Source organism: Oxyura jamaicensis, chromosome 15 (genome assembly GCF_011077185.1).
Source record: "Oxyura jamaicensis isolate SHBP4307 breed ruddy duck chromosome 15, BPBGC_Ojam_1.0, whole genome shotgun sequence".
NCBI lineage: Eukaryota > Metazoa > Chordata > Aves > Anseriformes > Anatidae > Oxyura > Oxyura jamaicensis.
The window spans coordinates 10516647-11093362 of NC_048907.1; the positions used below are offsets into that span (position 1 = coordinate 10516647).

The 576716-nt window shown below is 40.5% G+C and overlaps 10 protein-coding genes, 1 long non-coding RNA gene and 1 other non-coding gene across 48 annotated transcripts in view; 8 read left to right on the plus strand and 4 right to left on the minus strand.

Annotated features, from left to right (window-relative positions):
• The window catches only part of TBX1 (T-box transcription factor 1), a 124005-nt gene extending 120114 nt beyond the window's left edge, over positions 1 to 3891 (plus strand). For all 5 annotated transcript variants that reach the window (XM_035340282.1, XM_035340285.1, XM_035340284.1 and 2 more), the window contains 5 exons: positions 657 to 828; positions 1024 to 1179; positions 2299 to 2366; positions 2555 to 2655; positions 3231 to 3891. In XM_035340282.1, the coding sequence (XP_035196173.1) occupies positions 657 to 828; positions 1024 to 1179; positions 2299 to 2366; positions 2555 to 2655; positions 3231 to 3673 (940 nt within the window). In that variant the 3' untranslated portion in view covers positions 3674 to 3891. The remainder of the gene's footprint in view (positions 1 to 656; positions 829 to 1023; positions 1180 to 2298; positions 2367 to 2554; positions 2656 to 3230) is intronic.
• Positions 3892 to 7787: 3896 nt separating this feature from the next.
• Positions 7788 to 32294, plus strand: LOC118174725. Of its 3 annotated transcripts, XR_004754756.1 has the most exons (5): positions 7788 to 8648; positions 27192 to 27337; positions 27457 to 27668; positions 29188 to 29348; positions 31828 to 32294. It is a non-coding gene; the product is annotated as an uncharacterized LOC118174725 (long non-coding RNA). The 3 variants fall into 3 exon arrangements; XR_004754755.1 differs by lacking the exon at positions 31828 to 32294 and having other exon boundaries at positions 29188 to 29515; XR_004754753.1 differs by lacking the exons at positions 29188 to 29348; positions 31828 to 32294 and having other exon boundaries at positions 27457 to 28010.
• GNB1L (G protein subunit beta 1 like) lies at positions 17669 to 58716 on the minus strand. 7 transcript variants are annotated; one of them, XM_035340294.1, is made up of 10 exons: positions 58489 to 58715; positions 39180 to 39273; positions 38592 to 38696; positions 36592 to 36720; positions 34749 to 34876; positions 34379 to 34504; positions 32230 to 32392; positions 28338 to 28436; positions 23325 to 23540; positions 17669 to 18410 (listed from the first exon to the last, which is right to left on the minus strand). In XM_035340294.1, the coding sequence occupies exons 5-10, from the start codon at positions 34862 to 34864 to the stop codon at positions 18144 to 18146; spliced, it is 987 nt and encodes a 328-aa protein (XP_035196185.1). In that variant the 5' UTR covers positions 34865 to 34876; positions 36592 to 36720; positions 38592 to 38696; positions 39180 to 39273; positions 58489 to 58715; the 3' UTR covers positions 17669 to 18143. The 7 variants fall into 7 exon arrangements, with proteins under 7 accessions (XP_035196185.1, XP_035196186.1, XP_035196188.1 ...); XM_035340295.1 differs by lacking the exon at positions 38592 to 38696 and having other exon boundaries at positions 36592 to 36715; XM_035340297.1 differs by lacking the exons at positions 36592 to 36720; positions 38592 to 38696 and having other exon boundaries at positions 39190 to 39273; positions 58489 to 58716.
• A 22146-nt stretch (positions 58717 to 80862) lies between these two features.
• Positions 80863 to 114337, minus strand: TXNRD2 (thioredoxin reductase 2). The gene is made up of 17 exons (XM_035340286.1): positions 114199 to 114337; positions 112992 to 113057; positions 112224 to 112280; positions 111463 to 111607; positions 111069 to 111143; positions 110181 to 110259; positions 109082 to 109144; positions 107881 to 107951; positions 104082 to 104101; positions 103605 to 103696; positions 100868 to 101042; positions 94318 to 94454; positions 89081 to 89176; positions 88771 to 88863; positions 87833 to 87904; positions 85904 to 86001; positions 80863 to 83672 (listed from the first exon to the last, which is right to left on the minus strand). Exons 1-17 carry the CDS (start codon positions 114272 to 114274, stop codon positions 83549 to 83551), a joined length of 1539 nt encoding a protein of 512 aa, XP_035196177.1. The 5' UTR covers positions 114275 to 114337; the 3' UTR covers positions 80863 to 83548.
• COMT (catechol-O-methyltransferase) lies at positions 113925 to 139774 on the plus strand. 5 transcript variants are annotated; one of them, XM_035340287.1, is made up of 5 exons: positions 113925 to 114059; positions 131850 to 132132; positions 133959 to 134152; positions 135938 to 136069; positions 138534 to 139774. In XM_035340287.1, exons 2-5 carry the CDS (start codon positions 131850 to 131852, stop codon positions 138711 to 138713), a joined length of 789 nt encoding a protein of 262 aa, XP_035196178.1. In that variant the 5' UTR covers positions 113925 to 114059; the 3' UTR covers positions 138714 to 139774. The 5 variants fall into 5 exon arrangements, with proteins under 5 accessions (XP_035196178.1, XP_035196180.1, XP_035196182.1 ...); XM_035340289.1 differs by lacking the exon at positions 113925 to 114059 and adding an exon at positions 120322 to 120481; XM_035340291.1 differs by lacking the exon at positions 113925 to 114059 and adding an exon at positions 120338 to 120356.
• Positions 139775 to 143582: 3808 nt separating this feature from the next.
• On the minus strand, positions 143583 to 415281 carry ARVCF (ARVCF delta catenin family member). Of its 18 annotated transcripts, XM_035340262.1 has the most exons (23): positions 415168 to 415281; positions 414709 to 414775; positions 394853 to 394921; positions 312910 to 313011; positions 306748 to 306992; positions 243993 to 244031; positions 235480 to 235638; positions 225209 to 225816; positions 217062 to 217561; positions 208240 to 208423; positions 195494 to 195611; positions 194037 to 194208; positions 191975 to 191992; positions 187609 to 187680; positions 162693 to 162820; positions 161585 to 161735; positions 160030 to 160222; positions 159157 to 159268; positions 158471 to 158561; positions 157263 to 157316; positions 153000 to 153091; positions 150323 to 150436; positions 143583 to 148945 (listed from the first exon to the last, which is right to left on the minus strand). In XM_035340262.1, exons 5-22 carry the CDS (start codon positions 306961 to 306963, stop codon positions 150335 to 150337), a joined length of 3009 nt encoding a protein of 1002 aa, XP_035196153.1. In that variant the 5' UTR covers positions 306964 to 306992; positions 312910 to 313011; positions 394853 to 394921; positions 414709 to 414775; positions 415168 to 415281; the 3' UTR covers positions 143583 to 148945; positions 150323 to 150334. The 18 variants fall into 18 exon arrangements, with proteins under 18 accessions (XP_035196153.1, XP_035196154.1, XP_035196152.1 ...); XM_035340263.1 differs by lacking the exon at positions 415168 to 415281 and having other exon boundaries at positions 306748 to 306985; positions 414709 to 414890; XM_035340261.1 differs by lacking the exon at positions 415168 to 415281 and having other exon boundaries at positions 414709 to 414890.
• Positions 415282 to 417042: 1761 nt separating this feature from the next.
• On the plus strand, positions 417043 to 439573 carry TANGO2 (transport and golgi organization 2 homolog). The gene is made up of 9 exons (XM_035340940.1): positions 417043 to 417156; positions 423769 to 423882; positions 427577 to 427665; positions 429540 to 429659; positions 430641 to 430755; positions 432311 to 432381; positions 433437 to 433590; positions 436265 to 436369; positions 438426 to 439573. Exons 2-9 carry the CDS (start codon positions 423827 to 423829, stop codon positions 438544 to 438546), a joined length of 831 nt encoding a protein of 276 aa, XP_035196831.1. The 5' UTR covers positions 417043 to 417156; positions 423769 to 423826; the 3' UTR covers positions 438547 to 439573.
• A 7399-nt stretch (positions 439574 to 446972) lies between these two features.
• On the plus strand, positions 446973 to 468486 carry DGCR8 (DGCR8 microprocessor complex subunit). The gene is made up of 14 exons (XM_035340934.1): positions 446973 to 447120; positions 452114 to 453123; positions 453569 to 453731; positions 455209 to 455351; positions 456074 to 456356; positions 457968 to 458165; positions 459373 to 459474; positions 460362 to 460460; positions 461671 to 461753; positions 462817 to 462917; positions 463373 to 463479; positions 463692 to 463819; positions 464234 to 464347; positions 464732 to 468486. The coding sequence occupies exons 2-14, from the start codon at positions 452401 to 452403 to the stop codon at positions 464813 to 464815; spliced, it is 2328 nt and encodes a 775-aa protein (XP_035196825.1). The 5' UTR covers positions 446973 to 447120; positions 452114 to 452400; the 3' UTR covers positions 464816 to 468486.
• Positions 468487 to 469666: 1180 nt separating this feature from the next.
• On the minus strand, positions 469667 to 477423 carry TRMT2A (tRNA methyltransferase 2 homolog A). Of its 2 annotated transcripts, none has more exons than XM_035340937.1 (11): positions 476602 to 477423; positions 475783 to 475891; positions 475110 to 475291; positions 474102 to 474216; positions 473708 to 473823; positions 473006 to 473117; positions 472025 to 472147; positions 471335 to 471410; positions 470671 to 470787; positions 470347 to 470443; positions 469667 to 470059 (listed from the first exon to the last, which is right to left on the minus strand). In XM_035340937.1, the coding sequence occupies exons 1-11, from the start codon at positions 477213 to 477215 to the stop codon at positions 469756 to 469758; spliced, it is 1965 nt and encodes a 654-aa protein (XP_035196828.1). In that variant the 5' UTR covers positions 477216 to 477423; the 3' UTR covers positions 469667 to 469755. The 2 variants fall into 2 exon arrangements, with proteins under 2 accessions (XP_035196828.1, XP_035196826.1); XM_035340935.1 differs by having other exon boundaries at positions 469667 to 470083.
• Positions 477424 to 477454: 31 nt separating this feature from the next.
• RANBP1 (RAN binding protein 1) lies at positions 477455 to 487341 on the plus strand. The gene is made up of 6 exons (XM_035340941.1): positions 477455 to 477608; positions 478966 to 479102; positions 480535 to 480692; positions 482322 to 482450; positions 484485 to 484550; positions 485507 to 487341. Exons 1-6 carry the CDS (start codon positions 477594 to 477596, stop codon positions 485629 to 485631), a joined length of 630 nt encoding a protein of 209 aa, XP_035196832.1. The 5' UTR covers positions 477455 to 477593; the 3' UTR covers positions 485632 to 487341.
• LOC118175168 lies at positions 484633 to 484767 on the plus strand. Its single transcript, XR_004754910.1, has one exon. It is a non-coding gene; the product is annotated as a small nucleolar RNA SNORA77 (small nucleolar RNA).
• Positions 487342 to 495316: 7975 nt separating the features above from the next.
• Positions 495317 to 576716, plus strand: part of ZDHHC8 (zinc finger DHHC-type palmitoyltransferase 8) — a 114230-nt gene continuing 32830 nt past the window's right edge. The window contains exon 1 of one of the 3 annotated variants that reach the window (XM_035340933.1): positions 495317 to 495726. In XM_035340933.1, coding sequence (XP_035196824.1) covers positions 495623 to 495726 — 104 coding nt within the window. In that variant the 5' untranslated portion in view covers positions 495317 to 495622. The remainder of the gene's footprint in view (positions 495727 to 576716) is intronic. The other 2 variants (XM_035340931.1, XM_035340932.1) reach the window with 2 other exon arrangements.

Consider the following 576716-nt stretch of genomic DNA (forward strand, 5'->3'; position numbering starts at 1 on the left):
GGAATTGCAGGTCCGATATATAAATATTTAGACAGATATCCAAATTCTCAGGGAGTCCTAGAAATGTTTGCTTGTCAAGGGAAGTGGGATATATAACATCCAATTGAGTATATCTTTAAAAAGTAATGTTTCTGCTCGAGTCCAATGGTGTCTAATTCCCCCTGTGCAAACACTGGCTTTTAAAGTAAACACGTGTATAGAAGATTGGTTTCTCTGTTTTAAATGTTACTGTTGAATACGGACTTTGAAAGAATGAAACAAGGCTGCTAAACTCTGGACCTGCTATTAACCTACACATAAATTTCCACTCTTCGCTTAGAGCCAGAGCATTACTGTATAGAGAGCTCCCTTTCACTTTTTTTTAGAGGAAGGGGGAGCTTTTGTGGCTTCTCTCCCAAATCTGTACAGGTAGCTATAAATTTCCTGCATCCCGCAGATTTCTCTCCTGCCAGCTCCATCCCCGTCAAACGTGGTATCTTCCCCTGCAACCCGGCTGGCTGTCGGGAGCCTCTTCCTCTCCTTCCCGGGACCAGGGGCTCCCCCCCAGGCTGGGCTCCTCGGGGATCCCCAAGTACTGCAGCCCCGGGGGGGGGGGGGGGGGGGGGGGAGCCGGGAGCGCCACGGGCCGTGGCTGACGGTGCTCCCCTTGCTGGCAGGTACGCCTTCCACAGCTCCTCCTGGCTGGTGGCCGGCAAAGCCGACCCCGCCACCCCCGGCAGGGTGCACTACCACCCGGACTCCCCGGCCAAAGGGGCGCAGTGGATGAAGCAGATCGTTTCCTTCGATAAGCTCAAACTGACCAACAACTTGCTGGACGACAACGGACATGTAAGTGTTCCCGAGGGGAGGCGACAAGCCCGGGGGCTCCCCGCGCCCTGGTTCCCGGGGGGCCGCTGCCCGCACCTCGGTGTCCCCGCGGGGCTCAGCGCCCTGCCCCGGGCAGGGGGGACCGGGGGCTGCGCTCTCCTCTCTCGAAACTCCGCCTGGATCAGTTATTGTCTCCTTGCTCGTTTTATCATTCAGATCATTTTGAACTCCATGCACAGATACCAGCCGCGTTTTCATGTGGTCTACGTGGACCCCCGGAAAGACAGCGAGAAATACGCGGAGGAGAACTTCAAAACCTTCGTCTTCGAGGAGACGCGCTTCACGGCCGTGACCGCCTACCAGAACCACCGGGTGAGGCGGCAGCGGGACCGGGGCGCCGGGGGGGGAGCCCCAGAAGCGCAGGCGGGGGTATTCGCGGCTGGGGCAGCGCCGGGAGCCCGGCGGCAGGAACTGCGCCTCGAGGCAGCGCTGGCCCCATCGCCAGCTTCCCTGGCCCGGGGGCAGCTCCCTGCGGCTGTAAACCCGAGAGCCAGGCTCGATGGGAAACTGGAGGCTCCCCGCTGCGGGATGTCACTCACAATTTGTTTGGCTAAATCTGTGATTTTGCTTCTCCGGGCTCGGTCTGTTCGCGCTCAGAATACAACATATTTAAAACCGAACCAGCCCACCCCCTAAACTGATGCAGATTTCTGGGCAGCGCTTAGTCCAATTGCTCCTCTAAATCACAGCGCAAGGAGCAGGAACGCTGGCTGCAATCACAAGCACGGTTTGTGAGCAGAGGCTTTTTAGCGCTGACCCAGCTCTGTGCTGATGCCACAGGGACTGTCCTCAGGGCTGTCCCCAAGCAGCCGGGGCCGGGCCACGCTGCACTGCCGCTCCGGGCATGCCGGGGCCCCCGTGGGATGCTGTGGCCGAGCCGGAGCAAGGCTGTGCCTTTAAGGGGCTCCGGAGTCCCTCCCCGGCTGGCATTTGCCTGATGGCTCCGGACAGCTGCTCTTTCTCTCCTGCTTTCTATCAGTTTGACCTCTAAGGCTGGAACTGTCACGGAGGGGCTTAAAGTTTGTTTTTCAACCCATTCCGGAAACTCACAATCACATACTTTATCCGTGGATTTGCTTAAATATAGAAAATGTCCTGCCTTCTCCCCGGCGAATTAAATAAATACATAAGTATGATTTATCCAGTGATTTGTCTTAGCTGCTCCAGTGGTGACCCATATAATGTGGCATTCTCTTACAAGTGCATTTACACAGCTTTTGCAGCCGCCTCTCCCTTCGCCTTGAACTCGTATTAGGTAGCGTCCTGTCCTGCATTTTCTAATGGGGAACGCACATGTTGTGCTCCGTAGCAGGGAGTGCCCCGGCTCCGTCATACCGGGCACCACTGGCTGCCGGAGCTGCTCAGAGACACGCTCACTCATGGAGGTGCCCTGTGTGCCACTTTGAGACATTTCCCACTTTATCCTTACAGATCACGCAGCTGAAGATCGCCAGCAACCCTTTTGCCAAGGGATTCAGAGACTGCGACCCTGAGGACTGGTAAGGCTGTGTCTTTGAGGCTAGCTCCCCTCTCACTGAGCGTGGCATGCACCTGCCCAGCGCACCTTTGCACAAGACTTTTCATGGTGTTTGGGTGTCGGTAGGTCAGCCCTGTTTGCTGGCAAGGCTCTAGGTATTCACTTGGTAGGACCACTGCCTCCATATTACTTCTCCTCTCCTTTTTCCAGGCCCAGAAATCACAGGCCAGGGGCCCTTCCTCTCATGAGTGCCTTTGCGAGATCGCGGAACCCAGTGTCCTCCCCTGTGCACCAGAATGGCACAGAGAAAGGTGAGCACCCTCCATGGCCATGCTGACACGTGTGCTCGGGGCCAGCCTCGCTCGCCGTGCTGGTGTGCAGCCGCCTGTAGCAGGCACGGCTCCCTTGCTCATGAGCTTTGCGTTACCGTGTATTTTTTAGACAAAGCCAGCCACCTTTTTAGCCTCGCTCCCCCTTCTTAGGTGTAAAGCTGTTGTGCTTAAAGAGCTTTGCTGCTTTAGAGAACAGCAGCCTTTTATTTATTTAATGAGTCCCACCTGGGGCTCCTGGGCTGCCAGCTCTGCTTCTCATGGTGCCCGTGCCCTCTTGGCACACCCCATCAGCATGCCTCCCCCTGCCCACCGCCCCCCTCCCATTACCCAAACACCCAAGCCGGCCCCGGCCCCTCTCCCACCCCCCTCCCGCTTGCCCAAGGGACGCCTCTATTTATTCAGCGTTGCACAACCGCGGCGATGCCAGGCGTGTCGCGGCCCGCCAGCCGCCGCAGCTCCCTTTGTGGCGGCCGGGAGGTCCCGTCCCACCCTGCGGGGGCCGGGGGGGGGCTCTCCCACCTCCGCGCTGACACTCTCCGCGGTGCCCCCCGCAGACGCAGCCGACGCCCGCCGCGACTACGAGCGGGAGGCGGCCGCCGGGGTCCCGCTGCACGCCGAGGCCGCGCACCAGCAGCTCCTGGCGCGGGTGCTGAGCCCGGCGCTGCCCGGCGGAGGAGGAGGAGGAGGCGGCGGCGGAGGCAGCCTGGTGCCCCTGGGGGGCGGCGGCGGGCGGCCCAGCCCGCCCCACCACGACGTGCGCCTGGAGGCCGGCGAGGCGCTGCAGCAGCACCCCTACAAGTACCCGCCGGCCGCCTACGAGCACTACCTGGGGGCCAAGAGCCGGCCCGCCCCCTACCCGCTGCCCGCCATCCGCGGCCACGGCTACCCGCACCCGCACCACCCGCACCACCACCACCATCACCACCACCCCGTCAGCGCCGCCAACGTGTACCCGCCGCCCGCCGGACCCGCTGCCTACGACTACGGGCCCCGGTAACGCCGCCCGCCCGCCCGCCCCCCCCTCCCCGGCCCGGCCCGGCCCGCCCCGCGTGCCGCGACCGTTAAACGGCCGCTCCCCTCAGCCGCCTCCTTCCCGCCTTTTGCTCTCGGCCCGCCCTACGCGGGAGATGATAGGTCGGCTCGGATGATTGACAAGCGATTAGACCAATGGTGGGACGGCACCGAGTCCGCTCCGCCGTGAGGTGGCCGGGCCGTGAGGGGCCGGGGGATCCCCGCCGCCGCCTGCCGGGGTTGAGCGGAGCCCCTGGGCGTTGTCCCCCCGCTCCCCGCTCCGAGTTGAGCTCCTGGGAGAGGGCAGGAGGCCGGGGGAGTGGCGAGGTGCCGTGCCCGAGACTCAGCCGGGCGCCCGGCCCCGAGGACGGCGTGAGGCTGGCCGGGGCGGCGGCGGGCCCTGGGAAGGGGCCTCGCCTGCACGAACTGCTGTCAGCCACCCCGGGATCCTCGGGCTCGCTTGCAGCTGGCTCACGGGGCTCTTGGAGGAGACTGTCAAAGGACACAGAGTTTAACCTAAGGGAACACTGAATCGTCACTGTAAGAACTACACCTAACCCGGCCCTGCCTCCCTGCTGCTGACCTGCCCGGGAGCGCTGGGCTTCACCCGGCGCTCCAACCACCGCAGCGTTCTGTGGAGCTCTTGAGAGGAGGCCATGGCCGTGAGCACAGCCACGCACAGCTCCCCGCTCTCACAGCAACCCATACCGAGACGTAAAGACTAGTCTGGGGGGGGTGGTGGGGAATCCCCGCGGTGTATTTTCAGCAATAGTTTGTGATCTGGCTGCTTCCCAAGGCAGCCTCACAACACTGCCTTCCTACATCCTTCACTGAGCTCCTGATGCTCTCCCACTGAGAGGTGCCTTTTAGAGGAACTGGGCAGTTTTTCCCTAGCACGCCTCACTCCTTATATTTGGTTGACCCAAACTGCAGTAGTCCCAAAGCACCTATTCTGCATTTACCTGCTTGCTGCATCTTTCCTCTTAAAGCTGGTAAGTACTTTTTTCTTAACTATCTCCTTCGGTAGTCTTTCCTTACACGTTGGAAAGACGGACCTGTTCATCACGGCTTACTCCAGTGATGGGTTTTGAACAGTTGGCTTTTGTTTTTTGTCAACTGCTCATCAAATGTCAGATGTTTTGCGTTCAGAGAAGGTATTGAACAGCTCCTCAGCTGTGTTGGTATACAGTATTATAAACACTTTCCCAATTCTTCCACATGATTCTATGAAAAGAAGAGGGGATATTTTTCTTCTTCTAAGTCTTCTATTCGTCCATATTCGTGCATTTTCACTATAAACTCTGCAACTGTTCATTGATATCTTTTAAAATATAATCCCTTGTGCAGGTGGCAGTGTTAATAGCAATGTTTATTCTGTCTCGCAGTGGGCATTGGGCTTCCAAAACTTTTTGGAAAGATTTAAGAAGGGGTGCAGGGATAACATGAATATTTTATGTGTATTTTTTTCCTGTTATAAAAATATATCTGGATCCACGAAAAAGACTTGTGCAAGAAATATGTATTTTATTTGACATTTGCAGTGAATTGTGAGATTCTTAGTGTCTGACTAAACCATAATTAATGTTCTCAGAAAGGTTGATGTAAAATAGCCTTGTGCTTATTATTGGTCAGTGGGAAAAGGCTCTCTGATGTGCTCTGTTGCTATGCCACTGTTATTTCAGAGTTTCAGTTATGATTTGTTATGTGTAAACGGATTAGTGCCAAAGCTTTGGTCAAACGTTTAATGAAGTTGTTATATTTATTATTTCTTTCAAAGATTATACAAATGCTTTTTTTTTTTTTTTCCTGTTAGTTCCAGAGTAGGGAAAAAGTGAAAACAGCCAAAGAATCATAGCTGCAAACAGTGTAGATAATTGTAGATATTTGTAGATATATGTAGATAATCTTATTACATTTAAATTGAAAAGACGTTGGACAGTGACATTTATAAATGCTTTTCCTCTTCTTTCCTTCTGTCTTTTTATGTTTGGTTACTTGTGTTTGTTGGCTCTGAAGTCTAAACCTCCCCTACAAAATGAGGCCATTTAAATAAGGAGGGATGCTAAACTGGAGTTTGAGGAGTTGTTTACCCTGAGCAAACAGTGAATCTTCCCAGTGATTGCTCCCTCCCTTCTCTCCCCCCAGTTGCTGGTGACCTGTCGTTATGCAGCAACATGCAGGGTTGGGGGCTCAAGTTGGAATGGATATGGTACGCTTCTATTTGTGTTTGTTAGCACTTGTTTTCTTTAAACATACATAGAGTACAGCAAGAAGTGCCACTGGCTCTCAGTACACATCTTTTCAAATCTATTTCTCTGTAAGAGCTGAGAGGACTGAATGACCCAAGACACCAGGACTAAACTGTGCTCTTGCAGAAAGTGGCGCAAGGTCCCTGCCTTGACTGTAGAAAACGTAATTTATCTCCTTTAGAAGAAAAGGAAATCACAGAACTTCTACCTATGGCTGTGGGCGCTCAGGATCACTACCCTGTCCTCTGGGCTAGAAGAATCTCTACAGGGAGTCCTGTTCTGAGTGGGAAGGAGAGACCGTGCAACTGTCTCAAGACTCACAGTTTTAACTGTGAAAATGGTATTTCTACCTTTGTGTTTAAGCCATCAGCTGGCAAGGTGCTTGCCCGTGTTAGTATTACACTTGTTAGCAGTCCTTCTTATAACATGTTTTAGTCCCTAAAGCAAGCTACCTGAGGGCTTTGTCTGACCAGCATTTTGTCCTTGCTACACCTGTCTCACTGTGTGGGAGTGTTCCAGAGATGGGAAACATGCAGGATTATTTTTCTGTCACAACAAAAAAATCACAACAAACACAAACAATCTCATAACACAACACATTGGGCAGCAGAAGTCTTACGAAAATCACAGAAAAACTGTAATACTTTAAGTTCATGTTACCTCTCAGCCGGTTAGTTAAGATGTATCATGTACAGGCCATGCCATATTTATATGTACTGCAGCTTCATTTGAAAAATGACTTTGTATGATTTGATTACATGTATGTTTAAACTTCACTCAGTACATGCTGTCACCGAGATCCATGGCACATACTTGAAAGAAATCTGCAGCGTTTCTAGACAATACTTCCACTTACGGTTGCCTCAAGTCACATGTAACACTGTATATTTAAAAGCTGCTAGTAAAACAGGCCCAAGCACCAAGGTTACAAGCATCCGTTGTTTCTCCCAAAGAGGGCTAGGGAATAAATGAGCCATGTGGCTCCATTTGCCAAAGTTACAGACTGAATTTACTGATTGCTCCAAAGGTCTGAAAAAGACATCACTCACTCCAGTGGGTAAATAAAGAATTAGGCACTCACAGGTGAAACAGGGGAGATGTTTGCTTGATCACTTACCCAAGCAAAGGGGATATCCTAGGGTTTGGGGGATTTTGTTGTTTTTCCTTCCTAGTAAATCTGACTAAATTAAATGTAGGATTAAGAGTTTGGGGGTAAGACTTCAGTGTGCTTGCAGCGTTCATGCATACTGTTCACACACTTTGCGAATGTTATTTTTATTTTTTCCTTCTGTTCAGGGAGACCCTAGAAATCCTCTGGGTGAATGGTGAAGGGGGTCACCAGTAGGTGCCCCTCAGTCTCCGCGGGGGCTGGGATCTCTTAAGGCAGTCTCAAGCACCCACATGTATGGCCATTGCCAGGGGAGCACCTACTTTGGTTTCCTCCATGCTGCAGTCTGTGCAGAGCGACCCAGGGACCGCACTAAGAGTGAAAGGTCGCTCTGCAGCCACTGGGCCAGGCTGTGTGAGATGCCGTCTGGGTTTGGTTTGGTCACTGCTTTCTCTGTATGACTATGTAACCCTGTAGTTTTTTTCCCAGCCTGGTCTGATGTTGAGATCCAGATATATGGCGACAAAGAGTAAATATCCATCTGCAGAATCATCTGTGTGTGTGGTGGGATTCGTGCTTCTCATGGAAGCCCTAATGGTCTTTATGTCTAGACTTCTGTCCACCATGAGCCCTGCCCCCAACCTCCATAGTACTTAGATATTCATGGCTCTTGCTGGATTTCTGTTTATTTCTGCCACATTGCATCCTTTACCAGGATGCAGCAACCCTGGAATAGCTTTCTGTGTTCTCCCCCATCTTTGCTCCATTTCCCCGAAATAAAGACATTATAAATGAGCATTAGGCTCAAGCGATGGCAGGCACCCTCAGCCCTGAGACAAGGGATCATAGCCTGTTTGTGGGCAGCTGGCACAAAGCAAAAAGGTTGTGTTGTAAATCCCAGGTCCTTGGTGCCCCTTGCGTAGTGTCTGGCTCCTGCCATGCCTCACTCCTCTGTGGAGGGAATGTGGGGGGGGGGCAATGCCATGGGACCACTTACTGCAGCAGCCCCCCTGCAAGAGGCAGGCCAAGGCCTAGAGCAGAGCCATGCTGCTGCCCAAGTGGGGCAGGTCCACTCTGCTGGACTGCTGGCATGACATTCCTCTATTACAGGCTCCCCTTATCTCAGCAGCCCCCTGTAACCCAGGACAGGTGTTCTGGAGGGCAGTGAGGGTTTCCCACATGTTGGGGACGAGCCATGGTGCATGAAGCTGCATGACTGGGTCACCTCTGCTGGCGCGCAGCCCCCTGGCAGGCCAGCCTCTCCCACCCCAGCAGAGGGACTTCAGTTGGTGATGCGTGGGTAAGGGGCAGTCACACCTGGATCTCATCTGAAAGGAATTGGAAAGGCACGTTCATGTGCAGTGCAAATTCTGCCTGTGTAAAGGGATCCCTGTAGCCTTCCTAAGTAAATTAGGCAGCTGTGGGTGGGGTTGGGGCGACAGAAGCTGATTGCTGCAGCCCGGAGGAGTGTTGGAAGAGCTAACGCAGCCATACCTGCACATCATGTTTTTGCATCTCTGCCTAAGGAGCTTAAATTGCTGTGAGCCTGCTGAACGCGGCTGGGCTGGAGGGTGGTGGAAGCGGGTGCATGTGCATATGTTCTGGTTCGTTTTGCCTTTCCTCTTGTTGTTCGGTTTCGAGACGGGTTTCAAACAAACTTTTTTTGCTGGTGGGGCTGCGGGACAGTGGGTGTGGGCATCCCGGCACCACGGCTCCGGTGCCTGAAGGGCAAGCTCCCTCCAGAGGGAAGAGCTGTGCATCGCACGGTTTAGACGGGGCACACCTGGAAAACGAGCCCTTAAGAAAACGTCTGCCCAAACTTGCAAATGGACAGCCAGAGAGAAAAATATCGATTTGTTTTAGAAAGCCAGGGTTTAATCCTTAAAGAACACAGGCACGAATAAGGAAGTGGTGTAATCCGTGGGTTAGAATTGGGAGGCTAATCAGCCAGCAATAATTCAGCTGTTGCTATTAGCCCACGTTAAGTCCAGCCAGCATAGTGTACAAACTAGTATGTATGTAACACTTTTCTAAACACATGCATTTTTTCCTCAATTATTCCAATTCAGTTGATTGGAAAGATATTTAATTTACAAGAGTGTTTCACACTAGATGAAAGCAACCATGCCCACAGATTTCTATTAATGGCCTTTATCATAAACAGTGCGTACTTCTAAAATGTGTTCCCAATTAAAGCAACAGACACCCATTGTCTGTGAGAAGGACTAGTTAGTGTAGCAGAGGTTTGCTAATCTCCAAGCACATTATTTCATACTTTGTTTTTTGTCCAATGCAAAAAGCAAGAGCTGGTTTTGAAGGTATACATCAATGAAAAATGTGGACATGTCCCATATTCGCTATACATGTACATGTAAATTCCTGCTTTTCAAAAGCCCATCTCCCTTCAGGAAATCTATGCAAAGTCCTGTATGTGTTGCATATGCTAGAAAAATGCATTTACTCTCCCCCATTAATGGAAATGACCTATTGTAAATTTACCAAAGATACTATAGTTTTATAAATTGGCCACATATGTCTGTGTAATATATTTATTATATCACATTTCATAGCATTTCTGTTTTATAAAATTCGGCCTCGAGTATGTCACATATGTTTTGCATATATGTGCAATAGTTGGCCAAGTATATCCGAGTAAAGTATGATAAATGTGTTCTTTCCATATGGGAAATTAAATGTTTTTCCAGATTTTTTTTTTTAAAAAAGGTTTATGAAGAGCAGCCTCTACAAAATAATTACAATAAATCACTCGCTTCTATTTAGGTTGAAATTATAAATTTGAACTAGCAACAAAGTGATTAAGAACAAAAGCCAGATAAGTCACATTTAGGACTTAATTCGGTAAGGATATCGAGCAGTGCAATGGTAAAGGGACCATGTGCATTTTCTGGAGTACTTGCTCCACGGTGTAAAACTGCTGACGCCTGTATAGCAACTTCCAGCTGATGCTCCAGGGGGATGCTGTAGCTGGTAAAGGCTAGCCTCTCATCACCTCCTTGAGAGGATGAATGTTTCATGGGGTTTACCTCCCTGAGAAATCAAGTGCCCCTGTATGGCTGCTCCAGCCTGAGTTGTAGTTACGGCGCTGTGCAACTCCTGTAGGAGCGTCGTGGTCGTTGGGCGCTGTGGGAGAAAGGGGTATGCTTTACTGCAGCCAGCTGTGCACTCACTACGGCACTTCTGTCAGCTCAGGAGGGCCACATGCTGCTGACGCTGTCACTGTGCCCTGTGTCTCCCAAACAGGCAGTTGCTTAAGTGCCTGGCTATTTGGGCTGAAGTCCCTGGGCTGTGTCTGTAAATTGCAAAAGGAAGTTAAAAACAGGAGAAACAACATGTAAAACTTACTGAAGCACATTCATCTAGGGTGCTTGCACTATTAGTTTTTTTCAATGGCCTCAGCTTGGCTGATGGACAAGGGCTCTGCTTTGGTGTTTGCTTTCTTGTTCTGCTTCCTCAGTGTTCCCATTGTCCCTCATTCTGCTGGGCAGCCGCTTCCCCTTCTTTCTGTGCACATCAGGGCAGCACTCAGCTAGCAGGCTGTGGAAGGGCGAAGCCTTCCAGCTCCCAACATCTTAAAAGGGCAGGGGAGGGCCAGTGCAAGGGGAGCACAGCAGCCCTCCCTCCCTGGCTGCTTTCATTTGAGCGCTGCCTTATGCGTTTCTTTTATTTCAGCAAACATGAAGTGAGTCTTTCATTCTATTCTCTCTCCTGATTGTTGTCAGCTACTTCAAACCAGATGGGCTCAGGAGATAACACTATAAAGACCCAATGTCTCTATTTAGTGTGATGTCAAGTCTGCATGCCATCAAAATATCTGAGCAAAAAATATCTGAAAAGACAATACTTACCATAAGTATTGTGTTAAAAGCAGCCTAGATGCTTTTCTGTGAAAATAGTCTATCCATGAATCACTGAGATCTCATATCGGCAACTTTTCAAGTTACCATCAAGACAAATGCCATGTCCACAAAGTGTGCCATGTTTAAAATTGTAAGGGAGTCCCAGTGCACCAGCCTTCCTCCTACCTATGTCGGAACATGTTTATAGCAAGCAGCGCTACGGGTGCCTGGAAAATGTACCTCCGCGTGCATGAGACGTCAGAGCTACAGAGCAGGTCTGGCTCAGCATTTTCATATCCTCCCTACGTTCCCTGATCTGGACATAATCAGGATCAATCATCCCCGCAGCTGGTAGGACAGAGAGATCATTGCTGTCTAGAAAGTGCCACAGGATTTCTATAGTTTTTTGCTGTTCCAGTTTATGTACACTTTGAATAAAAACTGGGAGGAAACAGCATCCAGCTGTAATCTCAGTTTGATGTAACAGCTTTTCTTAATTAGAACTTCTAATCAAAATAGACAATTGTAAGAACAAATATTTGCATTGCTGTGTCGCTCTCCTGTAAGGAGTTGGTCAGTTCTGCTCTGGGCTGGTTCTTCTACAGTGCATGTGGCTGCTCCGAGAACTCAGTCCCTCCTGCTAGTATCTCCAGTGGCACTGTAACATTGGGCGTTGTGGCTGTTCACAGTAGAGCAATAAACATATGCTTCTCTGGGTGAGAACAGGCTTATTTAGAGCTGCAGGTTGTTGCTTATAGGATTTCCTAATGGTCCAACACCTTTTTAAAAAGGATGGTGGGAGGGTGACAGCAAGTACGTCTGAAGCTGGTGTGCATGGTTCACCTGCTTGTCTAGGTACTTTTCCTCCACACTGCCCTTTTCCCACAAGGCATTTGGCACCTTGCTGGAGGTGGTTTGCTTCAAGGGTCTTCCTGCTTTTGAGAATCTTTAGAACACCTAATTTTATAGGGGCATGATGCTTCTTCTGCTTTTTTCCCGCTCTCCTCATTTCTTTCTGTCTTACAATATTGAACAGCAAGTCAAATTCCTCTGAGAGAAGTCAGAATAAAGCAGTTATGCAGTAATGCTGATGGAACACACAGATACATTTCATACCACTGATCAGATGAGCACAACATTTGCAACTGAGAAATTATGTGGCTATGGCCCCAACTGTGTGCTTTAATAATACATTACACTGTCAAAGCTTTTGTGATGGATTGTATTGATGGTGTGAGTCACTAGTTAGTGTATTGGGGGGGGTGTCAGTAATCTGGAAAAAAACTCATAATAGGCTGAGTAAATGTAGCCAATGTCTTAAAAATGCATAGGGGAGTGGTTGGCTCAACCCAAACCTGTTCTTCTGTGCTGTTTGGTAAGGGGGGTGGTAAATAAAACCATGCACAAGAGTGGCTGCATGACTAACAAGCCCAATCAGAATGCTGGTCATGTCTTGACCGAAAAGGATGGGAGTATGTGGCATGGTCAGGGGACAAAGAATCTGCCAGCTTGCTCTGTGCTTCCTTTGGTATTGTTGGCAAGTCTTGCAACTAGTGTGTTTTAATTTAAGTCTATTTAGAATGTGATATTTGTCTGCTGTATCTGATAGGGCAGCACATGTTTTTTGTTGTAGTTAATTTCATACTGTGAGATCCTCAAATGAATTGCCAAAAAATACTATGATCTTAATTCTTGTTAGTTTTCTTCACATTATAAAATAAACCTCCAGCAGCATGCCCCAAAAGAGTAGTGCATGGATTAAACACAGGCAGGCCTACCTGGAAAATTACTCTAGTAGGGGGATCTAGACTGGAATTCCGGAATACTACAAACAACAGAAAAAGCCATTCCTTCTTCCTTATTCATTGCCATCACTTTTTTGTTAGTACACGGAACAGTCATGCTTAAATATCAAACCTTGTGTCTCAGCGGTGCGTTGATACTGTTGAGTATTAATACAGGCAGTCATGTGCCATGTTTTATGTAATGATCCATACTTTCACACCACAGACACACAGCCAGAAAAGGAAACACATTGATTTAGCGCTCAGTAATCCTTGTTTAATCCCTAGTCCTTTGGTTTACATCACTAACAGGGCTTCTGCAGTAGTCAGTATTCTATCTTTGTTCTTGGCAGGCTGCATTAAAGAAAAGATTTATGAATTTGTAAGAAGTTGGCTTTGTAGATGCATCTTAAATGTGCTAAAAACCAAAGCAGTCCAGAAGCCAGTATTGACTTAACTATAAAAATCTGCTCCTTGCAACTCAAACCTTTGCAACGACCCAAGTCAAGCTGCACAGACCAAATTTCTTGGTCTTGCATGAGGAAACCAATTTCTTGCAATTGCATCACATATAGGCCTAAATTTAACAACTGTCTTGTTGCAGGCCCTCAGCCTACTTCCTTTTTCACTCATTATTGGAAATACAATTAATCTTCTCTTCCCTTGCTCATCTGCACCTAGGACTGCAATGCTTTATGGCCCATGTACTGATAAGAGAAAGGGGCTGGAACTAATAGATTCATTTGCAGAAAATGTTAGTGGGTCAGAGATCACCATTCATTCCAGTGGTGATAAATATTCCATGTAATTGCTGCACAAATGCTAGTGTTTGGGATTTATTTCTATTAGTTTATGAATACTGGTTGCTTTCTTCCCTCTCACAGTGCCAAAGACAGTGATTCTTGGGAGGAAGCCTTTTGTAATAATTTAGCTGTCATCACCTTCACTCCTGAATCCTTTAGGCCAGGTACAGGCTAGCCCTATTCCTTTCTGGCAGGTGAGATTCCAGAGCTAACTCCAGCAGCTTAAGGTGGCTCTTTACTCACAACCTTCCTGCTAGCAAGTCAGCTGAAATCTTGACAGATAACCATGCTCGTGTTACAGTTGTAAAGAGCTTAAACTTTTTTTTTCTTTTTTTTTTTCTTCTTTTTTTTTTTTTTTCCTGAAAATAGTTTAATTTTCTTGATGCAATCAGACAACTATATTTTACAGTCTGTATAAACATAGACTGTCCTTCCTGCTGGAAATCATTCTGCTTTTGGGAAAGTCCAGGTCAGCTCCTTAAGCAAATAAACTTCTAGAAAACTGTAATTCACATTCAAACTATGGTATTTAGGCTCAACTCTAAATCAAACTAATGTAGTCTGGTTGCTCATTTCAAGGAAACTATAATGTGAAAAAAAAAAAAAAATCCCTTTACTGTTTAAAAAACCAATAGTGATTTACAGTGATAATGAATTAATAGATATAACATGCAAAAGTATTATATGGCTAGTGCTTTGGTAATGGGAAGGGAAGCAAGTAAGTACAGGATGGGTCTGTGCAACCACATCGACGTACATGTGTCCTTCCTCTTGAAGCTGATGAAATTCTTTACCTGTTTCTGTCCGCTAGTGTGATTATAGATGCAGTTCGTGCCCTCATTTTCAATTTGTGCTTGCAGGACTGAGTTTATTTTTAAATCTATCTAGTCAGACAAACATAAATATTTAACCCCTAGCAAAAGGCAATTATTTAGATTTGAAGGCACATAGCATATCTTCCAAAAGAGCTATTAGTAAATCTCGATGGCCCTTGTGAATCTCCGTAATTACTATAGACCAACCATGACAGTAAATGGCATTTTTTTTCAGAGAAAATGATATACTTGAGAGTTTCTAACTTTGTGGCTGTGATCTACTAGCACTCTTACTAAGACTAATAATTAATACCTTACTAAGGTATTAATCCAGTCTTCTAGGGAAGAAGGAAGGGCTACCACCAGTGCCAATATTTGCATCAGAAGTTTTTATAAATGTGACTGTAAGGTGTGCAGGCCTTCATTACAGCCCCACTTTACATACTGTTTTGAGACCTAGAACATGAGGGAAATACATCTTGGGGTGGCTTTGCCCCAACCCATCAGCCAGCTGTGCCAGGAGCAGACGCCAGGCTGGGCTGGAGCCCTGGTAGCATTAGGTGCTGGTAAATGGTGTTAAGAACAAGGGGTGTGTCCTGAGCATGGAGCTGCCCTAAAATGCTGCGGAGGCTCGCATCCTAACACCCAGTCCAGTCCTGAAACTGGCTTCTTGCTGCTTGCAGTGCTCTGGTGGCAGAACTGCCCTTTCTTGTTAACAGGAGGGGAGGTGAGAGTGCTTTTTCCTTCTCTAAAGGGAGCAAGTTTGGCCATTCTCATTGCCTGAAGTAACCTTTCACTCAAGATGGGCAAGCCCTGGATTTCCTTTCCTTGTCTGCTGGATGAGCGTAAAACCTACAGCTGAATTCTGTGGAAATTGCCCAACATTGAAGGCTGCTGTTTGCTGCCATGGAGAAGAGGAATGCTTGCTCCCTCCAGGCTACTCGCTCACCTGCAGTGCTGCTGTGGCGCAGCTCTCAAGTCCATCAGGAAGAAGAGGGGGAAAGGAACTTTTAATAGCTAGGGGGAGAACTGAGTGTGGGTTCACAACTCAGGGATTTGCTGTGTGTCCTCAGAGTTGGGATGTTTGTGGGTGTTGGTTGCTGTTGTTGTTGTTTGGAGTGATATACCATGGAAATAAATTTTGCTCTGTAGCTAAGTTTTTCAGCTGATAGTCTAAAAGCATGTTAGCATAGAACAAGAGGGAACAGTTCAGTTGCAGGGGCCTTCAAAGATCACCAAGCCTGACTGCTTCACAGCTAAAGTTAAAGCACACTACTGAGGGCACTATCCAAATGCCTCTTGAACACTGATGCTGGGCTCCAGCATGGGGTAGTTCCATGCCTGTGGCCCAGGTGTCCCAAGGGGGCATTCCTGGCTGTGCTCAAACACCCAGCAGAAGGACTGCACCAGCTCTGCACCTCAGGAAGCAGAGGGGGCAGGAGGTAGGGTGTGGAGTGCTAATTTTTGACACTGTCCATGCTAGAAAAGGTGCAAAGCTGTCTTTTCACAGCTCAGGGCAGTACCTACCCAGCCACCAGCTTGACAGTAGTTTCAGGGCACAGGCTTTCATCATCTCTCACAGCACGGCTGTTGATAAAAGGGTGCAGCGATTCCACAGGTGAGAGCAGTGGGCAGGGTGCTCTCCTAAGCAGATGGGGACTTGGGTTCTAACACATCTCATGTAAGTGATTTATTTATAATCTTAAGTGGCACCGAGACTAAACCTTAAGTGCTTACCACTGGGCTACATGTGGTTAAAAAGTGTGAAATCATTCTCATACAGCATAATTTAACTGAGTCTTGTATACATAGCATGCCCCGAAGAGAAGAGGCAGCAGTCTAAAGGCTGCCTGCAGGCTTCACGTGCGGTGCACTACAGCGTGGGACAGCTGAAAGGCGAGCGCTTCGCAAACACACCGTGACAGGTCCCTGGACTACACATGGCAATATTTTCTGTAGTTATATATTCTGTGTATGCATATAAGTAGCCTATTATAGCTATATATAGTTGTACACCAACTTTAAGAAGGGATGGGGGGGTGTGTTAAAAAGAAAAAAAGGTTTCTTCCTGCAGCAGGTTTGTGGAGAAGGCCTGTGTCCTGTTCCACAAGGCTGCTAGCCTGGAGATTCCTGTATGGTGTAGGCAGCCCCTCCTTTCCACGGGAGGTGGGTGATGGTGGAGACAGAGCCCTTATCATCCACACAATTGTGTCTGGTAGAAGTAATGAACACCGGCACCTCCATTTGACTCAGGTCACTCCAACTTAGGCTTTAACTTTCAATTGCAGTGTGATCCTCCATGCAGCTACTTAATAGTAAAGAAATACTCAAAGAAACAAATTATTTGAAGTGTCATTGAACTACAAAAGGTGTAAGGCCAAGTTTTATTTAGAAAAGCGTGGTAACAGTATGCTGGTTCTGTGTTGTAATAGCAAGAACATCAGGCTTGGTGCTTAAGACTTTTAGTTCAACCCTCTGCCTGCAATTCACAGCTGGATAGCAGATCCAGACCTTAATTTGCATGTGTGTTTTCCGTGAAATAATTTCTGAAATCTTTTGATGTTGCTGTTTGCTACAATTCTCATGACTTTTTCTTTGATGTCCCACCCTATACAGAGGCAGATAAAAAATGTTTCCAATAAAATATCAACAGTGCACAGCCTGGACACAAGACACTCCAGTTTGTAAAGCTGAGTTTTAGTTTCTAGAACACCTCCTTTTTAAATTATGCCTTCAACAAATTGGCACTTGTTTAATTGCTTCAATTGGACAGTTGCAACTGCAACTTTGTGACTGAATGCAACAGTAAGTTATCCCGGAACAGCCTGTTGTATGTCTAGTATGTTTTGAAAGAATGCTAATGCTTCATGATTCAGAAAACTTTCTTCATGAATAAATTTCAGTTTCCATGACTGTAGAGATGACAAGTTAATGGATCCATTTGCACAGTGTGGATAAGGATTTATCCATGAAATTCCCCTAAATGCTAATGTGAGTTGTATAGCTGAATCCCAGACTTGCCATGCTGAAACTTACCCCTAACTCTCTAAGGAGAAGGCGCTAATTGGATTGCTGAGTTTAAATCCTTCAGCTAGTCAGTCTATGGAAAGGATTTAGCACTGGCTCTGTAAAAGGCTTTATATAGCTTTGCAGTGCAGTGCAGGGGAAGGTGTTTTTTTTTTTTCCTTTTCTTCTCGTGATTAATTGTGAGGCTTGAGGTGACAGGAGACATAATGAAATTCATAAATGCCAAAGGCCGTCCCTAGTCACATTCCTGGCTGTTGGTTTAAGTTAGAAACTGACAGGAGTGTGAACAAATCAAGGTTGTTCTGATAGCCTTTCAGTTACAGGGAAGAAAAAGTAACTGACAATGAGAAACCACTGGAGGTGGTTTAATGGGTATAAATTCTCATAAAAGTGATATTTTACAGTGATTCAGATTCTTAGATACATAAATGACTTACAAACAGACATATTCTGCCCCCACAGCCGTCTGAGAGATTCCAGTCCTTTTTCCAGAAATTGGCACAAGTTATTTAAGCAACCTGCCAAACAAAAGCTGTTGCAAAACCTGTAGCAAAACTTAGTGACTTGTCCTGTGTCTTTGTTCAAGACTGGCCTTGTTCCACTTGTTATAAATTAAAAAAAAAAAATCAACTCCCCTCTTTGGGAAACAAAATTTGCCACATGAACAAGCAGCATAAAAATTAATCTAGCAGTTTCCAGGGACTCTCACTTTAGCCTGGAAATATATTCTACTACTTCCCCATATCCAGGTTTGAATTACAGCAATTTGCTTCACCAATCTTACTCTCCTAGGCCCTGATAGCGCAGACCATGTCACGTCTGTGTATATATTGACCAGATACTGATGCGGTGATCTTTTGAACCAGCTGCCAGTAGTCTCTCACTAGGGTTTTTGTGATCCGAGAAGGACACGCAATGGACAGTTGCCGTGTGGTAGTCAAGCACTGCTAAGGGCTTCAGTTTTTTCCAGCCAAAGACCCTGATGCGATGATCCCACCCTGCTGTTGCTAAAATCTTCTTGTCTGGACGGATGGTGATATCAGATATGCCAGCGTTGACAAGTCTGTGTGTTGTGTGAACCTGTGTGAGAAAGTTATAGATGAGCTCTATTTGTTTAAAACCAACAGAAAACAGGAAACAGAACCTTCTGGGACTTTCGAAGGCAGAGTACCCACCCATATACACACTGGTATCATGCAGATAGTAGGAACTTTTCACCACATGGTGGACAATGTGTTAGTGAGAGCAATTAACTTAACTTGAGCCTATCCATCTCCAGCAGCATTCCCTAGAAACAGAAGCATCCCTTTTATGTTTTTAATTTATATTGCATTTAAAGCTATTTATGTTTGGTCACAAGTGAAGCTCTGAGTCAAGGGCATGAGTTTGTGACTTGGACTACACAGCTTTGCCTTTCCAGCTATTCTTGTAACGTTCAGAGCTATGGCTATGTGTTTTCCCTGCTTTTGCAGTATTCCTATGCTGAGATTCTGAGCTGATGTTTAAACTACCTGCTACTTATTTCTACTACTGTGGCCTCTCACAAAAGCCTCCATAAGCTGTGGTAGCATTTACCACAGTCTTGAGAAAGGAATGCTTCCAGGAATTATATTACAGTGTCAGGAAATCTATAGTTCTAGTACTGCTTCCCCAGAGACTTTTATTTACACCAAATTCCAAGAAGGGGATTACGAACAAGTTATTGATTTCAATCTTCGAAGCCTTTTGTTACTGTTTGGAGACTACTGGGGCACAAGCTTTTGAGGGGTACGATTAAACTGGAGGGCATTTAGCTTCCTTCTTGAGGCACTGGGCACAGGACTTAGCCCTTGAAAAGTTTCACTTCACTGTCATGAGCATCCCCTAAAGCGCAGGAAAAACTCCATATAATACAATTTTGCTGTTCTCACCTCAGATAACTTACATTAGTCAGCAGTCTCTTTCTGAAACACATGCAGTGTATGCATCACACTGTGTGGGGGTTGAAATAGCCTAACTTTGTCATAATGTGGATGACACCTTTTGACTGTATGCTGATCTTAATGTGCTGTTATTTATAAGCACAACTTAAGATTACAATTGGCAATGACACATGAATGCTGCCAACTACTAAAGGCTGAACGTGTAACTATCTTGTACTAAAGCTTAATGTAATTCAGTTTACATTTTAATATACTGCATGCTGTCTGCTCTTTTCCTGAGGACAGAAGGGATGGGAAAACACATTTTTGTCTGAGTAACTTTCCCCCATGATGGACATTCCATGACACATAGTTAGTACAGGAATCTACAGAATATATTAATTGCAGACTGTGATAACTGTCATACTGAATCTAGAAAACTGCGACTCCAGAAATATACGTCCAAGTTGGTTTCAGGTGCAGCTGAAAAGATCTTGGAATCTTTCAGGTACAAAGCTATAAGCAGTTACTTTTCAACTGTATAACAACTCAAAAAGCAAGAGATGTGCAAATTCAGTAAGAAAAAAGGCTAAATGAAACTTGACATGCTTCTTGCCTGCTCCAAACACCCCTATTTTAAACACAACCTGACAAATGTGTCTTCAACCAGTTCAGAACAGGGGACAGCAAATTATGCTAAAGTCTGATGAGCAGCAGAAGGCTGTATGAGGGCCTGGGGGGGGGGGGGGTAGAGGGGAGGGATGTTACTCTAAAATTGTGTTCTTTGCTGGTATTTTCTTCCAAACTCCCCAGTTATGGTATTGCAGCATGGCTTCAGTAGGATTTTTGTTGGCATATGTGCACTGGCAAGCAGAGTATCTGTTACATCACCAGCCTGTCAGATGGAAGTAAGATGGGCCTTACTCTGTAACTGAGATTGTTAGCTAATGGCTATAGCCAATCCTGGGTGTGGTGCTTCCCATCATTACTGTCAATTTGGGCAAGATCCATAAAGCAAAATCAGGACGACTGGGAGAAATTGCATGTCATCAGCATGCTACAACTTGAAAATGAAGCCTATAATGGTAATGCCTTTTGGCTACGGAACATGAGGGAACAGTGGGCACTTGTGCATGATTTGCAAATACAGGAGGTGAGAGACAAAAACAAAGAACAACTTGCTCAAGATACTTGCACCCAGGTGAAATCCTATTACCAGGATTTGCCATCCAGTCAGTAACAGCCAAATACTGTGTGTAGTCAAAGGCATACCAACACTGTTTCCTAACTGGAAAACCAACTTATAATTAAGCAAACAAAGGAAAAAGCAGGTGACCTGCTTTCAGGCAGTTGTGACCAAAGATGCTTACATCTACCAGCAGATACATTAAGAAATTTTGACATGCTAAAGCCAACAGATAGCCACCTTGCCTTCCTTAACACATGCCATCTATGATTTTTTTTCTTTATATCTCTCTCCTACACCCAAATCATATCTTTAAGCCCTATTCTTTATAGAAAAATAGCTGTCAGAGCAGCAACTTTAGCTTTAGCATTGGAGGGGAAAAAACTCAGCAACCCAACCAACAGAACTTGGGTACTTACTTCCATAAATTTCTTTCTTGTATATATGTAAAAAGGTGCTTCTGTGATTATCAGATTTCTTAGTTCTCCTTTGTTTATTCACCTGCAGAAGCTGTTTACCTCCTATGTTCTTCCACCACAAATATCATCACTTAATTATACTATCTCAGCCAAATCAGAAAGCTCATAACCAATCCAGTCATTTGCTGACAGTGATGATTTCAGCAATTTTCTTGTAGAAGACAATACACCAGCCTTTCCCCATAGCGATAAACTATGAAGTTACCTTCATCATCCATTCATTGACACACTGGAACATTGCCACTGAAAACAGAGCTGAAGTACCATCATTGCGTCATTATTTCTCCAACGGCAGATAGCTATGCACCACGTTTACTTATTAAAACCTTTTAGAATAAAAATAATGTGCCACTGAGTGGCTTTCCAACATCTACCATTACCTAAGGTAACTGGAATGCCAGAAAAAAATTCCCCATCTGGTTTATATTATTAATGCAATAGTGGAGAGGAAAAAAAAAAAAAAAAAAAAACCTTAATCTATGTCCTTGACAATCTCTAGTACTCATATGAAAAATGCATTTTATTAGGGAATTCACACTATGCATCAAGCACAGAGACATTACTTATGGTTTATAATACTTGGCATTTAAATTTCTTCTGAGAAATGTGACTGGCTGTTAGTGTGATGTGCTGAAGATGTAACTGACTCTGCATGTCCTGGGAATGGGAACACCCTGTGGAAAACAGTAACTGGAATATTTCAGGTGAACAACTTTTTGTTTTTCCCAGGAATCATGCCTGCACCGCTGTATTACACTTAACTCAGAACTGTAATGTGCTGTGGAGAACAGTATTTTCTTTGAATTTAGGAAAATGCCATGCTATAAGTAATATGAAGGAACAGCTTCCTTTCCAACACAGTATTTGAAGCCTTAAGGCTATCGCGGTGTCCAATTTCTGACACCACAGCCATAGGAAACTAGTCACAGTACTGAGTTTCTTACTTAGCTGCTCACCTTCCTCCTCCTTCCCTGAGCTATGTCCTCCACGTGCAGGTGGGTGCCAATAGGGACAGAAAGACCAAGGGGCTGCTGGTGCAGAAGTGACAAAACCAAACTGTGACAAGTGTGTATTGTTCTTGTTAAACTCTTCTTTATCATATTTGCTTAGAACTGCTCTACTAAATTCAGAGTCTAGAGTCCCTCTTTTACTTCATGTCTTACTGCATGTTAAAGTTCAGACTTTCTCCTCAGGACCTGGTGAGCACTTTGTCCTCCAAACTTCATCTTGGTTGCATACACCATTCATACACCATGAACTGGGGTCCTATTGGCAGACTGAGCCCTAAGTACTAGTTCTCTGGTAATACCTAACAGACCATATGCCATCACAGTGTCCCACAGCTGATGATGTGTTATTGTCAGTTGCCCACAAACTTGCATTTTTTTCATGTAACTCTGTTCAGGAAATGGCATTAACTCAACACACTACCAAAAAAAAAAAAATCCCCAAAAGCTGCAAGCTGTAAGAACAATTATTTTTCTTTCATGAATTAGTACATACAGTAGCTCTCTTCTTGAGAATGATACAGGGGCACACAGGGGCTGCACTTCATGTCCTCTTCACCGTGTGTTATGGGGACAACTGCCACTTAAAATAAAAATTAGAGCACTCAGCAGTAAAGGGGCTATGGATAGGCCATTTTCACTTTCATGAACCTTTATTTACACAATTCATTTCCACACCTAGTTAAAACCTACTTAACCCCATGGCACTGTTGGAACACTTGCTGAAGTTGTCTAGATTAAGTGATATTTATTGCTGTTCACTAGCATAGACTGAACTGGTGATTATGAGACCTACTTCTGAACCAGCTATTCCAGGTATGTGTAGCTGAGACATAAACTGATATAATCCAATTAACTTATTTTCCCTGTCCCTGGCTAGGGCTCTGCAAGTGCAAAAGGAAGCTAGTTGCCTAAACATCACGCCCTCTTGGTGCTAGCCGGGCTATGCCTCTTCTTTTGTTTGTGAAGAATTTAATGGAATATTCCTGTCTTTCCCACAGCAGAAGGAAAGCTCTATGCATTCAACAGAACCTTTGGAAAAGCAATCCTTTGTTTCTCATTTTTATAAGTCATTTATAATGTTCAGGGCATTCGGAGAGCTGGATACTACTAACATGATAAATGAAGATACAGAGGCAGTGCCTTGAGTAATGCTAGGCCTGTGTGCCTGTTGCAACTTTGGTAAAACCAGAAACATGTGAGAGAGGGTTGGTGGTTTTTTTTGTGTGATTTTTTTTTTTTTTTTAAATCCTCACCATCTTTTGCTAAGTCTAGTCACATAGCACAAGCATTCTAAACAGTCTGTGATTAATTAGCCAGAGATCTGCAACAACTCTTCTTCATGACTAAATATTTTTTTAGTCTATCAAACTGTTAGTGCAAAGTGGGATAAATGACACTAGAGGGCCAATGATGCTGACCTGGAGGTTCTGTTGCTCATTGAGGATCCAGATGCTAAGCACCTTTTCAGATGAGCCCGAGATCCCCTTGGCCTTTTCTGAGTCAAAGTCAAGGCTCATCACTGGTTCCTGGTGGCAAAAAAGTTGGCTCAACACTTTTCCCATTGACAAATTCCAAAGGACCACTGATCCATCTTCATAGCCAGCCAGAAGCAACGGTTGGGAACCACAGTTGATCTGATAAAGAGAAAAGTAAAAATGTTTGAAAAGTGAATAGTATGCTAAGAAAATTAACACCCCCCAAATAGGTTTTAGTTCAAGCACCGAGAAAATAAATGAAAATGCTGACTGGTGTTGATGTGAAAAGTTTAGAAGCCTGAATATTAATGCTACCATTAATTAAAATCTTTGTGGTCCATTTGTGTTTTTACAAAAAATGTTACCGGGTAACTGCTAACATGCATGTATGGCATCTGTATCTACGTATAAACTTATATATTTGATATACATACTACCCATCTAACATATATGCATATATATACACATACAGAAAATTACTGAAAATCCAAACTATTGCCATCTGTATCACCTGAAAAAAGACTGCCTGAAGTCTTCAGAAGCATTCTTCATGGCCTAAACTTCACTTGTGCTCCTTAAAAAAGTTACTTATGCCTCAAGTAATGGTGCTCTAAGTACATTTTATTTTTATTTAATCATTTATTTATTTGCTACACAAAAGCGCATGGACACTGCAAGAAGTGCCATGCTTTAAGAGTCCAGTTTCACATCGCCAAGGGTAGGGTTACACATATGGCTCATTTACGCAAGTGCATGGTAGTGCTTAAAGGTAAACACTGATCCGTTCTTCAGGAATCTCTGGGTGAGTCACCAAGGGGTTAACAGGCGTCCAAGTCCCACTGTAACCAATTGAAAGCTATTTTGATTAATGATGTCACAGGCCAAAGGGCATGGCACCCTGGGCAGACACCTAATTTATTTAAGCCTCTGAAATAACTCAAAGAAGGGAACATTACTGGATTACATGTCACACTTAAGGAAAATATTCATCACTGCTCCAGCCAAAAGACTAATGACCCTGTAAGCAGTAACTGGTTATGTGAGTGAAGATGCAAATCTCTAATGAAAAGAAACTAAAAAACAGGCATCTGTTAATACCAGCTATTTCTTTAACAGGAGAAAACCCACCAAAATAGACAGTGGGATTACAACTACCTCTTGCAGGGACATCTTAACCTAAGAATTGCATCCAATAGCTTATTCAGTTATTTCCAAACCCTGTCTGATCCTACAGGGTTCCGTTGTTTGGTATTCAATTCAAAATATAGGATGTTTAGAAAGACTTATTTTTTACTAGCATCACATTATTGAATGAGGTTCTTCAAACTGACTGGCTGTCACTGGCATGACACAAACCTGGATCATCCAAAGGCGCACCATCTGCATTAATGGTCCAGACCATTCTCCCACTGGTTATTATTTGTTCTAGCAGGAGTTAAACTAACAAGAGATGGGTGGTCCAGGTAATACAACTGCTGAGTAAAAGCCTGATGTTCTTTCTCAGATTTATTCAGCCCAAAGTAGTGTTTGACTAAGGAATGTATCTCACTGTGTGGGGAACAAAATTGCTCCTTAAAATGAAGAAACCAAGGCAAAATGTACATCTTTCTAAGCGGGTCTGCCCACACCCTGAATCCTGCCTGAGCTTCATTCGTTATTGAAGGTCCCTTTTCCTTTGAAATGGCTGGGACCTCGCTTTGGCTACAAAAGGCCCTCAAAGATATTTCATAATGCCCAGAAGTGGGCACTAACTTTCTGTCAAAATAATGTAACATCAGAGTAATGAATATGTCTCAAATATATGCTACTTAAAATGTTAAATCATCAGCTATTTTGGATGGAGAGGTTTAGAGTTTTTTTTTTTTTTTATGTTGGGGAATTGTATTTTTTTAAATCTCAATTAAACAAACATTCCAGATTTTTTTCATACTTACTAAAGGTTAAAACCTTCAAAGCAAGCTAAGTATTTCATAGGTACTTCAATTAAGTTTAAAAAAGCCCCAGATTGGGCAGAAAACCAAAAAACCAATTATTTGTACTCTTTTTCTATGAGCACCTTACCCCTCCAGGGCCCTGGGGCTCTACAGAAGGTAGAGCTTTCATTTTCCAATGAAACAAGATATGGATGGGCAGGGTTGGGTCCTCTGCCTCAATTAAAATGGGGTGGCCACTTTTTTGTAGATGCTTGTAACCCAGCAGCCCTCATTAAGGCAAGAGTGACAGGTAGGTGCTCAAGCATCATGGCGAATGCCAAGCAAAATCTTTCTTTTTTCTGCTGTGGGCATCTTAGCTGAGATTTGAAAAGCAGTAATTTGTAGGTGAGATGGAAGACTGGTCTATCTTGAAAACAAAGTACTGTTTTCTGTGAAATACCACAATTCTCATTCTTGATTTGTCCGAACTATATTAAATGTATCATATTTTAATGAATACATATACTTGAACTTAAACAATAACAGTTATTGAAAGATGAGGGAAGCTCTCAGACTGATGCCTGAGCTTACAAAGCAGTGGTTCACAACTGCCTATTTATTTCAGCTGCTGATAATGAACACTTCTGGAGAAAAGTCTTCACCAGCCATGTTCTGGTTGCATTGGAAATTTTAAATTATAAATCATTGTTCTTCCTAAGCAGAACATTTTCTTGTTGCATTTGGATAACTGTCAAGGAAGGAAGAAAAGGTGATGTGCTGTCAGCTCAACAGGAATAATTGGTATAGTTTATATAAAGTAATAACTCTGCATTTCCAGTTTCTACATGCATTGTTCCTGTTGAATTATTTTGTTTGCACCATTACGCAACATGATGCCTTCCCCAAGCAGTGCAAAAAAATTAAGGGAACACTATCCTTACTCCTGTAAATCCTACTCCACCCAATTAGTAATAGCAGGAAGGTGTAAAGCTGAAGGGATGATGTATTTAAGAATATGAACCTTCACAAGGGAAAAAAAATGAATGAACTAATACATTTAAGACAGACCTAGTAAAATAAGAGGGAAAAAAAAAAAAGTTTACAAGCAACAAAATAAACTGCTGCCAGCTTCTTAACTGCTTAGAGAAGGCTTAATCCACAAGTCTAACATAAGCTGCAGCTTCATTCCACTCTATAGTAAAGTTTCTAATTCAAGCTGCTGCTAGTAAGGTGTATTGTTTTCCTGATACATAGATCTTTTCTATTGGCATGCAGAAAAATATGATGATACACATGGCTGTAGTCCCCAGACTCTTGCTGGACAACAACCCTGAGTATACTTACTTCAGACCATTATGTGGCTTTCTCCTTGTCAGCCTCTGTTTCAACTTGTTAATTTACTGTGCCATAAGCAACATCAAATAGTCTCTTAGGCAACATATTGCCCATAAATGATGGGTTGGGGAGTGCTCATCTCCTGGGTATGTCTATATTGCCCAATGCAGGAACGTAGAAAGAAATCCTGAACTGCCTATATTCAGGAAAGGGTGCAGCTGGGTTAGCTGAATTTATGGTTTCACTTCAGTGAAACCACAAAGCAGAACACAGAGCATCACTTTGGTGTACCACATGTAATCATTTGCCCTTAAAAGTATCCTCCTCCCCCATGCTTTTAAACTAAGTTGCACATATTTGTAAAAGAACAAATACAGCTGTGAGACTGTAAGGGATTATCTGTCCTTGCCTGTTGCAGTCTAGGAAGTTGCGGTGACTTCCCAAAGCCAGAATCTGCATGGAGTAATTTACCTCTCATAATTCCCAGTCCTCTGCTTTATCCCCACTGGCAACAAAATTAAAAACTAGCTAAGTAAGACTCTCCACCTGCTCAGCTTCCTAGAGGAATAGCAATGTTACTGCTCACAGAAAAGATGGAAGACAGAGGACTTCTTATACAGGCTACAAAATCTTCTATACTGAATATTTCCTCAGTTATCTTCATCTAACTAAAACACGTCCAGGAAACAGAAAGCCACGTTTATTTCAGTGAGTACTGAACACTGATCGCCTTTTTAGAATAAACATCTTTCTGTTTAATAAAAGCCTAATCAGTCTACTTAATTTGACCTTTTTTTTTTTTTTTTTTCTTTTTTTTTTTCTCCTAGCTAATTACACCATGGGACCTGAACTGTGGCCTCTCCTATTTTTGCCTGAAGTCAGCAACTGAAGTGCTCTGGACTTCACTAAGTTCCAGGACCCTGAGTGAAGACACTAATGCCTCAAATTCACAACTGATTTGTACTTTCTCCAGCTGAGACTAATACAAATCTTCAGACAAACCTGCAGGAATCAGCTCAGATGATACTGCAGACCTGTGGTATGTGGTTGGGAGTTAAAATAGAGAATCAGCTTTGCAACCAATTCTTTCAAGATTAAAAGCCAATCACAAACTCCTTCCTCCCTCTACTGCCACCTTCTTGTATTACTTGCCTTTCACTACTGTCACCCCATAAATATTATTTGCTAAATGCTCTGCAAATGCTTTTTGTTTTTTTCATTAACTGTTTTCATTTACCTTTTTGTCCAAAGCCAATACAACCATAAATATTTGTTCCTACTGTATGCCTGTAGTAGAAATGTTCATAGAGTGCTTCCTTATCCTGAGGGCACTGAAGTGAATGTAACCTACCATTAAAATCACTGTTTTTAAGTAACCCAATCATTTCTCATCATTCTTAATACAGCGAGAAACCATATCAAACAACTGGCTTTAGTAAGTCACTCATTTTCTTCTTGATTGATGCAAAAACTGTATCTATCCTAAGGATATAAAGCTTTCCCTGAGTATTTGCAAATCTTCCATTAAGGCTTGGAAAGCTCTGAAAGTTACATTAAGGATGTTCACAAATCTTTCCCCCCTTTAATAGTATAATTACTTGATTGGTTTGATAATAAATCAAAATCCAAGTGAAGAAAGATTCATGGGCTTCATATAAAATGAATCACAGGGAAAACATTTCACAATTAGCAGGCACTCTTGCCTTACCTGCCATAACTTCAGACACATGGGCATGCCCAACTTGGCACCCGCCTCTGGCTTCAAGGTACAGACTGATGTCTTGGATGGTAGCTCCAAAACCTGAACCTGACATCAGGAAAACAAGAGAATTTGGTCAGGCTCCAGGTCAAAATTCTGCTGCTAAAAACACAAGTCTTTTAAGGTGATTAAGGCTAGTGTAAGTGCTTCCAGTAAAAACTGTCTGGAGGAAACTGGGGAATACATGCTAAGCTGGGGTGGTAGGGGAATCTACAGCTATCTAAATAAACACATTGTTTAATGAAAGACCAGGGAAAACTGCTAGAACGCATCTTCATCTTCTGCTCTTCTGTTTTTGTCTGTATTTTACAGTCGTCTTCACATAGACTGGATGATACTGTGCACACAATAGATAATATCGCAGACCGCTTAATCTGAAAACACTTCCCTGCTTCCTCTCCCTTTCGTCTTTTTCTGTCTTTGTTGCTAAGTTTTTTGTTACATTCGGTTGTGGACATTTGCATTATCTTCTCTGTTCTGGCATGGTAACACAGAGCTTGCGTGGATGTATAGCCACTATTTATCTAGCTATCTATGGTGGACTTTTTTATTTACTGGCTGAATGCATGAACAAAATAGTAAAATTTAAACACCAGAATCATCTGGTAATGCAGGCTGGAGCACTGATGGCATACAGGTATTTTTACTACAATATTGTCTGACCCTGCTTTGAATAGGGTCAGATAATACTGTATTTAACACCTGCTCTCTGCATAGCAGCTTCTACTTTTGCTTGCGCTGATGGTAATGAATTATGACTGTCTTTTTTTCTTTTTTTTTTTAAACATGGGGCAAGAAGTCCTTACTCTGCCAAGGAAGTAGCTCATTTCCACCTCAGGATGATGGCAGGCAAGATCAGGGGAGTCTGCCTTTGCAATTTGGCACAGGAAGGTCTTGAGTCTCTTGACAGACACAAAAGTGTCTCTGGACTGACTCTTGAGCCTAGAACTATGGAGAAAGGTAAGTTCTTAGTTATCAAAAATTTGCTTCCAGGAACATTTTGTTTCATATTGCTCTTTCTCAAATGCATACTTAATCAGGTGATGTTTTATTTTAATTAAATAAACAATGGTCTACATTATCTCATAAAAATAAAGGACTTCAAATATTTGATAAATCCAGCATCACCAGCCATCCTGGGCTATTTCAGAATGTGCAAAGGCCCAATAGTGTTGTTGAACAGCCCTAGCCATGCGAATTTCCTTAAGCATCTGAGATGAGGTATTACACAAATATGGCTCCTCTGGGAGCCATCAATCAAGACCACGGCAGCTGCAATGGCTTTCCAATCCTTTACCTTTAGTTCAAAGCTTGCCAGAACATCTTCCTATTTCTAGAGGTTGTCAGCTAGCCTGCCAAAAGCCAGCTGCACTCTAGGACTGCAAGTCGACAATGTACTAAACACAATATACAGAACACTTTCTACAGCCAGTTAGCAATGGAGAAGGAAATCATTCTCCAGATTTGAGGGATGGGGACTACAGCACGGAGCCATCCAATGTGTAGACCAAACCTATTAACACACCAAAGTTTGATCACCTGGGAATTCTGGTTCTTTGGAGCTATGCTCTTAACAAAAGATTCTTTTCTCTTGGCAACCTTCTTGCTATCAACATAACGACCAAGTTAGCTATTACAGGAAATGGGCTATAAATATGAAGATGACCCGCTCTCATCTTGTGTCTTTCATCACTGGCTCTCCAAAGGGCATTGCTTGCTAGATCACATGAAAACCAAAACTGTAACTTTTATGTAATAAGGAAGGGTAAACACTGGGATAAATGCAATTCTGCAGGTTAAAAATAAAAAAGCCTTTCCTTTGCTTTATCTTGATTCAAAAGGGAAGAACTGGTACAAAGGCTACAGTTGGGCTTCAAAGGACAAAGAAAAACACAAAGATGAGAAAAGTTTTTTGCAAAAGGCAGTCAGGCATGAGCTGCCTGTGCTAGATTGACAGTTCCAGAGATTGTCTGCATTAGAGGCAACTGAGCCTTAGAAATAAATACTATTTCATATATTTTGACAACTGTAACCTAAAACTTGAAGTTCTGTGTTTATATTGGTTTTGCTTAATAGGAGAAAGATTTTCCTTTGCCTGAGGTTAATAGTGTTCCTGGGTGGCTAAAACTGGCCACAAGGAAACACACCCTTTTTCTTTTTCACATTAATAAAGCTTTTAACATGTTTCTGGCAAATTGGCAAGAAAAGTGCGTGTAACTCATAATTGGTGATTTAAATGCAATCATGAACAAATAAATGCCTGTTCAGATCTCATTATTTATGGACTGAACCTGCTTTAAGACAAAATTACTCTTCTTTGGGCACCAGCCAAACATAAACACTTATTAAGTCTTAATTTTAATCATAAGCTGCAAATGTACTGTGTCTCACACAGTGCTGCCTATTTGGAAGCACTATATATTATGGGAGTACGTGAATTTATTGAAACCTGACACAGTTCTAATGTAAAGGTTCATACACAGAGTGGGATTCTTTTACCTCAGGAGACAGCAAATCATTATCAGTTTGCAGGACCCAAGCGAACAAATGAAAATAAAACAGAGATGAGCTGTAAGAGACATTGAGCTGTAAGAAACATCTCCTCTTTGGATTAGATGACTATTTAATTCTTCATGAACAGAACGTGTGTACTCTTTGCCTGACACAAACGCTTCTCCACCTGACACAAGAATGCACTTTTCAATTTTGCTAAAGTTAAATATTATTGAACACTTCTGTAAAATGGAGGTAGTTCCTTGTTTGATCAGAACAATATATGGGCCTTGGAGTAGTTTTATTTACAGATACAGTGGTTGTTTTTATGGGCTTACTCGGTTCTGTAAAATGCTGAGCATTCTGGCTGTGATCCAACAAAGTACTTAAATATATGGTTAGCTTCTGAACAATAAAAAGTCCTTATTTGCTTGCAATACAGGCACCATTCCCACTTAATACTTAGTATATAGAAAGTGTAACTTTCAGTTTCAGGATATGCATCCTAGGGTCCAGAAAAGCTTGCGACTTTTTACATTCACAGACAGCTTGCAATAAGCTACAATATTTCTCTTATTTATTTATGCCACTTCTTTATTCTTTTTGTATTTTTGGTATTTTGATGTCAAGCATCTGAATTATTTTATTTTTGCAGAATGTCCTCAAATCGTAATTCAAAGAAAACAAAAAATACAATTTATACAAAACACAAGTGGAAGCTGCCAATAAAGCTGTCAGTCAATGATTGGTGTGATAATGGGTATTAGACATGGACTTATCCAGTAGGAACTGAAATGAACCCTACAATTATTTCAAACCATGCAAACCTCTGGCCGCTAATAGTAATTCAACTATTTCCAGCCAAAGTACCAGTTAAAGAATTAGCCTGAGGTGAAAGACCACATATCACATTACAAATCACCTGCACCTCCCCTTCTCTCACCAGACAAGACTCTCAGCTAGAGATGGAAGATGAGTACCGCCATCTGATGACAGACTTTCTGACCATTAGTTCCCCAGAAGGACTGTTTTCCCCTTTAACAGCATTCAGCAGCAGCACCAGAGGAGTTTTCAAAACTCCTGCACATGAAAGACCAGCAGCAGCTGCAAATACTTAAATGTCAGACAAAACTTGGGGTGGTATCCTTGTTATTGGAGCATGAGTTATATAATTCAGTCATCTTCCTGGCAGGTACTAGTGGTTAGAACCCCTGAAGGTTCCTTGTGCTGCCCTCTCTTGAGCAGAGTATTTGAAAGCGATGATGAACTTTTTGAACTTTCTTCAGAACATTCCCATTTAAGAAACAAAAGCAATCTCCCGAGCACCAGAAAAAGAAGTATTGCCTACCTCATCCAGCGCTTTGGCTGCCGTGGCCATTAGCCAGCGTCCCTGTGCCACTTTTAACAGAGAACATCTGCAGAATCCCACATTCTCCGTGAAGACAGAATCCATCACTGAAGTCCGTCCCTCTGCTAAGTCCCACAGGCAGATCCTCTGGTCACGACCCTGGCTTTTACAATAAAACAAGTTGTTCTGTGAGCAACAGGACTGAAAAAACCTGGCTTCCTGTAGGTTGGTATCTCAAAGTTGCGTTTTCAACATGTAATAAGGGCTGAGCTTAGTACAGCTTCTGTAGGTCTGTTAATAGGGTCTTTCATGAAACGGGTGCTAACTCGGTATCACTGAGACTCTACGCTTCTACTGGCTGCAAAACGGGACAAAGTTACCAGCAGGATGGGGGACCTGAGTCAGTCAGATACACGGCAGTAACAGTTAGCCATGTTGTCTTACAAAGAGACACTTGATCAAACACAGTTATGCTATATGTGCAAATATTTATCATTTTTAATGATTATTTGAGTATTTTCATTATACTTATGTTTTAACATTGATTAGAACTAATTTAAAGGGAATCAAAAGTATCCACAGAATAGCACATTTAATATTCTTTCACCCTAACAATGAAATGGAATTATCAGGCATGTTGACAGCTGAAAGACAAATAGCAAGACAAGAAAGACCACAAAGGTAAATGAAAAGCAACAGTCGTTCAGTGGCCAAGTTCCACAGCCACAGGGAGGGCCGAGAAGACTGCTATAACTGTTTATGAAGACAACAGGAGAGGGACTGGCAAGCAGCAGGAATTAAACAATAAAACACTGCAGCTGAAACAGCCAAAAAAGAAAAAACAATGGCTGCAGTGGCACCACCGATGTATGAGTGCAGCCCAGTCAAGCACAGGCTCTCGTGTACCCTTCTCCATGCCACAGAAAAGTCCATGGGTTGGTCCCAAGCTGTAAAGCCAAGGACACAGCATCAGTTGCTACATATTTATGTGATTCCACTTCTGTGGAACAAATTACCACTGCGGAGAAGCTCTAGTTTTCCCAGTTCACAGACTACAGTAGCACAGGATGCCTGTGCTTGTGTCATCACCTGGGACAAAGAGTCATAAAAAATCCCTCATCTAGTTCTTATTTTAATTAGCAGTATCACTTGACAGAAGTATGTAACCAAAACGGGTAGATGCAAATCTGACCGATTAGGGCTTCTTCAACATCAGTACAGGAACTCCCATCTGCTATTCAGCTGAGTGACAAACTGAAAACATTTATGGTACTGGGCATACAAACAATGTGGTACTGCAAGAAATTGTGGTGATTTAGTTTTAGAACAGAGTAACAAAAAATACAGGTAAGTGCTGTCCTAGAATTACACTGCTATGTGAACTGTTATAAATATACACCAAAAATAGAGGTAATGAAAAACTGTAATTATACAAACAATGCTCATTCAATAGGATTTTATGGGGGAGAGTGTTGATAATTGTACTTAAGTAGATAAATATAAATGCTAATGAGTTCCACTGTATATTATAAGAGATGTCTTCTCTAGATAAACATGTCAGAACACCTCCTAGTCATACAGACGCTTTGGCATCCACTCTACTCTAGATCACCTGTCTAATCCAAAGTACACAAATCTTCCCAACCTTCCCTCACTAAATGAGAATGCAAGACATTTTGCAACACAGGCGTGCAACTCAGCATTCTTGCTCATTTTCCAGCATTCCACCTCTGGTTCTTTTCTTCCTTCCCTACTTTTTCTCCCTCTCTCCTCTACTTATAAACTGTATCAAATTTGATATTCCCTGAGAACCAGTTGTGAAGCACTTAACTTCATATCCAAGTCCATTTCCCTTACCCAGAGACCTCACATGATCTCAGTACAAGGATGCTATGGACCCAATGAAAATACAATGAAAAAGGATAGAATTAATTTCTTTATGATACAGATGTAGCCACATGTGTAAATAAAGAAATCAATTATATATATTTTTTTCCACGTTTGGTTCTTCACCTTTTCTGGATTTTTCTATTTCTGTACATTTTGTGTATGTGTTGAACAGACTCCAGAAATAAGAAATTCATTTTTTTATAACTCAGGTACATAACAGAAGCAAGAATAATTTCTGTTGCTTTTTGCCTTTGCTAACCTGAGGAGCCTGTCTTTACCATCCATCATTTCCACCCAGCAGACAGATTTTCTTCCATGGCCATCCAGTGTTTTGTCCGCTCTGTGTGTTTTTAGGTTCCAGATGTTGATAAGCCCATTCTCAGACCTGGCAGTAATAACAGATATTTTTAGTGTGACCATTGCACACAATCTGATAAGACTGTCTGATATTTTTCCTCCCTCCCCCACCTTAAAACTGAAGTTGTATATACAAATATAACACATCCATCATTCACCAGTCATGCATTTTGTTGTTTTCTCCAGATACAATTTATCTAAGTAATATACTTTATTTTAAAAAGACATGTCTGTATGATGGTTATCTTAGCCAGAAATCCTGTTTTACTTACCCAGAGAAAAGAAGGGGAACATCAGGCTCTTGGCCTCCACAGGAAAAATGCAGAGTGTGGACTGCAGCACTGGTGCCTCGCAGCACGAACTGCGGATCTGGAGGTGGTGGAGCCATCCAAGCAATGCACTGGGGGAGCAAGATGACACAGGTATCATAGAGGATAAGACAGCGTAAAGTGAAATTGTAACTCTAAATATATTCTGACCAGGACGTTTGCTTTGCTTAGTTACCTTCCTCTTCAAATTGCAATTATTGGATGCTATTTCTATTTCCAACGAAGTTCTGTGGAAGTATTTCCTCCTAACTTTGATCAAACATCTATCAAATCTGCTTTTTGACACTAGGTAATGATTCCTTTTTAAGCTAGCTAAGTGCTGAGCTGTCCCTGTGTATGCACATACTTGTAAATACAAAATTGATCAGCTGCTCTCCCTGCTGCAAAAAGGAGCAGGTAGTAAATGCAAGAAACTGGATATCCAGAATTTCAGTGGGCAAGCAACTTATCATTCCACTTAGCCTCTTGGCAAGTCTTACCCTTTCCTCCCCATAAAAATGCTATTTCTCAGCTTTGTACCCACAACCATTTGCAGAAGATCACTGCAGCGAATATGTCAAGTGAAAAGAATTTCAGATGAGATCTGAGCTATGATCATTTTTACACAAGCTTGCCATTACTCTCAAGTGCTTGAACTTTTGGTTCCAAGCATGGTTACTTGAAAAAAAGAAATGCGTTATTTCACCTTAATTTGACTACGGTGTTATACATTTTATTCCAAGGGGTTTGTATTCCCTAAAGGATCAATAGAGATGGATGCTTTCAGCTTTATGTCATTGGTTTAAATGTGGCCCAAGTCAGCAAAGAAAAAGACAAGCATTTGGGGAAGCATGTTGCCCAGTCTAACATGGGAAATGTGAAGAACAATGTATTATGAACTAACAGAGATAATTTGTATGATCTGATTAGGCACACTCTTACTGATTTGGCACCTTTACAAAGGATTTCTGCAGCAGAAAAAAGACCATCCACATTCGCATCTCTGCAGGCTGTTCCTGCACAGTCACCAGAGGACAAGGACAACTCCCCCCTTGTGTTCTGACTAGCGACAAATGACCCTCCAGACCTGTGCAGGGGCAACGTAACCAGCAGCTGCTACAACTCTAATTTGCAATTAATTGGAAATTGCATTATAGCATGCATTACAGGAAGAGTTTTCACCTTTAAATTTATTCTGCTTTCTCTGTGCTTATATTTGTGCTTCTACCTTTCTGACCTGGCTTCATACAGAAAAGGGCAGCTTTGTCACAACTGATGCCAACTCTATGCATATATTGGACCAGATTAAACAAGAAGTTTTCCAAATTCAGTAGGGTAAGATCAGCAGGTGGTTTTATGCCTGCTGGCTCACAGCAAAGGAATTGCAGAGAACCAGAACAGAGTGGTAGAGCTACCAGTTACACGGTAAAAGCTCAATTTTCAATTGTCAATTCACCTCACCAGCTTTTGAATTGTGTTTAATAGATGCACTTGCTATTGCACCTCATTTGCATGTCTACCTTTGGTGTTTATAGATCACTAATCACCACGGTATCTATAGGTCCTAATTAAATACAATTATCTTTTAGGACTAGTGATGTGGATAACCTCCATGTTTTAGTGCCCTGATGCATCTGTTTTATGATACTGTCTGATGATCTAGATGCTCAGCTGCAGCAAATTTTCAGATGATTACATTCTGCACAGGTTTACCCCCATGGTGAGATCCAGCTCCCATGTGCTTGTCAGTAACGTTTCACCTGTGTTATAAACCTGTTGGATTATGAATTTAGTCACCAGAGGTCACCTTTTTGGACACTCCAGCAGTATGCTGTCATCCTCAAAATGATACTTTGTAGAACCGTATGTCTTAGCTAGGTGGCTTGTCAGAGAAGCAAGATCTCTCTGCACAGTGGAACGATACTGGGTTACTGTACTAGCACGGAAGACAAAACAAAACTGAGTCAAACTAGAGGCTACCTGGGATAACAAGGCAGGTTTTTAATAGCATTTTCCTAATTACTGACACAGAAGTTTTTGCTGACAGATACCAAGTGTGTGCCTGGCTACGGGGAGGGTTTTACCTGGCATGAAACAGACACTACGAATGCATGTCTTTACAAGGATAGTATGTCAGAAAAATCTTCGGACTGGCTACAGGAAAAGCAAAAAACAAAATAGCAACAACAACTATGAAAATGTATTTTCAATCTATAAGATAATCAAGTGATTTTTTACTCCTTGCAGCCTGGATCTTTGCTTGCTTTTTTACTGATCAGTAAGGCAAATCTTGAAATTGAGCTTAACATTAAACCTATGTTGGTTTTTATGGGACATATGATAGATATGACTTGTTATTACTTCCTATCATGAATCAGCAAATGAATGGCAGTATGAAAGTATTAAGTGTCTCATTTTTCTTCCTGCAACTATAAAAATGCATTTCTGCTGCCTTCTACGTCTATGGATGTAGAAGCTTGGACAAGTCACTTAAGAGCAAAATTTTAATAAAAGTTCTTAGGTATCTAAATCAGCAAAAAGTCCCCCAAGGACTCAAATGGATGGAAATTTTGTACACTGGTGCCTTAAAACCCCCTGAGAAAGCATCAATCTGTTCTTACTGACACATTAGTGGCCTCAGAAACAGGACATTTAGCCTACCTTCAACCACCAGGCTGCTCACTGTCTCCAATTTACTTTTATGGATAAGGAACTACACTGCAGTATACTGATACTAACAGACAATATTTATACCATGCTTTGCTAAGACAGCTCCAAACATGCTAAATATGATGCCTGTGTGAGCATTAGAGCCCCTAGGTAAATTTTTCAAAAGTGCCCAAGTGATTTAGAAGCAAAAGACTCATTTCCAAATAAACATTCAAACCTAAATCTCTAGAACTTTTTAAAGTTTAACCCCAGGTGTCTGAAAATGAGTTCTCTAATTAGCACAACATTTATTTTCTTGTTAACTCCATCTAGCCTCAGGGAGACCAATCTGTTCTTGTTAACTGGGGATATCTACAGCAAACTTAATTAAATGAATTTACTTAGTATTTAGGCTGGTCTGAGATCAAAATTTGGCTCAAGGGCTTGAACTAGCAAACTGCAACCTACAGAAGAAATTTCATTTAAAAGTATCCTATGTTTGTGACTGAGATATCCTCATGCTCCAGTTCCTGCTGCCTATGTAAGCACATTAAAATATATGAATGGTTTTGCTTAAGGCATAATTTGTTTGCAAGAGGAAATCACCAGTAAGAGATGAAATACCTCATCACCATTCTCTTGTCTTGTTTCTTAAAAGATGGCTCACTTTTTATTTCTTCTAGCCTTCCCTGTGCTGGTAGCAGGATCCTCTTTTAGAGACGAAAGCTACACTGCAGTGTGATACAAACAACTGCAGGTATTTTTCACAAGGTGTACTGCAAACCCCTAGGCTCCTGCACAGATTAAATTGCAAGCCACGAGTGGAAAACCCAGCTGTTCAAATCAGCATTTCAGTTAGCAAATGGCTAAACACAGCTAACATTAGGCACTAAAAAGGGTTTTGTAAAGCAAAATATGCTTCTGCTAAATGCCAGAACATTTGAATTTCCTTCAAAAATTACATTATTTTAAGTAAAAATTAACTATTAATATCCTTTATGAAGCTTATTTTTTTAGGTTGCAATTAGAATAATCTTCAAGCCATTTGAATTTCTATGCAGTGGTATTCCAGTACCATCACTTCAGCATTTGATATCAAAAAGTTAAGCTTTTATTTAATGAGAGTCATTTAAAATATGTAAATGTCAGAAGGATTACCTTAGAAAAATCTCTCAGAGAATTAAAAACATTAACAGATTCCCACAGGAAAAATTCCAGCAGAATTCAGCAACTCTCCTGTTCCCACTCCTGTCACTAGCATTTCTATCACACATGGAAGCAAAAACAAATTGCTATTAAAATATCATCCAAACACCCTCCTCCCCCTGCAAACTCCACAGTTCAGTTTGAGATACCAATGGTTCAAACAAAGACAAGAAAAAATCCTCTTTTTCTGTAGGCTCATTCACGATGGTACAAACTCCATGGTAAGAACTTTTTCAGGTATAGGGGAAATAAATCTTTCTAGGCATGTCTGGCAAACTGATTCGGGACTGAAACCAGCAGGTGTGCAGACATAATTACTACTGCAAAAATTCAACACATCCAGGTGTGCTCACAACCAGATATAAGAAATCACTGTTATTTTTTGAAAATTCCTAGTCTACCAGGTGCCACCCTCCCAAAGGAAAAATCAGCTCAAAGAATGAGTTGGGAAAGATGTGAATAAACTGATCTTCCCCCTTTCCATGCTGTTTCTTTTTCATTCATACAAAGCCCCTTTTTAGCCTGCACTTCTGCGAGTACCTGCACTCACTCAGAGGTTTTGTGACACTCTGCCACGTTCCATAGCTTAGCTCTAGTGCGCAGCTGTGCTTTCAGAGTGGGTCACTGGCTGTGCCTGTAGAGGAAGTCAGTGGAAATAAAAGCCTCCATGAAATTAATAGTGCAGCACAAAAAAAATTGTTCATTCCATTACATTTACAATCTCCAGTGTTAAAATACAGCAGGCAGCCCTTGCAGTATGAGCTTCCCAAACTGTTTTCCCAAGTTTCCAGCCTTGCAGACATCTGGGTTTCTGGGTTTCACAGCAGTGAAACATCCCTTGCCCAGCAAACACCAACAAAAAAAAGGCTGCCTGGGACCACCATGGCCGCTCCCTGTCCAGCCAACTATTGTCTTGCTGGCGAGCCAGCGTGACCGGCGTCCCTGCAGGGCCTGATACGCTGCACTGGATTACAGTGCTACAGCACAGCTGGTCTTGGAGACATCTTAGGCATCCCTGGTTACTGCAATGTAGGCAGCAATAAAGAGGGAACTCACAAGACAACTTTCTGAAGAAATCTGTTTGCACCTGGGTAAAAAATAACTGACTGTACAAAGAAATGCCTTTTCGTATCATGTAGCAAGCTAGCATGTACAAACACTTAGGGAAAAATTAAAGGCCAGTTAAAAACCAAAATCAAAAGCTAGGCAGCCTGATTTCGGAAAGGGACCCCAGTCCTGAAACACATGATGTGTGTTGTGTGCAAAGGCTGAAACCCACACTAGTAAAAGCAGAATCAGAGGGAAATCTCATACAGCAACTGCCTGCACAGGTCAAGGGATGTGGGAGTGCTACACAAACTGTTGCATAGGTCAGAGCCTCGGAATATATGTGAAAATTCACTCATCAGTCAACCAACACTGGTGTTACTCTTTCAAATTTAAAGCTCCATTTGCAACCTTTGGTGCTAAATGTAGATATAAACTGTACTGTAATTTTCTGTATTCCTTAAGGTTAATTTTAAAGAAAATAACTGATTTAAATTGGAAAGTAGATATCAGTAGATATTTTTGAATCAATAAATTGATTTCAAGCACAAATTAGAATTTGTAGAAAATTCTGATTTAACCAACAAGAGCTCAACTTTAAGAAGTAAGAATAATCAATGCTTTCTATTAAAATTGGTTGTTTTTCCATATTACTGCCTCCTTATCTATGACAACCAAAGGAGCAATTATGCATACTGATGGGTATTCGTAATTGTCCTTGAAACCTAACACAATAAAAAAATCACAAGAGTGGGCTGGAAGCACTCACTAGTGTGCCTGCACTGAAGAATATGTGTAGAACATAGTGTAGACAGATTTCTAGATAGAACACTTTTGCTTGCAAAACTTACTAGAGAAACCTCAGTGTCAAAGAGAATGCAATGTATACAATCTTCTATTAACTGGTATTATAAGACTATTGCCACACAGGCAGCGTTACAACTGCCAAGAGCCCTGTCCTACTTTGTACAGGCTGGGAACACTAAATGCTGTCAGAGCTTTCATTCTACATGGTCACCGAGTCATTTCTAATGGCTAACAATGACTGTCTGCTCACAAACACATTTCAAGAAAAAGTCTCATTTTGAGAAGTGCTGAGAACCTCCATTTCCCATTGACTTTGAGGGAGGTTAGGAGTTCATCCTCTCTCAGGAGCTTCCCCAAACTTGCCCGGTCTCCTAACATTTACACAATGAATGATGGAAGTTTCCACATTTTAATTGTAAAAGTCAATGGACAGATAGAAAATAAAATTGCTTATCAGCAATTGGTGATATGCCAAGAAGTCTTATGGGAGCAGAAAAGAAAATGACTAATAACCATCTTGCAATGGAACACATTTTTAATGATTTCCACTAAGATAATAACTCCGCACAAAGTGTTAGCATCTTTTTAGTCTGTAAGCATCCCTTAACTGAAAGATGCTAAACCAAAATATTTTAAGTAATGAAGTTTGCAAGAAAAATATATCTAAGTGTCAGTGTGCAGCCTTCAGGAAGACTGAAACCTAGGCTTTTGTCTTAAGGTTCACTTTCAAATACTTCCATCTGCAATTTTTTAAAAAGTCACTGTATAATAATTATCTTCCATATGAAAACATAGATTCAACATGGGAACAAAAGTAAGAATGACTGTAATTATTTGAAAGACACTGAGTTAGCATATGGATCTCATTGCCACTTACACATTTTGGTCACTGAAACAAAAAGCTATTAATCAATATGTAAAAGCCATAAATTAACATAAACATTAATCATTCTAATACTCCCACTGTGTCAGACTGATAATTTTTTTTCAGTCTTTCATTCTGACATATTCGCCTTCAGCTATCAGCTGGTTGACCTTTTTTAACACAGTTAAACATTTTGGGCACTGCAAATCTTACTGAAGTAAACATTTTGGAGACAGCAAAATATCATAGATACGTTTATGCCAAAAATATGGGGACTGAAAACATGAGAGCTCCTGCCTCACCATGTCATTGCACTAGCTTTTAATAAAGGAGTTGAAAATACATCATCAAAATACAGCTGAAGCGGATGAAATTCTAGTGTTTCATAAACAGGTTCACTTTGCAGACAAGGGAAGACACCCATATGTTTTACTTTCTGAAACCATTAATTGCTTGATAAAGTGTGATGATGTAACTACAGCCAACCTCATTTGGAGAAAGCAAGCAGGCACAAAAGCACACAGTAGTTGAGCTCTGCGACACACCCTCACATAGAGGTAAGGAAAAAAAAAACATACAGGACTACAAATGCCAGATCTGAAGAATGTGAAAACGCACAATGTGCGTGGAAAGAAGGATTTATACAACAGCCTCACTGTACCATACCATCAGACCTAAAATGAATTTGTTTGTACACTCGATAAATCACAGTAACCTAGCAGAAAAATGATAAGCCAAGGACCATCAAAAGCGTGTTTTGAGTAGCCTCTAGTTCAGCCATGCATAGCAATCTGTCAGCCACGGGGCTCTGTCTGCCCTTCCTCCTTAATTAGGGGTGCTGCCTAGTGCAGCATCAGCTACAAATCTTGTGGTTCCAAGAGCTAATAATGTCCTCAGATAGCATGGGCTTAATTAAACATCTTCCAGACATTTTAGCAGACATTTCCTGCAATAATCTTGTTTAGTAACAAACTATTAAAAAGAATTGACAGAGAAGAAATATATCAAGTTGTTACAGCAACTGAAGTTATTTGGGCCAGAATTATGTGTCTGCAATTAAAGATTCTGTAACTCTGAGCAATTAAAATATCACTTTATTTGAAAACTAATTAATTCTAAACACATATTTTTCCCATGACAAACTTTTATGATTATTTAATTTATTCTGTTCTAATTACTTTAATTAATCTACTCTTGTATAATATTATACTGTTATTCTGGCATTTGACCAATGAAGACAATAAATTGATTGCAGTTCCGTTGCGCAAGAGCAGAAACTGTCATGCCAGTTTCAACACCACGTTTATTTATTTGTCTGTTCTATTACTTTTCTTTTCCTCCCACAGGGCATAGGAACATGAAATACAATACACATCAGATGACATTTTGTCTTCTATACTTTTCTCATCAAAGTGTGAAATATAACTTAAGAGGTTTTGGAATTAAGGAAATGTGTATGTAACACGATATTGCATAATAAAAAATAACCTATAGGAAATTAACCTATACATCTAAAATACATCGCACATGACTTATCAATTGATTCCTGATGTACAGGACCAAGTCCAGAGCTGCTAGAAACGGAGTAATTTTCACTGGCACTGAGCTCTGCTCGGATCTGGCCTGATACAGTCAATAATAAGGGAGAAAGAGGCCAAAACCCATTTTCATGCTTATCTTAAAATTACAACCATTTTAATATCTCAGTAAGTTTTCCAAGACACTGTATTATAATTTTGCATCATTACCTTATATTCAATTAAAACAAAAGAACATTAAACCTTTCCTTGCCCTATAACGATTCTGTTTGGATTTAACTATGGTAAAACAGAAATGCATACAAATATTTTATTACACACTGAATTATTAGAAACGTATTTTATTTTGCTTTGGCCACACCTGAAGTAAAAATTACTGTCACTTACAGTTAGAAGTCCTCAAGTTTCTTTGAACAAGAACGTCCCTGAAATTCAATTCTTTCATTTTTGGTGGGAGGAGATGCTGAGTAGCATCTCTTATGAAGACACAATGAAAACAATGTACTTTTTAGGTACTTTTTGAACTACTACTTCTTGCGTTCGTGTCTGTACACTTTCTAATGCTTGTGAAGTAACTCCCTATACGCTGTACCAAGAATGAGACACCTCACAAAGGTAACCAATTACATTAAAATGCACTGCAAGTTGAGCTCTGCCAGTGCTTTCCGAAATACTTCCTTTTAATTTAATCAGGCAGTTTACATTTCATAGAATGAAAAAGAAAACTACTCACTACACTCACAAAATGCATGTTCATTAAAAGAATCAAAAATCATTCTGCTCTTATCTGACCAGGCTGAATACTTTACCAGAATTGCCACAGTGGGAAATACATTTATATCAGAATATTGTACCTGTGTCCACCCACCCTCCTTTGTTTATATTCTCAATATGTGTTTCACTAAAGACCATACCACTCGGTACTTACGTTTTATTTTTTCCAAGATATATAATATTTCCAAGATATATAATATAATATTTAAACAAAGGAAAGCCTTAGAGTTACATATGAGTCAGAGTTACACATTATGAAGTATTTTTATGCTATGAAATACCCCCCAAAATTCAAGCCTGATTAATAACTTGTTTATTAGGATTCCAATCCAATACAGTATAAACAAATGTCATTTGGATAAGCCGAGCTATTGGAGAGAAAATTAGCCCTAGAAATCTAGTAAGAATCACTATAATTCCAGTGCAAACAGGAATGACATTTACAAGGCAAATATTACCTGAATATCAAATAAAAAAAAAAATGTTTATTTTAACAGCATAGGCTAAGCTTATGCTTTAGATACAAACCCACAATTGCTCTTTTATGCCAGTTTGATCATGTAAGTCTATATCCATTTTGCATAAGCATGTAGGATGCTTTAATTAAATATGTTCTCATCTCCAACACTCTGAAATAAGCCTAATCATATATTAAACAGTTAAATTATTAAAATGTGAGGGATACCAGTCAAAAGCTGGTCACAAGTTGAACAGCAGCTGAATGCTGATGATGCTCAGTTCCCAGTCTCTTGTACTGACTGTTTGCTACGTGTGCGATGTTCTGATCGGTTCGTCTCTCTGTTATAAGGAATAACACAAATGGAGAAAAATAAAGCCAAAGTTCCAGAACAGAGTAACATGGTTTACACATGTAACTTCAGACTACTCCTGACATCCAAGATAAACTACTCCTGACCAAAAATATAGTGAAAAATTCAAAACTGTTTCACCACCTTAATTTGAAACTTTGAACAATTCTGCAGTACCTGAACTTGAACTCCCAGACTTTGAATGTGTGCTGAATAGCCCCCCTATTGTACTGCACTTTTATTCTGGCAGGAACTGAAGTGTCAATCTTTCACCAGATAATCAGATTATGTCATGTTCTGACCAAATTCATTAGGAAAACTTTTACCAGCCCTATTATCTCAAACCAGAAAATCTAGATCAAAGTATAACCGATTTTACAGCACAAGAAAACTGTTATAAATATTTAAACACTAATTAAAAGGCACCTTTTGTTAAAAAAGTAAATAAATAATTGAAAGCTACCTCATCTTATAACTGCAATTCAAGGCAACTGTATGTATCTGGGACTTCTCAGAAAAAACAGGACTTATATATGGTGGAGGGTGGGAAGAAATGCACTTAAAGCGGTCATCTGAGAAGATGGAGGGCTGCTGGACTTTTAAATCATTTGCCTAAACTAAGTCACATTGAGCGCTCATTCTAGTGACAAAGGATTAACCCCTGAATGTCTCTGCTAACTCCATATCAGATATACACATCTACTTCATCCAGATGTACTGCATGGACACCACCTCCTTAAGGACAGAAAAAAATACTTCTAAGGAAATCCTACATCAATGAGTAATTCCTCAGTAAACACAATTATATCTGTAATTGTTTTTCTTCCTAAAATATCCAGGATCTTGTCTCCTTAAGAGGTAAGTAACTAGTCATTTGACAGACGTATTTTGTGCTGAGAAGCAGATATGACATCTGCATAAAACAAAGACAATGTGAGAGATTACTAAGTATTTTCCTTTGTCTCATTTTCAGGTGGATAATAAGCACAACATAAGAGGGAAACAAAGAATCCATATTAAGATTATTAACAGAGCAAGGATCCGAGCACAGGTTAATCTATTAGCAGCAACAATAAACAACAACAGGACAGTCATCAATATTGATTTCACTTATTTTTCAAGGCTATAATCAAATTCTCCATCTGTAACTAAAACTTTAAAAGTATGATAATTTACAGAAAGGAGATTAATTTAGCCATTTTGAGTCAAAGACGTATTTCATAGCTTCATCCCAAATCCTGTATATTGTTAGGATCCCTTTCCCCTTTGAAGACTTAGTGAATGATTGAAGCTTCTACTTTCTGAGAAACAGATAACACAAGACTAGTAATCTGACTCTAAGCCACTGGATAAAGGCAGTTTGTTTCCTCTTAGCCCATCTGTCAACACCTCTTCAGTAATTAGTCCTAATTATTACAAAGGGCTAGCCTCCCATTCGCATTATTAAATCAGAAATAGTATCATAGCCAGGTATCTTTCAACGCCTACCAGACTGGCGACCTTCGATTTCATTGAATCTTCTATCAGTATCCGCCTTTGGAAGAGCCTCGGCAGTAATTTTAGCATCAGCTTCAAAGATGCAGATCCCACAGTGGAATTCCAGGGATGCATTCATATACACACCCACATCATGTGACAGGAGAGCAAGCAACACAATTGACCTTTGCATTGTTCTCTAAACTCCCGTGATATAAAACACACATCTCTATTTTATACAATAGAACTGTTTTTTGCCTGCATGCTTAGAAGTGCTCCTTTGAACTAAAGGCTGATAGGAAAATGGTGAAATTGTGTCTGTAAAGATGAGGGTCAAATCTTTGCTAAGAGAACAATACATCTGAAACTTTTTTTTTCGCATCAAGATAAATTTGCAAAAAGTAAATAGTGACTAAAAATACGCATAAATATATTTAGGTGTGAAGAAGACTTAAAAGGCTTCTTTAGTTTATTTTTGCCTACAGCTGAAGCTCTTCCCCGGAAAACAAAAAGGACAATTACATCAAAATGCTCACAGAACCAGGACTCAATTAGCTCAGGTTTTAGTCAGACAGTTTTACGCTCTTCATTTGTGTTAACATTTATTTAACTGAAACGTGAAAAAAAGATACTTTTAAGAACCAAGCATCCTGTTTCTCTTGATTAAAACCCAAACATGTGTCCCAACAGCACATCTGAGACCACTAGTGCAGATTTCTTTACACTGGATTTCTCATCAACAGAACAGTACTACCAGTTTCCTCAGACAATGAACTGACTTGAACTGCACCAGTACAGCTTTTGTAAGAGTCTCTGCTGAAAGTGTCCAGAGCAGAGGAGCAACACAAATACTCAGAAGTCTGCATGTAAAAAACCACCCAAAATCCAACAGGTCCTCTAATTAAAACAGAGCATATTTTTGTTGACATGCTTAACGTTTCAGAAAATAAAACATAGACAAAACTTTTTGAAGAACTTTTCTGTATACTATACTTAAATGAATTAGTGTTTTCTCCTCTGCAGGTCCCCTCTAAATGCTAGAGATGTTGATAATGAAGCAATATCCAAATTCATTTACAAATAAATTGATATAAATAATAAAAAGGCTAGGCACTATATAAAAAGCAGTAGCCTAAGTACTTTGGGTTTGACTGAGTGATCAGGAGAGGGGCAGACACCAAATAGTGTGTGAGGAGGAAGCCCCAGCCCACAGGGATGTCACTGCAGCTCTGTGGTGGCACTAAAGTCCGAGGCCTGGAATGGGGACCAAGTCCCGAGCTCTGGGCCCCACCCATGGATGTGGTCAGCCCAAAGTCCCTCTTCTGTCTCATCTTCTCAGCTTGGCCTACTTCAAACCAGCACAAAGACATCTCAGTAGCGCACAGTATGGCAGTGTGATGGAACTGCTCCTACTCAGCTTCCTGCATACCTGTCCTGTACACCTTCCTGCTGGAGTACTTTTGACACCGTACAGCTTCACTGCACCTGGACAGCTTTTCACTTCACAGATAACTAAAGCTCACTGCCAAGAAAAATAAACAAACTTACACACAAACTTAAAATTCATTTTCCAAGTTGTACTTTTTCCAAATAAATGCCATGTAAGTAACATGCATAGTAGCAGGCAGGCATTTGATTATCAATGGATCAGACTTTGAAGCACATTAATAATTTAGGTATTAACAATGTAGTATTAACATGCTTGCTACCAATTTTTCTTGATTATCTTATAAGAATTCAGCATATTAACAATCAGTGTCTCTAAAGGAAAGCATTCAATGGTGCTAGCACTGCATAAGAAATGCCCACCAGTGTCAGGCGAGTGGTCTGTCTAGCCCAACACCCTGTTTCCAGCAGCATGATATTTAGAGATGCTAGCTAGGGAAAAGGCAGAAGCCTGACTGCTTTGGCAGTCCATTCCCCCCAGGCTTCCCCATACACAGCTGCTACATTAACGAAGTTACAAGACTGTAATTTTACTGTCCATTTGTAGTCCTGCTGTCCGTGAAATCGTCTAATCCCTTTTGAAGCTGCTGATACCACCACTGCCTTCACTACCTCCTGTGGGAGCAAATTCACTATCTGAAATTTCAGAAAATTAAGGCGTATTTTATCTTACTTGTTTTAAACCTGATCTCCTACTGGCTTCATTGAGTGCCCTCTAGTTCCTGCATTGCAGGCTTTGGAGGTCAACAGTTTCACATTCAGCTTTTTCATCACTGTCATGATTTTGTAAATCCCAGTGATAAATCTATCTTTCTCAAAACCGAAGTGTACCAGCCTTTTTTCTCTCTCCCCAAAAAACAGTTGTTCCATTTCCCTCAATCATCTCAGTTGTAATTTTTTGTATCATCTCTAACTCCACTAAATCCACCTGGAAAAGCAGACAATTGAACATAGTACTTCAGATGCAAGCTCACTGAGGCTTTCCTTAGTAGCAAAATGGTACCTTGATGTGATAAATCTTCAGTGACCTCAAAAATCACATGACTTTAAAGAGAGAAGTAACTACTTTCTTCAGTGATGCAATTCTGGCTAATACACGTGGCAGAGGAAGCTGTCTTTGCTCTCAATAGTGTCAATAGGATTTCTGCTGTAGGGCAAGCCAACAGAGAAAAGGCTAAGTGTAAGTGTACTGTCCAAGGACCTACCTCCGGAAGAAATATCACCATATTTTAGAAAAGCACTTCCTGAAACACCTACACTTCCTAGAATTACTAGTTTAAATCCCAGAGGAACTGATAGCATTTGCTGTCCATCCAAGCCTAATAGACTGCTTCCCTACACAACTGTGTATCTTTCAGAGAAGAATTTAAAGGTTCTATCTGTTCTATATCAATGCTCAGGAGCTTTGGTCCATTTTGTGGGAATAAACTCTGTAGTTTCTCTTGCTCTAATCCCATCATGCTAGTATAGTAGCTCTTTCTCTCTATTCCCAGTTACATGCACTTAAGTGGTGTATTTTACAGTTAACCAGATCACTCTCTATTTTAAGGTTACTTTGTACTATTTGAAAAAGTTGTAGTAGCAACAGGCTGGTTTTTACCCTTGATTTTCATAACTTATCATTAACTTTAATGGATGCAAAAGCGTTTGGGTCAAAAAGAGACAATTATAAAAGCACATACACACAACGCAAGCTCAAAAGAAAAAAAAAATAATCATATCCAACCAGAAGGAAATGTATCTTTGTTCCAGCTGCATGAGTTCCACAAGCATTGCAGAGATGGTGCTGAAATCTCCCCAACACTGGACACAACGTTGCGGCAATACAACCTCAGCCCTGCTTTGGTCTCACTTCTGCCACTGCATGTCCAAGTCTTCCAACAAAAATCTACAGGACACAGGAGCCACCTCTCCCTGTGGATTTTAAGGGGACTGCTCACATAGTGAAGATGTTTACACACATCCATGGGCAACAGCCATGGAACAATAACTTACTGTCTTTAGCACTCTCGAATGCAAAAGTCTTCATAATAATGTGTTTTCTATAAAACTAGATTATAATTTAACCTGCGAGGTATGTTCCTTTTTCAAATCTGCAAGTACTAGTTTCAGGGGAGAAGTCTGTGCCAAAGCATATTATACCTACTATAGCAATAAATTCTTCACGGATGAGGTTTTATACATAAATTACCTTCATTTACAGTCTCAGAATGCTCGTCTAAATTTTACGGGATAATATGAATTATGAGTACCCATGTATTTCTTGTAGGTATAATGTGAGACAGACTTTTTCTCATATATGCAAAAGAATATGCAAGTGAGTTGTACTCTGCACCTCTCCCTCTCCACCCCTTGTTGAACAAATGCGCTAACATAGACCAGTCATTTGCTTCTGAGAAGTGTACAGCCTGCTATAAAGATATGTATGTATGAATTAAGTCTAACCAGGATTAAATATGAATCACATGGTTAACTAAAAACAATAAAAATATCTGAAAGTTTTTTTCTAAACCTTATAAACTTAGATTTCTTAAACTGCTATTTCTTCGGTTTAGTTATTGGTACATTTATGGTTTGGCAAAATAACTCCTTTTAAGTAAATTGTACATTGAAAGTGCACGATTTGTATTTAATTCAAACTACCATTGTAATCTTTACAAAACTTGGCTGGATTTCACTGGCTGAGCTTTACGTATTTTGCTGGTTCTGCTGGATTTTTAAAACCCTAGAGATATGGGAATGGAATGAGTCTGTTCACTATTATTAGTAGGCTATAGTAAATACAGTTGGTGACCCACTGGAACCTAAATCCCAGTCATTCTCCATATATCCATTCAACACTGGGTGCTTTGGACTCGGTTCCTACACACTTGCCTCAGGAGCAAAGCGCCAGGTTTCCACAGGAGCTCTCATTTCCGGCTATCACAATGAATGTCAACTGGCAAAGAGCACCATGACCCCAAGTCTACAAACCACTCTACCCATAGCATCTGAGGGGGCTTAGAAGCTCTAAGACCAGGTTTGCAAGACCAGGTCCAGGATCAGTCATTTTTCTACAAGGCAGAAACTTCAAGAAACTACAAGGTCCACTGTATTAAGCAGCAACACTGCCAACAATGCTCCAATGTACCCGCTTGCCGCCACTGAAACAGAGGAGAAACAGAGCAGGAATGGTACAGATGGTGTGGGAAGGCTTGCTGGGCTCCCACAGCAGTGGGGGAGGATCAGGCATGAAGGCTCATCAACAAGATCAGACAAAAGAGAAGACACTGAATCATATTAAAGTAATTACCAGAAAATAAGACTTCTGTAAAATATTTGCAATCAGCTAGTTCAAGCCTTCAGGCTCAGTCTTGTATCGGGCTGCATGTAGTGGCACCACCCCAGGAGGCGCTCCAGGAAGAATGGGTGACTCAGAGACACTGTTCCTCCCTGGCTCCCTTCCTCTCACATGGGAGAACAAATAATTTCACCCGTTCTGAATGAAATGTACTCCCACATCACTCCTAGCTAGCTCCGTAGTACCGGAAGGCATGGCCCTGCTCCCCCCCACCCCCCACGTGCCCTGCTCATAGCAAGGGAAGAATCAGGCATGAAGACCCCATTGCCTCTCCTTTCCTTCCTCCCCAGACCCAAACCTGCTGCCCAAAGCAGCCATATGGGACACATTCATTTCCCACTCCTGCCCCGAGGTGCTTCTAGGGACAGGAATAATAACTAGCATGAAGATAGTATCGGCATGAAAGAGAAGAGAATCCTAGTTAGGAAGAGCATTATGTCGTCACTAGATAATGATAACCACATTTAATGGGCACAAGCATGAAGACATGAATTTCAGAGATTTTCCCTTTATTTTTAAAATAGGAGGTATTATAAAATGCCCAATTACATCATCAGCCACTATGCAATATTTATGGCCTAAAATAACTGTAATTAAATGCTAACTGTTGATTTCAATAATTTAGCAATAGAGCAATAAAATCAGCAAGTGCCTTTAAGATGTTATTTCTGTAAAGTAATCAGACAATACCTGTCTGGACCTTAAATGTCCCAGGGTGAGACATGAGATTTAAGGTGCAAGGATTCTCAGGTCCAGGCTCTGCATCCCCCAGATTTTTTTTTTTTTTTTTGCTGCTGGTTTGTAGGGCAGCTGGTGGCTAGTTTATGGCAGAAGAAAAAGTGAATTCCTGTCCCATGTAGGTCAGAGGTACCATGTCACCTTAAAACTAGTCATTTGGGAAAAACAAAGGCTTATATAGAGACTAACAATATTAAAGAACTGAAGCAGCGAGATAGTTCACTCTACCTCAAATTAAACTTATTCTAGACAGGGGCTATGTCTGCACACGTATCTCCACTTATGGATGAAGGTTATCTCTATTAGTGTTGGAAAACCTTTCAAGATTGTATTTGACAAAAAAATATTTTAATTGTAAAATGAGTTCCAAAACATAACCTTTATTGAGAAATAGCATCCAAACTATAGGAAATTAAGGATATTCCCAGTAGATATTCTCAGTAAGTTGTCTGTCACAGAGGAGGGAAAATACTGTAGTATTAAATATTAATAATTCTATTTGGGGGCTAAATAACAGTCCTGGACAAATGGTGATAAAAACCTTCAGTAAGCAGAAGTAAAGCCCTGGTAAACCAGATGTGGCACTGTCCTTAAGCACGACGAAGTGCATGCAGTCCTGAGCAGCGATGCCTCTGAAGAACAGTGAAGGGGAAGTGGCCAGGCCACCTTCTCCCATCTCGGTGCAAATGATGTGCCTTTAGGAATACCTCCAGCACAGATCCTGGTTTGCAAAGCTCAAGTGCTGTTGGTGTGCAAGATACATCCAGACAGGAGAAAATCATGGGTAGATGTGGAGCTCCTACAGTGCCTTCACCCCTCCTGCATGCCTTGCATAAATTGGGATGGATTATACTGAACAATTCTTTACAATTTGCATTGCATTAAGAAACTTTTGTCAAAAAACATAATGCAGCCCACTTCCACTCATGTTACTGACAAACTCTTGTTTTTCTAAGTAGATATACAGCTGAACAAAAAACTGATCTGGAAATGTCCAGTTCAAACTAAATGGCCTGTAAACAAAACATGGCTGATTATTCTTTGCTACCTTCCATGCTTTTCCTTTACTAATAACAAAAAACAGTTTGTCAAAAAACACATTTCCAAGTAAGAATAAACACCACTTCCAATCCCACAGCCCCATTTTTATAATTCAAAAAAAATAAAAATAAAAAAATAAAAAGTCTTCCATTAGCTTCAGTGGTTGGGAGTTCAGTGGTTGGGAGGGAGTGGGAAGAATGATGTGTTAGGCTGCCATGGAGGAAGTACACAGACCAACTGGAAAAATGAACTATAAAAAGCTTTTCTTACATAAACACAGGAGGAAGTAACCAACACCCTCAATTGTTGAAGTGAAAGGTGGGGGGCCTAAACAAACTAGAAAAAAGGAGAACAACTGAAAAAGTCATGAGTGTTTCGCATGTTCCCGATTATTCTCAAATTTGAGTCTTGTTCAGTAAGGTCAAACTGTTACCAACAGCAGACCTGTCAAACCTCTTGCAAGGAGCATAAATGCTGTGTAACAGTACCAGGCCAGAGACATTTCTGCACCTAAGACTGCACCACACATTTACACAACACAACACCGGAGCTCCCTCCCTCTCTGCAACCTACTTGCAGCTAGGTAGCAAGCCCTTGGCACCTGGGACATGGGATCAGAGTACAAAAGGCAGACCATGGGGCTTTGCTTAAAAACTGTGTGTGCCACCATGGCAGGCCACCTCGGCTCCAAGGGCAGCTGCTAACCAGCAGGTGCCCAGCTGCACACCAGGGGCGCTTTGCCCCCAGGCACCCAGGAGCAGCTCCCCCAGCCAGGAGCCAACCTGGCCGCACCTCGTATGCCAGAGGACGAAGGAATCTGAGGGCCTAACGCAGGTGTTAGGAGTCAAAGCACAGCTTCAGTCACATAAACTCATCACAGGAGAGAAAATGTATTAGATCAGATGGCTAAACTGGCAGGCCAGAGATGTAAATCCCAACATGGCAGGCTGCACAGAAACAGGGCAGCAAAGCTGGTTGCGTGATGGCACCTCTTCTGCAGAGACTGCTACAGGAGCCACAAGACCCAACAGGAGCAAGCCACCACGGATACAGGCTCATGCATTTCCATGTCCCAAGCAGCAGCCCCATACACCAAGTACTCTGATCTGTAGTCTCTGAGGGAGATATATCCAAAAAAGAGCTCCCATGATGCTTTACAGACACTTCAGTAGTCTCATATGTTTCCATTAAGGCCATTTTGCTTAACTGTGAAAATATATTGGCTCACGGCATTCGGCACAGTCATAACCTGGTTACAGAGCTTGAACTAATCAACAATTATTCAGTGGGTGCAACGGAGCCAGATTAGAATGTATATACACCGTAATTAGGTTCTACAAATCCTGACTAAATCATTCAATCATTCCTTCCCCAACCAACGACGATGTAAAAGAACACAGAACTGACCTCAAATTAGTTTTTTCTTCTACAAGATTTCTAATGAACTTCAAGTTCATTTCACTTAAAATTTCTAACATGGTTCTGAACATCTACCGTTTATAAATGCCTACAAATTAAAAACAGAGTAGACACCACAAAATATTGAAATGGAAGCAGACAGAACACATCTTTCTCTTGCCCCCAGAACATGTCAAGTTGTTTTGGAATTTTTGACAATAACAATTAGAAACACACCAAACACATGGACAACACAGACCTACCAATCTGGGATACAACTGTGTTCTTTCTCTTCTTAGGGAAGGTGTCAGCAATGCTTTGCCCAGAACAACAAAGATAACGAGCTCTGGCACAGCGTAGCACATTAAATACCAAAAGCGCCAATTCAGAAGTAGCCAGTCTGCTTTGCTCCTGGTATAAAGGGTCAAGACAAAATGGATCAGGATTCTGGACTCTTTAATGTGTTTCCTTACTCTGCAGAACATGCAGAAGGAGTTTTGCGATAGGCCATTCTCCCTCCTGATTTCAATCTGAGAATGCAGGGCTTTACCTACAACCCCAGGCGCGGTCATGGCTCAGCACAACCTCACTCCCACTTGCCTCCTATTCTCCCACATCTACATGCGTGCTCACTTTACCACTCTTGCCTCATTGTGCTTTTTTTTCCCTCCCCCAGTGTGTCCACAGGTCTTCTCCAAAACTGCATTCTGCAAAACCTACTGATCCAATAAAGCACTGTGAACACTGAAATCCTTGTTTGCAGCTCTTCTTCCCCCACCTCCTAGCACTAACTAGGACTTTCCTTCCTCAAATCATCTCACCACTTTCTCATGGCAAAATTGGCCCTGTAGACTTCCAACTGATCTTCCTGCTGATCTATTTATATGCATAAAGCATCCTGAAATTTTATGTGAATTAAAAAAAAAAAAAGTCTTAAATGCTTACACAATTCTCCTGCCTCAAGTTCTCAGGCAGTTACTTTTTTGATACTAAAACTCAAAACCTGATGATAGAAACTTGCATTTTAGGGAGAGGGATATAGAAATTCCTCATCAACTGAACAAGTTGAGCTATGCTTCTGAGTATGTATTACAATACCTTTTTTGCATCACACCTAGTCTACTAAATATACAAAACACTGAGCAAGTGATAGTTTTGTCAGCCACCAGCTAATCAAATGAAAAATGATTAGGCTTAGAAAAATAATAAAAGCAGAAGCCAGCTGTGCGTTTGTTGGATGAAAATCCCAGTGTCTCCCATGTTAGCTCATGTGCATTTCAATTTCTGGGAAGAAAATAATGGGAGTTTCTCCACCCTTTCTCATGTGAGCCATAAAACAGATTTATTACCTAGGATATATTCTGTGTTTTCTCCTGAGGAAAAAAAGAAAGTGGTGGAACAAGTTCATTTTTTCCCTTCTACAACTAGGATTTTCTTTATAATAAACACAGAGCTAAATTTTGGTATCATATGGCCCTTCCATTTAATGCTCTCGTCACACTTTTTACCTTTCTAAATCTTGAAGTGTAGCATTTTCATTTCAGTGGGGAATATACAGCTGCTCCAGCTGTCTGAGTGTGAAAAATATGTCCTAGGATTCCTATCTGGTACATTTTAAAGCAGAATCCTTCCCTAAATCAAAGAAGCTTAAAAACAAAACAACAATAACAACAAAACCTACCGACATGCTACATTTCTTTTCAAATAGTTCCTGCTCAGCTTTACCTTACGCCCAACATCTGCCCAGTAGCTCTGGAAAACTTAACCCTGCAAACTCAGAGGTTTAGGAAAGGGTTGAATATCACCTGGGAAGGTTTTCCTGTACAATTATTATTATTATTATTATTATTATTATTTTTACTCTAACAGTCACATTCTGACCTTTAAAAATAAATCATGAGAGAGGTAATTCACTGACTAAAAGATTTTTTGCTCCTAAGACTCCTAATTTGCTTAGTGTGATATAACAATTCTAAGTTTCTCTGAAGAGCAGTGCTGGTAAATCCATTTACAGGGGTTTTCCCTGAAACTTCCACTTTTGAGATGCAGAAGAGCCTGATTCATACTTTAAATGCTTCTGAATCACGACACAGCCCGGATTCTCCAGCTTAGTGGTCTGGAAACTGTCAAGGCTGATATATGCCTTTTTAAATGATATCCAGTAATACCCCTTTAAGTAAATCTGCAGACTCTGTAACATTTGTCACCTAAATGTGACCTACAATCTACTTTTGATAACAAGCACCTATTGTTTAATGAGTCACTTTTCTCAGCACAACAAACCTGACATCCCTCAAAGTACCAGCTCTTTCAAATAATCCCACAACATAAGAACACTTACACCAAGTCATAAATGCCATTGAAACAATGCTGGAAAAGATGAGCTATGCCATCATTAGCTGCATATAATTAAAATGTACCATAGGAAGTACATTAATTACCGTTGTGAAATATATATATATATATATATAATGTATATTGCTTAGGAGAAGCAAAGAGTCCACTTTTTATTATACAACTGTGCCAGCACAAGGCTCAAAAGGGAGCTGTTTTGCTTGGGCAAAACTGTGCAGGTTTTTTTTTTCAGATTTATTTCTTTCTCATTGCTTTGTGATCACTTTTACTGCTCCACAGAGACCAATATTAAAAAAAAAAAAAAAAAAGTAGTTAAAGAAGTTTTCAAGCTATTACTGATTTGAAGCCCTTCATTTGTACTACCAAGTATATTCTAGTGAGTTAAACTGTATTCATACAAAGAAAACATAAATCCATCCACATTGATTTTTTTTTTTGGATCCAAGCGCTACTACGGCCACTAAGCTGACCTTTTCTCTTCATAAGACATACCCACAAGCATGTAATACTGTGCTGTGGATCAAGTTTGTACAGAATTAATGTATCAGTACCACAACTTAGAAAAGGTGTTCAGAAAGGAAAGTTCAACCATTTTTAATTATTACTAAATTTGTCTTCACAACCTCGGAAATCCAACATAGATCTATAATATAACCTACCTACATCAAAACAATTCATTATAGAGTAGTCACAGTAGCTATTTTCTGCAATGAAAACAATGTTTCGCAGACAACAAATTGGAAAATGAGAATCTTCAGGATTAGTCTCCTCATATATGCTAATTAGCTACAACTGACTGATTTCCAGTTCTTACTATTCCAATGAAATGTTATGTTGTTACAGCTGAGCTTACAGAGAAATAGTGCTCAAACTAAAAATAAAAGGTATGCAAACACAAAACATAATATAGCCAGATGTACAGTAGGATACGGAGCCAACAGACGTCTCTTTTGAATGTAAGAACATACAAGGGTCAGTAGTTAAGGGCTGAATTGCAAAAAGAAACTTGCTGAATTCTAAAATGATCAATAGGTTCAGGAAAGGTACGGCCATACTAAGTCAACAGATCTGCTCCTTAACATATTCACATTCTAATGCTGTATGTAATTCTAATGCTTAAAAAAAATCTTTATACTGATTAAACAAAACCAGACTATCTATTTGAAATTATAAGCTGGCAGCTATTCCAGGGCATGCACAAACATAATTTCCATCTGCAGAATCTTTATAACTGATAATGATACATCTGAGCCAGAACAAACCAAGTTAGATTTCCTGATCACAGGATATTTTACACGAACAAGAAAAAACAAGCTTACCTGCAAATCAATAAAAATGTTAACAGGAATAATTAAAAAACACAAGCAAGTTTGTTTGTTTTTTTTAAAAAAAAGGATAAGTTATGCCAGTAGTTAATGAAATGCTTCCCAGTCACAGAGTCCACTCTAAAAGACTCAGGGAAATACTGCTAAAACTGAGGTTTGGTGGAGGGAGCTTTATATGAATGGCAGGTCACAAAGAAACTGCACTAAACAGCATGCAGAAATGCTCTTCAAACAACTCGCAGAAAGAGAGCAGAAGTTACCCTGTGATTTTGATCTCTCACGTCCTTTATTTTTTCTAGAGCACTTGAAAATGCCTTGCCTGTTTATACCTTGCCATTTCAAAATGAAGTTATTGCATCTGGGCATTGGTTGATTTTCTATTGCAAAGTGGCATATAATGGAGTTTTATAAATTTACTTAATTTCAAACAACCACCACTACTGACAAGAAAAATGTATAATAAAAGAATCCAAATTTTAGCTATCAGCATGCAGATGTCATCCAAACACTGCAAGATTGCATTCAGAATGACAGCTAGGTCCACAAAAAGCTTCACAGAACACAAAATGCCCATGCCGAAAATATATGTCTGTAACAGACTATGTCCCACGTCCTTTATAAATTTGCAGTAACTCGCGGCAGAATCAGGCTGCCAGTAGAGGGAGCAAAAGCAAGCAAAGCCTGCTACCCAAAACCTGCAAATTCTAGTGCTGCCCCTCAGTGAATGAGGTGCAGCACACACAGGCTAGATACTATGCATAGACTAATGAACAGTGTTAATTTTTTTTCTTTTCCCTTTAATGAAGCAATATCTGAAAAATCCATTAAGGCAAGATTTCCACTCTTTTCTGATAGTAAGGGAAATAAAACCTCAGGGACTGTAGTCAAACCTGTTTATAAAAAGCTAGTTCTGTAGATTTCTGCAGGCTGTCTCTGAATTAAAGTTTGCACTACAAAATGTTGACGTATTAAATATAAAAGCCTCGGGTCGCTCTGGATGGGAGGGATGTCAGGAGGCCTCCAGCCTGACCCCCAGCTCACAGTAGGGCCAGCTATGAGACCAGACCATGCTGAGCAGCGCTCTGTCCAAATGATAAACAGTGTTATTTCTTCGTGTTACTGTATGTCGTATTAAAAAAACAATACCACGGAATACTTTAGCAAAAGCTTTCAACTGAAGGGCGCTGAAGCACGTATGAAAAAGACCCCAGAGCAAGGCTCCCCGGGGCAGGGCCGGTCTCCACGCGCAGCAGGCCGCACTCCCCTCACCGCCGCGTGCCGTTAAACACCTCAGCAGCGCTCATTTTCCTCGCCACAAAGCCGGGTTTGGCCGTGGAGCATCCCCCAAACGACGCGTTACGCCTACACAACCCCCCTCCAGCCGGCCGGGCCGCTTACGGCTCGCAGAGGCGAGGCGTTCCCTCAGGTGCGCGGGGCCCCCTGAGGCGGCCGCCTCAGCGCCCGGCCGGGCCCACGTCCCCTCACCTCACCTCAGGCACCGGGCGCGAGGCGTTGCCATGGCGACGCCCCCGCGCAGGCGCACTGCCCCTAACCCACCCCCCCCCTCCCTCGCAGCGGCCGCGCCGGCCCCCTTCCCCGCGGCGATCCCCCCCCCCCCGTCTCTCACCGGGAGGGGAGGGGTGGGGCAGCGGCACAGCGATGACTCGGCGATCCTCTGCCGGCTCAGCCTGCCGCCCGGGGACCAGGCAGACGCAGAGGAGCGCCGAGCGCCCACGTGATGCCCGGCTCATGGCGGGAGGGGGGTGCGCATGCGCTGTCCGCGTTGGGGCGCCTCGCCGCCGCTCCCCCCGCCGCGGGTGTGAGGGGGTCGCTGAGGGGCGGGCGGCGGCGCGGCGGGGAGGCAGCGGCTGCTCCCAGACTTGCTCAGGGGAAGAAACCAATACCTGCCTGTGCCACCCGGCCGGGAGAGAAAAGCTGCCGTACCTGTGACCTTCTCAGAGGGCTGTGCTGCTGTCAGTCCAGCTAGAAAGATTGATACAACATAAAACATTCTTCACAGCTTTTCTGTCACTTTTGACCGTGGAGCCAAAGAGCATTTCAAAGCTAAATTACGCCCGAAGTACCACAGTGCTATTAAATGCTTACCACAGCACTTTTAAATGCTATTCTCTTCTGTTTCTATTGATGAAAATCTTACTGAGTTCTTCAAAGTAAATCCAGAGTTTGTATTTCTACTCAAATTATCTCCAACCCATCATCAGTAGGAATGCTGATTCTCGGACACAGCACACTGAGGAGGGCATGCCTCTCATGGAGAACGTCCTAAGCACCAACAAATACCTTCAGTATCTCATAATGCATAAATACAGCCCCATACTTCTGTGTGTGTTCTGCTGAAATGATTTGAATTAAGAGATCTAGAACAGCAGATCATTGCTATAAAATGCAATTCCTAGTAAAACCACATGTACAGCATATTTTCAGGTCTTTAATTTGTTAGGAGCTAGATGTTTATGAGAATATGGTGCAGTTACTATTCCCTGCAGTCACCTTGAAAATGAAATGCCCCTTACACAACATAAAGATAATGAGGTATACGGCAAGATAAGGTGGTTACCAGAATTCAGGAATGACAGAATCCAATTAATTTAACATGAATTAATGCAAGATCAAATTTATTACAGTTGGTTGCAATTTGTAATTGAAAGTCACATAACATGTAAAAACGTGCATTGTAATCTCCCTCAGTAAGAGAGCTCAAACATTCTCCATTTTGAACAGCAGCATTGTATTTATTGTATCACCCATAACTCTTTCCTTACATGTCTGCTGTGAAGAACATCAGGGACTAGCAGCCTGGTTTTGTGCCAGGGGCTTTGCTATTGCTCTCACAGAGGTCCATGACTGAGGCTTAAACAGAAACCCAGGTTTCATCTTCTTTGACTGCCTCTTACTTGATCATCATTTTTTCCCCACTTTTCACTCCTCCGGGGGCTCACCCCTCTTCTTTTTTTGGGGTAGGAGGGGTGGAATCATCCCTCTTGTTAAATAAACCTTTCAAACTCCTATCTTCAAAATAAACACTTTATTGTGGACAGTCCAAGCTCCTTAGGTAAAGCTTTAGGTCTCAAATCCGAAAGATACACTGTGTCCTTTTAATAATTCCATAGTGGAAACCCTTTATTTGCCCATTCCTGTGGTGTTATGGAGGTTTTCAATGATTCTGGTTTAGGTTTCGGGATTAGGTGAAACCAGAGTGCCTTAAACCTCTTTAGAGGTTTGGGATTAGGTCTGCAGCAGGCCTAATATAGCCTTTCTGTGCAAGGCTAAATTAAATGGCAGGAATATTTGTTGTGCGCTGATTCACAGGTGTTTGGCAAAATACCAGAAAACATAAAGGAACCACTGGAAGAATCATGAAGGCAAAGCCATCGAAACATGAGTATTAGCTAAGTACTGCAGTATCACTTGCAACTGTGGGGTCTTTCAGACTGCTTCTAAGTGATTTTAAGCATGGATATCATTTTTACGTGTCTCTCTCACACGAATCTGAGTAAATTGAAGATCTGTCATGCAAATGGATCAAGGATTTTTATTTGGGTATCACATTCTGGTAATTGCTGCCTGTTTTATAGCAAATATATATTAAAGTTCATCAAACAGCTGATATCACTGAAGCTCTATTGTTTGATTGTACACATAAATTCTACTCCTTCTCTGAGGTATGCATTGCCTGACAGCATATGTTAGGTCATGAGGAGAAAAGCACAATAGATTTATGCCTATTATTAAAACTCCACCCTGTCTGGGTCAGGAGGCAGAGACATTTACCTCATTGATGACCATAGACTAATTGGAGGAGATAGTTAGTTGTGTAGGCTGTCTACCGTGAGGCTTTTCAGCAGCTTTTCAGTACCTGTCTCTAGTATGGATATTTTTCCTTGACGTGCTCAGCTCCACAGTCTGTAATACTGGCAAGGCCTGTCTAACTGGCCATACCTGTGACGCACAGGCTGAGGTGAGCAGATTTCATCAAGCAGAATGAAGAGCAGCTCAGCACTATGCTGTGAGTATCTCTGCAAAATTCAGAAGCTGATTTAGCTGCATTTATAGGGAAAACTGAGCTTCAGATGCCTGGCTCTGTGATACCTGGCCCTGGTATCAAGATGAGCAGGATACATAGTTACACCGAGGCAATGCACAGACCCAGTGTTTGCTCCTACAGCTGTCCAAAATGGGATACTACTTGTGCATAACCATCTCCTCACACTCCTCATTTCTTTCACTGATGATGAAAGGCCTCTCAGCCCTCTCCCGTGAATTGTATTTTTAATGCATGTCTCTCCCCAAATAACTGGACTTCAATTTCAACAACTGTAGACTTACCTATTTAGGAAGTCAGCCACATCTCAGAATTACAGGGTTTCTCTGATGTTTTTTTCCACGCCAACAATCAGTTCTCTTGCAGGCAGCTTTTTTTGGATTCCTATGGCAAGTCTCCCAATTAACAATGCATACAGCCAGATTGTATCTTCTCAGGGCTGCTTGCAAAAATCAAAACAGAAATAGTTAAGAAAAGTTTCAAAAGAGTAGGTCTGCTCTACTCCAATGAACTGCAAAAGTAAGAGGGAGGCAAACTGGAAGGATTTAATAATCTTAGAATCAGTATAAAACATTATTTACAGCTTAAATCTAGACAAGGTTTCAGCTTTAGATATAAGTTCTTCCCATCCTTTATGGCGCATGTAAGGAAGAACAAGAGAGAAATGTTACCAGTCAAGGACAAAACCATAAAATAAAGAGCAGAAGAAGAATAAAATGAAAATATTTGGGGCCAAGGGAGGCTTAGTGGGAGTTTGCCTTCATACACGATTGATCTATACTTGAAAAGAAAAGAAAAAAGACACCCTCCTCATCCTTAAATGAGATGTTATTTGAGCGTAAATAACAGTCTCATGTCAAACACTCTGCTATTTCCAATGGAGTCTTTACACTACAAAACCACAACATTCTCAGCCCTAATCTCCCTCAGATAAAACAATACTGGTGGCTGTGAATCAGCACTTTGAAACCAACCTTTGAAAACAGCAACACATTCGGGGTAAAGAGAAATGGAGGAGACAAAGAACTGCTGCTTATAGAGCATTGTGAAGCAAGACCCCTCCTTTCTTGCTCAGAAACCTGCAGTAACACCCGACAATTGTTTTCCTGTGTGGGATGTGTAGCTTCATGCAGCTACCTCAAGGAACTGTGGGGCCCTTGGCGTATCTGGGTGTTCAGACGCACATCAGGCCTAGCTGTCACTGAAATCAGAAGCAGTGAACCACCAAAATCTTCCTGGATGCTTGAGCCTTGGATTATTTTACCTTTCAAAAACAATAAAGGGCTCTGACTGGAAATCTAAAGAGTTCTTGCATTTTTGGAGCTTGTGAAAAGCAATGGGTGATCTCAATCCAAGAGGTGGGGGGGAAAGCGGCATGAAAACATCACAGATTTGCTCAGCTCCAGCCTGAGGAGGAAGGGTGTGGTGAGAATGAACAGCTGGGCCTACCCAAGGGCTCTCCATGCCAAAAAAGAGCACTCCTTTCCCAACCTTTTTGCAGCCACATGGCTGTGTCCCCTCCCTTGTGCTGACCCTAACATGCATCTGAGTAGCATGAGGACTGATGCAAGGCAGGAACATGGGGCAGGAAAGGAGAGGGCCTGGGAGGGAGAGCAATCGCACTGGAACAGCCCTGCCCTGGTTGGTGGCACCCAAAGGAGCAGGCCAGCTGGGACGCAAAGGTTTCCGGCCAGCAAATGACACCTCACCTTAAGCAGGAAGCTCATTTCCCTCCACAGCCAGTGAGTAAAAACAGACTTAAAACTACATGGGAACATCCCCTTCACCTTTGTTTCTGATTCCACTGTTTCCTAGTGTAATACACATAAACAAGCTTTGAAATCCAGAGGTGGCACCCCATGGGAAGTGGAAGAAGCCTTTGGTCTCAGCACAGCCCCCAGCGCTGCCGTGCTCTGACTGGGAAGACCTTGCACCGATGGCGGCAGGGGGTGTCCTATGGCAGCGAGCACTGGAACAGAAGAAGATGGGGAATGCTGTGCCATTCACGTTTTCACGTGGGGTATAGGAGCCTTGTCTATAGCTCAAGGAAATTCCTAGTGATCTTTTTGAGCCCTTCTCAAAAAAAAAGAGAGAGAGAGAAAAATGAACTGGACATTGTGCTCCTCAAAGGGATCATTGGAAAATGGCCTGGGGACATTGTCCAGGGGCATCAGCTGTATGACCACCCCACCAGTGCTACTCTTGCAGCAGAACCACTGAGGCTGAGAACCCACATGAGAAAGAGATACTGACAGGATGCAAAATCCAAAATAGCCGAAGAGGACCAAGAAGCAAACCTAAATCTAGGTCCATATGCAAAAGCCAATGTTCTTGTTATAACTGAACGAAACCCTTTGATACAAACATCCCCACTTATTAGGGATTCCAAGGCAGGCTGAAAGCACAGCAGTTTCACCATAGCATGAAACACAGCCTCTCACATTTGATTTCTGAACACAGATCATTTTTCTTGGGGTGGGGTTCATGAACAGCAATGGATATTTCATGTCTGGTTCAGACAGACCAACCAAAGGGCTTAAGTGGACACACACGCATGCACACACACACACTACCAGCAGCATGTGATGGGATTTAGTGCAAGGAAATCAAACTCTCTGTGCCACCTCCCAAGCTTATTCTTTAAAGACCAGTCCTATGCTCACAGCTGGAGTTTATGTGAGTCCTGCCTTATTAATTAAGTGTAGCCAGTGCTTTTCTACCCTGAATTCCAACAGCAGCAATTAGAAAGCAGATACTTCACACGTAACAGCTGGTCCATTTAACACCCTCCCCATGCTATTTGCTCCCCTCCCCCAGCCAATGCATGTCCTCCTTTTCCATCCTTTCATGTAATGGAGAAGGAGGGTAAAATCAAGGTGGCAAAGCCGGGGGCAGCAGATAACCGTATTCTTATTAAAAATCATCTAGTGTAACACTGAAAGCAGAGGGGTGTTGCTGAGAGCACGTTTCTGAGCAAGGAATCGTAACATTCACCTAACAGATGGGAAAAAGTGCTTTGGCTGTCTACTGTGTCCTCCTTAAAAGGGGATCTGTATCAAAGTAGCAGCATATTTTCTTCACCACAGGCTGTTGATGTCATTAGAGCAAGTCTCGTTTTTATTTAATGCCAGAGTTAAGAGTCACATAAAATTGGCACAGGTGAAGGCACCAGGCCCATTAAGTTGTGCAACGTGACTCTCTGGGAATTTTTTGAATGTTCATGTACCTCCAATTTATTTATGCTTGAGCAAGTCAGCCCCAGAGCCTTTCCTCCCTATTTCCCAGTATGAATACAGCCTCAATCCTACCATTAGACCTGTAAAAAAAACCTACTCAATCCAACTAAATTTCCTCCACTCTCAGGGAAGATCCAGTTACAGGAAAGGCAGTTCTGCCCCTCTCTGTGTTACACGCATCACTGGCAGATGCTGTGGACATAAAATTAAACCCAGAACCAAAAGAAGAAAATAACAACAACAACAAGCATCAAACCAACAACCCCAAAACAAAAAATGAACAGTGTTAACAGCACAAGTGAAATCTGCCCTTGCCAAACAACATTACGTGCATGTTCTACTCCCAAAGAGGTACTTCAGAAACAATGTCTTGATTTAAGGTAGGTAGAGCTTTTCTGAGGGAAACCAAGTTAAAAGAAATTGAGATTCATTTGCTTCTGCAAGACACTTCTGCAGCAGGGAAGTAATTCTGCTGTATTTCAGGCACAGGCCTCTCAACAGTCACATTTCTCTTCCTAGCATGGCTGGCATTTTTTAAATGTAGAATTTATAGGAAAAATAGAGATCTGGTACTAAACAGGCCATCTGGTCATGATATCAATAGGAATAATAACAAAAGAGTAGACAGCCAAAGTATTCCACTGCTGTGAGATTTTTCTGGTGGGTTATTTCCCACTGATCCTGAAATTAGACATCACGGGGACATTTTTAGTTATAATATGGGGAAGATTTAGCTCCAGCTGTAAACTTCCTATTTCCTTCCTCAAAGGGTGTTGGAGAGGCTCCTATTCCAGCCAATCCCCCATATATTTGCTATTTTTTAATAAAATGTTCACCACTTTTGGTGGTGCACCACTAATATACTCTATGGAAGCCTGATGAAGCACCTAACACTTATGTTACAGACAGGGAAAACAAGTTAGGATGGATTAAGTGATCTGCCCAGCTTCCCACAAGACAGTGCAGGTGTGGCTGGAAATGAAAAAAAAAAAAAAACAACTCCCGACTTTCAGTCTTTGGTGTTAAACTAATCTGCTTTTATGCTTTCCTGTAAAAACAAAACAAAGCAATTTCATTAATCTGTTTGGTGCTAACTAGCATGGGTACTCCTAATTAAACAGAAAGATCTGCATATTCTAAAAACTGTTAGAGCTAATTAGTCAACTGGACCCTTTTCCTTCTCCCGGACCCTTCTAAAAGAGAAAAATAAAAGGACAGTCCTTTATAATTGGCTTCCGCTAATGAAAGCAGAAATGGCATTTTATATTTTGGCAGTTAGTAGTAAACACTATTATTAAAGCTATAATAAGAACAGCTAACCTTTTATGAAATATTAGTGATGTCTAAGCGTAAAGTAGTGCCCTCATCGCTTTAGTTAAAATTACAAAATGATTAACAGCCCAATTAAAAACATTTTTGTTTTTGACATGATAAATTATACTTTATCTACCTAGCTGTAGATATAATTGATTATTTTATCCGTTTGCTGTTGGCTGTCATTAAAAAAGACAGATACCATGGCTTTCTGGCCTCTCTCCCGCTGAGAGAAAGAACAAATCCTGCTATTAACGACAGACAGCATCATTATGAAAAAATTCCATTTGCCACTAGGCAACATAGCCGAGTTCAAGTAATTATTGTATTAGTCAAGCCGTTGAGAAGTTCCATAAAATTGAGAGAGTTTTTAAGGAGCATTCAACATTATTTGGCAACTTTTGTGATGTAACAATTAAAACCATGCTCCAGGCCCAAAATGTGCAGCAGATTGCCAAAATCAGATAAAACCCTAGAGGGCCCCTGACTCGCAAAGAAAAAAAAAAAAATCAAACTGTTTACTTTTAGGATCAGACATTCATCAACATTTGGCTTTTGTTTCAGCCAGTGTCAGATAATAACAGCACCACGTTTTCAGTCAGCTTCTAACAAAACTACGCAGTTTGATGTCAGGCCTCTGAGAGTTAGCTGAGGCTGACACTAGCCTCTCCTCAGGAAAAGGGAACCTTAGAGACAACTGATGCTACCAACCTTGCTTGGTAGGTCAGACACCTGGGAGCACTCAGCAGTACAGTACCTTCTGGAGTGAATGTCTGTTTTCTACCAGTGAGCATCAGGAAATGACTGGGAAGAAGTGCAAGTTATTCCTTCCTTTCACATCTAGGAGCTGAGCCAGGCAACACCTCAGACTGTCACGGCTCCAGGGGATAAAGCTGAAGTCTCCTGTCCATGTACTCCATTAACCTGTCAGAGAACTGTTGGAAAAAAAAATCACACTTTAAAACTTCTAAGGGAAATTGCTACTGAACCAACTTATGGCCAAGTTTATCATCTACCTACTTCTCTATTGAATAGTGGTTAAGGAATAATGATTTACAGTACCAGAAAAGAAGGTACAATATCACGCTTCTGCAGCGGAAGGTGAAGTTGGGTACAAAATGCAGACTGTAGGAGTCACTTCAAGAGCACATCTGTTTGTACAGGAGTTAAAAGGCATTCATCTCCCTTCACCGAATAGCGTGCCCAAGTCAGGAAGTCTTCACATATCAAAGAACTCTGATGGGAGCACTGCTTTTCAGGGCAGTCAAACAGAGCTGAGATCTGAACCCGTGACAAGGAGCCAGGATACTGCTGTTGCCATTAGGGAGCAGCAGGTTTTAGCACTAGCTTCTTGCCAGTCTCCACCTGGAACATGCCGCACCAAGTAGGACAGATGAAAAGATACACTGGAGCCTGCCATAATATGGCCTTTCATCACACAGCTTCTGGATTGGAAAACTTTGCCAACTGTTAGGACCTGCTATTTAATAGAAGAACAAACCCAGAACCCTCAGCAATCATGGCTTCTGCCTGATTTAAATGCGAACAGCGGCACACAGCACTAAAGGCCAAATGGCAGCCAGCTGTAGTTCATGGGCAGCTCTTGAACCATATTATATTGACAAGGAAAGGAGAGTAGCTCAGACTTATGAGAGAGAGGGTATGTGAAAGCAAAACTGCTCCTCTCTCCCTTTTCTGAGACCGATCTTGCTGCTATGCAAGGCAAGTAAGCCTGAGTCCCATAAAGCTCAGGAATCAGTAAATTCTGGAAGATATGGCCACATTTCCCAGCAAATGTAACTTCCAACTGGAGTCTGACAATGCCTGGGTGTGGTGAGATGTGAAACTATAGAAGTATAAAACCCTCAATAACTAACCAGCTGCTTTTTAGGAAACGGCATGGCCACGCAGTTTTCTTCAGCAGAGTTGAAGCACAATGTGATAGCATTCAATTTTATTGCCTAGTAGAGCATGTGGAGCCATCAATTTAAGTGAAGCACCCTAGGTCAGCTCAAGAACATAGGTCAGTATCTGTTAGCATGGAAAACAAATAATTCAATCTCTTATTCTTGAATTATGTGAGTTAATTGTGCCAAATCCTCAACGTATTAGATGAGTCCCAGGTGAAGGTTTAGGAAGATTTTTTAATAAATATTTTCTGTTAACATTAAAACTTCCATTAAATGAATTGTTACAAGATACGTGAGATCCATCTAAGCTTAAAAAATAATCTGAAAACGTCATGTTCCTAATATTTTTGTTAGTCATTTTGGCTTACAGTTCATCTGAGCCATCAGTGAAGGCAATACAAATTGCAGCACACAGCAAAGAAACCTCAACGACAAAAAAGAGAGAGCAGGGCAGATTGACTGTACAGCATTTGCAGGTATTGCTGAGAACAGGACACTCATTGGGAAAAAAAAAAAATATTGAAATTTTGGGCATTTTTGGATCAACTGCTATGAAGAAGGTAAAACTCCCTGGTTCAACCAACTCCTCACAGACCACTCCTACAGTTTGTCTTTGGACTGTAGGAACAAGCCCGTACAATTCAAGCAGTTTCCATGCCAGCTTGTGCTGTTCAGGCTCTAGTTTGTAGGTGCTTGCATCTTCCCTAGTTGTGCCAGCTGGCTGGTGCTGCTGTTCAGAAGGATGCCAGATGGCTAGTGCTTTAGCCAACCTGGTTTCCAGGTGACTGATTTTTTAGCTGCCACTTTAATTAAAATAAAACATACATAAAAAAAATTCAAGTTTATCACCTAGAACACACATTGGATGTCTCTCGTTCAATTGGTGTGCAGCAGACAGAGCCACAGACTTCTCTACCACACCACCAGTAAATCCACCTCCAAAAAAAAAATACTAAAAAACAGCCCATCTGCTAAAGCTATCAAGCCCTGTACGCTGCGCTGTACCACTTCCTACTTATAGGATCCAGTGCCCTCTACTGAGAAGAACAAAAAAAAACCATTAATGTTTCCCAGGCCCTGCACAGTTGCTGTTAAGGTACAGCAGTATTAGACCTGGAAGACTACCTCTCCCTTGCATGTGCACACATGCGTCCATTGACCCATCTGCCATCAGCGTTGCCAGGTTATTACAAAACAACACATGGAAAGTATCGAGGAACTTGCAACAGCTACAGAGCTGTCATAAGAGTAACATGTCACTTTCTGGAAGGGGAAATCCATGTGGACATATGGTAGTTGTGAAAGAAGCTGGACTAGCAACCTTGGCAGGCTCAAGTTGAACAGAAATGCTGCTGCTTTGCCTTGATCTTTATTTACAATAAACGCCTCGGCTCCAGCTCAGCGTTTTTATCTGGGAGCAGCCGCCAGCATTTCTGTGACCATGTTCCGTCTCATTGGTGCACTGACATATTTACACACGGGCCGGGGCTTGGGCAGCTGTGAATAAGAGGCCATATATCAAGAGAGGAAAAAGGGATGCAAAGATGAATTTTATGAAATATTTTCCATTTTTCTTTGACTTGGTTGTGCATTTTGCTACGGCCCATTGGACACTCACTCAGCACTTGGACACTTTGCTCCATGAAGTCTCGCCTACATTTCTAGTTGTGTCTACATGCCAAGCCTAGACCAGTACCTGAGGCAGCCTACAGGGAAAAGGAGATTTAAAAAAAGAAAAAGGTGGGTGGGAGGGAAATTTCCTGCCTTTCAGTGGCGTGTGCTACAGGAAGGAGAATGATGTCTTGAAAGTCACCAAGCAGTCTTGTCTGATTTCCACATAATACAGGCTGTTGCATTTTCTTTCTGACTGCCAAAGTGAGAGAAATTATTCCCACTACTTTGTGAGAAAAAATAATCACGTCCCTTTTGCAATTTAAGGAGGTCATATCATCTTTAACTTCTTCTTTGGGCAATGGAAAGGGTTAATTCCTTAGAGCGATGACTAATCCTTTCCTTTTTCCCTGTGGCTGACTAATAGTTTAGATGTGTTGACTCTGTTTAAAAAGACAAGCTTTGGACATAATATTAATGATACCTTATGTGCAATAACATTAGAAAACAAACACAGATGCACCTGGGGAGTCTGAAGGCATCTTCTGGCCTTTCTGGGCTGACAGGACAGAGTGGCCCTCCGACATTTCCACGTGGAAAAACATTGTCTATGAGAGAGTTTACTTTGAGTGACCCTCTTGCCTTTCAAACAATGAGAAGTCAGGACCATTGTGAAGCTGAAAACTTGTTTCATAAGAACAGGCCATCTCTCAACCAGCTGAAGAGGGGAAAAAATAAAAAAGGAACCCAAAGAAACAATTGGAAAGAAAAACTGGACATTTGAATGGAATAACTGCTGGTGTCTTTCCTCTGGCATTGACAACCTAACAAAGGGTGTGAGCATTTCCCCCCCCCCCCCGCGGTGGGGTTTTTTTTTTTTTTCAAGGCAAAGATGGGAAGAGAGCACCGTTTGTTTATTCATTTGTCTTGGAGCCACACTAGCACAAAAAAAGTTGCTGCAAACACTTACCCAAGACTCAGGTTCATTCCACCGGGATGCAAGAACTCCATACTCCCTTGATAGCCTATGTGAGATCCAAAGAGCACGTGGAAGTGCTTATTTCCCTCTGCTGTCTGTTTAGGTGATCTAGGGGACAGAAGCATTAACTCCAGTTACGTCACCTTGACATGGTCTAAAATCTAGGTAGGCCTCGCTGATCAGTGTGGATATTACTTATCACAGGTGTATGCAAAGCCTTGGCACAACAAGTCTCACTTCAGAGACTTGTTATATCTTGGGATGACATCCCATTCTAAGCATCATAGCACAGGCAGAATAAACCAGATGTCCTATTACTGCCAAACCATAGATAATTCTGGTACAACAGTGATTCAAAGGAGCTGAGTCAAGGCAATCTCACCTGGAACAAAGGGCCAGCAGGTCCCAGGATAAGATTATCTCCATTAGCTTCAGTACTGTTGAAGAACCTTCTCAGATGGTTCCTTGGAGCTCTCTTCTCTGAATGTTTTCATTAGCTTCACTGCAGCAGCTGAAGCCACAGTGAAAAGGAGCAATGGAGGTCCTCAAGTATGCCCAGAGCTCTGCAGGAGACTGGCAGGGAAAAAAAACAACACCAGTTTTAACAGGTACTTGTATGCCCTCTGCCATCACTACTTCAAACTAAGATGTGAGGATCATTTAATGACTCACCCAAGATCATACATATGGTGCTTACATCAAGAATTTGACCCACCAAGCCATCCAACACCTCTGAGTTGTTCATTGAGGTTTAGGAGTCCGTTTTAATATATAAATGTAGAATTTAGAGCCAGGAAGGAACAGTAAATTAAATACCGAGGAATTTGTCACATCTCTGTTCAAAGAATGCTAGTGTTTCACGTAAGGAATTACATGCGACAGACAGTTGCAATCATCTTCTGCACAAATAATTTAAGCTTACTTGGTCTGTTTTATTCTCATTTAAATTTTTATTAGAAATATAAATACCTGTGTTGGTCACCAAACCAAATAAAACAAACATATTGAGTAGGGTCTATTATAGACTAATATGGAAACAAATAATCTGCAAGTCTGGTTTTATTTATAAGCTTATTTGAGTCTTTACCCTAGGCTCATATTAATCGGGTTTGTGGTTTCCACATCTGTACTGCTGATGCCCAGTGCAGACAGCATGCCAAGTCAGACCTGGGCATCCTCCAAGCTCTAAATGGAAAACACATGCTTCAACTCTAGCTACCTCAAGACAAGCAGGGCAAGCAACCTACCAAATAACCACAGCGGGTACAGCAGGCAGAGTAAAACTCTGGGGAACTTTCTGAGGTGCCTGCTTGAAAGCTTCTTGCTTCTGACTTGCTCCAGGGGCAGTCAGGCTGCCGCCTGTATTATATTTGCTCTCTCTGATGATCAAGAGATACCAATTCCCTTTGTAGCCTCCTTTTCCTCTAGCTGTAGCTAGAAATACACAGGCTGGACCAGTTAGTTCCCAGTGTCAACTAGTAATACATATTCTAGAGGAAGATGGAAGAACTCCTGCAGATGATGGCAATGCAGTATGAATTCTTTCCAGAACCCTTGATTATTTTTAATATTTATAAAAAGCATTCTGAACATTCATGAGAGCCATAAATACATATATAAAAAAATGTCCATGCCCCTTGTCAAGCCAAAATGGATCCAGCTGTTCTGCGGTGCTGGTCTCTGAGTGCAGAGAATCCCTGTATTAATGAAAGATGTATAAAGGGAATCCCAAACTAGAAATATGATCTCTGCTAAAGACTGCTTAAATCAACCATTAGAGAATATTTCAGGGAAGGATGTGAATACAAAGCTGATTCTCAATACAGCTGAGATCCAGTTCTGAGAACTTATCTCCATGAGGACATCTGTACTGCCTGTAGACAATTTTTAGGGCTAGCTAATTCCAGACACACTATGCTTTGTTCTGGTACGATATCTCCCAAGTTTTATGCCAGTATAACTGCATCACTGCAAACTCATCCTCTCGAGTCCAGCAGAAACAGCACAGTATGAATGCCAGACCTGCTTCCTCTTGGGCAGAGGATTGAGGCCAGTACGTGAGCTGTAGCAAAATGACACGTGAGCATAGTGGGAAAAAGTGAAGCAGCATTGCTGGCATAAACACCAGAAATTTGGCAAAGGCAGTCAATTTTTTCCCCTCTGTGCCCTATGATGGTCATCTGGCAGCCTCTGCCACCTGTAGCAATCATTGCTTTCCTGACAATTTCGACAAAAGTGACACACAGCAGCATGGTAAAGTGTTTTTTCAAGTTACCATAGCATCACTTGGGTGTGCTGTTCATACAGTTATATCATGATTCGTTTTAAGAATGGACAGCAGGACAAGGGTCAATATGGGGAGACAGAAAAAAAATTAACCTCAGTGCCCCAGCTATGTCGAAGGGAATCACTCTGTCATCCATCATTCTCCTCAGAGGACCACTTTGCCCAACATGGCTGATCCACTGGCTCCCAGGCAGAGGCAATTGTTATGAAACTGAGATGGCAAAAGAGCAGTGCCTGATAACAGAAGGGCAGATCTGTCATCAGGACAGAAGGCGGTCACTCCTTGTGGCAGTGGCTAGAGAAAAGAAGATGCAATTAACAATTAGATTTGGTAAGAGAAGGCAAAAACCTTAACACAGTTCCTACTGCAGGAAATCAAGGCACAGACTTAGGAGTTAATGGTTCAAAGTTCTGGTTCTTGCCTTACTATATGCATAGTATATATGTGCACCTTACTGGTGCATTTGCTATAAGATGAAAGAGAGTGAATTTCTTTTGCCACTTCATTCTGGCTAGCTAAGAACCGGAGCTTAGCCATGGAAGAAGGCCAAACTCTCAATAGTTACAGGAAATGAGAATAGCTTTGCAGCATTTCCAAGCAAATCCAGCACACCTTCAGCTTTATATTTTAGGCACAAAGTCTCACAGGTCTCTCACCCCAGAATGCAAAATGGAAGCGTTTGAGTGGGCACTGCACTATTTTCTCAGCCCTTCTACCCCTCACAGCTCCCCAGTTTCTGATGTTAGAATCAAATTCAAAAAAATCTCTTGGTGCATCAAACAAGCTTTGCTTTCATAGGTTTGACCTCTGAGGTGCATCTTCCTTCTCACAAACTTGTTCAATGGTTCTGGAGAAATAGACACAGAAACTAAGACTAGAAAGTTTGTCATACCAACAACGTTGTTCCATATGCATAGCCTGAAGGTTTATCTACATTGTTTGCTTCTAATCGACTCCCTTAAATACTGCTTTTAGTGCAGCCTGAGCAACAGCTCACCCAAAAAGCTGTATCCTCCAGCAGCGAGTCCAAGCTATGCTGTTGTCCCTGGGCAAACTAGGTGGGATCTCCCTGGTCTCCAGCAGTTTCAGGGCACACAGTGGAACTACACTCTGTGGCACAGCCCCTGCTCAGATGTACAACATCTGGGTCAGACAATACAGCAGACACCTAAACCAGCCACAGCGTGGCTCCACTTGGTGGTTCAGAGAACTCTCGTTGCTGCTTATACCTGGGCAGAACTGTCTGGGACTGCTCCTGCACACAACTACACGGGGCCAAGACACAATAATTTTATGTGTGTCAAAAGCAGGATGCTCTTTGAGAAAGCTGTTTGTCACTGTACTGAGGCAAAGATGAAAGCAGTCACTGCTCTGAATGCTATTTATTTCCCACTGTCAGTAACAGACTTTGAAGAATTTGGCAAAATGAAAGTAAATAAAACACACTCCCATAATCTCTTTTACTGTCAGTCAGTACTGTGGGTCCTGCTATATGGGGAGGGGGCTGTTGCTAAGGAAAAGACGTGATTCAGAGGACAGCATTCCTATACATAGGTCACACATGACTTGTCAGGTGCTGCCTCAGAAGGATGGACTAGACTCTCTCCTTCAAATTTCCAGGTATAACTTCGATCTGCTGGACTCCATTTCCAGCAAGAACTACGCCCATGAAATTTAGACTGGTGATTCAGATCCTATCTTCCACAAGCCAGTGGAAGAAAACTTTTTTTCCCATAAAACAAGCAAATAGTTTTATTATTATTAAGTGATCATACAAAAATTTTGATTATTTGTGGAGAGTTTTCATAGATAAATATATAGCCAATTACACTATCAGTGTTGCCCGCTTGGCAGATGCAGCTTGGGCACAGCTCAGTCCGCGTCGGTGGCCAGGGCTGCAGATTCTCCTGGAGTGCCTAACTAACAAGCACCATGAACATGCTTCTGGTGGGGACAGAACTATGGATACACAAGGAATGCCAGCAAGTAATGCATGCACTAACAGTGCTTTTATGCAAAGAGAAGCCAGGTACCTTCTTCTCTGTATGACATGTTGTGTGTAGATTAATTGGGACTCCTAGATGACATAAAAGAACTACCTTGTTCTATTTCATACTCGACAGGTGCAGCAGAAGAAATCCAGCACAGCCTATAGGCTTAGCTCAGCATCCTTGTACATCATTGCCAGCCGTTCTTTCCTCCTCTTCCTGACCATTTTCGTTCTTTGTGTCTACAGTAATTTCCCCTTCTATACTCCAGCCTTTTCCTTTGTCCATAGCACACTACAAATTGTTTTTGCTTGTAATGATTAATTTCACAACTCACACCTAATTTGACCTTAATAACTTCGGCTGTGAAGAAGCAAAAGGGACAATTTCTTGTTGGTCCAGACAACTTATCACCCCCTGAATACAATAAAGGCAGAGCTGGTTATCAAGAGGGAGATGCCCATTAGTATTTTTACAGGCAGAATGCCAGGAGCTCCCTTATCAAGCAGGGAGAGTTGGCATATACTCCAAGCACGCAGCGGGGAGGCAGACTGCTTTCAGCCTGCAAGGCCACACAATATGGGAAGTGGTCGCTTGAAAGAGGAGTGGGAAGAATGACAGATGGTTTGTGCCTGTGCATTTTTTTTATAGGACACTGGGTTCCTGCCATGGGAACAGGGTGGACAGTAAAGGCAGTGACTAGACGTGAAGAGTGACAAAGCAAGTCAGGCACGGACGGCCCGTAGGAGGCCAGAGGAAATGCACCATTAGTCAAAGTTGGAGGAAAAATAAAATGCGATGACAACTAGGCCATTCATGTGCTTCCCCTTCAAGGACTGACCAGATCCTTCACAACTCAAAGGACTCAAGTATCAGCTTCTTTTTCTCTTCATCCAGGCTAATGTGCACCAGCTCCGGCTGAGAAACTCCCTTGTCACTTTTATTAATTCTTATCTTGTTGTTCTTGGCTACACTTCACTGAAGTACAGTGAGAGAGAGTGCTTCAATCAATAATGCAGATCCAAGTGAGCACCCCCTTCTGCTGTTCTTAGCCATCAACTCAATAGCTTAAAGCAAACGTTCATGCAACCTGTGAACTTGAGAAATGTTAGGACTTTGAGAACCAGAAGGCAAGATAAGGAAGGAGGTGGCTTCAAAAAGAGGCTTAAGCCCCACGTGCAGACAATCTTAACACAGTCCAGGGTACTTCTTGTGCTTCGATATTTTGCTACTCGATACAAAAAGTACAAGACCTTAGAGCTCTCAATAACCGCAGTGACAGAGAAAACCACCCTGCATTTTACAAGCAGGTTTCATCCAGTGCCCCATTCTGCCACTGTCAGGCAAACCCTGAGGCACTGTTGTCACAACCTGTGAATCCGATGCATTTTGTCATTAAGGAAAGATGACGCCCTTCAGAAGGTCACAATATAAACACTCTCAAATGGATGATCTCTTATTCTTCAGAGACTATGCCACAGCTAAGGACAGGACTTATTTAGAACTGTCTCCTCTGATGCTGTGGCATTACCAGGTTCAGAAAGTACAAGTGAGTTAAAGGAAGAGGCAAGCAGAAAATCCTGAAATGCTCTCTTAAGAATACATCAGACTCTTTGGACTGCCATCCAAAGGGGATTCACTCGTTAACACTTAAACAGGAGTAAATGTAACCAAGTAAAATAGAATGAAAATCTTGCAGAAAGTCAGAAAAAAAAAAAAAAAAAAAAAAGATATTTAAAGGCGGAGATCAAAATCTTGACCTAAAACTTACATTCTATATATATCTGGGATATATGGCCAGGAATCAATGCAAGCAAAATCCGAAGTGTCAGGAGAATTGTCTTTATTTTTTTTTGTGTTTGAAATACATCTAAAAACTAAACTCAGTAAGAACCTGAAGAAGAAAAAATCAAAAGGTCTCTCATGATTTAATTAGATGTCAGTCTGATGTAAATTAATTAAATCCTTTGATAATCTGAAACCTATTTCTTAAATCTTCAAAACATCCTGTGTCCTTTAAATTACTTCCTGTTATATGGTTAATAATCTCTGCTTTCTATATTACTGGAATCAGGAATCATTCATCTAAGCAAGCTGAACTGAACAGTGCTATCAGAGTATGAGTGTCCTGCTGCCCAAACTACCGTGCCCAATAATTTAGGAGTCTCTTTCCAGCAGAACATTAGTTGATTACATCTCTCTAAGGAAAATCCCTGTGTTTCCTGATGTTTTCAGCTGTGTTTGTACAATTTGCCTTCATGTGAAAATTAATGCACTTCCTCTTCATCCTTTGAGACACGAAAAGGAAGATTATCAGGATTTAATAAAAATGCCAAAGCTCAATCCCTTGTCCCTGTTGAACAAAAGTGTTTAAATAAAGATTCCTGAGCATCGCTAATTGTGTTAGAAACTCTAAGGCATCATGTAAGACAGCTCAACCTCCAAAAGCCACAACATAGCTTGTTGCTCTGACACTGTGTGAATAGAATATTGTTCGGTTGCATTCAGTTCTGACTCTGTTTTGTTAGAAGTACACAGCGTAATAATATATTTGAGTATTGCCTCACAGGAACACTGCAAAGAAAAAGTATTAATGTATTTTCTTTATTATTTTTAAAGCATAAAACCTAAATGCTGTCTTTTCTTTTTTCAGTTTTCTTCCCCTTGGTAGTTTAGAAAATGTTAGTTATCTCCTTATTTACTATATTATTTAATACTCTAAAATCATAGAATAAACAAGTATCTATAGTCTTTTTGCCTTAGATTTGTTACCACCTATATAACTCAAAATCCTAGCACAGCCTTGGGAAAAAGAAGTCTCCTTGTGAAAGATTTAAGAGGAATCTTGTTGTTCTTCTGTTTTCTGCCAAAACAAGGAAGAACAAGTCTGATTCCCATGTTGCTTAAAGGTAAGGGAAAGAAGGACAGAAAAAAAAATCCACACAATATTTTCTGGTCTTTGTGTACGCTGAAGAAAAATGGGAGAGAGGATGCAGAAAGGGTGAGTATTCACCTTTCATGAAGCACAGAGGGTTTCCTTAAATTATTGTTTTAATACATTAGACATACCCTATCACAAACTGCATAGATTTTTGCCTGGAAAAATTCTCCCCCGCCCCCTCCTTGGAGATGCTGGTTCTGACAGGCTGCAACTCCCAATACCTCTACCTAGCTAACAATGCAAAGCACCTTGTTCAAACAAGACTGGTCTCCATTTCACACAACACCCCCAGGTAATATCTACTTTTCTCTTCGTACTATATCTTTCTGACTGATGCAATCAGATTCTGGAAATGTGCCTTATTAGTTTATATTCCAGCTTCTGAGAGATGATGTTAATTTTCCATAGTAGGACCAGCAGATTTTAAATGTGCTAGATCTTGTCTATAAGAAACAACAAGAAAATGGCGCACAGTACTCAGATGCCATGCTTAGAAATTGACCTTAGTGAACAGCACTGCTTTCAAAGATAGGGGTAAAATCTTCCTAACTCCAGTAGTGCTTGAAATGAGGTATTTTATAATCACATGACAAATTAAAACAACTGCATTTTCCTTCTTACATGAAAACTTTTGCTTAATTTCTGTACCTATCCACCATCCTACTTGCTTTCTTCCTGGACCAGTGGTTTAGTACTGAGCTTACATGCTGCAATAGCCTAAGAGTTCCATGATATCCTTTAAAGATTTCATCATTTTGTTTTGTTTCCCACAGCAAATAGAATCCTATTCATGTCCCAAACGGAACGTCAGCAGTTGGAATGGTGTTTTCTTAAGGTGCATATAAGATTAAAGACTGAAATCAGATGCAGTGTTGCCAAAGCCTTTGTAATATGCATGTTTTTCATGGCAAGATGATTGACAAGAATTGCAGTAAGGTGCTGAAGGGGATATTTCACCTGGCCCATCAAAATTCAATGTAGAGGATTAGAACTAAGAAGAGCTGACAATATTGACTTTGAGTGCCACAACGGAAACATAATTAGCTTTCTGACATGCAGTGGACAGAAACATTCCATTTCTTAAAAATCAGATAGGGTAATTACACCAAATCTGTTGCATGCTGCCCAGCAAGCAAGCAAGCAAACAAACAAAAATACCCCAAACCAAAAAAGGTCTGCTCTTCTTTTTTCTCCTGAGTAAATTCAGGTTTGGCACTAGAATAAATGTATGCAAACCTAGCCTTTCTGCTGGAATAACATCAGGAAAACTTCGTGCATAAAATTAAAAAAAAATAAAATTCTTAAAAGAAAGCACACATCTGAAAGAATGAAAAAGTCAATGAATTTTATACAAGTTTACTTATTGCAAAACAAACTGTCTGCACTATGCTTATTAAAGGCATATTTCACTGCCTAATCATAGATGTCTATTGTATCTTTTATGTTTTGAATCATAATTGCAGCCTGTTCCCCAACTGTAATAATGAAAGACATTTTGGCATATGCTTATATTGATTCCCCTTCAACAAAGCACTTAAGACACATGCTTGCATCCAACTGGAATTAATGGCTAACGTTAACTTTTAGTACATCGATTTCACTGGAATTTAGACAAACGGCAATTTAGATGGACTAAAAGTCACCTACTTTTTTGGATAAGCTTGACCCTCAGAAAAGAAGCCTTCAAACTTGAAACTGTACGATATTTAACTGTTTTGGTTAGAAATGCACTTGTTTGTTAGCATGGTTATTCTGGTAACAACATAGATCCATACTGCAACATGTCTGTGTACTGAAACTTTTCTAGCTCCTGATCTGGAATTATCTGAACTGTAGAAATGTTTTCCGATAGGTATAGTGGAATACAGTAGGACATGCATATATGGGAAAATGCAAAACTTAATTGTAGAGAACAAGCTATGATTATGTGTAAGTACCGTGGTATGTTCAATTCCCAATTTTATAAATTCATGAAGATTACTGTCTATATACTTGTCTGTTATTCTTGCTGCAAGATTAAATGGTATATGAAAATACAGAGAAAAAAAAAATCAAGAACAATGCTTACCTTATTCCCTTTTTAGCCACTGTTCCTAGCTATCCTAATTAGTTAGAACCTGCAGTGAAATATTCCAGGAAATTAGAACAGAGTAAAAATGTAGAAGTAAAAATAACTTCAAATGCAGTTAAGTCCATATTCCTTCTCAGTATCAAATCCAGGAAAGCTACTGAAATAATGTGAAACCAGCCATTTTCAAAAGCTCAGCATCTCCCAACTTAATGGGAACTTCTGATCAAAGTAAGGGAATGTAAAGAAAAAAAAACACTGAGGTTAATTCAAACAATGCAGTCCCCTTCTTTTCTGACAGAAATTTCTCAGTTTTTAAACTTATATTGCTAGCATTTCTTCATTCATTTTCCAATGCTTTTATCTATCAGTACCCACAGCTATTAGTTGCCTTTGCTGTAACATATTTTTTCCACTATGTTTTATAGTTTAAAACCCAAACAGCTAAATGTATAATAGCGCAGCCCTGCACAACACTCCAACTGCACTGCATTTCAAGGGAGTTTCCGAGTTACCTCTGGATGAGTCTTCACAAAGCACGTCAACACACATGGACTGTGAACATACCTGTTAGACCTCATTAGTTGGAATAAATAGAATATTTGAAACCATATCTACTGTGTCCAGAGTTGCTCTTAATTTAAATTTACAATAGTTTAGAAGGTCACCCAGCCCAGAATAATGGCTATTCAGTTTACACATCAGGAACAAACAGGTATCAACATTTCCTTATTAACAGGCCTGAGTCTGTCTACTACTAATAGTTTCCTTAACATGTACTTCAACCACAAGAAACAGCATTAAGATCAAAAAAGAAATATTTTACAAGCTGAAGCCATATGTGCAAAATTAACCAAACACAAGCACTTAGTAAAAAATACGACGTTTATTAATTTGTTAATTCACATCACAATAAATATCAGGATAATACGTATGAGGGACCCAGCAATGCTCAGACTTGTCTGCACCATGCTGTGGTTTGACAAACAAGACTTCATCAGCTGGCATCCTGAGAAAAAGCCCGACTAAAATTATTTTTAACTTTCACATGTAATAATAATTTGTGGCATACATCAGCCATTCCAATTGACATTAGTCAGGCTTTTAAAAACAATTCTTAAGGACCATCCCTGGAGAGTTCCTCAAAGAATCCTTCAGGAAAAAAAGCACAAAACATACTAGCAGTCATTTTTCTATCTTACTGTTGATTCTGACATTAGGGTTCTGTAGGTGCGAATGGACATTTAATTTCACTTCAGGTGGCAACATTTTCCACTAAATGAGGAAGAGAACTAGGCTGCAGTTCAAGATACAGGATCTGTTTTCATGCAGTCAACATAATTCTAAAACCAAGAGAGTTCTATTATTTCAAGGATGCTGACAGGACTTAGTTTCAAACACCAAATATATTGAGGACACATTTCCTTGAGATCTCTTTACTAGTTGTCTCAAATCATTTTCAAATTTACGATGAATGAAACAAACATCTTCCCATTGATATGTCTGTGGGGCAGATAAAGTCTGCTGGATGCATTAGTAGGACAGGGAAGAGAAGACACTTTCACATGACTGACCGCTGATATTTTCATTCAGGGTTGCAAAAGGAACTGTAATACGTAAACAGTAGGGAAAAAAAATATCTCACACACATCACATCAGTTTAGTCAGAGGTGGGATGTTTCTCAACACAAAATCTCTGTAGTCTGAGATGCTCAGAATCTCAACGTTTCAAAATATTAAGTGAAATATTTTCAAAAAACAAGCTTACTACAAACATTTTTACAGCTTGGAAAATCTAGTGTTTTATTTATTTGTTTTGTTTGTTTTTCCTTCTAGTTGGGATTTCATACTATTTCCTCTAAAGGCAATATTTAGGTAGTATTGTGACTACAATTCCATTCAAAGAATTTTTGATTTTTTTTTTCAACTACAAGCTTATTTCATAGACGAAAAATTGCAACAGCAGATCTGATAGGAAATGCCACTTGCAGTCAAATTGCACCAACCCTTCCTTTTTCATGGATCAGAAATATCAGAGAACTTTGAAAACATTTAGTATCTTTTGTCGTTAAAGCCAGAACAAATCCTCAAAAACAGAGTGTTCTAGTGAAAATAAGAGTGTGACAAATGCTATTACTGCATATTTTAGAATGCCTTATCAATTTTTGTGCAATAATTTCTCTGACAGGTACAATTTTCACAGTAAAGAACTGTTTCACACTTGAAATAAATTAATCGTTTGACTGTGCTGCAACATAGGACAGCTATGAAAACATCAAATTGCACATGCAAAAACACTGATATAAATTAATTGCTAAAAGTATACATTCTGATCTACCAAAAAGCTAGTTTCTCCCTTTCCTACACGTACAATTCCACTATGCAAGAAACTGACTGTGCAGATCAACATGATGGCAACTGCAACTTGGATTGAAATTCAATGAAGTTTGTTTTGCGTTGTGGCTTTGTCATGCTACCTATTTAACAGGCTTCTGCAGAACAAGCTTCACTATCAATTTGTTTCTTCCTTGCCACAAATTAGCCAGCATCTCCCCCTTGTGGATAGCAGGAAAATAATGAGAAACTTGCATCAAGAAACTTGCAATAGATTAATGCTTTCTTACTCTGGCCAATTCTCTGAAAAAAGAATTTGCAGATAATTATTTTCCATGTGTGTTCTGAGCAGGGCCATTTCTTTTTGAGTTCACTGTTTAATATAGTTCCCTTCAGTAACATATGCTTTTATCTAAATCCACTCGAAAGGAGAATCCAGCTCATCAGTTAGAAAGTATTAAAAACAAAACCAATGGAAAATACACCACTTCATCGGCCAGACTTCCACATTCTAAAACAAACAAAAAATGCTGCATGAGCTGGATTATTAGTGGCTTTGATTCTACTTTTCAACATTGCTTAATATACACTGTTCAAGCAGTAATTTGTGAGATATTATATATTTTGAAGGTTTAAAAAAAAAAAAAAAAGAGATGATTGCTTAGCTATTGTTGCATACACTGGGAACTCTTTTCTGCTAGTGAGCAGAAAGATTCAATATTCAATATCAGGATCAGTAATGAATTATCCAAGTACTTCGGAGAAAGGACCATCAACAAAATTCTAAGGGATGCCCTGTCTGATGCCTGGCATCTGTACACAAACAGTGCGAGAAAATTCTATTGGCATTCAGCCATGCCAACCTGGAAACCCAGACAACAACTGCTTAAATTTTAGAAGGCCTCAAGATATTAATGATTTCAGATATACTTTTATACTTAAAGCTGTGATTATCCCCAAGCTCCTAACAAAATAATTATATGCACTTTGGAAGAGAGATTTGTCACAGCACAACTGCATTGGCTTTAAAACTCTGTTGGTGTGAAGACAATTTCTTTGTCTGGCTATGAGAAAAAGCTGTCTACAGGAAGAATGAGAAAGATTTCTGGAACTCCAGCCATTGGGTTTCATTGAGTCATCTGTTTCAACTCAAGTGTCCATTTTCTTTTCAGCTATATTTTGTGCTTTTCTTCCTTCTTTCCAGGGATGGTATTTAACCTCAGCACCCTGTGACTGTTGCATCCAAGCCAGAACGTTTTGTAATATGCAACTTGGTAATTTCTTCAGCACAGGTAGGGTGAATGCCAATTGTCTTCATTAGTTGAGGATAGGTAGCACCACATCTACCAAAAAGAAAAAAAAGACCCACAAAGTCATACACTGATCACCTGAAGCAGGTAGAATGTCCTAAAACATCAGTTTAATCTCGCTCTTTTCCATTTTATCAGGTAGAAGAGTTGCATTTATTATTTCTTAGGCACTCGCACAACAAAATTTAAAACCACTGCACTGTTAGGCACAGAAGAATTGTCCTAAGAGTTGAGACAGACAGAATTAAGCCATTTATCCCAAGTCACAACTGAGCCTATGGCAAAAACATATGACAAAACTGCACCCTTCAGCTTTTCTTGTACATAGATGTGTTTCAACAACTCCAGAAGGAAAAACATACATACATATCCACGGATACACAGCAAGAACATCTTAAATTAGGACTGCAGGCAACAATCTCATGAAGGAAATAATACCAGACTATTCTTTTATGATTGTTAAGAAAATCTAGTGCTTACACTGAAATTATCAATGCTATACGCAGGAGGAAAAATTGCATCATTTGAGAGAAAAAACACAAACAAAAAAAGCTGAGCTAAAAATCCCACTAACCTAATTCCTTTCCTTGTCCAATAACATTCTTAGATTTGATGACTTGCCTTTGAGCTGCTATTCCTGGCAGGTCATGATGTAAGAATAGCTGAAATGGACTTAAATGTGAAAATTGTTTCAAGCTCTCTATGGAAAGCTCTGCCTGTACAAAAGTACAGGGAAAAGAGTCACAGAAGTTTTCTGGTGTCCCACATATATCCAAAAAAGCACCAACAAGCAAAAACCACTGCTGAGCATAGATGTTGCCAGAGTGCTAAATGGAGAGTGAAGATGAAAAATCATCCTTTGGAGTGACAGAAGTGAGACCTAATATTTGACAATGGAGAACAACAGCTTTTACAGTGGGCGTTCCACATTGAAACCTCTAGATTTGTGAAATACAATAGAAACCAATACAAGAATCTGACCTGCTGAAAACCTCTTACTGTGGCTAAAGCTTTAATTTCCCTCAGGCAAGGCAGAAAAATACTCCAGTTTCATATGCTTCCTTTTCACTGGTTATTTTGGATAAAACTTCAAAACAATGACATCCTAAAAAATGTAGTTCTAGAATCTATACCACTGGCAATTAATGGACTACAAACACATGTTGAAAATGTGTATTCAGGGTACACTGCAATCAGTGATTTCCAAGATACTGCTCACATGAGAGTGTGGTCCTGCCTTCTTAATCCTTTCTGCTTTTCATTTATGCTAGTCACTCACAACTGCAAGACTAAAACTGCAATAAAATAGTGATGATATTTAGGACAATGAGCTAGTACCACAGTTGGGAGGGCATTTCTTGAAACCCAGATTACTGTCTTTAAAGATGAGTTTAAAAAAACTAAAATAATGTAAATACAGAAATCAACATTTCTGAAGATATAAACCAGCAGTAAGAAGGGAAATGAAAAACTAATAAGTCTAGCACACATGAGGGAGAGCAAAAAAAGCCCCATTTAACCAGAGAGGACCTGGAATCATTTCTTACTCCTTCAAAGTGAAAATAAAAATGTACAAGTGAGGAAAAGGGCACTGCTACATGCACATCTGAGTAAACTCAGGAACCAGATCAAATCACAAAAGTTCACCTACTTGGGTAAATTTATTGCAATTATTAGACAGTTTCAGACAAAGGTACCTCCCTCTCCCATCATCCTACAGATACTGCTTCTTACCTTATCACATACTGGTTGGTTTATACACAGAAGCTTAAAATTCATGCAACTCCTTGCTGAGCTTTTAAGGAGCAAATTGTGTACATTTAAAGATGAAATTAAAAAAAGGAAACAATCGGTAGGTGTAAGAGAGCTTTTTTTTTTTGAAAACACAAATACCCTTTTAAAGGGACTTGCAAAACTATGCAGAAATTTCCTATCCTGTGCATGGGATGCAAGAGCAGCTACACTCTGAGAAAACTAACATTAGTATGTTAATGCACAATTATATTTTTTGCTTTAACGATACCAAGCCAACAATGTATTTTCATCAGTTGTTCCTTAACTATATCCAGTATTACAATAACTAAATCCAGTATATCTTAATGAAGAACTGCAGTATTTTCAGTAAAAATATGTGCAATACTACATAAAGTAACAAAAAGCAAGGATTCTTTATAGTGTTGCCAAAACTAGGCAGCTATCTTTTATAATCTTACAATAACTTAAAAAGCAGGCTTTAGAAGCTGGAGACATTCTTTTGTACTTACTTGATTCCAAGAGCAAATCCTTGAATAACTTCGCCTGCATTTGGTCCAATGAAATGAAGGCCAAGGATTCGTTGCTCTCTCTCTCGTAAGCACACCATCTGAAAACAATACATTACATAGAAATCTTTTCTTAGAACATCTAAAGATAAGGCACGAAGTTGAATTAAATGAAACTGAAGTGCCCCAAGATCTTAGTTCAGCTGTCGATTCCCAGTGTGCCAAGAACTTACGCACTTGCTTAAATCTTAGTGACTTCAATAGATCTTATGCTTGTCCCTGAGCACTTTCCTGAATCAAAGCTTTATTAGCATATTTCTTTCAGACTTCAGGGAGCCACTGACAACAACAATTTGTGGTATATTGAATACTTCTCCGTTTGTCATTTGTATGAAAATTTCAAAATACCTTCATTAGTTTGATTGCTACACTACAGACATCTTGACACTGAAGGACCACCTTCAGTGTCTGCGCTTTTGCAGGTATTCTTAGTAGCTAATCAGCAGTATTTCCAAAGAAGACTGCTACCAATTATAAGATATTTTCTGCCTTTGTAATTCCTTACACTTACGGAAGCCTGCTTGGCAAGACGCTTTTACCACATCAGCCACATAACCTAAACAGCAGTCAAGTCTTGGAAGCAAGCAAAGATGAAGGTAACTAAGCATCTGTGAAGGCCTGAGTAAATGCACACTTAACTTTTTCAGAGAACTTACTAAAAAAAGAAAAAAAAAAAAGAATTGTTCCTTTAGGGACATCATGTTTATCGTTATGAGAATAACATCAGTCTATACCTATACCATCCCATCAAGCATTACATCATCACTTATCTGTTTAGTTCTGCTACTCAGTAAAGGCTTGGATTTTGTCATTAAGAATCCCAGTACAGTAGCAATTCTGACATGGTAGTTTAAATATAAAAGTTTTAAAGAAAAAAACCTCTTGCACTACAGTGTTAAATTCTAAATTCAACGTTTGTTTGTGTGTTTGGGGAGTTTAACAAGAACCATATTCAATGCCATCTAACAATGATTATGCCATTACTATTTTGTCCTCAAATATTCACCTTCACTGACAATTCAAAGGGAATAGCTAAAAGAATTAGCAACACCTTAGCTGCAATGGTGCTTGGGATAGTTAAGGCAAAACTGCTAAGCTTCTTACAAAAGTCAGATGTGACAAAATATTATTAGAAAAACTGGTTACAGCTATTAACAATGGATATTTCTTAACACAATCATAATACCATAATAATTTGTGATGGACATACAGCAGTTATAACATTTATTCCAGTAAGATAGCTCCCTAGTATTTAGGGGAAAAGAATGAAAATGATATTCTATCAATCAGATACTTTCACCTCATTTAAGATTCTCTACTATGGGCAAAGAACTTTTGAAGAGTGAAGAAACTGGATCGCTCTAGAAGACATGCTTCAAGTCCAACATTTTGGTCTAAACCAGGTGGTTTTTATTTTCATAACTAAGACAGGGAATAGTTATGCTAGTTTTGTTAGCCTTGTGCTTCTTTTATTTTGAATGGCAGTATACTTTCACAAGAGATGGCCTCAAATATTACTAGAGCTAGTTAAGAAATTCACTGGGGGGAAGTAGAGATTGATCTCTATGGAAGTTAGAATATTGTTTGGACCTTAACAGCAGCCCATAGATGGTATCAATCAGTAGAACATCACCTCTGAAAAATGCCAATACCTGTAAAGCACTTTCAAGATGCAATGGAGTAAGTAATGAATATTAAATATTTGAAGTTGCGCTGGAGAAACAGTCTATCACCAAAAAAGATCTCAACCGTTTCAGAAAGTTTTTTCTTTTCTTTTTTTTTTTTTTTTTTGCTAGACAGTCTTCCTTAAAGCTGGCTGTACCACACGTATTGTTTTAAGTTAAAAGCAATTTAAAAGCTCACAACACTCACTTTCATATAGCATTGAGTTGCATCTCTTTCAGCCACTGTAAACTCTAAAGGTTTATAATATGCATGGTATACCTGGTAAGGAAAACAGTAACATTCGTATTAGAATGTACTATTACATTAAAAAAGGCTGTTTCATATTATAACCATTGCTATTACTACGTATTTGATAATGTTATAGAAAAAAACATTAATTCATGTTCGTTATTTTAAACAAACAAAAAAAAACCAGGTAACAATTCTGGAACACTCTCTGAATTATAACTTGAAGTATATTTCAAAAGCATTAAAATCAGATCTAATAACTAACTAGAGTACTGCATTTTGTATTTCCATAAAGTACTGCATCATATACTGACATTCTTTTTGATGACTGAATAAAGATAACACAAAATATCTTTTCAAGTGTGATTTGTTTGAATTTTGTCTTATATACTGATTATTAGTTTCTTTTTGTCTTATATACTGATTATTAATTTCTTCACCACATGTTCCTTAATCTCATCCTCATATCAGAAGGTTGGGTGTGAATATGTGGCATATCAGGTTTCTTCATCAAAATGCAATGCACACACATCGTATCAAGGTATTTCAGCCACAAACATAACACTGAACAATGTGTATGTTTCTGGGGACATCCATAAAACTTAGACTAAAGAACCTGACCAGCAATTCTAACAATTAAAAGGAACATAACTGTTACTTAATGATGCTGTGCAATATAATTTATTGAAATGGCAGCTAGTATAAAACTGTCAGACAACCAATAATTTTAAGCCCACTAGGTAATAGTTTCTATTGTGACATACTTCAATATTTTTAAAGTCCTGAGCTCTTCTGAAGACACCAACTCTCTAGCTGCAAATACAGCATTTGGGGGACTTTTATATTTTCCATAGTGCAACTCTGACAAAAGCTGTAAATTAAAAATATTTTCATACCTCAATATTATCTGATCCGTAACACTGCACGGCCTTTTCTTCAGACAGCCCAACACAACCATATTCCAAGGGAGTAAAAACTGTAGTAGGTACCTGTTCATCAGGAAACAAAGTGTTACTGTGAACCATATGAAGCAGCTGCAGGGGAGAATTTTGCATGACTGAGAAGAGCAGCAGCTCTGTCACACACATCTGTTTTGGCTGTCAAAAGTAGATTCCAGATGGAAAAATACAATCCCTTTAAATATTCTTTTACGAAAAAAAAAAAAATGAAGATTTGTTTTTATTATTGAAAAAAGAAGTAACTCACATTGTCATAGTCAATCAATTCTGAAGACTGGCCAAAAAGACGCTGAGCCAGCAGTTTTCCTGCAGCTATTGCTGTGGGTGTCAATTCAGGACGCCCCTGAGAAAAGAGCACAAAGCTTTGTTTCATCTAAAAAGAGAAGTAGCATCCAAGGATTTCTCCTGGGACAACAGGCAGAGGAAGGCCAAATCTTTGGAATTCCAGCTTTGCTCCAAATGGAGACGGCACGAATAATTTCCGTCCAAACATGTTTACAATCAACGTATAAAAACCTCACATCTTATGTCACTCCCTGAAAAGCAGAGGATGTTACTATGTTAACCATCCATTTCACCCTCTCCTTCCATAGTAAGCCATCAGTAAGCTTACCAGATGGTCTTTTTAAAGCAGGAAGAAAAACAAACAAACTACTATAAGGAACAGTGTTTTTAAATCTACCAGATTTTTTTTTTTAAGTTGCCTGATGCGTTTTTATAGAACACAGAGTCAACAGGTGCAAACTTCGCTATTTGTAGACGTGGACTCTCTATGTTGGCCCTGGATTGGGAAAAGGGAACACTATTTTGCCCATACTGCAACCTATAGTTTGAATCGGTCCTAATCTCAGGCTCTGGCATTAGAGAGAGGCATGCTGTTGGCAAATGCAAAATGACATAACAGCAAAATACCAGGACATGCTTCAATTCTAGTGCTGACACTGGAGCATCAGAACTCCAATGCTAGTTTTAAAGAAGCTGGAAGTTTTTGCAAATTGAAGAATGGCATCTCCAAAGCAATTTTTTAGAATCCTGAGGAAGAATAGTCCATTTAAGTTGATAAGCCAGAGAAAACTTCATAAATCTAGTCAAAAAAATTATTTAAGAGTTCATCTAAGACTGTATCATCAAGATGCCTGTCTGAGATTAGGAAAGGGGTCACAAGTCTAGAAGGAAAGATATGGAGACGTAAGAAAGCCATAACTGAAAAGCAACACCTCAGTGGAACAATGAGGAATACTTTACAAAAACTGTGAAATTTTGCATCATACAGGTGCTGTCTAGATCCAATACTTGCCACATTTATGCGAAGTTCCACTTTGGAGCTGGTCATTCAGTAAGCCCTCAAAAACAGTCTTCAGCAGAAAACCAAATAAGGATTTCCCACCACATATATCGAAGTTTTTCAAATGTTTCTTCATTAACCTGACTTTTTTGAGCATTTACTGGAAACCATTCTTCTTTCCCAGCTTCTCTTTTCTGTATATTCCCTTAAATAAGTTCTGTACATGGTGTTAGCTACCGTTTACTACATTACACATTCTGTATCAATTATCTGCATATTAAAACACATTTGTGTTTTTATCTATACTAATAATCCCTTATGCTAAAACTTCCATTGCAAAAAATAAACCGAAACATTATATCTAACCTGTTAACAGACACTACTATTCTGTTTACAAAGACAAACCTATTTTTCCTCATAGCTCACGACAAATGACAAAACTGTAAGTCTATGCCTTTTTCCCTTAAGATACATCAAGTCATGGTTTTTCAAAACCAGCATTTCGACTTTCAAGTCTGTAAATGTCATTTAGCAGATGAAATTTGCCATTTGTTTTTTCTTGCACACATTTGCCTGAAACATGGCTGCCAATCATTTCTGTAGCAGGAAATACAGATGTTGTTTTGGCATTCCAGAAATGAATAGAAGATTGGAACTAGAGATAAAATTGTGAAAGCACTGCTATGCATTCCATAAAACCCAACTAATTACAAAAACATCCATGCAGATAAAGTCTAATTTCTCATAAACAATGGCTTAAAGACCTTCCCTGGTAAATATTTGAAAAGAACATTCACTTTGCAGTCATGTGTAGAACTACCCTCATGATTATTATGGATACAAATTGTTCATAAGAATCCTCCAATGTATTATACATTTAAACAAGATGGCTCCTAAGAGAGTTTAAAAAGCTTTGAAGTACTGTGTATTTGTTCTAACACGACTCTTTTTTGGTCTTATTTCTATTCAAAGAAACATACGGTACATTCCACCTTCTCTACACATCTTTGTTACAACACCCTTTGAAATATGACAGATGTATAGTGGCATGCACATATGATAAACCTCCTTCTAAGAGAACTTTATGCTGTGTGCCGTGCTTTTCAGCATTAATACCACTAGAGGAAGGATTTTAAACAGACAGAGCTTATATTATCACTGAAACAAAAAAATTACATTAAAATTCCAGCCTGATCATCCTCATCCTGATTACAGAAAATTAAAATGCCTAAATGCAGTTTTACCTGTCAGTTGAAAATATCTTTTTGCGAAAGCCTGAGAATCTTTTAGAGGGTAGACAGACTGACCAACCTCTGGGAGGTTGTATTTTGCCCCCCTTCCCTTTCTCCAAATGAACAGCTTGCATAACATTAGGATTCAATTTTTCATACGAGGGTGCAACAAGACACCCATGCACACATAGCTTCCCATTTGTGCCAGATGGGTATGATTCCCAAATGAAAACACTCGTTCTAACCATATCATGAAGCTCCCCTTTCCCTTCTTTCACTACTCCCCTTCCAGCCAGGGCACTGAATTTTAAAAAAGTTTTTCTATTCAGTAGAAATTTAGTGTTTATTGTGTGTCCTGGTAAAGGAGGAAGGAGGAGAGCTCCTTGCAAATGTATAAACAATAGAACTTTATGGTAGCAGAAAGGATCTGGCAGGTAGAGAAAACAACAAAAAGAGATCCTGACAGGGACACCAGAGACAAAATCCTATTTTATAAATAATATTAAGGATCACTGATGCTCATTCACAGGGAACAAGACTCCCTTTCCTGCCCCTTGAATGGTCTCATCCAGACAACATTACATGCCAAGCTCTACAGCTTTGTGGTTCTTTAAGAATACACACAGAAGAATCAAGTGTATTCCGCTGAGATGTGCGCCAACACCAGCAATGGGAACTTTGTTCCACTGCTGATTCCCATGCCAATAAAATTTATGACCTGAATCTATTCTGCTTTTAAAAAAGACAAAATTCATTTGGATATTCAAGCAAAATCACTGTGTTGCTTAACATGTGAAATTATATAGCTCATATTGTAATGGAGTTGAACAAGATAGTTCCTTCTACCTTTAAACTCTATAAATGCGTAAGTACTACATTGTGATTCCCTTAATTCCCTATATTTAGCCCATATGGAGACACAAGCCTAAGAGAATATTTCTACAGAGCGCTGATTTAACTGTCCAGTTTTCCCAACTGTACACAGTATAAAAGCGTATTGCTCCTCTTAACACATTTAGAAGTGCATATTACACAACCCAGGTTCAGAAATCTGCACTACTAAGAACAAAAACAGGAAAAGGAAATCCAGCTTTTAACAACAAAATGAAAATGACAAATAAATGTAGACCTGACTTTCTAGATGCAGAATAGGAAAGATGAGAGCATCCTGCCTCCAACTTTACATTTCTTACTCATCCTCAAAATCCTCAAAGGCAGAACACCAAAAGCACCCAGACGGAAATGACCTGCCCAAAATAACACAGCAGATTGGCAGCAAAGTGAGCAACAGAACTTAAGACCTTGCCAGCACTGCCTCTAACAACTGCTAATTGGATTAAATTAAAAAGAATAGTTTGGAAAGCCAAATGCCTGACCAAGGCATATATCAGGGATGAGCAGGCATCAGAGGTCACTGAGAAGAAAGTGGACTTCAGGAAATATCTCAGAGCATGAAGTGACACAGAGGGAACCTCTACGTGAAGAGAGAAGAAAGAACTATACATAACCCCAAAGCTCTCTCTGAGTGACCGGATAGTACAGAGAAGTTGTGGAGAGCAATGAATAAAAGGAGAAATAGCTGAGCAGGAAAGAGTTTTCACACAGTTTAAAAGGAAATGGCAAGTCATTCACATGAAGATGGAGACAGACAGGAAGAAACACACGCCTACAAAGAGGGAAAGAGGTCAGGAATCACCAATAGATTTATGAGATTTAAGTGTCTCTGACTGTTCCAGCATCCAGTCAGGGATCTGCAGGCAATTCCAAGACATTATGTAACCTGTTACATACCTGTTTATGTGCGGCAGAATGAAAAATCTTTAAAAGATCTCTCAAATCATACTATATACGTGGTTTGGGTATCACCACAGTATTTAGATTTACCTGACTTCTATAAAGATGACATCGTTATACATAACAAGCAACTTTAATAGGAAGGTTTAATAGGAAGGGATGTGCTCATTTCCATTAAGTTAAGTGACAGATAAGAGAATTCTGTATCTTGTGATGCCCACAACAATACTCTACATTATTGCACAATTTCTCTGGGAACAGCAAGCAGCTGATGAAAACATTCTCCTTGTACCTGTACAGTTCAGAATCCAGCCATACATTATATTATAACATTGTCAAAGATGCCCAACTTAGAGTAGACATTCCGAGTTCTTCTGTAAACTGAAAATTTAGGGATTGAAAGAATTTGAGAGCCCTTTGATCAGGGAAAAATATTCTTATTACAGATAACTGTAGATCAACAAGAGTGCTAGACTAAGGTCACAAAATTCTGGTTTTGCACCTGTAACAAGTAGTAAATTGTTTTGCTTAAGTTAATAATACCTCTTCCTTTTACAAAAACAAAGGGAAAAACAAAAACAAAAAAAAACCACCTACAACAAACCACCACCACTCATGTTTACTTGGCATAAAAATTCACAATTCATGTGAATCATTTGACAGAAGTCAACGCCTTTGCCTTTGACACAATGGCTTTTTCTTGTCCTAGAGGCATATACTTTTGTCCAGACCATTTTATGTCAGGAAGCAGAAATGCTGTCATATGATTACTCTCAGCAGAATTGTTGGGTCATTCCCCAAAAGTGTATTCAACATCAGAAGGTAAGAACTACTTTCACTGAGCATTAAGGCAGCATGAAGTCATACACCTGAAGTGATAAAAACATTATTAGAAAGATAATTGAAGTGATAAAGACATTATTATGAGCCTCTGACCAATGATGCATTCCCTGATAAACATCAGTAATAATCTCTAACGCTGATATTTCACAAGATCCATGTGAAGGAAATTACTGACCCAGGTGGACGGCATAAACACTACAGCTGTACAAAATGAAAAAGAGCAAAACACTAAGATATATGCTAGAGCATGACGACATCTGGGGACTAGTTATTAGTCAGGAACAAAGTTGGCTTCCTGTTATTGTAAAATAGTTTATGTAGACTCAGTACCTCTGTTATGTCTCCAACTGCGTAAATGTGAGGAACAGAAGTAGCTTCACTGGCATCCACAATGATCTTTCCAGTTTCAGAATTAGTTTTCACTCCAACTGTCTCCAAATTGAGAGCTTTGGTGTCAGGAGCCCGACCTTAAGGAAAAAAGAAATTAAAGTAAAAACTACTGGAAATTTCAGCAGTGTTAATCTAAAAAGCTGGCATCCTCCACTGCAGATTTCCAAGCACTTTGTGCGATTTGATAGTCCAGGTAGAAAGAAGACAAAAATGTATCTGACACAGAAAGAGCTGTAAAAGTATGGATATTAATTTCTTTGTGAAAGCAGATCTATTACTATCGCCTTTGCTCAGATTATTTCATCATATGTCATTCTTTAAAAATATGCAGGACACCATCCACTGCAAAAAGTGCAAAAAACCCAGACGGTTTAAAATTTATTGCACATCCTAAATGTGCAATATTTTCTAAAGTACCATAAATATATATACGCAATAAAGCAACTTTATGCTGAAAGTTTCTAATAAACACTAACCGAATGGCACTCGATACTAAAAAATAGCCTGTTGTGCACACTTGTGGATACAAATGATTAGTAATTCCATTCAGTGTCAAACATTCCTGAAGTCCTCTTTTCTTGTTATCTGATATTTAAAATCTTTTTTAGTTCCCTCAGCCCGGGTGATAAAGTTTATCAACTTTGCTCTCAAGTCATTAATGCTGAAATATTGAGTATTTAGCTCAAGCTCCATCTAACCATTCTGTAGAACTTAAAGCTACTATTTCAATGCACTTAAAAACCAAATTAGGCAAAGTTCTACTGAACTTGGATTTTATTAGAGCTTCCCCTTCCAAAGATTTTAAGTTATATCTTTTCCATATGACTTTTCTCTCTCTAAATTACTTTTCAACCTACACTTCTTCAAAAAATATTTTCATAGTGTCTTCTGCATAAAGAGATGCTTGCTTGATTCAAGCTCTACTGAGCTGTCTACAGAGTATCTATTTGATCCAGAAATTGAACCTTAAATACAAATCATTTTTTTCAAGTGTATTTGAAGGTTAATAAGCACAGTGAAAATATCAGATATTCGTTGATAGGGACACACAAGATTGTATAGCAGAGATTATCTGAATATATCCAAATGAAGGAAGCTTAATAACACTGCACACATTTTTAGAGGCTATAAATGGATATGGACGTATCTACATCTACATATATATATCCCCATTGTGTGAGTCATGATTTTGTGTTTGAAGTTAATACAGAGCTATAGCAAAGCAAAACAAAAAGGGAAATGTGTTTTTATTATAAAAACAAGCTCTTTGATGTTAATGTAGGAAATTATTAAACAAAAGGAAAACCTGGCTTGTCAATACAGACCTAATTATATGTAAACATATGATTCACTGCTTTATACATCTGCCATATAGGCAGGCCCCCCAAACAATGTCACATCTGAATGCCTCTGTAAAGACTTCTGTGTATTAATTTCATCTGGTGAAACCAACACTTCCTCTGGGAGTACTGACTGAAGCTGTCGGCACTCAGCTATCTGTCTGTCTTCCCTTCTGTTGTCCCCATGGGATGTTGATCTGCTGTTCCTTCTCTGCCCCCTGCTCCCCAGTCCTGATGCTATCAGGCAACAAAAATAATAAACCTCCAGGACCTTATCTTGGCTCGGATGTGAAACAACTTCCTACCGTTGTATTTCTTTGTGTATTGAGAGTAAAGCCTGGGTATTCTGCAAATGGACAGCTAATGGGGTTTTCTAGTTTCCCCTTTTTCCTGCCAGGCAGAGCCAAGAGAACGCTTAGCACGCAATGGAAGGCACTGAAATAGGGAAAAAAAAATAAAAACTCGTCAATAGAGTCATTTAAAGACTTGTGACAACAACAGCAGCTGAGTTTATCGAATCTGCAGGATAACACTTAACCTTTCAATTCCAATCTATTTTAACATGTGTACAGTTTGGTATTAATAGCTAAGAGTTACAAAACGGTGTTGCTACTTAGTGAAATTTCTCATCTTTATTGTCTAAATAGTATTTTTAAAAGCAATAATAAAACATCTGAATCTAAACTGGACCTTTATTGGCCTTTAGACCCATGCTGGATCACATCCATAAAACAAGATTACAATTACTGATCTTGCTTCACCTCAAATTCACTAGCTTAGTTTCATGACTAGCTGAAGTGGCTTGGTAAGTTTTAATGCCAAATTTAGGAAATTCTCAGATTTCTCAACATTCAAGTACACGTGTTATAGAATCAGTTCTCACCATTTTTCAATAGTATTGGATAAAAAGAACATTTGTTTCATACGCATTAGTCCTCTTTAAGAAAACAAAACAAAACAATTATAGCTTCAAGAAAGCATGAGTTTACAGCTTATTCCTACAATCCACAGGGTAATACACAACACAAAGATACTTGAACAGTTTGTTTGAAAACGCCCACTGTCCTGAAACTCCTGAATAAGGAGCGTATGATTACTTAAGACACAAGACTACCTTTAGCTTTCACTCAAAACAGCAAGGTATTATTCCACACATCTAGAAGAAAGAATTATGCCAATTCAAACCTTAAAAAGGTTACCTGCCTCTAGCACTATTAATACCACATCACAATCTCAGACCTATACAATAGACCTATACAATAGCCACAGAGCTGTGAAAACCACACAGAACCCCGTTCTAGAGGCCTGCCCTCATTTGCTTAACTTTAAAAGAAAAAAACAGCTTTTAATCTGTTTTTGTAAAACCTAGCAACATGGCTTCTTGAAGGGGCTGTCAGCCAGCTTAGCAACAAGAGACTCATTAAAGCACACGTCTCAGACACAAACCAGGCTAGTTATATCATGATGTGACATTTCCATTCTATCATCTGTGGAGTGGCTCTGGTAATCACACTTCCACGCAGAGTAAGTTGAAGGCAGTATCAGGCTGCTGTGACCTTCAGGTGCAGGACCTACAGTGGCAGAGACTGAAGCAGCTGAACTGAAAAGAAACCATAGGACTAGACATAGTCAAGTATCATCAGTAAATGTGTGACAGTATATTCCTGCATACAGTAAGATTTCCCAGGGTGATAAAGGTGCAGCTGACAGCAACTCTGTAGGATTTTATAATAGGTCTCTTGCAGTTTCTTAATCACAGAAGCTGGAATGTCTGTTTGTCCCCTAGCATTTGAAAAATTCAAACTAGAGCCAACTGAGTATTTTTGCATTAGGCATGATACCACAGATGGCCACTGTCAGGATATTGCAGGGTGGCAGGATGGTTTTTCTGGCATAAAACCTAAGCCCAAGCCTTCTGCACTTCTTCTTCTGCACGTTTTCATTTTTACACATCACTTCATAACTTTACCAAATCTGACCTTGGTTTGACCTTAATCAAGATGTGATGTGTTCCCAGTCTTGGTGTTCTCTTTCATCTTGTTCTGGGTGCCTGACACATACACCAGAACAGTTTTGAGACCACTACCCTCCTCCTCCTTCAAATCCCTCCTGAAAACCCAAGGTGTTCACAAAAACACAGTCAGCTGATAATGACAAATAAAGACCAACTCAGCATAAGCTATATTCCAATTACAAGGCTACAGAAAGATTAACTAGGATTAAAAAAAAGTTCAGAACCCATACCCCAGATGATGGTAGAGTGTACCAATTTTACATTTCTGAACATTTCATCCATTAATAATACATTTTCAGCACGTCTGCCTCAATTTGAAAAAAAAAAATCTGACTCTTATTCAGTGCTGGGGCAGCTAGGTGCTTTGCTAAGTCAGGCAGGCTGTACCATTTCTAATAGCAGATGAAAGCTTGTAGGTAGCCCTGGGCATTAGCATCCAATGTACATCTGAAATTCCTTGCACCTGGTGACAAAAAGCCAAGGATATCTGACTTGGGTCCTACCTGAACAACAACAAAAAAGCAGCTCCAAATGCTGTGTAACCACAGCAAGTTAGTTACACGGGTGGCTGTGAGGTTTTCCCTACAGCATGAGGCAGACTTCTAACAATTGTTATTTGTTTTGTTCTCAAGGTCCCGTGCAAGGTAAAGCGTGTTGGAAATACTTCCTGGAAAGAAAGCTGCAGTTCATCTTTACGTCAGTTCTCCTACAGTAAGCTTGCTGTAACCAAAGGTTTTGTGGAGCCTTAAAGGCTGGCTCTGCAGTTTCAAAAACTAGGACCTGTCAGCCACTGCCAAGTGAGGTCATTGGTTTCAATCTCTCCTACACACTGATAGGTGAACCAAACCTGTATTCTGAAGAAATAATTATACTGGTTACATAAAATTACTTTGAAGCATTTTCTGCCAATTTTTTGTTTATTTATAACAACATCCAGGCAAACGCTAGCCATCATATACCAACTAAAACATTGCCTTATACTTCACGTTCCAAAATGTTCTCTCATGTGCACATCAGAGGCATAGCCAAGGAGTTTAACTTTTCCTCAACATGAAGTGATTTTTGTAGTCACAAGCTGCTAAAATAAGCAGCATTTAAGAGTTACATTCAAAGTTTATGGGTGGGTTAAACAAAAAACAGAAGCAAAACATATATTCACACCCCTTTTAACACAAACAAATTACCAGCACATTAAAAATAGCCATTAAGCAAGGCTGACTGACTGTCAGTAGAACTATACGCTGGGAAAAGAACTAAAAGCACTGACTGATGTAACAGCAGTAACTACTTTCCTTAGGACTGCAGAAAACACATCTCAACAAGAAAGTCCTGGATTAAAATTAATGAGAAAGAGACATGGGGAGTTCAAAACAAAGAACCAGAGCCTCAGCAACTCACACCACATTAGCACTAACCATTTTCTGAGATCAACCAAGATGTGTTATTTTTCACTGAACAGTTCAAAGGTTAAAAACGGGATGGCAAGGTTTTGTTCGCAAAGAGGAATCCAAAGCCAATCCCCTTCCTACTGGGGCTGGCAGAGAGGTTCTCACATATTCCACCACGTGGGACTTTTCAAAGAAAATCTCCAAAGAACATTTATGTTTTTAATTAATCCAAACTGATTTGGTTATAAGATTTCAAGAAAACTACTATAAAAATGTATGTACTTAACCCTTTCTAGATATTCAAGAGCGATGATCTTATTTTATCGCACTGCAAAATAAATCTGCCACACATCCCATCTGACACAGAGGGCAACATGCTTCATACCATGATGTGCAAAAACAGATACCTGTTCAACTTTACATGGAGCTAAAGGTGTAATTCTTTTTTATAGCAAGGACAATATTATTTCAAAAGCACAGTGGCTTTCCTCTGCACCTATGAATGCAAAGGAACTGAAGAAGGGTTGTTCCACTGCCCTCATTAGGGAGGCAACTCTCTTCTGTAAAGGTAAATTTCAGATCTATTGCTGGCCATCACTCTTTCTATTAACAATTTACTAGTATTCTATCCCACTTTCTCTGTCAAACTCACTCCAGAATTCTTTATAAATGCCTGCATAGTTTAATTATCAGTTCAGTGATGCTCCTCTGTGCAGTCAGACATCAATCAGATAAATAGTAATTCAATATCTTTACTAAGGACTTTGTGAATAATCTGGACAAAGTCCAGTTACAGCATTAATATTTTGCCATCTATCACAAATTCAAATGGAAATATTATTTGTCCTTTCCTGTTCTATATTAGAGCAGGGGCAATACTATATAATATTAAAAGTTTATTGGTTCCATATAAAAAAAATTACACAGAAACTTAATTCAGGAGAATTCTCACAATAGTAGAATACAGAGCACTAGTAAAAGACAGAAAGACATTACATGACAGACAGACAGACACAAATAAAGGCCAAGAAAGAACTGTTTCAATGACCTGGTGCATAACTGAGTGCAGTCTCTCAGCAAGGTAACTCAGGCCTGTAATAGTAACCCACAAAAGCTTTGGATTTAAACTTTTAAGTTACATTAAAAATGTATCAAAATAATTTTGTTGCCTTGAATATTTTGGTTTGAAAACCCTAGTAATTATAATAAATTCCAAATAAAATTCCAAGATGTATTCACAAAAATTAAGGAAATATCTAGTATAACTCAGGCTACAATTAGTTAACAGCAGCGGGTGCTTTTTAACTAACTCTACAAGCTGACTTTCTTCAATCAGTACTGTAACTGGCACATCTGCAGACAGGAAATCCTCAACACTACCCAGTTTCCCAGTCTATTATCTGAGACACCTGGTGTGGGTGTGTTGATACAGAGAAAAACAATGAATCATACAGACTGCACATCAATTAACCAGCAACCAGCTTTAACTGTTAATGTGTTTAATCCTTAAGGGTAGAGTGCCAACTTTAACACACACACACACACACACAGTCCACTAAAAAAAAGACAACAAACCAACCTACCCAAACCCTCAAACCATTCATTTTGCAGTTTCTAAATATGGATTGTAATTATAACAATGTTTAGATTGCTAAACTTACGAAAATGGTTGGCCCCAAAGAATACGAGGGAGCTTCATTTTCAGAATGGAAAGCATTACAAATAAACAATAAGATGATCAAGTTTACCTACTGCCCACATCACTGTGTCAAAGGAATCCGTTTCTTCTGTGCCCGAGTCAGTATTTTTCCAGGTGACTTGTAATCTGTTGCTTTCCAATTTTTCAACTTTCGTTGGGATACATTTCTTTAAAAATTTTGTGCCGTAAGATTCCATGTACTCTGTTACTAAAGATGCCATTTGCTGTTGAGTAGGGGGGAAAATGTTTATACTTAGGTATGACATTTTTAATGCAAAACTCTCATTCAGCTGTCTTTATGAAATCCAGTAAAAATATAACACATTTCAGACGTTCTCTGTCACTTAGCTACTGTGCATTGTCAACACATGATAATTCATTGAGCTACTATGGCCTGCAACTCTATTCCAAGAGGTATCTGCATCTGAATATTCAAATTATTTTCAAGAAACTGAAACAGCATTTGAATAAAAAGGTTGCTTATAAAGTCATTTGATTCATATATAAAAATAGAATCTAGAGCACACATAGTTTAACATTACCATAATTACCATTTTCTGGCAGCTTGAAGAGAATTAAACACTTTGATAAAGTTAATGAAGAAAAATATTTCCCTTTGCCGTGACACCTGTCATTTCTCTGCTGTAACTATGAATCACTAGGGCTTCCTGAAAAGTTCTACTACCAAAAGGAAATAATGCTTTTGTCCTAAGAGCTTGTTTGAAATAATGCCACACTACAGTTGATTAGTAACGTGTTGCATTGACAGGTTTATCCAAAGATGTCATTGCTCGTGACTGCAGTAATTCAGGTCACACTTTGTCAGAGGATATATTTATTACTTAAAGGATATTATTACAAAACCACTCACACAGAAGAGCTACGTTTAAGGTCTTGACTTACACAACTTTATTTCTGAAGTTGTTTTTAACTAATACAAGAACAACAACATGGTTATATCTCTTCAGAAACATGACATCTCACCAATCAGTTTCCATCAGACTCAGTGTGGCTACAGACTGAATAAAATTATTTTTCTATTTCTTCTTAACCTTGAAATTCCCATTGCATTATCTTGCTGCCTACATAAGATCATGTTCTCAGAGAACATGTTTTATGAAGTGCCACCCACGCACTCTTAGCACTATCCCCTGCTTGCTCAAATCTCACGCTGTTCCAGGTGTAGATTTCTTCAATGATGAACGCAATTCCCAAAACACATTCTTAAACAGTGTTTTGCAAAACTGGTACACATGCCACTAGCTTTAAGGAAGAGACTTCAAAGTGGGAATAGCTGGAGTGCAACCAGGAGCTGTCACTACCTGCATTGGTTACTTATCACTGCTGCTGCTAACAGCAAAGTTCCCTCCTCAAAAACTGTGCTGTTACACATTAAAATATTTTCCTACACTCTGCGTATGCAAAGCAGTTCCTAAAAACAAGCCCATAGGCTCTATCACTCTTTGATCAACTCTGGCCTTTAAATGTTTTGCAGTATTGCAATATAGCATTAAAAAACAAACTCCTGATCCATGCTACCAGGAACAATCAATGTGCATTCATTTCCACTCTGGAAACGCTATTTTCAAGAGACTAAAAAGACAGAGTCTTCATTTTCAAAGCTGAAATTTTCCAAAGTTATCTGAGAAAAAAAAATATTACAAAATTAAAAACAAAAAGTTCAATACAGCAGTGAGTGAAAACCTGTAACTCTCCTAAGAACACTACAGAAACCTTTCCTTCTAAGTAACGTTAGCATCAAGTCTCGCAGGGACAAAAGATCTGCAATCACCTTTATAACACTCTCCCTACAGATTTAGGGAAAAAAAAGGACCATCAAGCCAACCAAAAGACTATCTAACTGGTAGAACAAAGGCTACAAAAATCATACCCAAGTAATGCTTTTGCTAGATCCAATAATTTGTCCTTAACCTAAGCCTGCTATACTACCTGCTATTGCTTCTTTAAACAACACCGTATTTAACACAAATTCTGTATAAAAACTTCTTTGATTTTGTTGCTTTTTCTCATTGTTAATTCTATTTCCTTTTATTGTCTTTATACATGAATGGAATTCTAGACAAAACTGTTTGTTTGTTTTTTTGACAGGACAATCATGACCACTCACACTTGAATAAAACTCCTCAAAATTGTTCTTGATCTTGAAACACAATCCTTTCTCTTAAAATTTCTCTTTTGCTTATAATTTTCTCCAGTTTGATAGCTCCACCAAAATCACTCACACTCTTTCTATATACCTTTTTTTTTTTTTTAAAAAAAAAACTAGTTATAAGTGCCACTCTTATGAAAGCAGTAAAGTCAAGATTTCTAGCTCTTATATCATTAAAAGCTTAGTGATTTATTTTTATTTGTCAAAATGAACTCCACATTGAACCACTTCATGTTACATTCAGTAATTTATTTTAAAATAAGTCATTATCTGCATCTCTTAGCAATTCTAGATTATTTTAAAGAAATCAGCTAATACTTATAGCAGTGGCATAATCCAAATCTCTTCCCTGCTTCCTGATCTTTTCAATCCTGTTTTCAATTAAGTGGAGGAGAAAAAAAAGGTTTAATTTTCTGACTACAGGATCAAGAGATAGAATAGGAAAACATGAGCTAATATTTATTTAGTTACTCTTCAGAAACTGTATGCCAGGAAATGTTTGGAGAAGCCAACGCTACTTTTTCTTTAGGAGACAAAACTGATCATATACATATCAAAACTGATCAAAACTGATTATAAGTGATATATAAGGAAATGCAAGATGGTCTGCACTGACCTGATCAAACCCACGAAGTGGGATACTTCTCATCATGACTGTAGCGTCTAGTCCAATGCCAGTTAGAAAACCAGCACATTCAAGTGAAATATCTGGTGAAGTATCAATTAAAGAAATATAAACAACAATTTAACATAAATGCAACATGGAAAGGGTAATATACAAGTGATGTTTCTATCTAGAGATAACAAGTTCTTCTCACACATCTTTAGCTTGCTTTCATTGTACAGAATAAAAATCGAAAGCCTTAGATTACTTTCTTAATAGATAAGAATGTTTTCAAGATCCTGAGAATTCATCCTCAACTGACCTTAGTTTCCTATGATGATACTGCATATAAAACTCTTCCTGTTATATTACAGCTTATATTTATTATTAACGATAGGGCATGAGCAAAGGAATTGAGAAAATTAAGCTTTCATAGTAAAGACAACTCTGCTGCTTATCATCATAAATCATAGATTTTTCAAAGGATACAGCTGGCTCCAACAACCAACCTGTAGCATAAAAAAGAAAGAATAAAGCAATGGGATGATCTTGTGCATACTTCTGCATAACCAACAAATTATTTTTTAAATATCTATAGTTATAAGACCACAGGTTTGAGCAGTGGATCTGATACTGTTAGGTAGGAACAAAGAACGTGGATTGTCAAGTCCAACAAAGACAACCTTTAACATTTGAGCTTATTTTATTAACAGAATTACAAAACAAACAAACAAAAACAAGACAAAAGGAATTGTTTTTATATTGTAAAGAGACATTTAAACATGCATTCTGAAAGACAAGGTGAAGAAAGCCATGAAAAAATTCAGAACAACTAGCAAGGTTAAGAGGCATCACAAATACTTCAGCTGTGCTTTGTGATATATACCTCAGCTGGAAGCATCTGATGTGGAAATTGACACTGTTCCTCCCCCCTCACCCTCCGCACAGTGCCCCTTGCTTCTGATGCCTCATTTTTACAGGGCCTCCTGACACCATTGCCTCTGATACAGTGTACAACATATAAACATACAGACATGCAGCAGTCTTACCAGAATTAAAAGTGTATCTCAAAATCTCTAGATGTATCTTAGCTACAAAATAACTTTTGAAGTATTTTTAAGAAAACTTAAGACATTCAGAAGTACGTATTAAATTCACCATCTTCTTACCAAGTAAATTATAGTTCCCAACAGAACTTATAGGTTTTAGTCATTGCTAAATTTCAATTTGATTTATAACCATGTGCTTTTTCGTCATGTTATCCAAATGCCAAATATTTGCCCTTCTTAACTTTAAAAGTTTGTGTATATAGCTACAGATGATCTGTTTAATAGACTTAACTAGACTACTGTTTACCAAATACATCCATTTGAGATCTTGAATAAAACTCCGGTTCCCATCTCTCCCTGTATTTTATGCTCTTTCAACCATGAATACCACTAAAGCTGTCTGTCCATCAACACTTCTAAGTTATGAGGTTTATCAGCTCTCCAGCGCTGCAGTTTCTGTGCCTGCCCCCAGATGCCTATACACTGCAGCACCTCTCTCTCTTCTGACCATATCCTCAGATCCCCGGGTGTGCTGGGTACCTAAAAGCACTCAGTCCCTGTTCCAGAAGTAAAAGTGGGTCCAACTGGCCAGTCACTGACACAGCTGCTGGACAGACTCCACTCACATTTCTTTGCTACCCATTCAGGCTTGTTAAAATCTCACAGCTTGGAGATGCATCATTCCAAGTAGTATTTCCACCCACAGGGAAGTTTTTCCTTATATTTTTAAGTTAGGAAAAACATCATTAAAGATCAACATTTCTAGTTACTATGAGGCTTGTATAGAATGTTAGGCTCTTTCTGACTGTGATCTTCAGCTATGGAAAAGTAAACTTTATAAAAAACTTTCATCCACTTTTTGGGGATTTTTTTTGTTCTTAAATCAGGCCTCTGTCTGCTATATTCAAAAGTTAAAAAAACGGGGCTTCGGGTATGGAAAAAGTAGGCTGCTAATTGCATTTGGAAAGCTATAGATTTTAGACAAATAATTAAATTTAGAAATTACTTAAAGTCAAATCTCAAAGACATATAATCACAGAGTTTAACTAGATTACTTAAAGTCAGGAGCATAAGCAATGAAGCACAAGCATTATAAGCATAAGCCACATAACTTTCTTGTTTTCTTTTATCCATACCAAGAGATTAATATCTACCAGTCTCCTGATCTGGGTTTTATGTTTGACAAACAATTTAACACAGTGGGAAATAATTTTTACAGCATTAGGACATCTGATTCATCTGCGAACAGATGAACATCCCCTCTTTTAGCCTCTAGCTCCAGGGAAGTGCTGCAAAAAGCCACATACTGCCCATAAAGAAATATCTGAGGAGAATTACAGAGAACAGAATAAGAATATACAAAATTTATGCATTCATTCACTCTTCTTTTTCATTAGATAAAAAATAGCTGCCAGCTGGCACCCACTCATAACATCAGCAGTACATTATTCACAGTTTCTTCTACAAAGTGAAGGGTTCCTGGGCATCGTCAGAGCCTAACAGAAAAGTTTTGAAAGCAGAACCTAACATCCACCACACCTGCTCAATCTCTCACTCATTCTGAGCATATTTCAAGGCAAGTTTTCTAATTCACTCTGCCAAAATCCTTCATCTCAGTAGCAAGAATTTCATCAGTGTTTGTATATCTAAGGGACTTTTAAGTTGGTTAACGGTTGCTTGGTTAACGGTTTGCCTTTTAAGAAAAAAAACACGCACACATGTTCTTTATATGAATAACTGCAGGACTGACAGTTCTACAACCCCCAGCCATATAATTTGCAGCTCAGATATGTACATTTGGAGGGGAATGGGAAAGAAAGAAGTAGAACACAGCTCAGACTAAAAAACAAAAGGTGTTAAACTGAACCTTGGGAGTATTTATAATAGCAACAAATCCGTCAGAAACAAACGTTTAACAACTCCCTCCTTCATTTGCTAGGACACAGCCTGATAAAGCACAGAAATGCTACTGTACCCCCTGCGGGCTTATTTTGACTAAATCTTAGGAATGCAACATATAAACACTAGACTCCCACATTACACTGTTACAACTTGCATTAGCAGGGACTGGACAAAAGCCACGTTTTCACAGAAATGTCTTATAGGGATAAATCTTTTTTTTTTAAAAAAAAAAAAATAATTTCCTCACATAAATCATGCTCTCAAAATTCAAGAGGTGACTGACATACTGCAAACAACTGGAAATTTAGTTGCCTTTTTAAACTGTACCAATGAACCCCTGTTTTATCTATTTGATGTTTAGCTTAACACACTGCAATTTTATGTTAGCAAATCATGGCCATGAATGGTGGCTCTATTTTCTTTGAAAGCACCAGTATTTTTTATATAGAAAAGATACTCACAACAAATTCAATTTCCCTGTTCAGAAATATGTATTTAAAAAACATAGATGTGTTAAGGGACATGGTTTAGTGGTAGACTTGGCAGTGCTAGGTTAATGGCTGGACTTGCTCATCTTAGAGGTCTTCCAACCTAAATTACTATGATTCTGTGTGAAATCCTTGAACTGGGGACACAGACTGCAACTACAAGACAAGTAAAAACAGCATTAGCTGACTTTCACGCTAGCAAATCTGCACTTCCTATCACAGTTATTTGCATAAATAAATTGCTTTGTAGTGCAGTGTTGACTCCAAATCTTACTGTACTATCTACTGTAAAATACAGACTGAAGTAATTTAGTATTTCCACTAAAACCAATTTTCAGTATTTTAGTTAAACAATAGCTTCCAAGCCATAAGAAAGGGCAAAAGTACCCTTATTGTCTCATCGGATTTGTTATCAGTAGTGCCACCACTGAAAAGCACATAAAATTATGCTGGAGTTTCTACCTGAGAAGCAATTTCACATATACCCACAGCAAAGAATAGGGACAGTGTAGGGACAGTAGAGCCTTCATTTAAGTTTATGCTGCCCTCTTGTGACTTCCAAGAGGAAATTTGCTACAGCAAATAAGTCACCTTAACCTATGGTGAAAATTTAAATTTAATTTGATTTGATTTTAGACAGGAATATTATTGGGGAAAAAAAAAAAAAGTATTAGTTACTTATGAAGATTATTAGTATGATGCTGCCACATGGCAAACCAAATTCTCAAGAGGGAAAACACAAGGAGAGAAATACTGGTATATAAGAGGCAATTTTGAACATTTTTCACCTTGCTGTAAGGAAAAAGTATGAATGCCAGCATATATTAAAACCACTGTAGAGTAACTTACGTTTTTCCAGGAGATTCTTTTAACCAGAACAGGTCATCACTTGTGATTCCATACTCCAGTGCACCTGCAACCTGTGAACACACAGGTAAGATCTTGACTCTAAAATGCCAGTGCTGGCAGAAAAGAAAGCAAATAGCACCTTGGATTGTATTAGCAGATGTGTAGCCAGTATATCAAGAGGAGAAATTACTCTCCTTTACTCAGTACTAGTTAAACCTCATCAAGAACACAGCTGGGTTTTGGGCCTCCTAATACAACACAGAACCTGACTGACTGAAGCAAGTTCAGCAGAGGGCCACAAAGAAGGGCAGTTGGCTGGAGCACACTACCAATGAGTAAAGGCTGAGGGAAGTGGGGTTGTTCAGCCAGGAGTAAAGGCAGCTAATAACTTCCTCATGGCTTTGGAAAGCTCTTATCAAAAAAGACAGCCAGGCTTTTCACAGTGGTGCACAGCAGGATAAGAGACAACAGGCAATCTGAATGAGAAAAGGTTCCAAGCTGATAAAAAGTATCACTACCTTTTACATTGGTAATGAGGAGGGCTTCTCACTACCAAGAAGGGTATTGAGCTGCTCAAGTGTGTGCAGAGAAGAACAATGATGCTGGTGAAAGGAGTAGAAAACAAGTTAGGAGGAGTGGCTGATGTCCAGAGAAGAGAAGGCTGATGGCTACTTGAAAAAAGGTTGCAGCAAGGACACTGTCACCAGTCTCTTTTCCCAGGTGACAGGACACAAGGAAACAGTCTCAGTTTGTGCCAGAGTAGGCTCAGATTGGATATTAAGAAGAATTCCTTCATGTAGAGGGTGATCAAGCATTGAAACAAGTTGCCCAGGGAAATGGTAGAGTCCTCATCCCTGGAAGGATATGAGGTGTGTGGACATGGCATTAAGGGACATGGTTTAGCGATGGAACTCAGTAGCTCAAGTTGATGGTTCGATTTGATATTATTGAAGATCTTTTCCAATGTATGTGAGGATTCCATGATTCTAAGAACATCAACATACTAAATTAATGCAAATTATTTTCTAGGGAAGTGTTGTTCTGAAAATTTTAATGCAAAAAAATATTTTTTCACACTCAACACAAGTACAGAAATCCCTTGTGTTACTTTGTTGACATCCTTAATCCTCTAAACATTCATTATTATCTGGTACAAAGACAGTAAAGTCATTGGTATTGTCAGATCGGAAGTGTAACTTACGTGTGTAGGATATTTTGGTCTTCCTCCAGTAGCAATGACAATTTTTTCTGCAGTAATAATAGTCTACAAACAAAAATACAAAACAAAAATCAAGCATTTGATATCCTTTTATCTGTCTTTTTATCTTAGCTATGTACAAATGAGTAATATGTGAGAAAATTGGCACTACCATCTGCTATTTATCTGACATAATAACAAGCGATACATTACAAAAAAAGGTTGGAGATAAAACAAATGAATACTGGCAGAAGGTTTCTCCTACACATTCTCTGTCACTTTTCATTTTAATATTAAGCTTACAATTGTTCCTATACTGGACAAGATTCTGAGGATTACTTGGAAACAACAGTTGTACACAAATAGCAGCTTATTAAAGTCAGTTTAGCTTAGGACAAAACACAAAAATCACACCAAGCAAATTCTGTCTCTACGGCTTAGAGTTAAGGTACCTCAAAAAGGACACGTTTTTAGACAATGCTAGGCATTTGCCTCAATAAAGTTTTGCTCTCTCAGGCTGCTATTAACCAGTAACATTATATAATTACCCTCAAAAAGGCATTAAAAATGCATTTTCAGTTCTTTGTTAACTATGCAGAAATAGTCACTATTTTGTTACTTGACCCATCTGCTTTAAGTTAAATTTGGTACATTCAGTATAATTGCTTCCCACACACCACTTTGTATTAGAAAGCTAAGTGCCTTTACAATTCATCTGAAGGAAGAAAACATCTCAGACTGATTTAATGCCCAGAGCAGTAAGGAGATTTTGGTTTTCTTTACATCTCTGTTGGTATCCATTAAAGCAATTTGACTCTGAATACAATGAACAACCCTGTGTCTCAGTGCTTCTATCTGCAAAGAAAAAGTAACAGCACCCAACCTACAGGTTGGGGCTAAGGGCCCAGTAGGCAACGGTCAAGTTCATAAACATCTTCTCTAGATGGAAAACAAATCTCCCTCACTGGAACAATACCGAATACCTCAAGCAGTTTGGAAACATTATCTAGATCCCAGCCAATCTGAAAACGAACACAGGAAGACCTGAAATGCTTGAAGCAAACAATACTGCAAAACTGAGGTGTGCTGTAAAGCAGCTCACCTCTTTACCTCCTTTTGTTAAACCACGGATTGTATGTGGATCTGAAAAACTCCCTTTCATGTTGAAATATTTCACCTTCCTGTTTGGAAGAAAACAACATAAATGTAAATTTAATGAAGAAGAGGAATGAAATAAAAACAGCTCTTTCCCCCCTATTTGAACTGTTAAAAAAAATAAACAGGCATAGAAAAGGAAGGAAGCATCTCATATGATAAGACTGTGTGCAGCTCTACCACAGACTTGATTTTTGTGTCACAGTTCATCCTTCTATACAGCAAAGTATATGGCATGCTTTGGGATCAGGTTATTGACCTCTTCAATCGATACATGATCCACTATCCAAAGCATTACTATGTATAACATTACTACTACAATGCTCCTTTGAGGGCACACAAGAGTGACTCAGCACGAGTCATAAAATTAGTACCTGTTAAATTAATATGATGTCTCTACAAAAGGAACTGCATGCTGAAAAACTTGGCAATGTTCCTGCACTGAAAGCAAGAAAAATCAGCTGCTCTAGTGTAGTGTTATCTGTGGGCTTTTAAGCAGGGCACCTAAGTTTTAGTGGACAAGCCCAAAATTATCTTGATAAATCCAGACTACTTAATATTAATGCAAAACCTTTTCAGATTAGATGAAATTCCTGGATCTCTACACTGTTACAAAGTTTTCTCCTGAGGTCACTTTCAACCAATATTTTCCAGAAAAGAAAAAGGAAAAAAGAAACATGTGACTTACATTGGTTAGGGCACCTACAGTCCTGAGAAGAAAGGACTTACAAACTCAAAATACTACTTCTAAAGAGAAATTCCAAAGGCAAATCAACAATTCTACAAGAGCTCCTTGATTATGGGAGGAAAGATGAACTTCAAAAGTCTTATTTACTTGTCTTGTAGCTGCACTCTGTGTCCCCAGTTCAAGGACTTCACATAATTCTGAACAGCTTGTGCCATCTCTGACCTATCACAAACCAAGAAATTGAACATAAAATCATCATGTTACAAATTCAGACAATGAAACTCAAGTTTACAGGCAATTGCTAGAAATTACGAATGTTCTCCAATACTTTTTGTTAGGAAAGTAAATTAAAAAATGCAAATTAACATAATATCTGCCCTGATATACTATTAATTATGGTTTTATGTTTAAAAAAAGGAGTAGCCTAAAAAGCTTCATACAAAATTCAGTTCTCTAACTGTCTCTAAATAAATACCAACAGGAAAAGGTTTTGCTTACATATTTGTAGAACATAGAAGCAGATAGGGACAGTATTGTTTACCAGTTATGATGAACAGGGTGGGCTATATTCCAGCCGTAGTGCTGGGCATCTTTAAGGGCACTCCCTAAAAGGGCTGCTTGATGCATGAGCTTTTTAGGAATGCAACCAACATTCACGCAAGTTCCACCAAGTCCCCATTTGGTTCCTGAAAAAAATAATAATAATAATAAAAAAATAAACACACCATGTTAGTTTAACTTAATGCAACTTTAATACAACTGGGTTAGAGAATTAGGTTATTCATGGAATTAGTATTAGAAGTTCTGAAACAACACAGTTTGCTCCTACAGATAACTTTTTGACTATGCTTATATTAACATGCTTTGATAAAGACCAACTCTAAATATTTTTCTTCTAAAATTCAAACCATCTTGAGATTTTTTGCAGGTTTCAGAAGATCCAATTACTTCACTTTCACATTTATTATTTGCATTTGCAGATCTTATTTTACACATTGTTCATGAAGAGCCTTAACACAACATGATTCATATGCTTCAGAAACTGTAATGACATTTTGACAGACAATATTCTCACACATTGAAGTCCAAAGTCTATCACAAATCAAACACCGCTAACAACCATGCAGGAAAAGCAGGTAGAGCTGGGAAGGAACAAGCAGTAACAGCAAGCTCGGCATAAGGACTTTACTGCAAGCAAAGCATGCAGCATGGCTTTGGCCACGTTGCTGCCTGCATCAACTTGCTCAGCCAGACCATGGCTTTATATACGTATCCAAATATCCTAGTATTTCTCTTCCATACCTTGTGGAGAAGGTTCCACATAATCCAAAACGGCCACTTTCCTTCCAAACTGAGCAGCTTTAAACAAAAAGTAAGAAAAGGGATTTAGAGGAAGAAGAAACACACAAACTGAAATATATTCAGTAGCTCAAGCATAGATTAATAACACAGGATATGACAGTTGGTGGTTTATACCAATTCAAGATACCAGACTAAGAGCCCGGGCTACACATCTGGCCAGCAGATTCTCCAGAAGACACTTAATAACCCTTACTAGAGCTTCCAGCTTCTGCCAACCGTAAAAACACAATTTAATGCCGAATTAGATGTTTAAGAACCTTGTGTGTTATTGAACACATTACATAGGGGTAACACATTACAAAGAAGAGAAGGTTCTCTACAGAAGTTGAACAATTCAAAACAGCCTGAAGGTGCTGTTGTTTTAACTCATAAATAAGAAAAAGTATAATAAGTAACAAAGAAAATCTATGGAGGCACTCAGAGGCACACAGTAGCAGTGAAATAGATGATTATTAGATTTTCCTGTGACAACAGAAGAAACACTTTTAAAAAACAGCAACTGTAAAGCCAAATAAGATCCCCACACCTGAGGGTATGAATAATTTGCAGATTAACTGGATGGAGCTGAGTTAATGATTAAAGCACAGGGCTTAAGAATAGGATACTATGTTTCTTATAAATCTTTAACATTTTCAGTATTGCTTCTCTTAGTTTCCATAAAAATCACTTCAGCTAAAACAAAACTTTCACTTATTTATATATGCCAACCTTCTTTTGCACAAGCCAGGCCTCCAGATCCTCCACCTATTACCAGAAGATCATATTCCGGCTTTCCTGTGAAGACGTGAAAAACATAGGAAAAATAACAGGCAAGAAAGACAAGGAGAGGTATGTTAAAAGGCAAATATAAAAAGGTATGCCTTTTTTTTTTATTATTTTTTTTAACAACTGATTATTGTTGATTTGTGTTTCCTTTACTAGAGCACTGTGTTTCCTCAGTGTCCCAAAGCACTTCCCAGAAATCATGAAACTGATGAGGCTGGTTTTGTAAGTGAAACTCAGGAAGTAAAGCAATCCAACAGTGGAAAATAATTAAATTCTATACAATGTCCTAAGAAGCTCTTCCTGCATGGACAGCTGCAGCTGGAGCCTGGTACGGGCCTTCCCCTCCTGCATTACCGCAGCAGTTTCTACCCTTACATTTTTCACCAGTCACCTTATCGGTCTCGCAAAGCTTCAGCTGCAACACAGGACTTGCAGAGGCGTGGTGAGGCTGAGGGAAGCTGGCCCCTTCTGCCGCCTCGGCCTCCCCACAGATCAGCCCATTCTAAGGGAGCAGTTTGGAGGCAGTGGAAGAAATGCAAAGGTGAGTAAGAACTTTTTAGCGAGGGCAGGAGGGCTTCCAAAGAGCTGCCAGCGGCTCGGGGAAGGCAGCCAAGACCACAGTAGCCCCGCACCACCTAAGCCACTATGTGTTGAGAGCAGGGTGGAGACTTTTAACGGCGGTGCAGCGCGGGCAGTCACACAGGGATGGCTGACAGCCCCCTGTCACGTCGGGTTAAGCCTAAAGCAAAGGCCTGGCGGTCACTTGTGCTGCCTCGGGACCTCCCCGGGAAGCCGCACCGCAGGGGCAGGAGGCCTCGCCTGCTTCGGAGCCACCTGCGGCCGGAGGGCTCCGTTAGCAAAGCCGAAGGACGGCAGCCGAGAGCGGCGGGGGCCGCTCTGAAAGCCCCTGAGGATAGCAGCAGCCCGCCGCCCTCCCCGGCCGGGCCGCTGAGGGGGCAGAGCGGCGCCTCAGGGGGGCGGCGGCCCCCGGTGTCGGCAGCAGCCCCTCAGGTAAGGCGCCCGCGGGCCGATCCCTGCCTCCGACCACCGTCTCCGGGCGGCGGGAGGAGCGGGCAGCCCGCTGCCGGCCAGAAGAACCAAGGCAGAGGCGCGGCCTCCGCCCGGCCCTTACCCAGCGGCCGCCCCGTACCTGAGAGGGCTCGCGCCGTACGGCACAGCCCCGCCGCTCCTAGGAGACGCCGCCGCCTCCGCCACAGCGCCGCCATGCTGTACGGCAACGGGCCGCCGCGCCGCGCCAGGACCCCGGAGAGGCGGCCGGGCAGCGCCTGAGCGGAGGGCGGCGGGGGGGTGGGGGGCGGCAGAGGGCGCTAATGGCGGTGCCCTGGCGAGCAGCCCTGAGGGGGGAGTCTCGCTCTTCTCGCCCCCGCGCTGCGGCTTCTTCAGCTGCTGCGAAAGCTGGAGGGGATTTTTTAGCAGGTGGACACAGACACCAGCTAGAGTTAAAATCGAACTTTTTGGAAGGGAAAAAAAAGCCCACCGCTTTTCGTGACGGGCTTGCTGTTAACATAAGGCTGGAAAGGGGAGTCAGGGAAGGTCTTTCAGGAAGGAAGAAGAACTGAGCTGTAACCAATACCAAAGTCCTGACTTTTCTTCCTCTGAAGCTGCACATCCCTTTATAGCAGACGAGGGGTGCGGGCTGTCAGAACCCCTTCCACAGGTGCCTCAGGTAGTGCACACAGACTGAAAGTTAAAAACCCCTAAAAAGATGATGTGAATAAAGTCCTTCCCTCCCACAAGGCATTACAGTCAAGTTGCTGTGCTGGCTTGGGTTTCTGCGACTGAGGTGCTTCCAGCATTGTGAGGAGGTAGGGACTCCTGACAGAGAAGAGACTGTCCTCAACCAAAGTGGTGGGGCTGGGCCCACGCCACGTGTCGGTGAGCGAGACCAGCACCAACAGCTTTAGTGCAAGGTTTAACAGCGACAGGGAAAATGTCCACACAGGACAGCCTGTTGGAGCACCACCAACACTTCACACCCTTTAGATGACCCTTTTGGTGCCCCACATCTTCTGTTGGTTAAAGAAGGGTGAAGCTGCTGATCTGCTTCAGATGGGAGATATTAATGCTTGTAATGGATTTTGACAGCCTAAGGTAAAAGGTTTCATAGTAGGTATTGATCAAAACCATACCACAGGGAACAAGGTTGTTCTCATTCAGAAATGTTGGCTGTTGGTCTTTACTTTCAGTAAGACCCTACCTGCTGCTGTACAAAGTGAGTCGTGTGTAATAAATGTCATCATGATCAAATCAATTTGTGACAAAAAATCAGCCCCTTCCTCTTCGGGAGAAGGAGCTGGTGACAGAAAACAGTTTCAGGCAGTCATGTTCAGCTGGCTTTGGAGCAAGGGCTTGTCTCACAAGGGGGCAGCATCTAACCATTTTGTACCAGAACCATCCATCTGATCCATAGTCCAAGGGAGATGGCAGTAGATTCTCCAAAGAAACTTTTTGTATAACTAGTATCACCTCCTAGTACTCCTAGTATAGGTCAGATTTTTTTTTTTTTTTTTTTTTTTTACACGGTGATTGTTTTAAAATTTGAAAATACCTGAAAATTAAATTACTAATTTTATGAGTTGTCCAGTATGAAAAAAAAAAAAAAAAAAAAAAAAAAAGGCTGAAAACCTTGTATTCTACAGCAGTAGAATCAACAGATCACTAAAGATACTCTTTACCCACTGCAACAGCAGTAGAAAGACCTGACTAGAGCACACTGAGAGACCTATACGTGAAAAAAAAACCTCAAGCATATTCAGATACTAATCACTTATGCTCTTCAGGTATGTGCATGCAAAGTTGTTATAGCTGTTCAGTTTAGCCACTGTGCTGAATTGAATCAGGCAGTGTTGAGCATATGCTCTTCACCCAGCATTTAGTTCAGCTGTAGTAGGATCAAGGGTAGAATTAAATCATCTCAAACACAGAACAAATTTATGTGAAGAAATGTTCCTGCAGCATTACGTTATCTTGTTATTAAGAAAAGGCCTTAGATGTGGCAAAGCTGATGATATAAAACGCTACCTTAAACAGCAACATCAGTGGCAATTTAGGAAAGAATTGCCAATAAATTTGGAGAAGTACTTCTAAACTGTTCAAGGAAAGGACTTGGCCAAATGCCCTGTGTAACAGCCACATCATATACTAGCATTCCTTTCATTCCTGGCTGCTTTTTATTATTTTAAAGCTCAGATTCTGTATGAACCACAGCCTACACACTGGTGGTGAGTTTCTAGCTTTTTTAGATGTTTATCTTTTCCCAACCACGCCCGCTCTTTTCTATTTTGAATGTGAGTCAGTTGCTGCCACTTGGCACCTTAAGTCATCTAGGAAGCTATCCATAGCTGCTGCTGTGCTGCTGGCAGGCTGCGTGAAGCTGGGATGAAGCCCTCCGGCTGTATCTCACAGCTCAGGATAAAGCACCGTGGAGTTCCACAGGCAAAGGTTTTCTCATCAGCACTGCTGTCTTCAAAAGAAAGAACAAAGTTTGTGCAATGCCACTCTGGTCGTTCTTGCACATTCTCATAAGTATGATCACTGAGATCAAAAAGGGCAAATATCAGCCATGGTGAGTAGGTTTTGCCCATGATCACAATATCAGTAAGAGGAGCAGCCACAGATACTTGCTGCAGTCAGTGCTGAGCAGGTGTGTCTGCACTGCACTTCAAAAGCCTGTCTCAGGGACCAGAAACAGGTTCTGGTCCTCGGGTATGGTTTCTAATGTCTATTTGGCTCACCTCTTACAGTTTTCTATTCTATTATTTTAATTATTTTGTGGTTATCATTAAGCTGATCAGAATAACTAGTGATATACATATTTTATAAGTGTATTAACATATATATTAAGAAAGCAAGCATGAAGTCCTTTAGTGACAAATACATTTTAGTATAAGGAAACATTTACAGAAAGTATTGTGTTTCTGCAATGAAATAGTATTTTTAGATACTTGGGTTTAAAAAAAACTCTTAGAAGATAGCTATCAGACCTAACATCTTAGTTCTGTGGAATTGTATCAGTTGTAGCTAGCAATATTTAAAGTCATAAATTAATTTCATACATTAGAATCATAGACTATCCTGAGCTGGATGTGGTTTTGTTTATTTCCAGGGGGATGTTTACTTGGTGTTCTGAAAACAGTGCAGTATTTAGAGGGCAAGGGAAATGCCAGGGTGATATGTTTCATAAATGTCTATAAATGTAGTCAACAATAATATGAGTTTTGGAGGCCATGGATTGGTTCTGTTAACAGGCAGACTTTCTGCTTTTGAATTTATTGTAAGGACAACTTGAAATTTTCTACTTAATTTTTCTTCATAAGAAGTAACTTTTGTTACATTTATCAGTGGTTTATTTAAGTTCTTCCTCATGAAGAGTAAGTGGAAACAACCAGAATAAAACACCTTTATGTTTAATACTTTAGAAATTCTGACTTTTCAAGCACTTTTTGTCTGTTCTGTTTTTCTTGGCATGCATTGCTTTATGTTTAATGTTCCCAGATTAGGGACCTGGCAGGGTGGGGAAAAGTGAGAGGTGTCAGGAAGATACCATATTTGAAAGTCATCACGTTGTTTCTTTCTTAGTGGGTGGGGTGAGAAATGAATTGAATCAGAAGCTGCATTTTGTGGTGTGACCTAATTAATCATTTATGGTAGTGTCAATGAACTGTACCGGATCACTGTTTGAACTACGACGTCTCCACAGTGAGGTAGGACTTTCTCATTTCATTCCATCTCTCTTGTGATTACTTTTACCCGATTTTTTTTCTAGTTGTTCCTCTGCTAGTGTGTGACATGGTGTCCTTATCATTAATGAAGCAAAGAAAAGCACCATGGAAGAAAGGCATGGCACATGGTTAAGACAGAAGTCAAAATCGTGACGTAGTCCCTGGCAATTGAGAGACCTGCCTGCCAGAGCCACAAAAAAGACAAAATCAATGGTAGCAGAGGAGAGTAGGGGTGGTTAACTGTTCCTAGACTTTTTCCAAAGCAAGTTAGAACCTTTTCACAAATCAAATTGCTAAGTACATGGAAAGTATTCTTGCATGGGGGTTTATGCTGACAAGTGAGGACACTTGTTCGAAGACAGATCCTGGGTAAACAATAGATGTATTTTTACCTCTGTAAAGAGGCTTCTTACCTGACTTCTGTAGCAAGTGTTTTCCAATATTACTTTTAGTTGCATGTTGCTTTACACTGGCATGAATGAGTCTGTGACTGTTTGCTTACAATCAAACTCTGGTGTACCTGAAAATAGAAAAGCTTTCTGTATTTTAGATATCTTTCATTGAGATTCTGCTTTTAAGAGTTTTGACAGATCAGTCTTTAAAGAGTTACAAGTTAAATTGGTAAGGTAAGAAAATGACTAATTTTGGTTTATGAGAGCAAGGTGGAGATCAGATTTCCACGTGAAGTCTACAAAGGTTACAAAATGGTGTTAACATGGGACTAATATCACGTCCCATTAGTTAAATTTTTTTTCAGTGTAAGGCTTGAAAATATATCTAAAACAACTACATTAAGAAGAAAGCTAAGAAAAACATCCACATCTCAGAATTACTCTAAATAAGGTCATAATTTAAATTGTATTTTAAAATGCTATTCTAAAAGGAAAACAACCATTTTAATATATTCTAAGCACCCCAAAAAGACAGCTTGTCACAAAGAACCTATCCTTCACCTAAGAGTATTACCCCTGCTGGAAACATTTATGCATAGATACATAAACCAGCAAAAATGGTTAAACGTTTCAGCTTTGTTGCTCTTTTACCCCTCTGTTTTCCTTTTTTTAAAAAAAATATTATTATTTTCATAAATTTGTCTGAGAGTAAGACTCGTTTTTCAGAAATTCATCTCTGCCATTTTTCTCTTTCCTTCTCTAACCCTACAGAATCTTATGTTCATAGTTTGTCCTAAACAACTGATTACGAGTGACAAAAAAACAGCACGAAGAAATAAAGCTTCAAGTAACACAAATTCTTGATTTCATTCAAATGCTTTAAGGTATATTAAAAAATGTGTGGAGAAAATACAGAAATATTTAACAGACTTAACAGAACTCCAAAGTTTTCATGAGGAGTTTCAAAGTCATTGAGAACGCGAAGCTTTTTCAGTCCATGTGATAACGCTTTAAGATACACAGTAAACACAAAGTAGCCTAACTGCTTGTAGTATCTGTTAAATTCTAGACTGTAACTTTGCTAGCCCTCCTTCTTCTCTGTTAACTGTTTCTTATTTTAGATATCTCCAGGCAGTTTCCTGATTCATACCAGTAGTGCTTCCTTTCTCAAAATTCCTCTTTTGCATGTTTCTCAGCAAGAGAAACTAATTTGACTGTGGAAAACAGCAAATGCACATAAAAGCAAATCCCTCCTGCTATTCTGAAAATGCAAGCTCAAAAGAATTTTCTTCCGCTCAGTGTTTCACATGATCTGTGGGGTTTATGATGTGCTAGCTCCCCTGTCTTCTTTTGTTTAGGCTTTTAAAAAAGTCTTTGGCCAGGGTTGTTAGAAGCAGGGAATGCCATTTGTTGTTGTGCCAGGCATGGATTTACTGGGAAAGCTTTAGCTCCATGCTATGCACAGGGGGGATAATGCTGCCACACCGCATCATGTGACTGCAGCTGTGTAGCCTCTGTTTGAGACTGGGAGCAGTGTTCTGGAGCAAGTCTGGTCAAGTCAGCTCAGTGCTGTCACTGTCTGCAAGTCAGTCTGAACTAGCCAGTTATTCTTACCTGCTGCCATTAATGCAGCGCTGCGCTCCAACTCAGACATCTGGGTCTACATCTTTGCATGGATATGCCCTGTGAATGTAATATCCTACTGCGCTACAATACCAAATCCATCTTTTAAGATCTTATCCCTACATTTATCTGTGGCAAAAAGGTAAATTACAGAAAGGCATAAACCAGTGTCTAACCAGCCTCTCAAAGAAATTTCTCTTACATAAAAAAAAATATCCTGTAATAACCTATTACAAGATTTCTACTTCCTATTTGCTGCTACTTGGAAGCAACTTACTGACATTATCACATGGTTTGGGTGGTTTAACTGAACCTATAGCTTTACCTAGTTTTGCAGTTATTGCCATTCACAGTTTTTTTCTTACGTAATGGAGTATCTAGACAAGAGAAAGGGTTACTTTTGCAGGCATAGCGTTTATCGTGCAAGTAAACAGCTACAGTGGGCAGGCAGAAGCAAGCTTGCTCCTCCCATGCTCCTAGCCTGAAGAATATGATTCAGCTCAAAACTAGAACTTCTTTTTAAGTGTTGTCATGGGACACTGCTCAGTCTGGTAAGTCTCAGCACTGGTTTATTCTGCTAAGCAGAGTATGGGCTGATACCACCCACCAGTTCCCAACCATCGCGTTTTAACTGCAAGGACATCTCCAAAAAATACCTTTATGATTACTGGACTAGGTCAGTGCATAGAGTAAGTTTTACTGTTTTAAGGTCTTTTCACCACAGCCCTGCAGTTCAAGAAATTCTCAGTTAAAATTAACTGTGGGTGGCATCAGGGATTGTGCAGAGACAACCTGTCATGTTTTTTGAACTAGCTTTTGACCAGGCAGGAAATTACTGTTGGTGGAGCTGGAGAATGCTATTGCTTTTTTCATTCTTTGTTCTGCTTGATGTTTAGATTATAAGAAAATATTTGTTGAGCTAAAGCTCTGTTATATGTGGGAAGGATACTTCAAAGTTATTTTGTATTGACATTGGGCACTGTGCTATATTGCAGGGTCTTAATCTTGTTTTGTTTAGAGTTACTAGAAACACTTTCATCCTCACTTACCTCCTTTTCATACAATTCTTTATTCACTTCATCCACTTCATATTTTTATTATTTTCTTGTCATGCTCTGAGGCAGCCCCTAATACTTTCAAGGATCTCCTCCCTCATATGACAAAACCTGGTTTTAGTTCTTCATTTGCAGTTGCTGCTGTGCTTTATAGAAATCCTTTCTTTGAATCCTTTAAATATTTTCTAGGCTAGAGCTTCAAAAACTCCCTGACTAGGTCTGAGCTTAGTGCAAATACAGCAGAGAACTATTATAATGTTGTGTTTGGTTTCTTTTTTCTTTCTCTTTTATGGTATAATCTATTTGCAGCTTGATTATATTGTTTCCACCTTGAAGGTGACAAGATAGACAGTAAAGCGAAAATCAAAATTAATTGGAATAAGCCTCTTCTTTTATCATACAGCTGTTAGTTGGATTTTTTTTTTTTTTTTTTTTCAATAAGAAGCTATACAAATTCAAATATACTATTTATAATGTATTGATTGCACCTCCTTCCGTAGCTGTTGTTAAGCAATTTGCTATACATATCTCCACTCACCTCCCTCCGGCAGCACTATATTTAACCCACATGCTTAGGTCTTGTTTCTACAACTTCTGCACTGGCCATACGTGCCATGTCTGAGTTGAAAAAAGAACCAAATCCCTTGGGCCAAATTCATTCCTGGAGTTGCTTGATTGAACACAGAGCATTTACACTGAGCACAGATTTGGCTCATACCTGACTTTGTCAGCATTCACTGTGCTGTAACTAAGTAACAAGAACACTGTCATTAGGGGACAGACAAATAGCTTTCTTTAAGGTTATTAGAGCACTGAGCACCTTTAAGGAGTGCAGAAATCTGTGAAAGGAGGAGTTGGGGAAAAGGACACCGCTCCTTTTAGAGTCCGTGTAACAGAACCGATAAGCTATTCCTCTGATGTGATTGAATGTGACTGAATACTGCAGGCTCTTGGACTCATATTCTACAAAGCCCACATCACAGCAGCACAGGAAAAGATTGGAGGGAACAGCTTCTGCTGTACCGGGAAAGGTACATATTTATATTTTTCTATTTCTCAGACTTGACATGATTTGTTTTGTTAGATAATGCCACTATTTTAAACAGTGCCGAATATGAAAGAAGCAATGCTTTCCACATTTTGACTGGTACTCATTGTCAGGAAGCCAGTCTGTGGGCAGTTACAGCTTTCACAGAGAAAGAGTAGGACATATTTGTGTGTAAGGCATTTCTACTGCATTGTAAACCTTGACAGCTGAAAGAAGTGAGATGAGATAACCCCAACTAAATTGGAAAAGTAATTTATGGCTATAAGTATGCTAGAATTTGGTACTCATTTGTACTCAAGAAAAAGCTGAATGCAAGTCAAGCTCCAGTTTATTCATATTTGACTATGAATAGCTGCTTTTATAAATGTGTTGCCGCAGCTGTATTTTATGGGGATTTAAATTTTCAATAGGGAGTTCTGCAACAGCAAAATGTCTGGGAAAAAGTGTAATGACAAAAGCTAGTATGCTAGCCCTGTTGCTGCTTATAGAGAGTATCTTTCTGATGCCCTTTATGGACATCCCTTACCTTCTGTTCTTTAAAAAACAAACTCCTATTACTTGTATTGGCAACAGCATGTCAGGTTGGTGATCTTTATAACCAACCTTTGCTTCATTGATGCACTTAAGCTTACTTTTTCTGCTTGGAGGCATGGACTCCCCTAACAAAGCCCTCAGATTCAAAACCTCGTGCATTTGCACAGCACTGCAGTATTTAAATGAGAAAGAAAAAATACCTGATTTACAGCTTTAGTTTGCATAAGTGGAAAAAGAGCTTAACCACATTAACACAGCAAACAATTTACTTGTCATTCAAGTTTAACAGTACTTCTTAGCAGCCTGGAGCTGGTATCATGTTTATCTGCCAGTCCCACACTTCCAGCATTCCTTCAGGATCACTGGAATTAGAACTGACAAGGAATTTTCTGAAAAAAACATGATTCTGGCAGTGGTCATTGAAATCAAATCTTATTGTGTGAGGCCATCCACACCAGTTTCACTATAACTCTCTCAGGAGGGATTTCTCAGAAGGCAATTTCTAGCTGAAGTATGAGAAACTCTGTGCCCATTCCAGCTACTATTTTTTTATTTATTTATTTATTTATTTATTTTTTTCCCTGGGGCTCTTTACTCAGGATTTGAGAACAAGGTCCCGTGCCCTACTCTCTGTGAGGCCGCCTCTTCTCATGCAGTTACCTGCTGTGCTGTGGTGGATCCCATTGTGCCTGGCCTGTTAGAGCTGTTCACTTTCATGGATATAAACCTTCATTTCAGCAGTGATGTCCTTGCTATTCTTTCAGATCCCTCAGTGGGTGTCTTTGGTACCAGGTTTCCGTCATTCCTTCTCCCTGGCCCGAAGAGCAGCTTGTGCAGAGCAGAAAGCTGTGCTGGTAGAGAGACAGATTTACACTAGATTAGCTGGTAGCCTTGGAAGCAGGACAGGACCGTGCAGCAGGGATTTGGGACACCGAGGATTCAGCCTTTGGTCCTTGTGATACAAGGAGAGAACATGAAATAGGGCTGTCACAGGTGATTATGCTGAAGTCAGCTAGCCATTTTGGTCTTTCCTCTTTCAGCCCTTTCTCTGTTTGGGGGTGGGAGGGTCAGAATCATTCAAAAGGAGCTTGTTTCACCCCCTGGGCAATGTGAAAATCTCAGCTCAAAAAAACTTTCTCCAGGCCAGCTCATACTGTGCTGACAGAGCAGAGTGCTTTGTTCTTTCAGGAGTCCACTGCCTTCCAGGTGGGATTTGTGCAACTCAACTGGCTTCAAACGCATGGAGAAATAGCACACACACAGCTAGCGCTCGGGAGCAGGAATAAGGGCTGTCAGAAACAAACGCTTCCCAGGGGTACTTGAATGGAGCTTATTCCTGAAAAGTAAAGTGCTTTTCTTATCCTAGAAGAATTCCCTTGCCCCAGACTTTGGCATTAATTGTGCACTGTGTTCATTAAGCCAGTCTGAATCAGAATTCTACAGATCCATGTGGGCCTTCCTGCTGGGTGGAGATGAGTGAGGCTGGTTTGTTCTAAACCCCACTTGTTGTATGGGGCACGTAACCATTACATAAACCTTGTCCTCTGGGTGATAGTACTGACTACCATTCAGACAAAGGAAGTTTTAAGTGCATGCTAATTATCCTAATTAAAATCTTTCCAGGGAGAATGGAGTTAAACACCCTCATGAAGCTTAGCTGATGGGGTCCCTATTAGGCAATAGACACTTTTCTGTTCTTTTCCTTTCATTCAGTAACAATAAACTTGTATTTGTTTCCTTTCAATCTTTTCTGAGTTTGAAAGGAAATTAAAAAAAAAAACACAAAAAAACACACATAAAAGAGGAACAGGGGGAAAAAAATCAGAACTTTGCATTTATAGAAGTCTGAATTTTTATTCACAGTAGTGAAGCTTAATTGGAATAGCTTGAAAAAGCCTAGGGAGAGAGGAACTTAGATTTCATGCAAGAAATACTTAGTGAAAAATTATATAAAGTCTGTTCAGCTTGTTTTCATGATGTCAGTGGAAAATCTGAATGTTGAATGCCCAGACTAAGTTTCCATTGAAATACAAGCTATTCACATTTGGCAATACGCTGATTTTTCTTCACAGTGTTGCACTCAATTGAAAACACATAAACAACACTGAAAGAATAAGAGGTAAAAAGAATATTTTTTTTGACCTTTAAAAGTCCTAAAATATGAAGCTGTTGAATTGTGTTGCCTACAGCAACAGGGTACAACATGTTTGGCAGAAGTTAGTTTAGGCTTTCTGATCAAAATACTCTGCCTTTCTTGCTCTGGGAAAAGATCAAGAAAAGCAAAATGTCACAAAACAGAAATTGCTTCAGTCAAGAGAGCACAGGACAAAGAGTCAGGAATTCCTGTCCCTGTCATGGTTCAGCACAGATCTCCTCTGACCTGCTGCAGGGTATCAGATTTTTTCTTAAACGTGTAGAAATGTGCCAACTCTTCTGCACTGTTTTTTCAATGCTTCTTAAACAGCTAATATATCTTCACTAATATGTAAATCTTCCATGTACTTTAGTGCATCAGATATTTATAGGCATAATTTCAGCAAAAGTGTATAAAAGGTTTGAATTTAAACCTCCTGAAAAATGTTTTCAACCCTTTTAAAAAAATAGTGAGTACTCCTACCTCTTTCACAAAGGTGTGTGTGGAGAGGTTAATCTGTTAATTTGTACGGCCTTAGTAGAAAAGCTCTAGAAAATTGTTTGTTATTACATTCTCTCTGCAGACTTAGCAGCAGTGTCTCAGCAAGGAGTTCAGGCCCCATTGTCCCCAGGCACTCTACTATTGTCGTCCATTTCTATTACCATCAACATCATCGGACTGATGGAGAGATCCTTCTGTGAAAAAAGGTTGAAGGGTATAAATTTACCATGCACTCCCCATTCCCCACGTTATGTGAGCTAATAAAATCTAAATTAGATTCTGAACCCTTTGGTATCAGAATGCTAAAGTACTGTCTGGATGCTTGGAGACTGGTAATGAACTCTTGAACAACCAACCAGTACTTGGCAGTTAGATCAAATGCATGCAAAATTATAGCAATGTTGGATGTAACATCATCTTTCCTCAGAGGCCCAATTTGTCAGCAGGCTGAAGTCACTGAAGCAAGGTGTTTGAAGCACTCTTTGTTTCTACATTTTCCCTGTTTTTCATAAACTCAAGAACAGCAATGTCACGTAGGTGTTTGCTACTTTGGTATCCCAGAATGGATCTGTCTGGTTAACACAGATAAAATCACTTTGTGCTTCCTTGGGTGTTATCCACGTATCCATAGCACAGACTTTTCTGACAAAGATGAATTCACCTTCAGAATACCTTGAAAGTTACAGAAATCGCAGTAATGTTAACGTAGGCATGGCAGCAAAGGTTAGTAGGTAAGACAATTAACACAAGGTCAGATCAGGAAACCATTGCCAAAATGAGACTCACAGCTAAATCCCCTGACTCAGGATCACAAAGTTTACTCTCAAGGCAGTCCTGGAGAATGGTAGTCTAATGTACATGCTGCCTTTGTAGAAGAGACTTTTGTGATTATGTTCAAGACTTCATTTTCAGTACAAAGCAAAGCACTATCAGTTTATCCTACAAATACGCTTGTAAGGATTCACCTTGATTAGAAAAATATTCTATCCAATAGTTTTCAACCTCCCAAGTATTTTTAATACCTGCCAGCTCTTATTTCTGCACCTCATTTCTGTTGGAAATGAGTTCTTGTTAATTATTCATAATATAATGAAATGAGCTTCAGACTAGTTAAATAATCAAATTCGATACTTTCTTAATCCACTAAGTGCGATGCTCATTAAGGCACATGTCCTTATTAAAACTCAAGTATTTAAATGTGCTTACTTTCAATATATTTATTCTTCTCAGTAAATATACATATATATTTAGCAGAGGGAGGTTGTTTCAGAATGTGAGAGAGAAACAGCAGCAATCAGTAAGTTAGATCAAATCCCCATACACCTTGCTCTAACTCTCTTAAGAAGACTTAATGCAGTTTTTATGGAACACTAAGAAAAATCTCTGTTTGAATTCACCATGTTACCTAGAGTTACCTTAAAAACTGATGTTACCAATTGTTCTAGCCCTTATTTTTTTTTCACTTCAGGGAATAATAAGACCAAATAGTTTTTAACAGTGCTTGGAAAAACCTACCAGAAGGACTTACAAATAGTATCACTGAAAGGCCCTTATTGTAATCTGTGGTGAAATGGCAGGAGTCACCTGTGCAAAAATGTACAGGTGTAGAATAGGATGTATTGTTTTGTGCTCCATCACACAGGTATTTATATATTTTTTAGAAAAATTGGTGATCCTATAATAGTGGTGGGGGTAGGAATCCTGTAACTTAAATATTGCCATAGTAATAGATCCATAAGTCTGAGCCAGTCTCATGAGAATTCTTTTATAGCCTTTGGAATGACTTAAGTATACTACATTCAAGACAGGTAAGGCAGGGAAACAGATTCCCACAATTTTTTTTTGCTTCTTTCTTTGAAAGTATCTTTTTTAAAAAATACCTGTAATCTGAAACAGAGGAGTTCCCATTTAAATGCTGATAGTTTGATTACAGTTTGCACTGGGGAAAAACTACTGAACTACTTTGTTGAGTTATGATTTGGTCTCATGAAGCCCAACAAAAAGAGTAAGATTAGTTGCAGAAGAAAATAATCCAGTGCCTTAGAAAGACTTGCCAGTAGTTTGACAGGTTTGGGCATGAATTTCTTATATGTTTTCTTTTAAACTCTTTCTTACTGCCAACAGATTTAGTTATAAGTATTACTCATCCCTTTCCGTAATGTTATTCATTCAGTTTTCCATTTATTTCCTTCCTCAATTTCACATTTTTCAAAGGGAAGGGTCATATTATCAGGACATTTGTAATGCACAGAAGAGGTTGCAGTGCTAACCTGTGTATTTGGAACCTCACTGATTAATAAAATGACTGTCTTGTAATAAGTGGTAATGGAAAGCTTGACTATGCACAAGTTCAGTTTTATTGCATATTTAATGAATCCCATGAATCCACATTAAAGTTAAAATTACGGTTGCATTTTCTAAAGCTGTCATAAGACTGTCTCTTATGTAGTGGTAGCTTTAAATTGGTTGAATTATGCACTTAATTTTCATATCAAATATTTTCCAGCTAGGAATATGAAAGCAATTACCTATTTAGGTACATTTTTTTCTCCTCTTCCTGGTGCATGACCATCACTGATGCATCTTGCCTTTGGCGATGGCTCACTGTGATTCAGAAGTATATCCCAAATTACCACTTTTTGTCAAGCTACTTGCTTCTTGGTATCAGGATGTCACACTACAATACTTGCTAAGAGTGGCAGCAGCCTAAATACAATCTATGCCTTTGAAAACACATCATATGTCTCTAAAATGAGTTGTCTTGCTCTACACCACTAAGTTCACTCTCTTAAAACAACATCTTTAAAAAAATACTGCTGTCCAAATAAGCATGAAAGTGAAGTGTTCAAGATCAGCTGAAGTTACTAAAAATCAGCAGGCCTAATCTAAGCCGAGTGTTTTCTCTGTACTGGGTAACAGATGTGTTATGAAATAGCATTTCACAGGCTATAGATGATGAAGAAGCTGCCCTTCCTTAATACATGGGCTTTTGAGCATGCGGTGCTTTATAATTTTGGTATAAAAAACCTGTATCAGTGTGGGAAAATAAGACAATGGAAATCTGGTTTGCTGACTTACCCTATTGCATGCCTGGGAAGCAATAGGAAAGTGGATGGATTTTTAGCTTCAAGCAGGTTCTTTTTGTTAAGATATTAAAACCAAACTAAAACAAACACCACCAACAACTACAAAAAAAAATCCAACAAAAAAGAAAACCAACTCTTCACAGTCTGTTCTCTGTCCACGAAAAAAAAGTCTCAGCATTCCTGCAGGACAGAGAACAGGGCTGAGCTAGCCTACAGACACACTCTCTCCCTCACCAAATGGTTTTATATCTATACTTGGCAGTAACGGAGGGAAGCTGTTCCGTCACAAGACACCACCTAGTTCATCCTACACCTATCCATTTTTGCTGCCTGACATCTTTGAAGGACAACCCCAAATCTACTGGCAGAATCTCCAGTGCCAAAGCAACAGCCTTTGGCAAGTTGTACTCAGAGGATGCCAAAATATCCATTGTATCCAGAGGATTATGTGTGGCAATAAGCTGAAATGGGTGCGAAAACCAGCAGTTTAATTCTAGAGGGACCTGAATACAGTTGGACTGCCACCAGGTGAGCTGGTGGTATGCAGGGATTCCCTTGAGTGCAGCTTCCCTTGTCCAGAGTCAGGAAGGTTCGGTGGCATCAATAAATGGTTTCTGGGCTCCATATGTACGGTTCTGAACAATTCTCTCTCAGCTGTCAGTAATCCCCATCCACCAATGATGGCCATACAATCAAGTAAGCCGCGAAAGTCATACAAAGACAAGCCAAGTGAAGCTAGAGAGAGATTTGATTTTTCCTATTAAACCAGTGACATTTTCATAACCCAACCCAAATCTCTTGAGGACAGGTCATATGGAAGGAACATCTTCATTTAGAAGGGCTGGAAAGGCCATAGCATCACAGAATAGCCTGAGCTGGAAGGGATGAAAAAGGATCATTGAATCCAACTTCTGGCTCCACACAGGACTACCCAAAAATCAGACCGCATGTCAGAGAGCATTGTCCAAATGCTTCTTGAACTCTGGCAGGCTCGAGGCCATCACCACATCCCTGGGGAGCCTGTCCCAGTGCCCAACCACCCTCTGGGTGCAGAACCTTTCCCTAACCCCCAGCCTGACCCTCCCCTGTCCCAGCTCCATGCCGTTCCCTCGGGTCCTGTCGCTGTCCCCAGGGAGCAGAGCTCAGCGCCTGCCCCTCCGCTCCCTGTGAAGGAGCTGCAGGCCGCCATGAGGCCTCCCCTCGGCCTGCTCTGCTCGGGGCTGAAAGAACCCAGGGACCTCAGCTGCTCCTCACATGTCTTGTCCTCCAGACCCTTCACCATCTTTGTAGCCCTGTTCTTCCTGAGCAGAAGTCCTACCTGGAAGGCACAGGACAGTTAGGACTTCAAAGTCAGCAGAAGTACTAGTGCCTAGAAGGGAAGAAGAAAAACTAACATCTAGGCCTCCATGATCCTGATAAAGGTGAAGAAGCAGGTGCTTATTAGCTAGGAAACAAAATTCAGAATGCCAAAGAAACAAGGTTTTCATGCACTAATGATGCTGGTGAACCCTGAAAAGAAGTGTCAGGTCAGTCTTTGCAAAAAAATAAAAAATAAAAAAAGCATTATAAAGGAAAGTATTAGCATTGGCGACTGTTTGAAAGAAATAGACTTTTAACTGCTCCAAGGAAATTATACTTGCTGTGCCACTAAGATAAGTAGATGGGTGAACAAACATCAGCTGTACTGTAGGTTGAGCATGTCTCCATGGCAACTCAGTTATCTTCTGAACTCGGAATGTGTTCTGCATGACGATTCAAAATTCAGGGAGGGGCTGCAGATTTTTCCCACGGGTGACGTGTGTGCCAGGTCCCACTGCAGAACAGAGGGCTGACCACCCATAAAATTTAGGACTTTCCTGGGACAATTTTTGGGGAAACAAAGAAAGGAAGCAAGAATAGGTAGGAATAGATCTAGGGGAATACTTGGCTAGCCGTGTAGCCCCTTTACATCTGCTCTTGGCAATTTAGGCAAAAATTTTGAGGATGTTGTAGCTCCAGTTGCAGCAATGGTTCTGCTGAATGTTCCACCAGGTAGGTGGAACATTAATACAATTACAAGTGGAAGCTGTTAACCATCTTTAGCAAGCTGGAGGAGGAAGAGTCATCGTAGAAAGAAGCAGAGACCAAATGTTGAGTGTCACGTTCTTTAAAAATAACAGCTTAAAAAACACTGCGACTCAAGCCAGCACACTGCGGTTAAGAAATAGTTTCTGAGTCCTTTAGACCTGTGCTCACATGCCAAATCAGACTTAAGAACAAACGAACTTGGCATTCATTCATCCTAATGCTAACTGCAGTGCGTTCCAACCTGTGCTGCCCTCCCAGTAAAAAAACTGTCAGCCCCTGCTTGTGGGCCACAGTGGTGGAAACGTGGTGTTCTAAGGGACATCAGCAGAGACGAGCTGTGTTTTGGGATGGATGAGAGGAATTCCTCATGCAGAGAAGCCTCAGGCGACTCACAACCCTTAGTTTGGCACTCTTTCAAAGGCTAAATCAATACCTTAATTTTAAGAACCCTTACCACATCTTTTGTGCTGTGACTCCTGCATGGAAATAAATGCACCTTTCTTTATACTGGCTTGTCTGAAATCCATCAGAGTAAATGGCTTTGACAGGATTTATTGCTTGAGCTGTACAGGGTGACATGCATCCCATCTGCTGAGCTTTACGTTCAGATGCCCTGAACTCACAGAGATGAACAGAAACTTGCACACATGCCCCATGCTGTGCGAACATAGGCACTGGCAGCTGACACTAAATTTCAGGGGAAGAATAGGCACAACTCCATCAGATAACTTGAGCTGGCCCACCGCAGTAATACAATGTTCCCTTCTGTTACATTTCTCGAATTGCTTGAACCTGGGATCTTCTCTGGTCCAGGGACTTAGCTTTACATTTTTTTAAAACCAGTGAGAAAACTTCCCTGCTTTTAAAAAAAAGCATCTTTTGTTCTCAAAAGTGTCAGACTGATGGTTTGTGTCAAAAGGTTTATGAGCATTAAAAGGCTACCATCTCCTGTGAACCGTTCCAATGGGTACCTTTGTTGCAGGCTGAGAGAGGAGGGAGGGAGCTCAAGTCCTTCTGAAATGTCCAGCTCAGCTTCTCTGCAGAGCATGCCAGAAGGGCAGGCACCAGCAAAGGTGGTCTGCATGCCACGGAGTAATTTGACCTGCAGTCTGATTTCAAACAGAATGGTGCCTAACACTGCCCAGCTTCTGCTGATGCTTTGTTCAGAATTAAAGGGTGAAAAGTTCCACATTTTCTTACCAAGGCTCAGAAGTTTCCCAGTGTTCAAAAATCAGTAGAGTGAGATCGCACGCAGAGTCTAATTAAGATTTTGAATCCTTTGAAGACGGTTAGAACAGATTTGATGCTGAGAGGCTCCTTGTGCAGTGGCATGCTTGGAGCCAGGACTGAGCAGCTGTGTGGGGGAAGGGATCAGAGCATTAAATAAAGCTACTTGTTGACTGCCTGTAAAATTGGCTTCTAAAGGGAGTGCCACAGAGCACCATCCATTATCAAGTGACAGAGTCATGTTCAGCTTCTCTGTACAATATCATAATTAAACTCTGCGTGTTGCTGTTTGGGATGGTGGGTTGTGGGTGATTCAGCTTAATAATTACAAAAAGCAATAGCTCTCTCCTGGGCCACCTTAACTCTGGGCTGTTTTTTCTCTTTTCTTCCAGATGCTGGAGAGCTCTTCAGTCCCTTTGTTCGTTGTCTTCGTCCTGCTTTTCATTTTGTTGCTCTCTGTGGTGCTCATCAGGAGAAACGGCGCTGCTGCCCTTATCTGGAATGAAATAATCCGGGAGAAAATAACCAATTTCATCATGAACCAGAGCAAAGAACAGAGGATTTTAAATTTTGTGCTGCAGAATGCAGTCCGAGGGGACCCCTGTAGCGTGATGGACGCTATAGATAAGTACTGCTCCCAGAAAGAGTGGGCCATGAATGTGGGCGATGAGAAAGGTAATTACAGCAGGGATCAGCACTTGAAAGATCCTTCAAGACTAGCAGATTACAGGACATTTTATTGTATTCACGTGGTCACTCCCATCTGCTGGGAGGGAAAAAATAATCACATCCACAACAGCCTTGTGGTCAGCAGAGTAGTTCTGTAAACAGTAACGAATGCTTGTGCAGATGTCTTTGAGGAGGAGGATCTAGTGAGTAATCCAGGAAGTCATAGGATCAGATCTAGTTTTGTGTGGTGTGTGCAAGGGTGTAAGCAGAGGGTGACAAGTTATGGGAAAAAAACTATGATTATGTTGTGCCTCAGTTCCCATAAAGAGTGGCCTTGAGGAATAATTCCTTACATCAAGGACTTTTAGATCTTTAATGGAAAGATACTGAATATGAAAAAACAAACAAACAAACAAACATGGGAAGTATTTTAAACTGTATGAATTTTGTATCTGCACGTATAAATTACAAGTTACTGTCGAAGGGAAAGATCCTACCCATGTAATACACAAAAGTGGCTATCAGGTCTTTTTGCTACTAGGCAAGTAAATCATCTTACTCTTGTCTACTAAAGGAAATTATGTGGACAAAACATTTTTTTCTTAATTGCAGGAAAATGACAGTCTGTTCAAAAAACTGTAATGGCAAAATGTTAACACATTCCCTTATGAATTAGACACAGAAGTACCTCTTACTGGGAAATTGCAGGGAAATTTAGCTTAGCTTGGGATTAATGCACCTAATGAAGTACAACTGCAAGCACTGTAATAAAAATGCTTCTCTGTCATGGGTACATTTTCTGAAGCTAGCTTCTCTGCATACCAGTCGGGGGTAGTTAGGGCAACCGAACAGCAGGTAACAGCTGAGTAGGAAATCCTAAAACTCTAAACTTTGAGCATTTGGGATTATATTTTTAATGATTTTCACTCTAATTTTGCTCTAACTAATGAACTTTCCTCATAGAGAAGAGCCATCAAAGTTAATACATCTTTAGTTCTTGAAGATTTCTAGAAGAACCACCTGCTCTCAGGATGCAAGCATTATCATCAGACTATGACACCCAGGAAATTTGTTGATTATATCAACAAATGACACCTAGGAAATTTCACCTCATGACATGTACGTGCCCTGAGCAACTCCATGGCTCAGAGTAAAATCCCTTCAGATACTTTTTGAGATTAGCTATCTAGTTTCTAGGCATATAAGTAAAAGGAGACAGCTTTTGAACAATTCCTTTTTTTTCAGGACTAGATATAACACACTGTCACTCACTTTTGAGAATATTTTTTGTTAACAATTAAGTATTTAATGTCCCACAGTTCATCAGGTGAATTCAAATATTTTGCAACCCATAAGTAGACTTTTCTTTTTCCCTTTAGACAACTATTTAGACTGAGACATTTTGTATGAGACTGCTGCATGTAACATTGCAACAACATACCAGCACTTACAAGTCAGGATTTAAATATTTCGCAAACATCTCCAGTTTCTGCAATAAATTCTTGGAAAAACACATTGCATTTTTCCCTTGTAACACTATAAATATTTTAGTTAACTCAGGCACTTCTTCACTCATAAATATTTAAATTGTGAAACTAAGGAAGATTTTTTTTAGCTGAAAGTTTGCCTTTTGAATCTTAGAATGTCCCTGATCAACTTAATCATAGACTAGCCAATTTGGAAAGGAAGCAGTACATAATTTGACATCAACCCTTATATTTTGAATGTCCCGAGCACCTGAGCACATGGACTTCACAAGTTTCTCATCACTAATTTACCCCTCTGCATGCAAACTAGTTTGATTTTAAGTTAACCTGGTTTCATTTTTTCAGGTTTAATTCTAGACAAGACAGTGGAAGAGATCAATCCATCAGTTGCACTGGAGCTGGGAACGTACTGCGGCTACTCAGCAGTTAGGATTGCTCGGCTACTGAAAGCAGGTGCTCGTCTCCTCACTGTGGAGTTCAACCCAGAATTTGCTGCTATAGCTAAACAGATGATTGAGTTTGCTGGAGTACAAGATAAGGTAAATACCTTTTTTCTCAGAAAGCAATACATGGACTTTACGCACAGAAGCAACAGTAATAGGTTTAAATTTGTTATTCTGCTTGTCAAGCAAGTATAGCACCATAAGTGTTTGGGAACAAGCAGAGTAATCTTAAGGCTGGATAGCAGGGAAAGGCTATCACTGTCCATACACAAGACCAAATTCGTCATCTCTTTTGCATGGTAGAATTGAGCTGAATGTGTGAGCACCAGTCAGGGGCCCAAGTGTGAGGCACACCCAGCTAGGGGGTCAGGGTTAGGGTTAGGGTTAGTAGAGTCTGGGGCTTGGCAAGGCTTGTCAAGACTATTCACTGGTCATTGCAATAGACACGCCATTTGCTGAGAGCTATTTTCAAAGCTCATGGTGACTCTAAGAATACGGACCTGCAGGGGGGCTCCTGAGTCAGTTATTTCATTTATTATAGTCACAGGACATCAGCGCACACAGTTCTTTCCATAAAATTAGCAACCACACTGCAAAGCTGGCAAGATTTACTGCCATTACTGAACTACTAGACTACCCCACAGGCAACTCCTCCTGATAATCAGGAACCCTTCTATGATTTCTATTCCACATTTATTCATAGACATTTTGTTTTCCTTTACTCGTGCACCAACAGCTCTTATTAATTTAACGAGCTCCGTGCCTGATTAGTCCCTGACCTCTCACAGAAGTAGGACTTCACAACGTTACCTCCCAAAAGCTAGAGTATTGGTTTTCTGTGTGTAAACTAAAACGTTCAGATCTGTGAATAGTGATTACTGGATACGAAAGAAAATTGAAAGAGAGTCTAATTTGTTACAGAATCTCACAGAAGAGAGTTGCATTACGTGCAACAGACTTCAGATGAGATGTATTTGCCCAAATCTAGTTAGTCACAATATACATATCTAAATTTTGTGCAGTGCAAGGTGTCTCAACTCCCTAGACAGCTGGCTGAGCTGCCGGTATTTTCAGTCTACAATCCGTCTCAGCCCAGAGCAGACATATACAGCAGGTCAGGTCTCATGCCTGAGAAGTGCCTCTCTACTGACTAGCCAACTCACTTCAACACAGATAAAACTCGAAGAACTAAATCCCACCATGAGGTCTCCAAATGTGTTTCTTAACTTTTTGATGAGAACCTGAAGTAACAGTGACATCTAAAATTGCATTTCTCGCATCTGATCTAATCTCCTGATCAGCTGTGAGTCATAAACCAGACAGATTTCCTTACTACTTTTTTCCTGTACTTACAGAATTGGCACTTGCTTAACGAGTCAGTGTGTAACAGCTTTTTGCAGTTTAACAGTACTTATGCCATTAAACCTGTAAGGGAAATGTAATAGACTCTGTCCTGCCTACCTCTGTCTACCGGCCATATCAATTTGACATATAGTAGCTTCCAGCTGTATTCTAAACTAACCTGTAGTTTTTTCTGCTTCCCTTTGGACTACTTATTTAAACTGAGATACAACTACACAAATAATAAAAGTTCTGTATTCAACAGAAGATTCCCTTGTTTCCATTAAAAATCATTATCCAACAGAAACAACAGACCACTTTTTCACTTTTTTTAAAAAATAGTAATAGAGAAGAAAACTATTTTGGAACACGTGTGGATTGATTTGTCAAAAAAAAGTCCACATGATCCAACTTTATCAGATGAACTAAGGCTATACTGAACTACAAAAGGATCGCTGATGTCTTGCCATGATTTAAAATGAGCTAGGGGCATATGACTTCTTTATGGCTCACAATTCATTAGGTAGATTTGCATTTCAGGTAAAACTCATAGAAGGACCTTCAGAGGAAATTATCCCTCAGCTGAAGAAAAAATATGAAGTGGATACTCTGGATTTTGTCTTCTTGGACCACTGGAAAGATAGATACACACCAGACACCATCCTGCTTCAGGTCAGTTTGCACAATTTGTCTTAGAAGTAGCAAATACCTAGATGTCTGTGAGGCCTACATCCTAACAGAAGAACCTCATCCTCTGTAAAATGAAGAATGGCAGCCAAAATAACAACCTTATGAAAAAAAAGAGGATTTGGGGACAGGATCCCAAGCGTTTATCTGGGACAACTACCCACAGTGCACAGCTCAGGACTTGGCAACTAGCATTAAGCCATTTTGTTTACTGAACAAACGGGTCTGCAGCAGAAATCCCAGCTGCAGGAGAGCAGGGTCTGGGTGTTACACTCACTGGGATATCTGCACGGTCACTGAACTGCAAAACTTGACCCAAAAATGTCCTGGTCCTGGGAGCAGGTGAGACTCAGGACCTGCATATCCCAGCTCTACCTATACCTCTCTGATTTCCTTTTACTTTTCAGTATTCCTTTTTCTGCCCATGTTTGCTATGCAAGCAGAGCCTTTTGCTGAAATACAATTTTGGTAGCGCAGCTGGGTGTCATCTTTCTGGGAGCCTATACTCCACCTAATTAACTGGCTGTAAAGCAACCTTTAGAAGAGTGCAGGCTGCCCCAGTCAAGCACTTGCTGGAGAAGTGCTGTCAAAATATCTCCAGCCCTAAATGTGGAAAAATTGTGTTAACTTCTTCCCAACTCCCCTTAACAATTACTGCTAGCATTACAAAACAAGTTGTCCGTAACAGCAGTAGGCAGTGATGGGTAGCATTGGAAGTGAGGTAACTATATTCTAGAGTATTTAGGGAAGGGAAGATATTTTCAGGTGCTAAATAAGAGATTCACAGCATTTGTATCGATCAACACAGCACACAGAGATACCCTCCTGACTTTGGCACTGCAGACTGATAAAACTTCTTAGAACTGCTTGTTTGGATGGAAGTGCCATTTTGCAATTATTTTCTTCACAAATAAATCCACTTATTTATTTATTGAGGCTGCCTCTTACATTGAGAGCCCACCATCTACTTCCTGACCCCTGCTTGAGGCCTATAACAATATTTTCTCATTCAGATTCTCCTGTTTTTTAATTTCACCCCTGTCCTCCTGTTAGTTGTTTAAATTTGGGGTTCAAATTTCCAGTATTGAATTTACACAGAAGTAGCTGAAGAAAATGCTCCCTGCCCCAGTTATGTGATTCCAGGGAATGTTTTCTTTTATACTGGCTGTGTAAGGATGACTGAGCTCTTTCCATGGGAAGAGGTATCTGCACCCTTATCAGAGCTTAACCTTCACAACACAACCAAAACAAACACGTAGCTTAGCTCCAAGTTTGTGGTTAGTCTGACGCAACTGTGACACTAAGTTGCTTTGCTTAAAATCTTACACAATTCAGAGGAGAAAGATGACAAGAGAGTCCCCATGCTTTCTTGGATATTAACTATAACTTGCAATTTTGGTATGTGTTTCAAATGGTCCAGACAGCATGCCTCTTCCTGTACGTCTAGAAAAGCCTGACACAAACAGTGTCTGAAATCCTTATGACCAGTGGGAAATACAGCACGCTGTCACTTGCAAGCTTCTGTAAGTTGCACAATAGAAACAGACCAGAGGATATTTGCCAAAAAAATCACTTCTGTGTGCTGACTGGTGTTCAGTCACCAGAGGCGTGAGCAGTAAGCTGAACAGCCTCAGCAGCACACTCATCAGCAGGACCTATCTGCTGGGAATAATGCACGGAATGACAAAAGCCACCATGGTCCAGCTACAACTGCTGCCTGTTACCACAGGGTAGTAACAGGCCTGTAAACCTCTAAATTCCTGTTCTAAAAGAGCTGGTTAGCTCAGATAAGCAATTTCTAGTGGACAAAAATACCAGTAAAAATTAAGTTTGTAGGTTTTCTGAGGATAAACATTGAACTTGAAGTGACTATTGCAAGATAATTATGCCTCATGGAAATCTGTCAGTGATCTTCCTCGTGCACAAACTCTGCTTCGTGCCCAGCTCCTGAACAAAGCAGCAGAAAGTTATACAAGATGAAAGGAAAACTAGTTCAGAAAGTCTCATTTATTCAGTTAGTGGTTCTGAGACAAGCCAAAGCAGACTGGTACATGCCAATCTTTCAGGTGACCTTAAGAGCTACTACAACATTTTAATGTATTAAAAAAAAGTGGAAACAATATGAGCAGCATGGTTGGAAACAATACGAGCAAACTGCACTCCTCCAGTGCACTTGATTTGTTATTTCAGAACCTGAATGAGCTAATATGTTATCAGCATCTCTAGTGTTCCACCGGCTGTGTTAACAGAAAAAGTCAGCATAACATGACAACAAAGGACTGGATAGAGTTTTTCAGCTTTTCCCATGTCTTTTCTTCCTTTTACTTCCAAAGTACAATGGGTTTTTGGATGCAGGCACTTGAGTATGATATGATTAAGACAAAAACATGTTACATTGAGGCCAATGTCCACTTAACAGCCACAATGAAGCAATTTTTCTTCTTTCTAGGAATGCAGCTTGCTGAGAAAGGGCTCAGTTCTTCTGGCCGACAATATCATCGTCCCAGGAGCTCCAGAATTCGTTAACTATGTCCGCAACAACCCCCGTTTCCAATGCACTAACTACCCATCTCATCTGGAATATATGAAAGTGCAGGATGCTATGGAAAAGGCTGTGTTTTTGGGATAGAGAGCCATTAATACTCAACCTTTGTTTCAAATAACGTAAATGCGACTGCACAAGTTAATTGTCTATGCTTTAAATTTTGCCTTTTTTTTTTTTTTTTTCTTCTTCTTCTTCTTTTGGAGCCTGTAATTAAAGCAAATTCTACAGGAGATCACTGTAGACCAGGTGGAAACCAAGATCTGAAGTAAGTAGGGTAACTGCTCCAAGGCCTGTCACACATTGCTCAGCAAACCCAAGGTAGTGCAAATTGCCTTGCCTTGACCAACACATTGTCAAAACATAACCTGTTACTTAGAGCTCCAAACCAAACAACCACCGTTTGGGGTTAGGGCAGGGTGGAAAAAGTCACTCAATTTCTGAAAACTCGTGTCCCAAAGCTAAACTGACTAGTCACTCTCCAGAGTGAAAAAAGCATGCGTGTTGCAAGGAGAGCATTTCAGGAGCACTGATTATGCTGAATTGTTAGCATGCCACTTCAAGCAGTGAAAGTTCCTACAGTGATGTCAGATGCATTTTTTCATCGTTACTGCAAGAGTTAGTTATCTCTATGCTGGAGAAGAGGCATGTAGGGAAAGAAGAAAGACCCAGGCAGTGACAAGAAAATGTATCAGAACTTTGCGTAGGACAAGGAAACAAAGTTGTTAATCTGCATGTGCAGAGGTAGAGAAAACTGAAGAAGTAAACAGATTAAAATAAATGCAGTGACAGATAACAAAAGCAACAGCTTCTTTCTAACAGAATACCAAAACAACAAAGTCACTGAGATCTTGAGAAAATATTGTTTGCCCCTTTATTATGCTTACTTAATCCCCTTATTATAGAGCGTATTCATAGTGTGTGCTTTTTAGAGGCAGGGCAAGTTGCTTACTCTGAAGTGCTGTGTATGTTTAAGAAACAATAAAAATAAAAACCAGAGAGAATGTGTTTTTATGAGGTGGGTCCTGGTTAACCTGATTGTTGTACTTTTAACTATGGAATACCCACTGGTATTTTCTGCCTTGTTTACTGTGATTATATTATGAGGCAATGGTTGCATTTATAAATAAAATCTGAAAAATAACAGAGCAGGCAAGCGACGTCCTTTCTTTCCCATGGATTCTGCACTGCACTGGGATTTCCATCCTTGGAACAACCAGAGAAAGACCCAACGGCTGAAAAGTGGGGATAACCGTTCCCTTGTCTTTTCCAGCAGGGATTATTTCAGACATGTTATCAGCTTCTTCCTTTTATAGACCAGACCACCTTACTGAAGTGGCATATCTGTCCTGGCCTCAATGAATTCATCCTGAGGACACCAATAATGAACATCATAGAAAATTGCTCCACATTATAAAAGAAAAATGTAACAGGCTAAGGTGACACACTTCAAAAGTGGACCAGGAAAACCACGGTGACCCAGCTGGCTTGTAACATGTGCATTTCAGAGGGATAAGAGAAGACAACATTATCAGAATTTCTTTAACAATTCAAACTCTCACAGTTGGGAAAGACACAAGGTTTTCTATGCAGGATTGGATCATACAGAAGCAGCCTCTCATGATTCTGTTGCACTGCTAAGGAGCAGTCCCAGTGTTCTGACACCTCTATTTTATTTCCCATTGTAAAACTAATCAGTGATTTATTCTGTAAGCTTGCTTAGCACCAGGTCCTCTTGGTATTCATGGTCAACTCAATGCCACTGAGATTCCAAAGAACTTTTGTAAAATTTGCAAAGAAGAAAATCTTCAAGCCCACTTGGCATACACAAGTTTCTAGAGCACAGTGGAAACTGGATACTTGCAGGTGACCAGATTTTTTTTTCTGTGCATCTAAGGCCATGTCTCCAAAGAGCCCTCTTTCATTTCTAGCTTAACACACCTTTGCACCCGAACAGACACTCCTGCCATAGCAGGGCACTTACCACATAGTAGTGAACAAGCCAGTCTCACAGATGCACACTGAAGGATGCCTAAGTATGGGTAGACTTTCTGCACTTTACAAGAGAGGATCAGAAAAATAAATTTCTGCTGCTAGTTAATACCATTATGTGTGGCCAAAATTAATGAGACACCATCAGGAAAATGAGGAATGGAAGGAACCCACAGAGTTGGCATGGATATTTCAAAAGATGCATTCGTGAATAATGAATGTGCAATATATATGCAAATGTAACAGCCACCTTGTAGCATTCAAAGGTATCTCCCACATGACAAGACGTAAAAATAAACACAGCATACGTATCATCAGATTATTTACAAAATTCCACATGCAAGACAAATTTTTCTGCTTGACAACACTTCTGAAATGCTCTTAATTATCAGTGGCAAGAGATGAAAAGGAAAAAGCCTGACTGTTTGGATGACTGGCAATTAGAAAAAAGGCTTTTGGTCAGTTGAGCAAATGTGATCTTGAGTCACTCACATAAAAATTAGAGATCTCCCAGGGAGAAGGGTTACTTTTTAAAATAAAGTCATGCTTTGAATTCTATGAGAAGCAAAAGGCAATGGATCTTCTAATTCAAATATATTCTGAAAACCTACTAAGTGTTACCGCAGTATCAACCTATCCCAATTAGCAGACACAACCTGTTCTCGCATAACCCAGGTATGGAACAGGGCACCTGGAAGTACGTAAAACAAAGACTGCTGAGAGTGTACCATTGATAGAAAGCACCCAATTGAAACATCTCTCCTAGAACAACAACACAGCCTTCAACCCATTCTCGTAACTCACGTCACAAATGATTGATCCCACCAAATACTGTTAATTAAGATTTATTAGCCAAGTGACAGCTACTCTCTAGGCTGTCTTAGGGATTCAAGCAACACATGAAAGTGAAGTATGGTTTCTGCCACAGCCTCTCTGTTACCTCAAAGGTTTTTTTTAAATGTCTTTTTAAAACTGATTATTTTGGTGTACAAGGGAGGTGGAGGATTCATGAGGAAGTCAAACCTACCCCTCATCCCTTTTGCTTTCTACTTTAATACCAAAATGAGTGTAAACCCATCTAGCACTCCTTACAGAGGAAATTACTCACCAGTGTAAACAGCAGTCATATGTTTGTATAGGGTCTACTGCTTTCTCCCACTGATACCAGGAAGTGAAAGCACCCCACTGAAACATTTTGAGCAGTGAACATCAGATGCAGTGAAGTGATCATAGAGAAATCCCTGCAAGTGCAGCAAGAGGTGACTGAGATCTGACCTCTCCCAACAGAGATGGCACCACAGGCCTGTGATGTGTGCTTGTCTGGTTGATTTGAGCAATCAATTAAGAGTCAGTAAATAAAGTATCATGAGTAACAGCTTACTGTTTGCTTTGCACACATACTAAACATAGTAAAAGAATGTTAGTGTCTGCCTCTGCAGCTCAGCTGATGGTCTAATAGTAAAACAACAACTTCCCATTGTAACAATCCCCCACTGTCAGCCTGTACCACAACAAGATTCTGCCATTGCTGTGCTTTAATAACACAGAGATGACATTGGGGAAGGGAGCAACGATGACAGGATGTTCCTCTAAGACACTACTGAAACCTGAAACAGATGAGGCCTGTGGTATTTCTTGCCCGTTGTTACCAGGTCAACCTTTCACCCGCAGGACTCACTGCTTCCATTTGCCCAACCTGTGATAAGCTGGAAATGAAATCACTTTGACAGCTATAAAAGGTCAGTTGGAGAAACAACATACTTGTTTAAGCTCAGTATCTTACCTATACCTGCTATTCGTTGCCATATTAGTGCACCCACAAAGAAAAAAAATCAGATTCCTCATTCCTGTAGAACACCAGTGATGATACCTAGGAGGAAGACTAAGCTCAGGAGCCCACATCTTACCACCAACGCTTGTGAAAATAGCTCCTCCAGCTGCAAGAACACAACCTGTAGATGACTTGACAGAACTCCTGGGGATGCACTCAGGATATCTGAAATAAGGAGGGAAGGTAAGCTGAAGACAACCTTCCCAGTGCTGTCAGCAAGCATCCACAAGTAAATGGAACCTTACAGTCCTGTGAATGAATAGCACAAGCAGGCATTAACGTATGGCAAACTCTTGTGGCCAGCAATGATTCAACCACCTTTGAATCGCAGAAAATCTGACCTCCACTCTAAGACCTTGCACAACGCTCATGTCAAGATTTACAGGGTTTTGTCATGATTCACAAAGGTGTACCAGTAAGCATATGTTCAGGTGATCAGTCTCTCTACGAGAGGTAGTCCTCAGGAGAATCACCCAGAAAAGATTTGTCAGTAACAGGCTGCTTCTTGAAATACATGACTGACTTTTCAGCATCGGGATTTTTTTCCCCAGCATGGCAACAAATGTAAATTATTTGGCACATCCCTGAAATAACAATTTCTCATCTTAACCAAATCTCATACATAGCTATGACAAACTTAAAAATCTTCTGTTATTCTTTTACAGTTATATTTATGAGAATACTTGCAGGCATTTCAGAGATGCGAAATCTTTGTAAAGCTACACAAATTTTACAACTAAATTGGAAAAGGTTAATAGCTTCTCAAATTGAAAAACCATCAGCAAGTTAGGCTTGTGGTCCTAAATGTGCAGTCCTCTGAACAGTGACAGAGATTCCTTTCTCATAGAAGTGTGCTTATACATTAAAAAGGAAAAAAAAAAACATGACCTGGAGTGCAAGGCCCTTACAGGACTTTCTGCTACTACTCCACCAAATGGCAATGAATCAAAAATGTTCAGCTGTACTAGCTTAAAGGATATTCCAATTGCCCTCATTACCACTGACCTATTACTAACACAGAGTGCCGACCTCAGCTAGTGTTGAATAATTCCCTGCCACAGAAAACTGCTGTTGCAAAGCCAAAGAATATTTGAGATACCTGATGTAACAAAAGATAACCAATGGCACATGTATTCTTTCCAGGCATGGTTTATTGAAAACACACCAAATTGTTATCCTACATACCTGGTTTCTAACAAGCATTCTACTTGTCTGCATTATGGAAAGATCCTATAATAATAATACATTCTGTCACGGTAACATTTGTTCTATGAAAAGCATAATCCACCTTTTTTCTCTCCATACTGGTAAAATCAAACCATTCTAAGTGTTTCAGTTTATAGTACAGTGTAAATACAATGCAAAACCCCACCAGTCTAAACTACAGAGAGAATGTTGAGTAGTATTACAGAAAACACATTGTTGATTTGTTTTTTATTCTCCTACCATGAAAATTTTAAGGCACATGATAGTTACAAACACATTAGCTACTAATTACCAGTAAGCTTCTTAGTCTAGTTACTTTGCTTTTCTGAACAGTAAGAACCAGGTTGGCAGGCCTTGTAGTATCTGCACTATCTTCCTCCTCACCTTGCAATTGGACCTAACATCCTACCCCGATGTAAAACGAGGCAGAATAGAAGAGGTTTGTAACACCTTTCCCTTTAAATGCACTAGATTAGTTACTGTACCAATAAATCTGAGAAATTCTCTGTCAAAGAGAAACCAGATTTTAGGGGCATCAGAAAAACAAACTTGGCGAGAAACTATGCCTATATAAACACTTCCAAAAGCTGTGAGAGCAGGATCCAGCCCCGACAGCACAAAGCTGCTGTCTGAATCTATTGGCACGCTGTAGTTTTCACTGAGTGGGCCATTAGGAGAAGAGACCCTAATCAGTCTCTAATGCGCCCGTTTGGCTTCTGAAGCTTTGCTTACTCTAAGGGTTTAAGATGTGCCCCTCTCACAGGTAGCTGAGCCTATAAACTCAACTTTAAGGCAAGTAACAGAAGGTAACTCACCACCTTCAAGCTCACAAAACTGCTGTAGGAGTGAAAACTGCTTTGCCCAGCATAAACCATGCATGCTAGAAAGCATCTCTGAAAACTCCTCCTCAGAACTGGCAAGAACTTACTGACTCTAACAAGCATGCCACCCCTGCCTTCTTGATACATCACTTACAGCAAGTCAGGTCCTAGTCCCAAAGTTAATCCCTTTTATGATGTCTTGGCGAAGGGGACACGATTTACTTTCCTGATGCACACATTCAGAATCTGCATGTCTGAGTGCACAAGAGGAGAACTAAGGTAGGCAGGTGTTTTGCCCATAGGACACAGAAGATCGGGACCTCTGGCTGCACAAACCGTTTCCTGGGGAGCACTTCAAGCTGGCAACACATCTTTGATTTGTTAAGTTACACTTTTGGCTAAATTGCTATTTAGCTCCAAGACAGAAACAAAATGTTCTAAAGCCTTGCCTTTGTGCTGGATTCTGCACAGGCAGACCAACCTGGGAAGCTGTAAGCACAGGCACAATTACTGTGTGTGTTCAGCAGCCAAACTTGATGCTTCTCCAGGGGAGTCTTAACACATAATGGCCCCATCAGCGTTAAGTGATTTTGTTGTTTTTGATTATCTGTTCTTAACCTCTACAGTTCAGTGGATATACCTGGGAGACGCGCAAGCAACCTCCCTGGGATGAAAGTTCTGCAGTTACTACTTGCCATCAGACATCTCTCTCCTCCCCTGCGTTATCTCAGCCCTCACTGGGCCATCTAATCTCTTCCTCCTCTTTATTAGGAGTCTTGCAACATCATCTTTTCCTTCCACAACCACCCCTCCTACTAGGATTTCTTTGGGTAGAAATCTCTTCTACCCCATCCCTTTGCAGGCAGATTGCCTCCAGTTTTCACAGTGGAGCCAACAGAAAAAGAGGAGGTCACGTTCCTGAGCCCTAAAAAGCACTGCCTGCCTTTTAGCAGGAGGCTCTAGACCCTACTGCAGCTTTAGTCACACACACTGCCACTTTCCCTTCTTAACATACAGTCCCTGCTGCCAAAATAAACTCAACAATTACTGGTTTATTTACTCACATCCCAGAACAGCTCGAACGGCCCAGTCATACTCACATCAACAAGGGGAGAGGTAAGGGCAGGCGTGGGCACATCCCACCAGCGCCTTCCAGAAGTGAGCTTGTTGCCACAGATAACAAGGGCATTGGACAAATCACCAGACCTGGTTCAACGTATCTTGCTACAGATTTTGGCTGGTGAGCTGATAGTACAAGGTGATCGTCCCATATGCAAGACACCCCTAGTCCATTTACCTTCCTCAACATCCAAACAACAGTTTGGTGAGAAGAGAAAAACACAGAAATGTAAATGATGGGTTCTTGGTTATTGCTACATACCTTGGAATCAATCATTACTGTAAGGCATGGGGAGGGTAAGGGTAAGACGTGATTCCCAGGGGAAGTCTTGGCACATGGATTTGGTATTTCACCTCTTGGTATACTATCCTCTGCTTTCCTGTTGCAGTAAACCATGTTGTCAACTCTCAAGAACCCTGGCTGCCAAGAACACTTATCCTAGGGAAAAGAAAGAAGAACAGATTGCTACAATGACCCTGGGCAGCCAATTCCATCTCAGCTGATAGGGAAGTTTGTTTGCTTGTCACAAGATGCAGTATAAATATGAAAAGCACTTGGGGGGGGAGGTAAGGAGTGGGAAGGGGGGGTTGGATAGGGTCTGAATTTGCTCCTTCTCCTTAGGGTTTGGCTCACTAGTGACAGAGCCCGGAGTAGATTTCCAACCAGATTTTCAATGTCCCAGTCGTGCCCCACTGAGAGCCGCGTGGTATCTGGGATAGGAGGTCATGGACATCATCGGCCCCTAGTCATGTCACTTCCCCCTTCCTGCAGTTTTCTATTAACCTCTTGCTGGCTTTGAAATATGTGTACACTAAATCACAAAGTCTTAGCAGAGACTCCTTTCAACAGTCAGGTCTTTATTTTAAGTGAACTTTTGCTCAGACTCCTTTGGTAAATATATGGTTTGAAGTAGATCAGGGACAGACTGACAGCATGGCCCTTCTCTTACACTGTTCTAATTAGCTACAAAGCAGGTTCCATTGCTAATTACTGAACGTTTTTAAAAAAATCCTTTCATATACAAAAAGAATACACCAAATACATAACCAAAAGTGATATAAAACGTTTCTGTGTAGCTTGGTTAAAAGGGTCTCCGCGTATTGGCAGAACAAGTATGAAAAGAGCACCATTGATATAATTAATATACAGTCAGACTATGTTTCTGGTTTCATTGCCACACTTTATGTCTACACACAGAGAGACACTGCCCCTGACACAAATGCAGATAATCACAGACGCATCTCTTTGTTTCCCTTGATCTGCTAAGTATCTTTGGTCCAACAGGACTCTCATGCAGGTGACCCTCCCACCCCATCTTTGCTATCCTAATTTGCTCCAAGCGACTTCACCTTCCCTAGGATCCCGAAGTGACCACTGAAATGTACGTAAAAGATGAGGGTCAAAAGGGAGGGGCCGAAGGAGCACGTGTGTCATCCAAATCACTGACAGCTTCTGGCATCAGTCTTTCCCTGAATCAACAAATGCTTCCCTCTCCTGCAAACTACTTTACATGGTTTTGTTAACCTATCCTCTGCACAACAATATATATATATAGATATATAGATTTTTTATTTATATATATGTATTCATGTCAAATTTTTAATATACTCAGGAAGATACAAAGCTCTTGGTACTTGCTTTTTTTTTTTTCTTTTTTTTTTTTTTTTTTTCTTTTTTTACAAAAAGCTTCAGACGTTTACTGTTACAGTAATATTTCAGGTGATGCAAGGTTGTTGAATATTTCTCCTTTTTAATTACAAAGGAAACAGCAGGCACTGAAAACCCCAAATGATGTTTGCTAGGTTCAAAAATGTGCTTTCTAGTCGCACTGTTTTTAGGAGCTTTAGGAATTAGGTGTGGCATACAAGAACAGCGGCAACCAAACAAAACCAGCAAAAGTCCTCTGATGCTACTAGCGAGACACTTGGTTCTTATTCTCTTCTGCTGCCCTCCCTTGACCAATGCCTGGAGAAAAATCAGTGATCTGAAGTCTCTTAGTTCATTGTATTACCAGATATGGTATATGCAGCGTATGTTCTCATGAGGTAAAAATTCCTCCCTGTCCACAGCATGCCATGGCATCTAAGAGAACTTTTGCACATGGATGATTTTCATACCAACTAAAATATGTAATCTCAAAACAGAACCAAAGGAACACAGAGATCATGATGACTTAAAAAACACCAAACCAGTTCCCTTTGTGGCATTTTTCATCAGGATCCACAGCGCAAAGCAAACATGGATCCAACAGTGATAAATTTACCATCAAATGCAAGTGACAGACCCATCTAAAACTTAAAGCGTGTTCAAAATAATCCTGCAAATAAGCTCCTATTTCTTCCAATGTGTTAAGAGCTATGGCAAAAGAAATTGTTAATTGTTATCAACGCAACATTTAAAATGTATAAGCTCCTTACTGCAACCTTTGAGAACAAGAAAATGAAAAGTCAGCCAACTCCACTTCTCAGCATAGATTTCTGAACCAGGGACACTGAAACCTTCAATGAACTGCTTTCCATGCGTGGAAATAAAAACAGAGCCATTACAGAATTCAAAAGGCAGAAGTATTGTACACCAGATTATAACGATAATATAGCACTGTGATTGATATAGCTTACTCTAAAAGCAGATTATACAGCTTGCATCAATTTTGTTATCTACTCTCCAGTTCCTTTGACCACCATATAATAGTTTTTGTTCTGTATTTTCTCTCTTCATTGAAATTCAATAAATCCAACTCAACATTCCTGCACTTCCTGTGGAAATAATGAAGAAAACCTCAACATTTTTCAAAAACTCTTAAAAAATGTTAGATTCACAGTTCAAATAAATCCCCCCAAACAAAAATAAAACAAAACAATGAGACCCAAAGCAGAAAAGTGCTATTATCTTCATGACTACACCTATGATATTATTTCAAATATTCTGCAGTTTCTCTTTCACTTGTGAAGCTGTCCTCTTTGCTGCTGCACGACCTTCATTTCTCATACTTGACACCATCTGCACGTAAGAGTCACCTAAGTGCAGGCAGCTAGATGGAAGCTTGGATTCTCTGTTCTTGCGTGCTTTCTTCTTGCAGGAGTGGGAGGGAGAGGGGAGGCGGCTATGTCTGGTGGGAATAGAACTGATTTAAAAAGCAAATCGTCTCGCTGTAAGGCATGGTGCTCTGGGGCTGGCAATGGCAGTCAGTTGTGTTTTCTCCCCACATCCTCCTAGAATCTGCAGCCTCGTCAGTGATGCAGCGCCCTCCAGATCTGAATGGCAGTGGTGACTGATGAGATCCTCTGTGTCAATTCAATGCTTTTATTTCCTCCCCCTCAATTAAAAAAAATGTGGTTGGACTCTAGCCCTGCAAAATAAAGTCAGAACTGATTAATAAACAAGTAACATGACATTGGTGATCTCCATCACCCAGTGGTACAACAACGGCTGGAAATGCCCATCTATCCCCAATATATGTGTTTGTTGTTGAAGGGTATGACTGGGAGAAAACGAGCACAGATTTTGTTTGTCAAAGTTCCGCCCATACACCTTCACTGCTAAGAGGAAGAACACAGAGAAGCATACAGGCACTACACACAGGTTTGGCTGGGCCCACAAGGCTGAGCACCCAGCACTGACCGGCTGCGGGAGGCCAGCAGTGCTGGGCCTGCTCCTAGCTACACAAGGGTACCTGGGGGTGTTGCAAAACTGCTCTGGTGCTTCCAACCCAGGAACAGAAACAAGATGCAAACACGCAGCACTTTATTACTAGACTCTTAAGAGAAGAAGGTGTGTGTGTGGGGGGAAACGCCAGCAGCAAAGCCCCAGAACATACTTCCACTAATGCAAGTCATTTCCACGTACAGTTGTGGGGGTGGATGATGCTTCATGTTTTGGAATTTAGGCCTTACAGGCCTGCTTGTCCACTCTGTTGGGAAAGTTGCCCAGTGCCTTCTCAACTGTCACTTTGGTATTCCTTTAGTCATAGCCAGGGGCACAAAACCTGCTGCTCCCAGTGGAGCATCGCATCTCCACTGACAGAGCGATGGAGGGTACAACCAGGGCAGAGGGCTGCCTAGCGGGATGGGGGGAGACACGAGCAGCCGCAGGAGTAAAGAAGGGCTAGTGACGTTACTGAGGAACTGGGCACATGGCAAAGGCAGAGGGCTAGAAAGTGACAGAAAGGAGCCTTTTTTAATAACAATAAAAGAAAGAAATAGGAAGTGGGAGTTGTGGCTAAATGGTTCTTGTGTAACCAAAATCATCTCTCTTGCAAAGTAACTGCACAGGCAGCAGCTTTCTGGCAGGTGGGCAGGGCTGTGTAGTTCATGGGAACCTCAGGGGACATCCATGAACTCTCAAGGATACAGCTTTCTTTACGTCTCAGGCTAGTCCTTATAATGAGTCTGGAGGGGAAAAAATGGTTGGAATCAGGAACACACTATTCAAATTCATTCCCATGGCCTAACAAGGAGAAATTTTTCACGTTTCAGCTGACAACCAATCATTCAAGATACTAATTTGCTGTCTGGTTATTTGACAGGTTATTTTTTAATCAAACAGTGGTGTTTGACTGCATTTCATTAAAGACATGCTGAATAATATAAACACCGCTTTTTCAAATGCATTATCATTTGTCTGAGAGGACCCAGTTAGCAGTTAGCCTTGAAGAGATTCCACAGTGATACAGATCATGCACGAGACAAGTTAATCACTAGCACCAATTACCATTGAAATAACCTACCATGCATGCAAATTAGACCCAAGAGTCAACAGGCTGGGGTTTAATGTCACGGGCATCCACCAGATTCACCGAAGCCCTGTTACTCCTGTTAATGTTTTTCCTATTTGTGTCATTCTGCAGCACAGGGTGAGGAGTTAAAGGCAAAACAGAGCGGATTAATCAAACAAAACCACCAAACAAGTCAACTCAAAGGAACACAAGGGAAAATTAGTGGTAGAGAAAGAAACAAGATCAGCAAAGGCACAATAATGACAAGAACATTTGCAACAGCCAAAAGGCTGCACTTCCCTGCCATCATTATTCACCATCCTTGGTCACTCTTGAGCCTCAGAGCCATGGTTATTGAACAGTTCACAAGCCAGAAGACCCCACAGATATATTTCTCTTTGACAGGATAGGAAGAAGGAAGAGTAGCAGCTGCTCAGGCTTTGCTCTACCTGAGGACATACCAGTGCAGACCCTTGAGGCATACAACAGGCTGAATTCAGGCTATCCTTTATCCTTAAAACCTGGAGGCAGTACAGACTGTGTGTAGCAGGCACATCACCGAGGTGAAATATTTTTTATTCCTTTCTTATGAAAGCACAGCAGCTGCTCCCTGGAGCTCTGGGTTGTGCTTCACCTCAGACATACAGTGGGAGTTTGGGCTGAATTACATGATTTTGAGGACTGCGTTAGACCACTTTCATGAAACGAGTGGCAAAAAACACACGCATTTGCTAATTCTTCTTCCTTAGCCTATTTCTTTATAAATACATTTTCTGTCAAGCTCCTACTGATGAAAATTCTTATGTCACTTAGTGCAGCCACACTCTCTGCATCCTTATAAACATTAGAAGTGTGATGAGGGGACTAGGAAGTCCATGCCATTAGCACTGGTTCAAGCTGGGCTATCCTTGCCACTTCAGAGCAACACTGGAGCAGGGAGGCACGCTGCATGCCTTTAGTTATCAGCTCAGTTGTATCAGTTCCAAAAAACAATTGAAAGAGCACAACCACTGCCAAGGGGAGTGGTGAGATTTTGTTCCTCTTGTCTTCACTACACTTTGTCAAGCAGAAGTGCATTGGGAAAGTTTACGCAGAAAGGTTATTGTTGGTGGATTCCTTTAATAGGTGTCACCACATGTCTAGACTTAGCAAAGGAGCTGCAAGCTGACTAAATGCGAAAACTGTAATGGCTGTTCTATCACAATAAGCTTTTTGGGTGGCAGAGGCCTCCTAAACAATAAACAGCCATAATCTGCACTTCTAGAACTGGCCAAAGGAGAAAAGAAGTGAGGTAGCAGCTGAAGCAAACAGGCCAGTGTTTCAGATCAGGCACGTTACTCTAGGCCATTCACTGGCTGATTCAAAACAGGAAGCCCTGGTTGGCACTGTGGACTTGTCACGAGACAATTAGTGATTATATTAAAAAAGCTAACTGGGCAGCATCCAACAAGGTGCAGTTACAGCCAGAACTGGCAAATGGTAAAAAGGTGATCTGTGCTTAAAGGAAGTGCATCTGGGTTTAAACCATTCTCCAGGGCATACCTTCAGAGGAAAGGAGGACACAGCAGGTAATGCATAAGCAGGCAAGTTAACACAGGCAGACTGATACAGCAGGACCTCTTCCTAATTCTATGGAAAGATTTTTCTCCAAATCACATTTTTATTTCCCTTGTTCAGTGTAGTGTATTTTCCTTTCAATTGACTGAAGTTTAATTGTTTCCACTGAGCACAAATCACCTGGATTTACGGATATTATCAGCAACGTGCTGAAGGTTATTAAGGACAGCTTTCCACAGACTAACTACAGGGTTTCCTGTCATGGATTCTTGGTTCACTGAAGGAACACCCCCCTCAGGAATGACCTACCCAGGAGAAAATACAAGCTAGTTTTGAGGCCAGGGAGTAGTGATGGCCACAGCATTATTAAAAGCATTAAGCAACTTTTAAAATAAACAAATCGACTGAAAAGGCATAGCAATGCAACAGAAATTAAACAGAACCCACTAAGTGACATTTGCATACAACACACAATGCAAAAGGCTTTGTGAAGTTGTGAAGGTTTTTTTTTTTATTTTTTTACCTAGAAGGTTATCTAAATTTTGTTTTTAGAAGGCACACACTCCTAAGTACGCACATCTCTCCCTCCCTCTCCATCTTTTCAGCCCATGCCCAGTGTCTTCTAGGGCATGGGCCGACAACACTAGGACCCTGAGTGCTGGTGAAACGAATGCTGTTCACCACCCTGCTCTACTCAGACACACAAGTTCACACATACTTCTCGTGGTGAAAACAATAAAGCAGTGTGATGGTTTGCAGGGACTATTCTCGGAATAAAGTCTGAATACAGTAACTCACTCTAGGGCTAGGGAATGCTGCCTGCAAGTGACAGAACAAACACCTCCTATTCTTATAGCCTCATCCCTTTACAAGAATATATCAATTACCTGCATTCTCTCCTGAAATGGAGAACAGCTTTTTGGTTTTATTTCTAGTTACCCAATTGCTGAATTACAAAATGGTGCCTTTAACTCAACATCAAACAAGCAAAAAACCCACACACATACACACACAAAAACAACAACCTTAAAAGCCCCCTTGTAATTAACTACTATGTATTTCTTGTGGAGGACACCAGGCTCTGTTTCTTTTAAAGGGACTAACTAGCATTCAGTAATAAGAGGAATCTCACTTTTAAAGGTTCTTTCTCTGAGGCATCTCCTGTGTTATCACTAGTCTTGTACTTGCGCTCCTTGTCCCGGTGATCGATGGTGGAGTACCCATCTGAGGAGAAATAATATGACAGTCAGGCATGAAACACTACTAAGAGCAGAAACAGAGCTGCTGCTAGCAGTATTCTTCAGCAAAGAAATGGGGGAAAATAAACCGTCAACACCCAAAGATGCTGGCAGCCCACTTTTCACACGTGCTCCAGCTCTGAAATTTTATTTGTACCAGCTTAAAACAGAAAAGCTTTTTTTTTTTTTTTTTTTTTTTATATATCACTGCCAGATGCTGGCATTCATTAGCAAGCAGCACTGTTTTCATCCCAGTCTGCTGCAGTTTTGTAGTGTGCCCAAGGAAAGCAGCAAGTTGTCATCTCACGCCCTGTGGCTAATGAGCTCCAAATTCAGCTCAAATCTTGTGTTCCTTGCTTAGCAGCCTGATTAATTGGCTGTGTTCATTCTCTGAATGCTCTGCAACATGTTCCCACTCTTCCTGAGCCTGACTGCAACCAGGACATAACAGTAATTTGGAATAGTCCCTTTCAGAGCGTTGAGAAAAGGAGACTGTCAAGTTGGAAGAAATCTTGATGCGAATCCTGCTGTGCTAGGACTGTCTTTCATTACAAAGTAGCACCGGTTGGTGCTTTTGTCCTGACAACTAAAACAATATTAAAGTGCAATTAATACACACAGGAAAAGTGTGAGAGGGTATTTTAAAGAAACGGCTCTAATTATTTCCTAACCTCTGCTTTGAATCAGTCCACCAATGCAAATCTTAATTTATTTTCTGATACACCAAATTTCCTTCATTATCAGTAACAAATAGATCCTGTCCTGCTCTGCTTTTGCAGCATTGTAATATGGAGTAAAAAAAAATTCACAGCTCCCCATAGGCTTTTGTTTTCCCCTATGTAATTGAGGGATCATTAGTGTTTTCATGTTCTGACGAACTACGTTCTTAGAATCCCACTAAAAGGTTTTTACGCAACTACCAAAATGCTCATCTCTTGCTGTATTACTTGCCTGCAAAAGGTCATTAAGAAAGAAATCAAGTTTTTTTGTGGGGCTTCCTTGTCAGAAAGAGGCTTCACCTGCCTGCATGACAAAAGCGCATGCAGCTAGCATGACTTGCACCATAGCACAGGGTCCTGAACGGCGTTCGTGCTGGTCACAGTCACGTTAAGTTTAAATGAGCTCAAGTTTTCCTACATGTCTCATGAATCAAAGTGCACACAGACCTGCAAGAAGCACCTGAGGTAACATATATTTTTGACATTACAGATAGTAAAGATTACTTTCCCATGCTGCCTAAAAATAACTAAAGAATTTGAGATACATGTGCATTACGCAGATTTTAAAGCATAAAAATCATTGCTACACAGAACTTCACTTACAGTTATATATTGACAACAAAGATAGCTAACACTCTTGGCCATTCCTTGTGAACAAAAAAGAAACCCAAAGCCTTCCAGTTGCATCCAGTCACCCAGCCAGCATGTGTGGAGGAACACACGACCAATAATTAATATGACTGGCATGAATGTTGCTAGTAAGTCATCTACTACAGATTTGCCATTTGTTTAGGGGTAAATAGTTCACGTATGGCTGTTTCAATGATGGAAACATCCTGACTCCCACCAATGCAAACTCTGAACTGAGAGGTTGCTCTTTGCAGTCAGATACTAATTATACCCACAGTGATGTAACAGGTCACTTTGCATTTCTGTACTGCTACCATGGTTGATCCCAACACATTTTTAAATGAACTGCTAAGATACAAAGGGAAACCTTTAACTCACCCCCAGAAAGCAATAGCTACTGAGGTAAAGTATGGCAGCTGTAATACACCCCAGCGAGCAAGGTCAGAATAAGGGATATGTAATCACACACACACACACACACAAAATTAAAAGCACAACGGTCTCTTAATACTATTAAAAACAAAGAAAAAAAAAACACCACACAACCCTGCTTAGCCATGGCAGCAACAACAGGAACACCACGCTTTTGCACAGTGCCAGGAATCTAACAAAGAATAGTCAAGAACTTTGTTTTTCATACCCAAATTCCAAGACATTTTGCAGTTCATACTGTAAGCCCACTGTTGTGTGGCCTGCATGCTGATGGTGCCATGCACATCAGCACTAATGGATTCTGTGTTTCTGAAAACCAAGCTCTATACTACAACTCTGTCAAGATAAGCAGCAGCAGAGATAGGAAGTTCATGTTTTGACCTAATAAAATGAGATAAAAAATAAAAAATGTCATGAAGGAGGCTGCATCAGAGAAGTAATACCTAAGGGCCTCAAGGTCCACAGCTCTCCAATGAAACTAGCGAGCACTGCTTCTCCCAGGTATCAGATTCATTCTAAGTAAGTGAACAGAATTACCTCTGTTTCTGTGGCACGAAGGAGACCTATGCTGATCTTAATGCTCCACAGTATCAATGCATTTTTCTGAGTTAATACAATGCAGTTTATAGTCAAGTTATGTTTGGCAGCAGAGGCACTTCTCGTTCTTGGCTTCTGTATTCCTCTGTCTCAACTTTCTCCTTGTTGTCTTCTGTACTGCTTTACTGAATATCTGCCATTCATTCTGCAGTGACATTTTTGTATTTTCACAAATGACACGACCAAATGCATGCTGAATGTCAGTCCATCTACGCCCTCACACAGCTCTCAACTTTTAAAGATCAAACCTCTACAGCCATCAAAAAGAAGGAGAAAGAAGTAATGCCTAAAGACAGGTATCTGAGAGAGGTGCATCTGAACTTTGTGTCTCTGTTTTCAACAGTTCCGAGCTCTCAAATGCTCTTGTCTTACTGACTGTAGGTTAATTACAGCACAGATACAGTTTTAGAGAACCATGAAAATTTGGCATACAGCCTTGAGATCACAGTTCTGCTGCTTCTACAGACAGCTCAGGGCCACAGCCACCCTGAGGCAGCACTGTGACAATATACATTGATGATCTTCAGATTATTGTGCACAGAGTCACTTGTCTGGAGCTGACAAAGTCTGACAGACCTGAGGTATCTCTGCGCTGGGCTGTCTACTGCATCCCACAGTAACTCATAATACATGCTTTTTCCATCGCTCAGGATAACCAAGCTCTGCCCAGGCTCTCCAACAACAGGAAACTGACTGGTTCAGTACTGCCAACTGATGGGGAACATATTCTTCTGCCTCCCTAGCCACACTGATAGCAAATTAATCTCGTTTACACAGAAGGATGAGTCCACAGCACTGGCAAACAAGCTGAGATCACAACAGCACGCTGCTTCTTGCAGTCTTGAAAAAGAGGCAACATGGGTTAGCAGTAAAGGCCCAAGCACCAAGAGAGCTGAACCATAACAAAAAGAGGCAATATAAGAGCAGCAGGAAGATGGTCGCGTTCTGGAACAAGCCTGGTCTTCCACAACGCAGGGGAGGAGGATGAACAGCCTGGGTGGAAGGCCCAGCTGAACAGATGGGTACCTCTAACGTGTGCATAGCATGGAAACCCACTGAATTCTGCAGTGACACAAGATATTTTTTCAGCTACAAATAGCAGTATATCAAACCTTGATTTGGAGGCATTCATATAAATATTTAACTAAAAATACCATCAATTAAAAGAATTAAAGCAAATTCCTAAGAACATACAGCACCTTTACCTACCTAAGTAAAGAAAAAAAAAACACTCTACAAGTTGTAAACTGCAAAGTTTATCAATCTGAAAGCATTCCATTGACAGTAGTTGTCTGTTCTCTGGCTGGAGAAAAAGACAGGCTCACTTAAGATGCAGGTAAATGAAAGGCAGAGCCTGGAGTATTGTACATAGTAACATTGTTGTTATTGCCTATAGAAAACAAAGGCAGAATGCATTTAAGTGTCACACTGAAGTAAATTTTCAACTTTTTCCTTCTGCATCTTCAGGTTTCCAGATCTGTAATACGGAATGCAGCTGCCTCAAGAGCCAGGAGCTAGAATGAAAGCTAGGACAAGATTTCTCCATTCTACACTTAAAGTAGTGGGGAAATTGGTGTGTACACAATAGGCGCATTTAAAAGAAAAAGAAGCAAAGAAAAAAGTGAAAGTGACCAATCTTTTGTAAGGTAATGTTCTGTTTTTAAATGTCAGCTTTATCCATTTGAAAGAGTATCACCCAGAGAAATAGCTGAACTTTCCTGTGAGTGACAGTGTGCTCTATTGAAACAGACAGAGGGTTTGATCTATGACTGAATTTACCTGGACCAAGTTCATCCATAGGTATCATATCACGACTCCCAGCCTTCTCGTTATCTATAAAACAGAAACATTGAAACTACCTGAGTTACATTTGCTTTTTCTCAACACCTGGTACTTGTATATTAGTCACAGAACAGAGAGGTCCATGAAGTACTGAATAGTCTTTTACAGTAAGCCTGCAATCAACTGCTATCCATTCAGAAAGGTAAGTTTGATTTAAGCTCTCCAGACAGCACACATAACCCTTATTTTCTGCTTTGGCCCTGCAATACTGAACTCCCTCTCTCCACCTGATAACAGAAACACCATTTCTGCTGTGGACTACCTACCACTTAACAAGCTTCTCTCTGAGTCACAGAAACAAATTAAGCAGCCTGCTGAGCCAACAGAAAGCCAACCCACAAAGAAAATAAGAAGTTTACAATCCGTTAGCAGATCTGACCATAGTCATTCTCTGTCTGCATAATCTGCCAAATTTGATCAAATAGACAGAAGGTGGCAGGACAGTGTGTCTGTCTTTTTTTGCAGTAATCTGCAGTTAGACAGGGTTAAGAGCAATATGACACACTGTCATAGGGAGACTACAGATTTCCAAACAGAAATTTAGATATCTGAGTGTTAGAAACCAGAACTAGAATCAGAGACAAAGCAGCCACAATGAAACTAAAGCTGAAGCTTTACACACCAGTGTTGGTACAGCTGCGTCAGGCCTGATGAACAAACAAGTGAGGTTTAGCTAGTGTTTGGATAAACCATCTCAAATGAAAAAACTTGCAGAGTAGAGGAAGAAGCATTGCCAAAGCAGCCACATTTATTTAGAAAGGAAAAACTCCAGTACTGAGATTCCAAGCCCACTGCCTGGCTGAAAGCGAGATTTACTAATATATAATGTGGTTAAAAAAAAGCTGTTCTCTATATTCCATTTCACATCTATCCCAAATTCTCCTAAGAAGACCCAACTGATTATGTTGTTTTCTCAACTTGTATGCAATATCGGTAGCATGCATTTCGCAGGGTAAGGAATACCACTTACATCCAGCTAATAGGACTGATCATTTTGTGACTGTGGAGTAAAAAAGCACCACATAAATAAAATGTGTTTACCCCTTCACTCCTTGCCCTCCTTTTCACTTCTATAACAAATGTGGCAAATTCAGCAAGCAAGCAAGCAAAGCACAATTCAAAAAGTGATAATGAGCAGAACTGACCTTGACTTTTATCCACCAGAGGCAAAGTGCTGTCGTCATAGGCAGACCTGCCAGCAGTACCCTTGGAACCCTTTGGAGCTGCAGAAACAGACTACAAGACAAAAATCACATAAATATGAAATTGCCACTCTGGGAAATGGAAATTTTTTTAAAAAAATCAACTAACCAACAGTATGGAAAAAGATTATGGACTGCTGCTAAGTCCCCCTTCTGTTGATAATACAGCAGTGGAGTATTATTATTATTATTAATTATTATTTTCATATAGATTTGTTGTTGGATTTACTTATTTATTCTTGCATTATCTCCAAGGCTGCATTGCTGGTCTGTAAAAGGAGCTCAACCTTTTCACAAAGGAAGGTGAGGAAACTGCCCATCAAGAATGGGAGTGTGCCCTATGCTGTTAAATAGAATACATTTCAAAGGAGAAAAGACATGCTAATTCTTGAGTAAAGCATGGGCATTTGGCCTATACAAGGTGGCACACTTCCAAAAACTAAAAAGCTGAAAAACTTACTCAGCAAGTATATATGGGCGACATTATGACTGAATAGATTACAGTATATTGTTCTATCACCTAGAGGAAAAGAATCAAAGCCTGCAAAATCCATCCGATGTTAGTATTAGACTAACTTGGGACACGTTCCACTCAGGTATTTCCATAACCTAAGACCTAGCATCTTTACCTGGAAGTGTGATTTGTTCCACCCATCCTTCTGCAAGGCATTTCGTAGTTCTTTGTAACTCCAGATCATCTGAAGAACGTGAGATGCTGCTTTTGTTTCTCTAGGAGACTGGCTGATTTGCAAAACAAAATTAGAGTGTCAAATATCAAGCAACATAAGACTATTCACGTCTACCTCTTTGCACCAAAACAAGATCCAGGTACCTAGTACTTCACAGAGCTGTGCTTAGAGCCTACAAGTTACAGAACGTATGTGAAATCATTTAGCGACTTCTTCAAATAAAACAAGAAAGCCAAAAATCTAGCCCTGCATTATTTCACAAAAACACAACCCAGGAAAGGCTTCAGTTACTCTCCCAAAAACTTCCTGAATACATGCCTAAATAAGAGCTTGTGTCTAACTGGCTGAACTAAATTTGTTTGGCTAAACAAACTTTTCTGTAAAGCAGTCAGAACAGTTTTTCAACAATATTATACACAGAAAATTTGTCACTTTGAATTACTACTAACAGCCCCTTGGCCAGAACAACTACTGAATGTCATTAAGCATTTTGTTTAAAAGGAGCAGATTCCATCACTGGCACTCCTGGAAAAGAATGCTGCCATGTTCTAACATGTCAAGTCCAAACATAGCAGAAACTTTCACTCAATTCACTTTTTTTTTTTTTTGGGGGGGGTGGGGGGGGGGTGGGGGTGGGGGTCACAAACCTATTAAAGGTGTGACTTTATGTTGTGTATATATTAATTGCTTTAGTTACACTTCTGAAAGGCTAGGATGCTCAAATACTTTTGCAAAGCAAACCACTGCTGTTCACGTAGTAACATTTTCAGGTTTGCAGTGAGTTTTCATGCCTTTTGCTTTCAACTGTCTTACCTCGACTTGCTGATAGCTACCAGCTTCTGAATGCCCTGTGTCTGGATCAGAGACCTTGCATTTTCTGAGCTGTCAGTAATGATTTCATGGATCGTATTCAACACTGCAACCACTGTATCCTCTTCCAGGTTCTTTGCGGATCTCTGCTGCCTGCTGGGCAAATTTCTTACCAGCTCACCCATGGCATAACTACCTAGATAAAGGGAAGAGATACCATTACTCAGCCCTAATAATCATTTCAGCTTCCCATTCTGAATGACAAAGTTCAAGGGTGCTTGCAAAATCAAAAAACTTAATAATGCAAGTGTTTTGAACCTCGAGACTGTAACTTAATAGTGTATTTATCATTCATTATTTCAAGGTGATTGAAAGTTGATATCCAAGACAAACTCCTCCATCATGAATGTTAAAAGGTAGTGAGGAGAAAAAAATGCAGTTTTTATTGGTATTTTTACAGCCAGCATCTATCATATTTTGCAGTGCCTGAGGCAAAAAGCATCCAGTAGCTGCTGCTAATGCCACATATTCATGCTAATACACACACACGGGTTACTCAACTTAGCCTTGTAATAGGCCTTCTGGGGCAAGGTGTGTAGCCACGCATTTATTAACCTTCATCCAATAAAGGTAAAAGTATTTCTTCCTGGGTCCAGATAGCCTTCGCATTGTACGGTACTGGAGAAAAAACAGGGAGCCAGGAGTTTATCACTCCCAGGTACTGGTCTGCGCCATGTGCCTAGCTACATCTCTGAACTATTAAAAGAGAAACTTGATGTGTTAAGGCAGGATTCCATGTTGCCATTTGTTAGTATCAACTTGGATGGTGGCCCTAAATATGTCACAAATATTTCCTTGCCTAACAAGGTCACAGTTTAAACACAGATCAATTGAATATATAGAGGCATCCAGAGGAAAACTCAGCTCACAGCTGAATCTTTCTGAAAAAATGTGTATTTACCCCACTGGATAGGAGCTAGTGAGCACTGCTGAAGAACTAACTCGAAAGAGACTATCTCAATGGAAGTTGTTTGGTATCCAGCTTCTACAGCAACTACCACACAGGACGATGAGGAGGGAAGAAGAACACGAGGGAAAAAAAAAAAACAGGGACAACTTGAGAGCTCACTGCATTGCCCCAGGCAAGCTCAGCACACCAAGCGCAAGGCTGCCACTATCTTTAATAGCAGACCTGAGGAACAACACATCTGTAACCACCACATGCAACCAGGCGCACGTGCCATGTCAGCTGGAGCTAAGGAAGAGATAAGCAGCCTCTTAACCCACCCAGTCCTCTGCACAGCTACACACACACTCCCCTCTCTGCAAAACTCCACATTTACTTTTAGTCCGGAGTTAGAAATCTCCCTTAAACCGTGGCCTGTTTGAATAGGCTGGAAATACATTCTGAGCTGACAACTCTTCACTTGGTGGCTACACAGAGTAACGAGCACTGATGGAAACTGCATGCAAAATGAGCCCTCAAACTGACAAAAAAACATGAGGTCTCTCAAGGGTATCCAAGATCCCAGCCTGGTAAGAAAAGTTCAGAAGATACCTATAAGATCTTTATTGCGGCGATCCATGGAAAGATTTCTCAGGGCAATTGACACAGCTCTTACAACCTTGTCGGAGTCAGACTGGAGCAGCTCCACAAGCACTGGTAAGCCTCTCTCCTTCCTCACTGTTGCACGGATGTACGTGGACCACTGATCAGAACACACAAGGAAAAAGAAACAAAGTATTGTGAGCTCATGTACCCACTTACGCCTTGCTTCTGGCATTTCTTTCAGTGCTGTGATTCATTTTTTTTTCCCTACAAAGACTAGCTAGGAGGTATTATGCTGATGCATCTACAACTTAATGAGTCATTCAAATTCATCGAGCACCAAGAAGAAAGGATGGGGAAGTTCACCTTGCAACTTCGCAAGCTGATGGAGAAAGAGGACAGAAATAGAAAGAAGGAGTATCATCCACCAGCATCCGTTCTGTAAACATCTCAGTGTGAAAACACATCCCTCTGGATTAGGAAAAAGAGGTCATCCAGAGGGAATGGCAAGACATGTGAAGCACGTTATCTTCCCCCACCTCCATTTTCATGCTTTTACTCTTTTTCATGGCTGATTTTAAAATAAACTGTATTCAAGACAGCTGCAAAGTGTCCCCCTCCTGATCTTCAGGCTGCTGCTCAGTCCCACTTGGCCATAGGGTTCTAGAAGTGAGAGGTGTACCTTTGAGAACTGCCTGATTAGCACCAGGGATGGCCTCAGAGAGAAAAAAAAAAAAGGAGAGGATGCTTTGGTGCTTTGGAGTACAGTTTCCTGAGCAATGTGACAATCCAATGAAGTAACCATTCACAACACAGACATCTAACAACAAGCTTTTCTGAAGGGATGTGGCAATGGTTAAGTGGTTTAAGTAGTAAAGCCAGCTCATGGTTAAATTGTCATGAGCTAAGTGACACTATGTAAACACCATCTGTCCAGAAGCTGCAAAGCATCTTAAGTGGGCAAATAAAATGGAAATAATTTCTTCAGGGTTCCCATCTCCCTCCTTTTTAAAGGACATGTAAATGCACAAGGTTACAGCGCACTTGCAATGGATGTAGCTTTGTTCTTTGCTTGCACAAAGGAAATAAAAGAGACTAAAGAGAAGACTGCACTCACCATCCAGTTGCCAGCACTGAGGTTCTGCAAAGCCCCCGCTGCAGCTTCCAGAGTGTTGAAATTCTGACTTTCGGTGAGGATGGAGAGGTACAGGCGGACCACATCTGGCTGGTACAGTAATTCAAAGCCTGCAGGTGGAGAAGAGGAGATTGGAAACAAGAGAAGCAGAGAAGGCATGGACGTACCTTTATTTAATCACATAAGAGAACAGCCAAGAGAAAGCTATGCCACAGAAAGAAGGGCTTCTGCCATGTCCATGATATTTTACCCACCCTTGTTGAAAGCAGTGCTCATGGGAACTCATCTACGAGACTCATCTTCATCTGAAGGTCCCTTTGCTCATCTTTGGGTGGGCAATTGTTCCTGAAATCTGTGCTATGCTACATACCTGTCCAGCAGGCTGAGTATATGCAGGTGATAACAAGGTGGCAAGAGACAATGACTGTCTGCAACAGTTCTTACTTTGCATCTGTAGCCTGGACTGCAAACTTGCCCTCCTGTTTTCATTCAAATTATCTCAGCTTCACAGTCACCAACAACAGGGCCAAAGAGAGCAAGCTACAATCCCATCACGCACCCCGTTCTCACAATTCCTATGCAAGGGAAGAAAGATGCAGGATGTCAAAATGACGAGAATCCCCAGTTGGAATGGGCTGAGAGGGAGAAATGCTGACTCTGCTTCAAATATTAGGTAAAGAAATACACCAGCATCACACTGCGAGACTGCAACAGACACGTCTTAACTAAGTGTCCCCAGTGTCACTGCATCAGCTTTGCAATTTAAGCTCGTCTGGAATGGGAGCTACTCCCAGCTCTGCCATTTCCTTTTGCAATGCTGAGTAACTGACAGGAGCATCCGTGTCGTAATTTCCTCATCTCAAAGGATTAGGATTTACCCATCTACCACAGCAAAACGGGCCCTGCTTTAGGCAAGGACACATCAGTAGTAGAAAGTTGTTGCACATTTTGAAGCGATTTTATCTTTCTTCACCAGGTGTGGCATGACACTGCGCTGAACAGGGAAGAATATGCAAGCACCTAGTTAGAGCACCTGCCAGACAAACAAGATCAAGGAGATCATGGTGCTGTTCAGATTATGTCAACAACAAATTAATCCCCCTAAAAATGTTTTGTTGAGTACAGGAAAGAACAAACAACCTATGGTCAACAAAGACACATCTACAGTGACTGCAGCTGGAAGGCGTTTTCGGATTGACGACTTTTGGAGAGTTTGCGATAAGCAGGCATTATCTGTGAAAATATTTCTGGAAAAAAGGATGGCGTGAAAGAAAGCAGGAAGGTATCAATGAGTGTGGGTAAGGAAATGTGAAGCTTGCCTGCTAGTAGAAGAACTAAAACCAAGGTATTCGTAGACACAAAAAGAATGTTTTCCCATAACAAGATGCTGTCTCAGAAGCGTAGCATAATTCAAAGCAAGTTTTCTACTAGCAATACAAGAAACCTACAGACACAAATCACTCCCTCTCTTCAGTACTCTCTCTTCTCTATCAGCCATCTCTCATATACATATTTTTCAGCACATATCACAAATTATCATATTTCAGACATCTCAAATCAAACTGAAAACTGAACAATGCTACCCCATCAAATGAATATCCTGTCAGATTTTTTTTTTTTTTAAATTGTCTGTTGCTAAGAAGGATAAAAAGGCCTTCTGAAATGAAAGCCTGACATTTTGTCTCTGTTTTTCCCTGGTTTTCATGTAGTTAGAGCTGTGGGACTACACAAGCCAAGGTCTCTGAGCTCAGAACTCTAAACGTTGTGTACCGCTAACCATAAACTCAAGGCCATGTTACCCCCTCTTGGTATACAGGGCTCATTTATCCCATTGGAAACACACTTCATCTGCCAGGGGTTTCTTTGCTCCATACCAGAAAACTGATCTATGCACGAGGATCCCCGAGCTGCGGTGTGCGGTCTCACACTCTCCCGGCTCAGCTTCCTCATACACACACGTGCATTCTTTTTAAACTACCGGATAGTTAACCTGCTCCACGTCTGAGACCGGCTTTAATGCCACCATTTGCTTGTTACATGACACCTACAGCTATGTGCAAGCTGCAACAGGTGGCAATCCCCGAAGGCATCCTGCCAATCCATACCGCTTATTTTCCTCTTCTCCAGTGTCCTCTCCTTGCCCTGGGATCATTGCCCCCTATATTGAATGCTGAGAAAAACTGTAGTTACTTAATACATGAAGCATGAACAGTTGTATAGCTCTTCTCCATTCCTTGAATAAGTTTGTGATTATCTGACTCCAGTATGACCTTCACATCCCCTTTCTCCTCTGCCACTTCACAAGGTGAATTGGCAATCTAAGAACCCCTCAAGAAAAAGCACTGCTGCCTGAGAAGTGTGTAGTATTACCTTCCGGAACACTAAGACTTAAAAAATCTCTTAGGATAGCTTACTGGAATTTGGAGACTGTGTTATCTTTCAAGGAAGCTTTGCTGAAACATGAATCAGATGAGCAAAAAGCTGAAGGTAGGTTCGTTAACAGAATATTCATACCGAACATTTAGCGCATCTGTATTTGAGCTCAGAACTGTGTGTGACTGAACAGAAGGCAGTTCTGCAGTCCTCTTCTGATGGCTTCATTTTAAATTGCCTAGTCATAATTGCAGCACACTTGGTAACATCCCCACAAGTTCACCCTCTTCTGTGATTTCAGTGCAGTCTACAGTTTGCCCTTTCTGTCAGTCTGTCTGTTCCTTTTTGGCTGGATTCCTTCTTCCTTCTCAGCAACTCCCTGGGTACGAATACTCCGATGCACACAGAAGCAATAACCTTCTCACCTCTGCTTACCTCCTGCGGTCCAAGCTGCATTCCAGTCACGCACCCCCCACCTGCCTGCTGTCATTACTTCTCTTCATGCATGAAAGCCTCTCCTTTTTTCTACTTACCAACGTAAGAGCATCTCAGAAACGTCTCCGTGTCTCCCACCTTCTCTGTTCAATAAAACACAGCATTTCTTCCACCAATTGCCAGTACATTCTTGCTTTGGGGCATAATCTCTTAGCCAGTTTGATTCCCACTTCTTTCCACACAGCCCCATTTTCCATCTACATTTCTGCCTCTGCTCCATTAACACCTGTTTCAGAAGGAGTTAGCAAGTGCTATGCACCACATACAAGATGTTGTCCTCCCTCGTGTCATTGCCCCAGTTGGGGGCTCTGCACCTGCTGCGCACTTCCAGCACTGCAACGCTTCTGTGTAAATCTGGCTATGCCAGAAAAATGCAGGAATTACTACAACAAAGTATAAGGAATGCCCCTCATGGATAGCTGCTCATTAGCAGAGATGAGAACCTAATAGCAAGAAACTTACTCCTGCACCGGAGGGTTTTTCCCTCACTGACGACAAGCTGACACTTTTCAGAAGCATTACAGTCCCTTAAAAAGAAACAAACAAGTTTTGTCTTTTCTCCATCTGCCTCTTGTCCTAATGAGTCCAGCTCTGCTATTTATAGAACGTAATTTATCTAAATTATTATACGTTCCCTTCCAGTGTTGTGTGGAGGCCTTGTTCATTTTTCCACGAAGCGCTTCAAGCACGTTCCTGGGAAGCACAGCTGGTCTCACCTCCATTAAGCACCTGCTTCTCTTCTAAACTGATTTCCTTAATTTCAGGATCATCTTAATTATTTTTTCAGGTAATGCCGCTTTTGTGCAATATATGGCTAATTGCTTATGTCCATCTTTTAAATGGAAATGAGAAAAGAGGGTCATTAGCAATAGGTAATATATCAAATGAGAAAAAACACCTACTGTTTTCCTTTAAAAACTGTTGCAATTATAGCCCAGATTCAGCACTGCCTTTTAAAAAGATGATTTCTCCCAGATTTGATGAGCCTTTTTCCAGAGGTTATAGATTTGTGCTGAGTTGCAGTCTACACTTGGGAATAAGCCATTTATTGCTCACACACACATTTGCAAAATGCAAAGCAAACAATTTGGCTCCACGAGCTTTTCCCTTTTAGAGAAGCAGAAAATGCCCTGGACACTGATGTCATGGTGAGTGTCAGACATTCTACAGCATCTACGCATTCCCCCTAACCACTGGCACGAATGTTTATACAAAGAAAGATCTAGCACATTCGACTCATCTTCACCAACACGCTGTGGTTGCAAACTTTGGAAAAAAGGAAGATGAGCTTCTTTCCATCCAAGTTGCTCAAGACTGGCAATGGGATTAGCTCGGCGTGAAGTTCACCCTACCAAATGCTGCCAAGTGGATTATCCTTTATTCACCCACAGAACAGTAAGAGCACAGACAGCAATTTCAATCCTGCATGGAAAAGACCTGAGGAATTAACTGAATAGCCATCTTGATCCATTCAGCGCTCGGTGTGCTGAGAATGATGCAGCACTTTGTGGATCATCTCATCCACAAACTTATTTGCTTTCATCTTGGCAATGATGATACCGTGCCTATACTTAGCTACATTCTGGCAATAACACACATAATTGCACCAGGTGCCTCTCTCTGATATACCAGATTAATCCCAGATTCAGACATCTCTCTTTGGAGCAAGGTGGCCAAATGGAATTCCCTTTGCCACTCAGATCATTTAGGATTTATTGTCACCCTACAGGCATGGGAAATTATACGCATGCACACATTGGTCAGATTAGAGTCCTACTGCTGGAGCAGGCACGCTGCTTTATTTCAATTTTGACAAAAATTCTGACTCGCTGTTTAAAAAGAGAAGCAAATTTCATACCAAGCTGGAAGGATGCAGGGGACTCTACCACAAGGAAAACAATCCACCACCACCACCAAAAAAAACTTAGTCCCAAAGAAAAAAAAGTCACTAAAACAAACTCTTAGAGTTACTTGTCCTTGCAGTGTCCACAGGCAGGTTTACAGTAGTGCTTTCATTCAGACCAGTTCTGAAATAAAGTTCCCAGTTGCCCTGCACTTACTGCACTTTGGTTCCCAACACAGAGCAGTCAGAGCACCGTCTGGACTCATCTTGGGATGAAACTAAACCAACAGATGCACTCCAGCACCACACTGAGGGTGTGCTGACCAGCAATGCGAGGAAGTTCAAGGGCCGATCTACTCCAGCAGAGCTGCACCACTTGCTAATACACGCATCCTCTGTGCCGGCCAATTCAATTCAGGGCGCAAGATGTGACAGCTACCAGCAGATGGAGCGAGCGGAGCCCAAACTGCAACTTCTCTGCAAGGTCATACGCTAACAGACTTTGTAGAAAAAGAAAGCAGCTGCCTAAGCAACCAAGGAGCTGTGAGCCAAAAGAGAAGACTCATGTCAGTAAAAGAACCTAACAATTTGATTCTGCAAGAAAGAAAAGCTCCACACATCTCAGACTCATGCCCTCTCCTGACAGCAGGCTGGTAACTTCATTAAAAACTATGCAATTCATCGTTTGCAAGTTAAACAGTTGCAAACCAGAATTCATAATCATTTTCTACAGCTATATTTTCATTACTAAGCAGCAAGTCAGTCTAGCAGCTCAACACCTCCCATTCCAGGAAGCCTCACCCTGCGGATTCATAGTATGCTACAGGAAAAAAACAACACAGAAGGCAGGGGGAGGCATCTGGTTGGTTTATAAAAACAGGAATCAGATCCTTAAAATAAATTAAAAAAATATATAATAATAATAATAATAACAATAATAAACAAAAACCCCATCAGCTCCATTCCATCTGTATGCTGTGCTTCAGCACCCGGTGCACAGCTTGAATGCCAACATAAACTTGCAAGATTATTCTAATTGAAAGGCTTAACAGCAGCGAAAACGCAGCCAGCTCCAACAGAGCCAAACGCTTGGAATAATCGATGGCAAAAGCAGCTCGATGCAGATACATGTAGAATACTGAATGTCATACAACAGAGGCAGAGCAAATTTCTCCAATGGATGAAGAAGAAATAATAGGTGGAACATTATGAAGAGTCTTTCTAGCTTTCCCATCAGGGCAGAGCACAAGTTAGGACAGGTATTATGCTTATTGCAGAGATTCAGCCAAGAATGCAGCATCCACCACTGAGCAGGAGCGCTGAAGAAAGACAGAACTGCCTGTGAACAGTGTTGAAAAGAACAACCAGAATAATATGGGACACATGAGACTCAAATCAGGCCTGAGGGAATATTTAAGAGGAGGTTTTCTGTTTAGAAAACGAATCTGGCCATAGTGTGTGACCCTTCCGACTAATCTACCAGGTCACTCAAGTTCTAAAATTACGTCAGCCCTTCCCAGTTTCCCACCTACTCCCCCAGTGACATAAGCAATGGCTCACTAGTTCAGAAGGGAAGCAGTCCCCCAGCCCTGCCGAAGATGTCACAGGAATGCTAGCAGCACTTCAACGCGTGGAGGTATGAAAAAAAAAAAAAAGGGGGGGGGGGTGCTAGTCTCAGGAAGGCAGAAGGGCAGCAAGAGAGGAAATGGGAGGGGAAGGCAGTACAGGAGAAGTAAGGATGCCTGAGAAAGCAAACCGTCTTTTGCTGTTTCTGTTATTCTTTAGGTTTCCCAAGCTCCACAAGCTGTCATCAGGGTATCTCCTCTTACAGATTGCTTTGTATGAGATTAGTTGTATTCCATTTCATATCAAAGAATATGAAATTTAACAAAGAGACGGCTCAATTAAACACAACCCATTTTGACCTTGCGAGTTCCAGCACACTCTTTTCTACGAGCAGGTGTTTTAAAGCTACCACAGATCTTCCTTTTCAAGCAACCTGCAAGCAGCATTTCTGCCAACAGCACCTGACACACTGCTCAACAACAAAGGCTTTTTTTTTTCAAGCCTATGCAGCGAAGTCTCTTGGCAGCTGGAGATACTCAGTTAACAACTTTCTCTCCTCTGTTCACTAATCAGTAGAGAAGGCTCTGGAGGACCAATACTTAATAAGGATCTGAATGCCGCTGCAGATAACTAGAGCACCACCCAAGCTACTAGTTGAAAAGGGGAATGGGATGTCCCCGAAGGCCTGGTACTGAATGGCAGGGAATACCTGGCAGCAAGGCTGATGCAGGGAAGGGAGAATTGCTGAAGGTCTCCACTGAGAGGGAGAGCAGGCACGCTGGTGAACTGCACATTTAAACATTTGTAGGTCACCTCTGGTGTGTTTTTTGAGAAAAACCATCATTACAAGCAACAAGGCTATGGATCTGAAGTTAACGTTAAACCCTTTGGCCGACAGATTAAAATGGAAGGTGCATGTAAATAGCTTCCTTTACGCCAGACCCAGAAGACTTGTATCTGACCTTGAAGACTTTAGACAGAGTACATGAAATGTCAATACTTCCTTTTTTTGCTACTTCACCTGATCCAAAGCTATTATTTACTTCACAGAAATAACTAAATACATTTTCATTTAAAGACAATGGACAGACGTTATTCCAAAAGCCAGTGCATTCTGAAATGCAATTTTTACCTAAAATCACTCACTAAATATCATTCTCTCTCTCACACACACAGCACACACTTTGGAGTCTCTTCTTTATGAGCTACAGATCAAACACTATCTGTTTGAAAGCACAGGCTCCCCTTTTTCCATAACCACCTTATCATGGAGTTTGCAAGCCCCCAAAAGCACTCCAGGCCCTGCAACACCAATGCCAAATCTCAAACTGGAGCTTGGTTCAAAATCCTGGTTCACGTGGGCAAGTGCATAGGAACCTACCTCTCAGCAGAGCTCTCCCAGCTCTGCAAGGTTTCAGAGCACGATGCTGTTACCCTTGCAGGGTAGTGTACTTGTGGTAGCTCAGGGACACCTCAGACTCCAAGCTGCAGGTAAACATTTCTCTTGCTTGGAGAGATTCTGTGCATTTTTGGTAGTCTTGCAGGTTACAGTATACTCTTGCTTCAACTGCTTTGTTATTTGAAGACAGAAGACAGATTAGGCTTATCAGGCTGGTGATCTCACTGACAGCAGATCGATGTGCTAGGAAAGCAGCAATGCAAATATTCCTAGATGCAGACAGTCTTGCTCGCTGCCTCCAGGGAAGCTTCTTCCTGAAGCTTTCAGGTTGGACGCGTGCCTCCAACAGCTGATGCCAACAGGACACTGGGCACAGTGATGATGCACATGGCACTGGGGACTCCTTAAACAGACAGCAATTTGGCCCAAGCACACAAGATCAATGTGAAGCATGTCATTGATCATGTTATGTTTCCCTGGGAGGGAAAACCTCACTTTCCAGATGCCGTCTGCTACATAATAGGAGTATCTGAACAACAGTGGGCAAAGTTGAATGTCCATGCGTATTCTTTTACATCTCAGAGGTGCTGCTGCTACTACTGACCACGGGTGCTTCTGACACATCTGTTCCTGCCTCCACAAGGGTCCAGAATTTCACTTGAACTTTCTTCCTCCCTAAAAGGGCCCAGATGGTAGAGCTTGGGGACTGCTCACATGCCCTAAGGGGTATCTCCTAGTGCGTGGTAGCAAACAGCTCTGTTTTGTCCCCCCTCCTGTTCCATCACGGATAGCAATTGCACGAATTGCACAATCGAAGGTAGAAATGAGAACATTGCCCAGTCTGTCTGGCTTCTGGGCCAGTTTACATGAGTAGAAAATGTGGAAGCCCAGGGAGGTGTCCACTTAATGTCCTCAGAGCTTTAAGGACAAGCCAAGAACACGCGGGGATGCCACAGCAGACAAGATCCAAAGCACAACCAAAGATGGTTCCCGTTTGCAACTCTAGACAGATGCAGAAATGAGGGGACACTGCAGAAAGCCTCATTTGATACAAGCAGGTGTGAAAATGAACCCCACTTCTTAATATATGAAGCTTTTAAATGAAGGAATCTCTAGGCTGGAACTTGCTTACTCTCCACTACGGGAGGGCTTGAACTCACTGCTTTTCAAAGCATATTGCAAAGGTCTTTTCTGTTTAGCCAAGCTTTCCCAAAGGAGCAAAAGGAATAGAGAGATGGCTGGTAAAGCTAATGAGGATTGGAAGCTTGAGGAAAATTGTTACTTTTCACATTATAAAAACAAATGTGGTTTTACAACTGCATATTTGTGTATACATGCCAGAACATGTGTGTTTTTAGGGACATTTCCTTAAACTGGAAAAAAAGCCCAAACTGGATACAAATATTTTCCTTACAAAACCCACATCCAGCTCAGTAAAAGCATGCCATTCCTCCTCAGACCATAGCTGCTACGTGATGCAGCTGAACAGATGTGAGATCTACGACAGACTTTTCACTGCCTTCACTGCTGCAGATGCCTAACAGTCCAGCCCAACTGTCAGGTTTGAGCTTACTGCATAAAATGTGTTTCTTAAAGAGAGAGAGAGAGAGAGATACCGAGTGATTCCCTGAAGGAACACCCATCAAAATACCACACCACAGCTATGTCCAATAATAAAATACAACATATTGCTGTTAGTACCTTATCAACAAGTTCAAGAACCTCATAACATAAAAAATGTCTCAGAACTCGACTCATTGCTGCAAATTAACAGCACTGCTAACGGACTCCTTCCTTTGACTTCTGGCTGCCTGGACCCACCATTTTCCATCCTCTAGTTTTTGGTGTGTGTTTTACTAAGGATCCTGTGTTCCAAATTGCCCCCCCCCCCTTTTTTTTTTTGGCCTCGAGCCCCTGTCCAATTCAGCCCTGCAGTTCCAGATGCCAATCAGATGCTCTGACTCCAGGAAGCTAATGAGCTTTTAGCTTCCTCCCAGCTCAGTAGTAGAAACCTGTTTGCAGAAAAATACTGCAAAAGGAATCACGGACTAGATTCTGATATTATTCACAACTGTTCAGATGTTGAAAAGCTTTATAAACTTACTGTCATAAAATTCCAGCAAATAGCCAAGCACAGAAGAAATCAAAGAAAGACTACAAAAGACAGGTGGAAGGCACCAAAGGGAAAAAAAAACAAAAACACAAACAAACAGTATGGTAGCACTTATTTAGTTGAACTATCCACCAACACTCAGACATTGAGTACTGGAGTTAAGCAAGAAAGGTGGAAGGTCTTGGCATGGATGCAGCAGCCACAGGACGTGAAGAAATTGATAGCCCCACTCCTCCAGGCCTCCATGGATTTGATTCTACCAGGCCTGTGGTGAGTCAGGGTGTGGGGAGGACCCAGAGCACCCTGTGGGATCAGGCCCTGTCTGCTCTTACACACAGTGGATGCTGCCACTGAATCTTAACCAGTGAGACAAAAACAAATCCTCCATCATTGGGGAATTTACAGAAATGGGATTGCTTTGTCAGGTATGGGACTAGGGGGGTTTCCACTGACTGTGCTTCAAAAAACAGTTCTGCTGCTGAGGGACTTCCAGCTCCGGTTTGAAAGCCTGCACATCCCTGACAAGTGTTTGGATGCATCAGCAACGGGTACTGCTTCAGAGCTGCGACAGACCAGGATCGACAGACAGTATTTCCACTTGGGCTGGCACCTGTCAGGTTCTCCCCTTCGCAGTCTGTCTTTGCAGAGTCTTATCTTCAGTGCCAAGGGAAAAACAACTTCAAGAAAAAAAACAACACAACAAATCTTTCACAGCTCACACACTGAACTACACTTGGAAGGCAATTTGAAAGCTTTTTTCTGGGTTACTCATGCTTCACTGAGTCTACTTATTCTTCCACTTCTCATCATGATTTTTTATATAAAAATCTCGTAAGTGGTCAGAAGCCATTACACAGGTATGGTTATTCTTATTAGTTCAGTTGCTTGCTAGAGGCCTGTCTGCTTAAGGCAGTGAAGGGCAGCAGAACTCCCCAGCTTGACTTCCCACAATATGAAGGAGGAATAAATCTGTCTATTCTCCAGTGTATCTACCCTCACAGAAACATCAACTACTTCAAAAATACTTCCCAGTTAGAAGGAAATATTTGGGTATAAATGTCTAATCTTTCCTGGGGAAAGGCTAGCAGTATCCAAGCCGAGAAGAAGCTAGCAGATCCAATCTCAGCCTAGAGAAATAACAGGTCAGTGATACCTCATCAGCAGGACTAACGTGGGAAGCCTGCTTAGTTCATTCCAGGCACAGTCCTGCAATCTTGTCTTTAAAAGCACTTTATAGGCAAGTACCATATGGAAAGACTCCCTCACGTTATTAAATAATTTATTATATGCAAACGCAAACACATCCCTCCAATCCTGTTTGTGTTCTAAAATAGCTAATTAGCTCCTGCTGCAGCTTCCAAAGTCAAAAGTGTGTTTCAATTTCTCTCTCTATTTCATGAAAGCTGCCACATGCACCCAAAGGAAGCCCAGTGCCTCTAATCTGTCTCAATTACAGTCACTATGCTGCTGTCAGGCAATTCAAACATCTCCCAAACATCCAAGAAAAAGAATTTGATGTTTTCAATGTCAACTAAATGTCAGGCCAGAATGGAAGCAGCATGAACAGAAGGTTTTCTTCAAGTTCTCTAACACAAAAAATGACCTTGCAGCTCAGGTTTTCAGGGTACAGTATTTGGGTAGTTAATTCTCATGGATTTCAGCTGGAAAACCTAATGCCTTCAGGAACAGAGATTTTCCAACCATCCTCAAAGCACCTTGTCCATATCCAGTCTGGGGCTACAGACGGTGAGAGGTAAGAGAAGGTGCTGTTACTCCTCCCTCATTAGGCTGCAATACACAACACTAAAGGTGTGGAAGGAGGGGATAGTCTTTTTTTCTGCCGACCACTTACTAACTTTTTAGAAAAGCAAGAAAAATTCTATTAAATGTAAGTATGTCTGATGTACTGACTGCCTGATAATCATTGGTAGAGCTGACAAACAGTTTTGGCCATAAAATTATAGGTTTCCTGGAAACACAAATCTTGCTATAAAAGATGCATTTGGACTGAATTGTGAGATACGACAACATGATCTGGACAGAAGTAGCTCTCTGAAGCCTTAGCGGCCCAAACACATTTTACATCCACAAATAAATCTGTAAGTAAAAAGAGGGAAAAAAAAAAAAAAAAAAGATTTGGGTCCCAGCTCGTAGGAGGCAATGAATGAGATACTTAGTTGAAATGAATAGAGTAAGCACTGAGACATTTTTCAAGAGACAGCATAGGAATGTTAGACAGCATCCAACAAATGCCTGTCCCCATTTTAACCATCCTACAGGCACAGCCCACATTCACAAACCACCAGAGTCAGATGGGAAATTCCACATCAATGCAACAACAGACACTACCTCAAAGCAATTCCAGCTGCTTCCTTGAAACCACTTCATTACTGTTAAAATAACGAAAAGATCCTTAACCCTGGAAAACAGGACATTTAAGGCAGTTTTCAATTCCAGTGCAGCTTTATTATGATAACATAATGCAATTAAAATTTGAGCTTAAAACTACTCATGAAAAGTTTTCAAGCAGAAGCTGACACATACTGTGGAGGTTGTTCATGTCTATGGAAGCTCTGAAAAGGTCAACATAAGTGCAAATGGGGTGAGGTACTTCTTCAAGAGTATCGAAGTTTCCATCGTGGTACAGAGTATACCCATTTCTAACCATTCATATATGCATGACGGTGTTCTTCTCTAACTTCACATAGGCCATCTCAGCCCACAGATCTTGAAGTAGGCCTCCAGACTGCATTGAGGTGTGGGACACCAAATTCCAAGTGTTCAGGAAAACTGGAATAATCTCACAGAGAATTGTCGATACAGTTTCATTTCAATGGGTTTAATCTCTGTATTGCTTTCAGCAAGTAGCTATGCAGGACTTGTAAAGGACCTGCTTTTGTTGGGATTTAGCTATTAAGCAAAAACTTGAAGAACTAGACAAACTGAGTCATACATGGCTTTACCAAGTCTCAAGCTTTAGATACTAGCAGTAGCCCAAAGCGAGGCAGTCTCCTGGAAGTAACCCTCTCTAGATGTTTTCCTATTCATGGCCCTTCATATTTTGTAGGGGTTACATTAGATTAAATGTTCTTCCTGGCTTTGTTTGAGATGGACATGAAGAACGGACATTTTGAAATGGAGTGGGTTTTCTATCTCGCTTGTTACCATGAGCCATCTGGAAAGAAATTGCTTCAGGAATCATGAAACAATCTCTCTTCTGAGCTCTGCCACTAAATGCTCTGTAACTCTGTACAGCTGCTTTAGCAATCTGTATTCTCCTTTTCCCTCACACATGATTTCTGTCTAGACTTGGCCCATTCAAGCACACTGTCATAGTGTCAGGCTACTGGTAAAAGTTAGAGGCTGTGAAGTTGCTCTAAATGGCTCCTACAAAAGCAACAATACATTCAGTAAAATATGGAGACCTCAAGGCACGCAAAACGTGATTAAACTGGATGTGAGATGGAAGGATTGCTCTTTCATGTCCTCACTCCAGATAAGCCCGAGCCATAGCCCATTCCTAAACAGACGAATAACATGTCACGCTAGTGTAGACTTCTAGTTTTCCCTATGACCAAGACAGAGAAAATTCAGGGCTGAAAGTAATGGTCTGAAAGGCTGAAATAAAAACGCTCTCCTTCTACCACATACTGATCAACATTCACACAGATCATCTGAAAATGCCTGGGTCAGCAATCAAGCTCTCAGTAGGTTCAGAGCAAATAACAGTTGGATTGACATTGCTTTCCAAACCACGCAGAGGTAAGATTTCTCTCCCACTCCCCTCCAAAGTTGACAGGTAAATTTAAGTGTCTACTGTATGATGTAAAATGCCCGCCTCGTAGTTCAAGGTCATTTTACTTCAATCCACAGTTAGATGTATACGGCACATTAAGTCATGTCATTGCCCTGTCATGATGGAGAAGAGGGGAGCTTTTAAGCCTGTGTAGAGCACTCAAGGTTGTAGAAATAAATATGGCTTTGTAGAGCAGCTTTCACATTCAAGATCTCAAAGTGGTTTACAAAGTAATGAGTCAGATAATATGACTGCAGCAACTGTGTAGGTAAATGCACCAGAAATTAGTGCTGAGAAAACAGAAGTTATTTTTTTTGATTCTCTTTATTTGCCTTTCTGCAAAACACATCTGCAGCTTCAGCCTGACTAATGAGCACCAGTAACTTCTGTAATTTAGAATTCACAGGTTATATGACATTCCAGTTTATTTTAATTTTCAGATTAACATCATGATAAAAGCTTTCCATTAACTCTAATAAATACTGTTCAAGCAAAAGTGGAAAAATACTAGCCACCTTACTGCATGTATTTCTCCTGTACTGGTTGTACTACAAGGCAAGCCTCTTTGGCCTGATCTCTAGTACCTCAATTAGCAATTAGTTCAGAAACACATAACTATTTCATTTTTGTTGTCCCTTTCTCTCTCCTCCATCATTAGCTGTTAGAAGCATACCGTCAATGACTGATTAACAATGTTAAGAGGAATCCATGGTTTATTGTGCTGACACCGGAGAAAGTGCATACTGTAAGTAAAAATAGCTTTTTTTTTTTTAGAAAAAATCCATACCTTGAAAATATGTGTGTGTGTATATATATATATGTATATTTATATATAAATCAACCTGAGAGCAAACAATTAAGAAGCATTTTGCATATTATGCTCCTTTTTCCCAAAGTGCCCTGGACAAATGGGCTCTCTCATTCTTTGTCCCATCTGAGTTGCCTAGCTAGCTGCTGTGGATTAGGCCATTTTGAGAATAACTTGTCCCTAAGAAAAAGAAATACACTGTTTCTTTGCACACACACATTTTTTTGGCTGACTTTGTAATCGGTTAACTAAAACAATCACAGAGAACAACTAGGAGAAAGAGTGTGGGAGGTCACACGGGCTGCCCCCTGCTCAAAGCAGGCTCAGCGCTGAACTGGAACCAAGTTAGTTCTGACTTTGTCCAACCAGTCCTTGAAACTCATCAAAGCTTCTCTGTGAACCTGTTCCAATGCTTAATCTGCATTTTTGTGTGCATAAGTACTAGACATGACTAGCCAGACTATCCAAGACAGATTTTTAAGTAAGATTCAAGAGATACATAAGTATTTTAAGTAAGAATTTTAAGTAAGATTCAAGAAACACCTGAGCCATGTAGGCCCCTGAGAAAGCCATCCATCCGCCGATTCGTCCTGAAGGCACAGACTCAGAACACTAACGTGGAGCTCTAACTACTCCCTTTACTTACACACATTATTTCTGGAAGTCTGCCCAGGGACTTAACCCCCACATTATGCCAGTTTTCTGCCTCAGCTGCTCTGAAACTTGTTGCCGGTCTTTGTCAAGTAGCTTTGTCAGCAGAACCTTGCTGCCATAACTTCTGACGGACACCAGAGACACTTGTAACTTTGTGCAACAAGGTTTTTGCGATTGATTTTGACATGAAACTTTATCTCTAAATTCTGGCCAATGCTGAGTTCCTCTTTCTTGCTTTTCACAGTAATACTGGCTAGGCAATAGGAAAATTTTCTGATTTGCACCTCTCTTCAAAGTGTAACATCTCATTTTTTACACTTATGCTAGAAGAGAACTAAAGTCTGTGAGCTTTCATTGCTGTTTTTTAACCAAAACTGAAGTCATATGGCACAAATTTAACATAAAGCAACAGTTTTGGATGGATGGATGCATGGAGATCTCACTGCAGTGACCAAGTCCCAAGGCTGAGGCAGTTCAAGTTGTGAGATAAACACCGCCCCATCATAGAATCACTCAGACTGGAAAAGACCTCCAAGATCATCTAGTCCAACCTTTAACTAACTTCGGCTTTTGTTTCTGGCAAATTTTCTTGGCATATTCTCATTTTATAAATAGTCCTTGATCAGCATCTGTATTAACGAGCTCTGCTCTGTAATAACAGACATTTTGTTTCCGAGTAACAATTAGCATTGCTTGTCAAATAGAAATGCAAAGTGAGACATAGAAAAACATATACACAAACCAAAAGCCTGGCGGGAGAAGAGTACTAACTATTCTCAGGAAGGGATAAACAGTGCAGGGAAGGTTGTGAGCACAAAAAACATAATTGAGAACTAACGCATTCCAACATGAACTATCTTATCCTGAGAAATGGTAGCCAACATGCGAGTCCAGTCAGTGATTCAAGGATTAAGATCCTGTTAGCTGCCTCCAAAAAGCCAGATAACACATATCACTGAAACTAAAGTAAATGCTGTAGCTGGGCTGTAAAACTTGCTGAGTTTTACAAGTACAGTTACAGCAAGTTATGTAATGGTTTCTCAATACATTTATCTATGCAAAGCATCATAAATAAGGCAGCTGAACTTCATAAAAATACAAAGCGTCGCATGAGTAACAAGAATACTAAGCAATTCCCAGTATTATGTATTTTCAAACTACTCTCTGCACTGGGAAGTCATCACAAAATATTCCAATTTCCATTCACAAAACATCCCACTGGAGTAAGCCACTACCACATACCTTGAACAAAAGCTGTTTTTATTTAATATTCATATCACTGCAGTGCTAGCAACAGTTCTAATACCCAATACTTTGGCCAAATTTGCTGTTTTCACAAACACATCATGTACACTCATTCTGCACTGGTTATCACAGCAGCAGTGAAAATACCAGTAATTATTCTACTGAAGGCAGTGGAAGTAGCTAGACTTAATGAATGAGTCCACTACAGCTCTGGCATCTGAATGCAATTAACTCGCCTAAGGCCACTCAGCAAGTCAGTAGCAATGCTGGAATGTGAAAACGAGACTTCCTTACTTCCAGCTCTGTCTTTTGCCGAAACCTCAAATCACTCAATCTCCTCAGTAGCTGCCATAATTACTATGTGCTTCAGTGAAATTCCTACTGTTTAGTTTTTCATAGCCTATTTTATTATGCAAGTATGTATAGGCTGTTCTAGTTGAAGATGTTATAACCACATACACTGTAAGTCTCATTTCTCTGCATTTGTAACTTGGCCACAGATTCCTAACAAGCTGGAAAGGGAATTTACCACCAGGGATTCTAGTCTTTTGAAGATACAGAGAGTTGTTATAATAGATCTAGAATCTTGGGTGTCAGCCCTAGGCAAGAAGGAGCAGGAAACTGACTGCGGGAATTATTTTAATCCTAAAGGACCTAAAGATAGAGAGGGACAATCTTGTCTCCAATTGCCAGCTTCTCCCCTCCACATGCTGAGGAAGTCTGAACATTCAAGAATGCAAAGGAAGGATAAAGAAGAGGAATAGTTGTGGATGTTCATCCACTGTTTCTGGGATAACCAATGACCTTCTGGTGTGTCAGTTTCTTCTCATTCAGAAGGAAGAGTTTTAAACAGTTCAGAAAACAAGTTGTCTTCCTGATTCATCTCACATATTCCCTCTAGCTGCTAAGACAGAGGAAGACTAAGGGAAAAGGAGGAACTCTAGAAGTAAACAAGTTATAACGAAGCCAAAAGTAGTGATGGACATGAAGAACCCTGTCATGACTTCATAAAGAAGTTCACATTCTCAGCTCCATATAAATATAGACCTGAAATAAATTCCCATATCACTACAATCACTCCTGTTCCCGCCCCCTTCCAGCAGTTGTTTCCACTGCTCGTCAGCTTAGATTTCAAAGCTACATGATCTTAAACTGAAAAAGACATTCGTGCTATAAAGTGTCCATATTGGATGTGGGGAGAAGCGATCACATGCACCTGCTTAAAGCTTTGCCATGGTGATCTCTCACAGACAGAACAGACCTCAACTTCAGAAAGAACCTTTGCAGCTGGAAGCACGTTCTATACGGCCTCTTTCAAATCTTCTCAATGCCCTTGTGTGGACTACTGAGAATTGACCTTAATTACAGTACCCTTCTCAAAAAATTATGGTCCTCACTGAGTGCCCACACACAGGGCTAGAATCGAAGACAGGATGACAAAAATAATCCATCTGTCCACCTACTACACCTACACAGCAGCAGCTGTAGAAGATAAAGTCCTGGGTGTCAGAATTCTAAGTTGGCCCCAAAACGAAACCCTAAATATACTTTATTTTCAGATGAGGAGCTGGAGAGCAACATCAAAGTCAACCTAGCCTTCCTTTTCTCCTGAAGCGGAAATCCACCAGAACTTGAAGCCAGCTTCTTACACAAGCACAAGAAAAAAGAACAGAATGCTTTCACTCCTGGACTGGAAATAAACAGGTATGTTAAAAACCCCAAAGCAGGCACTGTAAGTCTCACATATCTGATATCTGTCAGCTGTCCTGCAAAGGTACAGAGATAACAGCATGAATACATCCAAACCAACTCATCTGTTATTTGTCCACTACTAAACATTTCCTAAAATCTCACTGCTGGATGCAACCACTTGCACCTGACTTGCCCCTTCCCAACCCAAGGCTCCCGAGATAATGCAGTAATATAAGATAACAGCTAGAAGAGTGGTATGTTTTTTTTTTTTTTTTTCCCTTCTACTTCTGTTTTTCTTTTTAAACCCAAGAGCTGCTGCATGTGTTCTCAAATCCATGTATTGCTCTCCATTTTGCACCGGAGTATCAGATGCCACTGACTTCCAACTGCCATCTGAGTAAATAAAAATAGACAAGAAAAAAAGCCTGTGGGTACCAGTAGGCAAAACAAGATACCTGGGGAAAATCTGCCACCTTAACTACTAAACCAGTTCAATACCTGTTAAAAATAGGCTGGGTCATATAGATATATTTTTTTAACCTTATGCTACCGAATTATGCAGAAGGAAACAGAGGTCACTCCATGGGCAAAAATCTTTATATTGCCAGGCTGTTCAAGGCTCACCAGCTGTACAACAGCAAAAAGAAAAGAACAACCCTTAAGAGTTGTGCTAATGATTTATTTTATGCAACATCTGTGCAGCAAGGTGAGCTTATCACAAGGTGAATCAGTAACTACCAGGACTGCTTTAACAATGAAGTCCAGCAGCTCTGTATGTGTATGACAAATACACAAGCAAAAAAAAAAAAAAAAAACAAACAACTGATCCTGGCAACAGACAGCAGAACAGAATAGCAAGCGACAAGGAACACGGTGACAATGGAGCAGTGTTTGTTCAACAGGTTTCAAAGCCAGCTGCTTCTGCAAAGAGATGCAGACTTCCTTCCACTTGTTTCTTCTGCCTTTTTGGCTACATAAAACTTCTCAAGCAGGAACTGAGAAACATTTCTAATCAGGTACAAACCTACAGCAAAATTCCTTGTAGGCACCCTGGAGCATATACGGGGACTAAGACAGAGATGGAAATCAAAGAAACATCCTCTCACCACTACACCACCATCAGTGCTCACCTCTTCTAGAGTTTACAAACAGCACAAGTCCTCTATAAACTTTTTTAAAACAACAAACAAAAAAATAAAACCAAAACCCACCACTGTTAAAAGAAGAACACTTCTATTGTGACAGTTTTCTGTTGTAAGAGTTTTGTGAAGTTAAGTACTGGTGCCAGGATTTTGCACTCAATTTAAAATCCATGCTAAGAAAGTAGCCATTAGACCCTAAATGTGTGTTAAGGCTGGGTACAACTTCCAAAGGCTTTGGTCAGGCAACTTAAAATAATTTTTCTATAAAGCACTTGGTATTAGTTAAAGTTGCTTGAGTTGTAAAGTCAAGAACAAGAATTGATTTCCGACTCTTTTGTTCCGTTGGTGGAAGATGTGTCAGGGCCGAAGCAAGATGCAAGGTCTAACAGTGTCACCGCAACCCACTCCTGGACCTCCAATCCACATTCCAGCTCCAGCTCCCCATATGATTTTTCAAACCCTTCAGTCTCAGCCCTAAACTTAAGATTTACATTCTATAAAATTAAACCCATTAAGATCACAAATAAGAGTTTCCCTTTCTAGAGCACAACTCAGAAGACCAGGAAGCAATCCCACTGCCATGCTTCACAACCCAGCTTTGACCAAACAAGTGACTCAACATAACTGTAAAAGATGACAAAAATAAAGCAGAACATTCCAGAACAATTAGACTTCTGCACTACAAGCAGTCAGTTACAGAATGAATGCGCACACAAGAAAGGAAAAAAATCCATTGGTGTCCATTCTGAACTCCCAGCAGATTTAGGGAAAAAGGATTAGAATTTATAGGTACAAGGCTGGAGGAAGTTTGGCAAGGGCAGGCTGCATAAGGGGATTTTTCTATCCAAGATAATACATTTTCTCTGACTGGAAGAGAGATGCGAGATCTTTCACTGCTTTGTAAATTACAAAACAAACAAACAAACAAACAAAAATACCACATGGGACCAAAAAGAACATTTTACTTGATAAACAACAGAAATACAAGATACTTAATTCTACTAGGAATTCTATCACCATGCATGAAATACTTAAAAGATGTTAATACAAGAACATGTTACCTGCTCTCACAGAGGTGGTCTTCTCAGCCCCTCCATTTCCACTAGCAGGCACAGGAGAGGTGTGGATGTACCATTAACCAAGCAATTCCACTCACTCACCATATGGCCATCAAAATTAATGATTGAAGGGAGATGGAAAGGGCAGGAGAGAGCTTGTGTCAACATTTAAAGATTTCAAGAAAGCAAATTAAAATGGCAGTGAAATGAGAACAGAAGCTAATCTTAATTACAAACAAAGTCAGAGTAAAGCTTCAGTGAAGTTTCCTCTCTCCCCCACTACAGCGTTGCCTACAGCTGAAGACAAATTGCTAGCATTTTGGTAATCTACTAAGTTAAAGTCATTACCCTGACAGTGCCAGGAAGTCTAATTTCCTGGAGCAGTAACACACAGATTTATAAGTGAATTTAAACACTCACCTTCTGGAAGAGAAAATCTATCATCAGCACCGGGCTACGTGGAAAGTGACTGAGTATTTGAGATAACACAGAAAGAAGAAATTCACCTGCTGACAAAAGTGCATGCAAAATCTCATTCCCTACGTACACAGGCTACTGACCAGGGTAAGGGTACGCACAAGGCTGAGCTTCTGAACATACGCAGCTTTTCTTTCAGGTCCCCGCTACAACTTAATTTGTTCAAATATGAGCAGCTTTATTGCTAGCCCAGTATTTCTGCTCTACTCTATTCTTATGCTTTTGTTCTCATTAAAATGCAAGTAAGCTTAAATAATCAAAAGAGAAAAGAAAAATTAAGAAAGACTTTAACTGATTTATAGGAGAGAATGAGTTAGCTCATCCACCAGGCTGAAATGTACCTGAACACGTGTCATTTTGGCTGAAAAATTGCAGCTCCTGAATGAGACGAACTGAAACTAGAGCTTAACTTCATTTTCAACACCCAAAGCAGCTTAGAGCATCCACTTCTACGCTATTAGATATATGCAAGTGTAAGAAAGAAGCCATGAGATTTATTTAAACTAAATAGTGTACTGCTTTGGAACTAATTAGGAACAACTGACCATACAAAGAGCAAGCTTGCTTTTCTGATGAACAGAGGTGGACAATCCAGCACCTCCCCATCAAGAGGATTAAACGTTACAACCTTCATAACATCTTTAGAGGGCTGACATAGATCAGTGCTGATTCTTTTCAGAAAACCTTATCTCACAATCTGCCAGTCTGCCATCTGAGACACTGCTTTCCACTGCACAGGTATGATTAATCTTGATCTTTTCCCTACTGTATGAGCCTCCTGTCACCAGTCCTGCTCAGAAATAAGGGCTCTGCTCACAAAGCCAAGGAACTGTACTATGCTACGTATTTAACGTGCACACAGGAGAAATCAACATTCACACCAAGGTAGCGCAGAAAGAACAGGCTGCAGAGGAGTCAGCCAACGCTGCTGTCAGTGACCTACTTTATATCGGGGCAGGGATTTTACCGAGACTGTTTTTTCTCCCAGAAGTAGGAATTTTTTGAAAGTACTAAATTTAGCAAGGTCCTAAGGACAACATTTGTAATTTCTTGTCAGTGCTGTCTCCTTCTCATATGGCTCTATGCAAGCTCTTATCGTTTCCCCCAAATTTATCCTCTCTCCCTGTCTGTCAGGAAAAAGAAAAAGCTCCTTTCAACAAAGAGGAAACAAGAAGCATCTCTTCCACAATTCTTCCTCATGAGGACAGCAGTACTCTGGATGCTGCCGGAGCATATATATATATATTTTTAACATCAGATGAGACAGCTTCTGAAAGCATTACAAGATCTCTCATCTGACATTATCCAGTTTACTAAAAATGATAACCCTGAACTGGAAGCATCCCCCTGCCAGAATGCCTAGCACATAAAGTTATTAAAGGTTTAGAAATGGTTTCAGGGCTGCTCAAATGCCGTGCTGCACAAAATATGATTTCCATTAAAAAAAAAGAAAGAAAGAAACAAGAGCAATCAAAACAAAGAGGACTCTAGATCCTCCCTCGGTAAAAAAGAGATTGCCTTCGTTCATTCTTTCCTCTCCAGAGCAAACAAATTCCAGGAAGAAATTACTAGTATTTAAACCAGGTAATAACCCCAAATTCCCTTTGTTCTATTCAGGACACAAACATGTTCATAAGCTGTCTTGAAAGAGACTGAAAAAATCTCTGCCATACAAACAGACATTTACCTGTCCCATTCTCCTGCAACTAGAACTCCTAAAGGCTCTGCTTCTATGATGTTCACCTATGTGATAAGCAGAGATTCCTGTAATTAAAGTCATTTTGAGACCAAACCACATTTCCAGAGATGACAGAAAATGGGTCTGAACTGGTTCACATTTTCTAGATTGCAGTTTTTCAAGCGATCATAAGCACAGCCTCAATTAAGCTCAATGATCTAAAATTATTCTACAAGGAAATCACGTCGTCAGCTTCCTAAAGCCTGTTTAGATCCACCAGATAAACATCATGGATGTTGACTCAAGATTACAGGAAACTTAACAACACTGCATCCCAACTAGTAGTTCAGTGAACTACCACAATGTTCATTTGCTGCACTGCATGAACAAATCTTATTACCCCAGTTTCATTTGCCCACAAAGATTCCAGCTGAAAACTCACTTTAATATGGCGTTAATAATACATGAAAGAGATTAATCTATAATTGTTGATTTTTGAAATAGCACTTCATTGTGTCACTCAAACTGAGTGCTTTTGATCATTAAAACTTGCATGATTTTTCAATCTTAGTGACGAGGCTCTGCTTCAGCTGAGAGCTGATCTCATCAGAACCAATTATACTCTATGGCATACATCTGACCTGAGCTTTTAAGGGGTTTGAGACTGCAATTTTATTTTCCTTATCTTACTGAACAATTCAAAGTCCTAGCAATCTTGTTAGGACCTTTAATATCCAGGAACTCTCATGTAAACTAGATGCTTAGCAGGAAACTACTGGTAAAAGAAAACAAAAATGTGTCACAATTTTTGTCCTCCCTTCAAGCACACAAATGAATAGTTCCTTGTGCCTTTTCCCATGCAAATGGGCTTCTTTCAAAACTGTGAGATTAATCGCTTAGCCCAATCTAGTATGAGATATGTAGTTAGATTACAATCTATTCCATTTAGATTAAATTAGGGTATCTCAAAAGTTGTCAAACAAAACCTTTTCAAGAGTGTGCCATTTCTAGCAATTGAATATGATAACAAGCTGCGTAAGTTCAGATAGCAAGACACAGCTCCCATCAGATATGCCACAAAAATTCTACCATTAGCAAAGCCACATCAAAGACTTTAAGCTTATTTAAAATAAAGTTACTCAATATACATTCATTTTTAGAAATCCTTGATTTCCATTTTTCCTTTACTGGCACCTACATTCCAATCACATTTATAAAACAATTAAAGAGTTGAAGCCCTTGCTATATTTTGTCCCCTCCCCCGCCCCCCCTTCTTATTAACACCCTTAAGAAGTCTCCTTGCTTTGCAATGTGATCAGTGCCCAGCCCTGAATAGAAGACATTGAAGCGAAAGATGGTTCAGAGACGTTCCCTGCAGCTCCCACAACACAGTGGTATTGTACCTTACAGGAGGTGCCTTAGCACCTCATGCAATAATGTACCAGATGGAAATCCGTGTTTAGACATCAGCCTAGAAACTGTACCCTTGTAGAGGGTACACCTTGTAGAGGGTGTCTGTAAATAAATTAGATCCATCTATATATTAGGATTAGTTTGTATATGACCAAAACAGAGCTCCACTGCCCATGAATTTAACTGAGTGCAGCACTTTACACGTGTAATTACTGTGCCATTACTGACCATTATTACATCTCTCAGAATGTTAGATACAGCCCCTGCTGCTGCCCTCAGTTTACAGAAAGGAAATTGAAGCACAAATCAGTTGGTTTGATCAAGGTCACTGTGGTGGCAGAATTCAGGTATCCAAAGAAAATCCAGAGATGTCTTTATACTCTCTGGAACTGTACACGTGATGCAGGAAGAATTCAATTTTCCTTTGGAAGAATACTTTGGTAGTCCTCGGCACTTACAGATCATTAAGGTGAGGGTGCTCTAGAAGAGCTTCTCCTGCAAGGCCAGGCTGACAGGGTGGCACCACAGCAGTTGCCATGACAATGGCTGGTTCTGCAGTGATATTGCACACACTTCAAAAACCTGTACAAGTTTCAAAACACTGTCCAATGCTCTAAGAAGTCTGATGAGACCCAAATCATCTCGTAACCTCCAATTAAGGAGAGAGCACCAGACGTACAGGGTGGGATGCAGATCGTCTGTACAAGATTTCACCTCTGCCAGAAGGTAAAATGCAAAAGCACAGTGCAGAAAAACTGAAGAACTATAGAGATGCCAGGAAAGGGAAAAGATGAGAGATAAGTACACTCAGCTAATGCATTTCTTAATTCCTTACATTCATGTTCAGTGCAGGCAATTTGCAAATGGAGCTGTAAAAGACAACTGCATGCATTTACCCTTCTATGGAGGTACACCACCTAATACCAAATCAGGCAGGCCTCTTTGAGATTCTACCCATTTAGCAATTTAATATAAAAGCTGCTTATATCCAGTATTAAATACTAAATAAGCTCTGACACATCTATTATTTCAATTAACTGAATATAAAAGAAAGATCAACTGGATATGCTCATGTCTCAAGTCCCTTTAAGAGCCTCCAGCTCCCATGCTACTTGTTATTTCCAAGAGCACAAACATTAGCATTACCTTTTGCTGCTTCAGACCGCTTAGGCAAATCAAGTGTATCAAAATTCCTGTCCAAATCTCCATTCTTCTTTCCTGTGCAAAAAAATAAGACAACAGATGGTAAAGACTATCAGCATACTGACAGGTAAGTTATTGTCATGCGCATCTATGAGAAGATATTGACTCAGAATATAAATCAGACTACTACTAGAATCTGTACATGTGTGACCTGCAATCCAGCTGCATAGCTGTGCTTTTAGCCTGAACAATCTCAGGACAAAAATCTGTGCAACTTTCAGGTTGATTTGCTAACATGAGAGCACTGGCCATTCAGTGGGCCTTAAGAGTGCTTAAAATCTTCAAAAACTGTGCCATTTCTCTTCTTTGCAAAGCTGCAGCCCTCCCCCAGAGGCTCAGGATTTCCTCATTATTCCCACAGAGAAGTTTTGACCTGAGGCTTAGCTGAAGAAGAAACAGAGCAGCAGAGGAAAATCCACCAGGCTTGCTTAGCAGCCTCTGTCCTCACTGTGACTGCCAGGTAGGGAGGCCTAGATTGAACACGGTACAGACAGCAACTGACAACTTGACCTTCAGTTGCCCTTCAATCAGTGAAGTGCAATTTTGGCTACTTAGCAGAAACTGATGGCAACAATTTATATTTTTTGCTAAGAGAGGTTTTAAACCTTTTCATCAGCTTTAATTTATACAGTCCCACACAGAGAAGTGGACCGCCACCCGGACTTCAGTTTTAGGCTAGAAATGCAAGGTTACGTAGCTGAGGAGAGAAGTGTTAATTTTCTCTTCCCCCACCAAAGGGACACACCGCCTTGGCTAAGCACACTTGAATGCTGTGGGAGAACCAAGCTCCTTGTGGTTGGGAGCCCTGACAGCAGATTTTCAAGGAAGTGCAGGAATCCTCATGGCTTCTGAGGACAGCATTACACAATTTACCTTTTCCAAATTATTTTAAGGGGAAAATCCAGTCAGTTATTTAGTTCCTTTTGCACAAGAGCAGGGGAAGAAGGTGCAACAATGAATGATGGGATGAATTCAGAACAACTCGATTTAAGCTTCAGGGGTGGGGTGGCTTCTGGCCAGGGACCCTACCAGACTGTCACTGGAGGTTACAGGAAGGGCTAAAAGCTCCACCAGTCGGGATGCTTAAAAGCAAACAGGAAAACCGTCCTTGGAAAACCTAACATGAAGAGTTACAAGAGACTTGTCTTGACTGGGAACTGTTCACAAAACGGGAAAGGCCGATCCCCGTCCCATTATAGGAGGGAGCCGGCACAGCTTCTCTACAGTGAAGTCAATGGGCTGCTCTCCCTTTCTTCCTGACAAAAGAACAAACATATGTGGTATGGAGATGATACAGCTTTTAAATACCAACATGAAGACTTAGAAATGACAGTCAAGAGGAAAAAAAACACAACAAAAACCTGAGGCTAGCATTACAGTCCCTCCCTTTATCTGGAAATCCACACTTTAAAAAACAGAACACACCAACACCACCTTTAAGTACTGAACAAAACAAAACGTGTATCTAGAGGTTCTGTTCATCTGAATTAATTTGGTGGAAGTATGAAAAATCCCATATTTCTGAACTGCAGCCCTTCATCTAGATTTGCTCCGTGAAAGAACCAGAAACATGTTGCTCGGGGAACTGAACACCAGAGGGAAAAAACCGCAGAGCCAAGGACACTGCATTTCCTAACGACAGCTGAGCCCTGCTGCTGGCTGCAAACCCTTGTTCACCCTCAGACCATGGAGGGGAAAAAGCAGGCCAGAGGGATTAAAAAAGGAGCACTGGAGGAAGGAAGTCGGTGTTTAGGAAAGATTACAGACTTACAACAGACCAAGAAATGTGACTGCATCTTATCTACAAATATGACAAGCTTTTTTCACATGCCCCCACATTTCATGTCTCTGGCATTAGCTAGTTAAAAACCTCAGAATAACTGCACTGAGAGCCAAACTTTACTCAACTATTCATTTCAGAAGTTCTCCCTATAATTTTAAGATCTGAGTTTGTTATTTCTACCAGCCCCGCAGAACTGAGATGGCACAGGAATAACCAGACTCCCTCCTCTGGGGTGCACTGGTCAGTGAGCAGCACGTACTCGTGCAGGGCTTTTTAAGGGACTGTCCAAGAGGACAGTGCAGGCTGCTACAGCTTTTGAGCTGGCAGCACAGAAGCAGCTGCCTGCTTATTAAGCCATCTTTCACTAAGACAGCACACTCCACCTGTGTTTTGTGATCTTCATTTCCAGTCTCACAATTTCAGGGCCAGGCTGAACGTACCGGCCTTCTTCTGTGAAACCTTTCCTGGTTTGTCTCGCAGCCCCCAGAGGAACTAATCCAGCCCTCGGGCAAAACCACATCTGTTTAAAACAGAAGCTGCCAGCTGTTTACAAATGGAAGAAATTCAGAAGACAGAGTGCTGACCATGGGGATCTCAACTCTACAAACTGCTTGTTTAATCAAATTGAGCAAAGGCCAGGTTCAGAAATACCCGAATACCTCCATTTTCCAGAGCCTTCCTACAGGGAGAGGGTTCGGAGCATGAGGAATAAGCTGTAAGATGATTCCAAAGAAATCCATCTGGAAGACAAAGGCGCCCCAGCTGCTACTTTTCCCATTTAATTTCCATGAGACCCACAATATTGATTTGGATTTTCTAAAAAGGTGGCAGAACTTAGCAATTTTGAGAGCCTATCAATTACACAGCTCTCAGCCATCACCTAGCCTGCCTGATATCACAAGAAAAACAGCTTCCCTGCCAGCCACCGGAGCTCTGAACATCTTGCTACCACTCAAGCCAGCCAGGATTGCTAGTGCCAAGATTGCTGGTGCTTAAATGACCACGCTAGCAGTTAAAAATTTGAAAGCACTGCTTTTGGACATCTCAATTTCTGTTGCTCTACGCGTCTCCCTCCTCCCCAAGTTTTCCCGACCTAGCAACACTAGACAAAAGACAATGCTTGTAATCCAACAGCAGAGCTCCGAACTTGGCCAAGGGACAGACAGCCCTGAATGTGCCTGCTGACAGGTCTGTTTTATGAAACCTGGCTGTAGGAATTGGCACTGCAATTGGGTTTGGGAAAACAGCCTGACATGAGACTTGCTTGTACAAGATGCAATTTACAGTCTCTGAAACAGTGGGATTAAAATTCTTTGCCTCTCCCCCCTCTAATTCTATGTGAGAAACAACCAAAACATGACCTTTTGCATTTTCATTCTGCCAGTAAGACTCTGAGGTGTGACCCAGTGTTATTAACCACTAATGTTGTTTATGATCTTCCTTAAATGTCGTTCTGTTTTCCTAGATAATCAATACAGCTATTCGGCTAGACCACTCTTGCTGAAGGATTAATTCCCAAACACTTCCTTCCTGGTTAAAGAAAATAAATTAAAAGCAAAGAGATTTGTTCCTGACACCAGCACCATCCCCAGCAGTCAATACTGTGCTCGTTAATACACCCACTGAGCTGGGTGGCGGTGGAGTAACAGAAAGCAAGGGCTGAGCTCTGCCTTGCCAGCACACCCCCCCATCCACAGGCCTCACCAGTCACAGATATCGGCATCTCACGGAATGCTAATGAGCACCTTTTGTTGAGGGGAGCAATTTTTTCAACATTTCTCTTCTGGCTCAACCCTCCAGACCTCATGGATCTGAAGCAAGTGTCACAGACTGCAAACAAGCCTGCCTTTACCCCCAGATCAGTATCAATAACACAGTGCACCATCAATAACCCCAGGGCACTCCACAGCCTAACTGACCTTCCCAGCTGAAGAAGGAGGGAGGGAGGTAAGCTTGTACATTTCAATTGCAATTTCACCTGTTGTGTTAGGATGTGAAACTGAAGGGCGTAGCCCCCAACAATTTATTGGAGGTATCTTCACCTAGCTAGTGTGAATGTCAGTAATAAAGATGCAGCAGCCAAGGTACCTGGGCCCAGTCAGACAAAATGCCAAGGCTCTCTGAGAATACTCATCCAAGCTGCTGAGTCTTTACAGTTATCGCTACCCAGGTGAGTTAGCAAAGCTATACTTTGCCATGACAAGGTTGGGAAGGCAACTTGCACACTTACCTGTGCCCTCCCTCATGGGATTATCAAGCCAGTCACAAATCAGTTCTGTTACTGCACTTACACCAGGACTGAATATAAATGACTTTTCTATTAGCAATGTGAGAAGACCAAACATAAAACGCTCCCTCGATTAGACAGCGGATTTCCATGCCTGCTGAAATGAACAGGAGGATGCAGCGGGGGAGCAGAGAAGGCGAATGAGCAAGACCTTGATGTCAGCTCTTTGCCTTGCATGTAAAAGCAGAACAATGCAGATTATGGTGATGATAAAAAAAAAAAGTATTGCAAAGACTCACCTTGATTGAACCATTCCTCTAATTACCAGAAAAGCAGCAAAAGAAAAACAAAAATTTACAGGGAGAAAGAAAATACAAAGGAACAGTCACAAAGAGGCAGAATTTTACAGAATAGGTTCAAAGCCTGAGATTTACAAGAACAAGGAACTTCCAAAAACTAAAACAACCCCAAAACAAAAAATGGATATTCCGCTTAATCTCTTGTTCCTGCTGAAAAGTCTTTCTCTGCAGATCTTTTTTTTTTCCTCCCCCTTCACTTTTCATTATAAAAAAGGTGCTCCAGGAACTGAGGGGACAGAAGGGTGACTAGCCCTTTGCGGATGTGTTTGAAATGCTATGATCAATGACCATGAAATAAAATAAATATGGAAACACTGCAAGATTAAGTGAACAAGAGAGGGAGGGAATTGAAGTGACCTATTTTAAAGTGCTAGACTGACTAAATTAAGACAGTTTCAGCCTAGGTGTTCACATAAATTTAGTAGTGGGACAAGGAATCATCTATTTATGACTTTAAAAGTATATTTACACACAGGGCCAAACCCAAGCTGTCACTGAGTGCCTGCACTGCTTGCTGAAATCTGAGGGTTCATCCACAGAGTCACATGATTTTGAGATCAATTAATCCAAAAAGACACAATCAGATTTTGTGGCTGCTAAACTGAAGCTATCAGGGCGTCCAGATGCAGAAAATACAGGAAACTGGCAGCCACTAGGCAACGGGCAGCCACCGGAGAGCGCTGTCTTTTCAGTCATCAAGAGGATGAGGACAGTTCTCTATCATCACACTCCCCTCTTCCACAGTGCACACACACAGATTTACGTAAAACAAAACAAAACAAAAATTAACTGACTGTATTGCTTTCAAGCAGCAAAACAACATGGACAAGTGGCAGAAAACTAACCAGTCAGCACACGTTCAGGGTTTCCAAAGGGTATCACAGCATAGCTTTAGTCATTCACTGTGAGAACAGGTTGGCCAGGCAGCTAAAATTCTTCTTCCAGTTTTCCCCCCCAAGTCATTAAAATGTTCCCCTCAATCATTTTTTTATATTTTAGACACATGTTAAATCTCTCTGGTGACAGACTAGTCTGCAATAGCAAGTTCACACTGTGATGACTTTATAACACGTATGGAAACAAAGCATTTTAATAACATGTACAGGTCACATCAGAGGAAGATTAATGTACAGCACACAGTCCCTCAAGTTCAAACAATTCCTTGTCTGCTCTTCAGCATCACAACCTTCCTTAGACCCTGGGCATAAATAGTAAGCCAGGATGTGAATACATACGAATGCAGAAAATGGAGCCTAGACAGAAAACTACCTTTGCTATCTCCGAATTCATGAGAGTCATTTCTCTAAAACAACAAAGAGAATGCATATAAGTTTCTTGCACACTCAAACACATTTAAGTGTCTCTTTTTAGAAGGAAGATGGAAGGGGGGGTTACTGAGACTATTAATCTTCTCTTGTAATGAAAATCATTTGCAACACTCATGCCCCAGAGGAAAGAACAGGTCTAAAAGCGACTGACAATTAAAAGCTACAAAATCCTGTTTGCAATTTAAATTACTCAGTGACAAAACTGGGAGGTTGTATGTTTTGGCTTTTAGTTTGCGTTCAGATGTGAGAGGCTGAAGGCATGGAACAGACAGGACTACCGTGCACGGAGATGAGCACATGCTGGCCTGGCTTGCAGGGGCCGTGACACATGCTGTACAGCCAAGCAAGTGGACTAAGAGCAAATTTGACAGATGCAAGGACACAGACAAGCAGAGGAGAGGCAGAGCACAACCACTGCTGCCCAGCAGCGGAGCCTTACAACAGCACGCACCACTCCTATTTAAAGCCAAGCAGAAGGATAGCAATTGTGGAAATACTTCCCAAATACCTAGCAGTATTACAACAAGGGAGATGACCACAAGCCACAGCGCTACAAACATGTACCTCCACAAACCGCCTCACTCTAGCATGATGAAAGAGCTTGCAAGAGCAGGACTACAGTGAAAATTTACCCACAGATCCACTTCCAGTTTTGAGTTCTCTGCAAGACATACCTTTAGCTTTTTTTCCACCAAAACAACCAGCATCATCTTTCTTCTTTTTCTGAGAGCCACCTGTGCTAGTAGTCTGACTGGCATCTAGTTCTTGATACTTATCAGCTCCGGGGACTTCTTTGTGGACGTGATAGGAAAGATTCCGCATGATGCACACACAGTTCTCCACGGACTGTACAAAATAATAATACATTACAAGTAAGTATGGAACCCTCCTATTTTCAAACTGTTCTATCACATAGTGGAAGTGTGTGGAGATGGGGAAAAAAAAAAAAGCCACCCATACCAGGAAAAGAATGTAGATCAAAGAAATTTTGTCAAAAACACCCTGATTTAAGGTTCTTTCTTGTTCTAAAACCACTTCTTTTCTACTAGAAGTGAAGTGTTTTATAAATAGCACCCATTCAAAATGAAAACTCTCTAATCAAAAATAGCACCCAACCGTTCATAAAGATGACAAATTCACCAAAAGATCAAACACAGCAGAAAATGATCATTTAAGGTTCTTATTTTAATACAGTGCTGTCACACTCTTCCAACCTTTACAATCCCCAGGATACCCTATTTATTAAACCTTCTGTAGGTCAAAACTAAGGGCATGTGAGGATTTCGATGAGAACGCTCATTGTTCTGTAGTAATAGCTCATTCGTAGCACATCAAGTTCTGACAAGAGCAATGCTCTGTAGGTTGCAATGGAAGCCACCAGGTGGTTACAAAATCCACTTCCAAAATTATCTGATTAAGTGACAATGCTTTAGAATTCCCTTGTACAGTCCATCCCATGGTGGGACTAAAAAGAGTAAAATAAAGATGCTAAAAAGCCTTATTGGTGTTATAAAGCAATAGTATGCTCTTCACTTTTTAAACAGGTTAAACTTAAGATACACCTTATGTGTAAAAGTATTGTTTTAAACACTACAGGATGAGATGATGATGAAAACAGATGAATCAACATTTCTACCTCCAAAAAAAAAAAAAAGCCACAAAGTGTTTCAGGTCTAAAGACATCTGAATGTCTTACTACTACATCCTTTTAAGATGGTGTTGAATAAAGTCTTTAAGATGTGAATCGACTCCTTTGCTGACACTGCGCAGAGCACAACACAACGGGACTCAATTCTGATTTGCAAACTGCACTTACAAATGTCAATTAAGTAATGCAGAACAATAGCAATAATGCCACTGGCAGGAATAAAAGACTACTCTTCCCCACCCATCACAGCCACTTGTCTTTGCTCACCTCAACAGCCAGACAAGGCAACACAGCAGCATGGTGCTGATAGCCCATCAGCAGAACCGTCGATACCATGGCAGAGATGAAAGGAAGGTAATTACTATATTTTCTGAGGCAAGCATAATCATGCTCTGATACTAGCAAATAGAAGTCAGACCTCAGTGCAGCACTTCAGCTTAAAGTAATGGAAACATCCATTCAAGTTCTGATACTCAAGTTCACCTTATTGTCCGTATCCTTCTTGCCAACTGCAGACTGGAGGGCATGAAGGAGGGCATCCACCAAGCCGTCACACTCTCTTAGTCTTCTGCGTGCTTCTGCTCCATCTGAACTTACGTTCCTAATAGAGGAGATTTAAAAGAAAATTTAGCCCTCTAACCTTCACCGCAAGGTTGAAGGTGTGTTGATTTATACTACAATTATTAAGAACTCATTATCTCAGATCAACAATTTGGAGGCAAAGAAGCCTGACAAACTATTATACCTCAGTAAAACGCGGGCATCCGCAATGACCCTAATCTGAACGAAAAGGGAAATGCAGTTGCAGAGGTGCCTACACACACATTTTTCTGCATTGCTAGCAAGTTCAGCCTTGTACCTTGAATAGGACAGGAGTTCTCATGGCAAACAATACCCAACTCAAAAATTTATTTTCAAAGCCAGAACTTTTCATCTGAAAAATACTTTCACCTTTTTAAAAGAAATTACACGTGGAAGCAAAATCACAAGTCAAACGCATAGTCAGGCACAGTTATTACAGTTTACATACATATTATATAAATATCTATATAAGTTACTTTTTCTGAAGCTGAAGACTACTCAGCAGCAGTATACTCCTGGCCACAGAAATTGCAAAAAGCTTTTTGATTTCATGAAAAAAAAATAACAAAACAGATATTCAAAAAGCTATAGTTTATTTAACTATGATCAACCTGCCATGTTTTGGGGGAGGGAACAAGCTGACAAAACAATTCTCACTGGCAAGCCTACACCCAAGTTTTCTCAAAGCTGAAATACACCAATGTTGACAACGCCACAGTCAACACTACAGCTTTCAGGGTCTTTGAGTTCTCAGATCCACATAAGGTTAGCTCTCAAAAGGTCAGGACGCAGTGATTACCTTTTGCTACCAGGATGATGCAGCCAATTTTTCTTTACACCTAACTATAGGGACTGCCAATCTCCAAGTTATTAACAAACCACCCGTGGTCCATCCTCCCATCACCCACACAAGTTTGTATGTTGATTGCTTAACTAGAAAAAAAAAAACAAAACAAAAAAACTTTCTCTCAGAGACCTCTCAAAATCTGAAGACACTTAACTGCGAGCTGCTTGCTCTAACAGCACATTAACTTGCAGTTAAGATCACAAATGAAATAGGCAGACAAATGAGTCCTTTCCCTTAAACCTAACACAGTCCCACCTCTAGCAATGGCTGATACAGGGCTCGTAAAGTGGATATTAACATATGATTCCACAGGATATATGGAAGAGAATTCTCCATGCTGTTCATCTCCTGTTGTACTAATCCTTTAATATCAAAAGCCCAAATGTGAATTTTAATGTAAAGTTTTTATGAAACTGAAATTTGAATTAGAATTCTCTGAGATACCTTTCAGGTATTATAATAATAAATGACAGATGCTCCACCTCCAGGTACATTTAGTAGAAGTGGAACATTACTTACTGAGCTTGAGGGTGGCAGAAATGCACTAAAAATGGTCCACGTGGAGCTGTGTATCACATTTCTTATTCACTCATTAAGTCTTAGAAATAGCAAACTAAAATACATGAGAAACACTCTCAAACTTCAAGAAATAAATAAATCAAATCTTGCAAAAAATATTCCTTAACACTTTTCTTGCCCTCAAGGCCCATACACAATGAATTCTTTTCTTCATTTGTGCTCCCACACGTTTAATACCGTTCGTTTTATGGCTTTGGTTATCGACTGCATCACAGGATTTTTTATCCTGCTGTCTTACTTCTTGATCTGTTATAGGATGAATATTAAGATAGACATTGATAAGACTGTAAGTGAAAAAGATATTAGGAAGTGCATCAGTAAGTGTGGCTTGCTTATTTTCAACTATAGAAGAACTTAATGAAAATTAATGCCTCAAGAAAAGATTCCCATGTATATCTGACATAAATGAGCATGAAAATTCTGCAGGATCAAATTAATAGCTAATTAATACTGTGTATAAGCTACCTAGGCATCAAACTTAGCAGTTTTAATGTTGTAACTAATACACTGGAAAACATCCGTGTGAGCATCTTGTGCAGAAACATTGGCTCTACAAACACCTGACGCTCCCGGGATTTTGCTAGTCCTCCTTGGGTGACAAGATTCCTGCAGCTCATGGGATTTACCTAACGTGGAACAACAAAAGCCATTTCCCTGTCTGTAATTATAGCCCAGACATACCGGAGAGCTCAGCCCACATCCTTCACACACAGAAGTCTGGGCAACACAAATCTCAGAGAGACTACGTCTAGGGAGACAGGTCCTGCCTGGCAGAACGTGCTCTTTCTGCTGCTCTGACACTGCACCAGGCAGCGAAGAGTTCCCTGTTCCCACGGGGATACTTGCATCTCAGATACATGCACAAATACATCACGGAAAGGTGGGCTTTGAGTGCGCTGTCATCTGGCAGTCCCTGGAGAAGAGCTCCTGGGGTTGGAGTCTGGAACAACCTTGGAAAGCTGGTTAAGCTGAGGCTATGAGCCCCTGCTGAACTCAGCAAAACAGCCAAGGGGTCCTGCAACCATGGAAAATGCCAGTTTGCATTTCTGCCCAGGGGTATTAATACTACAGCCTGCCTCCTTGACGATCACCTGGTCATCGTCAGTCAAATTCACACCTTGGCTATTCAGGAGGGACTGCGGTGCGCAGGCAGAAGTGAACGCCTGGGCAAGAGCTAGTGCTGGAAGGCCTGCGACGTTCTGCAGGCTGCTCGTTGAAAAGGACACCATCAGCATATCAAATAGATATGGACACATCAGGACACATCAAGCATATTCCTCATATGGCAAAGGAGGCACCTAGATAAAGCAGGCACCTAGGTGAAAAAAAAAGAACTCAGACTAGATTGCCTGATGGTCTCTTTTAGCCTTCAAAATCAATTAATGCCCTCATAGTCCTGGGGGAAACATTCACCTCTAGTATATCATAGTGTCTGCTTCTCTTCGTCCCCAAGAGAGGCCTCCACTGCTTTCCCTGACACCCAATTCTGAATACTTTTCCAAGGGTCCATTAAATGAAAAATATATTTTAAAAACAAGAATAGTATCTTTCTCACATCATATTGCTAAGGGTAACAGAAAGCTGCCTAGTGTGCTGGCCATAAATATATACAATACACTCAAAAAAAACAATTCCAGGAGCAAGACATGAAATTTCTGTCCGTATTAGTCAATGTGTAGGATGGAAACCAACTCTGTGACTGATTTTATGTGAAGCAGCAAGGCAGACATCTCACCCAGAGATTTGAAAACCCCAGCCTTTAGCTGGGCAGAGTATCCTGGATTCTTCCTCGAATTCTTGCAGTCCAGCCTGTAGGCAGGACTCTTGAAAGAAGATTTGCAAGGATGTTTAAATATATGCTTTCCCTGGGAAAACAACACAGAGGGCTAAGTAAATGTTAAATAAAAGCAAATACCTACCAGCATGGAAACGCAGCAGACTAGGAATCCAGTCTGTTGGCATTAAAGACTTCAGAAAATGGCGGGGAGCGTGTGAGAAATGCGTTCATACTTCAGATAAGGTTATCATTAGCACCAAATAGTCTTCTTAGTGACATGCAAGTATGAATGTAACATTTGCATTTGCAGAACAGGCAGCATGCATCACCTCTAGGATAGGTGAGCCGTTACTACGATCAGCGCCACACACCAAAATTATCCTCAAGAGAGGAGATTTAAAAGTAATTAAATACCTGGCACTTAATTTGCAAGATTTCAATGCAAATCATGTAGCAATGCCCCCACTGTGCTTTCTCTAACAATGCAAAAGCTAGAGCTGAGAGCTTGTGTTTTTGGTTTTGTGTGTGTTCTGATTAGTTTGTTTTTTTAAACACAGAGAAACTTGAAAATACAAGCACCAGAGAGACATTATTTCTTTGAACACAAACTACTATTTCCCAGACTATTGCTATGTCTGCCACCTGGCTGGAAAGGGCCATCAGCTGTTATCCTACAATGCTGCAGACAGAGCCGAAAGCCAGAGGTCAGAGCATTACCATCCCACTTCGGTTCTCCGGGCATAAAAAGCACTTTGTTGAGAGACCCAGCTGGGGACAAAGGCAACAGGCTGGGGACTATGGGGACTGTCTTTTTTTTTCTTTTTAAATATAAACAGCCGAAATGGAAAAAATTTAGATATGTTCCTATTAAGATTTTCAGCTCTCTCTGGAAGAAGCACATTTAAGCTGAAGCTGCCTCAGTGGAAAGCTCTTTTCAACAGCCTCTTTGTGCATACCACAGGGCCCAAATAAGTTTTACTGCCTTTTACAACTGTAACCAACCTTCCAGTAGTGATTTTTGTATTGCCAAGCCAAGAAGGAACATTGGCTCCTATACAGACCATCTCAGCACTGGAGAAGAAGGTAAAGAAGGTGAATTCCCTGTGATCATTACAAGCCAGAGAGCTCCAAGCACTGGGGTTTCTGGTGGGTTTAGTGAGAGGCACTTCACCAGGGGGCTGAGCTGGCAGACGGCACATACACCTTGCTAAACCCTGACTACCACTACCACTTAGGCTTCCCTGACCAGGCACTGAGTTTTCTACTTCATCTGATATTGTAAGGTTTACTCAAGTTTAATTTAAATATTTTAGCTGTTAATATCCCACCTACTCTGACAGTCAAAACCCTTGCTATAGAAGCACTCTTCCACACTCGTGCTTTGCTTCACTATTAAGAAATGTTTATTTGGATGTCAGCGGAAGGAGATCGATAAGTAACAGCTGCAGCAGACGTACTCTATTTCCTAGTGCATTTCTAGGTACTGAATGTCCCAAAGGAGGAATATAGAGCAGTTTAAAATCATTCCATCATTTCATGCAGAAATTCAATGAATTCCATACTTGAGTTCACATGAAATACCAAAAAGTTTTATTGGTATTAAGTTCATTGTTCCGAAAATAAGAGAGAAAAAGCATAAAGCTGCCTGTGACATGAAGATAGCCTGATCCAGGCCACGCTGGCAGAAGAGATCTATACAACACAATGGAGTTTGGCAGCAGGCAGCTGAATGAGAAATCAAGCAAAGCAGATGAAAAGTCAAGCAAAGCCAAAATCCAAATAAGCAGAAATAAGCAGAAAAGATAGGGGAGCTCTACTGATGGTGATGCTTGGTAGGGAGCAGCTGTTCAGCTGAGAAAAGGTGCGTCAGATCCGGGCAGGTGATCTCACTGGAGATTCCTGCTCCATTTAAGTATCCACTTACCGGCCAGAGCCGAGAAAGAAGTGAAGCAGCTCTGACTGCCTTGCATCTAAGGCCCTTCCAGACACTTAAATAAATTGGTTTTGTTTAATTTGGATTGGTTTTGTTTAATTGTCCAAATGCCTACAAGAGGACATAATATAAGCCACCCCTGAAAACAGACTTCACGAGTTTAGCCTGTGCTCCAGGAAGACACTTCCGTGGAAGCAATGCATCTGTAAGGCATGGTGGCACATCTCGGGATCACATCAGGATTGTTTCTAAGATCCCCCTGCAATGAGCCAGGGCTCAACAGCCAGCAGCAAAGTTTAACGAGATACAGACGTGAATTCCATCCTTTGTTATTTGTGGCTTTCTACATCCAAAATACCATGTAATGCCTTTTAAGTAAAATGCTGACTGGTTACCTCCTACATGACCTACTTGGAGGGCCTTAGTTTGCTCTCCTGTAACACAACGCCATGCAGAAACGCAATAGACAAGAATTCCACGATACCCAGCAGCTACTTCGCTTTCAAATTATTTCAGTCTCTGCTTGGAGAAAAAGCTGAGAAGCTCTGCCTGCTTTATCACATATTCTCGCTGCAATGTGAAGAGAATCTCAAAAATACAAAAACAATGTAGTAGTTATCTAATAAAGGATCACAGCTCACATCCCTTCCAAAGCAAACTATGCCCGTTACACGCAGCGTGCTTTGTTTCGATCTCGCTCTTCATTCTACCACAGCAACAGATGTTTTTGTCGATTGCCTTCATTGATAGCCCAGGGGGAAGGGACCTACATTTTTTCCTAAGGAACGACAGAAGGCAATAAGCAAGTGCACAACTTTACACTTATACTTCAGATTTGATTGTAAAGCATTAAGGTTGCATGTAACTAGGTTATGTCTCTGCTGCTAAAATCTATGCATAATTTATTTATATTACAAGCTAAACATCAGGAACTGTCAGGAAGAACCCTAACGGCTCCTTACTAGCACGAATTAAATGCTCTGCTCATCATATAAGCCCCAGGACAGCCATATGCTGTGATCCTGCACAGTTTCAGTAAGCTAATTAAGAAACTGCCTTCACTCACTCCTCTGTATTGAGAGGTGTGGGTTTTTAATTTTTTTTTTTCCCCAGTCTGGGTTGGGCAGATAAGCTTCTCCCTCTTCTGTGCTGCAAAATCAAGACTCACAGGCAAATTTTTGCTCCATTTTTATCTTTCTAAAACTATTCTTTTGCTGAAAGTCCAGTTCAAAAGTACCTATGACACAGCAAAACACAAACAGGATCATTAGCTCCAGCTTCTGGAGCAGCAGCCTCCTGAAGCCTGTACCCATGTGCAAAGAAGGTACCTGTGCAGCAGCCCCAGGCACGGTGGGTGGGTGGACAGAGACGAGGCATCCTCTGCCCTCATCTCCTCCGGGTGGGGGTGAGCTCTGTACAAAGTCCTGTGCAGGACTTCTTGGTTAAATGACTGCTGTACAAAGGTGTAGAAAAGGATTCCTTGAACTATGATAGGCAGGCACACTAATTAAGAGGAAAAGTCAACCAAATGATTTTGTCAAACAATCCTTCCTAGGGTGGCAAGGAAACACAGCTGCTCCAAGAAGACCCTTTGTGCAGCGTGACAGGGCTCCGTAAAAGTGCTCGACTAGGCAAGCTCAATTACTAATTTGCTGCTGTTCCAAAGATAAAATAAAAGCCAGTACCTGAAAAGTCCCATTTAGTACCTTCTCAGTCCTGCCCTGCTGCAGTCAGCAAAGTTCCCCTGACAGCCAGGGCAGCTCGGCCGGTGGCACTGTGGTGGCATCACCTGAGCTTCACCTCCAGCGCCCTACCCATAACCCAGCTGTGCTTCCAGGCTGAGGATTCACACCTAGGTGCCTTCTTTCTTCAGTCACTTGCAGATCAAGGCTACCTCAAGCAGATGTGAGTGCAGGTAGGACAAATATTACGTGGCTGTCACCATACCCTGCATCACGGCAGCAGGATTTAAATGTGGATAGAGCTTGAAGGTAATTCACTTCGAAAGCTCTAATTCTCAGGCACTTTTCTTCAGAGGAAAGCTATACATTAATCATTAAGAAGAAAGAAGGGCATAACCGTCTGCTTTTGGCATGGCCTTTCTTGCCTCAAATTCAGCATGCAGAGGCACGAGGAACCCTGACAGACAATGAGGGGAAGCAAGTCCCAAGCCTTGCAGCCAGGCCGCAGGAGGCCTTCAGACAGCACTGGCAACACAAAGGCCTCAGGGCTGGCCCATGCTCCAGCAGCACTACTAGATCCCACAGATTTCCCTGACTGGAGGCATGGCGACTTTAAGGAGAATAGAATGCAATATAAAGGGATTCTCATTCCCCACCCAACTAAGACAACAGTTTTGAATAAGTAATGACAAATAATAAGCTTCTACTTATAGCATTCTTCCTCTTAGGTGTCTGGTAGTAAATATTAAGTAACAGAGAAACACAAACAGCCCAAGCCGAAGCCCACTTTCTGTTCACGGTCCGTGAGTTTTCTAAAAAATCCACGAGGGACTGCAGCAGCAGAGATGGGAAGAAAGAAACGGGAACACCGCTGTCACCAAGACCTATTCAGGCCTCTCCCAGATACGAAGGGAGAACTCTTCTCTCAAAACAAGACCACAGACTTGGTTTGACAAACCCTATTTACCTCTGCTTGTCTTACAGGTGCACACACATGCTCCAGTGTGTATTGGTGGTGAGTGCACACATCTGTTTGCAAGCATATAAAGAAGTTACAGCTTGAGGAACGAGCCCATTACCATTAAGCAGTGCTACTTACATATCACAGAACTAAAGTAAATTATATCTGCAGGACAAGATGTATGTGCACGTACACTGATGCTCTCCATCCTCTTCAAAAAAAGGTTTAAAACATGCTCATGTAACAACTCTATTTGGCACATCCTGCTTATTAATGATTTACTATCAAGCTTCTGTGGTCCAATTTCCTCTGAAGTAAAATAAAAGTAACAGGAGCCTGCACACACTTATACATCATCTCCCACCCTAGTAAGATATATTTGTTTTGGCTCTGAATCTACTGAGTCCTTATCTCATGTCACCAAACATTGCCTCACACTCCCCATAACTCTCAGATTTTGATTTTACGGGACAGCACTCTTAATTTATACCTACAGGAGGTATTTATTCCCAGTTGTTGTCGCTTGGACCAGCCACTGCACAATACTTGAACTACTGGCATTTACCATCTTCATGGGAAGGTAGGACAGAGGTGCAAATGTCAAGACAGGAGAAGTGAAGATGAATGACTGGATTCCAGATCCACTCAGGAACTTAGGAATCCAAATGTCATCCAAATCAGAAGGGAGAAGGGCTATTTTTAAATTAGACCACAGAAAGATTTACACAGTTAATCTTGCCTGAAGTTATGTCAGAACAGTAGCAGAACAGCAATTAAATCCATGCTTCTCAAGTCCCTTGTCACAGCTTTAGCCACCAGGTCATCCCTTCTCTTCTCAGGAGCTGATGTTGGACAAGCTGTTATGTGCAATTTTGATCTGAAGGATGCATGTTTTTAGTAGAAGTCAAGTGGGTGCAGTTTGTTTGTGTTTGTACACCCACGGCCAGGTCTCTGAACCTTGAGGCTATTTGTGAATGTGAATTTCTGTGTACTTGGAGAATTGTCAAGAAACGCTGCAAGTACAGATGGTACCCTGGAAAAAAGGGGCACTTTGCATCTGTTTACTATGCAAATTAATTCATTTAACATTTTTTGACAGCAGGTCAGTTTAGAACAGGAATCGGGCTAAAAAGTTGGCAATTTAGAAACTAAGTTCTACTCTGCCCTCTAAAAAGTGAAAAAATCCAAGAGAGAATTAAAAGTAATTAGGCAGAAAACAGCAATTAAGCTCAGAATGAATTTAATTTTAGACCATTAATCCTTGCTGCTTCTGGAAAACTGAGAATCATGGTGGATATCTACACAGAAACCAAAAATGGTGATGTGACTGCTGCAGTGCTCTCTGACCCACAGAGCAGCACTCCCACACTGAAGCAGGGAGAAGCACCTTGGGAGAAACCAGACCTGGATGGAAATGAGTTAGCCTCAGCTCCGGCACTCTCACAAGCAATTCACCTCATTCTCTCTGCCCAAGACATTAAGGTGCTTTAGGACGAGTTCTAGGAAGGATCACAAAATGACCTTGTTAAAAATGCACCAAATCATTATATTAAACTGGTGGGGAGTACAATTAAAAAGTGAACGCTTCTGGATTGCAAACCCCAATAGGGATTTAGGGGCTTAAAGATAAAAAGACAGTAACCAAAGAGACATTCTCTGCATATCTAAAAGAATAAAATACAAAGACACGAAACTTGTATTCCAAGTAAGATAAAGGACCACCTGTGAATACTTGATGATTTTTCTATCAAATATCTTTCTTACTTCTTCCCTAGTCCTATTTCCTAAAATCCAAAATCCATTTGATTTCCATAAATTAATCTGATTTTTTTTGTTCCTTTGTTTTTTCTTTATCGTTCCGTTCCAAATTTCCTACCTACCTATTTCTCTCAACAGCTTCAACAGAATATAAAAATATCTTTATTTTATAAAATTACACGCAACGTATCATCTATCACAAGACACAGGACCATTTTAAGAAGTAAAGTGATTATGGGCTTTGCAGATCCATTCATCAAGGTATTGTAGACAAACTAAGACTGGAAAGGAAAATGGGATAGATAAAGATTCTATGAAGAAGGACAAATTAGTTTTTTTTGGAAAAAACAAACAAACTTGTTTTCAATTATTTTGAAATAAGTGTTCCCAAGACTCCATATTATCAAAGAAGAGACCTGGATTAAGAACAAAGTAAAGATCAGAAAGCAGTGTAAAAACAAACAAACAAAAAACAACCAACAAATAATTAAGCAGCAGCTCATGCTGTGAATCAATGAGTTTGAAACCAATTCGCCCACATTTGTTGATAAACTTCATGAAAATTACTGCAAAAAAGATACTGAAATGAAAGCAGTCCTGCATGTGTAACGCCTGTCTTGTGCTTGGATATCCAAACTGCAAAGACATCTGAAAACTCAGAAGTTCCAAAGAACTGACAGCATCTTTGAAGACAACGTAGCACACATTTTCGGATTGATTCCAAAGGGGACAAAGGAGGCTGGCACATCATCAAGAGGACTAACCTCCCAATTAAACATCAAATTGGTACACAGTTTGTAGTCTGCAGTAAGCTCCATTCATGGAAAATTGAATTTCTGGGACCTGTTACTGTGTGAAAAAGAGAAGAGTAGGCAAAGGATTTTTTAAACACTGATGTCTGTTCGACAGATGGCTGCAAACATTTCTTCTCTACTGGCGTTAACTGTCTTATCTGAAGGGTGCTTTTAAGGATGAGCTGCAGAGGATTTCAACAAACAACAGAAAAATATTTCCAGCAGAAATAATGATAATTACTTTTGATAGGTTCCTTTTTATCCCTAGACCTGGAAATGCTCTGCAAAAGATGTGCAGTATCACCTACATTGTAACACTAATGGTGGCTTGTATCTCTCCTACTTCTGCATCTCTGCTGTCCTAGACTCGTTTTAACCCACTTTCTCTTGCAGAGAGGAGACAGCAGGGCAACTCACCCCCTCCTACACAAGGGGTTGCTCCCTCCTCAGCACAGCAAAGACATCAGTAAAATACCTTTTACAGATTGCCTTCTCCTGCTGGTCTGCCATCACATTTCCATTTACCTTAAGCAGCCACTTTCAGGCATGAAATCACCTTGCCCCACACGTGACTGAAAGAAGCTCCGAATTTTCCGCAAGGTGCTTAGTCCCCCACGACTAAGACAGCAGAGACTACAAACTGAAATACATCTTCCCTCTCAACAACAGAAGCAGTCACTGTTCGCTAATTGCTGTTTTGGTGCTTTTGAAGTGACTTTTAAAAGCAGGACACTTGAATTATCGAAAGTGGAATTCTCTAAGTAGTGTATCTCAGTACTACTGTTCTCTGCAAGAGCCTTGGGAAAATAAAATGGCCAAGTGGTATGTGCTGTTTTCATGTCCTGTAAAGCCAATGCCTTTCTTCATTAAAAAGTTTCCTGGAATTTAGAAGTTTGAGTGGATTAGGGCACTGTACAGACTAATAAAAATTTATGATGCGGATTAGGTTAGTCTACTAATGATCAATTTATTGTCTACACTTCTTGGAGAATCTCACATTCATTCAGATAAACCTTTTATCCCCCAGCACGACTAATTTCCTCTTGTGGAACACCATTAGAAAATGAGACACTAGTAAGGAAAAACCTATGATGTCTGGAGCCTACTTAAAGGACCTTAGTCTCCAGTGGGACTGCAAATAATTTCAGTAATGGGCCCTTTCAGAACAGTTTTCATTACTTCCTTCATTTGTGATGTTACTCAGGGGAATAGTTATTGCAATTTAGAGACCACAAGCCCAAGAAACAGAAATGAACCAACTTCAGAAGAAGCATTAATCAGTAGAAGCCTGACAGAAGTATTCTTCAGAGCAACAGAAAGAACAATGCCAAATATTTATTAGCTTCATTCAAACTAATTGACTTCTTCATGAAGCTGAATAATCTAACAGGACATCTCCACTATTTTATCTCAGAGACAAGCAAAGTGAAAGAGTCAGTATTTAGGGCACTTGGTTCTTCACGTTTTTCTGATTTTACCTGACCCCAGCTTCTAGTACCTTTCATCTGACTCTTGAGGTGCCCTCAGAAATTCAAATACCGTTTCTAACCAGAAAAAAAAAAACAACCAAAAAAACAAAAACAAAACACATTTTCAACAAATACCAGTAATATTAGAATTGTTCAGTAGTTCAGGTTCTTAACTGATTTCCCATAGGTCCTCAGCCACCTAAGCTTAAAATAGGAGCTTCTCAGTAACTTCCACGAAAGCATCTGTGGCTAAAACTGGATGCATGTTTCAGGCTAGGTGTATTTCCATGAAATCCGTTTCCTAGCACCTGCAAAAAAATGCCTTTTTGATAGCAGGAAGCCCAGGAACAGGAAGGGAACTGTTTGAAAACATGCTTTTAAAATAAATAAAAACTGCACCATTGGGGAAGCAAAGAACATACTCAAAATGTATAGAAACATCCCACTAATCACAGCACCATAGATAAATGAAAGCATGATTCGTGGTGCTTACAGCACAGGTTGCATTGGAAGATACTTATTCTGGACTCAGTTTGGCAGTTACCCTTTTAACTGGAGCACTCCCCATTGCATCATACACCTCACCACAGAGAGCCACTCTGCAAAACCTGCCTAAATCACCTACTCTTCATACAGACCTCACTGGACAGACTTACACTGACAAGGTTCTTCAACAAGAAACTGTGGCACACTAAGTAACTGCAGCATTGCTATTGCGGCCACTGAAATGGGGATCTCTGCAAAAACAGAAGATGTATGATACGTGATTTTAAATCAGAAGAGCTAAGAAAATCCTTGACACAGGGTGTGGTGAACAACAGATGAATATTTCCCAGGTCCACCTTACCGTAAACAACCAGAAGTGTTCTTGAAGACAGTCGTCCACTCAGCATCGCGAGGCTTCGAGTCCTCGTTCGGCTCGCTCTCCCAGCCTGAGTGGGGTATAATCACCTCGTTGGTCAGCGTCTGCAGGCCGTGGTTGATGATGACCATCTTCAGGGGCTCGTAGGAAGACAAGTTCCATAGGGTGCCTTCAGGAGAAACAGGAATAATTAAACAAATAACAAGAGGATAACAACTATTTTTTATCTCTAGATTAAATAGAATCACGAGAAGGTTAAATCACAAAACTAAGTGATGACTAGATGAGAGGCCGGACTACACAGATAGCTCAGGGGAAACTCCACAGCTGCTGCAATGGAAGCATTTCCAAAGACATGGAATCACTTTTATCAAGATAAGGATAATGTTGAAGTCATCAAGTTGTACAACAGAGTACATACATGTGATGTGGAGATTAACAGGGTATTTCTACTACATTCAAATGTTGATGTTGTTACACTATCAGGTCCAGCTATGCCTCAAAACGCAAAATTCATCCAGTGAAGCAGACAAGTATATTAAGCAAGCCTTAAAACCAGGGCTGAATTTATGAAGGATTATTGATCTTATGCTTATCCTCTGCACCAGACAGTATTTCACACACGACTCCTGTTATTTACTTTCACATTCTGCTGTCACAGACAATATTTGCGTTCAAATCACCTGGTGCCATAAGCATACAGTTCCTTGAAGAAACTGCAAAGCAGAACTCCTCCTCAAGTCTTTCCATTTTTACCTCACTTATGAGCTAAAATAGACAGATGTCAAGTATCAAAACAACAGAACAGCTTCACAACTGTAAAAATACCTGGTCTTAGATACACGATACAACTTTCCATCAGACCTGTAACACTGTCCTGGTAGTCACTGCTTTTGAAGTTTGGACTAAAACAGGACATTTGCCTCACGGAGAATTTCTACATAAGCCCAGCCTGGTAAAGTTTAAGAACAGTCGGTAACTACACTTGGAGGGGGCTAAATGCACATTTTTGACCTCTAAGGAGAAGTGTGATGATGCACAAAATTTCAGACAGACTGATTGGAACAGCTAGATTTCCCCAGAAGTCAAAGGAAATCTTTTCTAAGTGAATTTGTGCATGTTACAGATACCTGCCTCTCAGCCATATTTGAAACAAAACACAAAAGAAAAACAAAGGTGCAAACTTCTGTTTCAGTCCCTTTCAACCACTCCAGGTTTTAAAACCCACAATTCTCAAACTTCAAAAATGACTGGAAAACGATGTTGGAGCTGTGACTTTTGTCGAACGCTGTAACAACCCCATTGCCTCGCTGCGCCCTGCCAGCCACCGCAAGGCACCGGCGGGCAGGAGAGCATTACGGCTGCCCCCGGAGGCGCGAAGGCGGCTGCCCCGTGGGAACTCTCCTAGCACCCGAGCTCTCACAGCTACAAGTTGGAAGCGTCAAATACCCAAGGTCCTATTTTAATATCAGAGCATTATCCGTATAGGGTCATGGCAAGTACTGCGTGGGAAAAGGAATTTTATCTGCATGTGAGCAGTGAGTGGCACTTACACGATAACCTCAAAGGCTGGTGCTTAGCAGAGCCTCGGAAGTCTAACACTGGGCTGTCTCCTATTCCCAGTGGGCTTTACAAAAGCCAGGCGTCTGTTCAGACTTCGGAGACTACAGAATTTCAGAGGCAGACAACAGAATGAATGCCATAATCCTTCTTTACTTTCAGACTTCGGGAAAAAAAACAGCACATAAAAATACTGTTGTTTTTTTTTTCTTTTTTTTTTTCCTTTTTTAACCTTGCCATTCGTAGATATGCTGCGATTTTTCATAACTTTTTTTATACTTTCCAACAAGATAGTACAGGTGAAGTATGAATTAATTTTCTCTTTCTACCCTTTATAATAATTACCCTTTGTCATTGTGACACACAACAGACAATATAAATAAACAAATAAAACTAAGCTGGAAACGCTAATTGGTCCCAATTTGTTGTGGAAGAATGCCTTTAATTTTCAAAACAAATTGGTATAAGAAAGAAGTGTAAGTCAATATTTATAATAAGGCTATAAAACCTGACGTGTAAGTTATCAGATTAATTTTAAATACTTCACTAGGCAGTCTTTCTTTAGTCACTGTACACCAATTCCTTAAGCATATCAGACTCACTGACATAGAAATAACAACTACACTCAGATCCCTAAATGCATTGCTGGCTCGGTACTTCTGAAAGATCAGCATGTTATCAGCACTCTTCTCATCCTAATCCAAAACATAGCACCCTACCAGCTACTAGGAGGAAAAATAACTGTCCTAACTGAAACCAGGACAACATGCAAAATCAGAACATCCAGCACTGAACTAGACGGATAAATCCCAGAAAATTATACAGTATAAGTCAGGGCTCCTCCACAGGAACATGGATGAAGCATTTGCTATTTGCAATGCTCAAAAAAAAAAAAAAAAAAAAAAAAAAAAGGCAGGAAAAGAGAAACTGAGGAACCTCACACAGTGTTTGTAAGGAGCCTGCATTTCTGTCCCTTTGAAATGGAAGATATTTCAACTGGAAACAGTGTCAAGATTAAAAGTCATCTGTATGTGGGAAAGTTAAGTTTTAAAATGACAGCCCTTTGTATGTGCATTTCAGGAAGGAGCTCTTACATGTTTCTTCTGCATCTGAAATGAGATTCTGCCTTTTCCTCGTTCCTGGAGGACTGACAAAATGTGCTGTCTGTGTTATGAAACTACAAAGGCAAATTTCAGTGCTTAAGAACAATCAGACAAATAAATACTTAAAAAGACAAAAATACCTACAAAATTTCCAAGAGCTCTAAATATTAAAGAACTATCCAAAAGATTTCCAGCGCTTAAATCTTTTGCTTTTTTTCAGACTTAACGATTTGCATCCAGATTCAACCTTCAACCCAAATCTGCAAAACAAAATCATCTTCTCCAAGCTCCCTCTGTTCTATGTTCTCATTCACCAGTAGTTATTTCAAGAGACTAAATCCAGCCGGGCTTAGTATTCTCACTGGGTTGCAGAACTGAAGCATCGCAATCCTGTCAATCTACAACACGCAAGTGAACCTCACCGATGCCAGGAGCGTCGTCCAAACCAACAGAACCGCCCGCGCCTAACAAAGGGATCTCCTGTACATACTCATCCTGAATTTTTAATAAAAGACCGAATACAATTTATGCAATAAACCATTCAGAAGCAAACATTTTCACTGTCAATCTCCTTGCCCTCGAGTGGCTACAAGACAGCGGGGACTGACGTTAAACAGAATGCCTTTCCTCCATCTCCTCCGAAGAAACAAAAAACAGTTTGCAAGCTTTTCAGTTTCTCACCCACCTCTCAAATGTTTCATAGAAAACACTAACAAACTAAGAATAAAAAGTGTCTTCTTATGAAAAATATACAGCAGAAAGCTCTTCAAATTATTCAAAAAATGTCAAAATGCTTATATTTATAATGTCCTCCTTGATGCATGGGGAAAACCAAAGGAATTTGGCAGTTGAACAGCATTCAGTGAAGGAAAATGCACAGCAGCACTTCACAGAAAGATAGCCCAAGATAAACAGTGATGATGGAGTCCTGTGGTTTCAGAGGCAGGGAAAGAAAAAAAAAAAACAAACAAACAGATTCTAGCTTGACTTTATGGGGAAAATAGTCCACAATAGGAGATAAAGATAATAAAAAGCAACAATGCATTTCTGTTATTCAAAGTTACAAAACAAAGAGATCTAAATCCCAGCATCCTTTCAGCTCTTGAGGAAACAAATCATAGGGTAGAGCCATAGAAAGTGACAGCCACATAAACTCCCCCAAAAGTGAAATAATTCTTATCAGACTAAGTTTTAGCAGTGTCAGGAAATCTGAGTAAAAAATCCATGTGAATTTGACATTCATCTTGTAAAAATCACTCCCTGCCTCTATTAGCGTAACACACTAATGATCTAACAAGCTAGAAACACCGTTTTTAAAACTCTAATTTTAATCTATTCAAACGAGTAGCACTCAAGAGAAATTAAGTCGCTAACACAGCAGCATGAGGGAAATGAAGTTATCTATATTTTCCATACACTTTCACAAGTATTTGCCTTTTTGACCAAAGGCTGAATGATTTTTAGGACTTGACAAAGAGCTATTGCTTTTCAGAAGATGATCACAATCATGATGAACTCTTTATTTTATTCATAAGCACTATTTGCAATGTACTTACATAGTTCTACTGTAATCATTACCTTATTCTTTCAGCATGTTAAGCAGGGACAATAGCTACATATTTTTATTTCAGAAGTACTGATTATCACACAAATATATCAAAATTACTATAAGCTATAAACAGCTATATAATTTATGTCATATTAAAAGTGATTAGGGCCACAGCCATAATTTTCTAAATCTCCACCTCCTCGGAGCTAACTCTGTAAAGAAGATCTGTAAAGAAGGAATTCTGCCAGAGCACAGTGATGATGCTATTACCTTCCGAAATCCAAGGCATGTGGATTTTCCCGCTGTGCTTGCTTACTTGCAAAAATCCAACGTCACCACAAAATTAGATCATGAAGCTGTTTAACTCTTTGTCTCTGGTCCATTCTAAATCTTTCAGCATTTGGGAAAAAAGCACTCTGCATTACGTTCACCAAGGACTTGTTGTATGGTGGTCCTGTACGCATTTACTGGACACACATAGACTTGTCTGCACCATTCCAAGTCCCAAAGAGTGGAGCTGGGCTTCTTGGAGTTGAATGATGGTCAAGATCAGAACCTCCATATGAACTACTGTGTTGCAGAACACGCTTGGAAAAAGGGACATTCTTCTGACAAGCCTTCTCATAGAAAATGTAATCCGAAAGTTCAAGACAGCACAGTACTTCAACGAGAAGTTGGTGCTGGATCAGCTGACAGCATCTTAGCATACATGAATGCCCAGCAGTTGTGAATTCTGAGTGAGCTGATCAATCAGAAAGATTCTATTATAGTCTTAGATCAAAATACATCCTCCGCAGAGCATTTTGAAGGTCAATCATTTTTCAATTAAAATCAGTTTGGCAATATACAGCAGCAGGAAAATCACGTTCTGCACCACTTAAAATCTGTGCAATGCCGTTAAACAACAAAATTACTTTCAACTTTCCCACAAAGAACAAAATTTTTCATTAATGTTACCAACTTCTGATTGCTTTTCAAAGAATGTAATAGAATTTTGGTCTTGCATATCTGATAGGAACATTTGCTCCACAAAAAAACCCTTATCACTCAAGATAAAAAACTCTTGCAGCTTTCCCAATCAGAACAGATTTCATTCCTTATCAGCTTAATCCTCATTTCCCTCCATTTATCAAAAAAATGATCCACCAAAAGTTCAGCAGTATAGTCCCAGATTAGAGAGGGATACAACGGAGAACTCTGTGGAATATTTCTCATCACGATGCTACTTGTGATTTAGTTACAGACACTGGCAGTTAAATCAAGCTTCCTTCGGTGCAGTTGATGGAGCCATTTTGTAACTCCACACATTAAACAGCAAGAAAAGGGAGATCTGTGATACCTTATGATTGTATCCTGAGTTTTGAAGGTATTTTTCACATGCCTCACCAATTTGTATTAGCCTGATGTACATCACAGTTTAGTGCCATTTGCAGTTATATCAAGACCGGCTGGGGAAACAGCTGTGACATTAACCCAGAGGTTCTCAATTCCACTAAAAACTGCATTATCTGAAGGGAAAAAAAAAAGAAAAAGCTACAGACTTGCTTAACCTGGCAGCAGTGCTCTATCAGTACATTCAGCCTGCTTCCAAAATTGCATTTAACTTACGTTCTCCAAAAAGTATATTCTGGGCAACAGTCAAGTGAACACACTTCGGACATACTATTCATGATCACGCGTTCATCAATGGGCATCACACATACAATTCCTTCCTCATGCTTCCATGCAGCTGCATCTACTACTTCTGCATTTTCCACATGTTGCTGTGGCTTTTTTCCCCACTCCATTAACCCACTGACCAGGCCCAGCTGGCTGGCTGGGCTCATCCTGCCCTGGACAGCTGGGGCTGCTGTGTCAGATCACAAAGTTAATGAGAGGTCCAGGAGCTGTACTACAGCCAAGGACTCTCACAAATGGGAGAACAATGCGCACTTCTGCCAGAAAGCACCCTCCCCAGCTGCAAATAACGTGGCTTCTAGGAAGCTCCCATATACCTCCCGTCCTGCAGGCAGGCAGTGCCCCACACCCGGAGAAGCAAAACTTCAAGACTGGAAGCGCTCTTGAATTCAGGCATCTAAATTATTTAAATCTCTTAGGAAAGCAGGATTATTTCATCAGCCATCCGCATCTGGGATAACCAGCTGACTACTCCTATCCAGCCTTCAAAAAACAGCCAGTGCTGAATTACAGAAATAGCAAAGCACAGGAAAGGCAATGCTTCATACCAAACCTCAATGTGCAGCCTTTCAGAAGAAATAAACAAGCAACCCCTGTATGCAGTTGCCTTTTCTTCCATTTTGATCTGAAAAAGATTATTTTTTTTTTGCATGGCTGCAGAAGTCCCCAGAGATTTCACGCTAGACAGAATGAAAAACTTTCATGGCAAAGGTAATCTTTGGCTTATCACTTGGGAAAAGTTCCCTGATAGGAAGTCAAGATTTCTACCACGAGAACGCCAGAATTATCACCTGAAATTTTGAGGCTGCAAAACACCATCATTTGGTAGCAGCCCTGGCTAAATGCTCTTTGCCTTTAAATTGGCTCTTGAGTTTCTCAATCTGCTGTCCTGCGGCTCTTATTTCTGAGTGAACAATTCCACATTATCAGCTGAGGCTTTGAACACTGGCTGCAAAGTACAGTAGCATCAGCCACACAGGCATTGTTGGAATACTCTTCTCTTCTATACTGATGCTTCAATGTCTCACACCGGATCTGGTCATGTCGTTTTAGAAGTGGAATGAAATCATTCCTAGTTAGGTGGAGATTAAATGCATATCATCTGTTGCTGGACATCTGCTTAGGTTAATGCCCTCAGTATTCCTGGTGTTTCTCAGTAAAAAGAAATAAAGATCTTTAAATAGCATAAAATGAAGTGGAACAAAAATACTATATTTAATTAGCAGGAGGTACTGTCAAATAAAATTTATTTGAACTGTAAATCTAATTAATCAACTGGAAATCAAAGCAATCACCATTTAGAGTGAAAAGGGAAAACATCCAGTTTGTTTTTGCCATCTCAAAAGTGACTGATTACCATTTAGCATTATAATGATATTCCTTCAGAGTAAATTACAGACTGGTTTCTCCTTTCTTGAATCTACAGAAATAAATTTATTCCTTCTCAGCACTCCAGAAATGAGTTTTGAGTAAACTAGAACAGTAGATAAACAGAAACTCTTTATTTAAAAAATAAAATCAAGTCAGCCATCATACTAAATGAGTGCAACAAATGGAACATAAATACTACCTACAGAGCTTCCACGCTAGGAGATCAAGCGCACACAGCAATCAAGGCAAAACCAAAACACGCTACACAGAGCTCTCCTCTACCAGCTGTCTGGAAAAGGACTGGAAAAAAATATCTAGTTTCTCTATTGTGTGTTTAGACCCAGTATTCTCAATATGATATAATGGTGGGGGGAAGAACAGTTGGAACACCCCAAGCCACCGTTCATCTCAGAGAATTTTGATTACCAGTAAAAACCTGGACAGCTGCCATATTTTTGAGGCGATTATAGAATTATGATGTTTACTTCAAATGGCTTAATCCACATTGCAATAGGGTCTGCTTGGACAGTCCTGCATTGATAAGGTAGCTAAAATGTTTCAGTCCTGGACCCATTTTTGCATACAAAAAACTTTCCCCCAATTTTTTTCTTTATTCTGGCACTGAAATCCACCACAGCTCCCCTGGTTTTTCTCCTGCTGCTTCTGAGGAGAACCAGGGAAATCCTCTTCACTCCTCATGAGCTACGAGAGACTGCAGAAAAATATATTTTTTCCTTCGTTTAGGAGCTGACATACTTTTCCACCCTCTTCCACTTAGCAGCTGAACTTTGAAACTTGGACATCATCCAAAAGGAGTAGTAAAGTATATGCCAAGACTAAGTTCAAATAAAAGTAGGTTGAATAATGGAGTTTTAAGTGATTGAAAAATCCCTGGAAAGTGTGCAAGAGCTCAGTATCTTCAAAATGTAATTCTCCCTTTTCCGATTGTAAGGGACAATCCACATGTCCACCAGAACATCTTGCAGCAGGCTCCTTAAATTCTTAGCATTTCCCCAGCCTCAGCTCCAGGAGTGCTGCAATTTATGTACGGCCTCAGACGCCCCGGCACCAGGGTAGGAAGCGCTCCTCAGGAGCCTGACTGTTCTATCAATATAAAGGAGTTGGGACATGGCAGCGGGATGTCTTTATGAGAGATTAACAAGGAAAGTTTTAGATTAGCATATCTTACCTCATGATCATAACACACTGCGGGCAGGCACAGTACAAATTACCTGTCAATGGAGTCGCTATAACTCATTTCAGCTTCAGTAACTCAACCACATGCAGTTGCACGCTACATCCAAGAAGCACCATCCATCTCTCAGCACTCAGGAAAACCAGTGTGTGCAACATATACAGATGATCTTGATTTCCTCCTAAAGGGCACATTTGCCTTAGGCTTTCTCATACCACGAACACTGAGCAGCCTAAGAAACAGCTGCAGCCAGTGATCTAAATTAAATCTTCTAGTCTCTAGAAGTTCTTGTTCCTGAAACCAAAAGGACTGCTCTAAAGAATAATTTATTAAAGAAAATGCAGACACTGACCTGTAATCAGCTCTCTGACTTCCATGTCATTTGTTTTTCGCAAAAGTCTGATCAAAGCGGGGATGCCGTCACAGTTCTTTATAGCCACCTTGTTTTCATTATCCTTCCCGTAGGAGATGTTTCTGAGAGCCCCGCAGGCCTTACGATGGACCTCTGGCTTCGGATGGTCGAGTAGGCCCACCAAGATGGGTATCCCTTTAAGGTGCCTCACGTCCTTTTTGATTTTGTCATTCTCATAGCACAGGTGCTGCAAGTAGGCCGCGGCATTAGACTTGACTGGATCAATAGGGTGGCTGAGCATGGCGATTACTTCGGGGAGGTCAGGGTCCCTCCACCTGGGGTCTTTGCGAATGCTGTCAATAGAGGGGGAGCGCTTCCCCAGGCGGTCAATGCTAGCCATGCTTCCTCTCTCTGGCTGTGCCAGCGGTGCTGCATAGCCACCATGAAGGTAAGGGATCCTTTCTTCAACCATCTCTGTCTCGATGGGGTCATCGTAGCCCCTGTAAAAAGCAACAGTCCCAAGAGAAAGAAAGAGAGGGGGAAAAAAAGCATGTTTAAACATTCTGTGCCCCTGAGTCAGTATGGTGATTTCAGCTGTGATCAAACCTTTTAATATCACAAACATCATTTGGAACAACCTATTTACATTTACAAATAATTTATTTGTAGTAACTTGAAAATTAAAGCATAGCTGAGCATTCAGCAGCGATGGGACTACAGCACTGTATTTGTTTGGCTAGCAGTGAAATGATGACAGGAACTGCAAGTCATCAAACAGATTGCTTTCATTCTGGTCACTTAGCAAAGCAATTATGCTAGAGCTGGAATACATTTAGTAGGAAACACTGAGCTTCATTAATGCCGCTAATTCTGCAACAAACCAAAACTCTAATTAAAGGCATTCAAGGCCTGGGCAGAAAGACACCACAGACACTTTTCAGCAAGTCTGAGAAGATCCACTGCACTTCCATGAAAGAGCTGATGCTCACACGAGCACACTGAATTCATCCACATAAATAGGGATTTGTCCAAGATGACTGAAAACCTAAGGCTTGAATCCAAGCGCATCACAGAAGTCCATCTTGCACAGAATCAGTTGGAATAAAGGTAAGAGACTGATGGTGAGGAGAGCAGGGTCCAACTTCTAACACCACAGAAATTTGCTGGACATCCTAAACAAGTCCAGAACGCTGAACTTTCCTCCCCTTTCCACCTCAGCAACCACCCCGGATGTTAGACGCTGTTCGAATCATTCGTAGGGTTAGAATGAATGGCACCCATCTTGCTGTGCCTTCCCTGTACTTAACTGAGGTAAGGTCAGCCAAAACCAGTGAACACACCTATTTAAGATAAGGCTGTCCTTGCTCACACAAAGTGCGAATTTACAGTCTATACAGCTGAAAAAGTACAAAGGCAGTATATACGCACATGATGATTGTCCACGTTAGTTACCAAAAATAAAGAGGTCAGTGTTTGCCAAATACAACCTTCTTGTTCTTTATTTGCAACCACTGCAACTATAATCCTCAGCCTTCGGAAAAAGTCCACACAGATCACTTCCTACAATGAGCCACTAAGGCAGAACATTTCTGCACGAGATTTATAAGGAAAGAAATCTACAACCTGCGAATTTGTTTCTGAGACCACTGATTTGCTTGATCCTTTATTCAAAGGGCACTGTAGTTATCTCAGTCAGGTAAGTAGTTTTAATCACTGCAAAAGGACTTTCAAAACTTTCATTTTAAGCACAGTCTGATGTTACTGAAAAGTTTCTGATGTTGTACAGGAGGTAGAGACCATTAGAACTCAAAGAAAATGGAGCTTGCTGTTACCCTAAAGGGACTGCTCATTCAACTAGACGTGGGGGAGAGAAGCAACCGGAGGTAGAGACTGGACTTAGTAGTGCACAATTAATGCTTTTAATGTTAAAAGCACCTCTACTGACCTTAAGTTGCTTTAATTATTGTTCTAAACCATAAACTGAATGAAAGGATAAAATGGGCCAGTATCCAAAGCTCAGAATGAATCTGAAGAAGTCCTTTTATTGGTGCAATTATTTGTGTATGTATAATTCACTTGCCCTACCCAGTAATTTCCAACGTCTGGACAGCTGTTTTATTTTCTGTTGCAGAACAAAGTTGCTTCCATCAATCCAAAAAGAAAGTAACAACACTGAAAAGATCTACTTTGTGCATAAACATAGGGCAGTAGGAGTAACAAAACCCCTAAACTGCTACTCAAACTAAATTTTGTTTTTATACATGTAAATTAGGCTAATTAGGCTGTAATTAGGCAGTGTTAAAATTAATACAAAAAAGAAATTCTTTTCTCAAACACCTCCTGAAGTTAAAATGTCTTAGAGACAGCACAAAAGTAGAAGATTAATTTTGGTAGTTGCCCTCTGCACAGCTGTTGCATGCTTGACTTGGTAACTTGCAATTCAGCACTTCTCAGCCCTGTCTGCACGGTAACCATACACTACCTCACTACACCTGCACAGTTAAGTATCTCTCTCCTTGGCATCCACGCAAACATACAAAGATAATTAATGTCTTGGGGTGCAGTTTGTTTGCATTACTGTGATGAAGCCTTCCAAAAAGAACCCTGCAGATGGGTCCGTCTCCCTTATGTCGTATCTTCTCCTCTGCACCACACCAAGTTCTGTGGTTCTGTAACATTTCCTCAAAATAAAACTTCAAAATTAGGACTTCAAATTGTAATGCTGTCATGACACGAGGGAACACCACATAGCTCTTACACCAACACTACCTTTTTTCTTTTCTTTTGTTTTTAATTGTCAATCGGGTTATTAAATATGAATGTCAAATACCTGAAATAAAGCATCAAAAAAATAAAGGATCACACCCCAACTTTCTGCTTACTGGAACAAAGAAGTTTCTCCTTCCATTATATCAATACAAAAGCTGATGCTTTGATGATCCCTCTCCGATGTAGTATCTGGAACACAAAGCTGTGCTAGAACAAAATACAGGATGATGGTGTTTCATGTTGCAAGGAAGAAGCTGCATTCCTGAGTGCTGTGAGTATGGATGGTTTAGGATGAATTGCACAGGTGATGGGAGAGCAGCACTGCTTATAACCCACCAGGTACTGCCCTGCTGCCAGGTGGTGACCACAACACGTACTGCTGGCCCCAATCCACAGCAGAAGCAAAGCGTCCTCAAAGAACCAGAACCTGAACAATATGGATGCTGGAGTGATTTAACAACTGTTGTATTTTCAGCCAGTCCCATTCTTTCATGTTCGCTACTAACCAGCTGAGCAGCTATGCTGGAAAGAGAAGCTGCTTGACACAGGAGGAGGGGCAATGAGAACCTCAGTAGATAGTCACCTATGCTCAGGAGGCTAAAGGCTCTTTACTCCTGGGACTGAAGAGATCTGGTAGTGTGCCAGGGTTGCTGACAATGAGCATCTTGCCTTCCATCTATTTGTAGCAAGGCAGCTGAGTTTATAGGATGCTGTGGGTCTCACTGATCACCTGTCTCAGGGAATTGATCGAAACACATTCTAGCACAGATAAAAAGTAGGAGAGCGCTTGTGGATTTATCATCTTCCTCGTGGCTTCAGCACAGGCACATTTGAGTAAACAGGTGAAGGATTTACACATTTAATCCCCAGCAATTTATACAAGAGTTACATTCATCACAGTTTGCAGCTGGTGTCTGCTTTTGGATAAAAGACCAAAAGGCTTGGGATTTCAGTAGCGAACTTTGTGCCAAAACACCAAACAGGAAATCTAAAAGCTTTGCAGAATGAGGTCCTGCTTCTGCCAGCCTCTGTTCCCTGATGGGAGGACGTGCAAGAGGATTCAAAAACTGGATTGAATTTTCTGCTGAGACAAGTCCGAGTTGGGGCCATATGGTTCCAGCACTGAAATCACCTTGACTGGAACCACCTAAAAGCTGCTAATGGACGAGCTGACTCAGGCTGCAGCTGCCACAAAAAACTCAGCCAGACATCAATCTTCTGTTACCTGTGTCCAGATCAATGAACTCAGATCAAACAAATTCACTCTAGGGAGAAGCCTCAGAGAGAAAAATAATAATAAAAAAAAAATCCAAACTGACTGCATTTGTGCACCACCCCATTCTGCCCAGGTGTGTCTGCCCCAAACGAGACAGTGTCCCAGCGTTAACTACACCCTGGCATTACTCTTACAGTTGGCTTCTAAATCAAAGAGGCTGATGTACCGTGACAGACGTTTCCCCAGCTTTAAGGGTGCCTGCATAGGTGCTGCTGGGAGCCCAGGAGCGGGTGGAGTTAGGCCAGAAGTGCTGACCAAAAGCTAATTTGCAAACATAAACCTTTATATTCTAGATTCAAAAGAGACCACAAGTAGAACGTGAATGAGAACTGTGTGGTACCAATATTCTTGCACTATCTATATGTAACAGAGAGAGACCTAGCATTACAGTTACTTAATGTAAAATCTGGCCCAATGCCTACCGGTAAAAACTTGGATCTTGAACTAACCAGCAACAAATAGCATTAGTCTCTTAAATCAGGCCTCTGACAGAAAATTTAACTGCAGAAAGCTGGTTTGTTGTTGATTCCCATTAACATTAAAAATTCCCATCCCAGCCAGTCCGGAATGCACAGCAGCAATAGCTGCTCCAGAGAGCGTTTTTGTTTGGTTGGTTGGTGTTTTTTTAGGGAAAAAAAGTCCCATGGATGCTAATACAAGTGCAAAATGTAGTGATGTGCTATGGAAAGAAATTGCTACAAAGGCAAAAGAAAAGCAGTTGAACAAAAGATGATTTAAAAAAGGATAAATTATGACTGGCCATTTTTTCCTGCTCAATTGTGTTAACTGCAATGCAATGATCAAAAATATTCAAATAATATTAGGGATGTCTTCTGTGAATGAAGAATATTCAGTAATTCCTGTTTCTCTTTTAAAAAGGGCTGTATACAGAACACCTATCACCACCATGAGACTACATATTTTTAGAAACTGTAATAAAATACTTGTTATTTAATAAAGACAACCTACCCAACGAAGAAAAAAAGGACACAAACCCAAGTAAAGATGTGTAAATACCTTCACAAGTAAATCTGCGCACTATTAGAACAATATTATACACCCAAATGCCTTTCCTCTCACCCTAATTTGTTATGCAATCTGACTTAATCCAAATCAGAGCACATGCTGAGGACAAGAACATCAGATGCCAGGTATTCCCTCTTTCAGAAAATAATATAGGTTAGAGCAGAGACTCAATAGAAAAGAAATGAGAACCAAACCCAGCCACATGTGCTGAAGAGCAAACAGATGGAATATTTGCCTTTGTGCACTTGTCTGGATTTGTAAATGCTGGTGAAGAGGCACATTTTCCCCCCAGCTTAAAACGAAACATAAGTAGCTTAAAATGAGGCTGGTGATGACAGAAAAGCACAATGGATACTCATCTCTCTGATCAATCAGGTGGAGCAGGGAAGGAGTGGGAACAACAATCTGTAGCTGCAGTTCCCTTGACTAGGATCCCCTACAGATGCTGCCTATCACATACGGGTGAGAACTCACCACCACGGATCTGGATGAGAAACTTCCCTCTGTCCTCTGAGACACAACACCATCACAAGTAGTAATAGAAGGAAAGATGGTTTTCTATTTTAAACTACCAGAAAGTGAGAGCATCATACTGGGAAGAAAACTTTTTTAAAGGAAGAGAAAGAGAGAATAACTTGAATTTCCACAGCAGTCAGCTAACAGAAGAATTCTGTTCTTTCCCAGCACCACTCGACAAAGTTGCCCTACCTGAAGGTCGGCGTGAGATAGAAGACCTTCTAACACTGTTATTATTATACCTACTCTACACAAAATCTTTTTAAAAATGAAGGTTCCATCAATTTATCACATTCATTTAATCATTTTCACAAGTAATAACCTCTTCCAAAAAAACCTAGGGAGAGAAATAATCAAGTAGTAATTACCCTCACCTAGTACAAAGCGTTATTTATTGTCATTAGTTTCTGGCAGATCAGTAGCATATCTGAAACACAGGTTTATTGAATTGTTCATGTATTTCTTTGAAATGTCAAAAAGTAACTACTTCTGAAGAGGCCCCTCAAACAATCTTCTTATGTGCTCACAAGCTAAAGTTTGCTGCCACAGTCAGGCTAATTACTTGTCAAATCTTCTTGATCATATTAAACATGGAAAAACTCACAACAAAAGGAATGTAAAACAAAAATTGTGAATTGGTCCTATCCAAACTGCAAGGAACAATATATCAAAAGGATGCTTAAAAAATATATTTAAAAAATGCAAATAGGCAGGTTCTGAGAATGTGTTCAACTATTCATCATGCATCGAGTCAAAAAAATGTTAATAAAAACTTTACAAGTCCTGTAGCACTGTAAACTTTGCTTAGATGTAGGGGTATAGAACCTAAAGTTTGATGAACCGATCAGTATTTTGGCACCCACTGTAGCCCTGCAAAACCTCAGCACGGTCCCAGTTGTTAGTAAGCTGGCAAGAGCAAAGATGACAGAAGGGACTTCCAGGAGGTCCTGGCAGATATGCCTTGCTGCCCTGTGGTTTTTTCTTTTTTATACAGATGACAAGTTGCAGGTGCTTGGTGATTCCATTTAACTTTAGAATGAACTTCCTGAGATGTGAAGGAAGATAGAGCTATGGAAGGGTGCATGAAGCCATCAGCATTGCAGTTCTCCTACTTGGAGAAATTACAAGAAAAAACAAGGAAAAGGCCCACGCAAATCCCACCACCAACTACTGCTGCTGCTGAAGAGAAGCCTCTGGACAGAGGTGTCATGTCGAACGATAACCTACAGACAAAGAGGCTGGTGGGTGGGTGCCAGCCACTCTTTACCACTCTGGAAATTACCCCAATCTACAAGAAAATCATCCGAAATAAATCCATATCAAATCACAAGTCACAAGGCTATGACTTCATGCAGACATATGCAAAATTTGAACACTGCTTGAAGAACAAGAAGAGATTTTTTTCAGGTTCAAACAGAGAAGAAGATTTTTCAGACGAGTAATACAACTACTCCTAAGCTTTTTTTTTTTTTTTTTTTTTTTTTCCTCCAATGCAAGAGCTGATAGCTGCAAGCACAGCATGAACAACTAATACCAGAAAATATGGCACAAAATAGAAATGACCCCTGGGAAGGGACTGACCCAGAAGTAATTTGTGACCGGTCTCTTCAGTTACATTTAGGGCAACACAGATGCTCTCATCTCCCTTTTATTTAGACTGACAGGATAAAATAACAATCCTATCTTACAAAATGGTTGAAGTACTTCAGTGAGGTTCTGCGCAGCCTTGTCACACAGCTGAGGGTGTACAATAAACACAGGCCCAGGAGCAGAGGCTGTCAAACACCTCACAAGACAGCTTTTATATAATGAGGCATCCCTTCATCACCAGGTATCAGGTCATCTGCAACCAAACAGCTGTTCGAAATTTTAGTTTGGCAGATGCGTGCATAACCAGACCTGTCACAGGTTACAATTCCCTTTTTTTACCTTGCTAGTGTGGGACTGCACTGGGAGAACTCAGGTCAGTCACACTTCTTTAGGAAGAAAAAAATCACCGAGCACTCTTCCAGATTGTCTCTTTCTTGCTAAATTAAACATACACTGAAGTGGTCCAGAAACATAGCAAAAGGGATTTTGAGCACTACACTCACTCACTTCTGTACTTCATGTGCGTTTTGCAGTTATTTATTGGCTAACGAAATGACACATTCCACATTGTTCATAGTAGGCTAGGGAGCTCTCCCCTTCCTAGAAGAAAATTCTTCCTCAAGAAGGCCAACCTGTTCTTCCCACTCTTATGTTTAGGACATGTTGTTTTTACCTACAATTGCTTTTGAGAAGTGATGATCAGTTCCCTAGCCAAGATCACAAGTGCATTGCAGTCCCAAACCAGTTTATTTTTGTGTCTCGTATAATGCCTTTCCCACTTCATCCTTCAATTTTCCCATTCTTGAGATTTTAAGATCTTTATTTCACTACAGTGCTTATGTTGACCACAGTCACTGCATTTTTTTGTGACAATTAATTCCTGAACTTACCAAATCATTAAGAGTTCAGATGTAATTGTTCAACTAAGCAGAACAACCACAGATAGCATTGCAAGAAACATGAATTTTACCTTCCTTTATGAGGTCTTCCTCTCTCTGACACTCCTGCAGATGTTCTTCGGTTCACGGTAGAATAATCAGGATCCAGTTCATATCCTTCATCATCTACTCCAAGGCTGCGGTTATCATCCTCCAGTCCGTAGGGCTCTGGCTGGAAGCGTTCTGGCTGAGAGCGGTTCAAGTCAACGTTGCTGCCCACTGGCACCTGAGGCTGGGCAACCGGACCGTAGTTATCCCTTCTGCTTGGCAAAGTGAAGCTACCATCGTCTGGCCGGTAACTGTTTCCTGGCATGTAGGCGTAGCGAGGACGGTAGTTGACACCACGGGACAAGCTGCCGTAGTTGTCTGATAGATCTCCATAGCCATCGTGACTGATATAAGGGCGATACTGGCCCTCGTGGCTGTCAGGGTAAGAATCGTTGTAGCTGTTGTAAGATCTGGTTAACGTGGACGATGCTTGTGGCGTGATGTACCGCTCCCCGTTCTTCATGTACCTTCTGTCAATCGAATCTGTGTAGCTGCCCATGGGAGACGAGCCATCCATGGACGGCAGGCCATCGGGTCCAAGCGGGACCTGACGCACTGTTCTGGTGGTGACTGTTTTGACCATTTTAGTAACCTGTGAAAAAGTAGTGAATAAATATGTTAATCTTCTCCTTGCTGCACAGTGCGATGAGACACAGGGAGAGCCAGAACAGTAAAACTGGGAGAAAGCACCACGGAACATACTACAGTGAGAAGCCTGTTGAATGGAAGCGCTGGTGTACTCCTATTACAAGTTCAGAGGTTAGGTTTAGTAGGTCATATCCACAGCGTGAAAATATCGCTATATAGAGCTGAAAAGATGGGTCACAGATCCAGAGTTAGGTGCATTCTGGGACTCTTACTACTAAATCAAGAACTCCGCAGCCAGGTGACAGCACATCAAACCAGTGCAAAGGTATCAAGCCAGATCAAATTTGCCCAAAACGTTTTCAAGAGGTATCTTTCCTACAAAAGACTTCATGATGTGGAAGCGCCACGGCCTATCCTCCCCACTACTGACATAAATAAGGTATCACATTCTCTAGTCTGACACAAAGAGTTATGTGCTCCTGCCTGATCCAGAAGGTTGTTCCATGGGGTAGCTGTTGAAGCTCAAACTTGGCAATAATATTTAGGAATCACCATGACCTCGAACAGGCTTCTAGCTTTTAGACAACACAACCACATTCCCTCTGAAGATCTGCTCACGTCCAACCATTATCGTACAAACCCAAAAAGTAGTTGGTGTCACTCCATTAGTTTGTTGATGAGTCTTGAAACCAACACATCTGAACAACAAACACAAGCTCCACACAGCTCTTGCAACTGCAGTTACCCTAACCATATTGGCCTAGGCAAGCTTGATTAAAATATTAACGAAAAACCTGACCACAAATACATCTTTCTCTCGTTTTCCTGTAAAGCATGTTTCAACAGACAGAACTAGTTCACATAACTGACAAAAGCTGTAAATGAAGTGTCCGGAGGACACTGTGTTCAGGATTTCTTGCTAAAGGGTAAGAAACAAAGACTCCTCAAGAGCTTCCAAGAGCATTCTGCCTTCATGGAAAAAGTCTGGTAATCTGCTTAAGACGGCTCTGGACAAAAGCCACTGCTATTTACAAACTACCAAAGAAATTTCTGTTTTGTCTGATAAGTGGAGTCCTCTGACTTCTGCACTGTCTTCCACAGCGACCAGCAAAAGCTGCTTTGGGGAGAACAAGAAATCCAGCAGGAGCCAAGCTACCCTTGGTTACCCTGCCTCATAAAGTTACCTTTATGTATAAGAATGGTTACCTCAAGAAAATGCTGACTTTCTGTCCTTTGTAAAGCACATCCACAAAGATGAGAGGGAAAGTGAACACACAGGAGTGGATTATGCAGAGGGGGGAACACACAACACAATGACTGGCAGTTATTTTGGGTTTCTAAAGGAAGCATTACACAGAGAAACGAGCATACATAAATGACACTTTTCTTCACAGAAGCTGCAGAGTGAAATGTGTACATCAAGAGAAACAGGGACTACTGCAGCTATTCCTGATTGCTCCCTGGGCCTGATGCCCATGTAGATACCTGGACCTGTGGCCTCTGATTTACACATACGGACCAGCGCCAGATTAGCCCACCTGCTGCCAAACAAAATAATTAGGGTACATCTCTGGAAGCAGCTCCAGACACGTCCTCTAGCCAGATGTTTTCCCACAGAAACCCCAAACAATAATTTCACCCAAACAGTATTTCTTTTCTTCGAGCCATCGGTGAGCAAATGATACTTCAGCCTAATGAGTCACTGAAATCCTGCAAGAGTGCAAGCAGCACAAATGGCTCTCACCAGCAGCATAATTAAGCAGCATCATGATGCTGAATAAAGCATAGCCAGGTACCAACGTGACCTTACTGCCTAATTTGGTGGGGCCACACCCAAAAGTCTTCCTCTTAATCCCAAAGGGATTTCCTTACCAAGTAAAATTCAAGAACGATGCTGGTTTCCATCCCTCCAAATACCCCTTCTGAACTAAAGGCATACTTTATAACAACCACAACAAAGGAATTGAAAACGAGAAACAAAACTTTGTTTTGTGACATAGAATCCAGCAGTGTTTTTTCCTTATTACCTGTGCACAATACTCCAACTTTCCGTTCAGCATCAGCATGACGGCTGTCATGGCATTTATAAAACTAGACAGCATTTGAAGACAAAAAAGATTTGGGGCAGCTTACAGTGGCTCTTTGTAACGTGGACATAAACAAGTGGAATACAGCTCAGTGTTCTCCTACTGAGTTTGAAACAAAAGTTTCATTCAAAGCAGTGTGCTCAAAAGTGATCTTCTAACAGTAGAAAAAGCAACATTTCTCAAGCCTGAAATATGCAAGTTTTGCAAAGCCCTGACAAAACTGGACACTAAGTGCTGGGACTTAGCATTCTTGAACTGGGGGACCAGTAACCTGAATAACAGGAAGTCAGGTAGCATTTCTACACTTTGATGAATCAGAAATTGATACTTTTGCACAGTAAAGAACAAAAAAGCAGCTCACTCGATGCCAAGAAGAGGGCTCGCGTATCCTCACAAAGCTCTTTCTTTCAGCACTATTCAGCAGAAGCCAGATATCCTAAATCTAATTCCGAGTTCCTCTTTGCAAGACAGGTGGTGCAGTACATGTATAGTTTGTCAGGCAACTTTTCACAACATTTTCTAGATCAGACAATGCAAGACACCTAATTTACTACGGTATGGTTGCAGCAACAGCACAAATGAAGGAATAAGCTTTGACCTGCAAGATCCTCGGACAGGGGCTTTGCAGAGGAGCTACCACTACTGCATGTCATCAGCCACCATTTCTCCTGCCACTTTGGACACTTGGGCATTTTTGCCTGTTTAATTTTGTGGAGATCACTGTTAATGTCAAACAGAATGGGGTAAAACAGCACAGAAACGCCATGGGAAGGACAACTGACTACAAGAATTCAGTACACGTACACAAAAGACGACAAAGTAGAAAATCAGGACTTCCTGGCAAACAGTTCCTACACAATGTGTGACTTAACTGATAGATTTAATGGCAACTGGGAGTTCTTCACCATGCTCTGGTGCTCTACAGAGTAGAGATTTCTACCACCAATACAGAATACAGGAGATTCAGTTGCATTTCTTTTCCCATTTTGCTTCTTTTCCTCTCTTTGAGCATCGCCAAGTTTTCCATGTCTGTGCTAGTCAAAAAGACACAGCATCAGCCGACACGGGGGAGAACGAGTTTACACCATTAGCACAGCTTCACCTCTACCATTTGCTGAATGCTGCCCCTGAGCAGAAAGAATCAGCAAAACCAAAAACCCCTTGTCAGACACATAAAAAGGAACATTTCACCCAAGCATTAAAGTGCACGTTTCTCATAGCATCAAAGCATTCAATAATGCTACAGGTGTTACAGTGGGGGGATCAAACCAAGCCTGCCTACTTTGAGAGGGGAGTGTTTGCACTACACCTCATTTGTCAGGGGCAGGCATCGAAACAGAAGATTTATCATCTGATAAACAGACGTTGCCTACAGGACAATAGAGGGAAGCTTTTTGGAAGCAATTAGCCAGCACACAGAGGAAGGTCCATTTATTAGGCTTCCAAGCAAAACAAACAAACAAACAAAAAAACAATAAACCTTTATTTCAGGAAACTCAGCTCAAGGGAATGTTTCATTTATATTTCTTAAAAGGACAGAGGCACTCTTGAATAGCTGACAGCACAGTAATCTTCTCTCCCAACATTTTTGTGGTTTCCTAATACTGATGCATTAGCCAGAGAAAACGAAGCTGTTCCAAACGGGAGTCCCAGCAGGGTCTTATCTGCGAGACACCTGATCCCGCAGATGCGCCCAATCTCCACGAAGATTTATTAGCATGAACTCTGCACCGCAGATACGTTCTAATGAACAATTTAGAGATACAAGCTACTCAGAGATACTGCAATTTGACTTCCTCTGTTTATCTAAAGAAAATCCATTTAAAGAGGTTTTTAGCCTGATTACAAATCAAAGGGTGCTCAATTGTTTCACTGCCACAATCCCACAGATTACCAGACAAGAGCTTCAGACTGCTTCTCTAGGAAGAGGTTATTTGAATATGCTTGAAATACATTTGGAGTTGTGTATTTCCTGTAAATTGTATTAAGGTTTCAGCCACAGAAAAAAAAAGAAGTTCCAACATACCAACTTATTCAGGCCCTGTGGAGCCAAAATCCTAAAGCAATCATCTGTCCTCTGAAGGGACACACGTGGGTGCTTTCAACACACGCACCTGCCCCCAGACAGGAACATAACCACACTGCAGGTTTCCTGACCTTGCCATTGCTCCCCTCCAACCCCACGCTGCAATTATCCCATTAGGTAATCACCCTACAAGCTCCACGATAACTTTAGTCATTAGTTCCATCTCCGGAAAGCCATTTGCCAACAAAACACAAAGGAAATATTCACACATTTGAAGCAGCTTTGGTATTTTTCTGTCCTTTATCCTTCTATTTTTCTTCAAGTGATGGGAAAACAGTGACTGGACTTACTGGATGCGCGTCCAGCTGGTACAAGTAGGTTCGTCAAAGTGCACAGTGCTCAGACAGTGGAGAAAGAGTACTGAGATTTCAATAGAAGTGTACTGTCATGGGCAGATGCTGTCAACTTAATAATTACTCCTAATTCCTGCCTTCCATCTTGTTACTGAGAGCTTTTGCTTTTCAGTTTTGCTTTGTCTCCCACATTTTTTTCTTTTCCTTTTTTTTTTTTTTTTGATGAACTAAATACTTAATAAAATACTTAATAAAAGCTGACAGGGCTAAAAATTTTGTTGAGACTATGTCATAAAACAAAAACAGATGAGAAAGAATGTGCAAGGATAAAAGCATTCTGACATTTCTATTTTTGAACTATGGACTGTAAAAATTAATCAGCTCAAGCAGGCTGAAGCTATTACCTTTCTATTAAATGCTATGTAAGAACTCACCCCATAGGTTTTCAAAACAACAGCTCAAATTTCTCCCCTTCAATTTTAAGCTTAATGTTTCACATTTTCAAAGGGCCCTCGACTTCAGCTGAAATCCATTCCTGCTCCATTATCTAATTCCCCCTGAATTTTCTGCAAAGTTTCAAAGAACTGCATCCCGGGGTAACTGGCACCAACGCAACTGAGGAGTTGAAGCCACAAGCACTTTCCAGTCACTGCTGCTTGGAAGGGAGAGCAGCAGGAATCACTGCAGGGAGAGACCTGGACTTCACGAGTATTAGAGAGCACAAAGCAAATGGATGGACTGGAAATAAAAGAGCTTTGTATACAGATTGATTTCACACTTTGTCATCATAAAACGTCACTTTCGATGAAGAAAAGTGACCTAGATCTCTCAAATCTTTCAGCATTTCAACGGAGACAAAAATAAAAGTCGCCTAAAGAAAGAAAAAAGCAAGCATTAACATAAATACTCAGAAATCTAGTTTGCTTTATTCCATTCTCTTCACTTACAAACAGGTTCCCTTTGACACATGGCAGCATTCCAGCCTACTGTTGAAAAGTGGTAGTCCTGTCTCCAAGGTGACTTTCACTGGTTTAGCACGATAGGTATTCGGCTTCCAGAGATTATAGAGCTGAAATGAAGCATTATCTGATAATTTTTTTGTGCAGGGAATGTTATGTAGGGACTTAGCCAGCACAGTACTAAGATAATAACAGTTTGGGGAAAATTACTCAGATATCTCATTTTTGAGAAGGCAGATGTTCTCTATTTAAAATATGTCAAATATTAAATTCTATTATGCCTTCTTCCTGCTTCACTGCTGCAGGCATCATCAGAGATGTGGGGGAAAAGCACACCAAACTGTCAATGCTTCTGCGTTGAGGTTGTTTACTTAATGTATTATTGGCAAGAATAACCTCTATACATAAGGGTTTGGAGGGGAGGGGGAGGGAGGAAGGGAAAGGAAAGGGGGAGAGGGAGAGATTTATAAAAGAAAACAAGGAACAGCAGCATACAGGAGCATCCGTTTTTATAGCTTTTGCTATGCTCCAGTTCCAGTGCAATAATTTCGTAGACATCACTCTCCAGCAAGCTAGCGAGTTGTACAACACAGCAAAAACAAACACTTTTCTTTTGATGTGTCCAAAAATACACAGAGTGTTGACGAATCCCCACAAAAGCTACGTAACAAGAAAGTATACCTCTGGTCTCTTCATCTCTTATAAAACATGACCTGTGTTACTTTGACCGAGGAAGCAACTTGTCTTGCTTTTTAAGACAAGTGGGGTTGGAAAACGTGACTGGCACTGTCCAGAAGAACCGTCTGGTTATGGAGGTAACAGAGGTTCTAAAGCCTTCTCCAAGGAAGCCCAGAGCAAATGCAACAGTGTGGAGTGTAAAAACCTTTATTTGGATGTTGTGCTAACTTGCTTTAACTGATTGCTCAAAAAAAAAAAAAAAAAAGCTGAACATAAACTTAACCTCCTAACATTGAACAAACACAGTGTGACTAACCCAAATTTAACTATTACCCTTATTAAGTAACAGGTTAGATTGTTACTGTAAATAGATGTTAGGATTCCACAGAAAATGCTGTTCCTTTACACAGATAAAAAAAGATGAAAAAAGGAAACACCATAAATCTAGCCTTGCTTTTGTTGTTTGTTGGCTATGCTTTTTTTTTTTTTTTTTTTTAATCTGGGAGGGAACAGGCAGAGAGACACCAAACAGCAGTTTTAAAAGAACCTACTAGCGAGAGCATCACCAAAGAACTCATTAAAACGAGTCCACTGCCAATACAATTCCCACTCTCTCCAGGCAGCAGCACACCCCTTTCAGACGTGCAAACCACGTGCAAAGCCAGCAAACCCCCCACATCCAGGACATGGGGACAGTCCCCTGGCACCAGCACTACCACAACTGCCAGCCCTTCTCCTGCCAGTAGACACGCTGCAACTCGTGGCGCTCGTTACCCAAAGCCATTATGTATCCAGCCATACAAATGAACAATCCTTAAATAAATCTTAAAAGGCAGAATTGCATTGGCTTGTTCTACCAGGCAGGTTTTAAACTAATAGAGCTGACATTTTTGCCTTGAAGTAGTGTTTTATTGTTGCAATAGAGTGGCTATTTATCTGAGATAGCCAGTTTCTAGGCAGTCAAATTCTGTAGGTCCCAACCAACAGTTAGTAGGGTATGTACTGATCTGTGTGCTTGTTTACAGACAGGAAGCACTGGCCCAGGGAGATTAAAATTGCTCAAGTACTCATGCGCTTGCAGCAGAGCACCGGGACAGTACTGATCAAGTCATACACCCCAACTACAGCCCCATCTGTAGCCATTAGTCAAGAGGAGGACCGGTGCTCCTGCAGCACGCTGCATGCCCAGGGGATACGTTTGCATCTCACATCCCACAGCAACTCTCCTTCGCTGTCCTCATCTGAGCAACAAGGTCAGAATTTTGCCACCACACAAAAGGTACGAGGAATCTTCATTTTCTCTGTAAGGCACTCACGTGTAATAGTATGACCTATAAAAGCGCCATGATGATACCTATTAGAAGTGATAGGAAGTCAATGCTAATTAACTGCAGGACACTTAACCAATGCTATGGAATTCCAATGGTAACAGTTTTCATTTTCACATTCACTACCAAAAACAAAAACACAAATTGAAACCAATGCGATTAAAGAAAAAACAAACAAACAACAAAATAATAATAATAATAAAAAAAAAATCTGACCTTGGATTCATCTCTAAGTGCTGTTAAATTTACACCATATTATCACAATAAGGAAAAGTCAAAACAAAACCACTCAGAGACAGCAACAACCTCAGCAAAGACCCAGTGTTTCTTTCAACAGTTCGGGCTATGCCAGCCACTTTCTCAACAGCTGGATTTTTCTTTATTTATTAAAGAGTTGCTAAACAGACCAAGGAAATACTAGGAAACACCTCCAGGTAGTATGTAAGTAGAAATCAGTGGAATTATTTGAAGCAACATAAAACCAGAGAGTGTCACAACTGTGCACCGTCCCCCTGTTCTTAATGCGTTTCAGTGCCTGGAATGGACTAGAGTAACAGAGGAAAACATTGCCCTTTGAAATGGAACAGCAGTTGTAGAGCTGTTCTTTTTAGTTTTTCCCCACATGCAGACATAGTGCCTTTTTTGGAGCTGCCACTGCCCTTTTCTGTGGGAAGATGGTAAAACAACAGCTATTCCACAAAGGAGAGAAACACACCTTGTCTGTTACGACAAACATGCAGATTTATCAGCGGCGTGACTATTTCAGACAAACTATTTCATTCCATGTGGTTCCGTTATCTAGGGACTTCTACATGGCCTCTACTCTATTTTTATAGCCATAGCTATCATTTTATTCCTTTGCATAGCTGCACTTTGTCCTAAAAATATGCGCTACTGTTAGTCCATATAAAAAGGTGTCCATCACCACTGTAATTTTATCACTTCCTTCCTGTAAACAGTTGTTGCCACTAGAAAAAAAACAAAACGGCGTTTCTGTCAAGTAAGTCACAACTGAAATACAGCAGATTATTTGAAGAACTAATCAAAACAGGGGTTTTGTTGCTTTTTATTTTTTAAAAAAAGTTTTATTTTTTCTATTCTTTCTAAGAAGGAGAAAATAGGCCAGTTAAATCTATCTTTTAACTAACAAATTTTAAAGCAGATTCTCAGTTCATACCAATGCATGCAGGCCCTCTGATCTCAGGAAACCAATGCTCCTTCACTCGAACCTGCGACTCCAATGTCCTCTGCAAACCTTAGAGGACTGCAATTCTGGAATGTCAGTAAAAATAAACACTGATATAGGCAACAACCTCTGTTTAACTCCTTCTGTCATAGAAAGCAGCTGGACAGCCTTTTTTTAAATCAGTGCTGTTTATAAGTTTTTTAAAAAAGGAATCACCCTTGATCTTTCATAAGACTAAAACCTAATGAAGATGTCAGCTCAACCCAAGACCCAAACGTCAAGTCATATTACTGTTCCAAAAACTGTACCCAACAGCATGTAAGACAACCACAAACATGCAGCACCTGCTCTTCAGAGACTGCAAAATTATCATACACAAAACCTAGAAAAGGGAGCAAAAAGACATCAGGAAAAGAGGCGATGCAGCGTCTGTAATCCAGCGGAACCTGAGGTACAGGTCGCTTGAGAACATACCCTACTCATCAGGAGCAAAATCCCATTCCCTGTATTGCTGCAGAATGTAAATGTTGTGGATTCATTTAAATAGGATGCTTCTTGTTCTAAAGGACAAAAGCATAATCCCGTATTGTTGTTACAGATTGTAACTAATTTGAAGACATGCTTCCAAGCACATTCTCCTCAGCTGCAAAAGTCCTTTATTCCAAGCCCTTCCATCTCATCTAATTCTCACATCACTGTACATGTTTGCAGGGCAATTCTGTGAATCGCGTCAATAAAATAAAGTGAACCTTAAAAGAGCAGTCTGGGGATGGGTGCCAGTGTTTCTGTTTGGTAAACCCAGATAATTTTTGCTGCTCAGTTTGCAGCTCCGTGAACACCTACATCAGCACAACTGATTGGGAGCAATCTGGACATAGAGACAAAACTGAAAAACAGCTTTAACTCAGCTTTGCTGGCAAAGGGAACGTACTCAAAAATCACTGAGGATCAAAATAGCACGATTCTCATCGCTCGTGCTACTCCCTGCTATTTTTATTTTGTGATTAGGTGGTGGTTTCCCATTTTCTTCATTGGTTATTAACCTCTCACCTTGGTTTCAGTTCTCCTTGTGGTTCCATCTTCAGAAGTGACAATTGACACATGGGAAGTAGGAGTGCCTGGGTCTTCCTCCACAGTAACTGTTTCTTCCACCATTTCCTGAGGTTCTTGCATCATTGCAATTGATGTCTGGTTACTGGGGCTTTGTTCCTAAAGAAACAGGCAAAAAATAAAAAGAAAAAATGAATTTTTCACTTCTACCATCATGGTATAAATATTTTATTGATTTCAGCTTTTTCAACTGAATAACACATTCTACCCAACAACTTGCAAATAGAGATTCAGAGAAAGAATAATTTATTGCCTCAAAAAAGCAAGCTGTAACTGTGCTGGTATGACTGCGCTCAGCTCAGTAAATGGAAATCATGTGAAGCAGCTACAATGAACTTCATATTTATAGGCAACCTATTACAGACTAACAGACTACTGCCTTATATTAAAGCATGCCTTAAGCTTCCTCTTCGATGCCCAGTCTAGGAGGAGTGGAATTTCTGTCCACAAAAACATTCCTTCTGTTCTGCAGCAAACAGGACCGCTGGGTTTCCAAGCAGTTTGTCTTGCACATCGTTAAAAGCTTATTTCCATTTAATAAAATCCACTCAGTTGCAGACTACAGAAGGCTATAAAGCATCAATACCTGCCATTAAACTGACACCTGTCTCAAACTGTCCAAAGCAATGATAATCTAAGAGGGACAGCTAGAGATTAACAGCTGCGTTACGTGCAATGCCCCCCTTCTGACATCTTCCCTTTGCCAAGGGGGTAAGATCTAACCGGCTGCAAGCTCGTTTAAAACTTGTAACAGATAGACAAGACACAGAAACACTAAACAGAACAAAACTAGATCAAAGGCCAGTTCTCGCAGGAATACTGCCCAAAGAGAATGTTTCTGCTTCTCGCCAGCACAAATGTCTGCACTTTCCTTTTTCTTATGCAATTGTGTGTCTCAGCACAGAAATCAGAGAAGCTCCCCTTTGGTATATGAACGTATTTTAGAAGTTTCACAGCAAGTGGCAAGTAAAGACCTGGCTTACATACTGAGAAGTAAGACTTTTCTCCAGCATTATGAATCCTCAACTGTGTGAAATGAAATGGCAGACTGTTCATTTCATTATAATTCCTGAAGTTATCAGGCTACACAAGCCTCAAAGCCAAAGAAAGCTTTGCTCATCTTGTCAAACAGGCATACAAAGAGGAGCCTTTATTAAGGAACATATATACACACACACTTTTTTTTTTTCCCTTTTAATGGAGAAGAATGGCACAGGGCCTTAACTTGCAAAGTTAATACACTTTTTCTAAAAAAAACCACCACAGGCAAATTCAGTATATGTTTTCACATCACAGGAAAACAAAATGATTGGGATGAAACTGTTGCCATGTGGGAATCGAATCTTATCACCTCAAGGTTTAAATACTCTGAACTTGTGAGAAGCCTCATCACCATGAGCTACACAATTTTATTTTACAAAATTTTATTTAGAAAAGTTGTATTTCATCCTGATGATGAACTTTAGGATTGCACCCTTTGCTGTGCTGTGGTTTAGTGTAAGCTCTGAAGGACATTATCCTTCCAAGTGACTTTTTACCAGTGAGCACGAACAGGGTACTGAGGTCTCATTAAGCTCCACAGGGAAAACATGTCATTTAATTCCTGTGCGATCTATAATTTCCTTTGAAACAAGCCAAGATGCCCTTGTTCAGTCTCATTTATTGTCAGTGTATTCTGACATTCTGGAATGTGGGTTCTAGTGAGGCAGCTGCTTTCATTTTCAGGTAAGTACTAATATTAACCAACACCATGACAATAAGCCTTCGGCAATCATCTCAGCCAAAATGCAACAAGGACAGCCTTCAAAGGTAGCACGTGCTAGACCATCAGAGGTGATATAAGCAGGCACTGTTCTCATTTTTACTGAAATCACAAAATAACTCAGGCTACAGAATTTATCAACAGAATAAGGCTTTTGAAATCCTAATGAAAATCACCCCTTTCGGTCTGCAGTACTTGATCGTTACAACCGATAACTCAGGATGCACTGAATCTTTTATGGTACAGTTCAGACGTCAGATGGAGTCTTTTGCCTAAAACTTCAGGAGGGAAACTAGCTCCTGGGACAAATACATGAATCCCTTCATGTTTTTCCTCAAAGATAATAAATCCCAACTGCAATTCAGTGTTCCCCACTCCGCAGCAGAGCTTCCCTTTAAACAGAAGAATTCACACAATATTGCAACACAGTGAAGACTCAGAACTTCCTCGCATCTTCACACAAGCAGTCTGGCCAACATCAAAGACACTAGTTACACAAACAGATTTATTCCATTACATCTCGTCCCTGTAAACCTCCTTGTCATCTCTGTGGCATCAAATGCCAAAACTGATTCAAGGTGCAACTTGATCGCTCCTCTCACACATGTACGTGCATAGACACATCTCACCCACCTTGCTCATTTCTACCTGCACCTCGAGATGACTGCATGAATTCATGTTTCTTCCTTATCTGGATTCTTCAGAGGCAAACTCTGCTTTGCAATAATAAATCTGAGGAGATGGAAGGTGGAACGAAGTACTTTGCTCTTTGTGTTTTTGTAAAACTTTTACTTTATGAAAAAAATAGCATCCCTTTGTATTCAGACTGCCTGTAGGCAAAGCAGACCTTTAAAGCTGGACACTTAAACATGAGCAAATTGCAAACCAGAGCATATTGACTTCAAATGAACACCAAGCTAGTTTTTATCATGTGGCTGCTCCTAAAATGAAGATTCAGGTACAGATACCGTACAGATCTGCAGGAGAAAGAATTGTTAGCACTAGACTGTTCTGAGCATCAGACAGAATAAAAGCTTACAAAGTTCAAGGTGAATATCCCAACACAGACAACTAACCAGACCGCAGTTTCTTGTATTTTCCTTCTTACTGCATGAGCTACTGAGGAATGCCGTGAGGAAAGAGGACAGAATATCATCCAATTTATTCTTCCCTGAATCAGTTTAAGGAGGTGGTTCTTTGATCTCCCAAACCAGTATTTTCTCCACATTGCTAACTTGTAGTTGTCACAAGCTAGCATTAACAGAGAACAGATGCGAAGATTTTGTTATCTGTTTTTAGTTTCCATCATTATGGATTTTAGGTCATCGCAAATTGCAGAAACTGGGACACATCACCCCTTTCAACCACCTTCCTCTGTGCTCGGCTTCTAAGGCAGTATCTAGGACGCTCTTGCTAAATACATCTCAGCATCTCAGATTCCAAACATTTGGCAGTTGAGCCTAATTATTCAAACTTAAACACAAGTTACCAGATAGAGCTGGAATATGACACTCCTAATGAATAACCCTATTGGTAATTCCCTGCCTGCTAAAGGTAGGTAATTCCAGTTTGGAACAGCTTTCCAAGCAAAAAGCAAGATGGCAACTCCTCTTTCCCTACCACAGTGGCCAAGTCCCTCTGGTCTATCACCCTTGTCAAACAAGATGGGGTCCCCCAGCACAAGAGGGATCTGCCATGCCACAGCAACAACTATGCTCCCGGCTGAGCATCTGGGAAAACTAAATCTGAAGGGAGCTTCTCTCCAGTCCCCTTCAATGAGGGGACTGTCAGGAATCTTGACAGTTCCTGCACGTTGGCTCCCTCCTCCTCTGGGGATGTTCCCTTTGAAACAGTTAAGCAGAAAAGCAGAATGACAGAGATTAGAGAACAGTAAGGGCCAGCAGCTCCCTGAGGGATGTGGGAGATGAGGGGGGACCCTGTGGATGACAGGGCAGAGGCCTTGCACAGCACCTGAGTGAGGTGAGCAGGACAGACCTGGAGATGGCAGCCAGGCCCGGCCAAGAGGTACTATCATGTTGATGGTGGAGGCTTGAGGCCTAGCTGGGGAGTAAATCTGCAGGACAGGGTTAGGATTCGGTCCAGTGATAACCAGGCAAGTCCATAGTGACAAGGCAGGCACGAGGTCAGGCCAGGAAGGCAGTCTGTAGGTCAGGGTCTAGGTCAGCTGGGTTCATGGCCAGCCACAGGACTGAGGGCCCAGGGCCCAGGCCTCTGGGCTGGGAACGTGGGTGGAAGCCCACCTAAGTTGGTCAGGGCCACTAAGGCCTATCAGTATCCTCAGGGCCCTGAGGGATCCCACTGCCCCTGCAAAATGGCTGCAGGAGATCTCTTGCAATAAACAAACGTCAAGTTGCTACCTCCCAAAAATTAATATGCATTAGCTGTGAGGTCCCCTTGAAATAATGATCTTTGGCTCCTTACAGGAAGATCACAGGACAACACCAGGTTATAAGAACAGATCCTAATTCAGCTAGTGCATAGGATATCAGTAGTCACAGCTTTTCTATCTGCCTCTTTTGAGTACCAAATGAATCCTACGCTGGTGATCTGTGCTACCATCTCCAGCATGCTTTAAAAATGCCAAGCTATTTAAAAAGCAAAACAACAGCAACAATCAATTTATCCCCAGCATGTAAAAGTTAAGTGCAGATGAAATAGCTAAAGACCTTGTAAAATAAGCAAGAATCAAAATAATAGTAATTCCTGTTTTGCTAAAAAACAGAGTGATTTGCCATTTAGGGCACATACCTCCTAGGGCTTATTTTGCATTAGAACGCTACAGCTTCTATAATCATCACCATCTCAATTCCTAGAGTTATATTTCCATCAAAGCAGCTATTTTATATCTTTCTTAATAAAAGAATAACCTCCCCTAGGAGGATCAGACATCCTACTTTAAAACAGTAAACAAAGTTCTTTATTCTCTGCCTATGAAACAATTTAAAACAGTCTGGCAATAATATAGAATTGTAGGAGATTATTACTTCCACTAAAACAGTCCCTCTTCAAAAACACGGAAAACATGTACATCGAATCATCTTTCTCCCAGACACATCCTTTGTTCAGCAGACTGCAATGCAGGCTATTCAGGCTACTGCTTACTCCAGGCTACTGCTAGATACCAAATTTGAAGGGTTTTGCAAAGCACAAAGGCTGGATTCTACATCAGTGGACATACTTGTCCTCACTTGATCCCAGCACAAAGCTCAAGTGTATCAACTCCTGTGAAGAACATTAGAAGGCTGGGTATAATTAATGGCATTGAACAAGAGCGCTAATTACAGCAAATAGGGATTCTCTCTCCTCCCCTTCTCATACTTTTTTTAAATTACTTATTAAGGCTTCAATTTCTGCAAACCATGAGATAATTCACAAATACAAAGCAAACAAACATCAATTTTGTCAGAATCAAGTCTCGGGTTGATGTTCTGCCCCACTGGTCTCCTTCCAACTTGAGTCTGCACTTCTAGCTCAGACGTGTCCTCAGGCTGTTATTTGCTGAAGGCATGTGGAGGAGAAAGGAGAAGGAAGAAAAAGCAAGTCTCTAGAAACACATCAGTCCAACAAGCCTGTATGTTCCTCGTTTGAGAAGATACATCAGATTGGTATTCCAGAAGCACATCAAAGAGCAAGAAAGTCACTGGTGGAGCTTGCTTGGTGCGTTTGTGACAGACCTTTCTCCATTATAAGATTCAGCTCCCCAGCAGCTGATGACTCTCAAATCTGATCATCATCACATTCCCGACCTGTCAAGCTCCCTTTTCTCTTATCCAAGCCCCAGAATCCCTGCTGCACTCTCTGCTCTGGATTTGTCCAGAGAGCTTTTTGTGCTTCTCAGTAGCACAAGAGCTGAAATCCAAGCTCACTAGCACATGTACACCACTGAGCCTCTATCATCTGGGAGGCAGCCACAGAGAGGACTTTTCCAGAAGCACAATCAAAAAGGGATGAGCAGACAAAGAGGTAAGCCCTCACATGCTAGCACTACTATGACAGGGCACCTCCTTATATTCAAGGGCTGCCACAATCTGTTTTCCTCCAGTTCCAAAAGTCACAGCAAGGTCCAGGCCATCAGTCCCAAGCACAGCTGCTCAGTCACAGCTATCCAGACCCTTCACAATCAGGGGAAATACTGCTGTACAGCTGGGAGCAAACGATAACACATCACTCGGGCAAAATGACTCCAGAACAACAAGGAGTACATGGACTAGGCCATACTGAAACCAAAGCAGCGTATGGCATCAGAAAGGGTTTGCAAGATGGACAAGGATTTCAAGATGGGAATATGTAAATATCTACATTGCTACAGATAAACCGATCTCCTCTCAGTAAGCCTACTTCTCTGGTTAAATATAATGGGAAACAAAATGAAATCTTTTTATACATATCAGTTCACTTCAGTGTCAACCCAAACACATTAACCTACGACAAGCTTCCAGCGCTCTGTTGAGCTCTCACACAAGCCCTACCCTGAGGCTGGGCAGTTGTGAACATAAGGAAAATGTTAGCCCTAAATGAAAGCAGGCTGTCCTGGCATGGGGTACCAGAATGAACTCAGCCGCACACCACAATGCCCTAGCTGTTTCCTGAACACTTACACACTTCCTTTGTCCTTTAGAAACACACACGACAAGCAACTAACAAATAATGCCAAGAGCTTTTAAAGCACCAAGGTTAAAAAGGGACTTTACAGCAACTGGAAAAAAAAAACCAACACCCTTTACTACAGAATTTTTGAAAAGCCACAAAGCAGCTTTTTTTTTTTTTGCAAGCAGGCATGGTAATTCACCATCTGAAGGCATCGCACCTTTCAGGGAAAGCGAGAGGCGGAGGTGAAGGAGAAGGAATCAAAACGCAGACAAGGCCTGTAGCAGTAATAGTCATCCCTCAAATACTGCCAGAGACACTGGGGTTCTGTTCAGCCACGCGGTAACTGCCCATCAACAGGGAAATCCACAGTGCCTGCCCAACGGTCAACAAAGAGGGCTTTTATGCTATTTTAAACAATCTGAAGTGTCTCAGTTAATGGAAGACCGGGCAATTGGCCCTCAACTATTTCTAATTGACTGGAATGATGGATGAAGCTAAAGGGAAAGCTGACCCACTGAACTTTTCCATACAAAGCTAGAAAACTGAGGGAGATTGTAAACAGTTTATAAGAACGAAAAGTGGGAGAGGCAGAGTCCCAGAGGCCTTGCTCCTCTCAACCTGCTGAGAAGTTGTTTTAGACTAAGGAAAACAAAGACCTTCAAACTCAGGGCAGCAAACAACAAAAAACACTGGGGAAGGCCTAAACAAATAGGGTATTTTTCCCATGCTCTCCTCCCCTTTCTCCAGTAGCTACTTAGCTCTGCCATGCAAGCTGGTCCTTTGAATCAGAAAGGGCAATTTGTCACTTTGACAAGTGAGGCGTCTCTCAGGGCTCTGTATTGCTTTGCCCTGCCTTTCAGATCGACTGGGTGTTAACCAAAGGTGTCAAGACATGGCATCCCAGTCAGCCTCAACAGAAGCGATATGATATGTACTTAAATATTATATGTTAATCAGAGCCACTACAGAATAAAGGTAATGCTCAACAAATCAAGCATGCCCACCAATTTTCAGAACCAAGCAATCACTGGTAGCTTTTGTACTGCCAAAGGATGATACAACTGCACTTTGACAGAGCAACCTGCTGACCCAAAGAGTTCCTGGGAGGGAAGAGTGAGGACACATATCTTCCAGGTAGCAAGAGGTATATAATAGCTTCAAACTCACATCACCCATCTTCAGACAGCTTAGTCAGGTACCTAAATGCACAACAATTTAATTCTTCCTCTCCTGTCTCCATTCAATAAAGAATTGGAACTTCAGAGAACAATTCAGATCTTGCACAGACTAAATCGCATCCTGGGACGCAACCAACTCTTGCTACCAATTCTGTAGGGAATTACATCCAGCCTGTGGCATTTCAAGAAAGCATTAAAGCTGGGGGGTCCAGGCCTCAGAGCCCAGGTAGTAAAACCCAGAATTGGATGAGAGTATCACAGTCTGTCAGTCAATCCCTTAGTCACAAGCGCTTTTGCCTCAGCAGTTTGGCAAGATCATGTAGTAAAACTGAAGCGTAAGTCCTACATTTAATACGAGCATGATAAAGAAAAAAACACTCGGAACATATATTAGGGGTAGCTTTATTTCTCCTAGCTGTCAACAGCGTGTTTATCTGGAAAGTTTGTCCACCAGGAAAGCATACTAAATGAAGAGGAAATGACTGCTTCTCACCGAGATTTGGTACAGAGAGTGCACTACCATTTGCAGTAATTTAGGTCTGCAGCTTTTTAGTCAATACACCTTCCAAAAGCACAACAGAAATTTGTGTGTCTAATCTTTGACCAAACCCAGAACAGATCTGACTTGTTTCCTCTCTGGAGTCTTTCAGATGAACTAAGCAAGGCTAAATTAGGGAGATTTTTAGCAGGATGAGGTTACATCACGGATTACAATTTTCCAGCAAGCTTTTTCCTCCATCTCCACCTGCTGCCTCTACAATGCTGGCATTAACGGTGGTGGGGGATGACTCATTTGTACATTCCTTTCTGCAAGACAGGCATTCAGCTCTCATTTCTCCTTGACCCCACAGAGTTTTGCTCATAAATTAAACTGATGCATGTATTACTAGATATCGACTTACATGCACATAGGAGTCAGAAGTACAAGCTAGGTCCTTCATCTAAAACAAAAGAAAGAACCGTCAGTTTAGCAGAGTACAGCAGAAAGTTTCTTTAGGCAGTTTGTGTGTCCCAGACTTTACCCCAGGCACCTAAACACATCACTACTGTGTTAAAGCAAGATCTGCTAGACCAGCCCGTCAGTTTTCGGCTAACACATGCACGCCTACTTGCACTGCTACAGAAGAACCTTAGAGAATTGCATTTTGAACATCAAGGCAGATGTAAACCATCGCTGCATTCTTCAAATTACATCCAAGACTGGAACATTATTTTGGTGTCCTAGCTGCCATATCAGATCAGTGTTAAATTTAACTAATCTCCTCATCCACCCACAATTTTGCCCGTAGGTCTGAACTATGCAACAAGAATGCTTTTGTGGCAAAACACATGGCTACAACACAAGAAACAAAAAAAAGCTTCCATAAACTTGAGGGAGATAGAAAGAACAAATTGGCCACTGATGATTTTTTTTTAAGGCTGAATTCCAAGGAAGTGGCTTCTAAACTAAATTATTTCTCATTCTAGGGAATACAAAAGCGATCGACAATAAACCTCATCACCCATCTCACAGGAACGTGCTTGCCAACGTCTCCCAGTATCAGGCACCAAAAAGCAGGTTTGTTTGGCATCAAGACAGCAGGAGTGCTTCAGTCCAAACAACTCCCCACGAGATTATCCACGTTAAACCAATCCTGTTTCCCTCTGTACCTTGCCCCTCTCCCTTCCAGCCCCACACCAAAAGCCATTCTCGAACCAAAACATAGCAGGAAACCTGTGAGTGGCTCCCAGCATAGGCCCGGCTCTCAATATTATGTATCCCCAGAGACTAAAAACGTGACAGCAGGAAAAACTCTGCGGGAGGTCTCTGATGACTACAACTCCATGTGAACACCAAAAGACAAAAACAAGCCAACAAAGCCCGCGGCCGCTCCATCTGCCGTAAATCTTCCCAATGGAAGAGATTCCAGCAGAAAGGCAGATTTTCCCAAGTGTGATGCAGTCACTGTGTTATTTCAACTGCCCGAGAGAGTTCACTGACGGCTTTTTTTCAGTAGTCTGTTTACTTCAGGCATTCTCTGTGCATTTCTTAGGACTCAGCTTACGCCCTTACTTGTACATGGACAGTCTTGGCACAGACTGGGAATACGGCAGGTAGACTTACTAAGTCGGTGTTAAACTAGCACTAAATTGTAGACAGAGAAGGAAAAATAGCAAAACATTGGGGAGGAAAAAGAGCATTCCTGAAGCAAAGCTGAGGAGACTCCCAGTGCACATCTTGTGAGCACGGAGCTCCCTGTTTAACAGAAAGGCCAAAAAAAACAACACCAGAAATCCTGGATATTAGACAGGGAAAACACTGAGGAAGAACATTTCCTCACCTCTCTTTGGCATTTGCATGGCCATTGCTGAAAGAACTCTGTTTGGGCCTTGCACGCACAGCTTGGAAGGACGCGGATATGCTGCGATGGCTTCAGAACACCGCTGGCAGCACAGCCATACAAAGAGATCTGCACACAACAGCTCTGAGATCAGAAACATCTCGCATCCAGCCCTAAGGTCCGAGCTGTTCACCTCAAAGAGAAGGTCAAGGGGTGATCTGATCATAGTCAAGTGCCTAAAGGAGTAAGGGAAAGCTCAAAGGGAACCCTTCAGACTCACAGGTAAAGGCTTAACTAGTGCCACTACAGGAAGCTGAGGATCTGCAAGATACGTATTTTGGTTTAATTTTTGGAAAGCAAGAGTAAGCAGCGCAATGAAGAAAAACTTATATGCTAGAATTTCCTTCACTGCTTAAAACTTAAGAGTTCTAACCTTTTAAGCAACATGGTCCTCTTTAATCAGGAACCTGATAATGGAGAGGTGCTCATGTCTCTGCACACAAGTACTCGTACTTCACTGTTACACCCCTCTGAAGGTTTTCCAGTCTAAAAGCAAATAATTTAAAGCTTGTGAAAGACTTCCTCCATCCCAGCCCCAGAAAAATCATACTTAAATGCAGTAAAGGGATCGTTGTCAGCCAAGGACGCAGCTCAGAACAGGTTTCCTGGTCAGCAATGGTTCTGCCTCAGGGACATCTCTCTCCCCACACTGGTGAGCCATCAGGAATCCCCTTCTCAGCCGTGCCAGCAGCACTTCAGATAAGGTCAGGTTCCAAACCAGAGCACTGTGTGAACTCAGCTGGGAAACCTGTCACCAAGGCATCACATCGCTGTCTGTCTCGTTCCCCAGCCTTCACTATCTACACCATAGCTCCCCCAAGCTCTTGCATCACCCTTACGGAGATGGCTGCATAACAGCAGGAACAAGTAACTGAAGGGAACTAAGAGAAGAAACGAGCACTGTTCTTCCAGGCTCTGCCATCAAGAAAATTCATGGTAAACAACTGTGTACACTCAGGGGCAAAATAAGAACCCTAAAGGACTGCTATTCCTGCGTGATGAGCATGAGTCCCAGAAAGGGAAGGTCATTTAATCTGAGGTGGAAGTCACATGCCCAGATGAAACATCTTCTTAAAACTAAAATAGCTCTTTTTTTATATATATATAAAGTTAAATGTGGGTTTTGTTGCCCCTCCCCACTTTACATCAGCTGTGGCAAAGCAATCTACATGTTTTGTGGAAACAAGCGTCTTTCTGTGGCCACTCCTATTGGCACTGAGTATACAGTCAGCACTTCTGGATTAAATGGGATTTTACAATTCAAATGCTTTGCCAACCACCCAAAATTTACATTACGTATTTTTTATTATTCTTTCTGTTGTGCATGCATTTGGCACTTCTCAATGGAATTCAAATACGAGAAAGATTAAGACAAGACACAGCTAGAGCTAGAGATCTAAGTCACTTCTCTCAAACAGGTTCTCAGAGGGCTTTTCAGAGCCATTTCTCAATTAAGCATACAGATAACAACAAGACCTCATACAAGATGAAATTAAGGACTTGCTATTACCTAGCATCAGCCAGAAAACTAGATTCAGGTTCTGAATGCTGCACTTTCCTACAGTTAGACAGACAAGTTGCAGCATTGCTGTTCCAACCCAGGATAGGCCAGCTGCATTTCACTCTCCCTCTTTGTTGTGGTTTTATGCCAGGAAAGGGAATCTTTAATTTTCCAGAGCAACCCTGCAAAGCTGAGGCTGCAAATAGCATACAGTGTGTTAGCAAACTCCTAGCCAGCTTGCTCATACCCTGGCCAGAGCTTTTCAAAGTGCATAATTCCCTGTGTACATGCTGGCAGCAGCGACTGCCTTGCTTTGATGCAAACAAGCCTCCTCTGTCAGTCTCCTTTGTTATTTAGGATCACACAGAATGAACCGTTTTCACCTGTTTTGGCAGCATAAGCAGCAGCCAGGTACCCAGCCTTGCCTTCTTGCCTTTCTCTAAAGGGAACTGCCTCCCGAAGAGCCACCTCCACCACTAACACGTTGGCAGAAGGACACCGATTCTTACAGCGCAGCTCCCGTAAGTGCATCACCGAGGACCAGCCCGCTCTGGAAAGCATTAGCAGCTCTATCAGCTATACACACAGCTGTCTCTCTCAGAGTTCAAATGAAGTTGTTTCATTTTTCTTCCAACTCTTCACGAGCAATCCGAAAATAAAGTCATCCCACCCTCTAACCAGTCAGACAGATTCAGTCAGCACAAACTCGGCAGCAAGCCCACAGCCTGCGATGAACACCCTGCCATAAACAGCGTGCCTGCCCCCAGGACTCATTCTCATTTGATTTTTGATTTTTAGCTTTCGGATTTGCCTTTTAAAAAAAAGAGAATGGTGCCTTTTAATGCCTTCCTGGAGTCCCCAGCAGGACAAAAATACCTCCAGAAAGGTACCACTGAACCAGTGAGACAGGCTTGGTGATTCGGACTAAGCCATCGCTTGTAATGATATTCTTAAAAAATGCAGGCGTCTTCAAAAACAGTCTGACAGAAATCTGTAATATTGCACAGCTCCATGTGTTCCATCTGTGAGCAGCATAGCTATCAACAGCTAACATAGGCATGGAAGAGAGAGCATGTTTGGCAGAAAGGAGATCCAAAAGCGATGCTGGGAGCCAGAGGCACACCAAGAAGAGGTGGACAGCTAGGAGCATTACAAAAGGCAGAAGTCTAACCACAGAGGGGAGAAACAAAACAAAAAAGCATGGAAGGGAAGGAGCAGGGGGAGAGCAGGAAAAAAGGAGAGAAGACAGAATCCATATGTGCGAGAAACATTTCAATCTTTAATTCCAGCGTGTTACCACTGCTTTAGTTCCCCGGATAAATCATTTGACAAATAGCAGCTCTCCCCACATACTACAGCATAAAGGTTTTTATTTTTTTAAAGACTTCCCAAAGAACACAATGTCATTCTTTGGCTTTTTGCTTGGTTTGCCTAGCCTACCTTTCTGCTGCTAAGAACTCATTAGATGTGTATCTTGTCCTGGTACTTACAGACAGGAGAGAGAACAGAAAGCACGGAAACCTAAACACAAGCCCAGCATTCAATCTTACACAAGCGAACGCTCATAAGCAATAGTAACACGCCTAGGTTGCACCTTAGTGGTATTTCTTCTATATACGTTACTGTGCTGTAACCCATGCCAAAAAAGGCCTACTGAGCTGCGCGCAGTGAATGAGAAAGAGAGAAGGCACATCTTTCAGTTCAGTAGTGCTGCTCCAACAACACAATCAACTTTCTGAGCTTCCACTAACATGCCCTTGGTTGCACGGCTGTAGCAAGACCTGCTTCCATTTCACCAAGCCTGACCGTATCCTTGCAGTCAGACTGAATTACACCCTGAATTACAGGGCAGTTGGGCACCACCAAGTCAAGAGGATTTTGATGGTGGATGAAGTAATTGTACCTGAATTGTTCCATACCAATGTGTGAGCAACTCATTTAAGAGAGATGAGAAAGGGTCTTTTTCAGACCTTACAAAGGGAGCACAAATCAAGACGTATCTGCCACACCGAAAGCCCACGTGCCAGACTCTGCTTCCAGCCTCCCAGAGGGCTGGCTCGCTGCATCTGACACACGGGCTCAGGATCGAGGAAGAGTACTGCCCTGAGCCACAAATACCAGGCAAGTGCAGCAACAACACGCCACAGACAGAGCCAAATGAATAAATCTTGCTTACAGGGAATGACAGCAAGTCACGAAGACCAAACGTAGCAATCTAGCCATCTGGGTGGAAAACAAAGATACCCATCCTGAACAGCAAATGCTATAATGAAAAAAAAAGACAACACCCACCAATGAACATTTCATGCACCACAGCTGGAAGGAAGGCAAGACTGATTCTACACTTAGTACAGGTATCCATGTCAAGTGACCAAACACATCAGTATCTCCATCTTCCCACCATTTATCAGTTCACATGTGCATAAATTAAATCAACTTGTTCTGAACAAGGAAAAGTTAATCAGCAAGAGCTCAAATCACAGAAAATAAACAGAACAGTATGCTTGCCAAGAAATTTAAATTGAGTACAGCTCTATTTAGAAAATTAAAAACCTAAGGATAACTGTGCGATTCACTAAACAAAAGCCACCCAACATATTCTATAAGGCCATCAGTATATATCTAAAATGTGTTTGGAGACCCAGAGAATATGCCAGATAACCTGCTCTACATACCCTCAGCAGTAGACGTTAGCTAGTCTTAATCCTAGCTTTGTAAACCTTGTAGACATAACTCACTATGCTTTTGAATCCACAGTATTTTGCAAAGCACTGCAGTTTGCTGGCTTATAAGCATGCCCTGCTGGCTCACTGGATGGAAGGATTTCTGCTGACTTCATGTATCATTTCAGTTGCATTCATAAGGGATTAATAATTTTCCCTGCTAAGGATATAGGCTGAAAATACTAAGTAGAAAAAGGTTATGCGTGTCTGACAAAGACTGGTGGCATTTTAATAGGTGATATTTGACTATAGCCATAAAGACATTCTAAATAAATCATATTAATGAAAACCAAGGGCCTTCATTAAAGAGTGAAAAGTACATAAACAACCCAGAAGTGACTGCATATTGCACAGCACTGCTTAGAACACTGAATCATGTTCTGAAATAACCAAATAATCCCTTATTTATTTACTATTCACTATTTATAAGCTTATTTAGAGTTTTTGCTTTAGAAAGGGAAACTGGGCATGCATCAGCTGTTCTAAGTTATACATGAACACAGATAGTCAAACATTAATAAAAGATGCTTTATTCTCAACTAATTAATTTCATAAATTCCAAACTTTGACAAGCTGCTGAAGTAAGTCCTTCTCCAACCCAGATGCCTGCTGGTTTTTTGAAGATGAAGCATTTTAACTCAGAGCTGTCTCCTTTCTCTGACCCATCTTCAGCAGCCTCAAGCCATGCTGTAGTAGCCTAGCTTCAGGCCAGCCCAGGCACCTCCGAACAGGGGCGGGTATAACGTACGGCTACTGCTGGGAAACACGCCTCTTCATACAGTATCTGCACCCAACCCTACTGCTTCCATTCACTCTGTCAGTCATTTACAATACAGGAAAACTGTCAGAATCACAATGCATTCTACCTGCAAGAGAAGACCAAGTTGTCCAGTCCTACAACGTTCTAAAAATCTCCCAAGAAAAACTGGCAACAAAAGCCGTGTAAAGACATAGAGCACACAAGCCCTGAAGAGGCATTTCACTATTTCTTTCATTGAGTTCAAATAGGCTACTTAAATACTAATCTTTTGGAAATTTTGTCTCCTTTTAAAAGCCAGAATTGAGAAAATAGGTTTGTTATCAATAACATTTTGTACTCATAATTTCTCCAAGTAGGAGGGACATCCTCAGATAAACCTATTTTCTTTGCAGTCCTTCATGAAGCAATTTCTCCTTTTCAGAGTTGTACACATACCACAAGAAACAAGACTTTATTATTATTTTTTTTTAAAGAAGAGTATAATATTTCATGTAATGAGAAGACCATAAGAAATCATAACGGGAGATTAAGTTAAACATTTCTGGCTGAATCCTCTACCACTAAGGTCACATCTCCCGCACGTTGCCAATTCTGAAGCACTGCCAGATTTTACAATGAAGGTGATTTTCCATCATCAGATATTTGCATTCCAATAATAGGTTTCTATCTTTATACTCAGCAGAAGGTAAGCAAATATCAATAAAAATCCATATAAGGAGTTTAAAGGACTTTTTTCTCAGTTAAAAAAGCACCTTCAGAAACAAATCACTGAAGGAATTGCTTCAGGAACACGAGCTGCACCTGCAGCAACACCATGGCAGAAGAAACCATCAGTGAAATCCTTTGCTTATAGCATTAAGCATTATTTGCAGTTTCAGCAATCAAGCAAGTTCAAATGGTCAGTAGTAAATACCTTTGTAAACCATTTGCATCTTGTTACTAGTAAAACAGATTCACAAGAGAAGTAATTAGCTGTTCAGGACCAGGTGGAGAGATTTTTTAAAAGAAAATCCTCACTGCCAATCACCATACATCAACACAAGCATTACTCTACTGTTCTCTCTACTGGAGCTACATGATCTTGATGACAGACCAGTGGACTTTTTTGAAAAGCAGATAAATTAAGTGGAGCCTTGTCATTCAGCCGAACTGCCCTGCAGTGTCTATTACCCACTCAGTCTACAACGCTCAAGTCAGAGCAGCACCACACAGACACAAACAAAGGTGTTTGAGATCAACAGGAAGGCACACTTACGTTACCCGTTCATGGAAGAGCTCTTTTTTGCAAACATTTGTGTATGCTTTAACAGACAGAATAGCTATATTCAGAGTCAATAATTCCACATGCACACCACAGATGAAGTGCGCTTCTCAAAACAAAGAGCCCACAGGCTGCCAGGAGCTAGTCAGACTCAGTTTCAGCAGTCCATGGGGCAACGGTGAAAAAACAGTATGTGTTAACATCAGTTATATGTGAGAAAGCTGGTGGCTGAGACAGCTTAAGCATTAACTGCAGTCTACTTTCCTAAACGCTTGGCAGTAGCAGTCTAGAGGAGGCACTCCCCAGCCTATCGAGAGAAATAACAAGCAACAATCCAGGCAGGCATGTTCACTATCCACTCATGCATGTGTGATCTTGGGCCAAAGAGCTGATGTGCTAAAGGGTTTTCCCCAGAGGACAAGTGTTTAATTAATATCTGCTGAATTAATTGGTTCCCCATATGCTCTGCTGTGTTTCTAAAACTGCGGCCCTCCTGATACAACTGAAAGGTGCCAGGTGCGGTGACTACTCAGGAAGTTCTCTGGGACATTTCCATTAATCCAAAACTAATTCATGCTTCCACTTCAGCAAATTCCAAGTGTGTCCATTTATGCAAAGTCATGTAAAACACATTTAAAATGCCCAACTCATAATGACGTAAAACAAAAGACCCTACATGTACTCTCATTTCAGACATTGGCATGGCATATAGCAGTGAAACAGAAGGACAGAAGATGCTGATCTGAGGCCATTCGCTCTTTGGCAAGCCCACTACCTGCAGGTTCCCTGGTGCTCCTTTCACACTGCCTCCAACGACCTAGTCCTAGCAGCTGGTGCCACTCCTACCAAGCTGATCTTACATCCACAACATCCTCTCCTCATACTCCCTTTCATCAGGGCAGGAGAGGTATTTCTGGACTCCGACTACACCTGGCACAAGCCTGTACAGTGACATCAGTTTTCCAGTGTTATCAGTCTCACTGAGACTTTCCTCACCCCCTCCAGCAGTGGCAGGGTGTGCGGCTGCTCTCAGTTGCACACACAGGAGCCATCCTCCAGCAGCTGTAAGCCCAGGCCGCAAAAGCAGAGGGCTGGGAAAACCATCCCCAACCTGGCCCTCGTGAACTTGCACTAGTGCAGGCTACCTCCCTGTCCACGAGGGCACATTACTCACCAGGTCCTCCCTCTCTCAGCTGTGGTGCCACCTCTCCCAGCCCCTCCGTGAACACGCGCACCTACACCGTGACCGGGCCAAACAAGCCCCTTGTCAGCATAAGGGAGGACGAGTACCCATTATGGCAGGCTAGCTGGCGGATTGGAAGGCCTTTGATGTTTATTTAATCCAGATCTCCGATTTCAGCATTCCCTCACGTACACAATACCCACTTAGAAACTCGAACACCACCAACTATAATTACCACACCCAGTGGTAAGCGCAGACTGCAGTGACAGCAGCGCAGCAGCATCCGTAACGCAGACGAAGCTCGCTCCCCGACTCCCCGTCAAATATTCTAAAGTCAACATTTACAGAAGAAAAGCACTGTCCCAGCTAAATTAACACACTGCGTGCCAAGGTTTTGTTACTTGCCGCCAGTGTAATAACACGCTGTCGGCCGCAAGCTGCGCAGGCCCAAGGAGCAGATGTGCGACCGCTGCTTAGTCAGAAACTGCTCTCCCGGCATCACCAAGGTCTGGTGCAGCTACAGCACCGCACTCAAGACGCCAAAAAAATGAAGCTGAAAACAGTCTAGTGTAGAACTTCAAGGCAATCCTGCTGCAGGAAGCAGTTAAAGCACACCACATTGGTCAGAATACACAGGTGTGATTATAACGGGTTCAAGCCTTACTGCCTGTGGAGGAAGCTGCCACCAGATCATGTTGGTAAAGAAACAGAAGGGACTGTAGAGAGGCTTAAAATGACATTCGTAAATCAGAGCCCTTGCTAGTAATTGTTTCTTTACAAGTATATGACAACTATAAAAAATTAAAGTTGGCTTCAGCAAATAACATTTGCTACGAAGCAGGCCGCAAATTAGAGGCAGCAGGATCTATACTACCTGTCTGGCAAACATATTTTCATTTTATACTGGGCATATGACAAGCAAAGCTTTTGAAGTGATCAGTATAAAACAGAAGCGTGAACCGCACCAGTTGGAAATGTGGCAAATAAAAAAGGTGGGGAGATTTCTCCTGTCTGGGAGATGAGCTTCAGAAAGATTTGCAACGTGCCATGTGGAACTGGCTACGGCACTTCATCTTTCCAAGAGCTGGCAAATCTTTCTCAAAGCTATGAACCGCTCCTATTCAAGTCATAATATCTGCCCCATCCAATGATTAAAGCCTCTGACATTTCATTTAGGAGCAAGTATTTCTACTCCAAATGCTAGTAAAACGCCTAAGACAACAAAAATGATAAAGGTTCAGTTTCCAGCCACTGTGATACAGCATGAGCCTACACAAAGGATTTCAAGAAGCAGAAACCACAGTACCCACAACATCCAGTCAGCATAACCTCAGCATTCCCTTCGCGCACAGACTGAGCTGCTCCTACAGGCACCAATTAGCTCTTTGAGGATTCAGGCTTGATGGGATCCTTTCCATGCACATCACTATGTTCTACTTCACTACCTTGCATGTAAATACGTAAGGCTTTGTAACCCATTTGCTGTCCACCTGGAAATCATTAATGATTAATTTCCGAGCAAATCAAATACAGACAGCTCTTGGACTTTCCTCTGTATCTTCATCGTTTTCTTTGAAGAAACGGAAGAGAAACATCATGTAAAACCCAGCTGAACAACAACAAAAAGCAGTACTTTTAATTCTCCATACAATGGCCGGGGAGTCAAAGTTTCTCTTCCAAACCCATGGATTCGGACAAATGACTTGAAGTACACAAAGCACGTACCAGCTCAAGTCACGTAAGATGGGAGTCTTTTCTGTTCTTTTACACAAGGTGACCATTGCCCAGTGGATTAATTTGAAGACCTTCCTTTAACTGCGTTTTATATAAATCAGACAGGGTGAAAAGATACGAAGTATTGATCTGTACTGCCAACTTCACCCCCAGCAGCACAGACACCAAGGAGCGAGCACGGAGCCATGAGGTCTATGCTGAACAAGGCTCTGCACCCAGACACAATTCAGTTGGTGGTGAAAGATTACATCCACCGTGACTCCTCGCCCAGTCCTTAGAAAGATGTCATATTTATCCTTTCATGTCTGCAACGCAGCTCTGGGAAACTGCTAAATATAGCCCAAAAAGCAACTGACGAGAAGCAGCACACTCACTTCATTAAGAGCCGGTTCAGCCCCTTACAGACAGCTCTTGCTCTAAGGTATTTCAGAGGAACCAACCCAAGCAGCCCATGAGAAGCTAATGCATCTCAACCGCCAAAGCATGAAAGCATCTGACAAAGGGAGGGGGGGAAATACCAATTAGGGATTTTTGAAAAGGAAAAAGGCCACAGTTACTGTTTCATTTTTCTATAAATCCACACTTTGTGCTGTCAGTGGAATCAGCCATTTGACTTCGATTTACCTCCCCTATCGGTCTCTCTGCTCCTGAAACAGAAACTATTGTTCAGGTTTTTCAAGACAGAGTTAAAAACAAATTCCCACAGAGGTCTCCCCAGACAAAAAGTGACTTGTGACTTATGGCAAGGTATAAATATACCAAAACCTCTCAGAAAGTTTCTAACTGCAGCTCTTGCTTTCACAGTACAGGCTGTCAGATGAGGTCTTGATTTCTTTTGTGGTTGTGGATCACCTGGAGGCTGTCTGTACAGAAAGAAACAGCTACAGCTTCTCAGAGTAATTCCTCAGGCAAATACTCTGTCCTGAAGGAGAAAACAGTGCTCTTTCAGAAGAAAATTAAACCACTGGTAGAACAGAGCAATTACTCTGGAGTGAAGCCACTTTTAATAATAATAAAATCCATCCAAGGACATCTGTAATGTTGAAAATTTACACTGAAATAAACAGAGATCAGCACAGCTATCTGTCTGTCTTCCTCCAAAGTCACGGGGTTTTTCCTTAGCATCTCCCCAAACGCAACACCAGGACAAAGCTTGCAAAGTAAGGCTTGCAATAGGAATTCAGGAGAATATACAGGCAAATCTTCCACAGTACGACATTCTGTGTCCTATGTATCGAAATACTGGCTTTTAGGACAACACATTGTGAACACCAAATTCAGTTTGGAAGAACACAAAACGATCAAGAAGCAGTGTTACAGATCACCCTTAAACGCTTTGCTTCTTGCCTGAAATTTGCCTCCTTGTGGACCAACGACCAAGTGTTTTTCCAACCCAATTACTGTTCCAGAATTCTGAGGTGTGCTGGGAACAGTGAAAGGTAACAATCTTAGGCAGATATACCTTGGTGACCAGGGAATGCCAAGTACCAAATGGTTGGAGTGCACAGAAAGGACTGCTTCACTAAGACAAAGTCAAGTGAACATGTACACATCAAATGCAAATAGAAGGCGATAAAATTACCTTGGTTAAAAGGGTTCAGCATGGCTCAAAACCAATTCACAACTAAAGATTTACTAATAGTGTTTTGGCAAGATAGGCTTCACATCACAGCTGCATTTTCTATCTCTGGTAACACCTTTAAAAGAAAACCAAACCAAAGCACGAGTAGAGTGCATACAGCAGCAGCCACTCCCAGTACATGCAGTCATAGGCATTTTTCTAAGTCCTTTTTTCTTTGTTCTTAAAAAAAAAAAGGAGGGGTGGGGAAGGGGGAGAAGAGCACATTCATTGCACATCTTAAAATATAAAAAACTCAGTCAGCTTTTGCAGTAATCTGAACCACTCCTCTGAATTCCCTTGCATTTTCTCACAACATACACGAGTCTTGCACAGATCGGTTGCTGTATAGAAAGAGAGAAAGGGAAAACCTGCAGAACTGAGGTCAGAGGTTTTCACCACTAGCTGCTATTCTTTTACATCGGGAAAGTCAGGGAGCTACATGAGGTATATGTAACAGAATGAAAGCTAAACTAAACAGCTTGCAAGTCTTGCTAAATTATCTCTACTGAGTAAGAAACATAAAAGCCACTTAACCCACACAGAGGCTGACTACCAGGTTTGGTTACACCGACGTACAGTGATCAGGAAAAGGCATTAAAATACTGCCCTAAGTCCTAGCATGAAGGCTCTCCAGTTTAGGAGCCCGTCACTGGGGTGAAGTATCTAAAAGCCCTACAGCTGACTGGGGAATACAAGAGCAATCCACAAGCATTCAAGTGGAAGCAACTCTGCTGACTGAGGGAATAAAAATAGCAGCTTGGAGAGCAGCAAAAACGCAGGCCTGGCCTCTACATGTGCCCTAACACAGTACCTGGGAGAACTGTTATGGGCATAATCTAACTAGACAGTAAGTTATATATTGACATTCGATGAATTAATGATCTCTACTACTGGATCAAAGAACTTGGGAACATTTCTTCATCTAAAAAAAAAAACCAACAGAATATTTTCAGAAGTTGCATGTGTCTCACTTAAGCGTCTCTGATGTTCTCCGTCCAAAGGACACAGATCATTGTGCTGTCTTTCCCACGAATGCCACACTAATTTTCCATATTAGCAGTGTTTATTCATTAAAGAGAAAGGAAAAAAAAATCTTTTGCTAAGGTGCAGCTAATAGCAGACTGAGCTACCTCATCCATCTAAATAAAGTCAGCTCTAAAACCTGCAATAACCATTTAAGTGTCTACTTTGTTAATTATTTCACTGTTCATCCAATTCATTATAAGCATCCAAATAAGCTCATTCAGCGTATGCCGAGCTCTTAGAGACACCGAAGACACCTGCTCAGAGTCCCCAGCACGCTGCTCACTGCGGGCCGGTGCCCTGCAGCTGCACGCCGCAGCCTGACGGGCTCTGGCCCCTTGGACGCTGCTCAGCCCGCACACAGCTCGGCACAGCCCAGCACTGTGAAGTTCCCCGTCTCTTCAAACATCAGCTCTTCTGTAGCCTTTGTGCATGCTTTTGGGATTGTTACTTCTGATATCCCAATTTTATTTCAGGATGACAACTGGCCTTCTACCACGGACAACATTCTCCAAGGGACGGGACGTGGATTATTATTAACCCACTTTCCTTTTCCTTACCTGTTGCTTTTGAGCTCCTTACTTTGCAAATAGCTGCAATAACAACTATTCCTTTGAAAATCAGGATTTTTAAATATACACGGTGGACCTCAGGTGGGAAACAAGTGCAACACACCTTCAAGAGGGCAAGAGGACCTGCGAGTACACCCACATACCCTCCGTTATATTCTCCATCCATTCCTTTCAAAAGGGCACGGCTCTTGTGATTTCCTTAAGAAAAAGGCAAAGTTCATTTCACCTTTCTACGCTTCATCTCAGTTTGGCATTTACATAGACTCAGAAGATAACTACCTCTTTTCTGGTAATCTTAACATACGTGAAAGTGCCCCAGTTTGAGGTGCACTTAATCCTGTCTTGGAGACAGTAATTAAAGTTAGCAAAGGCACTGGCCTGAGAAGTTGTATTAGCAGTCCACTGCTGTCTTCCACTACTGAGAAACACCCTCGTCTTCAGGTAGAGCAAAATATAACTGGAGCTTGGAGAAAAATAAAGAGTGAACTGCCTGTGAGCCTTTCACTTGGACAACCCCATGGCAGCTTCACTCCGAACAGAAAAACACAACCGAAACAAACAGAACAAAGCCCCAGCCCCACTTGAGTTCCTGCTAAGGGAGTGGTGTTTTCCTGAAGTGTTTCCAAACAGCAGTCAGTGTGGGTGGGTACGAGGAGTCAAAGCCTTCAGTACTGACTGCTTATTGAAATAACTCCTTTTAAATGTGCTCCTCTTACATGTCCTCCTTTGCATAGAGGTTTTTAGCCCTAGAAGCGTTTGTGCTCTCAGAAGGGGTGAACGTGCACCATTGTGACTGCAATTACAGTGCAGTTCCTAGCACCTCTCTCTTTCCATCTCACAAATAAAAGCTTCTGAAGCTAATAATGAACTAAAGCATGAGAAAAGCAGTGAAACGCATCTTCCACTTAGCGACAGTAGAGGAAGTAACAAACAGTTTGCTCTTGACTGTTGACTGAGCACCTGAAAGGCTGCAGATCATCACTTCCAGCCAGCACCAGGGATGCCAGCCTGAAGATTTACACAGGAAGCAAAACTGATGCTGTGACACAGCCACAAAAACACAACCGTGCAACGTGTGCCAGCTCGATACGAGACAATATGCTCCTCTCAGAAACTACAGCCATTTGGGTGTGGGAGAGCAAAGACTAAAATCTGGCCAGATATTGATAGGACAACTGTGAGAATTCACACAGCCCACCAAATGCCAATTAAAACATTAAACAAGAGCTAACCATCTTGGTCTGTAAATTTTGGCCTCCCAACTGCTTTTTAGGCACATCATTTCGTGTGTTATTAAAAAAAAAAAAGCTCTTATGCACACACAATCCTAGGCAGGCCTTTGAATTTGCAGGGAAGGACTCGGCGTATGTTTGGGCCAGCAGAACCTACTTGACTTGTGTCCCAGATTTAGCACAGAGAGGAAAATTCATCTGCAGCGTAACTCCATTAAATGAATGTGGCTCCATTTAAGTCGAGAGCCAGGCCTGGCTCATGCAGCCGGCGCACAATTAAATTACACGAGAGCTGAACGTTGGAAGGAAGAGAATTTTCTAGATTTAATGTTATAAACTGGAATAAATAAACCCCAGTGACAAGGGGCATCTTTGAATTACAACTCCACCACAGTGAAGCCATAGATTCTCAACCATTGCACAAAACTGAGAAAAAAATGCGATCGGTTCCCATTTTGCAGACGGGCAGCTGCACACCATGTGCTATCTCAGCAGCTCTCAGTCTTCTGACCCACTCTGGTACCCCACATTTTTGCCTTTCCAAAAAGGTAAACGTTATGGTACTCAAGGGATTCACTTTCAGTCTAGTTCTCATTTTAAAAAGCCCTTTAGTAACCTCTAACAACCCAACTACGGCCAATACCACAGCAGTTATCCTAAAATGAAAAGCCTACCCTGAGCAGAAGGGATGCAAGATACCTTTCAAGAGGCAAACTCATTTAGCTTTTACCTATCCTAGGTTGCACCAGGCACAGCTCTGCTGTATCCGTAACACCACCAGAGTACAACTGAAGGAACAACTCACAGCCTCTGCTCAGATAAAGCCACCAGAAGAAAACAAAAGCGAGGGGGGGGGGGAAAGAAATCTAACAAGATGCTTTTCTAATTTTTTCTTTTGTGTGGTACTTCTTTCCCCCAGCCCAGAAATGGTTCAGGAACTCCAGCTTGGTCCAGGAACTCACACAAACACGCTGAAAAACACATTTGAAAAGACAGAAGCATATCGCAGAGTTTGCCCTGGAGGCACAGAACAGAACTGGGTCAGAAAACTGGGTAACATTTGGCTTGCTCAGGCCAACACAATCAGGCAAAAAATGAAGTTTTGATTGGATTATGTCCAGGCTGGCTTGAAGCAGTTATCTCCTACGCTGACTTCAGTACTGAACGCCTTGAGCAATGACACTATCACGTTCCACATTTGGAAGGGGATGCGCTTGGTTTCATCCGTTCGCGTTTGCACATGCACAGCATCCTTTACCTGCCCACCAGCAAGGCGGAAAAACCTTTCATAACCTTTTCCTGAGCTTAACTAAAATCACCTGGTAGCTGTCAACAGAAGCAAGAACCGAGCAGGTAAATGCCATCCTCGGGCAGGCACATGCCCAGCCTGACTCCAACCTCCTCTCTTCCAGCACCTGACTTTGCCAGCGCAGGCACTGCCACGCTCCACCACGTCAGACACGAATGGAGCCCTGAGCTTCCCGCAGCACTCCACTGAGTCACTTCCAACAATCCACAAGTGTCTTCATACAAGGTGACTTCCCAGTACAGTAAACCTTGCACTGTTTCACCTTTTCCCAGTTCACGCTGATTGGCTGCTACCAGAAGGATTCTCAGGGGTAGAAGTTCTGAGGTCTGTTCCTATGCACCATTTTTCTGCACCGCGCTTTCTAGCTCCTCTGGTTTTTAAGACTTTGTTTTCTTTCTAATAGAAGGAAAGGAGAGAAGATTTACTGCCCAGAACTTTTAAAATAAGACAGCTGAAGAGAGGAAAAAAATAGAAAGCAGTGGGAGGGTAGTAAAAGCGGATAAACATGGAGGTGAAAGCACAGGGGTGGGACCCTGCTGGGAGCCAGCGTAAGAGCTATTAACACCACGCAGTGAAAACCGTGTTTAGACGAACCCTGAGGATACACATCTGGATGGGATTGACACAAGTGACCTTGCTGCAAAGCAGGGACAGCGACAGCTCTCCAGTACTGCAGGAGACGTCCCAAGCAAACAAAGGCCCTGTTTTTATTCACACTCTATAACTTGGAATCATTCAACAACTTTGCAGTAATATTTTGCAGTTCACAATCAGGATGTATTGATCTACATCCTGAGAATTTCAGGAGGTATTTTCTTTAAAGGTCCATATTTCACAGAAGAGGAAACCGAGGCACAGACTCGTGACAGATTGTCCCCCAGCGTGTCAGTGCCCCCCGTGAGGCTGAGCTCACAGGACACAGCAGCTCTCAGCAACAGCGAAGCAAGATGCAGGTACGTCAGTGTCCGGCAGAAGCAGCCTCCGGCCTGCCCTGTAATCCTAACAGGAGGCTCCAGTTCTTTACCTTTTCAGGCCACTGAAGAGTTAGGCTGGTCAAATTCTTCACAAAACATGCTGCACAAAAAACATCCCACAAATGGAGGGTTGCCTCTGGAACTCATTTATTAGGAATTTCAGCAATGCTCTACACAGATGTTGTGTATCACTTTAGGCTGCTGCTGTAACGCAAAATCTCGTTGGAGTAAAATACGATGGATTAACTATACAGGGCTTTAAACTGCAGAACTCCCGAGAACACTGACCACAGCTCTTTCAAGGCAATGAGAATATAGCAGCACTGAGCAGTGAAAGAACCAAAGCACAGAACTCTGTGGCACGACACGCCTTCCTAGGGCCCCTAAGCCTTTTATTTATCTTGTCCTTTTCCCCTCATAATTTTTCCCCTTCCATTTAGCTACAATTCAGACATATTCGTTACTTCTCTTAAGCATTCCCCATGCCAAAGCCTTGCTGTCCTCAGTACCTAGATGATTTTCTCAAGTTCCCAATAAGCTACCCTTTCTGCAGCACAACAGCTCTAATCTCCTTCGATGTTTTCAAACAGCATTCGCTCTTTGCTTCTTTATTGCCCATCCTACCTTAGCATCTGATGCTCAGCATCCATCTCCTTCAGTACGTGCCTGAAGCACTCAGCTTCCCATTTAGTAACTGAAAAGCCAGCTCCCCGACCAATACATCAGCATGAGCCATTCCTTCCTCCCCTTTCACAACAATCTTTTACAAACATCAAATACAATTCAAAGGAGCTCTGCCTCACAGTTTTTATTAACAGTCCCTTTCAATCTAAGGCACCAGGCCAAAATAAACCATCTCACTGATCACTCCTGCAACCTGCAGTCCATCACAATTCTTACCACACCTGGCTCTTCTTTCTGCTGTACTGCAGGGACTGCTCATTTTAAGAGGGGTGTACAGAACAGGAGGCCAAAGCAGGACCCCTGCCTCAACCGACGGCAAAATGGAGAGTGTGGGGAAAAGGGATGCAGAGTGACTGACCCAACGTCACCTGTCTATAGGGCAAGTAGCTACACCTCTCTTCTTTGCAAGAAGCTTTACGATCTGTAACTGGAAAAGCACAGTTCAAGTTGAGGTTATTTGTAGTGTCTTAGTTCCACAAAGCCTAACCTTGATTTTTGCTGGAAGCAGCTCCATTAATAACAGCTTCTTTCCTCCTGGGAAGTATCAACACAATCATCTCTAAGATTCCGGAATACGAGCTAACAACAAAGAACAGCAAACGGCAAACAACAAAGGAAATAACAATATAATTTAGAGAAGTTCTCACCTTTTGGTTGGCAAGCAAATGAAACCTCCGCACCTGCAAAGGTATATTCAGGTATTTCAGAAACACTCCCTGTCCCAAATTTCTTATCCCTACATACCGAGAGAAGCCTTTTCCATTGGATTAAAATCCTGCAGTTCTATCTCCACACTAATACGAACTTTTGAAGTATTTTCTCCTCCTGCAGATCATCCCCGTGCTTTTAAAAAATCTTGTCCTCCAAAAATCAAAGACTCCTTTAGTCTCTGAACTGAAGCCAGCTCTCCACACCCATAGGTCAAATCTTAATCCCTGCTATTTCTTCACACGGACACAAAGAGAAGTATGGCTGTTTGCACAAGTACAAACCCTAAAGAGTTCTCCCAGTCACGTGAATCCTGCTTAGACGAACAGCTGGAAGACACACCACCTCTGTGTAGATCTTTCTAGCCTTACAGCTAAATTTGACTGCATGTTGTACACGTGCTTCTGCACTTCTACGAAGACTCTTCTAGCTATTTTCACAGCTCACCAGCTCACTGTTGCCTTTTCTTTAGAGCAATCCTCCTGGGGAAAAAAAAATTCAAAAAATCAAACACCATTTTTCCTCTTTGCATCCTCGCTGCTGATTTCTGTATTAATTGATCAATAGCTGGGGCTCACTCTAAGCAGTCACTCCTTGCTACTACACGGCTCGCCATGGCACTGGTCTCGCCATCTGCTGTGCTGGTGAGGCTGGCTTGTGCAACAGGATCTGCCGGCAGGCTGCAGGGCACACAGCCAGCTCACTGCTGGCCTGACAACGGCGCCGTCCCTCTCCGTTACAAACACCACATCCTCCTCCCGCATACACAGAGCAACCGTTGGCAAGTCGGACCATCCAGCTCACCTTGCCACCTTAGCACAAAGGTGTATGCCAAAGTTTGACACGAGCTGGTTTTGCACTTAAACGACAAGCCAAGGGCTACAGGCAGAAGCCTACCCGTGAATTTTCCTGCGCCGTGGCAGGAAAGCCAAGGGCAGAGCAGCAGTCAGTCTGACAGGCTCGCGGGCCACTTCAGCAAAAAGCCGTTTTGTTGCTCCAAGGGGTGGCTGTACAAGTAAGTCATTTACCTAGTGGCAGAATGATGCACGTTTAACTTCTTGGATTGGATGCTAATTTGCCGCAGATGAAATAGTCACTGGGTAGATCTGGTTTTACTGGCTTGGTCTTTTTGAAGCTTAATTTATTTTTTTTCACGTTTGTTGAGCAACGTTTTCTAAAGCACCTAAGTTCTGCTGATGCCCTGTATTTCTCTCACCAGTGCTGTGAGATGTACATCTGGAAGGAACACAATCCTGCACAACACAAAAGGGTTATTTTACTTGGAACAAGAAACCGAAGAAACCTTACAGCAATGAGAGATTTCATCTTCTATGCACAATACGGGGCACGAATAGGGCAACTGTGGTCTAAGGAAGCGATAAAAGACGGAGCAGAGTGTTTAGGAATGAGCTTACACAACAGCAGCCCCCAGCGACTCACATGCACAAGCAAACACGTGGCTGGCACCCAACAGCATCAGCATAAGGATGGTTTGTGCTTCAGCCAGCTTCTGTACAAACACATCCAACAGGAAAGCACTTCCTAAAACACATAATAATCTTTTGTTGTTCCCAACCCCACGGGGCCAGATTGCTCAATAAGGCCATACTAAAATAGTGTAGAGGACAATGACTTTTTCACACTATCATCTTGATGCAACCATGCTAATCAAACACCCTGGCCACTTTGTCCTATAGTAGCACCAAGTGCTTCCCATGAAGACAGAACAGCCTTCCAGTAGTAGGGTAAGATTTCAAAGGGAAAATATATATTTTTTTTCAGTTTCTAAATAGAAAAAAAAAAAAACACAACCATTTACATATAAACTTATGAAAAATGATAGTTGAGAGCATTTTTGTTGTCTACTTCAGAGACTTTTAAAGGGCATTTTGTAATTTCAAGCCAAAGCACATTAGTCTATCATGGGGAGGGAAGAGAAAGGGAAGGGGAAAAACAGTTTAATTTCCCCTGCTCATCTAAGCATGCATCAAGTGAGCTCTTCAATAACCTCATAAAAATGTGCAAGATGGACAGAAAGTAATTGAGGGCTCATTCAGAGTTTATTGACTTGGCCTGGGCATACACTCGGTAACGTAGTTTGCTGTTTGTATGGCAAGTGGGAAAAATAAAATTAAAGCTGATCAGTGGAAACTGGCAGGCTTACTTCTAAATGGAGCTTAAAAACAAACTCAGTCCCTGAACCTCTCCTTGAAAAATACACTCTAAACCAAATTATCCATGCTTACTTTCAAGTTTCATTTACAGGAGGAGAAGCACTCAAAACAACTGGAAGAGGTCTCGTAGTTCAAGTTCCTCCGGTGGCAGTTTGCCTTATTTATTACCTCCCTCTGAAACAAAGTCACAATATTTTGTGACTTACTTGGGTGGTGTGCATGTGCAAGCCAAGAAGTCTGTTTAAACCACAGATGCACGATCACTGGCTTTCTAACACGCAACTATTTGTGTTTTCCCAATCACCTCCCCACCACATTGCCAGGACAGCAGCAACTTTTCCATCATGAGAACTTCTGCAGCAAGAGTTTTGCCTAGTCAGGGACAAAGGAATTTGCTGCAACTGAAAGGTTATCTGCCCTTCTTAGGTGAGCTCAAAACTCACTTGAATTATTTGGTGCTTCTATCAAAAAGCTTCAAAAGCAAAACAAAGATCTCTCAAGGCTCAAGTGCAGAAAAGTATGTTAAGAGAGAACAGATGCTTTAATTTCTCTGTGCTGCTTTAACTCTGATGACTTAGGTCAACTTTTCTTTTGGACCCTGGTCATTTCTGAACTCCCAGGCTGCCAACACAGCTCAAGAACCTACACACAGGAGATCTCTGCCTGGGGAGAAGGGAAGGGCACAAGGAAACCCAGACATGCTGCTCAGTCTCTAGTTTATATCTGGAGTAAGTCATCTGAATGTGACTGTTTCAAGAGAAACAAATGAGAACACACAGTGCCTTCATTATTACTATTTTTATTTAATTGTGAATACACTTATGAGAAGAGGGTGAGGAATAAGCTTCACGTTGGAATGGGAAGCTTTTTGCCTTACAGCTAGAGAGAAAGCAATCAAACCATTTATAAAAAATAAACACAGCAGAGTACAAAAATAGCCAAAAGCTCTTGAAAACTATCAAGCATGACGTTTCCTTGCTCTCCATCTTGATTAAGGAAGAGGTTTGGGATGCTTCAAAGGGTACAAACTTTTATTGAAAAAGCCACCACCTCAGCACTCACAGCAGGAACAGCAAAGCCTGCACGGGGTTCAGTGCTGAAAGGTTTCAGCCCCAGCGACCCGTCCCTGGGGGATTAATTTTGTAGCCTCCTATTCAGCGCTGTTCAACACGCTACAGCACCTATTTTAGCTGCTAATTCAACTCTCCAGTCAAAACAGGCAAGAGAAACAAATGGATCATTTATCCCTAGACCTTGATTTTAAACCTACAATCATTTATTTATACACATCAGCGTTCACACATTTGTCCCCAGCAGCCTCTGAAGCACAAAGCTCGGTAATCTAATACGGCTAGCATGAGCCTACATACACAGATTGAAGTACGGCCCATTTAAAAAACAAGGCAGTAAGCTACAAGAAGCACGATGATGTTTCAAGGCACGTAGCAAGGCTCTCTGATCACTATGCTAGCTTTTCAACTGAGCCACAACTGAGAAGCAAATTTATAAAATACCTCTCATTTCAACAGGCAGGACCCCCCTGCACCCCACGAAATGTTGCACCCCTACAGAAAGCTAATGCTGTGCTCACTGGGTGGCTATGGTAGCCAGGCTGTTTTACAATTACAGTTACAATGAAAAGAGCAATTTATACAGTAACACACTGATGTACTGCCAAGCCTCTGTCCAAAGGGATTAAATAAACAGTCTGACACAAGCTACAGACAGAAAAACGTCTTCAGCAAAAGGTTTATGAGCTTCCTTAGATGCTCATATAGCCGTGCAATGTCCCTTAAACACAGTGCTTTGCATTTAGTTTGCATTTAGATCTGTTTCAGGTAACAGCTCCAATGCACAAACAAGAAGTAAAGAGCACGTTGAGCCCCAAAGAGATTTATTTCTTGGTTAAGTGACAGTGGTCAAGTAACTCCCTAAGTGATTCTAGCAGCTCTTGGAGAAGTTCCTGCTGCAGCAGTGGCTTTGATGCAAGAATACCTTGCAAGCCCTTAGCAGGGAATACCAAGCAGCAGCTATGGCAGAGGACAGCTAGATAGGAACAGTGTGGACAGAGAGAAGGGTTCACGACATCCCATGGTGCTGAAGGCACAGTCCCTGATGTTTCTGAAAAAGATCTGCTTAACAGAAACAACTCACATGGATAACCCACAGGTAGCTGGGCAGGAAGGCGTCCTTCTGGAGTATGCAAAATCCAAATGAAGGGGGGAAAAACGTGCTTCATAGGAGAATTGCAGATAGTTGAAAGGCAGGACAGATGAACATTTTTACAAACCACGGAGCTTTTAGCTCTGGTTGATTTATTAAATGGGTCGTCCTCTTTTTATTATCACTTCAGGCAACAGTTGAATTATTCAAAGAGCTGCAGTTGACTAGGTTGTTTCTAAAACACTTGGGCCACCTCTGGGAGAGGAAGACAGAAGGCAAGGCGAATAAAAACATGTTTAAAAGTTAAAGAATTTAACAGAAGTGGGTCCTATCCTTTCACAAGAAGTCTCGGAGCAGGGAAGGAGTACGTATTTCTGTAAGCTGTCTGCTAAAGGAGTTACGTCACACAGGCACAGCCACGAACTGGAGATGTGCAGCTCAGCTGTAACGCTAGCAAAATGAAGACAGCCTTGTCTCCCTACCTCCGTACACAAAGGCGATAACCCTTCTGCTGCTCCAGCAGAACAGGATACATTGCTTCAGCCCTGGGGGTACCACCATGCTTTTGGAAATAAACACATGCTTTTCCCTTGGAAGTTTCTCATCCCTAACAGAATTGTCAGAAGAATTTCTCCTGCAGTCCCCCAGAGTGACAAGTTGTTTTCTGACAGCCCTTTGGAGCTCACAAAAAAAGCAGAGCTTCTTTGCCAGCCCAAGTCAGAGTGACCCTAACTGGTCAGAACAAGAGAACAAGCACGGAGCCAGGTCTCTAAGTGAAGCAAACACCAAACCATCAAGCTAATGAAAACAACATTCCCCTGAATACAAGACTGCTGATAGCTCACCAGTTCCAGGGCTCAACTTCACTGTAGCTTGAATTGTGAAACTCATAGATGCATTTCAATTCATGAAAACGCTGTGCGATGTTCATGCGATCCGTGGCTGGCTTCCAGATTTCAGCAGTAGTTGTGCTTGGTCATTAAGTAGTAGAACAGGTCTGGCAAAGCTTTTTCTGACCTAGCATCGAATGCATGAAGATGCATTCACTCCAGAAAAAAAGCATCTTGCTGGAAGAATGCCTGCTGACAGCAGGGAACCCTGCTATCATTTGTGCCTTCTCAGTAATCAGAGCTGGTTGCAGGAAAACGCAGGAATCAATCAGCATGTCAAGAGAATGGGAAATTAACCAAATTAAACCACGCATACCAAAATTAACATCATCAATAATGTGGAGGGCCTAGCAGCAACTCACTGAAGCCAAAAACAAATAGCGTTCTTCATTACACTAAAAAAAAAAAAAGCCACCAACCACAAACTGCTGACAATTTACTCCCTTATGACGCAGTACACTGCTCCCAAAGAACAGCTTCCCTGCAAACCAGACATTTATATTTCAAAGTAACACCTCAGTTATTTATGGCCTCTTTCCTCTTTAAGGATTACAAGAAATTTATGTGCACGTATCTATAAAGATGTGATCAGAACATTCCAGCCTGAGCAAGTTACAGGATCCCACTGCACCCAAACGGTTATTTATACCTACTCAAAGGCATTCTAAGAAGGAATACATGGTGCACCAAGCCGTATGAATACTCACAGCCATCTTCCTCAGAGGTAAACAGATGCAAAGCAACAGCCAAGCCTGCTCAAAGACAGACAGGGCTCGGGTGTTTGTCACTTTCTCTAGCTTGCTTTGCTGCTCAGCAGTTAGCCCACAAAGCAACAAAGACGGCACTTTGAGGCCATCTCACAGAACAACAAGAAGTTAGCCCAGGGTCCAAGGGCTACACGAGGCTACCTCTCAGCTAGGAGGTGTTTGTTTTGTTTTCCCATGTAGAAGTTACAGGGACACAGAAGTGATGTGACAAACAATGCTGAATTTGCTAAATTGCTGATCATCCCGATGAAAGAAAGCTTTCTTTTCAAGTCACACAATCTTTCTGGGAATCGTGTCTTTATGTCTTTAGCCTTAAACTAAAGGTCTGTTTTGTTCTTTTGTTTTTCAAGTCTGCAAATAGCTATAATGCCAGAGGAATATCTGGAAGTCACTGAAGAAAGCAAATATTTCTCAAGAGCATATAAAAATGATAAATTACGCCAGCAAATCTGAGAGTCAGAGACATTCAGCGGGGGCCCAGAACTTATAACCTGATAACCCTACCAAGTCCCATGGACCTTCCCCAGTACAACACCCAGAGTGAGGTGTACAAACTGCAGCCGTGCTCCCTTAACAGTGTCTGGGGGTGTAGTAAAATGGCTGTTGCCTGAATTACGATTAAACACACAATGCCAGTGATTGCAAAATTAAGCCTGACAGATACAGGAGGAGGTGGATTCCTGTGAAACATAGTGACATCCAGTGGTTTACTGGGACTAAGCTGAAATCTCTTCTGGGAAGCATCCCATACCATATTTACACAGACATATTAGGTAAAAGAAACATCCTGGGCTAATGAGCTAAAATACATATAATGGGAAGGCATCATATATATCGTGCTCGCGGAGAAAGAATATGCAAACAGCCATCGGGTTTTCTGCAGCAAACACGTCAAACTTAGCAGGACTTGCTGTAAGAACACGCAAACCCACAGAGACTGGTTATCGAATTACATCGCTGCCCTCAGGTTAGATGGAGATGTAATAGTAGGCACCGGAATTACCTCCCATGAAGTATTCCCATTTCTTTCCATTTTATCTTGCACCAAAACACTCCATCCCAAGTGCTGCATTGTGCTGGGATCCCCATTTGCTTCTTCCTCCTATATCCCACGTTTTTGATCACAAAACAGGCAAGATCCTTTTTACAAAAATCTTTTCATCTTCTTATTAAAAGCTCTTTCTAGCTTTTCTTTTGCTAGTCATTTATCTTTTGTACAGATGAAGCCTGTCCATTCCGGAAAATACAGCCTCTCATTATTGCAGAAATAGCATTGATGCAGGCATTTAAAAAATGCATTTTAGTTTGTGCACGCTCACTGGGATGACTGTTAATGCAGCGTAGGAATTACTCATTACAATGATTTCAAAAGGATGCTTTAATAGCCTCTACGTAAAAGAAAGTTCAAGTTTCTGAATCACCTATGGAAAACAATCAAATCTGCTTCTTTTTATTTATTTATTTTGTACTAAGAACATAGTCTTTTTGTTGTATTCCAGTAAAGCTGCTTCATTGTAACCACGCATATTACACAATGCCAATTTTCTGGCTCCAGTGTCATTGGGAAATTCTCACTCGAGTAACTTCCATTCAGTCCTAGCCAAGAGCATTAGAATATGTATAAAGCCGACATGCCACTACACAGAAACAGCACCCTAACCAATCCATTTCAAACAGTCCATGAAGTTTATTATACGTACCGAAGATACAGTATCAAGGACACATCTTGGAACTCTTCTAGAAATTACTCACTTTAGTTATTTTTGCCTGTTTAATGTACACAAAAATTGTCAGAAATTATGCAATAGACAGAAAAGGGGCCCATGTAAAATAACGCCTTCTGTTTGCAACAAACTGAGAGCACTTGATATTTCCCCCCTCCCCCTTTTTTTTTTAATATAACTCTACCTTTCTCAGCTAGGGCTTCCAGAAACATCACTCCATCACACAGCTTCAGGGAGCTCCACAAAAAGATGTCCTGGATTAAGCCAACTGTGCAGCACCAGCAGATTATCCTCTTTCATACAGGGTGGCTATCATGTTTTTAGTAACGAGGAGCACAGGGGCAGGAATCTGCTCAAGATGCATAACCTCTCTGGCAGTTCCCCCTCCACTGACCAGTTCCCTCAACACATCACATCTGGTCACATTTTCCCCTTCTGGTCAGCCAAGAAAGAAGGCTGAACCCCATGAAAGACCCTGACATGGCAGTTGAGTTCCTTCCCATCAGGCTGGGAGCAGAAGTCGCATGCAGAAGCTCTGTAACAGCCAAAGAGGAACTGTCACGCTCTGCTCACTGCGTTCACTTGCGTACCCTCAAGTACCTACAGTATATTGCTAAATAAACTAGGAAAACGGAGAGGGCAGAGGCACTGTAGTACAGAGCAGCTGCTACATGTCAAATGCCATCACGGCCCGTTACAGAGAGGAGAAAACCCTACACTCATGCCATTGCTGGCTCACGTAGTTAAGATGTGCACGTGTAAGAGAAAAACACACCAACTTCAATACCATTAACGATGTCACCAAGCCACCCAGCAGTAGGTACAGAATACATGACCCCAGTTGAAAGGTAATACAAGGCGTTTCGAACAAACAGCCCGGCCAGCAGCAGTCAGGACAGCGACCTGACACCACCTCCAGCAGGGTACCTAAGAACGCTGTACAGGAGCAGGGCACCAGAACAACCTCTTGAATCTTCCCCAGCGTTGAGGTGACCAACCAGCAGCTCACAGAAGAGGTGTGCTCTTGTAGAGTTTCACACAAGCTGGGGTGCCACCCACTGCCTGGCCAGCCAGGGCTGTGAAACTGCCTTTAAAATCCCCCTGCCTTCCAGCCTGGGGGTCTGTTCCCTTTCCCTACTTCCCGCTAGGACTCTGGGCCTTTTGATGATTATCAGCGTACTTAGAAGGCCAGGTTCACCCTCCTGTCACTCCAAGGAGGAACCTTGCTGCCTCCCTAGGTGCAGGGAGGCACGGCACCCAGCCGAGAGCAGCCCAAGACAGGGGCCGCAAGAGAGCCCTGAGAGCCAGCGCTTGCCCAAGGACACTCTGGGGAAGAAGCCAAAGTGTGGGGGAAGAACAGATGAGGGGAAGCAGAGTAAGGAATGGCAGAAAACCAGCTGAAGAATTCCAAAGGAATAGGGGAAGACTGATGACTGGAAGAGCATGAGTTTGCATTTATTTTCTTAAAACTAGCCAGCAGTCGGGTCATGCTCCAGTTGCATGTGCGTGCAAAAGCTCTTCAGATCTGTGCTTTGTGGGCAATGTTTACTGCAAGTGTTTCACTTGCCATGACTCTTACCACTTAGTGAATACACAGGAACAAGCATGTGGAAGCACCACCGATGCTGGCAACACAGATGCAGCTAAAGGTCCCATCTCCAGCCCCAGAGCCACACTTCCCGGCACATCGCCTGCTTTCATCCAAGCCCGCGCAGGGAAGGTATTACTCTGGCAGAATGTTCAGACATTTAACATGCCTGGGGACTGCCCTCTATCAGCTTGCCTCCCTAGCAGGGAGGGGACAGCAAGCAGCTAAGCCTCAGGCTCCCCGAGCACAATGAAGAGAGACCCAGCAGCTCCTGCAGCTCGTCCTCTTGGCTCCGTGAGGAACCTGCCTGGCTGAACAGCTCCAGAAGGAGCAAACACGCTGAGCTGCCAGAGGTGACAGGAAGGGGCAGTGAAGGGACACCTCTCCTAGTCCAGCTCCCTGGCATTATGGGATGTACAAACATACCCCCTCTCTGTATTTCTACTTTCTTCAGTTATCTAGGAATTCTGGAGTGTTACCCGAATTCAAGTCCGCACTCTCAGTACTTGTGTCATTTCAGATTTTGCAAGTGTTTTGAAAAATCATGTCACTCACTGGGAAAGAGGAAGAAAACTTTACCTTCTGAAGTCCGGGATAAATTTATTTAACTTTTCCCGGATATTCTGTTCTCATAGAGACGCTCAACAAATACACAATGTGCCAAACTAGCTCCCGCAGTCACCTTAACAGACTTCTCCGTAAGTAGCACACCAGAGCAGGGCTCCCCAGGATGAGAGCTGGTACCAAATCCTTCTTCGGCCCCGTAACAGGCTCTCAGAGCTGGCACTCAGCAGCAAAAGGGGCTCTACTCAACTACATGTGGACTTTCTACCTTCTTTTTTGGTTCCAAATAGAAACAAAACATACAATATGGAGGATGGAGAGAGAGGGAGAACAAACCAGATAAACCCAGGATCCTTTTCTCAGATTATTTCTCTAGAAAAATAAATAAAACCAGGGAGCCTTACGGCCCAAGAGGTTCTAAATGTTCTTTGTAGACCTTCCAAGTACAGGAAAGAAAAACAAGGACATTCATCTGGGCGGTAACAATGTGTGTGACCACATTCCAAAAACCATGGTGCAGTTAAGGTACCTTACTGTTACATCAACATCACGCTACGTCCTCGTCACGTTGGATGAGAAATGTGGAGCTGGAATTATTCAGAAACGGAAATCTCACATCAATTCCAGCAACAGGCAAAAGAAGTCCAACATTTCTCCACCTGACCAGCATCTGTCACATTCTAAAGGAAGACAAAACACTTGCTGTTCCCTTAAACTCTGGGAATTTCACAGGAAGCATTTCCCCAGAAATGATCCTCCTACACTTGGCTAACTCATTTGCTGCCATTCCAAATGCCTCTGGAAACAGCAGTGGGATTCGTATTCCGCAATTAAAAGCTGGCTTGTACTCAACCACACTGTTGGACTACGAATGTTTGTTCTCCAATGACTGTTTAACAATCCCCTCTGCAAAAAAGCCCCTCCAACAGTGCATGCCCCAATTGCGGGGATGGCAGTTTGCAGTGGCTGTAACTAAAGGCATCACTTTCTGAACCAAAACAGTGCAGTTTTTTCTAGACATACTAAACCTGTCTCTGTAAAACCCTATGGCAATTCTGATCCAGTTTCAGCTTCAGGTAATTTAATCGAGACGTTTCTGAACAGAAAGGTACTTTATCATTCACACAGAGTTAAGGGTTCTGCACCTGAACTCCTTCTGCCCCCACGATAAAGCATCAGTGCCGACCTGATCGCCTTCAACGAGAACCTGTGAAAGCCTGAGGAGATGGGCCACGGAACAGTCTGCCGAGGACAAAATGGGGTCAACATGATAGATGCCAAAAGAATTCAAGATACATTGAAAAATGTGACTTGAGAACGCTTTGGTTAACAGGACAACAATTCTCTCACTCAAACAGACCAGCAGGTATCTATCAGACAGGCACAGTGAAATGGTTTACCCTGCCACTCTACATCTTCCTTACGAAAACAAAAGGCAGCATTTGGTTTTAAATAAAACACCACTCTCATGGATTTAAATCAAACACTTTATGTCAGTAACCCTATTTCAGAACTGAGAACTGAGGACTCATCTCCTTTTAATTCTTATTGTCACTAAAAATACAAGTAGAACGTAACTTGAATTTTCTGCTTTGGCTTCCAACCACACTTTACAACTCTATTCTAGCCTGTTTTGGTAGTAGCAAATCCAGATTTATTTTAAAAAAAAAAAAAAATTCTCTAAAACAGTATGTAAGACACTCAGTTTCAATTTGAGAGGGCAGGAATCCTGATAAAGACACATGCTAGTTATCCATATTCAAATAAAAAAAAAAATATTCCACATCAGACTTTAAGGCACTAATGACATCCACCTTCACAGAAAGCAAGCCGCTCAATGATTAGCTGATAAAGAACCAAGCATAAACCTAATCAAATATACAGCCTCGTTTATTTGTCATCAAGATAAAAGGAAGCAAAATCTGAGAACGATGTCTACGTTTTGCATTTTCACTCATTTGCACCTTTTTCCTGGAAGTCTAAAACGACAGTGTTCAAAGCACTTACTCCTTATTCTGTTGAACTAGAAAGAAATTTCAGCATCCTGCAAGGATTTATAATTAAACAGCCGGCAGTTTTCCCAAGTTAGTAATTTAGTCTTCCTATCTTGCTGCTCTTTCACACACCTACAAACAGTTAGTGAGGTTTCATGTGTCCCAGAGTTAGTCATATTCTCTCCCCATTTGTACCAGGTGAGAGAAGAAGTAGCAACACCAGAGCTATTTCACCTCGTGGGGTTGCATTAAAAGTCTTCACATCTCACAGGAAGAGAACAAAAGGTTCTGGAAACAAACAAAAAAACTATCAAAATCAGTAAATGGTTTGCTCCAAGCGGCATGAAATAAACAAGCATCCTTCTAAAATAGCTTATTGTTTTTAACAATGTCAGCTGAGCTTTAAAATATCTGTTGTGCATGTTTTAGTTTCTAATTAGGCCGTGTCTGAGATTTTTCAGCATTTTTGGCATGTTCACAGCATTGTTTTGAAATGTTTCAAGCCAAAGATTATTGTTTAAAAACAACATCTAAATATACGCTGAATTAATTCCACTTCAAGTTCAGCAAGCTTTACCTTACGTTTCAGTTTCAGTTCAACAAGGGGAAATGCCAAGTCCTGCCCCTGGGGAGGAAGGTGCTGGGGCCACGCAGCTGGAAAGGGCCTGGGAGTCCTGGTGGACACCAAGCTGAAGACACACCAGCACCGTGCCCTTGCAGCAAAGGCAACTAACAGTATTCTCGGCTACATCATGCAAACCACTTCCAGTGAGTCAGTGGTGGTGGTCCTTCCCCTCCATTCAGCCCTGGTGAAGCCACACCTGGAGTACGGGGCCTAGTTCTGGGCTTCCCAATACAAGAGAGACCTGGACACGCTGGAGACAGTTCAGCGAAGGGCTGTGAAGATGGTTAAGAGACTGGAGCACCTCTCCTATGAGGAAAGGCTGAGAGAGCTGGGACTGTTCAGCTTGGGAAGGACTCAAGGGGAATCACATCAATGTGTACAAATACCTGAACAGAGGGTGCAGAGGAGTTCCAGGCTTTTTGCAGTGGTGCCTTGTCACAGCACAAGAGGCAATGAGTACAAACTGGGACACAGGAGGTTCCAGAACCAGGAATCAGTTGTTGACAGTGCAGATGACTGATCAGTGGCACAGGTTGCCCCAAGAGGCTGTGGAATCTCCTTCCTTGGAGATACCCAAAAGTCATCCGAGCATGGTCCTGAGCAGCCAGCTCTTGGTGGCCCTGGCTGTGCCAGGAGGTTGGACCAGGTGACTTCCAGAGATCCCTTCCAACCCCAGCCAGCTGGTCATCCTGTGATTCTGTTTTAGCCACCTAAATATATCCTGCTGTTTTTGAAAGTATAAATCTGCATCTTAATTCCTCCTGAGACAATCCCCACCTAAGGCAAAGCAACAGAAAAAAAAAACAACCTCAAAGGCTTTCTGAATTGCTTCCCCTACACTCAAACCTGCAGCAGCTATAAATGCACGCATAGCAATCATCATCTTTACTTGGGGCTAAATAAAGAGTCAGCACTGCTTTCTTATGGAGACACAAAAAGACCATGAGCTTCCTTTTGCCCATCGTAAAGCCAAATACAGATACAAAAATTAGGTAGGGATACTCTAAAACAGGTTGTTTTCAAGATACCTACTCAACCCACAACACGTCTGTCCAAATAACGACGTTAACATGCTATAAACTGAAGTGCTATGGATTCTGCAGTAATTCACCTGAATACCTGTTCCACACAGTTTAAAGCACATCCCTTACTCTTCCTATATGCTTTAGGTAGGGTCTGAAAGTCAGATTTCTCCAAAGCCAAAAATACTGATTTTTCCCTCAGATAACCATGCAGTTACACCCCTTTATTTCTGCGCTGCAGAGTGCAGTCCCCCAGGACTCCCTAACGAAGCGCTGACAATCCCTCCAGAATGCATTCCCTTGGCTGAAAGAGCAAAAGGATTTTTCTAAGTTATCTTTACCAGGTGACCAGAAAAGTGGAGATTTCCTCAAAGCCTGCCCATTTTCTTATCTCCACTCTCTCCGGCAGCGTCGGGTGGCCTAGCGGAAGCTGTTTCAGCACCCCTTCAGACTGCTCTGATCCTGCTAACACGATTGCTGTAAGGAGCCAAAGCATGCACGCATACACTCTGCGATCTCTATTTTAAAAAGCCCCTTAAAATCCACCAGTTCATCAATCATCATTACAAACGCTCTCCACTCTCTGACCTGACTTCTTTAGAGCACAGATTTCAGAGGCCCCAATTCTACAAATCAGACCCTTAAATCAGGCACCTTTAAACACATGGTCCCGAACTATGGGCTAGGAGGCATGGTCTCATTTCTTTCCGTCTGCAATTTATTCTTATGCCTGTAACAAATACCTGCTCTGTCACACTTCTTTGCATGTTTAACCTTTACATCACAGTTTTCTACAATTAATTCCCTATCATTTCTACCAGGCTGTCTCCATGATATTGACACATTGCCCTATATCATTATACACCAGAAGTAGACATTCACAGCCACTTCATGAGGAAAAAGGTCCTCAATTAGATTTTAAATCAGAGCATATTATGACTACTAACGTGCTTCTCACTAAATTGCTCCTTGTCATTGTCAGACACAAACACACAGCTGATACATTGCATACAAACTTCATTCATCACATTTCAATCCAAATTCTCTAATAAGGAAGGACTGAATTCAAGAGTGGCACCATTATCACAAGATGGCTGAAAGTTCAACTCAGCGCCAGCAAAAATAACTTGCTGTGCCATCAACACCTTCCTCTTAACAGCCTCCTGTTACTATTTTGGTAGCAACTCACCGGCCCCCAAAGATAACTCGGAGCCTGGATCTCCTCTGAAAGGCTGTAACATTTAAGCCACATAAAGGGCCTCTTGGACTGCTAAGATGATGCAACATCAAGCAAAAATAATGTCTTCAAAACATTTTGCTTCTCAAAAGGCCTTAAACAGCACTACCACGTGTGCTTCCAACACTAGCTTTTCCACTCGGTGGTGATTTCAAGGCACTCCAAATTCTATTGGTAGTTACCGCTGGGTAGACATTTTGAAGTCTAGAATAAAACTGAAGTAACACCTCTCCAAATGATTCATCATTGTTTTACCCCTGAAGAGAGAGCCCAGAAATACCTTGCCACTGCTAGAGATTCATTTGCCTCCCAGAGACAACCCGGCAGGGTTACAGCTGACTGTCCTGAAGGGCCACACCACTCCCGTGGTCGTTCCTCAAACACCACCACCGAATGTGAGGAACCGCAGAGCTTCCAGGCCCCAGTACTTAGGTGCTCATGTGGATGACTTCCAGTTCTGGAAATTTATAAGAGAAAATTTAAAAAGTCTATTACAACAAGGCAGGTACCCAAGAGCTGTCAAGCTTTGACAGCTGCCAGCTAACCTTCTGCGCTTCAGAAAATCCAGTGAACCAAAAGGAAAAATACTTGGCTGTTTGTATTGTGCTGTCCTTCCAAACTAAGGAGCACCAGACTGTAGAAATGTATCTTCTCTAAATCTTAATAGACAGCTAAATATAGTAAAATGGTGATTATTTCGCACATCTTTAAAGCAACAATCTCCCTCCCAATTAATTTCCAGTTCCTTATATTAATTATCTACTCAAATTTTCTTGATTCACACACTGCAAGAAGCTGAATGCATTTCCTGTAAATTAAATTGCCTTCAGAGATAATGACTGACGTTCCTAGAAGAACTTCGACTAAGCAAAGAATCAAAAATCCATTCTATTGAATCTGCATGGATGGGCAGAAGGGAGAAAAGTGAAAACCGCTGCCATGAAAACCACTGTCTCCAGAGACTTGTGAAACTCTGGAGGTCGAACGCAAACAACAAGCTGTTCTCACTTGCCCTCAGAGTACCGACCCTAACATAATAACTAGTAGCAGTTCTTCATTAGCCCAAGTAAGAATTAAGTACAACTCTGACAAAAAAAATCCAGGGATAATCACTATCGGTGGCAACTTCAGCCATCGTGGACCTGTACCCGAGGAGTCTTAAGGTCTACTGAGCTGCAAATGGTCCAGAGACCTTTTTCTGCCATGTTTAGTGACAAAGCTCCTGTAAATTTCTGTAATACTTGATTGGAACCTTCAGCAGAAAAGTGGAAAGCAGACCATCTGCAGGGATGTCAAGTAATTCCTGCTGTCAGACCAGAAGTACCAAACTTCACAACTGTATGCTGACGCATGGAGGAGCAGGTGGACTTCTGTCCACCCTGAGCCCGGAAAAGATTCAAACAGTTCCTCATTTTTTCTTGGAATGTCTCTATTTTACTGTGGGGCCTGATCCTAGAAAGAACGGTGCTCCTAACTCACAGAACAAAGCATGAAGGTGGCCCAAGCCCAACACCTGTCAAAAACCCATCACTAAAACCTGCCGTTGTATTAGAAGCATTTGAAGTGGAACAGAAACCACTGGCTTTACAGGAAGGCGAACAGCACCAGGCGAACAGCTTCTCCCTCCCTGCGCAGAGCCAAGTGAGCAAAGCTCACCAGTACCACAGAGCAGGCTTCAGCCCTGCGAGATGCTGCAGAGGTGCCGATGTCTTCCTGCAGGACTCTGTCCTACTCAAAGCTCCAGTGCAGGTACAAGATTACTTCAGCATTGTACAGTCAGAATATGAGGGAAAAAGTTCCTTATTCCTCAAAGCTCTGTCATTTCAACAAAAGGGAACTTTCAGGACAAAGCATGCCTGAAATTAAGTATCTGCTAAAAAGCATACATATTTCAAGCCTGTCTAGATTACTAGCTAGGTATAAGTGGAAATGCACAACCAGACAACAGAAAGAAGGCAGTGTTAGCCTTCTATACACTGATCTTATAAAATATTTAAGCAGAACATGTGACCATTGATAATATGCACCTTGACTGAACAATAGGCAGCAAAAAAACAATGATTTTCCCCCCAGATCTCTAGTATATGAGTATCTGTGGGTGAGAGAGAAAAGAAAATAAATTTAAGAAGTAAATCAAACAATATACACAGGGACACATCACAAGTTTTTATGGTACAGATCCCAAGAAGCATACTTGTGATATTATACACATCTGAGTTTAGAAACAGACACAGGTATGCTAAGATTCTGAATCCTTTAATTTTTTGAGGAAACACACAAGAGAGATGATTCTGCTGAGAACAAAGGTCTCTTACTCACCCCTTCAGCCAGGAACTTCAGCAGTCTGGTTTTGTCCAGCATCAGTACAGACCCAAACAGGTCTGTGCTTTAATAATTGATTAAGATCCCACCCTAGCCTAGGCAGTCAGTCAGCTGTACAAGAGTACAAACACACTAAACTGCAGTATTTTTAATTCACCTGCTTGAAATTCAAACAAAAGGTATTTTTTTTCCAAATGGAAGTAGAATACTAAAGCAAGAAGACCAAGTAACAGAACTGTACAGCTGACCCATCAGCTGTATGTGCAGAAACAGGGAGCTTTGTCCCCTTATATTTAGGGGTGTTCAAGTCTTACCAGAAAATAGCCATAAAAAAAAACACTAAGCCTTTTCGTTACTCTTCCCCCTTCTGGCTCCTGCTGAACAATCTCATTTTGTGTTTAAGTGAGGAGACGTACGTGAGGAGCAATGCAGACTCACTAGGATGAGTAACACAAAAGGTTACTTCAACTTTAATAAGATAGGAACAATAATGATACAAAACCACTTCCCATGTTAAAACAATACAAATGCTATTTAAGCTTAGATGGGAAAAAATGAAGACTTAATTAAAAATTAAGAGTGCACCACATGATGCCCTTTACCCATCATTTCCTATTTAGTCCACCTACATTACCACCAATCAATCTGGAAGAGATGAACAGTGGATATTATTTTAAAAAGCTAAAGCCTTAAGGAGACTTCAATTACTGTATTTTAGACTGAAACATTCTCGCACTGATGCAGTACGCCTGATCATTATACTCATAATGCATGGTTTCAATGATGGAGTTGATGTTAGGCAAAAATTTGTGAGGTAAGATTCAGCTCTCCAAAATTGTAACTACGACATGTTACACACTGGCAAAATACCATACCAGCTGAAGCAGCTACGATGACACAGAAGAAAAGCCACATAAAAATGTAACTAGAAACAAATTCTACACTGGAGACTTGCACTTTGACGGCATTTAGACCTGTAACTCCAACCCAACCCTTTCTAAGCAGACGTGGCACTCAAAGTCTGGTTTGCAGTGCAACTTTCGATGGTCCTTGGTGAGCTGATTTACCTGCAGTTGTCCTCATCTGCAGGTTAAAAACAAATTTAAAACCACAAGTTCACGTTCTGAAGCACAATTTTTCCACTGTACTTGCAATTATTGTACGTGACTCAGAAATTGCCATTTCTGAGTGTTTCTTAAGCCGACACCCATTTCATACAAAACGGTCAACACCTATAGGAATAGTAATTAATTTCTGGGATAAACCCGATGTGGGACAACCACAGAACTTATTTGGAAAATATAATCAATCCTGGAGATCTAAAATATTCAAAAACATTTCATGGCAGTATCTCTACTCTTCATAGCTACCTACAGATGGAGTTGCACAGCTCTGCTGCTATCGCTGGCTTTAGAAATAACTGGATTTTAATTAAACCCAGAAGAGGAATGAAAAATTGATGTTGCACCAGCACAAGTTTCTGCTTATTTTCTTTTCTTTCCCTACTAAAGGTGGCACATTGATGCCATTTTTACAGCCATGAATAAAGCAATCACATTTCTGTTACTATAGTTCTACAGGATACCCCTGTCTCTAAGGCAAGGCACGAACACTACCATGAAAGCATCACTAACTGTTCAGCTGACATTCACAGCACTGAAGGAGAGACAGACAGAGGAAAAAAAGGAGCAGCTTCAGGTCATTAAGCTGAAATCCCTGGAGCTGACCAACATCTTATTTAGGGAAAGATTCATTCAAATTTTATAGACCCAGTGAGTGAATAAGTTAACTAGAAAGGATGTTGGTATCAAAAGGGAAATTAATGATGACCTGAATTTAAAACACAGCAATTGCCCACATTACAGACACACTGACTCAGAAACCATCCCTGCACTGTAAGAGATTCATAAGAGAAGGTTGCATTCTGGGACATGTCAATTAAAATTAAGAATGAAATAACTCTGTGCAACGGTGCTGAATGGCATTTTCTTTCAAGAGACAAGTTCAAATTGAGATTTCAGCTCTGCAATCAGATTTTCCTTAACTCTTTCATTTCCAATGCAAGGGATCAGCTTGTGACAGTCTTCTCTTCCACTTCAAATTCTCAACTAAATTCAAAGAGAGATTAGAGAGGCCCGTTATCTGCCTGAAGCCCAGACTGCAACAGCGCTTATACCAGAATTGGTAAGATGCGAGTTCTGCCCGAAAGGCACAGCAGCTCTAAATTACCATGAGTGCTGTTAGCAGGATTCCATCTAGAGTTTCAGGGACCTTTTTTTTTTTAAAAAAAAAAAAAGAGAGAGAAAGAAAATCCAAAAGTGCATTTAACAGTCTACTGTCACTAGTCAAACTGAATGAAAATTTATGAGGAATTTGTTCTCACCATTTGCCAGGGTCAATATTTAGTTTTTTTGTCCAAAGAAGTCAGTTCCATCACCACGCACCATCTCCACAGTCCGGGTGCAGCCCACTGCCAACCGCGTTTCCCAGCACAGTTCAAGAGGAGATCACCGACTGCGCTCATTCATGGTGAAACCCCAGGCCCCTGTGATTCTGTGGGCATTCAGCAATGCATTCCCTCTACCACTATGGGACATACAATGCATCAGAACTTGAAAACAGTATTTCTACTGACCACACACTCCACGAAGTGTCAGAGCTTCTTCGGTGTTTTTCCTCAGAAGAATATGAAGTGGAGTTTTAAAGAGTAACAGTACTTTTTCCCAACTTCTTAGCCACCCAGAAGTATGGGTGCAAACACTTAAAAATGTAAATAAATGGCTTTAAGTGCATGTTTCCATCATTACCTTAAGATTTTAAAGACATCTTATAAAAGCAGTTACCTAGATTTTAATACCCAGAAGAAAGCTAATTCTCTGCCCCTTTAAAAGAAAACTGTGGATTTCAAAAAACAAAATAGAACACTTCAGGGAATTTTAAGTACAGGAAGGAGGGATAAGGGCATGGGGGAAGAACCCATCAGTCTTCATAAATATTTTTGTGACTCCAATTGCCAAAACAGTATCCGCATAACACACCTCCGCCAAGTTTCTTTGAAAACAAGAAAATTCAAAGAGCAACAATTCATGAAGCACACCCACACATTTGCAGTGTATTTATACAGGCATACATAGCACTTCAGCTGCTGTGGACACTCTTCCTTCAGTATCTCGTTGTACATGGCAGATGTTGATTCTGCCAGGGTCTCTTCTGGAAAGCCTCTGGAATGCAGCCCATGCTGGAACAGGCCTTACGGAATATTTGCCATACCTCTTGGTAGAAGCAGTGAAGGAAGAAAATCACATTTTATCTGAGCACTGAAAACTCGCATTATTAAGTTGAATTGTTAAAGTGTCAGCTTAGTCAAAGGAATTAAAATAAACAATTCCCATATAACTAAAACACAAAGACGATTTGGAGATCCAAAAAGCAAGCAGCAGAAAAAAACAACAACTGTGTATGCACCAAAACCAGCAGCCAGAACTTTAGAAGTGCTCAGTGGATTGCTGCAGCCCTCCTGTACACTAGCTTGTTTGAAATCTGCTCCTCATTTTTGGTTGCCCATACAGCAACAGTTTTCTCTTTGGAGATTTGGTCCTCAAACAGTGTCAAAAAGCATATTTAAAATACAACATGTTAAAAAGGGTGATGGCATTTTCAATAACCGAACAGCATTCTCCCTCTCTTTACATTCTCATAGAGTTGATGGAAAATACTTCTTGTGGATTACAATATAGAAGCTACAACTGCATGTACAAAGATCTTTCTGTTGCTGTTACACAAATAACAAATGAGCACTTCTTTGCACTTCTTTCTACTGTTGCAGCTAAGGGAGAAGAACAGTGTCACCTTCTGTTTGCTTCATATTTACTGAACATTATTGAAGGAAGCCCTTTTTGCTATCTTCTACATCTAAAATGACTGATGGCTGCTGGTTTTGATGCAATTACAAATGTCCCTTCCCTCCAGAAATAACCTGCTAAAAAGAATATCATACATTAGAAGCAAAACATTACCCTTAAAAATCGCCAAAGGTATGCACTGCTGCATAGCCCTGGTATTCCTGTGCCACTAGCTGGTGGCACGACTGCCACTGATGGCTGAAAAGCTGAATAGGAAAAAGAAGAGAGATGGAATGCGATAAGATCACATCATAAAAAACAAGATAAATGTGTCGCCGCAACTAAGACACATTCTAACCTCAGGTAGTACAACACCATGTCATGATAGGAAGAGAAAGAATGACCCAGATAAGATGAAATTGCTAAGGACAAATAGGAAATGTTCCTCATCGTGCATACATTTACATAAATTCAGTCCCATTTACATATGCTAATGTGAGCAATACAGTTTTTCAGAAATCTTGTAAACATTTCTTAGTCCATTCCTTTTGGGCAAAGGGCACAATGAAGCTCCAGATAGTACAATGAGCTTATTAAAACCACAAGCAAAGGAGGGGAAACAAAAAAAAAAGATGGGAGCTGCAGCACTAGGTTCTGACACTGTTATTACTAGGACACAATCACCCTGCAGAAGTGAATTAATGCCCTAACTATCAGACTTCAGAAAGACTCCATGCACTTTGTTCAATACCTAGCAACCTGCCTGCCAGCGTGAGAAAGCAAGGACAAGGTTTCCACCGAACAGATTCACTGAAATTTCATCCACAAACCCCACGTACTTAACCTCACCCAACCACCCAGTGTTCCTTGAACTGATCCCATGGCCCAAGCTTGCTGCCTCCCTTCCTCCACCTTTGCTTCCCCTCCTATTTCCAAACAGCCGTGCTGCTTCTCGGGGTGGGCACCACTTCACCCATAGCAGCACACTACAAATGACGCTGATTTTGAAGACCTGATCATGCCAATGTAGGCTTCCATGCATGTGTAACCAAGACGTCATGTATGTCTCGAACTGTTAAGTTTGGGGAACGTTTTAAATACTGCCATTACGATGCCCCAGGGTGGTGGGAGGGCTACCACGTTGTGCTGCTCAGGACCAGGACAGTCAACTGCCGCTTCATGAGGGGCTTTCAGCTGCTCCCTTTCTTCACCCAAGGAAGAACACCCAACAGAGGGAAACACCTCACCCCCAAAGTCCAATCACCTCTCTCAGGAGCATTCAACAATCACAGGAACGCTCATAAAATACGAATGCAATTTCTCCTCAAATACTGATGATGTGAGTGTATTTATCTAGTAGCAATAAAAGGAAAAGCAACTAGACAGTAAATAATTTATTTTGCAGCACCTAATTTCAAAATATTACCAACGCACCAGAAAACAACTAAGGCACAAGAAAGCACAAGCCAAGCAGCACTTCAGGCAAGTAATGAAACTGTGTGGCTTTGGAAGTTACAAGCACAGAAAGAACTGTTGGCTTTTCATTAAAGGCAACTGTTAATATTATTAGTTACTCTTAAACAAGAGAAGGTCTGCCAGCAATCTAACAGTCCAAGGGGACATCTGATGGACAGATGCTGTGAAAGCAGCCAGAGTTAGATTTTACAGTCTTAAGCAGCATCAACATGTACTTTATAAATAAAAACTACCATTTACAAAGTCACTCTTCTACAACGTCTAGCATTTAAGTTGAAAAAAAGTCACCTTTGCCTCATTAGAGCATCATAAAAATGATCTATAAAGAGCTGCACACTTAAGCTAGTGAAAACCTTATCTAGGATCCATCAGAGACTTGAAATGGCAAAGATGCCACCAAAAGAGCCCAACTGGGCAACACTGGTATCCCAAAACATATTGCCAAGCTCTTCCTGATGAGCTGATAACCAGTGTAATTGATGCTAGTAACATAAAACATCTGCTGGATTCAATTTAAATGACAACACATTCCCCCTAATTTAAAGTACATGATCAATAGGATTATCCTGGTCAACATCGCTTCTATTAAGAAAAAGGTTTAGGAAGGACAAAACATGAACACAAATTAACTAACCACATACCTGGGAGAACACCAGCAGGACTTTATGAAGAACCAGAGCGGTTGTCCTACAGAATTTATGCCAACAGAGCAGTGGTCCCTTGAAAGGAGACCACTTCTAGCCACCATTTCCATTTAAAGAACTAGGGTCTGTTTCGCTGGTGATCAACAAGGATTCAGGGAGGTGTTCACAGAAAAATACAGCCACCTGCATAATCTGTTTTACAAATAAGTCATTTTGTCCATTCAAAACCATTTGTTTTGCATTATCGTAATGCAAAGTCTTATATATTGCTCTTAGTCTTATATACCAGTTTTCTTATCCACCCTTTCTCCACATCTACTTGGACTTTAACTCCATCTCATTCAAGCTTGGAAAGCTCCAGTTTTTGCATAATGTTCTGGTACAAACAGTGGTTTATTTCTTTGTTAAATGCATCACAAAACACACCAGCTAAGGTCCACATGCTGCTGTGCCTGGAAGCCAAAAGGGCTTTTATTCCCTGAACACTGAATTCCCCCGAGAATCATTTCAAAGAGAAATGCAAATAGCTTCAGATGCAAAACTTGCTCAAATAATTTGAAAGAGTTTACAATTCAAACAGCAGAATAATCCTGATCAGCCATGAACTGTTTACATCTCAGGGCTCTACCATCCACAAATTGTGCTGCATAACTTATCAGCTCCTTAATGAGTGGCAAGTTCGTAGGCTGAAAAGTCTTCTGAATGTTCAGGATGATTCTGATCACTGTTACACTGCATACATCCAGATTAACGCTACTTAAATATATATTGCTGCAGCCACAACTCCCCAAGCAAACACGTTATCTACAATACAAAATTAAGCCCTCACATTCCGGTTTCATTTCAGGCTTTCAGGAACATCTTTCTCTGAACATTACAATAGTTTGGCTGTGAAAGTTTTACTAAAAATAAGAGTTCAGAGCTGTGCCAGGAGATTTAGCTTGCCGAGGCAGAAATTCCCAAGCTCAAACATTCTCCACATGTACTTAGAACAGTTTTCACGTTAGTTTTTGAATGCCAAAGAGAAGAGTTGTGATGTAAAGGATAGATGCGTGGGATTAGCCAAAAGGGAAAACTCAGGCATTTCAATTTCCTGCTGTAAGCAGGTGTGGGCTTGACTCATCAAAGAGGCAGAGAACACCACTGGAAGTAATGAATTTTCACATTACTGCAGTATACAGGGAGCACCGAGTCCATGGAAGCACCACCCCTTACTAAGGCAGAAGAGATCTTGCTTGCACATTTGTAGATATAAAAAATTACGATTCCCCAGAGAAAGCAAAACTTTAGGCCCTATGTGCTCACCGAGCCTCTCTCGGGTACTGTTACATTGGTTCACTGTTTAGGCATGCAGACAAGTGAACGAAAGAAAAACAAAGCTGGGTAGCAACCTAATGAAATACATGAGGCACAAAGGACACTGTGAAATTTAAAACTATCGAAGTTTGAGTCTCAGCTTTCCTTTAATCAGACATTTGTAATACTCTCTCTAATCTCAAGATTTAACTCAGGGACCCCGTTCACTCTTGAACCCTTTCTCTTGCTATTTATTCTCTGGTTGGGATGCAGGGTAGAATCATTTCCCCTCATCCTTAAAAGGCAAAACAAAAAACAGGGAGACCTACAAGCAAAATCCTATGCTCCATTTTTCACTAGAAAGAAAACCTTTGAACATAATCTAAACATCACCTCTTACTATCCTAACTTTATTAATCCTGTTAATAAAAATACCTTGGAAAGAAGAGTGAAAAAGAAGTGAGTTCCCATAAAAATTACTTAAACCATCCACTACCAACCCTTACATGCAACCTTAACTTCTGCCACTTTCCACCAAGTCACCACTGGACACTGCTGGGCTTTGCTGGGCGACATCAGTCACACAGGAGAGGCCTCTGGAACAACAATTTTCATGACCATGAAGAACAAGCTGTTTTTAACGCTCCCCTCTGTCCTTGGGAAAATCTGACCAAACCAAACATATGCAGAACTCCCAGGCCAAGTCACGTGAGATATGAAACAACATCAAGATAATATTTAATCAGAAAGAGTAGCTACATGAGATCCGACGTGCATGCTTTCGCCCTTTTCTTTCCCCCTCCCAATCTACCTTAATCCCCGGCCCCCCCCCGGCATTAAAGACAATTCTTCTTTTCCTGAAGCGTGTACGGCTCATTTCAGATTTAAAGCTGGACCAGTTCACTGGTCTTACCCGCAGAACGGCCCTGAAAACATCTGTGCTTGCAGGACCGAGGGCAACCTGCTGTGTGACTTGGGAAGCCAGCAGCGGCAAAGGCCAGGGCCTTCGTAAGCCAGCAAAGGTAAAACTCCTGCCCCCCCGGCCATACCCACCAATGTTTCAGGCAAGGAGAAGAACAACTGGCAGAGTTTGCGAAATTTTAGTTTCCTTAGTAAAATCCACATTATCTTAACAATTTTGCTTCCAGCTCTCAGAGCAGTATCCCGGGGGTAGGAGGAGGGCGGAGCGCTTCCCTGAATGAGCACAGGCTACTCAGAAGGTCTGCAGTAGGAAGACGCGGTAAGAGAAGTATGCTGTGATATGCACACTACATCTTTATGGCTTACTTCGTACAAAACAGGAGGGTTTAAGAAGTTTCCCTGCATGTAGTTGCACAATTTTGCTATCACAGAAGAAACTACCTTAGAGTAACGGAGGAACAGATGCAGCAGTGGACAGACACACGGAGCACACACTAGAATACGTTTTCAGAAAAATGCCATGTTTAACATCCAACTACAGAGACACCTTACACATGTCACAACTGTATTCATTCAGTGGCCCTGACCCTACTCTCACTGAAGCCAGTATTAAAACCGCAGGTGGCAGAACCGAACCCCTCAGACTGTGTTTGAGAACAGCCTTGTTAGAAACGCCCAGCCCAGTTTCAAATGTGACATTTAACTCCAGGCATTGCACTTTCTTTCCCATTTCATCTACTTTAACAGGTATTTCTAAGTTATGGAAAACATTCAGTGTACGTGCCTTAAAAACAAACAAACAAACTAAACCTTGTATTTTTAGCAACTGCAGGGCAACTTAAGCAAAAAATGCAGATCTCCCAACGCTGCCTGCGCACCAGCTCACCTCGAGGCCTTTGGGACAGGTGGCTTAGGAAACACGATCACTGGAATGTTTGCTCGAGACACCTGCTGCTGTTACGAAGCTGCATTCACACAGACATACACAAATTGGACATTACGAACCTTTGTGTCCCAACAGCTCCAAGAGCACACAACAGCACTTTTATAAGAAAACAGCTCATGTCACAGCGTGTTCAGAACGAGAGCACCTCGGTTCTCCCAGCCCACGCTGTGTTGTGCTGCAGTCACGGGAAAGGACCTGGCTGGGCAGGTGCCTGTGTTACGAGGCAAAGGCACATCCATGCACCAGAGCCCGCAGCCATCCTGCCAGCAAGCGCCTGAGGAGTTGCAACACCCCCCCTCTGGCAGGGAACGCCTGCCTGTGCCGCAGGGCTGGCAGAAGGGAGTGCGTGCCTCCACTCAGTTGCTCCAACACATCACTGAGTGCCTCTGTAACTGAGTCACGGCAACACATTCCCTCTGCCCAGCTCTGCTACACAACTGCTGGCACAGGCTTTACTTCAGGGAGCAGGGAGGAGTCAGCATCAGCCTGCTGCATCCCTTCGCTCCCAGATACCAGGGCGCAGCAGAACCGTTTCAGGCCTACCGTCACACTGGGCAGCCCATTCTATGCGAGTCCACGTGTGAATCCATACAGCATCCACGCTAAGAAGTAAGCTTGCTTTGTTTTTCCAGTGTTTTTCCAGCTGTTTGGAAAGTGATGACGCCTTCACGTGCTGCACTTCCAGAACATTTCTTCCAGAAGATTTCCATCGCTGGTACAGGCTCCACCAGGTATGTCACTAATGCATTATCCAATTTTTCATCCCGCCAGGTTTAAGATTTCGTATTTGCTCACATCAGTATCATCCTCTAGCACAACGCTTCAGAGACAAGGTGCTGAGGAAGGGCAGCACAGTGCCTGAATTAGTAATGCTCACAAAGCATATTCTCTAAAGCAGAAATAACGACCGAACTGAATAGTTTTTGGCAAAAATCACTAAGAAACTCCTTCCCTCTTCACAACTTCAGGGCCCTGAGGCAAGCCAGTAGTTAAAGTTTCAGACACAGAAAATATCTTTAACAGTCCCAGACTTGGAGATCCTTCGAAATTTCATGAACTCTGTAGTTACGTTCAAGCCACTGAAGAATTCACACTGCAGATGTTAAGGACAGATTTTAGCAGTCTTCATCCTTGGTCAGCTCATCAGTAGAGGAGGAAAGAGCCATAGGATAACATCAGGGAGACACCAACCTTTACTCTCTTGGCCACAACAGTATTGTTTCAGCACGCATTTCTTCCACCGGTCTTCTGAGATAGAAAGCTGCTCTTGTGGCCCAGAACTTTAGGAAGTATAACTATTCTCAAGAGAAGTCCAAAGGATAGTTAGAAGTTACTCTTGGTTCTTTTTAAATATGCTTCAATAATTGTCTTTTCTCAGATTTTAATGCAAGGAGTCTCTGAAGGCGTTGGGTCTTCTGTTAATGTGGCAGAAATCCCTTCTAGTATCTCCTCCGTTTTTGTCTATATTGGCTGTGTAGATTTGTCATTCACCTCAGTCATTTATCCATTTGGCTTAGTTTTACTTAATTATGATCATTAAAGTTAAAAGATTACTTTCTAAAGGCTCTGTAACTGCACAATAAATTTCTCTGACAACACGGTTTAAAACTACTGCCTTTCATTACGCGAAGCCTTCTCTAGTATGCTATCGCAGCCTCGACCTGGTAAGTTATACTGCAGAAAAACCTCAGAACGAATCCAGAACCTAGCCTCCATCAGGAAAGACAACACATCTGTTTGATGTTCTGCTATGACAGGCAGCAGAAAAATTAAAACCATGAGATTTTTTCTTGTTTTGTTTTGATATGGAAGAAGAATTTACAAATTAACTGAAATGCATGACCTAAAGTGATTAACGGTAATCTTCCACTCACTCAAGCTTTTCCTCCTATCCAAACAGAAAAGCCAGAAGACAAGAGCACAGCTCTACTGCACATGCCAAATGCATTAGACTTTTTTTTTTTTTTTTAATACAGTTAGCATTCTGCTCCATGCCTCATTTCTTCTTTTATTGAGGAAAAAAAATAATCCAAGAAACCTGCTAATTATTTATGTATGCAAAATCAACACTGCAATTTGGCAGGTACAGTAACTTCAGGCCACGCAGTATGACCCGGCCCCCACACACCGATAAAATCCCCTCCTCCCTAAGAAGCCCACAGGTAGCACAACACACACCGGCCCCCAAAGCTCCCAGAGCTCAGCAACCTCGAGCGGCAGGGCAGCAGCTACAGGGACCAGCTACAGACAAAGAAATGACCGCACAGGGGCCCAGATGAAAGGGCTACTTTCCCCTCCAGAGAAACCAGTATCCTATTTGCATTGAGCAATGGCCCGGCCTTCTGTTACTGAGATGGACAAGTTCCACACACCATGACTAAAGCAAACAAGCACCTCTGGCAATTCCAGTGTGCCCAACTTACACGAATCCACGGATGCACTATCAGTGCATTTTACTTTCTTCTCCCAAAACACACAGTTTTAAATTAAAAACCTGGAGAAGAAAAAGAATGTTTAAGAAAAACTGTAGCACCTCACCCAAGTTCGAGGAGCAGCTGAACCCTGCTGCCTGCATTTGCAGGGTTTCCCAAGGCTTACGGGGTAGGTGAAGGGGGTTAACACGGTAAACACCTCTAAATTACGGGAGCCTACGTGATCTCTATTTATTTATATCTAGCCTGCAACAGCTTCACTCTGCAATACCCAATGACACTCCAAGGTAAAGAATAATATTTGAAATCTTTTCCCACAGAGCTCTACGTCTGTTATAGTTAATGAGGTGACAGCAAAGAGAGCTTTTGTTTGAGATAACATTTTGAGTCAGAAACTGAAGTTATTTTCCTCCTATGCTCAACAAGGAAATCAAAGAGAAAGCACCGGCATGCTGTATGGGAAAGGCAAACACTTAGCAGAAGCACAACAGCAAAGCTCTGTTTTTAAAAAAGCACTATTTCTAGCTATGCCCTGTCAAAGAGCTCTCCAGATGTATTGAGCAGGACGAGAAGGTCAAAGAAAACAATAGCTTGCTTTTTCACGTTTCATCAGTTCGCCCAACAGAGACAAAAGCGGAATCTCTCTGGAACGCTCCGGCAGAAAAGGCAGCCCAGGTTCCCTCCTGTTTCCCAGCTCCAAACTGAAGAGCCCGAGGAGCCCGTGCCCTCCCCGCTCACCTGTTGGAGCTCCGCCGGCATCGAGGCGAGGGGCCGGCTCCCAGCCCGGCACTGCTCGCCTCCCGCCGGCCCCCTGCGGACCCAGCCTCCTGCTCCGGAGCCTCCTTCCTGCGCGGAGCTCCCTCCTGCGAGCCGAGCGGCAGCCTGCGGGGGACGGAGCCAAGCCGGGGCGAGGAGCCCGGGGCAGAAGAAGAGGAGGCGAGCGGAGCCCCCCGGCCCAACCGGCGGGGCCGCGGCCCCTCACACGGCGCTCCCCAGGGGCGGGACCGGCGGGCGGCCAGGGCTCGGCCACGCCCGGGGGGAGCGGGCAGAGCTCGGCGGCTCCGGCCCGAGGGGGGCTCGGCGGCCCGAGGGGGGCTCGGAGGCGCCTCGGGGGAGCGGAGCGGCCTCGCTCCGTGCCCGCTGCCGGCGGGTGGGCGAGGAGGGCGGCGGCGGTCCCCGGAGCTTGCCCGCCCCTGCCGGGGGCTCCGTCCTGCCGCGTTCCGCAGACAAAAGAGGGAAAATGTCACCCGGCCGGGCCGGGGAGCTGCCGGGGCCGCGGCGGGAGGCCCCTCACGTGGAGCCTGCCGCCTGGGGAAGCGCGGGGAGGGCGGACGGGAGGGCGCAAGGAAGGAAAGCCGGCGGCTTGTTTACTTTTGGCACTTTGCTCGGAGCTCGATGCCATCCCTGCTGCACCAGCAGCGCAGAAGGACGGGCTGCAGGCACAGCCTCCTCCCTTTTAGATCCTACTCAGAAACGGTGAGGTTACGGCTCGAAGTCCTACTGCCACATTTTTTTTTTTTTTAAATCGTTCACCTGCCTTCAAACCTGTCCCACAGTCACTCAAAGAGCGCCCTGGGAAATTACTCGTTAGCAAAAGGACGGGCGTGTGTGCTCCACCTCACACCCACCATGTTCTGCACCAGCACCCTGGGCTCTGGCACACGGTGCCCCCAGCTCTCCTGGCCCCGCTCCTAGGAGCTGGCGGCCAGCTGTGGCCCTGGGCGAGGAAAAGAGGCTCTCCTGCTTCCTAGCTGGAGGCCGTGAGCCTGCTTTCTGCCTCTGCTGAGGAAGTGCAGAAAGGGGAGGTGTTGGTAAGTATAGGACAGCAAGTTGGGCAGGAACGAGACGGAGGAAGGTGGGTGTAAAGCAGCCCTAACCAAACCTGCTGGCTTTTTCTTGCTCTAAGCCTTGCCCCACATCAGGAAGCAGCACTGCTCGATGTGACCAGGCACTGGGCAGTGGCTACCTCCCCTCTCCTTCATGCTACGTGCCAGCAGCAAACCCAAGCAAGGAATAAATCCAAGCCTCTAACAGCTGGTGGCTGAGCAGTGGTAATTAGGGACTGAAAGCTACTGGAATCAAATTAGAGACTGTCCCTGGAAAGCAGGGATGGTCAGAGACAGTGAGACCAGCCAAAAATAAAAAAGGAAGGTAGATCACAATCAAATTTTCTATAATTTTCAGAATAGGCACCTTTGCACAAAAGGGTCTTGGCATCCAGCTTCAGGTTCCGTGAAAATTCTAAAACACGCTCCCCAGGTCAATGCAATTACTGTGTCATTAATATCGATCCTACAGAAAAATAATACATGAAAAGGGGGGCATTCAAGACAGGCAGGAATGCATCAGACCTTTTTAACCCTAATTTCAGCTTTCCTACCACTGCCAGTGTCAGAGTTCTAGCTGAGTGTTAGAGCTAGGGCTCTGTATTTTGGGGACAGAGGAAGGGGCAGGACTGTGTTACCCAACTCTGATCCTAATTTGTTTAAAAATAAACGTTGTAAAGGTTGACAAAACCTACAAGGTTTAGCTGAATAAAGTATTTGCTCCAGTGGAGGGAAAAAAAACACGCTCTATCTAAAGTGGAATAATTTAGAGGCAACTGGTAGCGGCCTTTAATGAAATACTTAAAAGTCAAAGCAAAGAGAAAGGAATGCAATTTTGTATGAGTCTTCTGTACTTGTCCAGCACTCTCCCCCCCTTCTCCTTGCCCAGCTTTTCTTCAGTTAACTAACTAACATAGCTCAACTTTTGTTGAGGCCACGCTGGCATGGAAAAGTACCATTCAATTTAGGCATGCACATGGACATGTGCCAGATCTTTATACACTGTCAAAGAAAAAAAAACATTACAAAGTCTATATCCATAGGGCACGGGAGTAGCTACTCTTGAATACAAAATGATGAAACCGAAAACCTTCCTGGATGGACTTGCCAATTCTTACTCACATAAGAAGTCTCTCACGTTGTAAACCCACAGGTGTTTTTGCAAGCCATGCAAGATCAGCATTGTTGAATTTTAGGGTCCCACCCTCTGGATTCAGGTTGTTATTTAAAATGATCATTTTCCTCTCAAAATATAATAGATGCTTGTAGGCCTTCTGGCTATAAAGGATGTTTTGAAAGTGTTTGGACTCAAAGCCAAAGATTTTTTTCCCTATTAAAAAAAAAAAAAAAAAAAAAGGCACATTTCAGGTCACCTTATTTCTTAGCCATTCGCAATATTTTTAGAGCTCATATGATTTTGAATGCTAGGATTTGGCAATGCTGAAGTAAAAGAACTAATTATCTAAATAAGAGTTATGGATTAGATCCCTAAGGTTACACTGAACTTCCAAATTCTGGCAACAAACGCTCTATCCATTAGTATCAGACTACTGACTACATCCTAAACTCTCTTTTTTTTTCCCCACCACATTTTTTAGCTGAACTTTAATTTCTAATTTGTCACATTTTTCCCAGCTGCAACAGTAGGGTGAAAACCATCTTTCTGCTCTCTGAAAAATTAACAATTGATAAGTAGGAAGGCATTTAATTCTCTGGCTGAGATACTACACCAGTCCATCTTCCAAGTTCTCTATTTTCTTCCATTACCTTTAAAAAATTTCTATCAGTAGTGCTGCACTATAGATTGATCTGCTCTCAGAGGCAGTAAAAACGAAATGGTTTACAGCTCTGCCTGGAAACATAACATATGGCTCCAGTGATATGTAGCTTCCATAAAGCCAACAGAGCAACAAGTCACAAGATGAATCAACAGTCCCGGATAACCACATAGACAAAAGCCATTGCAATTGCCATTGCAATTCTCACTACCAGCCAGCCTGTATTCATATAGGTACCTGCCATGCCAAGGGTATTTTTATTGTTCTATGAATTTCATGTAGCAAATGAACAAGGTAATGAGAGTACTAAAGAAGAGTACATCACGATGTGTCACTGTGCCTGCCATACTCTAATGGTTTAAATAGGGGCAGATGAAAACAGAAAATTATATCCCCAACATAAATTTTGAAATCTTCTTCTGCTAGCATTTCCATCATTTTTAAGCATTTTAAAAATTACATTAACCTTTTCAGTGCATCTGTACTTGGTCCAAAATTGTTGCATTATCCTAGCAGGATACTGCAAGCTTAGAAACAGAGAGATCGAGCCAGATAGCCTTAATCAGGGAGTAGGTTGTATAGAAATGGAGGGAGGGGTTTATGCCATTCTTATTTAAGAACTTAGTAGTAAAAAGGAGGTCTAGAGGATCACAGAGCTGAAGACCAGTATGACAGAGGAAGCAGCCACATTCTGTGGAGGGAGACAGAAGGCACTTCAGTAAGTTCAGAGGATTTTCATTTGTATACAAACAGCTTCCATCGTGCTACATCTAATATCAGTCAACTCCATTTCATCCAAGTTGTCATATGACAGGATGAGAACAAGGACAGTCTGGTGACAGCACTGCTTGCATTAGGAATAAAGGACAAAGGAAGCTACATGTCACTGCATATAGGGCGCAGCTGAATGAATGACCTATGCTTCTTCCCAGCAGCTTCGCTTAGGTAACAATCAACCACATTTTACAAGCTTAAAACTAGAAAAAAAAATAAATCACTTCCTGTTTTAAGAAAAAAAAAATAAGATATCATTACATTTATAACAGAATGACAATGGCAAGGAGAACAAATCAAATTTAAGGCTCATACTGTGGCCATAATTTCATCATGTAGTTACTGGAAAGGAATACCAAGACACTGAACCGTATGAAAGACAGATTCAGGATGAACTATTTTTCATTCATTAGTTTTTGTTGTTGTTGTTGTTATCCCCCTTCCCACCCACCCCCCTTCTACCCCTGGATTTTCTAGATGATTTGTGCCGCATTTCAAGCTGAACATTACCGTTATTTGCTCAGAAGATGTAAGATCAACTTATGGCATTCTTTCATTCAGAGGGGAAAAGGTTCTTTGTTGTTACTGGATTGATAGATGTCTGTACAGTCAACCCTTTTTATGATACTTTTTGACTTAATTACGATCTTCCTCAAACCAAAACCTGAAGATTTTTTTTGTTGTTTTTGTTTTCATTTTTTTCTGAAGAGAGAATTAAGGTCTCTTTGTATTTGAAATTTTATTCCAAAGGAAGCTTCTTGTATTTGAAATATATCTAAAATAAGACTGCAAGAAGAAAGAAGAGCTAACTGAGATAGGTTAGAAACAACGAGAGTACAGTTCTTTGCAATCTTTCACGACAGAATTCTCAAAATGCCACTCTGCCAGCAGCTGAAGATACATTTTAGCCTAAGTCCCCAAACTGAACTCAGACAGTAATCTACAGCACTCCCAGTCAGAGCTATGGCTAAAAAATATCCTTTTCAGATAGTAATTTGGTAGCTTAAAAAGGGAAGCAGCTTTTATACGTATATATATGTATATATAAAGCATAAATTCTAACATTCACTTAAATCAAAGGCTATAATTACAGCTGGCACTCAGCCTCGGGCAGCCTGTGGCCATCTTTGGCCATTCTGTTCTCAGTCACACCGATGACTTCAGTGAATTACTCCACAGTTGTGACAAAGCGAACAAGAGCATAATTTGAACCATTAACAAGATGGGACTAAACTAGCAAAAGGCTCAGTAATTTATCAATGTCATCATCATCCAGCATTCATTCGTGTACTCTTTCAGCGTTAATTCAGAGTGTATAGATACTGGAGACAGCAGAAATGGAATTGTAGAGAATTTGGGGTTTTAAAAGCCTCATCAGGTCCCAAGCTCAAGGGGATCAGGGGAAGAAGAAATTACCAGTTCACTTGCAAGTCGCTTTTAAAGTTTCTCCAAAACATTCTTGCTGCTACCTGTGGATCAGCAAGGGTAGCGGCTTATGAAGACCGTCTGACTACGGTGCGATGTCTTGTAGGGATAAAGCTCTGCCTTGCTCATACGTGTAGGATCAAGGCCTGTGTTAGTAACAAAATCTTTTCATAAAATTGAGAGAGTGCAAAAAGGGTTTGTGAGGATTTAAAACCTTTTTTTTTCCTTGCTGAACTGGTACAGTAGTATGCTTGGGAACTGAAACGTAGAAGAAATAAAAATCTTAAGAAGCCAGTACAATTAATCATGTTCTGCTGTCTAAGCTGAGAAATAAACCCGCAGCAGAACACAAAAAATAAATCACAACTTTAAAAGGTAAGATGCTTTTCATGTTAATTAGCAAGAAGCAAATGTGTTAAATGTGACTAGAAAGTTGTTTTGCTAAAAAATCCTGTCAAGCCTGATATTACTCTTTAATGTTTTAATGTTTACATTTGAATGTTCCTGCCTTTTAAAGACATATTTAATGATCACCTGACGTTATACTGACTGAGCTTGCAACAGACACGTCGTGCAAAGAACAACTCAGATGCCCCTTTACCTACAAAGGTGCACAAGCAAGCTGAATTTATTTTAATGTGTTTCTCTTGTATGTACTTCTAGAAAAAAAAAAAGAAAAGAGAAAAAAAAACATAGTTCTGTTGGTAGAGCAATGGAAAATTAAGGAAAATTATTATGAAATTGTGAATTTGTCATTCAAATTCAGCGATTTTGATTTAAACCTTGCAAAATTCCAGGCCCAAAAGGTTAATAGGTGTGGAAAATTATTCTCACTTTCACACATCTGGGCAAACAAAAATCTTTTGCCTTTCAGTTGCTTCCAAAACCTCATTCAATAAAAATTCACACAAAACAAAAGGTGAGGCTCTCCAAGTTAAATGAAACTGCAAAACTATTTCTGAGATGATTAGGGAAAATGTGGTCCTTGATTTGCACTATTGTAATCATTAGCATAAGGCAGTTGCTCTCCTGCTGACAGACATTAGATGGCACTTTGGAATTTCGCAGTTCCCATACAAAGTTGCAGAGCACGCACTTCAGAGAGGAAGCGTGAGACATGAAGGTGGGCTACTGTTGATTATAGAGAGAAAAAATAGGTATTTTGCAAAGGCATGCATCTTTGAGCTAACAAATTTTCAACCACACATGTAAAACTTTAAAATAACATGTAATTCCTTCTTGAAAAAAATCATCCTGTTGGAAAGAATAAAATTATTCCTTCCTTACCAGAGAGACGATGAGTTTCTCAGTTGCTTGGTTCCCTGTTTTAATTTTTAAATGATTCCTTTGGGATCTACTTTTTAAATTAGCTTTGCAGACAAAGTTTTAAACAAACGCTTCTCTGATAATGCATCAGCTTTTGAGTGGATTCTGCTGCATGCCAACAGATCCGAGTCTCAAATAACTCTAATAAGTGGGGTTTAGGTGTTCCCTTACCAAATCCCTTCGGGAAGGAACATCACAGGTTCTGATGGATTTGGTCAAATCTTCTTAGCTGTAGCTGAAATTTATGCTAATATTCCCATTCACTTTTATATCCATGTTTTTGCCATCTAAGGCCTTATACATGAAGACTGAAGAGCAATCATAAGGGAGAAGCTATAAGGAGAAAAAGAAGAACCAGGCATTATGAATTCTCACAGAGATACTACTTGATTCCATCTTTCTGAGGCTTCCAACTGATACACACCATGATGAAGGCTGCATAACCCCTGTTCTTTTGTAGCCTTGTCCCATCACATTCCTCCTGCAATACTGGAAGCAGGTTCTATGGCTCCTCTTGGAATTTGGCCAATCCCAGCAGAAAGGCAAAGAGCAGGAGCTTCTTGAGCCCACAGGAGTGCAGTCAGTTATAATGTCACTTTGGAAGCTCTGTCTTTAGAACACCTGTGCTAATTCCAAGAGAGCTAGTGCTCTGGCTGAATTCCTGTAAGATGCAGGCTGGCTTAGCAACATTGTCACAAGCAACCAGAAGTACTTTGCCTCTGATGCTCCCAGTTTCTACTGTTGCTGAGCTATCAGCTAAAGATCCTGACTCTCACTCTAAACCTGGTGCTGCTGCTTTCACAGAGATGGGACAACGTCCATATAAAAAAAAAAAAAAGGAGAGGAAAGCTCTGACCTCCAAGCTAAACTCGATGATATTGTTCCCAACACAGCAGAAGCTGGGCTGGGACCATGCCTCATGCATGGCAAGAACCATGCTCTCCTGAAAGGCAGCTGAGGAAAGGCTTCTGGTTCCTAACTGCGCTGCGATTCACAGGCACAGCAATTCCCCCTCAACTCACACTGAATTCTGACCCAAGAACTCAAAGACTTATTCTCCCATGGGAATCATATTCCCCAAGTCCCCACCCCCCGCGTCCTTTGAATCGTTGCGCATACGCAGAACCTGAAACCTGACCCTGGTCATTCCTAGAAGTTCAGTAAGACTACTCATACGTACTGAATTTACAGGATCAGGCTAATGGCATAGCTAGTGCATGCATAACTGCACAGTGATCTGCAGGCCAAAAGAAAACAGGAGCTGAATTACAGAGCTAGGGGAGCAAAGAGACAGGGCACCAGCAGCTGGCTGGAGAACAGTCGTGGCACATCTCTGACACCAAGGTCTGTCCCGTCCCTACCACACCCCCAAATCAGAACACACATTTCAATGGTCTCAGCTGGATTTATAAAAGAATTAGGACTATCCATAGAAAGTATTTCACATTTGCGATCTGCTCAGTACCAGCACAAGTGGAATGTGCACAGGTTAACTACTGATGTTTTTTTTCCAGGTATTTGGCATCATATTGGGAAATAGCACTGCAGCACCAGGGAGCTGTCAGCAACCTACAGCTTTGTTGTCTGTACCTGACCTTACCCGTAAGGCAAGCAGTGCATGTCATCTTCCATGCTGTCAGACCCTTAATACGAACACAAATACGTTACATAACGAAGGAAAAATGCTCTACAGCCAAGAGGCACTACAAACCAAGTAATTAAATACAAGTTTATACTCTAAGCAAAGATGAAACTGCATTCTGTATGAGAGGGGGGGAAAAAGGAAGCTGAGGACTCAGTGCAGCTCATATCCCATTTTTCTTTCTTCTCTGCATACATTCCAGCATACGTACAATACTAATGCGCCCACGTTCCTACTGTCAAAGCACTGAAAATGGTCTGTGTGTTCTAACAGTCCATGCTATGTCAGTGTGGAGCAAAGAATCTCAAACAAATCTAATGAAATACAGACAGAATAATTATTGTTGCCCAAACTGTAACTTAGAATGGTTAACTTGACAGTATTTTCTTAGAAATGCAACTTGAGCTAATCTTGCATTTCCTTTCATTCGCACCATGTGATCTGGTGGGCTTTAGAGTTCCCCTTTTACTGAAAACTGGCCCTCAATTCACAAACTGTCATTTTTGGCAGAAATCACAGGTACCTCAGATTAATACAGACTGAAGAATACTGGTGCTTAGTTATGGCTAAGAAATCTAACAATAATATATATATATAAAGGAAAATGTGTTTGACAGTTTTTAAAGAGATGTTATTTTTCTGGAAAGTAAGTTGAAATATAAAGGATCCAAATCTTAACTATGTAAATATTTTGCAGCTTTGTTCCTTAACTTGATTTTCTTTGAACAGCTACAATCACATTTCATTTGATGCATTTGAAGATGTCCTTCTGGGGTATTATTTACTGGGAGGATGGCTGTGGGTTTTTCTCCTCACAAGGGTGTTAACAGAAAAAAAAGTATGTAATTTCTTTCAAGTTTCCTAATTCCCACTCATTCCCCACTGTCTGCCTTCCTTTCAGCTCTGTTTTGTTGATACCTTGGCTACACACAAAGTTAAGCAGCATCTGCACCAAAACTAAGCATCAACTCATGAAGAATCATGGTCATATACATACCCATGCTGGAGAAATATATGGAAAAACCGTTAACAGTGATAGAGTTAGGACACTAATTAAACAAGATAGATAATTGTTAGCCTGTGTTTATTACCATACCTCAAAATGAACATATAACCAAGGCAGCAATAAAAGAGACCGATTCAAAAACCTCAACACTTGAATTATTTAGTTTTCTCCTGGTCTGTATTTAAACAATATTTTATTGTGTGTTTCCTTAGTTCAGAAAGAACAGCTTTTGTATTGTTCTAACTTCTCCACTTGGAGGATACCCATCTCTAAAGGGAACAAGCCACTAGTACGACTGACACAAGATGCATTTTTAACGGTATATCTGACTTTACCAGGCGTCATACTGATTACATTATTTCAGTTTAAAGAACAGCAGCAAAATCAAACAAAACCAACAAAAAAGCACAACCAAATCTGTACTGAAACAGTGAAGTTAGTACCAAACAACTGCAGAGCAGCCTTTGGTGAATCATGAATAAGCTTTTATAAATGTCATGCCCACAAGCCCTATTTTGGATAAATCTGTTTCAGTCACATCTAAGGGACCAAATAATTGTGCACAGTATTACAAAGTACAAACAAGCTCAGATCTGCCTCCAACACCATATTCATGCCCTATTAACTACTGCAATTGCACAGTCACACCCAGAGCTGGCTGGCTTTACAAGTGACAAGTGAGAAGCTTGTATAATAATGTACATTACTAGGCCTAATAGCTAGAGAAATATGAGATACTAAGCTATACTCACCAGTATCACATCATGCTGATTCAGCTTGGTCTGCTTATTAGATGTTTCAGCCCATACAACACACACACACACACACACACACACACACACACAACCACAAAGAATCTCAGCAAGCCTGATTCTTATGTGGTGTGAAAAAGCACATCAGATTGACAGGATGAAACCTTTGAAGCTGCTGGCCTGAGTCAGAAATTTATCAGTGAAGCTGGCTGGATTGAAGTTTGAAGTCAAAACATGATCTAAAGCTTGTATTTCACTTTTGGAAACAACATAAGCTCCTTAACCACTCCCCTTAAGGAAAGAAAATGGTCACAGATTTAAAATTTCTTAAACCGATTTAACTTGGAGTTCCTGTCTGCGGTCTCTTGACACGTGCTGTTGACTGACAGACCCGCTAAAAACCTACAGACAGACCCTCACAAAACCTACAGCCATCGTTCAGCCACTACTGACTCCTCAGCAGTCTTTGCCACTTCTGGGGCACCACTGTAATGCAGCTTTCTTCCAGTGGGCTCTACTGGTAAGTGTGAGACTTATTCCATAAAGGACAGCAGAGTTCTGTGAAACTTGCAACAAGACTATCAGCTTAGCACCAGTAAGTTTAAAAAAAATATATAATCTTTAAAAAAAGTACACCAAGGTGCATTTATGCTGACAGTTTTTTGTTTTAATAACTGGCTTTGTAATAAACATGTTAACGTCTATGTTATACTAATACATGCACACAGAGAACCTCCGTTTTGGGTTTAATCTATTCAAGTACCTACCAAAGTACCTACTAAGACAAATATACCTTGTTATCTTAAAAAAAAAAAAAAGGAGGGGGAAATAAAAGTCAAATGAAAACATTTTTAAATTATTGAATAATTTTGTCAGTGCAAAGACTTGTCAGATGAACTTATATTAGTTCTTACAGGCATAAGGGTCGGTTTGAAAAGACTCTACACCAGATTGCAAGGGTCTGATTTCTGTTGTTAATACCATGTAAGATCTGGCAACACCCAGTTTTCCTACCTCCAAGAAGGGGGATAACAACTACTTTTTTATTATTATTTTTTAAATAGTGATTGGGAACACCTCTCAAATCCCTTTAAGTCACTTCAAGATCACCGAAAGCACAATTTTATTGTATTTGTTGGCAAAACAGGTTTATTGGATGCTGTACTTTATTTTGGTTATGAAGCATTAACAGGATTGGAAATTGTCAATGTGTACCAAGGGGGAAGCAGTCTCTGAATGCAAACATTTTTGTTCAGCTCCCCAGCTGACCAGATTTGACAGAGCTTCTCTACAACACGTGGAGCCATGCCAATTTAAACCAACTCAGGATATAGCCTTGTGTTTAATAAGTGTCATGTGTCTGATGTTTTAATAAAAGACAATATTCTTTATTATTAAAAAGTTATGCTCAGAATAGCTATCCAGTGATAATATTGCAGCTCTAAGCATTCAGCCTCCTATAGCACATACCCTACCCATGCACTTTCATATCTTCTCCCTGCCCAACTTCAGTTCCCACTGTGAAGAGCAGCAGAAGGCTGATTTGAAAAGAAGTGAAACAGAACCAGGCAGATTAAACTAAATCCCTCACACATGAAGAGTATTAAGATTTATCAAGCTTGTAAAAAACATCATCAACCAGAGACTTTAATATGTAGAAGACACATGATAGGTGCTACTCACCAGTGACTTAAGAGCTTATTGGCCTTTGCATGCATTGGTAAGCTGATAAAAAGGCAAAGTCTGTCTGTGCTGCCAAGACTCCCACTGCTTGGGATACTATAACAACAAAAATATATTTATTTATTTTACATTGGTTTAGTGCAAAGTTTAGGGAAGCAAATGCAAAGATACATTAACAGACAGCTCTGCTCTTTTTTAGTATAGCCAGGTTTTCAATTTCAGAAACCAAGACTGACGGCCAGCCACGTGGCTCCCAGCACTCGAAGCCGGAGTGGGGAACAAAGTCAAGAATGTAATTAAAGAATAGAAGGATTTTAAAGATTTTTATTAACCAGATAAAAGCTCTCAGGATAAAAGATCATTGCATATTACATTTTCAGACTAGTGGAAAGGTTTTTAGTAAGCAACTAACGACCTTTTGTCCAATGGGTTCTTAGCCTGGAAAAGCACTTTGCCCACTTCAAAATCTGCAGTAAGGTAGATTTCCCTAGAAAGCACAGGGCTGGGCTCCACATTTCCAGTTTTGGCTTTAGATCGGTGTTCCTACTACGATGTACATCTTCCAGAAGTTTAAGAGTTAAAGCACCCTAATTTATGTCACTAGGTATACACGCAGCAATACACGGTAATTGAAGCAATGCTTAAAGCCCGTGTAAGGTACACAGGACAGATTTACCCAGTTGTTCAACAGCATTAACAAAATGCAGCACTTTGCTGCTATTAACCAGAAACAATTACTGGTTAAAGCTAGCTGTGACATAGCAGTAGCTAATTACGGCCTGCTGCAGGCAGGGGAGATGGGTACAAAACATCTGCACAGTCTGAAGGTTTGGCAGGCACTGCCTTCTACAAAGGGCTATGAAAACACAAATACTTCAGCTGCTCTATCACTAAAAGATTCTCACTGATATCAATGGGAGACATTTCAGCAACATTTAGCACCTCTAATTGTGATGACGGTATCTCCCAGAAACCCATCCTCTGGAGGAAAAAATGCTATTAAAGAACAATCCCTGTTATTTCTAGTTGATATCTGAACAAACCACTTATGATTCATTTAGATTGTCCAACAACGAGTTTATCCCGCTAAAAGAACTTCAAGATGCTTTTCAGGAAAATCCTTCACACCTGCTTAATTTACAATTAAAAATAAATAAATAAATCTATGCACAAGTCTTTTGGCAATCACAGAACATCCCTGACCTTATTTGCAGATTTGACATTTCTTGTGAAAGGCCAAAAGACATTACGTTGCATACAATCCCAGCACACAACATGGAAAACTGATGTCCATTTGTGCAGATCAATAAAGATTATTCAGCACCCTCCTAAGATGAAGTTAATTCTCCATTCTTGCCCAAATTCTAAACAGAATAACTAGATTATATATAATTACCCTCACCACTCCAAATGGAAAAGCTCCTACCTGTGATTTTGTAATGTCGCATACTGCCTAAGTTTGAATAGGGTGATAGGCAGAGATTAGTCTGTCTTTACCAAAACACAGCTTCAGAGAGAGCTGTCTTTGACTAGTGCACGAGCAATCCCTGCAGAGAGCAGAGCATACAGTACCTTCTGCTCTCTGTACAATTGACAATGAAGTTCAATATCTAATAGTAACAATGTAATCACTATATATCCTGCATAAGACTGAAGGCACAGGTTTCTTCCTTCATTTAAACACTGTTTAATTAATTTTACTAAGTTAGGAAGGAATTTGGCCCTCAGTACATTTTATGAAAGTTCCCTTAAATAACCTTACATTAATTCCTAACCGTGCATATTTAGCTAATCAAGCATTCTATGTTGTATACAAGCTACCCTAAAAACCTCAGCAATGTTCATGAACTAAAGCCTCCTCTCGTCACCACCACCCTGCTCCAGAGCGACAAGGAGCTGAGCATACACAGATTCAGTTTCGTGTCACCTCCAGGGGCTGCTTCTCCACAAGAGTCACGTAGACGCTGGTAACTTAAACTCTTTTTATTAAGTTTTCTAGGAAGTGGTTAGACCTTAAGCCATAACTGCAGAAAACCCATGCTTCATCAGTTTTGTGGATAAGGAATTTCATTCTGAAGCTATTAATCACGCACTTTGCACAAAGTCATTCAGAAAAGTGAAGGTGAGCTTGTCCTTTTCTATAAAAAAATCTGTAAGCACATCTCCCCCCTCCCCAGCCCAGCTGCTACTCAAGAGGAGATAGCGACCTACAGCTCCTACCAGCTACTGTCACACTTTGAGGCTAACCAGTGCAGGCTGCTCCTTTCACATGAAGTCCCACATTCAAGCATCTCCACGTGCGGAAGCGTGGCAGCGATTAATAGAAAAGCTATGCTAACTTAATATAACGCTAAGTCCGCCTGAATGCAGCTCCATGCAGGTGTCACTGGAAAGCAGTCTAGGACGACGGGGAAACAACTTTCAGAATCCCCAGAGCCTGGAGTCTCTCTCTGAACTGAAGAGTGTTTTCTGAGGAAACAGACCTTCGCAAATGGTTTTATTGCTTCTGCACGACTTACCTTGCATGTCAGAGGAATTTGCTAGTTAAAGTAATTTAGAGATGTAAGTAGTTTATCATCGTAGTTAAAGAACACAAATCGGGCAAAACAGTATCTGGAAATCTAAAGCTACCACGAAGCGTAAGTTTGCATCATTAAAATGAAAACCGTCACTTCAACAAATATGGCAAACAAATGATGAAGTCCTCCCTGCACAAACAATGGGACTTTGTAGGAGGGCAATCCCTGCTTTTCACGCTGCTCCCCCTGTTCAAAGGCCAACCATTTCTAACGGAAATTTTGTTGCTCTAGAGATCATTATTCAGTATTGTTTTCCAGTCACCAGAACATCACCATACTCACAACAAGGGCACGGACTGAAAGGGGGCAGTGAATATTTCTGGTGACGGTTTAATACTCAAGGGTGCATACACGTACACAAATATCCCATGAGCTAAGAAGTAAAGCAACATCTAAGCCAAGGCTCTGAAATCTGAGCTATGAAACTAATCAATGAAACACACCGACGCCGGGGTACCAGAGACAACCTACGGAATGGAATGCGGATGACAAACACGATGCACCTGACTTTCAGGAATGGGAAATTCTGGAATAGGTGAACTCTAGCAACAGGTAAAACGAGCAGGCTGTTACCTGCAGGACAAGCTGCTGCCAGGCGGTTGCCAGTGGCTGACCATTGCCAATGTTGCAAATGCTCATTCGGTCTGCTGGCTGATTGGCACGCTCAAGTTGCAAGGAGACATTGCGCCGCTCTTCCTCGAGTGCCCGGGTAAGCCGCTCGAAACGAGCTTCTTGCTCCTTAACAGATGCTAAAATGCTGGCAGCAGACCTGATATCATAGTCATCCATGATTGTTTTCAAATGCTCCTGCCTGTTAACTGACATGGGCAAATGGAAAGGGTTAGGTAAAGGGGTGGGGAGGGCACAGGTCAGAGGTTAAGAATAAAAATACATTGTTAGTCACCCTACTAGAATAGCGTTCATTCTAAGAAGCATATTCCAATGCTCTTTGAAAAGACTTCCCTTCTTTTCATTGATTTGATTTTAAATTAAAAATAATTAATCTAATGCTTCCCTGTTCAAAAAAGAAAGAAATACATGCCCACCTCGGGTAGAATTTATATTTAATTCCTTTGATCTTTTTGCTAAAATTGCTTGACAGAGGTTTTCATCCCTCTTGCAGAGCTAATTTCGCCGTGCAAATAGTAATGTACTTACAAGTATTATATTAAAAGAATAAGACTTAGGAGGGGTGAGGAACACAACCTTTCGTGCTATAGGCACTTGCAATTTTTTACTTTAACAGCATAAATGAGAAGTCTAGCATTTTTTAAAGACAAACTTTACAAGAAAACAATTGCATCCATGGCTTCCAAGTAAACAAAAGTCCCCCAGATTTAGCAGATAGTAACTGAAAATAGTTTTAATTTTGAAATTACAGGAGTACACTGCAATATGGAAAACATTTTTAAATACAGACAGTGCAATTGCAGTTGAAATGTGCTTGATGATTTCAGCATGGTAGCCAATGAAGCAGTCCATCATGCAGCTGTTTGCTAATAATGTAAATGAAAAAGCCCAAATCAAATGTCTTCAATGGAAAACACGCAGGACTGATTGTCTCAGTGCAGGGAAAAAAAATCAGAAAACAAATAGTTGGGATACATCTCCCTCATTTCTTCCCTAATAGGGTTATGAAGAATTCAATTTAAAACCCTATTTCCCTCTGTATGGTGTGTGCAGCAAAACTCCTCATTGGTTCCACAGACCTATCATTTGAACATCAGTTAAAATGTTTTCATAAGAGTATAAAATCAGCAACGTAATATAAGCTTAAACAGTGGCTTCAACAGAATCCACTGACTAAAGCTAAACAAATGACTAGTTTATACTGTGTACTAGTAAACTACTTAAGGCACCTCTGAGCTCAGTGCACAGACGCCAAATTTTCTTCAGCTGCTGTAATTCAAGAAAAGTTCATACTCTGCTAAGAGTTATACTGCCTAGAAATTGCCCCTTCATGTGCAAATCAGGAGCAATACTTCCTGCTGCCAGAGAGATTCTTTGTTTTCCCCATCTATTAAGAAGGATTTCCGTGACCACTGGTGATATTAAACCCTAGTTTCCAGAAGCTTTGCATTTTGTCATTCGGTGCATGCTCTGAATTGATTCATTTTCCACGACTGGAACATTATTTACCAGGTCTTTCTCCTGTGTTGATTCTTTGGTAGTTAATGATAATGTGGTCAAATGCTGTGGTGTTCCCAAAAGAGAGCTGTTAGTAGGTATTAAGCTGCGTGTTTTCAGTTTGACGGAAACTCAGAAGTAACCCTGATGTCTCCCTTCTTTGTCATATTTGGTTGAAATAATCCAAGATGCCCAAAAGACGCTGAAGAAGCAGTACCAGACCCCAAACCCATGATATATAATTTGATTTCATAGGAAATAACCTGCCATAAGCTCTGTGGTTCAATGTTAACTCCTAAGCACTTGCTTTTGAAAGGAATCAGAGTGGTAAGAAATCATGTTGCAAGGACTACTACGTATTAATTTCACAGTGTTTATTTACCACCATGATTTAGCCTTTCATGCTTTCTGACCAGTAAGCAAGTGTTACACAATCTAAAGACTTTTCTTATTTAAGCTTTGACTAAATTCCTATTGAGACTCTGAAAGGAAACCAAAAACCACCAAAGCATTTCCCAGACGCCACATCCTAGTCAAACACAGACCAGGCTGTCAACTTCAGAGATCTGCCATTGAGAATCTTACTTTGCAATGCTAGTTTATCAAGAGACCACAAAACCCTCAGTGTGTTATGGTTTCTGCAACAGAGAATCACCACCAGCTAGAAGGACAGTGTAACTGAAGAAGTCCATGCAATGCAGGACTGCATGACTCACCTGCTACATCTCAGCGTGATTTAGCCCTGGCACATCGACACATAAACACAGCCAGGCTTTCTGGACCTAAGCTGACTCACGTGCAGCCTACTTGCGTGTTTCTGCTTTTGTGCTTCCCTGCTTTGCACAGATGGAGACAGCTCGGTTTGTCGTCCTTCCTCTCTGGAGTGCAGACATGCTCCCAGGCTCCTTCAAGGGAGACTGAAGGAAAGGAGACTTCGCAGCCCCAGGCACGAGTCGTGTTTTGGGAAAAACACATGTGGGGGTTGGGATGGGGGACATTCCTAAACACATATTCCAAAAGACAGCTGCCTGACTACTAATTATCATGGCCTTCGCACTTCAGCAGAGCAACAGCCTGACTGCCACACAGACCCAAACTCACCTCAGATGAAGGGAAGCTCCAGGCCCAAGGAGAATGTATCAGAACGGGCCAGGGATTAATTAACAGAGAGATGCTCCTGAGAAGCACTGCAGAGCAGGAACTCAGTCTCTCTCTGCAGGGGCTCACCTTTCTCAGCCAACTACCCATGGAGCCCTCAGAGGCCAAACTAGCTTGGCTAACTAGGTTAGATGACAGAATTAGAGGGAAAAAGATCCTCAGGGATCAAAGGTACAAGTCACTGCAGAAGTCTAGGACAGTCATGACTCCCTCTCTCTATAAAATGTGAACATACTAGAGGTGGAATTGTTCTCAGATTCACATCAAAAAGAAAGAACTTTAGCTATTACCCCCAAAGGTCCAACTTCTCTACTGAAGCTGCATTTTTTTTTCTTTTCCAACAGTTCACAATGTGTTGAATAAAGTTTAAGAGCTTGAAGTGGCTTGTACTTTCAAGGCCTAGCTCAGAGCAAACGAGGGTGCTGGGTCCATTCTCAGCCTGGCAGTTGGAAAAGCTCTGGCATTCTCAGTTCCAAACACAGAGGCTGTATCCACATGCTCTCCCCAGCTGAGCCAAGCATAAGGAACAGTCTGAACTCCACAGCCATCCCACAGCTGGTACTACGATGACATGTAAGGTATAAACTATTGCTTCTTTCATCCAACTTCTTGTGGATCTACTGAAGACTAACAGTCCTGATACGAACAAAGAATCTGCATTAAATGGGAAATATGACATTGAAGAGAACTGAAACCCTACATGCAGAAAGTGAAAAGTACCACCCCATTCTTCTAGTTCTCTTAAATGTTAATGGTCCGGTGCAGTACAGCCACGTGCAGTGCTCTCGGTGCACAGATGAGAAGGGCTCAGTAATGCTACTCAGTAGCAGGTCACCTCCTCTTGCTTACTGTAGGTAATTCGTCCGATAAGGCAGGACCTCCATTGTTTTCTCCAGCCTTTACTATGCCAATCTCTTATAAGCACTGCAGTACAGTACTCCTCCAACGTGCAGTGTAGCAATCCTTGAGCTTAAATTTTATCTTGAATGTATTTGTGAACCTTTGACAAAGCTCAATGATGCAGGATGAAATGCTTCTGTTTTAAGAGAACAGATCAGAAGACCCCTCTGGAAATCTTAATAAGTAGTGGATTTGGCTAATAGAATTTCCCTCAAGAGAAGAAAAAATCCACAGGTCAAAAATGGCTTATATGTCACAGTGGTAAGCCCATATATACACAACAGAAAGAAAAGAAAGCAAAGCATAGAAGTTCTCAGCCTTCCTCCAGGTTTTTCACCTCAGGAGAAGGTCAGAACACAGCTCTAATAGAAAGTTATTGCTGCAGAGCTCATCATGTGTGCTGTACCAATCTACTGTGTTTCTTTTATGGAGACCAGAGTTTCACCTCAAAAGAAAAAAACACTATAAATTAATCTGCCTTCAGTTAAACTTCAGTGTAAGGATTTAGACGAACTCCCACTTAAAAAAAAGAAAATAATCGGACCTCACCTGACAATATGTAACTGCAAACCTCTGTTGTAGTACCTTCAGATTATTCAGGCAATTCACTGTCTGCAGCTAAAACAACTTTTTCTCACCTGTGACTAGGAGATGTGAGAGCTGTTATCTTTTGGGAACCCAAGCAGCTGGGTATTTCCATGCACTAACTTCAAAACGTGAATCAATTCAGAATGTAGGAAGATGATGGCAGGATGTAAACCACAATAACTGAATTCAGAAAAACACACTCCTTTCAGAATATATATTGCAAGTTTCTGTTCCACATTAGAGTATTACCAATAGCAGCATGTAAAACTGACAAACACCTCCTCTAATACTGATTCTGAAGCAGTAACAGCTTGAATAATAAAAGCTACAGTTGATGACTTAGCTGATGTATAACTTTCTAGTCACATTCTGAGAATGAGACAAAGATCCCATTCTGAAAATTCTTAATGAGGTATAAGAACTTGATGCCACACATGAGGGATCCTAGAAAATTTGGGTTCTATAAATGGTACAGCTCTCTAGAGAGCTATAGAGATCTCCATGCAGAAAATATAATGTTAACCTCCTTACAACCATAAATATTGTGGTTCTTTCCTCTGTGCAAAGAAAAACATAGGCAGAAAATAAACTGTATAAATTTTCAGATGTACAATTAGTGACCATTAAAATCCTAATTCCTATGCAGAAACTGCAGCAGGACCAGTAACTGCCTTTTAAGAACAGTTGGACAAAGACCGACTTCTGCATTTCAAACGATTTATTAACAGATAAATACTTGCTTGCTGTTGATTGCACTCCCAATTATTTACCCAGGGTTTCGACAATTTACATTATCAGCAGTCTAGACCAGAGGAAGAAAATAAAAGTACTGACTCATGAGTTACTTATTCATGCTGCCAATTGCAATTTGCTACCATTTGTAACTAAATTAAAGTGCATTGGAAAGCCTACAACTAAGTGAAAATATTAGACCTATAGCAGCCAGGTAAAGATTATTCCTTAGGCTGCACTTCTAAACACAGCCAACACTTGTCTACATGGTGTCAAAGGCTACACTGACAGCAGCAAATCTTCTCCCTCCTGCCTATGTGACTCTAAATACATTATTGTGTTGCATTAGACTTAGAGCAAAGTAAGATGATCTATTTTTTCTGACTGTTCATATAAAGAACTAATGCATCAAATGGCCTCCTGTAGGTCAATACAGCTTAAGTGCTCAGTAGGGTTGAACACCACCCCTGTGCAAAGAGGCCAAAATGGGGACCTCTGCACACCTAACAGCCAAACTCATGACCAAGTCTGAAGGCTCTTAGAAACTTTAATATGCATAGGGTTACTTGATCCTCTGCAAAAAAGTCAGTAGCTCTGCACACTAATTTCACTAATATAGGATGTAGCTGATGGTCAAGAGCTGTCGGAAAGCCCTTGTGATTAAGGGGACAGAGTTCTGGAGAACCTCCAGATCCGCTGCACTTCTCAAAGCATTCTGCCTTCGTAAGGCAATCTGGTTCTCGAGTGAGCTGGATTTGAAGAGAGGAGGAGCAGTGTCCACCAGTCAGCCACAGAACATCGCAGAGCCTTCTCTCAGAGGGAGGGGAAGTTTCTCTCAAGGCACACAGGAAATTTCTCAGGTCCCATAGTCTGAATAGTGAGCACAGCTATTGCTCTCTCCCAGCCCAATTCAAGTCCACTAGGTCCTGCTAACAAGAGCTGGTACTATGATGAGCAACAAGAACCTTGTACATACAGCGAACTGGCAGCTGTAGGAGCAAAATGAAAGCCTGTGAGCATGCATGGAAACAGTAGCTATGTGCTTCTACAGGGAGGAAAGCCATCAGAATAAAAGCAGAAGTGGGAATAAAATAATCTGTGGAACCAAAGCGTAGCACATGCTAATTACATTCCACCCTGAAGTACTACAAGAGATGAGCAGCACAAAATGACTGTTATCCCCCATGCCATATCAGAAAGCATGCAGAGAAAAACAAGCAAGATACACACCTAGTAGATTACTGGGGTCTGGATGTCAAAGATGCTGTGACATCACCCGCTAAGACTAGAAAAGTATTGACAAAGTAGGACAGCAGCCTCAAGCAGAACCAACTATAAGAGAGAAGAAAAAGAAGACAGAGTTAGTTAACAAGGTATTACAGCCTCTTCTGCTCACACTTGTTTCCCATGTTCTCCTTAGTTTGTTGTATAAATTATTTATCGTAGATAATTACTTATCATAGATCATTTATGATACTGTTTTGTTCCTGACCTGGAATAAAAACAAACAAAATTCAAAGAAGGCAATCCTAAGACTGCTAAAGGAAAGGAAGAAAAGTTAATCTGCTTTGTTATCAGCAGTCAATATTTGCATGTTCTAAATCTGGATATTGCAGCCAAACATTTTAGAACACAGAAACCTAACATGAAGCTCTTAGAAATAATAGTAATTATTTAGGCACACAACTTTAGGCCCCCTGTTTTATGCATGAGCCCTGAAATGGCTCAAGAGTGTTTCATGGATCCTTGTCAGAGAGGGTAAGTTCATTTCTGAAAGACGCGCGCAGCACAACAGTTTGCAACTGCTTTGTTTATTCTCCCTGTTTGTAACCTAATCCTACAGGAAAGGCAAGTGAAGGTATGCTCTTGGATATTAGGTCTTCTATTGAGCTCAGTAAATCTTGGACTTGTTTCATCATAAAACATTTAGCACGGAACCTCTCTGTGTCACTGGTTGCAAATTTAGTACCTGTTTTTGCTGGGTAACACACAGAACAGAATCCATTTCACAAAGGCATGGTTCCTTGAAGCAGCAGACCCAGTTTTAAGCTACCACCGCATAAAACGCTGCAACCACATGGCATGAAGCGCAGAGCCAGTACAAACTCACCTTGCTGGTTCAAATACTTTAGAACACTTTCAAAGAGGAATTTTGCCCCAGCAGATTTTATGCTTGACCAGGTACTGTCTGCCTTCTTGATGCCAGTATAAACACTGTTTCTTATGTTCCAGCTAAATTACCAGAAATGCGATCCTTTCTTTGCACTGATTCAATCTCAGAAGGCATGGAAGCGCCACGTGAAAAAAAATCATTTTCTTTAAACTAACAGAAGTAAATTCTGTGCTCAACATGTACTAAATTTAACAAAACTGTGCAAAGATACACCCAAAGATGAAAGTCAGGAGGTAGAGTGAAAGATTAATTCTGGAGTAAATGACCCAAGGGAATAAATTAAGCATAATTCAGTTTCTACAGACAAAAGAGTAGCGCTGTGCAAAAATAAATGCATGTTAATTGTAACAAAGTCCAAATAAACTGCTTCTCAGACCTTATGGTGAAATCTGTCTTGGGCCTGGCTCTTTCGTTGCTGCTCTGGTTGACTGAGTTCTAATTTGACCCTTACGTGACAATCTCCACCAATGAATAGCAATGAGGAATTCACAAAGAGAGCTGTTTCAATATAGTTCTCTCATAGGCACAGGCAGACATACTGTGCTGTGTCAAAAGAAACAAAAAGGGCTGGTCAGGGGTTTTTTTGTTTCTTTGGACAGAAGCAGTCTGTGAAACAAGGCTTCAACTAGGGAAAGAACAAGGGGAGAGGAAATGCTAACAGCAAAGCTGCTTGAGAAGGAACTTGGGATCTTAAGAGCATAGCAATGAACAAACACGACAGCCCGCCACTTCTATTATTACAGAAAAACGTCCATGCAAAATACTTGAGATTTTACAACAGCAAGAAATTTCAATCAGAAATCTAGCAGGAATCATTTTGTAGAAATAAATAAGTTACAGTCTGGACTTGGCAACACCACCAAAAAGAACCGGGACACGCACACATCACTGCCTGCACAATGCAGCCCCAGCACTTCACTACGAGAGAACCGGCTCTGGGCAGCAGCACCAGAGTAACTCAGATCTTCCTGTTGTAATAGTTATGGTTAACAGTTATTGGGTTGCCTCCTATAATCCAATCCACTAAAGAGAATTATTAGACAAATTAGCCTCTTAATTAAAAGCACCTGAATTGTATTCTATTAACTTACAAAAGATACGATTCCCAGCGCATGACTTGGATAATCAGGTTTGAAAACATCTTAAAGAAGGCATTTGTGTAGTGAGCATGGGACAGGGAAATGGGGTTCTTGAGTTTTGGTTTTTTATGGGCAGATACGCTGGGGGGAATTTATTTTACACAAAGCTTTTATAGACATGAGATACAACAGATACATATGCAGGGACAACATCTTATCGGTTCGTCCAGCTACAGCCTCCTCTCTGGTGGTAGGTATTCATCTTTGTAAAGCAACTGAATGGCCTCGATCAAAGAGGTTGTGAGTGGTATTTTATTTATTTATATCAATTACATTAATTGAAAGCATTTCTTGTATCTTTCCTATACACAGGATCTCATATAGAAAAGCTAGTACACTGAACAAAGTACTCCTGGCATACAACTTTGCTGGCAAAACTGCTTTTTGCATCACAACTGGAATTTGCCTGAACAACGCAAATTTTACAGTTCTACTAACAACTTCTCTTTGCAGCTGAAATCATTAGTGCAGTTATCACCTTAACTGTCTTTTTAAATACAAATTTTTCTTCTATCTAATCTCGCTTGGATTCACCAGTGCATGTTTCAATTATACCAGTCATGGTCTTTCTACACCTTCCCTGGGGAAATGATTCATGACTTCAGCAGAGTTTGCTACTAGAATTTTTTTCTGGTTTTCCTTCCAAAATTTCATGCAGTGTTTTCATGGCTCGGTGATACAGTGTGCCTACACAGCTTTAATTATACTGTAGCTCAATTTCTTTAACACCCCCTTCAGCAGAGCTTGCTACTACAATTTTTTCTAGCTTTCTTTCTAAAATTTCATGCAGTGTTTTCAGGGCTTGATGATACAGTGTGCCTACACAGCTTTAATTATACTGTAGCTCTGTTTCTCTAATAAGATATGTTTCTATTGCTACCGTATACTCCCAAAGGAAAGGAAAATAAATTAGAGCAATACAGAACACCTTCATAACAACCGCGTACATACAATAGCATAAATAATTCAGCCAACCATTAAACTTCAAATTGAAGTATTTTTACAAGAGTAATTTTTAAGTAAATGTTTTAGCCTATGATTAGTTTTAGGCAATTTAAAAATATCCATTTCATCCTGAAATTTATCATTTATAGCCCAGAAGAGCACAACAAGACCTTTCTGAAGCAGAGCTCTTGCTCTTCGGGACCTACAAACCTGCCTACACTGGGAAAGCTCAAGCCTTCAATCAGAGAGCATTCGTTATGCCACACTTCCCTCAAAGATCAGTGTTTGTGTTAATTAAGCATAAAATAGCACAGCAAAGTGGCATCATGTTACCTCACACTTACTAAGTGTCCACACTAAGGTTTAATGGGGTATGTGATAGGCTATCAATTCACACTGCGCACTGTCAATTCTCTGTGTAAACAAACCCTCCTCCTATATTTTCAAAAGAGTATCCAGGTAAAATATATATTTATTTAATCTTGTAGGTATCAAAAGACTGAGCAACGTAGCCATGGCTAATTCTGACTTTAGTATGAGTCTCCAGAACATGAGTGTGACAGTTAAAATCCTTTGCTATTGTTCTATCTCAACAAGCGCTAATTCTGTCAAGTTCAGCCAAGACCACGGAAATACTAGCATCCTTAATCATTTCATTCCCTACATAAAAAGAATCACTGATTTGCACAACTTAATTTCTGTTTATCTGTTTTACGCAGGCAGCATTTGGGAGACGGCACTTTTTTTCTCCCATACCAAGAAGCCAAGTCTGGAATACGAATAGCAAATTTGCTGCTTCTCAAACCTCTGACACCTTTTCTTTGTGCTTTGAAACTTTGCAAGCATGATTGCTACTGGCTTGATTAGTTCACAGGGCAATCACTTTAACACCCTAGAACACATGCCATTGCATCCTAAAGCTGCTTCATGTCATTGATTTTTCAAAGGTCTCCCCCACTGAAATCAATAAGGAGCTCTACTTAAAAATGGATTGCACTTTGTAGTCCCTTTCTGATTCATGTATATGCAGGCTGCAGAGTATTCTCATGGCTGCCTTTAGCAGAAGCCAGAGGTACTGAGCTTCAACACTTCCTCTGACCCCAATCCAATTCTCACCGACATCAATATATGCTTTAACCTCTGTGCTTCCACTGTGAGCACGAAATCTGCAGCTACCTGTGCAAACTTTTACTTAGTATAAAATTCCAATAGGAAATGGAAAATTCGATTAGAAAATCACCATTTTACCAGGATACTGTCTTCCACTCGGCTAGGAAAAAACCCTCAAGCAGTGCAGCTTACGTGAATGCCAGATAGCATCAGGCATTAAATTAACTATCAGTGCACCGCATACATGCTCTCTGCATAGGATTGTACTGATGGACTTGGTCTGATCTCATTTTCATCAGAAATACTTTGTTAATACACTGCACTACCTTGCCAGGCTACGCTTGCAAGCAGTGCCACCAAACGTCAGTAAGTCTATTCTTGGAACGCGGCTATTTCAATAAGAAGAAAAAAAAAAGATCAAGATCAAAAGCAGCATATTTTGTAACTTCACTCTTTAGCTCTTCTGCTAGTACTTTAAGGCTTCCCTTCATCAATGTCAAGTCCAGCTTGGCCATACCTAAGCCCATCCCATGAACAAACTGTGATTACACCACGCAATTACTTCCACAGAATACGTAAAAGATTTTGCCAAACGATACACAACTACCCTCATTTTTCTGGCCTCCAGATTTTGAGGTTTGGCAAAAGGGCTTCCATTTGAAGAGAAAGGCTACTTACTGATGGCAATGCAGTCTGACGCTGTCTGTGTGCAGTGAACTACAGCTGAGAACAGTCCTAGATTTACAACCATTACATCTCCATTTTGCAAAGTGCGAGAACATGAGAGTTGGTGGGTAGGCAGCGATTTCCATAGCCAGGCCAGTTTCTCATTAACAAAATGGAACGAGTGAAATATTACAGCAAGGCTGGAAAATCTTGCAGATGGTCATAATCATCCTTTCATAACTGATATTATTGTGGTGTCTTCTAACAGCGATAAAATAAATAACAAAATGGCAGGCAACAAAGATCAGGACAGCTAGGCAGTTAAGCAGATCAACAGCCTGCTTCAGCTGTTCCAAACACTACAGTAACAGTGGCAGCAGACAGCGTATTTAAACGAGCTGACATTAGTTAGAAAATGGTCATTTCGCTACACAGTTTGAGAGGAGAGGGAAAAATCAAACCGTGACCCCACAAAACAGTGAGAGTTTAAGCTCAGCAACAGATGTGTCAAATGACTTATCCCAACCACGAGGAGTTAATTGATGCTATAAATAGTACTCTGCAAAAAAATCACCAACAAAACAAACCACTTAATGCTTGTATCCAAAGCACACCGTCTAGCTTTTGCTTATCTGTAAAATTATTTTCCTTTCTAAAAAAAAAATAATAATAATAAAAAAGTGGGCTTGGGTGCTTTACATGGAGATAAGCACAGAGAGATAATTTGATTTCAGGCTATTGAGAAATTTCCTTCCTTTTATGTTTCAGAAGAACAGGGCTGCATGCAGCTAAATGAGATCCGTAGATTACAGTAGAAGAAAGGCTAATAAAACCGCATAGCTACATTCCTGGGTAATAACAGATGTTTTGTAATTCTATGGCTCCGATCTCAAGGTTTATGAGGGCATTTCCCATTAATGCTTTTAAGATTAATGCAAATAAACGCATCAAAAGGGAATAGATCTGTTAACCCACCTGAATCAAATACTTAATATGTCTCTTAGTATTTTACTCCAATAAACAAACTGCCATGGCTAGGAAAAAAATCACAATTCTTGTGTTCAAAGCAAGCATCTTCCTGTGGCTTACTTGTGGCTTTCAGGAGACAAAACAAACACCAAAAAATAAACCCTCTCCTGTTTTGCTGAACATATATCTTGTTTAACTCCCACTGTCGTATCTATTGGGTTGTGTGGCTTCTGCATTGCCCCAGAAGGGAACTGAAAACGTTAGTTTAAATGGGGAATATAAAAATGTCAATATTCATGTTTAATTCTTGAAGCTACTAAATCAACCAAATTTTATTAGCTGCTGCTTACCAATCAGTCCTAGTGCATTACTCCCCCATATTTCAATCTTATTAAACCAGCCAGATTTAGACCTTACATTGCTTTAAACCCGGAATAGCATCAATGAAGAGATTAGAACAATACATAAAGGGGGAAGAAAAAGAACGAGGCCCACTAGCTCTAATTCTCTCCAGTAACATCTGTCTCATTCTCAATCAAGTATTTTTTTCCACCAAGCTAAATTTGGAAGCCTAAGGCTCTAAGTAAACCTGCTCTGTTAGACCAGAACTATGGATCTGCTTTCCACAATTGTATGTGCAGATTCAAAGGTGGCACCGATAGACCCTTCACTGTTTCAGCATCTGTAAATTTAAAATGCAATCCAAGTTCCTTTTACCCTTGTAAGGTTAGGATGTAATCCAAGTTTGTCCTGGTTAACACCGCAGCATTTTAGTGTTACAAGACAAACATGCATCTGAGCATAACAAATAATATCTGAGTAAAATAGAAGCATTGAGCTCATCTGATGTCTTGAATAATCCATAAACATATAAAGGCAGGAAAAACAGATACCTTTTAATGACAGTCTCAAAGAGACTCACCATTCCATATGATGGATTTTGGCACGTAACAGCTCTAGCACTGCCAACAGAACAGTCTTTGTTACACATGGCAAAACGTCCTGCTCCAGAGCCTTGCTGTCTGAGGGGCACAAACAATATCACAGGGACTGCCAATTTACTTCTCTGTCTTCAGGTGCAAAACACTGTCGAATCTTCAAAGCGGAAATCTTTTATCACTCAGAAACATTTTCTATTCTATCTGACAAGTGTATTGGCTTCTTTAGGGTGGGTTATGCTGGCAGCCAAAATAGCCTTCAGAGATTAACGTTCAGGACTTGTCTCGTTCTTACCATTGGGTGAATCAAGGAGCCATAGTAACCCCATTGATTAGCCCAGACTCCCAACGTTCTTTACTCATTTAGATCTTTCACTTGCATGAGACAGAAATGCAGTGCTGCGCTTAGTCTGCAAAGTGTTACATTCATCTATTTATCAAAAATGATTTTTATTGCATCACTGTAAGTAGCAATTTTCACAGCTATGATTGATTCTTTACTGTAAGAGCTTTTTACACACCAGCTTATAACTCCATCAAAATTTGAACATTTGGGCTGAAGTTTTCCCTGACAGGTCTTTCCTTCAGGCTTAATTTCTCTTTTAGGAAAACTTCAGCTAGAATAATTTGACTGTTTTTCATATCATTAAAAAAATAAATAAATAAGTGCAAGTTTTTTCCACCAGTGGCCTAGAAGACACAGTCAAGCAACTTGCTGTCAGCAGCAACCCTACAGCTGCCAGCAGAGTGCAGAGAGATGTCGTCTCTATTGTGCTCTGTACGAAGCTCAAAGGTTGGCAGAGGTCACCACAGCAACCCCCATACTGAACCTCCAGCTATTTTCCTTCTTCCCTGTTCCTCCTTTCCTGCCTATAAAACCTTCTCCAGATTTGGCCTTATCATAGGCCTCCACCAAGACTCCATTTACTCGACTTCTGTGCGGTTGCTCCTCTTGGTCTGTGGTTCAAAAAGATGAACAGAAACTTGATGCTTTTGCTGTTGGCATCCGGGTAAATAGGAAGTGAGTATCTGAGACATGGAGCAGATGCAAAGTAATGCAGGATGCATGGCCCAGAATACAAATGAAGAACCCTAACTGCACCATATCCTAGTTTTTGCAACTTACTTGCAACACTTATAACCTAAATGTCTTCATCGCTAAATTCTATCCCATCATAGCAAAGAAGAATCAAACAGCCTTCAAAACAATCACAGCCCCAGGAAGAACAGATATAGATAGCTTCTTCAAATGGCATGCTGAACACAGTAAAGATTTTCTTTCTGTTCTCCTAATTCAAGACAAGAAATCCAGTAGATACAGCTGAACACTCTGCTACCACACATGCAAAAACTATTGATAGCAAAGGCGGTAGAGATCTCCACATTTAATTCTTTTCTAAAATAGTAAAAACAGTTGTGCATCACAGCCCTAAAGTCGTTCAAGTGCATTCGAGTGCTATGCTTGAAGGTATTTCTCTTGGCTGCCTACATGGACTCAAGGAAGCATCCGATACAACTGCATCTTGGCTTGAGGTTGAGCCGGATATAAAAATCAGTCGGAACTGGGGAAAGTATTGAATGTGGGGGAGGTGAAGGGGAGACGTTACTGAATGGGGGGGCACTATCAATTGTCTTTTGGAAAGGTTGCTTTCTTCCATATAGCTATAATCAGTCACTGACCTTGTCCCTTCCAAGGCATTTCTTCTTTTGTATCTTTAACTAAATCTCAATGCTTTTTGTAGTTTATGTTACCCATCAGTAATATTTCCTCTTTCCAGGAATGCACTTATCACTATTGCCTAATTACAGTTATTTGAATGCAGAAATAATTCGTCCAGATCATTAGATATCTGCTCCAAGAAACAACTTTCTATTCAAAGATCCCTTTTTAATAAACATTCTGCTGATGACTGCTGAGTGGGAAAAATTATCATTTTGCTTTAGCTGTCTAGGCACTTCAAATATTTAAACAAGTTCCCTCTTTTATATCACAATCTTGCACTGTGTAAGTAGAAATATCTTCCAGCTATAACAAATACTTTTAACTTAGTTTATTAAGATTATGTAAGAGATAAGTAGCAAACAATTCAGACAGCAAGTACAACGTAATCTCTGTTCAGAATCCTTCCCACAAACAGCTTAGAAACTTTAAATGGGCTATATACACACCTTCAGTTTTGACATATATCAATGTGACAATGTTCAACCTAAAAAAAATGAAAGAACTTTATAAAAAATTAGTAACATGGTACTTCTAATTCAGAGGATTATTTTAGATGAATGCTTGGCTAAAACTACAATCCACCTACACTGAGAAAAATAAAGCGGTACACAGAAGGGAGTGATATTTCAGGAAAGCAAACAGAGTACGGTAACATTTAATCCCATTATTCACTGCCGAAGCCCCAGGTTTAAAACCAGACACATCAAAGTACTGAGGTGAAGTCACAGCAGCTGAAAGTGCTTGTGGTCATCCTCAAAGCAACCAGAAGATTGGCCTTTTGATCTCAGGAATGGCTTAGATATAGTTGGCAGGGTGGGAGCAGAGAGCAGGAGACATCTTAAGAGTGTGACCCTTACTGCAGAAAGAGGTGGGATGCACGACATTCTCACAGAGACTTTAATCTAGCTTGCTCAGGTACAGAAAAAAAATCAGGAAAGTAGGAGCACAAGCTGAGATCAGGCTAGCAAGGGTCCACCTGCTGTAAATGTAGTTGAAGGCCAAAGTGACGCAGTAGGAGACACTTCCTGCCCTGCCAGGGGGAGAATGAAACTAAATGAGGACTTCCATGGAAGAAGAATAAGAGAGACATCGATCAGAGATAAGTGTGGAGCCCGAAAAGAAATACTGTCATCTGTCTTTTCAGTAAGCAAAGACAGAAATGTTGTCAGCTAGCACTTAAATTTCAGCCTCACCATAGACAATACAGAATTACAAAGGTTCCTGTGTAAGTTCCGCAGTTTTAATATTTATCACCTCACCACTACTTGAAAACAAATTTTAGTAGGCCTTCAACAGCATGAATACTAATAAATATCTGAGAGGTGTAAAGATAATATAAAAAACAGTGCAATGGTTTAAGAAAATACATAATGACAAAGCAATAGATTACTCAAGAGAGACTCTGTAAGCAACTACAGAAACATTATACCTTCTACAGTGTTCCCTTCTTGAACTGGCTTTAAGATAGAAATTCTCCCCTGGTTCAGTGATAGCTCTGCCAGAGAAACAACGAAACACAACAAAAAAAGACATTCCATCTGGGGGGTTAGGAAGAGAGGGCTATATTTAAATAACTGATAACATTTACCTAGTACAGTGGAAATCTGTTAAATGTACCTTCTCTTGACCTCCCTTCCCTTCCTGAGTCACGCTGTTGTCCAAAGTAACACAAAAGCGTTGTAATCTATCCCACCATCACCTGATCTCACAACACAGAAAGGAAGCTCGATAGCAAGAGCTCTTTTGGCTAAGGAGCTATTCTAATCCTCTTGGTTTCTGTCCCAGCACCACCCATATGCCCATGACCAAACAGCTCCCAACTCAGAATTTAATCCAAAGTATATTTAATTTCCCATTGATTCACAGATTTAAAAGTAAAAAATGCCTCCTTCATAAGCACCCATCATAGCATTTTCAGCCATCCAGGCCTAAATACCATCTAGTGACTCTAAAAATGTCAACTGTGGCTACATAAATGCATCTCATACTGCTTGACATTTTGTCTTCTAGCAACAGGAAATATGAGAAATTAGGACAGGAAGAAATTCGCCTTTGAAATTCACCAGGAAGAATTCAACACTTTTGAAGATCTCCCTTTTAGTTTGAGCTTCAGGTAGCATTCTCATTACAGCATTCCTTATCCCAGAAACTTCTCCTACAGATTACAAACAGGACGTTTTGTCTCTGATTCCCAGGCTCCTTCCCTGTTGGTGAGACCAAGAACATTCCCAGTCGCTGATTCCTTGCATAGCTCCACTCAGGAAGGAAAGTTTACGTACAGAAACCGACACCGTCACTCCCCTTCCACTTGCAGCCTGCAACTTGGCTTCACCCTTAGTCCCTTTCCTCCAGCCCTCTTTTGGCTGGACAGCACACCGAGTCCAAACCCAAGCGGTCAGCAACGAGAAACACTTCAGCCCTTCAGACTCACTGTAACCAAACAGGTGCTAAACCAGAATTATGTGTCTCTGAGGTAACGTGCATTTCTTTGAATCCTGATTTCTTTCAGTGTTCTTCTCATAACAAGAATATGACGACCTCCTCTGAGTAGGCTAATTTTGTGTATTTTATTAAAAAATGCTCCGTTTTAAGAAATGAAAAAATTCGTGATTTACCTAAATGTAAGGTATGGGCTGCTCCTGCCACCTGGAGCAGCCAAAACTTACTAAAATAGTACTTTGCTTGATTTATCCTTCCTCCTTTACCACCTGTATTTTTTCTTTTAACTGTCAAGGTCAAGAGGACAAGCGGCCTAAGGCATTTGTCTTCAACTGGGACATCCTGGTTAAGACCCAGATCCACTGTAGCCTGCATGAATGGCTGGGGGCTATTTAACCTTTTTGTATAGTCTGGGAAGAAACTGCATTTTCCTACTTTACAACATCTTAGGAAATTTATATATAAAATATCATGAGGTATCAGATACTTCGGAACAGAAACACCCATATTATTACCAGTCTTCTTCCAGTGAAGATGACCTATTTGTAGATTCTGAAATTTATTGTTGATTATCAGGAAGACTATTTGTGTTTTTTTTTTCAATACAGATCTGTTTTATTTATTCTTTAAGCAGATGTAGTGTGAAAACACACAATAATTTAGGCAACAAGAAAGTTTAACAATTAACGCTCATAAAATTGACCTCTCCACAAGAAACACGACCGCATTGCTTCCTGGTCCCTTTCTTTCCAACTCACAGTTGAGAGATTTATCTGATAGAACAGGAGTCTTAAGAGTTTTAACTAAAATTCAATGGCTCTATACTTGCAGTTAAAGGCATTAAAAATCACAGTTTCTTTGCTACAAAAGATACCTAGAAAACTTGCTCTTTTGCTAGGATCCTCTCAAAAGTCTCTGCATAATTTCCACCTGCAGTGAGACTGAACTCTCACTGATAGAAGAAGTTCTGAGAAAATAGTGACCAACTTTCATTCTTACTTTATTCGACTTGATTTTTTTATCCTCCCCATAATGCAGTGCTTTCAGCTCCTTGTATTCTACACAGCATCACCCCCCTGACAGGCTGCCCACTGAAGCACTTGCCCCAGACTAACATCGTTGTAAAAGCAAGTTTACAGTATTCTCTGAATAGGATCCTTTTTAAAACCTCGATGCAAAAGATCCAGATTAATATATAACTGTAAGGCAGAAAACAAAGTCATTACTTGCTGAACACTTCACTTTGCTAATACATAATCTATCCATGCTTGAATCCATCCACAATCCCACACAGTTGGGGTTATGCCAATATTTTGCCAAAATTAACTAAAAAGTAAAGTAAATAAATCCAACAACGAGGTACAAGAACAGATGATCAAGGCACGCCTGGAGGTGGCTGCATCGCCCACACGACACATCCAAGCTACGGGTGACACAGAGATGGAGCTGAGACAGGAGCTCAGGACCTACCTACCTCTTCTTGCACGATGGGCACTAGCCTATCTTGCCTCTTGTGGGTATGTCAGTCCCTAAGGTGCTTCCTGGGTTATGGCAAACAACAGGATAGGCTCATGCTGACAGATCATGCCATTGTTACCATGTTTGTACAGGACCAGTACGACTGACTTTGGGAAAACAAGTATTAGTTGAGTAACGGCAGATGCCAGCTGACAGCTTGAGCCTCAGATCATAGAACTACAGAATCCTGGGAAGCCTGGAGCTTGCTGAGGCTCATGGCTATGCTGCAAAGTCCCTTCTTCAGTCCTTGGTTGCTCACATCTGACAACATGGCCTGCACCGCAGGGGAGAGGGGGAAAATACACCAGCTTGGAGCACGTGATATTTAATAAAACACAACCTGTACTCCATTATATAAACACTGCTTCATTCCAGTGATATACTTTTATCATCAATTTTAATCAGATGTCTTATAGCTCTCAGATAAGGTTGAAAAATAAAACCAAACTGTAATACCTTCTCAAATTGCTTGTTATTGCCCACTTGCAGCTAATTACCCAGTCACACTGTTAGAGATTCTGAGCATTTCCATGTTCACTTGCCAACAAATGACTAAAAAAATGAAATTAAACAATTAGTTTCTAGCTGTAGTAACTAATTAAAATAAATATTTTCAGAATAAGGAATTTAGTAGAACATCAAGACACTGACATTGCAAAATGTGTGAGAAAATACAGCATCTACCAGCAAACAATTTCTTGCCATTCAGCGAGTTCCAGAGCTGCATCCCAACCACCACTTGGCTCTTCTCCCATTCCTATGAACACAATTGGTTATTAAAACTTCCTTCTCATAGGGCGAAAATGTGAGCAACTTATTAGGAAAGTTACTGTCCTTATACAGGAAACCTTAAGGGCAAATTTTGATGCTGCCCCGTTGTAAGTGTATGCAGTAGTGACAGACGAGCATTTCTACACATGATTTGAGTATGATGCGAACTACTGTGGCAATCTGTCCTACCACTCCTTTTCCCTAGTGTCTTATTTTGCATTCTCTGCCAAGCCTGAATCGTGCTTGTAATCCCCTTGTCACAGCCTCCTTGGTCCCTTACTGAAAAAGCTTCTGAACATGCACCCACTTCTTGGAAAGGTTTATAGCCCAGCCAGTTGCATGACATGCACTCTTCGGACACGCAGCACATGGATACACGCACTGATGCAGTCGACCCGACTGCTTTACGCTCAGGTGGGTTGCTTATTGGAGCCGTGGAGGCAGCATTGTACAAACCCAGTAACGAAATGCACCGCCTGCTCCTGACCAGATTCCTCATCTCTGCACAGAAACAGGCACGATGAAACCTGCAGTGTGTGGGGCAAGTAGAAAAGTCCAAAATAAATGAGAGAAACACTAAAATGGTGGGGCTAGACAAGCAGACCTCTTTTCAGTTCAGCTGCACTACTACTTATAAGCAAGTACTGCAAAACCTTGCCAAGGGAAATGGAAAGCCCTTGTCTTTGGACCCTTCTGACACTCAGCTGAGCTGTTTCTCTCTGGCATTTCTGGCACTGTAACAACCAGTAAGGAATTTGGATGATGTACGTTATTTGGTAATAGAAGAATTACCTGCAAAATCATAGCTATCACCCACACTGCACACTTACAACCCCAAATTAGTCTTAATGGACTAATATTTCTCTTACAGCACTATGCTGCAGACAACGTAACTTCATTGAACAACTGAGTTACATAAATGGCAAAGACAGGCGGAAAAGAATTCACTTGGTCCAAAGTTAAATGAGCCTGTTTATGTTTTGTCTGTATTGATTGCAAGAAGCTCATGCCCTCCAATCATATGTTTTCCTCAGCAAGGACTGTCACAGATAAATCACTGGACGTATAGGCAGAACCGAACAGCATGCTTTGGGCTGTGTTTTCCATCTGCTGTGATTTGCTTTTCTTAACCAACAAACACGGAGGTGAGCAGAAAGTATTTTTTCCTTGGGATCCTCCTTCCTTCACCTTATATCCTCATTTGCCAAATTGCTGTTATGTCACTGGCAAATGACCGTTCCGACTGACAACACGGTCCTGCTTTTATAGAAGATGCCAGACAGAAAACACGAGGTACCTTTATTATACAGCTCTGTGTGTGGGTACAGACTGTCACAACTTGCATCAGAACATATGAAATACTCACGGGAAGCACGGTCTCTCCACGTAAAGACGTGATACATACACAGCTACCACACGGCACACTTATAACAGCAATACTGTACACTCATTAAAAGGCTTTCCATCAAAAGAGGCGGACTACAAGCTGTTTGATATTCTAATATTTACACCCAATTATCTTTAGAAATTTATTTAAAACAGCATTATTTTTGTGCTACTTATGAACTTGGAGTTTCCTTATGAACTCCCACTCATTCTTAATTATAATGTAAATCAGTGCATTAACATCAAGCCAGCAAACATTAACGGAAGCAAGTGATAAAAATGCAGGCAAAGTTCGGACAGAAGCAGTGGCAAAATGCCCAGAAAGTTACAGAAAACCTCTTAACAGCTTAGTCAACAAGGATAGATACACAGACCTTTCAAAATAGATGCTCTGGGTAATAACAGTTACTGCCAATAAATTTTATATAAATATTACAAAAGAGGTAAAAAGCTCATGCATCACCACACAGACATGTCATAGATAAGAACTGTGGCTTTTTAAAATGTCAGAACTGAGAAGTGTACAACAGCTTATAAAATGTTGCTCGAGTCATTATATGCAAACAGTGATGCACATCATTTATTAAGGAAATGATGGCTGCACTAACTTGGGCAAACTAAATGCACCTATTTCCCAGAGCACATTAGTTTGTTGATAAAGACAGGGCACTTTCAAAGAAAGCTCAGGAAATGTAAAACTACAGAAGTCAACGCACAGTCATTCACTTCAGTGTAGTATGCTACGAGCAAGCACAAGTTAAGCTAACTTGTCACAGGCCTAGGATTTTCTCCTAAACATCTAAGGTACCTTAAAACTGCAGCTTCTTGATAGCCACAAATCTAAATGGCAGTATTTCTGAGATTTGTTTTTCTTCATGGCATATAGATTAGCAAATGTACAGCACTGGTGAGATTTGCAAAATCTGCCAAGCAAGCACGAATTACTATTTCTAACTCTATTTAAAGTTCATGCAGAACAATCTGCCTATCAAAATTCTGCTGACAGCTGACAGTACTACCTTCCTAGTATTTCTCATTAGATATCTAGGAATTAAAGAACAAGCAGGTATATGCAGAATCTAGTAGCACAGAAGCACACACGTATATTACATGAGGATGTAATAAATGAAACTTTGCCAACAACGTTGTTCCTCAGATTTTGCAATAACATTGCTAAAAATAGCTGAACACCTTTTATAAAAATGTAATTTAAGATTTTACAACCTAATACGCATAAGAATTCATCACACCCTATTAAATTAAAATGCAGCACTTGATCACCTTTTATGCAAGTCTGGAAAAGGAATTTTATTACATTATATGCTAATATGCAGTTTCATTTAATTTAGCTGATGAATTACCTACTTTTGTTTTCCAGCACATACCAAAGATATCCCAATTGAACATGATAGCTTTTCAATGGGGCAACCAAAGTCACCTTTGGCAGTGAAAAAGCATCATTCTTTCAAATACATTTGCCAAAGAATGCTGCGCTCAGTACAGATTTTGACAACAAGAGTTAATCAGTGAGATTAATTTACCATTATGTAAGATCTGAGTATAGGTTTAATTTCTTTTCTAACAGGTAACCCTTTTTTTGTGTGTGCTTTTTTTCATTACTTTTCATGTACCAACTTGTTCAACTCCAAACATAATTTTAATATTAAACTAATAAATTGGAATTTCATTATAAGAATTATTTTGGATTTGAAAAATAAGTGTGTTGTAGAAGAGTTGTTTTCTAAATAAAAGAGCAATTTCTAGTTACGAGTAATACATACTCCTGTTAATAACTATACAATGAATTTACATGACCAGATTTAATTTTCAAATTTATGAATGATATAAATACCATTAAAATGGTTAAAAAGTATGGATGGTCAGTACAGTCATCCCCAACCATAATAATTATGAAAAGCCAGATGATCTTTGCTTACTGGAGGCTTAACTTCAGCTTTATGGAGCTTCCCATCCAATCAAGAAGTTCAATAACAGGCTAGAGGGAGAGAAGCAGCTTGCGAGCTTGATATCCAAATTCAAGGTTATTGGCTTTGTGCAGGGGACCAGCAGAATGAAGGCTAAATGGAGCAGAATGATGGAAGACAGCAAAGGAGATCAGGATAGAAAAGAAAGGAGGAATCTCAGAAGTAAGAGAGAGAAGAGGAAAGAAGCAAATTGTTTAATTTGTGTGTGAATAGACAAGTTCAACACTGACTGCAAGAGACAAGATACTGCAGATTCCAGCTGTGAATTTAGCCAAAGGTTTGTACTCCAATTTCTCGAGGCTATTCAATTCACCATATTTAACTGAAATGGTAGACCAAAACAAAACGAGAGAAATTAAGCTCTCCCATCTGGCCCCTACTTGAAAGCATCTTGATGAAGAGAAGAAAGGACTTGCCGAAAATAAAAAGCGAATTTAATGTGTGTGTGTCATTGCTATTCTAGCAGGTTTTAAACTTACTTTGTAGTCAAACTATAAAGTTAAGAGCATCTAAGTATTTCCTTCAGCACCCACTTGCCAAAGAAACCTAGAGTTTTCTATAAAGGAAATCTTTGCTGACAGTTTTAATTCAAGAAAAAACTCTGCAATTTGCAATTAATATTGTACTGTACTCTTACGACATAGATTAGCTGCAATAAAACAACACAATGCTGTAACAATTCCATTACGATTACAGTAACCAGAAGCACTCTGCAGTCAACATTGTCAGATGTTCCTGGGTCTATCTGACATCCTTCTAGCATGTTAATTATGCTCTTCTGACTGCCAGTGGCTAACATCTACTGGCTTGACAATTAAGCTGGCAAGGTCTCAGTTCTGAACAAAAAGCAGCTACCAGATAGTTCATCAAGCCAGATAATTTCTTACCAAAAATATGTACTTGAAAAATGTCCAGTTCTTTCTGAGCACACTGTGTGCCTAAATGGAAGAAGAAAACCATCTTGGAAAGAAAACAAAAACAAACAAACAAACAAACACCTTAACAGCTAACAATATTTGGAATAAAATTAGGGTGACCTAGCTTTATTTAGAACAATATTTTCTCCCTAAATCTGCATTAGTACTGACAATTCTTACTAGCCCATACTGTCAAGGAGAATACAGCTCAAGCAGTTACTGTTACAAAGGTACCTGAGCCCTGCACTTGTCAGAAGACTTTCACCACGGACAGACACGGTACCACTGCGTTCTAGCAAAGTCAGAAGCAGGGACTGTCGAACACAGATAGGAGCAGAGAAATCCCACGGAGAGTGACAGTTTGCTGAAGGTCAGAGTCATGGGCAAGAGGCCTCAACACACATGTGATGCCTTCCTGTCTTCCTTAGGATAGAGACAATTGAATGAGGCTTCAGCCACATCTCCAACTCTTTTGGCTACTTACATGAAACAGATTTTATTTTTTTTAGAAGAATACAAGAAAAAAAAAAAAAGCTTGAAACAACTGGAAGCCTTAAAGCAAATCAGGAGAATCCACAACACTCTCACAGAGGGTAGAAGGTGCACACCTTCCAGAACGCTGACTGAGTGGGCACGTGTATGCAGATAAACCCAATGAGCATTCCCATGTGAGAGCACTGTTCAAAAATGTCACGGATACACTTCAGTTTATGTAAATTACATATTTATGGCATAAGCTACATACAAATGGTTAGGAAATCAAAAGGTGGAAGTAATTAGATTATTTCAGATGCTCTGTCAATTTTATATTCACAGAAACATTGATTTTCCAAATGAAGTTTTGGCTAGCAGAAATTGTAAGGATTTGAAATCTGCCACCTGCGTGACAGTGAAAGAGTGCAACACATCTGTTTGATTTACACAAAAATGAGGTAGGATCTATTTAATCAAATAATGTTTCCATTTTTGTTTGTTGAAAAATAATTGAATAGGTTCTTGTTATTAATGATGACCTGAAGGGAGAAGTTCATATGAAGAGAGAAAGTCTAATCTCTGCCATAATCTTCAGTCACGCACACAAAACAGCGATACGTTAGCACAGATTAAGATCAGTAACACAAACTGCTTCTATAAGCAAGGTGAAAATTAAAGGTAGAATACTGTAGCAGTCTAAAATGAAAAACAATTGCTAGGGAAAGATACAAAAAGCATCCAAACTCCTTGGTCTATGAACTTGAAAAAGAGGGCTAGGAAGAATGCCTAAGGAGGGAAGAAATCAATGCTCTGTAGTTGTTACAGATCACAGCGCAGGAACCCTTCCTGGCAAACCAAGACCTCGCACACAAAGCGCAGACAGCTACTGAAAAAGAAGCTACCAAGTACGCCAAGTCCCAGAGCTCTGACAGGCTGCGTCTTTCATTTTAATACACTTAGGCTACTGGGTAGTCATATTACTTAGGCTACTTCAAGATATGCCAACACATTCAAACACTCAGCTTCTGTTTTTTCAGTTCCTAGGACAAACAAGAGCAGCTAACATGTGTAATATTAACTCACAGAAGTGTTTCCATATTCACAAAATGCTTATGTTAGCATCTATAATCTTATGTTAATCGATACACGCTAAATATATATATTTAACAGCTTGTTTCCTAGTGCTTTCAGCTCAGTAAGTTTAAGAACCGTGGAATCACAACAGTTTGTTAGGTATAATCTTGGTTTTAAATACCAAAAAAAGAGTTCTGCCTTGTATTTTAAAAGAGGTTAAAAGGCGAAAGCAGTAAGAATGTGTTTATCCTAGCATTACTGAAGCAGAATTATTTGCTTTGCCGTAGCATTTCCGTTTTTACGATGACTGCTCCCATCTCTTCGTGTACTACTTTAGCTCTATTGATATAGAAAAATTTACTATGATCCTACTGTAAAGAACTTGAAACACTTTCCTAAGACCCACATGGTTTTATAATTATCTTTAAGGCCAATGAAGAAAGATTAAATTAAATCAAATCGTATTCCTTAAACTCTGGCAAGCAATCGTCCTGCTAATTTAAAACAGTTCTTTCTGCTTTTTCTAAGAAATACTGGGTGTGGAGTGCTAGAGAAAACCTGAACAAGAAGCGTGCAACAATTCAGAAAAGGTACAAGACATTAGAAGAATGCAGGGAGAGGAAAGAGGGGACAGAGGGGAGAGACTTCAGTTCTTGCCTGTGTTTAAAACCAGCAGGCTGATCACTAGAAATTTGGCAATTAGAGCAAACTGGTTAATCTAGTTCAGTGACAGCTTGATCTTACAAAGCCCCGAATACTGCATTTTGTTAATAGTGGAGACATAAACAAGAGATGAAAGGTGTCTTTGAAAAGTCAAGTAAGCCTCTAAATACAGCAGTGGTACTATTGAAGAGCATAGCACATGCTAGAAGGCCTAGCAACGAAACATGCTGACGCCAAATAAATTTGTGAGTGGGAAGAACACAGAAGAACTGGCAAGAAAAGGCACTCAGGAGACCAACATTTTCAGTGTAAACAGCAGCAGCAGTGCCAAGTGTGAACTGGCAATGTAAGCATATGCCAAAGTGTATTTGGAGCTACAGCCAGAAGTGTCAGAAAATGCCTGAATCATTACATTTATCCCTCTCAGCGTATTTGTCTTGTGGCTGCTGTGATAACTTGCTTAGATAAATATCAGAAGGCATGAAGTAGCAATGGACATCTGAAATTAGTTATTTGATACATGATTTAGTGACTACAAAAAACTTTCTTTGTGCCTAAGCAGAGGAAAAATGAGCAGAAAAGAAATACAGGCAAGCAGGGAAAATAGGAAACTAAGTTCAACAGCGAAGAAAGCACACACTTCGTATCCCTACCACTTCGTCAGGAAAGGGAACAGGTAATTAATGTAAGAGAAAAAAACAGGTGAACAACGTGCAAACATGTGAGTCGTGGTACAGCTCCCGCTATTGCTTGTGTCGATAGTGGCATTAATATATGTTTCTGGTGAGACTAGTAGATGTGAAACTGCACTGCTTTTACAATTTAAATATTTATCAGAATGCATTTGATACGCACCTGTCAACTCAGTTTTTCAGTACCACTCTGGCTGCCAAAACAGAGAGAAATAAAACGAGAACAAAAGAGGTCAGAGAAACCAACAGGGGCATAGGACGCACTTTAAATTGTGGACACACCATGCACTCGATCTTTCTGATCGCAGATGTGATCGAGATATTGAGCCTTAGAAAACCTTTTTGTCAAAGCACACTGATTACAGTTCCAACTCACTCCACGCTCACCAGCATGGAGCAGGTAGAACTGAGGGTAAGATGACATGGGCAACCACAAAGCAGTGAGAAAAGCTGGCAGATCTAATTTTAGTTCTGCCAGCCTGGACAGCATCCTCCTAACAAGCAACAAATGTGATAAAACTGAGGAGCAGGCCTAGCTATCAAAACCACAGAAGCAATAACTCCATCACACAAGTCTTATTTGCATCTTAAATGTTCATAATCTTCAGATCTAAGAGAACAGAATATGGCTGCACATCTGCTCTTTTAGTCTGAATGCACGCCTTTTAATATAAGCAGCAAAGCAACAGCAAACGCTGCGAAGCCGTAACACTTTGTGAGCCTGCTTCCAGCCTGACTCCATCATTAGGAGGCTGTGGCAGACCATTATGGCTCAGATGCTAGTTTTCTCCTCTCTAATTATATTATTCCTCCTGAATGATTCAGTGACATGTCTGGTTTCTGTAACATTAAAAAAGCAGTGAAGGACTGATGAGACCAAAAATACTGGACTCGAAAAACCTCAGCTTGACTAGTTATTTATTAGGAAGCAAAACATTTCATACAGGGACATTGGAATTCAGCAAGGTATTTTCATTTCCAGTCACAACAATGCCAAAGGCTGTAGGTGCTTCTCAGATCTGAACACATACAGAAATCCTACGAAGACAGTCTCAGGTATGATGACACTGTGTCAGCCTTGAAAAATTGCACACAAATACTTACAGACAAGCGTTTGTCTGCATCTTGTTAAAATGATTGTAATGAAAGAACAAATAATGTTTTACTTGCTGGCAAAAAAGGTCACCATCCTTCATAGGCTGCAAGACTTTGGCAAAGCTGCTGTATATGAAGCTGCCCATAATGCAAATACATCTCCGTGACAAAAATCAAACAAGCTGCCATTCCCTGTAGCCCCCGTATCAGTCTTATTGGTCCCTCAGAAAGGAAGATGGACTTCTCCATGTGTCCAGAGACCACTCAAACACTAAAAGGCTCCACTCCCCACTGAAACCATGCTATTAACATACTCTGATTAACACTACTAGAGTCTCAACACCATTGCCCATAAATTTGGGTAAAGCTATAGCATGTGTTTTCTTAGAGTTGTTGTATGCACAACCTTATTATTACAAAGCCTTTCCAGCTGCATAATTTCAATCTGGATGTTAATTATATGAAGACAACAAACCCACTAAGGTTTAAATTGGTAATAGAGTAAAAGCTCACATTTAGGTAGGATTCAAATCTAAGGCTAAGCCCAGAATAAATCTTATCTTAATCTTACTCTACTGTGTTCACTGGTGTTGAGACCTGCGAGCTGTAGTGTCTTTGCTGGTAGAAGTCACAATCAAATGTTCTTTTCATGAGAAGTTGTTTAAGAGTATGCCTGAGCTTTCATTACATCTCTACGATTTACACTTTTGTAGGGCAGATTTTAATTGTATGTGTGTCAATCATAAACCCCATCCAATTGTCATGGAAACAGTCATTCCAATGAAGAGTCAGATGATTAACTTGGCTGCTGGAACAGAAGTTTTATTGCTGCAATTTACTGAAACTGCCTGAATGGAATCACAGTAACGGCCATGTTGCTGGACGCAGTGCTCTGCCAAGACTTTAAATGGATTTAATACTTAAATTATTTACAAAAAACATGCATTATTCTGATTGTATTTAAGCAAGCAGAGTGTTACAGGGTATACATCAATTCTATAAGACTTGTAAGTTTTTGTCTGTTTCTCTTCCCAACACGAGCTCTGCCCTCAAACATGACTAATCATGTTAATTGGGCTAACATGAATTTAAGGCATAAGCAAGGCCTATCAGGCTTAATACACTGCTTTGACAAGTATTGCAGATTCTTTTAGTAGATACTGTGATATCCCTACACCGCTGGGAGGTGATTTTCAAAGCAGTCACAATAGTTAGGTCAGGATCGCTTTTCCAGGTCAAGAAACTCACTCGGCCACCATCGCTCAAAACTCTGCCTTGGGCTCTGTAACGACAGCTACCCTCACCTCTGGGTGTGTGCTGCCTCTCAGGCGCCGCAGTGCCACCAGCATTGGTCTGCAGAGCGGGAGGTAAAGAGAAGCTCTGACCAAGTGCACCAAGATCTGCAGGTACCTAAATTCCCACTGATGGTTACGGGTTAGGATAACTCACCTACAGAAACAGAAAAGCAAGTAACAGAAAACTTAGAGGAAGCCTATAAACTTTTTTTAAAGATCTTCTCCTAAGGAAAGATCCTAAGTTCTTTCAAAAATAAAACTTATCATAGAGAGAATCACTGAATCATTTAGGTTGGAAAAGACCTCTAAGATCACTAAGATCATCTGGTCCAACCTCTAACCTAGCACTGCCGAGCCCACCATTAAACCACATAACTAAGAATGGAAGTATCCACGAAGAATGGAAGGAAGTATGAAGAGCAGTCTGGTTTGTTGCTCTTGACAATTAAGTCAGCTGCTAGCTGTTAAATTTGTAGCAGTTGCAATTAAAAGTCAGCAGTGAGAAACAGATGCCACAGTATTTCCCTTTGATATGCCACGAGTACTTCAGGTTATAAAACTATTTTGCAGTAAGTCTCCATAAACGTAACTTCGTGTGTGTGTGAGAGAGCCCACTGGACAGCTAAGGGTTTGATGGGCACAACAGCAGAGAAAAACACTTACCCATACACAAAATCAAGCATGGTTGTTACAAAAGTTAGGAAAGGACACAGACATGCTCTTACTTGGTTAGGGAAATAGAAAGTTAGAGAAAAATAAAAGTAACCAAAGCTGTCAAGCTGTATCCAAAACTGTGAGCCTTAAAAATCACAGTTAAATTGAAATAATTCAACTAATTTTAGAGGACAGAAGTATACTTTTTCTTGGTTTAAAGAAGAATGTCCCCAAGTGGAATTCTGATCATTTTATATTTCCATTTCATTAAAGGGGATGCAGTTAAATCAAATGGGGTAAAGTGGGCACACTGTTCATCTTGAATCATATCTGGTAATATAAGGTACCCAGTCATAACCTTGAAATTTCATTTCCCCCTGTCACTGTAAAATTGTGTAACATTCACTTTGTTCCTTCTTTATGTAAAACTGCTCTTCTGAGTCCACCTGAGAAAGAAATCAGATCATTAAAAAATCCTCTTCACACAGAAACACATGAAGAGAGCTGAAAATGCCACTCTAAGTGCTGTGTTTTCCTTTCAGTTTATTATACCAATTTATTCAGACTCATTCGCCATAGGCAGCCCTTGGACTTAAAATTTCTCCACTCTATTAATAACCATACTACCCAGAACCACAGGTACTACTACAAATTCTCATTACACAGAGAAATATTCCCCTTTCTACTTGAAATTTATGCATAAATGTATAGACTGTGTCAAAATTTACTTTGAAGAACAAGCTGTGATAGTTAATGTGCTTCATTAAGTAATGAGGAAAGAACGGCCGCAGATTGTGCTCTGTGCTCGTGCCATTAGTCCTACTGGCGTCAAGGGAACTGCCACAGGAGTGCTACTGCCCTGAAGCCATGGTTTGGAGGGCATGAAGTTTCATGCTACAGTATCTAAAAATATGTAGAAATTGGAACAAATTCAACTTCAGCGCAAGGAGACTAGCCTTAACTATTTCAGCTATTCCAGTACTCCGGACTTCTACTCTAACAGTGGCCAATACCTGATGCCAAGGAAAAGTACAAACAGAAATGAAATTACACTACTGCTTTCTCAGGATAATGTTACTAACAGAAGGAAAGTAGCCTGCTATCCTAGATAATGAATCTAGATATTCTACTACAGCAGTAGAAAACTTCTATAGCACAGCCCAAATGCTACAGAATAGCCTAACAAGCATTTTTCTCAACTCCTTGCAACATGGCACAACACTGGTTTGCAGCCAGACCCTTGCATGATCAGACCTTCCATCAAATGATCCCTCCTGCAAGGAAAGGCAGGAAATTATACAATCCACAGTAGATTGTAAATTACAAATTTGGGGGATGCTTCAGAACACTTGAGTACCAAAGGTATCAATTTTCTACATACTTCCTATTGCATATTATACTAGGTTTCTCGTGGAGAAATTGGCAGTGTCTTCATATTCATCCTTCATCTATTCCACCACAACACTGCACTCAGAACTCGCTCAGCTTTTTCCTTCTTAATCTTCCTCTCAGTATTGTGTCAGAAGCTCCCATGACAACCTGAGAAGCAACAGAAACTTGAGGCAGATTTTGGATTACACCACATTTATAGTAAGCGAAACAGGGCTAAGCCATATGGTCCTACATTTTAATGTGATGTAATCTAAAACTAGATTTTATTTACTTTGTACAACCTAATACAGTCCTTGTCTTTACAGTATTTTGCACTTCAGATGGGTCTTCTAAAGCTGTTTTGCTTGCAACCAAATTTGTTAATTTGTTCTGGAAGTTCTCCAGGACAAGAAACGGTACACTGCAATCTCAAATGTCACCTGGGAGTTTCATAAGGTAATAGAAATAAAGTTGTAAACATAACCCTGACTGCTGCACACTTCACTATGGATGGAACTAATCTAAGGCACCCTCCTACAGTACGTCTCTGTAGTGAGTTAAGTGAGTCCTTCTGTTTCTGTAAATACAGAAGAACCAAGTTTAATTAAGCTGACACAGAGAGATTATGCTTGCATCTAGACTCCCATCCTTCAAAATAACTTCAAAATCTTAAACAGTCAGGTATAAAACTCTGCCTCTAAAACCTAAGTGCAGCACTGGTCCATGACTAGGCATCAGAGGTGCCTAGTGTTCATACCTATTTTGAAAAACAAAATGACAATACACGATAAAAATAAATCACATCGTGATTTTTATAGGCTAAATCACCTACTTTTTATAATATACATATATATTGCATGTTCATCGTAGACAGCATATAAGATGATGTGGTTAATTCATGCAGGACAATGCTTGAGAACTACAAACTTCTGTTCAGTTTTGGCCTCTCATTTCAAACTAATAGCTAGCTGTTTATTCTCTTGCTAAAATCAAGATTATTCAGATATTTATTGCAACCGTCCCTGCAAAATCTTGTTGGATAGTGCCTTGAAGATGTAAACAAGCACCAAAAAACTACTATTTAATCATTAAAATTGTCCAGTAGTGAATAAGCTACTGCTACAGAAACAGACACCAAATGCCTGAAGCAGAATTTCCCTTGTTTGGATTGTTTACTAGAGAGATTTAATTGACACCCCAGCAGGTTATTTTGCTGAACTCCCTGCCTGTACTCTGGTTCTGCTCACAGACAAATCAATGATGTTTAAGTCTTGTTCCTGGCCTCTGTGGCTTCAAGATATCTGACTGCGCAAATTATTATTTTATCCCTTTTGATTTCATAAGCTAGCTGTGTTTCGTACAATATTGTCATAAAGAGATATTATCTCCCCTTTTAATAATTCAATAGAGCTTATAATTAACAATTATTTACTAATATCCCTGTACCTGTCAAGCCATTAACACCCCCACACACAAAATCAAATGAAACAGATCTGCCAGAAGGCCTGTTAAGACAGAGGAGGATGAAAACTTTTGCCGTCAATCTTAAGGCTTCACTTTTGTGCGGTCACTTCACATTTTTTGGTCCAGCTGCCATGAGGAACGTCAGCCCTTAAGAGCAAGCAGCCTACCTTAGAGCCCGACAACAATGTCAAGCCTTTCTTTGGGTTAATGCCTGAAATTGCTCCAGCTCTGGTTACCCAGTGGTGTATGGCAGCAGGCAGGCCAGCAGTGGGAGACGTTGCCTGCTCTGGACAACACGTGCCCTCTCCTGGCAGATCCAAGCAATGTTCCAGCATGGCTGCTGCACGCCTGGAGGGAAAATAAATCGTCTCCACAGAATTCATGATTTTTTTTTCCTCTACCAAACTCTGTCACTCTTGTGCAAACAGAATAGCAAAAGCAGGTTCGGACAGGACAGAAGAAATGCTGTTTAATATTAAACAGCACAGGTTTATCGATTAATGCCTTGAAGTAGGTTCCATTGGGCAACCTGGTAAGTCTGGGTAGATCTGCTTTGAAACTACTCTCCTTTGGGAAAGTGACTTACTGAGTGTCAGCAGAACCTCTGTTGTGCCTTTTAACCTTATAATTACAGCAGTTGTAAAGTAATTGACTGAAAATATTTCATGGGACTCTTTATGCAATTTTATTTTCCTCGGTAGCTGTCATGCTATTTCCACTTTCTCAAGTATTCTGGCAAACACCTTTTCCAAGAGAACATCTACTAAACAGCTAACTTTGAGAGAAAAATTTAAAATGTATTTGGAAAAGCAAGTTTTCAATCATTTACAAATTACATTTGAAGCATTAATCTTACAACCCACCTTGAATTCAAAACATTAAAAGTAATTGATGTCTGTGGAATAGAAATATACAGATCCTTAGAAAAGAAAAGTTGATACCGGCAAGTAAGTGCTACAACATTAAAGATAAATGTTCCATCACTGCTAAGATACTGAGGCAAAGAGATCAAACTGACTTGTAAGATGCTGGGCTTTACAAGGATAATAGGAAGAGGTCTCATAAAGAAACAAAGGAATGAAACTTCTCACAGGACAGAGGCTTTGGTGTCCCCTTCTGATTGTACTGCTAGACAAAATGCTATTCACTGCCAAAAATGGTGTAAATCCATTCTATCTGCTAATGAAGTCTTAAAACCCAGAACAGATAATGCTGCTTGAGTCAGGAAGCAGGACTTCAGCAGAAAAGAAAAAGACCTGTGTCTGGACTAACCAGGAAGGAGTGGCTTTTTCGTTTCTAAAATTTCTCTGAAGATTAAAGCAGACACTTGAGCAAAGAGATCCAAGCAAAGGTTTTGTGAAGATCTCTACAAGTGGAAGTACGATGGAAATGGACAAGATATGAAATACACGTTGTAAGTATAGCAGAACAATGCTTCCATTTCTGTATTGGCTAGACTGCTCTACAATATATTAAGACTACATTTCTTCTTTCAGGTGCAGGAACAGGGAACAGGCGTGACTTCCACGCATCTCAATTCCTTAATAGATCCTATACATCTCAGGCATACCATGTAGTTCCTCACATCTCCCCTCTCTTACATCCTGTCTGCATTTGTCCAAAGGACATTGCTCATGTTTGCACATTTCCCCGTATGGAATTACAGCAAGCAAATATACGTGGAAAATGAATCCGCTCCTGCAGAGAAACACGCTGCTCTGAGAATCAGCAGGGCAAGGACTGGTTCCTGGTGGATGCTGGAATACTCTTCACTTGACACACTGCAAATACTGCTGTTAACAGACAATAATGCGTAATTAGGGAGTTTTTGAAGTGTCAATGCTCTGTCCAATTCATGCACTTCTTGTTCTGTCCCCCTTTTTCCCTCTCTACTTTCAACAGAGCACCAGAACTAGCACACTAATATTTTGGTTAGAGAAGTCTTGTTCCAGACTATTTGCAGGTTCTGCACCACCCATCTATTTCACCAAGACAATGGAGGATTATAATCCTGCTCCCAGTTCATTTGCTCCAAAGAAAAATGAAAATGAAGAAAATGTTTCTTGCCTCATCCATTTCATGTTACTTCAGAGCTCTACAGCTAAAATGCTCATCAGAGCCAGAAGTCTGGATATGTTTGAGCTTTAAAACAAGCTAAACATCAATTGTTTTGATTTATAGCCACAGGAGACCAAGTCAATCACAAAAGACTAAGCTTAAATTAATTAGCCATTCAGAGCTGTCTTTAAGACATGCCTAAATTGAAAAATATAAAAAATGAGTATGAAATATCAGTATGAAATTGCTTCCATTGGACAAAATTGCTTGAAATTTCATCTTCATAATGGTCATATATCCAGAACATCCCTTGCTCCATCCAGGCTTTAAATCTGGGATTTTCAAGCACAGAGCATTGGATGCTATTGACTGAGAAGAACACCAAACATCCAGCAGCACCTCAAGCTGCACCAGATTTATGACATCTCTATAACTGGACTCACTAACTATCTCTGGCATCTGTTTGGGAGGCACAGCATAAGGCAAGTTCATCCGTTCAAACCTTGCTTATAAATAGATTCTGCAGATGCATTTCATAGTAGATATTGTAGACTCTTTATTTTCCATCTGAGCACTTTGCATCTTTTCGGTAATGCACATATATAAATACAGAACATTAACATAACAGCTTAACAGATGTAATCTGGTATATTTTAAGCTACATAAGAATTTGCTGTTTTATGATAGCATGAAAATGGTTGTTAGATTCAGCTGCGGGTTAACACACATTACCCAATTTTCATTTCTGTTACAAGCTGGGTGTTAAGTTCGTGTGCAAAGTAGACCAAAAGATTAACTCAGGAATGAGCAGCCACTGTCAGGCAGCATGCAGCGCAGCACAACTGGCAATCTTCCCATGAGCAGAGTCCCTTGCGAAGGGCTGTCCCTGATCCATGGCACAGGCATCTAGCTTTCAGGCACTCAGACAGGTCCCTATGTCTTAACCAACTTCCCACAGCTAAACTGTCTCATAGATTTCCGTCATTCAGTATTGTAATTATGTTTCTGTGGCTCAGACTGTGGCAACACAGAATGAAGCAGGCAGGAAAAGAAGGCTAATTGCAAAAGGTAAAGTTCCCTTTGATACTGAAATCTTGTTAGAAATAACGGACCCAGAAAGGAAGGACGGCTATTGATGAATCAGTGACAGAACAAAATCTTTATCATTTGCTGAGATTGCTGTGTTTGTCAGTCCAAAAAAAAAAAAAAAAAGACAGCTTCTAATCTAGTTCTTCACAGGAGTTCCCTGCTATGAACAACTTCACAATGAATTTTCAGCATTTAGCTTCAAATCAGGATCAGTGCTTCAATTTAATATCTCTCTCTCAGGTACTAAGTCAAACAGAGCTCAAATTCCAGGCAGAAAGCATCACCGGTTCTTTAGACTTCAGGCAACTTCTTGGTGCATATAATAAATCAGAATACATATCTCAATCCCGCAAGTGAACTCTGATTACCGATATATCTTATACGTCAGTTTATGCACTCAGTGCAGTTCTGTTCCAAACATGGTCTACATCAACCTAAAGCATCCAATTGAGAGAGATCATTTTAGGTTTCTTGCCTCTGTTTTAGTAGGTGTTTTGTGAAAGTCATCAGAATGATTTTTAAAAAGAAAAACGGAACAGCTAAGTTTCTGCAGTGATGCAGAATGCAATCAATCTGCTCACCTCCTCCAAACCATAAACTAGGGCTCAGACACCTGATAAGTTCACAGTGTCCATAAAACATATTACTATGTGTATGCGTTAGAAACATACATAATTCTTGGCTCCTTACTCTCCTATAAAACAGAAGAGCAGAATCACTCCTCTGAGATTCATAAACAGATTTTCATTTCATCTAGGAAAATCTCCATCTTTCTTTTTCCAACAGAAAGTTCTCCCACCTCAACCAGTTCTTTGCAGCTTCAGCATAGTGTAATTCACAGCTTTGTGGATAATAAAGTTTACATCACCACATACAAGAAGAAAAAAAAAAAAAAAAAAAAAAAGCAAGCCATTAAGTTTTTCTAAAAACTATTTACACCTTGTATGCCACAAGAAGTTAACATACAGTTATACTAAACAAATGTATCTTTTCCTCCTTTCTTCTGGTTTCCATTAAAGATATTTTATACCACTCCATATATTTCAGGCTTATATATAATGCCAGTTCCATAAGTCTTGACTCTAAGAGAATAGCTTCTACTAACCAAAGAAATCAGCCCTGCCTACAGTCTGGGAGATTTGCCAAAGATAAACAAGCTCCATGGTAAAGGAATAAGAGATTCTTTACACTCTGCAGAGTACGGAGACTAACCCTCCTCTTTTGGTCGGAAGTATGCAGGTAGGGGATGAGCAAGTTCCAGACTCCTGCAGCTCCTGCTCCCCAAGTGTATTCAGGGAACCATCCATTTTGACCTGCTTTTCTTTTGTTTTTATGCTTACTAAGACAAATCTATTGTACGATGCTGGAAGTCCTCTCTAATAGTGTGGGGGATGCTAGCAGTAAGGGCAGTAAGTCAGCGGGCTGCTGTTAGCATCAATCAAGCATGAAGGCTCTGCTATTCTGCAGTCTGAATTCTTTATCTAACTGATTAGTCATACAGGCCAACTGTATTACAGTAGTGCTTCCCAACTCCCATTACAGGGCTCCTCCATTTGGAGTATTAAAAACCCAGCTGATGGGATCAATGTTGCATGAAACATGCTTTGGCGAGGAAGGAGAGGAAGAGATGCAATCCCCTTATCCCCACAGATCTTCATGCAAAGAGGAAACAAGTGAAAGCTTGAAAATCAATTCAAAAGCAACTAAAGCAACAAAAGGCCACCAAGACAAACACCAGAAAGCTATTTTAAGGTTCAGGGTAAATTAAATATGCAAAGAAATAAAGCATAGCAAGGAAACAATCTTTTATTAGCAGAAATAGCATTTCTCTTCATATTTGTTACTGAGAACAAACTGAGAAAGGCATTTCAGAAGAGTATCAGGAAAATTACTAGGTTGCTTTTGATTTTTGCTACGCTCAGGGAAGTCTTCTACTTCAAAAGCTCCCCTAAAAAATAAAAATAGACACCTTAAAAAACATTCCCATTATTTTCTGTATCACGTTTTGTATTGTTCCCCATGTCTTCCACCTTACGTCAGAGGGGGCTTCTCTGGACTTCACAGAAGAGTTATTACTCAGCAATTTCTACCATCCAAGAGAAACAAACAAGGAAAAATCTCATACCTGGTTACAGGATGTGATTTCTGGACTGTAATCCATTTTTCTCTTTTCCAATACACATGCATGCATGCCTGTTATTCAGGGACGTGTCAAGAAGCTATCACATGTTAGCCCAGAATCGCCCATCTTGCTGCCTCCCTGAACATAACAAGCCTGTTTTGTATTCCTGTGGAGTTTCTACCAAATTTTTCTTTTTTGCTGAATGTCACACTTAGTTACAAAAACCTTTGAGCCCGATCATATCACAGCCAACAACTTCATCTAAAAGGATGCACATTTAGCATAATAATCTCTACATTGTAGAGTAGACAGGCAGCAAAATAAGATTCTTTACCCATAACTGTCCACCTTTGATAAATGTCTCTCATCTTACACCCTTGCCAAGCAAAATCTGTTTGATTTAGAGTTAGATCTGCCTTGTCTTTAAAGTAGTTACCAATCCAGAGACATCTTTCAGTTTCCTTTTTTCCACCACTTGGCATCACTCTTCTGTTTTAGAGTTTTCACATATCTTGGCAGTCCAAAGAGCTTTTGTCTTGCATGCAACGTATACAGAGTCAGTCTTCTGCTGTTTAAATTACTCCATTCTCATCATACCTGCTGGCTTCAATATTCAGAAGTTAAAGCACTGCTGAGCAGGCATCCAGTGGGATTTCAGAGCTGAATGTAAAGAGGAATTACTTAGGAAAAAAGCCTGCAGCGAGAGTCCTGCAGTCAGAAAATGCTCCAGTTGCAAAGCCCTCTCCCACCAAACAGTCAGGATACGGGAGGAACAAGAGAAAACACAGACGTGCCTGCCCACCGTCCTGGTCAGCTAGACCTACCAAATGCATGTGCGCAGAACTGACTGTAGTACGTGCCAGATAAATAAAAACAAACCCAGTTACAACCACTACTAATAAGCAAGACAAATAAAATAAGCTTGCTCTGTATGGGGATATTTTGTAGCAGATGTCTTACTTCTGTCGTACATCGCTACAGATACAGGTATTGCAAAACAGAGATCTGAATTGTTTGTGTATTCTTGATAAGAGGAGCTGATTTTTTTCGGTTTAATATGCATCCACAGAGAACTAACCACAACTGTCATCACAGCGAGATTTTTCTCAGCTGAGTTTCTTGGGCAAGGACTGACTTAATTTTCCTCATTTGCACCGTGCCAAGCACAGTGTGGTCTCAGTCCCAGCTGAGGCCTCCAGGCGCTGTCGCAGCCTAGTCACCAGACAAGCAAGGTGATGTGCGCAGTGCAAAATTCCTCAGTTTTAGTAGGCAGCTTGAAAGATGCACGGATAAAGCACTTCAACAGTACTTGATTGTACTTTTAAAATAAAGCTTTATTTTTAGTGCTTAATCCTCACTTCTCTCTCCTGCATCTGTTACCACCTCTAACTGCGTTACGCTGGGGATAGAGTTTACGTTTATTATTTGTTCTGAAAGGTGCTTACCTCGCCCCAGGAATACCATAAACTTCCAACTATATACAATGGGATGGAGGCTTAAAATGACCTTTATTTTGCTATCGTTGCTGAATAAAAAGGCTGAAACATTTATTTTTCAGCCACTAATGACAGGATAAGTGTCAGACTTAACCCAAAAAAGTTCCACTAGAGCTCTCCGCAGCTTAAATCCCTGTTAAATATATTCGTATTTGATTCCACCCTCAGAAAGCCAGTCCTCTTCTGTCTTTTATTGTTTATATTAGATATAGTGAGTCATGGAAATAAAGTGACATGAAACCACATTTACGCTAAAGAAATCATCCCACATCTTTTCAGATTCTCTTTCCTGCTATTTCCGTAGCATACCTCCTATTGAGTCTGTGAGATTGATTACCCGGGCGAGGGCTAAACGCATATTCTTGACTCCAGTTATTTAGATGCTCACATTCTCATTTTGGCATGCCAATTTAGAGGAAACAGATGCGTTATCCATTGGTCACAGAATCTCAATGAGTATACACAGCTCTATCTATCTGACCAGTGCCTATAAACAACAAAGTGAAGCTAATGTCATCATGTGGCACTTGCAGGGCAAGCAGGCGATCAGGCCCAGCCAGCATGGGTTTATGAAGGGCAGGTCCTGCTTGACGAACCTGATCTCCTTCTGTGACAAAGTGACACAGTCGGTGGATGAGGGCAAGGCTGTGGATGTGGTCTACCTTGACTTCAGTAAGGCATTTGACACCATTCCCCACAGCATTCTCCTCAGGAAACTGGCTGCTCTTGGCTTGGACTGGCGTACACTTCATTGGGTTAAGAACTGGCTGGATGGCCGGGCCCAGAGAGTCGTGGTAAATGGAGTCAAATCCAGTTGGAGGCCGGTCACTGGTGGAGTCCCCCAGGGCTCAGTACTGGGGCCAGTCCTCTTCAACATCTTCATCGATGATCTGGATGAGGGGATCGAGTGCACCCTCAGCAAGTTTGCAGACGACACCAAGTTAGGTGCGTGTGTCGATCTGCTCGAGGGTAGGAAGGCTCTGCAGGAGGATCTGGAGAGGCTGGACCGATGGGCCGAGGCCAATGGTATGAAGTTCAACAATACCAAGTGCCGGGTCCTGCACCTGGGGCACAACAACCCCAAACAGCACTACAGGCTGGGAGATGTGTGGTTAGAAAGCTGCCTGGCAGAGAAGGACCTGGGAGTATTGGTTGACAGTCGGCTGAATATGAGCCAGCAGTGTGCTCAGGCGGCCAAGAAGGCCAGCAGCATCCTGGCTTGCATAAGAAACAGCGTGGCCAGCAGGGCCAGGGAAGTGATTGTCCCCTGTACTCGGCTCTGGTGAGGCCGCACCTCGAGTACTGTGTTCAGTTTTGGGCTCCTCACTACAAGAAGAACATGGAGGTGCTTGAGTGAGTCCAGAGAAGGGCTACGAAGCTGGTGAGGGGTCTGGAGAACAAGTCTTATGAGGAGCGGCTGAGGGAGCTGGGGTTGTTCAGCCTGGAAAAGAGGAGGCTCAGGGGCGACCTTATCGCTCTTTACAGGTACCTAAAAGGAGGCTGTAGCGAGGTGGCGGTTGGTCTGTTCTCCCACGTGCCTGGTGACAGGACAAGGGGGAATGGGCTAAAGTTGTGCCAGGGGAGCTTTAGGTTGGATATTGGGAAGAACTTCTTTACTGAACGGGTTGTTAGTTACTGGAATGGGCTGCCCAGGGAAGTGGTTGAGTCACCATCCCTGGAGGTCTTTAAAAGACGTTTAGATGTAGAGCTTAGGGATACGGTGTAGTGGAGGACTTGTTAGTGTTAGGTCAGAGGTTGGACTCGGTGATCTTGGAGGTCTCTTCCAACCTAGATTATTCTGTGATTCTGTGATCTAAAAGTGCCATTAGTTTCCTTTCCTTTATGCTTACATAAGTTATGAATAACCTAGTAGAGATGCCTATCTTTGTGCATACAAGAGTTCAAGTGCAGGATTTGAAGGTTTTTTCCACCCACGGTTAAGCTTGAGCGAAAATGGTTATGGGTTCAGGTTTATGACTGAGTCATACCTAACAGAGCTTCAAACTACTTGTATGTGCCTGTGTCTTACAAGGATGTCATAAAATGCTTAAAGACCCTGCTTTGAGCAGAGGTTGGACCAGATGACCTTCAGAAGTCCCTTCCAACATAAATTATTCAATGATTCTAAGGCAAAAACCACTCTGGTTTCCAAAGGCGTATGCCAAGTAGCAAGACAACAACAGAACCTTCAAAAAGGACATATGCCCTCAGGCTTTCTTCCTCTGAATTTTCAGGAGGTCAAACGCTGACAGAAATTGGGCACTGGCAATTTCTGTTGAAGTCACTGGGAATTACAGCCCCTCACCTCTTCAGCAGGTTTTGCTTAGAGATTTCAGTACAATTACTCACATGAAGAAAGAATCTGATGTAAAAATTCTGGTATAACTTCTTTTATTCTCTCCCCTCCCAGCCTGCATTCACACATACAGTCCCCATCAGCGAACCAGCCTTGTTTTTTCACCCTACTGACCTGCCTTACAAACAGCATTTTCTTTTACTATTGAATAACAGAATCAGAACACAAGAATACAACAAGCACTCTTAAAGGCCGACTGGCTTACCAGTTTCTTGTCTACCTGCAAAGCCAGGAATTACTCATCATGGTATCATTTCAAAACTCTACTTGCTACAATTTTATTAGGAGATGGGACATTTTTATTTAGAACTAGCATGAAGAAATCTGTTTAAGACACAGAAAGAGCCCTCCCACTTTTCATTATACAAGATTTTCTTTTGTGAAGCTTTATTTTAAAGACAAAAAAAGGCAAAATGAAATAACAAGCATCTTCAGCATTGTTAACTCCATGCCCAGGCTGCATAACAAATGTCAGAGCTGATCATTCCAGATTAATTTACATTACTACAACAGAAACATCCAATACTTAATACAGTATATTAAGCAGGAGTCCTTCCTGATACCTTTTAACTGATATGCCAATATGTAATTAACTTAAATGAAATCTGTTTGCAAAGCTTGAAGCACAGCATGCATTTCCAAGGTATTTTTTGCTGTTACAGTGCACAAATAACATGTTCTGGTTCAACTTACACAGCCATCCTTTATCAGATTTCTGCATGGAAATTCCATCCCAGTGAATAATGCTCCAGGCTGGCCCCTGCGCAATGCCTGCACGCTTGGTACTGAGCGTAGCTGCAAGGGGTGGGGAGCAAGACCAACAGGGAGATGGGAGATGTCTATTCAAAATAAATCTAGCATCAATTGATGTAACAAATGATCATCTCTTTCTGGGCTTGCTAGGATCAACATCACTGAGATGAAGAGCATGTTGCCAACTTCTCAGACAAATTGCTCCCATGGAAGGTGTTGCTGCTTTGGAAACTCCACAGGAGAAGGCAGTTAATCTCTGGCTCTCACTGAGGGGGTTGTTTATTTGCTCAGAACAGTACTTAATGTGGCAAGTGTGAGCAGGCTTGCTCTTTAGGAGGAGCTGGGAATTGTTAACAGGTTCCCTCTTATTTCTATGAAACATTATGTTCCTTATTTGTTACAAAACACCTAAGAGAGCAACTTCCTTTGCTCATTTTTAATTGTTCCGTCTTATGTAACACTAGAAATTAAATACGAAAACGAAAGGTTACATTCTTCTGTTGCTTCTGTAAGAGTTCTATGCTACGCAGACAAAAATATCATAGCTTCTTGCAGATGAATTCATCTGAATCACACAAAAAAGGATTTATGGTATCAGATGGTGTGAGTTTTTAATCACTGTCAGTGCTAACAATTGTCTTTACAACTTCATTTCTGCACTCATTTTTAAAATGAGAAGACCACCCTTGGAGGCCTAACTCAACTGTGTAAAACTAGCTAGAAACAAAATTTACTTTGATTTTTATTGCAGCTAATTATTTTTTAAACTAAGGAACTTTCCACTTTCCTGAAAGAATGAAGAACAAAGAAGCTAACAGGCCCTGAATGGTGATAAAGTTCTGTACGTACACCAGATTCCAAACATAATTAGCTCCTGAGTGTACCACCAAATCAAATAGTCTTCTGACCATGCTGTGAAATAGTAATGTCCTATCATCATGTTTGTTTTACTTATTAAATAATAATGCAATCACTGCACAAACAAAATGTTACTGTTTGTGTTGCTTCCAGGAAAGGAAGCACAGGAAATAATTGCCCATGATCTCATCAGTCATGTTTAGTTACAGACCTTCAAATATAGCCCTAAACAATCTTCAGGGACAGTAAATGATCGCTTTTTTATGGCCACTATCTAAGAGATGGGAAAAATTCTACATACTTAAAGCCAATTTTGAAACAAGTTTTCAAAACCCAGTTTTTAAATCGAGAATGTTGGGAAAAAAAAAAAAAAAAACACATAAAATGACACAATATGCATTTTGGAAAAATGTCAAGTGCTTTCTTTGTATTTTCAGTGCATAATTAATGCTGTGCAGAACTTCCTCTGCAGCTGGGATATACTGTGACATCTCTGAAGGGGTAATCATGGGAATTGAGGTTTTTATTAAATCTCTTATAGAAGTATTATAAAGAAACTAAAAAAATGAAGATTGAAGGATCTGAACATGAATTAAACATTACCCTTAATTCCGATGTAAAATTAAAATGTTTTTGCTGCTGATTTCAGCTAGTACTACATGAAAGGTGAACGCTGAACACGTATGTCTGGTTGTTACTTGGCTGTGTCTTGATGCAATAAATATACCTACCTACCTACACCATATTCATTTATTAAGCATCAATTCATACCCTTTTCATGCGGACAGCTTATACTAAAGGACGGAAGAACCTACTCTAGCAGAGCCTCACATCGGAGTTTATTCCTGAATGCTCCACAACTTTACCATCTTCAAGTACCCTCACAGCGACTTCATGCTTTGAAATACACACTTCATTATTTATTTTATTCCCAAACACAGCTGCACCCTGTATCAGACCTAGGCAAATAGGGGGAATTACAGTTTGTGAACTCCTGACCAGTAGATAATGCAACATGGTCCATGGTTAGGGTTTGTGTTGTACCATAATGCAAACACAAATGCCAGCACTAACTGTATTAGCTACTTACTGCCCTGCATCTGTGCCTAAGCCTTTGCTATGCTTCTTTTTGTCTGATTTATGCTTTTCCAGTTACACAGGTTGCTTTTTGAATCAGACATTCTTTCAGACATGAATCAAGTAACATGAAAAGTAACTGAGAGGCACCTCAAGCTTCAGAACAGGGGAAAGAGCATTACCTTGATGGAGCTGATTTTAAACCACTCAGAGATGAATAAAGGCCACAGAGATGCCACGAGAATGGTCAGTAGGCCCCATCACAAAGATGAGTTCCGCAACCAACATGAGATCAATTTATCAAGAAAACATGCAGCACCTCTAAGCCCAGGCACTCATGTTAGAACCTTCACAACTGTTTGCCTTTAAGACTGTAGAATTGAGCAACTCCAGAAGGAAGACAGGCAAGGACAGCTATGGAATCTGTAAGTGACAATAGGAGGAAACAGCCAATTAACATCTTCGTGGCAATCCAGATTACAGCTAAGCCTGCAGAGGATACAAAGGATTCTATGTTATAAGTCACTAGTGACTTAAGGGGATAGGAAGAAGACAGTCTGGCAAAAATCCTGAGAGGCAATAGCCAGGATGTACTAAGATGATAGGAAATACAGAAGACAAATTGCATCCACATCTCGCTTCAATAGCCTGCTTCCCAGCAGAAAAGACTTCCTTTGCCCTTCTTTTCTCTCTCCAACACTTCTAAATGTCCTACAGCTTTGTAACCCCCTGGGAGCATTACACAGCTCCCTCCACCATCCCTAAGGCAGATGGTATTCTCTTCATGCATCCATCAAAACCATTCCTGCAGGGAAATGCTTCTGAGGGACAGGGAAAGCACTTTCCAGTTTTTCTTGGAGCTAGCAACTGGCTCCGCAGCAAGAATATATTCTTCTGATTAAGAGAAAAACTCTGGTACTGAGCTGACCAGGATTTGATTTGCTTCTCTGGTGTATCATTATAGCTGGAGATAGGCAACTGTTGCAGAGAGGCACAGAAACAATTACCTGCTTGGTATGCAGGTCCCAGAAGCATCTATTGCTATAGTTTTCTTTGTCACACACCAGCTTTTACTGTAATGAGACCTTGAGTAAAAGGAAGGAAAAAAAAATAAATCAATAAGGGTCATTTAAACTCTGCTATGGCCAGATGAAGTACCAGGTTTCATTGGCAGCAGGCAATGAAACTCCACCTATTAAACCCAATCCCTAGCCAAAACAACATTCATTGTTCTGCTCACACTGAACTCTGTAAAACTACTCATTTTCTTGTGTGACCTTCAAAAATATACATTTTACCTGAAATACAGTAAAGGTGGCTCTGCACATAGGTAGGGCTCTACAATCAGTAGCAGTGAATCACTACGTACTTGAAGACAAAGAATTATAGTTAGAAGTGGAAAAATAAAGGCTACTCATAGGACTTCTTGCTGAGTCCTCTGCATTTTTTTCAGTAAATCCCCTTGAATTTCCCGAGTTCTAGATCTTAAAAAAATAAAAATAAAAAAATTGCTGTGGAACTCGTACAACTCCCCAGCGGACAATCCCTTCCAAGCATGACATGCTAATTGCCCAGTAACTACATGCAAGCACTGTATTCATGCAAGCTTTTATACATGCAGCTGCCATATGCGTTCACCTCCGTCTCCCACCAACTTGTAACACTGAGGCACCAGGACAATATAAGTGATTTCAAATACATTTCCCGGATGCTTTTAGCAATAATAAAAGCATTGGTGCAACACCTCAATGCTCCACAAGCAGGACTGAGCACTTCCACGGTAGAGACTGCTGACAACTGCTCTAAGTACACTACCAAGAAGAGTAAAGGAAGCAGTCAACTACGGGTGGATTCCAGAAACAAAAGTGTGGGGACTTATTTAAACCCATTTTAAAAAGACAACTGCAAGAAATCCTGATCAAAAGCTCCAGATTGCACCTTGTTGCTAATGCTCTCTTTTCATAAAACCTATTTCTACATTTGCCACTGAGAAATTAATAAAAAAAGAACTCCAAGGAACAGAGATATACCTGAAGCCCCTGCACACTGTGCTGTTTTCTAGAGGGCCTCTGCCTGTTCTAAGGCCCCCTGGAAGCCATACAGCCGCAGCCATGAGCCCATGCTAAAGCTTTATCAGCTGCGCTCAGGAAGCTGCACTAGCAAGGCTCTGTGCCACGCTAATCACGGCTGCAGAGACTCCAGTTAGGAACTGGTCCCACCCAGCCAGCTTTGCCAAGACAGCATCCCACAGGCTTTAAGAAGCCTCCGCAGCAAGCAGTATGCTGCTAATGGTATAGATTATGACCATGCACAAAACAAGCTACAAATAAAAGCCATGTTAAATTTGAGTGCCATGCTTGTTTCAGTAGAACATCAGTATACGCTCATTTCAAGCTCTGCTGGAAATGCAGGAAAATCACCAGCCGTTCTGACAAGCAGAAGAAAGCAGAGATTTGGCCCTGCAAAGAGGTTCTGAATATGCACGTGTCATGGGGCTCTATGAGGAAACAAGCTGTCAATGCAGGGAGATCTCTTCTCAGAAGAGATGTCCAAAATGGCATGGAAAAAGTTTGAGGATAAAAAAAAAAACAATTGGAAGTAAGGTAACTTAATTGAATGATAATGTTCTTCCATTCATATTTGTGTTCTGGAGAATCCAAACATAACTTGTGATGTAGAAGACACAAGAAGACAGACACTGTCTTGTTAAGCAACGTGATCACAGCAAGCTAATACTTCAGGCAGCACCACCTGATCTGGGAATGAAGCAGAGCTGGAGATTTCCACTACCGATACCAGCTTTTGCTCTAGGCATAACTATTACCAACGGTATCAGGAAGAAAAGTGAATAAGAGATTGCCTGTCCCTGCAAAAGAACTGAGGTTACTGGCAGAGCAGCTCTGTGAGGATTCTTTATAAAATTCATGCCTGTCCCCCATTTTAATACTCTAAGTTGAAAGCCAATCCGGCATTTCTTTATGCATTTCTGCATAAAATACATTGGGAAAAGTGATCACATACAACAATTCTTTTGTTTTTTGGAGGGACTGTTTATTTGTCAGCACAGTATCTGACGTGCATTAATCATCACTGCCCGTTTTCCTTTCTAACTACAATACTTATACAACCACTACAGCCACTTATAAAAATCAATAAGAATTAAGTAAATTTTTTAATATTCAAATGATTTTATTAACTGAAGTCATTCTCATCTCCACAAAGATGCTGCCTACATAGATTGGAAAGGAGGGTGTTATCACCAAACAAAAGTAAGGTTTTAAACATTTCTTATTTTATATGCTGATTAAACTCTAATTGCAATTAATTTTTACAGTACCGATTAAAGCTCAGATTTTTATAAGCCAAGAATTCGCACGTCACGGGTCACAGTCACTCGGTGAATTGCACATTAAGTACCTTAAGTGATTATGCCCATAGTATTTTTAAAGGTATTGGTGAGATTTATTGGAATAATATAATTTGAATCCCTTTAAAATGTTCAGTGACTGAAATGCTTTAGATTTTGAAAAGGAGTAAATTAATCTAACCTGTATGCATATATTTGCACACAATATAGGCATTATATATTTCTCCTACTCATAAACAGCCCAGTGAGACAACGTTCAATTACAATATTTTTTGTCAAATCATTAAGTAATCAGGTATTTACATGAAATCAAGATTTCAACATTAACCTTTTAAAAAAAATCACGATTACGGATTTAAAAATTAAACGCTCCAGGCAGAAATCAGACTGTTTGCCAGAAAAATATTTTCATAATTACAATTTCTCCAATGTCTTTTTGGTCACTCGAATTTCCATGCTGAACTTCACCCACGCACGTACTCCAGGTTGCGTACTACAGTGCGCAGCACCTCAGCCACCAACCCTGTCATAAGCAGCATAGAGGACTTTGTCCCCCAGTTGACTTGGGATGATTAAAAAAAAAAAAGAGAGAATAAAAACCACAACACTACCTATGACAAATCCAATACTACATTTCCATTAACGTTGCTTGATATTAGTAATGACAGTATAATAATCTGGACCACAACTGTAGGGAACTAAGAATGCAGCAAGTGCTGTCCTGGAATGGGTAGCAGCCTTTTCAAATTAGACGACAGGCTAAATCTTGTTTGAAAGGTCTCTTTACACATGTTAAAAATCTGTGCCTAATATCTGTGATATATTTCAGCAGTAGTCCTTGAACAAGTGCATCTGGTTTAGATGAAGTACACTGGAAAGCGAAGATCATTCTCAAGAACAGAGTTTCAGCATATGGTTCACAGAGCTGTCACATTCAGCTGGATCTCATGCTGTAGTACTAAACACTGGAGATCTGAAGTTCACAACCTATCGCAAGCTGAACAAGAGGAAGAGAAACACTATTTGAAACAAATCCTGATTAAAAGAACCTGCATAGTCAATTTTTCATTTGATGTCTTTACATGTTTATGTTAAAATGGTATGTGCAGGTTCCAAAGTACCAGCAGAATTAAATAAAAATATTACTTTAAAAAAGTCTTCAAGCTGAATCGACACCAGAACCTTCCAGGCCTTGTACCAGCCTTATTTAACAACTACACTGAGAAACTGATGAAAAATCTCAGAGCCACAAGCTCAGTAGCTATAGCAACATGCTTAGCTTCTCAGAAGAAAAATTTTCTTCTGCTGGTTCAAATAGAATAATCTGCCCTAGAATAGATGTAAAATAGCTGTCATTGCACATGTGTAGTTTCATATCCAGAACACAACCACAAAAATCAAGCTTTTTTTCCCCAATGCACAATGCTCCCTTCTACACAAGTCAAAACGCTACCCTACAGGCAGTGGCTGAGAACTGAGTTTGATTCCCTTACTCTCAGTGTTTTAAAAGCTAAATGCTTTATCACAAAGCTTAGTTGTGCCTTTTAACAAATTAGACTTCACTGGAAATCATTATCTGCTTCCCCCCTCCTTGTTACAATTCAAAGGCGGCATCTGTTAAAGAGCAGAAATGAACCATTTTCCCTTCATTACACAAAAAGTAAAAAGTCATCCCAAGTTCACATCACTTCAGAAGGCAATTTCTGTTCATTAGAACAATTTGGTGTGTGTTCATCCCTTCGCATCCATTTTTGCCGTCTGATTTCCTCAAATATTTATATTTAATTTGGTTTATAACCATTAACTACGACCATGTTACAGAAACTGCAGGTTTCTGTAAGTTAGCAGTTCCCAGAACACACATGTGCGGTGGATCTGACCCATACTCTGGAGTCCAGGAGAAGCAGTCCTGCTCCTGCTCTCCCCCCTGCAGGAGAAGGGCAGGTAGCTGGTCTGTGCCCTCTCTTGAATGGGCGTTCCAGAGAGCAGCGGAAGCTCCACAGGAAGGCTACCAGCAGCAGCTGCATCCTAAATCATCACATGGCTGACAACTGGCCTAAACTGCACCACTGGGTGCCTTGCTGCAAATAGCCTGGCTTCTGTCAGCCTGGCCCTCAGTTCTTTTGCTAACATAAAGAGCAACTACTTCAGAATTATTTAAGTACCATACATGGGGAGAAGAACAGCCACAGGCACATCATCAGCAACCACCTCTGGAGCGCAGCTGTTCTTTATGAACTACAACAAAAGCTGTATTGCCTCCTCCTAAGGACCCCTCTCTCCTTCTTTGCCTTGCTTAGCAGCGTGCTTCACACAACTCCAGACCTGACAGACTTTCTCCGGTAGCTTTTGGTGAACAATGCTGTCTGGGTTTGTTTGTTTGGAATTTTATCCTCATCTCATTGTGCTACAATTAAGACTGAAGGAAAATTTAGAGAGAGATAGAACAGACATTAACTTGGTCCCTTGCAGTGCAAAATTAAGTCAATTAACAAGAAAGTATTAATACTGCAAGCCAGTAGGTATTTGTTCAAAGTGAATGCTGATAAATGTGTATTTGAGCATTTTCAAGAAATAGTCAGCAAAATCTGTCCTACTGTCATAATGCAAAAAACAAGTAAGAGTCATTTTTGTTAACAAGGTTAATATACACTTTCTGCTATATGCAACAGTCGCATTGAAATCAAAAGATAAAAAGGCAGAATGTGATTAAATGGGCTTTGAAAGTGGTTTTTTGTGTGTTTGTTTGTTTTTTCCAGAGCTTGGAGGTGGTATGTGTTATACTACTTATGTAAGTAGTCTCATCTGATTCCTTGGCTTTTGCAGGACAAACCCTGCAACCAAATCTGCTTTTGGACAACTTCAAGCATTAGCACTGTACTTAAACGTTCTTGACTACATGTCAAATAAGACAGATTTAATTTCAGCAGTGAGCAAAGGCAGGAAGTAACTTCATTTCCCACTCATAATCTGAGCTGTATCTTTGGCAATTTTTGAAGTTCCCTTCTCTTTAAAAGAAGCATTAGGATTCAGTGACCAGCTCTTTGGAAAAATTGTGGGTGGGTTTCCAGTTAAAAACATGAATCATTTCAAAGCATTTAACTTTACCTTACATTGCAGTTTTCCCAAGGGGGATGAGAAAAGTGGATTTTTAAGACAAAGCTACGCATCCATAATACTAAATGGTTTCAAATAAACTGTAGTCATATTTCAGCTGAATTAAAGGTGCACAGACATAAAGCTTTGAAGGTCCTTAAGAACCTTTGTGTCCAGAATTCATATGATTTCAGCAGGTCATGATTTGGCTCTTCATTTTTCTGTAAGCAGCTTTATAGGAAACAAATTAATTCTAGAAATCACAGGAGCATTGGTGAAAAAAAAAGTATTAATCTTGATCAAATACATTTTTCCATCCCTCACTTAACACCTCTCAACCAACATCAGAAATACTGCAATTGATCTAATTTGGTGTCAGTCATTCCAACTATTATTCAAAGATTTCACTCAGATATACTGCTCAAGTGGGATTCTTGGCAAGAAAGACTTTCTTTTTCCTATGTCAAAAACTTTATGCTCATGATCAATTTTAATATTGATAATACACAAAGAAATATATATCTTGTCCTCTTTTTAACAGCTTTTTTGTTGGTGGTGTTTTTTTTCTTAGTGTATTTGGTGTAAATAACATTTTTCTCCCTGATTAAAAGGGAATAGAATCAACTATCAGAACGCAAAGAGACTGCCACATAAGCTAAGAGATACCAGTACTTCAGGAACTGCTAAGCTCAGCTCCCAGGACTAGAGAAGTTTTGGTTAAGAAAAAGGAAGAGCAGAGGACATGGTTCAAAACTGCAGTCACATTCTTTTTCTAGGAGTACACTGAATTTGTCAGCTGGAGAAAACGTCCCTTTAACCATAAACAAGCAAAACTAGTCTGAAGGAAAAATAACTGAGTTATTAAGCCTAGCTTAATAACTATGTTCTTCAGTATATGTTTAAGCAAAAGATAAATTCACAGACAGCGAACTTGTCCTGGTTTCAGTTAGGACAGTTACTTATTGCCTCTCCAATGTAAGATCCAACGAAGGTATTGAGCAATATCTGATCTGTAGCAAAAGACCAGAAAATGCGACATCCCAAATAAAGACAAGTTATACCAGCAGAACTGAACGCTGACTTTTTAGAATTAGTTATCACATGGAGATGAGCACAGACCATAAGGAAAGCTCTAGAGAAACATACTAAGGAAGACCTTTTTCCAATCAGCTCTTTTATTTATGGTATTTTGGGGACAGGAAAAAATTGACATCCTACTCAAGATGTATAAACACTGTCGTGGCCTGCACTGGGTCATATTGGAAACCATCAGGGAAGCTGCACGGGTCAGGTCTGTGTAGGTAGACCCTCAAAGATTAACACGACCCCAATTACAGTGCTTTCATCCTGTCTCTCCTATACTTAATTGCTCCATGAATCAGACACAGACCTAGTTGGTTATCTGTGTTAGCAGGTGAGGAATGGTCAGCAGACGGTTGCATTGCAGCAGAAATGCTTAAGACACAGGCCCAACTGCTGCACAGGCATGAAGGAGGAGGAAAGAGACAAATGAATTTATCATCTCTTGTGTAACACTTAACTAGTCTGATTGTAGTTACTAAATCATGCTATAGTTTAAACTGTCATATCCGAAGTAAAAACAGCACACACTCATTATTTTAATAATCACAAGGATGTGTGAGGTTGGAACACCACTGCAGTAGCTGATAGGATAAAGCCAAGTATCAAAGTGATCCCTCTCCACGTAACTCCACTGACTAACCTTAACAGATGCCTCTCAGAGTAGAGCCTCTCAAAGCAGAGCTTCTCCACAAACCTTTTCTGTGTCAAAGTGTTTTTGTCTATTTTTCATTTGTTTCTAACAACTGCTAGGTGTAAGAATCTAATGCACCCCCGTGATACAACCAAAGCTACACTGACCTGTGGCATGGTGACAAAGGCTAGGAAATAGCTTCCTGAGCCAGCTTCACCATCAAGGAAAGCTTGAAATGCACCTGAAGCACTCAAAACCTAAGTCTCTCTCAATGCTTCTCCTGAGCATCTTAACAGCTGGCCTTATTAAAGCATGAGAATCTTCAATACTGAAGAATGACTGAATTTCTACCTCAAAACCATGGTACACAAGCTCTGCATCGCAATGTTTAGCCCTTCCCTAAGCCACTGTTGGGACAGGTGTCAAGGAAGAGTATTCCAGTGGAGCTGACAAATAATACAGCATAGCTACATTCAGCGGTCCAGCTGCGCCTTCCTTCAGCCTACGTGCTATCTGAGGTCATGACACACTTTCAGATGGGAGAAAAGACAAGACCAACCTGGAATTCCTGAAAGCCTGATTCATGTTCCAGAGTCAGGGGACAACAACAGGGGGTTAAAGACATACAGACCCATAAAATGAAATCAGCAAGTCTTAAGAGCATTGTGTGGAAAAGTTTGAATTTCCTACGTGAATGTACTGTTTCTGTCAGTCTAATGATTTTGAATTGACTGTTTTCTTTACAGTACCAGTTTTACGACAAAAAATTCAATGACTTGAGCAAAAATGCAACTTCTTTTGCAGATCCGGTGGATACGTCCATAACAATATTAATGGCAGCAGAACAAGAACGACAGGCTGTCCATGTTTAGGTACATTTGACATGACATATTTTTTACAAGTTAGGAAAAAATTAAGACTATTCCTCTAAATAGAGAGTACAGTGAACTCAGTATGAAGACAGCTTAATTTTCTACATATTTTTCACAGAGTACCTAGTCTGATTAAAATCTTCACAATTAAAAAAGTTATTTTCTGCAAGACTTAATCTGTTTATCAGTTAAATGTGATCTCTTGTTAAAAACTTGACAGATAACCAGGTCCTGTAATTTTATAATCTTTACTAACATATTCCACAGGCAAAACAAATTATCCTATTCTTCATGTTAAAAATAGTCACGATATTAATCTTTTGATTGTGCTACACCACCGATCTCACTAATGACCTTGCCATTAGTACAATAATATGTCAGTCCTCTGACTTCTCCTTGCTGACAGTGCATCTGTATAAACTTTTTCTTTTATTCTAAATGAATTGCTGAGCAGAAAAACAAGAGGATGCTCTTACCACTCTACAAGCTAATAGACAAAGACTCCAAAGCAGTTACTCAAATGTCTAGACAGGACTTCTACTAGGGACATGGTGTATGGAATTAAATTTTCAGCAGATCAACATGAGGCATTGGTTTTACTTTCATCAGTTCCTCTCCAGTTTTTATCCTTGCAGTAGACAAGGACTTGGCACAGTCTTCTCCTCCTAAGTACGGCCCTCTCTATTAGCCTAGCAGCTACATCTTAGTAATAAATCAGCTTGCCTTGTTACACTTACTTGTTTCATTTTAATCATTTTTTCCACCAAAATGAACAGTGTAAAAGTTTAGATCAAAAGAGCAACTGCAATTTTTCCAATCTCTAGTGGAATACCGTCCATCTTCATGATATTTTTCATTTAGAATGCTATTGAAAGCATTTAAAATGTTTTTGTAGATCCTGTACCTTGGTTTCATAGAAAAGGAACAGTTTGCAAAACTCAGTCCAGAAACCACTGCTCTCCTGATCAGTACCTACCAAAATCTGGGATTTTAAGAAAATTATTCCAAATGATGAAACAAAAACAGGTTTTGGTTTACATTTCACGTGGAAACTTCTGTTGCAGACTTCAAAAGCCTACGTATGATCTGACTTGATCATATCTTGTCCTTAATGATATCACAGCACAAAACCAAAAAGGTTTTTGTATCTAGCATATGGTGCTTTCTCAAACCGCTTAAAGGAAAGACTTCATGTATGATTTTTATGACTCTGCATGTTTCTCAAGAGCACACACTTTTAATTAGTTTGTTGAATATGCATTATGACTACTGTGTAACTCCTCTCAATAATGACTGACCAAATAAATCTTAACAGCTAAGTTGGCAAATCAGTCACCTTATGTCAACAGCCTTGTGCCAATCAAACACAGCACTATGCTAGGAGCAAGGATTATTAGCCATCGTTGCTGTCACTATACACCTGAGGACAGCTACATAACTTGTCTGAAACCATCAGGCAAGATTTACACTCAGCCGACAAGAACAAAAAGGACCTAAACATATCATAGCTGTCATCAGATAAATGAGAAGTTTCCAATGTGTCTGGAAGCAAGCAAGCAAACAACAACAAAATCCCCTTTTGAAACACAGGCATATGATCTATAATCTTAAAAGTTTACAGTAAAGTAGCCAGCTAGTCTTACAGAAGCAATTTTGAATTGTGAATTAGTGATTTCAAAGATTACTATCTTTCTGCAAATGGGCACACAAAGATATTTGTTGGCTCTTGGCTGTGCTGAATGGCTGAGTTCCCCTGTACTGCTGTCATCCCACCAATGAAATTAAAGCATCTTGCCTCTGGCACTGTGGACCATTATGATATTCATGACAAAATATGAACTGTTTCTGCAACATCATGTAAAAAGGTTTTAGCAGGGGTGTGTCAGTCTCACACAGAAACTTAGCACCAGAACAAACTTTTGCATTTTAGCCTACTGCAGCAAAGAGTTAATGCTATTCTGCAAAAAGCCACAAAACTGAAAAATAATCCATCTGAAATAGCCTTTATCTGTCAGAAGTAGACAAAGCCAAAATTTGTTTTCATCTAAAGATGTCTTTCAGATTCTGTAAGTACCGTGCTATGTACATAAGTTACCGTACCTGTCATATCCAGAGCTCATATTTTAATATTCATGGGATTCCTTACTTTTAGTCCCAATGATATTACCATGAAGGCAGATAGAGTAAAATACAAACGAATCTTGAATAAAACCTTCTCTGCAGGCAGAAGTTAGTACCATTACTTCATCTGTGGTGCTAAAGCAATTTATGCTATGTCCTACAGAGAAGATATAGATGTTGAGCCAATGCCACAGATCTCTCTGTTCATGGCATAGAACTGTTACTAGTTCTGCGAATTTAGCGAAATCCCATAGGAGAGTAAGCAATACCTTCACTGTAAGTATGGAGATAGATATCCAATCTAAGAAAACACTGAAAGAGGAAGATAAAAAGAACAGGAAAATAAGCAGTGTGCTAGGAAACAAACTGTTTTCCTGAGAAAATATGCAACAAATATACACATATTGCCCAAGCTATATATTCATTGCTGTCATTCCTTAATAAATACATTCTTAGCAGTACTTGCAAGAAGATGGCCACTCCACACAGGGACTTAAAGGCTTTAGGCACTTGTGTCTGATAGTGAAGCAAAAGAAAGGAGTACCCCAAGCTCATATTCTTTTTAGTACTTAAAGAATCAAACCAGCAGCTGTAATAAAGGACGTTTAGCTTTTTTTTTTCTTTTTTAAGCATCATAAAACTACACTTCAGATCGGTAAACTTTTAGCAGAGTTACACAGAAGAAAGAACAACTAGCTATAAGATACACCTGCTAAGGAATAGAAAATGCTTTTGAAGAAATCAACTAGAGTTTCTGGCATGTGGCTCAGATAATTCACCTTCGGATTAATGCATGTGCCACAAAGAAGACGTAGCTGCAGCAAGACACCTAAGCAACTCTCCCAGGGTACAATCAAATTTGCCTGGTTTATGACTACACGGAGTATATGCTTACATCTGTACAACTCATACACGTTACTGAAGAATTGTAATGACTGTAAGCTTACAGACCTGTCTCTAAGATCCTTACTTGTGAGTGTTAAGGAGAGAAAACTCTAATTTTGATTGCCAGATGGATACAACATGCATGACTTGTACCCTGGGTGCTTCTGACACTCTGCCTGAACTAGCTACCTTCGTAACAACTATTTTCTCTAAGTCAAATGCAGCCAGGTATTTGAGGTCAGCTCTCCATTTCAAAAAATAACTTTCTATCTGCTCAAGCAGCTGAGTAGCTTGACTTTGTACTACCTCTTGTATACTGTTTTATAATTACAAGACGAAGAAAAAGGAATAGAGATGCGTCAAAAAAATGTCATTAGTGCTATTCAAGCAATGCATCTGGGTAACGATAATTACTTCAGAAATAATAATTCAAGACTGGAGAATCAGCGTCCCGCTCTAGAAGTGCTGCAAAATGAGAAATTACAATATTGCTTACTTACAAAAGGGAAAGCCATTTATGATTTGTGTTAGTGTACTGGGTCTAACTTTATAGCTTTTCCCAAATACTTCGGTCACAAGCCTCTTTAACACCTTGAGTCCAAAAGCATTGACTAAGGATGAAAGTTTAAATCTTCATTACCATTTCCTGCCTGCTAAAACTTGACATATCTTTTGTCCTACTACTACTTTCCCATAATTTGGAAGTGTTGTGATTGTATTTTTCTACAATCAAGTCCCCAATAAAGAGATTCATTTCCTTTAAGTGTCCTGAAATCCACAGCTGAGCTGGCTAACAAGAATCCCCAAACAGCCAATAGGAGAAATGTACATTTTCCAGCCCAAATATTCTGTCAAGAAAGCCAACAAAATAGGTCAAAGCACAGCCTATTATTTGGTATTTGACAACTCTGACATCATTCTCACTATACAAACAGCTTGTACTGCAAGGAAGCATCTATCTGGGCAGCTCAACTTCATCCTAGCTAATGGTTTCTGACTCTGCAGAAAAATCAAACACATCAGCAAAACTCAAATGTAATGTTCTTTAAATAAATAAATTTTAAAAACAGACTGAATACTTAATTTCTAGTAAAGAAAGTTAATTTTACTTGCAATCTTCATTTTTGGTCTAGAGAAATCATCAGTTCAGAAGACCTGCGATGAAATTTAAGTTTATTCAGCTTACTAAAGCACTGCTGGAAAGAAAAGCAGCTCTGCTATAATCACCGTGGCTGACCACCCACAAAATCCACGCAACTTGAAGCAAAGCCATATTGAATTTTGCTATCAGATTGTTGTGCATGTTTTTAGGTTAGAAGTAGCTGAATTACTTCTCTGGGATGAGAAGACACAGATAAGTGAACAGGTTCTAACGCAGAGGCTTGGAGCTCCTTATCACACTTGCTCTCTCCATACAAATCCAAATGAAGCCATGTCAGTACATCACTAATATAGATTGTTCATCGTCAGCACTGCTTAATGATTCCACTTCAGTGCTGGCTGTCGGCCATCCAGCCACAATGGAAAACACACTAAACATTTATATTCTAGTAATACTATTTTGTTCTTTTTTATTTGTGATGCACAAACATCTCATTACGGCTGTAATACACAGCAACAAAAGAGACAATTTACAATTTACCCTATAAATTCCTCAGCTTATTTGCAAAGAGACTGGAATGAATGGTTTCAGTTACTTTTTCCAAAAACAGTAAGTTGCATCATGTAAGTTCTGTACTTTAAATAAAAACGTTCAATTTTATTTTTTAATTAATTGTTCATTGGCTTAAATTGTCTTTCCAGAAACAACTATATAGCATAAGAAAAAGGTTATTGATTAAGTTGAGGGTAACTTTTGATCTTTTTTGTAAAAAAGAATGTGCTTTATTGTTATTTTCCACCATACACTAGGAAAGCCAAGTGCTTTAGTAAAATCAGAACCCTTTATTTTCCAATCTCCCATCCTATAAAAACCTAATTTATTTCAATACTTCACATCCTGTCCTTTTTCTAGAGAAGAGGAATGCCAAAATACTAAGTGCAAACGTGGGTACCTGCACACTCACCCAAGCCTTGGGCTGGCAAGCGTATCACCCGACTTCCGATGCTCGGTTAGCACAGAGACAGGCCCGTGTCAGTAAGGACTCAGCCCACCTTCTCTCTCGTTGCTACCTCCCAACACAACATTGATGGACTTTACAGTGGAAGAGAGGACAGGAGGAAAGACTGACTGGTAACTGCTCTCAAGCAGCATGCAGCAGCACAGCCTCCCACCAGCACCGCGGTCCAGACCAACGTGTTCCTTCCTGGCTGTGTTGCTCTTGGAGGGTAACCTGCCTTCCTTTTTGTGAATGAAGAGCAGAAACCTAGCACTGCTGGGGCACCTCCACAGCACCCTCCCTCCCAGCTACTCACTGCCACCCAGCCCTCACGTGCCATGAGGAGCTGGCTCTTCCAGCATCTTGTGCCCAGAAACTTTGCTGGCACAGTCAGAACACAGGGTAGAGAAGTGCTCTCAAGGCGAAATTACTTGCACGGCTTGGTTGTGCAGAGAGGGGAGGGAAGGCCTAATTGCTGGTGCAAACACACCCTCAGGCTTTGTTCCCAGCACCTTGCCATGAGCAAGAGCACGTCCTGTCTAGCAAGTAATTAATACCCTAAGGGAAACGCCGGTGGATTCCACCCCAGCTCTGTGCTGCATTTCCCTCATTAACACCAACTTCCACTGAATGTCAGTGAGTGGATAAGTAGTCCCAATATTCCCACGCTTGTTTGGAACCAAAAGGCAATGACAAATTCGCACTTATTCCTGGTGGGGTCTAATTATGAATTGCCCGGATAAACTAAGATTCAGGTCACCTAACCAAAACAAGCTTTTGGACTCCAGCATTACGGATCTTCCTGCCCCTAGGAGTTACAGAAAACCAAATGTAATCTTTTATTTGAATTAAGTTTCACTGAAAATATCTGAAATGCTCCTATCTGCATTGGATTACAGCTGCTCCCAAAACCGAGGAACAGTTTGACATGAGTGCAATCCTATCAAATCACTAACAATGAATACAGACACTGTGCAGGATGGGAGGGAAAATAAATAAAAAAAACGAAAAGCCCAGATCTGATCTTTACGGGTTCAAGAAATTTTATGAGACTCCTAAACCCCTTTAAGACAAAAACAACCCAACATCTTTTTTGCAGCTTTACCTCTTTGGCATAACACATAAAACATGACTAGCCTCAGACTAATTTGCACCATGAAACAACAAATACTACACTTAATTATACAGGTGTAGGTTGACACAGCCTTTCTTGGAGTAGATTTGGTCCAGTAAAAATAAACACAGGTTAAAGCCATAAACAGATACCAGGCTTTTACTAAAGACAAAGCATTTGCAAATTTCTGAACAACAGATGTTTATAACCTGTTCCCTCAGTTAAAGCATGATATACAGTTGTTTAATTACAGATCAAACTGTAAATTAAATGTATTTTTCATAAAGTCATGTAAGGTATGATATAACTGAAATATTTTCAAGTTTTATACTAATTAGCTATATTGCTGGTTAGAAATTTTGTTAAAAAATGGTCAACAAAACCCAAAAGAATGCCTGCAAAGTGTGTGTAATTAGGTGTCCTGTTTAAAAATATCACATCCACTCCAGCTGTGAGCACATTCGATGTATTTATTTCAAAACAAATCCCTGAGTTCTATTACATAACAAATCCCTGAATCCCAATCACATTAGCTACATGCTATGCATATTTTTCCACATAACTGCACACTTGACATTTGCAAAAACCTGGCTGAACATTTTTCTTATATCCCTATTTATTTAAAAATACATAATGCCTTTTAATATACACATTATCATTAATTTTTAAAAATATATTTCTTACTTTCCTCACTCCCTGTTTAAAATACCTGATTTAAACTAGTTTTTTTATATCTGGTATGTAGATCATCTCATTTACATTCATGATCTCAGATCATCTCATTTACATTCATATACATACATATCCACATACGTATATATGTGATTAATGCATTCCAGAGCAAATTTAAAAAAATAAATAATCTTAGCCTATTTTGACTTATGAATGTACTGAAACACTGAGCCAATTATATATAAATATATATAATAGGCAAATATATATACCTATAGACTTTCACCATGGGAAAAAATACTACTATAAGTGGACGGTACAAAACCTGAACATTTTGTTTTACCCTGTACAGCTAAAACATATTGCTGTCTTCCAAATGGCATTTGGTCCATGAATTTAATGTCGCTGAATGTGACTCAAGTTATGCACACTACAAGTAAGCGCATATTCATAAAAACACCACATTTAGAGACAAGAAAGTTTCAGAACATTTATGTGTATACTCTTGCCATACATCAGATTTCCTGAGGAAAATGTTTTGTGCTTGATTTTTAAGTTGCATAGCCATAGCTTGAGAACAGCAAAGAACTGCAAAAACTGCATTCATTTCACCTCTAATTCATACCTGCGTGTGAATCTGCCACACATACTAAACAAGGCAACAAGTAATCTTTTTTGGTGGCACTTTCACTGCAGCCTGTGATCACATACTACCATATGCACGAGGGGGTAGTAAAATAATGCTCAGGTTTATTGCAGGTATGTTTTCTTTAGACAACAGTGGGAACTGTGAAAGTTTAAGTTAAAAAAATAATAATAAAAAATAATAATAATAATAATAAAAAAGCATATCATTGCTGTGCATTTTTTCAAAATAAAATACTAAATGAGTATTATGGGCAGCTATAGTAACAGACATCATGACCCAATAGAGTTGTACCAGGAGGCTTTACTAGAACTTTACAGCAATGAGCCATCCAAACTAGATGTATGAATGTATTTCCTAAAAGGAAAGAGATTTACATATCACCCACAGGAGAACAATATGTGGCCCTTTTCCTCTGGCCACTCCTTTTTTAGGATCACCCCTTTGTTTTGTTCATTCCCGTTTAAGGTGGGCATGGATCTTTATTCCCATTAACAACAGTGGTGGCCAACTACAAAACCGACGTGGAATTGGTCTTTGGTCTGAAAGGCATACTGAATAAAGACAGATGATTGTGCAACACAGCCATACAATTCACCTAATACAAGGAAAATAATTCTCACTAATAACCCAGCTTTCTTACCACGCTTCTGAGGAAAGGTTTAATGGTGTAGTTGTAGAAAGGTCTAATATTAACAAGATTTCATTACTTTTAGGCAACATCACATCATATGAGAAGAATCATAAATAATTAAAATTAAATTACATTTGCGAAGATAAATAGACCTAAGAATATTATGTGATGCTGTGTCCTTGGTTATTTATGGTGTTAGCTCACTTGCTTTCTGCGAGTCCATGCATCAAACCCTTGTGCAATTTGTCAGACAAGCGGTTTGTACTCAACACAAGCTAGCAGTACCCTTTTGCATCTTATGACTTGTCTTTTCAGAGTCTGATACCCTGACCCCAAAATCTAAACTTTAATTTTGATTTAAGGGCAAGCCCAGATTCTCAATAGCAACCAGGACAAGAATATGTACTGGCAATATTTTAAGATGATTAAAAATAGGTTTTGGAAATAAAGTCATAACATATAATGCTGTCATCATAGTACTAGCTGCAGTAACATCACAGGCACTACAAAATTGCATCTCATAAATCACACAATAGCTTACTGCATAACCATCCTGTCATGCATCAAAATCTTGTAATGTAAACTTAGGCCATAACTTGGAGTACAGCAGTGAGTCCCTTCTACCAGCAGACAATATGACCTTCGTATCAGGGTTAGAAAATTATCTGCCAGACACACAAAAGAATTTTTAAAGCAGGTTGCTATGAACAGAACACGGTAAAACTGGATAGTAAACCACACAGAAACACTACTTTTTACATTGTTATTAGGACGGCATTTCTTATTCACTAGGACAGATTAATGGGCTGATTTACTTTTCTTTCCTCTGAAATAGAAGAATAAATACATGCATGTATTCTGGAAAAAAAATTAAAGGAGGCAGAGGAAGAACAGTTTGTTAATGACAGGCTGATAGATTCCATCATGAATATACAATCAAACAATTTTGGAAGTTAAGTTGCGTATTGCTACATAGAAGAGTCAACACCTATTCTCAAACTGAATAAAGTTCCTTGAACTGTAACAGTAATGGCTGTAGTCTTGACAGCCTTATGTCTGTTTGTTGTTGATACCGTTATATATATAACCACTCACCTTTTCAAAACAGTTAGCAGATATGGAGGGCTCAAATCAGGAAGCTACTGAGCATCTATTTAAAGTCAGTAAACTTCTTCAGTTCTGTAGCTTATTGCACCATGCCCAAGCATTCAAAGACTGGTTCTTTTCTTGTCTTTGCTTATCCCCACCCCACAGATCGCACATTCAACTGAGGCATAAAATGAACCTGAAAATGCCTGCAATTCAGTGAAGGAGTAGAAACAGATATAGCACAATTTGACTGCCATGCAACTCACAAACAAAAGACGTACTTTACTTAAAATACCTACTACCCACTGTTAAACTTCAGGAAAGTTTCAGTCCTATCCTCCTAACTTTAACATAGTCAGTACAATTTAAACACAATTTAATTTTAAGATATGCTTAATTGCAGACAGCTTCACAGGAGTGGAAGATCAGTAATTTAATACCACCTTTAAAAAAAAACAGACGAGTTGTCCCTGCCAAAAAGACTTTTAAGTCACTGCATAAGAGAGCATTCAAAAAGAGAAAAAGACAACCAAAAAACAATACTAGGAGAAAATCTCTCTGCTACTTCAGTATGACAACAGTGAAAGACCAAAGCAGCAGTTATATTCTTAACATGGTACTCTTTCAAGGTCTTCACAGTTTATTTTCATGTAAATTCACATAGAAAACAAAACTAAGCCTTAGGGTACACACAGGGGAAAAAAGGCAAAGCCTAAACTAAATCTCAGAAATTTAAAATGCATGTAATACCTGAAGATTGACTGCCAGCCCTAGCTGGTAGCGAGTACAACAAGCAAAATAATAAAGCAATTGGATGGTAATCTTTAATTTGTACTGATTATAAGTGTTTTTCCAAATACGTCAGCTGCCAAATATAAATTGTATTTATTCAAATGTATTACATTTTAGGATGCAAAGATCCTATTACTTCTCCTATTCTCTGTAAAGATAGCATTTTAAGCTATGTTAAAGGAAGATTGCTGCCCAGTGAGGTAACTTTAAAACCAGCCTCTAGCTGAACTGCTCTCCTGTACTTGAGTCTAAACCACAAACCCTCTGAAGCAAGTTGTTTAGAAGCCGAACCTACCAGCACAATCCTCACATGACTTTAATGGTACACAAAGAGCAGGAAAAGATTGCCTCACAAATGCTAACAGGATATATAAACTACCTAAGGTAAAAACTACCTAAGGTAAAAACATGATAGGCATTTATTTATATATGTTATTACCACAAAGGGAAAAAAAATACAAATTTAAACTGATAAAACAAGCTACTCAGTTTAAGAATACCTCATCCACTTTAGAAAAGCAGCCTTTCAGAGTTGGTGATGAGGGGAGACAAGCATACAATAGCTGCTAAACAATAGTAAAAAGGAACTATAGCTTTAGGGCACAATACAGAGACTATATTTTGAGTTCAAACTCGGAACGTGTAAACTGCAGACGGAATGTAGTCGGCATCAACAGGCTTAACACTCTTGCTGGTATATCAAGTTCCAACAGAGAATTATAAAAACAGTATTTTATACTGCCTCCAAAGATGAGGATTGTCGGTATTCTACAAACTTAAATTCATCTTTTTTTTACACTTTATTAAAGGAGGAAGTTAGCTGTCACTGCCATCCCTCTTCACCTTTTTATTCTGTTTTAAAAAAGTGTCATTAAAGGCTCATACAGCATAAATGAATTGTGTAATGCTGCAGGAAATCAATAGAAGAGCTAGGCATAGAACACAGACCTCCTGGCACTAAACTCTTTATCTCACCCATTAGACCATGCTTCTGATTTCAGCAGGTTTCATTTTGTACTCCTAGCTAGGCATCGAGCTTTAATTTAAAGTCCCAACCATTTAGTTGTATATTCCTTGAGCAGTCAGGTCCCTCCAAGGCATATTCCAAAGCTGACAAGCATGCTGGAAGAACAGAAGGTTAGCAAGGGTGGACCCATACTGTGGGAGCTCAGGGGTGGACTGAATACAGAAAATGCAACAATTCAAAATGCCTGCACAGCAGTTCCATCATTGGTAAGAGAAATCACCTTGGAATGATACAAGCAGAATCATCCCTTCTATGATCCAAACTAACATTTAGGAAAGAGGGAAACAAATACGAGACAGACTTAACTAGCCCATCTATCATTTCCTAAATACACCATCATAGATGTTCTCAGTTACATCTCGGGTTCTGGGAGCATCCCATACCAACCGTCCCAGGAGTTTCTGGGACACAGATTCTTAGCCAGAGCTTGCAGGTGTTCTCAGACCACTAAACTATATGCTAGGCTCTCACCACAAGCCACCAACCCTTCACAGGGCTAAGCACTCTGTAACTAGCTGGTTAAAAAGGCGTGCTGTCAAGACTGTCTTGTTCCTCAATAATAAACTCCACCTTTAGTTATCACCAGTCAATAAATAAATAAATAAATAAAATAAAAGCACTTCAGAGGTGTTTAGTGCAATAGCTGAATAGCTGCAGTTCATTCCCCTTGAATCACTTCTTCAAGACAAAGACACATCAGACTCTGTCCAGTCCTCGTTCTTCTGATACCTTTGGTGACTTACAAGTGCCTGAGCTTCTAACATTTTAATTGGGTAACCATCAAACATCGTCCAGAAGGCTCCATTTAACATACCTTGAATCTATAGCAGTAAGTGGACAAGAAAGCTGGTCTAGCAGCTTTTCTTGTTCTCTCTATTCTCTCTACTAAAGGATAACAGTTCAGGGTCTGAGTACTATTACGCACTAGCATCATAAAATGTAAGTGTCTGCTCTAACTTAGCCTTTTCTATAAGAGGATTTTAGCTACCCACATAGGGTAGCAGAAATTGCAGCAGGAATAGCTCGTCCTTGCTTGAAACTAGATAAAACTCTCCCATGCCACACTAACATGAGCTGGAGTCTCAAAGTAGATGTGGCTAGATTTTATCTTAAAACTAATTAAATTAACAAATTCTGAGCTTATCCCATCTTGTGCATGTGCAATAATCTTGTAGATCCAGCTGTTTGTTCTATTAGGTGCCATTTACACATACCAAGGGTTGTTTACCACCAATCTTCAATATGAAACCTCTGCTCAGTTAATCCATCCTGGCTTCTCTTTTCTTGACACCAACATGAGAAAAAACTTGGGACCAAACATGAGAGTTCTGGTAGGTTCGGATTTCTGTTATATTTGTTTGTTTGAAGAGTAAGACAATTTCCTTCAGGAACATGTAGGAGAGAAATGGTGCATCAGCAAGAGTATTTTGATTTTCCACGTCTTTAACCCTGCATTTCTTTCTCTGGACAGCAGGTTGCATTACCCACAAAAATCAAAACCTTGAAAGATAGAAATTTTATTACTGTCACTTCTCCAGAAAAATCTATACTAGGATCAGTAAAGGGCTCTTTTTATTTCTGAGCTGGGGGAAGATGAAAAAAAAAAAAAAAAAAAAACAAAGAGGAGGATTGATCACATGGCAAAAAGCAGTCAAGCACAAAAACATTCTCTGAGAAAAATTAGGTACATGCAGTCTTAGTATCATAGTGGTTTGGTAGATTGTGGGTGTCGTGGTAGAAAACTAAAGAGTTTCCGAAGTTTTAGAGCAAGAAAGCATTATTATTGCCTGAAATTTGAGGATTATTCTCCCTAAGAATCTGTCAATTAGCATAACTTTGAACCCAGCAGAACTCTTTCTGACTACCAGATGTAACTATGGCAACAAGATCCAGGAACCTACAATAAATATGATACAGTGTCAATAACCCAGTCTTTTTCATGTAAATAGATAAAGCTCAAGGAAGAAAGAAGACCATTTCCAGTGCTTTAGATTAAATTTTTAGACCTCTTCCATGATAGGAACGTTAGCACATTCCAGTGACTACTAAAAAAAAAAAAAGAAAAAAAAAAAGAATGCAGCACCTCTCATTAAAAAACACACACACACATCCAGAATTTCAGAGAAAACAAGGCCGCATTTGTAAGGCTTGTTTCCATCAAACCTGTGAAATTCTATAAACAGATATATTCTCTACTAAATTTTGCAAAAGGTTTGAAATTGTTTCAGAACACCTGCTCAGTTTAATAAATGAGGTTTTTCTAGTGGGATATTTAAGTCAATCACAGAAATGAAATAAACAGAACAGAAAGCTTTACAAGTCTCTTAACAGCTACATCTCCAGTTGCATCTGTAAAGGTATGGCTTTTTCATAGATGGGAAGGTTAATTCAGGGCTTTTGTGCAAGCAGCACAAGTGGTGATGGAGCATAAAGCCCAGTTTCTGCCAAGGACACTTTTCCCAGCATTTACAATCATAAACCACTGCCTTCCTGCTCCATTCAGCATAGTTTAGGAACTTCATAGAAAAGTATAACGCTCTTCTGTCCCTGCAATTTAGAAACGTCCAATGTAGATATTTAGAAATGGATCATATCAGGTGGTGAAACAAATGCAATATAGTCCAGAGTATATTTGGATATTGGAAAACTTAGAAAAACAATCATACAAACACACAAAAAAACACGTCCTCTGACTAGGAAGATACCACATGTATTAAGACCACGGGTCTTGCAACGTGTTGTCAAAAAGTTAAGCCCTAGACTAGGAAACACAGAATGAAGTTATGGGATTAAACCAAAAAAGGCACCGGCGTAAAGCTAGAAACTAATGAGGAAGCTGGAATAAAACAGACAGGGAGAAGAGTCTTAAAGAAAAGTAAAAATGGAATACAAAAACTCACAAAGAGACTGATGACAGAATGACAAATCCTAGACAAGATGCAGAAATGACACCAGGGAAATGAAAGCCCATTATAAACATGAGCACTCTGAGCTAGAAAGCTATAAAGTCACTGCCTACCCAAAGGATCCTAATCCAAATGCCATTTCTGCCTTCCTGTCTCTCTCTCTCCAGTTGCGTCCAACTATGAATAGCTGACTACTCCCTCCGATCCTACTATAAATAGCTTGAAGCCACAGTGCTGAATTGCAGCGAGAGCTCCAGACTCGTGCTGGCCTGGGGTAACTGAAAGAAGACAAAGCTGATTTCATCTCCATACAGATGGATCTGCAGGAGGATAGACAGACAGTCACTTCTCAACCTTGCGTTGATTGCAAAGATTTACTAAGGCATCTTTGCATCCACTGAAGTCGTAACAGGAGCCATTAAAGTTGTGTATTGCCTCCAATTAATTGCTGCACCTTAGGTCTAATATTCCCTGAGGGTATGGACATTCTGCGTGCAAGTTAAAGCATGCTGAATATGCTGTCTTAATGTTAACCATACATTCATGATGCATGGTCTCAGAGACAGCATAAAAGGATAGGCACTAAAAAAAAAAATAATTAAAACTTCACAACATTCCCTCAAAAGAGCCTAAGATTAGATAGAAAAAGACTCATTTCTTGAAATACATCCAGTTGACATTTTTAAGTTTCTTGCTATTCAATTACCTATTTTCTTACATAACGTTATCAATAACTGAAAGCACATTTGTACTTACGTTCTGCCAACGTGCCACTACACCCTGTCCATGACCTCATGAGAACTCCCAGTCTAAGCTGCTTTGGCTTCACACCATACTTGGCCTGAAAATAAATTGGCTTGCGAATTCAGGTGTCATTCTGCCCATCTATTCAACAGCAGCTACCCAGTACTGCATTCAAAGTGAACCTTCACCAATACAAGGGACCAAAGGAGACTTACCTTAGAAGCAAGACGTTAAGACATTGTTCTCAACTTGTGTCCTGACACTCAACTCCAGCCTTCAGCTAACTCAAACCTACTATTTGAAGCATGCTAGGAAATTTCATTTCATTATCTTGCAAATGCAGCAACAGAAGAAACTGAGAGTGCCTGGGCCAGAAACACCAGCAGTAAGCGTTCACCTGATATGCACAAGGTGTGATTTACAGTCTCAGTGCTGAATCAGGTTTCCCACATCCTGGGCAGTCAGTACGTTTTTGGATAAAAGAGGAAAAGATGCATCATTTTCTCTGTTTTGTACATCTAAATGTGGTATTTGTTTCTATCTGAAACTATTCAACATTTTTGCAAGCAGTTTCAGAACCTACAAAACCTCATTTTTAAGAGATCTTTTTATTTGCCAAAAGGATTCCATGAACTGTTGTGTAGTAGCAACATCCTGCATATTAAGCATTGTTTCTGCCCAACATTTCACTTGTGGATGACATCTACAGGAACCAGCTGTTTCAGGACATGCTGCGCTTTCCAGGAAGAAATGACAAAGCAGAAAAATACAGAAGCTGTTTAACTAGCAAGAAAAGTCAATTTTTGTATGGAGGAAGAAGGAGGAACTGCAACAAAACTGGACACCAATTGAAAGCTTCCTGCTTTTGCTCATGGGAATTCGGAATTCCCTCAGAACTTTTAATCTGATGGTCTCTACATGAATAAAAATAGTAAAACGAAAAAAAAAAAGCATTTCTGAATAACCTATGAATGGAATACTCACTGGATTCTGTAAAAATACCTAAGTCCCACAGCAAACACCTCTACTCACGAATTGTCAATTACATTATAAAACAACTGCGCTCCCAATTTTTTTAGCTAATAACTTTATTACCCAAATAAGATCTCTAGTCTGCATGAGACCAAGTGATTCATCCAAGGTCACAGCCTATGTCTCTTGACATCAGATTATGCTGTAATTGTGACAGTTAGCACTTCTAAATTTAAAGATGACCCATGCCAGTAGAAACTCAGAACTAGGAGTTTCAGCCTTACCGAGGGACAAGACACAGATCATAGCTCACTCATAGTCTCTGGTTCTGGGAGTCAGAAGCATCCTATACATGGTTCTGTTAAAGAGCTGGGAGTCCCACATTCCAGCCCTGCCCCATTTAATTCAAAATCTGCCTGCCTGCCGCACGGTGGAAGCCCCACAGTGCACTGACACGTCTGTTAAACACTATTACATCTTGAAGAACTTGCAGATTCTTCTGATCCATTCTCCAGTGCAGCACATCGAAACAGAAGGGCTATTTCCAGTGAGCAGTAACAAATACAAACTTAGATCTAAAAACTGTTCCACACTCATTTCAGGTTTTTATTCATGATACTCAAACTGATTATTTATGCCCTAACAGCAGTGTTCAGGACAACAAAGAATACAGTTTTCCTCTAATAAATTGCTACTTCTGCTTATTTTATTTAAGGAATATACTTCAACAGCCTACTATGTAGCTTACGAACAGTTAAGGCAAGTACTATCAGGTTTTGCCAAATTGGATATTGAATTTTTTAATAATTTACTGTAGCTTTTAGTACCACAGTTAAAAATAGCTCTCTCGTGAGCTTTCAGTCCATGTCAGAGCCTGTGGTAATTATCCTCAGCATCTAAATCATTACACTAAAAACAAAATAACCAGACTGAGCAGATGCAAAGCCAAGTTTTAATCTTTGGGAGTAACATTTCTCACTGTCATGCAAGTTCCTGAATATATATTGAAGGCCATTGGAACACAGCTAGTTAATTAGAGATACTCATAAAATTAAGAAGGTATGTGTGCAAAAAGTGAGAAAAAGAGCCATCTCTAAGCCCCTCTTTCCACATGAAGGATTTTAAATCACCTCCTTTGCTTTTCTTTATAATCCCTTCTGTTTTTCCCCTCTACACTACCCCCACCTACATACAATCACTATGGAAAATAAGCTCATTATAGTGCAGCATGGGTAGGCTATTGCCAGTCAGAAATGAATCAATTGATCCAAAGCTTCATATTAGTGCCTGCCATTTGCATCACAAGGAAAGTGTGATGGCATTCCCTGTAGACAGCAACCTATACTGAGAGGAGACCCAGATTTGCCTTGACGAGTTTCTGCTACCAGAACAAACATTTTTCCCATCTTCCAGGTGATCTTGCCAGGATTCCCTGCTACATCATGTTAATCTCAATTACTGTGAGTAATATCTTAGTGCATTCTTTCATTTCTACATTAAAGCTAGTTATATGAGAAATGTGGCTGAGGACTCTTTAATCATAAGAGTCAAACTAATCAGCATCTATACACTTCTGCTCCCTCCAGTGTCAGTACATTTACCCCCAGTTTTGAATTATTTTAGCTGTGTCTATACTGGCAATACTGACAAGCAGCCTCTTTTCATTTCTTTGTATTTAGTTTTGTCAGGGAGTTTGGCCATGACTCAGCCGAAGTCAATAGAAGGACAAAATTAATAGGATTTTGTCTCAAGTTTGTCATATAAGATTTATGTTGCCATAACAAAGATTTATGCAGTAATAAAATTGTTCTATTATTAAAGTTTCTACAGCGTATCAGTAACAGGGATTACACAAATCATCCCATATGGAGGAAACACAAAAGACACCTACACAACCATTACTAGATGGCAAGTATTTTAATACAATTTGTAGTTTTAAATAAGCAATAGCCTTCTCATTTATTGTGTTTCCATGCATCACTCTGTTTAAATCAAGAAAAATTTGGACCTTGACGTCTTAGCAAATTGAATGTATTGATCTTATCTTATGTAAAAAGTACCTGAAAAGAGGAAAAAAGTAGTCACAAGTGACAATGAAAATTAAATCAATATAAATAATTTCAATCTGTTAAAAATACTTTTCTGTAGTCTTTAAAAGCCTCTAACAGATTGTGTGGATCTATACTTACACACCAAAGGCTTCCAAAGTGGTTCACAAATTATATTTTTAGTACATCTTTGCATATCTACTCCCATTTAATAAATGCTGTTTCAGACCTTGGCAAAGTCAAATGGTAGAAATATAAGGAGAGGTTTCAGGCCATTAAGAAAATGTCTTTAGGAAAAGTTAAAACATCTTTACCAGACTTAAAAACTACCCCTGTATATAGCCTCATTTCAAAAATAAAGTCATATCATTCATTGGACACTTTTTCAACCAACAGACACAGATTCAGGCCCAAAGTTATTACGAAGGCTCACATTTGACCAAAACCTGTCTGATGTATATTCTATTCCATCACCATGTTTATGAGGAAAGTTTAAATCTTTGTCCTTCTTCTTCAGACAGTCTGCTGTTACAGAAGAAAGCCAGCAATCCTGCCTTAAATAACCTCAATTTACCAGACTACACAAACAAAAAAGAAAAACATACTTGAGTAAGAAAACGGATCATTTCATCCTTCTATGATTTTTTTGCAGAGATATAAAATTTCAAGGATTTAAAACAACTGGCCCAAGGATCTTCTGATCCCACATAGAGACAGTGATTTTTGTGACATGGTTCACCGTTACGGTCAAGGCATATATTGCTCTCTACTATATTTGCTATCTAGAATTAGCAAAAAGGACTGCAATCCAGGAAGGAACAAGTATACGGGGAAAAGAAGACCAAAATTCTTTCCATTCCACTGCAGTGGTTGCCCAGCCTCTAGAAACTGTTGAGCCTCTTGAAGGCAGTCCAAACAAAGATTCCCAGATTAAGAATTAATTAAGAGAAATGGGATTAAGAGAAATGGAGGGGAGCCAGCTAACTGAAGACAAGCTTTATGTACCAAACGTTCTCTGCAGTAACTCACGAAGCATGAAATTGCCTCATACGTCATTTGGCTTTGGTATCAACCAAGTCTAATTTGCCAATTCCAGAACAAAACAGATCAATGTTTACAAAAGTTGCAAATGTAATGCATTTATGTCATGGACTTCAGGATTAAAATACATAATTGCTTTCTTTAGGTAGAACACATTAAACACCATTTTAACAACTTTTTTTTTTTTTTTTTTCAGGCAGGTATGTAATTTGCTCCCTTCCCAGAGCCCCAGATATGACACCCTGTACTATCCTTCCCACTTTGTGTTTCAAGTCACACGCATAATCCTGCTTGTCTAATTCCTACACAAACTCCGTATAGAGAAATCCCAGAGTAACAGACACTGAAGGAAAAAAGGACCTTCATCGCATCATTTTGGCTGATCACAGTGCAGCACCACTACTACATCGCATCAACTAAACTAATTCATAAACCAACACAAGGATTTAGCCCAAACTTTCCTCTGTATGCTTTAGTCTCTTAACATGAATGCTCTACTTCTAGTGACTGATTCTACCATCAACGCCTCAGGGAAGAAATAACAGCAGCAAAAGCACTAAAGGAAAAAAAAAATACTACTACTTAGTGACCAAATGTGGTCTGTGGCAACAAGCAATACCACCTTTGTAACATTTCCCAAAGATGCTGATATTAAATATTCTGAACACAATTCTACCCAGTGTTAAAATGGGTTTCTACTCTGAGAAGTGTCTAAAAATTGCATGGGAATTCTTATTTACTGCTTCAGGTTGCCATAACAAATTTTCCATACTTTGCAAGTCAAAAGATTGGTTATTACAGTTATCCTGAATTCCATCTAGAGTTACATCAAAGCCATTTCTGATCCACATCCTATCATTCTAAATATTACATACGTATGTTTTATACCCACAAAATAGCCATATAAAATAAGTATCTAGCAAAAACATGCTTTCTGAAATAAACATCTTTAACAGTTTAGAGGAAAAGTATCAAGTTATTGCTACAGAAAAAAGTCTGCTAATCTTCTCTTTCAAAAATACTAATTTGGTAATAGAACAAATGGCTCCTTAACTTAAAAGTTAAGATCTTGAATCATTCCTAAAACAGTCATCATGTTTCTCTTGCCTGCTGCTTAGTGTGCAGGCTGTGCTAGCTCTGATTTGCAGAACAGCTATTCATACTGTTCCACACATACGCTATTAATTATTATCAATGCAAACAAAGAAGCCCCCTCAAATGACATTTACTATGGCATACAACTCAAAATACTCACTGCACAGTGATGGACCTTAGTTCAACCAGTGCATGCTTAGACTTGATGATCTTAAAGATCTTTTCCAGCCTAAATGCTGCTATGATTCCATGGTGGACTCGTGGTGTTAGGTGGATGACTGGATTTGACCTTAAAGGCCTTTTCCAGCCTAAATGATTCCAAGGCTCACTGAGGACGGAGGCACCCAACATGCCTATAGCATTTTGGCTCAACATGCAGGTAAAACTAGCAGCCTATGCTACACTGCTTGATAGCTGCAAGAACAAAGGTAGGGCTGAGAAGAACATGCCTATACAGCACAGCTAGTGTTCCTCACTTACACACCAGTAAGCGTGCAAAGCAACCCCAGATCTGCAGCACTGAAGGGGCCTGCCAGCAGCATGCAGTCTGCTGAATCACAGCTGCGTATCTACGGCTCTCCCACTCACCCATGCCTAACCTAAGGGATCATCAGGTGTACACCTCAAGCTCAGGCAGCAATAGGTCAATTGGCCCTTCCCTGAAAAATAATCAAGCTCCTGTAAAAGAGGTTAATGAAAAGAATGAATCTACCTTCAACCCATTTCCTTTGTATTCTGAAGAGGGTTTCAGCTACAATGCTGACCAAAAGCAGGAGGATATCTGGCCAGCAAATACGTACTGTTAGTCTTCAACACACAACATAGACCAAAGCAATAATCCTGACAGCCACATACATTTTATTTAAAGTCACAACCAAAGATTAATATATATATATATTAATGTCAAAACACAGGGGCTTGCAACAATCTCTTGTTTTCTGCATGAAAATTAGAAGTGCTGCAGTTTCCCCAAACATAAAAAGTCCTCCAGACTACCTATATAAGAAAATAGTCCACAGGTTACCAGAAGAAAATTAAAGGCCATTCCTATTGTAAAACTAATGAGGATATATTTTTTTAGTTCCTACCAGCAAAGGGAATTCTTTTCTTTGTAATGATTATCCTGAGTGCCTCTTTAATTTCCTTTTCAATGTTTTTTGAAATCCTTACAGATGCAAGGCATAGGGAACACATAAAAGACAAAAACATGCATTTCACAGTACAATCACGGATCTTTAAATAATCTATCTGCCAATTTTAAATTCAATACATGAAGACCTTACAACAAGTTTGTAAAAGGAATAAAAAACAAGTGAAAAAGAGATTTCATTAACTGGTTCAAAACAGTTTTATTGTAGCCTCATTTTGATTTTACTCTGTGGTATTTGAGGATATAAAATGCACCTGCATGTTGAACATGTGCTGTGACAACATTACAAAGAATAATTGCAACCTAGTGACCTTAGGTTGACTCATGTGCTTGGAATTAAGTTGTATTAACTACATTCTGCTGAGGAATATTTGCATGACCAATATAATTAAATGGCAGTTTAATGAGTTACCAGTGTCTAACAGACAACCAACTGAACAGATTCATGAACGTCTATCTAGATCGTGAACTTCTATCCAGATCAAGATTATGATTTTGTGTTGCTTGATCATGTTCTCTCCATACTATAATCCTGAGAGGGAGTGGAGAGTGGATGCGGTTTAAGGGGTGGAAATAAAACATGAGTTTCTACCTGTTGCTCTACATCCAAGAGTGGAAACTAAGTTTTAGGAGAATTAAGGCTGTGACACTGGAAGAGACTGTTGTCAGTGGTGTAACTAGAGCTGGGAGAACTACCCATGAAAATGTAGTAAATGAAAGAGCTACTAAGTTAGAGTTGTAACTGGCAAAAAAAAAAAAAGTGTGACAACATGGCTTGGTAATTCTCAGATCACCAGATTCTTTAGCTTCTGGGTTTCGTCTCTTTCTCCTTCAACTGCCACCCCTTCCCAGCAGCTCTTCTTAACCTCACAATCCTTGAATAAAATGCAGTTTCAGTCTTGCACCCTGTCATCCATTCATCACTCTGCTAAGTCCCTTTGCTGGCTCAGTTTGCCAATTTATGCATCGTAAAATTCTGTACACGTTTAACAGACCAGCAATTTATAAATAGCTTTTATTATACAAGGCAGGCTGGATGCTCAAACAGGAGGTCTGAGATACTGGCACTTAACTTTCAACTTTTCCATTCTGCTGTTCCTTTAAGTTTCTCACAACTAGCTGTCCCCAAAGAGGAATGTAAATGTTGATTTGTAACTATCTTTTCTCTTTGAAGAACCCACTTCTGTAATAGGGCGTAATACCTCATTTTTATATCTGAAATATTAGAAAAATGAAGAGAGCAGACAGTTATCAACAGACTGAATCATAAATCAGCCACAGTTCCACTACTTGGTATGTCCGAGGCACAGACTCTCACTACAACATATGGATCCTTCGTTATAGCATCATTTTGCTCTGATATATTCTGGAGGGAAGAGAACCAAATATAAACAACAGAGTAAATATGCTTAAGTAGTAGACTGAATTGAACCAGAGCCATCAAAATAGCAGGTGAAACAAAAGATCAGGGTTTATATTTCACATCCAGAAACCACTACTTCATACTAGATGATTGTCATCTTGCATCCATGTATTATGGCTTCTTGCCAAAGTCAACTTAAGCATAGCACCTTCTGCAGACCTGAGAGGAATAAAAAAAAAAAAATGCTTTCAGAGCTACAGGGCTCTCATGGAGGAGAATGGTGAATGCTCCGACCTGCTGGACCTGCTGGCTCCTAAGAGGTGAACTGTAGCTATCTGTATGGGAAGAGAGCCTCACAGCCTCGAGCTTCAGGGTAGCTTTCACAAGCTAGTAATTCCCTTTCTCCTGATTAGGGTCATGCATTGATGGAACACTGAAATGCTGCTGATTCAGCCTACAAATACTGAATAATGGTGGAAAAGAAAGGGTTCACAGAGGGCAAGAGGTTGTATGCTAATAGTCATCCCCAAGAAGTTCTTTTAACAGCCCTTAACAATAGCAACCTGTTTCTATCCTGACTTGCTTACTTCTCTGGCTTACCAATTCTTTGTGCTGGTATTGCTACAGTAGATAAATTTTAACCACAGCACAACAACTTGTCACTATGCTTTAGAAAAATTAATCAAATATTGAGGTTCTGTAGTGAAATAGTCATAAGTAAATCATAGGGACAGCTGATAAAGAAATTTGAGAACTCAAAACTTGCTACTCAATTACTAGTCTCAATGCTACCTAAAACTATTAAGGAAAATGGTTATTGCTGAGCACTCTATGACCAGTTTAAGACACCCACTGACATGAATACTTGACCCCGAACTTAAGTAGTTAAATCTTTTTAAGGTTCATGGACCACCCATCCTCCCTTGAGGTTTAACCTGCCACACAGCCAAGAGGGAAGGCTGTTTAGAGCTCTAACACAGAAACCTATTTGCAATTGCTTTTTTCATTTGTCCTCTACAAATCAGTCAAGGACCCAAGTTCTTGAAGAAATACTGCTAAATTGGACTCTGGAATTACCACAATTGCTCAGTAGCAAGGCTGCAGATGGAAATAATTCCCAAGGATTAAGAAACTTCAGAGCACCCCAGTAAATAGTCCAATAAAGAGAAAAAGGAAAAAAATGTTAAAAGAGCCTGAAAGAGCTTTGTGCTCAACGTGCTGAGCCCGTTACCTCCCTGGGATAGCTAGTGGGAAGAGCTCCACAACTGCCTCAGGCCCCATCCTCTGTTGCACTCTTTGATTTGCACATTTTTCTCTTCATTGTATGCAGCAAGAAAGGCACAGCAGAGCAAAGCAGAGAGCATCAGAGATGCCTCACCAGCATCAAAACTGTTCTCAACATTACTGGTCACATGGGGAAGTAACAGGAGAGAAGGATACTATAAGCAAGTTCTTATAAAACTCAATTTTTCTTCAACAGAGACTAAGAAAAGAGAAGATGGAAGGGACAAGGTCAAGCATCATCAGGTTCTATTACAATTCTCACTACTATTCTTATTTGAAAGTCATCAATCTACTACTTTGAAAATAGTATGTATCCTTGCTATCAGTTTTGGTGGAAATTTGGTGGAAGGATTCTACCCAACAGAAGTACAGCAGTCTGAAAGCATCTCTAAATCATATTAAAACATGGTGAGCAAAACACAAACACTACCTGTTTTAGGAGTAAGCTTGAAAATGTACTTATAATTAACCATCATGGTTGAGGCAGAAAAGGGTTAGCAACTACTCAGTTCCAAACTGAAGATACCTACTTCAGAGTACAGATGTGTAACCCTCTCATCAGCTGGTCATATATTCAAAAAAAGGCAGGCAGAGTAATGCTTTCATATAGCCCTACAGTACTTTAAAGCTTCAACTAAATTTCAGCACGATTTGGTACTACGCACTGAACATGCTAGGACATCCACAGCTTACTGCACTTACCAGGCTTTTGAAAATGCTTCAAGAAGTCATCATCTACCAGGAACACAAATCTCTAAACATTCCAATTTCTTCTGTGCAAGTTATAAGCATTTTAAGGCACATTAAAGGCACACACATTTAGTACTGGTCTGTTCTACCAAGTCACTCACTGTATATGCTAGAATTCATTACTACCCAGCAACGCCTTCTGAAAGCAGAGTATCTCAAACACTTGACAAGTATCAATGAAGTCTTGTTATGCAGAGATAGTATTTTCCTCATTTCCTAGAACATGCCATTTAATTTCTTAAAGAGGTGGAATAACCTAGGAAAATTTGCCTACAATAGGACTAACACAGAGCTGTTGCAGCTCCTGTACCCAGAACCTCTGTGTACAGGGTAAGGGTCAGCCTCCTAACCACATACGTGATCTGTTTATTACTTTGTAAATACCTGTTTCCATTTAAAATTAGTCCCCTACATGTATGACACTGCTTCATTAGAAGCATTATAACTGATAAAAAATAAAGGAGATGGGATCCCAAATACAGGTTACAGTAGGAAAAAAAAATAGCTGAGATGAATTCTTTACTTAAGTCCCAAGACTTGAACAGAATGCAAAGTGCAGCGATTATATTCAAATACGAAGAATGCTGTTATTCTGATTTCAGAGATAAGTGGAAATATTTTGAGAAGCAATAGTTCAACTAAACTGTATTTTAGCCATATCTAAAATGGGGAGTCTTAGACTTGCCTACTACAAAACAGCCAGGAATTAAACAATTAAAATTAAAGGTATTTGCTCTTGTTATGTCTACTGTATGCTGCTGTGGAATTTAAGAAATACAACATCCTGTCTAACACCTTATCATTAATAATAGCTATTATAAAGACATGATGACGTTCTCTCTGAGTCCAGGAGGAACAACTGCCCAAGTGACTTAAGGGACACTTCATTTTACCTCAAAGACCTGTAGAGCTGAGCTCTTCAATACCTGTGGTGAGTATCAGTGATTAATACAGACTTTAAAAATAATAGAGAACAGAGAAGCAGTGAATCTTTCCCAGGTGATATACTGCAATTTCCTCTGGGGTTATTGGAAGAAGGAACTTAAACAGTTATTCTTCATCTTTAAAAACAATCAGAAAAAATACAGTTCTTAAAGACAAAGGTTGATGGGAAGGTTGTTGGTCTATAAATGAAAGCTATTCCTTATATAATTTTATAACATATAGAAAATGCTGTCAGGAAAACAATATGACAATCTTCACAAGTTATGGGGATACAAAGTCAAAAAAGACCAAAATGATTTTCAGCTAAGGTTAAGCTCACATTCAAAATTACTACAACAGGTATCTCTGATTGGATTTTGATTTTAAAACCACTTCATTGTACACTAAAACAGGTGTACATGAGCAATTAACTTGAATTTGGCTTTTAAGTACTAGCAGAAAACTCCATGACCAATGTAACATGCCACTTGAAGCAAGGAGGAAGGTATTTTTCAGTATTTTTTACCTACTTTTTTAACTACTTAAAAATTACTATTTTTTAACTACTTAAAAAAAAGACTTGTTCCAAGAAGTTCAGGATGTAACAGCCAGATCATAATTCTCTGTGTTTGGAACTGGTAGAGATGGTAATTTAATTCTGTTTAAGTCAAAGCAAAAACTAATACTGTGAATCTTCCCAGAAGCATGCAGACTTTGATTTCAAATCATATCCCATAAGAACTACACCAAAATTTGTGACAAGGAAAAAATGGAGCAGAAGATGGAATGAGTGTGAAGAAAGAAAAGGGAAACACAATTTTGTTGTGCAGCTCTTAGAAGCAGAGAAACAGATAAACAAAATCTTGAGAGAAATACCAAAAAAAAAAAAAAAAAAAAAAAAAAGGACAGTCAGCAGCTGGACAAGAAAATTATGTAAACATTATGCTGGATAGACCAAGCAATGAAATGTCAAGGACTTCGCAAGAGAACAGGGAAATGAAGGCATGGAATACACTAGAAATTATACTTCTGCAGTTCAGAGGACATTTTGCATTACAGAAATAAAAATGAAGCTCTATCAGGAACCAAAGAACACCTGGGTATTAGAGAAAACACAAAAGCACAATGTTATACAACAACAACAAATATGTAAGCCCACACAAAACCCCAAGCAACTTAATTAGAGAGAACAGGGCTGACCCACAGTCCTAGTTTCTTTCACATATTCAGCCAACAAACTGCTGAGAATTCCAGCAGCCAGAATTGACAGTGACATTTTCAGTCAATGAGAATCTATTTTACTCTTCCTCCCACAACACAAATGAATAGTAGTGCTAATGAAATTCCATTCCTATTATAAATTGAATAACACAAGCCCACATTTATCCCTTCCAGCAAAACCTGCCTTTTAACAAACTTGTACTATTCTGCAATACCCTGTGGTCACAAAATAAAATGCCACTCTCTCCCACACCTCCCTTCTTCCAATTAATTTGACTTTAGTGGACCCAGATAAAATTATTTCTACTCTATTTTACATCTACAGTTTTAGATTAATCATATTAAAAAAATTAATTTTAGTCACAGACTTTAATGCACTCTAGTTATTTATTTCACCTTTGATCAAATGTTTCTGACTGATGATGGACTTCTAATTCACTACACCAAGGTAAACTTGCTTTAAAAAAAATCCAAAAGACACCAGTTACCATTGCTGTGTTCTTCAAAAAGCCTAGGAGTCACATTATATGCAGAAATTAGCAAAAAGTTTACATAATAGTTGATTGGATTTGGGACCAAGATGCAAAATGTAATCTGTTCATATTACTATTCAGGGGAAAAAAAAATGAGGAAAAAGTATTCAATTTTTTTTAAATGAGTTTCCTCAGAAAGGCTAAATAACCATTCCCTCTTTAATTGTGGGATACTAGGAAAGAAGGTCTTTGTGTCTCTTGATTAGAAGTGTACATAGAAATAATTCCACGTTTCTTTCAGGCAAAAAGCAATAGTTTTAACATTCAGCAAACAGGTAAGAAAAATGAGTAAATACCAGTGTTATGCTGTAAACTGTTTTCACAAGTTAAGCAGGGTGTGATCAGCTTGCAAAGTTAAGACGACACTAAACACACCAGGTGATCCAGTCGTACCTTCTCCTCTAAGTTGCGTTACACAGAAAAAGAGAAAGCTAAAGCTTTCCCATCTAAGCTGAGCTGTAATGGGGCCAATTAGCCACTTACAAGCACAAACAATTCCATGGCACGCGTGTCTGCTGCGCAAATTCCACTGCAAGCAAAGGCATTTTTCTCGTAGTCTCTAGTTTGCACATAACTCCTTCCATCCCCCCAAAATTATGCACCCCATTGAGTACAGTCAGTAATTTGCTCAGCCTGAAAGTCTGCAGACATGGCCCATCTCCTAACAAGCTCTCCCAAATCTATATCTGCTGACATTAAGGACAATAAATGCAGCATATCAGCTTCAAAAAAAAAAAAAATATCATTTTTGGTAATTATCTTCTTTCAACATAGCTGCAATACAACCTGAATGGGACAAGTATAACAAGCATCAGTATTCTTCGTAAAAACAAACAGCTTTTCTAGCCACTTTGTGAATTAGCCCAGATCTGTATTATTTCATCCCCTGCTTCCACAATCATCCAGACACACGCTTTAAAGAAGAATGTTCCAAACTCCTTTCTAGAGTTTGACTTCATTCCAACATCAAGTACCACTGCCCCTAAAACAGCTTCTCCTGCTCTTGATTTTCTTCTGCTCTTCCCCTCCTCTTCCCCCTGAAACCAATAGCTAAGTTCACCATGAAAAAGCTCGAGAAATTGTGTGACAGCAGTCAGCCAAAACAAGAAATAAGTCAATGAAGAAGTTGTATATGTATTTCCACCTGCTGGCAGAAAGCGTGTACACAGCAGCAGCATGCTCTTACAGTAGTTTAAGTGTGTAATAAATTCAATAAATCAGGGGAGTTCTTCTTGGTTCAAAAATGAACACAAAGTAGCATTTATCCTACAGTCTCACTGGCAGGCAAAGATTATTATAGAAAGACCACTTACAATAAGACTGTATACCTCCAGATTCCGGATCCTAATATTAGTCTCACTGATGTTAATAAATTTAATTAATAACTGAGTGCCACCAACACACATGGCAGCTTCCCAAAACTATGACCAATAAACTCAGATTGCTACAAATAGAAACTAGGTATGAGTGTGTTAATCAGGTCCAATGCTCAACAAAAGTATTTTTTGGATGATGTTTATTTGAGGTCAACAAGTGCTCTAAGCTAGGACTCACAGGTGGGATTCACCACTTACCAGTAGTACAGCATCGTAACAGGAAACCAAATGGTTTCATTTCTTCAGAACTGATTGTTAGAAAGCATGATAAAGTCAACAATACTAAGTCGTAAGAGGCCTTTTACAAAATACCACAGTTATGTCAAACAAGCCTCTACTGTCTATAAATAGGAAGGGTGAATTAATCTCTGTTCACCACTATATCAACAATTTGAATACTTCCAACTGCAACAACCTTATTTCCTCCCCCTTAGGGATTATTCTGTGCTGTGCATTCCAGGATTTCACCTGGTACCACTTCTAACAGTTCAGATTCATAGTTTATCATCTGTGGGTTTTACCAAGTATATTGCATGTGAGTAGAATGCTCAGGTCCCAGACAGCAGTGTGAACTAAACATTTCATGGAACGGGAGAAATGGTTTGAGTTCTCTTGACTGGACGATTGTTCTAGAGCCACTAGTTAGCAAACTAGCAGTCTACACTCCTTTCACAAAGCCTATCTGAAATGCTAAAGCCTGTGCTTTCTTTCCCTCCTGACCCTGATGATGTGTGTGACAAGGCTGTTTTCAAACATATTGCCAAACTTAGATCTGGAAAAAAAAATAAAAATAAATAATATTTTTTTTTAAAAGTTCTTGAAAGATACACTGCTGTATTACCACATGCTGGAAAGCATCTAGCCTTGGTGCTGCCCTCTGCATCTCTAAACGCAGAGATCCATGTGCAATGACCAAAGCAATTCTAAACTTCCTGCAAGAATTCTGAAAACTTTATCTTGGTCACCATTTAGAGCATTAAATCTTTATGTCAAAATAACATTCCGTACACCTATATAGTAAAACTTGAAAAAGATACTTGCTAATATTTTCACAGATGCCTAGCACTAACAGAAGAAATTCTTACAACATTGAATGGATTTGGAACAAAGCACTTAAGTGTTATGAATTTAATCTTCTGTCTCGCAGCTCAGTGAGGTATCAATTCTGATTCTCTACAACTGCCTTAAGTGGAAGTAACATTTCAGGAAAGCCAACCACACAGTAGGCTACAATTTAATTAAATGGAAGAACATGCCGAAGGTAATTACAATGGAAGAATATGCTAATGATCATTTTAAAGACATCAATGTCTCCACATCCCTAAACAAAAATGCCTGGGACCCATCACTGCAATGGTAAATAGCAGTTGCAAGGAACAAAGAATTTTTATTGACATGGGTGATGATAAAGCTGCAACAATTACTGGAATTCCAGTCAGGAAGGAGAGGAGGAACAAGCAATGCTTTCAGCTTCTGAGACACATCAGGGTGTATTTCCCTTTTGTTTCTGATTACACTGTTTCAGGGAAACAGTCCCTGCCAGAATCCCTGTCCCTCAGCAGACAAGGCATCTCCAGAGTTGTTCAAGCATAACCCTCCAGATTCAGCTTTAAAACTAAAAGGCAAGGTTGATTGTTAAATTTTGAAAATAGACCTTAAAATACCTGCATGGTAACGTCAATAGCATGAAACTATTAAAGTCATCAACTTTTCAAAGGAAGGAGGATCACTTAAGCTGTACAAGGGAAGAAAGTCTAGCAAAATTCTATCTTGAACTAGTTCCTACTATGAAGTTGACAAGTCAGTTTTGGATGACTTGTTCCAGGAACATTCCTGTTAAAATCAAAAATGTATACACCAGATATAGCTTTAAGGGGAAAAAAAAAGGGGGGGGAGCAATGACTAATCAATGTTTAACTTAAAGGCTGTTTTCTACAAAATAATTTGTAAGTATTTAAAACAGAAAAATGGTACTAGAATTACAAGAAATCAGGACAGTAGCAAAGGCAAATAAAATTGCCTGTCCTCTATCATGAAGTATAGGTTTTAATACCCAAAGAAAAAAATTAAGAACAGTTCCCACAGCATGGTGCAGGTGTTGCAAAATGGCTGCGTTTCAATCATATCTGTATCGGTTCTGGAATTTCAAGTTAATTGAAGAAGATATGTCTCTAAGGGGGGCAAGGTAAAGAACAGCTATTTTCCAAATAAGGCATTTCTAGAATAATTCTTTATATTTATTTGTCAGTTCTTTTCATCTACATTTCCTTTATCTACTTGGAAGGGGCTTTCATGGAGCTAAATAAAAAGAGGAAATTAATCTAACATTTATGCCTTACTGATTCTATTAGATGTTGCTGTAAGAAATGTAAATCAAGAGATTGGGTCTTTAAGTTTTATTCACTGTAGTTTTAATAGAGCATGCCAATATTACTACAGTATTACCAGAGATGTTTCCAACAGCACTGAATGAATACTAAGAAGGCCTACCATGACTCTTGCTATGGAAGCAAAGATTAAATCCTAAACTTTTAATCTCCCAACTGGATCCACATGGGGAAATCCACTGTGGCTTCAGGGAATACGCCTGCAAAAGGTATCACGGAGGAATTAAACTGTTTAACCACAATGGAAGCACTCACACTTATCGTAAGGATCAGAAGTTGCATGTTTGTTTTCGATAATTATGTGTGCACAGATGTAGGACTTTTTGGCAGATGCACATTCATATGTTTCCATATGCATAGAGTGACTACAGATTATTAGTCTCTGGGTCCAGAAAAGCATACAAATTCTGAATACAAATGCATTTTAGATGATGCAAGTTTTCTCTGAGCCACAAAGCATGAAGTAAGAGGGCACATTATGAAGTATCATACAGATCTCGGTACATGGAAGCCCACTCTTAAGGCTAACCTTACCCATGCAATTCAGTGAAACTATTTCACAAAGACAAGTACTTTTGCAAGACATTTGCTAATAAGCAGTGCAGATATACCACTTCAAGAAATCAATTAACTATACCCTACTAAAAATAAATAAATAAAAAATCCCGCTCATCCTCTCTGTGTCACTGGGTCCCAGCCATGGCAGCTCCCTGCATTAAGTGCGGCATCACACCAACTTTAGAGAAGGCATACTTAAATACCCAAGCATCCTCTCTACATAGATACATCAGCTCAAAATTCAGGCCTCATACAGGCTAACAGGACTTCAGCTCTAAAGATGTCTGGACCCCAGATCTGGATCATTATTAAACTGTTCCAGGTCATAAGCAGCATGAAGGCAAATTTCTCATGTTTTCAAACAAGTAACCATTTTTAATTAGGAACTATAAAGTGATTCCAAATTATGCTATTGCAAGTACATGAGATTAAATCTGTGTATGTTGTAGATAAGAATTGAACTGGTCTTCTTCAATCCACTCAACAACACCAAAAGCACTAGAATCATGGATAACAATGAAGGCAAAATTAGGACTCATCCACAAATCTAGAAGGCTTGTATGATCATTAGCAAGATAATCACTTAAGAGTTAAATTCTCAAGCATACAACCCAGAGTAAATCAGACTTGGTTCATAAGTCACATCATGCAGAGACAATGGTAAAAGTTTTAATTCACGATAAATAAACGTGGTGTCCGATAAAATAGATAAAAACAATTTCCAAGAGCTACATAGGAAATCACTAATTAATGTCTACGTATAATACATACGACATGAAGGGGAAATTCCTTTCTAAAATTACTTAGTGAATACTTGTTTATACTGCAATGTTTGTAAGTCAAAATGCTATCCTGGGGTCGTTATCTTGCACTTCCGTTATGCAGCTAACAATCTGACACACCCAAGACCATTTTATAATAAATGTAACTACATACAATTTTCAAAAAATTAACTTGTTAGCTAAGAAAGAAATATCAAGCACATTAAACAGGAGTTTGATTAATCTAGAGCAATGCATCAATTAAACGAGATTAATTCATACTTTGTGGTTATCCCAGGAAAGATTATAATAAACACAAAATAAGCAGACATTAATCTGCAAGCAGTGAGTTAGAGAAAAAAACAACAACAACAAACAAACTGGATCATAAAGACCCAAATGTTTACAATAGATAAAAAGCACACATTCTGGATGGCCCGGAAAGTCTGAAATCTGGCAATCTAGAAGTCAATTCCATTTGGCACATTACAATCAAAACTGTCCATTTCAATCCTACAACTGCAGTACTGGAAATATCTTTATAGTATTCCTTTCTGAAAATGCAGTTATCATTAATGTTTTACACATCATTCCTTTTTCAGACATTTTTTTTCTGCTAATAACACTCCTTTCATAAACAAACAGTATAATAGTCACTTAGATTTCATGTAGCTCTACTATAACAGACTGTTATAATCCATTTTAGAGAAAAGGGGAAAAGTCTTCACATTTAGACGGTATAATGTTACTCCCACTGAAAGCCACACACATTCTATTGCTGACCTCAGTGGGAGTAAGAGCAGTTCCAAATGGTTCCAGCTTTTCAGACTTTCCACCAGGATGTCCATGGTTTGAGAAAAATGCAATTCTATTTTATCATTATGAGCCATGAACCAATAACTACTTAAAATAAGTCTAAAATATAAGTGAGCAGTCTGAGCCTGTGAGTCACATTTGCAAAGGAACTAACCAGCATTCTCCAGGGCTGATGAGCAATAAAATGAAAGCATCATCATTCTGAAAACATATGGCACTTCTGATTAAGGGTGACGTATTCTTTAAAATGAGTACAGAGTACACCTCACCTCTGACACAAGCAGATCAGTCTTAGTCACAAACTCTGTAAAAAGTATATTTGCTAATGCTAGCACAATTATTACTCTTTCTTCAGTGTAGAAAGAACAGGAACATTTTCAAAGTTAGGTATTCCATAGTTCACAAATATGCTACAAAATAATAATGGGTTGCTCACGAATCCACACAAATCATCTAATTTGATTGTCAATGGATAGAGCCTGCTACTTTTTTCTAATTTTGAACAAACAGCAAGACTGTTTGGTAAAAGGAAAGCTCTATAGTTACAGTTCCAATTATATTATTCCCTTTCATCCCTGCAGTTATTTTCCTTTTTTCAAAATACTTCAAATTTCACCTCAGAATGTCTGTTACAGTAGAAAACCTCCTAAGAAGTCTCCTACCTTTCCTAGGAAGTCTCCTACCTTTTCCCTCTCCTATCTTTTTACCGTTTGGAATATTAGGAGCCAGCAACTTTCAGTATCTCTTGTAATGTGCTAACTCTATTCCTATCTTTCAACCAAAATTCTACTTCCCCCAAAACAAAGATAAAAAGAGAATATTACAATAAATTAGGTTATATAATTAAGGCTTTGAAAATTTTGAATTATTAAATCAATTTTATTCATTTAGCAAGTACATCTGTCTTGTGCTTTTAGTAAATTTGAAGACTTATTTTTTCTGATTATGTTCCTTTACCCCGATGTTTTTTCCTTGTGTAAGAAAACTTACTGTTTGGTTATCTCAGGAGCGGCTTCCCAAGTCATCAGAAGTCATATAAATTAATAAATTACTTGGTCTTTGACTGTACTGTTCTGTCAATTGCCCTTCACTTAAACCAAGCAAGGCAGCAGAAGGGTCAAGCGCTGCAGAAAGCCATATATCCCACTGCCAAGTAGATAGCCATTGAATTTGTACCTGTGTTAAATTCATGTGCCACAAATTCCAAGGTGAATCATATTCCTTCAGAGTTCTAATAAGCTGTAGATTCTTTGACTCCAGAAGCCAGAAACCTTTATATTCCAAGTAAAAATAACTAGCATCTGCCCTACTACACAGATAGTTCAGTAAACACCCTCAGATGAAGTCTGATGGTACAACTGGACACAAAGCTGAGAGTGGCTGAGAAGAAGCAGTTAAAAGGTTGGAAGCCAGTTTCTCTCTTCTCTGAAAAGTAGGACAGCAGCAGAAGAAAACATTTTGAAAAGGTCCATTTACAACATTTTGGAGGCTTTATTACAGTTACTTTACATACAGTTAACTGTTCTGCATTTTTATTACACAGACAATTGTTTTTGTATGGTAGTTTGCTATTCCAAGCAGACTATTTCAAACTCTTGCATATCTTAGCCATGCTCAGTTCAAAGGCCCTACTGTCTGAGAAAGGCCACTGAAGACTATTACTAAAAAATGAATGAGTCTTTCATCGCTTTATTGTTGGCTGAAGAATAACAATTATGAGACTATCTGGAATAGTAAAGAGCAAGGAGGATTAATTTAGTAGACATTTTGTCTTCTGGACTTTTCAGCCATAAATAAATGCAGATAATAAAATAAAAATTTTATGTAATGAAATTTTGACTCTTACCACCCTTTCAGTAGAGTCGTTAGGCCCCTTCCCTTGTTCATAAAGCAGAACTCAAAGTTATGGATATCCCTGAAAAACATAAGAATTGTATCAAATTCTGAACAGAAATTCTGTAACTAAGTGACTATTAGCTTGTTAACCTGCACAAGGGAATATCTAAGTAGCTCTGTAACCCAAACACTTGCCAAACCTGCACTGCTATCCCTAGTTCAAAACATCTAAGGCAAGACTTCGATAAGCCTCAAAAGGTGCGGCTTCTTGAAGGTTAAACTCATGGCAAAAATTACTTTTCTAGTTCAACTGCTCTATATGGACAAGATTCTGCTGAAATCTCTGGCTCACAACATCATTCAAGACTACGATAACAAGAAGCAAAATAGCTAAAATGGTACACCCTACCTCTTTGCTTAAACAAAGTTATTCTGGATAATATGCCTTCTTTCAATAACCTAACACTTCTGTTACAGGTAAATTGAAAACCAAAATGACTCTTAATAGCCAGAATCCATTTGTTTGTAGAATATTAGATGAGTCATGTATTAGCCACAAAATAATTAATGTAATACATAAAAACAAAATTGTTTTGTAAAAAGAGACATTAATTAAAATAAATAAATAAATAAATAAATGCCTGCATCTCAGTATCATAGAATTCCATATTGGGCAAGATGCAAATAGAAAAGTGTGTGTGTGTGTGTGTCTGTGTCTGTGTGTGTGTGTGTAAAAGTATGCGTATACTCTTGCACATCTACATATCTGTGCAATATATAAATATATATATGCCCAAGAATAGCTGTGTCACTGCAGTGCCAAAGCACCACCAGGTCTTTCTACTGTTGGCTAGGCAGGATTTGTAGGACTGTCATATTGACATTTAGAGCATCCCTTAACAGCAGTGACTGGAGATCAGTATCACAAATAGCTACTCCTTTTCTTCCCCCAGTCCTCAGAGAAGACTGGTCACATCCAAGGCTGAACCCACTAACAACAGCAACAGACAACTAACACTCGGGCCCATACATAAGGTAGGAGCACTCAATTGGACAAACAGCTTTTTATAACACAGAAGCTTATTAATTCTTTTAAGAGACCTAGAAATCACCAACCAAACTATCTGCAGACTGTGGTTATGAAGAAAGACTTTATGCTCCCCCCATTCGTGTAAAGCAGTCAGCATTTGGCTACCTTACAAAGCCCAGGTAGTCTCCATGTGTTCTTTCACCTTCCAAATTAAATTTTATTTATCATTTCATAATTTACAAGTTTCAAGGCAACACTTTCTCTTAAGACAACAATTACAGTGCCTCTAGGGCAACACTTGATGAAAATTTATCTAATTAGTAAACAGGATGCTTTACTTATCCTCAACTCTGATCAGTAAAATGCTTTTAAGTACTGCAGAACAAAGGAGAAACCCCATCACAAACATGAAACATACTACCAAGTAGAGCACGTACGCAGAAATTCAGCTTGTCACAAAACAAAATTTCATTAAAGGGGTCATGATGTTCCAGAAGCAGCACAGAGAGATGGCAGAGTTGGAAGAAACGTGTAGAACCAGTACAAATCCAACCTCAGGCAAGAATTTTCCCCTGAAGCTTCCCTTTCGTTAGCAATCCAAACTTCACCTGCTGACCCATTCAATCTGGATGTCAGAAGCAAAATTTTGCTATTTTTGCCCTATATACACATATTCTTTTGTCTTAACCAAAAATAAATAAAAACAGAAACACTATTAAACAACTATTAGTGGGGCAACGTAACAGTTTAAAACAAACAAAAAAGCCAAGATTTACTTGGTTAAATTTTAAAACATTGCAACAAATCCTAAACTGGCCCTTCTAAAATTGTTGACAGTCCTGTATGTCACGTTTAAAAGCTCCTACTGCTAAAAAGTGAAAAATTATGGCCTTTAAAAAAAATCACCATTAAGAATCTCACTGATGAAGAAAAACAAAAGCTGACTGGCAAGCTATTTTAATTAATGCTTTTGCCATAAAAATCCAGATGTCACTTAAGTTACAAATCTGGGTGCTCTGCTACCTACAAATGCCTGTAGCACCTAAGATTTCAGGAAGAAGTTATAATTACATAGAGAGATGCGTTATATATATCTACTACTTTTTCTCTTCTTTGAGAAACATAGCTCAAAAAAGTATGTTCCACATACTGGTAATTTTCGTCTGATTAAAAAGGAACCACTATTGAGCATTCAACTCATGGGAAGAGAAATTCAACTGTATGATGTGTACACTGTAAAAAGAACAGACTGTTGCAATTCTTCACATGGACAGTCACCTGCTGTTAAAACAAACTCCTAACCTTTTGGAATTACTTAAAATGGCAAGGGGTGTGGATGTAATGTGATTTTGAACACCTTTGTGCAATGGAGCTGAGCAAAACACTAGACATGTCAAGCAAACGAATGCAATGCAAGGGAACAAGCCTTCCAGCTTTCACTTATGCCCTTATTACAAAAGTTTAGTCTGCCAAACTCCAGGTCCCAAACATCTCAACTTATCAGGAATCAAGCCAGCATGGAAACTACAAAAGCAGTAAGTGTGGAACCGTGTTCTGAACTTGCCAGGTAAGTACCATAGCTTAACATACACCACTAAGGAGGGGAAAAACAATCATGAAAAAAGAGCACTTGATCTGGTGGCCTATCAAGAGCTTATTGAAACTTCTTTTTGCCAGATCAGTTACCAAGAACCAGTGAGTGTACACCCTGGCTGCAGTAAGGACTATCTCAGAAAGCCTCTTTTGAATATTTATAAGACCCACCGTATCAGCAATTCCAAACAAAGGGTGAAGGTCTCTTAAAGAACAGCTCTAGGCATCATGCAGACAGTTCTGACTGGAACCTTATGCTGAACCAATGCTGGCTGACAAGGGCATGACCTTCTATTTATGCTGAAAATGATGACTTGGTTCCAAAATTGTTTCATTTTGCTTCCACAGATTTAACGGCTCAGGCTTTGTCCCCATGAGATGAGTAAAACATGCTTGTTACATAACCTGGTCCCACAGGTACAGGATTTTAAACAGAAGCTAAGCACCTTTATTTTAATATTTACAAGCATGTCCTCAAGGTGCTTTAATGCAGACCAGTTGTGGAGATGAAATCCAAGCTGAGCCCTCAAGTCCCAGGAGCGTGCCACAGTCCCACATTCTCTACAGGAGGACTGCACTGCCAGAAGTTAAGAGATGGTAACACTAAAAACATCAACAAGAAGCAGTATTTCTGTTCAGCACTCACTGCTCAATACACCATCACAGCAATTCCAAGGCTCTTCAAAAATGTGCATAAATGAAAGGAAATACTTTGTTTTGTTTATACACTCTAACAGACAAGATGATTATGGATTATTTTAGCAAATTCTTTCAGCTTGTCCAAAATATTTACTTCCCATTGTTTTCATCTTCCTAGTTACAGACATGCCAATGTCAGACAATATCTGTTACAATCAACTTGAATTTACTATTCCTAGCATCTGTCCTGAGTCTAGCCAATAAAGTAACGCTGAACAAGAAAAGGGGATGAGAGGAAGAATGGAATCAAAATACCGCAGAGATAAGCAGGCAGTTATTTCTTACTCTGAATGCAATAACAAGAGCTCTAGAGACCAAAATGTTCCAGCTGAGCTAACTATGGCTTCCTGCTGCTGTTACTAACATGGTATTGTAGAAAAGTAATTGCAAATATTACTCACAAAGTAGAAAATACCCTATAGAAACAAAGAAAATTATGGAAGAAACATGCATCTCCTTGTAAAGCCAAAGCTCATTACAAGATTATGTTCAACATGCTTTGAATCTACCTGTATAAAATGACAGTGGAAGCCTCTACATTTAAATAAACCTTTTAAAATTCTTTATCTCACTAAAAGTTTGAGCTTCAGTGGATTTAACCATGTTGGCTGATTTTTATTTTTTTTAAAAAAGTTAATTCTATTTAGTCTGGTCTGCCAGACTCAGCCTCTGCACTTGAATGGATGATGCCACTTCTCCTTACGTGGGAGAGAACTTTCCTACATTTTTAAACCACGGGAGACAGCAGCTTTAGACCATAACTGGAGTTTCATAAATGCAGATGCTAACGGTACCCACAGAACTGCAGCCATACTCCAGCTTCACCACACAGCTCTGTTCATCCAGCTCTGCCTTCACACCCCTTGCCCATGCTCAGAGAATAAGTGATGGGTTACACCCGCTGGTTAGAAATGTAAAGGGAGATGGTCTTGCACCCCTGAAACTGCTTCCTGGACTTCCTGCCTCTTGCAGCAACAGGATCCTTGTAACTTTGTTTCCTCTTGTAGCAAATAAATAATTTGAAGGATATTCAATTATTAAATGCCTTATTTTGACAGAATCATAGAATGGTTGAGTTTGGAAGGGATCTCTGGAGATCATCTAGTCCAATCCCCCTCCTAAAAGACGAGTCAATCTAAGCAAGTTACTCACAATCTTTTCCAGTCAGGTTTTGAAAATCTCGAAGGATGTAATCTCCACAACTGCTCTGGGCAACTTGCTCCAATGTTTGATTCATCCTTAAAGTAATTTCTTTTTCTTCTCACTTTTTGATTGAAATAAGACTCTCCACTTGGTATCTACCAGCATATTAGGCTGTGCTGCCTGTTGCAGGATTCTGTACTGGTGGGAGCTACTTAAATCAATGAGCTCTGAAAATGACAATGGGATGTATAACCATGAATTTTATTGAACATGCCTGCATGCATTAGTAATGACACAGTATGGCCTCTGGGTCCAATAATGCAGAGAGAGCTGGATTCCTTCATCTTCCAATGACTGCTCTAAATTCCCATGTCAGACAAGGACACACAAAACAATACATTTTTTCTCTCCTGGATATTACACTTGCTTTGAACCAGTTGGATTTTATCCCCTGATTGTACGTCTGGTATGTTTCTTTCCATTTCATAATGTCAAAAACATTTTAAATACTTAATTTATAATGAAGAATCTACTATTTACATGCCTTGCCTCCAAAAATACAAGCAAGTAATCATTCTGAGGTGGAACTGGGAGAAACCTGTATCACCTTAAAGATCTTGAAATTTCTATCAGAAATCAGTCATTTGATTTCATGCGAAATGAGAAGAATGCACAAGTTGGGTGGTGGTTTTTTTTTATTATTAGAAAAGTCTCAAGTGACATTTGCTGTAAGAAGGACAACCCTAACAGGCAGTGAAATGTCAAACGTTTCCCAAGGAAGAGTCAATTCTATTCATGACTCTCCTCCTCTTAAAACACTGTAATTTAGGTGCATTCAGTCAAACTACACCTGAGTGAAGACGAGAGAAATAAATAGCTGGTAGTTAAACACAAATACTAAAACTCTGTAATTGTTACATCTGTACATAATTCCTTTCTTATTTTATATTCATTAGAAGAAAATGCCTTGAGAGATTTCTTTTCCCCATTAGAATTCGCCAGCTTGCTGTAAATATTTTATATCTGTGCAGCTCCTAGAGTCACTAAATAATCTATCTTGTACTTTAAAATAAGGAATCCTACTTCAGGGTCTCTAAAAACAAACAAAAAACCAGCCACTTTCATTCTGGGCTCCTCACACAATGTGTGCACCTACAATTTGTATCTATATTGTAGGATCCTCCTGATTAGATTGCATTTCTTCGAGTCAGAAAAAAAACAGTGACAGTCTAAGCCTTACAGTTCTTTGAAAGATGTTCTAGTAGGTCAAATCGTGTGTATATAAGGGCTTCGTGATCCATTTGACACAAGTAAGATAAGGTTGGTCAACGTTTCAGATGCCCTCAGTAATGAAAATCAAAGCAATGGATATTGATTCCATTCACATCAATCTCAAAACGATAAATAAAAGTATGCTCTTTCTATAGCAGTCTCACCCATACATGCAGATATATTTAATAAATCTACAGATAGCAGAAAGCTCTGATTTAAATCAGACAGTATGTGAAAACTTATTTTATTAACTGAGCTACTATACAGACAGTAAAGCTGCTGAGATCTCTACATCACTCATACTCATCAATTTAACCAAAGTCAGAAACCCTTGGAAGATCAGGACTTTTCCTACAGATTACAGCTCAAACTTTGACTACTTCTGAAACAATAGCTCTGTTCTTTAACAGATACCTGTATTAATGTTTTGATGCTCATACAACACCAATATAAAATGTTGGTTTACTGCTTCCAAAGAAAGAAAAAACAAAAACTAAAAAAATGTCTCCTCTGTGCAACCAGCAGCTTTCCCCTAGACTTCAACCTCTTTTCACAAGAAATAGTTTGTATTTATTCTGCAGTTCTCATTAGTCTTTCCCCTCTTTTGTGGTACCACAACAAACTACGTATTTCTTTTTTTTTTTTAGGCCTCTGAATGACTAAAAAGCTAGCTTTCTCTCAAAGGCCCAGCTTGCTGCATCAGTGGAACCATGCAGTACAACCACATACACACTAAATTTCTAGCCTACAGCTTATTTTTCCCAACTACGCTATTGCAACAGACACACCTGCATTTGGCACCTGTATGCTCATTCACCACAGGGATCAGTAGCCAATTTGTTTAATAAAGTAAAACACAGCACTTTCAAAATGCAGTGGTAGATACTCATTATTCTACAGGTAGAAAGCCTATAGCACAAAAGCCAAAACCAATAAAAAGCTAATACATGGTTTTATTTATGCATTAAATTGCCTATTGACAATTGTTCTCATTCTCTCGGTCCAACTAATGCCCCACTCCTGATGGAGAAATCACTTTCTCTGTTTCCATTTCCTGGCTAGTATGCTAGCATTCCCTATTACATAAATCCCTCCCTCTTTTTTATGGCCCTGAAATGGTGAGTGTTACTGAGGTCAATATGAGAGAGGCTTCTAGTAAACTAGAAATGTCACACAACACTGAGTAGTATACTCTGTCTTGGCTAAAGCTTAGTTATTCTATTTGAGTATCTGTTGGGATGTTCCCTATCTAAAGCATTGCTTTATCTCTTGTGCCTGGTTCTTTATAGAAGCCCCTTCATTATGTCTGACAGAAGAAGCAACGAAACACAGCGTACATCAGAGACGCAAAACGATTTCCCTTGAAATACGCATACATTTTTAGTAAACTTACAGACTTTTAAAGTCTGTAGACCTAGCATGGATTTCTTCAGCAAAAGGAAAAAAAAAAAATATTAAACAGCTACCTAAGTGGGAGAGCTGTATGTGAAAAAGGACAACATAATAATAATATGTAACAGTGAACTATATTCTGAAGGAGGAGGAAGTTATTAATACCAGGGTATATGACAAAAGAAGAACTACAACTGGATTTCAGCATGGTACTCTGAAGATCCATAATAGAAAAAGACCGACTAGGCATATATTTGTACTGTAACTACCTGAAAGCGGACTGCCCGTTTTATGAGCAGAGAATAAGAGTTTGGACTATTTAGTCCAGCACAACAATGGCTGAAAGGAGATAGAACCACTCTCATTAAATACATTAAGCATGCAATTCTCAGGCAGAGAGAGGAGTCACTGGAGCACAAAACCAAATCAATAAGAACTAGCTAAATAAAATAAATAAATTGAAGTATGGATAAATTTTTAACCATCAGAATGATGAGTAATGGGAAGCAGATATTACATGGAAGGTGCTGAAAAGGCAGAGGAGCAGGATTGTCCAGGCTCAGAGGGAAGCCCACAAGCTAAACTTTAGCAAAATCATTTGCTTAACTCTACAGCTCAGGCTTCTACGATGACAAATGAATGCTGTAACATACTTGCAGTTTAGAGATCATTCTTTTAGATGTTAGCTGCTATGTATTACTTTATTCTCCTAAAACACTAAAGCCAGGCACTTGGCTGAAGACATGCAGAGGGAGTTATAGCATCTATACAAATTCATACTTGTAAGAGGAGATACTAATTTCCCTATGCGTAAGAAAGAGCATAGAGTAAGAAAGTGCTAAACTCAGCCTACTGTCTCAGAGCTATGAGGTTCAGAGGTGCAGCTGACTCAAGAACCACGACATATGCTATGGTAAGGACTATATTACCAAAACAAGTATTATGCAGTTCATCATGATCTGATGTCCCAGGATCTGTATCTGTAGTCTCTGCCATTATTGCACTTAAATATCAAGAATTAGGGTCCTTGGAAATGAAAACAGAAAAGAGACAAGTGAAATAAGTTATTCTAATATCAGCAGAAGGGAAAATGTGATCGAAGGAGACAGTTGATTGCTATAAAACATTCCAGCTTGAAGCAGATTTTGTATGCTATATGGACAAATCATGCAGAGGATGGACCAGATTATCTAGTGTCTTTACTGTATGATTTAACTTCTAACTTGTTTCCTGAAACTTTAGTTCAAAAGCTTTTCCACTCTGTGCCATACTTCCATAAGATTCAGTACAACAAGAAGCTTTTGCATCTTTTTTTTGACATTAATAAATAATGTGGTGAGTTCAACAACTGAAGTTCAATCTGTGTAAATTAGTGTTAAATCCTTCAAGTCTCAATGCAGAAAATGAGCTAAGAAGTTACAGAATCTATATAGCTTTGGTTTCCAGAAAAACGATATTTCTTTACATTGCCCCTCTGCCTTGGTTATATCCTTCATACATTTCAGAACATTTATCCTGAGAAACTTTCAAGTTCCTCCTCCTCCTCTGTGGCACAAAGAGATGGCTTTTACTTTTTTTTTATATTCAGACAGAGAATGTGAAGCAAATCTCTCACTTAAGACATTAAAAGATTTAATCCGAAAGAAAGGGAGAAAATACAAGGTCAAAATAATATGGGAAAGTAAAACATCCCGTAGGACAAGGCTTAAAAACATTCACTGTTCTATCAGCAAACGTTAGGGTTACCACCATCGCTACCCTCCTACAGAGAGGGAAATGAGAAGAATTTGCTAAATATAGATAGAACTGTTTGGAAGGATGTCTATCCTTACTAGCACATTCATCTATTTAACTGTGGGAAGTACAGCCCGCTACACAGCCTGAGGGAAGTGTAGATATTCAATATTCTCCAAATTATACAATCTAAACTGAGACTGGATTTAATTTCACAGTTTACAATTGTATAAGTGGAAACTTTTTGAAACTCTTCAGTTTTAATTACCTCTGAATTTCTTCAGTCAGATTTGGGAATGTTCTAAATGCTTTCAAAACTGAGTGCATTTTAAACAAACATGCTGAAAAAGGCCATGGGATTCTCGTAATCACTTTATGGCCTGAATTCTTCCAAATCTTAAAAATTTCGGTAGCTAACGAGGTATCACAGAAATAGACAAATATATTTGGACACAGAAAATCCTCTAGAATAAGCAAAGTAAAAATCAGGTTTTATGCTAAAAGCTCTTTATAATCTGGTAGTCCGAGGAATCTGACATTTTTCTCAAACTGATTTGTGTGTTTTTTAAATAATTCTGCTAACCCAATCCTTTAAATATACTTATCAATACATCTTACCAAATCAACCTATCTTTATTTGAAAACAAAAGCTGAAACATCCCCATAAGCCTAAAAGAAACAAGGAAATTCATACCTTTGGAAGGATTCCAATACCTAATTCCCTAGTTTCAATGACAGTATTGTAAAGGAATGCAATGGAATTTAACAGGGACTGGGCATCCCTTTAAGAATCTGGGCCTAAATTCCAAAGGGACCACTGGAAACTCCTTGGCCAAGGCATCATCTTATCTATAAATCACAGAAAGGTTCTCATATAGTCCTTCTACTCAGAATTCATTCACTACAGACCTTCCTTCAAATGAAATCTAAACAAGCCAGGCTGCAAACCTCATCAGATCTCTGCACCTTGTCAATTGAAGGTCCAGCACAGTTCAAGAAATTTCTCAGTGTCTCCTCATGAGGTCTCAGAAAGAGTACAATGGTAACTGTTCAGAAATTTAAAACTTTGCATTCGGAAGAGAGTAAATATGTTCAAACATCCCTTGGAAAACAAAATCCTCCATTATTTCTTGAGCATCTAAACACAATTACTTGCCTAGCACTGAGAAGAGACTAACTTTTATACACTGAATAATATTTAATGTTTGTTAACTCTCACTTTCAAAAACCACTGCTAGCAACACATAACAACTTTGTCATTGGGATGCATGTTAGACAAGTAACGTTAGACCTTCCCAGACAGCTAATTAATATAACAAATTCTGTTAAACATCAGTTCTTTAATCCCATAAAAATAAAGTTTCTGAAATTCAGCTATCATAGTTTCTCTGCTCCAAAACAGTGAAAAATGTGTTGTGGTGTCATGAATCAAAGGAGGCAGTTATTCCCTTGGACAGACAGATAAACATGGGATGGAATTCAGAAACCCCACCATCAACACAGTGAGTAGTTTGTAAAAGCTGAAGATTCCATTTATCACCTACATGAACATGCCAGCATGAAAAACTGGTTAAAAAAAAAAAAAAAAAAAAAGTTAATGTGGCAAATACTCTTCCAAAAAATAGCCCCATTTTTGTATAGGACAAAATATAGGCACAAAATATGTTCTCAAGAACTAGCGGGTTAACTCACGAATACTACCCTAGAGAAATCGTCTGGAGAACCATTCTGTCTGGAATTCAATTTTTTCTTACTTTGGGATTCTTCTGTCAGCATCAAGCAACAAAACAAAGTATACAATATACTATTACATAAAAAGAATGTAATAACTTTAATTTGGTTAGACTTAGCTCAAGCATAGTATGGACGTGTTTCACTTAACTAATCCTGTGCTGAGCTCTTTAGTACTGAGTCTTTAACATTTAAAGAACACAGACCAGCTCTTTTATACTTTGATTCTACAGCCTACAGTTTTGTTATAATACCGTGAAACTGAAGACAGGTAATAAATAAAATCTAGAAGTTAGCCAAGAATTAGGATTTTATTTAATAATCTGAAGGACAGAAAACTTGAAGACATTCATATTTCTCTAAGTTACACTGAGATGCTCCTGTTGACAAACTGCAGATATATTTGGATATGAAGATGGTAACACCATCAGAATAGAAGGCTGCGCATCTAGACAGCTAGTATGTGCAATACGTGCAAATTTGAGTTTTTCTGTCTGACATTCAAATGAAGATTTAGAGTACATATCAATCTGCATGAGCAATTGAATTTGAAGCTTTATATAGACTTCACATGTCAAGATTATTAGCAATACATAGTTAAAGTTTTCTCATCATGCTTAAAACCTTCCAGAGATTTTATTTAATATAAATACACAGTAATTTTCCCTTGGACTCATGGCTAATTATCTGATCAACAAAATAGACATATATGTCCAGGAATCTAGGTATTATTTTCAAGGAATATTGTTAGTCCCAAATTCCTACTCAAATTATACCCAAATTCCTACCTTCTGTTTAATTTCACTGATTTTAGCCTTAGAAAAGAAAATCAGAGGATAGCATCAATCTTTTAAAATATGCTTCTCAGTTAGCAAGAGACAGAAATATGTATCATTATTAAGAGAAAATTACATTCCAGTTTAAGGAGGGAACTGGAGTGAAGGTTACTGTTACTGATAAAGAATTTCTACCAAGACTTCAAACTTATGGATTAGACAATTCAATAAGCTTCCACTGCCACATCACATTAAAAACAAGGTCTTACCTACACATCTACATACTGCCCCAGGAGAGGAAACGTGGTTTTTTACTTCCATTAACTTTCAGCCTGCAGTAGGGAAGTGCCTTGGTCCTGAATCAGAACCCATAGGAATTTAGCAAGTGCTATTTCTGCTTCTAGTAAAATCTTCGATATGTAATTTACATCTTGATATGTCATCATTTCTTGGTATTTAACTTAGTAACAGCTTCTCTGAAATAGAGATTTTATTACATAAATTATGGAAGTAGCAGGCTGGGGGTAGTGAAGACAGCATAAATTCCTGAATCAATACAAAATATGTCGCTGGTAGTAGTTGTTATTCTATGCAGGTGTCTTATTGATCACAGTTATAATGGTCTCACTTCAACTGCTGTCAATAACTCACTAGTTGTATTGTCACACTGAATTAAAGAAGTACCAGACTAAAAGTATGCGGAGAAGTTACACCAACATGGCTTGACCCAGTCCGTGGTGCAAAGAAGCAGAACACCGTCAGTTTAAGTTAGGATTCATGTTTGACACTTCAGCTGACATTACATTGATAAAATAAAGTCAAATGTGATATTTGTTCAGGTGGAAGAAGAGATTGTTTCTTAAACATAATGGCAAAATCTTAAATTTAGAGCTACTACATATGATAAAACTAATCTTTTAATACTTTGGGACCATTATTGGGTACACTTACTGACACGGGAAACTGAATTTAAGTTTTATGGGGAGTTATTGTCATTTTACTGATCAACATGAATGAAACTCTCCTGCATCAGACTAAGAGCTATACCAGGAACGTTAAATTATTCTGCCTAGTTTTTGTTTGTTTGTTTGTTTTTTAGAGTTCGTTTCTAAATCAAAACTTGACAGGAACATATAATAGCAGAATAGTAACTGTAAGCCAAAGACTTGCAAAGCAGTGAAAAGTTAAATATAGATGTTATTATGAAGTGTTTCTTACAATTGCTATGTTAGCATATATGAGCATTTTTCTTTTAAATACTTCCGAGATGACAAATAGCAAAACAAAGGCGCTCGCTGTCATTGACTGATTTACTGAAATGGAGAAACAGATCCAGGCATGAGGCAAAAGATTTCCTACTTCCAGCAATCTGATCTCTATGCTATTTTAACCCATTGCAAAGGATCAACAAGATGTTAGTAGGATTGTATCTCAAAAACCGGAGTATCACTACCAGTGTCTATACAAATTGTTCTGTACCCATTCTAGAGAAGCATGGCAACATTAAATAAAATTTGCATTTCCTTGAAAAAGCACTATTTTAAAGAAACACTGTCTAAAAGAGACACTATATATTTCTGATATATCTCTTGTTGATACTTGAGGGATTCTCCTTAACAAACGCAATACGTATGCTAAGTCATGATCATGCCAACCTTTTTCTCCATACACATTCTTGTCGAAGGCTACCCTCTCTTTACCCAAAAAAAGCAAAATAGAATCAGAAACTCTAGTGGTAGTAAGCTTACTGATCCTACTGAATTGCTGTGAGTGATGTTAGTACACATTACAAGAAACTCAACGAATCAACAGAATTCTTGCAAAGTTCTGACAACTGCACAAAAAGGCCAAACTAAATATTTCCCTTCAATCTCATACAATTAACCTCATAGGTGAGGTGTATGAACAATTGTCTAAAAAAAATAAAAAATAAAAATAAATCCCACACTCAACCCATCAGTGAGTAATACCCACCATGTAATAGTTGTTAAAAGTTTTGATGTATACATGCCAAGAAAAGCATTCATGTCACCTCACTTTCAGCACCAGACACGCGTGTTTAAGTTAGGATGCTAATTTCCATATACTATCCATATTTGCTACTCAGAAGAGAGGGAGGGAAAGTCTCCTTCAAGGTGCCAGTTATAACACTTCATTTAGACTCTTAGATTGAATCAACTTCTAGAAAAGTCTGTCTGTCTCTATTCAGTTTTCATCTGCAGACAGAAGTAGCACATCTCAGACTCTCCTCCCCAGAGACAGTCCACACTTTATGAACTATATTTGAAGTCATTCTGCAATCCACCTTGCTCTGGGGAATCTCTGTAACCTTTGCTACTCCACATACTGATAAATGATTATGAATTTTTAATTTAAAATCTGCAAAAATAGGTTTACCCAATATCACTACACTCATTCAGCTCTCTCAAAAGTCATTTAGTTAATCATCAAGCAGTCAATCCAGCAGACATGGACACTGTTGAGTAGAGAACATTGCAATTCTGTCTCTCAGCCATAGGAATAATCCAGTGAAAGTCTATGTGGTCTCTTCTGTCGCTGAGCTGAGAGGTACTTACTTAGCATTTTGTCACTACACAAATTAAATATGCAACGTTTAAGGTAACAAGGAGGTCCCATGGAGGAACTATACTGCTTATGCTTCCAGCTCACGGGTAGAAATTACACCACCAGAGCAGATGAAAAGCAGGCAATTAAATTTCCAGCAATCACAGAATTGTAGGGGTTGGAAGGAACCTCGAGAGATCATCGGCTCCAACCCCCAAATGGTAGCTCCAGTTTCACTAACTCTGCATTAAAACAAATGTAGATCAATTAAGACTTTGTACAGTGACAAGTTCTGTACCAAACAAACAAAAAAAAAAAGTTTTTTTCTAAACTTTTTTTAATTTTTGCTATCATAAAAGCAAAGAGGTAAATGTGATACAAAGCCCAGGTCCTGATTTTTCTGGTCAGTACATGCAAATTAAGCTACTGCTCTGCACCTCAAAGTCAATGTCAACTGTACCTGTATGAATCCTTAGAACGATTGCTTCATTGAGTAACTCAAAATATATCCAACAGAGAATGGGAATCTTAAGGCCAATCCCCTGAGAAGTCCATTCTCTAGAGTGCCTGTGCAAAAGAAGCACTGACACCTAATTCTATACAACCACATTACTAAATCCTGAAAAAAAGCATAAGGAAAAAAACTACTTTGGGTTTACCATAAGTACACACTGGCAGGACTGTCACTAAACTGATTTACTTACTTTTTCCCCTCTCACTTGCAATGTTTAAGCTGTAACTCTTCAGTAATGTATTTGAGAAGACACTAAATGCTTCACAACTCTTAAATAAACCGTAAGTAGCTAAACAGTAATTGTTCTGGAGGACAAAAGCCCGTTGGCAAGACACTAGACTTCAAGCTTCCAATAGCTTATGATAGCAATAAGAAGGCAAACAAAATAAATAATAAAAATAAAATTGTGAAAGATACCTTGACAGCGTCCTTTTAATCTTCAGCAAACTTGAGATGTCATGTAAGCACTGAAGCAGCAAAGAGAAGATCCTGCTTAGATAGCAAAATCTCAATTTCTCCCTGACCCACAAATCATAAACTAATAGATTAGTGGTGTACTGGCATACATCCACACTGTAGCTCATGGAAATCCTATTGCAGCTTCTGAAACAAAATCTAAGTCCACTGAGATGCAGGAAAACCTTAACTAGAAACAACTTCAACTGAAGCATGCACAGAAGATTTTGACACTGCAGTCAAGTACCTTAGAGAACAAAGACTGCAAACTGTCCAAAAACGCCATCCTACCTGTAGAGATAAAGCATACTGCAAATGTTCAGAAACACAGAAAAGCCTTCCCAGGGCAATATAAACTGGAAGTGAAGCACAGTAACATAATCCACTCCACATGTTCCTAGCTGATCTTAGTAGCTTGTAATACTGCCACCGGTAGCGTGACCAGAGTTAGCTTCTTGTTACAGACACCAACACTCAAAACAGTCTGCTATAACCAAAGACTGCCATCACTGATGACAAGATTTCTGCCATGACTGTTCATGATTACTGATTTCTGTGAAATTCTACAAAACACGGTACTATCACTAAGTAGTAAGGATGTTCTGTACAGGCAGCACAATGTTTTCCTTTTGAAAAACATTTTGCTAACCCGATATCATGTAAGTATTTCCAATCCTTTCCAATACTGATTTCTCCACAGCTTTCATGTCATTGTAGTAATAGCTCTAGTTTCATGGTTCCATTTTTTCTATACTATTATTTTACATCCTAAATGCAGTTTTATTTATTTTTAGAAGTGAACTAGTATCTTAAAGAGTGCTAAATTTTTAAGATGAGAGATTTACTTTTCATCACAGCAGTTTCGAAAGGGGAATACAATCTCTTCAGGTTTCCCAAATGTGCTTTGCTTAGTTTTTAAAATGGCAGAACCATTTCTTGTGCTGGAAATCGTTTCTTCCACACATCAACACAGTTCTGAGATCTCCAAGACTGGAATGAATGTGAGGACTTATCTATCAGCATCTAGATGACAACAAACCTCTCTCAACAGCCAACAAACAGATGTTGGAAGAAAATTACTTTCGTGGGCTACTTGGATTGAAATCTGTGATCTAAATACAACAGCTTTAGTCTTTCTAAATATATTCAATTACTCAACTTTGCTCATTGTAATTAATATCAGCTGATTACAGAGGATTAAGACATGCAGTATCAGACCAAGAGATCCTTCAAAGAGGTATTCAGGGAGATGGAGAACTGCACATGTTCAGGCTCACAGGTTCATTCCCCAGTGTACTGTTCCTAGTAAGCATTTTCTAGATTGTACAAGAAGTCTGCACTTGAGAAAACACAGATTGAGGTATCTACAGAAGTACACACTGACTTTGGTTTCCCAGGTTAACTCCTCAGAAGGCCCAATTTTGAAAGATATGATTAAACAAATCACTTTGACTTCATTGTGGTGAGCCTCTTAAAGCCAACTTTAGATGGCTTTTATTTGCCATCAGTGACTTTTTCGTCGATTTTATGTAGATTGGATTACAAAACTACAATTCTACAGCAATATAAGAAGGTATAAAAACAGTATCATTTTTTACAGAATTGGATAAAATAAAATAAATAAAGCCAAGGGTATAATGGTCCCTTGCTTAGTTAAGATTCACTATTTTCAGAAAGGGGACATTTGTTTCAATAGAGGCACGCTCCCATTAATGACACCTATTGTAAGAAGATGTATTCATTCATGTTCTTTGAAGGAAGGAGTAGTGACTAGATATGAGCTTCAACAGCTAAATCAAAGTGTTCTCTAAAAGAGATTAAAATATTTTAAAATATCATACATATATTCCTAGTGAGTTTCTTAAACATTTTTTGTTCCCAAGCTTTACTGATGTTCCAGAGAGGCACGCGTTTTGATGGGTCAAAATGTCAAAGTATTCTGAAACCCAATGGCAGTCAATGAATCTAATGAGGACTCTAAAATGACTTTTTTCTTATGTACTGCATGTAAGTTAACGATGAATAATAGATGCTGTCCACTTACTATTAAATGATTAGCCATGTGTATACACCAAAAATGCTACTTCTTGAAAACGTGACTGCTAGAAGCCTGGCTTCCAGCCTTTCTAAAGATTGGCTCTTGCTTAATTGAGCAGCCTGTTCTTCCAGCACTGTAGAAAAAGAGGCATAAGATGAATGAGATTCACTAGAATTAGGCAACTTATTTGGCTTGCATTCTACTTAAAATGAATGTGACCTAAGCTAATGCAGAAGGTCTAGACCCCCTAGAACCTCAGCACAGAGAACCAAAAATAGCTTTACAGCTTATTTTGGATTGCATATCAAATGCAAGGGTAGAAGCAAAAAGAACTAATAGGGAACAAAAAAAATCCCTTTTTTCAGATATTGAGATATGTAGCTAACTTTTATGCTTCAACACACACGTAGATCATATACAATCTGGAATTTAAGAGTATACTTTAAGTAATCTCTCGGTTCTTATTTTAATGTTTTAGCAGTATCATGGCTTTATGCCCTTTTCTAAATAAAATGTTTATGAAGTTACATGTACATCCTAAGTATTTTGCATTATAGAAAGAACACTTTTTCTAAAAACTCAGGGATTTTAATAGTTTTTTTAAAAAATGCAGTTCTACGTGACTCATATGAAGTCAAAGGACCTTACTGAATCCAGCACATTAGATAATTTTTTTTCCTGTCCATAACGGTGTAAACTGGAGTTGGCCTTTTTCCTCCTTCTTCTGTAAAGACTGGCAAGAAAGTGAAAATTCTGACCTAACCTTTCAGCTTTGATGATTACTTTGATAGCTATTAGGAAGAGAATGCACTCACACTGGACAAGATACCACTATACTTTAGTGAAAATGTGAAGAGAGAAGCTAAATGTAATCTTACACTTAGCTGCTTCAGCATTTGTTTACAATGCTTGTGTCAATGATTTGTACTCACATAATAAAATATTAAGAGCAACAAATTATAAACCTGGTAGCACAAGAATTCTAACAGGTTTTCCTCACGGTGTATTCATCCTGACATTAGCCAAAATCCACAAAAATGCTGCAGATATAACATATTGCATTACATAAAATCAAATACAGAAGCTTAGTTTTATAAACCTGTAATATGCATGCAGATGGTCATCAAGACAAGGCATCTTCTCTAAACTGCAGTTTAAAGAAAATCTACAAAAAAGGCAGGAATTTTGCCATTTCTAGTGCAGTGTCCTAACTCAATACAATGAGAATTTGTCTCTATTTACAACTCCTATCAGTTCTTCCAATATTCAAAAATTGCTGAGATTAAAATCCACTGCAGGGATTTTCACTGAACAGATGAAAATCAAAGAAGAGAGCAATTTTTCATCAATTCTAGCTAAATATCAGGTCAAATCTATGGTTTTATTAATTTAATTGCAGTTATGCACATCGACAGCAACTGTGGCATGGAAAATAAAATCAAAGTCAACTTTGTAAAGATCACCAATGCCAAATAAAATACGTTCTAAGCATCTCTGAACAATAGATGAGGATAAACTATGCAGTGAAACTATGCAGACAAACCGTATTGTTCTTCTAAACCTTGCCCTCCTAATACATTCCTTTAGCCAAGCAATGGAAAGATAAACCCATTTACCTAATGGAGCATATAATTTAAATATTTCAGACAGGCATTTAGAGATGTTGCTTAAAATAAATTTAACAGCGAACCATCCAAATAGTTTGCATGATGAAGAGCACAGCATAGCTCACAACTTAGTTTTTTTCCTGTAAGAACTCTGAACTATCCATCCCTTTCAGTTACTTTGAAGTAATACAGCATATACACAGTGATTAATACAACAAAACATTTTTTTTTCCAAAGCAGATTTAACGTGAAGCTGCAGATTTCTCTATTGCAGTGCCTTGCAACATTTCTAAAGCCGCTAAAATTTCAGGTTTACTACTGCACCATGCAGTCCTCTGCAATTTTGTAAACAAAATATGTTTAAATTTCTGGATGCTTAAAGGGATAATGTACTTAATACAGACTGCAGCACTTCATCCTCAGGAAGATACTATCAGCCAATGTCAATATTCTGTCACTTAGGATTGTGATTTTTACCATAAATCATTCTCATTAATACAAAACAGTGCTATTTCCCCACAAACTTGTATCTAGTGTTTAAATAATTACTAGAAACAAAACAGGTCTTCGCTTGACTTAAATATCAGCTCAGGGTTGTTTTTTTTTTTTTTTTTTTACATGCTAAGTATCACATTTTATATTGTGACCTGCCTAAAGCACAACGGTACATAGTAAAAAGCCAAGCATACCTTGTAAGAATTCCTCCTTCCACATACACAAACAAGTGCTTACATTAAAAAAAAAAAAAAAAAAAAAAAGGAGATAGTCTTTGCTACATGTATGCTTGAACTGAACATTTTAGAGAGTTGTTCAAGTTTTGAAAGCATTAGATTTTAATCATTCCCAGCAGTACTGCAGGGATAATGAAAAGAAGAAAGAAAAATCTAACTTTGGCTCTTAACTTTGTAACGGATTTCATATTTGTGAAGAAATAGGTTAGTTCTGTTTGGTCTTTGCTACAGAGACTCATCCCCTATGCATGCCACAAATAACCTGAGCAATGACTTCCCTCCATGACAAGAACTGGCCATCATATTGCAGGATTAACACAATGTTGGTTTGTTTGGGAGTTGCTTGTGTGTGTGGTTAGCATATGTAATTTTTTAGTTTTTCGTATACCTCAACTCCTCCTTGCGTATCTCACCATAAACTGACGAAGGCTCTTAAACCCTAAAGAGCAATCTTAGGCAAACAAAGAAGACTGGTCTGCAACCGCGATGTACAATCATCCCAAACGTGCTACACCCTACGAGAACCTCTCACAGAAAATAGCCTGGCAACCTCACCCATTTCCCCAATCCCACCGCTCTGCTCACCATCTCCTCCGTCTTCTCCTATTCCTCTATTCCTCTGTCTTCAGCCTATTTTCCTTGCCTCTGACGGCTTCGCGGTATCACAGGGAGGCGGGTGTACCAAAAAAAAAAAAAAAAAAAAAACTCTTCAATAAAACACTCGGCAGCCGCTGGGCAGCACATCAACGCGAGCCCCTCGCCCTCCTCCTCTCCCGGCTGCCGTCTCCCGGCGCTCCCCGCCCGCCGCTCCCGCCCCCCCACAGCCCCGCGGGCTCCCGGCCCCGCGCATCCTCCGCGGGGAGCTACGGGGCTGCGCCTGCCCCCGCCGCCTCCTCACCCCCCGGCACAGCGCCGGGCGGCTTTTCCTCTCCCGCCGCCACGTTCCCGGTTACAAAGGGTGCCCAGGACCGTCTATATCGGGGTGGGGGAGGACTCGGTAACCCTTTCCCCGCATTGTCCTTATGCTCGGACTGCTTTTGGCACCGTTGTTGCAGCAGCCGGGGGGGTCCCTCGCACGGGGTCCCCGCTGCCGCCCCCCGCCGCCTCAGGGGGAGCCCAGGGGCGAGGCCGCGGGCTCTGCCTCAGGGGAGGCCCGGCGGGAACGGGCCGCGCCCTCCCCCTCACGCCCCACCGGTGCCGTCTCCTCAACTCTTTTTTTTTTTTAAGCCGGGCACGGTCGTGCTTCAACATTCACGCTTGGGGAAGGGAGGGGAGGGGAGGGGATCCGTTCCCCCCCCCCGCCGCCACCACCACACGGCGGCCAGCGGAGGGCAGCAGCGCGGTCTCTCGCTCCCCTCAGCGGTGCCCGCCTGCGGCCGCCTCACGGAGCACCGGGTTCCTCCCGCGCCGCCAATTTTCCGATTGGACGGCGTCTTGGCGATCGGGCCCAGCAACCACAATCTCATTGGTGCGTTTCTGCCCAGACCCGCCCCCCTGGCTGCCCGCTCCGAAGCCCATTGGCCGGCGGGGCTGTCCATTGGAGCCGGGCCGGGCGTGTGGCAGGGATCCCGCTTGCCGCCTGAGGTGCCCTGCCGCTGCTGCGCGGTGACCGACTGCCCCCGGCCTTCAGTGTCAGGTGCCACAGAACCCTGCAGGCCCTGCTTCACGTCCTGCCACCTCCTCTGTCCGTCCTTTATGTTCCTCGTTTAATTATTTTTAGCGTCTTTCCCCTCTGCCTGAACTGGATGCCAGAAATGGGGCTGCCTTCCAGTATTGCCCTCATCAGTGCTGTGGGCAAAGGCAGCATCGCTCCCGTCTCCTCGAGACATCCCGTATTCTAGACTTAAAAGGATTGCATTAGTCCCATTTGCCACAGTATTACCCTGAGCGGTTCTGCTGAAGCTTTTATGTGTGGTAACAGCTGCATTATTTTCTAAAGTACTTGCCAAACTATCCCTGCATGCTTTGCTTCCAGGTGTATTTTGTTCACATTTTTTGATATTAAAATGCATTTTATTGGGTTGGGATGAGTTAAATCAGGTACGTCATATGATTCTGTAACAAAATCAGTAATGTGAGCTATTAATTCAGCAACCAAGCCACAAAATTTATAGATTTTACCTTGTTAATGTAAGATTTTAAGATTACCACCTACATTACGACCTACACATGTAGAATCCTCTGTCTGGGTCATTGATGTCCCCACCTAAGCAAATAATTTTTGAGAGCTCTAAATTAAAGGTATGCTTTATGGGTTCCACATAACACATATATTCCAGTACTTACAAGATGGCACAAAGTTTAACAAATGTCAGAACTATTTTTCTTTTAGTTCTTCAGATTCAGGACATTTTTACGAGCTTTTCACTAAGCATCTTTTTGTTGTTGTTGTTTTTTGTTTTCTAGAGGTTGTGTGCTGACTACTAGTACCACTATCTTCACTAAAAGTACTTAAAACGGATGCAGAATCACCACCTACTTGGTATCAGACTCTCCTAGTTTGACAAACAGGAACTGTACTCACATGCCCTAAGCAGGGTCTACAAGGGACAATGTTACCTGGGCTGTTTTATTTAGAGAAAAATAGACATGGGAAAGAGAAAGAAGGGTCTGAACGGCTACCAAATCTAGTATGCACAATTCCTGGTACTGTGCTGAAGGTGATGTGCCCTTAGTGCCCGGTGCCGGGCCGCCTGTAACCCCCACACACCGTTCCCCCGAGGAAGCAGCAGGCCCAGTGCCTCAGCGCGGAGCGGGAGCGAGACGCCCAAGAGCGCGCTCCGCGCCGGCGGGGCCACTGACAGGAGGCGGCGCCCAGCGGGCACCTGTATGCCAGCACGCCTCAGCGCCCGCCCTGAGCGGCGGAGGAACCACCCAATAGCATCTGGAGGGGGAGAGGCGGGAGATCCGTTCCTCCAATAGCCCTCGGTGGGCGGGGCACCGAGAGCCAATAGGGGCAGGTGTTGTTTTAAACTGGCTGCGCTGCCGGAAGCGGGCAGGTGGGGATGTGCGGGTGGTGGCGGAGCGCGCTGGGTGAGTGCGGAGCCGGGCGGGCGGGCTGCTGACGGCCGGGCTCGCGCCGCCGCCTCGCGCGCGGGGCCATTCCCGCGCTGCCCTGAGGGGGCTGCGGGACTGCCAGCTCCTGGCAGGGTCACCTCAGCCCCGGGCCTCCCTTCTCTCAGTGTCGCCACCGCTGCGCGCTCGACGAGGGAGTCCCTGAGGCAGCGGGGGTTGCCTCGGGTGGCCCCGGGGGGGGGGGCGGAGAGCTATCACGGCGCTGCCCGAGCTGCGTTAGCCCCGTGCGGGAGCTCGCGGGCTTCCCGGGGTCTCCGTGCCTGCCGGCGGCTCCCTCAGGCCGTCCCGCAGCGCTCGGTGGTGCCGCCCCGGTGTCGCGGCGTTCTTCTGCTCCCCCCGCGGCTGCGGTCGCGGACCGGGGCGGTGAGGCGGGTGCCGTAATGCCCAGCCGCCGTTTTGTGGGGCCGCGTGAAGAAAAAGTTACAGCAATGCACCGCGCTATTGATTTTTCAGTTTGTGGGCAGTGAGGGCACTGTGGGCTTCTCTTCTCTGAGGCTTTCCTTGCTGACTACCTGAGGTCCCCTGAGGTACCGGAGCCCTGGGGCACCCCGGTTATCAGGGCGCTGTCTGCTGGGCAGCACGCTGGTCTCTTGAAAACGTGTATCAGGAACTGGGCCTTTTTTTGGTCAAATTCACTACTTTTTCTGCTAGTTGAGTTGTTTCAGACTTCCTGTAGTTCTTATCAGCCCTTTGCTGCTTTAATTGGTTCTAGCAATACTGATTTTAGTGTTTCAGTTGTCCCTGAAGCTGTTTTTCTGTTTTCCAAATAGAACGTTCATATGTTCTGACAGGTACATAACACATATGTGTTAAAGCAGGTAGGCCTAACGTTGGTTTTGCTCTTGTGAGAGCAATTCCAAGTGAATCTGCTGAATCCTGATAGCGATCAACAAAGTTACTTTTTTTTGGCATGTGTTTTCAGGGAGCATGTTAACATGACGTTGAATAAATAACTGTTAACAGCACAACTAACAACATCCTGTTTGCCTTGCCTCACATCTGAAATCAAAGCAATAATCTTGGAAGATCATTATAGTCTTGCAACATTAATTTTCTATTTGCTATATTGAAAGAAGCAAATACTCTTCTTCTCACATCAGGATACTTTCAGTGCTTCTTTCTTCTCCCTAGCTGTTGAGGTTTGCTTTTTTGTTGATTTCCCTATCTCCCACTCCCACGTCTGTAAGATGTCTACCACCCCATGACCCTACCACGTTTTCTTCAGGACGTGTAGCATGCTGAGAGTTGCTGTAGGTGAGGTAGGGAGGATGAGATTAATAAACGTAAATATGTAAGTGATGATTGCAGTCTTCCCATCACAGGAAATTACGCTTAAAAATGTAAGACCAGCCAGACTAGGTCAGATCCAAGGCTGATATAGACTGGTGTCTAAGTGTCTAGCGGGACATTTCTAGGGAAGAGGATAAGAACAGAGCAAGTATGTATGATTCTTCTGCTAACTTGTAATTTAGACTTCTTGTGAGTAAGGAATGGGAAATGGATTTTTCTTGCCCAAAAAGGATTCCTAGCTGATTCCTTACAAAAGGAACCCAAAGAATTGTGGAAGCTAAAAATAATAAATAATCTTTGCGTAAGAGGAGAAAGAAATCTGGAAAGGACTCTGGGTCTGCAGAGCTGTGTCAGAGGAGAACGGTTGGTTACTCTTGAGAAACTGGGGGAAAGGCTGTCCTGTTCCACCCATTGTAAATGTTACCCAAGTGTAGTGTGCTGGCAGATGTTTACTGTTCTTTATTTCTCCTGGGAGCTGTGCAGTGGACTTAACCTAGTAAAATGCTGGAGGAAGAAAACAGGAAGCCAAAAATAAAAAGTGTTTTAAATCTTACCTCATCAGGCTTGGCAATGGCATGCCCCTTATGTGTTATTTTCTGTTTTCATAAGTGTTATATTTTGCATTGCTGCCTCGTGAAGTGAAGACTCTTCACCTTGGTAAGGTTATGAGCCCTAATTTAGTCATGAATTGTCTTTATACCAAACAACTGGAAAGGTGACAATATAGATCCATCTCTTCTCCCTCATATTTACCTAACTTTCAGAAAGGTACAACAGTAAATTAAAAGCATGCATTCAAGGATGAAACGTGTTCTGGGACAGGTCCTCTGAGTCCTAAGAGGAAATTCCACCTAATACCTGTATATGGTGTTACTTTACCCAACAGTTCCACACATATGCACTTTTGAACTTCTATATATTTAATGTTGAGAAGCAACAATTAAAATCACTAAAATGAGTCATCACCTGCACCCTCTGGGAAGTTTCAGATGGAAATACAAGCCTTGAAATGTTAGGCCTGTCCATTTACTTAAAAGAATAATGCTGTTCCTGAAAAATCTAACTTGTTTCAGAGTTCTGATTTAGTTAAAACTGTTTTCTTGCACGTGTGCTGTTGCTTCTCTGGTTTGCTTCATGTATTGCTTTTTTCTTTTTGTCAAAATTCATCTTTCCTGTTCAGTCCTTCTCTGTAAGTCATTGGGCTCTCTCCCGTTGCTTTTGAAGAGGTTGTAAGCTCATGATTAATATGAGTAATGTGACACACAGGAGAGTGCTAGATAATGGAAGTGCAAAATGAAAACAGTAAAATGCTTTAAAATACAAAACAGCTGTGATGCTTTCATGGGTGGGAGGTAAATTTAAAAAGTAGGTTACATTTAATGTAATCAAACACCTCTGAACTTCAAAATAAACATTGAAATTAAGTATACAAATCGCATTCTACTACTGAAAGAGTATGCATTTGGTCTTACTCTTTTATGGACATCTGAGGGATATAGTCCTCAGTTGCCATTAAACAAATGCAGAGGCAGTAGTCAAGTAATTTTAGATGTCAAAGTTATTGTGTGGTGCATAAAACAATCAGAATCCAGTGATTAATGATCTTGAACTGTCTTTTAGACTCACCTAAAGAACAGTTTTAGATCAGTTGAGAAGCAATTGAGATTGCTGTGGTAACTGGCAGATGTTATTTATGATTCTTCATTTGCAAAAACAAAATATGTAGCAAATGGCTTCATTTTTCAAAGACTGCTACTGGGAGACCATAAGGGTAAAATGGTTTTATGCCAAATTGTGAACTGATTGCTTCTAATCAACCAGATGATGGTAGAACCCTATGAAAGGAGCAAACAATCTATCATGTTTTGGTCTCTTGATAGTGCCTCTAAACACTACTGTATACTGGCAGGTATCCACTCAGGCTTTTAACAGATTGTTAAAGCTAGTAAAACAACACGTGTATGGTCTAACTGAGTATAGTAGCACAGAATAAGAAGTGGTAGTTACTTTAATGTCATTTCCAAATCAGCAGTGCCATTTGGAGCAGAACGCTTAATTACAGGATGTTTGTAGCTCTTGTCAAGCTGGCTTGTGTGTATTAGGCGTAAGTCAGATAGCAGACTAAAAACATATTACAGAAATAGGAGATTGTTGCCATCATTTCATGCTTGATAACTGTCAGTTTATTGACTAGGAATAATAAAGCTAGTTTTTATAGAAGCATGTTATCTGGGGTGCAGTGAGTTTTTGCTGTCCCTACCTTATGAAAAACTATTTTTCCATCCTGTAGACCTTGTTATATTGGACAGGATGCATATTCTGACTTGAATCGTCTTCAGAAAGAAAACCAGAAAGTATTTGTTGTGCCATAACCTAGCCTTTTTTAGTTGAACTCTTTAATTAACAGGGGGGGGGAAAAAAAAAAAAAAAACCTTGCTAAACCTCCTCTGCATATCTAAGGATAATTCTGAAAGTTCTTTCTGCTGAAATGAAGCTAGAAAGTCAGCTTTTGATCAAGCTTTGGACCTGCCATAGGATAAAGTTGCAAGTGTAGAAGCCAGTGCTGACCTAAGCTTTTTAAATCTTATTCCTCTCCTTGATATGTGGGAGACTGTCCTGAATGATCAGAAGGCTGAGCTGAGCACATCTGCTTTGTAAAGCAGCTCTGTGCAATAGGCTTATCTCGTGCCTGTGGTTGCAGCATCCTCTTTTATGTGAGTATGGACTTGAAAGAATGACACATATGTGAAGACTTTTGATTAAATGTTTCTGTTCTCATCTCTATTGTTGCTCTGTCTACTGTAACTAACAATAGAAGTGCTTTTCTTTTTACAGTCTATGCTTCATGTAAGGTAAAAGACTAATGAGGTAATGGGAGTGATATCAAAAAACCTAAAAGAATCAAAGTTGAGTAACTGAGGTGAGACTACAGTAAGAAAGCTAGTTGCTGAAATCTTAACTTGTGTTCAACTGCTTAGTCAAAGAAGGATTTTCGAAGACTGTACTTTTCTTCTTGAATGAAAAGCAATTTTCAAGAGAATTTTTTAACAATGCAGAACGATGAAAAGTACACAGTGGTTATCCAGAACAATCTTCCCACTCCATGTGAGTTGTGGTATAAAATTATATTATTTCTTCAGAAGCCTATTATTTTCTCTATGGCAGAATGAGTGAGACCTCAGTCTATTAATTACTGTTATGTCATTGTTAGTGGAACAATGGTTGTTTAGAAAACTTTCTTAAAGTTTTATATTCAGTCAAAGGCTTAAAGAAGCAAAACAAGACCCAAAGCTAATGTAGTTCGTAAGTCAAAGGATGGCTGTTCAGCTTCCATCTTGGATTCGTGTTGTTTTTGTGTTGATGATGATAATATACTGAAACTAGTTTTTCAGTAAGCTTCAGCAATAGTCAGTATTCTATCTTGTAGCACTCTGCAGAAGCAAGCATTAAAATTTCTCAGTGCAATCTGATGTCTACTTTAGGACAGTCTCAACCTTGTGTTACAGGTTTGCAGCAGGGTTTTCTGTTTGGAGGAAAATATAATGGAGCCGTAGTGACAGAATCTTTGTAAAGATGCTCTCTTAGAAGCACTTTAGAAGCAGTTTAGTTAGCAGAAGGAAGTTGACCAAACACAGAACAACATTTGGCTTCTCAGTTAACCTGCTGCCCTTCTCGGTTTCAGCAGGAAGCAGTGTGTGTGTGGCCGTGTAGCAGGCACGGTATCATGCTGCTAAACAGCAGCAGGGCAGAGAGATCCAGGCCAATCTGCATCGTGTCCTCTCTTGTCTTAAAAGGAGCTGTGGCCCCGCAGTCAGGCACTGGGGTAACACTTGTCAAGTTTTTCTGTCTTTCTCAGCCCTGTCCTAAAATGTTGTAGCTATTCTTTCATCACCTGGTTGTCCGAAATGTGGGTATTTTGCATTATCTAAGGTTTTTCCCTAAATTGTACATAACCGTGGAGTGACTTAGATTCAGACTGGGGAGGAGATAAAGGAGTTTCCTTATTAGATTTTCTTTTTTGTTATGCTTCAGCAGACAGCCTCTCTGGTTCTTTTCCTCTTGATGTTTGTTAATTGTCTCATTTTGGTATATCTAAATTTAAGTCTGACTTAAAATACTTTATTACTTAAAAAATTAAGCTTAATATCCAAGCCTGGGCATAAGAATGTGGCAGGTGTTGCAAATCCAATGTCAACTTTGATCAAAGAAGATACTGAAACACATTATTTGCCTCCTTTGCCAAATTAAATATCACTGCTGTAGTAAGGGGTATCTGTGCTTTTTAGCTGGCATAAAAATTTGAGTTAAAAAAAGAGCTTGGATTGTTTGTACATGACCTACAAACATTTAATCTTATTTCAAGGCCAGTAGGTGGAGCCCAAGGTAAATAATAATTTTGATATTTAGAGTTATTAAGAGCACAAATGAAAATTATTGAACTGTAATAACACCAAGCAGGGTTGATAAGGTGAGAGACAGATGATTCTGTCAGAGCAGTAGTACCAAAGGATAATAATGGGTTCTAAAAAGGTTTTCAAAATGTTGAGGAAATGTTTGGCTCTCCAGAGAACTGCGATTTTTTTTTTAAAAAAAAAAAAAAAAAAACTGCCGAATGAGTTTGTGAGCAACAGTTTTTATGTCAGCCTTTTGTTGGCTGATAGCTTTACAGAAGCAGCTGGGATCTCCTTTGAGCTGTGTTTCTGAAATAGCCTGGCAAAGCTTAATAAAAAAAAAATCTTGTTGAGTGTCTGTATGACCTATGCAATAAGCTATGTAAACAGTAACCTCTGAGATTTGCACAATTCAGGAAAGGCAGGTGACTATCCTTAGTGGTAGCTTGGCCTAAAGTATGTTTTCTTTACAGCTTTGGGAATGTCTTTGATCAGGCTGTATCACCTTCTGCAACAGTCGTTTACTTTCATTATAACGGAAGTATTTTGCCTTACTTAAGACCTGAAAAAAGGAGTGGTATTTATTGCTAATGAGCAGATAATTACATGAGTCTTATGTATTGCTATTGCTCTATGTTTTGTCAATATTTTCCTGATGGTTTTTTCCTTAGTACAGTTTTGAGTTAGCCAAGAATCACGTTTAGACAATAGATTTTTTAAAAAAACTAGAAAACTATTTATTGAAACAAATGCACTTTTGAAGTCCTGATTTATCTATTTTTGTTGAAAGCTATTAGTGTGAACATTGCAATGTTTAAGCTTCAGCATAGAGGCAAGGTTCTGTTTTTATAACTTGCAGTGTAATAGATGTTCTTTATTTTCTTTGTAGGCTGTTACAGAATGACCTGGCACTGAGCATTTGTAGAAGAAACAAGACATAATCATCAATGTGCATCCTGCTGTTCAAATTCGACCCCCGACCAGTTTCAAAAAATGCATACAGGTAAAGACTGTATAAAAATTACAGAAAGAGGTGTATTTTAACCATTTCTTCTTGTAGCCTGTGTTTGAATTGTAGATTCAAAAGTCAGTATTAGGTATTCAGTTATGCTTGGGTAATGTCGAACTTTGTGACTTTCTTCATTGGAGTACTTACTGTTACCCTTTGAGAACCCTTTTTTTTTTTTCTCCAACTGTCGTAAGGCCTGGGCTGTAGTCACAGACCTCTTGATGGTCTTCTATAAGGTGGTGTAGGATGCAGCCTTTAAAAATTGTAATCCAGAGTTTCAAAGTCCTGCTTTCTGTTGTATCCTTTAAACTAAGGGAAGTCATCCTTATTGGAGAAGGACAGTTGTAGCAATAAGGTTCAGGAAAAGACGCAATTTGTCCTTGCAGTTTAGAAATTTCTACTGCTTTTGTGTTGAAGCCAATCATTTGAATTTGGCCTGGAAAGTACAAGGTAGCCAGTGGAGCAGAAGTATTACATGGTTATTAGTCTGTTCCATGTGCTATTTTTTCTTCTTTGTTTATATATACTGTGCAGTTCTGACATACTGATTAGTGGTCCAGTTCTGTAAGCTAACAGACTAGTACACTGAGTCCAAAAGATGCTAAAAATGAGACCATATTGCTTGTGTAGTTTCTGGTTAACCTTGCTTCCTCCCAACAATGATACCTTTTTCACTGCACAGTTCACTGCCCTGTTCAGTATTAAATCATGGCTACTCACCACACCATATTGCACTCTGGTTATGACAGAACCAGCTTGTGAATAGGCACAACTGCGTTCAAAAATACAGATAGGTGTGGTCAAGATATCCACATAGTTATTTATCTGTGAGTTTGCTTTTGGGAAAAGTGATAGTCAAAGATTTTCAGTTGCTGTTTGTCTTAAAATTAAATATTATTCAAAAAATGCTCAATTTGAAGACTGGGATTTGAAATCCTGTATCAATGTAAAAAAAGTACTGCAAAGTATTGCAAATTTGGAAGTGAAGAGCTGTTAGTAAATGTCCTAGCAACCCCCTCCACACAAATCTGTGTGCAGTAAAAATTTTAGCTAATAAACTATATAATTGTATGAAACCTTTAGCTGAAAGCTTAAGTCAAAACAAGTACTCATGCTTCCAGGTAGTTTTTTTTTTTTTACTGGTTACACTGATGTCATCCAGTGAGTTTCACAAGCATTAGATTTCCTCTAACAATTTTGTCCCATTACAGACCTTAATCTTTAAAGCTTATGTCTAATGTTAGTGTCTTAGAGCACATTCAGTAGATAATTTAAAGGGTACTTCAGGCTAGTAAGAAGACTCACTTTCTATTTTCTGCATTTTTGCATTCTGTATAGGTTCCATGTTACTTTGTGACACACAAGCATCAGTATTCTTCCAGAACCTTCCAGAATCAGTATGCTCTGTGCTTTTCATTTACTCGTTTTTTCTGCCCTTTTGTATTGAGCAAAGGATGCCATTCTATAGAAAGAAAGGATTGAGAACCAATGTCCATAGTGTGCATTCCTTTCTGTCTGGAATCTGCCTGAAAAGGGTTTGTTTGATGTAAATGGTACTGAACTAAAATATCAATTTATTTGGTGTGACTTTCTTTGTATTGCTAGTTAGCAACAAAAAAAAAAAAAAAAAAAAAAAAAAAAAAATCAATCTGATGTCTCTGGGGAAAATCCTTTGGATTTAAGTTATTGTTGCTTACCATGTGAATTTTCTATTTTATAGAAAAGTAAAATTCTGAGTAGTTTGCTTGCAACTTTAGCCTTAGAGTCAGTTGCATTGAGTTTGAAACTTTGATTCATAGCAGGAAACAAATTGCTATCAGTGTCAAACTAGGAAAACGTTGTGTTGGCCCAAATTCAGGCATTTAGTAGTCTTTGGTTTCTAGAACAGTACATTGGCCACTTTTTGTGAGTACCTAATTAAGCAAAAAGCTTACAGATCACCTTTTTAATACATTTATGAATCTGTCTTCCTGTACACTTGAAACTTGATTTTTTTACCCTTTGTGCTTTCTATAGGCCTGTATGTAGTGAAGTTTAGTGTTGTTACAGATGTTTTACTGTACTCTATTATTATTGTCAAAGGTAACATGCTGCCATTATATTGTTTCAAACTATGCTGTGTGCATCTTAGGAATAAAATACATTTCAAGCTTCAAAGCTATCATCAGTCTTTTTATGGAACTGAATTATATTGTAGTAAATTGCTTTAATGGAGTGCTTTCTCATGTTTTCATCTCTACCTCAATATTTAAATAAATCTTAATAAATAAATTCTGATACAGTTGAATTATTTCAGCTATGAAAATATGTAAGTCTTTTATAATTTATTAGATAATGAGGGTCACTTAATAGTATTTCTTTTCAGTATGATTAAGCTCCATAAAATACAAAATGAAGATGTTTTGAATAAGCAATCCTGTGTACTAGTCTTTTGTTGAACTTTGGAATCTGTGGGTTTGAGATGGGGAATATTCTAACACTGGGAAACTTTCACTTTTTCTTGCAATTTAGGTTCTATAAACAAACTGTTTTCATGTATGAAAACAGTTTGTTTATATGTATGGGGTTATTGAAGGCAAAAATCCAGTTAGAGCTTCAGGAAGTAAGAACTGATGCAGTTCAAACTAAGGTAGAGATGTTTAAGTGAAATCTGGGGAAATAAGGTGCTTGCTGTAAAGGGCGGATATTAAGCAAGATGATAACCTTAAACTAGCTGAAAAACCTGTAGATCAAAGACTGGAATTGGGTGGAAGAGGGAAGAAATAATGCCGTACTGTATCGAATGTTATGATTATTTGGCATTGGAAAGATAAACCATACATACTCTGCTTTCCAAAAGGTGCTGTCTTTGGGCAAAATACTAAGTGTCTGCCCTACAATAAGGATGGCACTGAAGTACCAGTCGCCTGTTCTCTATAGCTGGTTACAACTGTTTCTGCAGCATCACTAGTGTGCATCTGACAACTCACGATCATGTTGCACAGCACTATATGGATGAAGAGTTTGCAGGAAAAGTCTCACAACCTGTGAAAAATGTCAGTACCTTTGAATGCTGAATAAAGAAATGGATTCGTGTGCTGTGGCTTGAAAAATGGTGAGAGTATGGTTCAGTTTACAGTTGCAAACTTGGCTTCTGCTGGATAAATGTAATTGACGTGCAGGTGTTAAGAAGAACAGATAGTGAAGAAGATGCTGAGGTTATAGGAAACTAGTTAAGGAAATCTGCATGTTTCTGAAAGATGGTGTTTTGTTAAAATTAAATATTAAGTAATGTGGCTGGAGAGAATGGAGAGCATTAGGGGAACAAATCACACACACATTCTTCAGATAGGCTTCCTCTAAGCATGTGGGTTACGTTTACATATTTTTTTAAGCTGTAACTTTGCATACTAAAGTGTCTTGATTAAGATTAAATTAAGATCTTAACACTTGCAAGGCAAGAGATTGCTTTTAATTCTGTTCTTTGAAAATATCTGACTCGTCCATGAAACAAGATTGTCTTGATCTTTCACTAGTCTGAGAGAAGGCTGTGGCCAGCTGTGATTCAACTTTATCAGAGTGATAAAGATGAGATGATAAGGTAAAGGGTAGTTTCATACTTAGAATGAGCTAATGCTATGGCAAGGGTTAGCTCCTGTGAAGTTGTTATTTCTAAGTAATAGTATTTCGCTCCTCTTGTGTTCCACAGACTTATTCTAGCAGCTAATAGAGATGAATTTTACAACAGACCGTCCAAATCTGCAGATTTTTGGGACAGCAGCAATGAGATCCTTAGTGGTATGTAACTTTATCGTATTTCTTGTTTTAGGTAATTTTGATACAGTTTATAAGGGAATTAAGGCCTGGATTTTTGTTATGGTGAGGTGGGTGGGTTACATTGCTAAGAAATATGCATCTTTCTTATACTTCTGGGGAAAACGTCATGAGTTTGAAAGAAGGTGAGTTGTGCTGTTATTGTCTCATTTGTGTTTTAATGTCATGTGGCTTTTTTGTTCCCAGTTTCATGTTCTTTGACTGCAGTCCAAGCAGTGAAATGGAAATAAATTAGTTTGTCCCCCACAATTTAGCTTTGTCAGATACACTGAAATATCTATGTAAAAACAAATTGAATTATTCTACAGACTCACTATTTCTAATACTGACTTGAAATAGTTAAACCAAACCTGAAGGAAATATTTTTTTTTCCAACTTTGTATCAGTTAGTGATTTATAGGCTACAGAATAGCTTGTTATTAATCCATCAGCTTATTAGATTTCTGTGTACAGTCAGTTTAACAAAATGTTGTCAGTTGTCTGGTTTTCCTTTGTAGGGAATCTCAGATTTTTAAGTATGATCAATATTTCTCCTTTTTCTCAAACAGTAATGAAGCTCTAGAAGACAAAACACTTTTTGCATCCAAGTTTTTGACTTTGCAAACACTGTTTGCTGATGTTGTGCGTTGTTATCGTTGGCAGGGAGGCCTGTGAGGATAAATTACTCCCACTGCACTGCAGAACTGAAGTTCTGGCTGACATTCCAATTTCATGCCAGACATTCTGGATGCTGCTTCCCCTGCTTCATAGCAGTTTAAAAGAGAACATCCAAACAAAATTATCCTGAAAACTGAAGGGCCCTGAATTTTAGTCTGTTATACCTTTTTCAGTTGTGGCTGTATTTGGTGTAAGAAACTAGTTCTCCATTTTCTCCATTCAGTGGGCTTATCTCTGGAGAGCCTGTTAGTACATCCTAAGTTAGTAATGCTATCTCAAATGAAAGCATCAATTGGAACCAAAACCAAATTCCTTGTGACTTAATGAAAGATTTTATAAGCTTAAAAACAGTATAGGAAAACAGCAATTGCACATGTTTATCATTGAACATTTGTCAGTATGGTTTTTCCCTTTTGTGCCTTTCAGTTAAGGTAGAGAACATTAATGAAGTATTGTGTAAAAATGTGTCATAGCTTAAACTTGATATTGAAGTTTTGGCTACTGAAGAAAGGAAGGAGTTTCTGAATAAGGATCCAAAACTTGTTGTATTCTAATGAAAGTTCTATTATGGCGTGATTCAGAATTAAAAGATTTTCAACAGCAAGCATGATATTTCAAACCAGATTTCTTTTTTCCATTAAACACCTGCTGTTTAACAGGAGCTTGTGGCAAATAGGTAGTGCTATTCTTAACGTCTTCTGTGCAAAGAGGCTTGGATGTAGGCTTCATTTTTGCAGCACCAGATCTTCCTTCCTCCCCTGCAAAATTACTGTTTCCTGAGTACAGAATTTTCAGTTACCTAATTGACTCTAAATTATTCTGGTTACTTCTAACATTAAACTTGCAAACAACATTAATCTTCTGAGACTTGATTTTGAAGTAAGAAATTCTGAGTCTATTTAGTTTTATATGGTTTTTATAGCTTAAAATTTTGCTTTTACTCTTAATTTACTTATTCTCTCTCATCTATTATTTCAGCAACAAATAAAATAATTCTTAGCCCACAATTGGGGATGGGTAACGTAAATGGGCTTACTTTACCTGTAATAGTCCAGAAAGACAGTTGTGTACCTACTGCATTTTATACAGCCTGATCAAGACTCTGGATTTGCATTAAGAAATTCTTAATTAACACAGATTTTTGAAAATGAATGTAATCTAACTCATACTTATTTTACTAGGTCTGGATATGGAGGAAGGAAAAGAAGGTGGGACGTGGCTGGGGATCAGTAAGAAAGGCAAGATGGCAGCCCTGACAAACTACATGCAGCCAAAGACTGACAAAAATGCAAAAGGAAGAGGTATGAAGGAAATGGAAAAAAGCATACAAGCCAATCCTCTTGTCCCAATTAAATCAAGTTACAATATTAATTTCAAGTTACATTACATTAACATTTTCAAGTTAAAATCAAGTTACAATATCAATCTTACAATGATAATTTTTGTAATTATTATTACAATATTGATATTAACCATTTTATTAGGCTATAAAGTGATATGTGCTTTAAACAGAACTTATGAACAAGTCTGAGTCCCTGTGCAGGGAACTTGACTTGGACAATGATATTCTAATCAAGCAGGCAAAAAAAAAAAAAGATTAAGTGGAAACATTCAGACAAGAAATATAGCACCACCTTCTCTTAAAATGATTATTCTAATTAACAGTTGGAACAACTAGACAAGGGTGAAGCTAGGTTTAGATTACACTAGGCTTTTTAAATGTGCATGCTCTTTAGATAAGAGCTAAGTTAGGGAAACAGTGCAACTTGCATTATGGTAGAGGCTAGTCTAAAAGATTCCTTCTCACACAATGAATCGGAGTGGCAGAAGTAAAAGGAGAAACTCCTCTGGGAGAGCACTTTTAAAAGTAAGAATAGTTCTGTTTCTAACTGCTATATGGTAGTGCAATGGTGAAACATCATGTTACATAGAGAAATGAATGAACCATGCCATCTATATTTTATTTTAATGTCATACATAAAATGAAGTTAAAGAGCTTATTCAAGAGAGAAGAAGAAAGTCACATCCAGCGGAGAAGTGTTAGTAAATATGAACTCTGTAGAAACAAGCAGTTGACTGAGTTCTTCAGAATAAATGTCAAGCTCTTAATTTGAATGTGGTACGATGCTGTAAGGCTTTTAAGGTGTTTAGAGGTTTCTGTTTTTTTCCCCACTGTTGTAGTCTCTTGGTGGCACAAATACTGTATATTGCTACTTGTTTTAGCACATCTGACAGAGAAGTGAGTTTACATGTTCAAGTTACTCCATGTACTTCTTTCTTAGGTGCTCTTGTAACTAACTTCTTGACATCAGATCTGGACAGTTACTCTTACTTGAAGAAAGTTTCTGTAGAAGGACATCTTTACAATGGATTTAACTTAATAGCAGCTGACTTCAAGTAAGTGTACAAACACCATGGTTCAAATTTCAAAGGAAAAAGATAATAGTACAAATACTTGTTAGCACAGAAATGTAACAATGTAGAATCTTGTTACAAGTTAAAGCAAGAGCTCTTTCTCTTACTAGTAGGCAGGGAAGAGCCTATTGTTACTCCTGACATATTTCCCTTTTTAATCTTTTAAATACTAGAGGTACATCTTGTATACTAATCATTGCTTGCTGCAAAATGTTCTAATTCTTTTTCCTAATGGCCCATAATTAGTCTTTTCCCTGGAGGCTGTGTGCGCCGTCTTTGAGAAGGCAGAACCTTGGCTCCATAATTTCTCCGAAATGTAGTTGCTTCTGTTTAATTATAAAACTCCTTATCCTTACTCCATGATTTTTCAACTGTCAAACTCTTAATCAAAGATTTGGTTTGTACTTATGCCTGCCGTATGCTGTAGGTTTCCTGACTTGTAAATAAATAAAGAACAAACAAAAATACTGTATTAGAAAATACCAAAGAATCCTATCAAAAAATTTGGGCTTGACGGTGTATTGCTTTTCCACACAGTTGTTTCTGAATAGCTACCATAACCTCACGTTTTTGGCTGGTGAGCCATAGTGACTTATGAGAGAAATAAGTGTTTCAGCATTAGAGCTAGAGAAAAAGCTGGCAGCAAACAAGTGTGTTAAGCATCAGAGTTTTGGAGAAAGTTATTCAGAACCTGGGAAACCGGTAAGCTCAGCAGAATATATTTGACAGAAGCTGGTTATCAATTAAATATATGAGAAATGGGTGGGTTTTGAGTGCTAGAAATGCTGGTAATGTGGAAAAATATTAGAATATGATGAAAGTGAGAATAAATGGGGAAATAGTGAAGTCTTTAGCAAAAAAAAAAAAAAAAGAGATGCAAGTGGGCCTATTACTTGTCTATGGAAAATAAGTTCAAAGCTCTTAGTTGTTCTTAGGTGAACAGGGGCAGCTCTGACAAGCGGAGGAAGAAAAGAACAGATTAAGGTGGTAATGATTGAATGTCTCTTGAAGGGCATTGTCTCTTGTGGTTATGTGAAAACAGCCTTATGATGCATATCTGTAAATTAAAAAGACCTTTTCTGTGTCCTATCGTATGGCTGCAAGTGGACCTAAAATTTACTTCTGCCAGATGGAATGGTCCATAGTGGTGAGCCTCTTAGGATGCAATAGTCATACAAAAGAGTTGATGGCAAAACATTATTTGCTGTGATGAGTTATCCATTTTTTTAAACCCCTGTCCAGTTATTTAAAACATGAGGATTTTCAGTAAGCCTGCCTGCTTTCTGTGCAGCCATTCTGAATTATATTACTGTTGCATTTAAAAATGATAAAGTTAACATTTGACAATGGTAATGATAAAGTTTTTCAGAGTAGGAGAGTAATACAATGCATCAATTAATCCCTGGGCTGCGGTATCATAGTAGTAACAGTGAGGGGAAAAAACATCTTGCTGTGTTTGAAGGCTGTATGAAATTAGCATGTAATCAAATATAGAAGCTGGTGGTTTTTCAAGGAGAAATTCTTGTTTGTTTTTCAGTACCACCAAAGGAGATGTAATTTGCTACTATGGAAACAAAGGAGAGCCAGAACCCATTTTCCTAAATCCTGGTAGGTTTGCTTCAGAAGAGTCTGATTATGACTTTCCGTTACTTTAACGGAGTCAGAATATAGCTATATTGCTCTAGTAATTTGGCTGTGTAAGCATTGTTTTCACTAATTTTCTTTGTATTCTTTAAAAATGTTCTTAAAGTCATTTAAATATTTGCTAATGCATGTCAGTAAAGACTTAATATTTCATAAAAAGCTTCTGTCTGTATCAGTGTGCCCACCTCCACTGCAATTACTGACATGTTACTTAAATAATGATTGAAGGAGGATTAATTCCTCTGTCTTGAGGAATGGGATTTCTAAAGATTTGTGGGTTTGACCCTAACTCTTCTTACCTTGTGGTGTTAAGAGCATAGTGCGATTGTACTCACCTATCAACAGTTGGCTTTAAAACAAATTTTCATCCCTATCAGGTAAACTGATTTAAAATATTTAAAATCTAGTCCTTTGCTACTCAGTTACATAGAATAATACTCCAGAATTCATTACCAAATAAGCCAATTTAAGTACTGAATATTAGCATAGAAGAATGCTTAAGCACATCCAAATGTGATGTTGCTTCCCATGGACTTTAGTATGTAAGTAGATTAAATGCAGCTTGTAGTCCACAGCCTTTGGACTTTAATGTTTGATTATTTGTTTTAATACTTATCATATGACATCCTTATTACAGATTTCATTAATTTCATGACACGTAAAGCTTGGAGGGTTGGAGTTCCTTTGTAGAAATGAACAATATTGTTACTGAGTTATTTTGTGCTTAGATTGTGTAATACCTTAACATTTCTATTATTGTTGTGATGTGGGCAGGGAAGCTTTGATATTTCACACCACAGTGTATGCTGTGTTAATAAGTGTTGAAAATCACAAATTCATCCAATTTTAGTAAATGTAAAGTAGTGATGCTCTTGTGTGTTTTTGTTTTTTTCTATTAAAACTGTCAGTAGTAGTGGTCCAGAACAGTTGCTGAGAAAAGGTTGTTATTTTTATTAGGAATGACACACATAGGCGACTAATTGGTTTGTGTCTACTTCGTTTATTGTATGCATGTATAGGAATATATGGATTGAGTAATTCTTTGTTGGATACACCATGGAAGAAACTTCAGTATGGGAAGCAGCTTTTCACAGAAGTGATCAAGAGAAGTCAAGACCTTGCCAGAGAAGACTTGGTGCAGGAGCTTCTTACAGTGATGAATAATCAAGAGCCGTAAGAAAACAATATTGAGTTTGTTCAAAATGCTGTGTGACCAATGTAAAAGCTGCATAGAAATTATTTTGAGTGTAAAAAGAAAAAAACCTTACCTTATATTAATTGACTTATATCTGGGGATTGAAGGGCAAAGTTCTCTCTCCAGAGACTGAATTTTAACAGTGTTTACAACAGAAACAGTAAGTGCTGCAGTTACTGTCTTGCTGCTCATAGACCTTACACTGACTTATCTGAGCTGTTTTCCCTTAAAAAATGCATTCCTTATTAAGGATAATGAGTGCAAGACAAAGGATGTGTATATTGTTTGCCACGGGGTTTGTGGAGGCTTACATGTATTACCCTTGTATACATGAGCCTGTTTGTGTTAATATCTGCTAGCTATTCTGCGTTGTTACCCTGAGTAGACATTGAAGGTGAAGAAACAGTTTTCAAATAGAACTAATTGTCTTCCTCAAAAGTGCAATTATTTTAAGCTAAATAGGGGAAGGAACTAAGGGAGTATTTGCATAGTGTAGCTTTAGGCCTCCAGTCAAGGATGTTCCTAACAGATGAGTTTGAGAATCTGAGTAAGGTTCCTGCATTCACCATTGGTTCCACAGTAAACCTGAGCTTAGTTAGGTATCTAGAAGTAAATGAAATTGATAACATTTGAATGTCCAGACATGAAAATGGGTAAAGGAGGTGCTGTGGTCTAAATCCGTGTCCTTGCTCACTGTACAGTAACTTGCATGTCTAGCCTTCCTTTCTCCTATCTAGAGGGAGACTTGTGTTGAAGTCAAGCTGATTCTGTTATGTAGACCTAGTGTCCTAACCTTAAACTGATTTTTATGCAAACACTAATTTGTGGAATTTTTAGGACTTTGGAGTAAATGTTTACTTATAAGCTTAGACATCTGAGCAATTGGGAAGTCTGCTAAATGATCTTAATTACTTTATTTGATATCACATCAAGTGATTTTTCCAAAAATTGTTAGCCTGTACCTTTCACTACTTTAAAAAAGTCTAAGATACAATGCAGTCAAAATAATCTTCCCTTAGTGTTCAACATTCCAGTATGATCTTACCTGAAATCATCTTAATATAGAGTGAAAATACTTATGGAAATCAATATTTAAGATGTCTGTAATCTTTCCAAAGCACATGTTGGGAATGATTTTTTTAATAAATTTGAACATGTTTATATGCAATAGCTTTGAACACTTGTAAAATACCTTATTGCTTCTTTTTTATGATCACTGTTACAGAAATTAAGCAGTTGACTTACTCTTAGAGTTCCGTTCCTTCCTCCTAGATGCAGGTTTTTGTCCCTCACCTCCCTTTTCTTGCTTTATCCCTGGCTTTGACTGCTCTGAGAGATGTATTGCAACTCCTTCTGTCCTTAGAACTGCTTTGGGCCATTAAGTTTGAGACTGGGTGTAGTATACAAGAACTGCTAGTGGTGGAGTATGAGATGGAAGCTGTCAGTTTTCACAGGCTGAAGTCCCATGCTATACATGTTCTCCACTGCATCATGGAATGCTCCAGCCACATGCCTACTACAGGAGGGAGAAGAGCTTAGTTTTCTCTTCATAATGGAGTTGCACCTATTCTTGCTTTTCCCTCAAACAGACACCCCCAGCTCCTTTTTTCTACCAGAACAAAGAAAATGAGCCCAATGTGGTGTAAAAGCCATGATGAATTGCTTAGTCTCTACACAGTGGGATGAGCTTTGAAAATGTGGTTGAATTGATCCATGTGTTTTGTTCTGCCTTCTTCCCTAGCATTCGCTGTACAGCTGATTAGGCTGTTAAATTTAGCCAGAAAATACTGGGTCTCACTTCAAGAGAATACATACAACTGGGTCTGTGCAAGGAGGCACAAGTGGGGTATTCTTCAAGATGCAAACCTGTTGCAGTGATAGTTAAAATGAACTGCAATTAAATTGGCATCTTTAGTTATTGAAGTAGGAAGCTGTACTTATGGTTGTATGAGAATACTCTGTTAATGTGAATGGAAAGTCAGGGATATGGTGTTGCTGCAGTAACCTTTTGTGGCCTTAGCAACTCTTCTGTGGGATTCAGGTACTTGTTTAGTTACAATAAATGAAGCTTGATAGTCTTTCAAGTTAAGTTACTAAATATCTTTCAATTTTCGATAGGAATATATATCAAGAGCTTATATACAAGCTCACCTTTGTGATCCACTGCATCTTCACAAATTTTAATGTAAGGGTTCTCATAGGTATCTTCTAGGTATTCCATACAAAAGAAAAAGAAGCAGAGAGGTCTATATTCAACACAAAGAACTCCGGAGTCTCAGTGGACAAATGCATGTTTGTGACACACCTCAAATTGCTTGATCATTTAAGTCTTAATTGAGACCGTAGGGGAAACTGAATTACACAAAGACAATGAAAGAATAACAATGAAAGTGAAAAACTTGTCAAGATATGAAAATATTTAAGTGAGACAAAAGTTCTGGACTTCAGAAATCTTTTGGAAGGAGCTGACAAGCTGTTCTATATTTTTCTATTCATTTAATTTCAAACACAGTTCACACTCTTCTCCTTTTTGATCTTACTTTTATTTGCCAGCCACACAGTCAACACACATCTTAGTGCAAGGGAGGTGAATGCATGGGAGAATTAAAATAGATATCTATATTTTTTTTTTACTACTTTACAATTTTTCAGTCAATTACCTGACCCTGCGATTGAAGACCAAGGGAAGGAGTACATACGTCCTATCTTGAACAAGTATGCAGCTGTATGTGTTCGTTGCCCAGGTTATGGAACAAGGTAAAATTTCATAATCCGATATAGATGTGTACTGAATCACAGTATATCAAATCAAAATTATGCTGTCATCAATTTTAACTGTGTAGTGACTGCTTTAAACTTATTCAGATATTAAATGTAAATTAGTGAAGTACTTCCTTGCACAATATTCTGATCTCTTAAATATGGTACTGATCAACACTTCAAGTACATGTTATGATTCATTGTTGGTGGGAATGGAGTTATGAAGACAACTTCGTTTTGTCCAAAAGAAGATAATGCAGTTCTTCTAAATGGGAGAATTTTACCATCCAGTTTCTTTTTGCTAATATTTTTGAAGTTAATGTTTATTCATTTCCATTATTCTGCATGCTATGTAGCAGTCCTTCCTACCATATGGTCCTCCCTTTTTTCATATTTCTTTAACTACTTTTCTCCCGTATCATTTCAAATGCACAGAATTAGTCTAAGCTGCAAGTGTTGTGAAGTCATACCCAAACTGCAAGAACATTGCATGCTTCCCCAGGCAGCTTGTTGTCAGCTACCTTTGACATCTCAGATTGTCCTGTTTTGGGGAACGCTAGCATCTTCTAACTGCCAATTGAGTACCGTCAGACTGAGTTCCAGGCTCCCCAGTGTAGTAACAGATCTGACCACCTCTAGTTTTGATCTTAACAAAACATGAAAAGCTTCAAAATCATTTTTTTACCATAAAAATAAAATTATCTATGCCTGAGCAATTGCAGTACCTATTTCTCTTCCAAGAGACAGAATGGTGTCATCTGTGCAGCTAAGCAAGTTAGAGGTTTCTTCAGGCAGATCATTGTTCTGTCTAGCTGCCATTTTCACACAATGAAGGACTGGTATGTATTTCCAATTCCCCTAACTGGTGCTTCAGTTTTTACTGGGTTTCTTACTTCTGCTCACACTGTCTACTGAAGCTGCAAGAAGAATAATGTCTTGCATTTAATTCTCAGAGTGACAAAATCAAAGGTCAATCCAGTTTCTGCTTGTAGGGAATCCTGGCTCTAAGACTACCAATGACTTTTTCAGATTCTCTGGCTTAATCATCAGCCATAGCATTTCCACCATATAGATGTAAAATGATAATCAGAGCGCTCATTTCAGTATGTATTTTAAGCTGGTATTTCTGATGGCAAAAACTGAGCCTCCGTAAAAGGAATGTCAAGAACACTTAAATATGGAATAATGAAGACTTCAAATGCTAAAGAAGCATTTTCCTACACTTGTGGTATAACTGTTTCAAAGGAAACAGGATTATTTCTGGGATATCTCTTGAAATACTGACATTTTTCTTGTGAATTAACACTATATTTCAAGTCATTCCTGCTGCTATAATTGTATGCTCACTTTTCCTTAGTAACACTGCTTAGTGATTAGAGATTGTTAATTATAGGCCTCATAGTGTTCTTCTGAGGAAGTTGAGCACTTCATATGAGTGAACAGCTGTGAGATGATTTGGAAGACCACCACATCAGGGTGGTGGGATAACTCGTGCTTCCAGTCAGCAATATCCCTGGCTGGGTACCGCAGTGTCCACAGAGAAATGTTGTCAGCATATGTGAAAAAAATCTGCTGACAAAGTAGTACAGATGCATGAATGGAAGCTGCTTTTCGTGAAAACTAATGTCCTCTTTAGAAGGTTTCTACAGAAAGAAGAGCTTTTGTGATCATAACAATGTGACCATAACAATGATATTTAAATTGTAATGGACAATTCATTTGGAAGGAAAGAATGAAGGAGTACTGTTGATATGAGTAAGAAAAACTTAGGCTACTACTTCTGACTCAAACATACTTGGCACATAAAGAAAAAAACAGCTTTTTTAATCATGTTTGTCAGCTGTTGCAGCTGCAACAGGGAATCAGAGCAATGGAATGAAGGAAGAAGGGTCTGAAAATGACTTTGAACTTGTTGGGTGAATTCTGACCTGCTTGTGTGGTGATGATGTGGTCAAGAGAAAAATGAATTAAAACCTTTTGGGGGTGGGGGATGGGACCCTATAAACATACAGAATTGGGTATAAGGCTTAACCTTCTACATTTGTTGTTTCAGGACTAACACGGTTGTTCTCATTGATTCAGAAGGACATGTTACTTTCACAGAGCGCAACCTGGTCAATGCAGATGTCAGCCAGTGGGAAACAAGCACCTATGAATTCAAACTGCACACGTAACAACTTTCCATTTGAATGCATTGTAATTAAAGCAATGAGAGAAGAAGCTGTTAAGCTCCAGTAAATGTTTTCTGCCAGCCTCCAGAAGCCAAAAATAGCAAGAAAAACGAAAGTTTAAATAAACTGGTAGCATACCCTATTAAAGTCACAAATTCTTTGCATAAAACCAACAGTTTTAGTATTCTTATATTAAGTTGCAACTTATTTAAAAATCTATATCTGATTGTGTGGCTTTCTAGTTTAGCTTCTAAGCTTAAATTATAAAAACAATGGAAAGTACCAATACTTCCGAGTATGATCCAGTGTCTTGCTTGTATACCATTAATTTATACTGATTTCAGTTGGTGCTGAAAATGCATGCAGCTTCATGGAGAATCTGACTTAAGCTAACTTTTCCAATCTAAATTCTTACTAAAACTTCTTATTTGCACATAGAGTATAAAGGAAATCAGCTACGGTTCCATTTCTGTTCACGGACACTTCTAATTTATTTGTGTGCAAATACAACCATATTACATGATGCCTGAAACCAATGTCTGGAAATCATAGAGCATAAGTGCAGAAGGGATCATGAGGCTTATATCACCTGCCTCCAGGGCAAAGCTGTCTTTGCCCAAGACACAAATGATTTGCTTTTTTCTTTTTTTTTAAAGATTTGTTAAATATTAAACATGCTTTCAGTTCAGAGAAGGGGAAACGTTTGCTGCTTTTATCTTTTTTACCAAACTTTGCTTTCCCTTCAACATAAAATTTTAAGATTGTATAGCTGATACCAATGTGCATTAAATAACTCCTTGTAGCATTAAGTACGTTAGTAACATCTAAACTTTTCAGCAGTGCTATGGTGCACTGTTCTGCCTGGGGGAAGGCAGAGTGGGGGGGATTCTTTTTGGTTTCCTATAAATAGTACAGCAATCTTAATTCTTAATGGATCTTAATTTTAAAACCTGATTTGAGAGTAGTGAAGTGTTTGGACTTAACTTCTTCTACAGTTCTATTCATTGGAAACTCTAAAAAAAAAAAAAAAGAAAAAAGAAAAAAAAAAGGCAAACTGACTTCTTTATCTTTGAAATTAATAAAATTATCTGTATGGCAACATTTTGTTTCCTGATAGTCTAATTAGCAGTATTGTTGTTTTCTTCCCCAGAAGGCAGGTAAGGAGTTCACAAACAGAAACTGAATATGAGGTTTATTTATGTAATCTATTTTGTACATGTGCAATTTTTCCTTCACTTCTTTATTGGTGTAATATGTCAAAACTTGGAATGACTGCTCATATATTTTTAGTAAAATAGCTCTGTTGTAAGGGTGATGTTACTGCAGTTTTATATTGCTGAAGAAGTTGGATATTAAGTTATGCTTTGTGTTTCCTAACAGCTGTGAATTAAAAAGCTATTTAAATGCATGGTTTTCAATTATTCAGTGCCAGTGGTAGGTGATGGAAGGAGTCTAGATAATATGAAGATATATTAAAATCTTAAGTCATTTTGCTGCTATTGGTGTTCTGATTTTATTTACTTGGAACACTGAAAATTAAGTTAATAACGGATCACTGGTATTTTTTCCTTCTATATGCTTAATGTAATTTTTAACCACCTCCTGGGTTATTAATTATTACAAAGTACCAACATGTCTGATACCATTTACAAAGGTGTGCAACTTTTCTGTACTCAAGGATGTGTGTGAACTTAAAACAAACAAAAAATACTGTGCAAGTGTAATGGAAACCAGGACACAGAGGAAGTGGTTAGCTGAAACAAGGATGCAGAGGAAGCTATAAATTAGACTACCTATACTGTGAAAGGCCTTTGTTAGATTTCTGATTGCCAAGAGATACCAAAATACAATTCATTCAAGAATTTCCTTTTTATTTGCATATTTAAAATGGTTTCTAGATACCAGGAGAGTTTGCACAACTCGTCAGTGCAGGGTAAGTACTACATAAATGAGAAGTAGTAAAATGAGTTTTGGATTGCAAGAGGATCCATACAGTCTTGTTATTTACTAAAAACTAATATGATATGTAATAATGCTACTGTATACTTGGTCTTTGCAGTTATGATTATGTAATAGTGACTTAGGAAAGACTTCAAGCAAATATATAATGTGGCCTTTAGAGCTCTTAAAAGCAGTTTTAGTCCTTTTTAATAAACTCTGAATTAATGGGACTTCAGCATATTCTTGATTAGTAGTATATACTTAAATATTCTCAGTGAAATGTTGTGGATTTAAGCTGGTTTTATGAAGCCTTATTTTCATGCGCTTATTCTTTGCGGCCTCTGAAAAAGGCAGTACCTACAAATGCAGTAAGGTGCTTTACAAGCCTGGCTCTAGCGACAGGGAAAGTGTTGTCAATGGGTATCTCGTCTGACATGCCAACCATTACAGGCACAGAGCCAACCACACTCAATAACTTATCAGCTGGTGTAAACACATCGATTGGTTCTGTTCAGTGGAGAAAACCACATCACTTTTCAGATGTTAATTAAGATATATTAGATAGTAAGCTGGGAATATGTGGAGCCAATAGTGTCACTTCTTGTGGTGCAGTGTTACAACTGGTATTCAATAATGGAGGCTTTTGCCTTTCATTGTAAGAATGTTGCTCTTCCAAGTAAACTGTGTGTGAGGAAAGCTAGTTTTACTCTTGCTGTACTAGCTCTATTGTGAATGGTTATTGGAAATAGCCACAGAATTGAGCTCTTAGCCAAATGCATTCATCTGTCTCATGTTTGTCACATCTCATTTGAAAGTCTGGCATTTAGAGTGGAATTAACTGTGCTTTCAATTACAGATGGGTTTACGTTATTACCTCAGTTTGGATTAATAGTGCACTTCTTACGTGATTTTCCTGATAGTCCCTGTTGACTGTGATCTGGCTTCATGTTGCAGGGCAACCTCAGATCACAGGGGCTAGACTGTTTTCAGATGAAATGGAACTTGAAGATGTGCTTCAGGAATGTACTGAATGTACTCCAACAGGTAATAGGCTTAGTTTGAAGAAAAACTGTCTACAATGCACATAGCATGGACTCAGCCTTAATTATTTGCTGTATAATTATACTTACGTTCTTCATTACTTACAGATGTAGCGTATGATAGATGTATGTTATTGCAAGGGTACTGATACAGGGTTGTTGCCAGTTTTTATTTTCTTTAGCAGTATATTGTGCCAGTCAAGTCTGACTCCCTTGATAAAATATGTATGTGTTTAGATGAGCAAAGCAATCCTAGAATGGCAGTTGCATAAAAAAAACCAGCCATGCCTGTACAATTGTACTTTCAACAGAGGACAAATGAGCAATGCTGCTGCAGAAACCAAAGGTAGTTATGTTCAGTTTTGTTCATATAAGTGCAACTACACATGTACTTTTGGCAGCCAAAGCTTATGCTTCCAATTCACGTCTCTGTGGCACCAGCAGTATATTCAGCATTCTAAGCTAAGCAATTGGTGCCACCGTTTCTTAGCTGTAGTTCACAGCAGTCCTATGAAATAACAAAGAATGCTTTATCACATGGGTTTAAATTTAAAACAACACAATATGTAATGAGAATTGACAGAAGTCACTGGCTGGGGTAGTTTTAGGAGAATATGAAATGTGTACAGTAGAAGTAGTTGTCAATGGAGTACTACTATAGCTCTTGAAAATTAATGGTGGTTGGCTTGCAGGGCTAGTTTAACAACTAAATGGTAGCATATGGTAGAGGTGGCTGACATGAGAGCAACTGTAAAGATGATTCAGAGGATTTGTTTGTTATGCTTAAATCTATCTTTTCTAGAATAGTTCAAATAACTTTACAAATAACAGGTAAGTATTACCTATTCAGATGAAGGGACCTATAGGAATCAAAGTATTAAAACTGGTATTCTATCCCGTATTGATATGACTTGAATTCTTCTCTTCTTATGCAAAAGTTGAATGTATTTAAGTATGATGGATATTCAGCCCTAGGAACGAGTTTGTTCTACCTGTCAAGAACAAGCAAAGGCAGACCAGTTGATAATTACAAAGAACGTTAATGTGAGTGGCTTGTGCAGTATAGTTTCAATGCAAAGATTATCTAGTTATTAAAGAATTAGTCTCTTCATCTGACTTCAGATTTTTTTCAAAACATGATTCAAGAAAATTGGTCACAGGAAGATTATTGAATATGGAACTAACTAGGTGCTCTCCTTCTTCCAGTTAGAACTGCATGAAGCAGTGTGTGTATTCCATGGTAGAGGAGAGGGAAAGAGCCTTGCCATTGAACAAGTCTCATATTTAAACTGCGTCTGTATCCACCTTGTAAATTTTCTATAAAAGTAGTAGCTGATTTAAGTGACAGCAATGTCACTCAAAGTACATATCAAGGAGAAATTCATATCTGTTGTTGTACTTGGGTGCATTTATCACAAGAACATTCCATATATGTGTGTGCATATATTAATGTATATTTTTAGTAAAACATGTCTTGTGGGCTGTAACAGGGAGGAACTGCTACTTTTTATTTGACCTTAGTAATCATGTCCCACTTCAGTAATGTTTTCTTTAGAAAAATATTTGTCTTGTTGAAGAAAAAGCTGACAGAACAATCTGAAGCTTTAGAAAAGTAACCAGTCTGCTGAAGCTTCTCTAACAGAAGTTGTGATTCTGTAGATGGCAGTTTAGTTTTGCTCAAATCTGCGTGGATGCCAAGTGCAAGATGAATAATTCCCTGGTAGCATTGAGCCCAAGGATGTCTACTTTGGTTATTATCTGTAGCTATCAACCACCTCTGACATTAGAGGACTATTTGAGCTTACACATGGAGTCCCCTCAACATCCTCCCATGGCTGTCACGTGTTGGCTGACAGGTTAGTTTGAAGAAATCAGCTTTCAGGAAAAGGGAGACAACAATGTACAGTGTAAGCAGATTTATTTGCTTGTCCCATCCCCCCCCCTTCTGCTTCAGCTAATGCATAGTGGCAGTTCCCACTCTTCTGTATGACATCTGCTGTCTCCATTTAAAAATGCGATGGATTTACCATCCTCTGGCAAAAGAGACACTATCTTGAAACTTGGAGAAAATCCTAGCTCTTACACCACTTTCTTTAGCTTTTAGCGTGTAACTTGGGTATCTGCATGAGGAACCTGAGCTCTTTCATGTAATCAGTGCAGGAGGCTTATTAAATTCTCTGTATACTTAAGAACCTGCTTCTCTCTCTGTATTGGCAAACTGAATGAGATGCGTGAAGTTAGATGTCATCAACCTTCTAAGAATTTTTGAATGAAGTCTGCATTAGGTTTCTTTAGAGAACTGGATGCTTGGCTTGATATGCAGTGCATTCAGACCAGATCCAAACTAAAAATAAGTCATCTGAGTATAGATGCCTCTATGGCACACAAATCTTCAGATTCAGCCTTGGAGCCCGAGAGAAATCTAAGTGAACTCAGTGCAAAGAATCCTATTGGGTACTGATTTATTATGAATCGTCCCTAGTACAACAAGTGTATATACAATAAATACTAAATGACTTACACTAGTTCTTATGCTCCTGCAAAAATAATTTTTGCATGAATCGGTTTGTGCAATATTTTAATTGCATTTTATTTTAACTTCCCATGTTTTAGGGTTATCTTAGTCTTCAAATTTACATATCTGCATTTGTAGTGTTACTTTAAAGTAGAGAAGACTCAATCACTTGCACTCTGGTCCAGGATGCGCAGGTGCCAGGCAAAGAGGCTGCATGGATGCAATTCCCTGCTGAAGTTCAAAGGTTATTTCTTAGAGATGCTGAAGTATGGATATAGTCTGGAATCAATTTGCCCCCCCCTCGCTGTGTGATGCGGCTGAAATGTGAATACTTCATACAAACAGTCACCTGAGTAGCATTTAAAAATTAAAATCAGGTCTGTTTTAATAACATTACTAAAGACATCTTTTTTGAAATAGAAATCCAGATCTTTGAGTGCAAACCAGCATGTTGTCGGCTGTATCTAGAGTGACTCAGCTCCATTAATCTGGTCATTATAGTTTCCACCTGCTTAATACATTGTAAAATACATGCATCTGCTTCATACCTCAAATCCTTTACGCCTTGATGATTATTGTTACAGGTGTGTTTGGAAAGATAAGTCATACTAATTTTTCTATAGTTAACATTTTCAGGAAGTAAAATACCTCCTCTCCCTCCTCTCTGCCCTCCCCAAACAGCTGTTACTTTGCCAAAATAAAAGTAATGATGCAGGCTGAGGAAAATATTGTCCTCTAGTAGATTCAACTGTTGGAACAGCACAGTATGTGCTGCGGCTACTGACATTCATTCTAAGAATATGAGACACATTGGCTCCACCTAATCTTCATTTCAATGAATGCAGCCTGTTAACTTTATTAGGAAGCCTGTAGTAATTTTCCTAATAGTCTTGTCTTCGGTATTTTGTGTTAACAGCAATTGTTTCTGTTAAACCTTTCTTTATCTTGCATATGTAAATCTTGCCATGGGGAATTTTTTTTTTTTGCTGATGATAATGATGCTCCCTGATACTATTGTAAATCCTGATTGCAATATGCAGGTGGACCTGCACACTTCTGATTCAGAAGTCGGGATGAATGATAAGATTTTTTGTGCATGTTTGACAAGCTTCTCATGAGAAGTCCAGACAATACAAATATTTGGGTCAACTTGCTACTTGTCAAATGCAAATCAGATATAGTTCTCCAGGGTTTTGTGTCTTCTGTGGGTAGATAGAGCAGGTTGTCTTGTAGGCCAATTTTCATTGTAAAAGCATTTAAGATTTGGTATTAACAGCTATACAAGTTTAGTGTCTGTTTTAGGGATGGGAATGTGCTCTGCATCAGCTGGTACTACCTATAGAAGGGAGTGAGTGGGCTTGAAGATTCTCCGGTCTTATTAATCTCTGTCTAGTTACACAGACGTGCTACTCTAAGACATGTTTGAGAAGTCATATGGGCCTTATGGGTTAAAAGTTAACCATGATGTTAACATCGTTTTGATGTAATCATTGATGTGCTATGGGTTTGTTTTTCTTTTGCTTATAAAAAGTGAGAAGTAAACTTCCCAGTGTTACCAATGTCTCAAAGCATCAGCTGTTTAATTTTTGCTGTAATGCATAGTATTATGATTCTCTGAAAATAGAAACAATGAGAAAAACTTGCATGCCAGTTATATTTTTCACTTTCAAAGCACTGCATTTTACTTGCTACATCTCTACACAAAACTGTCTCTCTTCTAATCCCAACTAAATGAAATATTACTGCTTGTGTATGTACAAAAAAAAAAGTGGTATTTTCTGCAGTGTGAAATACTCATTGTAATCCTTTTTGTATACAGTCACAACTTGGATGCAAAGGAGTCATGATGCTTGCCTCTTTGTAGACCCTTGGAAAGGACAGTCTTCTGTCGGTGTTAGTAATTTATGAGGTGATGAGGTACAGCTAATTTACAGCAAATGCCAACTCCAACTCAAATTCTATACTTAAACGTGAGATTTTTTTTCCCATGCTTTGAAGGCTGAAACACAATGTAAATGGTTGTTTTGCAAGCCATGGGTATTTGAGTCTGAAGTGGTTTATTTAAATTATGACTGCTTTATTTTAACAAACAACTCTGAAATAATAGCTTGAGTGCAGAAACCTGTTAAAAAGAACTAAAAAATTGTTTTCAGTTTGGAGGCAGCTTTGAAACAAGCAAGCCAATTACAAAACCTTACTGTGTTGTTACAGTACCATGGAATTATGTCCAGTAAATACCACATCCCTGTACAGTAATACGATGCCTTAGTAGAGATGTTGGTCTTGTCAGACCAAAGAGAAAGACGAAAGATCCCCCCCAAAATGAGGCCCCCACTTTGAAGATGAGGGTGATAACATATAGTGATGTTTTAAAATCGAAGACATGAGTGAAATAGTAGCAGAAAAAGATTCTTATGCCCTAAAATCGTATATGGAAGCAAACGACCACTTATAATTTAATGCTAATATCTTGTGATATTTGGTATTTTGCCTGTGATATTGGTCTTAACTGTAAGTGTATAAAGGAGTTAGTGTAGCTCTGTATTTCTGAGCATGGGCGTGTGGGAAGGTTGGAAAGTGTTCTCTTATCAACCTATGGAGGATCAGACCTAGGGCCCTTCACAAGGACCTCCCCCAATTTAAACCGAGGGCAGCGCCGAGGGCCCGGGCCCGGGCCGGGGCCGCTTCTCGCGCCCTGTCACACCCTCTGGCCGGCCCTTCCCGGGCCCGGACAAAGGAACCCGCCCGCCGCCTCGGGCCCGCCCCCGCCTCCCTCCCATTGGTCTAATACCGTGAGGGCGTATGTCCTTCACCTCGCTATTGGCAGACCTACTTAACGTGCCCGGCGATCCCCCAATGGGTGCTCCCATTTCAAATCCGTCACGCATGAGGGCGGCAATGCGATTGGCTTGCGGAGCGCCGAGTCCCGCCTGCGCGGAGCGGAGCCGCTGGGAGCAGGCGTTTAAAGATGGCGGCGGCGACGGCGCGGTGCGGGGGGCGGCTTCCGTGAGGCGGCCGCGCTCGGCTTCCCCCCCCTTCCCCTCAGCCCGGCCCAGAGCGGGGGCGGCGGGCATGGCCCAGGTGGGTGCGGGCCGCGGGCGGGATCCCTCTGGCCCCAGGCCGCGGGGCCCGCCGGGGGCGCTCTCCGCGGGCGGGTGGCACCTGAGGCGCTCCTTCGCTTCCTGCCCGCCTTCCCTCCGGGCCGGCCGCCGGCTTGGCCGCCTCCACCGCGCTCCTGAGGCGCCGGGACTGCAGCGAGCGGCGTTGTGCCCCCGCGGGGCGCTCCGCGGCCGGTGCTGCGTGCGGGGCGGCGCGGCGGTGGCCTTCCCTCAACCACCTCGGGCGGCCTCTGCAAGGCTCCGTCCGCTCAACTAACTTTCCTCTCTCCCTCCCTTCCTTTTCTTCTCCCTCCCTTCCAACCGAAAGCCGAACGTTTCTCCTCTGCTCTTGCTCTTTCCTTCCCGCCCCAGCCTCACCAGGCCTCTGCCGAGCCGCGCGGCCCGGCCGGCTGCGGAGGGGCCGCCCCCCCCCCCGGCGTGCGGGGATTGCGCCCCGCCGAACGGGGCGGGGGGGCGCGGGGTGAGCCCGCTCGGCGCTACGGGCGGTGGGGTGGGCCGTTAACTTCTGGTCTGTGAGCGGTGCTCCTCCCCGTGCTGCTGAGATAATTAAGGTGATCCTATTTTTAATTCTGGGTGAGGAGAGAGCACACTGATTCTTCTGGGCAGCTTTTGATTGCCAGGACTACTTGGCTTTTTTAGAAAGCGAGGGGGGATTTTAGTTCCTGTATGTTGTTCTTTACAGCTAAAGCCATTCATAACATGAATGTTTTTTTCCCTTCTTACTAAGCCCTGAGGTGCAGACTTTTTAAAAACTCTTTCCTGTTTCACACAGTTAATTGAAACCATCTAAGCTCTGCCAGAAAATGTGTTAAGCTATCAAAGGAGCAATTGCTGTGCCGTTTCTGATAGTGCCTTTCCCAACCTGTGTGCTCTGCTTGTTCGAAAATGGGTTGAACTGCAGAAGTTCTTTAGTCTTGTCCGTATTTGCCATCAATTGTTATGACTGGCCACTAGACTGACTTTTCTTAAATTACATTGATGACTTACACGAAATGGCTGTTTCCTTCAGAATTTTTCTGTGCTGAAGTTGATAAGTAGGAAGAGATGACTTCTTACATGTAGCAGTAGCTTACTGAATATTTTCATTTTGAGACTTCCTGTGCTGGTTTGCTGAAAATAAAGAGTTCAGTTTCCTGACTTTGTTTTTCTGTATCAGTTCATAATTAATAAGATTCAACTTATTTTTGGCTGTTTGTATAACAAAAGATACAGATAATGTAAAAAAGGTGATTATGAGTGAGGAATTACTTTAGGAAAGGTTAAAGCTGAGCAGATCTTTAAGTGTGGTCATTGCCTTATAACTTGTGCTCTGCAGGCTTGCCATTTGGAGCCAGAGGGTGAGGATGAAGCTTTTATATTTGGGTGGCAAATCAGGAGGGTTCACTCAGAGCCAGTCTTCTTTTTGGGGTCCGTTATATGTAAAGTGAGCAGTTTCTGACAGTGAAACCAGTTTCTTTGGAAAATTGCTTCTTGAAGAGAAAATGTGATACACTGTTCCTTGTTCTGGTAGCAGCTGCAGGTATTCATGTGTTCTTTGTTGAAGCTGCTTACAAGACTGCTGCTGTGCTGTTCTGGGCAGGGACTTCCTCCCAGTTTGGGCAGTGCTGGTTACAAATGTTAACATTCTGTTTTTCTCTTTGAAAACAGAGATACCCTTTTTCCTGTGCACTTTTTGTTATGATCAGTCTGTATTGATTGAGAGAACAGGCATGGTACTTATTAAACATAGAAGTTGGCTGGTTTTATTTTTTTCTTTCTGCTTTTGAAGAACAACTATAACACAGCCAAGCCACAACAAATATTTCCAGCATACTGCTTTTGCTGGGACTTAAGCACCTTGCTTTGTAACATTTAAACATTGACCATGCATCTATGTCCTTGAGTTTGGTTTTGCTATAAAACCTTTTCAAATGATGTAGGAAAATAAAAAGTAAGGTAATCAAAAAGTGAAATTTCCATTTATTGGTGATCTGCAGAACATCAGCTGTGCGTTCATGTTTCCTGCAGTTCATCCAGAGCAGCTTCAGTGTTTTGTGCCAGCTGGTGCAGCTGGCCGTAACGTCCCATATCTTCTTTAGGATTTCTTATGGAAACAGTTGATGGCATGTGGTAGAGCCTTGGAGAATAATATGTGGTTTTTCAGAGCAAGTTAATTAAGCATGGCAATAGGTGAGCTATTTTGTGGTGTTCTAGTGCTATGTAACCTAGTGTGCTCAGAGTTGGTTGGTTGGTTGCCTTATCTGAGGTCCACTTGGCTGTTTCTAACCTTCAGGCTCATATAACTCATCCTTTTGTGTTTTACTCCCTTTCCACTTTCATTTAAAACACCTGATATCTAAGGGAAAACCCTTACTGGTGTTGGCTGGTTTGGTTTGGTGTGTTTTTTTTTTCAGTCCCTAATATAAAAGGCATATTGTAAGTATAAGTTTGCAAGAAAGTAGATGGGAATTAGACCTGTCTTACTCTGCTTCTTCCTGTTTGCTTTTTTGTTGTTGTTGTTTTGTTTTGTTGTTGTTTTCAGGTTATAGGAAGGTATTGTAACCTGTTGTAACTGTAGAGCTGCCAGACTCTGTTACCTTACCCTAGGGATGCAGCAGGTTTATGGCCAGGAATACAAACGCTATTTGAAACCCATCTTGATCTAGTACTACTGGCCACAGTGTGTGTGCTGACTGGTAGACAATCCCTGGCAGTGATTCGGTGTGCTCTTCATTGCTTCAAGGCCAACAAGAAGGGAAAGGCGATCAGAATGGCATTGTGAATAGTGCTTGAACATAATAACAAGGCACCTTTTCTGCACAGAGCAGAGGTGCAGTGGGAGAGGACTGCCAAAGCAAGCTAGGTAGGTAAAAATAATTTTCTCGTGTTTTGACATTGGTGGTGTCAAAACACTTTACAGTAGGAGTAGGATGTATATCAGGGATGGGCAAACTGTATGTATGATCCTGTCTTATGACTGGTCATAAATAGTTTTTCTGGTTGGACAAGGTAGCTCATTGATCATGTGGGAAGGGAGCTCCGTCAGATTCTAGAACACCAGCTTTAAGATTTCATTTGTGTATATTATTTCAGCTTACTCCTCTCAAGTATCTTCAAAAATTTTTAAGCTTTCTTAGGTATTGAGTTTCTAGGGTTTGCTGAACTTGTACTGTGATATTTGACTCTCTATTCAGAGTTAACAGTGAAGACACTAATGGGTTATTACAGAGAAAACCTAAGAATTTATCCTTTCCCGTTTTTATTTATTTATTTATTTTTAATTTGAGGATGAAGAAAGCTATTAGCAAAGATAAATATATTTCTGGAGGTATTCTGTGCAACATGAGGTGTTTCAGAACCTTTTGAAATAAAGAATTGGTCACTTCTAAAAGACAATCATACAATCACCACAGGATGGAATGATTTTAAATTCATAGAATGCTTTTCTTACTGGTGAGTGAGCTGTTTTCATTCTGGAAGGTAGTATCTTGATATCGGAGAAGATGGGCTTATAGCTTTTATCAAGATGGAGTCTTCTTCCTTAGTAAGTCTACAATGCATGTCAAGCTCAATGTTGTACATGTATCACAATTTTGAGTATATTATGCCTCCCTCCCCCCCAACAACTCTGCTGCCCCAGCAAAACTCTTCTATTGCCAAATCAGTAAAATAAGAGTATGAGCTGGTGTATGCTTTGCTTTCTTCCAGCTAGATTTCTGTATGCTGTTGAATTAGAATCAAACCTATCATAACCATTGATACCCAGCTTCCTGCCTTGCTCCAGTTGGTGTTGGAACTTTGCTGTTGAAATTTGTTCCTTCTGGATTGGTGTAGAGATATGCTAGAGAATTGTATTTGGCTTTTCTAAGTCCCTCATGACAACCCAGGCGTTCTGCCCAGTTGCTTTTGAATGTTACACGATGACCCTAGAATGGGTAGAATGTCTCTGCTACCTGGAAATGGTTTGATCGGAGCAGTTTCAGATGGTTGTCTTAGGCAGAGCAGCACTAGTTTATTTCTAGCTGGTAGGAAGATTTAAGCCCAGTTTGGGTTGGCTCAGGGGGACTTGGAGAAACCAAAATATCAGGTAAGAAATAATAATGAAATGTCCTCTTCCTTTTCTCATGTTCTTATAGTCCTGCACAGATGACTAAATTTTAACTGAAGAATCCATCATAACCATTTTAAAAAGAGCCCACTTAATGGAGAGGAGAAAAAAAAAAAAAAAAGAAAAAAACAAACAAACATGCAATTAACCTAAAACAATTGAATGTCTTTGCCAGGATGAATTACAATTACATTGGCTGCTAGATGCCGTGCAGAATTCGTATTTTAACACTGTATCTAGGCCTAAATTCATCAGACGTAACAAATACATGCTCCCATAAACAGTATGGAATATAGGATGAAAAGCTTAATATCTCCTCATCATTTTTGCATGAACTTTTAATAAATTAGGAGATACTCTGTTGCTTCAAGCAAGCTTTAAAAACACCTTAAAGCTTCAAAAAAACCATGTATCTTGTAAGACCATAGACGTTAAAAGCTTGTCAGTTTTTCAGGTTGTCTTAAAGTATAAGTTAATTATCCTTTCTCCTCTGTGGGTAAGTATGGCTTGAATACCAGGTTATTTAGGGGAACTCTCCCATTATTTAAAACGTGGTTTTTAGTCTGGCCCCTGCAAAAGCAGTGTTTAATGCCCCACTTGTTAAACAAGCAGAGATGGTTGACAGTTTATACAGGCAACTCTGTGTTAGCAAATTCTTGTGCAGATCAAAAAGTTGTAAATTGTAAAAACAACCTAATGTCAGCCTCATTCAGAATGGGATCAAGATATCCTGCTTTTTTTTCCACTGGAAAATGTTACTTTTTTTCTACTTGAAATTAATACGGGAAGGAGTTGCTTTTCTTTTTTTGGCTGGGATAATGTTTCCATTTTGTTTTTGTAACAAATATCTTTTTTTTTCTTCTTGTAGGTTGAAAGAAGAAAGGGAGACCTGTTTGTCCAGTGAAGATGCAGTCTTAGTCTTCAGCTATTTAAGCTGAATGCATTGTGATTTCCAATAATTGAGACAGTGATTCTGAAAGCTGTCTACATTAATGAAAAGAACAATGTAGTCAGCTTAACTGAATCATCAGTGTTGCATATTGAATAGAACATGATAAACCAATCTTGATGGACTTATGCATGTTAGGAATATAGATATAAACATTTATTTAAAGCATTGTTTCTTTTTTAAACAGTAGTTTTGCAGTTTTAAAAATGGAGAAATATGAAAATGTACCACCCCTCCCTAAAGAACCTGCAAGAGAAATGAATGTGGAGAATCACACTTGTCCCCCACCTCTGCCGCCTAACGAACAGCCTCCACCACCTCCCCTGCAAACGTCCAGTGACGCAGAGGTAATGGACGTTGGCTCTGGTGGTGATGGACAGTCAGATACCCCTGCTGGGGACACGCACAGTATCTGCAGAACTCAGCTTCTCACAAAGGGATCTGCTTGCTACAAAAGTCGTCTTATAATAGACCCTAACAATAGTGACCAAAGCCCAAGAACTGCTCGTCATGCACCTTCAGTTCGAAAGTTCACCCCAGATCTTAAGTTGCTTAAAGATGTAAAGATTAGTGTTAGCTTTACAGAAAGCTGCAAAAGCAAAGATAGGAAAGTTCTTTACACTGGAATTGAGCAGGATTATAAGGCAGATGCAGATTTTGGTATTAATAATGTCAATGGGGATTTGCATGTTTGTCCTTTTGGTGGTAGTAACGGGAAAGCTGTAGGAATAGGGGGTGAAAATGACGACAAGAAGGATGATGAAAATGATGTTGATCAGGAAAAGAGAGTAGAATATGCAGTTCTGGATGAGCTAGAAGATTTTACGGACAACTTGATGGAAATAGATGAAGAAGGCGGAGGGTTCACATCTAAAGCAATCGTTCAAAGGGATAAAGTGGATGAAGAAACCTTGAATTACTCATATGAGGTAAGTAAATACACATTTTTTGATGGGCAAGAGGGTTCCAGGTAGCTAGAAAAATACATGCAAAGATGTTCACTGGAGATGTCCTCTTCTAAAAATATGTACTTCTTGAGTAAAAATGCAAAATTCTCAAAGAACAGAACTTTGCTAAAACTTTTTAAAATTATCTTGATAAAATTTTTGAGTTGTGTGGTGTCTTCTATAATGTTGTTTTAAAATAACATTAAAAAGGCTTCTTATGCAATTGCAGATCACTTTATTCTGAAAAATGCTAATGCTCACTTATGAAAACTTATTTTCTTGTTTTTCAGTCTTTACTGGGATCATTGGAAATGTCTAGTTTCTCTCTGTATGGAATTACGTAGAGATAACGTATACCTTTTCTTTCCAAGGGGAAAGGGAAGTTAGTAGGCCGCAGGAGGACAGTATCTGATGACATTTCTTTCAGGATGACTTTGATAATGATGTGGATGCTCTACTGGAAGAGGGTCTTCGCGCACCCAAAACAAGGAGACTAGAAAACGAGAAATATGGTGGTGAAAGCGATCACCAGTCTGATGGAGAAACAAGTGTGCAGCCAATGATGACCAAAATCAAAACTGTACTTAAAAGTAAGTTAATATTCTTTAAATATCTGTAAATCTTCATGAGGCTTATGTATGCAGAACAAAAATACACAAGCAAAGTTGAGGATAGAAATTCTGGTCAAATATTGGATATGTTACCCAGTTTTATTGTTTGAAGGCTTCTTACTATAGGATGTGATTTTCATATTCCTATAGAGTAAGGCTGATGTTTCAGGGTACTTCTTATCTTCATATGTCACATGTAATAAGAATGTGTTTTGGTGCATGGATGGGTGGAAAACTAGGAAGAATGTTAACTCAGTACTGAGGAGGTGAACAAGGGTCTGTTTTTTCTCTCTGAAATAGGTGGGAACTGGTTGTGGAATTCTTCCTACTTCAGTTAGATAATTTCTGTTGCTGAAATTGTTGTATGTGAAGTCTTCACGCATGCAGTACTGATTAGAACTATTACAAAAGTCAGTGAGTTAAGTTTTTCAAGGTTCATCATGTGTTAGAAACTTAGTAACAGAAAAGAGCTGAGAATACAAATCAATCCAGAACAATGTACCTGAAAATAGTCAGAATTAGAATTAAGCTTTGAACCTGCTCTCTGGGGAGTGTGTTACAGCTTCACTGTATTCTGAAATAAGAAACCAAATGGTTCTTCCCTCCAAAGCTTTATATTAATACAGGATTGCCAGGAAGCTCTGTTAAGAGGAGTCTGTTCTCGTGATTTCTGATGTAGAAGGGAGTGAGACCATTCTTAATTTCTGGAGTAAAATGAGTAAAACTGTATATTCCCTTGAATGTGAGCATAAGCATTTTATTGCAGTATTATTATTATTTTATTTTTTTTTGCTGTATGGGTCCTCCTATTGGCTTCCTGTACTCTTAATTTCAGTCATGTTTTGTGTAAAAAGTAATATTTTTGATAGCTAAGATATTTAAGTATATAGGCTTGAAGATTTCATTCTGCTGGTATTGTACTTATGTTAAAAATATTTTTAAAAAACACCATTTTTAATTTCAAACTGATTTTTAAATAGCTCTCTGCAGCTATCAAAGAAAAAGCTGCATTGAAATAGAGTATTGAAAGGGTGAAATAGGAGTCAACCACCTATCCCTTGAGTGTTTGAGAAAGGTAGAAGATAACAAAGAAGATGTTTCAAAAGCAAGTGCAACTTTTCCACTGAATATATTGGTGCTTGTGTTGATATGTTGACACAGACTGAGGTGGAAGTTCACCGGTGAAATGAACAAACGAGCCTGTAAAAATCAGTGCTACTACTGCTTTTCATTTGAAAATATAATGGAATGTGGAATTTGGCAGGATTTAACATGGGCTAGAAGCATATGCCTTCTTATTAAAGCAAAAGAAAATCTTTCTACAAAACTTTTTTAGTCTTGTTTCAGTGTTGTTTTATGCTTTGAGATGGAGAAAGCAATAAAAAGGAAAACCTTGCTTGTTTTTCTGTTCTTCTAAGCTGTCTATTCAAGTCTAAAGCTATTCTTTGCTTTGAAGGTCGTGGCCGCCCTCCTACAGAACCTTTGCCAGATGGATGGATCATGACATTCCATAACTCAGGCATTCCTGTATATCTGCACAGAGAATCTAGAGTTGTCACCTGGTCTAGACCTTACTTCTTGGGAACAGGAAGCATAAGGGTAAGAACTGTCAATTACTTATGTACCAAGACTTTAAAAACGAGGCGTGTTCTTGTAAACAGTTGAATATTTTTTCTGCTTTGGCAGGCTTGCTTCCAGAGTGAGAATTATGGTACTTCAAAAATAAACTCTGTTTCTAAACTATGATCTTCCTTACAGTGGTTTGTTTTTCCATTTTTTGCAATGAGTTTGGGCAGTTAAAGTGAATGAGATGATCTTATTTTGTGCCATCTTCGTTCTAGGATATGGCTGCAAAATGTTGTTTTTATTCCACTATGAAATATGTTCAGATTGTTTATTTGTAGCCAGAAAATAAACCTGAGATGTGTTCCATGGTCCATCTGTACAGAAGTAGGCATCTGATGTTCATACACCAAAGGAATCTGCAGAGAGTTGGTTTAATATCATAGACTTAAACCCCAAGAAAGGTCAATGGATTTTATGAAAGTATGTAGTATTTGCTTGTACCTGAGCAGAACATAGTTTGGACTTAAAATGGGAAACTCACTTTGAAGGTTACTATCAGTGTTTCACAGTGCCAAGAAACCACAGTTACGAGCATGCTGCGGTCTTGCCTAGGATAAGATTGCTAACTAAAGAGCAGCTTCAGCTTAGACTAACTAAAATTAGCTTTCATCTTGATTGCGTTTTTTGGTTTTGAGTTTTGGCTTTGCTTTTGATTGTCCTGAGGTACTGAAACCTGTGTTATTTTACATTTGCAGAAACATGATCCTCCCCTTAGTAGCATTCCCTGCTTGCATTATAAAAAAATGAAGGAAAATGAGGAAAGGGAACAAAATAATGACATAACCCCAAATGGGGAAGTATCACCCATAAAGCACATAGATAAATCTTCAGAACTGGACTGCCAAACAGAAGAACCAGATTCCACTGCTGCTGATTCTGGGCCTTTAGATGACAAAGACCCCTCGGGGGGAGATGCAGCTCAAGGAGCCTTGGGACAAGTTAAGGCCAAAGTTGAAGTGTGTAAAGATGAATCTGTAGGTATGTATGGGAAGTGGACTCTTTTCTGGGCTGGTGTTGGGGTAATGGCATTTGGGACGCTTGGGCTTTATTCCTAACTTGAGAACGGAATAATATCTTACCTGTGAGCAAGTGGTAAGTTGTCTTCCCATCGTTTTTTCTTATACAGAGATTTAGAAAAGTAGATCCAGTTTTATAAATCAATTTTGATTGTAGTAAGGGGAAATACATGCTGGGAATTTCTGCTGAAGACTTCTGAGAGTCTGTATGCAAGTTTTACACAATACCATGGAAAATTTGGGTGATTCAGACCTGTAAATTTGTATCTCAGTCTAAGAATAAATTACATCAATCTGTACGTATAAATTAGTGCTGTCAAGTATGTTTGTGTCTTGCAGTAAGTAGCTTTTCTATACAGTGTTTGCATTGGCTGAGTTTTATCTTTTCTCAATATAATCTTTTAAGATAAATGATATGTTTTGCTTGTTTGCCCAGAATAAGTTACAGAAATACAGTTGCATTCAGACAAGAGCTTTGATGCTTCAGTATGTTACTTATGCAAGTCTAATACAGTTTTATTCAAAAAACTGTCTGAAGAATTCATGCTACCTTCACTGCCAAACTTAGAGAGGAACTTGGACAGAAAGCTTGTGTGCCATTTACCACAACTATGTACCTGAAAATACCACCCACGTCAATTAGTGCTGCTTACAATACTGGTATGGAATGTGTTTGTATTCAGAAACACAAAACATGGCATTACATATGTCCTCTTGATTCCAAAAACCATGTCAAAAGATTTTAGAAGTCTAATAAATCATCAATACCTAGTAGCAAAATTAAAACCAGTGAGCATGCACTTACCTCTCCCTATCCTATCTGAAATAGGATCTGTACTATATTACTGCAAATATGAGTGGTCAAATATAAGCGTAACTTGCATTTGGAATTCCTTGTGGAAGGAGACAATGTCAGCAGCTTTTTTTTGTTCACTAACATCTTGGAATGCTACTCATCTTATTTTTGCTGATTAGATCTGCAGAAATGTCCTAGAAAGGAGTAGTAGTTACACTCCAATGGGGGTTGTCTTTTAGTCCTCTTTACATAAAAATTAATGTGTTAAGTTTCATTTAGAAGCCAGCACAATATTCCTGGAGCTCATGGAGCATCATTATATAGCATTCCATGATTCACACAGTTTAATAAATAGGCAGCATTGGCTCATAGTCAGTTTTGGCTTCAGGAAACTGAGGCTAGTAGCAAACTACTGTTACTTAGTGGATACCTTGCTTCAGATCATGAGAAGGTGGATAAGTGATGGAGTAGAACTACTAGCAGTATTTTGTTGGACAATATGCCGGGTATTACATGGGGAAAATGTTCTGGTGACAGAAAAAAGTGTTTTTTTTTGTTTGCTTTCCAGTTTGCACAAAGATTGTGCATTTGATACAGTAGTGAGGGAACTTGTTGTTAGCTTTGTTAGTGAAAATAGTACCTTAACTTTGTGAACTAAAGCTAATATTTTTGCTTCTAGACTAAAACCAATAATTCTGTGTTTAAAACAGTGGAAATAGTGAATTTATTCCTTGCTCAGTGGTCAAGTATAGAGAGTAACTTGCTTGTGTTTCTTAGATCTGGAAGATTTTAGGCACTATCTTGAGAAACGTTTTGACTTTGAACAAGTTACCGTAAAAAAATTCAGAACCTGGGCTGAGAGACGGCAATTCAATCGTGAAATGAAGCGGAAGCAGGCAGAATCTGAGCGCCCTATTCTGCCTGCCAATCAGAAACTCATTACCTTGTCTGTGCAAGATGCACCTACAAAGAAAGGTTAGTTAATCTACCTAGAGTTCAAATGTTCGATGTTAAAGGCAGTTCCAAGCTTGACCGGAGAAAAAAAAATCTGTAACGAATTTATTTGTTTCTTGTTTCAGAATTTTGCATTCTTGGATCCATCATATAAAAAACTAAAGGAAAAATGCTATCAAAATTTTTATTTAAGGCTTCAGTCCTGGTAACTGATTACTAACTTCAGCTATTTGTTAATATTGATGGTTGTTGAATACCATCCTACCCAATCTCTGGTTGCTGCTGTCTTTTCAGCTCTGTACCAGTTCTAATCAGTCCCATATCAGGGACTGGTTACAAGTGTCAGATTGTTTCAAATTAAAACCTATAAAATAAAAATTGACCATTCCCTGTTACAGGGAGATGCAGTTGAAATTTAATCTGTGATTATTCATTGAGAGTTGCTTGATTTTTTTTATTATTATTATTATTTTTGTTAACTATTATTTTTTAAAAATATAGCTTCTACATATCAATATATATTTATATAATACTATTTATATTATGTTTTCCCATGGTGGGAAAAAAATGTCCAGTATAAAAGTAGTACTTAGAGGATGATCTAGTGTAATTATTTTTTCTAAACTGTTGAGTAAGGAAAATTTTGTAAAATTCAAGTGTTTTGTCAACAAAAATTAAGCTTGAGCTAAAAGGTGAGAACTCTTCTTTGTGTTTTTAAACATGGAACGTAATGCATACTATTTATTACAGGTTTTCTTAAAACTCATTTTAATTCTATGATGGCTGCAAAAGAGAATTGTAAGAATTTTTCTAACTTCTATTGTACATATTAATTGTCAGCATTTACTTACATGGTCTGAAGTCAGTGATTTTTTTCCCTTGAAAGATTTAAGTTACCAATGGTTGTTAAAAGTCCTATAAAATATTGCTATATGGACTATTTTAAAAAACAAACAAACAAAAACCCCACATTGCTGACCATGTAATGCTAGTGTTGCATGCGGTACATTAAAATATAGATTAGCTCATTTAAAATACTACCTTAAAAATGAGTTTGCTGAATACTTGTCATTTCCAGTGTACATACTTCAAGGTGATACGTGTATGTAGGGAAATGAGCAAGCATTTCTCCCTTGCAGTTTGCTAATTATTTATTAGTTTGTAGTAGTAATTTTCTTTTAAGGACTGAAACTAATTGTTGTTCTCCTCCCCCCCTCTTTTTTTGTAGAATTTGTCATTAATCCCAATGGGAAGTCTGAAGTTTGCATACTGCATGAATATATGCAACGAGTCCTAAAGGTTCGCCCTGTTTACAATTTCTTTGAATGTGGTAAGTCTAAGTTTTTATTGACCACAATGCTGTTTTGAAAAGCTTCTCTCATGCTTGGATATCTTAATAGTAAAAAAAAAAAAAAAAAAAAAAAAAAAATAATCAAGGGACAGCTTTCCTTGGGAGTGTCTTGAAAGTCTACAGTGAGCCAAATTCTAGCTAGGAAACGCTTTCTGTATATCTCAAACATGGATATGGGCCTTTTATATTTTAAAATATGTGTATGGGGTTTTTCTTAAAAAAATATGACTAAGCGATTCTGGATTGGAGTAACTTACTTGCATCTAAACTTTATTTTAGATATGTAGAGTTAAAAAAAAAAAAAAAAGTACATGATATTGTATGTTATGGTTATTGTTATGCCATGGAGGTTCATAATAAATCCAGTCATCCTAAGAAACTTGTATATGTATAAATTGATGTTAAATATTTAAGAGGACTTATATATTTGTATCCAAGAAATAAAGTCAGCTGCCTTAGTTTAGAGTGGAAGCTATAATTTTTCAGTTACATTTTTCTTGTGTTACATAATGTATTTGAGTTTTTAATACCATAATGTGTAGCTCTTGCATTTACGCTGTGCTAGTGGTGCAAAAAAATAAAAAAAAAAACTTTGGAATTAACATTTAAATTCTGGCAGATTTTAAATGATCTCTTAAAACATAGAACTTCCTCATTTGGAAGAACGATGTACGTGGTGGTAGGTCTCTGTTACACAGAAACTCTTAGGTTTTTATATGCTTCAGTTGTTCTGAAGAGTAAACAATATTCCTCCCAATTGAAATGAAAGAAAACAAATCTTGACAGTGGTGATATTTCATGTTCAGGACTGTCTTTGCATTGAGACTCCTGAAAAGCTTTCTTTTTCTCTCCTCCTCCATTTTCAGAGAACCCAAGTGAGCCTTTTGGAGCCTCGGTGATTATTGATGGAGTAACTTACGGGGCAGGAACTGCCAGCAGCAAAAAACTTGCCAAGAATAAAGCTGGTAATATACTTTTCTTTCTTAATACCAACTGGTGAATTGTTTATCTGTTTTCATTTCTGCTTTGAAGGTGACATATTTGCAATAGTAAGTAGGAGTAATTTTGTTAACAGCTATGTGTCCGTTCATGTCTTCATATTAAAAGAAATACTGTTGTAGAGACTTCTGCCATTCCAAGGTTCAACAATTCACTGGGAGAGAAAACCATGGAGAATCTTCAGAAGTTAATTTATGTATAAACTACTGATATACTGATTAGCTGTAATCATATCTGTTTCCAATTATGAGGCCAATAATTATGTGCTTTCCTTATACTATTGTCTGCTATACAAACACTTAGCTTATGGATTTTTAGCAAATTTTAAGTCTTTGCTCTCCTTTAAGAACAAAAAACAAACAAAAAAACTTCAAGTGGTTGGTTGGTTTGGACCTCTTTCTGATAATAAAGCAATTGCACTGAAATGTTATTTATACTGATTTCCAAGTAATTCTTTCCATTAATGGTTTAAATCTAATTAGTCACAGTTCTAACCATTTAATTCTGTAATTAATATGTATATAATGAATACCTAGATGAGCGTGTGTCTTGCACATTAGAACTTCTTCCTGATCTCCAGACTGGAATGTGTTTAGCACAGAGTTCAAGAAAAAATAACTTCCTAAAATTTAGAGGTCTATAATATGTGTGTGGTACTTGGAGCTTTTGTGAAATTTGTCAACATAGCTAAAACATCAAAATACAGCACACAACTTTTTGTGCATGAAAAAAGAAATTTCATTGTGATAATTTAGGCAAATTCTGAGTGCTCTAGTGGTACAATCATAGGATCCTGCTTTAACAACTCTGGGGTGCTAACATGCCTTTAATTTTTGTTCCCAAGGACACATCACTTGATCTGACAGAGACTTTTTCCCCCCTTTTTTCATGCATTTTCAAAAAGCACTTTTTTCTTAGGTTTAATAGGATTAGGATTAATAGTTGTAAGATTTTCATTATCAACTTACACTTTTTAATAAAAAACAATTTAGTTGTTCAAGTGAATATACTTGTTGTGGTAAGAAGTTTCTCATTTTACCTGTTAAGTTTTTTTGTAAGATAGGTGGTGATTTCTAGGAGAGATGTGAGGCTTGCTTAAAGAGTGTTCCATTCTGCTGCTGTTGTTTACAATCGTTTCAAATAGAGTTAATTGAGACATTAAATCACTTTCTGCAGCTCGAGCTACACTGGAAATCCTTATTCCTGACTTCGTTAAACAGACCTCTGAGGAGAAGCCCAAAGACAGTGAAGAACTTGAGGTACTGACCTCTTCTTGCCTGATGGATGTGGTTTTTGGAATCTCTGTTTTTAAAAACATTACACCTTCAGTGAGAGAAACTTTGGTGAAAATCTGTAACTTTGCTTTTTCAGTCAGATCAAAATGTGAAATTCTTTATTTATGACAAGACCTATGACAGTGAAAATACATTTTTACTATGGGAGGTGACCAGAAAATTTGTTTTGATGAAGAGAGCTAGCCCCTTGTTGAAATATGAGATCACTTGCTGAAGACCTGAAATGTTCCAGGACCCTAGATGGCCTGTACTATTCTGGCTTCCTGAATTACGGCTTTGAAAATTTCAGAGCTACATGCTCTCTGGTTTTGTGTGATCATCTTAGAAGACCAAATAAGATCTAAATGTGCCATGGCTTCTGAAACGTCTTCATTTAGCTGTGAAAGCTCTTACTGCTAGATCAGACAGCTCGTATTTCTGACATTTGAGAAAATTCAAAGGAATAGTTTCTTGAAGTGGACAGTGTGTGCTGTGTTTTCAGCTATTGGATGTATTAAATAGCTAGTTCATCTGTGATACATTAACCTTCAATTCAGCATACTGTAGACCAACAGTAAAGGAAAAAGCAGTGATAAGCCTGAAAGGAATGTTCTTATTTTAAAAAGCAGGCTATACAGGAAAAAAAAAAAAAAAAAAAAAAAAAAATGGAAAACAAAACCTTCTAATAGCTGTTATGTTTTCTTTTATTAAACCACGTCATTTTGGTAAGTAGAATCTCAAAATGAGATAAATAAGATAACTTTGTCCTGAGGGAAGGAGGATGATTTAAAAAATAATAATAAATTATTATAAGACTGATTTTCTAATGTAAAATTGGAGTTGATTTAGGAAAAAAAAGTCTGCAAACATATGATTAGGTATGGTAATCTTAATGATATGGGTAAAGATCTCCACCATGCATTTAAAAATAGTTATTAAACAGACTCTGTTACTCTACTGAAAGCTACATGGGAGAGATGAGGATTTAGAACAGTATTAAAGTTTTGTGTGTATAAAAATTCAATAACCATTTTAAATTCCTTTGTAGTATTTTAACCATATCAGTATTGAGGACTCACGGGTATATGAACTGACCAGCAAAGCTGGACTTTTGTCTCCATATCAGATTCTCCATGAGTGCCTTAAAAGGTGAGGCTGCAGCATGAGGTACAAATTCTGTTGTATACAAGTGCTTTGGGTCAGGGCACATTGTTTGCTTGGATGCTGGTATCCACAATTTTCCTTAGTGAATTAAGGATACTTGTGGGCTGGCACAACAAGCTTACTTTGCTCACCTGGCCATGAGATACCTAATATGGACTGAACTGGTTAATACTGCGTCTTCCTTGAATTTATATTTGCTGGTTTTGCTTCTGAGACTAGGATTTAATTGTGGGAGATGTGAATGTATGTTACTCCTTTATACAAGGTTGCCTCTTCATTCAAGTTACTGATCTAAGAAATAACTGTCAATTCATTGATACCTTAAAAAATTGTTATTACTGTGTCTAATGCCACAGCAGTTACTGACAAAGATAACTGTAACTAGTTCAGTTATTTGTATTTGTACTTAGCTATGATATTGGTTTTTGTTTCTGCTTAAGAAACCATGGAATGGGTGACACATCCATAAAATTTGAAGTGATTCCTGGTAAAAATCAGAAGAGTGAATATGTCATGACTTGTGGCAAGCACACAGTGCGAGGCTGGTGTAAGTACAGTATTTAGTATGGCATCCAATATCTTCCTTTTCTCATGTTCTCCTTTATCCATTTTGCAGGGATGGGTTCAGTTAGCTAACATGTTATATGCTTCTTCTACTCTCTTTCTGGTATCTCAGTTTTGAGTAACACAAGTAAACATCAGTGTTTATCTAATTCCTTAAAGTGCTGATATGACACATTTTCATGATTATTTTTACAGGCAAAAATAAAAGAGTGGGAAAACAATTAGCTTCACAGAAAATCCTTCAACTGCTGCATCCACATGTGAAAAATTGGGGCTCTCTTTTGCGTATGTATGGTAGAGAGAGTAGCAAGATGGTTAAACAGGTGAAGATTATTTTCTTTGATTGTAACCTACCTTGTGATTGTACTGTTGCTTTTGTGTATTTGTGGATTTTGTTTTTAATTACAGCAAAGCTTCAATGGTATCTTATTTCAACATAACCCTGTTGCTCCCTGTCATGGTAGAGGCAGTGTGCATTTGATGAGCAAATCTCAATTCTTCTGAATTGATTCTCATACCTTGCTATTGCCAGAACATAAAATGAGTGCTTTCATTGATGACAATTCCGTTAATGTCATATTTTCTAGACTGAAAATATATAACCTATTTAATATGTAAGTAATTCATGTAAAGCTATGTTATTGCTTAAAGAAATACAAATATCAGAGGTAAATCTTCTATTACATGGTTATATACTTAAAAGCTCATCTGTTGTTGCTTATGGTCCTGTTGAATAGGAGACCTCTGATAAAAGTGTGATAGAGCTTCAGCAGTATGCCAAAAAGAACAAGCCAAATCTGCACATCCTAAACAAGTTACAGGAAGAAATGAAAAAATTGGCACAAGAAAGAGTGAGTATAAGCTCTTCTTTTTACTCTTTTTTAAAACTTATTTACAAACAAGATAAATGGTACAGGTGAGATTTACACTTGTTTTTAGAATTTTTGCTTGTTTTCTACAGATCTCATATGAGAAACGTTGCTCAAAACTTGATTTTTTTAAGGTTTTTTATTATTTTTGGAGAGATGCTTTTAGAGATACTTTAATACTCTATTTGAGATGGGCTTACAACTTAATTTTGCTTCAATAAAATGATTTTTAACATTAGAACAAGTTAGCTATTCACAAAGACTAATGCAAATTTGGCAGAAGTTGTGCAACATTTTTAAAGTGCTTTTTGTTATTATATTGTTTATGTGATTGTGTGGTGGGCTTTGTTTCATGTCTTTTTTTAGGAGGAAACACGAAAGAAACCCAAGATGACAATAGTAGAATCGGCTCAGCCTGGTAGTGAACCTCTGTGTACTGTTGATGTATAATGAGAAATTTTACGAGTGGGGAGCAATAACACAAATGGAGGAACTAGATTTTCAACAACTATTTAAAAATCTGTTTGCTGCAGAATGCAAGATAACTTTTAAAATCCAAGCTGCTTCAGTTATGCATTGTTCTTTTTGCATCATCAGGGCAATATTACTTTTTCCTTTTTTCTTTTTTTAATACCTCTGAGATATGTACGTTTAAAGGATTGATCACAAAGATCTCTACTTGGGCAAATGCACAGAGGACAGGCATGTTCACACAGGATAAATTCAAGCAAGCACTTTTTCCTTGAAAACCATCCATGTTGTTTGAAATGGATGTGTTTTAAGGATGACATTCAGAATTTCTATGTACAGGTTAAAGCTGATACTATATATATATATACACAAACACACACACACACACACACAAATATATGTATATATAAAAGAAATATATGTACATCTTCTTGTATGAACATGCCTAAAACTATTTTTGTGAAAAGTTTTGTTGCATTTCAGCACATAATAATATGCACTGACAAGACACTTTGGTGACAAATACATGAAAATGATGAGCAATGTTCCTAATGCCATAGGATTAGGCCAGTAATGCTGTTTCTTTTGTTTTGTTCTGTTATTTCGTCTCCTGCCAGGCTTAGTTATTCAAGATCACAGTATGCAGATATTTTTTACTACTTGAAAAGAACAAGTATACCTGGTAGTGTTAAGAGCAACAGGCTGGATATTCAAAACTATTGGGATTTATGTTAACTGAAAAGAGCCTATGTTAGTTTACAGATCAGTTGAAAGGGGAAAAATAAGGCTCTACTTATTAGATTGAAATGAAAACTGCAATTTGAAAGACTGTTTTCAAAGCTTAGAGCCAAAATGTAACTGAACATGGTTGGCAGTCTGAAAATATTTTGCCAGTATGGTGTTTAAACATGCTCCACTCCCTTCTCCCAGCAATAAAAAGTTTCTCATTTCATTGGAGTCAGAATATACCTGACTTAAGTCTTAATTTGCACCATAAAATAAAAATAAAAAAAAGAAAAGAAAAAATTAGGAATAATAACAACAACAATGAGAAATATGAAATAACTGCAGCAATTTAGTTTGTTTTTTTTTTAAGCTTTGTTTTTACTTTTTTAATTACATTTTTAGTTTTTGAAGAAAAATGTAACTTCTGCAATGAAAATTAGAATGTAGATTTGGAATATGACATAGAGTAATGAGTAGAGTGAGACCATAACAAGTTTTACTGATAAATAGGAAAATCACAAATATGCAACTATTATAAAATACAATCTTAGCAAACAGGCAGTACTCACTATGTCATCTGAGGCTTTATTATATTAAGCACAGAAGAAATAGTTTTGGCTGTAGTGAAAGCACTGCTTTGAGGTTTTTTCTTCATTTGGTGTTGTTTACTGGGTGATTGCAGTAAGTCTTCTCTTAGAACCATTTTTGTGTGTTCTTTGTCTGTTATGAAAGAATGAAAACCAAGCTGGTGGTAGGGCTTCAATGATTTATCCAAGAGTTGTACTGGTATATTTTACACTCCTGTAGGAGTGAAAGAGGTCAGTTTTTAATTGCTGCAGCTCCTGGTACTTACCTGGACAGTGGTCTGGGGGCTTGGGGTAGGGAGGGGAGAAAGGGAATGTTCTTGTGTTGTGTTTTTTTTTTATTATTATTATTATTTTCTTTTACTACTATTTTATTGTTTAATACCATGTTACATATAGAGTGCTGCAGTATAATGAATTTTGTGCCTACTGGATTTTAACAATATTGGCATCAGTATTGTCTACATTTCCTTTAAGATCATACCTGTTATTTGGAAATACATGGATTTTGATTTTTATTTCAAGCTAATGTTGCATATAATGCTTGAGATTAAATGGGAGTCCTGGAGTCTTACGCATTTCTATTTGAATGATATGCTCAGAGGTCTCTGCAAATATGAATTTACCCACAGTTCTTTATTGTATTTAGCTTTTCAGTTCTGCAAGTTGTAATCCTGTTATGGCAGGATACGGGTAGTTGGAAGACTTGGAAGACTATACATAAAATATTATTTAAAGAAGTGGCCTATCTACAAAAAAATGCCTCTGCTTTTTTTTTTTTTAATTTAGTATAGCTTTAATAAATTTCCATCTTTTAAGAAAAGTGTATAATATTGGTGCAGTAGTGACAAGCAGTGATTACTGTTTGTCTCTGTTTTCTTATTTTTTTCATAAAGACAGGGCTTATATCTTCTATGCCTAAATGTATTACTGCATTAGGTAGGGTTTACTTCAGCTTATGTTTTCAGCAGAAAAAAACTTTACTTGGACAGCACTGTAAAAGACAAATCACCCTTGTAGATCCTTTATTTTTCTGAGATCAGAATGTCAATGTTTTTGCAGATTACCTGCAGAATATATATAGATGCCTCACTTACAAATTTGATTCCATTATTTTTAAGAGGATTGTTGTATTACCTCAGTCTGCCACTATCAGAATCACAATGTGACCATTGCCCTTAATAAAAACACCCAGAGATTTCATTGTGAACCAAAGCCTAGAACATATATTATGCATTCTAAACAAAAACAAACAAAAAAGATGGTATTAGACCTTGCTGCAGCCTTTAACTGGAGAGATGTCCAGAAAATAGCGCAATAACTGCTGGAACAAACAACTTAACTGCTGTTTATTGTCATTGTGAAGTATTCTTGTGTTTTAATGTTTACTATTGTTTGGAGTGTAACAGTCTTGCATTTGCACATAAGCACGAGCTGCTGTGATAGAGGATAGATCATTGCATTAACTTCAGCTTCTGCATGAACACTTACAGTGTGATTCAAGATGTATCCTAAATTTGTCTTGTAACTCTTGTGTGTTTTCTAGGTAATCGGCTGTAAGGGTTTAGATCTTGATTATATGAATGCATAAAAACAGCTGCTGCTTTTGTCACGGACATTTGTTCTTTATCCCTTCTATATACAGAGGAGGATGGGTATTTTTATAGGGATGGAGCGTATTTTTAAGAACTGTTCCATCCTTTGGGAGTTACAGTTTGTGCTTTGCCTATTATGTGCTTTTTGACAAAAGTGTGGTATATTGACTTTAAGGGTTAAATTAGTGTGCATTCAAATCTTTATGGTACTGATGGAAAACTTACTGTGACTTCCAGTGAATAGTCAGATGCTACCTATTTAAACACCAGTAATTCAGCTTTTTCTTACATATTTATTAAACAAAACTGACAAAGTAGTTGGGTACTCAGATATTTGGGAAGACTATTATGCATAAAATTAATTGTTGTATGTAAACTTCCACTTCCCTGTGATGCTGTTAGGCTTTATACAAATACATTTGTAACATCCAATTATTTAAAAGCATGATTGTATCTTATTAATTCTCTAGACTGTACTTTGGTTCTAGAGCAAAATTCAGGAAGTGATAGCTGCCTAACTTTCCACAGGAGGAAACGTGAAGTGCAAGAAGCCATGCTGTTCTTAACCAAATAAAATGTTCAGTTACAGTATTCTGATGTGTATCTGAGAAGGGAAAGTGGGAAAAAAAAAAATCAATCTTATTGCCCAAGTAGGTAACAATGGTTGCTGTTATGAATTGTATTGGGTGCAGTTGCTTGATGCCAGTGCTAAATTGGTACAACTATAAAGCCTCATTTTCACTGAGCCTCTGCTTGCTTTTTTTTCTGCACAATCATATAAGCCTATGTGTTTGGTCTTTGAGTACTACATGTGTATTTTTCAGACAATTAGTTTTGAGCAATAAAGTTTGATATTATAAAATGCTGCAGTGTGATCAGTATTGTGATAACTTAGGCATGTTTAGAAAAATGAACTTTGATCCTTTGCTTCCTGTAGATATATTGAAATACATGTTATTAGTATGGGCTTACTGGTTAGGGAAGTGGTTGTTCAATCACTTTTTGGAAAGGAATTGAATGTGTACAAGGTTAGACATCACTTGAGGTGAAGCTGTGTTTAAGTTTTTTCTTGAATTGGAATTTGTATTTTTACTTAAGTGATGTCAGTTTGAAACACCATCTAATGCTGCTACTTTTGGTACCTGCTGTCATGTGCCTAACTGGACAGAAAGGAGTATTAGCAAGTCTGTGCATGCTGTAACAAAAGTTTGTGTTCAGTTTATATTAAATATACGTTAAAAGTACTTTCAAATACTTTCATTTTAAAATGGTTATTCCTTCTAACAGTCAGCATAGTCTATCCTATAGTGTGGGTCAGGATCCCTTAAATTAATACTAGGCACTGAGCATCTGTACAGACGTTTGAATCTTGACTGGACAGCAAACTCACGCAAGGGTAGGAATCTCAAACAGGTTTATCCTCACGACCAATACACACATGCAAAGTGTGATTTAAGATGCTAAGCTTTGTAGTTCCTAGGGTTCACTAACAGCACTCTTGCTCATCACCCAGGTGCCTGCAATACATGTTTCTTGTGTTAAGGTTTTGCACTAAACGCAACTGAATTTTTCTCTTATTGCACAGGGCTCTTGAGTAAAACAGTTGGGACAATAGCTGAGATAAGATCTTTGAATGTAGTGCAGAGATGGTGTTGAAAACATTGTGTTCAAAAGTACTTCAGTTGTAACCTCAAAAACTGAGTAAGTTGCATTCAAGCTACTTTCTCCTTCAGTAACATAGTTGTGGGATAATTTTTAAGGCTATATCACAACAGTATAAAGAGTGAGGCCACTATATATATTAATTCACTCACCTCAGTTTCCTTCTGAGGGCAGGAGGAGAAAAGCAGAGTTTAGCTTAATGGTATGTAATTAAATTTAATTCAAATTAGTATTATGATGAAATAACTGGGAAGCCTTGCAGCCACTCTGTTGTAGAGATTTATTACCTGGGTGTTACAGCAACAATGTTATTGAAGCAGTTAACAAGCAAAAGCAGTTTCTGGAAAGTATCTCATAGGACTTGAGTTGATTCCCTCTCTTTGGATGTTGTATCCATGTATGTATCCGTAGAAGTTGTCTGGCTTGTATCAACGTTAGATGGGTTGGTACTGTCCAAGCACTCTGAATCACTTCCTGCTATTGTGACTTGAGTATCATCAGGCTTCACTTCTGCAGAGCTTCCATTTGCATATTCAATCCTTTCGAAGAATATCAGTAACTCACAGTGCCTGGTCTGAGGGAAGAGATCCACAGCCATCGCTTTAACAGGACGGAAAGAGGCTCCTTTGACTCGGTTGGAAGGGGCCCGGCAAAGACTTGATGGGAACAGGGAACAGGAACTGTATTAGTTTTTAAGTGTACTGTTCATCACTTAGAGTATACTACTACTCTTCTAAGAAAGGTTTTTCTTCCCCTAGCCTCATTCCATGATATGGTTAGTCAGCACCCCTAATATTTCCATTATTACTCATTATTAGGTAACACAGCTCCAAGCTTGCTTTGTAGCAGCTGTCAGCTGTTTTACGGTGAGAAAAACTCAGTCCTCCACCCCAAAAAGCAATTTTTCTTACCATATTTACTTATTTTTACAAGAATTACTCACTCTACAAAGTTATTCATTGCAGCTCTGGGATTACAGGATACATAGATAAGCTTCTTCAGCTGTTCAGCTCTTCTAATTGCAAGGATTACCTTGGAATCTAGGTGATCAAAAGCAAGAGAGCTGAGAGCAAGTTTTGTGTGCATCACCAGCCTTCCAGAACTATTCCAGGTTGGACTCCAGCATGAACAAAACTAGTAGAATAGTCAGCTGCTTCAAGTTATAGTTGAAGCCTCACACTTTATTTGTTCCAAGTGCTTGTTTTCTTAGGCACACTACCAAACATCAGCTACGAGAAGGGACTTAAAACAGAGACAGTAAACTTACGCAGTCCTGCTCGTGGCGGATCTACAATGGTAATTAGGTTCTGGGGAGCTAATATGTTAATTAAGGAAGGAACAATATCTTCAGCCTTCCCACAGTGAAATTCGATGTTATTCAGTTCTATTAAACAAAGAAGCAAGGTATTAATCAGAGTACTTATCGAGTCAAAGCATCTTTCAATACACTCCAGTTGGATATTAAAGTCTTACATCTTAGAAACTATGGGTTATTTCGTCTAGCCTGATCCACTGTAACTTAAACAACCACTGACTGGTACTTCAAATTATTTAAACAGCAGTAACTTAAGCATGCTCAATTATCTTGAATAAAGCAAAAGCCCACAAAAAAAATAGATACTGATAAAGACTTTCGTTTATGAGGCTAGATGGAGCTTCGTTTCACATTTACATTGAAACGTTCTAGTTTAGAAGGAAAAAAATGTAATGTTGGCTGTTCGTCAACAAGAAAAACAACCGCAGAGATTAGCATACTTGTTTTCAGAAGAAATAGTTAAAATGGACAAGATTACTATCAACAACGTAATTCCAAGCTCCTTGGATAAGGTGAAGAAGAACTAGCTACATAACTACTGTGCTTGGAAAACAAATAATGCTTGGAAATAACTATGCTTGGAAAACAAAGATCTTAGAAATTTAGCTTAACTAACCATTTATCTGGGCATTCGCTTTGGCATCCTGCACAGCTTCTTGGCAGAGTTCAATTCCAATCACTTTCTTCACTTTCTACAGAATGAAGGGGAAAAGATCAGCCTATGGTACAGAGATGTAAATATAACAGTTACTCATTGCATCAGCAATTAACTACTACATGTGAACATTGACTTACAGGTGGTTACTTTACTAGCTTGCAGCTAGAAAAGAGTCGAAGAAGAGACCTGTGCAAATAACGGGCTTTTTGACTGAAATTCTCAGATGAACATCATCTATCCCATTAGACTCTTGTTATGGTAGGTTTTTGTTTTTTTTTAGAGGTCCAAACTTCCTTAATGCTCTTTACTCCACTTCATAAAATATGAGTATAATAATGTCGGTTATTGATATCAAAAGATTTGAGAGAAAGCTCTAACTAGTTAGGTGGACAAATATTTTTGAGTAAATTTTGGCTATCTGACAGAACTACTGCCTCTTTTGACTGAATTTAAAGAATTGAGGGTATTTAACATAAGAGTGAGCTTTCGTAATGATGTGTTAAAACAGCCACAGGCAATTTAATTAGAAATTAATTTTAAAACTTAAGATATCATGCATTTCATTTCAAGTATTTAATTATAAGCACAACAAAAGAGGTACACCTGACTGTTAACTGTAGATTATATCCAGGAAGAAATGTTACTCACCTTGGCTAAAGAAATCCCGATAGTTCCTGTACCACAGCAAATGTCAAGGACCGTGCTCTCTTGGTTCAGTTGTGCCCACTCCCTAATGGCAGTATACAAAACTTCTGCAGCCTGTGTATTTACCTGTGAAATTATATGTCAAGTAGGTGTACTTCTTCATAAACAGTAAATGTTTTTAATGAATCTTATGAAAGCAAATTTTCTTTTTCCTTCTTTCTAAGAAATAACTTCACATGTAAGTTATCATCATATGTAACTGATCTACCAGATCACCATTGCATTGTAAAAGTCTCATTCAGTTCTTTCTGAGAAGGAATGTTTTGGTATCTATATTCCAGTAAAAACAAGACATTTTCTACAGTACCTAAGAAGTAAGTTTGAAAACTAGAGCAGACAATGAACAAAATGATTAAGCAAAATGCTAAGGAACAAAGGGAAGCCTGTATTTTTAGAATACTTCCGGACCTTGAACAGTATGAGTAAAGATTCAAACCCAGGAGAATATAACCATGACAAGACACTCAGCAAGCTTTATTTTAACCTCACCTGTAAACCTGCTTTGATGTAAATGCTGTAATCGTGCCTTCTTGTTAAAGAAGTAGTATAGAGCAAGTTCACCAAACCAGCACCTCTGTTTTGCATTCTCTAATTTCTCTAAGGGCAAGTGAAGCCCACCACATAAAAATAATAAACGCATAATAGTAGCTTAAAATCTAAGGCAAATTATAGAAAACACAGCTTATCTTCCATGTATTTATGATCCCAGGTGGTAACTTATTTCCTTCCTATTTCACTACTTACTTTCTATTTACATAGCAGAGGCTACTTACTTGTTGAAGCTTAAAAGCAATCCAAGGGAAGAATCACATTTTGGAAATACATAAAAGGTTGAATCTCTTAAATATGTAGCATCTCACTACACTGCAACAGCCAATCTTAAAGGCAACAACGCAAATGCAAGAAACTTAGTATCATCCTTACTTGAAAAAATGCATGAGGAGAAATTCTAAATTTTAGGCCAAGAAGTTCTTCATATATGTACTTATCACCAGCCACATGCTCCAACGGCAAGTCTTCGAGATTGGGAGATTTCCTGGTAGAAGGGGAGAAACAAACAAACAAAAGCAATTATGTTTGTTACTTTTTTTTTTTTTTTTAAAAAAAAAAAAAAGCTGTAGTGATCTTAAAAACTGTATTACTACACAGTAGTTTATAATGTTGCAACATTTATCACGTTCTTTTAGAGACCACCTTGGAGTTTTTTCTTATAAATCTCGTTCCACTGACACAAACAGTGTGAGCTACGTTGTCTCTAGATGAAGATAATGTGGACTTTGTGCTCTGTGGAAGATGATGAGGAGATGAAAAATCATGTAAAATAGGAAAAAAAAAAAAAAAAAGAGAGACAAAATTTACTCATTGATAACAATAAGTACCCATCTAATACAGCAAACACTTCCACAGGTTGACAGCCACCAACTAGTAGCAGGTCCACCCATTTAAACTCTAGCTGTCTTTACCCAGCAACCTCTTACAGGAAAATTGGAAGTTTCAGGATTCCTTTGTGGAAAAGGTAAATAACTGTTCAGCAAAGTAATAATGCTGCTGCTACTCTTAGGAATTAGCAAACAACAAAAATCCCACCACCACCAAAATTTCCCAAAGCAAAACCAAGTTCCTTACCTTTGGCCTTCCTCCACAAAGTACAGAGAAGTAATGCCACTGTCCCTTCCCAGCCCTTCTGTGAAGTATTTTGCCAGAGAGACTTTTAGGTCACCTAGGTCTTCTTTACTTAATTTCTAAAGGTTTCATTTGAAAAGAGAGAAAATAATAATCTTAGTGACTTAGAAGATATGATTTAGTGTATGCCTGCTATATATTTCTATATGCTTAAAGAAGGCATACGCTAATTGCTCATTTGCATATATCAGATTATTCTAAATAAAAAGCAGTAATGCAGAGTAAACCACACTAAGTCATTATTCTATTTCTCTTTCATATTCACTATTTATAAAATCAGATTTATGTCATTTAAAACTGTGCATCTGTGCTGCACCTTATATATTATCTTAAATACCTGAGGATTAAAATAAACAATTGCCATAATGTGGCCACTCCTGCTGGTACGGACTGTGAGCTGTTTCCAGTGACCTTCATAGGTTTCTGGGCTGTAAACTGAGTAAGGAGTTGACCTGCAATTTTCAGAAGCTCAGTTACTTAACAAAGAACTATTTTTTGCATGACATTCAAGTTGATTGAAACAAAAGCAGCTCACCATGCAAAGTGATGAAAAACATTAAGTACAAACAGACTACATTGATTTGTCAAGAGAAGAATGACTTTCAAATCTTAATTTAGAAAAAAAAGAGATTAATAGATCTCCAATTGCAAAATAATCTCTCCCTAGCTTTCACAATCCTCTTACCTCAACCATTTTAACCCATCCAAAATTACAGATAGGATGTAGGCAGCTTCACACCACATTCAGGGAACAACACAACTTTTTATAAATGCCTTCATCAGCTTCTGTGTTCCACACTAAGTTGAAACTTTCCATATTCATGATTATTCTAAGTTTCAATTTTTCAGAATTTAACTGCTTTTTAAAGCAACTGCTCCTTTTCTAAGAAGTGTGATTGCTCACAAATTTACCACTTTTGTTTTATTGACTCTTAGGCTGAATTCTTCTCTAATTCAGCAAAGCACGCATTCGATTTTTGTTGTTCAAATTCCTCCTTTAACAAGACCTTTTCAGAATAAAATTTTCTTCACAGTTATTGGAAAAAGCTTTTAAATAACAGGAACTTTCACTTGTAGACTTACGTATCTCATCGCTAGCAATAGAGCTGTGCTATGCTGGTATCTCCCCTCCATGTCAAAACAGTTGAGCAAGAGCAAGGGACATACCCCCAGTGATCAAGGCACAAGATGTAAATGTCAAAGAACTGCTAAACAATGAGACTGGTATATCCTCAGGTCATAAAGCTCAGAAAAACACTAAACTTTTTGTATTTAATTTTATGAATATTTTTGAGTATTTAAGACATCAAAACATTTACTGAAAATTCAGTTTCCTTACACTCACCTTATGTAGTCTTGAAATGCTTTTACTACTTTTTTGGCAGTAGCAGGAATGTGAATAGTATCAAATGGCTCCACTACAGCGCACGTACCACCCTTATACTTGCCAAGACGACAACCCACAGTTTTGTCTTCTTGATTTACACCAATCCCAATCAAGAACTCACATTTGTTACGATATTCAGTCTAGATTTAAAATAAAGTTATATAAGGTATTTATACAGCACTTATTTGTACATGCCAAGTTTGTCCTAAAACAACCTTCACGTGGTTAAACATATTTGCAAAAGGCCACAAGACATTTCAGTTCATATGGAAGATATTCCTGAACTTTGATGTATGAGAACTAACCACAATAATGAAAAAGTATTAAGGAAATCGTGTTATTCTAAGAGCAAAATACTGCATTCTTTGAAATATGCCTGTATTAGCTTACAACACAAACCTCTGGGAACAGCGTGCTCATTTTAAAGGTAGAATATCCAGTTAAGTGTTTCTCTGCTTCCTGTAAGTATTTCCACACACTATTTACACGAAAGGCAATGATGTCTAAAATTCATCATTCATTACACAACGAAGACAAATACTCAGTTCATCTGCAGTCTCTTAAGACCAAATAATCGATTTAGCCCTGAGCTCATCAACCCTATTCCATCTTCAACCTAGGATTACATTACCTGTAACGGTGATGCTTTCACTCCCTCTACCGGGCAACACATTTTATTATACTTCTGCTTCTGCAGGAACAGCCAAGGTAATAATGCTCTGTTGTTGTTTCCTATTTCCCTGCCCAAATCAGAAACAAACATTTAAAAGTACGCATTTGGAAAAAGTAAACTGTTGCACATTTTTTTTCCTTTTTAAGCTAGGGCATAAGAAAGTATCAGATTGCCAGAGGAAGAATATTTCTTCTGAAATAAATGCTTTGTTTAACATGGAAAAACCCTTCAATTTTGCAAGAACCATAACCTGGCAAAAAAAAGTTAATGTAGTTAACAAAGGTTAGTACTAGGTTTGGCAAGGTACTGATGTACCAACAGAATTCCTATTTTATCTACGTGATTAGGGCAAATGATGGAAAAGATACTTTGATCTGCAAAGACCAGACTTAAAAAATGAGAGGATTATTTAGGAGAACACCCTAATGGTATTTTGCCACCTCTTACAACATTTGACAGGTGCACATTTTTTTTGAACTTTACGGTCACAAACATCTTTCTGTGTAGGCCCATGGCGCTACGGACTCCCAAATCAATGTCCTTTCATTTAGTGATCTTTCAAAGCTGACCAAGAACAGCAACGGCACGTTTTGCCAGCTGGAGCACTTTTTCAGCCCTAGCACCACAGATGATTTGTTATTTACTTTGTTTGGGATTTGTTTTTTGACATCCCTCTAACAGGCTTTATTTTAGATAGCAATCTGCTCAAACAGTTCTATCCCCCCGTAACCATGTCGCATTAGACCCAGGGCAGCTTCACAACCAGGCATTAATTACTTTGCCAGCTTCTGCAGCACTTGCTCGCATTCTTGCTTCTTTCTGGCCAGCTGCTCCGCATAGGGCACGCTCCACAGCGGAGTCACCACATCGGCTATCTGCTTACTGAGAGGCTCCTCAGGGCCGGCTGCCGGTGGGGCCAGCCGCTTCGCCTCCCCTGCCTCGCTCCCCTCGGCCTTCTTCCTCTTCTTCGCCATGGGGTCGGCCTTGGGCTTGGCCATCCTGACGCTGAGCGCCCGGCCCTTCCACAGCACCCCGTGCAGCGCCCGCGCGGCCTTGTCCCGCTCCTCCTCGCTCTTGAACGTCACGAAGGCGAACGTCTGCCGCCCGAAGAGTTTGATCTTGTGGGGGCTAAGCCCGTACTTGGCGAGGAACTTTTTCACGTCGTTGAAGCCGATGTATTTCGGCAGGTTCTGTATTTCCACCTTATAGATCTCGGAGGTGAACAGCTCTCCCTTGGTGTACCCGTACACGTCGGGGCCGGGCGCGGAGTCCCCCCCGGTGCCGCCTCCTCCCCCTTCACCACCACCACCGCCGCCGCCGCCATCTCCTCCTCCTCCTCCTCCTTCTTCAGGCCCGGCCGCGCCGTTACCGGCCGGCACAGCCACCTCCATCCCACCGCCTGCTGAAGCCCGACCGCGCCGCGGCGCTCAGTGCTTCCTCCAGGAGAAGCCCGTTAACTTTTATTTTTTTTTTTTTTTACTCCTGATCCCCTCTCGTTAAGCCCCGCGTCGCTCATAAAAAAGGAAATAAACCGAAGCGCAGCGGACCGCGGCGCTCCCTCAGGCAGGCGGCCGCCATCTTACACCGGGCGCGGGGCGGGCGCCGCCATGGCGCGGGGGCTGCAGGGAACGCGGCGGGGCGGGGCGGGGGCCGTCTCCCATCGGGCCTTGCGGCGGCGCGGGCCGCGGGCATGAGGTAAAGGCGGGAGGGGCGGGGGCGCGCGGCAGGAAGCGCGGCGGCGGCGAGCGGAGCGCAGCGAGCCCGGGCCCATGGCGGACACCAAGGTGCGGGAGCGCGGCCCTGCGGCGGCTAACGGGCGGGCTGAGGGGGAGCGGTGGGCGCTGAGGGGGGAAAGGGGGGCTGAGGGGGGCGGGAAGGAGGCCGCGGGGTGGGGGAGGGGAGTAACGGAAACAGGTGGGGGCGAGGCCTGAGGGAGGCCGCGGCCTGCAGCCCCCCCCCCCCAGCGCTCCCTCACCCTCGGAGGCCGCGGCCTCCCTCTGGGGCCGTCTGGGTGCTGAGGGGAGAGGCGCCCCGCTGCCCCCACCCCCTTTAATCCTCTCTCGGTAAAGGGGGAACAGCCCTGATGCCGCGCGCCTGTCGCGGCGGGCCCGGGCCTGCCGTTGTAACGGGCGCCGCTCGCACGTGGCTGCCGCCGGGGCCTGGCCTGGCGCCGAGCGGCCGCCGCTCCTCGGCCCGGCCCTGTCGGCGGGAGCTGGGGCTGGCCGCTGCCCCTCGGGGCCTGCCCGAGCCCGCGGCTCCCGTCCCGCCTGGTGTGCCTGGGATCTGCCTCTCAGAAGTCACTTGCAGCGCTTCTTGTTCTCTCGCTGTTTTTTTTTTTTTTTTTTTTTTTTAATTATTATTATTTCTTTTTGTTACTCAAACAGCAACACTAAACCAGCCAGATCGGGTCCCTTCACCTGAGCTAACCGCGTGCGGCCTCGTTACGCTTGCGGATGAATTCCCCTCGCAGGCTGCACCGGGGGCGGCTGCCGGTTGGGGCTGCCGGTTGTTGGCGAGGCACGCAGAGGGATTCCGAAGCTCAGTGAACGTTAGGGCCGCTTCCCCAACAACCACATGGGACGTCTTGTCTTGGCCATTGACCTGTTACGCTTTCCCCAAAGAGTGCAGTTGTAACGGAAAAAAATACTTAATGATTGTCATAACAGCTTCAAAAACACCTCAGGTTGTGGGGAATTCTAATACACAAGATGAGAACAATGAACTTAGGATGCCTTTCTGGATGTAAAATGTCTCAAGTTGCAGTACTCATTTTTTTTGCTGTTTTTTCTTTTTTCCCTCAGTAGTGATAGTCATTAGCAACAAAAAAGTAGCATAAAAAAGCATAAAACAAAGTAGCATAGCAAAGTAGCATAACAAAGCATAAAACACATTCAGCAGAAAGATGATTGGTGAAACTTTTCCGTAACCAAAAGCTAGTGGGTAGAACTGAAACATCTAGCTGTGCAAGGCCATTATTTTTCTTATTTTAATTGTATGATGACTTTAAAGCAATTAACTTTCAACTATAACTTCGGTTTATTGTTACAATATATTTCAGTTTCTAATTTTTAATCACTGAGTAGTCTTGAATTAAAGTATATAACAAATATTTCTTTTTTTTTTCCCATCTCCCCGCTCCAGGAAACACATGAGGAGCATGATACTTCTACTGAAAATGCAGATGATTCTAACCATGATCCTCAGTTTGAGCCCATAGTTTCCCTTCCTGAGCAAGAAATAAAAACTCTGGAAGAGGATGAGGAAGAGCTCTTTAAGATGTAAGTAGAATATTTCTGCATATTATCTAGCTGGTTATTAGACTTTAACTTGAATGTGTTATGAAAAAGCTGGTTAACTAGTTAGGAATAGTTAGGCTGGTATTTACTGTGGTGGCAGAGATTGAGTGGGGGAATGATTGACAATAATGCCCCAGGAAACTGATTAAGGCCTAAAACAGTACAGGGAGCTGAAGTTGTGAATCTGACTTTAATATTTTTTTGTTTAGCTTAAAAGAAAGCATTAACTTGGATAATAATTTGAGGTTTGAAGGTGCGTAATCACAGCATAAAACAAATAACAGAAAAGAGGATCGCTTCTTGAATTCTGGTTGTTCTGGTAGCTAAAACTAGGAGTTACTTAGTGCCATTTGGGCTTAGAAGGAATAACTTCCTTTGGACCACAGTAGTTCATCTGCATCAGAGCCTGTGTTAGAAGTCTAACATCCAATACCTTCTCTTTAAAAATCTTTTTAATTAAGCCCCATCCCTTGCTCTTGTATAGAGAAGTAGAACACTGAGCTTCTTCCTGAATGTTTCTTTAGTGATCGCTAACTTCTGTTTGCAGCAAAGGTTGCATTTCTGAAGCTTGTAAATAGTGTCTCCATACTGATGCTTCCTTGCTACATCCAGAAGACCAATGTAGAATTTGTGCTTTTATCTGAGATGTACCTATTTGGAATTAGTGTTGCTTGGGCATGAGGATAGATATATCTTATCCTGTAGTGTGAGCAGGTGCTTTTTTCATGTTGGCAGTGCTCTTCAGACTGTCTCTCTAAGGTCAGTGTTGACTAATCTCCCAAACTATTGCTGTTTCTTCTTTGGTACACTGCCATCTTGGAAAATCAAAGAATGAAGTTCTGAAGCAGGTATGTTGCACTGCAGTGCAGCACTAAGTTTCTTTCATTCTGACTTGAATAATAGCAATAGCTAGGCATTTGGAGATGAAGGGAAATGAGTGGCTCTAGAGGGTGAGGCACTTTGTTAATCGTAGATCAAACACTGGGCTTGGAATTATACAAGAAAAAGTAGTCTTAGTCTCAACGTAGCTGTTTGATTGCTACAGCCAACCAGCAGTATTCTTAACTCAAGCAATTATATTTTCTAATACTTACCTAGAAATGCTAGCTATAGCAAAGCCTGTCAATTATTCATTAATTTAAAAGGTTATGTACACCAGATATGTTTATCATCCTTCCCAAAAGTGTGTCCAGAACATAATGAACTCTAGTGTATGTTATGTATTTCCTAATGGCTTGTTATTAATCTTGAATACATAATATCAGTTTCTAATGCTATGTGCTGAATAAAAGCTTGGGTAAAAAAAGTGACTTACAAAAACAACAAAAAATCCACTGTATTGTATAATTGAGCATGTTGCTTCAGTAAGTGTTTCTACATAGAGGCTAACTTCTAAAATTCTCTCTTCTTTAAGGCGAGCAAAACTTTTCCGATTTGCATCTGAGAATGACCTACCAGAATGGAAAGAACGAGGAACTGGTGATGTGAAACTCCTGAAACACAAGGAGAAGGGAACAATTCGCCTTCTCATGAGGAGGGATAAAACCCTAAAAATCTGTGCAAACCATTACAGTATGTTATATGTTGTTTGCTTTCTTTTTTTAAAAAAAAAAAAGCCTGATGAAGCTTCATACATTGCAGGTTAAGAGCCCAGTAGCTTTTTAGTAGCAGCTAGAGAATTGCTGCATCTTAAAGCAGATGTCCAAATTATATTACTGTAAATATAGTCATGTCTTGCTCTGTGTACAAGACTACAAGTATCAAAACCATAAGTGCTTATTTTTATTAGCGTAAGGAAGCTGTAAGTTGGGTTTGAGAACAGCCTGCAATGCTGACTCTAAAAGCGTTACTCTTTTTCTTTAGACTAATGGTGTTCTAAAGACACTTAAGTTTATCTTGAGTAGACAGACTTTCTGTTTGCTTACTTTCTCACTTACCAAAACAAGCCAGAACATACCATTCCTTATAATGAACAGTATTGAGGCCTCTGCTTTCTGCATTCATCTAAAAAGAAAATATTGGGAGCAATCATAATAATTTAGCACCCCAACTTAAATGGCAGAAACAATACTTAACCATTAGAAGGCAGATACTGAGGTGCTAAACTGGCCTGGCTGCATTTCTCTGTTAGTGAAGCAGACTGAAAGGGGTATGTTCAGCTAATTTATTTGAAAAGAATATATATTGAGAGCTGATGGAGCAGGAGGGGTTTGTTCCTTTGATTCTCTTTGAATAAAAATAAATATGAAATGAAAACAAATTTGAAAGTCAATTTAGCAACAAGTAAACCAATTAGGTAATGCTTCATGTTACTTGATTGCTTTGGTAGTTTGCAGGTTTATATAAAGGTATCTGTGGAGTTAACTTAAATTTAGGTAAGTTTGAAGTACTTGCTTAATGTAATTTAATACAAATCTGTAGTCAGAAACAATGATTATTTTCTTTGGGGAAATCTTTCCAGAAGGTCAGACTTAGAGAACTCAGGTGTTCCTGTTTAGTAAAAACAGTGAATAGAAAAGCAGCAGTCACCAACCAATAGGAATAAACCTTTTGTTTAGGAAAATAACTGTTGCATGTGTATAAAACTGTTCATAATTGACAAATTATAGTGTCCATGTAATCACTTTTTTCCTGGAAAATCTACTTGCAGTATAGATTTCTTTATTGAATTTATGGTGATTCGCACACAGACAAAAGGACTGTATTAATTTGACTGTTTTCATTCATGCAAACATTAAGTGAAACAAAATGTAATCCCATCTCTAAATTAAAATATGCAAGGGAATGAGTTGACCATCTTCAGATTTTCAGACATGGGTAGTACGTTATTTCCACTGTGCAGAAGAATGCTGTTTTTCTATCTGTGTGCCTTTTCTTCATAAACTACTTGACTGTTTCTCAAAGCTGTGCTTAGTGTCTGCATCTCTTACAGTACAGCAGTCATCTGTTTTAAAATAGAATTGAATCAAACTCCATTTCTTAACTAAACAGTGGTGAATCCACCATTCTTTTATGCAGTAATGGTGTTGAATCATTTTGTTTGAGGATGTAAAAATTATATTGGGCACTGTTTTCTATGTATCAAGAAGTATTTTTCTGTAAAGTGCTTTACATAAGCATCATGGTCAGCTGTCCATATGGAGGCTGGTGTGGAAAACATTTACTGTTGTGCTCTGTACCACTTCAATGCTTGCTTTTCAGTCACACCCTTAATGGAGCTGAAGCCTAACGCTGGCAGTGACAGGGCATGGGTCTGGAACACACACGCTGACTTTGCAGATGAAAGCCCCAAGCCTGAACTTCTGGCAATCCGTTTTCTAAATGCGGAAAGTAAGTAGACTGGTGCTGAACTTGTGCTGATTGTATGCTGTATATTAAACTACAGATCCAAACACTACTGTAAACCTCCGTTGTACATAAAGCATAGCTTAGCGCTGCACAGCAGCATTAGCTAATTACTGCTTTAACTGAAAGAAGTCAGTTAATCATTTCACCATACATGCTGACATACAGTATAATAATTAGATCCTGAGTAGTATTTACAGAGCTTTATGCTCTAGGAAACTTCATCTTATGCCATTTCATGCAAGTGTAATGCTAATTAGAGTAAAACTAAAAGCAGTAATACTGTGGGGGTAGAGTTTAGTATATGCAGCTCGTTTTCTTTTGTCTCAGTTGCTCAGTTCTAGTTAAGACCCCATTCTTGTGTTAGGAGCAAGGAAAGGAAATACTGACCTGAGATGTGGTCCATCTATCTTAGTGGAAGATGCTTTTATGAAATAAAGAATGTAGCATCTTAGTTTCGATTGAATTGAATGTTTGGTTAGTGAAATCAAATCTGACTCTCATACAAGTTGGTGTTTTTTTCTGGAGTGACTATGTTGGCTACCAGAATAGAGTAGGTCCCTAATTACATGTGGATCAGCTAGTAGGGCTGAGTGCCACTGCAGCTTTTCCAGCTTTGTGGGATGATTCAAGGAATTTAATTCTCTTTTTCTGTTTTTTCCAAGGGGGGAGAAGGAAAAATGTTGCTTTACTACCTACCACACAAGTAGTTAGTGTATTAGCCACCTTTTATTTTTGTATGCTAGATGGGTAATAAAGTAGCTCTGTATTTTGAAATGCACCCTTTCTAGTCCAGCATATCTTATGTAGTAGTGCAATCAGCTTGGCCTCTTTATTGGTGTCAAACTTCTATGTATAGGCTCGACCTTTTTAATGTTGATAGTGTACCAAGGCTATATGGAAATGCTGTGAGAGAAATACTACCTTGTTTGCATACCCATGGGATGGATTTACCTGCATCAGGGAAGAATTTAGTAGATCTCATTGCTTGCAGTCTTTTCCTCAAGTATATTGTTTAGTCATATAAATATCTGTGGTCCACATGCTTGCTTGCTTGCTTCTTAACCAAATATGAAAAGGTCTGGGTAATTATTTCTCTATCTTTGCAAAGTCTTTCACTCCTTCCCTCTTTTCACTAGAGGTTGTATGGGTTATTAAGGGTATTGTCTTCTGTATTACTAGAGTTGCCCTCTGTGTGTGTTTACCCTTTTCAGTACTGACTAAGCAGATAATGGGTGAACAGGCATAAATGTATCCATCTATCTCTTCTTTTAGAGCTGCTTAAAAAGAGGTAATATTTTCCTCAGCTAGTTTCATGGTGGCTTCTGAATTTACTGTGGGGCAACAGTGACCTCATGTGGTCAGTAGTACCAAGCTGGCATACCCTGTTACCATTTGTATAGTTCTGATGTTAGGAAGTACCTTGACTGATCAGCTTTTGTCTCTCTGTTTGTGTATAAACATTTATTGTAGCTTCATTAAGCAACTTAAACATAGGAGGAATCTGTGCTTCCCTAGCTACTGTAATCAGGAGCAGTTTAAGTCAAGGTCTTTGGGTACTGGATTTGAATATTCTACTATTAGGCTTTATCCTCAGTACTTAATGCTGAGGCCGTAAGTTATGGTACAGATCTGAAGTTCTTTTGGGGTGCAACATAGTGGAGATGGAGGGTAGTTCAAGGCAAATCCTCAGTCTTCTGCACAGTCATATTAGCAGTCTGTCATTCTTATTTTTATAGGGCAGGGATAGCTGGACTACAAGACAGCTCTTTCTGGAGTCTTTTTTTAAATATTTTCAAGGTGCAAAATAGGAGGCTCTATTAGACTTGCTAAAGACAAACTGCTTCTGCATAGATGGGATTGGAGAACTTTGTGCAGCACTCTGATTTTATATTAGGTCACTTTATAAGTACCTGCAGGTTTTGTTTACACAACTTCTGATTTTGAGTAAAGATACTTGCAAAATATTCAATGTTACATGGAGATAAAGCTAATAAAATATTGTCTTTACTGAAACAGATGCACAGAAATTCAAGGCAAAGTTTGAAGAATGCAGGAATGAAGTAGACAAGAGAGCAAAGAAAGGTAAGGTTAAATCTTAAGTATTGTACCATGCCGCTCTTTTTGTTTGAGTGCTTATAGCCCCCTGGAGTATCATCGTGATTGAGCAGACTCACTCTGTACCGAACTGCAGGCTTCAGTTCAGGTGCTTTTTCTGTCTGCAAGAGTAGTAGTCCACAAGCCTGACAAATGCCTTCCTTTTTTTGTAGAAGGCTGTTACAATTGCTTTTGGGACATGCCTTTTTTGGAACTGCCACTAAAGAAGCATTTCTAGTTTATAGTACACAAATGAACTGTGAGCACTGCAACCACAGTGGTGTTTCCTTCCAGTTTACTTGTGAAATTTTGGGAGGGAATCATGAAAGCAGGATACGCTGTTCTTATAGTTAATGTAAATGAAGCTGTAGCATTTCTTCACAGGTCTTCTTTATTGAACAGCTTAATTTAATTGCATTTTGTAGCTGTCTCTGACAAGACAGCTTACCTTGTAAAATAAACATTTCCATCTTTGTGACGTACAGATTACAAGCAGTCTGCAGTCAACACTCCTGATATTTACATGAGAATTTTTCAGTCTTAAGAACTTCCTGTCCCTCTCTGTTTCAAACTGAGGAAACTTGGGTTTCGTAAGGATGTTTTTAATTTAAGATCAGCAAAAGCTAGGGACTTAAGACATCTACTTGACTGGATGTTGTATGGAGTCTGTTACTAGTAGCATCAAAGCTGACCAAATGTTACATGTTTCCCTGTCACTACTACACACTCATTTTGTGATTGAAATTCTAGCATCAGAGGTATCTAGCAAAGGGGAAGAAACAGAATAAATCATTCCAGTAATCAGTGAAGAACTTCTTTGCTGTTGTTCTTGTTCTAAATACCAGCCATCTCTCTTCCCTACCCCCCTTATCCTCTGCTTTTACTTCCTCTGTTACAGGAAAATTGACTGCCTGTATGTAACTTTTTTGTCATTGATCTCTTAGCAGGCACAGACAAAAATGATAGCGCTGATAAAGTTGCTGAAAAACTAGAAGAGCTTTCTGTAAAGGAAGAGAGCAAAGAATCTGAGAAGAAAGAGACCAAGGAAAAAAATGAAGAAAAGCAATAAATCATTTTGGGCCTTGCAGTTTTTCCTTTATAATTTTTCTTCTTTTTTTTTTTAATTTTTATTTTTACAAGGGACTTTATAAGGAACTGAATTCAATGTTCAGGTTGTTTTTTCTAAGCTTTTGCCCTTTTGAAGATGTCTTCAGAAAATCCATTCCCCAGTCATGAAAATGTACTGTGCTAACTTTCTTTTCCATAGTGGAAACACTTATTTATGGTCATCCAAAAGAGTGAATAAAACAAACTTGAAACAGCATCAGAGGACAGAACTGAGTTTTCTATATCCTTTAAAGGCTTATGAATACATTTGTTTCATTGGGTGTTATGATTCATATCATCATACCTGTGGATTAACTAGGTTCACAGACTTTACCAACAGGGAAGATTAAGACTGCATGTGTTCTTTTTATGGCTTTTGAAACTGTAATGTAACAGACCTTTGATGCCCTTTCCTGCTGTGTGTTCCTGAGCAGGGATTGTGCCTGTGATTCTTGAAATACAGCAGACTTGTGGCATCAGCTGACAGAGCATTCCTGACACACTATTACTGATGCTTCATTAGACAGGGAAAACAAAGGTGGGGGAAGAAATGTATCATGTGAGACCTGAGTAGCGTTTTCCTTCTACGAAACAAAATCTTACCCCTGCTGCTTATGAAAGTTAAAAACACTTGAGTCTAGCACAAAGTTGTAGCGTTCACCCCAGATCTTCCATGATGTGCTTCTGGCTGACTAAAGGCAGTACTGGTCTCTTACACTAAGGCATATACGAAGGAGTTTGAGTACCTTGCCCTGTGTCAGCACATAACAGTTAAACTCTAAAATGTGTAAGCTTTTTCAGGGCCTTGGAGCTTATGCTGTGTGTTTTTTTTTTTAAATGCTGTTAGTGGTTATTAACTTGTAAGATGCGTGGTGGGAGGCTGTCCCTCTTGAAGGGAGGGGTTCTGACATTCACTTAAGTCAATTAATTGTGTTGTACACACTTAAGGGGCAATCTTCTTGCCAATAATGGGCAAATTGATCAAATCTCTCCCCTGCGAGCATTTATTGTTTGTCTGGTTTCAAGTTACTGCTAGAGAGTAGAAGAAATTATAGCAAGTGATAAAATCAGCACAATTTAAGTCTCATAGATTGAGATTTGTTGTTAACCACTAATACAAGGATAGTATTAGATAGCAATGGAATTCTCTATTACCATTCCCACAATCATGAAAACTGGACAAAACTTGCTAAGCTTCTCATATTACTATCAGATAGCAAGACCTTTTTATCTTCATAAAAAGGCTCTCTAAGTAGATCAGACTTTACAATCTACCTGAGGAAAATATATTTTTAAAAAATCTTGTATTTCTACTTAGCACTGCCTTTTGATGCTACCATGAACTAGTCTTAAGTATGGAACTGTAATTAAGGTACTCACTTCATTCAAAAAGTAATTCCTTCAGTGTTTGTGCATGTTCCACTTCAAGTACGGCAGATATCAAAAGTCTGTTAATTAACAAAGATGGTTGAAAGGCAAAATAAAATGTTCTTTAGTGTTTCTGGTTTGGAAGTAAGACAAAGTTCTTCTGAAGTACTTAACATTTGAATGTAAAAGCCAAATCTTTATCCATGAGTCACTGTAAATTCTCTGATCTGATAATGTCAAACAGTGTGTCTAAATTGATAGAAATGACATTTTAAAACTTCAAAATAAATTTAAATTTTCATTTGAAGGATTTGCTTTTTATTTAAAGTTAACTCTTACTGGGAGTGTATTTTTAGCCTACAGGGGCAAAGTGTGGTGGAAGTAACAAAACGTATGGGTTTGATTTCACTATCAAATCTTGTGCAGAAGGCAGGAGGAAACAACTTGTTTAATGTTAGTATTGACAATGCCTGTTTATTACCTTCTTTCTCCTTCCCTCCCCTTTTTTCACTTATTCATGCATACTTAATTGATTTCAAGACATTTCCCTTCCTGTTTAGGTTAACTGATCCATGTTTACAGTTCATGGATTACAGTCATCCTTAATGCAAGTCTGCAATCTCCAAGAGCTAAGTTATGAGGACCACTAAGTAAAATACTTCCTCTGGATAGTGTTTGGCTGAAGAACACGTCAGTCTTCTAAACTGAAGACTGGCTAGGCAGTGTTCTGATCTTTTAGAAGCCATAGGTGTGCTGTGCTACAATTAAAATTAGTAAGTATTCTGAAAGTTAATCTTGGTGAAGTAAGGTTTTAAAGTCATTCTAATAATGGACTTTCATGTGTACATACCACAAGCTTCCAAGAGATGCCCTCAAAATGTGTTTATAGCTTTCTGTATACTGAGTTTTGTAGAGTTCTAGTTGATATATCTTGTGTCCTGTTCACCACCTCCCTTGCAGTACTCACCAGATACTAAGCATTCATGCTTTCCCATCTTCACCATGGTATTCTTGAGACAACAGAATCTAGCCTGGCTTCTTGGACAATAGGGAATCTTAAAATAATAAACTTGGCTCAAAAGTGGAAGTAGTGCTTTGACAAAAAGGTAGGCTTGTAATGTAGAAATTCTTCCATGAAATTGTATCCAACTACAACTGCCATATGCTAGTTCTTAAAATTGCAGTAACCAGTATGATTTAAATACCTGAACCTGTTTGAAGGTATTGTCATACAAAGAATGGATCCTGCAAAACTTTACATTGTTCAGACAGTACAGAAATCCAGTGAATCTTTAATTCCTGCACCTTATCGAGGTGTATTGGGAGTTTTTTCATCAACCTGGGATCAAGGCTATTTGAAGGCGATTTTACAAGGCTGTGGTAGACAAGGCTGTGGTAGCGTACACTCATGTTCTCTAATTTCCCTTTTGCACCCTGCAAGGCAAGGTAACTCCTAGCATGCTTAAATGTGGACAAAAATCATGGGGAGTTTTGTTAAGGTAGTCAGAGAATTTTTAAGCACTTCAATAACTGAGATTACTGGGAATATGACAGAAAGTGCAAGTGAAACTTTTTAGGAGGCTTTAACGTGTTCTTAATAAAACTGGAAACTATAATGGGATTAGTGAAGTATTGTCAGGTGCTAAATTCTGTAGCTTGTACCAATTCTTGTTTCAAGTGCAAAAAGATGTAATCTAGCCAGGCTTAATAAAAGATGAAATGTAGCCAGGCTTAATAACCCAGCCTTTGTTGGTACTAATGGTCTTATGTGTAGAAAAATGGATGGGTGAGTGTGTCTGAGGACACCTGAATGAAGAATTTAACTTCAAAATAGTAGTTTTTGATGCTCATCAAAAAACATTATATACTTAACAGGTAGTTAGTCTTAAAAACAGACTTAAGTTTGTTGTTATAAAAACAAATCTGAGATAGTTCCTTATAAATCCTACGTTATTTTGAAGACCACACTTCTTTCTTCAGGAGTAGGAGTGTGTAAATGATACAACATGTTTCATTCACAAGTCGCCAGCAACCCCTATTTGTTGTATTTTAACACTGTATATGATAATTTTCCTGTGCAATAAGGTAGCTTGTATGAAATGCATTTTCTATGATACCAGAACCTCAGAAAATTAAAATTCTTCTCAACACTAAGCAGACAGGAGAATGTTGTGGATTTTTTTTTATGCAACGTGCTCAAGAAATGCTTGTATTTTACATACAAGGGTACGAGTCTGAACGGTTGGTCCAATTTTGTTCTAAATGTCTTGAAACTGACTTGAATAAAAATTGAAAGAATTAAATGGAGAAAATGAGGGATTAATTTGTACATATATCTTCACCATGGAAAGAACTGTGATGGGGATATGCCCAAGATGACAAGAAGGAATGAGGTCTGGTGACAAACCAGCTCTTTTCTCACTCTGTGTAGATGGTGAGGAAGTATTTGGTTCAGAAAGTAGCCTACTTCAGAAAGTAGGTGAGGTAGTATTTGGTTCAGCCAGCCTGGGCTGCCTTGCCTGCCTGTGAGGGAGCACCTGCAGCTCAGACCAGCTGTACCAGCAGTAGTGTGGATTTCCCGGTTTGAGAATTCATCAGGTCCAGAAGGTGGATGCCGTGTTTTATGGCTAACGAGTCATGATGAACTCTGACATCCCACAACAGAAATACTATGCCTTCTGCTGCTTCATGTTCCAATGTGTTCACTTGATTAACTGAATGGAAATGTTAAATGTTTTAGTATAAGCTTTTTTAAAAAAAGCAATCCAATTTGAAGTTTAGAAAACTCCATTTGATATTTTATTAATATTGAATAATTACAACTATTTGTGTAAATGCCGAGATGGGGGATTATAAAACTGACGTTATTTTGATCTCCCGTACAGATTGTCAGCAGCTTCCAATGTGGTTATTAAAAACAAAACCACACCTCTCTCCAATCCGTCTGAAATGGAAGGCTTCAAAGCCTGCATTTATGCACTTCTGTTCCCAGTATGCCTGTATATTCTGGCTGCTCATGCTTGTTTCTAGCAAGCTGTATTTTCTAAGCTGTATATGGCAGCTAGTGAGCTAGTGTCTTAATTTGTGATTAGCCAAACTGATTTCAAAGAGTCTTTTAAGTTGTTGAAATCTTATCTGTTTGTAAACGTGCACTTGGTAATTAGTGAGGTGTTTGTAAAGTTTTTTGTTGTTGTTGTTTTTAACTCTTGCCTTTATGATGGTTTCTGTAGGATTTAAAATTCTTCCAAATTAGATCTAGCTAAAATTACTCTTGTTTTAAAATAAAAATAAGGGGAATGTTCCAGACCTTCTCTAACCCCAACTAAATCTTTGACAATATATCATTTTCAGAGTCAGGAGATATTGAAAACTAGCTGCAACAGATCAGAGTTATTTTGCTTGATGAAGAGAAGTTTGAAGTAATCAGCTGTAGAGTGGAGTGTACATGTAAGTGATTTCTCAGAATGTAGTTTAAGTGAAAACAATGTGCCCTCTCAAATGAGAAGCTTGTGCAATTGCATAGTAAGGAAATCTTGAAGTTGTGAAAATGGACAAGCACGGGAGAAAAAAAAAAAAAACTCCTTATATTTAGAGCTGGATAGTTGTTAATATCTAGAGCTACAAGCATCTTAGGGATTTATAATCGCTCGTGTATTTTTCTAATAGGCAAATTTAAGTATGGAGTGATTTTGTCCACTTCTACTACATTGGATATTAGACACTTACTTAAGACCTTTTAATATTTGAAAGACTTCTGAGTGTAACTAGTTTGCTACAGTCTCCTAGTAAAAAGGCAACCTACGTTAGTTCCTTAAAGTATTTCTAATATTGAAGCTAGGGTTTGTGGTATATAGTTATGCTTTTAACCAGCATAATGACAAATGTATTAAATACAGAGACCAGATTCTAGCACAGTTCTGTGTTAGGTGTTGCGTAGTGCAAATGTTTTTATTTTGCAGGTGTCTGCCAACTGAAAGTATTTCATAAGCATTCTACTCTTAACTTTGTTTTCAGCTTAAGTCCAGTTTTTTATTGTTGTCTATCAGTCTTCACTCTGCTAACTTCTATCAGATAGTTCGTTGTCATGTAGATATTAACTGTTGTATCAAGATGTGTGTTTTATTCATGAGATAAGAAGTTAATGATGTCACAAGCTCTTGTCTATTCATATTGTGCTGGTTGTCTTCATTTCAAGCAGGTAAAGGTGTATAGTTTTCTAATGTTGTTTTTCCATGAAAGCAATTATAGCTATGTAAATATCAAAAAAGGATTATTTGGGTATTAAAATGACCAATAGCTTGTATTCTTTGGAGGGTATTTCACAAGAATATCCCACTAGGTATAATTAATGTTACATTGCTTCACATTATTGCTTTTAATATTGTAATTTCTTTGCTAGTATATGAATTATGGTTGGCTTTCTGAGTTTCAGCAGCATCATTTGGAGTAATATTCCATACTGGCAGAGGAGAATTACACTTTATAAATCGTTTTAAATGGGATGGTTTGTGAATCTTAAGCCGTTCAGATGCCTATGTTATTCTGAGTAGCTCCTTGTGGGAATTGCATAGGAACTGGTGTGTTGGTAAAGTAATCTAAATCTCATAATAACTGTAAGTTGACTTGCCCCATCACTGCAGCTGGGAAGCGCATGTTATATGAGTTCTGTCTGATACGTCTTAAGTGAATCCTATTCCATGGAAAAATGTTAATGTGAGATTTATGTTTAGGCTACTGATAATTTCTTGATAAATCTAGTACTAAATAAACTTGAACAACTAAATGAAAATGGTCATAATAAAGTTCGAGAGGGTAACGCAGTGGGCCTTGTTTGTACCCATAAAAAGTCCAGCCTTGCCTGGGCTTCCTGCCTGCACTATGTTGTGCCTGGTGACCCAAATGTCCTCTGTATTGGGCGCTGTAAGTTTAAAAGAAAAACTTACTAAATATATACATATATTACTAAACACCTGATTGTTGAACCTTCAGTGACCCTGAACATTTTGCAGATCACTGGTACTACACAGGCTGGCAAGTACACTTATTATGGTAGCAAGTCCAGTAAGAAAAGGAGAACGATTTATTCTGATCATTGTTTAATGACAACAGCTAATATGAGCTGGGAGCTAAATAGCGTAGTGACCAATAAAAGATGCCAGGGATTTTCAGTACTTAGAAGGTGCAAAATAAAAGGATTTTCTTAACTGTTTAGCTGCTTCCTAGCTAGCGTTGATGCCATGATTTGTTATGAAAAGTGCGTGGCAGTCAGGCTTTCCTGATGCTTCCTCTGCCTTTCCTTTAATGTTAGCAGCTTTCAGAGCGGTACCCCAGCATGTGTCTCCAACACAACTTCTGTGGTTGGCCCTTTCTCCTTGGGGAATAAACCTCAAAGTAAAATCTTGCAAAAAGACATGCAGTTGCTAGCCAGACTCTGCCAGATTATTTTTAAATTGTTCTTTGTAGCTGTATTAGTTCTTTGGGTAGTCATTAAATCTTTTTCTAATTCATGCTGCCATCCCTGTTTACCTCAGGGCTGCCAAAACCTTCTGGCACACTTATCACGTAGTGTGAATCCAGAAACTACAGTCCATGAAATAAAGCTGTTCCAGAAGAGCGCTTCTGAGATATGCCTGTTCTGCTTGAGTCAGGTCCTCCTCAGGCATCGTTACTGTTTGAATCCTAAAGTGATCTCATGGCTTTAGATGTACTTGCCTTTTAATACTGAGACTGAACATTGCTCAGCAGTGCCTTACTCTGTCTTGAAAGTAGGTATGTCAAGAACTGGAACATTAGCGGGAAGGAAGTCAGTGAACTGAGGGAATTGTTGCTGGACCCCCCCAAATCCCACCAATTTGTTGCTGCTAAATAATCTGCAATGTGCAGCACACACAGAAATCATCTCGAAACACATCTCTGCCTAATACTGCCTTGTAACATGGAGCGTCTGAACCTTCCTCTGTAAACGCTGGTTCTGCATGATGCACTGTTGCACGGATAAAGTATCTTGATCCAGAGGATGACTGTGCAGACCAGGCCTGCACTGCAATCTTTAAGATCAGTTCAGCTTTGGAGATGTGCCCTTTTTGTTGCTATGAAAGCTACAACTCTTAATCCCCTGATACCCCATGCTCACAGCTATCTTTTAGTGTCCTTCTCTGCAACAGTGTTGCATGACTGGAGGACTAAAAATAATAATAAAATCATATTTGCTTGCTGCTAAGTACCTCTCTTCATAAGGTGATTGGCTTGAAATACTGGCCCTCGGAGTGGGGCTGTTATGGTGAGGCTGTGGAGATGCACTTGGGTGTCCAAGTAGCAGGAAAGCCACGCTGTAGGGTGGAAGGAGCTCAAACACTGAGTCCTTCCTGCTTGCAAAGCTGCATTTGAGAGCTAGGCTTTCTAGCGTGGTGAGAATACCTACAGGAGAAATACAGCTGAAAGTAATGAGTTACAGAGAACAGAGTAGGAAGTCTCTTCTTAAGAGTAGCTCCCAAGCTCACATCAAGGGATGTTGCTGTCCTTTGTGATAACTTGCTACTTTTCAGAAAGGCCTTGTCCTTAGAAAGAATGAAGTTTTAAATAAACCACCAACCTCCAAATATGTACCTTGAAGTGTACTTGTGGAGACCCTATTGCATGTCATTGCTGAAAATGCAAATCTGACAGCCACTTGAGTGGGGAGATAACTTCTTGACTCATTTTCAAGCCCTAAGAAATGTAGTGGAGTAAATCTCTCACTGTCCATTAGAGGATGCTAACCAAACTTCGTAAGCTGTCTGTAATACTTCTTGTAACATTTTCCAGTTTAAAATGAAATCAGTGTAAAAATATCAGGGTTCTGTTTGCAACTATGAAATTTTTCACCAAGAACATTGGCTGAAGGGGAGGAGGACAGGGCCTGAACTGATGAAAGTGAAGTCACTGCCTGGTTTGTGCAAGCAGTGCTAGACTGCAAGGTCTTTCGGGGAAGTTCATTTAGAACTAACTTGTGACATGGGTGTACTTAGGTGTGCTCCTAAAATGCATCTTCTGGTTTAGTTTTATTCAAAAGGAATCTAGTTATGTTCTTTGAGGCCACTCAGCATCATGCGTCAAACCATGGTACGTGAGGATGACTGAGAGATTTGCTTCCAAAGTACACCTTTGATCCAACTTAATATGCTAGTGGAGATGCACCTGAAGGCTTTCAGGTTAGTATGCAGAGTCTGATTCTGGGTAAAGGTGCTGACCTTTTGATTAGTTGTGAGCATTTAAAAAATCATTTATTTCTATAATCTGGCGTGACAATGAGTAGCGAAGCATAGCAAATAATGTAACCTAGGCATTCAAAAATAACCAGGTTGTTGTCCCTACCATACCTCAAAAACCTGAGTTTGGAGCTCATTTTAAGTTGCCTTTTGGCTTTAGTCCCTTTTGGATAAAACCTGGTGCTTTTAAAGTTGTTCTCAGAGGGCTAAGAATACTTTTTTTTTTTTTTTTTGGGGGGGGGGAGCAGTTACTTAGCAAAAGCAGATTTCACGTAACTATATGCCTTCAGGTTGGATCTTGCTGGATTTGCTTATACTTAAAGCTGATGCTCACAATTTTATTGCAAACCTTGCAAAGCTGAGAGCCCGTGCTTGCTATTTTGTTGGATTTTTCTTGTTCTGTTCCAAATACCCTGAGGACTGTAGAGCTCATCCAGTCTCTTAAAATGGTGATTGTAAATACCTCTTCAGAACAGGAGTCGAGTGTATACCTTGTAAGGTAAGTTGACTTCTAAGAGGACCCAACAGAAGCCGTGAAGGTGGCTTTCATTGTCGTACCAGTGGGTACTTTACCGGCCTGTCGGCAGCTGCAGATGGAGCCCGAGCTGAGGAGGAAAACGGGAGCGGTGGGGCAGGCGGCAGCTCTTGGTTTCGATGCATAAATTTCCCAGTGGCCTCGCACCCTTCCTCCCTGCGAGGCTTTCCTTGTGCCTGCGCGGAGCTGCCTGCTGCGAGCGGAGGAGCCGTTTGCTCAGCGCTCTCTAGAAAGCCGCTTCGATGAACTTTGCGATATTACCTTAAATTACCTCTTATTTCTGCCTCCTGGCGCTCACGGCTCGTTCCGGAGAGCAGCACGGTGCCGTCCCGGCGGTGCTGGCTCCCCGTCCCTGCGGCACCAGCAGGGCGCAGCGGCCCCGGGCCGCCCCGCACCGCGCCTCTGGGCCCCGCAGCCTCTGGGGGCGCCCCCGGCCCCCTCCCCCGAGCTCGGCGCTGCGGCCGCCTCCTTCACCCTCCCACAAAGAGCACGGAGGCGCTCGACCGTCCCCTTCTCCCTCCTTCCTTTCCTTTCCCTCACCGAAAAACCCAGCGATTCCCCTCGGCGCGGCGGCCGGGTGGATCGGGAGGGGCCGGGCCGAGCCGAGCCGAGCCGAGCCGCCCGCAGCGCTACCTTAAGGGGCTGCTTGACATCAGCCGAGGGGCCGGGCGGCGGGGGTGGGATTTCCTGTGCTGGAGGTCAGCCGGCCCGGTTCCCCCTCCCCGCTTGCCGCCCGTGCCGGAGGCTGCCCGCGTCCTCCCGGCTCCCTGCTCGGCTCCGCACAGTGATGTGTAAGCCACAGGATGCCCAGCAGCACCGGCAAGAGGTTTAAACCGACGAAATACATCCCCGTCTCCACAGCGGCCGCCTTGCTAGTGGGTTCGACTACTTTATTTTTTGTTTTCACGTAAGTAACGCCGTGGGGCGAGGGTGGTGGTGGTGGGGGGGAGGCTGGGCTCGGCTCCTCCAGGCCCGGCCCGGATCCGGCCCGGCCCGGCCCTGCAGGGGCTGCTGCTCGCTGACAGCCGGAGCCACCATTTCGCGCACGGGAACCGTCAGGCTGCGGCGGGGGGTGCCGGCTGGCTGCTGCCCTGCTGCCGAGAGGGGCCGGGAGGCTGCGAAGGAGGCCGGGGAGGAGGCAGGGAGGCCGGCAGGAGGGAGGCAGCCCTGGGCTGCGCACCGCGGCTTCGCCCGGCGCAGCCCTTGGCAGGGGAGCGGTCCCGTCCCAGGCGCTCCGTGCTGCCCGGCTCTGGGCTTTTTTCATGTAACTGCCCCTCAGAGCCCGAGGGGCCAACGGGCAGGTTTGGATTTGTCGCAGGGAGGGAAGGGGAAACTTTTCCCTCCCCCCCTCCGTTTCCTCTGCTCTCGCTCCCACCTCCCTTAGATGCAAAGCGGAGCTCTGGCGGTCGGCTTGCAGAGCCCCTGTCGTTATATTAATATGTGAGCGGCGTGCTGCTTTGCCTCTCTGCTTCCTCTCCCTTTACATAAACTTGAGTTATGAAGAGCCTTAACCCTTCCTTCGCCGGGATGGCCGCAGCTTCCCTGCGAAGGCATTGCTGCTATTTCGAGGGGGCGATGCTGCAAAATTGCTCTGAAGTGAGCTTTGGCTAAGCTGCTTTTCGGGGAGGTGAATAGATTGCTGGGTGGATATTAAGACCGATTGTTTTGCTTATCTTGGAACCGTGCACCTTGTTTTGCCATTGCTAATTTTTAACTGAGCTCGGTGAAGCCGCAGGAGCAGAAGGCTGTCTAATTGTGGGAGTACGTGTCCACGTCGGTACCCTTCCGAGTTTCACCGTAGTACGGTTCTCAGTGCTTCAAACCGCTCGTTACTGCTGTGGCAGTCATAATGTAGGATTCCAGAATAAAATGCAAATGTTGTGTTGTCTAACAGTTTCTTAAATCAGAACAGCTTTTGGCACTGAGTTATGCTCTTGGCGTAATGTGACTTGACTTCTGATTGCTTGTTTTTAATGCATTTGATGTGAAGATATGGGTAAATCCTTTCAGGATATTGCACTGTTTCAGCACAAAGAGCTGGTACAAGTATAAACCCATCATTCATCCTTTGGGCATCTATTTATAGTTGGGTCCTCGCAGGCAAACAGAAGGCAGAAGTTGGCTTCTGCGCTGAACCTGGCTCACACTGGCGCTGTGGTGTTGGGGTTGTTTTTTTGCATGGTTTCAGAATCCAAAAAAGGGGTCTCGAAGCCAGCGTTTTCCTTGTCCTGCACCTTGAGAAATGGATGCTTGCTGTGGTTGTTTTGGAAGCTGTATGTTTGTTTTCATGCGATACTTCGAATGTAGAGCTACAAATTGCCTAGTGATGTAAGGCTTTCCTGGTAACACAGTTGTTGTTGAAACATCCTTTTGGCAGCGGGACATCAACTGAGGTGTTTGGTGTAAATTTGTTGCTGTATGGCAGACATAATTAGCTTTAGTCTATGACCAAATCTTAAACTTAATTCTGCTCCCTCTGTTATCAGTGAATAATTACATGCAGAATGAAGTATTTTTAGGATCTCTCCATATTGTAACTTGGCCTGTGCATCTTGAAGTGGTAGTAAATTTTTGAGGACTGTCCCAGACATACGTTCTCTGCTGCTGCCAAGCCATGTGTGTAATAAAAGTAACACATAATTGAGCAACTGTTGTCAGGCAGTATCTGAAGTCCTGTCCATTCAAAAATACTCAGATAAAAAACAGCAGCAAATCTGTGCAAATTTATCCTGAGTTTTAGTAAAATTTGTCTTTGTTTCAGAATCAAAGCAAGTAGTATGCATGAGATTAGAGTGGCTTTTGTATGGTGTTTTTTTTTTTTTTTTTTTTTTTTTTTTTTTTTCTAGAGCTTCTCCCTTTTTTCTGTCTTTTTACACAGACAGTGTTTTGTGTCCTGAAGATCTTTCTGCCATGATATGTTATTCATGGCTGAGATAGGCCTGTATGTTCCGGGGTGCTGATCTGCACGACTCCTTTGATGTTAGGTAGGTCAGTGATAAGCAGCAGTTGAGGTTCTGGCCTAACAGTGCTTTAAGCAGTGTTGCTAATACACTCCATGGTTGCTAGTCATAGCACAAGAACTCTACTGGATGACAATTTACTTTTTATTAATTTCTTGTTTGTGTCGCTAAGCTCTAAGGCTGGTATTAAGGACCTTACCTGGCTGTAAATACATGAAACTTGTTAATACTCGTATGAAATTTTGTGTGTAGATCAGCTCAGTGGGGCATCAGGGACTTCAGCAACCTCAGTGCTCTAGAACTGAGTAATGGTGGTTAATATATGTGGAAAATAGACAACTTTTAAAAAACCACTTAACAAATAGAAGGAAAAAATCTTTTCTGAGCACTGCAAGTGTTTGAGTAACCTGTATTAAAAACCTGAGGCTCTGACCAGGCTTTCTCCCTAGACATGTCTGTGGGCTCCAGCCACGAGTGTGTGTCCTCTGCTAGATGAAAAGCTCTTTGAACTTGAAGGCTAGGGATAGCTTTTTAGCAACGTAATCTTTATTTTTAGCTTTTGTACAAACAAATTCACCAAGTAGCAGCATACAAAGAGTGTTTGAAATACGCAGTATGTGCTATTATTTCATGACGGTGTTGATCAGTGGTGCTCTTATGCTTTAATTTGGGAAAATTCCACGATAGGTGCTTCTTTTTCCTCAGCTAACTGTTTAGGATTCACTATACCTCTGTTGTATTCCTTCTGGTTTTACGAGGGGAAACAAAACTATTTAGCTATCACTATTATTGCCTGGAAAGGCAACGAAGTATTTCAGTTATATTGCAGACTTAGCTCTCCATGTGTGTTCCTTTAATAATAAATACAAGCGTGTGAGTAGGTGGTCTAATTTGTCCCAGTAGGAGAGTAAAAGTGCATTAACTCTAAGCATTGCAAAGGAATGTATAAATAATGTTATATATCATAATTAGGGTAATTTACTCATATGAACAAATCAAATGGCATAATGAAGAAAGAACAATTCTGCTTAACATTACAGGAATCCAGAGTGATTCAGTTGCAGCAGATGTGAGCTTATTTCTTCCAAAACCTTTTTTTTTCTTCATATTCCTTATAAGGTTTTTCATTAGTGATAACAACTTAACCCATTTCAGTGAAGTCTGAGCTCTTATGCCTTGGACCACTGACTGCTGTGATGTAAACTTCAGTGTCTCCATCCAAAGAACCTGAGTCTCGTGAACTTCCTATCTTACTTCAGGTTGCGTGACAGCAGTATTAGAGAGCACAACTTAGTTGTCCGTAAGCATAATGCTATAAAGCGTAGCTTCACCTACTGACCTATGATGCTGGATCCAATAGTTCTCTTCACCAGCTTAAATTGTGCTACTTACTGTTGTTTCTAGTGCTGGCAACCTCTGAATTTTAGCCTAGCAGCTGCAAAACTTGCATGTATAGATTACACAACAAGCTAAAAGCATAAGGTTTTAAGGAAAAAAAAAAAATAAATACTGTGGCTTATTTTAGTCATGACAAAGTAAAGCTCTTCAGTTTTTTGCCGAGTGCTGTAGACTAGAAATTTCTGATAATAGCCATTTTAGGACTGTGTTTTCTGTAGCATCCATCCAGTCAGCTGAGTGTCTTTGAAGTATTGGCAGAAACACATAATTCACAACAAAGATCCAGGTGCCACCGCTACTTTGCTGTAATGGTAGTAATGCTGCTGCCTATTGTTCTCTTCAGTGGCATAGTAAAATGGTAATTTTCTGGGTGAGGTAAAAGCACAACTAAGGTCAGAACTCATTCAGCCAATGCTGAAAATGAGACAAACTTTGTTCTTAGAAGTCATAATGGGGTGTAATCACAGGGGTGTACCACAGACATATGCAGCAGGCACTCTAGTGCAGTCTGTGACACAGGAATTTAATACCAATAACCCTCAGGAAACAACTGAGAAGTAATAACGGGGTGTAAAAGAGCAACTGAGGTTGAACTCAAAGTAAGGATAGAAAGAAAACAGGGAAGTAGTCTTCAGTTGGTAGAAGGGGGATCAGGGGAAAAATGGCAGTTAGACTGTATTCAGTAGCAGGGCTTATGGATTTACCTTAGTGAGGAAGAAAAAATCTTGGCTTCGTTCCTGAGTGTTTTTTTAAAAAAAAGGGGGAGGGGGGGTTGTGGTGTCGTCCCCCCCCCTCCCCCCCCCCATGTCCTGTTACTGTATTTCATGAATTAGGATGACTCAGTATTTCTGTAGTGACTTAATTATACTGGCTAAACCATATATTAATTCAGAAGCACTTAGGATAAATGCATTTGTTAAATCATAACTGACCACCCCCACCCCGGATTATACGCTCCCGCACTGGAACAGCCCTAAAATACACTTATCATAGCATTTTAAAGTTCACAGCCATTGTAACGGATCTGGTTGGCAGTGGGAGTATGATTCTATGCGTACCTAAAATTCTTGAACTGTCTGTTAGATCTCATCGTCCAGTGACTCATTGGTGTTCATAGGTCAAAAGAGGGGAAAGCATCTTGTGTTTTTAATCTGGTCAGTCACTTAGTTGGTTCAGTCACTAGCATAATTCCAGCAAATAGAAGATCATCTTTGCTTTAGTGAATTCAATTTGTATCCAAAACTGTTTGTCTTACCTAAAGCCTTTTAAGGACTTCAGTGATCTCCAGTTGCAGATATTCAGATAGTCACTTCTACCAGTTGTGTGCTCTAATTCCAGTTAGAACAAATGATTAAATGTGATGTAAAGTGTATATTACAGATAGTAGCAGCCTAGAGGAAATAGTATTGGATACTAATAAATAGGTGCACAAAAATGGAAATAAAGAAAAAAAATCAGTTCTGATTGCTTAATCTTTGGAAGCTGCTAGACAGCATAAATTCTGCCTTGGAATGTGATCTTACGGCTTGGCCTCTGCCTCGTAACTTGCTGAAGGTGGCTTGTGGATTTGTGTTGCTCTGGTGGTTGTTGCTTGTGACTTAGGATGTGAGAAGTTCAAGGTTTGCTGTGGTGTGTCTGTGGAAACACTGCTACTCTGCTTATCCGCTTCCCCCTTGTTCTGCCCGAATGATGTCATACCAGATGTGCCCGTAATTTTGAGGCCTTTACAACACAAAGCTCATAGTCCTTGTCTGTTCTGAGCCATTCCAGGGATTCACTTTGTATTGTTGATGCTAATCGTGAAAAAGAACAAATTCACTCTTTTTTGAACTTTCTTTCCAAACCACACTTTACTACTTGAAACGTTAGCCTATTTCTGATTAGTATTATTTTTTTCATGTGCCAAACCAAGAAATTGCTGGAACTGGTAGGGAGCAGCTTCACAAAGTACACATACACAAACAGCCATGCAGATGACAGTAGAGAGAGGAAAAAAGCATGTAGTTTAATAGGTGAATTTCAAAACTGATTTCACACTGAAACCAACACTGATTGGGGTAGTGCAATTTTGAGCAAAGAAAAGCCAGATATTTAAAAGAATGCAAAACCCAGGAGAGACTGTAGCCTCCTTAGGTATTTCAGCATTTTCCATCTTAAATGCATCTTTGATGGCAGATTTTCCTTGTCTACTCTACTGCAATCCGGAAGAGGTAAGGCTTTCCAGATTGACCTGAGTCTTCTCAGTTGTCATGCCTGTCAGCTTCTGAGAAATGTTGATTCTTCTTATGACAAAGAAATGTCCTTTTAAGCTCTGGCAATTTCATCTTGGTATATAATTTTTTTTCTAAATAGTATCTAGATAAACTTGACATGCAAAATAAAGAGGCAGGGATTCTCAACAAGAAAATCCATTTAGCTGAAGTGTGAAAAGGCTTTTTTTTCGTGCTGGAAGAGAGCTCAGTTTTATTGCTTTTAGCTAGTAGAGTCTATCATCTTCACTTCCAAGGGGACCAGCAAAGTTGGCAATACAAGGCATTTCTGAAAGCTATTAAAATTCATTCCTTTAGGAAAAAAAAAAAAGCACCATGTTTATGATCAGCAGGAATATTCCCTCCTCCTGTAGTTTGGGGGAGGGAGGAGAGTCATCCTCACTGATGGTAGTAAATAGCCAGACATCTTCAGCTGTGGAGTGCGCAGCTATTTGCATGCAGCCATCACAGTGGCATTTGAATGCTAACTGTAGATCTCATTTTGAAGTCAAAATAGCTAATGGAGTGAAAGTTATTCCTGTGCATGGGCTATCCACAGCTGTAGTCAGCGTGTGGTTTATGCCAGTAGCAGCCTCCTTTCCATTTTTCCTAATGAGCAGAGATTAAGGATGTGGGTGTATGGAAATAGGAATGAGAGACTGCTTCAGTTAGATCAGGGTGGGCCTTTTCAGCCTTTGCACGTAAATATACAAACAGTTTTTCTATTTTTCTTTAAGGTCCTTTTCAAGATACTCTTTTAAATGCTGTCTGTGTTTGTCTAAGTATGCCACATGTGTCCTTTTATAAATAGAAGCAATCCCTACAAAATTGTGCAAATGGTATTGGAGCTCATTTGATTTGTTAGCAATGTAAACTGAGGGATGCTCTTCTTCAGAACACAAAAATAACATAGAGAGAGGCATGTTTGGTGACCTTGGACTTCTGATTTTTAAGGTCTATTACCTGAGACAGTTGCTATTTATACACTTAAATTTTTGCATAGATAACTTATTCTGTTACTAGGTGCTTCGTAGCTGAAATCAACCGTTTTGGGATCTAGGTACTTGTTTTAAGGGACATGGGAACAGAAAGCCTGTTGCGGTCACTGTTCACATTTTACCTGTGTATAGCTACAAGGCACCTCTTCAAGGCCTACAAAGGGAAGCCATGAGTTTTGTTCAGCTTGCACTGGAAGATTTTTGGAATACAGTAATAGTGGTATAAGCTGCTTGAGAGCATGAAATAGATGCATATTGGGGTGGGGAGAAGAACCTTAAAAGCTGAATTGGTGTAATACTTGTGTAACCAGTACAAAAGGGGAACATTGATTTACTGTCCTTTGATTTGAGCCAGTAGATACAAGACTTCTTTCTGACTAACCCAAGGGTAATGTTCAATTTGGCTGCGCTGCTAAAGAACTACTATTAGTTGATCAAATGTCAGAGGGAGCTGCTAATGAAGTTGAAAGGAAGAGGCACAGGGGCTGAAATAGTAATGCTGCAGTTTTCTGTGAAAATTCTGGTTGTTTTTTCAAAGAATGCCATCAGTTGGAAAACTGTAGTCAGCGTGGATCTGTTTTGCTTTAGGAGAGGCAGTTTTGGGGATCCTTGCTTGGTGATTGCAGTAATTTGTTCAAATGAGTACACCACAACATAGTGTATACTACATAAATCTTCAGCCAGTAATCTGTATCCAGAAAGAAAATTTAATTAGCCCCTTATTGTTCTTCTGCAAGTTCTAATATAGTTTAGGTTTTCTTGCTTCAAAGCTGTTCAAAGTGCCTAAAATTCTAAGCTCTGTACCCATTATGCAGATATTAGTGGGTACTTCACTCTTTGTTTTTCTCAGGACGGATATTATGGAATAAACTGTACAGTAACCCATACTTAGATATCACAGTGGTTACCATGGTTCTCTGTGAAAGCGTAAGTGCAGGATTTGTAGACATCAAATGTGAAATCATTATGAAATATCTTTACTGCTGTGTTTTGAGATCTTCCAGTAACAAGAGGCAGTGGAGCCAGGTGCAGAAAAAAAAAGTCTTGAATTTTAGATCTAAATCTAAACACCAAAGCAGTTGTTTCCAGTGTACATGTACACCACTTTATTATGTTCCTTATTACTGATGAAGTCACGTAATTTAGGAAATGCTGCCCTTTGGGCAAGTGGATCACAAGTTTTATCAAGCGTTAAGATGGGAATGAGAAATTCAGATTTTTATCAAGCCACATATGAGATGATGTCATTATTTTTTGAAGGGAGGAGCTCGTGGAAGCTGACTAGTCAGAAAGTACCTTGAAAATAAGGATTGTATGTGCCACTCTGAAATGACTGCTCTCCAGGAAACCTCTGCATGCGCTCAGACTAAATTAATAGCAGAGTATTCTTAAATGAACAAATTCGTTTTTAAGTTGGAGCCTAACAAAGCAAACTTGAAACTGCTTAAATATATAAGGGCTTTCATAAATAGTCAGACAAAGCCTTACTCTCCCAGGATTCTTAAAACTAAATTGCCATTTGCATTAGCTCTCTTTCATGTCTTCAGGGAAATAATCCAATGTAATATCTATATCAACACAACTTAAGTACGGTGCTGGGAATAAGGAAAGCTTTCAAATTTTTATAAACAAGTATCGTTTTAATCTAAATTCAGATCAGTCACAGAAATGCTTTGAAATGGAAGGGTTCACCTTAAAACTTCTGAAGATACTCTGATCCCAGTTGGCTGGAAGAGGCAGGTATTTTCTTCGCTCCTTGTTTTTCTGTCTTCCTCACCTCCTTCTTAGTCAATTCTGTTTTCAAAAGTTATTTGGGATTATTTTAATTGTGTTTAACCTCATGGATTTTTTTTTTCTCATGAGTGAGATCTCATTTTGCATGTTTAGCTTTCTCTGAAGATTGATGTTTGCCTGAGCAATAACTCTCCAGATGTGTTATGATCTAATAATGCTGAGCACCAGTGGTTAACCCTTGTCTGCTGTCAGCAGCATGCTGAACCACCTGCTGTGTTTTACCAAACCTCATAACTCAGCATTTGCTTATGTAGTTTCTTGGCTCCAAGTGTCTGGAGAGGTTAGGCATGTAGGTGGGTGAGCTCTCCCTTCCCAGGGTCTGTATCCAGCACTGGGCTCAGGAACCACTGCCCAGAGATTTCCCTCTGGAGTCACACAGTCATCTTGACATCTCTTCAACTTCCCAAGGCTCAACGGTGGAGTAGGGACTGCCTGTACAGTTGTCTTCAGATGGTCAAACCTCTAGGTTCATGTGCATGTCTAGGTTCTAGGTGCATGTCTCTCAGACCTATCTTTCCTCTCTGAAGATCTTGCTGCAATCCTAATCTTACCACCTGGCTACATGGAAGCAAATGACTTTTCTAAGGGGTCACTCCTTGAAATATACAGGGATATATAAAATGGCTGCTTTCTGACGCATAGTGCGAGTCAAACAGAAGGAGATAGCCGAGCTGCAGGATCTGGTGAGGTAACTTCCATTTCGTGTACGGAAGTTGTAGCATCTACAGCAGCAAAGCGGTTTAATATTTGTAACAGAAATTCCAAAGTGCAAAGGCAATGCAAGATTAAAATAACAGTACTTGCTGGGTGTGACCATTAAACCAATATGATTTTTTTGCAATTGCAGAACAAAACTTACGATCTTTGTCCAGATGTAGGACTGTATCAGAAAATTAACTGCAAGGATTACTTCAGCTCTTCTCAGCAGAGATTTGCTGAGAACATTGCCTCATCTTACGTGACAAATCCATTCTGAAAGATAAATTTTGAAGTGAATGTCTACCTACACAAGAAATGCTCTCAAGAAGCTCAGGGAGAATGAAGGTGGACAGGAAGACACCATTTCATGTGTAATAGTGAAAGGCTTGGTTCCTTGAAATGGGATGGTTCCGGTCATGTTGTGTTTTTCAGTAAATGAAATTTGACAGATTGCTTGCAATGATAGTGAGGTACAAGGTCTTGCACGTGTTAGTGAATTTCACCTTGCTGCTGCTGATAAGCATTTCCAACACGCTGGGAAACTTCTGCTTTGCTTTCCTAATGCTCGAGCTCAAGAAGGCTAGACAAAACAGCACTGTAGTCCTTTATTTCACGTCTGGGCCCTTTCTGATAGTGAGTTTTGAGTGTGGTCAGATGCCTTGATGGGACCCTTCTTGATTTACGTAGGACTGTGGGACATGGCCACTTGGGATTTATCTGTGTGGAGCTTGTTATCCTGGGCAGCAGCTTAGCAGCACCAATAACCTGACAGCAATAGGCAGCAGCTGGTGGGTCCAGCTAGGTCCGTACCTGTGATAGTTTTTTCTGACTGCATTGATTCTCCAGCCATCAGACCAGGTCAGCAGCTACTAGTCATGACTGTGAAATGCTTTGCTGTCACAGGTTGGTTTCCAGTGGACAGGTGTCTAAATCAGCACCCTTCCTGATGCTTTTTAATTTCCGGTAATGTCAAAGCTACTGTGAATGCATTGCTAAACAAGAGCTGCTATTGTGCAGGCAGAAGGCAAGGTGATAAAACATATAGAAAATGTTCAGGCTTGTATATGGATGTGTATGTATTTAAATAAGTGATCTTGTGGTTAGGACTTCTCTTGGAACCACCTGGTTCCTGGGCTCAGGTCTTAATCCTGCAAACAGCTGTCTGTACTCTCTCTAGCAAATCCCTTAATCCTTCATCTGCATTAAGTGCAAGATTTTATCCGGCTGTACTGTTAGTTAGCTGGGGCAAAACTGTGTCCCACTCCCTGTGTTGAAGTCTTAGTCCCTTCTGGCTTCCAGCAGCATAACTTGTGAGTTAGGTTGGTAGTGCTATCAGAGAAACTGAGGCTGAGAGGCACTGTACAATTGGAGCATTGGTGCTTAGGAAGTTTTGCACATATGTGCCAACTCCAGACTAACGTCCTTTGAGCCCAGGACTCAATGGAGATCTTTATTTCAGAAGAGGCTTCTGAAAAGACGGTTTATTCTCCATCTAATGTCATTTTGGGCCATCCTAAAATGCAAGTGAATGTCATGCAGCAGAACTGTTTTCTTTAATGCTGAAATCTGCATGAACATATGAATTTGGAGATACACGGACTACAGCTTCATTGGCTGTCTTTAAAAAGTTTAATGGTTACATTGTAGTATTTAAACTTTCATTTGTATGTGATTCCACAAAGGCTAATTACTTTTGCTAAGTAATATTTCTTCCATTGTATTACAAAGGCTAGCAGGATAGATAGAGCTAAGCATGGTATCTGTGGTTGAAGAACTGAAAAATTATTTATTTCTTTTCTAGCTGCTGTGTTTGATTTATAATTCATATCTGATAAAATGAGAAATACACGTCTGAGCTAGCTATCGTTTCTCCATTTACTATCTAGGTGTTGTTTTGTTGTGTTTGTGTTGTTTGTTTTTTAAATTCTTCCTTCAGTGCATGTTAGGGGTGTGAATTTTGGGCCATAGAGTGCTGCTGAATGAGGAGGTTGCCTGACCCACGTTTTCTTTGCCTGTCATTTCCTTTACACTCATTATCCTTTGTAGCATCTGGCCCCAAGGCTTGTGTTTACTCCAAACTGTGTAGCTGCTGTAGCACACTGCTGCCACGACCCTTGACTTTTATTACTATTACAACAATAGAAAAAAAGGATTCAGGGTTACAAGATGTAATTCAAAATCTCATCCCATCTGTTGTGCTGGAGTGGTTTATATGGGTTGATGCAACAACTTTCCTGTATTGAAACTGTGCGTGCTATCAGTGGGTTACAGTCTCTATTGTGACCTTTGGAATCCTCTCCAAAGGGGCTGACCAATGCTTCTATCTTTTTCCCAAGTTCTCTGTTCTTAGTCTATGAATTTATTTGATCCAGAAAAGTAAGCAGAATTTGGTCTGGTCTTTAGGGAAAGAGATGTCTAGCAATTGCCAAATAATTGTTCTCCTATGAATGCAAGAGAGACCTGTTTAGTGCTGTGATGCACTGGGTCTTGTAATATGCTTTATGCTTTTGTTTGCTTTGTTCAGAGTAGTGTTATTTATTTTTGTTGCTTCAACTGCTTTGGAAACGAGGAAAAGATTCTGAGTGTAATACCTGCTAGGTCTGAAACAAAAAAGGTTGCCAGTTTACTTCTTGGTTCCTCTCTAAATACTTTTCTATTGGGCTGCTTCTGCCACGTGTATAGTACGTCTCCCAGACAGCATACTGTGCATGGATGATGGGTGGATTCCTGCATGTCTGACGAGGGATGGATTCTCTTGGGCATGCAAGTCCTGCCAACGCTTCAGTTAGAAAACTTAAGGTTTTAATGTACATTCTGTCTTTTAGTGCCAGTTTGGCCTCTTCTTTTGGAAGACTTTTCTCTGGAACAAGTTATGATGTACCAGGCTTTCTACAATATAATAATAATAATAAACATTTATAGTTATGTGGAGATGGTTTATTAGAGAGTCTGCATCTAACTTATATTTCTCTCTTTAGATCCCTTCTCACTGTTTCTTGCATGTTTAAAAACTTGATGAAGTTGTGTAAGAAATACACAGATGGGATGAAGCTGCCAATTGATAAGGAATGTTCTGATTTCACATGGCAGTAACATTAAGGAGATGTTTTTTCTGCGAGAATATAAAACCACTCGACTGTCACTTCCCTGATTTTTACCTGTGGAGGGAAGGTACATCAAGGGTGGCCCAGAGTCATTCTGCTGGTTTTTAGTCTGTGCTGTAATAACCATATCTGGGTCTATGTTCAGAAAGCAGAAACCTGTCAAAAGTCAGTAGATATGCTCTGAATTTCCAAATTATTCTTAATATTCTGCACATGGATTATCCTTGTTGTTGTGCTTATTGAACTATATAATGGAAAGACCTTCTTAAATATCAGTAAATGAACACAGGACTAAGGACTGCTACTGTATTTGGCACATTTACATCATGGTCCTATATTTGAAATCTAAAATACTTTATTTCAAAATAAAGAAAATAGCAAGAAAAAAATTAGGAATCCCTAAGGGGAAAATACTGCATGTCGAGTTATCTTCTGTCGTGGCCTACTTTATTTGCTAAATATAAAAACCATTAAAACTATTTGTGTACCACAGCTATGGCTAGTCTAGAGTTCCTTGTCATCCTTCTGCAATTATCCAAAAAGCTTGCTTACATGTGAATACTACAGGGTTTTAGGTGCATTACATTGTAAATGAGTATCTGGAAATAAACTGCCAATCTCAGTTTCTGGATGAGCCTTAAAGACAGATTCAGGCACAATAAAACAGACTTGTTTAGTGACAGTTCTGCGTCACTCCACATGCCATGTATGATCACCCTATCAAGAACTGCATCCTGCTGTGATGACAGTTTGCTGGAAACTCTCCACAGATTCATTGGAAATTGGCAGAGCCCCAGCTCTACACATCAGTGGTCAGAAGAGACTGTATGTAGGGTACAAGTCTGTCCAATTTGTAGTGTTGACTTGATTCTTTTTTTAATTAACGCTTTAAAAAGTGTGTCAGCGGAGTGCCAAACAAGACAAGAAATGATCAGCTAAAACATTTTATTGCAGCAGATGATGCTGTTCCATATTATCACAGGAACATGGCACTTAAATACAGCAATATTTTTTGTCACTTTTGTTCATTTTATGGTCAACAACACTTTAAAATACTGTAGTCTTCAAAAATTCCAAATTTAGCATTTTTTTTCTTCTAAACTCAATCTCCATTTTTTTTCTGAATTCTTTTTAAAAACCTAGTATGTTAATGAATTTAAAGCCAACAAGTGGAATTGTTCCCCACCCCCAACTGCTTTTATCTCTAAGATTGCTTTCTGTGCAGCATCTCAAACTTAAGCAGGTGACTGGCAACAACTATGTAAGGAAATACAATAGTCTGTAGTCCTTTGTAGATCCTGTGAGTACAGTCAGGATTAATGAAATCTGACTGGCTGACTTTTGGTGAAATCATCTTTATCCTCTTTGTTTTTAAGCATCAAGCATTTTAACTGCTGCTTCCGCAGTGCTTAGTGTGAAACCTACTACTACTCCATCCAGCCCTCAAATACTGCTCTGCAAGGGAAGTGAATGTCAAGATGAATGCTTTGAAAGATCAGAGCTGGCGATGACAGCAGTTTTAACTGCCTTTGCTTACACTGAATGTGGTAACGTTTCCTATTGAGCTACCAGATTATGGCCTCAGATTTTGAATATGTTCTTTGCAAGTAGATTGTGCCAGGTGCTGGGGCTGTCAGTATATGGCAAGCTTTTAGTGTCAGGACCTGGTACTCCGTAGAGCAGGTTGGGTGGATTCCCATCTGAACCATGCTCTCACTCTCCCTCCTCAACTGAAGAGGGTCAGAAAATAAAATGAAAAGCTTGTGGGCCGAGCTAAAGACAAGGGAGATCAATTACCAACACAGGCAAAGTAGATTTGACTTCAGGAAAATGAATTTATTGCCAATTAAAATAGATTTGGGTGGTGAGAAGCAAAGACAAAAACTAAAACACCTTTCCCCTTCATCACCTCTTTTTTTCATACTCAATTCCTTTGTTCCCAACCCTTGTACCTCCTCCTGCCCACTTGAGTGGCACAAGAGGAAGGGGAACAAGGGGCTGCAGTCAGACCATAAGAGCTCCTCTGTCTCTTCTTCCTCCTCACGCCTTCCCCAGCTCCTCCAGGGGCTCTCCCCGTGCTGCAGTTCCTGTCAGGAAAACTGGCTCCTATGCGAGCTTCTCTCCACAGCTTGCAGTTTCTTCAGGAAATACCCACTTGTTCTGGCATAGGGTCTTCCATGGGCTGCAGTGTGGATATCTGCTGCAGCAGGCTGTGAGGAAGTACCTGCTCCACCACGGTCCTTTCCATGGCTGCAGGAGAATCTCGATTCTGGTGCCTGCAGCACCTCCTTCCTCCTCCTTCTCTCACCTTCATGCTCGCAGGGCTGTTTCTCACTTTTAATCTCATGTCTTACTGCTCTGCACTGTTTTGCCCCTTTTTTTCCAGTGTGTTTTCCCTGGGTTACCACCAGCGTGGCTGAGGGGCTTGGCTGTGCCCTGTGGAGGGGTGGCTGGAACCGGCTGGTTCTGGTGCAGGGCCACCCCGGCCTCACCTCACTGAGGTGCCTGCAGCCCCTTGCTACCAATGCCTCTCCGCATAAACCCAGACCCCCACAGAATACTTTCTACATAGATGTTCTAACAGGCAGAATATGGTTAAGGCCTTCATGGAGAATAGCATTAGGTATGTGAAGTTAATGGTAGGTAATACAGTTCTATGTTCATATGGATCGTTAGATGCAGGAGGAGAGGCCGTGACAGAGCAGTGGTAATGACAAGAACAAAAAAAGCCCTTTTGACCTTCATTACCCTCAGCTGTACCACCAAGGTCAGTCATACAAGTTGGGAATAAAACAGATTTTGTTAATTCTTTTTGCAAATTAACTTCCTGTTTTTTTAGTAGCTCTTAACCAAATACTCTCTTCAGGGTAATTGTCTAATGTGAGTGTGTGGTGATGGCTCACAGATTTATGAAATTCCTCAGAATTTCCACTGTGATTCTATGAGTCATGTAAATGTGACTTCTTCAGATGTGACTCAAGTATCTTCCATTTTTGTGGATTCCTGAGTAGCTGCTCTGTCACGGTCTGGGGGTTGTCGGGGTCCAAGCTGGGTGTTTTGTTCAAGCACAACTCACAACTGTAGGTCTGTTCTCATGCATCTGAAAGCTGTGGTGAAGACAAGCTCCCTGGTGGCATGGCTGCTGCTGCACCAGCTGTAAGCAGCCCTTCCATGAGGGCTGGCTGCAGGCATTACTCTTTAACCTCAAATCTCAGCTGCATTTATTCTGACTTACTGTTTAAAAGCCCTGTTGCTCTTGCCAACTTCATGGAAGACTTGCTCTTTTCAATTGCTCGTTGAATGCTGGGTATTGGTACAAGGCTGAGGTCCTCTGAACAAACTTTCCAGAGAATCTCTCTCCCCTCTCTGGGATTAAGGGCAGTGTTTACAATAGAGGGCCGCATACAATATATTCCATGAGGGACAAAATGTGAGACAACTAATTCATTTTCTGTGGGTGCATTTAGGTAGCTTTGGTAGCTCTAACCTACTGCTGGAGTGGAGAGTATAGAGGAATGGACAAGGAGGTGGAGTAATTTTTTAATGTCAGTAAAAGTGACTAGCTCAAGAGCTCTATAAAAAACTGAGTTTCCAGAGCAGAAATACTAAAGCTTCAGCCTAGTTCATAGTTTTATTTTTTTTTCCTACCCTGAAGCACTCCATCATAATTGCCTTTGCTCATACTACACCTGTCAAGAGATGACACTGTTATGTGCTAAACTCTGTAGGTGTGACAGCAATGTGTTTCACCGTGCCAGAATGGAGGTGGCATGTGTCCATTTTCTAGTACTTGGCCTGGTCTGCCGGCTTTTTTCCTCCTACTGTAGAGATAATGCCAAACCATAGTATTTTAACTGTTTCCCCTTTGGCTAATGTTTCTGGTGACATGATTATAAATGATTTCTGTTTTCCTGGTACATTCCTGGTACAGAGATGTGAGCATGTTAATTTGCTTTTTTTTTTTTTTTTTTTTTTTTTCCTGGATACCAAGAGATCTGGTGGGACTGTTCGGAGCCATTTGATCTGAGTGTCCTGGGCTGTGGTAGGTATCAGCAGGCAAACTTGTCTAAAACCTACGGTCTACATGTAGGCACAGACTGAGTGCTTATTGTAAAACAGCTTATCCTTCCTTCTGGTGAGCTCACTGTGATAGCAAGAATGACCAAGCATTAGACAGAAAGGAGTTTTGAGGCTTGTTCTGAACATCTCTTTAATGGTAATTATTCAGCTGTTTTTCAGTGGAGAAGGTATGCAGAAGTAAGTAGATAGTTCTATTATTCCCAAGCCTCTTAAGGTTTACCTTCACTCACTGGTACGTCTTTAAACATGGCTAGTGCACGTAGCCAGATCCACCCTGCATACATGAATTCCTCCTGAAAGTATCTACTTCTCCACAAATACTGTATAATTCAGGAAACTAGGGAAAGGCTGCTCTGGCATTCTGGATTTTTGCTGAATGCCTTTTTTTTTTTTTTTTTTTTTTTTTTAGCTTGGTTTCTAAAGAAATGAGTCTTTATGTTGTTAGTTCTGTCCATTTCTTCCATTTTGAACTTGTAAATCCATTACCCATTTCTGTCAAGTTCAGTAAAGGCACTGAAATCTTTAGGGTGATAAAATAAATTTGGTGCCTGAGCACAGGAAATAAACCATTAATTACTGCCCTATCGAGGGAGTGGCTTTCATGTGAAATCTGCAGTTGCATCTGGACGGATCTCCAAGGTTGGCATCCTGGTCAGAAAACTGTTCAGCTGGGTGTTTTTTCCTTTGTTTGTCTGCTAGGGGGACATGAAGGGAAACTGGAAGGTGATTTTCTTCAGGGGTAATATTATGAGGGAGCATGCAGAGGTTTCAGTATATATACATACAGAGGCAATACACAAAGGAAGAAGTCATAAAAAGCATGAGCAGTGATTGCTGTGGGGGTTGGGGCAGTGTTACACAAGGACGCAGGATGCCTATCCAGGAGAGACATTTGTTCATCTGCTCCTGAAATATGTTGTTTCATCTTAATATAGATAAGTTCACAGATCGCCTGCTTGTATAATTAGAAGAAACACATTGGCTGCAAACCCAGTTGAGTGTCCTTCCTGGGTCCCTTTAAAAATACAGGAGAACTGTTTTTAATGCTTCTGTTTATTTTGGTACAGTATCCAGACTGCTGGAAATATGTTTATAGCACAGTCTAATGAGCTGAGGCTCCTCTCTAAGATTCCACTGCCTCATGGCTGGATAGAAAAAGCTGATGCTGTCTAAATATGTATTTATGTCAGACAGTGGCTTGTACTAACAGTTAATGCCATGAGGAGCTGCCTATTTAATACCACCTAAGCTAAGAGCTGGAGCAGCAATTGTTCCTAAGCATATGATACAGAATGATCCTAGTTAACTGCAGTATTCATTTAATTCTGCAACAGTCAGATTTATCAACACCCGGTCTGTGCTGTGAACATCACTAGTTATATTAGGTCATCTGTAGTTAAGCTTGATGACTTCATGAGAACCATTTTACTTTTGCAGCCTACCTGTGAATTACTAATTCCAGGTCAGCTTTGAAATCTGGTTAACGTTTTAGATGCAAGAAGCCCAGGTATATGAAAATAGTGTTATTTCCATTGGACTGGAGTTACAGCTCTGCCTGGAGCAAATTTAAGTGAGGTGAGAGTGAGCTGCTCGTCAGCATCCTGACAGGTTTTCTTGCCACTTTAGATGTGGTGGTTTTAATCTCTTATTCTTCACACTTCTCCAAGAGGAAGTGCATTTTTCCTGGTGCATGATTACTTCAGTGGAAGACAGTCTTGGAAATGTCATTTTTTGATAGAAATATTTTCTGTATCAGGAAGAATAATATTCAACCCTAAAATAAAATAGAAGTTTGTTTTGAATCACAAGAGCTATGCTGAGCAGATTATAGTGCAACACTGGAGTTGTTTGGTTCAAACTTGCTGCTTGAATCACAGTTGGTTCCCAAATGGTTTAAAAAGCCAGTCCGTGGCATTTGCTCTCCCTGCCCTTTTGAACATTCCCTTGCTCCAGTTATTCTTGTGTTGCAAGGGGTCAGAGATCACTCTCCTTCTCTCCAGGCTTCAGACCATTGGACTTGTCAGCTTTCTTCCTGAAATTGGATTATAATAAAAAGTTGGCATTCTCTTCCCTTGCACTCCCAAATCTGAAAAACCACTGCAGAAACCTTACTGTAATTGGTAGCTTGCTGTTGGTGCAGCTTGTGTAGGCAGAGCATGGAGAACTTTGCTTCAGTGCACGTTGGAAGGACTGAATGGCAATGTTTTACAGTGTGCCTCTAAAAATCTCGTGTTCACTTTTAAATATCATGTAGACAAAAAGCTAATATTAGTAATGAACTCTTAAAGCTCACTGGAGGAGAGAATTGATTTGGGGTGTAGAATAACTTTTCCATCAGTGTTTTGGCCAGATCTGCTTAATGTGAGTAGTAGCTAAATCCTTCTCAATTTATACAGAATATAGGCATTTTAAATGATTTACAGGTTTTTGAAAACACTATTATCAGTACCATGACAGTGTTCTGAGGAAGTACTTCTTTTGAATTACAGCTGGAACTAATATCTGCTGGAGTAGTAGCTCTTTGAATAGATAGGAAAGTGGCTGCCAGGAATATATTCAATATCTGAAGCCCAAATTGGATATATTTAGTATAGTTGGCTCATTGAAAAACTTGTTAACAAAGCATAAAAATCCTGCTGGAGCAAATTCATCTTTTGCTTTCGAAGAATGTTTCAGTTCTTTGTTAACACGTTGAAGATGAAGTGGCTTTATTCTGGGGGGATGTCCTTGCTTGTGCGTGCACTGAAGGCCTTTAATAGAACCACCGTCTGGCTGGGGCTATTCTTCACGTAAGTTGTTTTTCCTGGCCTGTAGGGGAAACCTGCACAGAAGGGAGGTGGAGCTAGAGAAGGTGGATTTGAATGCTTTGGTCACTGTTCTTGGTCTTTATTTTGTGTTGGCAATTTGAGAAAGGGGCTCGGGCTGGCAGGGGGATTTGGCTTCCAGGAATGATGCCAGAGAGACCTTTCTTTGAAGTCCTTCGTCAGCAAGAGAGGGAGCCTATCCTGTTGCGTTCTGTTTTGTATCTGGGGGGAATATGATCCAGAGTCATTAGAGACAGGTGGAGTGTGTCAGAGGTCCAAAAGAAGATAGTAATCAATATTCAGTTACTAATGCTTAAACGTTTTATGAATGTGCCAAACTATATAAAACGCCTATCTCACACTAGCTATTTTAAAGTACATTAGAAAAATTAAGTGACTGTCTTGCATCTGTTGCTGACTTCAGTTCTTTTTCTGTATAAACAATTTTAGTGATTTAAGGTAGTGCAGAGGAATATTTGAAATTTAGTGGAATTGATGTGTTTTTCTGTCATCCTTGAAAGAATTATGAAGTCTTAAATAAACAAATAGAGCAAAGACCAGAACTGACCATGGTGTTTAACACACAGAAGAGATCTAATTTCAACATGTTGCTTTGCATACCTGGACCGTTGCTGGGCAGCAAAATTGTAGAGAACAATTTAATTTTTTTGAATATTTGGCCCATTTCCTTGCATATATAGTACAACAAGGAACGTTTGTCAAGTGATAAACTGTACTACAGTGATTACCAGTCTGATTCCTCTAGGTGCATGAGCCACTAATCTTCTTAAGTGGGTGCTAGTACAGATGGAGACCAGGACTGGGGGCTGCTGTGTTGAAACTTGCAGCCACTTCAAATCACCGGTGTACGCTGCATGACTTTTATACTCTTGTTACAAAATTTGAAAATGCACACCCTCACAAAGTTACTTTCGTAGCGAAAAATGTGATTTGCTTGGTTGGATGTTTGTCTGTTCTTGTATCTGCTTTGTGGTGAGAGGGAGTAAGTAGTTGGCCTTGATAAGCCCTTGTGCCAAGCGTTATTTTGGAGGGAAAAAAAAGCTCTGAAAGTATTATGGCCCACAGTTATATCAGCAGGGCCTTGCTTGGAAAACAATTGGGACTGCAAATTAAATAATTGTTGTCCATGGATGGAAAACGTGGCTTTTCTTTTCCCATGTATACTGCCTTACTTGTTCAGTGCTTTTGTGGTATACTGAAATCTTAAGAGCCAGGATGCTTGGGGGTTAATCAATGAAAATGGTTTGAACTGATTGCTATGTAAAGAAAAGAACCCAGTGGTTTAATTACGCAGATGCCATGTATACACAGAAGAATGACTATTGATCTGCATGTTTTTAATTAAAATAAAGAACTTGCAATTTTCATAAAACATTTTCTCCTTCCTTACCAGTTTGGGTAGGACTTCAATTGCCGTCGTGCCCTACGAAGCAGCTTCATTGGCAGGCACTAAAATCGCAGTGCATGGGACTGGCACACAGGCAAGGGAGCAGAATACAGGGGTCCAGCTGGGGCTCGGAAAAAAATGGCATGAAGTGACACTTATTGTGAATTTTCTGCTGTTCATTCTTCCATTTGAGGATTAAGCTTGTCTGCAAATCAGATGATTAAAGCTGTAGGAAGCAACTGTTAGTTCTATGTTCTACTGTTAAAATACCTGCAGAGTGGGAGAGCTTCCGTGTTGACATGTGTAACTCATGAGAAGCCTGCAAGCCAGGAGCTCCAAGGTATGATTTGAAGTCTCTTTTTTTTTTTTTTTTAGCTTTTCTGTTTACTTTGTTCTGTCAAAGCAGTGCAGATCAACTGTCCAGACTGGAGCTCTCTATGTTGACACTGAGATGTACATTAGAGGTAGAAGGCTGCCCAGCTTTTGACTGTTGGAATAAGTCATAAGGTATTCCTGTTAAAAACAAGTACTTCTAGAGGCTTCTTGAGTGCTGCCAGTCAGTCTTTCCTGTCTCTTAAACTCTTTCTTTGCTTCTGCATGAAAAGCTTCCGAAAGTAGGGAAATTGAACGCACAAAGTACAGATTATTCTAATCTTTTCTGGCCAACTTTGGATATTATGTCAACGGGAGGAAAAACATGGCCAAGCAAGACTTCAAGCAGTGAAATAGATAACAACTTGAGCGTGTTGAAGATGGAAGCAAGGCCTGAAATTATTCAAAACTGCAATGGTTGTAGGACATTACTTAATGATTGGCAGAACCTGACTTACTCAGTGCCGCCTCTGGAAAAGGTAGCACATGTTTTAACCTGTGTGTTGTGTGTCCTTTGTTGCTTTCTTGTGGCAGCACTAGCCTTCCTGTGGCAAGGTGGTGTTGGTTTTCATCTAGATGTGTTTCCCTGGTCAGTGTGCTAGGTAGCCAGTGGCAAAGAGGGCAGGCCTGCTCCCTCCGCAGTTACCGCTGGTGCTGGCATCAAGTTTTTCTGTAGCTATGCCCTGAGCCTCCCTTGTGCGCTAAGTCACTATTTTGTGGTTTAAATTACAGGTTGCAGTGACAATCTACCTTAATCATAATTATCCACAACATTTCCATTATAAGACCTTAGTTTTTGGTTCTGTGAACCTAGCCATTTGGGTCAAGAAATCTGCTTCATGCTGAGGCATTTTGTGTGCTTAGGAAAAGCAGGATGACATTAAGGAAAATATTTTGCCTATGGGAAACTTCAAGTTCAGTGAGGGTAAACCAGGGACTCAAAATGGGACAGCAGGTTGGCTTTTGTGCTAGGCCTTTTTTCTCCTCTTCCTAAACCCGTCCAAGTTCTTATATCTCTGCAGAGAGCAGCCGGTCTGCATTCGGTGACTTTTCTCAGAGCTTCTGTGGTAGGCAATTAGGAGCATGGGAGGGGGAAAACGAGGAGCCAGAAAAGAGCTGGGAAAGTTGTTTTCAGTTCAACTTGTAGTAAGTGCACTCCTGTTTTTTTGTAGAGTGATGTACTATGTATGTGGGACTTTTAGCTCTGAGCGCTGTCAGCTTCACGTTACGTTTGTGCCACGCTGCTTCCACCGACTGCAAAATGCCAAGGTGTCTGAAAAGTCAGGTTCTAGGGGGCACCTGACCTTTTGGGTTCCTATCTGCAAGATCAGAGTAAGATGGAGGGATTATAACAACTCCTGAGGGTGTCATCATGATAAATGCTAATGTTAGCGAAGCATTCATATGAAGTTAATTATAACAGCACATCCCAGAAGGAGAACAATTCTATATTGAGTACAGAATGTGCATAGCATGCAACAAATATGGCCTGAGGCCATGCGTTGTCTGGGTACAATGAAAAGAAATATTTAACAGCTACCTGCTCAGCAAGCATCATCAGTGCTTAAAGTAGCAGCAGCCCTATGGGGGATACAGAAAATAAAGAGATTAAATTTGGTCTTCTTGCTATGTGCAAGTGACTTCAAAGAATTATGGATAGTTTTATTGTGGCAAGCCAATTTTCTGAGCAGTTGCCTTTGTGCCAGGGTTGTCACTTTAATATATTTTAAAAATATGATGACAACTATGAACTTTCAGTGTCATGTTGCAAAAATAATCCCAGAGCTTGGGGCTATACCATTCACATTTTTATTTTTTTTCTTAGTCAATTATTAGTTTGAGGAAGGCAAAAAATTCAATGTGGAAAAACTTAAAGGTTACTAAGCAGCTTGGGCTGCCTCGGATTGATTTGGGTTGTTTCAGTGCATTTTTCACTTTATTTTCCAAATCATTACAGCTGATCTCAGTGCAAATGACTGATGTTATTGCATGCAGAAATATTAGGAAAAATGCTTGCTTCCCCAGGAATTGCAGTAAAGTCAGTTAAACTCAGTACACAGCCTATTTTTACAAATAGAATTATGAGTTTCAGTTTGTGGTCACATTTCTGCAAGACTAACTTGGACAGTTCCATCTCTCACTTCCAAAAAAGGGATCATACGATGTATTAAGCAGTAAGCAATATCATAAATTTAACAGTCTTATATTTTAAGAACAGAGCCTTAGGCCTTCTTGCATTCTCCATGAATGTTTAATATTTCACAAGTTTGACTCTTTTGTGGTACTTTCTGACTTTATATGTTTTGTTTTTATGGATTTGAGTTCAAAAATTGATTTATTTTATTTATATCTTCAGATAGATTGGGTGAAAGTAATTATTATTCCTTTGAAATAATTACAAGCATAGCAACTATTTGAGACAGAAATAACTGAGATTTCAAATTCTTGCATGCAAAGCTATTCATCAACTAAATAAATCAGTCCTTGGTGGAAGAGGGGAGGATGTAATCACCATGCTTTTGTGGCACAATACAGCAAGGAGGATATTGTATCTTAAAAATCACAGATCTGAGATTTTTTTTCCTCTAGTATTTTTAACTAAGGATTAGTTTAAAAAAAGTGTATGGTGTGTGTGTGTATGTATGTATATGTATGAACTGTATTTGTCTCAGGCTTTGAGATAAAAGTAGAGCTAAATTTCTTCCCTAAATATAATACCCCATGTTTTATAAATAACTCCTGAAAGTTTTCTTTTTTTAAAAATGTAATGTGTATCAGAAGGCTAAATGAGCTTAAGGAAAAAAAATCTGATTATTTTTTTATATATAAAAAAACAACTTAGGTATCTGTGGGAACTGAGTGGGCATTGGTGGCAGCAGCAGGAAGGGTGGACAAGAGGACATGCAAGGTGGACAGGAGGACATGCTGCTGGAAAAGTGGTTGCTGTTCCAATCTAGAATAGTGTAATCAAAATGTCTATATTCTGTAGCAAGAAAGAAATTTGGATGCCAAAAGATCAAATTGTTTGATATTCAGAATTCTGTATATCCTAATGTTTGTTGGTTTGCATTAAGAGAACTGAGTTGCTGTCTGGATTGATGGCTGTCACCTCCAAGTCTCCTAGTTGCATGAAAAACAAGGCATGTGCTTCAACTCTTAATTCCCCAAAGGACAGAAGAAAATGTTTGGATCATTTATTTTGAAAGATAATTGCAGCTCTAAGCAACCCCTCAAAGTCAGCATTTAAAATTGACACTGTTACATTGACTTGAGTGTAAACATATGAAAATTGTTATGATATTGAAAAAGAACATTTAGACTAAGAATATCGGTTGTGAAATAGTCATTAATTTTAAATCATGCTTGGGCTTGTAGGACTCCTGTTTGTTTTCTCTATATAAGTAATGGTAAAGAGTTCAAATTTTGATTTTTAAGTCTTTGAGCTAGATGGGACAACTGTGATGGGACAGCTTTGAAGGTACCGAAATTTGCTTTTGTTTTCTTGGAAAGAAAACTTTCAGAATACAGTTTTCTGTAAGGACTGAAGCCCCCTTTCAGGTAGACATGGGATTTTCCAAATAGTCTCCTGCGTGTCTGGAGCTCAGTCTTAATATAAATGTAATGCAAACAGCACAACCGTAAAACCTGGTTTTGCTTCAACAAAAACAGCCAAACTAGATTTGGTCAGTGTCGTGATCATCTTCAAGACCAAAATGAACTAAACTAAGCATTGCCTTCACTTCAAGAGGATTTATGGTAGTTTCTCATCTTTATCGCTTGCTCTCTTCCTTCTAATATAATTTATTTGCTGCAGTGTAAAAGCCCAGTATGTATTCATCACAGAAAAGTCTAATCTTTTTTGACAGGGGAAGAAGAGGAAAGGAGAAAAAAAAAATCTCCATATTGCACATTTAGGAAGGGTTTTCTGAGAAACTTTTTATCCTCAAGCAAATACAAGCATGCAGATGAGTTATTTTTTTTCTGCTTCCTTGACTTTCGATGTTGTGCACTGTACGTGTAGAGCAGTTTTAAAGTTCAGCACTGCTTAAACCGCCCTGACCCTTTTTTAAAGTAAGAACTCACAACAGGATGTGATGGTGTTGTCCAATCTGGCCGCACCTCAGCTGTGCTGGGACACACTGACTTCATTCATTTGTAGGTGTGGTGATTATTAGACAGTTTGCCACCACGCCCTGCAGTGTTTTACTGCAATCATAAAGTGGTTCGGCTAAAGGAAACATCACTTTTCTAGAGAAAAAAAAAAAAATGGCAACTTTCTGCTTCTAAAACGAACTCATTCCAGGAATGTGTAGCGTAAAAATTCCATGGCCTGGAATAATCATTGAGCTTGTGCTGAATATACAAAGGATTGCATAGCTTTTTCCACTGAGTAGCAGCATACCTCGGTGTTTTAAAGTAATTATCTTGGTTTGTATGGTTGTGAATTTTTATAAAATCTTGTGTAGAATGGCTGAAGGGAAGGCTCACATTTCTCTTCCTCTGGCATATAGAAAGGCTTTTTATTGTGTGGACTTCTTTGTGGGCAATCCAGAAGGGAAACTGTGAAGCTCTGGAAGTGGAAATGTTTTACTTTTTTTCTGGGAGGCTGTTCATGGCACAGAGAAACATTGAAGGGTAAGAATAAATGGAGTGCATGTGTATTTCTGCTCAATAGCTATGTTAACTGGGTCTCGAACGTCAGCTCCCTGTACAACACTTATCTGCCTGCTGTTAAAAGAAGCCTCCGACTTAATCAGAAATGATAATAAAAGCTGTTGTACTTTGTGGAGCACCAGAACTGTGGTGGATGAATGACCAGACTTGTACCTGAGGTATTTTTGAATTCCGGCTTTCTGGAGGGAGCTGGACTTGGAGACACTTCCAAGTAATTAAGTTAGGAGGAAATACCTTTTTAGAACAGTGCAAGGGATGAACCCTGTTATGACATGCCAGTTTTTTATTGTGAGTGCAGCCAGGCTACTGAAATGATTTCCCTTGGTTCTAGCTAGGGAAATTGGTTAATTCTAACCAGCTGGAGGTGCGTATTTCCTGTAAAAGCAGGAAAGGATGTAAAATCCTGTTTAAAGCTGGCTTGTGAAGAGGTGCTTATGTCAGTTGTGTGGTCATGCAGCCACCCATGAAGGATTTTCTTCCTTTATCTCTTACTCTGGGCTTCATCCCATTTTGGTGATGAGTCGATGCTGGGATTGCAGAAGCATGCAGGGTAGATGGGCAGCAAGAAGTTGAATCTTCCTGAAGAAAACTTCCTAGATCTCTGCCTCAGCTGAGCAACATCTAATAGTATGTGAGATTGCTCATTTAATTTATTGCTGTTGTCAGAAAATCTCTTAACGCTAAGCTGAGTATCCCTTACATCTATAAAGTCCTTTCCCTACAAAATTTGCCCAGGAGAGAGCATGCTAACATGGACTGTCTTGTCATTTGTTGCAGATCAGTCCCGTTTCCTCATTCGTTGTTTATAAAATGAAATGTAGAAGCCAAATATGTTTGCTATGCGCATTTGGCATATTTAAAAGGCTATTTTTGTTACAAGCAGAGGAGAATTAAGAAATCAAAATCGAAATGTAGAGAGGCAGCAGCAGTGCAACTGCTTTGAGGCTAAATAGTGGAATTGTGTTGATTTTACTGCATTTAAAGTCTGTCTACATCATGATCAAGGGAGCATTGGTCTCCATCGCTGTAAAGTCTCCCTTCTCCTTGCAGTCAGTTTTTTCCAGCTGCCAAGCTATTTCATACATCCCTGTCCATGGGAAATCCCTTTTCGTATGAAGAGGATGCAAAAAAAGCCAAGGTCTCTTCTCCTTCCGTCCAGCCACAAGGCGATGTCCAGCTTCTCTGCTGCATTTCCTCAGCCCAGCTGAAGGAAGGCTCCTTCTCGGTGTGCCTCTGTGCCAGTCTGCTGGGCAGAGTGCAGCCGAGGATCTCAGCCAGTTTTCTTCTCAGGAATCCCAAGTTGCTGGAAGGATTAAGCAAAAGATGCTTGTGTGCACCTGGATGACAACCACTGATGGGTGCTGTGTAGTTTTTTGGATGACTGCCACTTTCTTAATGCTGCAGCTCCTGTAGATGCCTGATCTTGAGGCAGTTTGTTATAAAATTAACTCTTGGCAAAGACGGCTCTCTTCACATTGTTTGTGGTACCCAACTAAAATCACAGAAATTTCAGCTACCAGTATTTAGGGTAATTTATATATATATATATATATATATATATAAATATAAATATATTTTTAAAATTCATTTTGTACTTCTCATTGCTCAATCAATGTAAAAATACTGTCTGGAGGACGATTAAAAACCAAACAAACAGGAGCCTCACTGTGCTTGTATACAGTAAGGCAGGAAACGGACCTCCTAAATGTGTGCAGGTGTGACCATAAAAATGCTCACATGCAATTCTTCATTTGAAATAAGTTATTCTAGTGAAAACCCTGGAGAACTGGGGTATTTGGAACTGAGAAAAAGCTAAACTTGGCAGGGCTATGCTTTATGGACCCTGCAGTCCCCTGCCCTTTCTCCAGCTTGTTTCTGTTCTGTAGATTAACTGATGCAACTTTTTTTTCCTTTCTTTTCTTTTCTTTTTTCCTTAAATTACTGAAAGCTCAGTGGACCAAAGGGAGCTTGTCTTCCTTCCACTTAGGATTTGCCATATTAGGAGGCAATTGGACAAATTTAAACAAGTGTGTGACTAAATTTGGACCATTTTTTGTAACCCTTTTGTCTAGAGAAACAACAAAAGAATTCTTTGGTCATGAAAAAAGGAATGCCACACTGTTTTCTTTACTTCTTTCCAGTCTATCCATAATAAAGGGCTTGATCAAAGGCCAGAGAAAGATCTGTCTTACTTTGCATCACTGTTCAACAGCCTAAGTGTGGAAAGGGTTTGGTTGTGGTTTCAGTGGAATGATTCCCCTCAAAAGTTGACAAAAATTCATTGACACAATTGCCCAGTTACGTTTGAAGTTAGTTTTGAAGCTAGTTCCTTCTGCTAGACATACTTCAATGGCAGGCACATCAAGTTGTTTCTGTTTCACCTTCCATTCCTCGGTCTGAGGAGCTGGTTTTGTAGCTGCTCCTGCAGAGCTGCAGCAGTAAGACAGCTTAAAGTTACATTTTCAAAAAAGTTTATTTTTTTTAGAGGGAAACTTCACTTTATCTTATAGGGGAAGGAGTATCAATGCTTTGTTTAGTATCCACTGGAAGAAACAGCTTAACTTTCATACTTTCCAGGTAAAACTGCCACCATGTAGTTCTGTGCTAGCCAGTCCATAGCAAACTTCCCTGTGCAGTCTTATGGGAGCTAACTGGTGTTTTATTTTCTGGAAGGGTATTTTGTCGTCTTCGACACTTCATTTTGTGTTGGACACGTAACGGTGCCTTCCTAGGGCACGCGTGACTTAGAGTAATGCGCTGTTATTAGGTATGGGAGCACAACGTGGTTGCAGAAGGTCCTGCTTTAGTAGGACTGTAAATGGAGTGAATAAATGCATTAGGGGGAGGCTGGTTTTTCAAGATCTCTAGCAGACAGTTGTTGTGAAGCTTTCTGAACACATGACAAGAATACCGCTTTATGCAAGTGGAACCTTTCATCCAAGTTACCAATTGGTAAATTGTTTTGCTGGGCTAATCCAAATATGCTAAGAATTTTAAAAGATATTTTACAATTTAAAGTTTTCAGAAGTTTTATTCATTTTAGTTCTTATTTATTGGGTCAATTTAATGACAAGGGTACAATAAATACACCTAAGTAAAAGGTGCACGATGTTTTTTTGTTGTTGTTTGTTTGTTTTTTGTGAGTTTTCAACTTGCAGTTAGGAGACCCCATTGAGACAGCCAACAATATGCTTTGGGTGCTGCTTTTTCAGTAGGAACTCCAAGATTGGGAAATTGCCTGCCCTTCCCAAGTACAGATTTTCACATCTTGTTGAGCTTTGGTTTTGATCAGGAAATGATGAGCTTGCTTTTGGCCCATTAACGATCTGATCCAAAGCCTATTGAATTTAATTGGAGCGATTCCAGTTATTTTTAAAGAGTTCTGGATCTGGCCCATATTGTTAGCAAATAATGATGTTTAAGGGCGGTAGTGAAGCATCTGTCAGTTCTTGCTAGCAAAGCCACATCTGGATTCTCTTGTAGCTTGCTCCTCCTTTGTTTTAGACTTCAGCCTCAATAGTTGTGGGTCGGGTTTGTGTTGTTTTTCTTAGTCCCATCCTTCTCCTCTTCTTGAACACCCATCATTAAGTAAGCATGGCAAAGTACCAGTGTACAGAACATAAGACCTGCCAGAACTTGCATGTTGTGCATTTCTTTGTATGTTTTCTTTTTGTGTGTGTTTAAATTTGTGAAAGGTTTTTGCCAACATCTGCCTCCTGTGTCTCTCACATATTTGCTGTTTTTCTGAGATAGTGGAGGAGTGTTTCTAACAAAGAGCACCACAGATGTAGCTACAAAACTGGCAATTTACTTCCTTGCTGGAAAACAAGCTCTGAAACAGTCTGCCCAGCTAGGACATTAGGGGAGTGATTTATCCTCTTCATATCCAATTGTTTTGTGAGTATGTTGTAAATGGGAGTGTGTTTTTAGGACATGTTTTAGGGAAATGTTTTCTTATCTGCGTAGGACTCATTAACCAGGCCAATTGCATACTGCTAACAGTTCCTTTGCATTCAGGTAGGCTCAGGTGTGAGTTAGTGCCTGCCTCCCAAGTGCATCTGAAAATTAGAATTTCACAAGGTATCAGAGGCAGTGCTGGAACACCTATGTATGTTGTCATATGTGTCATAGTGCTTGATTTAAGCATGCTTGGGTGTAAAATTAGCTTACAGAAGTGTTGGATTGGGAGCCAAGAGCTGCTGATGTCTCACTCTTCTGACAGGCACTGACTGCTGAGCGCTTGTGAACACTGTTTATATAAGGCTCTTAGAGGGGGAAACTGTTGCATAAGCACCACAACTCTGCATGCCTGGAGGTTATTGCCTCTGGGCCACTTTGATCTTAGTACCTTGCAGAGGGTCTCTTAGGTTTAGGATGCATGTGGCTTTCGGATTCCCTCACTGTGCAGGTGTTGGGATGTTTGGAGGAGAGAGGTGGGAAGGAATGCAGAAAAATATCAGACAATACTGCAGGAAAAAAATGCTGCAAGATTTGTAACTGTCAAAACCTTTAAATAGCTTGCTGTGCCAATAAAGCATCAGCAGAAATAAGTTGCTGCAGAGCTCATTTCCAAGCTGCCTCAATATTTCTACGAAATGGAGTGATCCTGTCTCTCGACATGGCATGTATCACCTGAAGAAGATTGCTGGATCCAGTGGTTGGGGTTTAAATGGGCCATGAGTAGGATCCAGCTTCTTGCATTAACACTTCTGGATTCAGAACCCTTGAGAAAATGTCATTTTGGGTGCCCTTGGGCTTCCTGGGGCTTGTAAGACACTTGAGGAAGGGCTTAAGGTGACTGGGCAGGGAAGTAGAGAAATTTGTTTCCCTTTGTAGTGTTTTCAGTGGCTTGTGCTGCACTAACATGTATGTGTACATGTGTGTATATATACGGGCATGCAGGAAACCAGTAACAGAAGTGGGACAATTATATCTTGTTCAGAAGAGTCAACAGTTTACTTTTGCTTCCTCATTGCATGTGCAGTATATACCTATGGACCTGCTTTCTCTCCGCTGTTGGTTTTTCCATTACTGTAGTTGATCCAGCCCAGCTTATTGTTCCCTTCTCCTGCTGTAGCTAAATGGTCACTTAAATAACTTGTGTATCAGGGATGTGTGAGCAAAAGCCACGTCTAAATAGGAGGTGGTGGTTTGAATGTTGTGAGTATGGAAATTTCATTAGAGTTTTGTTTAATTTGGGAAAGGAAACTGTATTTTTCTCTTAGTAACAAAATCTTAAGGGTGGTTTTCTGGATGTGGGCATCAAGCTTGTGTAGCTGAGACTGATGCCAAGGCGACTGGAACGACTGGTTGGTCCTATGTAAGATGCCTCAAGTGAGGCTATGCCAGTGCTGCGGGTGTGCAGCGTGTGCTCGTGCTTTGTGCTGTGCTGTTTGACTTTGGTTGAGAAGAGTGCAAGGTATGGATTTTGGTGGAAGTCGGGACAACATGCAGGGTAGGAAACTAGCAGCTTTCCTTCTAACAGCAACGATGATTCTGGACATAGCCAGTTTTTAATGTTTTTAATTCCTTTTGTTAAGGATCATGCTGCCATTAAATTACTCATTCCCTAAGAGGTGAGCTAATGGGATCATGGAATGAGAAGGATATAGGAAGGAAGGAGAAATAGTTTAAAACACACAAGTGAGCATGTGCTGTGAACTTGCAGTCTGGCTGAAGAAAGGATCAAGGGCTGTATGTGCATCGAGTTGTCTGCCAGCGGCTGGGAGCTGGTTAACTGCTAATCCAGGGGTGGCACGCAGCCGGCTCTGAAGCTCCAGGCTTTACTTGGCAACGGGATTTTGAAGCATTTGGAAAAGAATGGGACTTGCTCATCTTGTGTCCTTGAGGAGTGACACATGCTGTTTATCGTGGTTGGGCTGCACAAAGGCTGAGAACTCACTTTGGAAGGAGGAGAAAGAACTGTTTAGCACACACATGAGCATTCAGTGGAAGCACAGGAACTCTATATATGTAAAAGAAAGGGTAGAGGAAAGCGTGTTACTGGAATAAATGTTAGTGGTATCAGGTAGCTCTTAATACCCGCTAATCAAGCAGCATGTGCAGTGGCCTCGTGAATTAATTGTGCAATATTTGGTGAGCAGACAGGGCTCTGGCCAAACATTCAGCAGAAGTGTAGGACAGGGTGGTGGTCTGGGCAGTATTACTGGGGAAATCCTCACCTGCTGCTGAAGGATTTGCCCAGCTCTACTCCAAGGTAGGAGGGCTTGGGTTTGGGCTGCTGGTAGGTGAGGAGGAAATATTTCGTGGTGAGGTGGCAGCCTGGCAACCCCAAAGCAATTCTTGCCCTGTCCTTGAGAAAGGGATATTCAAGCTTCTGCAAGGATTGAAATTACCTATAAATAATGGGGTAGGGTGGCTTAAATCAGAACATGTATTTCTGTGCTGACAATGTACAGCATCTGCTTCTGCTTTAAGCTGGGACTGAAGAGACTTGGCAAAAAAACAGCCTTTGGCACCATATACATGGGGAGCTAATAAAAGGCTATAAATCGAGCAAATATAAGGGCCTCTTCACGTTGACATTTCCCTTTGGGAAAGCAGTTAATAGGGATGGGGATGAAATTTTAAAGAAAACACATGCGTTGGGAGACTTTGAGTGGATCACAAACAGCAGAGGAGCAAAGAATGTATCAGTACTTTCTTGTGGAGTATAAAATATCTGGTCTTCAGAGATGGAGCTGGAAGTCAGACGTTCTGCCCCAGACTCGGCTGCCTACTTGACTTATGGTTTTAGCTTATGGTATGTCTTCCATTTCTGATGAATCTTTAAGTATATTGCGTTGCTGGATGAAACGCATGGTATTTGTGTTGTGACAGCAAAACATATACCATATATACGTATTCTTGGACAGTAATCTTCTGAAGAGAAAAATAAAACCCAAACTCAGCCATGATAAAATCTTGGCAGCAAAGTAGACCCAGATGAACTGCATTTTGTATGCAGTACAAGAAAGCTTCAGTTTCTTCTTCCCCTTCCCTGGCCGGGTAGCCTTAACGCTTTCCAGCCGATAGTTTGCTATTCTTTTCAGGCTCTCTCACAGGCTGTAGTTAGCTTTGTGCTTACGTTCAGTGTTCTGTGGTGATAGAATTCCCCCGACGCTTGTAAGGAGAGTCCATGCATGCAAGATGCTGTGGTACAAGTAAGCAATGGGATTTTTAAGAGAAGCGCTCTTGGCTAAGATTCAAATTGTCTGCAGCGAGTCCTAAAACGCTTTAAGACTGTATATGTTTGTACAGTGCCTTTCTCAAAGGGTATTGCTTCATGAGTGGTAATTGTAGTTGGCACTACAGCGAAAATGGTTACGCTATGTAAAGTTATAGCTGGAGAAAAATCTTCGTTTATCATTTCTGCTTTGGCAAGAGTACATCTATTCAAGCAATATCTGAAACAGTATCAAGCAAATTTGAACTTCTTGAATCTGCTGGGAGAAAAGGCAGATACAGTTGGAAATGGCTCAAAAACTCCATGTAAAAAACTCCATGTACTTTCCGGTAATTCCCAGTTGTAGTCAAGACTTTGAACTGAAGGCTTGAATTCTAGTGGTGGGATTTGAGGCAGGTCTTGTTCTGTAGACAGCTTTTTAGATTGCCCTGGAAGGCTGATGACATCTTGAGGAAAAAAAAATGCCTTAAAGGAAGGCCTCTGCAATACTTGTGCTTCTTGTAAACTCTGGCTTCAGTTTGCTAAAGGCTTTGGCATGTATTAGCCCCATGAACTCCAGCAGGATTTAAGCAAGCCCTTCACTGTAGCTGGGCAGGCTTGCTGGCTTTTGGTCAGCAAAAACCTAGGAGTTGAATTAGTACCTTTTCTGACAGTGTGCAAAGTACCCGGAGAGTTTGTGTAGGCATTAGGAGTAATGACTGGTAATTACTTGAGCTTCCTAAGCTAGCAGAGAGCCTGCGTGCTGTATTAATCTTCTGATTGTGGAATGAAACAGGGGAAGGTGTTAGGCTGTGAAGGCTGCAGCGTGCGAAGCTAGAAACAGATCTCAGTGAGTAGATCAACACAACCAGCTGCTGCCTTTTGAGTAGGAGAAAAACAAGACTTAATTGACTCAATAGCAGGAAATACGTTTTGTATAGGTGCCACGTAGCATTATTTCTTCCATACGTTTCTGTGCAAGTTTGCAGTTTACACTGCGTTGTGCTGAAGGACTAGCTCAAGGCACAGATAGGAGTTGGGTTTTCAAACAGCTCTATCCTGGAAGCTCGCATGCCACAGGATTTACTTAAAAAGTGGCTTTCTTTGGAAGTGTGCGTTCATTCTGGTGACATAAGTTCTGCAGACCAGCACAGGACAATGTATTTGCAGGAAGGGTTTTGATTAGGACTGCTTACCAGCCTTCTAATGGTTCAGACCTTAATGTTCAGGAAATCAACAGTTATGGATTATGATTTAGTACAAGAGAAGTTGTATATTTGTTTTATAATATACCACGTAACTGAGGAATAGAAGGTTTTATCTACAGGGAGTGCTATACTTAAAATAAGGACTTTCAGTGAAATTCAGTGCTTTGAAACATACCCATGGCTACTTTTTAAATCTCTAAGCTTCATGCTAGCATCCAATTTTACAATGCAAATTACTTCCTGGCTGAGGGGGTTAGCTAACACCTAGATGGTTATTCAGCATTGTTTATTTTTAACTGCCTGGATGGCTGAAAAGCAGACTGGTTTGTTAACCATCTCATACCGAGGCTGGTCACAATGCTAACACAGAAGTGTGTCACTTTTCTGCTGTTAAAGCTGCTAGTAAAAGTCTTGGAGCATGTTTTGGCCAACTCAGAAAACATTTGAAAATCTCATCCAAGCAACAGAATAGTGCAATCTGTTATTTTTGTGGCACAGTGGGAGGATTTACAATGCAGTCGAACAAAATAAGATCTTGCATAGGCTTCTGAGCCTCTGTAATGATTCTGGTTCCTTGAGAACTCAGCAATTGTTTTGTTGTTTTGTAAAATGTCTCAAACACTACAGATTTAATCCTATTCCTTGCATGGAAATTATGAAATTTAAACTGCTAGCCCAAGTGGGATTGTTCAGCCTCCCCAGCCACGCTGGAAGCTCTCTTTCAAAACCCTTAGATCTGGGAAAAGCTGATTAGAGACTAAATTGCTATCCTGCAGCCACAGCCAATGCGTTCAGGCCAAAGGCTCAGACGGCTGTTTGACTGCAGACACACAGACCATAGCGTAAGAGATCCCTAGTGCTATAGAGCTGAATGGGTAATACCTTTGGAGTCAATCCAAAAATTAGGACTCTTTTGAGCTAGCTGAATATGTAAGTAAAGAGATTTAAATTTTGAAAGCAGATCAGAGTTAATTTTTATAATATTTTCCAGTGACATTTACCAAAATGGCTGGGCAAGAGCCTACATAATATTGTTTGTGCATTCGGGTGGAGATGACCAATGAAAAACTTGTGCTTTTGTGCTTTCTTCCCCTTCTCTCCCTCCTCACTGGACTTGAACTCTGGAAAAAGGCTAAATAAATCCCCTTTAATGTCTCAGACACTCTGAACAGAGACCCAAACTTTGTGCTTCGGTCTTGCGGAGGGTTCAGAGTATGCATCTGTTTCTCCAGAGGGGCTTTGTATCTCTGCACTTCATTCCTAAATTACTGTAAATCCGTTTCTGAAAACCACACAATACCCAGTGGGCTTTCTTTGACACTCGATATCAATCATATGCATAATTGAATAGTCTCCTTTGGGAGTTTATACGTGAACCGATATAGAGCAGAGTGCCTTAATTTAGCATTCAAGTACTGAAAACTTGGCCTACATCTTGAAACTGCAGGTCTTATCTCCCTAATCACAGAATAATGCAATAATTTAGCTTTTTAAAGAACATCCTGTTTAAGCTCTGATTGGGTGCAGTCTGCCTGGTTTACCCCAGCTCTTTCCTTTAAGGGACAGCACAGTGGGGACATGATGGATGCAATTCCTCATTTCTTTTCCCAAGAAGTATGCCTGCAAAGTACAAACCTTTCAGCCTTGGTTGATCTGTACCAAGTCCCTACCAGTAACAGTAACGTCCAGGTGTAGAGGTCAAAATCATACTTTTGGAGTTGTCCACATGAGGCAACTGAAGTTTATATGAGGCTCTTAGTTTGCCCGTTGGTAACTTGCAGACCTGTTGTTCATGGACGCTGTGTTTAAGCTGCAGCAATAATCCCGCTCTGATTATTTCATTGCACTGGCAAGAAGGAAATGTTGCCACGTTTAGCGGTTTGGAAATGTAGTGAGTCTTTAGAAACCAAGATTCTTAAAATAAAAAGTCCTTTCCTTACTAGCCAAAAGCTGAAGCTTGTAGTTCTGTTAATAAAGTAGGTTATGCTGAATATAAAATATCAACCCCCTGTTGGTAAAAATATATAAAATTAAGAGCTCTATTACCCTGGGTTTCCAGGAGGTGATTTACTCATGAGCAAAAAAAAAATAAAATAAAATAACTCTGTACAGATTTGCTCAGATGGGAGGTTCATTTTGATTTGAAAAGCAATCTCATGTGGAGAGGTCTGGGAGCCATCCTGCCTTTCATACTGTTTCATAAGAATCAAGGTGCATTTGAAATACAAAACTTTATGCGTTCAAAGTGTCTCTTCAGCTATGGACAGAAGTCAGACCTGCCAGGGGAGGATTAGCTTTATCTAGAGTGAGATTCACTCTTCAGCTGAAATACTTCCGTGCCTCTCCTCTGGATTTCCTGGGCTTCAAACTGAACTCAGAAGCAGGAACATTCTCAATGGGTGGCAGGTGCTTTGTTTTACCTCTTCTTTAGTGGAAAGTGATGCTCTGCAAATTTAAATGAAGCATAGGAAGTGCATGGCGAATCGATTGTCATTGGGCATTTTTCTGTTCTGTAATCTTTCTTTTTCTGCCTACGCAGTGTAACCGGGCATGTGAGTAGTTCAAAGCTTGTATCTTGCTAAATTCCATAGGGTGTAGGTCAGCCAGGTAATTAGGGCTTAAACCTGCCAGTGATTCGTGTCCCCCCTTAACCTGAAATTCTGTGCCAAGGCTTTTATAGCTGGAGGATGATCAGAAACACCTTTAATTTAGTGTCAAGTTACAGTCTCAGTCTCACAGAATTGTTGTCCTCCCTAAAATGCAGGTGCTTTATTTATCAACTTATATTTGACATAATGGCTTATTTGTCATATACTGGCTATATAAGCCAAACAAAAAATCTGAAAGGACCCATCCAAAGTCTCTAGGGAGCTTATTTAATGTCTCAAATACTGGATTTGCAAAAAGGCTTCTCTTCAACTTAAGAGGATGAATGTAGAATAACCAGCAGGCAGATTTCTAGATTTGTGGTCCGTTGGCCAGGTAAAGGAACATAGCATTCTCAGAGAACTTGACTCGCTGCATCGCAGGAACTGGATGTGCCAAAGAGATCAATGAAAATACCATTATCGATACAACTTGTGGAACAAGTGGATTTAGAAGATGTCAGAGCACTGTAGATATAATGAAAAATCCATCTGGATAAGAAGCAGTGCAATGAAATCAGTTTGCACTGTAAGATATTGATAGTTAGGATCTGCCCCCCTGGAAGTACTTGTTTAGAGGTCCCAGGGTAGCGATGCTCTTGACAAAGAAGCTACCGCTACTTCTAGGTTCAGGATACAAGAGGAATGAAAGAAAGAAACCCCTTCTTTCTGGAGAGTAGAAATAGCTTAATAAACAGAAGAACAATCAACATCCTGCCCAAATGAGATTGTGATTGTCTCCTGCATGCTTGACTGCAGGTGAAAGGCAGCTCTGAGATTGTTTCAGAGAGCAGTAAGATCTTCTGGATATTTTTAGCTGCCATAAATGGCCTTACAGTGTGATAGAGCTGAAAGGGAAGGAGCTGAAATGGAGGGATGTTACAGGTGATTTTCAGCAACATTTAGATGGTTAAGACTGTGGGAAGGATGACTTTGTTGTGGCTTGGGTACTTGAAAACCCAAAGAGGAAAGAAGCAGCTGTGTAGGTGTATTGTAATTGCTTAGTTAGAAAGTGGCTGTTTGTAATTATTAGTACCCCTTGATTGTACTCTGCTTCCCAAAGACTTAGAACCCACATACCTTGGAGCACACATCCTCCTGGGAACTGGGAGCGTGAGAGAGCTTTGTCTGTGAACCTGTGCAGGAGGAGATCAGACTTCTGTTAGTCCCTCTCGCTTGCCCTCTGAAAGCTGTATGTAAATGGGATGCAGATGCAATTGCTGTCTCTGCTGCACTTCTCAAATGGATCCCATCCCTGGGCTACGTGGCCGAGGGTTGTGCAGACGGCTCTTCTCTATTTGTGACTCTGGGAAGAACACTGTTTTAAAGCTGAAGGTAGAGATGAGTGAATGCTGTTGAGATGGGAGCTGACAAGTTTGAAAACATGTCACCGTGTGTGTATTTTTAATTTCAAAGGCGTCACACTAGAGGTAGGGAGTTGCATCTCTGTAGAACTAGACAATCCCTGAACATCTCTGCAGTCATACAAGCACCCTGGCAAAAACACACACCCCTTTTGGCTACTTGATTTGTAATCAAGGTAAAACATTATTTTTCCTCTTTTTTGGACTACTAATGAGACTGTTGCTCTTCAGGCTAATTCTGACATTATGTACACCAGTTGTAGAACGTTGAAGAGGAAAGATCTGGTATGGATGGCTGTATAATACCGGCTTTTGAAGTTCAATCCATGGAGTTGGGTGAGGATGAAGCTGAAGATTATTCTAAATGGATTCTATTAATAGTGATGCTGCTAGGAGACTGAGCCTGAATTCTCTGCACGACAGCTGATGTGTGTTCTGAAATATAATTGGTGTTGATGCTTGAGATGTAGATTTGGAGGTGGGGAAGATTCTTAATGACAAAGCTTCGTCACATGGTGATTATTTTATTTCCTAGCTGACTCTGCAAAATGGCTTTGTAGTCCAAGGCCATTGTTTGTCAGTGGGGATGCTCAGAGGGGTTGGAGGGTGTGCCTCCGGTTTTGCAGTGAGGGACAAAGTACAGAGCTATTTACAGGTGCTTCTCACTTCCCTTATGCAAAACTGATACGATAAACAGAAGGTCTGGAGGTCACATCTGGCGTGCCTTGTCTACCTCTCCTGGAAGGAAGGCAGTGAAATGCAAGATTGAGTGCTCAGGGTCAGCGGGTGTTTGAAACCTCCGAGAATTCCTTGAAGGATGCCAAAATGTAGATTACTGTGAGCTATGTAAAGAAGTCAATATCTGGGTTCAAACTTCCCTCCATGCCTATACCCAACTCACTGAGCTGTAAACTGACAGCATCTGAGATGCCTTCCTAAATTACATCTCTCCTGGGAGTGCATCTTTGTGAAGTAAGAGGTGGAAATATTCGGTACTGTTAAGCAATATTCTAATTCATGGCAAAATAATGAACTTTTTTTTTTTATTGGCATTCTTAAACAAGTGATTGGTGCTGCTTCATCACATGCTTCGCGGAGAACGATTTTTGTTTCTTTGATACAGCCTGTCAGTGTATCAGTGCTATGGCAAGACCCTGGGCTTATGTGCCATGAACCTTGGAACAACGACCTATGGTAATAACAGTGCAGTACAAAATGTTTCTCGGCTTAATCAGTGACTCCATCAATTGCTTCCATCTCAGTGAAAAGAATACAAATAGCATCTACTGAAGTGATAAACTGAGGTCCTGCAGCAGCCGTCAGTTTGTGAGCTCCTCACTGTTTCCTTCATCAGGGCCATTTCCAGGGACCACTGTTGCATTGCTTCAGGTGTGCCGGGAGCAGCAGAGGTGTTTGCTTGGTGGCCTCCAGCAATTGACACTGGCGGGCTTTGCCTTGTCTACTGCAATCTTTTTATTGCTTTCCTGCCTGAGAATAATGAGCTTTCAGTTTTGATGGTCACTCAGACTAGACCTTATATAAATGGTCCTTACATAAAATGCAACGGAATGATAAAGCTGTGTAATTAGTAACATACAAAGCAGGCTATATAATTGACTCAGAAGGTGCAAACTACAGATGTGAATATTTGGGCACGTTGTGTGGTGGGAATATCAGAAAGCCTGGTTTGGGGTCATATTTGTTTCACGTACTGCATGTAAAATGTGAACGAGCATACAAAGAAACCAGTCAAATGTTTCTTGGGCAAGCTCTAATCATCTGGCTCTACAGAAGAGATTGAACCCAAGTTCGTCTTAGAAGAAGAACAAAACTGGTGTTAACGTTAGTCTGGGTTTAAATGGTAGGTGCTGTTTGGTGATTAGGCCAGGGCCTGCCAGAGCTCTAACAATGACAGGCGCTGAGTGTTACAGCTCGGATGCTGCTTGACTGATGCAGATGTTCACGTTTCCCAGCTTCCCAGATATCCACAAATATGAAACTCCTGCTTGTTGCTTTTTAGAAGACATGTATATTGGACAACTTCTTATCTGTCTTTACTCTTTGTGATATTCAAACCAAAGATGCCCGGCTTGAATACTCTGTGACACTGTTTACCCCTTTTAGACTGCTTCCTAAGAAAATGACAGGCTTCCTTGACTGCTCTGTCAGCTGAGTAACTTCTGAAATCATTGGTCAGCTTTAACCACATTTGAAAAGAGAGCTAGAAGCCTGAAAAAGCACTGCTTTGTCAGAAGTAGATAGGTGACATAAATTCATGCGTCTGCTCAGGAGAAAGCAGCAAGCAGGCAGCATTCAGCTGTTACGCATCATTTGACAGCAGCGGACCAGCAAATTGGCCAGGGTGGACTGGGGGTCACTGCAGCGTGGAGCTGTGGGCTGCTTGTGGCACACACTGCCTTGGCTGTTGGAAGCACCGCAGGGATGGGGGGATTACTGGAAGGAAGGGGTGAACCGGTGAGACGCTAAAGGATGCCAAATACGAAATTAAGCTTCTTCACATTACTACCTGTGAAGGCATATGTGTTTTTTTTGTTTCATTTTCCCTATTACCTGACTAAATAACTCGGTTTTGTTCTGTGCAATCTAATAGAGCATGATTATGAAACGAGGTTGCTTACAAAACCCACTTATTTTCCTTTCTCACGCATGTGGAAATGCTTTTCTTTTTCATCTACGTGTATTTTCTGACTCAGAAGTCGTTTCACACTTTGATGCTAGCTTTTAGTAAACCAGCTTCTGTCCACCCATGAATAGACTGATCTCTACAAGTATGATTGATTATTGATTAATTAGCAGTATCTCTTTCATACAGCCTTAGCATGCTATAGCACATCTTGTCCCTGCAGCCCTTGTCATACGTTTTCTTTGTACATACTTTTTCTTTGTGTAAACTGTGCACATACGTATCAATATATATCTAGAATAATGTATACGGGGAGTTACTAGAAGCAACTGGGGATGTCAAATGGGACTAAGTGACAAAGAGAAGAGGCTACCTCAAACATAGAGCAAATTTCCTCTGAAATATAGCTCTGACCCTTGCGTAGTTTTTCTTTGGGGCTTGTCTGACTGCTTGAACTCAAAGAAAATGAAGTGCTGTGTGATTTGATATTATTGCAGGGTGGAACTTCATGGGTCATCAAATCCAACTCTAAGAAAAAAGAGCATTCAACCAAAAGCATAGTTGATAGATGTACCTGCCCTTCATCTTATGTTGTAAACTGCTTTGAATTTTTTATAGTTTAGATATCTTGCTTTGAATGTGAATGGAAGATTTTATTGTTGGTGCTAAGTTATGATCTTGCTAGCTCTGTCTGCCTTTAGCCTTACCATCAGTGACGCAAGAACACTAGAACAGATAAGGTGTGATGAGTGAGTGGTTCTTATATTTTTCCATAAGAATCTGCTGAGGGCCAGTATTAGGGACAGGAGGCTGAGCCTGCTGGACTTATGCTCTGATATGATACAAATGTTTGTGTTTTTTTTCTTAGGAATTTCAAAATTCCTCTGCCTTTGAAGCAAAGGGGAGGAAAAAAGGAGAGTTCTGCTGGACTCATGTAACACATCATGTGTAGGCCAAAGAAGAGAACTGCAACTTCTAAGCAAAGCATTCACGTTGCCTCCCTTTACTGAAGGTTTGGTGGTTGGTTGCACGTCATCTTCCACTGCCACTCACTACTTAATCTTGTACTTGCTCAGGCAGCTTTGGCAAATGTTTTCTTCCTCTGTCATGCTCGTGTATCAAATAATGTCTATAAAAATTGGGCTGAGGCCAACGGTATGAAGTTCAACAAGGCCAAGTGCCAGGTCCTGCACCTGGGGCACAACAACCCCAAACAGAGCTACAGGCTGGGAGATGTGTGGTTAGAAAGCTGCCTGGCAGAGAAGGACCTGGGAGTATTGGTTGACAGTCGGCTGAATATGAGCCAGCAGTGTGCTCAGGCAGCCGAGAAGGCCAGCAGCATCCTGGCTTGTATAAGAAACAGCGTGGCCAGCAGGGCCAGGGAAGTGATTGTCCCCCTGTACTCAGCTCTGGTGAGGCCGCACCTCGAGTACTGTGTTCAGTTTTGGGCCCCTCACTACAAGAAGGACATGGAGGTGCTTGAGCGAGTCCAGAGAAGGGCTACGAAGCTGGTGAGGGGTCTGGAGAACAAGTCTTATGAGGAGCGGCTGAGGGAGCTGGGACTGTTTAGCCTGGAGAAGAGGAGGCTCAGGGGTGACCTTATCGCTCTCTACAGGTACCTGAAAGGAGGCTTTAGCGAGGTGGGAGTTGGTCTATTCTCTCACGTGCCTGGTGACAGGACGAGGGGGAATGGGCTAAAATTGCACCAGGGGAGGTTTAGGTTGGATATTAGGAAGAACTTCTTTACTGAACGGGTTGTTAGTCACTGGAATGGGCTGCCCAGGGAAGTGGTTGAGTCACCATCCCTGGGGGTCTTTAAAAGACATTTAGATGTAGAGCTTAGGGATATGGTTTAGTGGAGGAGGACTTGTTAGTGTTAGGTCAGAGGTTGGACTCGGTGATCTTGGAGGTCTCTTCCAACCTAGATGATTCTGTGAAAATGAGAGGCAAATCTGTCACATTTGTATTTTGAATGAGAACTGGAAACTGTACAGAGAAATAGATCAGGGGTTCAGAACATACCACCTTTGAAGCAAAATGCTTGTTCTTATCTTTAACACTGCAAAACAATCTGTTTTAGCCAGACTGCTTTTTATTTGAAAAGCATGATGGAATATAAAAAAGGTTGGATCAGGACTTGTGCACAGAGAATTTAGGACTGTAAACAAATCTACCATCTGTCTAAGTTTCTAAGGGGTCTCTAGATTTCACTTTTGTCAATGGAACTGTTCTGAATATCTGAAATTGTAAATACAGGGAAGCTTGGTATTATGAAGAATACTGTTTTTGCCAGTACATTGGTTTTGAGTTTGATGTTTTATTAGTTCATTGCCCCTCTTCTCTCCTTGATTAATTTGAATTTCCAAAGCTTCTTGACTTTATCATCTGTGAATTTAGCAAGATTGATCCTACTAACACTTTCGAAGACATACGTACAGGCTCACTTCATCTTTTGGCTCTGAAACTTAGCAGTGGAAAACAAACAAACAAAAAAAAAAAAAAAAAAAAAGGAATTATCTTAGAGCATCTGTTTTTTACTGGATGTTAAGTCCACTTTTGATTTAATAAGGAAGTGGAGGAAAGCACTGTTCTGCATCAACATGTAGGGCAAGATGTGAGTGGGATAATCTCTCAATTAAACTTCTTTTTTTTTCTTCATAAATGTTCCAATTTAGTAGGCTTGAGCCTTAAACTTTTCCATCACCCCTCAAGGGATTATAATGGAATGGACCTTGTACAAAGTTCATGGCTGCCTTTGATATTGACAGGTCTTGAAAGCTCCTGAGTAGGACAAATGTCTTTTTACCCTTTTTAGAGCTTGGGCCTAATCCAAGAAAGGGCTTGGAGTTAGCTTAGCCAGAACCTGACTACTTGCATTGGCTCCTGAATTATGAATTGAAACTTCATAATGGAAATTTAGGTAAAGTAGGCTAACCATAAAAGTTGCCTCGCTATGCCTTTTGAATGAGTGTAGGTAGTTCTGCCATTTTTCTTTTTTTGTGGCTTTTGTTTTCCCTGGTGTTTCATTCTTGTTGTATGCCTAAACGTAGGCACTAAAACGTAATGAGCAAAATCTTAATTAAGAAGTGATGGTACAGAAAGCTTTCCAAATGCATATAAAATTTGGAAAACACAAAATCATAGAGTATTCTGTGTTGGAAGGGACCCACAAGGATCATTGAGCCCAACTCTTAGTTCCACACAGGAGCACTCGAAAATCAAACCATATTTCTGGGAGTGTTGTCCAAATGCTTCTTGAACTCCAGCGTGTTCAAATGTTCCGTGTGATATGGTTTTAAGGGAATGACTCCGAGATTGTGTAAATATGTACATAATAGCAAACTACCCAGCCAAAATTAACTGTTGGAAATCAATGAATCAATACTATAATCTCATATGAATATTACAGAAATGTTGCAGCCAGAAGGAACGCGGAATCATCTCTTCTCGCCATCTGTAACCCATGGGCATTACCCCTCTCCTTGCAGGGAACTCAGTCTTGTCTGATTATGGCACAGTTTTCTGAAAACCTTATGATTTGATGTGATGGTATGAAATGAAGTCTGCTGTCATCTTGCTTCAGTTTTGAACCAGTGACTAGTTGGCGTCACCACTAAACTTGCTGTGTTTGCTATTAAACTATATTTCTACTTTGTCTTGCTGTACTGTGCAGTGGCTTCTGGGATCGGGCTCCGTTGTGCCTTCCCCACCAAGTAAAGAGTCCTTTCAGATCTTCTTAGGGATTAGTTCTTGGTGTTCATAATTGTCTCTGCTCAACAGATAGAGAGCTTAAGATCTCTCACAGAAACTTTCGTTTTTTTAACCCTCAAATTCTTTTCCTGGAGGCTTTTTTTGGCTGCCTTCAATTTTCCAATAGAGATTGAAAAATTTGAAAACCCAGACTTGAGTTTAATACCGCAGTGGTGCCACAGAATTGCTTACTGACCTCCTGCTCCCTTGTCCGGCGCAGCTGCGGGCTGTGGTGGCCACTTGTTCGTTTTGTTGTGGCAGGGACGAAGCAGGTCGCCAATCTGCCAGGGTGCCGGAGCTCTTCAGGACTCGTGTTCTGTTCTGGGCCTGTGCTCTCTGTGGTCAGAGGTGTAGCACTGGCGTTGCCTACTTTAACTGACATAAATTGAATGTGTGCACTCTTTTGGTGGTCTTTTTTTTGTTGTTGTTATCATTCTGCCAATCTAAGTGAATGTGTTTTTTTTCAAGGAATTCCTTATCTAGATTTCAGCATTTTTATAGATCTGGAGAAGCATCTGGCTAGCTCTCATCAATGCAAAAGCAAACCAAAACAACCCTGTTCCCCAGTGACTTTGTGCTGTCAACTACTTTGAGATCTGTCAGTTGGCCAGCCCTTAATTTATTTACCATGTGCTTTATTGACACATGAGCCAAATTTGTAGTCAGAATATCATGTGGTGTAAGCCATGTGCCCCACAAATCTTAACTACTCAGCCAACTACAACACCCAGTCCTGCAGTCTCCGATTCTGAAATATTGTGTTTGAATAGCAGTGTCACAAAACCATTGAGATTGCCATTAGTTGTATTCCTGTCCTTTGATGGAAACCTCTGCTGGTTCTTTGGTTTCAGGCTGGCGTTGATCTTGGGCAAACAAGGCTGCAGTTATCAAGGCTGTTCTGCTTGAGGTGCTGGCTGGAGGTGAGCAGTCACCTCATCGGGGTGCCATGGGAGAGCTGCTGCATTCCGTTTATCTTCCACTTTGAGATGTACTAAAAATGAACAGGTTTCAGGCCGAGTATCTGTGGGTGCTGTTAAAATCACTAAACAGACTGCAAACTACTGAGATGATGCAGTATATGGTGTGTGAGGGAAGTGTTTCAAACAGATCACAGACTGCTGGCTGCCAGCAAGCCACTGGTGACTCTTGTAAGGCCCTTGGGTCTTCCAAGTGCTGCTCAGAGGTCAGCGTCCTCTCTGGTGGAGCCAGTGCTTGTAGGTGATCTCAGTGTTTGTATTTCCATTTGCAGCTCTAGTTTCTTCTTGTATTGTCTTTGATGGAAAGAGATGTTAATAAATGTTTCCAGATATGAATGTACATCACAGCGTAACTGAAGTTAGCATGCGTTTCTCTGATCTTTGAGTGCTTTGACTGGTGGAAAAACTGGCCTGGCCTCTGGTCAAAAATCAAACGGAGGCTACCCCAGATTTCAGCTTGATCTCCTGGTTTAGGTTGTGAAGTTTAGCAGCTGTTGCAGCAGCTCCTCATGACCCAGTATCTTGGTAAGGGGACCTCACTATTAACATAAAAAACTGAGGCCGTGGCAGGAGAAGCAAAACTGATTAGATGATACGGCTTTTTCTGCTTGGGAAATAATGCCGAAGAGGCCCTGGAATATTCAAGTGCTTGTCTCTTAGCGAATTCGCATTACCAAATTGTAACTTCAAAAGAATAACCTGTTATATCGAGGGAAAATCCGAATGGAGTTTAAAAAGAGGTCTGTTTTAGTTTTGCATAAATATCCATCTTCCCTAATCTTGTGAGCCTCAGCTGAACTGGAAGAGGCTGTTCTGAAATCAAAATAGTGCAAATCCATGTCGAAATCCACTTACTGAAGCCAGCTGGTATACAGTCAACATCTTTTAAATGCTTCTGATGGAGCTGCAGATAACTTGAATTATCCGTCACTGATGTCTTTGTCGGGGCAGCCAGGCTACAGGGCGAGGAGCAGCCATCTGCTCGCAGCAGGACCGATCCAGCTGATGGCCCGTGAGCACGCCGCTGTTCCACGTACTGCCTCTGAGAGCGACGGCAGAGGCAGTTGCTGTCGTGTCACTGTGGAGATGGGCGTGTGGCCCACTGCTCTTAAAAGTTTGAGCCTTCTGGGGGATTTTTTTAATTTTCTTCACCAGCAACAAAATACACACTTGCTCAGGGTATTTTCACCTACAGCCTGTACAGCTGGAAGAGGAGGATGGAACTAATATCCATAGTATGTGCAACACGATCTGAAAATTGAACCATGGATTAAATGTAATTTTGCTTAAGGAGTATAATAAATATTTATTTAGAGGAAATGGGAATGTCAGCAGAGAAGATAAATACAAAAAGTAGTTTGAGGATTCCTTTCTTTCCTTTTGATTCCTTTGACTTTTCCTTTAGGACTTCATTATTAACAATGAAATAGCAAACTTGCTTAAGGGCAGAATTGTGCTCTGAGAATCATAACAGTGGTTATAAAAACATTTTTTTCCTCCATGGTATGCCAGATAGCTTAAATGTTAACCCTGTAAAGCAGGATCCATGAAGTGGGCCATATGAATTTTTGCTGATAAGGTTTTGAATTAATCCCATTTTGTACAGACCTGTGCTTGCAGAAGCTTAAGGAAATTCATCACAGTTGCAGATTGTTTTCCAAGTAATATCCGCGTGGACTACGAAGCCTATCCTTTTACGATAAATGCATAGGTTTTGCTTAACTTCATTTCTGAGCCACTCCATCTCTAATCTCCGTTGCTCAGTCTTTAAGTAGGCTTTGGCAGAGGCTGGCTGAACCACAATAGCGCTGACAGTGAACCCGCACAGCACAGCGAGGGGGGAGAGACGTTAGGGGAGGTTCAGCGTAGACACAGCTCGGATTTTTCCTCCCCTTTGGTACCACTGAACCTCTTACTTCCTGCACACACAAGCAGGCAGTGTGATTTGGAATATTTGGGTGGAGGATAATACACAGTCAAGTAATTGAACTGTAATCCCTAAGGGTGGGATAACAAATAGCATCCCTGCTGTACAGGCAGCTGGAATTATTTAGTAGGTGTAAAGGAGCTTAACGTTCTGAGGAGCTGCCTTTCTAGCGTGCTTTTAAGTAGGCACATCTGTAACTTTGCAAATGAGCTCAGCGGCAGGCACAGAGGAGGCTGCAGGTTTGTTTGCTGTGCGAGGAGGTGACGAAGCAGCCGCAGCGCGCCGGCAGGTGTGTGGGGAGCTGCAGGTGCCATTTCCAGGGCTGGCTTTGGAAACCGGTCACGTGCTTGCAGTGATCAATGCATTGTCATTACTTGTCTTTCCAGAACGATCACTGTTAGGAAGATTACAGCATTAAGTAAATATTTTTCTTGCTATCGGTGTTATTTTTAATCTGACTGGTTAAGGGGGAGCAAGAGTAGCTTTGGGAGGAGCTGTCTCTGAGGCTGTTGCTTCCAGAAGACGAGCTTTTACTTAAAAATTAACAAATACCCTTAAAACACACCCATGTAGCACATCCAGGCTAGCGTTTGTTACAAGTGTCTGTTGGTTGTAAAGTAGGGTGTTGGCCTGTTCCTTGTTTCTTAGTTTGGCTTTTACAGCCTGTGCTGTGGAGAGGACTGGTGGCACAAGGTGGGAGGCGTGCACCAGGGCATGCGGTGGGTTTCCAATCCATTCAGAATCAGGCAGCCCAAACCCACCACACATTTAGTCATATTTCTTCAGGTTTCTGTTCAATTCCTTGCTTGTCATTGAAGCTAACATGAGCACAGAATGGAGGTTTACATGCCAAATAGCGATGAAATGAAGTCATGTGGAAGTGGGTGCTGTTAAGTTCAGTTATACTCATTGAAAGTCTTTGGAGAAATGAAAAGTTGTTTTTTTCTCTCTCCCTAAGAAGGTATAAATGAAGAGTGCACCTTTTAAACAGATGGATGTGTGAATGGTGAGGAGGTAATCTGGTCTATAAATACAAATGGAACTTTGTCTACTTACCACCTTAAGCCAAAATGCACTAGGTTTAAAAATAATTTTAAATTACAAACCCTACATAACTTGAAAATAGTTTTACTTCTGAACAGAATATTTGGTACTGAATGACCAGCGAGAAACGTGTAACCTTCTGAGGCTCTTGATAAGAATTGTTTTTCCACTGAGCAGCACTGCCAGGCATGCTGCTCTGGATGCTGCAGCACACTCAGCCTCTGCCCTCAGTGCCAAAGTTCTGCATGTCACATTATCCCCAGTGTGACACCATAAAAAAAATCTGTATTGATTGTTTTTTCCTTTTACAGTGCTTCTGTTGCAACTATTACTCCAGCTGTATTGGGTCCATCTAGCCCTATATCCTGACCCTGACTGCAGCCAGTAGCAGTTGCCTGGAGAGCACTGTTGGAACAAGCCAGATAAGATGCTTGGCCAAAACATTCACCCTGCTTCCTATGACTGCAGTCCAGAGTGCTCCTAAATCAGCAGTGGTGTCCTTTTTTCCCCTGCTATGTCAGACAAGGATCACGGAGCGTATTGCAGGGGGTGCCCCAGCAGCAGGGCTGGTGCCAGGGCTGGGTCTGCTGGCATTTGGCTTCCTGTACGGCGGAGCCAGGAGGTCGAGCCCCAGCCATTTGCGTGGAGAAGCCGTGCTTTACCAGGTCGGGAGCCGTGGTCTGCCCGGACAAGTGTGCAGCTCCTTCATCGTCAGCAGGTCCCGGGCAGTGGCCCCACACCAGGGCCAGCTGCTCAGAGCAGGTCTGGGAAGAGGATTTGCTTCTCTGAGCCACAGCAATAGTATGTTGGGGGTATAATTGGAAGGGAATGGGCTATAGTGTAAAATAATTATTGTAATAAGGCTAAATAAGTTAATGACACCTTTTGTAGCCAAAAAAACTATTCAGCTACTGTGGAGAGACAAAATATGCAGAGGAAAAGCCTCCTCCAGAAAAGCAAAGGGGCACCAGGTGCCATTAGGAGCTGTTTTGCTTTTGGGGGAGTGCTTATCCCACTCCAATGCATTTTTAAGGGCTGTTGCTTTTCTTCCTGAGGATCATTGTTCCTGAGGAGGGTGCGGGGGGGGGGTCATATAAACTGTGCTACCCACTAGCAGCCCCACTGCAGGAAACTTAAGGAGCTTTTCAGTTCGCCAGACTTGTGGTGAAAGCCTCTGATCTGTGCTGCACAATCGAGCCTCAGTTCACGCTTGTCGTGGAGGTCTGTAGCTGGTAACGTGTGGGCAGGCTTCAGTCTGCCCCTGAAAAGGTTTTGTTCAGTGTTCGCCTCTGCTTAGCCTGTCAGGCCTTTGCATTTTTCAAAATGTTAAGTATTCAGCTCTGCTCCACTACATTATCTCACAAATCTTCTTTTGTTTGGCCCTTTTCTGAGGCGCACTTTATGCGCAGTGGCACACACAGCGGCTGTGCTGCATCCACAGCATGCTCAAAGGTGCTCTGCTCTTGAGCTGATGCCACCTTGGTCACAATCTCCTTGGCACAAAACTGAAAGAAAGTGTAAAAAGTACTGCAGCTTTTGTTCAGTGGGGACAAGCAGTAACGGCACCTCATGCTCCTATTCCTGGAATTGCAAGATGGAAGGGAGCTAATATGATAACCCGTAATACTTCGTCTTCTGTGATCTTGCTAGGTAGCTGTGTTTAAATGCCCAATTTCATATAGAGAGGGGTGGAGGAAAAAAAAAGTCGTTGTTCAGGCTCAAATCCAGTCCAGCCAAGCTGCTGAGTTTTCATCAAAAGCAGGAAGCAGATGGACAGGCACAGCTGCAGAAGGTGCTGCAACTTCTCTGGAAAAGCTGTCGAGGCGCATGCAGGGACGGCAGCACAGCACCGCTGCTCTGCACCGCGCTGCCGCTCCGAGCACAGGCGGCCCCACCACCCATGCTGCTCCCGGAGATGCTGTGTCAGACAGAATCCACCTGGCATTGCCTACAGCTCCCGGTGCTGTACGCCTGTCTGTGCTCACGGCCAGTTTGCTCTAGGGGAGTTAAAACTTCAGGAAGAAAAATGCATCAAAGACTGTGCTGTATTTCTGCAGTATGCTGGAAGGCCAGTCCTGGTGTGCTTCCCCTTGTGTCTTCACCAGAAGCATCTTATTGCTTCGGGTCCCTCTTGAATTCTCCCTTGCAGGCTGGACAGCTGCACAGTGAAGAGGTCTTGTGAGTCCATCAACTCAGAGGCCAGAAAAACCTCTAGGATGCCCATGGGGCAGCCATTCTTCTGGAGACAGAAAAGAAAAGAGGGTCCAGCAGCCAAGCAGCGTTCCGGCTCTCTGTCCAGCCACTTGTGCAGAGCCAGTCCGATGATCAGTCATTGCTCAAGGGCTGTGCTTGAAAAATTGGTCTGGGTATTGTTTGTCAGGCACTTACAGTTCTTGACTATGCCTGTTTACTTGGAAGGTGTGAATGTTTACATCTCTTCCGAAACAGATCTCAGTTATTTTTGTTATTTGGGAGCTTTCTTTTCTGAAGGAGTTTGGTAATGTTTCTTCTTTTGTATAGTTTTTACAGATATTAAAGATTTTTTCCAAGCAAGAAGCCCATGTAAACGCAACCGTGTAGAGGGGAGAACGTGTTTCTCTGCTTGCTTTCCCTTTTCTGAAGACAAAAGAGCCTTATTGAAATGTGCTTCCTTTCTGACTGCTAATGGGTTTGCCTTCCTTCCTCCTTGCAATGAACTTAACATTCTCCCATCCTGTTGGGTATAAATTTCAGCCTGAACTGTTTTCCCTGTTGAGGTGTTGAGTCACTGGCCTTGAATGGAAACCTGCAATGAGACGGGGAATCTGGGGCTTGGGAAGGAAGAGATTTTCCAGCAGTTTGGTGGTAAATGGGATGAATTTTAAAAAAACAACGATAAGGTGCTATTCATTTTTGTCTGGGGCTGCTCGTATTCTTTTCCTAGTTTTATTTTTGGATGCCTTCTTATGTTGGAGCTGGATAAATTCCAGAACATAAAATACCTAGAGGAAGAGGTGGTTCCTGTTGATCAATAACAATGTTCCATTTTAAGCTGTCTCAGGTTGAAGGGGGAAAAACACTATGCCATAGCACAAATTCCTTTGTCTTGCGGAGGAAAGATGCTGAAAGTCTTGCTTCAAAGGCTCTGTGTGGGAATTATGCCCTAAACTCTGGATATTCTCCAGGGTTTAATTGTGCTTATTCATAGAAACACTAAACTTTATGAACTGGACAGCAGAGCTGTAAATTTGGCTGTAACTGCAGAGAGAGTATTGTTTTTGCACACTCTGATTAGCAACACTGGGCTCAGCCGTACACTGTGGAGTAATTAGTAAAATGGACAGGAATTAAAGCAAGCTTTGCTCTGAGCAAAAAAACAGATGAGCTAAACAGCTCTTCTTTCTATCTGAATTTCCCATTTAAGTAAGGTTTCGTTCTTGATGGTGCTGGGGTATGTCCTGTGGAGTGTATCTTATCTGTCTCTCCGCCATAAAACTATATTCTGGAAAAAATTTGTCTCCTGCAAAATTAAGACCCCAGCTTTAGGAACTTTTGCTTTGAAGTATCAGAAGCCAATGTTTTAGGGAGATGTGCCCATCCTGTTCTGAAGGATTTAGATGGTCACAGATCACTCTGTATTCCTGTGAGCTATTTCAGCTTCCTAATTGAAAGTGTGCACCTTCTTTCTGTCTATGCTTGAATAGTCATCAAAGATGCACTGTCTGGAAAGCAGCTAAACTAATCCCGATTACAGAGGCAGGCGTTGAGGAAAGTGAGGGTCTCCTTCCTATGGCGGTTGCTACTCAACTATGGAGGCTGAGTAAATTGTCATTATAGTATTCAGAAGTCCTGTGGTTGCTGACCCAGTAGTGGGAGTCTTAAATCTAACCAGAACAAATATCATAGTCTATCATATCTCTGAAAGTCGCAGTGTGTTCAGTATCTTTGTTTGATTTTTGCAGGCATGTTAAATGTGTATCACACACCCTGTATCCCGCTTTTGAATTCATGGTTCAATACCGTAACATTTCATCTTTCAGTGGAATAGTCAACTTTAGGATGAAACCTAGTAAAAAGCTCAGGGTTACGCTCCGGACTTGACCTGCTTTAGAGATCAACCCAACTGATTTCAAATTTATGGAAGAAAGCTTCTCATGCTGCATTTGCACTGTACATGTTACGCTTTCAGGGAGACTTGGAAGAGTTGATTTAAGCTGATTGTGCAGTTTTCAATAAAGTTTTGCCTGTAAGAGCACCCAGACAAATACCATGGGGAAGGAGGTGAATAGTAGACCACAGAATTCTGTGGTGTTCCTCTTCCACGTATTTTATGCATAATTCTTCAGACAGAAGTAATTTTAGCAAATCTAGGAGGATTTGGGAAGTTTCCCCCCCTCTCTGCCCCTCAGCTTAAAGCTGCAGTTCATCTGGAAATACCATTTAAAAAAAGAAAATCACAAGCCTCCGTGATGGGTCACTCATCTGGCCTTAAGGAGACAGCAGCGAGAGGGGCAAGGCTGTCGCTGGAGCAGGCAGGGGGAGAGGGCTGCGAGCTCCTGCTTGGTTACTGGCAACATACTGAGCTGTCAGGCAGGCTCATTAGGGACGCGCTGCTAATTTGGTCAGGCAAGTGCTGCCAGGCTGCATTGTGTGGAGTTAAGCAGCGTGAATAGAGCCCGTAAGCAAAGCTGCTGGAATCTGCTTTTGTGCTCCCTTTGGACAGCTGTCCTCCCTTATTGGCTTCTTTTCCCAGTTCAAACTGGCCACGTGGAGTTTTGGCACTGTCAGTGTTGCCTGAAGATTAGTTGGAGATTGCAGAAGTAATATAATTTGTGGTGATCTGAGTAACCCTGCTTCTCTTCCCATCCGTTTTGCATCCATACATTCAGTTACAGTCAGAGCCAGAGCGTCAACTGGCTACGTCCAGTGACTTAATTAGAAAAGGATTTAAGTTCTTTCTCTTTAAAGCCTAATCTGAAATGCTGTAGGTATACATCTTATCTTCGCTGCTCACACCTGCTAGGCATGAGCTACACGGCAGCTGAAGTTTGCATTTCTTTTCTATTGTCAAAAGATAACCTTGGTCTCAGTTTGGTTACTTGGTTGTGGCGCAGATGCACAGGTCAGCGGTGGATCCTTACTGCAACCAACCGGGGCTGGCAACGAGGGCCCCCCAGTGCCTTCTGAGAGGTCGCATGGAAATCTTCCCTGAGAGTTAAGATATTTTTTTTTTTTTTTAAAAAAAAGGCACCATTTCCCCTGCTTCTCCTTGTCACTGTAGGAGCTACTGATCTAAAGTGCTTCTTTCTTTCCTACAAGCCTTGGAAAAGTACACTGTAGCATTCAGCAGGTACCAGGATGCCTCAGATCATTCCCTGAGGTGGTAAAAACTTACAGTAGAACTCCAGGTCATCATGAGGGCATTCCCTAGTGAGTGAGCCTGTATGGGGACAGCATCCACCTTTGTGTGTGATGGATACCCACCATGTCCTGGTGGTGTTCTGCTTTCGCCCATAATTCAGCTGTCTTCAAATTGATGGCTGCTGTCCTGTTGAATACCAATACCCTTCTCCTATCCACTTCCAACGTACAGCTGGTCACCAAGTCCTGCAGGTGGATTCAGAGGTACTACAACGCGTTACGAATCCACTGGGAGCCCTGGAAGAGCTCCGCAGTGAGCTGTAACGTTGTGGACTGACTTTTGGGGCAGAGAAGAGAGAAATTAGTGGTGGGGAAAGACCTGCCATGTGCAACCCAGCTGGGCTGGCATCCTGACTCAGTGTGATGGACCAAAGTGACTCCTCGGGTGGTTATCATTAAAAGGTTGAGCAAGGGTGAGAGATTGTTTCTGTCTCATAACGGGAACAAGCAGATTGTCTCAGTGCTGTCTCTTCCCAACATGCGTCAGAATACACTGTTAATTTAGGAGTTGGAACTCAGCAGAGGATTTTCTGATTGTCTACCATGTGTTTGCCTTTATGATTCCAGTTCCATCCCCTTTGGGGATGATTTTCCCTGACATCTTCAGTCTTACTAAATCTTATTTTTGTTTCTGCCTAGTCTTCTGCCAGAGAAAAGGCTGAAGTTAATAATTTTCTGGTAACCATTTTCTACATTTTCACCTGATTTATCTGATTACATTAAAGCTGGGTCAAATACTCCATTAAGAGTTTCAGATGCTATCAGAAATGAAGCAGAACAAGGTTTCCTGGGAGATCGACTGTGTGTGCTTGCGTGGAACATACTTAACGGGGAATTGGTCTGCACAATTACATTGCAGAGAGCTGCACAGCTCCAGCACTTGTGTCGCTAAATACCTGCAGTAATCGTTAGCTGTGAATAGACAGCGGTCTCTACCTGCTGTCTCAGGCTCTGTTATCACGCCAGGAGGCTGCCCTCCTCCCCAGAAACCAGAGGAATTCATGCCTCTGCCTATTCAGATGGAAGGATATTTATTGGATGCGGTGCCCCATTTAGGGAAGGAAAACAGTATTTTTCCAAGGGTGGAAAAACACTTGCTGTGTGGGAGGGAAAACTTCTTACAAACAAGCACTGAGATTCCTCATTGCACTTTGTCAGGGGTTCTGTTAGAATAAGGCTGGAGGAGGGAGGTTTGGAATGGTTCTGGGAAGCTTTGACTCAGGAAGGGGAGAATGATTCATGGACTTTTAGTATTGTTATTTATTAAGGCCAGAACAGCCCATTGGACCTAATCTTATCTTTGTCTTTGAAAATGTGAAGCACTTGCGCAATGACCCCAAAAGAGTTTGTGGGTTTGAACCAAGGTCTTTCAGCATTGAAACATAAATCCCAGCTGTGAAAGCTAGCCTACAACAATTTCAAGCTAGATTTATGCCCATTACCTTCATATTAGATAAGTATTTTTATAATGAATCCTCAGTGTACTCTTGCTCTGTATGTGAGGCAGGGTAGTAAAAAAGTTGTTAATGGGAAATGGGAACAGGGACGCCTTACAAAACTGAGAATTTATAAGTCTTGCTACTTTGTGTTGCTCACCTCTGGTTATTGTTGGAGTCCTGATGGAAGAGTTCGTTCATTTAAGAGCTGTCCTTTAGTTTTTGTGGGGAAATTCTGATTACTGACAAAAGAAGCTGTCTTAGAAACAACCATTTTCTTCTTAATTTGGAAGAGAACACTTACTGCGCCAAAACAACTTTGTTAATGATCAAAATGCAAGATCAGTCACAAGGTGTACATCTGAAAAAAGTTTTTAAGCTCCAGTCTCACATTGTTTGAAGGAATATGAGTCAATCTACACTTATTTTTTTTAATCTGCTGCTATGGAGGAAAAAAAAAAAGCCCTAATACTCCTGGGTGTGCTACGTCAGTGCCTGAGAGTCAGGAAAGCTTCCATGCTTTTAACATGTTGTCAGTGGTGGAGCCTGGAACATCGTCATTATGCTTCTGAAAAATCCTGTTAGCAAGGCGGTCTCATCATGTCTAAGCTTCTGGCTTGAATTTTGCTCATGCTGTTGTCTGTTAAGTTAGGTAGCAGCTTAATTGCAGGAGAGATGGAGAATGCATGCAAAGGCTCTTCAAGCGAGAAAAATGATACAGAAAGGACAGACGTCCATTGTCACAGCAAATAGAGAAACTTGGACTTAGGTCTGTATTTAACTGCATTGGGGAAAACAGATCTTCAGCTTCTACCACTGTGAATCAAACACTGCTGACAATCTCAACACCTGTCCTAGAGGGATTTAATTATGTGAAATAGGATCAAGAAAACTGATTTATGTCGGTAGATTTAATAAACACATTGCACAAAGTTAAGAAGTCTCCAAGGCTTTGGATAATCAACTGAAATCTTAATTAAGTTCAACCTCTGATAAGAGTTTATCAGTAATTATAGATGTTTAGTTGATGTGTAAGCAATCCTATAAGGCCACCAAAAATAATTTTTTGGTTCACACTGCGGCGGTTGAAACATTTTTTGCTTAAAGGTCCAGAGTGCTGTCAGCTACACGGCAGCAAAAGAGATGTGATAAGGCATCAGAAGTCCATCGATAGTTCCTTAGCAAAGCTGCAAAATAAACTGTTCAGGCTTCTCTGAAGTCAGTGTTAATGCCTGGAATGAGCCTTTCTCAGTGTCTCATCAGTTGACTCTGGATTACTCTTTTGATAGAAATAAGATATCCTCTGTCAGCTCTGTTAGTACCCTGCAAAACCAAATTCAGAAAGTGAACCATACAAGTACCAGTGTAGAGTTATGAAGAGAGGATGTGTAAGAACAAGCATGTATAAAACATAGTTTATTAGCTTCTTCGTAACAGGTTTGGACTTTGTAGCCCAGTTTAACTTGCCAGATCTGAATGCAATACACAGTTTGTGGCTTTTGTCTTATTTTTTTTAATGCAATGCATGATGTACCCATCACATACTACTGCCAAATACGGGGATCCCTAGTTACCCTACCAAGTGGCCTGTCCCCTGTGCTTAGTTTGACCCCCTGGTGTTCTCCTCCGCTATTCTGATCTCCATCTCCAAATCAGCAATCTCTGCGTAAAGAAAATTAACATGAAGATCAATCCTAGCAAGAAGGATCCTCATAACAAGACTACAGACTCCATTTCATGGAATGATCATGTCAGTCAGCAACATGCTAACATCCACGGTCACGGCAGTACATTCCAGAGATCATTCTTAAGGAGTGTGGTTTAAAAAAAAATAAAAAAAAAAAATCCCTGGGAGTGAATTTGCTGCTTGGGCAAACCTCTCACAGGTGCAATCTATTAGAAAGGCCAGACTTATTTATTTTTATTCTTTATTTTTTCCCACAAAGAAGAAAGCGAAAAAGATCCAAAGACGATGCAATGATATGTTGCCCTGCCAGCAGGGAAAGGCAAGAGAATACTGCTAATTTGAATGGAGTGTATCTGTTGTGGAGTTAAAAAAAACAAAACAAACTGTACAAAATTTTCCAGTTACACAACTGGTAGTTTAAGAAAAAAACACATACCCAAAGAAAAGCTGTCAGTCGAACAACCTAATCTGGTTATTGAATGAATGTTGCCATCTTTTGTATAGGGACTGGCAGTGGATACAAGTCCTGCTGTCCAAGATTTGCTCTGCCATAACTAATTTCAATTGCAGCAGCCGACACCAGTTGTTCAAGCTGATTGACACCTGTATTTACTACCTGAGATGCAGCTGCCCCTTTTCTTTTTTATCTTTTTTGAAGATCATCAAACGTATAGGGACCTTCCTCACCTGAAAGGAGCAGAGTTGGGTAAGTAGTTATTTTTGCGAACTCTCTTTCCAGCACCTCTCAGCTTCAGTCTGACAATACAACACTGATCTGTTCCTCTTCTCTCTTAGGAATAAGGATTCAACTACCAGCTACCTAGGTAAGCTACCTACTCAGTTATAACAAATTCCACATCCATTCCAATAAGCTGTTTTTTCCTAGAGATCCTTTCAATTTGAAATGGACGTCGTTTGCAGGAAATTTTCCAGTGTTCCAGTGGTTTGGGGCTTTTTGTTGTGTTTTAATGTAACACCACATAGCACGGGTAGAATGTGACAACTTACTCTTTTGTTTCCCTGGCTAAGGAGAGTTCAGTGTGTATTTTTGCTGTGCCCCGCTATTTTGAGGATTCATTTCACTTTCCAAAGTGATTACATGTCCATCAGGCCAACCTCCAACCCTTTTGAAAACTCCTTGCCACTGTTCTATATACCGAATAAATTGAAGCCAAACTATCTCAAATACACGTTTCTCTGACACACCAAAATGATTGCTAGGATTATAACTGTCTGTAGATGGAACTAAGCTATTTTAGAGTTGAGCAAATAAACAACAAATCTTCCCCTGCTGCCTCCTCCCCCGCCATTACTAAAATCCACTGAAAACTGTATGTAACCATTATTTCACCTTTTTCTGCAGCATCCAGAGCTGTGGAAGCAACCACCTGAAACAGTCCTCTCAGCACTTTCCACCTGTGTGCCTTATCTCTGAATCACCACTACTTTCTCCTGGCCCTGAGACAATCTGCTTGTTGTTAAATATTTTCCCATCTGGCTTTGGCTCCACGCTGGATTTCTCCTGGACCCCGCAAGCAGTGAATTGTTTTGAAGGAAAATGACCCAAATGAATCAGAATACAATGTGAAGAGCTTCCCACATGCAGTTGCAAAATCCTGGAAGGCTCTCTTTAGCTTTAGTGGTTACTTCAGTGGCCTGGGCTAGCAATGCCCTGGAAAGCAGAACTGGCCTCTGTGACCTCTTTGGCCTCCTGGGTTCAGTTTTTGCCTCAGATTCTTTTCACTCCTTTTTCCTCAGACCTTTCTTTTTTTCCTCAGCTATTCTTCTCTTACTCAGGTGGCATTGCTCTTCTGTGCAAATACATATAACTTTTAAATCATGGTTGCTCTGTTTCCACCCTGTACTTTTTGTATTTGAATATTAAATTCATTTTATTTTGAATCCAACAACATTGCATTGCTTTCTGTGGAGTCACGGAAGCATGTATGGCATGTTTAAGTTGTCACTCAGAGGTTCTTCTCCAAGCAGAATTCAAGCCATTACACTACAATCTGCCCTAGACCCTTCCTAGCAGCTGTGTTTATACAGCTCCTAGCAAAATGGGTCCCTGATTAGGGTTTTTGAATAGCTTATTCACTGAAAAAATGGCATTTTGAACCAGCTAACGCTATTTAAAAAAATTGGGATAATATATGATGAAAAGTTTTGGTCTGAAGAAATGTCAGTGGCAACACCCTGCCAAATTTTAGGCCCAAAACATTATCACCATTAGCATCACAACGATTAAGTTGCTGGAATTTAATTGGGCAAGAGGTGTTTTCATTTTGATTTTGTTTTTAGTAGCTGAAAATTTTATTTGACAGACTGAAAACTACGTGTTCAGAACAGTCACCTGAAAAGGTCAAAGTTTGGCTAATTTTATATAAACAGAGGGCAGGTTCTTTATCTTGCAATTGTCAATCAACAGTGATTTGGGGGCAATTTGACCCCGAATAAGAAACAACATCAGAGCAGTTCTGGGATGGCTTCACACCTGTCCAGACAACCTGTTTGAAAAAACTAAAACCCTTCCTCTGTTCTGACTGACACAGATACATTTTACAGCCCATGTGTGTTGGGCAGGTGAGTTGTAGACAGCTGTTCTGTTCCTGCCATGCAAGGCGATCTCTTTGTGAGGTTGGAGAAGCAATAGTGTGCCAGCAGCAACGCCTTCTGGTGTGCAGGGAGCTCTACAGGCCTCAAAAGTGTTAAAGCTGGAAGGAAAAGGTGCCTCATCTGGCTATTCCCCATTGCAGAGTTAGCAGCTGCATTTTCAATATTCTGCAAGTTTGGTTACATGCTTTCTTGCTGTGGACGTTGGCACTGAGCAAAAACAAGCATACATTAAGGCGTGGAAACACAAATGCTGCTTCTGCTCCATTAAACTAGAACACATGATTAAAGACCAAAAGTTACTTTGTCTGACATACTCCATATTTAAGTGTTTTTTAAATCGTAAACCAAGACCAAAGATTTATGTTTGTGTCACGATCCATAAATCTAGATCTCCTCTTGTCCTTTTACGCTAGACAAATGGCTTGTAGAGGAAATTGTAGTGGTTTGGGTAAGTCTAGGTTTCAGCAGTCAGTCCTCTTAGGTCAGACATGTAAGAAACATCTGTAATTGTTTGAGGAATTTGGCAGTCGGTCTTGTACTTAAATCATATTTTCCCCTTTGAAAGCTGGAAATGTCCATGCATAAACTAGACACACAATCCACTTACCTCTGCACTTGTGGAATTACACAAGGTATCAGCTTGCTGTTTGTTACCTTCCAAATCCAACTGCAAGGTAAGAGCAAGCTGATACCTTCATACAGGAAAGGAGAACAGCTTGAGGTTCTTCTAAAATATTTTTGTGCTCCAGAATAAAACCTACCAGTTTAAATGGCAGTTGCCAATAAAAAAGAGGCTACTCCAGTGTTCAGAACTTGCCGCTTTGGCTTGGATTTTGACTAAAATCAAAAGATTCTTTGAGTGAAACTATACAAAGCCTCCCTACCACACAGAATTGCTAAGTTACGTGTGTAGCTGTCGCACACTGGGCCTCTGAGCACATGTAACGTACGGTTGTGCACAGTCTGTCCAAAGAACAAGGTCCTGATCCTGTAATGAGATCATGTGAATTCAAAGCATATTAAATTTAATCCTGGTTTTCAGGATTATACACTACCAATTTAAAATTGCGGAGCATAAGAAAGACGTAATGTTCCTGACTGCTCGCTGCAAAAAATTAGGCCCAGCTCATTTTGAAGTGAATCTTTGGTTCTGCTATTGAAAGCAGAATTTGGTAAATGGGCTTCACTGGGAGATTTAAACTGATGTCTGGCGACCTTTGTAAAGCAGAACAAACGATTGCTATGTTTGCTAGAATTGTATTAGTGCTGGATGCTTCTGGTACAGTCTGAGCAAATGAAATTTTAAAGGCTGGCTGTCTATCAGCCAACTTTACCTTTTGATTGAGTCTACAAATGCTATAGCATAGGCCTGCTAGGCAGGAATTCGAAGCGCTGCTTTTTTGATGCCCTGATCACTTAATTCTTTCAGAAGGTAATTTTGCTTGTAGCAGAAAAGCATGGTGAAAACAGGCGGAATCCTGAATAATGACTTAAAATCAATTCTTGTGTGTCTAATTCCTGCATAGCATGTCCTGTTGTGGGCACAGTAGTAATTCGAGCATCCCAAGAAAGAGGCTGTCACACAGGTGCAGAATACAGGCTTCATCTCTCTGTGTTCTAGCTCAGGAATGACCAAGCATAGCAATCAAATATTTGAGTTTAACATAGTTCTTAGTAAGCAAAGGGACAAAATCAGGCAAGACACCCTCCTCCCAAAAGGGCAACCCAAAATTTACAACCACTCATTATGTTTATTTATTTATTTGTTTTTCTTGGTATGAATAACCTCTAACCCTAAAGAGAAATGCCAGTAAGTTTACTGGGATAGCTTTGAGCTCGAGAGTATGCTAGAGCTCTTCCTAACAGTGGTCAGTGACCAGCCTAGAGTGATGCCACACCTTCCCATCCATCTTCAGCACACTGCTTTATTCCAAGGACAAGGTGGCTGGTGTTCAGTAGCCCTTCTGAGGCAGGGATTTTTACTGTGGACTGACTGCAAGATCCTTACTCATTCAAGAGAAAATGAAGGTGGAAGAATTGTCTCCCTTTAAGCCAATCCTGGAACAAAAAATACCCCTACTGTCTTCAGTATGTTACTACTACAACACTGTGGCAAACAGACATAGTTTTCTTGCAACACTTCCTGCCACCTTCTTTACTCTTGTTTTCCTCAGTTTCTATTGTCCTCTAAACTTTTTCCTTGCTGCGCTCTCCTATGTTCAGCCACTCTCTCTGTTCTCACTTATTCTTATACACACTCAGTCTCAGGCAGTCAGATTTAACTGCCTTTTTTTGCCTTTTCTCCCTGGGAAACATAGACATTATTTTGTTCACTTCCCAGGGCTTTTTTATATGCCAGTGCTGGCATGTTTTAGCCAGCCACAAGCATCCCTGCCGAGCAAGTAGTTGATAGCAACAGACTGGACATTTGGCTGGACTCAGCTGAGAATTTCCTCTTTGGGATATCCCTGGTGGCTGCTGCCATGCTCAGCGCAGCGTGTCCCAGTTTCTGTGTGTGTGGTGGGGGTGGCAGGAGGGGCTGGCACAGAAAGTACACAGCAATCTGGCATCTTCCACAGCCCCACAATTTTATTTTCCCATGGAGAATATAGGTTTCCTTTTCCGGAAGATTAACTCCTTTGGAAGACATACATATATATTTTAACATCTTCAGAGGAATACAGTGTAGTATTTCTCTTGTAGGTCTGTCTGGATCCCTTCAAGAAGCTGCACTGAGTAAGTTAGAGGTGAGTGGCAGCTGTCAGTCACAGGTTATACCCATTCACTGCATTTCTTAGGCAGAGTGCCTTGCCAGATACAGCTCCCTGCAACGTAGCAGGAGGCAATGCAGCATTTTCATTTAATTGCTTGTGGAGATAGCTGCAGGACTATGGTGTCAGAAAATATTGCTAGACCTCAGGGGATTTCTTGGCATTTTGTTGCCACAATAAGGTCATAGTTGTCACAGTGGCTTAGCAGACACACAATGTGTGTACAATTATTTATGTAACCTGAAAATGTAATGCAATAATAAAATACTGTGTTTATGTATCTGTGACTTGCATTCATTTGCGTCCTCTAATGCTACTTTTGTTCTCTGCTGTATTGTTTAAATGCATATTTCTCATATTTGAGATTTATAAAGATGTTGAAATGTTACTTTCTGTCAGTCTGATCGTATTTTGCAACCAGTCTTAAATATGATTCTGTTTGTGTCTCTCAGCTGTCTTTATTACCTAGACATTTCAGTTTTGTAAATCCATATTTATAAGGAATTTGTTCCACAGCAGAACTGCCACTGCATTGTTAATATCAGCGTGACAAGCAGCCTGAAGATGAGGTGTCAAGCATATATGGACAGTTTCCACTTGAGTTTTCTTGGCTGTCCTAAAGCCCAGCCAGTCCATGTTGTGGAACATTTGCAAAGTAATATCAATGCAGCGCAGAGATGCTGATGAATTACAGGAAAGCAAACGCGTGAGACAAAAATGAGGTTGCTGTGTCTCCACCCCTCCCCATAGCGGGTCCAAAGCTGGCTTTGTTTGAGAGCTTACGGGTTATCTGCCTTTCTGTGTGTCAGAGTTGAAATCCTGGTCAGGGCTGTGTTCACTGTATGCAGGACGTTAGCCTTCAGCAGGAGTGGATTTTTTCAGTAGAAGTTATCTTAGTTGTTCAAGGTGTGAAAAATGCTTTCTTTATATTGTGTTTTTAAAGATCCTTTTCCCACACTATAATCTTTGTGTCTGGTCCTCTTGTCTCCTGTGAGATGTTTCAGTTCAAGCATCATGGTTAACTCAGAGCACTCACCCTATGAACAACGTGAAGAATGCTCCGATTACCCTCTTGCCTGTATCTGTGGGATTAGACCGTGAACTCTTAACTGAAAACACCCCTGGCAGGTTGCTCATATGCACAGTCCTGCTGGCCCGAGCAGAATTGCTTACATTAGTAAAAATGTCAATGCGAACTTGCCGTGCTACTTAGCAAAGTCATTGGCACAGTGGTCATAGGAGAGTATTACTGGAGTAGCTTTCCCGATGCTTCTTTGTGCTTTTATTATTTCCATTTGTCATAGCCTTAGTGCCTCTCACTTCTGGGTTTGTTTTTAGTGGGAGCTTTGTTTCTCTCTTATGATACATTTGAGAAGTTGCTGCTTTTTCTCCCAGAATTAAACTGGGGAGAGATTTTTCATGTGTTGGGGAACAGATCTGAACTCCAAGCTAATCAGACTAATCTGATAAAATAGCCTTTAGAGTGAATCTAATACCAATCTACTGCTCTGTAAAACAGCAAATATACACAATATTTATTCTCTGTATCTACAAGAGGAAAAAGGGAAAAAAAGAAAAATAATAATCATAAAAAAAGCCTACATGTATGGTGGCTGCTATCAGTTACTGCAGCAGCAAAGCATTTCCCAAGAACAATGAACATGATAATCACAGTCTGGAACGTTAACCTAGACATTCTAAGAAATGTACGTGCACAAACCCAGCCTCTCTGAGAAAGGAGAGATTGAGCTGAAAAACATCCTGGAAACCTGGAGGATTTTTAAGGTGAATAGAGGGAAAGAAGAGGAAACTGTGCTGTCATGAAAGATGGCTTTGGAGGATGCGTGTATGTGCAAGGAGCCTGAGGCAGGAAGCGGAGGGTAGAAAATTCAACATCTTTAAACACTGACAAATCACCTGGATATGCTTAATGGTCTGACAGCATCTCCTCACTGGCTGCATCAACATCAGGGTTATTCATCACTTCTCTAACATCATAGCCATCATAGCATTAGGTAACGCTCGCACCCTTCCTATCAATACCCATTTCTGCCTGCCTGGTGAGCTGAAGAACAGCTTCCTACAATTACTTCAGCAGGGAAGCACATAAACGAGCAGGTCGTACTCTGCTTCAGATTACGTGATTTATGTCTCCGAACCACTTTCATGTTTGTCTGCCACAACCATTTTAAGCTTGAGTTGTTGATTTCAGAAACTGATATTCTGCTATCCATCATCAAAGGTTTCTGCAAAGGTTTCTTCTGATCAAAATATTTGTATTCACAGTAGTCTCTTAGTAAGACTTCCCGGTGCCTCTTTTGTTGCAGTTTAGGAATGGTTGGAAGTAATAAAACATATACAAATGGAGAGTTTTTCATAAAGACAGATTTTGTTGTGAGAAGTGGTAGTATCTTTACCGTTTATTACTGGGAATCAGCTACACCATCACACTTGTTGAGAGACAGCCATACACAGCTGGGTTTTTGGAAAGCTATTTTATAAGAAGCATCATTCATCACTGATCCACTGAGAGGCCTTGATGCTGCCAAAACTGATGGTAAACCATCAGCAGTGAAACTGAAATCAGAATTCAGAGGCATCTTTTGTGTTTGTATTCCTTCGTATTTAAATGCTTTATGTGTAGGTCTCGTTGATAGTTCTGTTGGTGGTGGTAGTTACATTGGTCACTCACGTGATTTGCCATGGATGATAGATAGCCCTCCCTGTTCCAAAACACTATTTGGTAGTTATGCTGTTAAGCTCTTTGAAAATACTTCATGTATAAGGCAATGAGATGTTGTTGTTGACTAAATAATGTGTGGAAAGATGAGCCGGGGGTGGGGTCCATTTGCAAATAACAGAGACCAGATCCGCCTGCTCAAAATACAGAGGTTTTGGCCTTTAACAGGCCATGCACACGGTGCTGATAAGTCATTTAGAAATGCCATCTGATTTGACCCTGCTTATGAGTTTCCTTGTTTTGGCTAAGTGTATTTCTATATATGAATTTTCCTGAGGGAAACATTTTAAGCAGAGTTTAAATGAAACTTTAGCATTCAACGTTTGTAAGAGTGAACATTGTATACCTAATCACAGAAACTACACTTCACGCTAGAGTGCAAGTATCAAAGAGGACTTTGGCGTAAGGAGCACAGTGTCCTATGCAAATATTCATAGTGGAAAAGGAATTAATCCCTCTGCCGAGGGCCAGCACAAATCTTTCAATGGCACATAAGCCTGCTTTTGAGGGAGCAGGTGCTTAGCAAACCCTGAGGATTCAGATTTCAAAACAATCCGTACTCAGAGTTGACTCACGCAATATCTTAAAAAACAAATTTTCGTATTCTATTTCTCTTACAAATTTGTTGTAAATTCTACATATTGTGAATTGAGCTGTAACTTACATGGCATGCAAAAATTCTGTAGAAGCAGAAAATCTGTATGATCATCTCAGTCTGGAGCAGGACAATATCAGCCTTAAGTTGGGACAGAACAAAGCTGTATTGATGGTTGGCCAGGTCTCCTTGCCAAGCTGCTCATTTTGATCGTTCATAGCAAGAGACCCTTATTTTGTAAAAATCCTTTTGTTGAAGACAGCAGACAGGTTCTATTCTGTCCTCTGAGAGAGTGGCATGGTGCCAGTGTCAGCAGCCAGCAATCCAAAGTGTTGTGTTTAATCACAAGATTAATTTTTCCTTTTATTGGCTTTTCCTTTCAATATCACAAAGCATGACATGTTGCAAAACAGTAGCACTAGTTGAACAAGGGTTGGCTAGCATCGCCGAGCCCCCTGGCTATGTTGATAGCAAAAATGAACATTTGGCTTGATGTGCAGCCAGTAGAGACTCCCAGGAAACCAAACCGGGAAAACACACTTGTCAATGAACGGGCCATGTGCCTGGTGAAGAGGAAGCAAGGTGCACCTGGGTGTAAGAGCTGCAGAGGGGCTCAGATTCTTTGTTTCTTACAAGTTTCAAACAATAACAGTTTCAACAGCACGCCAGATACCTGAGTTTTCAAGCTAGAAATCCTATCCATTAGCAGTCTGTGGTTAAGTTAGGTTCTGATTATTTTAGCCTTGGACTGGCCACGTGCAAGTTAGCTTCCAAAACGAGATGGCAGCGGGTTAAGATCAACTTAAAGATTTGTACTGATACCGAACACAGTGATTGCAAGAGGTTGTGGTTTACACTGAATCATGTAAGGAAAATGTTTTTGTTTTCTCAGAAGGATGATGCTAGATTCAGAACTTTTTTTTATCCTCACAATGTGCAGCAGTGAGCCGGTGAGCATCCGCAGTGTGCTATGCCACTATGCAGAAATCTGATCTTAGGTAGGAGAGCTGGTGGAGAAAAAGGCAGGCTTAGTCTGTCTCCTCCTGTAATGTCAGCAAAGAACCATGTTCATTCGTCGTCATTCCAGGGCCTTCTGCGAGTGGAAAGTAGAGCAGAGTTTGTTGTGGGTGCAAGAACTGATAACTCCCTGCTTGGCAAAGTCGGGTATGTCAGAACCTCTATTTAGAGGATTATTAAATATATTGAAACTTAGCTGTACTCCCCTCTTTCTACCATCTCTATTGTAAACTATGAATTTTATGCTCTTTAAGGTCAGTGCTGCTAAAGGAAGATGACAGAACCTTACTGTATGTACAGGAAGATAAGTGTACCCTCAGGGCAGCGTTTCTTTAAACTGAGATTTGGTTGTGGATTTGAATAGCTGTACTGATAGCTTCACCTTAAAGGCACAGATTTGTGAGCTGCTTTTAACCGAAGTTGCATTTTATCAGTTTGTCACAGACAGTAGGTAGGGCAAGCAACTATCAGTTAATCTACTGTATGAATAATGTAGTTGCTAAACCGTCAAGGACCGTTGCATGGCACAGTCCGATGCTGGTGCTAGTTTGTCAAGGCTGGATTCCCATGAAAACAAAGGTTTCAGATTGCTGTCCTGATTTGCAGTTGGTTTCAATGCCCATTTTACAGGAGCTGCTTCTCTTGAGACTTTCCTCTGCTAAACATCCCTCTGCAAAGAAACCGTCCCGTGACTGATACTCTTGTGGAAAGGTTTCAGTAACTCAAAAGTAAAATCCCTGAGTGGTTCTCGTGCACTACGGTGCCTCTATTGAGTATCACTTTTTTTTTTAAATTGACACCATGTGGCAGCTCTTGAGGAAGCAGCCTAATTTCATGTTTCAAGGATTAAATTTTTAAGCCGTTCCTCAACTGCTGCCTGTTCTCTCAAGGAGCTAAAACCTGGTGGGGGGGATTAGGTATGGTTATGCATTTATGTAAATATAAAGTGTTGAATGGAGATTGCAGGAGACTGCGAGCAAACAGCTGTCTTTGCAAACTTAGTATTTATAGCAGAGTTAAAATGCCTTATTGTTTAGAGCGTTATTTGCCTTGGGCATTGGTTTAGACAGTCACGTTGGCTTGGACAGTCGCGTTGGCTGAAAAGAATTTCCTAACTCCCTTTTCCACACAAGACAAGATTAAGCAGATAACAACAACAATTGGCTGTTTTGATCTGGCCTTGACATATGTTCCAAGCATCTACTTCAGCGTCCGACTGAATTCTTTTTCGTGGCTGCTGTGCTCTCCTCCTACTTCACCATCACTGCCACTTGTGCCCTGTTGTGGGCTTCTTTCTGAGCTTTCTTTCTGGTCAAAACTGAACAATTTCAAAAGATTCCTGTTGGATAGTGTGTAAATTTTTTATATACGGGGAGTGTTCCTGACACATCAATAGTATGCAAAGCCTTTTGGAGTTAAAGGAGAGCTCCACTGAAGGAAGTAAGTTCAAAGAGAAGTTACAGGATATGCATGAGGAAGCTTTAGTCTTCTTGGTAGCCAAGAGCCCAAAAAAGTTGTTATGACGGGTGGGGATAACGAAAGCTGGAGACACTGAACGACAGAATATTCCTTTGGAGAGCTTTCCCTGAAATGTCACTGGCTGTTCCCACGCACCGTCCCACCGTCTGCTGGGAGAAGACTTCTGATCAGCAATGTAAGTGTGTGCCATAAGTTCCCTGCGTCTTGCCAGGCCCCCAGGCAGCTCTAATCAAACGTTTGACATGCTTCCTTGGTTTCTGAACAGAATTTATCAGCTGCCACGGAGCAGTGATTTCTGTAGTTCAGCTCTTGACTCAGTTGGATGTTGTAGGACAAGCTGTAGAAGTCCTGCTTCTTCCTTTCCTTGTGCTGCTCTGCACATGGGGCCATCTGGTACAGGGCGATGTCAGTGACAGTGCTGCTGGCCATCTTCTCTAGAAGGCAAAGATCTGAGGCTGCTTTCTTCCCTTCTGACCAGGGGCAGGGCTGGCTCCAGCTGGTGTTCAATTTGGCGGTGCTGGCAGGTGGTTTGCTGGTTCTCTGAGCATGGTGCTACAGTCCTGGCCGTGCCACGTCTTCATGCAGAAGGAAGAAAAGCTCTTGTGCAGGAAAAAAATCCCACATTTCAAAGGCCACATTGTAAGCAATTTTCCTTAAACGTAGATTCAGAGCAGTCCTGGAGCCTGGCACAAGGGGGTTGCAGCTATGGGTGCAAAAGCTTTGGAGGTCTGGGATTTACAGCCACGTTAAGACAGAGTAGCTGGGAGCACCTGGAAGCAGAGCAAGTATCTCCAGTTACACCACTGTCTTCTCTCCGAGCTGTGCTGGTGAGGGATGAGGTAACACTACATGATTTTAATACCCACAGCATTGTGTTTCTCTGTGGTTATTTAGTTGATACGCTGTCAGTATCTCACAGCAAGTGCTGCGGGCGTGACTGCTTACACTGGTTTGAACAGCGGTGTTTCAATGCACAGCCCACCCGGCGATGGAGAATTAGGGTGGATCACGAAGAATCCTGCACAGAGCAGAAGGTGCGGAGCAGCTTACTAGAAGAATTGCTCCGGTGATTGAAATTAGAATACTTAAGTGAACTGGCTAAATAGCCTGATGGACACACATTGCAGATTTGCGCTGATCTAGTAGAGCAGTGTTAGCCTTGGCTGTGCTAATGCGATTTTTCTAATTTCTGCAGTTAATAAGGCAAAACTGGCTGGCAGAATCCACCTGTAAGGCTGTATCCACTCTGCAAAAAGGAAATGTTTGAGAAACAAAACATTTCAAGGTGACTGTCACAGTCTTGCCGCCCCTTGTGAGCAGAACACAGGATAGAAGAAAGTTCTTTTAGCGCTGAAGACAAATGAGGAGTGATAACTGATTGACTAAAATGTGACAGTATGGAAACCGAAAATTGAGGGGAAGGTGGAGTAGCACATTATTGCAGTGCTTTTGTTCGCCTTTCACTGAATATACAGAAAATGCCGCCATAAAAAACAAATGTAAAACATGCCTTTTCTATTTACTAGAAAAAAGACTTTGTGCCTATTGAAAAAATCGGAAATTTCCAAAACTTCGAAGTTGCCAGGGAAATAATGAGCAAATGAATGAGTCTCTTCTGAAAATGTTTTTTGATCCAGTGGATGCAGTTCTTATTTTGCCTCTTTGCCTTTGCCAACTTTTGTGCAGCCATGCTGCAGTTAGAATAGATGTCAAGTCAAACGCAACTGTTTGTAGTATTATTTGCACACAAAGCAAGGTGTGGTGCTAGAAGTAGCTTTCAACACTAAGGCAAATGACGGACCATAGAACTCACTAACTAAAAATACATGTTTTGTTGGTTTTGTTCAGCCTACAACTTCACTCGTTAAAAGAAAAACAAAACCTGAACAGACAGAGATTTTGGAACAAATCTTTGTCTTTATCAGTCTGCAAATTAACTTGATTCGGTCACTGATTCCTGAACTTTTAGATCAGGTCGTAACTGGTGGGCTCGGGCTCGCTTAGGCCCCGCTAGCACAGCAGGGCCACATGGGACTGGCACTTTCACCGTTTACCAGGGCTCTGCGAGACAGCTGCAGATCGTTTACTCTGCCTCCTGAGTCACAGTTTAGGAACCCTTAATCCAAAACGAATGCTGTAAATCGTCCCCTGTGGACCCAGCGAAGTCAACCGAGCTGAAGATGGATGGGAAATTACAGCAATTTGCAAGAGAGATGTTTCAGAGTGGTTCTGCCTTTCGTGATCTGTACTCCTAACTCGGGGAGGGGGAGCTGGACATTTATTTCACTGTGTTGCAGACGACAGCTCGGAGCCTGTGTGCAGAGTTTTTTTGCTGGAGCTCTCCCGAACGCAGCGTGGTATGTGTGCATCACGGGGTGGAGGAAAAACAAGTCACGAATCCTCTAGCCCGTCACCCCGGGCTTGCTTCCTGTTTGAAGGGAGCCGAGCACTTTAAGTTCTTTTCTTTTTCGCTGGCTGTGCTGTTGTAAATGAGCAACACAAGATTATATGTAATTTGAACGATTCAACGCCTGTGTGTTTGTGAAGGCGAGCACTTGGAGTTGAGTTGAACACGTAGGAAACAAGATCCTGGTGGAAAGCAGATCTGTTCTTCCTTGCCTGCTCCTCCGCTCTCCTGCCAGAAGTGCACACCCAGCCTGACTTTTAAGAAGGGCGCAGCGTTGTGGAAATGCTTTAACTGCACAGATGCTGTGCTGTCCCCTCGCCCCTTTGTGCTCCCTTGCAGGGAGGAAGGAGCCAGGTTCGGGGAGGCTCTGGTGGGAGCAGGCTCTTTGGACAGACTTTTTGCTTTTATTTTGATCCGTTACAGTGCTCTGGAATCACTTTAACCCCTTCCTTGTCTTGCTGGCACATACTGTGAAGAATTTTTTTAAACTCCAGTTTATGGCTGGCTTCTGCTCTCTTTCTGCATCTGTTGCTGTTCAGAATGAGGGTACTTTTTCTTGCTGGCTGTGCTCGCTGTATCTTTAGCATAACTGTATCATTATCTCAAACCTTTTCCTTTTTTTTTTTTTTTCCTCTGAGACCTTGACAAACTCAAGACACAGTTATGTGAATTCAAGAGAAGCAGGGAATACTAAAAGAACCGCTGCATAGCCCTTACTACAGACTCAAGGCAGATACATTTTCTCATCTTGTACAGCTAACACAAGAAACATGGAGCTTTGGCTTTTCTTTTTAATAAACTTTTGAAGTAGGACTATTTTCTGTATAGCCTTTCAAGCACTGAGTTTTGCAACTCAGAAATACTAACAAGTCTTAAGTATCTGCTAACTCAGAGAAGATGATTGCTTTTGTTCTTGGCTGGAAGGGACCTACCTCTCCAAACCACAACCTCCAGGGACTGTGGTCTGTCTTGAGCCTTGGGAGAAGAGGGAAAATGAACCCACTTCGTGCTTCAAAGAGTAAATACAGAGTTAAAGTGCCTGCATGGGCAGCACTCAGTTTAGGGGGAAAGGGGGAATCCAAACAACTTTTGTTTAATTACAAAAATCAAAGTAAGCCCTATGAAAAGTAAACAGACTTGTTAACTTGTCAATTGCTTGCTCGATCAGGTATTGTAAAAGAATTGAACCACTGCTGATAACCATGTTTGATGTTGAGCAGTAAATGTTGAAGAGCTGATAAATGCATGTGTCACTTGTGCCTGAGGAACAAACAATAGAAAAGGCTCTTTTCCTAACTGCAGCTTACAGAAACAAGCCTGCAAGTGTGCCAGAAAATTAAGCATAAACAGCACAAGTGAGAGCTCAGGGAGGGCTGCCATGGCAGGGTATGAGGAAAGAGGATGGTCCCCACTCAGCAGCTGTGTCTGTGCCTGACCTGCAGCAGTGGGAATCTCTTGATTCAAGGAATTGCTGGCCTGGTGTTAACAGAAACCGATTTTAGCCATTTCAGTAAATCTGTGTTATCCTAGTTGGTGAACTTCTCTTGAGACAGGCTGTAACGCTTTCCAGTTAATTTTTATTGACGTACTTTTGTATGCTTTTAAAAGCAAAACTCCTCAACACTGCTGGGGGAGGGCAGCCAATGTGAAAGGTGAGATGTGCACCGAGTCCGAAATGGCTGAATTGTGGAATCGATAGGCAAACTGGTGAAAACCATAACCCTTGCCCAGGTCACTTACTCATACTCATAACTGCTAGGCTCTACTTCCTCAGGTAGATAAAAAAGAGACTTTTTTACTCCACTGAGTGAGTGAAAAATATTTCTGTAGCATTCAAATGTGCATCCTGGAATTAACACTTTTTTTTTTTTTTTTTGTCTGAAAAATAAATTGCTTTTCGTATTTACCAACGGGTGCTTTGGGGATATAATATCCCAGAACATGGTTCGTTTTCACTGTGTTGCCCTTTGGAGTCAGATACAGTGTACAACATTTGGGGAAGCTATGAGTTTTCTAGTAAGTTTTCTTCAGAATATGAATCATGTATCTCTGTGCTTGGGTTTTCCAGTAGTCATGTTAAAAAGAAAAAAAAAAAAAAAAAAAAGGAAAAAAATTCCCTAACAAAATTTTTTTACAGTAATATACGAGAACAGGAAGATTGTACTATGTAATAAATTCATAAAACAGCTTCAGGAAAGGACTGTAGCTACTGGGATACTCATTTTTTCCCCCTCTCAAATCAAAGGAGATAAAAGCACAGCTCTGCCCTTGCAAGCTTTGCTTATATCTCCGTGGCTGTTCTGTGATCTGCAGCTCCATGCTTTTCCTGGCCATTATGGTAGGCTCTGTCTGCTGTTGAAGAGCAATGTAAAGGGAATTAAGGTAGCCCAGAGCTGTAGACATTTTCTGGTGTAAGCCAAGAGTGGTTTGCTTGTGGCATGCAATTCTCAGGAAATACTGGAGGGAGGAAGAGGAGAAGGAATAAGGGGTTCATTCAGAAAATCTCCATCAGTAAATTATTTCTATTCCAGCGTGTTAGCTGTTTAGCAAGAAGAAAATGTTCATATGTTCAAGTGATAGAAGAACTCTACAGACAAAACATCCCATAGTTCAGATCTGTATCCAAACCTCTTGCTTGACAGTTTGGCCTGGAAATTTTTCAACGGTTAAATCATAAGATGCTTGACGCTTCTCATTCTGGCCCCAGCTGGGAATCTGGAAAGTATAATGCTGAAGCTGAATATTCACTTTGATTCTTGGAAACAGGAATAAATTTAATCTCTCTCTCTTTTTTTTCCTTCTGAATTGGTTTGCCTGTTGCATATTGTTTGCAGATGGTGACACATATGCCATTTCCATAGTCTTCTCTTTTGGTACAGGAGCTGCTAATTGCCCCGTTTTGACTCAGGAGTGCGTTAAGCTTTGTTAACGCATATCAGGTAACTGTAAACCTGGCTTATGGTACTGAATTATGGCAAGAGAACTGGGAGAATTTTAGTGCATGAGGTTCCAGGTCCACAGCATAATTACGCCTTTTCTGATAACTTTGTGGTTCTTTCAAATCAACATCCCCCAAAATCACAAAGCCGCAGGCTGTTAGGGAAAGCTGAGACATTAATATGGAAAATGACAGAGCAGCTACCCAATGTCCGCTGCAGTATGTGAGCAAGCTACTCCGCTGTCTCTGGAAAGCGATGGGTTTTGGGGTACAGCAAGTAATGCACAACTAAAGCAATGAGGTTTCCCTGCCATTATTTTCACCTCCCCGGCTGCCACTGCGATCCCCAGCTTGTTGCACTTCTGAATCCGCTGGCAAGGCACAGATCTGTACACCAGGCTGAATCCCATTTCCCTGTCTCTGTAATTAAGATTATATTGTCTCTCAGGAAGTTTTCTAAGTAAAGTAATTTTGTTTTCTGTCAACCTGAATTGAATACCTGTACACCAAACCAAATATTGGAAGATTCCCTTTATATTTTGTCCGAGCTGACAGAAACATTTAAACCTAAGACGATGATGCTACATTTCATCGTTTAAATAAAAAAGACTGTTAGTATGACAGTCACCATGTATTTTAGTTTTTTATTGCTCCCCAAAAGCGTTATTGGTTTTGGTAGGTGCTGTAATAAGATTTTACCTGCAGGAGAAGCTGCCACCAGAAGGCAGCCCTAATGCCGTTAGGCGGCGAGCAGGGACGGTGCGGTTGTTGATGTGCAGGCAGGGGAGGCTTGGGATTTGCTTGGCTTGTGCTGCTAAAATTGGAAACACTTAATCTAAGCTGGGGAGGCACAGTTGTTTAATAGTTTGAGGAGACTCTGCCTGGGCCTCTGCCTTAGTGGCTTTTTGTGGTTTCTGTTGAAAGTGCGTGGGGACAGCTCTGAGTCTCCTGCGTGCAGCAGCAGCGCCGTGCTCTTTTGCTGCACGAGGGCACAGGTTTTGCTCAGCCTTTTAATCCACCACAGCATGGTGGGATGGAGAAAAGAGAAAACAGGGCCTGAAAGTTATTTGGTGATTTTTTGGGAGACTCAAGGAAGGGGGAACAGCTGCATATAGAGACAGAGAAGACAGATTTATAATGGAGGGGTGCAGAAAAAGCCTGCTCAGGCACTGCTGCTGCCTGCAGGTCTCCCTTCCCAAAACTAGGAAGGAAAATGAAGATGATGATGTTACAGGGGAAGGGTGAGCGTATTAAGAACAAGCTAAAGTTTGATGTTTCTTCATTTGGTGAATGCAAATGGAAGAATGAATTTAATTTTGTAACATTTCCACTGTGCTGCTGAGCAATGTTGTTTTATTATTGATGTTGAACCCTTGGTTGTGTTTTGAACTGCATGCATCTCTTGCTTTCACTACAATCCTACCCATTTGCTTGCTGGCTTGTGTGTCCCACTACCCTCTGCTGGAAGGAACGAGGATTTTTCAGCCATGTCCTTGTGCCCCGAAAGAATCCCAGCCTGCAGCAGAAACGGGCTGTGACCTGGCTTTGAGAAGCCCAGCTCTGCCCTGCTGCTGCCTGCTGGCATCCGTCCTGCAGAGTCAAGACCGGGTGTATAAAACATTGCTTAGTGCCAGGATGGTGCGGGGCACACGGGGCTGGGATAGCCGGGTGCTGAGCCAGATGACTTGTCCCGTTCTGTTTTGTTACCTTGGCCCCAGTGGTTAGGTCTGATGTCCTGGCTGGAAAGGTGACTGGCACCAGCTGGTGGCTTGGGAAGGGGTAAAACGTCCCAAAGCAGGTAGTCACAGGGGGATGTTCTCCCCGGGCGTAAAGTTTCTTTGACATGCTAAAATGTGAAGGTTGTCTTTCATTCTTATTATCTTCTTAGCTAAAGAAATGTTGATTTTTTTTTTTTTCTTAAATTCTTCATATATTAAGGCCTCCTTGTACCAGCCATGCAAATACTCCTTTTCAGCATCATGAGAATAAAATACATAAATGTCATGCTCCCAGTTCAGGTTTCCATAAAAGTCTTTTGGGAGGATATTCCAGAGGGAAATTAAAGATGAGATTCTAAGAGAGGCTTTTGTTTTATTATTATATGTTTGCTCCCATACTTGACGTATGAGAGTGTTTATCCTGTCTGCCCTGTCTTCTGTATCTGTTTGCAGTAGAGATACATCTATCTCTTTGTTCTGTTCATCTCTTCTGTAAAATATCAAGTCCCTAATATTTCTGGTCCATGTAGGGAACCTTTCAATACCTGCAATCATTTTGCTGCATGTGTCTAGAAATCCTCAAACAAGAGCTCAGGCTAGGACTGGCTTCCATCCCTGCACCAGCAAGCTCTTGTACAGATAAAAGAACTTGCAGAGCAGTTCTGAAGCATGTTGTTCAGGCCATGGACAGGTATTGTTTCCAGATTTCAAAGGCAATACATGATGCAGACAAGTCTTCAAGAACCTCTGGTCTTAATTAGTTGTAGATTGCCTGAACAGCTCTCTCAAGTCATGGAAGAAATGTAACTGCTGTTACCAGCCTCACAGGATTTTTCTTCCCCTCGTTCGTACAAGACTCTCTGACAGCCCCAGCACTGCAACGAGCAGCTGGCAGATTTGTCAGGGCTGGCTGGATACGGGGCGCGTTCCCTCCGCAAGCACCTGGAAGGCAGCAGAGATGTCAGACCTCGCCTGCAGCTGGACGGGCCTTTGCACCCTTCCATCTGAGGCCATGCATCGGCCCTGGCAGGGCTCTCTGGAGTCTGGCATGTGTGTCAGAGGGATAAGGTCCTCTTATAACATACTCGCTGCTAGGAATCGCTACCCCAAGCAGTCCCTGCAGCTCTTCTCAGTGCAGAAACAACTCACCCTCAGATGCAGACCAGTAAAAGGTATCCTGAGCCCCCAGGCTGTCCGGAATTAAGCTCAGACACCTGGGCTGTCTCTGCTGGTGTCCCCTGCTTTTCTTCTTTTCCCCATGTATTGAAAAGCATGTTACATTGCCCAGTTCTCAGCTAACCCACTGAGGACATGATAACACAGTCTATAGAGTTCATATTAAACATATCTTGTGCATATTGGCTCATTGTTAATTAAGTGCCACATGCTTTAATCTAACAGGTGCTGTCTTTGAGTTAAATAATTTTCTCCACTAGCTGTAAAAGGATGATGGCTCTTGTGAAATTTAATTTCTTTCTACGAAAGCTCATATGACAAAGGGACATCTAAAAAGTCACATAAATTTTTCAACAAGGGTAATGTATACTGTATCTTTTCCCCGATGTCACCTCTCCTCTCTTAATATTTCTCTACCTGTTAGTCTGTCTCATCACAGCATACTTATAATGAGCTCCCTCGCTTCCATTACACCACTGTCTCATGAATTCAAACACTGAGTGTGTCCTGGATGTGTTCTCCCAGTATGTGGCTGGGGAATACTGGGAGCAGCCTGCACAAATCCTCCTCTGCCTCTAGCTGGGATCCCCCAAAGTGTGTTGGCATTAAGGTTCTGATAACTTATTTTACAAACTGGCTCTGCAGCCCACTTTATATTTCTGCATCGCTGAAAGATATGGATTTGTACATGATTCATATAGATTCATGCATGTTGACAAGAATAAAGGCAATGCGGAAAACCCCAGAGAACAACTTTGAGTCAGGGAGGAGCCACCCTGTGTATTTTTTCCATCAGAGGAACAAGGGATCTGACAAGTGCAGTTTCATCTATCCTGCAGAAAGTTATGTCAGTTTGCCGAGAGGTCGGGAAGATCATGAGGGTCACTAGTGGTGTAAGACCCAGATAAACTGTGTTCTTCATTACTCAGGGAAATGGCGCTGGGGTGGACTCAGGATGAGGGCCTGTCTCTTTTTAGCGCTGCCACAGCATGTGGCGTCACTTTAATAATTCTGCTGTTTACAAATTGAAAACACAAGTTTGCGTTCCACATAGCATCTTTGAAAACATTCAGAAAAACTCAGCTTGTATAGCATGTGTGACCCTTTCAGATATTACGAAGCATCTTTCAACCTTGCTGGACACCGTGCTGGGCAGCTGGACTGTGCTTACTGCTGGGAACAGTGCACGCGGGAGCACAGCCTGCAGGCAGTGCAGCCACATGCGCTGAGGACTCAGCTGTGTTCTGAGTTACTGGTTCATACAGCATCTTCTGGAGGTAATTCTCCAATTTCCCATTTAGCAAGGTTTCTGTGGCTTGATAATTCCCGTATGTGAATTTTGGAATGGGCTGGAAGTCGTTCAGCTGTTGCAGTACAGAGATGCTGGTGGCTAGCCATATCCAGACAGAACTGCCCAGGAATGTTACTGGGCAGCAATCCCTTCTTTTTCTAACCGAGTGGATTTAAAACCCTTTCAGCGTGACAGGACAACCAGTGTATCTCCTGCTGCTGTTATTCTGCAGTGACCCCCCTGTGTCCTCTTCTGCCGTGACCCGAAGGCCACCCATACACTCGGGTCTCCATTAGCTGCTGGAAAAAGCAGAGCTTGTTTCCAGCTGCTCAGCATGGTACTGATAAAAGGTTGGTGCATGTCTGGGAAGCCTCTGCTACAGTCAGCCTTGCATCTTCCAGCCTGTGTGGAATTTCAGGCTTTACAAATCTGGGACTGAGAAAGCAACCCAGGAGTTAAGGGGGCTTGTCTCTGAGTCCGTGCACTTGCTCTGTAACCCATGCTTGGAGTCCACTCTGATTTGCCCATGCACTGGCAATTGGCTCCTTTCCGTGATGTACCAGAGGCTTTACGGCTGCTCAGGGTGATTTTGTTTGCAACCCAATAGATGCCTGAAGTGCCACGAAGACCTTCCATTGCATTTTGATGTGAGCATTATCCTTCTCTTAATATAAAAGTGCTATTGTGTACTCTGAAATCCAGCCTATGCATCCCCTGGAATCAATGCTCAATGGATAACTTCAATTTGAGGTGTAAATAAAAAGCTGGGCATTCTGAGTGATGCTTACACTGTTCTAAGTGTATTACTTCACAAGTACATCAAAACAAAAACTCTGCCCTGGGCTTTCACTATGTCAGTAATTGCTAACCAGCTCCAGGTAGGTCCTTAAGTCACTCACAACAGTGCAAATTCCAGATCGGTGTGTGAAGAAGGATTTTGCTGTTTTGATCTGGTTTTGTGAATCGGCCCCGCCTGCCCGAGCCCTGCTGCGGTGAGCAGCTGAGTGCAGCTCCCAGCAGAAGCCTGCCGGCTGCTTCTGGCGGGGCTGTGCCAGGAGTCTGGTGAGCATGGCTGCAGAGCACGCGTGTTGGATCCAGCACAACGCAGGCCTGACTGCTCACCGGACACATGTAAAGTCACATCGGATGTGTAGCTCGTAAGAATACATCTTACCCAGTGGCTGCAGGGCCGGTCTGTGCCTGTGCAATAGGCCTGGGATGAGCGGATGGCTTCTGAACTCAAGGATGTTGGGTACGGTTATCCCCACGGTCACCTCACTCGGTTATTGGTATTGTCGCTCCTATTCCATATTTCTCCCACATCAGTTCACATGACAATAGAGTCTTTTCTCGGATATTTGGGGACTGCTTAAAAAGGGAGGAAGGCCACACGCTCCAGAGCTTTCAAGCAGCTTTGTGAAAAGGGGAGAGTATATTTTACTTCAGGGATGATGTATAGCCCAGATAAGACTTTTCACCAAGGACTATTATAGCTCAAGTTGACTTTTTAATTGATTTAGCTCTTCTGATCTATACTTTGCCAGACATGAACCACTAGCCTTTGGACTGAGTCCAGGCTGTAATGGAAAGTTCACTGAAACCCCATCAGCCTTTGTTAAACCTGAGTGAATTTCAGCCCAGCACATTTCTTATGAATAATTAAACACGGTTAAGCAGGTGATGGATTTGAACCTCTGGCGCTAGTGTTCAGCTATATTTCATAAGGAATGGTCTCATGAAATTCATGTGGCTTTTTATGTTCTTTTTTCTCTTCTTTTGGCCCCTTGTGATGGATAACTGCATCTGGCAACCCAGGGTGGATATTTTTGTATCTCCCACTCATTAGCAGCATGAGCTGCTCCATGTGGCACTCAGCTCTCATCAGTCTGTTTTTCAGTGGTGCATTCTCCAGTATTTACTTCCCCTCTTTCCATTTTTATGTAACGTTTGGAGTTGTTATCCTTTACTTTAATACCACTTTCTATCAGTACAACTGCTCTAGTCACAGTGAGGGTGTAGTGCTATGGCAACAATATATTAGCTGCAGTCTTGCCAATGAGTAAGACGTGATGCCGAAATTAGATGATTTATCAAAATCTCAAGTGGCAGAACCGAGCAAATGACCTGGCTATCCTGATACCCTGAGCCTTCTGCTGTTTTCCCAGGACCTGCCGTTCTCTTTCATGTTGGTTATGACACTCAGATCCATCCTCCCCTGACAGGCTCCAGTGATGCCTTTCTAAACCTACCGATGACTTAGCACCTTGGAAAATATTTTTAGCTGTACAATAATCTCCCAGCTATCTTTGGCAGTGAACAAAAATGGAAAATGAGAGGGTTTTTTTTTTTCCTCTGTTACTATTCCACAAAGGTACTTTTCTGTGATTTCAGGGTAGGAGAGAGCACATAAATGGAAAAATCCCTCGCAGAGTGGGCTGTGTGAGGAATGTGTTAGATTTCCACTGCTAAAGGCTGAGAGCTCGGCTGCTCTGCGCCCTGTGGTGCAGACGGGGAGCTCCGGCGGTCACCCCTCAGGGTGCTGTCTTGCACCTTCTCTGTCCTACATATATGGGTGGAGTGGGTGTTAAGGCCCTTGCATCTTATTCTCAATTCTTCTAAAATTTGGGTATTCAGAATAAGTCAGTTGATTGCCCTTATGTTAATGGTCCATGAGGTCCAGTGCTGGGTTAAGTGCTGGGAGGACTTTTGCCTCTCTGTACCCGTGATGGGCCATTGCAGCCAGGACCCGTGGGCCCTTTTGGGGCAGGACAGTTCATAGGCAGCCCGGGACGCTTGGTCCAGCTCCCAGGGTTGCTGGATATCAAAACAGATGATATTAGAACATCCTTGGTAGATGTGGTGATGATTCCTTACACAGCGTGGTGGTGCCTTACACAGATTTCACAGGACACAAATTGGTGTGTGGTCTTAGCAGTCAGGGCTTGGCTAGAAGCTCCCAGAGAGACATCCAACAAGGACGGGCTGCTGCAGAGTTAAGGACACAGTCTGAAAGTTTTCAGTGGCATTAGTGCCAGCGCTTAGACAAATTATGTTTGCTTGTTGGCCCCTCTTATCTAATTAGTCTCTACTTCACTGGGCTGCTTCTACTTGGATGCACTGAATCAGCCGGTTGATACTACTCTTGTAACCACCCTAATGGTGTAAGAAGGTGATTCAAGTTAAGAGGTGCTTTATTTTCTATGTTATAAACCCATGGATTGTGATTTGTTGTGGAAATTAATTGTTTTGTTGCATACCAGCCATCTGTTTGAGTCCGAGGGGAAGGATGTGTGGGAATCTCAGATCAATTATTAGGTGCAGTTGAGCAGTCAAGTGGGCAGTCCTTGGGGTCTTCTCATTAG

Coding starts and splice junctions, on each gene's coding strand:
- TANGO2 (XM_035340940.1), top strand. CDS start 423,827: ATGTGCATCCTGCTGTTCAAATTCGACCCCCGACCAGTTTCAAAAAAT. Junction 430,756..432,310: donor TTAATAGCAGCTGACTTCAA/GTAAGTGTACAA, acceptor TTTGTTTTTCAG/TACCACCAAAGGAGATGTAA. Junction 436,370..438,425: donor TGCCCAGGTTATGGAACAAG/GTAAAATTTCAT, acceptor TTGTTGTTTCAG/GACTAACACGGTTGTTCTCA.
- TXNRD2 (XM_035340286.1), bottom strand. CDS start 114,274: ATGGCGGCGCTGTGGCGGAGGCGGCGGCGTCTCCTAGGAGCGGCGGGG. Junction 110,260..111,068: donor AGAGTGCAGCTACAAGACAA/GTAAATAAGACT, acceptor TCTTCCAAACAG/GAAGGTGAAATATTTCAACA. Junction 86,002..87,832: donor CAACTCAATGCTATATGAAA/GTGAGTGTTGTG, acceptor TATTGTTTTCAG/ATGGTGTGCTTACGAGAGAG.
- COMT (XM_035340287.1), top strand. CDS start 131,850: ATGCTGGAGAGCTCTTCAGTCCCTTTGTTCGTTGTCTTCGTCCTGCTT. Junction 132,133..133,958: donor GAATGTGGGCGATGAGAAAG/GTAATTACAGCA, acceptor TCATTTTTTCAG/GTTTAATTCTAGACAAGACA. Junction 134,153..135,937: donor TTGCTGGAGTACAAGATAAG/GTAAATACCTTT, acceptor TTTGCATTTCAG/GTAAAACTCATAGAAGGACC.
- DGCR8 (XM_035340934.1), top strand. CDS start 452,401: ATGGAGAAATATGAAAATGTACCACCCCTCCCTAAAGAACCTGCAAGA. Junction 455,352..456,073: donor TGGGAACAGGAAGCATAAGG/GTAAGAACTGTC, acceptor TTACATTTGCAG/AAACATGATCCTCCCCTTAG. Junction 463,480..463,691: donor GCACACAGTGCGAGGCTGGT/GTAAGTACAGTA, acceptor TTATTTTTACAG/GCAAAAATAAAAGAGTGGGA.
- TRMT2A (XM_035340935.1), bottom strand. CDS start 477,215: ATGGAGGTGGCTGTGCCGGCCGGTAACGGCGCGGCCGGGCCTGAAGAA. Junction 474,217..475,109: donor GCATTTCAAGACTACATAAG/GTGAGTGTAAGG, acceptor TGAAAATTGCAG/GTCAACTCCTTACTCAGTTT. Junction 473,118..473,707: donor TTTGTGGAGGAAGGCCAAAG/GTAAGGAACTTG, acceptor CCCTTCTACCAG/GAAATCTCCCAATCTCGAAG.
- ARVCF (XM_035340262.1), bottom strand. CDS start 306,963: ATGGATGACTATGATATCAGGTCTGCTGCCAGCATTTTAGCATCTGTT. Junction 225,817..235,479: donor CAAGGAGAACTGAAACCAAG/GTGAGAGGTTAA, acceptor ACTTTTTCACAG/GTTACTAAAATGGTCAAAAC. Junction 162,821..187,608: donor GCGGTCTGAAGCAGCAAAAG/GTAATGCTAATG, acceptor CTCCACCTGCAG/GCTTTGAATTACTGTACCAG.
- GNB1L (XM_035340297.1), bottom strand. CDS start 34,864: ATGGCTCCACCACCTCCAGATCCGCAGTTCGTGCTGCGAGGCACCAGT. Junction 32,393..34,378: donor GGTAAAGACAGGCTCCTCAG/GTTAGCAAAGGC, acceptor TTATTGTAAAAG/CCAGGGTCGTGACCAGAGGA. Junction 28,437..32,229: donor CAGCCAAAGCGCTGGATGAG/GTAGGCAATACT, acceptor TCCTGATGTCAG/GTTCAGGTTTTGGAGCTACC.
- RANBP1 (XM_035340941.1), top strand. Junction 480,693..482,321: donor AATCTGTGCAAACCATTACA/GTATGTTATATG, acceptor CTTGCTTTTCAG/TCACACCCTTAATGGAGCTG. Junction 482,451..484,484: donor CCGTTTTCTAAATGCGGAAA/GTAAGTAGACTG, acceptor TTACTGAAACAG/ATGCACAGAAATTCAAGGCA.